Source organism: Chrysemys picta, chromosome 9 (genome assembly GCF_011386835.1).
Source record: "Chrysemys picta bellii isolate R12L10 chromosome 9, ASM1138683v2, whole genome shotgun sequence".
NCBI lineage: Eukaryota > Metazoa > Chordata > Testudines > Emydidae > Chrysemys > Chrysemys picta.
The window spans coordinates 6,465,796-7,009,652 of record NC_088799.1 but is presented as its reverse complement, the minus strand read 5'-3'; the positions used below and the strand labels follow the sequence as shown (position 1 = coordinate 7,009,652).

General features: G+C 52.5%; 10 protein-coding genes across 26 annotated transcripts; 4 read left to right on the top strand and 6 right to left on the bottom strand.

The window, feature by feature from the left end:
• Positions 1 to 4,281: 4,281 nt before the first annotated feature.
• CHRND (cholinergic receptor nicotinic delta subunit) lies at positions 4,282 to 15,743 on the bottom strand. Of its 2 annotated transcripts, none has more exons than XM_024110274.3 (12): positions 15,583 to 15,743; positions 12,946 to 13,091; positions 12,409 to 12,453; positions 11,718 to 11,827; positions 11,050 to 11,205; positions 8,860 to 8,975; positions 8,283 to 8,483; positions 7,254 to 7,365; positions 6,863 to 6,977; positions 5,913 to 6,123; positions 5,205 to 5,323; positions 4,282 to 4,611 (listed from the first exon to the last, which is right to left on the bottom strand). In XM_024110274.3, the coding sequence occupies exons 1-12, from the start codon at positions 15,632 to 15,634 to the stop codon at positions 4,429 to 4,431; spliced, it is 1,566 nt and encodes a 521-aa protein (XP_023966042.2). In that variant the 5' UTR covers positions 15,635 to 15,743; the 3' UTR covers positions 4,282 to 4,428. The 2 variants fall into 2 exon arrangements, with proteins under 2 accessions (XP_023966042.2, XP_065413678.1); XM_065557606.1 differs by having other exon boundaries at positions 11,718 to 12,034; positions 15,583 to 15,741.
• Positions 15,744 to 20,254: 4,511 nt separating this feature from the next.
• Positions 20,255 to 37,739, bottom strand: PRSS56 (serine protease 56). Its single transcript, XM_065557437.1, has 17 exons — positions 37,649 to 37,739; positions 33,994 to 34,179; positions 33,182 to 33,382; positions 32,226 to 32,279; positions 30,860 to 31,046; positions 29,709 to 29,817; positions 29,378 to 29,537; positions 28,822 to 28,964; positions 28,187 to 28,346; positions 27,620 to 27,808; positions 24,988 to 25,149; positions 24,063 to 24,117; positions 23,431 to 23,590; positions 22,787 to 22,907; positions 22,384 to 22,473; positions 21,626 to 21,732; positions 20,255 to 21,079 (listed from the first exon to the last, which is right to left on the bottom strand). The coding sequence occupies exons 1-17, from the start codon at positions 37,737 to 37,739 to the stop codon at positions 20,906 to 20,908; spliced, it is 2,349 nt and encodes a 782-aa protein (XP_065413509.1). The 3' UTR covers positions 20,255 to 20,905.
• A 15,276-nt stretch (positions 37,740 to 53,015) lies between these two features.
• On the top strand, positions 53,016 to 111,454 carry LOC101952409 (solute carrier family 12 member 9). 2 transcript variants are annotated; one of them, XM_065557651.1, is made up of 13 exons: positions 53,016 to 53,880; positions 69,325 to 69,459; positions 70,576 to 70,713; positions 72,002 to 72,301; positions 73,307 to 73,414; positions 73,495 to 73,606; positions 78,444 to 78,601; positions 84,472 to 84,554; positions 94,155 to 94,279; positions 105,679 to 105,871; positions 107,105 to 107,279; positions 107,528 to 107,674; positions 110,073 to 111,454. In XM_065557651.1, the coding sequence occupies exons 2-13, from the start codon at positions 69,366 to 69,368 to the stop codon at positions 110,864 to 110,866; spliced, it is 2,427 nt and encodes an 808-aa protein (XP_065413723.1). In that variant the 5' UTR covers positions 53,016 to 53,880; positions 69,325 to 69,365; the 3' UTR covers positions 110,867 to 111,454. The 2 variants fall into 2 exon arrangements, with proteins under 2 accessions (XP_065413723.1, XP_005292624.2); XM_005292567.4 differs by lacking the exon at positions 53,016 to 53,880 and adding an exon at positions 61,170 to 61,440.
• Positions 111,455 to 142,754: 31,300 nt separating this feature from the next.
• ECEL1 (endothelin converting enzyme like 1) lies at positions 142,755 to 170,565 on the top strand. 2 transcript variants are annotated; one of them, XM_024110276.3, is made up of 18 exons: positions 142,755 to 143,094; positions 146,889 to 147,779; positions 155,154 to 155,222; positions 156,567 to 156,677; positions 157,501 to 157,593; positions 157,897 to 158,021; positions 160,443 to 160,665; positions 161,076 to 161,174; positions 161,704 to 161,778; positions 162,422 to 162,525; positions 163,415 to 163,473; positions 164,169 to 164,220; positions 164,696 to 164,763; positions 166,036 to 166,160; positions 166,938 to 167,003; positions 167,459 to 167,554; positions 168,437 to 168,513; positions 169,338 to 170,565. In XM_024110276.3, exons 2-18 carry the CDS (start codon positions 147,024 to 147,026, stop codon positions 169,435 to 169,437), a joined length of 2,298 nt encoding a protein of 765 aa, XP_023966044.2. In that variant the 5' UTR covers positions 142,755 to 143,094; positions 146,889 to 147,023; the 3' UTR covers positions 169,438 to 170,565. The 2 variants fall into 2 exon arrangements, with proteins under 2 accessions (XP_023966044.2, XP_023966043.2); XM_024110275.3 differs by lacking the exon at positions 142,755 to 143,094 and adding an exon at positions 145,305 to 145,492.
• An 827-nt stretch (positions 170,566 to 171,392) lies between these two features.
• Positions 171,393 to 179,562, bottom strand: LOC101937731 (intestinal-type alkaline phosphatase). Its single transcript, XM_024110277.3, has 11 exons — positions 179,405 to 179,562; positions 177,037 to 177,153; positions 176,498 to 176,613; positions 175,744 to 175,918; positions 175,249 to 175,421; positions 174,590 to 174,724; positions 173,813 to 173,885; positions 173,491 to 173,625; positions 172,855 to 173,046; positions 172,237 to 172,350; positions 171,393 to 171,947 (listed from the first exon to the last, which is right to left on the bottom strand). Exons 1-11 carry the CDS (start codon positions 179,472 to 179,474, stop codon positions 171,646 to 171,648), a joined length of 1,602 nt encoding a protein of 533 aa, XP_023966045.1. The 5' UTR covers positions 179,475 to 179,562; the 3' UTR covers positions 171,393 to 171,645.
• A 2,367-nt stretch (positions 179,563 to 181,929) lies between these two features.
• Positions 181,930 to 197,403, bottom strand: LOC101938013 (intestinal-type alkaline phosphatase 1). 2 transcript variants are annotated; one of them, XM_065557604.1, is made up of 11 exons: positions 197,176 to 197,403; positions 192,546 to 192,662; positions 191,045 to 191,160; positions 190,157 to 190,331; positions 189,714 to 189,886; positions 188,873 to 189,007; positions 188,532 to 188,601; positions 187,817 to 187,951; positions 185,319 to 185,510; positions 182,772 to 182,888; positions 181,930 to 182,433 (listed from the first exon to the last, which is right to left on the bottom strand). In XM_065557604.1, exons 1-11 carry the CDS (start codon positions 197,261 to 197,263, stop codon positions 182,147 to 182,149), a joined length of 1,605 nt encoding a protein of 534 aa, XP_065413676.1. In that variant the 5' UTR covers positions 197,264 to 197,403; the 3' UTR covers positions 181,930 to 182,146. The 2 variants fall into 2 exon arrangements, with proteins under 2 accessions (XP_065413676.1, XP_042699861.2); XM_042843927.2 differs by lacking the exon at positions 197,176 to 197,403 and adding an exon at positions 197,033 to 197,148.
• An 8,420-nt stretch (positions 197,404 to 205,823) lies between these two features.
• Positions 205,824 to 476,502, bottom strand: DIS3L2 (DIS3 like 3'-5' exoribonuclease 2). 12 transcript variants are annotated; one of them, XM_065557594.1, is made up of 24 exons: positions 476,343 to 476,462; positions 475,081 to 475,165; positions 474,137 to 474,217; positions 472,262 to 473,494; positions 449,461 to 449,619; positions 449,028 to 449,170; positions 439,901 to 439,954; positions 435,692 to 435,793; positions 391,380 to 391,614; positions 369,947 to 370,053; positions 368,572 to 368,819; positions 359,489 to 359,662; positions 337,387 to 337,466; positions 317,280 to 317,392; positions 306,729 to 306,836; positions 298,970 to 299,203; positions 265,131 to 265,210; positions 227,919 to 228,102; positions 225,361 to 225,447; positions 212,929 to 213,076; positions 212,333 to 212,463; positions 211,539 to 211,643; positions 209,852 to 209,953; positions 205,824 to 206,340 (listed from the first exon to the last, which is right to left on the bottom strand). In XM_065557594.1, the coding sequence occupies exons 4-24, from the start codon at positions 472,953 to 472,955 to the stop codon at positions 206,242 to 206,244; spliced, it is 3,387 nt and encodes a 1,128-aa protein (XP_065413666.1). In that variant the 5' UTR covers positions 472,956 to 473,494; positions 474,137 to 474,217; positions 475,081 to 475,165; positions 476,343 to 476,462; the 3' UTR covers positions 205,824 to 206,241. The 12 variants fall into 12 exon arrangements, with proteins under 12 accessions (XP_065413666.1, XP_065413667.1, XP_065413670.1 ...); XM_065557595.1 differs by lacking the exon at positions 474,137 to 474,217 and having other exon boundaries at positions 476,343 to 476,496; XM_065557598.1 differs by lacking the exon at positions 449,461 to 449,619.
• On the top strand, positions 341,308 to 343,589 carry LOC135973625 (uncharacterized). Its single transcript, XM_065557605.1, has 2 exons — positions 341,308 to 342,028; positions 343,023 to 343,589. Exons 1-2 carry the CDS (start codon positions 341,452 to 341,454, stop codon positions 343,496 to 343,498), a joined length of 1,053 nt encoding a protein of 350 aa, XP_065413677.1. The 5' UTR covers positions 341,308 to 341,451; the 3' UTR covers positions 343,499 to 343,589.
• Positions 476,503 to 501,227: 24,725 nt separating the features above from the next.
• NPPC (natriuretic peptide C) lies at positions 501,228 to 503,872 on the top strand. Its single transcript, XM_005292571.4, is given in 3 exon segments — positions 501,228 to 501,468; positions 503,599 to 503,756; positions 503,758 to 503,872. Coding segments are annotated over 3 exon segments (486 nt in total). The 5' UTR covers positions 501,228 to 501,240; the 3' UTR covers positions 503,858 to 503,872.
• A 16,412-nt stretch (positions 503,873 to 520,284) lies between these two features.
• On the bottom strand, positions 520,285 to 538,779 carry COPS7B (COP9 signalosome subunit 7B). Of its 2 annotated transcripts, none has more exons than XM_024110281.3 (7): positions 538,641 to 538,779; positions 534,785 to 534,961; positions 533,407 to 533,482; positions 526,277 to 526,365; positions 525,467 to 525,669; positions 523,796 to 523,901; positions 520,285 to 521,693 (listed from the first exon to the last, which is right to left on the bottom strand). In XM_024110281.3, exons 2-7 carry the CDS (start codon positions 534,944 to 534,946, stop codon positions 521,535 to 521,537), a joined length of 795 nt encoding a protein of 264 aa, XP_023966049.1. In that variant the 5' UTR covers positions 534,947 to 534,961; positions 538,641 to 538,779; the 3' UTR covers positions 520,285 to 521,534. The 2 variants fall into 2 exon arrangements, with proteins under 2 accessions (XP_023966049.1, XP_008171934.1); XM_008173712.4 differs by having other exon boundaries at positions 538,637 to 538,772.
• Between the last annotated feature and the right edge of the window lie 5,078 nt (positions 538,780 to 543,857).

The following is a 543,857-nucleotide window of genomic DNA, read 5'->3' as shown; positions in this document are numbered from 1 at the left end:
CCGAAGGTCAAAGCTCAGAGCGGGGAACAGACGCTGCTGGAGCCTGAAGGCCCAAGTCCAGAGGTGTGGAGGCCGCGTGGAAAAGAGAAGCCCCTTGGGTGCTAAAGGGGATCTCCCAGGAGCCTGTATGTGCCTGGGGCATAGCCCAGACCCTGTGAATCCAGGACACTCCCTAGCCTGGAGCTGGGCCCCACACAGGATCAGGCCCCAGGCCACGGCTTGGGGACGGCTCCTCCCAGCCACGGTTCCACAGGGCCGGGTTATGTCTGAGGTGGGAAAGACGGCATGGGAGGTTGATGCTGCCCCATCAGGACCAGAGAGTCCAGGCAGTCCCCTGGGAGCCTCCCAGCCCAGAGCTTCTGGTTTGGTGGTTAGCGCTGGGGACCGGGACGCCAGAGACCTGGGTTTTCTTCCCACCTCTGCCATGGAGTTGTTGCGGGAGCTTGGGTGAATCACTCCCCCTCCCAGGGCCTGAGTTTCTCCAGCTCTGAACAGAGGATGAGCTTTCCCTCCTCCCCACCTTTAATGCCTGTCAAATGCTTTGAGATCCCCCACGTGAAGGTGCCAGAGGAAGGCAGTGTTGCCCTGTGGGGATACATGACCCCCTTAGCCCACAGCTCGGGTGCTACCGACCTTACCCAGTCTCTGCATGGCTTTGTCCCCGACTGAGGTCCCCTCCCTGGCTGGGTGTGGCACCTCTGCCCCCCTTTTCACTGGGGTGGGGGTCTCACACGCGCATGGTGTCATGGATTGATAGGGACTCAGCTAGGCCCTGGTCTCCGCATGCCAGCTCCCCCCCGATCTGCGGGCCACACGGCTCCCCAAGGCCTCAATGACTCTGACCCTTTGGGCTCCCGCGATCCCTGTTCCTCACCGAGAGAGGAGCCACGCAGGGACGCAGGGAAGCCCTTCCAACACGAGGAAGCTGAGAGAAAGTCCTTCGGTTAGCAAGGGAAAGTCCAGAGCGCTACGAGCGATGGCTTCCCCAGGCCCTGATCCTTGAGGGGCCATCTTCCCTCTCGCTGCTCCTGTCTATGCGTGGTCCCAGCAACAACCTTCCTTGGCCTCCTCGCTCGGCCTCCCCACGGTGCTGGAGGAAGCCGTCTGCTCTCGACTGCCCCGGTCGTTAATGTTCAGTCACCGGGGCTCTGGATCCGCCACTCGCACATGCTGGCTCTGTTCAGCTCTCGACAGCGCCGCCAAGGGGCCCCGTGACGTTCTGCCAGCCCTCGTTCCCATTCCGTGTGTGACGGTACCAAGCGCATAGGGAAACTGAGGCACACATCTGGCTCATAAAGCTATTACCGGAATGCCCACCTTCCTCACACCCGGCATCTGGGGCATGGAACCAGCTGCCATGGGGAAATCACGCCACGGCCTCACTCCCCTACCCCGCCCCTCCCACTGGGGGCATGCTAGCCACACAGGTTTCTGACACCGATGACCCACTGGCAGAGTGTGGGCCTGGGTAATGCCCCTGGCGCTCCCACTGCCTGGGCAGTGTGCAGCGGGGGGCGCTGGTTTCACGAGTGTCTTTAAGGGCTGCTGACTCTGCTGAGTGGCCCCCCAGGGTGGGTCCACTCAGCTTCCAAGCTGCTCGTGTCACGGTGGGCTCCCCATCCCCCACGGGCCAAACGCTGCCCTTGCCCTCCCGCCGCCCACGGAGAAGGTTGGCGTAGCCCAGGCCAGGGAAGGCTTCGGCCCGGCAGCTGGCTCTGCCTTGGCAGCTCAGTCGCTGCAGCGCCGGCCGGAGAAATGGATCGGGCCCTGCAGGTGACGTGGGGTCCGATCCCGGTTTCCCACCGCTCGGGGCACTCGACACCGCCTGGAGCCTTCGCCCAGTGTTGGATCCAGCAGCTGCGGGGTTAACTAGCTCTGGGCTGCACCAAGGCTGAGATGCAGCTTGCACCAGGTGAGAGGTTGCAACGGATGTTCTAGCCAGCACCTGTGTATTGGGCTGGGGCGAGGCCTCCTCACGCCCCCCGCAGTACGGGACCATGTCAGCCGGGAACAGGGCTAGGGGGAGACTCCTCTTCAGGGCTGGGCTGGCATCTCAGGGATGAGCCCCCAGCCCCAGCTGTCCTGTGACCAGCCTCTTCTGGGGGTCACATACCAGGCTTGCCTGAGTCCTTGGTATGGGCGACGTGAGCAGCATCAGCTGTCCTGAGACACGAGATTCCCAGCATTTCCCATCTGACACCCCCCACCCTGGCCGGCCTGCCCCCCCTTCACCTGCTGCTGCCTCACCCCCCAGCCTCCCTCCCCCACACTGTGCCCGCCCCGTTCACGTAGGGCCTGGCTCCCTCCCCCTGCACTGGTCCCCCTTCCCCAGCCACTGCCTGACCCTTGCCAGCCTTACTCCTGCTGTGCACTGGTCCCCCCTTCACCTAGGGCCTGCCCCCTCCCAGCCTCCCTGCCGCGCCCGGCACCCCCCCCCCCCCCCCCCGCTTCACACCTGACCCACTGGCCTCGCTCCCCTGCCCGCCATGGAGCCTGAGTTAACAATACCCATAGGCAGGTCCCGGCCTGGCTCAGCGGGCTCCCCGGCACTCCCCATGGCAGGACCTAGTGCCCCGTGTCTGCCCCACGCCAGTGGGCAAGTGAGGTCAGGGCTGGGCCTGACGCCGGGCTCTAGGGGGCCAAGGGGCTTCCACCAGCCAGGCCCAGGCTTGGTGCGCAGGGCCCTGGGGAGCGGGCACCGATCCCGCTGGCTTAGTGCTGGCGCCCCCAGGAGGGGCTCTGCTCAGGGTCCTTGAGAGGACGGTCAGGGGCTGTGGGAGGCTGGGCTTAGCCGGGCGCTGCTCAGGGCGGGGGGGCCCATCATTCTCCCTACCCCAGGGCGGCTGGGTGGCCTCTGTGTGGAATGAGTTTGTGGGTCTCAGCCCTGTGACTGGCAGGCGAGGGGCAATCAACGCTAACTGCCCCCCACCTGGGCAGTGTCAGCAAGGAGGCCATGGACTGACTGGGCCACAGAGGGCGGGGCAGGTTGGCAGGGGCTGCTGTGGGCAGCTGGCCCTGCTCCCTGGGGAGATCTCACGCTCCAGCACTGTCCGCATGGCACCTTCCACCCGTGCCATCTCCTCACAGGGCAGCTCGGGGCAGCCGTGCCCAGCACACTCCTGCCCCGCTGGGGTCATTGCTGTGATAACGAGACACCCCCCCAGTCCCATGGACTCCCCTTGTCCCCGGGCCGCTAGGTGCAGCGAAGGGAGGCCGGGTGAGCACCAAGGTCTGGCGTGCCCTGGGGGAAAGGCGTCGATGGGGGGGGGGACCGTTTCCCACTGGGCAGGGTGGGGCTATAGGGAACACATGGCATCAGCACCCGTGAGGCCAACCCGCTGGCTGGAACGACTCCCCATGCGGCACCAAGGGCCCTGCTGCCAGAGGTGCTGGGTTTGATCCCTACCTAGGATCCAGGGTCGATGTAGGTGCCATGGTGTCCCACACGTACCCGCAGACCCTGGCTGGGCTGCTACGCTCAGCTTGGGGCGCTCCCCAGCAGACAGAGGCCAGGGAAGGGTGAGACAAATGCTCGGGCTGATTTGCAAAGAAGGGCTCAGGTGTCCATTGTCTAGATCATCTGGGAAAGGCTGAGTGCCCAGGCGGAGGGCATGGGGACATGGCATGGAACGGATGGGTACAAAACCCAAGGAGGGAGAGGGAGGGCCGTGCCGGGGGATGGATCCAGCCGGCTGGCTATCATCCCCAGGGCAGGGCTGGGAGTGTTGTCACACCCCGACTGGACTGGGGGATGGATCTGGCTGGGAATTGTCCCCCGGAAGAGCCAAGGCTCCCTCACGTCTGAGGCAAGGGCTGGTAGCCCGGGGGCTTGGAACAGCCAATAATGGAACGTGTCCCTGAGACTGACCCTGCCCGTGATGAGCTAACCCAGGGGCTCTTGGCCTGTGGCCTGTAGCACTTGCTGGCTGGTCACATGGCACCAGCTTCACCTTCTTCCCAGCTGCTCAAAACCTTTCCCAAGCGAGCCGGGGAGGTTACACAGGTGTTATCCACCACCCAGCGGGAGGGGAGGGGAGACAGGGCCTAGCGCGGGGTGCTGGCCAATGGGAGGGGAGTGGACATGGGGCGACAGGGCCTAGCGCGGGGTGCTGGCCAGTGGGAGGGGAGTGGAGATGGGGCGACAGGGCCTAGCGCGGGGTGCTGGCCAGTGGGAAGGGAGGCCGGCCGGGGTGGGGGCCAGTGGAAGAGAAGGGGGAAGAGGGGAGACCGGCCCGGGCTTGGGACAGCGACTCCCTGCCATGCACTCCCTGCAGCTACTGGCTGAGAACCGTGGAGTTTATTCGAGCACCAAGAATGAGACAAGAACAGCCGAGGTCACCAACACGCCAGAGCGCCGGGGAGGGGCCTGGCACCCCGCGGGCAGAGGGCTGGGCAGGGCAGCCCAGCAGGGGCAGGGAGCCGTGGCCCCTAGACGAAGTGCCTGTGCTCCATGCTGTAGTCGAAGGGGTCCCCGGCGAAGGGCAGCTCGGGGGGTTCGTTGTAGATTCCCGTCAGGAAGATCCCCAGGGTCCCGAGGATCATCACCGGGGTCACCAGGAAGAGGCAGAGGCGGTCGACCGTCCGGGCAACGCGGTTCCAGTTATCCTTCTCCTGGGGCGGGGGGACCCCCACACAGGCCACCGGAGGGGAGGGGGGATGTGACACAGGGCCGGGGAGAAACAGACAGGGGTGGGGCAGAGCATGTGAAGGGGGGCAGAGATTATTAACTGGGGTGAGTTTGGGGAAGGTGAACGAGTCATGGCCAGGAGCCCCCTATTCACATAGCAGAGACGGCCTAGGCTCCCCCAGCGCCCTGCTCCCCTGGCACCCTGCTCCCCCAACACGACACTCCCTGTAGCACCCTGCACCCCCAGTGCATCGCTCCCCTGGCACCCTGCTCCCCCTGGCACCCCACTCACCCGGCACCCACCAACAGAACTCGCCCCAGCCTGAAGGGATGGGAGTTCAGGCTTCCTGCCCCACTCGGTCTCTTGTGCCCGGCTGAGGTTCCCAGCAAGGGGCCAGTTATAACCCACTGTGGGGCCTGGGGGTGTTCTGGCCCCCAACGGGCACCTCCCTCTTGCTGCGTGGGTCTGACTGGGAGGGCGTTGCTGGGACTGGCCAGTGAGGCAGCCCCGTTCCCACTGGGCACCCCGGGGCTGTGGGGCTGGGCTCTGGGCTGCTGCCCGCCCGGGCACACCCACCTCGTTGTAGTCGTTCTTGTCCCGCGTGTGCTTGATGATGAAGTTGGCGCCGTCGATGGCCGGCTTCACTTCGCTGTACAGCAGCTCCTGCGTGTCGGCCATGCCCAGGGGCTTGGGCCCTGCCAGCGGGCAGGAGGGGAAGGAGACGCTGTGAGGGGTGGCACCAGTTTGCTGGCTTCATGTGTGGGGCCAGGGTCCTGACCTGGGACACGGGGCTCGGGGGATGGGGCTCAGGGGGCAGGCCCAGGGTCCTGGCATGAGGGAGGGGTCGGAGGTCATCCTGGGGCGTGGGCTCAGTGGGGCCGAGGTCCTGTCCCAGGGCTCGGGGGAGGGAGGGCCAGGTTCCCGTCCTTGGGCATTGGGTTTGGGGCAGCTGGGGTCCCAGCCAGGACTCGGTTGAGGGGGTGGGACTGGATCCCATTCCAGAGTGTGGGGCTCGGGGGGGGCAGCCGGGTCCTGTTCTGTGGCTCAGGGACTGGGCAGGGTCTTGCCCTTGGGTGTGGGCTGTGGGCTGGGGTCCCAGCCTGGGACGCGTGGAGCTCTCCCTTCTGTCCTCTTTGGGTGCCTGCTGCCCTGGGCTGTACATCCCAGTTCTCTCGTGGCCTTGCCCTGCTGGGACCCGCCTTTCCCCGGGCACTAAAGGAGCCAGTGCGCCCGTTGGGAGAGCCTTGTGGTGCCCGCCCCATCCCCCGGCCGTGGGGCGCTCACGGGAGGGGGTGACGCGGCTGGCCAGCCCGTGCCGCTCCGACTGCTTCTCGAACATGAGCTCGCTGCGGGACTTGATGGCGAAGTACTCCTCCGCCTTGGCCATGTAGCCCACGGAGCTGCTGCGCCGGATCAGCAGGCCGGCGCGGGGGTCCGGCTCGCTCTCCGCTGGCCTGGACATGTGCAGCAGGCGCGGCAGCGTCTCCAGGAAGAGCTGGGGAGGGGGAGAGGCCAGCGCTGGGTGCGTCTAGGGGCAGCGGGGGCTCCAGAGCCGGCTGGACGCTCCCCACCCTCCTGCAGGTGCGTTACTGCAGCCCGGCCTTTGGGGGGCGCTCCCAGGCAGCCGTTCTCCCCTCGGCCGAGCTGCAGGAGCTGGGCTGGCCTGTCGCCCCTAGCTGGGCTGGGAGCCAGGTGTGGTGCCCCTGTGCCAGGCCCTAGGGGGGCCGGGGTGACGCCTCGAGGGAAGGGGCTGGCGCTGGCCAGGCCTAGCTGGAGACAGCCATTGTACCGGAGCTGCATGGGAACTGTCATGCCACTGGGTGGCAGCATCACTCAGCAACTGTGGGCATTGCCAGGCCTGAACGGGAGAATGCCCGGTGACGGGATTCCCGAACGTTCGGGGGGCTTGGGCCTCTGCACTGATGTGAATCTGCCCCGGTGCCCGCCGCTTGGTCTGCGCAGCACCAGTGGGGCTGGCTGCTTTGTCTGGTGCCCTGTTCCTGCGGTGCCCAGGCCTTTTCCATGCCCCGGGGATCGTGCCAGCGGATTCTGGAGCTGCAGCTGGAGATCATGGTTGGGCTCCAGGGGCCCCGGCACGAGCCGAGGGAGCAGCCAGTCACCCCAAGGCGTAGGGGCATGGAGACGGGGTGATGGGCTGATGGAGGAAGCCGGGCATTCTCCCTGCCAGGCACTGAGCCCAGGCAGAGACCCCTGTGCCCAGCTCCCCTGCTCACCTCTTTGATCCAGCTGGACATGACGTGGGTGCTGGGCGTCCGGAAGTGGATGTTCAGCACAATCACGCAGGTCCCCACCACCGCGGTCACCAGCAGCATGATGAAGAGCAGGTACCTGCAGGGGCAGAGACCGGCTCCCAGTGGGGGCAGCCTGGCTTCCCTCCGTGGGACAGCAGGGCCCGGGACAGAGGAGGGCTCTGTAGGAGCCCCATGGACCAGCGACGCAAAGGGTCTCCTTCACCGAGAGTGCGTCTGCTGGGTGGGGGAAACACTCCGAGACCTTCCCAGCAGGGACCAGCCACCCCCACCAGATCATAGGACACCCAGCGTCCCCCTCCCAGCATCCCCAGCAAGCAGGGTGGGGCACGTGGGGCGACCCATGGAGACTCACTTGCCAATGAGGGGGATGGCGAGGGAGGTGGCTGGCAGACGCTGGGAGATCAGCAGCAGGAAGACAGACTGGGCCAGCAGAACGGAGATAGCCAGAGTCATCTTCTCCCCACCTGGAGAACAGACAGAGCTCAGAGTAACACCCCCTCTGCCCCCCTCCCCCCCCAGCCCAGTGGGAAGACCCCTAGGGAAAGAGGGGATCCAAGGAGAGGGAGCCCCCCCAGGAACTGCCCCCGGCTCACGAACCCCATGCCACCCGGGGTGCCAGCTCTGATCCCTTCCTGACACAACCCAGGCCTGGGCGTTTCCAGCCACCTCATGGGGGAGCTTTGGTCAAGGGAACAGCAGCTCCACTGGGGAGGAACCTGAACCCGGAGGCACAAAGGGGGCAGGTGGCCCAGCACAGGTGGGGGGGGCGGGGCTTGGCCTCGCCAAATCCTCACTGTCAGTATTGGGGGGTGGGGGGTCTCTCCCTGCCCGGCTGGGTACTTGTGGTTGGGGGAGACCCTGTACTCACTGTGGGGGGGTCGGGATCCTGCACTCAGTTGGGGGTGGGATGGGGGTCCGTGTACTCACTGTTGGAGGGACCCTGTACTCCCTTGGGGTGGGGGCCCTGCACTCACTGGGCGTGGGATGGTAGTCCCCATATTCACTGGGGGGGACCCTGTACTCTCTTGGGGTGGGGGTCCTGCACTCACTGGGGGTGGGATGGTAGTCCCCATACTCACTGGGGGGGACCCTGTACTCCCTTGGGGTGGGAGTCTCACTGGGGGTGGGATGGGGGCCCTGTACTCACTGGGGGTGGGATGGGGGCCCTGTACTCACTGGGGGTGGGATGGAGGAGCCTATACTACCTGCGGGTGGGATGGGGGACCCTGTACTCACTGGGGGGTGAGGACCCCGTACTCCGTGGGGGTGGGATGGGGAAGGCCTGCACTCCGTGGGGGTGGGATGGGGACCCCGTACTCCATGGAGGTTGGATGGGGGACCCCATACTCCCTGGGGGTGGGACGGGGGACCCCGCACTCACTTTCGGCTGGCAGGTAGAAGACGAAGATGGCCATGAAGGCGATGAGGATGCAGGGCAAGACAATGTTGATGATGTAGAAGAGCGGCTTCCGCTTGATGATGAGGTAGAAGGTGATGTCCTGGTACTTGCTGCTCTCGGGCGAGACGCTCCTGTCGATGTTCTTGCGGGCCGGTTTGTGGACGATCTCCCACTCACCATTCTCTGTGGGAGCGGGGTGGGCAGGGAGGAGGTGCATTGCTGGGCCGCTGCCGGCCCTCACCCCCCCGACATCCCCACCCGGCGCCCTGGGACATGGGACTGGCCCTGCCGTGCCTTTTGGTCCCGGTATCTCGGTGCCCCAGTGGCCCATGCTCTACTCCACCAGGGGGACGTCCGTGGGCCCAGCCTAGCCCCTCTCCACCCAGGGGAGACCTCTCTGCCCCTGTAGCCCCCTCGTTTCCTCCCATGAGGAGACAGCCTCAGAATAAAGCCGCCTCCTCCTGGGCACTGCCCTGCCCCGGGCAAACTACCCAGGTCACCGGCCCCCGCCATGCCAGCCCCTGGCTCTGCCCAGCGGGGGGGCAGGGACGTGCTTTACCTGTGAAGGCCTCCAGGTCGAGGGTGATCCATTCTACCAGGTAGTTTTTGTTGAGCATTCCGTCAGGTTCCTGCTTCAGGTTCATGGTGATCTCCTTGGCGTTGTAGCGGAGGGAGCTGGGCCCGACAAGAGACGGGTGAGGGGTGGCTTCTCTCCCCCTCGCTCCACCGCACCCCCCCGTGTCTCATACTGCCAGTGAGGATGGGAACTCCCCTTGAGTGGTGCACCCCGGCCAAGGCCTGGCGCTCAACGGCTGCCCCGGTTGTCATGGGGAAGCTGATGTGACGTTATGAGTGTGATATAATCTCTCATTGGAAGGTGACAGGGCCAGAAAGAGTTAATTACCTCCCAGACTGACCTGACCCGTGGCCGAACTTTAAAGACTAGTTAGGAAGATCTGTAAATGAATAGAGCTTTGAAATGCAGCCGCGTTGTTAGAGGTAGAAGGGGAGATGTTTGCTCAGGTCTTGGGATGTAAGCAAACAAGTCTTGTCTATTGCTATGGCTTTGATTCAAAGATCAAAAAAGGGAATATTACCATTTAGGAAGATACTTGAGGGAAATAGTATTATTGTCTCTATGTCTCTTTGAAGGTTGTGGTAACCTGGATCTGAACTGTTTAAAATTACCCTGTGCTAACTGCCAGGATGTTTAGGAGAAGGAAAGTTAAAGCCTATTGTTTTCTCAGGTCAAAAGGCTGCGGGAAATATACAAAAACCCTGGGACATGATCCTGCTTCATCTCAGATCTGCTTTGGGTTTCAAGAGGGGGAAACCTTAAGCCACAAGGATTGAGATCCCCAGTCATCGACTGAAGTCACCCTGAATATGGACATTGGACTATAACCTATGGACTATTTTTAAAAGGACTTTTGGCAACTACAAGCTCACCTCTGCTATGTATCTGAACCTCCAGAATCGAATTCAAGTCTGTCTGTATATTGATCTTTTAACCAACACTCTCTCTCTTTTCTTTTTCAATAAATTTTAGTTTAGTTAATAAGGATTGGCTATCAGCGTGTATTTGGGATTAGATCTAAGTTTTGAATTGACCTGGGTGTGTGGCTGATCCTTTGGGATTGGAAGAACCTTTTCTTTAATATGATGAGATAAGATTTTCAGTAATCATCATCGTATCTGACGTGTGTGTCTGGACGGAGGCCTGAGGCTGGGGACTTTAAGGGAACTCCATTGTCTGGACTTCTGAATAACCAGTGAGGTAATACAGGAGCTGGTTGGGGCTGGCTTGGTAAATCTAAGTATTGGGATATCCACCAGCTTTTGGGGTTTGTCTGCCTGTAGCGGGGCAGCAACCCCACTCCTGTGAAAGGCCAGGCTGATTGGGGAAGCAGCCACAGCTGGGGCCACACACCAATCAGGCCACGGCTGGCCCTATAAAAGGGCTGTGAGCTAGGGGCTGAGTTAGTCTCTGTTTAGCTGTAGAGAGAGAGGGATCTGGCTGCCTGGGAGAGAAGGGGATCTGAGTAGAGTAGGGCTGGGGAGAGGCAAGAGGAGCTGGGGAGCTCCAGCCTGGTAACTCCCCAGGCTGCTGGCCTTGTGCAAGGCCTACAAAGGTAGTGGGGCTGCAGAGGTGTGGCCTGGGGTTAGGCAGCTGGTTCAAACCCCCCTTGCCAGGTTTACAGTGGTTTACAGACTGCAGTCTGCCCCAGGGAGCGGGGGCTATGTGATGACTGGCAGTCGCCACTGAGGCAAGGTGGGGATAGAGGGTTGGGGGTTCCCCTGGGAGGGGAGACCCAAAGTAAGGGGGTACTGCTGGGGGCAGAACCCTGAGATACAGGGGCACTGGGGTCCAGGAGGGACACCGGGCCAGCAGCAGGCAAGACACCGGCACTCCCTCCGGAGGTGAAGAGCTAATTCCCAGGACGACCAGCAGGAGGCGCCGCACTGGTGCGTCTCACTTCGCTACGCTGCCCTGTTCTGTTTGCAGTTCACCCTAATTGAGTGACTTCAACTGGCTCCCACGGGCAGTATCGTCACAGCTGATCCAAAACCCAGGGAGACCAACAGGAAGCTGCCCCATGGGTGTTTGATCCGGCCCAGGATACAGTGCCAGGGTGACTTTAATGGGCATCTTTCCATTGACTTCAAAGGGCTCTGGCTCTTTGGGCATGGCCTGGTGGTGGGCACTGGGGCTGGGCTGGGCCTCCAGCTGGCGGGGTGAGCCCCTCACCTGAACTTGAGGCTGCAGTTCTGCCAGTCGAAGGGGAAGAAGTTGACATTGATGGGGCAGGCGCTGTGGAAGATGGCGGGCGGCAGCCAGTATACGAAGCCGGAGTTGTACACCAGCACGTTGCAGTAGTAGGCGATCTGGAAGAAGCCGTCGTTGCTGCACAAACAGAGACGCGAGCGGGGCTGACGGGGAGCTCAGCATGGCCGGGGGAGCCCTGAGGGTCTCTAGGCTAGCTGGGAAAACTCTGTGCCCCTAGGAGTCACGGGGGGACTCTGGCACCCAGGACCAGTGTGTGGGAAAGCCCAAGGGGGGCTTTGACCCCTGCACCGTGGGGTGGGCTCTGTGATCAGAATTCTGGGCACCCCAGCACGGACACGGCTGTCCCTAGGGTGATGGCACCTGCTTGGGGCAGGAATTCGAGTGCCAGGGCATTCGAGATCTGGGTGCTGGGCACCCACTGCCAGATTCCCCGGCCCACTTGGAACCATCCCAGAGCTGGGCTGGGCACAGCCCCCACGGCTCAGAGCTACCTCGTGGGCGGGCGCAGGGCGAGGGACCCCCACTCTGAGCCCTCGCTCTGCCAGCTGCGGGTCTGTGACGATCTCGCCAAGGGCCCGAAGACAGTGCCATGGGCTGGGTCCTCTGGGAAAAGCCAGGCCAGGACTCACTTGTTCTCCAAGACGATCTCGGGCAGCCACAGCATATCCGGGGGCAGGCGAAGGATCTGCAGGCCACCAAACTCCGACTTGTTCCACTGCAACCTGTAATCTGTCCAGCTCTGCGGGAAACCATGCGTCCAGGACGGACCCTCCACCCAGCGGCTGGACCCCCTCCCATACCCCAGTGTGCTCCGGATCTCCCCTCCCCGGGCCGGCAGGCTCTGCGAAGAGGCCAAGGAACAGAGCCTGGCCCAGCTGCCCTCAGCTGGCACAGTGATGGAATGAAGGGCAGGGTGCAGCAGCACCGGATGTGGGCACCTGCTCCCCTGAGAAGGAAGAGCACTGTTTGAAGTTCTGCTTTAGCTAGAAGGACTTGGCTGCCGGCACAGAGGAGATGGGCGAGGGGCCACTCACAGCTGGACTGGGATCCCCTGGAAGGGGTGGACTCACTAATGTGGCGTGGCTGGAGGGCCATCACCTCCACAGCGGGAACTGACCGGAGTTCCTAAAAGGGAAACTGAGGCAGGGTGCCGCAGCACCGGGTCTTGGCGCCAGGGGGCCTGGCGAGAGGAGGCATCACATGACATGCCCAGAGCACTGGGCGGCGGGTTGGCTTTTGGCACTGGGAGCCCACCCAGAGAAATCCCTCCCCACGTGGGCGGGCCCCGGGGACTCAGAACCCAGCAGGGGGTTGACTTACGTGATCAATCCACACGTTAGTGGTGAGGGTCTCGTCGGCCTCTTTCTGGAAGGACACCAAGTAGAAATGAGACGCAGCGTGTGCCCCGGCCCCGCCGCTTGGCGCCAGCGGAGTCAACAATTGCTTGGGGAAATGCATGTTTGGCACCTGTGGTGCTGACGCAAACCCAAGGAGCCTTGAGATCGGAACCCAGGCTAAGTCCTGCTGAGCTGAGGGGCCTTGGACCTGGGAGGGGCTGGGCCAGGCACTCAATAAGTGCCTCGGGTCTCTCTCCGGCTTTAAAGAGAGGCCACGCTGAGCCCCTGGAGGGGCAGAAAGCCCTGGTGAATTTCAGCCCTGGTGGACGTGCGTTGTGTTCTTCCCCAAACTGGCTCCAAAGCAGCCATGTGGGCACAATCAGCCCCTCCCGACCAATGACCTGCAGGGCTGAGAACGCACCCGAGCTGGAGGGGCTCTAAGGATCTCACGGGCCGGGGCAGGCCCGGGATCTGGTGAGCCGAGCGGCGGGAGGCCCCTCGAGATGCCTGCCAAGCTCACCAGAGAGACGAGGTTGGAGAGCGTCAGGCCCAGGTCCACGTTGACGCTGTCGTCCTTGTTGGTGACGGGCCGCAGCTCCTTGTTGTAGCCCTTCTCCACGAAGAGGTAGTTCACGAGCCGCTCCTCCTGGTTCACGGCCAGGCCGCCTGTGGGACAGGGGCACAAGCGGGAGGGGGACTAGCTGAGTCCGAGCAGGTGACCCCTTGCAGCAGCGATGGGGCTGGAGTGCCTGGCCGTTGCCCCATGCTGAGACCCCTCTGTGACGTTATTGACATAAACTGCGAGTGTGTGTGTGTGTGTGTGTGTGTGTGTGTGTGTGTGTGTGTGTGTGTGTGTGATATCCCCTGAACCCACCGAACCTAACTGAATCCCACCACGGGAGGGTCACCCCATCCCCATTACCCAGCCCACTTACTTATACCCATGACTGCCTCTACTTCCTGTATGGGTGATAGACCCTCACCGCTTATCGGCTGTTTCCTGATCCCGCCCACCGGTTACCCCCCCCCCTCATTGGGGACATTGCATTCTGTATATACTATGTGTGGTGCCCAACCCCAAAACACTAACATCCCCCCTATACTCTGTATGCTACCCCCAATGACCAATAACTGACGCCTCAAATTTCCTGTATTGTTTATTTTTCATATATTTGCAGCAAATATTGTACCAAGTTTGTCGTATGAGGTGTCTATGAAAAGGTTATGATTTGCTGGTTATGATTGTGTGTGTGTGTGTGTGTGTGTGTGTGATTTTTGTAGCTGAAGTTATGGATATTGCCTATGTACTTGTATCTCAATGTGTTTAGATTCTAAGTAGCCTCAGTGAAGCATTTGGTCAGCTTCTTAAGAAAGGGCTATTCTCAGTAAGCGCCCACACTTAACAGACAATGAACTTTGGGAGACACCAATCCACATCTGAGCTTTCCTGGGACCCTTCAAACTAACATGTAAACAATGGCGTTGGCCTGCAAACTGAGTCCTGCATGGGCATGTGACTTGCTCATGTGACTCCAGACTCCATCTTGCTGCTGTGATTTTTCCACAGTAAGAACAAAAGGGGTCCTGCCACGGGTAGAGAATATAAAAAGCCCTGAAAACCCCTCCATCTTGTCTTCAATCCTGCTTCTGACCTCTGGAGGAACCTTACTACAAACTGAATGACCCATCCCAGCTGGGGATCTACTCCAGAGATATCTTGAGCCTGCAGTTTATTCCATCACTGCTACAAGCCTGAACCAAGAACTGTGCCATTACTGTATGTAATTGATTCCATTTAACCAATTCTAACTCTCATCTCTATCTTTTTCGTTTTATGAATAAACCTTTCCATTTTAGATTCTAAAAGATTGGCAACAGCGTGATTTACGGGTAAGATCTGATTTGTATATTGAGCTGGGTCTAGGGCTTGGCCCTTTGGGATCGAGAGAACCCTTTTTCTTTTACTAGGCTATTGGTTTTCATAACCATTCATCCCCATAACAAGTGGCACTGGTGGTGATACTGGGAAACTGGAGTGTCTCAGGGAATTGCTTGTATGACTTGTGGTTCTCTCTGTTTGGCTGGTTTGGGGCCTTAGAAGTGGAGAAATCCGAGCCTGGGGCTGTGACTGCCCTGTTCTAAGCAATTTGTCCTGAATTGATACTCTCAGAAGTGTCCCACCAAAGCCAGCATCGTTACACCCTCCACCTGCTGCATGTACTTCCCAGCCCCCTTCCACCTAGGGAGAAGCCCTGCCCCGGATGGACCAGGTTGCGGCAGAAAGGCCTGGAGGGCAGAGGGAATGGCTTGGCAGGGGTGAGAGGGGCACATGGCACTGCCCACATGTGAGGGCCTTACTGGGCTGCTGGGAGCCTAGGACAGGGCTCTGCATGGCCGTGGCCCACCTCTGGGCGCAGCTGGGCTCCAGCACTGAGACTGGCTGCTGTGGGAATAACCAGCCCTCCACCGCCAGGGCTGTGTGCTTGCTGCACCCCCAGGGGATTTAGGCACTTGACGGCCGGGCACCAGCTCCTCAGGCCAGGCTGGGACATTAGACAGGATCTTCCCAGGAGAGTATTGACCCCTGCACACGTATGTACACACACGTGCACACACCCACGCCCCTCCACATACATTCCCCCCGCCCTGAGGCCTGTTGTGATGGTGCCTGTTTAGCATCAGGGTGGGTTTGGTGAGCCCGTTGCTGGGGCCAGGCCGGGGCGCATTCCAGAGCGCTCTGCTCTGGAGCAGGGGATGAGCCGTTCCCGTCCGGCTGCCCGTGGGCAGAGGGGAGGTGGGCTCCAGGGGGCAGCAGTACCCGGGGGCCTACTGTGTGGGGAGGGGCACTGTCAGTGCATTATGGACGGGCAGCCGGATCCCCAGCCTGGTGCTCCCTCCCTGGCAGGGGGTGGAGACCTGGCCAAAGCCAAAGAGGCGGGGAGGGGGGCTCTATGGGGTGGGGGTCACCCCAGGACCTGTGCCCCTCCCCCACAGCTGGAGGGCTGGCTTGGCCTCGGTCAGGCCCCCTGCACCAAGCTCCCACCCTGCCCCGTGCGATTGGTGCCCACAGCATCGGTTCTCCCTGCCGGAAACAGAGTGGGGGGGAGCAGAAGGTGCAGGGTGGGGGGTGTTTTCAATGGCAGCCCCGCGTCCTTACCCGACAGGGCGACGGCCCAGAGCAGAGCGAGCCGCAGGGCCGGCCTCTCCATGTTCCGTGGGGGCTGGTGCCTGGCCGCGCCCCTGCTCCCCGCCAGCCCCTCGCCGGCTCCTGGGTTTGTGGCGAAGGTCGGAAGCCTGAGCTGGGAATGTGGATGGACAGCAGCAGGTGGGGGAGGGAGGGGGACACAGGAAGAAAATAGCAGCAACTCAATCCCTTCCCCACCCCCCATGCCAGGGGCGGGGACTTGGTTTGCTTGTGGTATGCGCTGGGCAGGAGGGGGCGGCTGGGGGGCAGAGCTCACCCATCCCGGCCCCAGCGCTAGGTAGCCATCAGCTCATGGAGTGGGCCCTGGTGTGACAGTGGGGCGGGAGGGGAGGCCCCCCAGGACTGGGCCTGGGGAATGGGGCTGCTCTGCTCCGTCTGCAGTCCAGTCCCCTAGCCGGGCTCTGTGGCAGATGACCCACCCCATCACGGGGGGGCAGGCCACCGGGCTAACGGCAGCCCCCAGCCATGGTAGGGGGAGACTGAGCCTGGGCAGGAGATGAGGGTGTCATGGATCCGCATGGTCTGGTCTAAGCCCTGGCCTCTGACCAGTCCCTTGGGAGTGTCCCCCTGCAGTGGGCTGGACCCCAAGGACCCCCCAGGACTGGGCCCCCACAACTCCAGAGCTGGCCCTTCAGGGGCCAGTGCTTCATGGCTCCCCGCAGCAAACCCAGCCCAGCCAGACCCTGCGGGGCCTCAGCCTGTGCCCGTCGAGGTGCCAAGCTCCAGCAACCCTGGCAGCTTTGTCATACCCAGGTAGTCGTGTACCAGTCCCCGGGCACCCAGCCGCTGAGAGCTCTCAGCTGGCACAGAGAGGCGAGGGTTAAGCCAGTATTCAGCCAGGCTGAGACGCAGGGTAGCACCTGAGGGGAGGCTCCTGCACTCACTGGGGTGAGAGGCAGTTGCTGGCAGGTGGATGAGGGACAGATTCCCCCACCTATCCCCTAAAGCCGGCTCCTGCCCCTGGCACTGTGGGGCTGTGACGGGATGGGCATGACGTGGTCGGATGTCTGTTCCGCAGGGCCAAGCTGCATGCCCTCCGGCGGCCTGGCTCCGGGGGGTCTCCGCCACCTGTGACAAGTGGAAGCTCTGGGGTCTCCCACTGCCCATAGGGGCTGGGCTGCTGTGGGGTCCCCTCGCTGCCCACCATGGCTGGGAGCTGTAGGATCCCCCCCCCCCCCCACCGTGGCTGCGAGCTGCAGGGGGCTGGCTGGGAGCTCCAGCCCCGGGGCAGATAATGTCACTGAGGTCTCTGGAAGTCACGGATTTGGTGACTTTCTGGGACTTCTACAGCCAGCAGGTGCGACTGACCCCCAAGGCCGATCAAGTAACACGGGCTGCCCCGGGGCCAGCCACACCACCCCTGCCACAACAGAGGCAGTCTTTGGCCAGCACCGCGGGTGCCCTGGAGCCCCCCCAGCACCAGCGGGTGCCCCAGAGCCCCCCGCTCCAGAGCAGCAGCTGCACCCCTGGAGTTTATGAATTTTTATTTATTGCCCGTGACCTGTCCGTGACTTTTACTAAAAATCCCCATGATTAAATCTTAGAGCTCCTCGGGCTGCTCCCTTAACACCAGCCACTTCCAACCGGTACTAAGCAACAGCTCCAAGCCCAATGCAGAGAGCTCACCTGGGGGTGACTGTGGCCACCAATGCCCAGGCCCCACAAAGAGCCCCCGCCCGGGGCTGACTGCAGCCTCTCCGACAACAGGGTCGGGAGGCTGAGCAGTGGGGCTCCAGATGGGCACCCCGGCCAAGCCATGGCTGCCCTGCCTGCCCGCTGCCTGGCACTGGCTGGCGTTAGTTTTCTGTGAGGTTCAGCTCCATTTCCTGCTGTGAATTTGGGGAGCTGGCAGGGGAGGGGAGGGAGCGTTGGCAGGGCTGGGATGACACATGGCCCTGGGGGTGGGTCTCTGGAGGACCACAGTGGAAAGGGCTGGTGCGACGGGGTATCCGCCCCACACAGGGCCTGAAGGGGTGAATCAGGCCCATTCACCAATAGGCGACTCCTGAGGAAAGCCAGGGCGTGCTAAGGTCTAAGCGGCGGATGAAGTCCAGCTGCAGGAGGAGCTGGGCTGGGCTTATAAAGCCAGGAAGCTGGCAGCAGAAAGGGGCTGCTGGGAAGTAAGCTTCAGCTCCTCCCTGGGAGAAGGGCGATGCATTGGAGGTGGGGGGGCTCAATAGTTTGCAGCCCCCACCCCGCAAGGAGGGTGTTGGAGCGGGCACACCCAGAGCAGACGAACTGGAAGTTGTAGGAAGGAGCCCAGAGAAGGAGAAACAGGGTCCCTGGACTGGAGCCCAGCGTAGTGGGCAGGTCCAGGTTCCCCTAGCGGCCTCTGGGGAAGTGGCTCTCTTAGGGCTGTGGCGGAGACGACTGCCTGAGACCTGTCATGGGGCAGGGCTTTGGGACCCGGCCAGAGGACTGAGACACAAAGAGGAAGCAGCGGTTCCTGGAACGAGAGGAGCCGCAGATGGAGCATGGCGGAGTGCAACCGCAGGAAGGGGTGCTGGCCGTGCAGCGCTAATCCCCAGAACGGCCAGGCGGGGGGGGGGGGGGGGGCACTGCATGTGGTGAGCAGAGTGCCCCGTCACACTTTGGACCATGGGGCATCTTGCCCGCTCATCTGCCCACGTGGGATTGCTCCCTGGCATGTGGCATGTAGCCCAGGGCCTTGTGTGATGCCCTGGCAGGAGGTGAGAGGAACACCTAGCAGGCCCCACCCCTCGATAGCCTGGCCCCCCGCTGCTTGGCCCGCCCCCTCCTTTGTGGGCAATGCCCACGGCTGTCAGAGGGCAGGCTGTCACCCACAGGAGACAGGCCCAGTGGGGATCCGATCCATTGCCCTGCAGACTCCCAGTCCTTGGCCCTCGCCCCCAGAGCTGTCAGCCCCCAGAGCTCCTGGCTTTCCAGCAGTCCAGCTAGGCCGTGCTTCCTGCTCTGAAGGAGCATTTCCCAGCATTCCTGCCTGCTGCTGCCTGTCCCTTTAAATCTGGGGCAGCATCCACCTGCCAGCCTAAGGGGCTCACCTTGCCTCTGGCCCTTGCCAGCTGCACCTCCTTGCCCATGCCCATGCCCAGCCAGGGAGTCCTGGAGCCCTGCTCCCTTCCCCCCATGCACGGTGCCCATTCTGGGTACCACACTGGGATCCCTGGGGAGGTGATGGGCTGGGATCGCAAAGAGCTCTGGCCGCCAGGGAGGTGGTGGAAGGCAACATGGTGCTAGGGTTGGCTGGATGGGGCAGCCAGCATGGCAGGGCTGCGTGGCTCCCTGCCTGCTCTCCCTGGGAGCTGCCCATGGGTCCTTCCTCCATCAGGCCAGTGCGGGGTGCAGCAGGGTGGGTACCTTTCTCTCTGTTTTCGCTGTGCTGAGGAATTGGCGGTTTGGGGAGGTGGATGGCCCTGGGGTGCTGAGTTGTACCCTGCAGGTGGGGCTGCCCAGCTCCTGGCCTAGCAGGTATGGACAGCGCCGGGTTCTGGCTGGCCAGGCAGGGAGTGGGGTGCCTCGGGGAATCGGGTCCAGGTGTCCGGCTGGTTTCCCTAGAATCCCGGAGCTCTGCGCGGCCAGCCCTGTCCAGGGAGGAGCTCAGTGTATTAGCCATTAATGTCCTGAGTCCCCCACCCGTGGTGCAGGTCTGCATTTTCCCCACATGTAGCGCAAGGAGGAGAGCAGTGAGTCACTGGGAGAGCTGCAGAGAACCCAGGAGTCCTGGAGCCCAGTCCCTGCTCTAACCACTAGGCAACATTCCCTGCTCTAGCTGGGAGGAGAGCCCAGGAGTGCTGGCTCTCACGCCCCAACTCTGACTAGCGCTCACCCCTTCCCACAGAACCCAGGAGTCTAGACCCCCCATCCCTGGCTCTAACTTCTAGCCCACACTCCCTCGGTGAGAGGCGACTGCAGTGGATGCCTGAGGAGCTGACTGAGGGGCCCACATAGCTGTTGGGGGTGGGGAAGGGGGGGGATGCTGTCTCTGATACTGTGGGCAAGCGGCGTCATTCCCAGCAGGCCTGAGCGGCTGTGCCCCCGGGCTGAGCAGGCCCCTGTGGCGCCGGCACGCTCCGTCACTCATCCGACAGCTGGGCCTTGGCCTGGAGGAAATGACCTCTCTGGTGCTAACAGCTGCTCCCCGAGCCCGGAAGGCAGCACCAGAGCATGGGAGGAGGGGAACCCTCTCATGGGGCTGGGGAGGCAGGGCCAGGCTGGGGAGAGGGGTGTGAGAGCAGGGGCAGGGGGAGTGTGGATGGAGGGCAGACAGCCTGTGAAGGGCCCCTGGGGGGAGTTTGCCTGTGAAGAATGGTGGATGCTCACCACCTGCTGGAGGCGCTATAGACCACCAGCTGCCCCCTGGCTGAGATGCCCGGGGGGGGGTGGGTGTACAACCCCAAGAGGGGCCCCCGCCTGGCTGAGATGTGGGGTAGGGGTAGAACCCTGGGTGGGGGACTCGCCCAGCTGAGATGCCCGGGGTGGGGGGGGTTGGTAGAACCCTGGGTGGGGAACTCACCCAACTGAAATGCTTGGGGGGGTAGAACCCCAGGTGGGGGGGGCGTTCCCTGGTTGCAATGCCCGGGGTGAAATCCCCTCTGCCCCTCTTTGGCGCCTTGCGGGGTTTGTTTATTACTGACACTTTACCATAAAACATAGATTTAATTTCAAAAATAACCCTTTCTTTGTACAAATAAATAGCTTCCGAGAGGCGCGCCCCCAAGGGGGAGCCTGGGGACCCCCCAAAGGAATCGGCTCCCTCTGGTGGCTGTTTGACAGGGAGCCGAAGCTGCTGGGGCTGGCATGGGGGCCCAGAAACGGGCCTGGGGGCCCAGGGTTAGAGCCCTTTAGGACCCAGCTCTGCCAAGAAAGGAAAGCCCAGGGGGAGGCTGTTCCTTCTAGCTGCCCATGCCCAGGCCCTGCCCTGCCAAGGGGCACACAGCTGCAGTTTGCCTTAGCCCCATGAGGTGCGGGGGGGGGCTGCATTTCAGCCCCATGGAGCCCCTGCATCAGCTGGGGGGCTGGCCCAGACTCCAGGGTGCATGGGAGGTGGAGGGGACCCCTCCAGTCCTGGCTGCCCCCCTGCCTAGGGAAGGCCCTGCTGTGAGGAGCTGGCTTTGAGGTCCCAGCAGTCTCCATGGCAACAGGCTGTGCCAGGCTGGGTCCTGCTTGCTGTGCTGAGGGTCTCGGCCGTTGCCTGGCTCTGGCGCTGCCACGTCTCCAGGCTGGCGCTGAGTAGGGACCCCCGGCCAGCTCTCCTCTCTCCACCAGGGGCCGTCTGGGGGCAGCGGGGGCCGCGTTAGGTCTGCAAAGCTGCCAGTGCCAAGGCGATGAGGCCGGGCATGCTGCGGTACAGCGAGTCGCTCTCCAGCCCTACCAGGGCGGGGAAGGTAGTGGCTTTCCCGCCAACTGTGGCCCGGACCCGCGCCCTGTACAGCCCCTTGGCGTTCTTGGAGCCCAGGTCCACCAGGATCTGTGGGGAGAGGGGAACAGTGTGAGGGGGGGCGGGGGCACAGAGCCGCGAGGGAGCCCCCAGCGGCAGGTGCTCCAGGCTGCACAACGCCTGGGCTGGCAGAACTGCCCTGAGCGTGAGCTGGGGACCTGCCTGCCTCTGGAAGCCGCCTGCCTCACTGCTGTGGGGTGCAGCTGGCTGATAGCCCCTGAAGGGAGCTGGACTCAAGGGCTCCTCTGAGGGGTGGCGCCTGCCCCACCCCTGGCAGTGGGGTTTGAACCCAGGCTGCACGGAGATAAAGGCTAAATGGCTCAGCCCCCAGCTGGCACCTGGAGCCACCACTGGGGGGGACAGAGACCCTCCCCCCACAGCTAGGGGATGAGGCATGTGGGGGGGGGCAATGTGGGGAGTGGGGGAATGGTTGGGTGGGTCTCTCATTGGCAGTAGCCCTTGCAGCCCAGTGGGGCCCTGTGAGAGCCAGGGTGTGGTGCTGGGGGCTGGCCCAGAGCAGTGGCCCCACGGTGGCTGGTCAGCTCCCTGCATTCCCGCGGGGCATGGCTCACTCACCTCCTGGAAGGTCATGGCCAGGTCCCGTTCTGGCACCTGCAGGACCCAGCGGTAGAGCTCCCGCACGGCGCGTACCTGCAGCGCCGCCTCCTGCAGCCCTGGGCAGCCTGTGCCAAAGAGGGGAGGGGCAGTCAGAGCACTCCCTGAAATCCCCCGGCTGGTGGAGCGTCAGAGCGCCAGGAGCTGGTCCTACGGGCCTGTCCCCTGCCACCCAACTGCTGGCATTTCCCTGGTGCCTTTCATCTCAAAGGGGCCAAAAGGGCTTGACATGCTGTACTGGCTGGGCAAGGATCGCTGCAGCCACCTCTGGGGTGGGGGGTAGCCAGTGTGCACAGCAATGTCACACAGCCATTGGGTGGGGGGAGCAAAGACCCTGTTTCCAGCTAAGAGGGCAGGGGGGTTACCTGGCACATGGGGCCAGGGCACTGGGGTTAACAACCCCCTAGCCTGGCAAAGCCCTACCCCTGGGGTCCTGACCCACGAGGGGGAACAGGTAAGCTTGGCCCCGTACTCCTGGGCTGGAGAGGGAAAGGCCTGGAGGGGGCATCGGGCACATCCAAGTGGCACGGGGCCCTGTGCGCTGAGCCCAGCTGCCAGGATGGGTGTAGGGGTGGGTTCAATATGGCTCTGCCCCTACAGGGCACGGTGGAGGCTAGGCACCTCTTGGCTGCAGCAGGGGTCCCAGTGCAACCCTCCCCCCTTAGCCTGGGGGGGGAGCCCGGGCCCTGTACCACACAACTGCTGTGGCGGGGGCATACCTCTGCGATCGCCTGGTCCCTCGTCACTGGGGAGGGCTCCCCCCAGCTCTCGCCTCACCCGCAGGGACAGGCCCCCAGCAGCCGCAGGTCCTGCCACACAGAAAGAGAGAGAGGCTCCAACCACCCCGCGGGGAAAGGGCAGGCTTCCCCCGCCCCCATACGCTGCTAGTGCACCCCCAGCAACACAATGCAACGGCACCCTGAGCTGGCACTGGAGCACCCTAGACCATCTGAGGCCAGGCTGCACGGTCCAGGGCCAGGCCCGGTGGCATGAGGCAGGGCAATGCCATGGCAGATCTAACCGGGCACAGCTGTGCCTTGCACCCCCCACCCCCATGCGAGTAACTAGCTGGGGCGAGCGCCCCAAGACATGCCCCCACCTCACCCCGCCGCAAGCACTTACGGTTCAGCGGGGAGGCAGCTCCCGGCAGGGGCCCTGCTCCTCGGGCCCCCAGCTCAGCCCGCAGCCGCTGGAGAAAGGCCCAGCCATGCCCCTTCAGCGCCTCCACTGCCCCCTCGGCCTGCTGAACCAGAGAGACGCAGGGAGTGAGCGGGGCTGTGTGAGCTGGGCCCGCCTGGGCCACAGAGGCACCCATCGGCAATGCCAGCGACAGCGACCCCAGGTAGTGCTGGGCGCTATGGGAGCAGGGGGCTCCCTGCGGCTGTGGGGCCTGGGGGCTGGGCCAGGGACGTCAGGAAGGGGGTGGGGATGAAGGATGGGACCTGTGCTGGGGATAGATGAGGTGGGGGGGAAGATGGGGTCAGGAAGGAGCTGTGGGGGTGGGGGAGTGTGGGGATCTGTGCTGAGGTCAGGCAGGGAGGGGGTGGATTGATGGGGTCCCAGGGTCAGGTGGGGGGTGCTGGGGTCAGGTGGGATTTACAGCTGTTCCTGCCCCAAGGCTAGGGCCTCGGCAGCCTGCGGGGGCTGGATTTGGGGTCCAGCTGAGTGGGGGGGCAGGTGCCCAGGGGCATCCTCAGGCTGCAGTGCTGCCCTCTTTGGAGAGGCTGGGGGTCCCCCTGCCCCAATCAGAGCCCCCGCCCCCTTACCTGCAGGAAGAGCTGCTCCTCCCCACGGAGTTGCCCAGCAGCCAGTGCAGGAGCTGGGGGGGCCATGTCACCCCCAGCCATGGCGCTCAGCTCCCCCACCCAGTCCTCCAGCGTGGGGCCCACGGCCTGGAACAGCGCCAAGAAGGGTGGGGGCTGGGTCCTGCGACAAGGGGCAGGGTGAGGGGCAGGGAGATGCAGCCCTGCCACGGCCAGCAGCAGAGCATTGCGGGGGGGTCCCAGCAGACCCTGGGATGCGCCAGACAGCACCAGCCCAGGGGACTGTAACCCTGCAGCCAAACCCTCTATTGCCCCCCTTCGAGTCAATTCCACCCTCACACGCCCAGCCTGGTGGGACCGTGCCCGCCGCGGAGCCTGGCTCCCGTGGCCAGCTGGCTGTGCAGGGATGTCTGGGGTGAGGGAGGGATGACACATGACCCCTGGCACTGGCCTGAGCCCCACAGCCTGTCCCCCCCAAACCACAACAGGCCTCTTCCCCCCACAGCCCCTGATCCCTCGCCCCACGTCTGGCCCTGCCCTCCCGCCTCCCCCCACTCCCTCGCCCCATGGCTGGCACCTCTTCCCCCCTCCCTGATCTCACGCCGGGCCCCGCCCAGCCCTGGGACTGGCTTTACCTGCTGGGGGCGCTCGGGAGTTCTTCAGGGCTTGCCTGCCCCTCGGCCCCCTGCCCTGGGGGGACGATACAGGATTCAGTCTCGGCAGCAGGGAGCTGGGGGGCATGTGGGGCAGGGTGGAGGGCTGGCAGCGGGTGGAGCAAGTAGAGGCCATGCTGCCTTGGGCGTGTGCCAGGGAGCTGGCCTGGTGCCCCAGCACAGGCCCAGCCATGGGGTGCGACAGCCCCTGTACAGGCAGCTGGATGCTGTGGGGGTGGAGGGGCAGCCGGCTCCCGGAAAGACCCTGCACCCTGCAGCGCTGAGGAGGGACAGGAGGGGCCAGGCTGTAGCTGAGGCAACTGGGGAGTCCATACTGGGAGTGCCTCCAAAGCCCCCAGTGGAGGTTGGGGGTGGGATCAAGGTTCCCTAAGCAGAGCGAGTGGGTCCCCCTATATCCCCATGCGGGCACAGAGCTGGGATGTGGGGATCCAGAGGCAGGATATGGGGGGGTCTGGGTCGGGAGTCCCTGCCATGGCAAGGGCGGGGGAGGTGGGAAATCCAGGGGGCAGGGGTCCCTGCCATGTTCTGGATGGGGGAAATCTGCGGGGCAGGTACCTGCCATGGCCTGGGAAGGTAGGAGACCCAGGGGGCAGGGGTCCCTGGTGTGGCCTGGGTGGGGGAGGAAGGAGATCGGGGTGATGGAGGTCCCTGGCATGGCCTGGCTGGGGGATGTGGGAGATCTGGGGGGGGGTCCCTCCCTGCCATGGCTCAGCTGGGGGAGGTGGGAGATCCAGGGGGATGGGGGTCCCTGACATGGCCCGGGTAGGAGATTGGGATGGGGGGATGCGAGGGTCCCTGTCGTGGCCCGGACGGAGGAGGTGGGAGATCCAGAGGGGATGGGGGTCCCTGGGAGATCTAGGGGATGGCAGATCTGTGGGGCAGGTACCTGCGGTGGCCCGGCGAGCCCGGACGGGGAAGAGATGCCCATAGAGCTGCTCCATGAAGCGGGGCAGGGTGTGGGTGAAGAAGGCGAAGTCCACCTGGCTTCGGAAGAACTCCTCGGCCCGACGCAGGAAATCCAGCAGCATCTGGGCGTAGGAGCGCAGCTCTGTGAGGAACGGGTGTGACGTTATGAGTGTAATGTAATATCTCATTGGAAGGTGACAGGGCCAGAAAGAGTTAATTACCTCCCAGACTGACCTGACCCGGGGCCGAACTTTAAAGACTAGTTAGGAAGATCTGTAAATGAATAGAGCTTTGAAATGCAGCGGCGTTGTTAGAGGTAGAAGGGTAGATGTTTGCTCAGGTCTTGGGATGTAAGCAAACAAGTCTTGTCTATTGCTATGGCTTTGATTCAAAGATCAAAAAAGGAGTATTACCATTTAGGAAGACACTTGAGTGAAATAGTATTATTGGCTATGTCTCTTTGAATCATAGAATATTGGGGTTGAAAGGGACCTCAGGAGGTCATCTAGTCCAACCCCCTGCTCAAAGCAGGACCAAGCCCCAACTAAATCATCCCAGCCAGGGCTTTGTCAAGACGGGCCTTAAAAACCTTTGAAGGTTGTGGTAACCTTTATCTGAACTGTTTAATGGATAAATTACCCTGTGCTAATTGCCAGGATGTTTAGGAGAAGGAAAGTTAAGCCTATTGTTTTCTCAGGCCAAAAGGCTGCTGGTGATGTATAAAAATCCTGGGACACCGATCCTTCATCTCAGATTTGCTTTGTCACCCTGAATATGGACATTGGACGATAACCTGTGGACTATTTCTAAAAGGACTTTTGGCAACTACCTGAACCTCAAGAATTGAACTCAAGTCTGTCTGTATATTGATCTTTTTCCCAACACTCTCTCTCTTTTCTTTTTTAATAAATTTTAGTTTAGTTAATAAGAATTGGCTATAAGCATGTATTTTGGGTAAGATCTAACTTATCACTTGACCTGGCTCTGGGGTTTGGTCCTTTAGGATCAGGAGAACCTCTTTCTTTCTTTTACAGGGGTATTGGTTTTCATAACCAGTCATCTCCATAACGAGTGGCACTGGTGGTGATACTGGGAAACTGGAGGGAATTGCTTGTATGACTTTGTGATGAAGTGGGGGATTGTCTTGTTTTTTCCTTGTTTTTCCAATGGTTTGCGTGGAGAGGGGGTGGGACTGAGTTTCCCTGGGTGTTACTGGTTTAATGAGGTGATGGGAGAGGGAGTTGTTGTTACAGAGGACCAGCGAGGGAACTTGGGACCCCAGCCAATGGCCTGGAGGATGGATACCCTAGCGACTGGTGACCTGGTAACCCAGAGACCCAGCTCAGGAGTCACAGCTGGTTCTGGTTGGGGGAGGACAATGGGTTGCGCAGAGAGGACCCCGTTGACCTGACCAGCCAGTTCCAGCCAGAGGGGCCAGAGGACAGAAGTGAGGCGAGGAGGCCCAGGCAATCTGTTTACCTGGAGAGAAGACAATGGACAGAGGCGGGGCTTGGGGCCGGTGATATCAGATGCCCAGCTGGGAAGCAGGGGGGCTCTGGGCTGGAGAAGGGGAGCAGGTAGAGCCCACCTGGATGCAGGGGAGAAGGGGATGTGCTGTGCTGAGGGAGGCCAGGCTTGAGGCCCTGAGAGTTTCCTGTGCTGTGTTCAAATGCTCAATAAACCCTCCTGGTTTACGCTGGCTGAGAGTCACTCCGGTCTAGAGAACAGGCTGTATTGTCCCCTTCGGGGGGTGGAGGCCCCGGGGATCCAGAGCGAGTGGACTCCCTGAGGGGGCCCACGGCAGAGCCAGACGTGCTAAGGCTCAGAGAAGTGCGGCTTCAGGATGTGGAGGGACTTAACCCCAAGAGAGAGTGGACCCCCGGGAAGGGCTGTCTCACTGAAAGGGGCACCCCCCACCCATGGACCGCACGGGGCCACGAGTGGGCATGACCTGTGAGTCCGTGACAGATTTATGGTTAGCCAGTGGGGTAAAACCAAAGTCTTCTCCGTTTGGCTGGTTTGGTTTGCCTTGGTGTGCAAAGCAACCCCAGTCTTGGGCTGTCACTGCCCTGCTCTAAGCAATTTGTCCTGAATTGGTATCTCAGTGGTGTCCCGCCAGAGGCAGTATCGTTACATCCGGGTGTTAGCGGGATGTCTCCCAGTGCCCCCGGAGCCTGGGCCCACAGAGCAGCTGGCACTGCCCTCACTCAGCAAGGCCCTTGTCCCTTTAGCTGCGTGGCCTGGGCCTGGGGCACCCTGTGTGCCCTCCCTGTCCTGCTCAGCCCCTACAGCACGTTATCAGCCGCCCCATTAGCTATAGGACCCCAATCTCACCCCCTGGCCCTGCTCTGCTCCCCCCACCCTTCCCTCGGGCGGACCCATCTGCAGGGTGGGAGCAACAGAGGGTAGTTCTGACCTCGGGAGGCAAGGGATTGGTCCCAGTTTGTGGGCATAAGCTTGAGGCCTGACGAGTGCTGAGGGTCAGAGTCCCTGGGCCACGGATCACGCCAAGAGCTCAGGTTGTGTGTCCCAGGCCTCCCAGCCCGATGCCCCCGAGCCCACAGGCTCTGCGCCCGGGCAGCGCCCAGCCCCTCCCGGCCAGCGCCACTCACCACATCTCCTCCTCTTCATCCTGCAGGTCTCCTCGGCGACCCGGGCACAAGCAGCCTGGCCTTGGGGCGGGGCACACGACTGGGCATAGAAGGAGCACAGGTGGGCGAGCTCAGCACGCTGGCGCTCGCCGGGCAGCTGGGATGCGGCCAGCAGCTCGAAGCAGGTGGGCTCTCTGCTCTCGGGTGATTCTGGGGAGGGCAAGGGGCTAGGTGTCAGGGACACAGAGAAAGGGCCACACCCCTGGGCACCGCCCCACCCCTCCCCTGGGGGACCCTCGGATGCTGCCCCAGCCCTCCCCAGGGGGGACCACTGGCACCACCCCCTGTGGGACTCCCGGGCGTTGCCCCACCACATCCTCCTATCCTGCTTACAGACACTCAGGTGTCCTAGTGGCTCTGTTCCCTGCCCTGGCACTGCCATCTGGGCCCCCTTCCCACCTATGGCTGATGGTGCCCTGCAGTGCCCGGTCCCAGCTAGCCAATGCCCATTCCTCCATGGGGTTCAGGCTGCTCTGCCCTGGAGTGTGCCCTCTGCAGCCCTGCTGCCAAGCCGGCCATGGCACTCACTGTCCATCTGGCGGCGGATCCAGTCAGCGAAGGCCGTCACGCGGGTGTACACGCCCGGCTTGCCCTGTTCCCCACAGCCGTCCCCCCATGACGTGATGCCGTACAGCACGGACTGCTGCGACCCGGACTCCTGGCACGTCAGGGGCCCGCCCGAATCTCCCTGGGGGAGAAGCAGCCACAGGCTGGCACGAAGCATGGGCAGGGTTGGGCAAAGCAGGGACCAGCTCTAAGGTCCCCCAGGAGCACTTGGCCTAGGAAGCCCCTCTCCACCCAGCCCCATCTGGCCATTGGCCACTTTGGGTAGAGGGTAAACTGAGTCACGGAGCCGGGCAGGCCCTGGCCAGCAGCTGAGCCAGCAATAGGACCTAGGAGTCATGGGCTCCTAAATGGTCAAGATTAAGGGAGCCCCCCCTGCTCTGCCCTGCCCCAACTAGGCAGCCCCCCCATGCCTGGCTCTGCCAGCAGGTCACGCCCAGTGGAGGGATTCCAGCCTGGTGTGTGCCAGCCCCAGCAGGTAGCAGCTCACAGTGGTGGATTGCAGTGACACTGCCGGCCTTGGGACTGGCTACTCCATGCCTGGCCCACTGCGGGGGGGGGGCACCCCCTCCTCACCCTGGGACCCCCCCAGCCGTTACCTGGCAGGAGTCGATGCCGCCGGCCAAGTAGCCGGCGCAAAACATGGCATTGGTGAGCAGCTCCTTGCCCAGTGCGCTGCGGCAGGCGTCCTGGCTCAGCACGGGCACCCGAGCCTCCATCACCACCTCGGCCGATGGCCCCTCTGCCAGGGCAAAGAGCAAGTCATGGGAGGGGGCTGCTGCCCCCACTGTGCCCCCCACCCCTGCGGTGCCTGGGCCTAGCGCCCGGGCAGCAGGGAGCCATCCCCGGCCCGTCTGCAGCGCCAGAGCCATCCCCGCTGTGTGCCGGGCTGATAGGAGCCGTGCTGGGGGCGCGAGGGCAGCACCCGGGGCTGGCCCAGGGCAGCACCTGGCTGCTGGGTTGGCTGAGATGCCAGATGCCCTGTCCCAGCTTTGGGGAGATGTCCGGGTCGCTGGGGCCCACTGGCCTCCAGAGGACGCTGCTCCGGCAGGGAAAGCGCCTGGACCAACCCCCACTGCCCTGGCAGGGGGCCCGCCAGCAGGGGGCGCAGGAGAACACTGGGCGGCACTGGCCCCGGCCCCGCCCCTCACCTACCTTGGTAGAGGGACCCCCAGCCGGCGATGTAGCAGGGCGTCCCTGGGCCGGGCTCCTCGGGACCGTCGGGCAGGCACACCGGGCTCAGCCATGCCGAGGGGGCCACCGGGCGCCCCAGCTCCAGCAGCGCCATGTCACTGTGGAAGGTCTTGGGGTTGAACTGTGGGGGAGAGGAGCAGGGGGTCAGGGAGTGGGGGGTGGTCAGGGTGCTGGGGGATTGGGATACTGGGGGCAGTCGGGGCCTCGGGAGGGCAGGGGGGACAGGTGGCACGCTGGGCACAGGCGCCTGGGGCAGGCAGGTGGGGGACATGCTGGGGGGCCTTCCTCTTACCTTGGGGTGGGTGATGATGCGGTTGACGGGCAGCACCTGCTCGCCCTCGTCCCACTTGGCGAGATCGTAGTCCCCCACCACCACCGTCCAGGCCAGCTCATTGCGGTTCCTGCGAGGGGGTGGAGCAGGGAATGAGGGGGGGCAGGCTGTGACGAAGTGGGACTGTTCTTAATGTTTCCTCTGAATACTGTGTGGGTGCCTCAGTTTCCCCTATGCATTTCTTAAGTCTCCAGTGTGCATAATTGGCCGACACTCTGTATCCTGGCAACAAATGGCCGGGGCCCTTCCCCCCTGCAAGGAAATAGCTAAAGGTGAACAAAGAGATCAGGTGACCTCCTGGCCCGGGAAAGAGACAAAGGCCAGAGGAGGAGGGGCTGGAGGGGGTTTCAGTTTGGAGCTGGCTGGGGATCGGAAGTGAGTGCAGATGGGGTTGTCTGACTCACTGCCCCCCAAAATGGACCCGGCTGAGGGGTCCTGTTCTCTGTACCTACAAGCTCTGTTTTAGACCATGTTCCTGTCATCTAATAAACCTCTGTTTTACTGGCTGGCTGAGAGTCACATCGGACTGCAAAGTGGGGGTGCAGGACCCTCTGGCTTCCCCAGGACCCCGCCTGGGCGGACTCGCTGTGGGAAGCGCACGGAGGGGCATATGCTGAATGCTCCAAGGTCAGACCCAGGAAGGTGAAGCCGTGTGAGCTTCTTGCCCTGAAGACAATCTGCTCCAAGGGAGAGGAGGCTCCGCAAAGTCCTGACTGGATTTGTGGGGAGCAGCTCCAGAGCATCGCCTAGGGACTCCGTGACACAGATAGAGCCAGGCCCCCTCCCGCTCCCCCCACAGGGGATCTGGCCCCAGGCACGTCTGCCAGCTGGGCCCCTGGGGCTCCCCGCCCTGGGGCTCAGCTGCCCTGCGCCAGGCACCTTCCCCCCATCAGGGGGCAGCAGGGCTAGGCCCGAGCAGTGGCTGGGCAGGGTGGCATGGTGAGGGGGAGGCTGCCCCATTGCCTTTGGGAGCCGAGCTGCACAGGGGCCGTGCCCTGTGGCTGGGGCAGCCCAGCCCGTCTCTGCCCTGGGCTGGCACTGGCCAGCTGCCCTCAGTGCTCCCATGGGAGATGCCCCCGCTCCGCGCCCCCTGGGACTAGCCCCAGCCATACCCGGTGAAGCAGTGCGCAGCCGTGAGGACCCAGGTGGCCCCCACCAGCACCCCGCCGCACATCAGCTCCCCGCCCAGCCGCACCGAGACCAGCCAGGGCCAGGCGCCCCGCGGGGCCACGCTGCCCCCCACGATCTTGCCCTTGGCTGCTGTGGCATTGGGTGCCACCACCCCCCGGCCACACGTCCCTGGGGAGGAAGAGAGAGAGAGAGAAGAGATCAGATGGGGGAGAGGGAGGAGGTTCCCCCACAGCTTTGCCAATGCCCCTCACTCCTGACCCGCAGCCCCCTGCCAGCCCAGCCCTGCCCCCCCCAGTTCTGCCAATGCCCCTCACTCCCGACCTGCAGCCCCCTGCTATCCTTGTGCTACATGTTTCATGAGACAAGAGGCTCAATTGGGCCCCAATATTCTTGGGTGCCACCAAGGGCCCAACCTTGGGCCCCTCTCCAGGCCCAAATAGGCGGGTTAGCGCGTCTGTTCCTTTAACAGGGCTGGGTCCAGCCTGGGGCTGGGAGCTGGAGTGGAACGGCCTGTCTGTGGAGCTGTCATGCTTAATGCCAGGAGTGCTTAATAACAAGGCGTGTGTGTGTGTGCGTGTGTGTGTGCACGTCAGGAATGCACTGCACAGTGCGTGTGTGTCTGTGCCGGGGATGCACTGCACAGTGCGTGTGTGTCTGTGCCGGGGATGCACTGCGCGGTGCGTGTGTGTCTGTGCCGGGGATGCACTGCACGGTGCGTGTGTGTCTGTGCTGGGGATGCACTGCACGGTGCGTGTGTGTCTGTGCCGGGGATGCACTGCACGGTGCGTGTGTGTCTGTGCTGGGGATGCACTGCACGGTGCGTGTGTGTCTGTGCTGGGGATGCACTGCACGGTGCGTGTGTCTGTGCCGGGGATGCACTGCACAGTGTGTGTGTGTCTGTGCCGGGAATGCACTGCACGGTGTGTGTGTGCGCGTGCTGGGGATGCACTGCACGGTGCGTGTGTGTGTGGGCTGGATACTCACGCAGCTGTGTCCTGGGGCAGCTGCGGGCTCCCCTACAGTCCTGCCAGTTGCCGACACCGACCTCGGTGCCCACGCAGGCAGCGAGGGCTGAGGGGTGGCGCTGTGGCCCCATGCAAGCTTGGCAGGGTGGGTAGAGGGTACGAGGAGCTCAGCAAGCTGTGCCCATCCAGGGTGAACCCAACGGGGCAGCTACCCCTGCCCCCATGGGGCCTCTGCCCCATCGCCACGTGTCGCTGAAGCTGGGGCACATGGGAAGGCATGTCCCTGCCTGGCAGCAGGGCGATGCCCAGCCCTCATTCCTGTGCCCACCACACACCTGGGATGGGGTGTGGCCCCAAACCCCTGGAGCAGCTGCAGACTGACCTGGTGCCGGCTGGTCCGAGAGGCCGTTCATATCATCCATGTTGCTCTGCAGCCCTGCAGGGATACGAGACCCGAGGGATGGGCCACGCTGCCGGGCACACATGCCACCTGTGTGCCGGGGCCTCCTGCACTCCCCACCCACCCCCCGGCTGGGCCCCTTCACAGCCCCCCAGGGCTGCGGAAATCAGCCTCCTGCCCGGGCTGGGATTTCCCTGCCATTTGGTGTTTGTTATTGTAGGGTCTCCTGAGAGCGTGGGGGCTGCTCACAGTGGTTTGTGTATTGTAGGGTCTCCCAGGAGCAAAACCCAGCTACTCAGTGGGCTGGGGTCGTCCAATTGGGGAGGAGCTGTAACAGCCTGGGACCTAGAGGCTCCCTCGCTCTGCCCCATCTGTGGGTGGGGGCAGGGGGGTGTTTGCCCTGACGCCATCCCTCTAGGAGGGGATGGGGCTGCGGGGCAGAGCAGTGGGGACCAGAGCCCAGTGCTGGGGCCTGATCTGGGCCTGTTTTCCCTGCACTGTGCACCGCGGGTCACTCGCCCAGCAGCATTGCCCAGTTGTCCGGGCTCCCTGTTTGTTATTGTAGGGTCTCCTGTGAGATCCCGCCATCAAACCAGCCCAAGCTGAGCCTAGTGTTGTGGGTGCAGCCCAAAGGGGCGGTGGAGAGCCCTGTGCTGCCCAGCGGCGCCCCCTGTGGGTGCAGCTGAGGGTGGCGGCTGGCACAGCAGGCCAGGGGAGAGATGGGAGCCGAGCCACATTCGGCACCAGCTCCTGGGCTAGGGGTGCTGTGGGGGGATGAGCTTAGCCCCAGTGGGTGACCCCCGGGCGGGGGGAGGGGCTGGGGCTGGCGTCACTTAGCCAGAGACCAGGTGGGCCATCCCCCTGCTTGGTGAACTCCACTGAGCTGAGGTCGGGCTTCACCCACCCACCCCGTGCCCCCGATCTGGGCTGGCACCTACTGCACTCCTGCAGGCGCAGCTGGCAGTGCCCAGCCATCAGCCGGACGCAGGCGTCAGGGCTCAGGGCGTCAGCGGGGCACAGGCGCTGGTACGGGGCACACGCCTTGCTCAGTGCCCAGTTCCTCTCGGCCTGCTCCGGGGTAGCCTGGGCTTCCAGGACAGCCTGGCAGCTGGGCAGGGGAGCCACAGGGGCCTCCGGGGCTGGGGAGAGAGGAGACAGGTCAGAGTGGAGCCCACTCCCCACCCACAGGCTATGCACAGGGCCGGGCTATCAGCCAAGGGCACCATGCTGCCGAATTTCCTTCCTTACCCTCACGCCCTCCCTCCGGTTCTTCCCCCATAGTGCAGTCTGAACACCCATTGGATTGGCCCTTGTTTGTTATTGTAGGGTCTCTCCAGAGAGCTGGGCTGCGCGCACATGGGTTTGTTATTGTAGGGTCTCTCCAGAGAGCTGGGCTGCGCGCACATGGGTTTGTTATTGTAGGGTCTCTCAGGAGTGTAGGGCTGTCTGTGGGGGATGGTGCTGCCCACACAGGTTAGCCATCCTCGCCCCTGCGTGGTGTTACCAAGACAGCTGTGAGGCCGCCTGCGCTGGTTTGTTATTGTAGGGGCGCTCGCTGGAGCGAACAGGCTGTTGGCAACAGCAGGGCTACTGCTGCTCCGGCAGGTCACCCCAGCCTGCTCCACCAATGACCTCCCTGCCATGGGGCTGCCACTGACCAGGGGACAGGCCATGGGGCCTCGTGCAGGAGCCCCCAGCCAGCCTGCGCTGCTGGTGTGTGTGGCCGGGCGGGCGGGGGGCTGGCACTCACGGGCACACTCCCCGCTCCGGTTGCCGCAATCCCCAAAGAGGCAGGGCGCGCACTCCCCACACTCCCGCAGCCGCCGCTCGTGCTCGGCCAGCGCCCCCTCCAGGGCCACCAGGGCGCTCTTCAGGGCGGCCTCTAGGACCAGCGTCCCCCGGCTGGACAGTGCTGCAGAGAGAGAGAGAGAGGAGCCTGGTCAGCCCTAGCTCACAGCCCTGACTGCCAGCCCCTTTGGCCTGGAGGGCGGCTCCAAGCCCCCTTGCCTCCCCTTGGGGCTGCTCTCGCTTCCGCTGCACCTCAACCACGCCCCCTCCCTACCCCTGGCCACGCCCCCCCAGGCAGGGGGATCCCAGAGCACAGTTCCACCCCTCTTCTCCCCATTGGGCCTCTATGTGACTGAGGGTCCGGAGTGCAGGGAACAGACCAAAGCGGGACAATGCCAGGCCCGAGCAGCCGGGGAGATCATAGAATATCAGGGTTGGAAGGGACCTCAGGAGGTCATCTAGTCCACCCCCCTGCTCAAAGCAGGACCAAGCCCCTGACAGATTTTTGCCCCAGATCCCTAAATGGCCCCCTCAAGGATTGAACTCACAACCCTGGGTTTAGCAGGCCAATGCTCAAACCACTGAGCTATCCCTCCCCACAATGTGGGGGTGAGCTGGGTCCTCCTGCCAGCCTCGGCCTCTCCTGCAGTAGCTGGCCCCGGTCCAATCCTGCATATGGGGATCCCTCTGCCTGGGTTTGGCTCGCCCTGGCGTGGGGCCTGTCTCTCCCCCTCGGGGCTCAGGCAGTTGTGGTTACTGTCCCCACTGGGTGGGATCCCGTCCCATGCCTGGCGGTGAGGGGCAGCGAGCGATGGGAGCCCCCCTCACCGGCGCTCCGGGGCAATGGCATTCCAGCTGGCGAGCCAAGCAGGAGTCGTGAAGCCATGTGCCTCCCAGGCAGCAAGGAGCCAGCAAGGAGGGTCTTTCCCCTGTTGTGCCTGAGCCTCACAGAGCATGTGTGTGGAGCCACGCTGCCCCAGGGGGTCCCGAGGTGGGGCCCACCCTCACCCTGGGCAAGCTGGCACACAGAGGGCGAAGGGGCTTGCCCATGGTCCCAGGTGGGCACCTGGCAAAGCGGAGAATAGGACCATGGAGTCCTGGCTCCCCCGTGTGCATTGTGTGCGTTGCAGGTCGGACACACAGGGCGCTCCCCTGCGGCATGGCGCGGCGCCCAGGTTTCAGGCCAGCCGCTTCCAGGCCTGTAGAGGCTGAGTACCGAGTGCCAGGCTCTGGGAGTGGGGGAGAGCTGAGCTTGGGATCCGATTCAGCTTGTCTGGGCACCCTCCGCCTCCCAAATGACAATGGGCTTGTCAGGGCTTCGCGCCACAACACGGGCGTGTGCTGGGCACAGGGCACGGTGCTTAGCAACCAGACTCACTGCAGGGAAGGTGCCCTGCCCCTCCAGCCGGGGTTAGATATGCATTTGCACTGGGGGGGCGTTGCATTGGCAATGGGGTGTGTGCATTGGGGGGTTGTTTGCATGGGGGGGGGGCGCGTTGGGGATTTCATTGAGGGGTGTGTGACGTTGTGCCATCTATATGGTTTTATAAAAACATGATAATAAGTGAATATAATGTAACTGGGATATGCTTCATGCAAAAGGTCTCTTGTAAGGTATCATTACAAAGCTTATAATCTACTGAGTGTGGTCATCCTATTTGTATAAATGTACCACTCTTTTATCTAAAACTAGAAATATGAAATATAACTCTGAGGGCCTAGTGTAATTATGCAAAGTGTGGGCCATTAATGGTGGTTTGGAATCTTAATAACTCCCATTAACCAGGACCATTGTCTGCAGATGGCTGTGTTTACCTGTGAGTCTTCCTGTATACCTGTGTGCTGGCAAGTGGGTAATGAAGTCTTGCGGTGACATGTGATCATGTCACCTGACCTGGAATCCATCTTTAACCTGGTGCTTTTCCAGTGTGTGTGGGGGGCAACCCAAGGGGACAAAGGGTTTCCACCTTATGCAAAAAATATATAAAGGGGTGGAAAAGAACAAAAAGAGGGAGAGGAGCCATCATGAAGAATCCCCTAGCTACCACCTGAGCTACAACAAGAGCTGTACCAGGGGAAAGAATTGTGCCCAGGCCTGGAAGTTGTCCAGTCTGAGAAAAACTTACTGAAGCATCTCTGAGGGTGAGATTATCTGTATTCAGTTTGATTAGACATAGATTTGCGCATTTTATTTTATTTTGCTTGGTGACTTACTTCGTTCTGTTACTAATTGGAACTACTTAAATCCTACTTTCTGTATTTAATAACATCACTTTTTATTTATTAATTAACTCAGAGTATGTATTAATACCTGAGGGAGCAAACAACTGTGCATCTCTCTCTATCAGTGTTATAGAGGGTGAACAATTTATGAGTTTGCCCTGCATAAGCTTTATACAGGGTAAAACGGATTTATTTGGGTTTAGACCCCATTGGGAGTTGGGCATCTGAGTGCTAAAGACAAGCACACTACTGTGAGCTGTTTTCAGGTAAACCTGCAGCTTTGGGGCAAGTAATTCAGACCCTGTGTTGGAGCAGACTGGAGTGTCTGGCTCAGCAAGACAGGGTGCTGGAGTCCTGAGCTGGCAGGGAAAACAGAAATAGAAGTAGTCTTGGCACATCGCTTGGCAGCTCCCAAGGGGGTTTCTGTGATCCAACCCGTCACAGGATGCATGCGTGTGTTTGCAGGGGGGTATTTGCATGGGGAGAAGGGTTGTGTTTGCATTGGGTGTAGTTGCATTAGCGGGTTGCATGAGCAGTGATGCATTGCGGGCTTGCTCTGGGGGGTGGCCTGCGTGTGTTTGTGTCAGTGAGAGTCCACTGCCTTTTACAGGGGCGCTCAGGTTCCCAGGAGCTACCTCAGAGCCCGGCCCGGGACCCCAAGGGCCAATCCAAGGCTCCCCATGCGGGGCTCCGCCCGCCCCTTCGCCTGGGAATTCCCACCCAAGGAGCAAGGCAGGGTTTGGCTGCAGTGGCTGAGGTTCAGGGATGAGCCCACCCCGGACCTTGTATTTTCGATTACTCTGCAAAAGCCAACAGGTGCATGCAGGGTGGGGCCAGCTCCCTCCCCCACACATCTTCCCCTCGGCCCTTCCTGCTCCCAGCAGTGCCCCCCACGGGCCTGACCAGCCCCTGCAAAAAGCCCAGGGCGGCCACCATGAAACCCACCAGGATGGGAGCCCCGAGTCATTGCAATGAACCACACGGCCCCGGGGATCCCCGGGGGGGACGGGGACCGCGAAGGGGTTTGCCCACTGTCCCAAATGAGCAGCAGACAAAGCTGGGAATATAGGACCCAGGAGTGCTGGCTCCCAGCTGCCCTGATCTAACCATTAGACCCTACTCCCCTCTCAGAGCCAGGAATGGGACCCAGGAGTCCTGATTCCCAGCCCCCCCTGCTCTAACCACTAGACCCTACTCCCCTCCCAGAGCCAGGAACGGGACCCGGGAGGCCTGGTTCCCAGAACTACCCCCACACACACCTCCTTGGCAGCCGCACCAATCCTGTAAGCAAAGCCCCCTGGCAACAAACGAGCCCCTTGCCTGGAGCCTGGTTGCCCAGTGGGGCTCTGCCTGGGCTGAGCAGGGACTGGTGCCCCACCGGTGCCCGCACTCACCTTGCAGGACGCTGGCTGGCACCTGGTGAAGCTCCTTGCCCACGGGGGCGCCAGCCGTCAGCTGCAGGAGGCAGACCAGCGGCAGCAGCATGGTGTGGCAGGTGGGAGCACTACGCTGGTTCTGGGCCGGCTCTTCCCCTCTGCCTGCCTGGCCGCTGGGCCGGGAGCTGGGGTCCCCCCCTCGCTCCTCGTCTCCACCGCTGCGTGCTCTGGAGCTGACAGGGGAACAATGAGTCCCGGGGCGAATGGCGTTGTATATATACAGTGCCCCAGGGGGGGCCGGGGCCGCGCTTTCCCATGCTGGGGGACACACAAACGGCTGAATTCATTAAGGCAGTGCCCGGCGGTGGTGCCAGGGCCCTGCCGTGGGGATGGGCCGGGAAGGTGCCGGTAAATGGGGGCGGGAGGGGAGCTGATCCAGTTGGAATTCATTAGGGTGGTGAGTTCTCCGGGCCCGGGCTGGCTGGCTTGGGAGCGGGGGCCTGGCTGCAGCCTTCCCCGGGCTGAATGAGCTCATTGTTCCCGGTCCCCGAGCGGGCGGCCCCATCAAAGAGCCCCCTAATGATCACAGGCGACCCGCGGGCCTTGATCATTTTCACGCTTTTAGCCTCGCCAAGCCGCCGTTGTCAGTTCACATCACTGCGGCCCCGGCACGGACTTGGGGCCCGGGCCCCCCCAAACGGCCCGGCTGTTAGCGGCTGGGCTGGGGGCTCGGGCTGAGAACGGACGCGTCAGCAAATCCGGCCAAGGCCCCGGGGTTCTGGTGCCGACGCGCCCGCCCGCTCGCCCAGAACGATTTGTGACGCACGGCCTCGCCGTGCCCACAGGCACCCGCGCTGTCCTGTGCCCTGTCGGGGAGGTGGTGATGGCAGGGCCTGGGGAGGGGAGGCAGGGCCTGGTGCTTGGGGGAGGACAGTGGAGAGATTCTCACTCGCTCCCTGGGATCCCCACCTGTCCCACACACCTCCCTGGCTTCACTACCCCCCTGCCCCTGTGCCCCCATCACCCCCTCTGAACATTGGGGCTGTTCAGCTTGGAAAAGAGACAACAAAGCGGGGGATTTACTAGAGGTCTGTAAAATCACGACTGCTGTGGAGACAGTGAATAGGGCTGTGTTATTTACTCTTTCACGTCATACAAGAACCAGAGGTCACCCGATGCCATTAAGAGGCAGCAGCTTGAAGACAAAGTAGAGGACATACTTTTTGATCTCATGCACAATTCATCTGTGGAACTCCTTGCCAGGGGATGTTGTGAAGGCCAAAAGTAGAACTGGGTTCAGAAGAGACCTGGAGTAGTTGAGGAAGGATAGGTCCATCGATGGCTATTAGTGAAGATGGTCAGGGACACAACCCCATGCTCGGGGTGTCCCTAAACCTCTGACTGCTGGAAGCCAGGAGTGGAAGGCGGGGGTGAATCCCCCCATAACGGCCCTGTTCTGTACGCTCCCCCTGCAGCTCTGGTATGGGCCACTGTCAGAGGCAGGATACTGGGCTGGGTGGCCCATGGTCTGAGCCAGGAGGGCAGAGCTCTGTATTTCGGAAGGGCCTGTCACCCATGGGTGCAGGCATAGCCGTCCTCAGGAGCCTGGCCTAGCGTGCTGGGATCCAGGGGCTGCGGGCAGAACCCATCCCAGCTCAGCAGTGATGGGAGCCAGGCAGGGTCACTCGCTGTCTGCCTTGCTGGGGAGCCCCAGGGCGGAGCAAGGGTGCCTCCCTGTCAGCAGGGGGGTGCTATCAACCGGGACTTTGGGAGGCAGGGCTGGGCCCCCAGGCAGGGAGTGCAGGGACCTTCGGAGAGCTCCGGGCGCCCTCAGGCCGGCCGCTTGGCACCACGCAGAGCAGCTGTGGCGGGGGCTGGGAGCTCAAGGCCTGGTGAGTTTCAGGAAGCAGGGACCCGAGCAGATCCTGGCAGGCTGGGCCAGGGGGCGTGTGGGGCATTGCCCAGCTCTGTCTGGCCTGGGGGGGGCACTGCCCAGTTCTGTCTGGGCCAGGGGGGCATTGCCTGGCTCTATCTGGGCTGGGGGGGGCATTGCCCAGCTCTGTCTGGGCTGGGGGGGCATTGCCCGGTTGTCTGGGTGAGGCAGACACTGCTCCCCACTGTCTCTGGGCCGGGGGCCGTTGCCCGGTTCCCCCGTCTCTCTGCCGAGGTGCTGGGGCCTGCAGCCGTCTCTGTCCCGCTCTGCACACAAGCCGGCTGATGATGACATTGCGTTGCCTGGGCCTTAATTGTCCTACAATGTGTCCCTGACAATAGCCGCTTCTCTGGCGGATCAAAGGGCCGCGATTGCCGCGGGTGAGCCAGCCGGGGCTGCTGGCACTGGGACAGGGGCAAAGGGAAAGATGAAAGGCCCCGAACCACTGATGCTGCTTCTGCATGTTCCCACCTCGGCCCCTCCCCGCTTCTGGCAGCCGGCCAGGGCAGGGGGCACGTAAACCCTTCTGCGGAGGGGGGATTTCAGCCCCCCTCTTTGCAGGCTCCGGGTGCCTGGTGAAGGTGCCCAGAACGTGGTCAGTTGCTCTCAGCCCACGTCAGCCGGGCTGTGTCTGCGTCCCTGAACCCGGCTCTGTCCCCCTGTGATACTCCTAGGAGCTGGGACAGAGAGATCGCCGGCTCGGGTGGGAGCAGGGGCCAGGGAAAGGTGCCAGGACTATATAATACGGGGTTCTTGGGTGACCCTCTCCCCAACCCCCTGCTTGATCCCCTGGGGCGCAGGTAGTATCCTCTAGACATTCGGACCCTCTCCAGTGGGTCACGGCCTGCTCTGGTTTGGACTCCAACCAAGCCCTTGGCCTCACTGATACTTTGTGGCAGTGAGTTCCACTGGTTAAACTGCCATTGGTGACGGCAATGCAGCCGTCTCCCCCTAGCCTGGCCTGCAGCATGTGGCTTTGCTGACCTAGGGAGAATGCGAGACCCCCGCCCTGTGACATGATGAGGGTGCGAGGGGCCCTGGGCAGCCCCCGTCCTGCTCCGTGGGGATGGAGCATAGCCGTCAAGGGCAGAATAGGGCTGGGCTGGCGGGCAGCAGGCTGCCGGCTCCCAGCAGATAGTAACGAGCCGCATTCCCATCGGGAGTGACCCAACGCTCAGTGGGTCTCGGTGCGGATCCTGCTGGCTGCGTCTGCATCACCCCCGGCACCACGTGCCCCTGCAGCAGAGGGGCCGAGGCCTGGCCGGCCAGTGAGCCCAGCTCCCCGCCAAGCCCTAGAGATGGTGGCTGGGGGGGAGGATGGTGGTGTGCTGGCTGGGCACCGTGTGGGGGAAGTGTTCCCTGCCGCTGCCTTGGATGGAGAGGCACACTGGTGCCATGCTCTCCCTCGGCCTCTCCGAGTCCCCCCCGCAGCCTGCCCTGTGGGCCCCCACGTCACCCCCACAGCCCCTCACCGACGTGCTGGCCCCGCCCCGTTCATTAGCCTAATTGGCGAGGCTCTCAGCAGCTGTGTCAGTGAGATCATGCTGGTTGTGTGGATCCCAGCCCTGCCGGCCCACCGGCCGCTGGCTGGGGCCCCGCGCTCCCCCGGCCTGGCCAGGGCCCCTGGGCCCGGTTCGGGGGTCCCTGCCAGGCCAGCTGCATGCAGTGCTGCTCGGTCATGACTCATCGCCTGGTAATTGGTGTGAGCAGCGGAGCCCAGCGGCTGGCAGGGGAGGCCTGGGAACCGGCCGCAGGGCGAGGGACAATGGAGCGCAGACAATGGCTGCAGGTTCCGCAAACGCCCTCCCGTGACAATAGGGCTTGGGAGGCAGCCAAGGGGGCCCGGGGAGCCAGGAAGGGCTGGAGCCTCCCCGCCAGGCACAGCCCAAGTCTACATGCACAGCAGCCGGGCCCCGGGCGAGAGGACGCTGCTGCCACCTGCAGGCCGACGGCTTGGCCCAGCCGGCCCTTGACGCTGTGCTGCTGGGCCCGCACCGCAGCCCGAGTGCCAGCCTGGCGCAGGGAAAGGTGGCATGGAGCGATCCCCTGCCCAGCCCGGCTCCTCTACCAGCCCAGGGGGAAACTCCCCCATGATGGTCCCAGCGCCAGAGAGCAAGTGTGACCCACTAGGGAGTGTTACAGGGTCCCTGTGTGCTGAACCCAGGGCTGAGGTGCCAGGGGGCTGCGGGTCAGGAGTGAGGGGCACCGACAGAGCTGGGTGTGGGGAGCCCAGGGCTGGGGTGGCGGGGGGCTGCGGGTCAGGAGTGAGGGGCACCGACAGAGCTGGGTGTGGGGAGCGCAGGGCTGGGATAGCAGGGGCTGCGGGTCAGGAGTGAGGGGCACCGACAGAGCTGGGTGTGGGGAGCGCAGGGCTAGGGTGGCGGGGGGCTGCGGGTCAGGAGTGAGGGGCACCGACAGAGCTGGGTGTGGGGAGCGCAGGGCGGGGGGCAGAGGACTGAGGACGCTGTCGCTGGGTGGAGGGGGGGAAGGACCTACCCACTAGTGGCTGGCTGTAAGAGGGAGGCAGAGCCTCGGTTCGCTCCCCTGGCTCAGCTCTCGGGGGTGGGACCCTAAATCCAAGTTTTGCTCTAAGGACCCTGGCACTGGCGGAGGCTGGTCACTATCCCGGGGCAGGAGCCAGGGCGTCGAGCTGAGCGTCCGGCCCTGCCACTCAGCAGCTGGAAGCCAGGAGGCGACCCTCCCCTCCCCCACTCCGCACAGCACCAGCAGACCCTGGGGTAGCGTGAGGACGTCTGGCCTAGGGGGTGGTGGCCCAGGAATGCCTGAGTTCCAGACCCGCCTCAGCCCCTGGGTGGCCGTGGGATTTCACGGCGCTGCTCTGTGCCTCAGTTTCCCCTTCTGGCCAATGGAGTGGTGTGTGTCCCCTCCTGCCCAGACGGGGTCAGTGCTTGCGCCATGCATTGACAATGTGCAGCATGTTACTTGCACTGCCGGACCCCCAGCAGACGTGGCGCTGTTGGAGGCGAAGGACCTGTGCTGATCTGGCCACCTCCTGCTGGGGGCGCCTCGCTCTGCCAGGACAGTACTTCGGGCTTGATTCGCTGCTGCCCAGCCCCATGGCTCCTCCTTCACCCCGGGCAGCACGGGGTCACCTTCTCCCAAGTCGGGGGGGCCCCATGTCCCACTGAACATGGGAGCCTGGCCGGGGGGAATCGGGGTCGGCGGCTGCAAAACAGGAGGGACTTTATTCTCAGGAGGGGCTGGCTGGTAGCTAGAGGACAAGGCAGAGTCCAAGCCGGGGGGGTGGGCTGAGGGGCCAGGGAGAAGGGGCCCACTGATTTACAGCCGCCGATTGCTGCTTGCCTTTTGTTCCTTGCTTTGTGAAGTAGCTCCACGGGCAGGACTCCGGCAGGGAAGCGCTGGCGTCGGCAGAAAGGTAATTACTCCAATGCAAAGTCCAGGCTGCTGGCGTGACGGGCGGGCGGCCGCGCCGGGGTCTGGGGAGCGGGAGGCGTTTTTAATACACTCGTGGCTTCAGAGCTGCGCAGCATGTCGAGTGGCCCCCACGCTCTGTCCTCCACGCTGGGGTCGCGTTCCGCCCCAGAGGTGGCTGCATTTCCCAGGCTGGTGTCCGCGGAATAGCCTGGAAGGCGCTGAGCTGGGATGGCCGCTAGGCCCCTCGCTGGGAACAGCAAAGCAGGTGGGGAGGCCAGGGCTCGCTGATCGGCGACCCGCTCCCCTCCAGCTGCGCCAACCACGGTGATGCCCATTCCGGCCTGTTGCCGAGGGAGTGATCCACCGAGTGTGCTGGGAGCCCAGAGAGCTTTGCCATTCGCCTCCTGGTCCTCCCCCGTTTCCCCACCCAGGGGGAAGGCTGTGCGAGAACTGCCATGGTGTGAAATGCAGACAGTGCCCTCCGGTCTGGCCCAGGCAACCTCCGCCTGCCCAGAGCAGGGCATCCCAGCACGCCGGATGCCTGGGTCCCGTCGTTGTTTTTGACCCGCTGGCAGGTTGCTCGGTGCCACCTCTCTCCCCCCTCTCCCAGGGTTGTTTCTGATCACACAAGGGAGTTCCTTGTATCCTGGAGCAGCCGGTGCCACTGCATCCCACTTTGTCCTCTGCTTGGACACAGGGTCACTCCCGCTGTGCTTTGGGGCTGCATTGACGCCTCTGGTTCCTGGCCCTGACCGCTTTGCACGTCCCCCTGCAGCAAGGCGGGCGCTGGTGTGGCGCCGGTCCGGCCAGATATGCCTAGGCTGCCCCAGGGGTGGCTGTGTGTGATGACACACTTTTGATCCCTGGTTCCAGGTCAGCCTCGGGGGCCTCCTCCCAGCCACGCCTCTGCAGGATGCGAGGAAGCAGCTGGAAGAGCAGGGTGGCCAGGTCTGAGGGCCAGGCCCAGCACCTGCACTTGCCCTTCTCCCAGGCCGGGCTGGAGCCCCGGGGCACATCCTGCTCCGGTTCAACTCAGCGACTTCACTGGAGCCCAGATTTCACCCTGGCTGCCGAGTTCCCAGGAAGGCTGCAACTCCACTTCTTTGGCAGTGAATGGCAGCAGCAAGGATAGAACTCAGCCCCCTCACCGACCCTGCCTCTTGAGCTAAAGGAGACTCTCCCTTCCCTGCTAACAGTATAGGGCTTATGACACACAGCCCAGCTGCTCCATTTCTATAAGGTAGGGGATAGCAGAGTGTGGCACCAGCCCCATTCATACCAACCTAGTTGTCTGACTTAGATCAGGGGGCTTCAGGGACTGACTTATGAGGAAAGAATCAAACAGCTCGAGCTGTCTGACTGGGCTGAACAGTGTCTAAAAGGAAGGGCATGATAACAGCCTCCTAATGACTGAGGGCCCAGGGAGGAGGAAGTGCGGGCTATCAGGGGAAAGGCCCTGCACTGAGGTGGATGGGAACGTGGCACAGCCTCTCTCCCGGGCCCCCAGTGTGTGACTCATTCTTGGAGAGTCCCAGAGGCCGGTGTCCTGCCCCCGGTGAGGGTGTGACTAAATAGGAATTGAGGTAATATTTTTATGAAGCCTGTGTGTGCCTCAGTTTCCCCTATATGTGTGCCTCAGTTTCCCTTATATGCGGCAGTGTTACCTAGTGGTGGGGGGGGGGGGCTAGCTGTTTGGTCTCTGCAGAGGCTCAGAGACTCGAGTGAATGGCTCCTGGCTGTCTGGACCTTAGGCCCCCATAGCATGGAGCATTTGAAAAGACAATGGTAAACCCAATCACTGGGACTTTGACACCTAGCGAGCAACCGCCATGGATGGCCCCCACCTCTCGTGTATGCCCAGCTGGAGAACAAAGTCTGGGGTGGGGGGGCGGGGTGAGGTGGAAGTTAAGTGGGGGCTGTGGGGAGCAGTCCAGGCCCACACCTGAACAGGGACCCAGAGAGGTCACTGGTGAAGGGGGGGCTCTGGCTGACTGTGACGAACTGGGACTGTTCTCACTGTGGTGTGGGAATGCTGACAGGGGAGTGTGACTAGGATGGTCTGCATCGGGGGATGGGAGCCGGCCCAAGGGAACATACCTGAGCTTGTAACATGAGAACCCAGGAGGGGGTTGGAGGTCAGATGACTCCGGGGCCCGGGAAACTGAACAAAGGCTGTGGGAGGGGTCGCTGGGGCCAGAGTGCTGGAAGCAGGCTGGAAGGAGGCTGGAGAGATGGCTGGGAGGCAGAGATGGCTCTGACCCCCCAAGGGGGGTGGGCTGGCATGCCCTGGGACCCCAAGCTGGACCTAACTGAGGGGGGCCCTGTTGTCTATGCCTGCAAGACCTGTTTTGGACTGTATTCCTGTCATCCAAATAAACCTTCTGCTTTACTGGCTGGCTGAGAGTCATGGTGAATCGCAGGAAGCCGGGGGTGCAGGGCCCTGAGTCCCCCAATACTCCGCGACAACTGGTGGCAGCGGTGGGATCTACTGCACCCCGTGGACGGCGCTTCCTGCAGTAAGTGACTGGGGAGCAGTAAAACGAAGGGGGATTGACGGGGACCAGGCGGGCTGAAGAGTGAGAGAGAGACGGTTATTACCCCTGGGAGTGTGTGACCAGCGAGAAGGACTTTTGCAGTAACAGGGTCCCCCGGGGGGATCGCAGCGAGTGGTCCCAGGGGCGGAGGAGTCTGCAGCTCGACCCTGGCAGAGAGGTGGTGACCTCGAGAAGGGCTGGCACACTAGGGGGCCCCCTGGGAACTGTGGGGAGCTGTGAGCACACAGGCCGGTGAGTGGCCAGCAGGAAGATGTATGCCAAGCGGCTTAAGAGCGACCTGGTGGAGCTGTGCAAGCAGAGGCGGCTGCGCATTGGGAGGCTCACCAAAGAACAGCTCATTGCCCAGCTGGAGGCGGAAGATCGCGCGAATGAACTGATCCCTGTGTCTCAGGGAAGCAGCCTGGCAAATGCAGCGCAGGCACCAGTGTCTGTCCCAGCTGGGAGTGGTCAGCCGGCTGCTGAGGGCTTCCCGAGACCCCTCCTTCCTATGCCTAGGGGAAGGGTGGGGAGGAGCCCAGCAAATACCGAAGGCGCCGTGACCCCCCCGGCCAGCAGGGGGTCCCCCCGGCGAAGCCCGCCGGCCAGCAGAGGATCCTCCCGGCAACGTTCGGCATCCGGGGAGCGGAATTGGCTGGAATGGGAGAAAGAGCTAAAACTGAGAGAGCTGGAGGATCGTGAACAACAGAGACAGCATGAAGAGAGACAGCGTCAGCATGAACGGGAGGAGAAAGAGAGACAGCATCAGCATGAAGAGAGACAGAGACAGCATGAACGGGAGGAGAATGAGAGACAGCATCAGCGTGAACGGGAGGAGAAAGAGAGACAGCATCAGCGTGAACGGGAGGAGAAAGAGAGACAGAGACAGGAGAATGAGAGACAGCGTCAGCATGACCTGGAACTGGCGAGATTGAAGGGCAGCGAACCCCCGGCTGCGGTGAGTGAGGGGGGACCCAGGACTGCACGGAGCTTTGATAAGTGCATCATGGCCCCATACAAGGAGGGGGAGGACATGGATGACTTCCTGGAGGCCTTTGAGACGGCCTGCGAGCTGCACCGGGTGGATCCCGCGGACAGACTCCGGGTCCTTACCCCCTTACTGGACCCCAAATCCGTGGCATTGTACCGCCAACTGGGAGAGGCAGAGAAAGGGGACTACGAACTATTCAAAAAGGCCCTGCTACGAGAGTTTGGGCTGACTCCTGAGATGTACCGGGAAAGGTTCCGGAGTCAAGATAAAACCCCTGAGATCTCCTATTTGCAACTAGCCGTCCGCATGGAAAGATACGCCAGCAAGTGGGCTGGTGGGGCCCAGACGAAGGAGGACCTGATTAAACTGCTGGTACTGGAGCAACTGTATGGGCGATGCCCATCCGACCTGAGGCTGTGGTTGGTGGACAGAAAGCCAGAGAACCCGCGACACGCCGGGCAGCTGGCTGATGAGTTTGTAAAGAGCCGGTCAGGGGGTGGCAGGGAGGAGCCCCAAAGGAACAGGCCCGCCGCGATGCAGAGAGAGAGTCACCCTGGGACCTCCCAAAGGGGGAATATGGGGAATCCCCTCCCACGGGGAATGCCCAGCGTCAGGGACAACCGACCGGCTCGAGGGGACCCACAGGACATGAGCTGCTATTACTGCGGCCGAAGAGGCCACGTTCGGGCCCAGTGCCCCAAGCTCAAGGACAGACTGAGCAGACCGAACCCGCATAGGGTTAACTTGGTAGAGGCCCAGACGGACGAGGGGCAGGCTTCTCACGCAAGAGGGGCTGGCAGCTTATCAACTGCTCAAGAGAGAGAAGGGCCCCAGGCCAGCTCCTCTAGGGGGCTGGATGCCCCAGACTCAGGGTTTTTGGTTTATACGGTGGGCGCGGGGCTGTCCCTCCGGAGAGAGTACCTTGTTCCCCTGGAGGTGGATGGGAGGAAGGTCAATGGATACTGGGATACGGGCGCAGAGGTGACGCTGGCCCGGCCTGAGGTGGTGGCCCCAGATCAGGTGGTGCCCAACTCCTACCTGACCCTGACGGGGGTGGGCGGAACACCAGTCAAAGTGCCCGTGGCAAGGGTACACCTGAAGTGGGGGGCCAAGGAGGGCCCCAAGGATGTGGGGGTACACCCGTATTTGCCCACTGAGGTATTGATGGGGGGGGACCTGGAGAACTGGCCAAGCAACCCCCAAAAGGCACTGGTTGTGACCCGCAGTCAGAGCCGGCGAGGGGCCCTGCGCCCTGGCCTCGGGGGGGGTGCCTTGCCTGAGGCGCAGGACCCTAACCTGGTGGGGAGGGAACGCCCAGGGACGCGGCTCAGGGAGGCTGCAGCTTCGGACCCAGCGGGCGAGAAAGAGCAGGTGGCCATCCCTGTCCCAGCTGCTGAGTTCCAGGCCGAGTTACAGAGAGACCCCTCCTTGCGGAAGATAAGGGACCTGGCCGACCTCAATGCGGTACAGACCATGGAACGAGGTGGCCGGAAAAGGTTCCTGTGGGAGAAGGGGTTCCTGTACCGAGAATGGGCTCCCCCAGGGAAAATGGAGTCAGGGGGGATCAGGAGGCAGCTGGTGGTACCCCAGAAGTATCGCCGCCAGCTGCTGTGCCGGGCCCATGACATTCCCCTCTCAGGGCACCAGGGAACCTGGCGTACCCAGCAGAGGCTGCTACGGAGCTTTTACTGGCCTGGGGTCTTTGTTACTGTCCGACAGTACTGCGGATCCTGTGACCCCTGTCAGAGGGGGAGGAAGGCCTGGGACAAGGGGAAAACAGCTTTAGGACCCTTGCCCAGCATAGAGGAGCCTTTCCAGAGGGTGGCCAAGGTTAAAAGGGCGGCTCTAAACCAAGAGAGCCCAAAGCACAGACCTCCAGACCGGAGCGCTGGGAGAAGACCACAGCCCAGTTGGAACCCCAGAGGTATGGGGGTGGGAAAAGGGCACAGGCCGCATAAACCTTCCCACATGCGAACTACGAGTGCCATCAAGCAACCCCGACCTAAGGGGGGGCGTGGAACGGAAGGGGCCTGGTGTAACTCCCACCAAGGAACTGGAGGGATGCGGGGGCATCCATGGGAACGGGGGTAGGTTCGAACTTCCCCAGGTCACTGGCTAAAGTGACCCTGCTCAGTTCGGTCTCGAAGGGGGGAGAGATGTGACGAACTGGGACTGTTCTCACTGTGGTGTGGGAATGCTGACAGGGGAGTGTGACTAGGATGGTCTGCATCGGGGGATGGGAGCCGGCCCAAGGGAACATACCTGAGCTTGTAACATGAGAACCCAGGAGGGGGTTGGAGGTCAGATGACTCCGGGGCCCGGGAAACTGAACAAAGGCTGTGGGAGGGGTCGCTGGGGCCAGAGTGCTGGAAGCAGGCTGGAAGGAGGCTGGAGAGATGGCTGGGAGGCAGAGATGGCTCTGACCCCCCAAGGGGGGTGGGCTGGCATGCCCTGGGACCCCAAGCTGGACCTAACTGAGGGGGGCCCTGTTGTCTATGCCTGCAAGACCTGTTTTGGACTGTATTCCTGTCATCCAAATAAACCTTCTGCTTTACTGGCTGGCTGAGAGTCATGGTGAATCGCAGGAAGCCGGGGGTGCAGGGCCCTGAGTCCCCCAATACTCCGCGACACTGACCAGGATGGCCCAGGCTGTAACTGTCTTTTCTCCGGGCTAACCAAGAAAATGGCGTAGAACCAGCTCCCGAAGAAGGACGTCACAACCCTGCCCAGGGAGAGAGCAGCAGGCGCTGGGAAACTCAAGAAGGCGCGGCTGATTGCCCAGCTGGAGAAGGATGATGGATCCACGAAGCCGGTTCCAGACCCAAGCGGGGTTCCAGGAGGGTCTGAGAGCAGCCGAGGCCGCAGCAGGGCGTCCTCAAGCCCCCGTTCCCCGTCCTGCCGGGGGTCTTCACGACCTGGCTCCCCACTGACAGACTGGAAGAGGTGGGCGTTGGCGCTGAGAGCGACTGAGGCTAGCAGGCCGTGAGAGGGAGCGAGCCAAGCGGGGAAAGACCACGGGATGCCAGTTCCACAGAGAACCTAGATACCAAACGGTTACCCCAGTTAAAGGGGGGAGATAGATGCCAACCCCAGTGCCTTTGAACAGCTTGTGATCTGAACCAGGGGGACCCTGCGGCGCGGCTCCACTGTCTCACCCCTTGGTTGGTCCCAAAGGCGGATGGACGGAGTCGATATTGGGGACTCTGAACAGCTCCGCGAGGCTCCACTGCTGACGCCTGAGGCTCATAGGAAGAGGTTTCGGGGTGTGCAAAAGACCCAGGGTGTGACCCACCCTGCTGGGAGAATCTCTCTGAAAATGGGGTACAGGTGCCGGGGTGACGGCACGGGAGGATAACCCAGGGGAGATCTGTCCCCACACGCTCACCATGTGCTTACAGGGCAGGAAGTCTAGGGATCTATGTCGTGCCGGAGTTTGTGGGCAGTAGGTCCGGGGAGGAGAGATCTGAAGGGGACTGGCCTGAGAAGGGGAGCCAACAGAGGCATCCCAGAAGTGGGACTCAGGTGAACGCAAAGTGGGGGAGTGGCCGATGTGGGCAGACTCCCCCAAGGGAGCGCCGAGCCCTGAGGTGTAATATCTGTAGAAAGCCAGGGCACACAGGCAAAAGGCCCCAGGCTGAATGACATGAGGGTGGCCCAAGCTAGAGGGACTAACTCGGGGGCACAGGGGGTGGCAGACGAGCTCCTGGCACCAGCACACACACCTCCCGTTGGGCTCTCCGGGGCTCAGCCTCACCTGTCCCCCAAGGGGAGTGGATGGTGGTAGCCAAGGGGGAGCCCCCCAGGGGGTGGAGAGATTCTGGGACAGAGAGACCCCTTGTCACACCGGGTGTGGTACCACCTGCGGCCCAGGAAGGGTCAGGGTGGCTGGGAGCTGGGGTTCTCCTGGGTCTCGGCTTTCACGTCCCGCTGGACTGCGTCACTCCGAGACAAAGTTCAGTCCCTGCTCCTGCGCCAGCGGGCTCGGCCTGCAGGCGTGGGTGGAGGTGCAGAGCTGGGCTGGCAGGGAGAGGGAGGGGTTCCCGCCCTGGCTTGCAACAGGCTCCGCACCGGAGGCCTCCCTGTCTCGTAACCAGACACCTGGGCCTGTGTGGGGCAGAGGAACAGGCCCCACCCATCTCCACATGAGTCACCTGAAGCCTGGTGCCAGGGAGCTAGCGCAGGGCCTGGGACCCCGGCTGAGCGTGGGAAGACCCAGGCAGGGCAGGAGACTGCCAGACCTGGCTGCCCTGCCCTCGGCAGGGGCGAGAGAAGGCCCACAGGAGGGGGAAGCAGCTGTGGGTATCAGAGACGCCTGGTCAGCAGGTGGCCATGGCACAGTCCCTTAACCAAGAGAGCCCAGCCCAGCAGGAGGGTGAGGGCAACAGGCTGACCCCAAAAGGGGAGAGGGGCTCCTGGTATATGCACAGCGCGGGGCTTGGGACACAACTTGGAGGGGGTCTGCCAGTGTCCTGGAGCACCCTGCATCCCTGCCTCAGCCCTGCCCCTGGGCAGCAGAGCCCCAGAGACACGACTGGGTGAAGCCCGAATGCTCAAGGGGTCACTCCCTATTCCAGCCTAGGGGTCAGGACCCCCCGGCTGCAGCCAAGGCAGCAGACACACAGAGGCAGATGAGGGGGAGGAGGGAGTGGCAGGACCCAGCCCATTTTCAAACCCAAACGTTTGGGGGTGGCAAAAGGGCAAAACTCCTCCTGTGCCCCCTGCTGGTGCCATCTAACAGGCCCTGCCTAAGGGAGGCCGTGACACTGCTCTGAACTGTGCATTGCTGTCACGGAGCGGGGGGGAGTCAGGGCCCTGCACCCCCACTTCCTGCCATTCACCGAGACTCTCAGCCAGCCAGTAACAGGGAAGGTTTATTGGCCGACAGGAACACAGTCCCAAACAGAGCTTGTAGGTACAACCAGGACCCCTCGGTCAAGTCCTTCTGGGGGGCAGGGAGCTTAGACCCCAGCACCGTGGCTCCCTCCTGTTTCCCCAGCCAGCTCCAAACTGAACCCTGCTCCAGCCAACTCACCCCCCCCTTCCTCCTCCAGCCTTTGTCCAGTTTCCCGGGCAAAGGTGTCACCTGGGCCCAACCCCCGTCCTGGGCTCTCATGTTCCATGCTCAGGTATCTTCCCTCAAGGAAAGTCTCCCATCCCCACTGCAGACAGTCCCAGCACAACTCCCCTGCAACCTTCCCAGGACAATACTCCCCACTCCCTGCTGTGTCACAATTGCCAACTGGATGTTTGATTGATTAGCAACTGTGCTATAAGGATCTCGGAAGTGCCTGGTAGGACGGCTACCAAGAGGATGTGGCATCTCTGGATAACATTTGTAGGCTCGAACTACTGCAGGGTAAAGCCACCCTGCTGAGTTCAGCCTCGAAGGGGAAAGAGATGGGATCAGGACCAGCTCCAGGCACCAGCTTACCAAGCCGGTGCTTGGGGCGGCTGCTCCGGAGAGGGGCGGCACGTCCAGTTGTTCATTCGGCGGCAATTCAGCGGACGGTCCCTCACTCCAGCTGGGAGCGAAGGACCTCCTGCCGAATTGCCACCGCAGATCGCGATTGCGGCTTTTTTGTTTGTTTGTTTGTTTGGCTGCTTGGGGCGGCCAAAACCCTGGAGCCGGCCCTGGATGGGATGATGGGGAAATTTCTGTAATATTTTTATAAAGCCTATGCATGCCTCAGTTTCCCCTATATGCTTTGTTACCTGGTGGGGGGAAGGGAGGAGAAGGGCTGTTTGCTCTCTGCAGAGGCTCAGAGACTCCGGTGAATGGCTCCTGGCTGCCTGGACCTTTGACCCCATAGCAATGGAGCCTTTGAGAAGACAATGGCAAATCCAATCACTGGGACTTTGATACCAACGCCAAGCCGCAGTGTTTGCCCAGCTGGGGAACAAAGGCTGGGCGGGGTGAGCTGGAAGTTAAGTGGGGGCTGTGGGGAGCAGTGCGGGCCCACACCTGAACGGGGACGGGGTGAGCTGGAAGTTAAGTGGGGGCTGTGGGGAGCAGTCCAGGCCCACACCTGAACGGGGACGGGGTGAGCTGGAAGTTAAGTGGGGGCTGTGGGGAGCAGTGTGGGCCCACACCTGAACGGGGATGGGGTGAGCTGGAAGTTAAGTGGGGGCTGTGGGGAGCAGTGCGGGCCCACACCTGAACGGGGACGGGGTGAGCTGGAAGTTAAGTGGGGGCTGTGGGGAGCAGTCCAGGCCCACACCTGAACGGGGACGGGGTGAGCTGGAAGTTAAGTGGGGGCTGTGGGGAGCAGTGTGGGCCCACACCTGAACGGGGATGGGGTGAGCTGGAAGTTAAGTGGGGGCTGTGGGGAGCAGTGCGGGCCCACACCTGAACGGGGACGGGGTGAGCTGGAAGTTAAGTGGGGGCTGTGGGGAGCAGTCCAGGCCCACACCTGAACGGGGACGGGGTGAGCTGGAAGTTAAGTGGGGGCTGTGGGGAGCAGTGTGGGCCCACACCTGAACGGGGATGGGGTGAGCTGGAAGTTAAGTGGGGGCTGTGGTGAGCAGTGCGGGCCCACACCTGAACGGGGACACAGAGAGTTCACTGGGGGGCTGGGGCTCTGGCTGACCAGGATGGCCCAGGCTGTAACTGTCTTTTCTCTTGTCTCACCAAGGACGCCCTGTGCTGTGTCCTTTGACTAATAAACCCGGCTGGGTGTCAGCGCTGGCTGAGCGCCCTGCGGGTGCTGGCGAAGGGCTGTGTTGCCCCCTGAGTTTGTATGGGTCTCCCTCAGGGGTCTGCCTCAGTGGGACTGGCTGAGCGGAGCTCCCGGTGGGAAACAGGGGGGCTGCCAGAGGCCCGGCCTAAGGAGGCAGTGAAGCCGTGGGGCTCACCATGCAGGAAGATGAGACCCCTCGGGGGTCTGGCACGCTGCAGGGGGCCTCCCAGAGACTGTTCCAAAGCTGGGCCCATGACCCCAATCCTGTGGGTCTGTCACAGAGGGCTAGGCTGGCTCTGCCCTATGCTTCTCCTTCCCTGCCTCCCTGGACACGTGACACCCAAAAGTGGGCAGCCGTGGGGCAGCCTCTGGCAGGCTGTATGTGCAGAGAGCTGCCTTCCTGGCCAGCCCAGGTGATGCCATCTCTCCCACACCTCTGCTCGCTGGCAGGTCCCGGATCCCACCGAGAGCCAGGGGCGTTCCCCTGCCCCAGCCTTCCTCTCCCCAGCGATGGGCTGGTGCGGAGTCGACATGCTCCCCAGCCCTGGCGCCCTTTGCTCCCGTGGGGCCCCTGCCCTGCTGAAGGCCCCCAGAAACCCCGTGAGAGTGCTGCTGAGACAGGCTGGTCCTGGTCCGTACCAAGGCTCACGCTGGGCACAGGGAGCGGGCTGTGCGCCGGGCCCCGGAGCTGAGAGGTCGGGCTGGCAGAGCCAGGCAGCGCTGTGAGTGAGAGCCGGGTTTCAGGCCTGACGTTCCCCAGGGCAGGTTCTGGGCGCACTGGGCCCCTGGAGTACCCCCTTTGGCTGTGCCTGAAGGGAGGCGTGACCCATCCTGCTCCCTGTGGTGGTGGGGCCGATGGTGTTCATGATGGGGGGGATGGCTAGTTACATCGGGGGTTAGCGAGAGAGCACAGGCGTCCCCCCTCCCCAGGGCAGGGATGTCACCCAAGCTGCTGTATAAGTGTTTACGCTTGCCCAGGGTGTGTTGATGCCCTGGGCTGGCGACCACAGGGGAAGGAGGCAGAAGCCAGGAGGCATTTGGAGCAGAGTTTGCAGCCCCAGAAAGGTTTGGTTTGTGGGCGCAGGAATGGCAAAAATCGACCCCCAGCCCTTGCCGGCAGAGGCAGGGATCCTCCCGGGGGGAGGGGGGGTGTCTGCAGAGCCTGTGGCCAGCCAGTAGCTGCCCTGCGGAGTCGGGGGGGGTGCCCAGGGAGCCTCCTGGAGGGCAGCTTGGGACCTGGGAAGAGAGGTGATGCCATCGCATGCCACCAAGGCCCTGTCCCTTCCTCTTCCACCTGCTCCCAGCCCACCCCCTCCACCTGGGCATGGATGAGGCATTCTGGATTTGGATTGGCTGGGCCTCCTTACAGTCAGGTCTTCACCTGACCCTTCCCTGGGCATGCACGGCAATGCTCTGAGGTTCACAGGTGGCCCTGGCCTTCCAGCCTCCCCTGGGTGCTTTGCCATCAGACGCACTGTGACGAACTGGGACTGTTCTTGCTGGGGTGTGTGAATGCTGACAGGGGAGTGTGACTAGGATGGTCTGCATCGGGGGATGGGAGCCGGCCCAAGGGAACATACCTGAGCTTGTAACATGAGAACCCAGGAGGGGGTTGGAGGTCAGATGACTCCGGGGCCCGGGAAACTGAACAAAGGCTGTGGGAGGGGTCGCTGAGGGCAGAGTGCTGGAAGCAGGCTGGAAGGGGGCTGGAGAGATGGCTGGGAGGCAGAGATGGCTCTGACCCCCCAAGGGGGTGGGCTGGCATGCCCTGGGACCCCAAGCTGGACCTAACTGAGGGGGGCCCGGTTGTCTGTGCCTGCAAGACCTGTCTTGGACTGTATTCCTGTCATCCAAATAAACCTTCTGCTTTACTGGCTGGCTGAGAGTCATGGTGAATCGCAGGAAGCCGGGGGTGCAGGGCCCTGAGTTCCCCAATACTCCGTGACAACTGGTGGCAGCGGTGGGATCTACTGCACCCCGTGGACGGCGCTTCCTGCAGTAAGTGACTGGGGAGCAGTAAAACGAAGGGGGATTGACGGGGACCAGGCCTGCTGAAGAGTGGGAGAGAGACGGTTATTACCCCTGGGAGTGTGTGACCAGCGAGAAGGACTTTTGCAGTAACAGGGTCCCCCGTGGGATCGCAGCGAGTGGTCCCAGGGGCGGAGGAGTCTGCAGCTCGACCCTGGCAGAGAGGTGGTGACCTCGAGAAGGGCTGGCACACTAGGGGTCCCCCTGGGAACTGTGGGGAGCTGTGAGCACACAGGCCGGTGAGTGGCCAGCAGGAAGATGTATGCCAAGCGGCTTAAGAGCGACCTGGTGGAGCTGTGCAAGCAGAGGCGGCTGCGCATTGGGAGGCTCACCAAAGAACAGCTCATCGCCCAGCTGGAGGCGGAAGATCGCGCGAATGAACTGATCCCTGTGTCTCAGGGAAGCAGCCTGGCAAAGGCAGCGCAGGCACCAGTGTCTGTCCCAGCTGGGAGTGGTCAGCCGGCTGCTGAGGGCTTCCCGAGACCCCTCCTTCCTATGCCTAGGGGAAGGGTGGGGAGGAGCCCAGCAAATACCGAAGGCGCCGTGATCCCCCCGGCCAGCAGGGGGTCCCCCCGGCGAAGCCCGCCGGCCAGCAGAGGAGCCTCCCGGCGACGTTCGGCATCCGGGGAGCGGAATTGGCTGGAATGGGAGAAAGAGCTAAAACTGAGGGAGCTGGAGGATCGTGAACAACAGAGACAGCATGAAGAGAGACAGCGTCAGCATGAACGGGAGGAGAATGAGAGACAGCATCAGCGTGAACGGGAGGAGAAAGAGAGACAGCATCAGCGTGAACGGGAGGAGAATGAGAGACAAAGACAGCATGAACTGGAACTGGCGAGACTGAGGGGCAGCGAACCCCCGGCTGCGGTGAGTGAGGGGGGACCCAGGACTGCACGGAGCTTTGATAAGTGCATCATGGCCCCATACAAGGAGGGGGAGGACATGGATGACTTCCTGGAGGCCTTTGAGACGGCCTGCGAGCTGCACCGGGTGGATCCCGCGGACAGACTCCGGGTCCTTACCCCCTTACTGGACCCCAAATCCGTGGCATTGTACCGCCAACTGGGAGAGGCAGAGAAAGGGGACTACGAACTATTCAAAAAGGCCCTGCTACGTGAGTTTGGGCTGACTCCTGAGATGTACCGGGGAAGGTTCCGGAGTCAAGATAAAACCCCTGAGATCTCATATCTGCAACTAGCCGTCCGCATGGAAAGATACGCCAGCAAGTGGGCTGGTGGGGCCCAGACGAAGGAGGACCTGATTAAACTGCTGGTACTGGAGCAACTGTATGAGCGGTGCCCATCCGACCTGAGGCTGTGGTTGGTGGACAGAAAGCCAGAGAACCCGCGACACGCCGGGCAGCTGGCTGATGAGTTTGTAAAGAGCCGGTCAGGGGGTGGCAGGGAGGAGCCCCAAAGGAACAGGCCCGCCGCGATGCAGAGAGAGAGTCACCCTGGGACCTCCCAAAGGGGGAATATTGGGAATCCCCTCCCCCGGGAAATGCCCAGCATCAGGGACAACCGACCGGCTCGAGGGGACCCACAGGACATGAGCTGCTATTACTGCGGCCGAAGAGGCCACGTTCGGGCCCAGTGCCCCAAGCTCAAGGACAGACTGAGCAGACCGAACCCGCATAGGGTTAACTTGGTAGAGGCCCAGACGGACGAGGGGCAGGCTTCTCACGCAAGAGGGGCTGGCAGCTTATCAACTGCTCAAGAGAGAGAAGGGCCCCAGGCCAGCTCCTCTAGGGGGCTGGATGCCCCAGACTCAGGGTTTTTGGTTTATACGGTGGGCGCGGGGCTGTCCCTCCGGAGAGAGTACCTTGTTCCCCTGGAGGTGGATGGGAGGAAGGTCAATGGATACTGGGATACGGGCGCAGAGGTGACGCTGGCCCGGCCCGAGGTGGTGGCCCCAGATCAGGTGGTGCCCAACTCCTACCTGACCCTGACGGGGGTGGGCGGAACACCAGTCAAAGTGCCCGTGGCAAGGGTACACCTGAAGTGGGGGGCCAAGGAGGGCCCCAAGGATGTGGGGGTACACCCGTATCTGCCCACTGAGGTATTGATGGGGGGGGACCTGGAGAACTGGCCAAGCAACCCCCAAAAGGCACTGGTTGTGACCCGCAGTCAGAGCCGGCGAGGGGCCCTGCGCCCTGGCCTTGGGGGGGGTGCCTTGCCTGAGGCGCAGGACCCTAACCTGGTGGGGAGGGAACGCCCAGGGACGCGGCTCAGGGAGGCTGCAGCTTCGGACCCAGCGGGCGAGAAAGAGCAGGTGGCCATCCCTGTCCCAGCTGCTGAGTTCCAGGCCGAGTTACAGAGAGACCCCTCCTTGCGGAAGATAAGGGACCTGGCCGACCTCAATGCGGTACAGACCATGGAACGAGGTGGCCGGAAAAGGTTCCTGTGGGAGAAGGGGTTCCTGTACCGAGAATGGGCTCCCCCAGGGAAAATGGAGTCAGGGGGGATCAGGAGGCAGCTGGTGGTACCCCAGAAGTATCGCCGCCAGCTGCTGTGCCGGGCCCATGACATTCCCCTCTCAGGGCACCAGGGAACCTGGCGTACCCAGCAGAGGCTGCTACGGAGCTTTTACTGGCCTGGGGTCTTTGTTACTGTCCGACAGTACTGCGGATCCTGTGACCCCTGTCAGAGGGGGAGGAAGGCCTGGGACAAGGGGAAAAGAGCTTTAGGACCCTTGCCCAGCATAAAGGATCCTTTCCAGAGGGTGGCCAAGGTTAAAAGGGCGGCTCTAAACCAAGAGAGCCCAAAGCACAGACCTCCAGACTGGAGCGCTGGGAGAAGACCACAGCCCAGTTGGAACCCCAGAGGTATGGGGGTGGGAAAAGGGCACAGGCCGCATAAACCTTCCCACATGCGAACTGCGAGTGCCATCAAGCACCCCCGACCTAAGGGGGGGCGTGGAACGGAAGGGGCCTGGTGTAATTCTCACCAAGGAACTGGAGGGATGCGGGGGCATCCATGGGAACGGGGGTAGGTTCGAACTTCCCCGGGTCACTGGCTAAAGTGACCCTGCTCAGTTCGGTCTCGAAGGGGGGAGAGATGTGACGAACTGGGACTGTTCTTGCTGGGGTGTGTGAATGCTGACAGGGGAGTGTGACTAGGATGGTCTGCATCGGGGGATGGGAGCCGGCCCAAGGGAACATACCTGAGCTTGTAACATGAGAACCCAGGAGGGGGTTGGAGGTCAGATGACTCCGGGGCCCGGGAAACTGAACAAAGGCTGTGGGAGGGGTCGCTGAGGGCAGAGTGCTGGAAGCAGGCTGGAAGGGGGCTGGAGAGATGGCTGGGAGGCAGAGATGGCTCTGACCCCCCAAGGGGGTGGGCTGGCATGCCCTGGGACCCCAAGCTGGACCTAACTGAGGGGGGCCCGGTTGTCTGTGCCTGCAAGACCTGTCTTGGACTGTATTCCTGTCATCCAAATAAACCTTCTGCTTTACTGGCTGGCTGAGAGTCATGGTGAATCGCAGGAAGCCGGGGGTGCAGGGCCCTGAGTTCCCCAATACTCCGTGACACGCACCATCAGTGCATTGAGCGCTGCACACCCAACACGTGGCAGCAGGAGAGGCCATTCACAGAAAGGAGCCTGGCTGGGTCCCATGGGTCCCCTGCCAGCATGTGATATGCCCCACACAAGAGCAGGGGATGCACAGGACTGGCAGGGGCATGTGCCTCCCGCAGGGCTCTGCACTCTTAGAGAGGGAGCTTTGTGCCACCTGCCCGGCCCTTGGCATCCGTGGTAACAGCCCTTGCAGCACGGGGGGCAATGCCCCGACAACAGCGCCCCCGGAGCCCAGGGGCGGGAGGGCACATACAGAGTGGCAGGGATCCCCCAGAGCTTTCCCCACTGACCCCACAGCCACAGGGCAATGGCCTGTGTTGGCGTTTCAGGCTTAGCCCTGCTTCCCTGGAACCTGGGGGAGGTTTGCCAGCCGGGCGCAGTGGTTCCACGGAGGGGTTATAGCTGCTGGTTCTTGCAGGGCGGTGGCTGGAGGCTGTGACGCCGCGGGAACGGCCTGCGCTGGTTTCATGCATGATACACGTGGTGGCGGTGGCTGACTGGCCCAGGCACTGCTCGGGTCTAGATGCTCCTGGGGCAGAGCCGGTGCCATGGAGCTGCCTGGGATACGATGCCAGTGGGCGCCCCCAGGATTGAACAAGCCACACCCAACAACGGGAGCATGGGAACTCAGCCTGGGGGTGGGGGTGGGACAAGGGACAGGAGAGGTGTCGGGCTTAGCCAGGATCCCTGCTCTGGCTTGTAAAGGCTGCCGGGCCTCACTGCAAAGCCCTGCTGAGGTGCACTGGTCCCTGAAGAGTGGAAATGCCTCTGAGCAGAGGCTGTCTCAGGTGGGCTTCCTGGGCCGTCTCGGAGGCGGCGAGGCCCCGTGGCCTGTCCTCGCGGAGGAGCGGGAGCCTGGGGGGTCTGGCACGCTGAAGGGGTTCCTCCGAGAGACGTGGGGAAAGCTGGGGCATAGCACCGATCCCGTGGATCTGTGGCAGAGGCCCCAGTCAGCAATCGGGGCCTGTCAGGTCCGGCGGCTCCTCACCTCCCGCTGCAGGAGACTTCCTGTGCCTGCGGGCAGGGCTGGCGCTTCCATTTAGGCAACCTACGCGGTCCCCTAGGGCACCAGGATTTGGGGGGGGCGGCAATTCGGCGGCAGGGGGTCCTTCCGCGCTCCGGGTCTTTGGCAGCAATTCTGCAGGGGGTCCTTCACTCGCTCTGGGACCTGCAGTCGAAGTGCCCCGAAGACCGGGAGCGCAGAAGGACCCCCCCCACCCCACCGCAGAATTGCCGACGACGACCGGGAGCGCAGAAGGACCCCCCGCCTAGGGCACCAAAAACCCTGGCACCGCTCCTGCCTGCGGGCCCCGCGCCCAGGGGGCTGCAGCGCTGCGTGAAGGTTGGGCCCCACAGTGAAGGGGCTGGAGGCTGGCTGCCTGGTACTAGGGGGGGCTCTGCTCTGCCTGGCCCCGGGCTGCTGGCTGAGTTTTATTGTCTGAGTTTATTGCCTTTTTATTTTCTCTCTCTGATTATGATGGTGCCCGGGAGGACTCCACTCTTCCAGGGGCTGCTTAAATCACCCAGCCGGGAAGGGAGGAGGGTGGGCTGGAAGAGGGGGGGCGTGGAGGAGAGAGGATGGGGAGGAAAAGAGGCCAAGGATGAGAGCAGGGTGGGGTAAGAGGGAGCAGTGAAAGAGAGAGGAGGAGGTGTGGGGGTATGTGGGGCAGATGGGGATGCAGGGGGAGGCAGAAGGCTACAGGTACACTGGGATGGGGGGGCACAGGTGTGTATAGGGACATCCTGGGAGTGCAGCAGTGTATGGAGGTGAATGGGGTGCAGGGCTATGGGGGGTGAGGGCCATGGGGGTGGCGGCTCTGGGAGGTGGAGAGGATGGGTGGAAGAGTGCTGTAAGGGGTACAGGGCTGGGATGTCTATGTGGGGGGGGGCAGGGCAGGGTGGGATGGGGAGAAATGCAGTAAGGGGGATGGGGACATGGGGGGTGGAATTGGGAGAGATGCAGTGGAGGGGGTGGGGTGGGATGCAGTGAGAGGCTGGGAGTGGGATCGGGAGGGATGCAGTGAGGGGGATGGAGGGGATGGGGTGGGATGCAGTGAGGGGGCGGGGGGTGGGATCCGGAGGGATGCAGTGAGGGGGATGGAGGGGATGGGGTGGGATGCAGTGAGGGGGCTGGGGGTGGGATCCGGAGGGATGCAGTGAGGGGGATGGAGGGGATGGGGTGGGACGCAGTGAGGGGCTGGGGGTGGGATCCGGAGGGATGCAGTGAGGGGGATGGAGGGGCTGGGGTGGGATGCAGTGAGGGGCTGGGGTGGGATCGGGTGGGATGCAGGGAGCGGGGCAGGGCCGGGGGGAGGTGCCCAGGGTCCGGGGCGGGGCTGCCGGGGCCGGCGGCGGACTCAGGAGGACTGTCCCGGGCCGGGGGGGCGGTGCTGCCGGGCGGGCCGGGGGCGGGGCGGGGCGGAGCGGAGCTGCCGGGCCGGACCCGCCCCCGACTCCCCGAGGTGGCCGGGCCGGGCTGGGCGCTGGGTTCGGGCCGGGCGGCGCCATGGCGGGCTCGGAGCGGAGCCCCCTGCTCACCTACCGCCTGTGCAGCAGCACCTCGGTGGAGGAGCCCCGGCCGGGGCCGGCGCCGGGCTCCCGCAAGCTGCGCACCTTCCTGGGCGTGGTGGTGCCCACCCTGCTCTCCATGTTCAGCGTGGTGCTGTTCCTGCGGCTCGGTGAGTCGGGCAGCCCCTAGGGCCCCCCAGGGAACCCCAGCCCGGCCCCCCAGGATCCCCCCAGGGACCCCACAGGTTCTTCGTAGCCTGACCCCCCAGGGAACCCCAGCCCAGTCCCCCAGGATTCCCCCCCCCAAGGACCTCATACCCTGGGACCTAACTTCTCTCAGTCCCCCTTCCTGCCATGGGCTGTCCTGGGGTGTCAGGGGGGGTTACTGGGCATGGGGGTGCCCTGCCCTGGCGTTCCAGCAGCCTCTGTAACCAGCTCCCCTAACTGTGGCACCCCAGTGACCCCCAGGAATCCCTTATAGCTCCCATAACCCCAGCATCCTCTCACCTGCCCCATAGCCCCTCACTAGCTCCCCAGTACTCCAGCACCCCAGTTCATCTCCACGCAGCCCCGAACCTGCTCATCCCACCAACTCCTGTAACCCCCACTAACTTCCCATCCCCTAAACCTCGCCACTGTCCTACCATCCTCCAACCTCTCCCCCACCATCCCCAGCCCCCCAGCAACAGCTTCTCTCCCTAGCCCCCGATAACCTGCCCAGTCCTCTGCACCAGGCCCACAGTCCACATCCCTAAACCTGCTCTCGCAGCTCCCCGATATCCCGGGAACCCCCATCCAAATCAGCGGCCTGTGTCCAGTGTTCCTTGACAGCAAAAGATCCTGCTTCAAGCTCAGGCCCTGTAAGACAACGGTGCCTTTGCCCAGAGTTTGGGGAGCAAGTTTTAGCAGCTGGGAAAATAAAGCCCAGAGCCAGCGATGGTACGAGTGTGAGTTGCCCTGTGCCGCCTGGCTCTGCGGGGTTCCCTTGTGCCACCTGGAAGGGCGGCGTGCCTAGGTGACTGTTGGGCTCCGGCTGGAGGAAAGCCCCCAGTTGTGTTCATGACCAGTGTGTGGGTGGGCACAGGCAGAAGCGCGCTAACTTGCTGGAGACAGAGCCTGAAATTGCTTCCACAGCGCCGGGCTCCGCTCTCCTAGTACAAATACAAACCAGAACTGAGAAAAGACAAAGCCCCAGAAACTTGGGTTTGTGCAGGGGGGCGTTATGCTGAAATGAGCAGGCAGCACCCTTTGGAGCCTTTCCAGCTGTCACGGAGGAATGTGGAAGTAAAACTTCTTTTCAGTTGCACTTTCTGGTTCCTGGGTTTGGTTTTCGTGAAGTTTGAGGCTCAGGGACCTGCTGTGAACTTCTGCTCCCAGCCCTTAATATTTAACTGAGGGAGTCAGTGTCTTCTCGGAAACCCCACCCTGGCCTCTGTGCCATTTTCTCTCTTCTCCTCCCCCTCTGCCCCCCGATGCTAGGCTTGGTCTGGTGGATGCACGTAGCTGGCGATCACGAACCAAGCTGGGTTGGCATGTAGGATGCCCCTGACAAGGGCAGAGACCTGCTGGCCTACTAGGATCCCCTCTCAGGGAGTATCAGCCTCTCATCTGTTGGGACCCCAGGGATGCCCAAAGGTGTTTTACTCCTGCTAGGAGCGGTTCTTGGCCCCTGGTGCTATGGGAGAGCAATCTGGAGACTGTTCCTCCGTTAGCAGAGTCATCAGCTAAGGTGCTGCGGGCCCCTGAGGCTGTGCAAAGTCAGTCGCCGGATTGGGGTGTAAATCCAAGATGTATGGCTGGATTCTGTCCCCCAGCTCCCCTCCCCCCGTGCAGTGGAAGACAATGGGGGATGGCATGGGTGTAACCAAGGGCAGAATCGATCCTGCAGGATCTGTTCGGTGGGTGACGCTGCCCCAGCCAGAGGGAGCCCAGCGCGACTCCGGGAGCCCAGGCTAGGTTTGCAGGGCTGACTGGTAGAGAAAACATCCCTTTGCCTGTCACCTGAGCAGATCTGCTCCAGATGGACTGGGACACAGTGAGCGTCCCTGAACCCACAATGCCTTGCATATAGACGTGCTGCTAGAACCCGCCCCCGCTGCGAACCCCTCCCCAAATTCGCTTGGCTGAAATCCAGCCTCCTGTATTCCTCACCCCTTCTGGACCCGTCTTCCCCCAGAGATCCTGGGCTGCTGTCCTTCCCTGCTGCCCCACTCCTGTTCCTTCCACGCTGTGCTGCGAATCATTCCCTTCCGTGCCCTCTCCCTGCTCTGCCGGGCAGGTCGGCCGGCCCTGCTGCCCCTGATTCCCCTAGCCTCACTGCCTCCATTCGTGCACACCCAGGGCGTGGCCCACTGGGGGGTTTGACGGATTCCCACTGCCAGGGGCCCCAGTGCAAGGCCCCATCGGCTTCTGGCATCTTTAAAATTATCGCCATGTCAGCTCCTGGAGCCTTGGCTAGACTATAGAATCATAGAATATCAGGGTTGGAAGGGACCTCAGGAGATCATCTAGTCCCACCCCCTGCTCAAAGCAGGACCAATCCCCAACTAACTCATCCCAGCCAGGGCTTTGTCAAGCCGGGCCTTAAAAACCTCCAAGGAAGGAGATTCCACCACCTCCCTAGGTAACCCATTCCAGTGCTTCACCACCCTCCTAGTGAAAGTTTTTCCTAATGTCCAACCTAAACCTCCCCCACTGCAACTTGAGACCATTGCTCCTTGTTCTGTCATCTGCTACCACTGAGAACAGTCTAGATCCATCCTCTTTGGACCCCCCTTTCAGGTAGTTGAAAGCAGCTATCAAATCCCCCCTCATTCTTCTCTTCTGCAGACTAAACAATCCCAGTTCCCTCAGCCTCTCCTCATAAGTCATGTGCTCCAGACCCCTAATCATTTTTGTTGCCCTCCGCTGGACTCTTTCCAATTTTTCCACATCCTTCTTGTAGTGTGAGGCCCAAAACTGGACACAGTACTCCAGATGAGGCCTCACCAATGCCGAATAGAGGGGCACGATCACGTCCCTTGGTCTGCTGGCAATGCCCCTACTTATACAGCCCAAAATGCCGTTAGCCTTCGACTAGGGCTTGATCCTCTGGTAGCGCCTCTGTCTAAGGGTGTGTCTGTACCACAGTCGCTGAGGTGGGTGGGGGTTCATCTGTCTAGCTTGGATACTGGAGCAGAGAAGCCGTAGCAGTGCGTGGTTCGGTGTGGACTGTACCACGCGGAGCCCTGGGTAACTTCTCACCGAGCTGCCGTAGCTTTGCCGCTACTGTTACGCCCGCTAGCTGGATTAAAGCCAGCTTGGGTATGTCTAACTCGAGCTGCCCCGGGACTGCGGTGCGGGCATCCCCTAGAAAACTCCGGCCTTCCCCAGGGCTGAGTTCTTCTTCCAAAACACTGGGACTGTTTTAGCCCATGTTCTCACCCTGTGCCGAGCCTGGGATTTGTAGGAAAACCCAGGCAGATGTATGAGTCATTTCCTATGACACAGTCCTGCTGGTCGGGCATCCTGCAGTTCTGTCTACCTCTCTTGCTTTAACTGCGGCCGAGCCAACGCTGAGCCAGCGGCGAAGGGGTTTACGCTCTGGGCCCTGTGAGCTCCAGTTCTCTGGGGTTCTCCTTCTCCTTTATGTAGGTTCCTTCATCTGTTGTTTTGTGAGTGCGTGTCAAGCGCTTCCCACCGGTAATCAATAAAGCCCGACTTGGGAAATTTCTGCCCTGGTTTATGATCGAGAGGAAGCTTGCTGTGGCCTGGGCGGGCCTGAACCTCCAGCTTTTGCAGAACGGGCTAGTTTCTAGCCTGTATTGTGGGAAATACCATGTGCATGTGACTGGAGTGGGCTCCAGGGTGTGAAATTACGTTTGCTGCCTTGGGGGAAGCCCTGCACCTTACGAGAACTGGGTCAATTTCATGCTGTTGTTGGGGAGCTGTGAGCCCAGCTGCAGAGATGCCGGGGGCCGATTTTGCAGGAGTGGCCTCTCATTTTGGGACCCCCAGGGCCTGTCTCTGATCTTGCCTACCCCAGCCATACAGCAGAGTCGTCCCATTGGCTTCAGGGAGTTGTTCCCGGCTCCTACTGGTGTAACTGAGTGGAGGAGGAGCGGGACCCCAGTGCCAGCTTGTCAGAGGTGCCAAGCGCTTCCTGCTCCCGCTGGGCCTGCTATGATGGGCACCGCTGGCAGTCTGGCCGTTGTGTCTGAAGCTGGGCACCCAGAAGGGGAGACACCCCCCCCCCCGATTAGATGCTGCATCTTGAAGTTTGATCCTATGGCTTTGGGGGTGCAGGAGGAGAGGGAGGCAGGGATGGCGCTTTAGCAGGGTGTAGCCCCTGGATGGTGCAGGCCGGCCCTCGTGCCTTGCCCCGGCTTTGGCTTCTGGCAAGCAGGGTTCACGGCTGTTAAATTCGTCAAGCCCTGTGCTTCAAAGCCTTAAGGACAAGGAGGCCAGTGTACTTGGCTGGACCATCTGCCGCCCTGCGTCCTGGGATGGCGGCACGGGGAGCGCACACCATCCCGTGTCTCGGTCCTAGGAGGACGGGAGCCAGCGCCTTCGTCATGGGGCTTTGCCGCTGTGGAGCTCCTCCGTACGTGCCAGAGCCCGGCCGGGGCAGCCTTCGGGGTGAGGCGCTGCTTCCCCTTTGGGCCGTGTGGGTTTCCTGTCTGGGTCGCTCCCTGCGTCTGCCCGGCTGCCTGAGCCCGATGTGGCTTTGGTTTTACTTCCATCATCTCCAGAGCTTGGGGGAGCCTTTCTCGTGAAGCGCAGCGTAAAGATGGCCTTACGTCCTCCGCCCCGGCGCTCCCTGTCTATCCAGGCAGCCGGCAGACGCTGCGGTAATGGGCGTTGGGGCAGGCAGCACGCGGGAGAAGGAGAGATCTAAGCTGCCGATTTCTCTGCACTATCTGCTCTGCTCCCCGGCCATGGAGGGTTAAACCTGTCCTGACTGCCAGGCGCCCCCCGCCCCCGTTCCGTCACTTCCCAAGCCGGCTCCCTCCCGCTCGCCCGGCCATCCCTCTGCGAGGTCTCCTCCGAGTCCTCACTGCTGGGGTGCCTGGGGCTCTACGGGCCATTAAAGGGCCAAGCCCCGGCCCCAAGGAGGTCACAGTCTAATTAGCAGGATACCAGAGCATGCTTGGGGAGGGGAGCCCTGCTCCTGGGCGGTGCAGGTCTTGCATTGTGGCTTGTTTGGCCTGTTTGGTAACCGGTCCATGGCCGCTGATGACTTCCTGGGGGTGGCAGGGATAGAACTCGGCTCCCCCTGCTCCAGAAGCTCTGCCCTCTGCCTCTGGAGCAAAGGGAGAGTCTCTGGGAGCGGTGCAGGGCCTAGGATGCCACTCCGGTGTGCAGTTCTGAGTCCATCCAGCAGAGGGCAGTGATGCTCTCCCTCTCTCACTGATCATTGCAACAGGTGGTCTGGATGTGGTACTTTACCGCCTGTGTTGTGCAAACAGTAACTACACACACACACCCCGCCCCTGCCCAGAGAACCAGGTCAGTGGATTGCCGGGCCGCCCTTGCTAGGTCAGGCCTCTGTCACAGCTCACATTCCTCTCCCAGGTGTCAGATCTGAAACTGGGGCATTCCTCCTGGGAGGAGCCTCCTGGGTGGGGGGAGCGATCTTGGCTCAATTTGGGAGGGGGTGGGGGAGCGATCCTGGTCCAGCTTTGGGGGTGGGTGTGGGGGGAGGGAGGGAGTTATCCCAGGCCCCATGGAGAAGACCCGGCTGAATGGGTCTCTCCTCTCCCTGATGTCTCTGAGTTCTTGCTGGCTATCCGTGCAGAAATGACGCGGCCCAGGCAGGCCATCTTCCCCGCCCCCCCACTCCTCTTCCGCTCCTTGGCCAAGGTGCCCAGCATGGCCGTGGCCTCTCTTCCTGGCTGGAGTCTCCGGGCCCTTTCCTGGGGGTGGGTGTGATTCGCCTGGATCCCTTGGCAGGCTGGGTTGCCCTGGGCTGTGGGGACGGGGCTGTCAGCAGAGGCTCAGCCTGCCTAACGCCTTCCCTCTGGGGCCTGCGCAGCCTGCGGGGGTCTCGGGCGCTTGGCGGAGTTCCTGGGATCCCGCAAACTGCCCTGCTCAGGCCCAGCCTTTCCAGTGGGGGTTTACAGTCAGTGTTGCCGGGTCTATTTCCACCCCCGGCCCCTCTGCACCGGCCTTTGGGGACGCCTCCACCGAGAGTCACATACATGTAGAACATCAGAACGGCCTCACTGGGTCAGCCCAATGGTCCATCTAGCCCTGTGTCCTGTCCTCCGACAGAGGCTGGTGCCAGGTGCTTCAGAGGGAATGAACAGAACAGGGCGATCATTGACTGACCCATCCCCTGTCGCCCCCTCCCAGTTTCTGGCAGTCAGAGGCTAGGGACATCCGGAGCATGGGGTTACCTCCCTGGGTAATAGCCATTGATGGACCTGTCCTCCAGGAACGTATCTAGTTCTCTTTTGAACCCTGCTATAGTTTTGGGCTTCACAGCATCCCCTGGCAGTGAGTTCCACAGGTTGACTGTGTGTTGTTGGACGAAATTCTTCCTTTTGGTTGTTTGAAACCTGCTGCCTATTAATTTCATTGCGTGACCCCTGGCTCTTGTGTTATGAGGAGAAAATAACACTTCCTTATTTACTAAGAGAGGCTGGGCGCAGGCATTTTAAACCTGCCGTCTCTCTCTCACCTGGCGCAGCGCCATAGCCACGCTCAGTGGAGCTGTAGCCAAAGGGCTGGCGTGGAGGGAGCCGAAGGCTGATCCCACGGTGCCTGGAAGTTAGAGCTGTCTCTCCACTCTGGCCCGCTCCTGGGGTGGATTTGTGCTGGGGACGCCCATCCCGTCTCCGCCCGGTGGGTCACCGGTGCCTGTCCCGTTTGCCCGCTCTCATTCAGGGGCTTTGTCCGCTGCTCGTTATGCTTATTGGTGCGTAGCTAAAGCTGACAGGCTGCTGGGCGGGCAGGAGAGGGCGTGGCATCGCTCACCTACTTTGTGCCCATTCCAGTTCTCTGTGGAACAGGGCCACTTCCTGCATCCCCCAGGATGAGCCTGACTGCGCCGGGTTCTTCGCATGGCGGTGGTTCTCTCCCCCCCTTTGCTCTGTCTGGCGCTGCCTGCGAATGCAGCCCAGGGGCACGTGGTGCCTGGTCCTGTGAACCTGGGCGCTCTGCCCACACATGGGACCCACGGAGACAGTGACCCGAGTCCGGGGAGTCTCACTTTGCTGTTCCACCGGAGCAGCTGGTTGTTTCCCTGCAGCGATTCCCTCCCGGCCGGCTGCCCGCGGTGCCCGGAGGTAGCTGGTACCAGCAGGAGCAGCCGTGGGGCTGCAGGGAGCTGGGCTGGTGTCGTCCTTCCCCAGCGCAGGAAAGCGAAACCTACAAGAGCTGTGTCTGGGATGGGGGGGGAGGTGGCAGAATGACAGGAGGGGGATCGGTGGGGGGGGGCAGTGACTGCTCCCTCCCAGCAGCCCCATGAAAGCTGCCCCTCCCTCACGCCCACTAGGGGCCAGGCACTTAGCAGCCACCGAATGGCCATGGTTGAAGCAGAAAGCTCCCTGGGGACACCAGGCCGGGGTGGATGTATAGGGACTTGCCCTGGTGATTTGCTGGTTTCCTGCCCCCCAGCCCTTCACGGGTGCTGTTCCCCCTCCCCCGTGCTGTCTCAAGGCTCTCCCTCTGCATGGGACTGGGTGTTGCTTTAATCCCCCGGTGCTTAGCTTTAAGCCCCTTGTGCCGCAGCGCGTGGGCTCTGCTAATTGCTCTTTTCCCTGGAGCGTAGCTGCTGGAGCAGCACAGTGGAGACGGGCGCTCAGGCTCCCATTGGTCTCTAGCAGGCAGGTTGTTCCTACAGTGGGGGAGCAGGCCCAAGGGGGGCAGGTTCTTGAGGTGGGGGGACACCCCTTCCTCCAGCCTGCCCAGGGCTCCTGCGCCCTGTCCCCCACCCTGGCCCTGGGGGGCGGGGGCACGCTGGGCCCTGCCACTCAGGGCTGGCCTGGCTCCACAGGGAGCAGTTGGCCGGCAGGAGGTGGGGGCTCCGTGTCACGCTCCCCTTTCCCCTTACTTCCCCCCTCTGCCGGCAGGGTTTGTGGTGGGCCAGGCCGGCTTGTACGAGGCGCTGGGCATGTTCGTGGTGGCCTACGTCATCATTGGCATGACGGTGCTGTCGGTGTGCGCCATCTCCACCAACGGGGCGCTGGACGCCGGCGGAGCCTACTGTATCCTTCCCTGGCACCCCTGCCTTGGTGCTGCTCTTCTCTCGCAGGGCCGGCTCCAGGCACCAGCCGAGCAAGCTCGTGCTTGGGGCGGCAGATTCTACGGGGCGGCATTCTGCCCAATCCTAGGGCGGCACGGACGCTTGTTTTTTTTTTTTTTTTTGGATTGGTTGGTTCGCTGATCCGGCTGCCCAGTGAGTGTGGCGGCGCGGAGGAGGGGAGCGCCCCGCTAGGAGCGGGCTGCGCGCTCCGTCTGCCCCAGGTCTGCAGCAAGCCCGGCAGGGCAGCCCGCGTCCTTCCCTCCCTGCCGACCGGAGCGGCGTGGAGCCCTCCTGGCAGGAGGTGCGGCGGGAGGGGCCACATGGCGAGCGCCCCGCTAAGCCCTGGCCGCCCCTTCTCTCTCTCTCCCCCCGCTCCCTCCCCTTCCCCCTGCACCCGCGCTCCGGCCGCCCCACAATTGTTGTTTTTTTGCCCTGCTTTGCCGTTCTGGCCACCTTGATATATATATATATTTTTTTTTGCTTGGGGCAGCAAAAAAGTCAGAGCTGGCCCTGTTCTCTCGGCAGCCCATTCGGCCCGGTTCCCCTTGGTCTGGGTCTGTGGGGCAGCAGCTCGGCCCGGCAGAGCTGGTCCCCTGGCACGCGCTGGGGGGGTGAGCTCCGGGGCTCCGCAGACAGACCAAAATCCCCACAGCCTGTGCCCCTGGCTGGCAGCCCATGTGCCAACCAGAGGCTTTGCTTCGCTGCACTCACCCCTCTTCCCAGCACGTGCCCCCTTTCCGGCTGGGCTGTGGCCTCAGGCGGCTGGTCCCGGGGGGAAGGGGAAATCCTCACCAGCGTTAACTGGAAGTGCTTTAGAAAAGGGAAGCTGGCTGCGCACCACAGCCAGCTGGGAGCTGATCCAGGTCTCTAGGATGTGCTACACCTAGAGCAGCCGCTGTGCTGGGCCCAGGGACACCCCCCCCCCCACACACACACACATCCTGTGCCATGGGCTGGTGCCAGGGCCTGGCCCTGCACGGCCAGCGTCTCCCCAGGCTCCCGCAGCCCAGGGGGCGGGCAGGAGCTGCTGAAGCTGGGATCCCCCCCGAGCCCTTGGTCTTCCTTGACCCCGGCGCAGACATGATCAGCCGCGCGCTCGGCCCCGAGTTCGGGGGCAGCATCGGGATCATGTTCTTCTTGGCCAACGTCTGCGGCAGTGCCCTGTACATCCTGGGGCTGGTGGAGGCCATCATCGACATCTTCGGCGTCCCGCTGGGTAAGTGGGGTCCCCCGCCCCTCACCCCCAACAGCCCAGCTCGGCTGCCTGGTCACTCCCTCCTCCACCGCCTTCCCCAGGACGGGCCCGTCTGACCCTGGCTCCAGCCCGTAGGTTGTGCCAGTGCCCAAGGTGGGCGGGCTGGAGGCAGCGCTCCCCTGCCCAGAGCTGAGGTAGGGGCATCCCCTGGGGTTCATGGGCCTGCAGACCTAGCCCTTGGTATGGGGGCTGCAGTTCCCCCGCATAGCCAGAGAGCGAGCCAGGGAGGGCGCAGGGTCGCTGTTACCCCAGGAAACTGCTCGCGAACCACCCTGCTCCTGGAGGGAGGGGACCTTGCCCGTACAGTGAGCGCAGAGGCCTTGGACACCTGTGTCCCTGCCCGGCTCTGTCACTGGCTCCCTCCCTGAGTTTGGGTGAGGCCCCGACTTGCTCTGCGCCTCAGTTTCCCCTGCTGTTACATGGAGGGCTTGTCCGGCCTTCCCCCCTGGGGGCCTGTGGGGTTCTGTCTGTGCATGGTGTACGGAGGGAGCAGCCTGGGGATCTGGGCATAGCAGGGCAGCTGTGGGGCTGCCAAACCCAGGGATTACGCTGCGTAGGGCTGAGCGACACCTGCTGGTGCTATTGACAGCGACAGTGCCGTGCTGTATGTGGACGGCTGCCATCCTCACGGGCCCTGCACTCCAGCTGCCCCTTGCGTGCCCCACGGAGGCCACTGGCAGCTGCCTGCCAATTCCCCTCCTGGCTGCACCAGCTCCCCAGCTGCTCTCTCTGATCAGCCCCATTGGCGCAGAGGTGTGGGGCAGGAGAAGGAGAAAGGTTAATGCCCCAAGGAGCCTGCCACTCCCAGGAAGGAATGCCCCCCCTGCCCCGGGTTACCTACCTGTGCCCGGGCAGTGATGACCCAGCCCTCTTGAAGGGGGGTGCGTTCCCCTGACCCCCTCCCCGGCATGCCCAGGGTAGGGGGTGCACATGGGGGAATAGGGACATCCATGCAGCCCCTAAGCCAGCAGCCACCACCCTTGGGGAGTGTGATCGGACCCTGGGCAGAGCGCCTCACCTTCTAGGAATGGTCCTACCCCACCCAGCATGGCAGGGCCTGGCCCTCGGGGCTCTGTGTAGGGAGTGTGGGGGGCTCAGTCTGGTGCCCAGGTGGGCACAGCACAAAGCTGGCACTGGTTGGCCCCCCACTGGCAACCCCAGCACAGGCCTGCGCTTCCGTCCCAAGGCAGGGGGTGTGTGGGGAGCTGCCCTCATGCCATGCCCCTTAACCCGCCCCGTCTCCCGACAGGTCAGACCATGGGCAGCAGCTTCCAGGTCCTGCCCCGCAGCTACTGGTACGAGCTGCTGTACGGCACGGCCCTGCTGCTGGTCTGCCTGCTGGTCTGCCTGGTGGGTGCCTCCATCTACGCCAAGGCCACCTTCCTCATCTTCCTCATCGTCATGCTGGTGCTGGTCACTGTCTTCGTCAGCTTCTTTGCCGTGGGTCCCACCGTGGTGCCGCTGCTGCTGCCGGAGGGCAACGGCTCACTCGCCGTCAATGGCACCTTCACCGGCTTCCGGCTTGACACCCTGCGGGGCAACCTGGCAGGTGGGCACTGTCTGGCTCTGCCCTCAGTGCGGTAACCCCTCATCTGGACTGCCCGACCTGACCACCCTGCTCCTGGCAACGTCTCACCCGGCCTGCCCACCACATTCCCGACCCTGCCTGGCAATCCCTCACCTGGCCCGCCCACCCCCTGCCTGGCAACCCCTCACCCAGCCTGGCCACCACCTGCCTGACCCTGCCTGGCAACCCCTTGCCTGGCCTGCCCCGACCACCCCCCGCCCGAGCCTGCCCAGCAACTCCTCATTCAGCCTGCCCACCCCCCCACACCCTGCCTGGCAACCCCTCACCCAGCCTGCCCGCCCACCATCCCCCCAGCCCTGCCTGGCAACCTTTAACCCGGCCCTCCAGACCCTGCCCAGCGACCCCCTCACCCGGCCTTCCCGCCCAACCCTGCCCAGCAACCTCCCACCCCACTCTGCCCCTGGCCCTGCCCCCCAGTTCCCCTCCAGGCCCCCCACCTGACCCTGGTCCCAGCTTCCTCTCCCACCCCCAGTGCATCTTATCCCGCCCAGCTCTGCCTGCCCTGCCCTGCCCAGCAGAGCCTGGCACTTTGCTGGGACTCACCTTGGGGGTTACAATTCCTCCAGCAAAGCCCCCGGCCATGAGCCCCACATGAGCCATCTTCCAGCTTTACTGCCAGAATGGCCGTGTCCACAACCTGCCCCCGCCTGGTACCACTAGAGGCAGATGGCAGGGGCTGTGTCCTGGCTGTCGGCGGAGCCTCACGCCCTGCCAGTGTGGCTGCGCTGGGGAGTTCCCTGGCAGCGTAGCGGCTGTGCCCCGAGTGGCGCTGCCCCATGGCCGGCAGGCGCCCATGCCAGTTTCGCTCGGCAGAGACCTGTCCGCCGGGCTGACCTCAGCCCCGCCCTGGCCCAGCGCGCTCAGCCTGGCCTGACGCAGCACTCGAGCGGGGTGGGGAGGGTGGCGGAGCCGGGGCCCGCGCTCCGGGCTGCGTTGGGGGCTCACGTCTCCCCTCTGCCCTGGCAGCAGCCTACGGCGTGGACTACACCACGGGGCGCCTGATGAGCTTCAGCACCGTCTTCGCCGTCATGTTCAACGGCTGCACCGGCATCATGGCCGGCTCCAACATGTCGGGTGAGGAGGGGGCAGGGACGGGGGGCGGGGCAGGGGGAGATGGGGCAGGGCTGACGGCCTCCCCTCACTTTCCCCCGCAGGGGATCTGAAACGCCCCAGCTACTCCATCCCCAGAGGCACCATCGCCGCCGTGCTCTTCACCTACCTCATCTACAACCTGCTGGCCATCACGCTGTGCTGCACCTGCGACAGGTACGTGCCCCCGGCACGAGCCACCCCCCGCCGGAGCATAGACACAGACCCTCCGTTGTGGGGCGAGGAGGCTGCATACTGGTGGGGGGGAGGAAGGGAGGGGGCAGCCCAGCCATCAGGGCGGAGTGAAGCCGGAGCCCAGGGAAGGCCGTGCTGGGGAGGACGGGCAGCTGAGCGATCCACCTGTTGATTTGGGGCTGGCAGACGCCCAGGCGTGGGCGGGCTGGGAGGCTCTGGGATTGGTGTCATCCAGGGCCGTCGGGGGGCTGCCCCTCCCAGCTGCGGGCTTGCCGCTCTCAAGGACTGGGGGCCAGGGCCTCCCCACAAGCTCATGCCATGCCAGCGATGCCACCACGCCCGGTAGCGCTTGCTTGGTCCAGCTCCGCTCCCCGTCCCAGAGCTGGGGCCCTGCAGGGCTGCCGGGCAGTGCCCGCCTTGCTGTGCCGGCGCCGGGGGCCGTCCAGAGCACGCCCTGGGCTCAGCTGTTAATTTTCCACTCTGGAAAGTGGTGCCATAAATCGGGCCGGTGGCAGGCGGCTGGCAGGAGTCGGGAGAGTTATAGCTGTCAGCGGCTAATATCTTAATGCACAGCCATTGCTCAGAGCGACAGGGGACAGGCTGGGCAGGCGCTGTCACTCAGGAATGGGTAATGGGCTTCGCTCCCCCCCCCCACCCACTGAGTAACAAGACGGGCCCAGGGCACGGCCCCCATGCAGTGGGGGGAGGGTCACTGGCTGAGTGCTGTCGGGGCACCCGGTGCCTTGGGAGCAGGCAGCATGCACGGCCCCACCCAGCCCCCAAAGGCCAGGAGGTGGCACCGCAGAGCTTGGGCAGTGCCAGGGACAGCTCCGCCAGCGAGATCCAAAGCAGTGGCCTCCTGCCTGCTGGACGGCATCAGGGGAGGGGCAGTGTCCGGTCCCATTCTGCCCCCCAGAGCCCTCTGGCTGCCATAGGGGGTGCCCCACTCCCCTCCCCAGCCTCCCCCGGTGGATAGCTCCAGCTGCTCGCTGCTCAGAGCCGGACCAAGCAGGCCAGCACCACAGGGGCCGGCCTGACCAGACTTGGTCAGGAGCGAGCGCGTGATGGGGAGCTGGAAACCCGGGGGCTGTGATTTACCTCTGGCACCCGCCCCCTCTCTGCTGCCACGGACAAGGCTCTGCCTCGGTTTCCCCCTCCAGTCCCCGGGGATAATAGGCCTGACTCAGCCCTGCTGTAGGTCCCATGGCTCCACAGGAAGAGGGCTGCCCCCTGTGGGAGAGCATCCCCGCCACCCCTGGAGTTGGGTAGGTGGGAGCCAAGCCCTGGGTCACGCTTGGCCCTGTCAGCCTTGAGAACAAGCCTGCAGGAGCTGCTAGTTAGATAGAACCTACACAAAAACAATCCTCTTCTCATTTAGGATGGCCCCATCCACCATTCTTTCTACGGCTCCTCCCACATTGTGCATGTTTGGGGCCTGCCCGGCAGGGGCACCTCCTCCACACCCCCTGCTGGCAGGCACTCCCCCCCCTCCATTCGCACCAGCCGTGCTATTTGGCAGGTTAGGGGCAGAAACCTGCTCTGGTGAGGAGGACATCGGGCAGTGCGTGAAGACTCGGGGCAAACCCAGGCCCAAGGGAGAGGTCCCGGGGTGGGCGGGGGGTCTCCTGTCCCTGTGGAGATGGCAGGACTTTGATTGCCAAGGGCTGGTGCAAACGCCCCATACAATGGAACTGGGGTTGTCAGCCTGGTGAGTGAGGGGCTGGGCGACCCTCCTGCTGCCTCACCAGTCGAGCCAGCCCTTGAAATGCAGCCGGGGGGCAGCCAGCCAGAGCGGCGGGGCTGGGCCAGGATTCCCCAGCGGGGTGCGGGGAGCTTGTCTTGGGCCCCCACGTTGGGCCATCCGCTCGGCTGCCACTCTGAGCTAGGTGATCAATTTCCAGATAATTAGGTATTAATTGCCAGATACACTGAAGTTTCAGATCTGGACTAATTTATCTCCCACCTGCTCTCAGGCTCTTGTTAAAATCCAATTAAAGGCTGGGCCATTTGTATCCTTGTAAAGCGTCAGCAAACGGCTCCTTCCCCACTTAGTTCCTCGCTGAGTTTCGGCCAGTTGGCTGCTGCGGGGCCGGGAGCTTTATGGGCCACTGTCTCGTAAACCCCTGGTAGGTGGCTTCCAGCTGATCGATGGCTCGCGTGGCTTCCAACCCACAATGAACCGCTCGTGGCCAGGCAGCTCTGAGAACCCGCCCTTCGCGCCAGCAGCGGGAATCTGCCAACATGGCCTGGGATGCTCCTACCAAGCAGTAGTGATACCCTGCGGGCTGGGGGTGAGGGCAGCAGCCAGAGGACAAACGGGCCATAACCGGGCACTGCCAGGCCCCAGGGCTGATGCCCCAGCCTGGATGCTGCCTGGGAAAGGATATTCCCTTCACACGCAAGCTGGCCTGGCCTGCCCGTGCTCCCCCATCAGGAAGGGGTTCCCAGGGCCTCCGAGAGAGTAGCCCTAAAATCCACAAGTCCAGGAGCCGACCCAGAGGCCTGGTGGGGCCTGGTCTCTCCCACGCTGGTTTTCTGACTCTGCAAGTGACGGGTGAGTTACCCGGGCGTCCACTCCCCCTGCGCTTTCCCTGGGAGTATTGGAGACTCCAGCCACCGGTGTGATGCAAATCACCGCGCCCGCCACAGCCAGACGCGGCCCACGCGGTATCTTGCTTAGTCCAGCCCTGGGGTCCCCACACAGCTCTGCAGTGCCCCTCAATCCCGACCCGCAGCCCAGCCCTGGGGTCACCCCGCCTCGCTGCGTCACTTGGGGGTACACCCTGATGTGCAAAACGTAAAATCTCCAGGTTCCCTGGCAGGGCTGAGTTGGAGCCACTGATCTGCCCGCTGGTGGCTGTGCTTTGCACACAGGGAAGGCCAGGCTGCCGTGGCAGAGGGGGCGATGCCACGCTGGGGAGGCTGCTGTGCGTGGCCCGAGCTCCCGTACCAGCCTTGCCCTGCCGCGTTTACAAAACAAACCCCAGGCTGGAAGCGCCACCCGGTGCCAGCCTGACCCCAGGCGCCCCTGTCCCTGACCACAGCCCCATGCTGGTGTCCTTTGTGCACCCCCATCGCAGCTCCGGGGCAGGACTTGGCCATTGACGTGCCCCAGAAGAGCCGGCCCCGCTGTGGTGCTGGCAGGAGGGCAGGTGGGCTGTTTTAGGGCCTTCTGGAAATCAGCTGCCTCAGGGCTGGCTGGTTTGATTAAGCCAGGGCCCAGCGCGAGCCGTCTCCCAGCCTGGCTGTAACTGCTTTGCTATCGATCGGCCCTGGCCCCACGCGCCGCCTCCCGGGAGACTGATGGCAGCAATTGGCTCCAGCTGGGCCCTGGCCTGGTGATGGGCTGGGAGAGCAATTACCCGCGAGCCGCCTGGGGGCCCCGCTGGAGGCATTGTGCTCTGCAGGGGCTGCGGTGTTCAGGGACTTGGTCAGGGAACCCCCACGACTGCCCCCCTCGGCCCGTCAGGGAACCCCCCTGCTCTGGCCCTCACCACCTCAGCCTCTCAGCGACCCCCCGCACTCCTGTGCCTGTCCCCTCGGCCTGTCACGGACCCGCCCCCTCGGCCCGTCAGGGAACCCCCCTGCTCTGGCCCCCACCGCCTCAGCCTCTCAGCGACCCCCCGCACTCCTGTGCCTGTCCCCTTGGCCTGTCACGGACCCACCCCCTCGGCCCGTCAGGGAACCCCCCTGCTCTGGCCCTCACCGCCTCAGTACGTCAGGCCCCCCGCCCCCCGCACTCCTGTGCCTGTCCCCTCGGCCTGTCACGGACCCACCCCCTCGGCCCGTCAGGGAACCCCCCTGCTCTGGCCCCCACCGCGTCAGCCTGTCAGCGACCCCCCGCACTCCTGTGCCTGTCCCCTTGGCCTGTCACGGACCCGCCCCCTCGGCCCGTCAGGGAACCCCCCTGCTCTGGCCCTCACCGCCTCAGTACGTCAGGCCCCCCCGCACTCCTGTGCCTGTCCCCTCGGCCTGTCACGGACCCACCCCCTCGGCCCGTCAGGGAACCCCCCTGCTCTGGCCCTCACCGCCTCAGTACGTCAGGCCCCCCCGCACTCCTGTGCCTGTCCCCTCGGCCTGTCACGGACCCACCCCCTCGGCCCGTCAGGGAACCCCCCTGCTCTGGCCCTCACCGCCTCAGTACGTCAGGCCCCCCCGCACTCCTGTGCCTGTCCCCTCGGCCTGTCAGGGCCCCCCTGCTCCCGCCACACCCCTCGGCCTGTCACGCCCCCCCCACACCCTCATGCCTGCCCCATGGCCTGTCAGAGACACCCCCCCGTGCCATACCTGGCCTTTTGGGGAGCCCCCGCTCGTGCCCCTCTCAGCCCCTTGGGGACCCCCCACGCTACCGCACCTGCCTGCATGGTGCTCATGATGGTCCTCGCACTAACAATAAACACAGTGCTTGTGAGAGACCCTGCAATAACAAACCCCTCCGGGTAGGTGATGGAGGAGCAAGGTGTGTCTGTGCTTTCCAGTTCCCCTCTCTGGGGGGTGGCTGCGCCTGGCACCTCGGGGGAGATGGGGCAGATTTCCCACTCAGCAGTGCTCATGGCTCTGGTCCAGGAAGTGTGGCCCCATGTGGCAGAGAGCGGGCGCCAAGTGGCTGGGCAGTGCCATGCGGGGAAAAGGGGGTGCAGAGAGCAGGCATCAGGCGGCTGGGTGGTGCCTTGCCGGGAAGGGGATGCAGAGAGCCAGCCACTGGGCCATGCCCTGCGGGGGAGGGGGTGCGGAGAGCAGGCAGTGCCCTACAGGGAAGGGGGTGCAGAGAGCCGCCGCAGAGAGGTGCCCCGGCTCACCCCTCTTGCCCCGTTGGCAGGATCCTGCTCCAGAAGGACTACGGCTTCCTGCGGGACATCAACGTCTGGCCCCCCTTTGTCATCATTGGCATCTACTCGTCCACCCTCTCAGCCTCCATGAGCAACCTGATCGGAGCCTCCCGCATCCTCTACGCCCTGGCCAAGGACGACATCTTCGGTGAGTGCCTCCCTCCCCCGGTCCCTGGGTCAGTGGGGATCCCCCCCACAGAGTGACAGGGGGCTGGCCTCTGGGGATCCCCCTTCCCCAGCCCCCTAGATCGGTGGGGATCCCCCCACAACCCCGCAGAGCGGCAGGGGGCTGGCCCCTGGGGATCACGCCATCCCCAGGTTAACAGGAGGAGCATTGAAGCCATCCCATTCTCTGAGGCAGCGTCCAGGCCAGCGCTGTATGGGGCTGACTTGGCTTCAATCTCCATGGGGTGGGGCAGCCCTGGGCACTGCAGTGTCTGTGCCCCAGAGCTGTACCCCCTGTGGGAGCGGGGGAACCCCCCAGCCAGCCCACTGCCAGAACAGCCCGTGGGAGAAGGAAGGGGCGTGCCAGGTCAGCCCTGCCCCACGAAGGCAGCCGGGAGAGCCACCAGTGCAGGGGGTTTTATGCTGTGGACCCGTGGGACTGAGGCCCACACAAGGGGCACTGAGCCGCTCCCTGCTACGCTGCCTGGGCTTTCCTTGGGGGAACAGCTCTGCACCCCCCTTGCCATCCACTGTGCAGCCACCCTGTGGGCCTGGGCCAGGTACAGCGTCACTAAAGTGTGGCCAGGCAAAGAACTTGGAGCCTCTTCGGGAGAGTCTCCACAAGCTGGAAACTGTACGGGGCCTCTGACACGCGGGTGAGCAGTTCTGATTCCATCCAGCAGAGGGCAGTGGGAACACACACAGACACCCCCTCCACCACCACAAGGAGGTGGCTTAGATTCTAGCTCCTGTGTGAGCAGGGGAGGGTGGTACCGGGCTGCATGGCCCCCTCCGTTTCAGCTGGCTCCGCCCCGGTCCATACAGTGCCCTGTCACTCAGGGCAGTGGGCCGGGCACAAGCACTGGGCAGAGTCTGATGGTCTGTTCAGGGAAGGCTCTTTCCCTGGTTGGCTGTCCCTCCAGCCCGCAGGGAGTGGGGGGCAGACTGTCCTGAGGGAGCCCTCAGGTGGGAAGGCAGCCCCACCTTGGTCCAGCCCCACCCTCGCTGCTGAGAGGGTGCCACTCTCAACCCCCCTGAGTCTGCCCTGTGGTGCCCTCTGCCTGGGGCCCTGCAGCAGCCATGCCAGCCCCCTCCCCTTCCAAGGGTGCCCCTTGGCCATCTGCTGGGAGAGACTCTCCCACCCCGTCCGCCTTGCGGACCTTGCACCCCTCCCTGTGCAATCCAAGCCCCCTGCGCCCTGGCTGAAGGTGAGAGGGTCCCGGCTCCTCCTGGTGCCCTGGCTGGGGGTTGCCGCAGCTCTGGTTCATGGCTGGTGACGGAGCTCCGGGCTCAGCTGTCTCTGGGCAGGGGCCGTTCATTAAACTTCATGGTCTGAGCAGCGTGTCCTGGGGGCAGTGCTGTGACGGGGGATGGGGTGGGAGCACCACAGGGCAGCTGGAGGGCAGCCGGTGCCAGGAGTTTGCTGGGGTTCTGTGGGCACCCCCACGCTGAGCACTCGCCCCCCTCTGCTCATTCTACCTCTTACCTGCCTGGCTATTCCTGCACTTCCGGTACCTCCGTGCGCTTGTCCTGCAGCGGCCCCTGCTGTGGTGCGCCAGGCGCTGCCTGTGCACAGCTTGTCTCCTGCAGCGCCCCCTCCCCCAGGCTCTCCTCCCTGGGAGTGCCCTTCCCCACGCTGTCTGTCTGCCCGGCTGCCTCCTCCCCAGAGCAGAAAGGCCGGGGCGGGCGGGGGTGTCTGGGGAATGAGCTTCGGCTCCCAGTGCAGGTGCAGCCAGGCTGAGGGCAAATGCTCTGCCAAGCGCCAGGGGATGGGGCGCTGTGCCCGCACCTGCTGCCGCTCGGCCTTTGGCACCGGGAGGAGAGCGCGGTCCTGGGACGTCTCCCTGCCAGTCCCCGCCGGGGGAGCGGTTCTTCTCACATCGGGGGCACAGAGCCACTCAAAGCCCTCGGCTCCCTGACCACCCTACCCCCACCCCAAATGAGCTCTTCCCCACCCCCAAAACGGGCTCGCCCTAGCGGTGGGGGGAATCCCAGTCCCTTGCCCTTCAGTCCCGCTCCAGTCATGCAGCCCCTTGCAGCTACTCTCCCTGGCTTCCCCCTGCCCTCGTGCTCTCGGACAGTCCCTCTGGCTCTGGGCACAGGCGCCCGCACGTCCTTCCAAGTCCCCTGGCTCCTTGGCAGTCTTCCCCGGCAGGCCCGCCTGCAGCGCTGGCGTGGGGCTCTGGGGGGGCTCCCGCCTTTGCTCAGCCAGCACGTTGCTTGTGCTTGGCTGGCTGCTTGGCCGGTCCCTGGGAGCCCTGGGCTGGCATGGCCGTGCCGTGCAGCGCTCTGAAGACATGAAGTACAGACCTGTAGGGGGCAGCAGTGACTTGGAGTCCAGGCTGCAGCAGCGCCAGGCAAGAGCGTGGGCACTTGGATTGCATTAGTTCCTCGGCCTACTTGGGCTTCTCCAGCCAACTGAATAAATATCCCTTGGCTCTCCCTGTTCTCCCCCTTCCCGGCCTTCCAATGCCAGGGGCTGCCAGCCCCTTGCTGGCATTCGGAACACCACAGCCTTGCAGGGCAAGATGGGCGAGGGTGCAGTGGTTGGAGCGGGGGGTGGGAGACAGGACTCCGAGGTGCCTTGGTGCCTCAGTTTCCCCATGTGCAGTGTAGGGACACCTCTGCCCCACCCTGGAGATGCTCAAATGCAGGGCACAGGGTTGCCCCATGTCGTCGCTGAGGCTCTGTGCTACAGAGCACTCCCGAGGTGCCCTGGAGAGCCATGCCAAGCGCTGCCCCTGGGCAGGACCATAGCTGTGCTTGGGGGGACACCCAGGCTTGTGTGTCCATGGAGTCCCATCCCAGGAGAGGGGCTAGTGAGCCCCCCACTCAAACCCTAGGTAAGCGGGTTGCTGATGTGGTTCCTTCGATCCGACTGGCTCCCATCGGGCCATTGATTCTCAAGCGATGCCCCTTCCCCGCCATGGAAAGCAGCACCCTTCTCCCCAGTCTGTGTGCTCCTTGGCCCGGCGGGTTGTGGGCAGGCGCCGGGGCTCAGCACGGCCCGGGGCAGAGCACGGCCCCGGTTCCTGCCCCTCTCTGGTCCGCCATGCATCTGTGACGGTGGACACATCTGTCTCTCTGGCTCCGTTCCCTGAGCCTGTGCCCAGCAGTGGGGCTGTCTGGGAAAGGCCTGGCGTGGTTGGCCCTGACATGAGCTTTGCAGCCCAAAGCGGGGTGGAGGAGCTGGCTCTGCCAGGTGCCGGGACGGTAACCAGAGAGCGGGTCCGTTAGGTGCCCGGTGGAGGATTTTGCTGGGCTGGGGACTGGGGATGGAGCCAGGATTCCCAAGGACGTTTGTAACAATCACTAAACCCCCTGGAATGGACTAAACCAGGCAGCTCTGAAAGCCTCTCTGGCGGGTAGTTTATGTTCTCGCTGCCATTGGCGGCATGAAATATCGCACTCTCGCTCGCTAATGCATGCAGCCACTTAACCATTTGCATAGCGGCTCGGCACTGGCTGGGGGCTGGGCTGGGGTCTCTCTGGAGGCTAGTGCAGGGGAGGGGGCGGCGTGGCAGTTTGCACCCCAGGCCGGAGCGAAGGGCCAGTGTTTTGGGTCGTTCCCCTGCTGGCATGGTGCCTGCGACACTCGGGTCTCTAGGCAGGCGGTGGAGACCCAGCGTTTTCCTGTTTGCTAAGGTGTGTCTCTGCTTTGCTCCCCCAGCCCCGGGCCGGGCGGCTCTCTGCTCCTGGATAACTGATCACCTGCTGAACGTGCTGTGAGCGCAGGCCACGCTCCCGCTTCCCAGGGACGGGGGTTGGAGCACGTGTGGCCTGCAGCTGAACCGCCGTTGGCTTGGAGCACCTCAGAGCTCCCCAGCTACACCGGCAGGGCCACCTCCCAGGGCCTGCAGGCATGTTGCTGATCCCCCAGGGGGCGCTGTGCTGCAGGGAGGGGGAGCTCAGTAGGGGGCGCTGTCCCCTCTGTCAACGCTGACCCCAAAGCTCCAGTGTGATGCCAGGAGGCGCTGTGCTGCAGGGAGCGGGGAAGGGAGCTCAGCAGAGGGCGCTCTCCCCTCTCAGTCAGTGCTGACCCCAATGCTCTAGGGGGCGCTGTGCTGCAGGGAGCGGAGAGGGGGGCTCAGTAGGGGGCGCTGTCCCCTCTGTCAGTGCTGACCCCAAAGCCCCGGTGGCATTACGGGGTGCCGTGGTGCTGGCTCTCAGAGTTAATGCCCATTGGAGGTGCCGCTCCTGTGGCATTGGACCCTGCCTGCTGGCACACCACTTCCTGTCCCCCACATTCCCCATCACACTGCAGCTGGTGTCCCCCCCTGTGACAATGCGGTTCTGGCGGAACCCAACTGAGAGTGCCAACTCAGGACAAATTGCTCAAATAGGGCAGTTACAGCCCAAGGCTGGGGTTTTTCCACCTCTAAGGCAAACCAAACCAGCCAGACTAAGACTTCGGTCTCACCCCACTGGCTAACCGCAAGTCTCACAAGCAATCTCCTTAGACACTCCAGTTTCCCAGTATTACCACCAGTGCCACACGTTATGGGGACAAATGGTTATAAAAACCAATACCCCTGTAAAAGAAAAAGGTTCTCCTGATCCCAAAGGACCAAGCCCCAGACCCAGGTCAATGTACAAGTCAGACCTTACCCACAAATCACGCTACTGCCAATCCTTTAGAATCTAAAATCTAAAGGTTTATTCATAAAAGGAAAAAGATAGAGATGAGAGTTAGAATTGGTTAAATGGAATCAATTACATACAGTAATGGCAAAGTTCTTGGTTCAGGCTTGCAGCAGCGATGGAATAAACTGCAGGTTCAAATCAAGTCTCTGGAATACATCCCCAGCTGGGATGGGTCATTCAGTCCTTTGTTCAGAGCTTCAGTTTGTAGCAAAGTCCCTCCAGAGGTAAGAAGCAGGATTGAAGACCAGATGGAGATCAGGCATCAGCCTTATATAGTCTTTTCCAGGTGTAAGATCACCTCTTTGTTCTTACTGTGGAAAATTACAGCCAAAATGGAGTCTGGAGTCACATGGGCCAGTCCCTGCATACTTTGCTGAGGTACAAGGCGTATCTGCCTTCTCTCAATGGGTCCATTGTATAGCTGATGGTCCTTAATGGGCCATCAAGCAGGCTAGGCAGAGCTAATCTCAGCTTGTCTGGGATGTCACCCAGAAGCATAGCATAAGTTTGCCATACAGACAGTATAGAGCCAATATTCATAACTTCGACTACAAAACTGATACATACATATAGACAGCATAATCATAACCAGTAAACCATAACCTTGTCCTAGACACCCCATTTGACCCCCTTTATACAAGATTTGGGTGCCACTACAGGACCTTGGTTGCAACAATGATCTATATGGTCCCAGTTTATGTCAATAACGTCACACACACACACACACCCCCCCCGGGTCTGGGCTCTCTCCAGCAGGCTGGGTCTTGATGGAGGGCCACTGATGAGCGGAGGGGCAGGGGCAGTTCCTGGGCCTCGGTGCCATGTTCCCCGTATTGCCTGGGCAAGCAAGCCAGCTTTCGGCAAGGCCCCGATCCACTGGCTGGGGGTGGGGCCATGCCAGGCTGAGCTCCGTGCGCTGTGTATCTCAGACCTCGCGGCTGGCATGGACTGAACCTTGTTCCTGCATTGGCCCTGATCCTCCCCGCCCCCTGGGACTCTGGGACGCGCTGGTTCTGCCGCTGGATGTGTTACGGGCCAGGGAGGGGCAGTGCCTGTGGCGAGGGTACACGGGCGAGGGCTGGACGGGCTGCGATCGCTGGCTTTGCTGGCCTAGTGTCCCGGCTGATCCCTGCCCTACTCCTGGCACTGACTCTGCTCCCGTTCGAAATCCTCTCTCACACGGAGCGTCTGGTTCCTTTTCCCCTGCAGGCAGAGCTCTGGCGCCGGCAAAGAGAACCTCCCGCGGTGGGAACCCCTGGGTGGCCGTGATCCTCTCCTGGGTGGTGGTGCAGGTGAGTTGGCTGCGCAGGGCACAGCGGGAGCACTGACTGTGGGTGCTTCACCGCAGAGGAGCCCAGAGCTAGACCCAAGCAGCAGTCGGATATGCAGCCACCTCTGGGGTGGAGAGCAGCAGCTGTAGTGCCGCACATCCATGGTGGGTGGGGCCTGGCTGAGGACACGGTCCCAGACCCGCAGAAGGGCCATGGGCCCTCAGCCGTGAACGGGGCCCAAGGCGTGTATTTAGAGGGGCCAGCCAGCCTTGTTGTTAAGGCTCTGGGCTGGGATTCAGGAGATCTGGGATCTCGCCACAGACTGCCCTGCTGAGCTGGTGCAGTGAGGGGCTGGGATTCCAGGGCCTGGGCAGTCCTGAAGGGGGAATCGCCCGGATCTGTGGGCCAACAGGGCCTTTGGGCTCCCCCTGGCTGTCTGGTATCCCCAGCACGGAGCCCCTTAGTTCTGCTGCCGGCGGGGTCCAGGACCCACTCTTAACCCTTTCACTGCTGTGTCACGGAGTATTGGGGAACTCAGGGCCCTGCACCCCCGGCTTCCTGCGATTCACCATGACTCTCAGCCAGCCAGTAAAGCAGAAGGTTTATTTGGATGACAGGAACACAGTCCAAGACAGGTCTTGCAGGCACAGACAACAGGGCCCCCCTCAGTTAGGTCCAGCTTGGGGTCCCAGGGCATCCCAGCCCCCCCCCTTTGGGGGGTCAGAGCCATCTCTGCCTCCCAGCCATCTCTCCAGCCTCCTTCCAGCCTGCTTCCAGCACTCTCCTTCCGCGACCCCTCCCACAGCCTTTGTTCAGTTTCCCGGGCCCCGGAGTCATCTGACCTCCAACCCCCTCCTGGGTTCTCATGTTACAAGCTCAGGTATGTTCCCTTGGGCCGGCTCCCATCCCCCGATGCAGACCATCCTAGTCACACTCCCCTGTCAGCATTCACACACCCCAGCAAGAACAGTCCCGGTTCGTCACATCTCTCCCCCCTTCGAGACCGAACTGAGCAGGGTCACTTTAGCCAGTGACCCGGGGAAGTTCGAACCTACCCCCGTTCCCATGGATGCCCCCGCATCCCTCCAGTTCCTTGGTGAGAATTACACCAGGCCCCTTCCGTTCCACGCCCCCCCTTAGGTCGGGGGTGCTTGATGGCACTCGCAGTTCGCATGTGGGAAGGTTTATGCGGCCTGTGCCCTTTTCCCACCCCCATACCTCTGGGGTTCCAACTGGGCTGTGGTCTTCTCCCAGCGCTCCAGTCTGGAGGTCTGTGCTTTGGGCTCTCTTGGTTTAGAGCCGCCCTTTTAACCTTGGCCACCCTCTGGAAAGGATCCTTTATGCTGGGCAAGGGGTCCTAAAGCTGTTTTCCCCTTGTCCCAGGCCTTCCTCCCCCTCTGACAGGGGTCACAGGATCCGCAGTACTGTCGGACAGTAACAAAGACCCCAGGCCAGTAAAAGCTCCGTAGCAGCCTCTGCTGGGTACGCCAGGTTCCCTGGTGCCCTGAGAGGGGAATGTCATGGGCCCGGCACAGCAGCTGGCGGCGATACTTCTGGGGTACCACCAGCTGCCTCCTGATCCCCCCTGACTCCATTTTCCCTGGGGGAGCCCATTCTCGGTACAGGAACCCCTTCTCCCACAGGAACCTTTTCCGGCCACCTCGTTCCATGGTCTGTACCGCATTGAGGTCGGCCAGGTCCCTTATCTTCCGCAAGGAGGGGTCTCTCTGTAACTCGGCCTGGAACTCAGCAGCTGGGACAGGGATGGCCACCTGCTCTTTCTCGCCCGCTGGGTCCGAAGCTGCAGCCTCCCTGAGCCGCGTCCCTGGGCGTTCCCTCCCCACCAGGTTAGGGTCCTGCGCCTCAGGCAAGGCACCCCCCCCAAGGCCAGGGCGCAGGGCCCCTCGCCGGCTCTGACTGCGGGTCACAACCAGTGCCTTTTGGGGGTTGCTTGGCCAGTTCTCCAGGTCCCCCCCCATCAATACCTCAGTGGGCAAATACGGGTGTACCCCCACATCCTTGGGGCCCTCCTTGGCCCCCCACTTCAGGTGTACCCTTGCCACGGGCACTTTGACTGGTGTTCCGCCCACCCCCGTCAGGGTCAGGTAGGAGTTGGGCACCACCTGATCTGGGGCCACCACCTCGGGCCGGGCCAGCGTCACCTCTGCGCCCGTATCCCAGTATCCATTGACCTTCCTCCCATCCACCTCCAGGGGAACAAGGTACTCTCTCCGGAGGGACAGCCCCGCGCCCACCGTATAAACCAAAAACCCTGAGTCTGGGGCATCCAGCCCCCTAGAGGAGCTGGCCTGGGGCCCTTCTCTCTCTTGAGCAGTTGATAAGCTGCCAGCCCCTCTTGCGTGAGAAGCCTGCCCCTCGTCCGTCTGGGCCTCTACCAAGTTAACCCTATGCGGGTTCGGTCTGCTCAGTCTGTCCTTGAGCTTGGGGCACTGGGCCCGAACGTGGCCTCTTCGGCCGCAGTAATAGCAGCTCATGTCCTGTGGGTCCCCTCGAGCCGGTCGGTTGTCCCTGACGCTGGGCATTCCCCGTGGGAGGGGATTCCCCATATTCCCTCTTTGGGAGGTCCCAGGGTGACTCTCTCTCTGCATCACGGCGGGCCTGTTCCTTTGGGGCTCCTCCCTGCCACCCCCTGACCGGCTCTTTACAAACTCATCAGCCAGCTGCCCGGCGTGTCGCGGGTTCTCTGGCTTTCTGTCCACCAACCACAGCCTCAGGTCGGATGGGCACCGCTCATACAGTTGCTCCAGTACCAGCAGTTTAATCAGGTCCTCCTTCGTCTGGGCCCCACCAGCCCACTTGCTGGCGTATCTTTCCATGCGGACGGCTAGTTGCAGATATGAGATCTCAGGGGTTTTATCTTGACTCCGGAACCTTCCCCGGTACATCTCAGGAGTCAGCCCAAACTCACGTAGCAGGGCCTTTTTGAATAGTTCGTAGTCCCCTTTCTCTGCCTCTCCCAGTTGGCGGTACAATGCCACGGATTTGGGGTCCAGTAAGGGGGTAAGGACCCGGAGTCTGTCCGCGGGATCAACCCGGTGCAGCTCGCAGGCCGTCTCAAAGGCCTCCAGGAAGTCATCCATGTCCTCCCCCTCCTTGTATGGGGCCATGATGCACTTATCAAAGCTCCGTGCAGTCCTGGGTCCCCCCTCACTCACCGCAGCCGGGGGTTCGCTGCCCTTCAATCTCGCCAGTTCCAGTTCATGCTGACGCTGTCTCTCATTCTCCTGTCTCTGTCTCTCTTCATGCTGTCTTTGTCTCTCTTTCTCCTCCCGTTCACGCTGACGCTGTCTCTCTTCATGCTGTCTCTGTTGTTCACGATCCTCCAGCTCCCTCAGTTTTAGCTCTTTCTCCCATTCCAGCCAATTCCGCTCCCCGGATGCCGAACGTCGCCGGGAGGCTCCTCTGCTGGCCGGCGGGCTTCGCCGGGGGGACCCCCTGCTGGCCGGGGGAATCACGGCGCCTTCGGTATTTGCTGGGCTCCTCCCCACCCTTCCCCTAGGCATAGGAAGGAGGGGTCTCGGGAAGCCCTCAGCAGCCGGCTGACCACTCCCAGCTGGGACAGACACTGGTGCCTGCGCTGCATTTGCCAGGCTGCTTCCCTGAGACACAGGGATCAGTTCATTCGCGCGATCTTCCGCCTCCAGCTGGGCAATGAGCTGTTCTTTGGTGAGCCTCCCAATGCGCAGCTGCCTCTGCTTGCACAGCTCCACCAGGTCGCTCTTAAGCCGCTTGGCATACATCTTCCTGCTGGCCACTCACCGGCCTGTGTGCTCACAGCTCCCCACAGTTCCCAGGGGGACCCCTAGTGTGCCAGCCCTTCTCGAGGTCACCGCCTCTCTGCCAGGGTCGAGCTGCAGACTCCTCCGCCCCTGGGACCACTCGCTGCGATCCCCCCGGGGGACCCTGTTACTGCAAAAGTCCTTCTCGCTGGTCACACACTCCCAGGGGTAATAACCGTCTCTCTCCCACTCTTCAGCAGGCCTGGTCCCCGTCAATCCCCCTTCGTTTTACTGCTCCCCAGTCACTTACTGCAGGAAGCGCCGTCCACGGGGTGCAGTAGATCCCGCCGCTGCCACCAGTTGTCACGGAGTATTGGGGAACTCAGGGCCCTGCACCCCCGGCTTCCTGCGATTCACCATGACTCTCAGCCAGCCAGTAAAGCAGAAGGTTTATTTGGATGACAGGAACACAGTCCAAGACAGGTCTTGCAGGCACAGACAACAGGGCCCCCCTCAGTTAGGTCCAGCTTGGGGTCCCAGGGCATCCCAGCCCCCCCCCTTTGGGGGGTCAGAGCCATCTCTGCCTCCCAGCCATCTCTCCAGCCTCCTTCCAGCCTGCTTCCAGCACTCTCCTTCCGCGACCCCTCCCACAGCCTTTGTTCAGTTTCCCGGGCCCCGGAGTCATCTGACCTCCAACCCCCTCCTGGGTTCTCATGTTACAAGCTCAGGTATGTTCCCTTGGGCCGGCTCCCATCCCCCGATGCAGACCATCCTAGTCACACTCCCCTGTCAGCATTCACACACCCCAGCAAGAACAGTCCCGGTTCGTCACATGCTGCGTGCCAGCGGCCCCTCTGTGCAGCATTGGCACCTGGCAACGCCCCTTGGCTGGGCTGCTTCCACTCAGGGTGCGTCTGTCCCTTGGCTTGGCTCCCTGTGGGGCACTTGGGGCCTCATTTCCCGCCCTCCCCATTGGAATCAACAGGAACTGGGGCCGGGGGGAGGGGGCTCGGTCCCTTTGGCAGCCAGGCAGGCACCACGTGGGCCCCATTCTCAAGTCCCAGCATGTCACAGGCATTAGGCAGCACGCGGGGGTGTCTCTGGGGGTGCTGTTCAGAGCTGAGATCCCAGGGATTCACTCTCCAGTTCTGGGTGCAGCCGTGAGACCTCCCGGGGGAAGGAAACAATCGCTCTAATTCCGTGTGCAAAGGGCTCCCAGTGCGGGTGGGGGGCGTCGCTGTGCCGCCGCATGGATCATCGCCTGGTGCCCGGAACCTGCCATCAGCCAGTCTGCAGGAGTGGTGAGGCAGTGCTGGCTTCGCGTCTCAAGAGCGAGCTCGTCTCCACTCCGCCAAATTGGACAAATATATGTAATGCTAAAAAATTGCCCCATTAGCCGGCAGGGAACATGGACACACGCATGCACGAGGCGTCGCGGCCTCAGCCAACTCAGCCCTGATTGCAGGCGGCGGGGCTAACAATCCATTTCTGGGGCCTGGGCTCCCAGCGCCCACGTGCAGAGAGCAGGCACGTGGGGGGGAGCCACTGCAGGAGAACCAGGGCAATGGACAGCAAGGAATCACAGAGCCGCAAACCCAAAGGTATTTAGGTGCCTAACTCTTATTGAAGCCAATGGGAATTAGGAGCCTAAATCCCTTTGTGGATCTGGCCCTTTGTACCTTCAGGGCCCCCCAGCCGCTGGCCACGTGGGCTGCACCCGGTTGGCATGAAGAGAATCGGATTGCTGCCAGCGTCCAGCTAGAGGTGCGGCCCATTGAGACGCCAGGCCCCAGCACGCTGGGCGGTACAAACACAGAGCCAAGAGACGGCCCCTGCCCCGGGGAGCTGACAGTCTCAGAGTAAGACGGGGGCAGTCGGTGGAGACCAGGAGACACCACCGGGCTCCACACTGGCCAATGGCCTGAGCGCAGCAGCCACCTGTCCATGTCGTGGCATCCTGGTGGAGGAGAGGTTTAAGGAGGGGTGTGGAGGACAAGGAGGTGGTTTTGTGGCTGGCCTGGGGCCCTCCCCGTGCCCAGGCAAGGGGCAGCCGGTGCTTGGTTGGAAATGTCCCAGGTGGGTGATGGAGGCTGGGATTACTGGCCGATGGGACGGCATCTGAGGGATGATGGCCGGGGTGGGGATGGACCCGGAGGGCCCTGGACAGTGAAGATGGGTTGATGCGATGAAGGGGGGAGCCGGGGGAAGGCAAAGGGAGGGGGTCAGAGCGAGGGGCCAGCTGCTGTCAGCTGGCGGGACAGGAATCGAACAGGCTGGAAAGGCAATAGCCCTGGGGCCTGGAGGGCAGAGTTGCTGTTGTGGGGGAAGGAAGGGTCAGATCTCAGAGACGCTCCTGGGGGGCCACAGGGCAGGATTAGACACAGGCTGCAGAGAGGCTGAGGTGAAGACAATAGCTAGAGTGGCACAATGGGGGAGGATGGGCCTGTGGGGAGGAGTTTGTACGGGGGCTGCTGCCCACCGACCCCTGGGGCTCTCTCTGGCTTCCAGCCTGTACTGCCTGGGGCCCTACCACGGGGTGGGGGGGCTCCCTCCGACTCCCTGGCCTCGGCTGGCTGTGCTCACACCCGATCCAGGAAGGGGCCAGGCCAGCGGGTGCTCAGCCGGGACCCCAGACAGCGCTAGCACCTGGCCTCCAAACCCAGCCCCCAGGAGCCCAGCTTCTCCATGGCGTCGTCTGGCTCCAGCGGGCGGGGTACGGACCTGCCCCGTGTGCCGGGCAAGCTCCTGGCAGTTGCCCAGCCCTGGCTTTTGCGGCCCGGTGCTGAATGGCAGGGCAGCGCCAGCCGGTGTGAGAGGGGGACCCGTTGCCTGGCCAGCTCGTCGGCAGCTGCTCCTCAGAGGCGTTTTTCTTCCTCCGGAGACAATTGAATCACAAGCCCCGTGGTGTGCGGGAGGAATCGCCCTCCCCTGCCATTAGCTAATGGCTGCGTCTCACCGAGGGGCCAGGCCGGCCCAGGGAAAGGGGAGACACACACACACCCCGCGCTGGTGCAGGCCAGTCAGCGGGGAGCTGAGAATTGCCTCAAGGGCTGGTGCTGGGTTGGCTCCTGCTAGGGGAGGGGCCTGCCTGGCATCTGCCCCAGCTGGTTTGCGTTGGGGTGCTCGGGCCCAGAGGCAATGGGGGTCTCTCCAGCCCCTCAGGCACTCTGGGGACTCTCACATGAGCGCCAGCCTGCAGATCCAAAATGGCGGGCGGCAGCCATGGCTGAGGGGCGCAGGGTGCCCCGTGGCACTGATGCATGGCATGGGGTGAGGGCCTCACACACGGCTGCCGAGAGAGAGGCCAATCCCCTGCCACCGGAGTCATGGGAGCTAGGCCTGGACTGGCTCCAGGCAGACCCATCCCCACCAGCTCCGGGGCCCAGGGTGGGAGAGGCCCCGACAGGCTCCGGCAATGGGGCTGAGCTGTGGGGTGGGTGGGGAGCCCAGGCTGGGATAGCAGGGGGCTGCAGTCGGGAGTGAGGGGCTCCGGCAGAGCTGCAGGGGGGGCTCAGGGCTGGAGTGGCAGGGCCGGCCGGGGCACCATACCAGCCGTAGGGACTCACCCCATATCCTAGCAGCTGATGGCACTTGGCAGCCTGCTCGAGATGGCCATCTCCAGGCCTGCTCCCAGCCCACTGCAGGCTCCCATTCCCCCCCCCCGCCCCTTCCAGCCTCTCCAACAGCAGCTAGTTGGGGGCTCCCTGATAGCAGCCTCTCCCTGCCCCCCCGCTCCCCCCCCACATGCCTGGCCCCCCTGGTCTACTGGCTTGGGGTTTGCTACCTTTCAGCTTAGATCCTTTCCCTTGATGAGCAGCTAACTGAATTATAAATCAAAGGCAAACGGCTGGGCGAGTGAGGGCGGGGGGTGGGGGACTCCATTAGAGCGGCCAGGCACGATTACCGCGGCTCGGCGCTATTAAGCTCCCAACGAGCTGAAATTCCCAATTGCTTAAATGGGTTGAATAATCGAAAGTGCCCCACGTGGAGCGATTGCTGCGGGTCAGGCTGAACTGCCGGCTTCGCGGCACAGAGCGGCTCCCGGCCGCGCTCGGTGTGTGGGGGGGGAGAGCGGCTCCCCAAGAACGCAGCAGGCCCTCCCTGAGGGCGTGGGCACCAGCAGGCCCGGGATCACCGGGCTGCCGCTCACATCGCTTCGGTGCTTAGATCTAGCTCCCTGCATCCAGCCGAGACACCCCCTGCTTTACCCAGGGCTGGGTGTGGTCCGGACGCTCCCCCGCACCTCCCCCCTTTACCCCAGGGCTGGGCGTGGTCCGGACACTCCCCTTCACCTCCCCCCTTTACCCCAGGGCTGGGCATGGGCCGGACGCTCCCCCGCACCTCCCCCCTTTGCCCCAAGGCTGGGCGTGGTCCGGACGCTCTCCTGCATGTCCCCTGCTTTACCACAGAGCTGTGTGTGGCCTGCATGCTCCCCTGCATGTCCCCCCTTTACCCCAGGGCTGGCCGTGGTCTGGATCATCTCCCCCTTTTGCCCCATGGCTGGGTGTGGTCCGGACACTCCCCCGCACCTCCCCCCCTTTACCCCAGGGCTGGCCGTGGTCTGGATCACCTCCCCCCTTTGCCCCAGGGCTGGGCGTGGTCCGGACGCTCCCCCGCACCTCCCCCCCTTTGCCCAGGCTGCTTGCTTCCCTCCTATGCCCAGGGCTTTGGGGACAGGCCCATCCATTGTTCTCCGGGCAGGAGCCCTCGCGCCCCAGCCTCCGATCAGCCCTCCCCCCAGGACTCAGTCGAGATCCCGGCCGGACGCATGCGGCCAGGCAGCCTCTGAGAAGCCGTTTCCCGGCTGACACACTGGGCTGGCCGTGGCTCCGTGGACTCCCCATGTACGGGCTTCGCTGCTGGGCTCAGCCCACTGGGACCCCCAGCGCAGCGCAGCCCATGTGGGGACAGGCCTTCAGCCATGGCTGGGCTGGTTTGGAGCCAGCAGCCTCGGCTCCCAGCCCCCTGGCTGGCCTGGCCCCCACGGGAGAGGCTGTGGCCATGACTCGTGGGGCCCAGGCCGGCTGCCCCAAGAATGGATGTAGCAGTAACGGCTGGGTGGGTTTAGCTGTCGAATACATCAGACTGCCAAGGGCTGTTATTCTCTCCCCCGCCCCCCCGTGACCACCTGCCCTGTCTCATGCCAGCTCCTCAGACTGGGTGTGGCCCTGGCACTGCCCCCCAGTCCTGGTGTGGGAGGGGACACTGTGCCCGGCGGGTTCCCAGCAGGAAGATTTCAGCTGTTCAGTGGCTCTCTGGACCCACTTCCCCCAGGATGGGCGCTGGAGGCAGCCTGCGGGGCTGGGCGCTGGCTCCCTGTCTCTGCTGCTTGGCTGCCCCTGGCTGTCTCTGGCTTGGGGGGTGGGGGAGGGCTCCTGCCCTAAGCTGCTCCTTCTCTCAGGGGGTGGCTCTGCGGTGACCCCCAGGGCAGGAGGGGCACAGGCCCTGGGGTGGTGGGGCTGGATTTCTCTCCTGGGTCCCCCTGTGAGAGGTGTGTGTGTGTGTGTGTGAGGGGGGGGGGGGTTGGCAGGGGGACGTGCCTGGGGTCGGGAGCAGGGCAAACGTGGTGCTAGTCTCTCCGTGCAGCACAGGTGGGCGGGGGAGAGAATAACGAAGGGGGGCGGCGCCGCCAAGGGACCCCATGGCAGAAGAACTGGCATCCCGGCTCACCTCAGAGGGCCACGGGGGCCCAGTGTCTGGCTCAGCACTGCCAGAGCCAGTGGGGCAGGTCAGAGCTGGAGGTGCCGTCGGGGTTCCCCGATGCTGCCTCCTTCCCTGCTGCTGGATGCACCAGCCAGAATAGCCTCCAGCCCTCTAAGGTGTGTGGGGCTCTGTTCGCCCGGCCAGCCACGGGGGTGCCTGATGCTATTGTCTCCCCCAGCTAGTGCTGTTCTCTGGGAAGCTGAACACCATCGCCGCCATTGTGACCATCTTCTTCCTGCTGGTCTACGCCACCGTCGACCTGGCCTGCCTGGCCCTCGAGTGGGCGTCGGCCCCCAACTTCAGGTACCCGGACCGGGGGTGGGGAGTGAGCAAAGAGACTGTCTGCCGTTGGCACCAGCCACTGTGATGCACTCACACCGCCATGCTGTGCCCCGCCTGGCAACCCCCGACACACAGTGCCACTAGTGCCACTGGGCAGCGGGGGGCAAGGGTGGGCTGGTAATTGGGTCCCCCATGCCCCCAAAACCTGCAAGGGAGGGCAGGCCTGTTCTCCCCGTCCCCTCCCCCCTCCCCCCCTCGCCAGCACCAAGCTGGAATCTGCCGGCCCCACATCTCTTTCCCCCCCGTCACGGAGTATAGGGGACTCAGGGCCCTGCACCCCCCGGCTTCCTGCGATTCACCATGACTCTCAGCCAGCCAGTAAAGCAGAAGGTTTATTTGGATGACAGGAACACAGTCCAAGACAGGTCTTGCAGGCACAGACAACAGGATCTCTCCCCCCCCTCCCCCCCAGTTAGGTCCATCTTGGGGTCCCAGGGTGCCCCAGCCCCCTTGTGAGGTCAGAGCCCCGTCTGCCTCCCAGCCATGTCACCAGCCAGCTCCTGAAAACTCTCTCTTCAGCGACCCCTCCCACAGCCTTTGTTCAGTTTCCTGGGCAAAGGTGTCACCTGGCCTCTAACCCCTTCCTGGGTTCTCATGTTACATGCTCAGGTATTCCCCATCCCCCAATGCAGACTATCCTAGCCACACTCCCCTGTCAGCATTTAAAGACCACAGTAAGAACAGTCCCAGTTCGTCACATCCCCCCACCCACCTCCGCCACCCCTCCCCGGGATGTGTGCATGGAGGGATGGGATGGGCTGGGCTTAGGTCCCCCTAGCCCCGCGTTGCCAGCCACTGCCACCCAACTCCAGCCTCTTGGGTGCCCCGTGCTTGGCAGACAGGGGCCAGGAGCTCGGCCAGCAAGTGAGTCGGTTGCAGGGGTTATGCGGGTCATGCTGTCTCCCCACTGCCCCACCTCCCTGGGACTACGGGGGGCAGAGATGCCCTCGGCCTGGTCAGCGCTCCCCAGAGCAGGGATCTCAGCTGGCACTGAGGTGTCAGAGGAGATTGCCCCTATGCCCTGCTTCTCACTGATGAACCCCCCCCCCCAGCTGGGCACGAACCGATCAATGTGAGCCCCCCCACTCCCAGCACGTGTGATCTCGTTGTGCTCAATCCCCGCCCCCCTCTAATCCCATCAAGCCGAGCGCGGCGCTGGGTAATAAGCATTTATGAGCCTGGTTAAAAAGCTTTTGCCCTTGAGCAAATACCATTTTTAGCCAGGAAAAAACAACCACCCCCCAATGGAAACAGCAGCTCCGAGCGCGCCGGGCGATTGGTGGGAGATTTATGGCTCGCGTCCTGCTGCGCTCCCGGGGCAGCGCGCCAGGCGGGGCCAGAGCACGCCTTCCATTAGCGGTAATTAAACCGAGGGAGAGCCCAGCCTCCTTCCTGGAACAGTCTGCCTGCGCATGCACAGCCGCCCGCTGCCCTGCCCCCCAGCAAAGGGGGCCTGCTCAGGAGGAGGAAGGTGGTGAAGATCCAGACAGAGTCCTGGGCTCTGCCCCCATTCCCCTTGGTCCAGCCAGTAGATCGCTCAGGGATCACCCGGGCAACAGGGGTGGGCCCCCTTCTGCTGAGGAAGGGGCTAGAGGCTGAGATGAGGACCCCATTGTTAGAGTGTAGGAGACCCGAAGGGGGCCCGGGGAAGGGGAGGTCCTATCACAGGGCAGAGCAGAACCCAGCTCTGGTAAGCCTCAGGAAACGTTTTAACCACTAGCCTGCGCTGCCTCTCCCTACCGCCATTCCCCTTCCCCCCGTCCCGTTGGCTGGTGCGTGCGTCCAGGCTGGGAGCGCGTGGGGCAGGGACTGTCTCGATGGGCACGTGCAGCACCTGGCACGGTGGGGTTCTCCAGGTGCTAATGACCAGACCCGGCTGCTGGGGGGGAAGAGCGGGCGCTGCGCCTACGGGGTGGGTTGCCGCAGGTTTCCCAGGCCTGGAGAAAATGACCCTAGAATTAGGAAGAGTCTAGTGAAAACGGGCCAGTCTCTCTCCGTTTTTTATGCTATCCCCCAGGGTCCGGGGGCCGTGTGCTGAAGTTAATGGCTGGGGGTGGCATAGCCCTCCAGAGGCCAGGTTCCTGTGGTTGGCGCCGCTCAGGCTATGGCGCCCCTGCCTGCAGAGGGACCTGGGGCTGGGAGCTGGCACTTCTAAGGCACCCTGGTGTGGAGTGTGGGCAGGGCTCCGTGCGTCAGACCGACCCTGTCTTACTCATCCTCAGTGCGGCATGGCCTGGTGCTCACTGGTAACTCTGCTGTCCCTGCCTTGCGCTGCCCAGCGTTAAACGGCCCATTGGCAATGGCGCCAGCGGCCTGTCTACACTATGGCTCCCTGCATTGCCATTGCAGGAGAAGCACCTGGGGGGCTATGGCAATGGAGGGGCATTTGCAGGAGATACTAAGGAGGAGCCTGCTGCGCCGTGGGGACCCAGGTGAGGGGCCTGGCCATGGGGGGCAGCTCCTCAGTGGGGCTGGGTTCTCCATGGGTACCTCCATGGGCACCTACAGTGCTGATCTCAGCCCCTTCACTCTGCACAAACCTGCACTGTCCTCCCTGGGCCCCAGACCAGACCCCAGAGCGTCTCTCACTGCTGGCCAGAACCCCTGGCCCCTGCGAGGGCCCCCACGCCCTGGAGACCAGCCACTGCCACCATGGAGGAGAGCATTGGTCCGTCTGGTCTGGTATCCTGCCCCTGGGCCAGGCCTGTCCTGTTCAGTCCCCGGGGTATCTGAGCAGCTCTCTGGCTCGCCGAGGCCATGTCCTGCGTGGGGAGTTCGGTCTGGGACTGGCCCCCAAGAAAGCCCTGAACTGATGAGCCTGACCCTGGTGGTAGAGAGTTCCACTGGCCCGAGGAGCAGAGCTGCCGGCCACGGGCCCATCCCAGGATACCCTGGGCCCAGGGCGTGGAGCGCCTTGAAGGCGAGGAGCCGAGGCCTCGAGCATGGTCCTATTCTGCGTGGGTGGGGTGGGCTCGCGGTAGCCTGTTGCCGAGGCGAGGTGTTGCAGAGTTCTGGACTAGCTGGCGTTTGCTGAGGCCTCTGTGCCCAGGCCCGTCCCGTGGCTGTCGTCCCGCTGAGAGGTGAGAATGGCCGGGGCGTCGTCAGCCACAGATGGGGGAAGTGTTACTCATGGATGCTGGTAGGTGAGAGCTCAGTGTCTGCCGGGAACCCAGCCACCAGCTGACCCCAGGCTGACCCAGCCAGCCGCGGCCGTGCAGAGCAGACTGTGCCGTAGCTGCAGACTCTGCCGGGAGCTTGTCCTCTGCCCACCAGCGTCCCCGCTGGCTGGCTTGGTTCAGCCGCTGCCAGGAGTTGATCTTGGCCGAGCGACAGTGGGGCCCTGTGTGTCCCCTGGTCACTGCTTTCCAAAGAGCCTCTGGGCTGCCCTGCGGGATGACGTGCCAGCGGGGCCGAGGTGCGTGTTCCTGCCCCAGTGCTGCCTCGGCTGGGACGGCTGCCCCGGTGAGCTCGCAGCGGTGGGACCCCACCATCCCCGTGGGGTGCGTGGGGCCGGGCGCCAGTGCAGGGCCCCAGAACAGAGACAGGGCAGGTGACAGTGGCTTGGCCAGGCGGCTGGGGTGGCAGGAAGGGTACAGCATGAGAAGATATCCCGTGAGTGCCCAGGGCTGGGGGGAGAACGGAGAGCTGGCAGGGAGAGGTAGTCCCAGAGCGAGCCGGGGGGCAGCCCTGAGCATGTGCTGAGGGGTGGGGGGCCGGGCTTGGTTACAGTGTGGCTGGGGCTGGCCTGGCTAAGGGGCTCTCTGCCCACCCCATCCAGCATCTCCCCCTCCTTCTGTGTCGTTCTCCCGCCGCCGCCCCCCGCCTCAATGCAGCATTCTCCCCCCCTTCCCCCCCGCTTGGCTCTCCCCTCCCGCTCCCCGCCGAGGTCTCCAACATGCGAAATAAAAAGGGGATTTTAATTACCTTTCAGCAAAAACAACAATTAGAGAAAATAACAGCTTCTGTGGGCCCGCCTCCTCTGCGCTCCCGTGCCGCGCCGGCTTGGGCGCCCTGCTCTGCTGGCTACGGCTGCGTCTCTGAGCTGACCTGCCCCACGGGCCGGGGCGTTTCACCTGTTCTAGCCGCGCGCTGTCTCTCTCTCGTAAAGGTGAAGGGCCCCGGGGAGCGGGTTCTGCTCCACGTTCATGGATCTGGAGCGCAGGACGGCTCCATCAATGCTGCTTACCGTGATCTCCCCTAGCAGCCCCCTGCTTGGGGAGAGGCATGAAAGGACAGGAGCCAGGGTGCCAGCCCGAGGGGCAGGGCACAGGTAGGACCCCGTCTGAGTCTGCAGCCAGCCTGAACCGAGCTCTGAGCAGGGCAACCTGCCCCTCACACCACAATGGCGGTGTTGACTCTGAAACCTACTGGTGGCCATTCACATGGCGCTAGGGCGACTTACTGCTCTGCTGACCATCCCAGCAGAAGCCGTCAGCTCCGTGCGTATCCCACAGCCCCAGTGCCGTCCCCCATCTCCCACCATGCACTGACCTGGGGCTTGGATTGGGGATGCCCCAGCCTGAGCCCCTGGGGCGAGGGGGCCAGAGGGCCGGGGAGCAAGCAGAGCGGGAGGAAAACTCGGCGCCCCCCAGAGGCAGCGTGTCTCTTTCAAGCTAAGCGGCCAGGCCCCTCCCTTACTAATCCCTAGGGGCCGGGGTCAGTGGCGTGGGATTGGGGGTGCGAGGGTTGCCGCGGCGATTGGGGGGGCTGCGGCTGGAGCGACTTGGGGAGGGGGTCCCTTGGCGGTGCTGAGGCGGAGAGCAATTTTCCCAGCTGGCTGCATTAGCGCAGGCGGGGGCCTGCTGGAGATGGTAATTGCCGGCGCCGGGCCCTGCCTAATGGATGTTGTGATTAAGCTCTTATTATGGAGCGGGAGGCGGGAGGGGGTGGGTGGCGATGCGGGGGGGGGGGGGGGTTGGGAGGGGGCGCGAGCAACTGACGGCTTTGGGGATGGAAGGAGAGAGCCTGGGGTTTCTCTGTGCCCAGTCCCACTGGAACAGCAGCCCACCCGTGGGGGGCACACAGGCCCTGCCTCACGTGGCCCCGTCCCCTCCCAAGGAGGTGCTACAGTCTGGGGGGTGGGCTGAGCCGCTCGGTTGCCCCCAAGGCCCTCCCACCCCCCCGGCCACGGCCCCTTCTCTCCCCTCAGCTGAGCTGAGCTCCCCCTCCCCACTCCAGCGTAGCTTCCCCTCCAGGCACCTGGCTGAGAAGGGGGCGCTGCGCTCCGCCCACCTCCCTGAAGTAGGGAAGTGTCCATCAGCCCCTCTGGCAGAGGGGAGGGGGACTGAGGCAAGGGATAGCTCAGGGTCACATGCCACAGCTGTATCAGAACCCAGGAGTCCTGATTCCCAGACACCCACCGCTCTAATCCACTACACCCCCCCCTCCCCTCCGAGAGCTGTGCATAGAACCCAGGAGTCCTGACTCCCAGACACCCCCCCCCCGCTCTAACCCACTACACCACCACCCCTCCTCCAACAGCTCTGCATAGAACCCAGGAGTCCTGACTCCTAGACCCCCCGCCCTTGGCTCTAATCCACTACACCCTCCCTCCCCTCCGACAGCTCTGCATAGAACCCAGGAGTCCTGACTCCCAGACCCGCCCCCCCCCCCCGCTTTAACCCCTCCCAGAGCTCAGTATTACCTGCCTGTGCATGACTCTGCCTCCCGGCCAGCCCAGCCCCCATGCTGAGCACAGCCCCCCCTCCCCCTCCCCCTCCCCGCACGCCACCTCCTGCAGTGATGGGGTCAGGCAGGTGACAAATAGCTTGTACCTCTGGCCCACTGCAGCCACCTGTAGCTCCCCAGATGCCAAGCCTGTCCTCCAGCCCGCTGAGGGTCCTTGGGCTACTCCGTGACTCAGTGACAGCTGTGATCACCCCTGGACGGCCTCCCTTGCTCTCCGCGCCGGCTCGGGAGCCATCAGCCAGTGCCAGTCCCTGCCACCTCCCGGGGCCGCGGGCAGAGGAACAGGGGTGGGACCGCCTGGCCATGCCCTGCGCTCTGTGATCACAGCAGCCTGGCACCCAGCAAGCCTGGAGGAGGCCGATCCCTCCCGGCTGGGGCCACTTCACGCTGGCTCCTGCAGCCACAACACAGCCCTGGGCCGAGCCACCCGCTGGCTCTTCTGGGCTGGGCAAGGTGCGGGCAAGGGACGGGGACCCCTGCTGAGGCCAGCACGCTGCCCGGCCAGGGAGCTAGAGGCTGGCAGAAGGAGGGGGCAAGTCTCAGCCCTGCCCCATCTGAGAGCGCCAGGGTGACCACAGCCAGCTTGGCACAAGTGGAACTGGCTTTGTAGCCCCCAGACTGGCAGGTGCTCCTTCCGGCTGCTCCATGGTGGGGCCTGCAGGGGACGCTCGGCTGGCTGCACCCGCCCTGGGGGAAAGGGAGACCTTCAAGCGCGGGGCCATCGGTCCAGCCTCACTGACGCCCTCCCTCTTTGGGAAATAAGGGGCTTTGCCTTCACTTCCTGCGGTTTTCCTTCTGGTCCTCAGTTCTCTCGGAAACATCCTCTCCCTTCCTTTCCTGTCAACTTCCTGGAGCGCTGCTTGGGTTCCTGCCAGGCCCTCTCTCCTCCATTGCAGCTTCCCCCGGTAGCAGGCAGGCCGCGGCAGCACTATCTGCCCATGCCACCCGCGGGCACCAGCAGCAGACTCCGGTGCTGGGCGGTTCTGTACAGTTTCCAGCCCAGCGCCCCTGCTCTTGGAGCAGACCAGCTGCTCCGGGGAGGCCGGGCCGTGTGCCTCAGAAGCCGTGGATCTGCTCTCCCTCAGTCGCCGAGTGGGATTGCACTTGGTCGATCTGGCGTCAGCCTTGGCCCCCGGGGCCATTGGTGGGTGTCCCGATTTGCCGTGGTCCGAAGGGGCGAGGAGGGTGGGCATTGGCTCCCTGCCTTCCCAAGCCCTGAATTTGCCCCATGCTAAGCCACTGGGCCGTGCGGCTGAGGGCAGGAACTGCCCCTGGACGATCTGCTCCAGTGAGTGCCGCCCGTGCCAAGGGTTGGCGCTGAGTCAGCCTGCAGTCTGTTGGCAGCGCAGTGGGTAATGAATTGTTTATGACCTGTGCCTGGGCTTTTCAATGAGCTGAAACGTGTCAGATAATAAGTTGTTTATAAGCCGTAAATCGGCGGCACAATAAACCAACGTCGGGCTGTTTAAGCGTGAGTTGTGAGCCGACGCCCCATTGGGCCAGGCATTGATGATGAGTTGCGAGCCGGCGTCCCGTTGGCTAGCGGATCGGCGCCGAGGCACGAGGATGGCTTCCGTTGGGCGGCGAGCTGATGATGAGCCCTGAGCTGCGAGCCCATTGGGCAGCAGGTTGGTGATGCGTCGTGAGCGCCGGTCTCATTGGGTAACGGCTTGATGATGAGTTGTGAGCTGAAGTCCCGTTGGGTAATGAATTACTCGGAGACATATTTGCTTGGGAGAAGTAAATCTGGTCTGTACATTGTTGCCGAGTTGTGATTATATTGTACCACGCTCTGTAAATCTCGGATAACACCTTGATATACGGCGCCGAGAGCGGGTTGTAATTGAAACCAAATGCAGGCAACTCAGAGGCGCGGCATCTCTCCGGCAGGGCCGCTCTGCTTCCCGCGCAGAGCAAAGCCGGGCAGCGATGCCCACGGCACAGCATAGCTGGCATTTTGGGATGCCCTGGAGCCGTCTCCAGAACTCCGGCTCGGTTTCTCACCACGATAATCATCCCCAAAGAACTCTCCGGCTCTGCCAGCGGTCGATGGAATTCGTGAGCTCACGGGCTGACCTAGACCTGGGATCCTGGACTCCAGGGTTCTGAGTCTGTCTTTGGGCAAGTCACTCCCCTGCTTTGCCTCAGTTTGCCCACCTGTGAAATGGGGACGATGCTCTGTGCCCATCTCCCAGGTAGGTTAGGGATGAAGAAGTGAATGGGTCCAAGCCTTAGGGCAAGGGGATTCCCAACCCTTGGCATGATTGCTGGCTCCCTCTCTCACTCAGATGGGAGATGGGGTTCCCTTGGTATCTCACTGGGGTGCCACGTCCTGCAGCACCGGGGCACCAAGCTCCCTCCATGTGAGGAACTGCAAGCCCTGTGTGGGTTTCCTCAGCCAAACACTGCCCTTTTGTTCAGCCCGGAACGGAGATTCCCAAGAGGGAATGGGCCGCAGAGTTGTCCCCCGCACAGCACTCTCCTGCTGTTCTAGTGCATGGCTCTCGCTGGAGCACGGGTGCAGGCGAGAACATCTGTGGCAACAGTGTGTGTCTCTGATCATTCCAGACTGCAGTGTCTAAGTGGTAGACCCCAGCTCAGTGCCTGTTACTGCTCCCCAGTGCTTCTGGCAAATACAGTCGCTGGCTGTTGTGGGGCAAGCAGCATAACTGGATGATGGGAAGCTGTTCTCGGGTGCGATTCCAGCGCTCACCCCGTACCCTGGGAGGAGAAATCTCAGGGAGCCGGGGAACAGCAGCAGGGTGAGAGGAGCCTGTTGCTGGACCCGCTGCTCCAGCCACACAAGGACACGTCAGGCACGTTCCCTCCAAGCCGCGGCTGTTCGCTGCTCTACCCAGAGCAGCGCTGGGCTCATTTTCGCACAAAGAGCAATTAGCGGCTTCCGATGTAATTAGCTAACGATCCCTTCGGCTCAAGCAGCCTGACACATAAGGAGAGCGCGCTGCCTGGCTGCATTGTCCTCTCCAAACCCTGTGCTCAGACGGGAGCCCCCAGTTCCTCAACCTTTGGAAACCGGAGAGGTGGCCAGGCCCGGTGAGATCTGGCGTTTGCCCCGTAGATCTGAGCGCTGGGGGGGGCAGGGCGCTGGGCTGGGAGTGGCTTGTTCTCTGGCGAGATGGGAAGCAACAGTGTTAAAAATCAGAGGGGGCTAGTGGCGGCGGACCGACTCTGTGCCCTCCCCCGGCACACACACACACACACACACACGTGTGCCCCCATCCACACACGCATGCACATACATGAATGTCTTCAGCGTCCCCACAAAGATGAGCTGGGCAGCTCTGCAGGGAGGCGCAGGAGCAGACAGGCTGGAGGAGCTCAGGGTAGTTTCAGGTGTGTCTGGGGTCCCGCTGGCCCTGCTGTCTGAGTGCTAATTACTAAGTGGATGGTTATTGACAGTCCCTGTCCCCCTCCAGTTTGCTGGGTACCACAGCCAGCTGGGGAAGCAGAGATGCCTCCATGAGAAGGAATGAATGATCCAGACACATTTTGAAGGAAAATAAGCCCTGAATTCAGCTTGGCTAGAGACACAATCTTCCCCCTGAAGATTTGTGGGGAAACTGAGGCCCAGGGTCACACAGGGTGCCAGTGGCAGAGCTGGCAAGGAGCCATGGGGCCTGACTCCCAGTCCCGTGCCCCCTGCTCCAGCCCATGCTGTCTGGCCCCGCCGTGGCGCTGGGGCTAGGAGTCTCCCTGTTCTGTCAGCCCCCCACCACCCTGCTGCCTGCCCCAGGGCTTCCCAACCCCTCAGCCCAGAGCAGTGGGCTCCTCCCGGGCCCATCCTGCAGGGTGCTGGGCGCTTCCCTAGAGGTGCAGCCAGACCTGCTCCAGTCGCCTCCAACGAGAGCAGAGGCAGTGCCGCTCAGCTCCGGCTCGGGACCCTCAGCCTTGATTACGCGCGGGGAGCCTGGAGATGAAGGATAAAATGCCTTCCCCAATCGATCACTGCTGCTGCTATCAGACACCCCGCACCGGCTCTCCGCGGTGATTGGCAGGCCCCGGCGCGCCGAGCCATTGCATTCCCGTCACATTCTCCAGCCCGGCAACCCGGCTCCCATCCCCAGCCGCAAGGGGAAGGGACCCTGGGCCTGCCAGGCAGGGAACGCGCCTGCCGTGGGGGCTGAGGAGCAGACCGTGCGCCAGCACCCCCCGGGCGTCCTATGCTGCAGCCTGTGCCCACCCGCAGCCCCCCAGAGGGAGGGGATGGGTCCGTCTGGCTGAGCGGCCTGGCCTGCTGAGACCCCAGCCCTTGGCTCCATGGTACGGGCAGTCAGGGCTGCCCCCGGCTCCCCACCCCGGGGCACGACGCAGGCACCGCTGGGCTGGAGTGGAATGATCCTGGCAGAGCGGACTTGGGACCATCCGCTCCCAAAGTGGGCTGGTCCCCCTCGGCTAATGGAGCGTCCCCGTGAGGTGCTGGGACGGGGGGTAGCTGGTGCTCTGGTACCGCAGCGCTTCTGGGTGTACACATCCCCCACACGATTCAACCCGGCGGGCCCCGGAGACGGGCGGGAGGGGCGTGGGGGAACATGCACACTGCCTGTCAGAGTCCTAAGAGTTAACGTCCCAGCCGGCTCTGCTGCTGGGCGGGGGGAGCGGGCTGGGGGGAGCGTTTATGAGGATCGATTCCCCACTTAGCCGCAATCTCGCTTTATTATTCACCTTTTTTTCCCTTTAGAGGAGAAGCAGCCCCCCTTCCCCCCCCCCGCCTCCCTCCCCTCTGGCCTTTGTCTCTGGTTTGCAGGGTTGTTGCTAGCGGCTGGGGGTGGGGAGCATCATTACCGGCCTTCCTTAAATCTTCCCAAGCAATCTCGCTCAGACAGCGGGTGAGATGAGCACCGGTTAATTAAACCAAGTACGGCCCCCCCAAGCTGAACCCTGCGATGCCTGTCTTTTAATAACATGCACCATTGGAAATCCCGGCCCCTCCCGAGCGCGCCCCCGGGCCGGGGAACTGCGTTTCTACTGGGCTCATCCCCAGGTCCGAGCCCCCAGCCCCCAGTATGAAATTAAAACAACTAGGGATTGCCAGCGATAAAGCAGCCCTCGGCCCATGCCCCCCACCCCCAGCCACTGCTGCGCGGGGGGGCTGAGGAGGGCTCTTCCCCACGGATGCTGAGTGGGGAGACAGACGGGGTGTGGCCGGGCTCAGGGCCCTGCCGGATGAAGGCAAGTGGCTAGCCAGTGTCTGTCCCGTTTTCACCAGCCAGAAGGCTGGGCTGGTGCCCGCTGGTGCCACGGGGCACGAGTGGCTCCTGCCATCGCAGGCAGCTGAGCTGTGACGGATTCGCTGTGCCCAGCTGGTAGGGGTAGTGCCCGGCCTGGAAGGTCCATCCTGCAGGCCCCAAGGGCTAGGATTGGGATGGGGATTGGGAACCACAGGCTGTAGTGCTTGGCCCTCTCCCAATGCCCCTGCCAGAGGGGTCAGTCATGCTGGGTCCGGTTCTCCCCTTGGCCGCTCTCCTGGGGGACAGATCCCTCCACAAGTCCCCAGATTGATTAGAACCAGCCCGACCCTGAGGCTACCCCCATCTGAGGCTGACTAGCCCGCGGCGCTCTGCTCGCTAGCCGAGTGGCCAGCTGCCCGCGTGGCTCCCGGCTCCTGCTGCCCACGCACCGTGCTGAGGACCCGTCTCTGCTGTCCCCTGCAGGCCCACGTTCCAGTACTTCACCTGGCACACCTGCGTGCTAGGCATCCTGGGCTGCGGCGTCATGATGTTCCTCATTAGCCCCATCTACGCCTCGGCCAGCGTGGCCTTCATGCTGCTGCTGCTGCTGGCCCTGCACTACCTGTCCCCGAGCAGCAGCTGGGGCTACATCAGCCAGGCCCTCATCTTCCACCAGGTAAGCATGGGCGCCTCCCCCAGGTAGGTTAGCTGGGCCGCCCCCTCCCAGGTGTCTCCCTCCCTCCCTGCTGGCGATCGGGGGCACTTTCCTCCCCTGCTGCCCTCACCTTGCCGCCTCGGGAGTCCCTGCTCGTTCCCGCCCCCCCGCGCAGCCTGTGCCTGGCCCCTTTCCCCAGCGCTGGGCTCGCGCTCCGGTGCGGGAGGCACGTCACCCACCCAGCCTGTCCTTTGGAGTCATCCGATCAGCGCTGAAAACTCCCATTAGAGCTTAATGGACGCTGCTGATCGCCCGGCTGCAGCTCCTTGGGAGCAGCACCTCTGCGCGGAGCACCGGGGCGGCGTTCGGCAACTCGCGCCTTGTTGTGGTTCCACCGGGCGGGGGGGGGTGTCTCCTCTTGCACTGACACCGGTGTAAATCCAGGGGGACTCCGCGGAGTCGCGCCCTGCAGGGAATGGTCACCTGCCTTCGATGGTGCCCTGCGTGGTGGGACCCGCCCGTTTGGCCAGACCCTACCAATTGGCTCGCGCAGTCACCCCTTGGAACACCGCAGCCCCTTTCAGGAGCTGGACCTCAGGCCCCTGGAGGCTCTTTGCCAAACCTCTCCTGCGGCGGGGTCTCCTGGGGTCCTGCAGAGGGACTCTCCCCTCCCCGGAGGGGTACCTGAGGCTGCCTGCACCCGTGGGGCAGTGTGTGCCCTAGTGTAGATGGGGCTTGGGCACTGGTGGGACTTGGCGGGGAAGATGCTGCAGCCCCGCCTGTCCCAGCGCTCACCCCACCCTGGCACTGGGCGGGTACTGGCCCTTCCTGCGGGAGGAGCAAACACCGCCCCCACTGCCTACTCCCCCCGAAGCCCTGTCTGGCCTCCCTGCCCCTCCTCCCACTACCAGCGTGGCTGTTCACCCTCCCCCCACCCTCCCCTCGGGCAGCCAGGGGCTGCCAGGCCCAGCGCCTCACTTCTCGGTCTACGGCAGGCGGGCAGTACGGCCCCCACCCACCTGCTCGTTACCCCATTGCTTTTTCCCGACGGACCCAGAGCTAGGTCATCCCCTGTTCCTTGTGTCGGGGTGAGTGGGAGGGGCGGGGGCAGCTGGGGGCAGAGGTGCCTATGCCAGGCACACAGACCATGCCAGCCTGCCTTCAGGTAGGCCAAGGGCTAACGAGACCCCATTGAATCTGCCCCACCCCCCCCAGTCTATCCACCCTGACCACCCGCTCTGCCCCTGCCGCCAGGTCCGGAAGTACCTGCTGATGCTGGACGTCCGTAAGGAGCACGTCAAGTTCTGGCGCCCCCAGATGCTGCTGATGGTGCAGAACCCCCGGTCCAGCGTCCAGCTGATCAGCTTCATCAACGACCTGAAGAAGAGCGGCCTGTACGTGCTGGGCCACGTGGAGCTGGCGGAGTTAGGTGAGAGCAGGGCCTGGCACAGAGGGGCTGCCGTGGCGACAGAGCAAACCCGGGCGATCCAGGCCCTAGGGGAGCAGAGCTCAGGGGCTGGGGGTGACACCAGGTGGGGGGGACCTGCTCTTGCAGGGGGATGCCTCGGAGCTGAGCTCCCCCCAGATGTGGGGCCCGGGGCTGGCAGCTCGGGGAGGGGGCTGTTCTCACCGCCAGCCGCAGCGCGCAGGGCCTGACGCTGCCCCGTCTCTCCCCAGACTCCCTGCCCTCCGACCCCCTGCAGCCCCAGGCCGATTCCTGGCTCCTGCTGGTCGACAGGCTGAACATCAAAGCCTTTGTGAATCTCACGCTGGCCGACTCGCTGAGACACGGCGTCCAGCAGCTGCTCTTCATCTCCGGCCTGGGTGAGTCCCCGCCCGCCTCGCGGACGCCGCTCGCCGCCTGCAGCCCCCGAGCTGGGCGCTGCAGGACGGGGGCCCACGGCCCAGCCACCAGGGTTACCGCCTGCTGGTGTCTCTCCTGGCAGCTGTGGGGATGGAGCAGAGGTGCCTGAACTGGCCTGCCCTGCCCACTCCCTGCTTGGGGCAGCCGCGGGCTCTGGGACCAGTGGAGCCTGGGACTGCCCGTGTATCCCTCTCTACCCTCGGCCTGGTCCTGAGCTGGGGGAGCACTCTGTGTGCGTGCCAGGGCGACTCACCTGCGTGTGGGTGTCGCCCCTGCCGCCCCAGCCCTCCCCTGCCAGGTGGCAGGAGCCGGTGAAGACACAGAGCTCGGGCAGGACATGGCTTCGCTCCCCCCGGGAGGCCAGCTGGCTCATCCCCACTCCTCACCGAGGGCATGGTGCCCAGCCGGGGCAGAGCGCGAGGGCTGCTGTGACGGACCCACAGGATCGGGGTCATGGGCCCAACTTTGGAACAGTCTCTGGGAGGCCCCCTGCAGCGTGCCAGACCCCCGAGGGGTCTCATCTTCCTGCATGGTGAGCCCCACGGCTTCACCGCCTCCTTAGGCCGGGCCTCTGGGCCTGCAGCCCCCCTGCTTCCCACCGGGAGCTCCGCTCAGCCAGTCCCTCTGAGGCAGACCCGTACAAACTCAGGGGGCAATGCAGCTGTCAAGGCTGCTTCCCCACTTTGAACTTCAGGGTACAAATGTGGGGGCCTGCATGAAAACTTCTAAGCTTAACTACCAGCTTAGATCTGGTCCTCTGCCACCATCCCAAAGCTAATTCCCTTCCCTGGGAAGCCTTGAGAAACTCTTCACCAATTCCCTGGTGAATACAGATCCAAACCCCTTGGATCTTAAAACAAGGAGAAATTAACCATCCCCCCTCCTTCCTCCCACCAACTCCTGGTGGATCAAGATCCAACCCCCTTGGATCTAAAAACAAGGAAAAATCAATCAGGTTCTTAAAAAGTAGGCTTTTAATTAAAGAAAAAGGTAAAAATCCTCTCTGTAAAATCAGGATGGAAAATAACTTTACAGGGTAATCAAACTTAAAGAGCCCAGAGGACCCCCCTCTAGCCTTAGGTTCAAAGTTACAGCAAACAGAGATAAACACTCTAGTAAAAAGTACATTTACAAGTTGAGAAAACAAAGATAAACCTAACACGCCTTGCCTGGTTGTTTACTTACAAGTTTGAAATATGAGAGACTTGTTCAGAAAGATTTGGAGAACCTGGATTGATATCTGGTCCCTCTCAGTCCCAAGAGGGAACCAACTTCCCAAACAAAGAGCACAAACAAAAGCCTTCCCCCCTCCCCAAGATTTGAAAGTATCTTGTCCCCTTATTGGTCCTTTGGGTCAAGTGTCAGCCAGGTTACCTGAGCTTCTTAACCCTTTACAGGTAAAAGGATTTTGGAGTCTCTGGCCAGGAGGGATTTTATAGTACTGTACCCAGGAAAGCGGTTACCCTTCCCTTTATAGTTATGACAGCAGCCCTTCGCCGGCACCTGCACGGCGCTCAGCCAGCGCTGACACCCAGCCGGGTTTATTAGTCCAAGGACACAGCACAGGGCGTCCTTGGTGAGCCCAGAGAAAAGACAGTTACAGCCTGGGCCATCCTGGTCAGCCAGAGCCCCAGCCCCCCAGTGATCTCTCTGTGTCCCCGTTCAGGTGTGGGCCCAGACTGCTCCCCACAGCCCCCACTTAACTTCCAGCTCACCCCATCCCCGTTCAGGTGTGGGCCCGCACTGCTCCCCACAGCCCCCACTTAACTTCCAGCTCACCCCGCCCAGCCTTTGTTCCCCAGCTGGGCAAACACTGCGGCTTGGCATTGGTATCAAAGTCCCAGTGATTGGATTTGCCATTGTCTTCTCAACCACTCCATTGCTATGGGGCCCAGGCCCCAGACAGCCAGAAGCCATGAGCCTCTGAGCCTCTGCAGAGAACAAACAGCCCTTTCTGCCCCCTAGATAGCCTGGCAGCATATAGGGGAAACTGAGGCACACATCAGCTTGGTAACAATAGTACAGAAAATCCCCACCTGGCCCCGGGGGTTCAATAGTTCCTGGCTCTGTGCAATGAGGCAAAGCGGTGGTACAGCGAACTGCACCTGCCAGGCGCTGAGTCAGATAGGCTGGCAGAGGGAGGCGCGGTGGGCCATTGCCAGCCTCGGTGCTGCTCTGAGGGCAGGCCAGCCGCCAGCACAGGGTACCTGGAGCCCGAGGCGCTGCCCCCAAGCACCGCACGGCACAGACTCACTGGCCCCACAGGCTGGGGTGGGACTCTGGGAGCGCTCGGCTGGCAGGGTGATGTCTGTGAGCAGCCAGCCCCAGCAGCTAACTTCGGGCCGTGCTCTCCCGCAGGTGGCATGAGGCCCAACACCATCGTGCTGGGCTTCTACGACGGCGCCGCGCCCCGGGACGGGCTGGCGCAGCACCCGGCCTTCGAGGGCGGCGAGGAGGCGGCGCAGCTGATCTTCCCGCCGGTGCGGGGGGCCGCAGCCCCCAGGAGGCTGTCGCCCCAGGAGTACGTGGCTGTGGTGGCCGATGCGGTGAAGATGCTGCGGAACGTGATGCTGGCTCGCTCCTTCGAGCACTTCGACAAGGCGCGGGCGCCCTCCATCGACGTCTGGCCCCTCAACCTGCTGCGCCCCGACAGTGCCCGCTACGCCGACACCTGCAGCCTCTTCCTGCTGCAGATGGCCTGCGTGCTCAGCATGGTACGCTCCTGGCGCCACGCCCAGCTCCGCCTCTTCCTGTGCGTGGAGACCGGGGCCAGGACCCGCGGGCAGGAGGACAAGCTGCGCCAGCTGCTGAAGGAGCTGCGCATCCAGGCTGCCATCCGCATGGTGCCCTGGGACGCCGTGGTGGCCTTGCACTGGCAGAAGCAGCAGGAGCAGCGGGCCAGGCCGGCGGAGGCAGCCATGAACTTCCCTGGCAATGCCACCTGCATCTCTGACGAATACCTGAAAGCAGCCAACAGGCTGATTCTGGAGCAGAGCCCCTCGCCCACCATCCGCTTCCTCTACCTGCCCCGGCCCCCCGCCGACACCAACCTCTACCCTAGCTACCTGCACCAGCTGGAGCTGCTCACCCGGGACCTGGGCCCCACCCTGCTGGTGCACGGTGTCAGCGCCGTCACCAGCACCGAGCTCTAGCCCGGCCCGGCCCCCGGGCCTGGCACAGCAACGGGCCAGGGGACTGCGGTACTCGGACCGGGTCGGCTCAGGGCCTCCCGGTCTGGATTCTCTGGCAGAGAACCCCCCAAGCTCTCCCCCCATGCCGCCCTCACCCAGGGACTCCCTACACCGCCCCCGCGCTCACTCAGGCCTCCTGCACCCCCGCTGCTGCTCTGCTAGTCACGCCCAGTCCTGGCAGGCCCGCAGCTGGTGCGTGTGGCTGGTAATTGCCGGGACTCGGACTGCCCCAGCTGGAGAACCGGTCAGCCCCCGAGAAGCTTGGGCAGCGGCAGTGACGGGCACAGAGACTCCAGCTGGCCCTGGTGGTGATAGGCCGGTTGTCAGGAGACACAAGGAGCACGTGACGAACACTCTGGAGTCTCCGCGTTCCCTGGCCGGCTGGGATGTAGGGGGGCATGGAGGGGAACAAGAGCCGGCAGGTAAAATGGCCCCAGCCCAGCATGGACGATGGGCAGAGCCCGTGCCCTGAAGCTGCCAGTAACTTCATTTGCACTGAAACGTGTTACTGAAATAAATCTGCCATGGGAGGCTCCAGGCAGAGCCCTGGCTTGGGTTATTGAGTGTCTGGGTTTGACGCTGCCCCCACGTCTCCAGCTGTCCCCCGCGCTAGCCCGGCGGGTGCCCCGGTGCAGCACGTGCCCACCGGCAGCCTGACCCCGCCCTGTTTGCTGTTGGCGTCCCAGGAAGGGAGAGTTTGCAGGGGGATAATGTAGCTTTGGGGATGGTCCCGGGGAGCTCCTGCCAGGCGTGACAGGCAGCCAAGGTGGGCGAGGGAGGCTGGCAGCGTGGGCTGATGGGAGGCGAGCGTCCAGGAGAGGTGATGGGGTGGGTGGACCTGGAAGGCGAAGACAAGCAGTTTGTGTGTGCTGTGCTGGAGGGGGGGGGGGTGACAATGCGGTTCTGGCGGGACCCAACTGGGAGTGCCAACTCAGGACAAATTGCTCAAACAGGGCAGTTACAGCCCAAGGCTGGGGTTTTTTCCACCTCTAAGGCAAACCAAACCAGCCAGACTAAGAGGACTTCGGTCTCACCCCACTGGCTAACCGCAAGTCTCACAAGCAATCTCCTTAGACACTCCAGTTTCCCAGTATTACCACCAGTGCCACCCGTTATGGGGACAAATGGTTATGAAAACCAATACCCAAATAAAAGAAAAAAGGTTCTCCTGATCCCAAAGGACCAAGCCTCAGACCCAGGTCAATATACAAATCAGATCTTACCCACAAATCACGCTGTTGCCAATCCTTTCGAATCTAAAATCTAAAGGTTTATTCATAAAAGGAAAAAGATAGAGATGAGAGTTAGAATTGGTTAAATGGAATCAATTACATACAGTAATGGCAAAGTTCTTGGTTCAGGCTTGCAGCAGCGATGGAATAAACTGCAGGTTCAAATCAAGTCTCTGGAATACATCCCCCGCTGGGATGGGTCCTCAGTCCTTTGTTCAGAGCTTCAGCTTGTAGCAAAGTTCCTCCAGAGGTATGAAGCAGGATTGAAGACAAGATGGAGATGAGGCATCAGCCTTTTATAGTCTTTTCCAGGTGTAAGAACACCTCTTTGTTCTTACTGTGGAAAATTACAGCAACATGGAGTCTGGAGTCACATGGGCCAGTCCCTGCATACTTTGCTGAGTCTCAAGGCATATTTGCCTTCTCTCAATGGGTACATTGTATAGCTGATGATCCTTAATGGGCCATCAAGCAGGCTAGGCAGAGCTAACACCAGTTTGTCTGGGATGTCACCCAGCAGCATAGCATAAGTTTGAAATACAGACAGTATAGAGCCAATATTCATAATTTCAACTATAAAACTGATACACACATATAGACAGCATAATCATAACCAGTAAACCATAACCTCGTCTTAGACACCTCATTTGACCCCCTTTATACAAGATTTGCGTGCCACTACAGGACCTTGGTTGCAACAATGATCTATATGGTCCCAGATCATATCAATAATGTCACAGGGGGAGCGAAGAGAGGGGTGACGTGGCCCCAGCGCCGGGCTAGGGGAGAGCGTTCTGACTGGAGATGAGGGGGTGTTTGCCAAGTGCGGAGAGAGAGCCGGGCTGAAAATGTCGACCGTGTGGCTGGACAGGAAAGGCCGTACTGAGACCCGCTGGGCCGAAGGAATCAGCAAGGGTTGGACCCAGCCGGGCTGTGCAGGGCTAGAGAGAGACCACCCAGGTAATGGGCCTGAGTGACAGGTAGGGTGCTGGGGCTGGAGGAAGGCTCGGGAGGGGAGATTAGCAGCTCTGGTTGAGCCTTGTGGAGGAGACAGGCTGAGATCTTAGTCCGGCCTGGACAGGGGGAGCTGGGAGGCCTCAGCCTGGCATTTGTGTTTGCGGATGAGATCACCCGGCGCTAAGGTGTGGAGGGAGAAGGGGTCCCAGGAGCGAGCCCTGGGGAGCCCTCACAGAGCGCTGGCAGGGGGGTCAGAGGATCCTCCGCGGGGGACACTGAGGCAGCGATAGAGGACAGTGGTGGGAGCCCAGGGAGGATGAGATTTGGAGAAGGGGAGAATGGCCAGCGGTGTTGAAGGCCGAGGAGGAGGAGGCTGGAGGGCTGGGTCATGCTTTGGCCAGGAAGAGGTCATTGGTGTGCCAGGGGCAGGGGTCTGGACCTGTAGCTGCGTCCCGGGAGCTTAGCAAGGAAAGGGAGCTGGGGCAGAAGTGGAAGAGGCGTGTGGGGCCGAAGGTGGGTTTTCTGTATGGTGAGGGGCAGGCCGGGGGGGGAGGGGGAGAGAGATCTGGAGTGGGGGCCGTGGCCGTGTGAGAGCAGGAGCGGAGGTGGTGGAGGGCTGGCAGGGCAGACCGGGCACTGGGAGGGCGGAAGAGGGACGGGTGGAGGAGAGTGAAGCATGGAGAGACACCACGGTACCACTGGCGGTCAGCCCAGCGTACAACACTGGTGCCCTGTCTATGATCTGGGTGTGAAGGGGGCTGAGGGGTGAAGTTCAGGTGGGGGGCTGAGGGGGGGCCGTAGTGACAGAGCCGAGTGGGGGGAAGACCTGGAGAGGTGAAAGGCCGTTCTGGCGGGTGGGAGGGCGAGGACCCGGGCAGCCAAGGGGGGCAGCTGGTAGGGCCGGGAAGGAGGTGGGAGGCAGGCAGGGAGGAGATGAGGCAGATGGGGAACCTAGATCTGGGGGTGGTAGGGAAGAGGGGCAGGTAGAGCTGGGGGCGATTGCAGAGGGGCCGTTACTGAGCTCTCCAGCCAGAGGTAAGGCAGGAGACTCCTGGCTACAGCTGGGGAGGGCCGGGCCTTGCCCCATGGGGGCTCTGCCAGAGGAACCACCGCTGTGCCCCATAAGGGTGGCCCCAGCTGGCGAGCCCCCCCGTGCCCATCCTGAAGGGGCACGAACTGCCGTCTCGGGCTCACGCTGCCTCCCTGCTACTAGGAGCAGGGCTGATCCCCTGAAGTCACTGCAGCCTAGGCCCAGTCCCCCCGCCATGGAGCCAGTTCCTGGGGTGCAGAGCGCTCCCTGCCGGGCGGCTTTGCTGGACGCGCCACATACACACTCCTGCCCTGACTGTCCCTCCCCCCGTCGCTCCAGCCGGATAGGCCCGGCTAGCTAATGCCAAACCCTCGTTGTCCCAGCAGCACCGGAAAAGAGCGTCCCCAGGCCCTCGCCACGTGCTCCTCATTCTGGCGCCTCTCTCCAGCTGCCCCAGACCAGGATCCACCTTGACATGCCCGGGCCCCGCAACATGCATCAACAGCCAGAGGGGATTCCAGCTCCTGCCTCAGTGCAGCCATCTCTGGTGTGGAGCGCCTCAGCTCTCGAACAGCGCAATCTCACGACATGACAGCTCAGCGGAACAGGCCGGTGGAGCACCATGGCTGGAAAATCAGGAGTAAGCCCTACGCATCACAGACCCCGGTACCATGAACCCTCTCCAGCAGCGGGGGCCAGGACGAGGAATGAGTTGGCAGTCGGCCAGGCCGCTGCAGCTAAGAGCCCTGGCATGGAGGGAGGCCTCAGGAGCTCTTTCGTGGGCGTGAGCAGCACAGCCCCCTCAGTGCTATTGGGGGGCAGCTCTGCCAAGAGGGGAGAGCACCCCTGCTGCCCAGCCAGGCCAGTCCCTGCAGCGTGTGCTGTGGAGTGGGGCAGGGTCTCTGGTCCCAGCGCTGACAGGGCCGTGGCTGTCTGGGAGAGGGAGGCGTGTAGGACGGAGAGCGTCACGTGCCTTTGGCTGAAGGGCCTGGGCTGGAGGCCAAGCGGGTGGCACCATGCCAGGGCAGATCCAAGCCCCCCATGCTCTCCAAAGCGTGCCCCCACCCAAGGCTGGGGGCCCAGCAGCACGAGAGAGGCGCTGTCAGGGAAGAACCAAAGGCAGCTGAATTGAATTCGGTGTGTCCCCGCTGCCCGTTGGCGCTGTCTTACCACGGCGCCACGTTCCCCTTAGCAGCCCCTGGAATTGTGCCTAACGCACCACTGGCGCGGGCTGCAGCGTGGCCAGATTGGCAGCCCAGGAGCCTTCCTCTTTGGGGAGACCAGAGCCTCATGCTCCCGGCCCCAGGGGCTGCAGCTCGGCCGCTGATGGGTGTGTGGAGATGGCTGGGCACAGTACCGCCGTCCTGCCCTTGCACCCATCCCTGAGCTGCCTCCTGGGGAGCTTTCCTGGCAGAGATGGTGTGCAGCCCCCAGCCAGCAGGACAGCTGGGGATCCATGCACGGGAACAGCCCCCGGGACAGCCGGGCCAGGGATCCGCGCACGGAAACAGCCCCCGGGACAGCCGGGCCGGGGATCCACGCACGGGAGCAACCCCCGGGACAGCCGGGCCGGGGATCCGTGCACGGGAACAGCCCCCGGGACAGCCGGGCCGGGGATCCGCGCACGGGAACAGCCCCCAGGACAGCCGGGCCGGGGATCCGCGCACGGGAACAGCCCCGGGACAGCTGGGCCGGGGATCCACGCACGGGAGCAGCCCCCGGGACAGCCGGGCTGGGGATCCACGCACAGGCTCACACCCCAGCTGCCCCTTACGTCTGAGCAGCTCTTGACCCTTTACAAAGGGGGGAATTTACCTGGCGGCCAGACACCCCGGGGATGGGCACTGAGCTAGAGTGACCTGGCATCATCAGCCCAATTTTACTGAAGTACCAGGTGTCACAGACCCACAGGTCGTGCCCACTCTTGGCCCCGTGTGGTCCGTGTGTGGGGGGGTGCCCCTTTCAGTGAGACAGCCCTTCGCGGGAGTCCACTCTCCCTTGGGGTCAGGCCCCTCCACCTCCTGGAGCCGCACCTCTCGGAGCCTTAGCACGTCTGTCTCTGCCATGGGCCCCCTCAGGGAATCCACTCACTCTGGACCCCCGAAGGGGACGATACAACCCTGTACTCTAGACCGGAGTGACTCTCAGCCAGCGTAAAACAGGAGGGTTTATTGAGCGTTGAACACAGCCCAGGAAACTCTCAGGGCCTCAGGCCTGGCCTCTCTCAGCACAGCACATCCCAGTCTCCCCTGCATCCAGGTGGGCTCTGCCTGCTCCCTCTCTCCAGCCCAGAGCCCACCTTGCTTCCCAGCTGGGCATCTGATACCCCCGGCCCCAAACCCCGCCTCTGTCCATTGTCTTCTCTCCAGGTAAACAGAGTCATAAACAGGGGGTCTCCTGGGCCTCCTCTCCTCTTGCAGCCCATTGTCCTCCCACTGGCCAGAACCGGCTGTGACTCCTGAGCTGGGCCTCCGGGTTACCAGGTCACCAGTCGCTGGAGTGTCCATCCTCAACGCCAGTGGTTGGGGTCCCAAGTTCCCTCTCCGGTCCTCTGCAACAACAACTCCCTCTCCCCTCACCTCGTTAAACCAGTAACACACAGGGGAACTGAGTCCCACCCCCTTTGCATGCAAACCCGAGGAAAACCAAGAAAATCCCCCATAGGAAACAAGAAACTCCCCCACTTCGACACACCAGGTCACTCAGTCAGTGCCAGCGCTGGGGAGAGAACCCAGGAGTCCTGCTCTGGGCTCTACCCACTAGCCCACCCTGCTTCCTTTAAAAGCAAGGGCTGCTGTCTGTCCCCCTGGGCTCCCATTACCTGTGCCCCCCACCCTCATCCTCGCTGTCCCCAGGGTAGCTCTGCCCCCTCCCCCCAGCACTGACAGGGATCACCGAATGGGGGGATCAGAGAAAAGCTGCAGGCCTGTCAGAGCCATAGGGTGTCACCCTGCCTGGGTCCCTGCCAGTTGCAGAAAGGCCTGCTGGGACCTGGGCCGGACCCCAGGGCAGCGGGAGGTGCCAGGGTGGCACGGCTCTCGCATGGCACAGAGCTGTGCCAGCTCCAGCTTCGATTCGCCCTTTGCAGCGTTACAGCCAGGCGCCCCAAGCCTCCCCTGGGCGCTGCAGCCGCTCCAAGCAGATGGTGGGTCCTGCTCGTTTGGGCCCACCAGCAGGGAAGGCTCTGCGGGAACTGGGGCCCGGCAGGCCGTGGGGCCCAGAGCCAGGGCTGCCAAGTAACCCCTGACTGCGTCCCAGCCAGGCAGCCAAGCAGACGCAGCACCGCTGGGGCCTGACCCTGGACAGGCTGGTCTCTCTTAACAGTGGGGCAGCGCCTGCCCCCTAGGCTGCCGGACCCAGCCTGCCCAGGGGCTGGGGCGATGGGGGGGACCCGACAGCGGGATCATGCTGCTCCTGTGTGCGGCTGGGGCCCAGAATCCCCCCCCCACCCCCCCGCCCAGCTGACATTGTGGGTAATTCACTGGCTGCTGCAGGGCCAAGACTCCTGTGACGAACTGGGACCGTTCTTAATGTGGCCTTTGAATGCTGAGCGGGGAGAGTGGCTGGGAAGGTTGCAGGGGAGTGTGGCTAGGACGGTCTGCACTGGGGGATGAGAGACTGGCCTTGAGGGAAGATACCTGAGCATGTAACGTGAGAACCCAGGAAGGGGGCTGGAGGCCAGGTGCCACCTCTTCCCCGGGAAACTGCACAAAGGCTCGGGGAGAAGCGGGGGGAGGCTGGGGGAGAGACGCTGGAGAGAGTTAGGGTTTCAGGAGCTGGCTGGTGTAATGGAGGGGAGCCCAGATGGGGCTCTGACCCCCCAATGGGGCTGTGGTGCCCCTGGGACCCCAAGATGCACCTAACTGGGGGGGGGGGGCGGGTCCTGTTGTCTGTACCGGCAAGACCTGTCTTGGACTGTGTTCCTGTCGTCTAAATAAACCTTCTGCTTTACTGGCTCGCTGAGAGTCATGGTGAATCGCAGGAAGCCGGGGGGTGCAGGGCCCGGACTCCCCCACACTCTGTGACAGCTCCTCCCTAGGTGTCCCCTCTCCCTGCTCCCTCCATCACCGACCCCCCACCCCCACCCTGCGGGGCCCTGATCCATCTTCGCAGCCCCATCACCACCCCGCATCGACCTCTGCTCCCCCATTGTAGCCCCCCCTGCATCGACACCTCCTATGGGGCTCTGCCACCCCATCACCATCCCTGCTGGGCTGTGATCCCCCCTGTGCCCACGATCACAGACCCCATCTCCGCCCCTGCTGGGCTGTGATCCCCCCTGTGCCCACGATCACAGACCCCCATCTCCGCCCCTGCTGGGCTGTGATCCCCCCTGTGCCCACGATCACAGACCCCCATCTCCGCCCCTGCTGGGCTCTGAGCTCCCTCTGGCCCCCCCTTCGCCCGCCCCCCAGGGTTCCAGCAAGGATGCATGTGTGGGGCGGGCACATTGGCTGTCCTTAGCCCCTCGCAATTAGCATGGGAGCCCAGCGCTCCGGCCTCGTAAATCACTTGGGTGAGAGTCACTGACGGCGCTGACGGCAGGCCCCCGGCGCGGTGCATGGTGGCTCAGCGGGGCGCGCCTGGCCGGGAGCTGGGCGCAGGGCCCCTCCTGGGATCCCCCAGCCTCAGGCCGGAGCCTGGGGGCCAGCCCCGGGGGCCTGTGGGGCTCCGGGCCGCCAAGCCAGGCGGCCGCTTGAGCGGCTCTGCCAGTTACGCCGGCAATTTCTCCTCCGCCTGACAGCGCTCGGGTTCATCTCGAGCCGGGAGCTATTGATTAGGGGGAGGGGAGGAAATTGCCTCAGTGACGGCAGATAAATATATCAGCCGCCTGCCACGTCGCCCTGGGCTTTACAGACTAAAAGATGATGGATCGCTTCCTATTAGCCCCGGAGCAGGTGGGGAATTGCAGCGGGCTGGCCGGGGGCTGGCAGGCGAACGAGCCGGGGGCGGGGGAGGGGAGGCAGGCAGCAAGAGGCTGGTCACGGGCGCCAGCGGGAACTGAGGCCTGGGCTGGGCTGAGCTGGGGGAGTGGGCAATGCCCTGATGCCGCTCGGTTGCCCGTTCTCTCTGGGGTCCCCAGGGTGGTGGTGGGGGGCGGGGGGCAGGAGGCAGCGTCATCCCAAGGCACTTTGCACAGTCGGGAGAACCCAGGCGTCCTGGCCGGTCCCGAGTGCCCCTGGCTTGAGGGGGCGGGGGGGCTGGAGCAGGAGCGCTGAGGTGCGTCCCAGGCCTGCTCCGTGCCCGCTTCTCTGGAGCCCGTAAAGGGTAAATGCCGGCTGGGATGGATGCTGACGCCCTCAGCTTCTCCCCAGGCCTGGCACAGTCTGGTGCCCGCTTCCCTGCGGCCAGATGCTGCCCTGCCGTCGGGGGAGCGATGCACACGCAGCAACGCGCGCCAAGTCGTTTGGCCCAGGACACCGCGCGTGGGAGGCTGGGCGGAGACCTGCCAGGCTGGGAGCAGCAGCCGGCTGGTGCCCGGCGTGGGTGGTGTCCTGGGGACAGTGCCAGGCTGGGCTGCTGCTCCGCTACAGGGGCACCTGCCTGGCTCATGACCCAGGAATGGCCATGGAGGGTGAGAGCACCCTGCAGAGGAGCGGGCGCCGGCCCAGCCGCAGCCCCAGCAGCAGGGTGGTGTGTGCAGAGATGCCAGCGGGTCGCACTGCTCAGGCCCCTGGCGGAGACCATGCCCTGCTCAGGGGTTCCTTGATTTCACCCTAGGGCTGGACTGTCTGGGCAGATTCCAGCATCTCTCTGGAGCTCAGCGGTAGCCTGGCCCAAGGGTCACCCCTGCCGGCCCAGCCAGGACCCAAGCCCCAGCGTCCACCCACCGACCTAGCCAGGGCCCTAAATTCCAGCCGCCGCCCCTGAGCCCCAGCGTGTGTCCCCTGCCGGCCCAGCCAGGACCCGAGCCCCAGCGTCCAACCCCCCGCTTCCCATCGGCCCGGGTGGGGCCACCCCGGGGTTGAAGGCGAGCGTCTCCCGCACACAGAGGCCCCCACCCTCCCAGCAGTGCCCCCCAGACGCGTCCGTGTGAGCCGGTGCCCGTGGCGGGGTGGGGGGAGGGCCTTGGCCGGCGTTTGTCATCGCCGGTCACCTCTGCCACGCGGCGTCTCCAGATAAATCAGCCGGGCACTGGGGCCGCGCTGCAGGCGGCATCGCTCCGAATGTCAAGTCGTCAAAGCTCGTAAAGAGCCTCCCCCGGCCCCGGCCTGTCGCCATCAATTCCCCAGCAGGGGATGCAGAGCCTGACAGCGACGGCTGCTCCATACCAAGGAGCCCAGCACCACCTGAGCAGCTTGCATGGTGCCCCTGCCCCCAGGACCTGCCTCAGCCCCTCAGCCTTGGAGAGGTGAGGCTCATGGCGGGGGGACCTTAGCACCACTCCACAGCAACCGCTTTGGCAGCAGCATCCCCGCGGGGTCAGTGTCTGCTAGAAAAAAACGGAGTCTGGTGGCACCTTAAAGACTAACAGATTTATTTGGGCATAAGCTTTCATGGGTAAAAAACCCAGACCAGACTCCTTGTTGTTTTTGTGGATACAGACTAACACGGCTCCCCCCGATACTTGAGTGTCTGTCTGCAGGGGGCGTTAGCACCCCAGCCTCACAAGGCTGGTGCCCAAAATGGAGAGCGGAGGGGAGGAGACAAGTTGCTCTCCTCAGGGGCCAGTCCCTGGTGCTTGACTGGCACCATGTGCAGCTGCCCCAGGAGCAGAGCAGGGCAGGCAGGAGGCACGCCCGCGGCACTGAGAGCGACCCCAGGAGAGCGTGAGCAGAGGATGCTGGGAAGAGCGGACGGGAGGTCAGCAGAGCGTCGCAGGGGACAGGGACTGGACGCAGTGGGCAGCAGCGCTCTGCCCTGTGAATGACAGCGTCAACTTGGCAAGCTCCACCCAGGGGAAGGGGGCGTGTGCCTATTACCCATAAGCCCCTGCTGAACATGCGGCAAGGATAGGGGGTGGGGTGACTGGGCCCTGGCATTGGGGGCACGGTGGATTCGGCCGGGGGACGTCTCCCTCCCATGCTGGAATCAGCAAGAACAGGGGTTCCCCAAACCTAGCACACTGGAGGGGCCAGCTGTGTGAATGTTGGCAATGGGGCCCTCGCCCCACTCTGCCCCTCGGCTGGACGGCCCCTGCGGAGGGGGACAAGCTGGGTTTTCACTGAGCTGGGAAATTAAGTATGCGGAAAAATCTGGCAGGGCCTGGGTGGCTGATTTTATTTACAAACAGGCTGGGTAGCTGGCGCGGGGCAGCACGGGACCCGGGCCCATCATGTTAATTACCACGACGTAATTAAAAGCACATCACCAGCCTCACACTTCATTACATTCGCTTTCCAGGCTTTGCAACCTCGTCCTCCAGGAGAGTTAACCCTTAGCACCCCAAGGAGGGGGCCGCGTCCCGGCCGGGCTTGTCTCCCGCCACACTCAGCCAGCAGGGGGCACTCTGGCTGGCGCAATTACCCCCCCCAGAGTAACCGAACACCCTAAATACTGCATTGATCGCTCTCTCGCTCTCTCTCTCTCTCTCACACACACACACACATCCTAACACACAATAAATGCCACAGCATCACCCACAATGCAGCTCTCCTAGCTCCATCCTTGGTCTCCAGCCTTGAGGTACCTGAGATCCTCACTGCCCCCCCACCCCGCCCATGGGGCAGGGCCGGCGGTTGTCCCATTGTGCAGAGGGAAACTGAGGCACAGTGCGGCTAAGGGCCTTGCCCGAGGGCGTATGGTGCCTTGGCAAAGCTGAGCTATGAGCCCTGACTGCGGGGTCCCCACGCTCCGCCCCCACACCCCCAGCGTAACAACACACACACACACAATGCCGCACACTAGAGACGCACACACTAAATGGCTCAGTGTGTCATCCCCAGTCCCCGGCTTCCTGCACGCCACTGCCTGCCGAAGCACCCGCCCACTGTCCTGCCCGTGGCAACGTGCTCCCTAAACACACTCATCTCCGACACCGTGTCACCCACCCCAGGCACAACCCCTGCACACACAGCCACCCCTCCCTAGCCCTTCTCCCGCCCCCCAGCCAGCGGGCTCCTCTCTCCCGCCCCGCCCATTGGGGCTTTTAGTGCTCAGTGCTGGGGTGGAGCGTGGGTTCACCCCACACATGCCTGCAGCTGGTGAATTTAATCCCCTCTGACACCAGCCTCCGTGGGGGAGAGGGGCAGGAGGACCTGCCCCTCCCACCCCAGCCCCCCAGCCATGGTATGCAGCCCAGCCCCCTGCATGGTTACCTGTGCTTAGGACGAGACAATTGACACGGGCGAGCGAGTCGGCCTGGGGAACGCCCTGCTGCAGGAGGCCGGGAGCTGGGGGAGCGGTTACGCCCAGCAGCCAAACATCCCCAGGCGCCTCGCTTCGCCTACAGAGGCAGCAGACAGGGCTGGATGGGGCGGGAGGGGAAGCCGAGGCTCCTTCACGCTGGCTGAGACCACGACCCCTCCCCCCGCTCCAATGCAATCAACTGGGGGCAGCATGGCAGGGCCCCTCCCGGCCAGCGGGGTCACGTGACCAGCGAACTGAGGACGGGGGGGGGCTTCGTTTGCTGGAGCCTTCTCAGTGCAGTGGGGTCACTGGCCTGCAGGGCCCTGCACTGCCTCCTGCTCCGCGGCCGATTAGCACCGAGCCGGCTGCTGAGGGGTCTCTGTCGCGTCCCCAGCGCTCCAGCTGGCTGCCCCCTCCCCGCCCGGCTCGGCCTGCACCTGGCGACAGCTGACGGAGCGGCTGGAGCAGGAGCGCTGCCCGCCTGCCCACCGCCCTGGGGACCAAGAGCAGGTGGGTGAGCTACACTCTCCCAGGCTGCTGCTGAGCGGGGGGCCTTGCCCCCCCCCCGCCCAGCTCAAGGGGCCCCCTCCAGCCCTTCCCAGCACCAGGAGCAAACCAGGCCAGCTTGGCTCCGGCTGGGCCCTGTGCCAGCCGTGCATGGGCATCCGTCTGGGGGAGCCAGGGCCGGACACTCCTGATGCTAATCCAGCTACACCCAGAGACCTGGGGGCCCGGCACGGACAGGCAAACACACAAGGGAGCCGGGCGCTCGCTGGGCGCTGGGCCCGCTCTGCCAGAGAGACGACACCATCCGGTCGCTGTCTCCCAGTTCGGTCAAATGCTGGGGTGCAGAGCTGGGGTTAACCCCCGGGCGAGCCAGGCACGGCCACAAGCAATTCACCCAGCCCAATGCCAGGTGAGATACCGGGTGTAACGATGCGGTTCTGGCGGGACCCAACTGAGAGTGCCAATTCAGGATAAATTGCTCAAACAGGGCAGTTACAGCCCAAGGCTGGGGTTTTTCCACCTCTAAGGCAAACCAAACCAGCCAGACAGTGAAGACTTTGGTCTCACCCCACTGGCTAACCACAAGTCACACAAGCAATTCCCGTAGACACTCCAGTTTCCCAGTATCACCACCAGTGCCACTCGTTATGGGGACGAATGGTTATGAAAACCAATACCCCAATAAAAGAAAAAAGGTTCTCTCGATCCCAAAGGACCAAGCCCCAGACCCAGGCCAATATACAAGTCAGATCTTACCCACAAATCATGCTGTTGCCAATCCTTTAGAATCTAAAATCTAAAGGTTTATTCATAAAAGGAAAAAGATAGAGATGAGAGCTAGAATTGGTTAAATGGAATCAATTACAAACAGTAATGACAAAGTTCTTGGTTCAGGCTTGCAGCAGCGATAGAATAAACTGCAGGTTCAAATCAAGTCTCTGGAACATCCCCAGCTGGGATGGATCCTCAGTCCTTTGTTCAGAGCTTCAGTTTGTAGCGAAGTCCTTCCAGAGGTAAGAAGCAGGATTGAAGACAAGATGGAGATCAGGCATCAGCCTTTTATAGTCTTTTCCAGGTGTAAGAGCACCTCTTTGTCCTTACTGTAGAAAATTACAGCAAAATGGAGTCTGGAGTCACACGGGCCAGTCCCTGCATACTTTGCTGAGTTGCAAGGTGTATCTGCCTTCTCTCAATGGGTCCATTGTATAGCTGATGGTCCTTAATGGGCCATCAAGCAGGCTAGGCAGAGCTGACACCAACTTGTCTGGGGTGTCACCCAGAAGCATAGCATAAGTTTGAAATACAGACAGTATAGAGCCAATATTCATAACTTCAACTACAAAATGGATACACACATCTAGACAGCATAATCATAACCAGCAAACCATAACCTCGTCTTAGACACCTCATTTGACCTCCTTTATGCAAGATTTGGTGCCACTACAGGACCATGGTTGCAACCGTGTCCTATACAGTCCCAGTTCAAGTCAATAACATGACACCAGGGCACAGAGCAACGCTCACCCCCCCGCCGGGGGCTGGAGCCTGTGCTCAGAGCTCAGAGGAGACACCGGGCCATGCTGCTGCCAGGCTCTGCGTGCTGCCTGGGCAGGGGAGCGGCACGTCGGCGGGGTGGTGGCGTCAGCGTTCCTGGACGCCGCGGCCAGCAGCACGGGGCCAATCGGGAAAAGGATCAGGCGCAAGCAAGCAGCAGGATTTGAGTTGAGGTCAGGGAAAGCTGCCGGAGCAGCTCAGTGTCCAGGGTTCCTCCAAGGGAAGGTTAAGCGGGGACTTGGCACCGCCACAGGGAGGAGAGTTTGGAAAGTCCAGGGCTCTGGGGTGCAGCCGCTGATGGCAGAACAAGCCCCAGCGACTGGGAGCTGACATGCGCCAGGCTCGGCCTAGAACCCGGGGCGGGGGGGGTTTACCGGGAGGGGATTAACCATTGAACCAAGGCACCAGCTGGCGGGGGGAGGATGCGCCGTCACCCAGAGTCTTTCAATCAAGGGGGGGGGCGTCGCTCTGGCGCGATCGGAACGGCCGGGCGAGATGCAGCAAGCCCTGGGCAAGGGGCTCTGGCCGGGGGGGGGGGTCGGACGAGATGGTCAGGATGGTCCCTTCTGGCCTTGCAAGTGATGGGCAGAGAGAGCCACGACTCCGCTGCCAGGCAAGACTCAGCTGAAGCACCGAAACCTGCCAGCTCTCATCTGCTGCCAGGGCCAGTAACGCTGCTTAGAGCCACGCGTACGCTCCTTCGTCCCAGCTCTGCCGGTGCCCCTCACTCCCGACCCGCAGCCCCCTGCCGTCCCGGTCCTGAGCCCCACACCCAGCTCTGCCAGTGCCCCTCAATCCCAACCCACAGCCCCCTGCCATTCCCGGCCCTGAGCCCCAGCCCCAGCTCTGCCAGTGCCCCTCACTCCCGACCCGCAGCCCCCTGCTAGCCCAGCCCTGGGCTCCCCACCCACAGCTCCACTGGTGCCCCTCACACCCGACCCGCAGCCCCCTGCCGTCCCGGCCCTGAGCCCCACACCCAGCTCTGCCAGCGCCCCTCACTCCCGACCCGCAGCCCCCTGCTAGCCCAGCCCTGGGCTCCCCACCCACAGCTCCGCTGGTGCCCCTCACTCCCGACCCGCAGCCCCCTGCCGTCCTGGCCCTGAGCCCCACACCCAGCTCTGCCAGCGCCCCTCACTCCCGACCCGCAGCCCCTGCTAGCCCAGCCCTGGGCTCCCCACCCACAGCTCCGCTGGTGCCCCTCACTCCTGACCCGCAGGCCCCTGCCGTCCCGGCCCTGAGCCCCACACCCAGCTCTGCCAGTGCCCCTCAACCTCGACCCACAGCCCCCTGCTGTCCCGGCCCTGAGCCCCACACCCAGCTCTGCCAGCGCCCCTCACTCCCGACCCGCAGCCCCTGCTAGCCCAGCCCTGGGCTCCCCACCCACAGCTCCGCTGGTGCCCCTCACTCCTGACCCGCAGGCCCCTGCCGTCCCGGCCCTGAGCCCCACACCCAGCTCTGCCAGTGCCCCTCAACCTCGACCCACAGCCCCCTGCTGTCCCGGCCCTGAGCCCCACACCCAGCTCTGCCAGCGCCCCTCACTCCCGACCCGCAGCCCCTGCTAGCCCAGCCCTGGGCTCCCCACCCACAGCTCCGCTGGTGCCCCTCACTCCCGACCCGCAGCCCCCTACTGTCCCGAACCTGAGCCCCACACACAGCTCTGCTGGTGCCCCTCATTCCTGAGAGCCCGGGATGGTGGGGACTAGAGAATTATTTATACACCTGCCTTGCTACACAGCCCATCACCGTGGCACTCTGGCACTTCAGAACCACAAAGCGTTAATATCAAAGAGAGAAAATACGGGGGTTTTTTTTGGGGGGGGGCAAGGCTGTTACCTGGCTCAGGGCCTTGAAACGAGGCTCACAAAGCCCCAGTCGAGGCCATGGGAGAACCTGGCCCAGCAGAGGAGGAAAGGGCTGACGTGCCAAGGCCACAGCACAGCTGCTCGGGCCCAGGCCTCGGAGTGGGTGCCCCCTCCCCAGCTCCGGCTCTGGCCGGAGATTGGCTTCGAGTGCCACTGATCCTATTAAAATAACTCTTCCCATCAAGCATCTGTAGCACTTAAACACTTGGCTCACACAGGCTGACGCTCCGGATCATTTTCTTGCTCATAATTTTGTGGGTCACCTTGTCGAGAGCTGCTAGCGTCTCACCCGCTGGGGCCGTTAACAGCAGCTCCTGCCAGCGGGGCCGGGATTATTCTTAGCTGGGAGCCAAGAATACCTGGAGAGCTTCCTGCGGGGCGTACAGAGGCCGCCCAGAGCCAAGGAGCTGCCAGGTTCCAGTGGAGCGGTCGGGGTTGGGGGGGTGGATGCAGTCCCTGGCCCCCCAGCTAAGGGGAGGGGGCTGGATGCAGTCCCTGGCACCCCTGGGTGCCCAGCTCCAGCTGCAGTTCGAAGAGCTTGTTGGAGCTCTGAGGCCATTCTGGTTTGGGGGCAGGCCCGCTCGGACCGTGGGAGGGACAGATCCACGTGCCCCCCGCACACACACGCATGGGGTCAGGAAAGCGGGAGGTGTCCGAGGAGAGACAGGGAATGAGGCTGAGACCTGGCGCTTCAAGCAGAGGACTCCCAGCTCCACCTCCCCTTGTGACCTCGGGGCAGCCACATCCCTGCTTTGTGCCTCAGTTTCCCCATAAGGCAGGACTATGACCATCACCACCCACATCAGAGGCAAGCTGTGAGCCATCCCTGATCAATGGGGCAGTGGGGGGGTGTGACAAAGTGGAAAGTTCTTAATGTTTTCTCTAAGTGCTGTGTGGGTGCCTCAGTTTCCCCTATCATTTCTCCAGTGTCTAGGGGTGTGTGATTGTTGCAGAGCCCTAGGGGGCCAGTGTGATGCTGTCTGCACAGAGTATGGCTGACACCCTGTCTCCTGGCAACTGATGGCCTGGGCCCCTCCTCTGCAAATGTGCCAACTGAAGGTGTTGGAGAACAACGAGATCAGGTGACCTCCTGGCCCGGGAAAGAGACAAAGGGAGAGGAGGGGCTGGAGAGTTTTCAGTCTGGAGCTGGCTGGGAAAATGGAGGGGAGCCCAGATGGGGCTCTAGCCTCCCTGCCCCCCGCCCCCAAGCAGGGCCGGCTCCAGCATTTCTGCCGCCCCAAGCAAAAAACAAAAAAAGCCGCGATCGGCGGCGGCAGTTCAGCAGCAGGTCCTTAACTCCTAGAGGGAGCGAGGGACCTGCCGCCCCCGAATTGCCGCAGGTGCCGCCCCTCTCCCTTGACCGCCCCAAGCACCTGCTTGTTAAGCTGGTGCCTGGAGCCGGCCCTGCCCCCAAGATGGACCTGACTGAGGGGGGTCCTGTTGTCTGTACCTGCAAGACCTGTCTTGGACCGTGTTCCTGTCGTCTAAATAAACCTTCTGTTTTATTGGCCTGCTGAGAGTCACGGAGAATCGCAGGAAGCCGGGGGTGCAGGGCCTGGTCTCCCCCAACTCGGCGACAGGAGGGTCAGGCAGAACTACATGCTATGGGGCCATGACAGTGTGGGGAGTGCAGAGGAGAGGCAGGGTGGGACCCAGAGAGAAGGGGGCTCAGACAGGCTCTGAATCCAGCCTGGCCTAGCAGAGGTCCGTGCTCTGTCTGCCAGCAGCCCCATCCCACACTAGGGCTGGGAGACCGACACACACAGCCCTGCTGCAGGTGCCCCTCCCGGTGTGCAAACCAAGGGCCCATCCCCATAGTCTGCGCAGGGGAACCGGGAGGGGGGGGGGGGCGGCTGGGGAGGGCCTCAAGCGCCTCCACTGGTGCAGGAGCTCTCCATGGTGCTGGGCTGCCCATGGCCTGGGCTCCCTCCAGGCAGCTGGCCCTCCTGTCTGAACCTCCCACGCCCCCCCCCCCCCCGCTAAGCCATTCCCAGCATGCTCCTGGGCAGCGCTGCCCCCACTCCAGGGGCTCGCGGCCTGAATGGAGGTGACCATGGGGACCCCACTGGGCCACAGAGACGAGTTGGGGCCTGATGGGGTCACCAAAGCCGGGCCAGATCATGGCAGCTAAGAGCCAGGCAATGGGGCAGGGGTGGGAGTCGATGGGGTGGGTCCTACCACACTGCAGGGAGGAGGAATGGACTCCTGAGGGGATGGGGACAGAGCGTTAAGGCCTGGGTTCCCCCCTCCAGCCAACCGGCATCCCGGTGTGGGGACTACGCCATGGGGAGTGTGGGGGGCTGAGACATGCAGAGAAGGAGACGCCCAGTAAGACAGAGAATAGATGCCAAGAAAGGAAGACGGATGAACAGATTTAGGGCTGGATAAACTCATCGAGGGCTGAATGGAGTGATGGCTCGATACACAGCGAAAGGGAGAGAGGGATGAACAGAGAGCGAGGGATCAGGCAGGCTGATGGATGGAGGGACAGGGCTGGTTCCGACCTCGCGCGCCTCCCCCCGCCCCCCCCCAGCCCCTTTGTGGCAGGAACGCCGGGACGAGACAATAGACATTTTTATATTTCTTGGAAATTTCACGGCATTCATTTCAGTGCAAATAAAAGCTGTCATTGCCAGAGAAATGATACCGATCGGGCCTGAAAAGGCAGCAAATTACCCGCCTGAAAATGCACCGCCAGAAAAAAAATGCATATTAAACACACAAAGAGCCACTTTCCCATCAGCCGCGCTTCCCCCGACGCTACAGAATAACCACACTTTACATAATTCTCCCTCTCCACCTTCGAATTAATTTCACAGACACTGAGAGAGAAATGGAACAATCCCAGGGAGATGCAGAGACGACTGGCAAAGGGGCAGGGCAGTGCCAGCCTCTCACCCCATAGCTGTCCCCTGGAGCAGCCCCCTCACGGATCCCCATGCCCCCCAGGGAGATCATTCAATAACTGTGGCACTTTTGGGGGTTACCTGAGGTGTCCGAGGTGAATCCAGCATGAGACAGCCCTGTCTTTGCTCACCAGGGGAAACCTTCCCTGACTACCACGAGTGCTCTACTCTGGGCTCCGTGAGCCCTGCTCTTGCCCACTGCTGGCTAGCAATTTACCCACTGTGACGAACTGGGACTGTTCTTGCTGGGGTGTGTGAATGCTGACAGGGGAGTGTGACTAGGATGGTCTGCATCGGGGGATGGGAGCCGGCCCAAGGGAACATACCTGAGCTTGTAACATGAGAGCCCAGGAGGGGGTGGGAGGTCAGGTGACTCCGGGGCCCGGGAAACTGAACAAAGGCTGTGGGAGGGGTCGCGGAAGGAGAGTGCTGGAAGCAGGCTGGAAGCAGGCTGGAGAGATGGCTGGGAGGCAGAGATGGCTCTGACCCCCCAAGGGGGGTGGGCTGGCATGCCCTGGGACCCCAAGCTGGACCTAACTGAGGGGGGCCCTGTTGTCTGTGCCTGCAAGACCTGTCTTGGACTGTATTCCTGTCATCCAAATAAACCTTCTGCTTTACTGGCTGGCTGAGAGTCATGGTGAATCGCAGGAAGCCGGGGGTGCAGGGCCCTGAGTCCCCCAATACTCCGTGACAACTGGTGGCAGCGGTGGGATCTACTGCACCCCGTGGACGGCGCTTCCTGCAGTAAGTGACTGGGGAGCAGTAAAACGAAGGGGGATTGACGGGGACCAGGCACGCTGAAGAGTGGGAGAGAGACGGTTATTACCCCTGGGAGTGTGTGACCAGCGAGAAGGACTTTTGCAGTAACAGGGTCCCCCGGGGGGATCGCAGCGAGTGGTCCCAGGGGCGGAGGAGTCTGCAGCTCGACCCTGGCAGAGAGGTGGTGACCTCGAGAAGGGCTGGCACACTAGGGGTCCCCCTGGGAACTGTGGGGAGCTGTGAGCACACAGGCCGGTGAGTGGCCAGCAGGAAGATGTATGCCCAGCGGCTTAAGAGCGACCTGGTGGAGCTGTGCAAGCAGAGGCGGCTGCGCATTGGGAGGCTCACCAAAGAACAGCTCATTGCCCAGCTGGAGGCGGAAGATCGCGCGAATGAACCGATCCCTGTGTCTCAGGGAAGCAGCCTGGCAAATGCAGCGCAGGCACCAGTGTCTGTCCCAGCTGGGAGTGGTCAGCCCGCTGCTGAGGGCTTCCCGAGACCCCTCCTTCCTATGCCTAGGGGAAGGGTGGGGAGGAGCCCAGCAAATACCGAAGGCGCCGTGACCCCCCCGGCCAGCAGGGGGTCCCCCCGGCGAAGCTCGCCGGCCAGCAGAGGATCCTCCCGGCGACGTTCAGCATCCGGGGAGCGGAATTGGCTGGAATGGGAGAAAGAGCTAAAACTGAGGGAGCTGGAGGATCGTGAACAACAGAGACAGCATGAAGAGAGACAGCGTCAGCATGAACGGGAGGAGAAAGAGAGACAGCATCAGCGTGAACGGGAGGAGAATGAGAGACAGAGACAGGAGAATGAGAGACAGAGACAGGAGAATGAGAGACAGCATCAGCGTGAACTGGAACTGGCGAGATTGAAGGGCAGCGAACCCCCGGCTGCGGTGAGTGAGGGGGGACCCAGGACTGCACGGAGCTTTGATAAGTGCATCATGGCCCCATACAAGGAGGGGGAGGACATGGATGACTTCCTGGAGGCCTTTGAGACGGCCTGCGAGCTGCACCGGGTGGATCCCGCGGACAGACTCCGGGTCCTTACCCCCTTACTGGACCCCAAATCCGTGGCATTGTACCGCCAACTGGGAGAGGCAGAGAAAGGGGACTACGAACTATTCAAAAAGGCCCTGCTACGTGAGTTTGGGCTGACTCCTGAGATGTACCGGGAAAGGTTCCGGAGTCAAGATAAAGCCCCTGAGATCTCCTATTTGCAACTAGCCGTCCGCATGGAAAGATACGCCAGCAAGTGGGCTGGCGGGGCCCAGACGAAGGAGGACCTGATTAAACTGCTGGTACTGGAGCAACTGTATGAGCGGTGCCCATCCGACCTGAGGCTGTGGTTGGTGGACAGAAAGCCAGAGAACCCGCGACACGCCGGGCAGCTGGCCGATGAGTTTGTAAAGAGCCGGGCAGGGGGTGGCAGGGAGGAGCCCCAAAGGAACAGGCCCGCCGCGATGCAGAGAGAGAGTCACCCTGGGACCTACCAAAGGGGGAATATGAGGAATCCCCTCCCACGGGGAATGCCCAGCGTCAGGGACAACCGACCGGCTCGAGGGGACCCACAGGACATGAGCTGCTATTACTGCGGCCGAAGAGGCCACGTTCGGGCCCAGTGCCCCAAGCTCAAGGACAGACTGAGCAGACCGAACCCGCATAGGGTTAACTTGGTAGAGGCCCAGACGGACGAGGGGCAGGCTTCTCACGCAAGAGGGGCTGGCAGCTTATCAACTGCTCAAGAGAGAGAAGGGCCCCAGGCCAGCTCCTCTAGGGGGCTGGATGCCCCAGACTCAGGGTTTTTGGTTTATACGGTGGGCGCGGGGCTGTCCCTCCGGAGAGAGTACCTTGTTCCCCTGGAGGTGGATGGGAGGAAGGTCAATGGATACTGGGATACGGGCGCAGAGGTGACGCTGGCCCGGCCCGAGGTGGTGGCCCCAGATCAGGTGGTGCCCAACTCCTACCTGACCCTGACGGGGGTGGGCGGAACACCAGTCAAAGTGCCCGTGGCAAGGGTACACCTGAAGTGGGGGGCCAAGGAGGGCCCCAAGGATGTGGGGGTACACCCGTATTTGCCCACTGAGGTATTGATGGGGGGGGACCTGGAGAACTGGCCAAGCAACCCCCAAAAGGCACTGGTTGTGACCCGCAGTCAGAGCCGGCGAGGGGCCCTGCGCCCTGGCCTTGGGGGGGGTGCCTTGCCTGAGGCGCAGGACCCTAACCTGGTGGGGAGGGAACGCCCAGGGACGCGGCTCAGGGAGGCTGCAGCTTCGGACCCAGCGGGCGAGAAAGAGCAGGTGGCCATCCCTGTCCCAGCTGCTGAGTTCCAGGCCGAGTTACAGAGAGACCCCTCCTTGCGGAAGATAAGGGACCTGGCCGACCTCAATGCGGTACAGACCATGGAACGAGGTGGCCGGAAAAGGTTCCTGTGGGAGAAGGGGTTCCTGTACCGAGAATGGGCTCCCCCAGGGAAAATGGAGTCAGGGGGGATCAGGAGGCAGCTGGTGGTACCCCAGAAGTATCGCCGCCAGCTGCTGTGCCGGGCCCATGACATTCCCCTCTCAGGGCACCAGGGAACCTGGCGTACCCAGCAGAGGCTGCTACGGAGCTTTTACTGGCCTGGGGTCTTTGTTACTGTCCGACAGTACTGCGGATCCTGTGACCCCTGTCAGAGGGGGAGGAAGGCCTGGGACAAGGGGAAAACAGCCTTAGGACCCTTGCCCAGCATAGAGGAGCCTTTCCGGAGGGTGGCCAAGGTAAAAAGGGCGGCTCTGAACCAAGAGAGCCCAAAGCACAGACCTCCAGACTGGAGCGCTGGGAGAAGACCACAGCCCAGTTGGAACCCCAGAGGTATGGGGGTGGAAAAAGGGCACAGGCCGCATAAACCTTCCCACAGGCGAACTGCGAGTGCCATCAAGCACCCCCGACCTAAGGGGGGGCGTGGAACGGAAGGGGCCTGGTGTAACTCCCACCAAGGAACTGGAGGGATGCGGGGGCATCCATGGGAACGGGGGTAGGTTCGAACTTCCCCGGGTCACTGGCTAAAGTGACCCTGCTCAGTTCGGTCTCGAAGGGGGGAGAGATGTGACGAACTGGGACTGTTCTTGCTGGGGTGTGTGAATGCTGACAGGGGAGTGTGACTAGGATGGTCTGCATCGGGGGATGGGAGCCGGCCCAAGGGAACATACCTGAGCTTGTAACATGAGAGCCCAGGAGGGGGTGGGAGGTCAGGTGACTCCGGGGCCCGGGAAACTGAACAAAGGCTGTGGGAGGGGTCGCGGAAGGAGAGTGCTGGAAGCAGGCTGGAAGCAGGCTGGAGAGATGGCTGGGAGGCAGAGATGGCTCTGACCCCCCAAGGGGGGTGGGCTGGCATGCCCTGGGACCCCAAGCTGGACCTAACTGAGGGGGGCCCTGTTGTCTGTGCCTGCAAGACCTGTCTTGGACTGTATTCCTGTCATCCAAATAAACCTTCTGCTTTACTGGCTGGCTGAGAGTCATGGTGAATCGCAGGAAGCCGGGGGTGCAGGGCCCTGAGTCCCCCAATACTCCGTGACACCCACCCCACTGGCCACACTCAGTCCCTGATCTGGACACCCGCCATGTACACGGCTCCGCCACCTCTGTGGAAGCAGGGTGCCCCTGTTCCCTGGTTTCACCTCCCTTCACCACGCTGCTGAGCACAAGACACGTGGATGTGTCTATAGGAAAACCAAACTGGAGCTTAGTTAATGGAGCTTGAGACAGAGATTCAAATAAAAGCAAGTCGAAAGGTTTGGAAACGGATGGGTACAGGCCAAAGCAAGTCTGTAGCCTGCACTTATTGACAAGTTACTTTCCTGGCTACTACAGCGTCACTCACCCAGTGGTTAGTCCTTCTAGTGCCATCCCCGCTGGTAGAGTCTCTCCTCTGGAGTGGCTCACAACTTGGGCCATGTCTTCTGCTCTGACACAGTTACAGGCTGTTGTCCCTTAGCCCAGGGAGACCCCTCTCCTGACAGCAATCCTGGGGTTTGGTGGTCTTTGTACATGCTCAAGTTTCCGCCTGGCCTAGACAGTAAACAACAGTGTGTCTCCACGGAGGGACGGTCCTTGGTCTCGGTGTTGATGGGGTGATCCGGAGACCCCGCCACACCTCAGGTGATGAGTCTCACTCCCACGGTTTTGCAACCTAATAGTCAACATCAGGGGTCCCCAACGCGGTGCCCGCGGGCGCCATGGCACCCACCGGGGCGTCTAAGTGCGCCCGCGTACTGGCTGGCGGACAAGCATCCACCGAAATGCCGTCGAGAAGCAGCGTCATCCAGAGGCGTCACCACCGAAATGCCGCCGATTTTCGGTGCGATGCTTCTGGATGACGCTGCTTGTTGGCAGCATTTCGGCGGCGACGCTTATTGACGTTGCCGCTTGTCAGTGGCATTTTGGCGGATGCTCGTCCGCTGCCACGGTCCTCCATGGCTCATCATCTGGCGGGCGCCCGCCAGAAGGAAAAGGTTGGGGACCACTGGTCTACATTGTACATCTTCCCCAGACAAACATCTCACAATAGCCAGGACCATCAGCTGGTTCTTAGCTTTCAGCAGAAACACTGAGAAGATGGCTGGACACAGGGGTGACATATCTGCCTGGGTATGGCTGTGTAACTCACGGACAGCCCCTTCCACCCCGAAGCATTCCAGAGTGTGTGGCGCTGTGATCCACGACTGAAATGCGGCCACTTCTGGGATGATGCGTGGCAGCTGCTGACCATGCGGTGACATGACACAACAAAAGGACAGGACGTGAAAAATGCTCCATCCTGTTTAAGCTGCAGGTTAGAGCTGCTAAGGATGACGATGGTGTTTGATGAGGGTGCCTGCCCTGGTTCGTGGGGAAACGAGCTACAGGCCAACAGCCACATTTGCTCTGGGCCTCGATTTACCACCCACTCAGAGCCCTTGTGTCTCATGTGCTCGAAAAGGGACAGGTCTCTGCTGTCATGTTATAAAGAGGATTCTTTAGTGAGGCTGATAGATACAGACAGAATATTTGGTTTCCCCGGCTCCTAGCCTGTGCTGGCCTCTTTGCAGGAGAGGGTCTGGATTTCCAGGCGAAGAGGCGCTCTGATGGAGACCCTCGCACACGGGGGCGGGGGGTGCTGGGGAAGGTGCCGTGGCATGAAATCAGGGGCTCGACTCCATCCTAGTACAAAGACGAGTGGTTTCTGCCATGTTGGCATTGCGGCCATCCAGTGGTGGCGAGGGGCAGCCTGACCCTGCCGTCCACCGCGCCCTGCAGAGCATTCTGGGGAGCGTAGGCCGAGGGGCGTTTCCTGTACGAAGGGGAATGAAGGATCAGAGCCCCGACTGCCCCATGCACCCAGCCTACGTGAGAGGCGAGCGCCGGGCAGCCGTGGGCAAGGCTGGGGCAAGGAGAGAACACGTCGAGATTATTTTGGCACAAGCCCTCCCCTTCCCCCTACTGGCCATTTTCCCCACTCCACCCCTTTGAGCATTTCCAAACACTGCTTCTGCCCACGCCCCGCCACTGCCTCCCTCACCCCAGCCCCGCTGGGACAAGGTCACCAGGCCAAAAAAGGCTGGGACACCATGGAAGCACAAGGGGCCTTTTCTTGTATCCCAGCCATGGCTGCCATGGCAACCCAAAGCGGCTTGTAGCTAAGAGCTGGGCCTCAGCGTTCACAGCTGGAACCAGCAAACGATTGGGTGGGGTTTTCCGTTCCCGTGTCCCTCACCCCGGGAAAGACACGAGGCTGAGACGCTCCCAGGCCCAGCTGCTGAAATGCCTAGGAGCAGAATGAGAGCACGAACCCTAAAAGAAGAGCTGTCTCCTCTCCCAGGAGGGCTCAGGACGGGATTCGTGTCTTATTAACCACCCAGAAAATCCGAGAAGAAATCTATTCTCTGGCCACTTTATCCCTCTCCAGCGCACACATCGATTCATTGATTTCCAGGCCAGAACGGATCACTGGGATCACCTACTCTGGCCTCCTGGATAGCATAGGCCAGAGCCCTGCCCCGAAATACTTCCCAGAGCAGATCTTCTAGAAAAAAAATCCAATCTTGCTTTAAAAATTGTCAGTGCTGGAGAGTCCAGCACCACCCTTGTCAGCTGTTCCAATGGAGAATTACTCTCGCCGTTAAGAATTTATCTAGCTTCAACTTCCCGCAATTGACTGGTGTTAGACCTTTCCCTGCTAGAGCAAAGAGCCCCCTTTAAATATTTATTCCCAACCTAGGTACTGATCGACTGGGATCAAGTCCCCCTTTAACTTTCTCTTTGGTAAGCTAAACAGATTGGGGTCCTTTGAGTCTATCCCTGTGAGGCAAGTTTTCCAATCCCTGAATCATTCTCCTGACTTTTCTCCGATCCCTCTGTAATCGATCAACATCCTTCTTGGATTGTGGCCACCAGAACCGGACACAGCATTCCAGCAGCGGTCGCCCCAGTGCCCACTATCGAGGTAAAATAACCTCTCTGCTCCGACTCGAGATTCCCCTGTTTAGACACCCCAGGATTGCATTAGTTCTTTTGGCCCCAGTCTCGCACAGGGAGCTCATGCTTAGCTGCTTAGCCACCGTGACGCCCAAATCTTTTTCAGCGTTACTGCAGAGCCCTGCTTTGTTAGGGTCAGGTTGAGCTGGGCAGCGCCTTGTAAACCTTGGTGGTTATGAAGGGGCACCAAAAAATCTGGTCCTAAAAGGTGCCTGCCCATTCACAATTAACCGTGTGTGCAACACCTGCCTCTGCACACCAGGAGCCTGTGCATGAAAACGGGCGTTGGTGCAGGAAAATGTCCACGCATGCAATGACCTGGGCGCTCCCGGGGAACTGTTTTTCCAGAGCAGCTCAGCTCTGGAATTAGAAAACCATGACACCGAACGCAGCGCCTCAGTGGAATGATCCCACAGCTCCCAGCTCCACCGCGGGAGCCACCTGCTTGATGCTAAATCTGAGGCTGAGGGAGGGTTGGCCCATGCAGGACTATCTGTGGGGGCGGCTCCCCAGTGCCTCTCTGCAGGATCGTAGCACGCAGGCAGGGGGCGCCCCCAAAGCTACAGGAGGCGGCTTTGGACTGAGAACAGCTAGAGGAAAGGGGAGTCAGAGTCCAGCCAGCTGCCTGAGGAACAGGAGGGGCTAGAATGTGGGTGTGTCCTTTGCACGGTCTTGGCCCGCCCCTTGCCATGATGAACAGGACCTAGGCCCGCCCCCTGTCAGGATGGACAGGGTCTTGGCCGGCCCCTTGCCAGGATGAACAGGACCTAGGCCCGCCCCTTGCCAGGATGGACAGGACCTAGGCCCGCCCCCTGTCAGGATGGACAGGGTCTTGGCCGGCCCCTTGCCAGGATGAACAGGACCTAGGCCCGCCCCTTGCCAGGATGGACAGGACCTAGGCCCGCCCCCTGCCAGGATTAACAGGACCTAGGCCCGCCCCCTGCCAGGATGGACAGGGTCTTGGCCTGTCCCCTGTCATGATGAACAGGACCTAGGCCCGCCCCCTGCCAGGATGAACAGGGTCTTGGCCTGTCCCCTGTCATGATAGGCAGAACTTTGGCCCACCCCTCCCACCTCCACCATGGCAAACAGAACCTGGACCCGCCCCCACCAAGATGGACAGGATATTGATCCACCTCATGGCCATGATAGATAGGACCGTGGCCCGCCCTCTGCCTTGAGAGACAGGACTTTTTCCCGCCCCAGCCATGACAGACAGGATCTTGGACCACCCCATGGCCATGATAGACAGGTCAGTTTCAGTGCTTTAGACTAGCAGAGCCCCGCCCCCCACTCCTTGCCTCCATTCTAGACGGAAACGCTCCAGCTGCCTCATCCGTTTACCTGCATTTCTGTGTTGCCGGCCTGCCAAGGCTATAAACACCTGGGATGCAACATTTCTTTTCAAGAGGTCCTGGGGGACTGGAGGCTTTAAACACAGTTTAATTGCAGGTCAGATCCTTACAGGAAAATCTCTATTAAATCTCCAGATTATTAATAGCCTATAAAACGTGTTTATGGAACAGCTGTTGCGTGGCAAATATATCAGTGGGAATGTAAATTCCGCCGACGTGGCCTGGTATTCAAAAGGACACAGCCAAGTTAATTAGCTCCCAAAACCCAATGCCTCTTTCAAGTTCCTCAGCTCTTTTCTCCAGCCATCTCCTGGTCTGGAGTTAGTCTCCAAAAGGCCATTCTCAGCTCAGCCTTTATGGAGCACTTGCCTTTTCCTTGGTATGTTAGTAACCATCCACACACGGGCCTTAGCAACCAGGCCGTCCCCCTTCCCGCCCTCCAGAGATTTCAGGGCACACCGGTCAGCTCCCCGTGCTCTGTAATACTGCCCCCAAGGGAAGCCAGGGAAGCCCAGCACTTATTACAGCATCACGGGGCATCCCAGCGCAGCTTTCAGAGCCCTGGGTCAGAGCCAGCAGGGGGCGCATGGAACATTAGTTTTTGCAGGCCCCACGAGAATAGCGGCCAGTTCACTTTTACCTTGTTATTCTTAATTTCTCATCAATTAAGGGCTAGGTTTACATAAGCAGCAGCAAGGCCCTGAGTAGAAATCTAGAACCCGAGGGGAGCAGGTGACCCATCAGACAGGGTGACAGAGTAGATTGGGGAAGGGACCGTCTTTACCGTTCAGTATTTGTACAGATAGATAGATAGATAGATAGATAGATAGATAGATAGATAGAAGGGGTGTATAGAGATAGATAGATAGATAGATAGATAGATAGATAGATAGATAGATGGGGTGTATGGGATAGATAGATAGATAGATAGATAGATAGATAGATAGATAGATAGATAGATAGATAGATAGATAGATAGATAGATGGGGGTGTATGGGGATAGATAGATAGATGGGGTATATGGGGTATATGGAGATAGATAGATAGATAGATAGATAGATAGATAGATAGATAGATGGGGTGTGTGGGGATAGATAGATAGATAGATAGATAGATAGATAGATAGATGGGGTGTACGGGGATAGATAGATAGATAGATAGATAGATAGATAGATAGATAGATGGGGGGTGTATGGGGATAGATAGATGGGGGGTGTATGGGGATAGATAGATAGATAGATAGATAGATAGATAGATAGATAGATAGATAGATAGATAGAGTGGGTGGGTGGGTGGGTGGATGGGGATCGAGACATAGACAGACAGACGATAATGCTCACACACACAGAGGCAGTCCTGGATACACTAGCACCAGAGTGGACAACGTCCGTGGCAGTGATGTTACTCCCAGCAATGCCTGGCTCTGGGGTGCTGCAGCCTGTGGAGAGGAAATGCCCTGACGATCCATGCGGACGCCAACCGGGGACCTCCGCTGAGCAGTAACCAGGGTGAACACAAGAGCCACTACCTGGCTTGGTCTGGTTGGAACCAGAAAGTGTCCCGGGGCGGGGTGCTCTGTTCCCCAGGGTTCTCAAGGCCCCAGGGGTATGGACAAACCCCAACCCATCTCGGCCTCTCTCCATTGGGACCGCTCAGAGCTTCACCTCCCTCCCCTCCAGCACCCCGATACCTAGCAGCTGTTCCAACACTGTCCTCTCCCCATTGGGAATGTCTTGCCGGGGCGGGGCGGCATTGCTGTGATTGCTCGGCCCTGGACCCTCCCACGCACCCTGGCCGGCACAGAGCTCACTTTCCCTGCTCCTGGCAGGGCTCTGGTGGGCAGGGCTGGGGGCGTTTCGGAGGGCAATTAGCTTGCCCGTCATCTGACTAGATAAAAGCGTGTGAGGCTGGTGGTGGCATCGCCAGCAGCCCCACTGGCAGCCCCATGAACCGACCTGTTTTGCATTTTCAATGACAAAACCATGCCGGGTTGAGCATACAAGTGGAAAAATCCTATTTGTCACCTGCTGTTGATGTATGAACACATCGGCACACGGGATTATCTTGGGGAAAATTAGGGTGCCAGCAGGGGTGAGCTGGGGGAGGGGCAGGGTGGAGTGGGAGGGGCGACACGTGGACTGGCACTGCAGAACATGTGGGGGGGGGGGCTGTTAGCTCCGGACGAGAAGGAGGAGATAAAGGCTGAGAAGAAGGGAGCTGGCCTCTCCCACGGGGCTGTGCATGGTGGTGGTGGGTCATGGGGTTCACTGCAGGGGGAGGGGACACAAAACATACAGGGCAGATCGTCAGCCGGGGTAAAGCTGAGTCCCCGGCAGTCTCTGGTGGCGCACAGCAGCAGAGGATGGGGTCTGAGCTGGCGCCCACTGGCACCAGTGGGCGCACTCGCTGGCAGCGGCATTTCCAAGGCAGCTGCAGCAAGGGACCGTGAGGGCAGGCCTGCGTCCGGAGCCTTCCCCACCCCATGCAAGCCCTGCCCCAGCCCAGTGGGCATGTGGCCGTGGGGGGCTGGCGCCTGGCACGGGGGACGTTTGTGAAACGCCAGAGCCAGAGAGACTCCCCCCAGCCCAGGCAAGAGCCTCCGCGGGCCCTTGTGCCCCCTTAGCCAAGTATCTGCGGCGAGTTCCCGGCCTGGCGAGCGGGCGGGCGAGAGCTGCCGAGTCCTGTGCTGCCCCAGACGCAGGGTGTTTAATGAGCTCCTTTGCATACGTACATATAATTTGCATACCACCATAAACTTCAGCTGGCCGGTAACACTCCCAGCCTGTGCAGCAGTGGGGGCAGGGCATGGAGCTGCAGGAAACCGGGCAGCCGGAGATGGAGGGTGGTTTGGGGATGGGGGGTGAGCGCGTGAGCCTGGGGCCTGCACCCCTCGGCCTTCTGGGACTGCCTGTGCTGCTCCCTCGCTGGAGGTGGCAGGACATAGAGACCTTGGTGGAGCAGCCTGGGGGGAGCTTGTCCTGCTGTTCCCCGGGCTGTCCCTGCTCTGCGGCGAGAGGCCCCCAGCCCAGCCCCACCGCTGTTTCCAGGGGGAAGGTTACATGTAACTCTCCAGCGTCCCGCCTGTGTGCTCCACGCAGGGGAGGCGCCCTCAGAGCGCTTGCTGCAGGGGAGGCTTGGGGTCCGACGGCACTGAATGATGCATAAATATCAAGGGGCCTTTTCGAGAGCCGCTCGCCGCACTCCAGAGCATCTGCTGCCGGTGACAGACGCATCATCGTAACAATGACAGATGCCAGGCCCGGGGTAAGGGGCGGGGCTGGTCCTGGGGCTTTCTCAGCCTTCCCAGCTCATGAATTCCTGGGACGGTGCTGCCTTGCAGTCTGTCCGGGATCCGGCTGAGATCTAAGCCTGGAGGAGTCTCCCAAAAGCCCTGAGTGGGGAGAGAGAGGCGGGGGTGAGGGCTGGCTGGTCCCTGAGCCGAAGCGGACGGGGGGGGGGGGGGGTTTGCAAGGTGCAGCTCACTGAGATGAAGACAGCCCGTGATGGCGGATTGCGACAGGACTTGGGGGGCATGGCCCCTGCACGGCACCCCCTGAAATCCATGGCCGGGAGGGGCTGCCACTGCTCCCTGACCCCGCCAGGGACATGGGCCTGGCCACGCCCAGGCCAGCCAAAAGCTGCTCCTTTCGAAACTGCCCGGCCCCGTCACAAAGCTGCCACTTCCAGGCCATGGTGGGCCAGGGAGGAGCCCTGCCCTCTCCCTCCCCCGCCAGGGACGGGCTGAGAGCTGGGAGCCACGTTCCTCTGCGGCGGGGGCTGCACTGGACTTTACTTAAACAGCCCCTGGTGCTCCACTGGGGACGCTAATAGAGAGCAGCCGCTGGCATTGTAACCCCGCCTGGTCCAGCAGCACGGGGCATCAAACACCCACAGCGGCCACGTGTGCTCTGCCCGAACTCTCACCCTGCCAGGGCTACAGCCTGGCAGCCAGGTGGGGCGAGAGGCAGGTGGCAGGGCGGCTGCAATGGGACATCGGGTAGAAGTGATGCGGGGGCCTCGCGGGGGCTCTCTGCGCTGGGGGGCTTGCTCCCAGCATGGGGCTGTCCCACCTGTCCCAGGAACATACACTGGGACCTGCCGTGTGTGTGTGTGTGTGTGCGTGTGTGCACCACCTCCTGGGTGGAATCAGAACTACTCACCTGTGAGTCATAAGCTCTGTACTGGTACCAGCTCCTGGAGATTCTCCCTGCGCTGAAGCAGAAGCATGCGGATCTGAGCTCCATCCCACGGGTCGCCAGGGAGATGTGCATGGTGCCAGCAGACTGACAAGAGGGACAGGCATCCTACACACCCCCAGCAAGGCAGGGAAGAGCCAGGAATAGAACCCAGGAGTCCTGACTTCCAATCCCCTTCCCAATGACACCCTCCTCCCCACAAAAAAGGCTACATTTCTGCTGGGAGATTCAAACAAGTAGCAAAGCCTCTGGTTGTCTGGGGTGAGTGAGCAGACAGACATCCTCTCCCCCGGCCTCCCGCGGTGTCTCTGCACTCCCCAGCCACTGCCCACCAGAGCCCTGCCGGCACCTGCAGCGCCCGTGCCCACGAGCACGTTTATTTAAAACACAACCCAGAACACCTGCGGTGCCTTGCAAACTGCCGGGATTTATTCGCTTCTATGCCCGCCCACCTTTAATTTTTACAGCCATGCTGGAGCGCATACCCAGCACCGTTACTGTGCTGAGAAGTGCCAGACCCAAGGGCCCTGAGAATGGCCTGTGCTGCGTTCAGACATTCAATAAACCCCCTGTCGTACACTGGCTGAGAGTCACTGCAAGCTAGAGAGCGGGGTGGCATTGCTTCTTCCAGGTGTGGAGGCCCTGGGGGGACAGTGTGAGGGGGCCCACGTGAGAGTCAGGCCTGCTGAGGGCTCAGAGAAGTATGGTTCCAGGAGGCGGGTGGGGCCCAGGGCTTAACCCCCGACAGAGAGAGCATGACCCCCAAGAAGGGCTGTCACACTGACGGGGGTTCCTCCCAGGGACCCCCATAGGGAGCCGAGAGAGCCTGAGACCTGTGACTCTGAGCCAGCCACCTCGCTCCCTGCAGCACAGCGCCCCCTAGCACAGTGCTAGGCGACACTGACTCACCCCTCTGCTCAGCCCCACTGCCTGCAGCCCCCTGGGTTTTCCCCACAGATCCTGCAGCCAAGCCCAGAGCTGGTGCTGCTTTCGCTCCAGCGATCTTCACACAAGCCCGAACGACTCTGCCAGGAGCCAGTTGACCTAGCAGGTGAGTGACTCCGGCTCTAAACGCTGCCTGGGCCCTGGGTGTAACGACCCGGAATGACTCGTCAGGTGGCTAATTCTCAGATTGTTGCAAAGTCGCTATTTGCAGCAGTGCGTTTTAAAGTGCCCACAGCTCCCTTGCTCCTCCCCAGAGCTGGTGGGTGGCAGAGGGCGCGGCCGGTCCCCAGCTCTGCCCTGCATAGTTAATGCAGCCACCACGTGAAGGAAACTGACGCACAACACTGACCTTCCCCTCCCCACTCAGGGCCAGCGGGACGCTCACTGCTGTGGCGGAGGGGGTGGCCTGCGCCCAGAGGTGATGGGGGACTCCAGCAGCATGCGGTGTGCCTGGGGGGAGGGGGAGCTGGAGATCAGCCCTGAATCACCCCCAAGCATTGTCCCTTCTCTGAGCATGTGCCACAACGTTAAGGTCGCCTACCGAGCGCTTTGCATGGGGGCCACGGACACCCGGATATAAAGGGGTGTGCGCCTGGAAGCGTGGCTGGCCATCAGTGTGTGTGTGGGGGGGTGTGCTGGCGTGAGCATGGCCTGATGGCCGCATGTGTCTCTGGGTGTGTCAGTTGTGCGTCTAATGTAGGCTCTGACACTGTGCTCCTCCCTGTGGGATCCGAGCACCTTCCAGCCGCGCATTAAGCAGCGAGAGGATGTTTGTTCCCGTGGCCCCTCCCTGGAGGCAGGGCAGGGGCTGGGTTGGGTTTGGGGCTGGTTTTTATGGCCGTAGTGCTGCTGTTTGTTGGAGAAGGCCGGTCAGAGCAGAGCGCCTGGCACTGGGAACTGGAGGTGGGGAGGTTTGGGATGGACCTTAGTTCTTGTGTGGGGGGAGGGGGCAGATTCACACCAGTCTGGGACCAGCCCCCAAGAAAGCCACTGTCCCCTGAGCTGAACCCTGACAGTGAGAGTACCTCACCCACGGTCCCCATCTGGAGCTTTAGGGTCTTCTACATACCCCGGGCCTGGCCACCAGGCCCAGGAAGCCAAAGACCCAAGGCTCAATATCTATGGGAAGCCAGCGCAGAGCCACCCAGAGAGCGTCACCCATGGACCCTGCTGCATGACAGCTCCAGGGTCCTCCTTGCTGGGACCGATTGGGGGTGGGAGCCTTCTACTGGAGGAGACACATGAGCACGGCTGTGGGGAGGGGAGGGGCGGTGCAGGAGCGGGCCCAGTGGATGTGGGAGTGACTGTGTTCACCTGGGCAAGCGTGCAGAAGAGCGTGCTTGGGGGCCTGTGCGAAGTGCCAGGGGGTGAATGTGCCTGGCATGGGGGGTGAGTGTGCCTGGAGGATAGACAAGCATGTCAGAAGGTGTGCAAGTGTGCCCAGGGATGTGAGTGCGCATGGGGGATGTGCAAGTGTGTGGGCGAGCATGCCTGGGGACGTGCGGGCAAGCGTGCCCTGGGGACATGCTGGAGAGGGGGTGAGCGTGCCTGGGGACATGCGGGCGACGGTGCCCGGGGACGTGTGGGTGAGGGGCGAGGGTGCCTGGGGACGTGCAGGAAAGGGTGCCCGGGGACATGCGGGTGAGGGGCGAGGATGCCCAGGGACATTTGGGCGAGGGGTGAGGATGCCCGGGGACGTGCGGGCGAGGGGCGAGGGTGCCCGGGGACGTGCGGGCGAGTGTGCCAGGGGCACATGGAGCTGGATAGGTACTTGTATGTTAATATTAAAAGCCCTGTGATTTCCCAGGAAGGCGAGTGACGCCCGCGGTAATTGATGGGCTGTAAATCTCCCTGCTCCCCCCGACAGGAGCGGTGGGATATTTATGGTGGGCAGCCAGCTGCAATGCAGTTCAGTATTCCCGGCCTTTCCCCTTTGTGCCATTGGAGTCCGCGGGGCCCTGGCCGCTCAGACACCCTTGGTCTGGCCTGGCCGGGGCTTCCCCACAAGCCCCCCCTCACCGCAGCCCAGAGAAGGACGGTGCCAATGCAGCGCCCCAGCCCCCGCCAGTGCCTGGCAAACCCGCCTAGTGCCCACCCGGGAGATGCCAGCTTCCCTAGGTGCTTTCCCAGGCAGCTGCCAGCCTGGGGGGGCAACATGGGGCCCCCATCACTGGGGGAATCCTGATGCCCGTAGCCTCCCCCCATGCCCCAGCGGTGCCCACCCCGTGCCAGCTGGCCAGGCTGTCCCATAGCTCCCTTCAGAGCCGTGGGGGTGGGGGAGGCCGCTGCCCCCCTGGCCAGCCGCGGGGGAGGCCGGATGATGCTGGGCGAGGCTTGGAGGCGAGTCCCCCCGCCCGGCCCCAGCTGCAGCAGCGCTCTGAGCACAGGCGCTGACAGGTACCGTGCGGGGCGGGCGGGGGGAGCTGCCCGCTCCCAAGGCAGCCGAGAGCCGCTCGCCCAGAGCATCCCTGGCTGCCGCCCGGCTCCGCTGCCTGCAGCCCCCGGTAAGCGCCGCGCCTTGCCCCTGCCTGCCCGCGCCGGGGTCCCGCCGCCCGGGGATCGAGGGTCCCGTTGCCCCCCCAGCCGGGCGCTGGAGGGTCCCGTCCCTCCCCCCCCCGGGGCCGGGCGGTGGAGGGTCCCGCTGCCCCTCCCAAGCTGGGCGCTGGAGGGTCCCGCTGCCCCGCTCCCCCGGACCGGGCGCTGGAGGGTCCCGTCCCCCGTCCCCCCTCCCCCCGGGCTGGGCGCCGGAGGGTCCCGCTGCCTCCCTCCCCCCGGGGCCGGGCGCTGGAGGGTCCCGTCCCTCCCCCTCGGGCCGGGCCCTGGGGAGCTGCAGCCGCCGCGCTCCGGGCGGATTCACCGGCTGCAAGTTCAACTTCCCGGCGCCGGCTGCCGGCTCCGTTCGCAGGCGCAACAGCGCCGGGAGAGGGAAGTTCGCGGGCGGGGGCGAGACTCCGGTTCCCCTCGGCCGGGCGCGCCCCGCTGGGGTCTGGCCCCGACGGGCAGGGCAAGGGGAGTTCCCGGCCCCGCCCGAGCAGGGCTGGGAGCCGCCGGGGTCCTTCGCTCGCCCCGCGCTCGCTCGCCCTTCCAGCCGCTCCTTGTTCCCTGGAAGCGCCGCGGGGCTGCGAGGAGGCGACGGACGGACTGCCCGGAATTCGGGGTCTCAGACCAAGCTGAGCCGAGACCCCCAGCAGCCCCCCCGGCTGCAGCCAACCCTCCCCCCAAGAGGGGGACAAGTGGAGCCTTAGCCCCAGCTGCAGGGCTGACGGGGCTGGGGTCCACTCGGCATCCCCACCCGGGGACCCTCCACCCCCTCGGCTCCCTGGTCCCCTGTCCCTCAGCCACACTTCGGTCGGGCCGCGGCCCCGCGACCCCCTGGCGGACAAGACCCTGGCAGAGCTGCTGGGTACACCCCTTCCGTTCGGAGCTGGGCCTGTCCTGGGCGCAGGGGGTGCTGCCCCATGGCAGACGCTAGACGGGCAGGGGACTCGCTCCCCTTTCCAAACCAATTGCAAGCCGTCGGGTCCCTTTACGGCCTCTGCTTCCGGCCCCCCTCCAGTGACCTGGGGCTCCGTGCCCACCAGAGCAGCAGGCAGTGGCTCCTTTGCCACCAGTGCCCGGGGGGTTGGTGCCAGGGCGGGGGGGGGGAGGGCTGGAAGGGGGAGCACCTGGCTCAGACGGAGAAGCCCCAGCTCTCTGGCAGGATAAAAGAGCCAGACCCTAGTCTAGACCCCGCCATGTAGGGGACGACCCCGACCTGAGGGTCATCTGGGGGGGAGGAGAGACCAGGCATCCTGCCATGCTGTGGAGAAAAGCCGGCCAGGCTGGGTCGTGCTCAGACTTGCTATGAGCGGGGGAGGGGAGGGGACCCTCCCCAGTTAACAGACTCTCCCCTTTCCCCAGGGACGGCTATTGGGCAGGGGCTGCGGGAAAAGCCGGCGCTCTGGGTCCCTCAGCAGAGCTCTCTGGGGCCTGAGACATGAGCTCTCCCCCTCGCCGTCTGCCCTGAGCACCTCCTCCCGGAGCCGGGCCGGCAGCATGGAGAAGACCTACTCGCTGACGGCCCACTACGACGAGTTCCAGGAGGTGAAGTGTGCCAGCAAGTTCAACAGCGGCACCCTGCCCAACGGCTTCAACCTCCAGCTCGGGGCCGGGGCCAAGAAGCCGCGCCGGGGGCTGCCGCGCTGGACCCGGCGTGAGATCTGCCTGCTCTCGGGGCTGGTCTTCGCGGCGGGCCTGTGCGTCATCCTGGGCTGCGTGCTGCTGCTCAAATACCTGGCCATGGAGCGCGCCGCCTACTGCCTGGAGGACTGCCAGGAGAAGAAGGCCTTCGTCAAGGCCTCCCTCTTCATCGCCAACAACCTTGACCCCACCATCGACCCCTGCAAGGACTTCTACTCCTTCGCCTGCGGGAGCTGGCTCCACCGTCACAGCATCCCCGAGGACAAGCTCCACTACGGCATCATCGCCACCATCGGCGAGCAGAATGAGGAGAAGCTCCGGCGGCTGCTCCAGCGGCCCGTCCGCAGGGGCTCCCGGGCCTCGGCCGAGAGGAAGGTCAAGGCGTTCTTCCGCTCCTGCCTCGACATGGGCGAGATCGACCGCCGGGGGCCGCGGCCCATGCTGGAGGTGATCGAGGACTGCGGCGGCTGGGACGGGCCGGCCACGGGGCGGCAAGCCCGCTGGGACTTCAACGAGCTGCTCTACAAGACCCAGGGCGTCTACAGCACGGCCGTGCTCTTCTCCCTCACGGTCAACCTGGACGACAAGAACTCCTCCCGCTACGTCATCCGGGTGAGTGAGCCCACGCTGGGGACGCCAGGCCTGGGGCACGCCCACCGGGCATGTCAGGACAGCTGCAGCCAGGACGCCTCCGGCTAGGGTCACTCGAGATCTGGCCAGGTCTGTGCTTGAATGGGACATCTCTCAGGAAGGCCCCAGCGAGGCGCTAGGGGGTGCTGGGCTGCAGGGCGCTGGACGGGTGGCCCAGCAGGGGGCACTCTCCCCTCACAGTCAGGACTGCCCCCAATGTGGTGCTAGGGGGCGCTGGCTGCAGAGACTGGGGTGTATAACTCGCTAGGGGGCGCTCTCCATTCCGAGTCAGTGCTGCTCCCCTGGGTTCCTCAAAGATCCAGCGGCCCTGCCCCTGGGAGGCGTTAGCCCTGCAGTGCTGCTTTGACCCCGGGAGTCCTGTAATTAGATCCTGCCTGTCTGAAATCCCCTGCCCCGCCACACTCCTTCCTGTCCCAGCCTGGGTCCCACCCCAGAGCGGGCTGCATTTCAGCAGGGGCTGAGGGGTGCCTATTCCTGGAGTGTGCTGTGGGGTCCCTATGCTGGTGGGGCATGGGGAACGCGGCCCCTAACAAGGCTGCCCTCCGGCCCTCAGCTCCCAGGGGAGAGGCGCTCGCACAAGGCAATTCCCCCATGGCTGTAGCCCTGTGCTAATAACAGACGGCTGCAAACGTCCGCGCCAGACGGAGCCTGCCAGCTAGTGGCTCCAATCACGCTCCATGCAGAGCTGAGGAAACACAGCCAGCCTGGCTGCACCACCCGCCGCCCAGCCCCGATCGCTCTGTGGGGCCGAGGGGGCTCAGCAAAGCCAGAGGTCAGCCAGGCAGGTGGTATGGCAACCTCCCCAATAGCTCTGCTGGTGCCCCTCACTCCCGACCCGCAGCCCCCTGCTAGCCCAGCCCTGGGCTCCCCACACACAGCTCTGCTGGTGCCCCTCACTCCCGACCCGCAGCCCCCTGCTAGCCCAGCCCTGGGCTCCCCACACCCAGCTCTGCTGGTGCCCCTCACTCCTGACCCGCAGCCCCCTGCTAGCCCAGCCCTGGGCTCCCCACACCCAGCTCTGCTGGTGCCCCTCACTCCTGACCCGCAGCCCCCTGCTAGCCCAGCCCTGGGCTCCCCACACCCAGCTCTGCTGGTGCCCCTCACTCCTGACCCGCAGCCCCCTGCTAGCCCAGCCCTGGGCTCCCCACACCCAGCTCTGCTGGTGCCCCTCACTCCCGACCCGCAGCCCCCTGCTAGCCCAGCCTTTCCGGTCCTGGTTCCCCTCCTGGTCAGTCAGCAGCACTGGGGCTCCCATCCCAAACTCAGGTTAGTATCATCGATTGTCCCATGGCCTCCTACCCAGCCAAGCTGCTAGACCTCTTCCCCGGCCCCCTAAGCCACGGGTCATGCCCCACAGGCTGTAGGTGGGGGCAGACTATGGTGACCATCCCAGCAGGAGCAGTCATGCCAGCAAATCAACACACAGATCAGGCCTAAGTGTCAGAGGCACCAGCCAATCAAACAGGAGACACTGCCCAAGGCGCCTCCCTCCCCTCGGGGCAGAGCCCATGTGTCATGAGTGTCTGGCTGTCTGAGTCACTCTCCCCTACAGCATCAAGAGATGTCACCTGCATGCCACAAGATGGGCTCTGTGGGTGCCCTGTGCTGGCGTTGCTCTGCCAATGCCCACACAGAGCCCCGGGGCTGGGGGTCACCCCCCCACACCCCATATACAAGGAGCAGCCCCAGTTTTTCAGCTTCGAACAACTTGGCTTTTCCATTAAGGAAAAACAATGAACCAAGAAAGAACCAAAGTAAAGTCTCATAGATTCCAAGGCCAGAAGGGACCATTGTGATCAGCTCGTCTGATCCCTCCCCCTGCATAGTGCAGGACAGAGAACAATTCCTAGAGCCCATCTTCTAGAAAAGCATCGCCACTGGGTTTAAAAATTGCCAGCGATGGAGAATGCACCACGACCCCTGGCAAATTGTTCCACGGCCCTTGGTAAAGCTCCCCTGGAAAGGTTTCAGAGTAGCAGCCGTGTTAGTCTGTATCCGCAAAAAGAAGAACAGGAGTACTTGTGGCACCTTAGAGACTAACAAATTTATTAGAGCATAATAAATAATAATAAATAATAACTAATAAATTTGTTAGTCTCTAAGGTGCCACAAGTACTCCTGTTCTTCTTTCTCCCCTGGAAAGCGCAGCGAGGCTGACCTCCAAAGGGCCCCTGCCCCAGCACACAAGGCCAGCACTCAGGCGTTTTCAGCAAAATGACTCCATGCACCACGGCTCCCAGGGCCCTGGTCAGACGGGAGGGGAAAGCCTCAGTTCTGCTGCATTGAACAGGAGCTGTGGGTGTATTGGAACACAACTGGGATCACCTACAGCTTCACAGCTCTCCAGTGACAGCGGTCAGCATAGGGCCCCTGACACACAGATGGACAGTTCCAGTTCCAGCCAGCAGAAGGCAGTGCAGACACACACTCAGCCCTACCCGGCAATGTCTCGGTCTTTGGCTCCCTCTACTGGTCTCACTTGGCTCTGGAAGGCAGGCGCTGAACTGGTGTAAATGAAATCAGAACCCTGCCCAGCCCAGCTGGGTTGCTTGCGAAACCGGCAGGAAATTGACACGCAGGGACGCTGGCGTCTTGGCGTGGGAAGAGGGGATCAAGACACCGGGTGTTGTCCAGGCCGGAGGGGGAGCTGGGCAGCTGAGTGCAACATGTGCTGGCAGAATCAGGGGCACCATTTTGGCAGGAAAGGGCAGGCGGGTGGGGTGGGTGCCTTGGCAGAGCTGAGGGTGGGGAGCCCAGGGCTGGGATAGTGGCTGGGGGAGGGGAGGGCTGTGGGTCAGAATCAGGGGCAAAGGGTGAGCTGAGCTAGGAGCCCAGGGCTGGGCTATCAGGGGGCTGAGGGTCGGGAGTGAGGGGCAATGGCAGAGCTGTGGGGGCAGGGCTGGGATATCAGGGGGCTGTGGATCAGGAGTGAGGGGCACTGGCTGATCTGTGTGAAGGGGAAGGCATGCCCTGTCCTCCCCCCCGCTTCCCAGCCTATCCCTCTCCCGAGCCCTGTTAAGGAAGGCATCTGCCTGCGTTAATCAGTGGCTCCGAAATGTAGAGAGCAAATGGAACCAGCGGGACCCTGGCAGTGGATTGTGCCCCCACCTGCGTGGCCATTCCCCGCCCGCCTCCGGAGCTCATGCCCAGCGCCGGGCCCCGAGCAGTGGCGGGACTGTTCAATACACAGGTGGCTCTATTCCCCTGGACAGTGGTTCCCCGCTGCGGCTAGACTTGGCAGAGTCGGACGCACGGGCGGGGAGGTTCCAGGATTGCTGGGCTGCCGGCTCCCAGCCTCCCCGTTCTTGCCGAATTACCTTGGAAAATGAACCAGCAAGTGCGATTTGCCGCTAATTGCCTGCTCGGACACAGCCGGGGCTCGTGGGACGCCGGGCTCGGCAACCGGCCTTTATTTGCATAGCAATGCCGGGCGCCACACCGATGGAGAAGCGGCTTTTATACCCGAATTAATGTGACTGCTACAGGAGGGGACCTTCGGAAAGGCAATTTCCCTCCGCATAATTGCAGTGTTTAGCAAAACAGCATGGCAGGCAATTTTCCAGGCAATCGGCAGAGCCGTGCACACAGAGGAGAGAGGGTGCGTGTGCGTACGTGCTGGGGGTGTGCTCTCCGGCGGTGTGTGTGCATGGTGCGAGAGGGTATGGGTGCGTGCATGTGTGCACGGGGGGTGGGGAGGGTGTGCATGCTGGGGAATGAGTGTGTAGACATGCTGGGAAGGCATTGTGCATGTTATGGGGGAGTATTTGTGTGCACAGGAGGAGCGTGGATGTGCAAGTGTGTCCAAACTATGGGAGTGTTTGAGTGTGCACACTGGGGTGTGTGTCCGTGCGTGCATGCTGGGGGAGTGTATGCGTGTGCACGCTGGGGGAATGTGTGCACACATGTGGTGGGACCGTGTGTGTGCGTGCACATGTGTGTGCAGTTGAGAGCATTCGCACACGGGGTGTGTGTGCGCGCGCACACCTGCTGGGTGTGTGTGTGCGAGCGCACACTGGGGAGCGTGCGAGAGCATGTGTGCACTAGGGCAGAGTGTGCACTAGGGAGCGTGGCTGCGTGTGCCCTGTTTGTGCGTGCGGGTGTGGACATGCGTGCTGGGGGTGTGTGTGCTGCGGAGGGTGGACGTGCTGGGGAAGTGGCGTGTCCTTTGGAGGTCTGCGTGCTCTGGCTCTAGGGGCCGCGGCCTGGTCTGAGGAGTTGATGGCCGGGGCTGTGGTCAGTGGAGATGAGGGACCTCGGTGCGGTGGTCGTTCCCATCCCCGGGGCTTGCACTGAACGGAGCCCCCCGCAGGGCCGGGGGCTCAGACCAGAGCATCCCCTCAGCCCTGGGGCCTCCCGTCGGCTCCAGAGAGGCTGCCCTGGTGACTCGGGGTTGGGGGGGCAGTGGTGAGCCCGGGGCCCTGCCCACCCGCAGCCCGGCTCTGCGGGCCCACAAGGGGCGGAGAAGCAGCCAAGCAGCCTCGTGCGGCTCCCCCGCAGGGGGGGAACGACAGGCCCAGGAGAGGCTGAACCCTCCCCCCCCCCAGGTTCACCACAGAGCCCTGCCCCCTGCTGGACACTGAGCTTCCTCTAGCGGCTCCAGCCAGGGCAGGGCTTTGCCAGGAGTGCGGGGCGGGGGGGGTGTCTCTGGGACAGCATTGGGGGGGGGCCTCCGGGAGTTAGTGTGGTGGGGGGCTGAACCCAGGGATCTGGGGAGCTGTAGTGCTGCGAAAGAGAGCACGGTGCCCTCTCGTGGCCACAGCCGGCACAGCCGGTAAAGTCCCGCCCTGGCCCCAGCTCCAGGGGGCGCTGTTGGAGCCGAGGGTGCAGCCAGGGCTGCGGGGGGGAGCTCTGATCTCGCCAGCACGTGGGTAATTAACAGCTCTCGGGTGCTGGCCGTTCCCCTCCCCCCGTGCTCGAGGAGGCCGTACCCGCTCGTATGGACCCCGCCCTCATGCCACTCCTGCAGGACCGGCCCTTTGCTCCCCGCTGCAGGCTGGCCGAGCGTCCTGGGTATCCCCCCACGGGGGATGGGGGGTTTAAAGGGCCGGGCCTGGGGGGTTTGCTGGGCCGGGGCAGCATCAGTCCATGTGGCACGGGGGGGAGCTCTCTGCAGCCGAGGGGTGGAGCTTGGCCCGGGGGTCTCTGCACATGCCCAGGGCGGGCAGCCCACGAGGGATGGCTGCTCAGGCTCCGTGCCACGGCGGGGGTCGAGAAACGGGCCGGGCGGCCGCTGGACAGACGTGGCCTCACTGTTACGATCTGTGTTACGGGAGCACCCAGAAATCAGGGCCCGGTCAGGCTGGTTCGCTACACAGGGAGCGAGGGACTGTGCCTGCCCCACCGAGCTCACAATCGAAACAGGACAGATGGACGGTGGGAGGGGAAACTGAGGCACAGAAGGGGCCCAAGCAGGGCAGTGGGAACAGAAGCCAGGTCTCCTGAGACCCAGCCCAGTGCCCTGCCCATTAGACAACGGGGCCAGATTTACCAGCATTAATCCCCCCACCAAACCCAACTGGCTCGGTCTGTTCCCAGTGCCGGTGCCCCAGTCACAGAGCCTGGCGAGCCCAGAGGGATGGGCTTAGGGCTGGGGGACAGAGGGCTGGAGAGCATTTCTCAGTATCATACGCTTCCCCAGCACCCTGAAGATACCAGAGCCCTTGGCGAGCACCAGGGTAATGCAGCCAACTCTGGGGAGGAGGCCGGCAGCAGCGCACGCACAGCACAACAGTAAAAGCCCCTGTGGCTTTAGGGGTGGTGAGCTAAGACCCAGCAGCTCCAGAAAGCCCCCCCCCATCCCCACTGAGGCAGCCCCCCTCCCCAGCCTGGCGAGGTTAGAAGGGTCGGGCCGACCCAATGGGATAAGAGTAATTTTTCCAGTACAGCTGCTTGTCCCCACGATTGATGGCAGGAGGGCAGCGCCATTAGCTGATTGCTTCTTCCCGGGAGAGCCTCTCCTTTGAACAATGGCCAGCGGGCAGGCGGTGGGCAGCAGGGCTGGGCTGGGGGGTGCCCCATGGGGCCGGCCTGGCCAGCGCTCCCAGGCATGGGCCCCTCCCCGGGGGCAGTTTCACCCACCGAGTCGTTAGCACAAAGGGTTCTGCCGGGAAATCAAATTCTGGGTGTTTATCATGCGTCACTGGGACAAAGGGCTGGCAGGGATGGGAACTCGGAGCCAGCCTGGGGCAGGCTCCCGATATGGGGGAGCAGTTGAGGGGGCGGCAGGATCACGGAGGGGGGTTTGCTGGGGGTCAGGGGTCAGCTGGGGGTCAGGGTGGTTAAAGGGGCTGGCGGCTCAGCTGGAACATCACGGGCTGTGGATAACGAACCCTTCGGAGGTCTGGGACGTACAGTTCAGAGCGGGATTTATTCACCCGCAAGCTCGCTGTGTGAGGGTGCCTGGAGCGCTCCTTTGTTATTGTAGGGTCACCTGGGGACGCTGGTTTGTTATTATAGTTGAAATGGTGCTCCAAAGGGCTGGTCTGTTATCAGAGGGTTGCTGGGAGGAAGAGGTGGGGTTGATCTGTTATCATAGGGAAGCTTGGAGGGCCGGTCTGTTATCGTGAGGTTGCTCAGGGGGCCAGTCCGTTATCGTAGGGTTGCTCGGGAGGGCCGGTCTATTATTGTAGGGTTGCTCAGAGGACCAGTTTATTATTGTAGGGTTGTTCGGGAGGACAGTTCTATTATTGTGCAGTTGCTCAGAGGGCCAGTCAATTATCGTAGGGTTGCACAGAGGACCAGTTTATTATTGTAGGGTTGCTCAGGGGGCCGGTCTGTTATTGTAGGGTTCCTCAGGGGGCCGGTCTGTGGCTAGGTGGGTGGCGCAGCGCTCAGCACCCGCCAGCCCAGCCATGCGGCGCTTTGAGGTGGAAGACGTGGTGTGGTCCGGGCCCCCTGGCAAGGTGAGTTGCTCGAGGAAGGACCCACGTGGGAGCGGGAGGGCTGAGCCTGGGGGTGTGGACCATCGCCAGAGAGAGCCCCACTGGCCCTACCCAGACTGGCACGTGAGGGGGGGGGGTAGGCTTGAGCCAGCCATGCCACAGGGCCCCAGAGCACACACAGGGGAGCCTCTCCCCATATTAAATCTCCCTCTTGAGACTCTGCCCTGGCAACCGGACCTTCCTCCTGCCCGAGCCCCAGACAAAGCACATCCGCCCGCCCCCTTCGCAGACAGGCCCCCCCATCCTGAACGGCCACACAGACTGAGCCCCCCACCTCTCCCTGCTCCTCCATTAGCCGGGGAGCGGAGGGGACCCCAGGTCGCCCTCGGCCCCGGGAGGCGGGGCTCCGGGTACCCAGGCCGGGCACGAACATGGCTCCTCTGTTCTGTTGCAGATTGACCAGGATGGGCTGACGCTGCCCGAGCGAACCCTGTACCTGGGGCAGGACGAGGAGAGCGAGAAGGTGAGGGGCGGCTGGCAGCACCCGGGGGAAGAGCAGCCCCTCCCCAGCACCAGCTGCACCCAAGCTGGGCGGGGGGGAGGAGAGGCTGGCGCAGCTGCAGTGTCACCAATCACCCGAAATCATGAGTCAGCCCCCAAAAGTCACCAGACCGGCCGGCCCCAACTATTAGGGAACGATTTTTAAACAAATGGTCAAGTTGTGTTTGTCGGGCTGTTGTTTCATGTGTGATCTCCCCCTGCCCATCGTTGTGTGTGTGATCTCCTCCTGCCCATCATGTGTGCATGTGTGTGTGTGATCTCCCCCTGCCCATCCTGTGTGTGTGTGTGTGTGTGATCTCCCCCTCCCGTCCTGTGTGTGTGTGTGTGTGATCTCCCCCTGCCTGTCCTGTGTGTGTGTGTGATCTCCCCCTGCCCATCCTGTGTGTGTGTGTGAGCTCCCCCTGCCCATCCTGTGTGTGTGTGTTTGCATCTCCCCTTGCCCATCCTGTATGGGGGCTGTGGGGTGTATGGAGGGAGTGTGGAGGGTTGGGGTGTGGGGGGGTGCAGGGGTGGGGGGTGTTTGTGGGGAGGAGTGGGGGGAGGTATGGGGGTGGGGGTGTTGGGGGAAGTTACTCTGGACCCTGCAACAGGAGCTCTCGCCCCACCTGCCTGGCCACTAATTCTGCCCCCAGACCCCAACACTGTCCCCCCAGCCCGCCCCCACCCCCCCACCTCGGCTCCTCCTGGCCCTTCACCCCTTGGCCAGGGCAGGCGCTGTCCTGTCCTTGGTGGTTGCAGGGGGCGGGGCTGCTGGGCTCTTTAGCTCCGCCCTCCCGTGACACTAGAGGGGGATGCAGTGGGGGCGGGAGCTCTGCCCACAGCAGCTGATTGGTGGCTCAGCCCCAGGGGGAGGGCTAGTAGGGCAGGCAGCCAATCAGAGGGTTCAGAAGCTGTAGGAGGCTTAGAGTTTCTGGAGCAGACAGGCTGAAATCCCGTCACCAGCAAAACGTCCCAAGACTTGGGCAGTGGGCAGGGGGGGAACGTGACCCCCCAGACCCCACTCCCTGCTGCCCCCCCCCCCCTGCCCCGGCCAGGGCTGTGTCCCCTGCCCCCGGTCAGGCCTGCCCCCCCCTTCCCTCAGCCCTCGCCCCCCCCGGCCAGGCCTGACCCCCTTAGCTTCCTCCCCACCGGGCCTGACCCCTCCCCTTGGCCCTCTGCCCATCCCCCCGGTCAGGCCTGACCCCCCCTTAGCCTCCTCCCCCTCCCCCCGGTCAGGCCTGACCCCTTGATCCCCTGGGTCCGAGCCCCTCCCCCCCGCCCAAGGCTGGAGCTGCACCCCCCGGCTGACCCCTCGCCTCGTGCCCAGATCCTGGCGGCGTACCGCCTGTTCATGGAGCGGCTGCTGGGCCTGCTGGGAGCGGAGCAGGTGGCGCAGAAGGCGGAGGAGATCCTGCAGCTGGAGCAGAGATTGGCCAACGTGAGTCCTTCCCAGCCCAGACCCGCTGGCTGGCTGCCCCCGCGGGGCTCCAGGGGGTGCCACACAGGGCAGGGGAGGGGGGCTCTTCGGCCCCCGGCTTGCAAGGAACTAGCCCCCTACAGCCACGTAGGGAAGGTGGGAGCCCAGCCAGGGCCCAAGGGGACAGTGCCCTCGCGTGGGGCAGCCTGGGCGCAACCCCATGCTAGCACTGAGCGCCGCTTGCCCAGCCTCCGGCCTCTCGAGGGAGCAGGTCGCAGCCCAGCGCACCGAGTGTGTGTGGGGGGGTCCCTGGGCGGGGAGGGGACATGCTGGAGGGCTGGTGCCTGAAGCTCGGGGCTGACTGATGAGTCCCTGTTACAGGAAGCGGTCTCATTCCCAAAGCGGCCTCATTCCCAAAGCGGCAGCCCCTTGGCCCGCCCATCCCCCCACCCTGGCACTGCCCTGGGGCTGGGCACAGCCAGGCTGAAGGACCTCCTGCTCCAGGGGCCCGTTAGCCTCCTGCGCTGAGGGGCCACCGAGCTGCGGAAGGGAGATCAAAGGGCAGCAAAGCCTGACTGGGTTGCACCCCCTGCCGGGTGCAGGGAGAGGGGACCCTGTAGGATAGCGGGGAGCAGCAGTGAGCGCCCCAGGGTGGCATCCGCCTCCCACCGTCACGTGACTGGGGAATGAGTGAGGGGCCCCAGGCCTTTGCGGGGTCAGGGAAGCAGTGAGACCGGCGAGAGGGAATGCTTAGCCCTAGACTCCCTGCCCGTGGCTGGCCCCGTGGCACCCCCAGCCTGACGGCGCAGGCAAAGCGCGGCCCTGATGCGTCTGTCCTGCCCAGATCACGGTCTCTGAGTACGACGACCTGCGCAGGGACATCAGCACCATGTACAACAAGGTGACGCTGGGGGAGCTGCAGCGCATCACGCCCACCGTGAGTACCCTGCCGGGACGCTGGGGGAGGGGCAGCCCAGCTGAGGTGCCCAGATAAATGCCCTCCTGGCTCTTCTCCTCCCCTGAGGGGGGCTGGCCCCCAAGTCCATTCTGGAGGGCAGTGCCATCCGCACCAGTTCGGAGACTGCAGAGGGGCACTCAGACGTGGGCCTTGTTAGGTCACTGCGGTGGGGCAAGCGCAGGCTGAATCACTGCCCGTGGGCCTGGGCCAGCCGCAGAGCGCGGGGGGCTCTGGAGAAGGCGAGGCCCCTCTGGTCATAGCGCCCTCTCCCCCACCCCCCAGCTCAAGTGGAAGCGCCTGCTGGATCGGATCTTCCATGATAACTTCTCTGAGGAGGAGGAGGTGGTGCTGCTGGCTACCGACTACATGCAGAAGGTGTCGGAGCTCATCCGCAGCACGCCCAGCAGGTACCGGCTAGCGGGGCACGGCGGGCACTGCCAGGGTGCAGGGCTCTACCAGACGCCTCGTCCCACATGCCCCCTCCAGCTCCAGACACACGGCTGGGTAGCAGGGCTCTGTGGGGACAGCGGGGCTCTGGGACATGCTGGTCACGCCCTGGGGTCAGAGTGGGGGGGAGGGAGAGGAGGGAGCTCCATCCTGCCCGGGGCAGCTCCCACACCCACTGCCCAGCTCCAGTGCCACTCTGGCACTCCAGGCATCTCCGGGCCCCTCACTCAGGCACACAGGTGTGATTGGAGCCTGGCAGCAGAGGGGCAGATCCCAGCAGAAGCCCCGTCCCCTGCTCAGGCTTCCTAGCAAGGTGGCAGGGAGGATGTGACCTTGATGGGCCTGGCCAGGGATTTCTGCGGTGGGGATCCGTGGGCGCGATCCTCAGCCGACTCTCCTGCGTGTCCTGCCTTTGCTCAGCTCCCTGGGCCGGGGGCCCTTTCGGTACAGACAGGACATCTCACTAATGGCCATTGATCTGCCGGGACTCGCCTGCCTCCTGAATGCCAATGGGCTGCTGCAGCGGCCTGCTGGAACCACCGCACGCAACCCCCCACCCCTGCCATGTTCACAGAGCCGCACTGCCCCATCCCCCCAGCATGGCCAAAAGCCGGGTGAGCTCCCCCTCCCCCCACCATGCCTGGGCTCTCCCCTCCAGCACAGCCGCAGGTAACCACCCCACCCCCGCAGCATGCGGTGCCCTTTGCGCTGGAGGCTGGGATCCCCCTCAGCACACACACAAACGCCCCGTGGCCACCCCCACCGCCAGCTCCCTCCTGCACCCCCCACCCCAGGGATCCCCGCTCCCAGCCCCGCACAAAAATAGCATTTCAGAGCTAATCAAATGCATTACAAATCACCCAGCTAAACCAATTCATTACACAGGCAGTTCAGCCGCGCGCAGGTGCAGGGCGCCGAGCCAGCCGGCGTCTGGGCTTTAATGGGATATTCCCCAAAGCTGCACCTCAGACGTCCCAGTCCGGCTGGGCACCCCCGGCAGCCCAGGCCTGGCAGCGAACCCCTCGCAGAGCCCCTGTAACGAGGCTGGTTCTGGCGGGACCCAGCTGAGAGAGCCAATTCAGGACAAATTGCTTAGAGCAGGGCAGTGACTGCCCAAGGCTGGGGTTTCTACGCACACCAAGGCAAACCAAACCAGCCAACCAGAGAAGACTTCGGTTTTACCCCACTGGCTACCCACAAGTCACACAAGCAATTCCCGTAGACACTCCAGTTTCCCAGTATCACCACCAGTGCCACTCGTTATGGGGACAAATGGTTATGAAAACCAAGGCCCCAGTAAAAGAAAAAAGGTTCTCTCGATCCCAAAGGACCAAGCCCCAGACCCAGGTCAATATACAAATCAGATCTTACCCACAAATCACGCTGTTGCCAATCCTTTAGAATCTAAAATCTAAAGGTTTATTCATAAAAGGAAAAAGATAGAGATGAGAGCTAGAATTGGTTAAATGGAATCAATTACATACAGTAATGGCAAAGTTCTTGGTTCAGGCTTGTAGCAATGATGGAATAAACTGCAGGTTCAAATCAAGTCTCTGGAACATCCCCAGCTGGGATGGGTCCTCAGTCCTTTGTGTAGAGCTTCCATTTGTAGCAAAGTCCCTCCAGAGGTAAGAAGCAGGACTGAAGACAAGATGGAGATGAGGCATCAGCCTTTTATAGTCTTTTCCAGGTGTAAGAGCACCTCTTTGTCCTTACTGTGGAAAATTACAGCAAAATGGAGTCTGGAGTCACATGGGCCAGTACCTGCATACTTTGCTGAGTTACAAAGCGTATCTGCCTTCTCTCCATGGGTCAGTTGTATAGCTGATGGTCCTTAATGGGCCATCCAGCAGGCTAGGCAGAGCTGACAGCAACTTGTCTGGGGTGTCACCCAGAAGCATAGCATAAGTTTGAAATACAGACAGTATAGAGCCAATATTCATAACTTCAACTACATTACTGATACACACATCTAGACAGCATAATCATAACCAGCAAACCATAACCTTGTCTTAGACACCTCATTTGACCCCCTTTATACAAGATTTGGTGCCACTACAGGACCTTAGTTGCAACCATGTTCTATATGGTCCCAGTTCAAGTCAATAATGTGACACTCCCTGTCTCCAAGCACGCTGGCCAGCCGGGGGCGCTAGCAGAGCCCAGGGAACTCCCTGCAACTAGGGTTTGGGAACGCCGCTGCTTCCACTGTCACTCAGGGCAAGGAGATGCTTCCTGGCGTCCCCGCTCCCATTCGCCCCCCTGCTGCCCATCCCATCCCGCGGCCCCTGAGGCAGAGGAGGGAGAGGCTCAGGCCCCTGGGGCATAAAACACGCTCTCCCTCCCGACCCCTGGCCGGTCCCCGTCTCTCCCCCTCCCAGGATCCTTCACAACTACATGCTGTGGCGCATTGTGGTGGTGCTGAGCGAGCACCTCTCCACGCCCTTCCGCGACGCCATCCACGAGCTCTCCAGGGAGATGGAGGGCACCGAGAAGCAGCTGGAGCTGGACAAGATGTGCCTGAGCCAGGCCAACAAGCACTTCGGCATGGCCTTGGGGGCCCTCTTTGTGGAGGAGTATTTCTCCTCCTCCAGCAAGGCCAAGGTAGGCACGGCGGGGGGAGTGGGCTGGGAACCCCCCCCAGATCCATCCGGGCTGTGGGGAGGTGGGGAATCCCACCAGTGACCACACCCGGGGCCAGGGAAACACAAGACAGGAGCGGCGCATCTTCAGGCCAAATGCCCAGTGGTTGGCGGCGCGCTCAGAGCCCGGCCCTGTTACCCAGTAACCACTGGGCGTGGCTTAAGCCTTTTGTGGGCGTGGCAGGCGTGCTCAGGGCCCGGCCCTGTTACCCAGCAACCACTGGGCGTGGCTTAAGCCTTTTGTGGGCGTGGCAGTGATGGAGGAGGCGGCTGTGTAGGGGAGGTTCGTACCCACCCCGAGCCCAGTGCCCTGGGTGTGTGCTACGAGGAACCGTGGTAACGCCATGACCAGGGCGCGGTTGCGCCGAGCAGGTGCAGCAGCTGGTGGAGGACATCAAGCACACCCTGGATCAGCGGCTGGACGAGCTCGACTGGATGGACGAAGAGACCAAACGCGCGGCTAGAGCCAAGGTGAGGCACCAAGGGGCGGAGCCTAGCCTGGCCAGCCAATCACACATCCACGGCTTGGGGCACTCCCAGGGGAGCTGGGGGTGGGGGCTGGAGCTCAGACAGCCAGGGGGGCTCTGAACTGCATGGGCCACAGGCGGCCTCGCTAGTCCCAAAGTTGAGCAAGTGGGATTCTCCAGCCAGGAGAGGGAAACTCTGCTGCCTGGCGGCCAATGCATAAAGGCCCCGCACCCACGCCGAGTGCAGCCCTGCTCCGGGCTGCCTGGGCCCGGCCACAGGGTGAGCCACGCGCCCAGACCGGCCACACGGCCGGTGCTGCCATCCGGCTGCTGCAGCCACAGGCCAGCGCCTCCGGGCAGAATTGGGGCCTTGGACTCACAGCCTGCCCCTTCCAGCACACGGGCCTCTGCCCAGAGACCTAGAGCAGCAGCGCCGCAGTCTGTCGTTGCATCCAGCAGGGGGCGGCGCTGTGCTCAGCCCCATGCGCCCCCGTGAGGGCAGGCTCGGACCTGGGCGCGTGCTCTCCTTGCAGCTCCAGTACATGATGGTGATGATCGGGTACCCGGACTTCCTGCTGAAACCGGACGCCATCGATAAGGAGTACGAGGCGAGTGTGCGAGGGGCCCGCGCTGCACCCCTAGAGGGACCATCTGCACACCCAGGCTGGGAGAGATCCAGCAGTACCCCTCCCTTTCTCCTGCTCTAGCCCTGGCCCCTGGCCCTGCCCGGACTCCCTGGCCAGCAGGAGCTGCTGCTCTGTCAGCCTGTGGCAGGGGTTTTGCTGGGGGGTGCGATCAGAGGGTCGTAAGGCTCAGGACCCTCCCAAAGTCCTTTGCTCCCCGTTCCCCTGGCTCTGGCTGAGCCACCTCCACCCCCGCGCGAGCCCCACCCCCACAACACCACTTACGTGGCTACCATCACGTGGACGTGCAGGGGCACAAACTCTATCAGCAGGGTGCGCTCCCAGGCGTCGCCACCAGAGGGAGACACTCTTGCACGTGCTCAGTGTGGTATGGGACCCTCCATCCATCCTAGGTCCCTGCCCTGGGGATGGGACTGAGCCTGCAGGCAGACCAGGGAGCCTCGGGGCTACAGTGAGCGCAGGGGCTGGGAGCCTGCTGGGGGGGATGGGACATCCCAGCTCCGGCTCCTGCTCCTCTCTTGTGGCAGGAGGGCTGGCTAAGAAGGGGAGTCCCAGGGAGAAGCCCCCTGCCCTTCCCCGCCTGACCTGGGCTGTGTCTCCGCCGCAGTTCGAAGTCCACGAGAAGACGTATTTCAAGAACATCCTCAACAGCATCAAGTTCAGCATCAAGCTCTCGGTGAAGAAGATCCGGCAGGAGGTGGACAAGTCTGCGTAGGTATCCATCGCCCGGGGCCTGCGCTTTGCCTCTCCAGAGGGGATGTGGCAGGGGCAGAAGGGGGTGTCAGTTCTGGGGACCCCCTCCTGTGAGAGCAGAGTTGGTCGGGGGTCTTTAGGGATCCCTCTGTGACAGGAGGGACCCACAATCTGTGGGCATCGTCTGGGCAGCCCATGGCATGTGCTCCGAGTGTGGCCATCCCCAGGCTGCCGGCGCTGGTTCAAGCCCCGCTCAGCCGCCTCGGCGAGAGACAATGGCCGTGCTCTACACTGGCTGCTGCAGGAGGCTCTGCTCCATGTGGCCAGGAGCCCCCTTGTCCTGACAGAGGTTGCTGCGGGGGCCTGGGGTCCAGCCCCCACACTGTTCCTCTCCCTGGACATCAAGGGGCCCCACTTCAGCCAAGGCATTTCCTGAGGGGTGTGGCGGCCTCTAGTGGTCAGTGTGCGCACAGACAGGCAAATGCCTCACAACTTGTGCCCACCTACCAGGGGCATCAGAGCCTAGCCTGGCACCATCCTGCGGGTATTAGGGGTCAGAGGCTGCCCCGCCCAGCACTCTGTCCTCTCCCAGCTCCCCCCTTGCCACACCACATTAGCAGACTCCCCTGTGTGCTGGGGCGGGGGGAATTGGTGGGGCAACTGGCCCTCGCAGCCCGGGTGCTGATATATGGAGATATACTATCTCATAGAACTGGAAGGGACCTTGAAAGGTCGTCGAGTCCAGCCCCCTGCTTTCACTAGCAGGACCAAGTACTGATTTTACCCCAGATCCCTAAGTGGCCCCCTCAAGGATTGAACTCACAACCCTGGGTTTAACAGGCCAATGCTCAAACCACTGAGCTATCCCTCTCTCCTTAAATCTCGGGGTCTCGCTGTCTCCTTGCAGGTGGCTGCTGCCCCCCCAGGCCCTGAATGCCTACTACCTGCCCAACAAGAACCAGATGGGTACGGCCGCACCAGCGACTCGGCTGATAGCCAGCATTCCCCGGGCTTCTGAACACGTCTGCTCTGAGTCATTGGGGGGGGGGGGGCACCCAGACTGGGGAGGGCCAAGGGGTCGTACATCAGCCAAGTGGGGTTTGACTGGGACTGAAATAGTAATGGGGGGGCCTGCGGGTTGAAAGGGAGGGGAATCAGCAGAGCTGGGGAGGTGGGGGCAGGGCCAGGATAGCAGGGGGCTGTGGGTCGGAATTGGGGGGCATCGGCAGAGCTGGGGAGGTGGGGGCAGGACCAGGATAGCAGGGGGCTGTGGGTCGGGATTGGGGGGCATCGGCAGAGCTGGGGAGGTGGGGGCAGGACCAGGATAGCAGGGGGCTGTGGGTCGGGATTGGGGGGCATCGGCAGAGCTGGGGAGGTGGGGGCAGGGCCAGGATAGCAGGGGGCTGTGGGTCGGGATTGGGGGGCATCGGCAGAGCTGGGGAGGGGCAGGACAGAGCACGGCTGCCTCAGGGAGTCTCCCTCATTCCAGAGAGCTGGGGGCTGACCCACGCCGTGGTGCATTTGTCCAGAGCTGGTGGGTGATTTGGGGTCTCAGCAGGAGCCCCGTGTGCCTGGCCCAGGCGGGGTCCCCTCGCTGTGATCCTGCCCTGCTCGGGGTGAGAGGTGCCCCCTCCCCATAACACTCCCTCCTCTCCCCACAGTGTTCCCCGCCGGGATCCTCCAGCCCACGCTGTACGACCCCGAGTTCCCGCAGTGAGTACAGGGCTCTGCAGGCACCGTCCACCACTCCGACCCCCCCCCCCCGCCAGCGCATGGGGGGCAGGGGATGGGGGGGTCCAGGGGGCACCCCTTGTGCCTGTGGAAGATCCCAGCCCTGGGGCGAAGGAGCAAGCAGGGCTCTCTGGGGGTAGCTCAGAACTGCCCCCGCTGGGCTGGGCCCAGCCAGAACCACAGACACCCAGGCGGTCAGTGCCCCCACCCCACCCCCGTGGGCTTGAGTCAGCCTCTCACTTGCCCTCTGCCAATTCGCTGCTGGCGGGGCCGTGTCAGGAGTGTGGGGATGTGCTCAGCCCCCCCCCCCCCACATTCATTGCTGATGGGGTCGTGTCGGGGGAGGGTTGTGCTCAGACCCCCCCCCATTGCTGACAGGGCCATGTCCTGGGTGGGGGGATGTGCTCAGACCCCCCCATTGCTGATGGGGTCATGTCTTGTCTCCTCCTGCCAAAAGGTCCCTGAACTATGGTGGAATCGGAACCATCATTGGGCATGAGCTGACCCACGGCTACGACGACTGGGGTGAGCCTCCTTCCCCCCGCCCGGTTTCTGCTGCTCCGGGCCAGAGCTGGGACCCACGAGTGCCCGCCGCTAGGCCTGGCGCCTGTTCGCTGGGGACGCCCCCCCGGCCCCCAAGGGGTGAAGGTGATGCAAAGGGCCAGGTGGCAGCCGCATGGGATGAGCCCTGGGCAGCCTGGCGCCGCTGGAGCAGCGCCTCCCTCTGGCTGGCCCAGGAGCGGAGCCTGGCCCTTGTTGTACTTAAAGTACTGCACAGGATCTTTTCAGGGGGAATAAGACAAAACGCCACATTTATTAGTAATACACGTATTCATTAACACTGTATTATATGCATATAATATATTACACTTACACTCACACACACACACAAACACACTCTGTCTTGTTGTTACCAATTAGTTGCTCCCCTTAACTTCACTGGCCAGGTGAGTTAGATGGGGGAGGGGGTGGAGCCGGGCTTCTGCCGATCCGGATCGATGCTCCCATGTTGACAAGACGAGACCCGGGGTCCTCTGCAAGACACCTCACTTTTATAGCAGCTTTTCTCTTATGCAAATCTATACCAGCTTCAAACTCTGTGTCTGTGTCCATTGGTCCTTTGTGCTGCTTTCTTTTGAGTGTTGTCCCAATGCTGCAAAGAGGGTGTTTCCAAAAGAAGGTGCTTGCTTCTAACCCCCGAGGCCGTCGGTATGTCTGCTTGTCTTTAATGAGCCCACTTGACACGTTTTATTGTCCTTGGGTCTGGCTCCCAGCCCCTCTCCAACAGTTGAGGCTGTCTGGAGGTGCTGCCTTCCATGCCTTGCTCATCCACACCTCATTCATTCAACAGGACAATTGATTAAGAGTGAGGGGGGAGAGCTCTTGTTCTACTGCTAGCAAAAAGAAATTTTTCTTCTATCTTATTCTATCCTTAGGGGCTATAATATTATACCAAGGGCAATGCAAAGTTTCTAAATGAGGCTTTGATACAAAGTCCCATGAAAACAGAGGTCACACGTGGGTAGACCCACCACAAGGTTATATGAAGAGGCACAATGTAAAGTCATATGAAAATTATCAGAGATTTATCTACACCCTCGGCTGACAGTGCACCCACTACCAGGGCCTGGCAAACAGCTCCCTACGTGGCCCTCAGTCCCTGTGGGGCTGGGGCAGGGTAGAACCAGCTGGGGAGGGGCGCTTACAGCCAGGGACAGGGAACCAGGACTCCTGGGTCCCAATCCCAGCTCTGCCCCATGAACCCGAGCCCCTTCCACCCGCGTCGTGTGCCCGCAGGGGGCCAGTACGATCGGCACGGGAACCTGCTGCACTGGTGGACGGAGGCCTCCTACAGCAAGTTCCTGAAGAAGGCCCAGTGCATCGTCAACCTGTACGACAACTTCACCGTCTACAACCAGCGGGTGAGCCCGGGCGCCCCTCGTTGCCAGGGGAGCGGGGCTGGCCTGGGCCCAGGGCGCCCCTCACTGTCCGGGGGTGGGAGTGGGGCTGGCCTGGGCCCGGGGCACCCCTCGCTGCCGGGGGAGCGGGGCTAGCCTGGGCCCGGGGTGCCCCTCGCTGTCGGGGGTCTGGCCTGGCCTGGCCCCTGGGTGAGTGGGGCTGGCCTGGGCCCGGGGCGCCCCTTGCTGTCGGGAGGTGTGGGGGGGTGGGAATGGCCTGTCCCCTGGGTTCCCCTTGCTGCCGTGGCAGGCTGGCCTGGGTCTGGGGTGCCCCTCACTGCTGGGGGACATTCACCTGGGCCTGGGGCTTGCCCCAGATTGCTCCCCCCAGCACATGGGGTCAGAAGGGCTCTGCTCTGAACGGGATACTGAGGCACAGACTGCAGCAGCCAGAGGCAGGGGGTGCGGGGAGGAGAGCAGGGGCTCTGGGTTGTGTCTCTCCGAGCCCCGCTGCAGTGAGTGGAAGGGGCAGTTCATCCTTCTCTCTATGCCAGCCGGAGGTAGTATCTATGTCAGAAGGGGGAGGGTGCTGGCTCCCAGCGATGCAGCCCCCCCCAGGCGCCCCCGCCATCAGCCAACGGCTGATCCCCTCAGGCTGGCCTCCCGGAGAGATGGGCTGGTGGGGGCAGGGGCTGAGCCTGGGAGCAGGGGCTGGGATGGGCCCCAGTTTGAGGTGGTATGTTGGAGGGCTGGGGGTACACCCGACCAGGTCTGTGTGAGCCCCTGCTCCTCTCTCCACAGGTGAACGGGAAGCACACGCTGGGGGAGAACATCGCCGACATGGGGGGGCTCAAACTGGCCTACTATGTAAGTGACGGAGGGCACCCGGCACCCCTCTGCCCCCCACCCCGGGTCATGGAGAATGGCCTGGGGGGAGAGCTGCGGGGCAGCGACCGGAGAACGGCCCGGGGGAGGGGGGTATCTGCAAGGTAGTGACAGGAGAACAGCGGGGTGCAGGGGGGGAGAGCGGGGAGATCTGCGGTGCAGCAGCTGACTGGGAGGAGGCTGTGCTGGCGTTACTCTAGGGGACCCCGTACCCACCCACGCAGAGCACAGCACCCCCGCCACCTCCCGGGAGCCCTGTGGCCACCAGCTGCCCCTCTGCCTCAGCTGGGAGAGGCCATGACCCTCCTGCCACCCCCAGCCAGACCCATTGCCCCGCATTGCACGGCTGCTGGGCCCAGCCCGAGAGCGCCTGGAGACAGGGAGGGGGCAGCCGGGGGTGGGAAGCCCCCCGCACTGAGTGTGCCTGTGTTTTGCAGGCCTATCAGAAGTGGGTGCGGGAGCACGGGCCGGAGCACCCCCTGCACCGCCTGAAATACACCCATGACCAGCTCTTCTTCATCGCCTTCGCCCAGGTAACGCCCCGCCACCAGGGGGCGGTAGTGCACGGCGAGGGGCCCAGAACCACCACCCCCAGCTCTGCCAGTGCCTGTCAGCCCCCTGGCACCCCAGCCCTGGGTCTCTCCTGAGTAGAAATGACACAGGGCCACACTGCAGGGTGGAGTGGGGGCATTAGATAGGGACAATGCTCCCCCGGGGCAAGGCTGGGACCCACCCAACTTGTTTCAGCTCCGCCTGCCCCGCTCTGGCCTTCCCCTGTCCCACAGATCCCGCCGGGAGACCCTGGCCCTGGGACAACTGAAAGGCCCTGGCTGGTCGTTTGGAGCCCTGGCTGCCTCGCTGACCTGGCCCCTGCCAGTCTCCCCTCTGCTGCTGCGGGGGTCTCTTCTCCACCCAGCTCCCCCTGTCATGGAGAGTGGGGGAGTCCGGGCCCTGCACCCCTCTTCCTGGGATTCACCGTGACTCTCAGCCAGCCAGGGAAACGGAAGGTTTATTGAACAGTAGGAACGCAGCCTAAAACAGGGCTTGTAGGTACAGCCAGGACCCCTCAGTCAAGTCCTTCTGGGGGGCAGGGAGCTTAGCCCCCAGCCTCGGGGTTCCCTGCGTTCCACCACCCAGCATCAAACAAACTAAAAACCCCTCCAGCCGCTCTCTTCCCCCCTCCCTCTGCTCCTCCTCTCCTTTGTCCAGTCTCCCGGGGCAGAAGGTGTCACTTCTCCCAACCCCCCTCCTGGCTCAGGTAGCTTCCTTCAAGGGAAGTCCCCATCCCCAATGTAACTCCCCTGCAACATTCCCAGGTCAAATCCGCCCCGCTCCCTGCTCCGTCGCCCCCCCCAACCCTCCGTGCCCCCCACCCCCCGCTGTGGTGCTCACTGTGGCTTCTCTCCCACCTGCAGAACTGGTGTATCAAGAGACGCTCACAGTCCATCTACCTGCAGGTGCTGACCGACAAGCACGCGCCGGAGCACTACAGGTACCTGGGGCCGCTGCACCTGCTGGGTGTGGCCACTAGGAGGTGCGGCGAGTCCCTCTGCTCTGCCCTCTGCCTCGGGACCCCCCAGCCTCTGCACCTGGGTTTGGCTGGAAGCCCCTCGGGGCAGGGCCCAGCTCCACCTGGGGCTCGAATTGTCCCGAGCACGTGGTCAGAGCAGCCAGCAGGGGGTGCAGGGAGCACAGGCCTGGGGTCAGTGGGAGCAGGGCAGGCAGGAGGGAGGGCAGCGGGTGCCCTGCCCCAGTGAGGATGAGAAAGGGTTAATCCAGTCCTGGCACAGGGCGGACTGGGAGCGGAGGGGCGCATGTGCTGGGGTCTCTCGGGCCAGCCTGACTGATCCTGCCCTGGGGCTGGGCCCCCCTGAGCCCACAGGGTTGTGGGGCAGGAAGGGGCTGCGGCAGGTCAGGGTGAGGGCACCCAAGACGGGTGAACCAAGGCCAGGGGCTTGGAGTGGGGTCCCCGGCTGGAGCACAGGCCAGGCCAGCAGGAGGCAGCACACGGGCTGTAATCGGGGCTTGGACCTGAGTGCGCCCTAGGTTGGCGGCCCAGAGGCTGCCACTCCATGGGCACCAGGCCAGGCAGAGCCAGCAGCCCCTCCTCACTGTCCTCATTGTCCATACGCCAGGGCAGGGGGTTAACTCTGGCACGGCCCACTCCCCGCTGGGCTCATGCCCCACCCTACAGGACAGGGCTGCTAACAGCTGCCTCCTCTCCCTCCAGAGGTGGCTGCATTGCTGTGCCAGGTGCAGCACTGCCCTCGGGGGGCTGCCAGCCCCCCTTTCCTGAGCCCTCTCTCCACTCCCCAGGGTGCTGGGCAGCGTCTCCCAGTTTGAGGAGTTCGGCCGGGTCTTCCACTGCCCCAAGAACTCGCCGATGAACCCAGCGCACAAGTGCTCCGTGTGGTGAGCGCCGGCGCCCCGTGGCCATGCCCCTCGCTGCCCTTTGCCTTGCGTGTGCCAAGCCGTCCGTCTGATCCTGCTGCTTGCAGGGGCTGCTGCTTCTCTGCCATCCGCCTGCCCGCCAGCAAGTCTCCGGGGAGAGCCTCTGGACGCCTCTGCAGGGCCGGGGCTCGCAGGGACAGGTGCTGCAGACGAGGTGGCGAAGGCTCCTTTGGCCAGTTCCTCGGGGGCCGATGCGAACGGCAGCAGGGAAACTACAGACTGGGTCCACTTCCAGCTGGGTGTGTCCTGCCTCCACCCCCCCTGGGCCTTGGAGCCAGCCCCCCTCCTCTGGCTCCCCATCGCCAGGAGCCAGCCCAGTGAGCCCTGCCAGTGGCGCAGCCGGGGGGGGGGCGAATCCCCAAAACACCGTCGAGGGGCAGCGGGAGGGACCAGACCTGGGGCAGGCAGGGGACAGGCCCCAGTGCTGCTGGCACAGAGGGGCCAAAAGCTACTGTGGGGCCATTTCTCAAAGCAGCTGGAAGCAAATAGTGCCCGTCCCAGGGCAGAACGCGGTGGCTGTGGCCCACGTCCCGTTCACCCAGCCCTACAGCGCGACGTGGGCCCAGCGCCGCTCCATGCTCAGAGCTGGGCACAGAGGCCTGAGCCCAGGCCCGCAGGGAAGCAACCAGCCAGCGCAAAGGCCCCCATGTGCTTGGGCCACAGGGAAGTTGTGGGGCGGGGCTGGGCTGGGCTGGGGGGCTCCAGGGGGACAGGTGGGTGAGAAATCCCCCTGCCCAGCCGCAGCCCTGAACAGCGCCAGCTGCCAACGCCCCCCAGCACCATGCAAACGGCCGTGGCAGGGGCTGGGCTGTGAGCGAAGAGCTGGCTCCACTCCCTGCCAGCGGCACTCCTGGGCATTGACTCGCTCCCCCTACCCGTAGCAGTTTGGAGCCTCGCTCCAGTGCAGTGCCGCACGGCAGCACAAGGAGGCGCCGTTGGGTTGTCAGGCAGAGCTGCCTGAGCCCAGGAGGCCCCAGTGCTGGAGGGGGAGCCGGGTCGCCCCCGGGCTCGGCCCCTCTTGTACAGAATCGCTGTATGTGTTGCTGCTCGGTATGGTCAATAAAGCCGGCGCTGTACGTGTGGGTGGCTCAGTGCAGGGCAGCTGGGAGGGTGGGGGGGGGAGCCACCCCAGCCTGCAGCTCCGGCCACGCGCAGCCCCACTGCTGCTGTGGCTGGGGAGCAGGGGTGGGGGTGTTACACACATCAGCCTCTGGAGTGTCCCCCCAATGCACACCCAGTGCCTTCTGGAGTATACCTCCCCGGAGTCACCCCTAGAGTCCATCCACCCCCCCACACACAGCGTCCCCTGGAGTCCCTCACTCCCCTAGCACAGAGCGCCCGCTAGAGTCCATCCACCCCCCCACACACAGCGCCTGCTAGAGTCCATCCACCCCCCCACACACAGCGCCCCTGGAGTCCATCCACCCCCCCCCACACAGCGTCCCCTGGAGTCCATCCACCCCCCCCACACACAGCGTCCCCTGGAGTCCATCCACCCCCCCACACACAGCGTCCCCTGGAGTCCCTCACTCCCCTAGCACAGAGCGCCCGCTAGAGTCCATCCACACCCCCACACACAGCGTCCCCTAGAGTTCATCTACCCACACACACACAGCGCCCCGGAGTCCCTCACCCTCCCCAGCACACAGCGCCCCCTAGAGTCCATCCACCCACACAGCGCCCCGGAGTCCCTCACCCTCCCCAGCACAGCGTGCCTGCTGGAACCTCTCCTCACAGTGCCCCCTGGAGTCCATCCCTCCCCCACAGCGCCCCTTGGAGTCCATCGCCCCCCCACAGTGCCCCCTGGAGTCCACCACACACACACACACACACACACACACACACAGCGCCACCTGGAGTCCCTCCCCCCTCCACACACACAGCACCCCCTGCAGTGCCCCCCCCCCCCAGAGTTTCCACTCAGAAAGCAGCAGACCATTTGGTCACTGGAATCTCTTTGTTCAAAGCAGGCGGCAATCCCCCCTCCCCAGGCTGTGAGCCCCCCGACAACTGGTGTCCAAGGGGTTTGGTGCCACTCACATGGAACCCCCCAACCTCTTGCAGGGAGCGGGCGGGCTGTCGCCCTCTTGTGGCTGCAGCCAGCGCTGCAGGCACAGGGGGCTGTGGGGGTCAGGCTGCGGGGGGCGGGCTCTCTCCTGGGCCGGGGGAGGGGCTAGTTGAGCAGTGGCAGGAGCAGGGACCCCAGCAGGAGGGGCAGGAGGCCGGTGTTGGCGTGGGCAGAGTTCGGCGGCGTGGTGCACGGGGAGGGCTGCGTGGTGCCCGGGTTGGACTGCGGGCACTCCGTGTAGGGCTCCAGGCAGGCGGCGTAGGCCATGACGTGGGCGACGTAGGTCTGCTCCTGCACCCCATGGAAGAGGTGGGCCATGGGCCCCTTGGCCATGATGGCCACATCCTCGCCGCCGTGCGTTTCCGAGCTCAGGGGCACGGCCGCCTGCTGCCGGTACCCGTTCTTCTCTGGGGGAAGGGCAAAGAGAGCGTAAGGGCCCCACGAGTCACTGTCCCCCCGATTTCCTGCTCCCTGGGGCGGGGACGCCGGTATTGGGCAGAGCCCATGCCCGCCCGTGCTATACAGTCAGTGCCACCGGCTGGCAGCAGCACCAGGGGCATAGCTGGAAACGCCAGCTCTGTGCTGGGCACTGGGGGTGAAAGTCTGGCGGGGGGGGGACCCCTGTGCCCCCACACTCATCTCCCCGTCAGCTCTCCTGCCAGCATCGCCCTCCCACACCACGGCGGGGCCCCTTACCACTCTCGGAGCTGTTGACGGCGGGCCGGCTCTGATTGATCTGGTAGCCGGGCCCATTCCCGTAGAGGATGGACGTGTACGACTTGTTGTCAGAGGCCAGTTTGGGAGCCAAGCCTGGGGGAACGGGGAACCAAGCGAGAGATCAGACCCAAGCCGGGGGGTCCTGGAGCGGCGTTAAGCACTGGATGGTCCCTGGGACAGCACAGAAGTCCCCGGGGTGTCGGGCAATACCCCTCAAAGGGCAGTGTAGCTAGCAGCGGGGCAGCCACAGACTGGAGCGGGTGGATCTGCCACTCTACAGTCCTGCAGGTCCCTGGGCAGGGGCAACATGGGCCCCCCAGCTCCAAGGGGCCCCTAGGCCCAATCCCTGCTCTGCCAATGGCCTCCATGGGGCAGAGGCCTCAGCTGACCCGTATCCCTCAGCCGCCCGGGTACCTGCCCTCAGCTGTGCCGCGAGCAGAGCTCGAACCCATGGCCCACCGTGCAGAGCAGCTTGCACCCCTCAGCGGGGAGCAGGAGCAACCTCAGCCCATCCAAGGGGGCCAGGCACGTGTGGGCCCAAAGCTCCGGGGTGCTGGTGTTGAGGACCCCCCCCCCCCCCCCGCCCAGGGATCGTACCGAAGATGGAGCTGCCCCGCAGCGTGTAGCCGCCGAAGCTGAAGACGTGCGAGTGGTCGGCCGTCACCACGGTGAGGGTCTCTGATTCCTTCGTCAACTCGCCCGCCCTCTGGATGGCGTGGTCGAACTCCACGGCTTCCGTCAGCGCCCGCTGGGCGACGCCGTCATGGTGCCCGTGGTCAATCCTGCCTCGTGGAGAGAGACCGGGCAGGGGTTAGCCGCAGAGGGGGGCGTCTCAGTGGCCTCGAATGCAGCTCCCCCCCCCCCCCGGTATGATCACACTGGGGTGATTCGGCCTGTAAGAGGCACCTGTGGGGTGGGGATGGGCAGCCTCCAGCCCCCTCAGGCTGCGGCAAGACGTCTCCCCAAGCAGGCTCTGGCTTCTCAGTGTGACCGGAGCGCATGGTGATGGGCTGCAGGGGGCTCCCATGGCCAGAGTCCCCCAGTGCTCGTGCCCCTCAACCTGGGACGCCAGGTCCCCTCTGAGGAACACGGGCAGCTCCTGGCCACCCCCTCCCACGAGCCCAGGCTGGGGAGCGCGGGGAACACTCAGCCCTGGGCCCCTCTGCACCCCCCGATGGCAGCCGTCTGGGCTGGGACAGCTGCCCCCCATGGCCTGCCCCAAGCCCCACTTATCTTCCACAAAGAGGTAGAAGCCCCGGGGGTTCCTGTTGAGGATCTGGATGGCCGCCTCCGTCATCTCGGTGAGGGACGGGTCCAGGGTGGAATTCCGCAGGAGGTCGTACTTCATGTCGCCAGGCTCAAAGAGGCCTGAAGGGGGAACAGAGACCAAATGGGGGCGTGCATGGGAGCGGGGCCAAAGGCTGCAAATGGCCATGGGGGCTGGGAGCGGGCAGGTGAAGGGGGAGCCGGACATGCCACCCTGAGCAGCCAGAGGAGGGGACAGTGGCTGCCCTGGGGTGGGGGGCCCGAAGGGGGAGGATTCAGGGCCCATTACCCATCAGGTGTGTCACGGACGAGTCACTGGCAGCGCTGAGCAGGGCCGTCCTGTTCCACACGTAACTGGCGCCCTAGGGAACGAACCCAAGAGCTGGTCACTGGGTGCCCAGGCAGGGCTGCGTGTGCCACCATCCCAGCACATGCACATCGCCAGCCGGGCCCCTGCCCAGCCCTCCCATCTGCACCCATCAACCCTGTGCCCAGGGGGCCCTGCCCAGCCCTCCCATCTGCACCCACCAACCCTGCACCCAGGGGGCCCTGCCCAGCCCTCCCATCTGCACCCACCAACCCTGCACCCAGGGGGCCCTGCCCAGCCCTCCCATCTGCACCCACCCAGCCCCACACCCGGGGGGCCCTGCATGCCCAGCCAGGCTCCTGCCCAGCCCTCCTGACTGCACCCACCAGCCCCATGCCCAGGGGGAACCCTGCATCACCAGCTGGGCCCCTGCTTAGCCCTCCCATCTGCACCCACCAGCCCTGCGCCCAGGGGGTCCTGCCCAGCCCTGCACTTGGGGGACCCTGCATCCCTAACTAGGCCCCGCCCAGCCCTCCTGCGCCCGGGGGGCCCTGCATCACCAGCCGGGCCCCTGCTCAGCCCTCCCGTCTGCACCCACCCAACCCCATACCCGGGAGGCCCTGCATTGCCAGCCAGGTCCCAGCCTGCCCCTCCAGGAAGATGCACACGGCTGCACCGATCTGAGCTGCTGTCCAATGTGGGGAGCGAACTGCGATGACCAGCCCCTCGGCTGCCTCCCGGCCCCGACGCGCCAGTCACCTGTTTAGACTCCAGCCACAGGGTGATGAGGTTCTTGTCGTCTTTGCGGATCCCATTCTGGGCGGCGTTGCTGGGGTACTCGGGGTCCGGGGTCCCCTTGGGGGTCATGTACTTCCGCCCGCCCCCCAGGATCACCTGGCCGGGAGATGGACAGAGACAGCACGTTCCACCAGCCCCTCTAAACCCTGGGCGAGGGCTGAGCGGGCAAAGCCCCTTGGCCTCCGTCCCGCCCCACACCAGCCAGGGTCCCCTCTGGGGTTCCCCATGGGGCCTGACCGGTGTCTGGAGGCTGACGGCTGGGTGTAGCAGGTGGGGGGGAGCTCACACACCCTGCCCTTCCCCTGCCTAAGGGGGACGCCCCTCTGTGGGGCCGAGGGGAACTCAGGCCCCGTGGCTGGGCTTGCACGGAGAGTGGGCAACCCAGCGAGGAAGAAGTTGGCTTGGCTGGGGCTATCGGCCTGGCTGTCTCCTCTCCTCCACCCTGCCCATGGCGGGCACACGGAGCAGAGGTGGGGAACCAGCCGGCCACATCTCCCCTCAGGAACCAGGCCCGGGCGGGCACGCGCTGCATTGCTGAGTGGGAGGGGGGCATTCGGGGCGGGGGACAGCTGTGTGGGGCAGCGGCTGCCCAGCGATGCCCATGGGGTGCAGCCACTCACGGTGAAGTTGACGTTGTGGACAAGCTGCCAGGCGATGTCCTTGCAGTTCTCCTGCAGGGCAGTATCTGGCATGCTGGCGTCGGCGTACCAGTCCCTGTTCACCACGTGGGCGTAGTTCCCCGCGGGGGAGGCGTGCTGCACCCGCGTCGTGGTCACGATCCCCACCGACTTCCCTGCCAGAGAACGGCTGGACACTGAGCGCTAACCGCCCGCCCCCTGTACCGTCCCTGCAGACGCGGCTACACCTGGGAGCCGGACACTGGAGAACCCAGCCCTTCTGCCAGCCTCGTCGCAGGTGGGCTAACCCATTGCCTGGCACCGGAGCCAGGACTCGAACCCAGACCCTCCCTGCTGCCACAGCTGGGAAACCCTCCTGCCGTTTGTGCCGTGCCCACAGGCCTGTCAGCAGCCTCTGAGCAGTGCCAGCGCTGCACCCCCGCATCCCCCAGCTGCTCGAGCCCGCTGGCTCCCTGCCCGTCACGCCCGTCCCCTTACCTGCTCGCTGGGCTCTCTGCAGCACAGACACGACCTCGTTGCCCAGCGTGGTGTTGCACTGGGAATACTTGGCCGCGGCGCTCACCCCGATGGTCTGGTAGTTGGCCTTCACCCCGCAAAGGTAGGCCGTGGCTGTTCCCGCGCTGTCCGGCACCTGCCGGTCCACGTTGTAGGTCTGCAAAGTTCATGGGAGAGCATCAGATGATGGGCTACAGGGGATGGGGAGGGGACCACCACCCCCAGACCTGGGCTCAGTACTTCCCGGGCATTCAAGGGGCCCACGGGCCATGTGGTACGGGAAAGTGCTCCCAGCCCACCTGGCTATGGGGTCCCAGCCTACCCGGCTGTGGGGTCTCCGCCCTCCCGGCTGTGGGGGGGTCCCTCTTGCCAATGCAGCCTGTCCCTTCCCTGCCCCAGCCTTTCAGGGAGACAATTGCCCCATGCAGGGCCCAGAAAATCAGCCTCCACCCCTCCGGCTGGGAGTGGATTTGGGAATCCCCTCCCAACCTCTCCACAGCCAGCCCCCTCCCCACACCCCAGGGTCTGCCCCAGCCTTTCGCCAGTGAGCAGGGGAAGGGGCCCCGGGCTGGGGGGCTGCACCCCGCCCAATCCCATTGAGCAGCAGGGGCCCTGGGGTCTCTCCCAGCAGGAGCTGCCCATGGTGCCCAAGCCAGAGCCGGGCATCACTCCCTGCCCGAGGCCCTGGCGGCACCAGGCGGGGTAGCAGCAGCAGCTCCGAGGGTGAAGACGGCACCTTGGAGAGCGCCACATAGGGGAAGGCATCCATGGCGAGCGGCGTCTCGGGGCCCAGCTTCCCCTGCAGCTGCCCCTTGAGGATCCGTGTGGCGGTGATAGTCGGGACCCCCATTCCTGGGCGGGGAGAGAGACCGAGCCCGTCAGAGCCAGGCACCACCACGGGCCTCCCCTCCCCTCCATGTGTAGCCTCCCAGTCCCCCCGGGACGGTCCCAGCGCCACCCATGTGCCCCCACCCCGCCCCCTGCCTCCTTCCCCGTCCCCCCAGCAAGCCATCAGTGCCGCCTCAGCGCATCGAACCGTGACCCACGCCCGTCACCCCACACGCTAGGGGAGCCTGGCTGGAGGGGCTGCTTCCACCTGTGAGCCAGCGCCCCGGGGGCGGGGTGAGGGGCAGCTGGGTTCCCACAACCCAGCAAGGATGGGGAGGAGCCCAGAGGTGCCTTCTAGCCAGCCCCCCCGCCCCCGGTCCCTGGCAGAGCAGCTGGTGAGGATGCCGGCGGGCGGTGGGGTGGGGGGTGGATGTTCCTTTGACTCACCGTCCCCGAGGAAGAGGATCAGGTTCTTGGCCTGAGAATTCATGGGCTGGAGTTTGAGGGTGGCTTTGATGGCCTCCGCTGCCTGCTGGTTCCAGAACGCGGGGTTCTCCTCCTCCACTTTGGGGAGACACGGGGGGGGGGAGACAGAGTCAGGGGAGGGGGGTAAACCCTGACAGCTTTACCCACCACTCGTGGGTGTTGGGAACGGCCCAGCCCACAATGGGGCCCTTACACCAGGGCACATGCCAAGCCGGGCACGGCCATGCAACAGCTGCAAACCAGTGCGGGAGCCAGACGTGGCACCTCCTAGCCGGAGCCAGGGCCTGGCTGGCACCTCTCCTGCCGGGCTCAGGCTGCCCTGGGCATGCTGGGCTCACAGCCAGACGAGGATGCTGAGCCCTTAGGTGCCGAACTGGCCCCGACAGCTCCTGAGCGTGACGTTGGCACCCCAACTCAGCAGCGCTCACAGTGCTGGGGGACGCCCAGCCACGACCCGTCGTGGTACCCGGGACCCATGGTGCCCCCGGGAGGCCCCTGCCCGCTGGCTGGGCGGGACACTGGGATGATTTGCTGACAGAAAGGGCAATTTTTGTGCAATTGACATTTTGCACAGGAAAATCTGGATTTTTCCCGACGTTTCCGATTGTTTCCCATTGAGTGTTGGTGCCGGGTGGGTTCGGCCCAGGCGAGATGCTCTGTGTTAATTTCCAAGCAGTTCAATAGAACGCTAATTGCATTTCCCAGCGTCCCATTCGCTCCCCTGGGCTGGGGTCCTGGGAGGACTACATCTCCCACCATGCAATGCAGAGTCCCGCTGATTGAGCTGCGTGGTGCATCATGGGGGGTGTAGTCTGCCCAAGGCACCTGGCCCGTAGAGTGAATTGGGGCCTCAAGCACCACACCTTCAGCTCCCAGAAGGCAATGCACCACGACGTGACAATGCCATTCAGTGTCGATCTGGCTTCAAACGAAGCTGGCCTTGGAGCCAGGTTTTGCAGAATTTCCTTGCTGGGATTTTAACTTTTCGCCCCCGATTTGGCACAAAACGGAATGCCGGGCAGTGGGAATGGGACCAGGCCAACAAGGACTTAGTTCAGTCCAGCCCTTGGCAAGTGGTCTAGGGGATGCGCCGGGGGGCGCGGGGCTCCCTCTCAGCATGTCTCAGCCCTTAGAGCCTAGCCTCGTTCCCAGGGGCTGGGAGTTTGTTCAGGGTGCCCAGCTAAGGAGCTGGGAGGAGGGTGTCCAGGAACCGGGAGGTCTGTTTGGGATGCATGACCGGGGAGAGAGCTGGAGGGCAGGTGGGGGAAGGAGCCAGCAGCTGGAAGTGGGGGCTGTCTGAGCTGTCTGGGGAGCTTGTGGGGACGACAGCAGCTGGGAGCAGGAGCCCTACAATAAATCTGAGGTGGCGCCGTTAGACGCCCTGGCTGCACTGCTCGGTCCCGGAGCCTGGTTCCCGGAGTCAGCAGGACCCCTCACACCAGGGCGAAGGGGGAGGTTGGTAGTATGTTTATGCCTGTGTGTGCCTCAGTTTCCCTCTGTGTGTGCAGTGCTGTGTGCAGCTAGTGAAGGGTTAAACAGCTGTTCCAGAGTCGGCGTGTGTGTGAGCACCATGGTGCTGGCTGCGGTGCATGAAGGGGACATTAAAACTGGCTGAAACCAACCCAGCTCAATGGAGACAAAGCCGAGGGGAAGCCCACTGACTGGGACGTTCACACCTAGCAATCCCCACCCCAGAGGCAGGCGCTTCCCCCAGCGCCGGGCCGGGAAGCAGAGGGTGAAGGTGGCAGGGAGCTGGGTTGCGAGCTGGCCTTTGCACTCCCAACTCCACCCCAGCACAAAGGGCTCCGGGCTGGCGCCAGTGAGCATCCAGATGGCCTCGACTGCTGCGTGGCGCTGTCCTGCCTGGATGCCCTCTAACCCTCGCCTCTCTGTGCCAGCCGGAGGGCTCTTAGCGACTGGGTGCCCGGGAACCAGTACACAGCTACCTCGATTTGCCAAGGCTGCCGGTGTCGCCGCAGACACTGCCTGGGAGCTCAGCGCTCCGATGGGCACAGGTCGGACAGGGTCTCGCCCGCGTCTTCCCCCAGTGCCAGCCGCCGGAGCCCCCCCGAGAGGCCTGGGTCAGGCGGGGGTTTGAGTCACTACAGGCCTTGGAGCAATGAGTTAGTGGCCCCTGCTCAGCGCCCAGCCCGGGATCCCAGACCAGCCGATGCCTCCCCTGAACAGTTGGGTGAGCTCTGCCACGCGTCAGCCGGGTCCCTCGCGCCGTCTCGCAGCCACTCCCGGTGCTTGGCCTCAGGCCAGAGACACCCACGCCCAGCGTTGGGGGGGGGAGGAACTGCCCCTTGGGGAAGGGAGGCTGGTTTACCTGGGATGGTGGCACTGGCATAGGACAGCCAGGCCCCGAGGCAGAGCAGGACGGGCGCAGGGAGCCGCATGGCAAGGACAGGAGCAGCGGGGAAGCCGCACGGTGTCTGTGACAGCTTGTGCCCGGGGCCCACGGTAATAGCCCCATTCTCCAGGGGACTTTGGACTCAGACTTGCTCCCTAATCCCATTAGCATGCATGGGCACAGCCCCAGGAGGGACTTTGTAGCCCATGGGCACGAGGACCTGCCGGAGGGCAGCGATTAGAGATCGCGGGCTCAGCACCCGCCGGGGAGGGAGCTGCGAGGCACGGCTGCTGCGGAGCTGGGGGTTCAAGGCCAGGCGCCCCCAAACCTGGGCCCAGGCTGGCTGCTGGCCTCATTTTGCATAATTGCTAACGAGGAGGGAGGAGGGGGAGCTGGATTTGCAGGATGAGGGAAGGGGGGAGGGACGTGTCTCTTATCATCCTCGTCTCCAGATAACCGATCAGCCATGAGGAACCAAGTCACTGGCTCGGGCAGGGTCCGTGGCCAGGCTTGGGCCCGTGCCAAGATTCACTTCCCAGCCAGCGTTACCGGCAGGGCCCCCTCGGTCCTCAGACACCCCCCCCCCGGTCCTTGGACCCCACGCTGCTCCTTAGCAGGTGTGCAGCAAGCCCTGCCCAACACCCCTACCCACCCTGCCCAACCTCCCCGCAGACCTAGTGGGGGCAGCTCCAGTGGGGGCCTCCCCTCACGCTTGCAGGAGTGGGGGGGGGGAAGAGCTCAGCAGCTCAGAGCTGCCCCCTCCCCTGCTGAGAGTAATGTGCTCTGTGGGGGGGGGTCAGCCCTGAGCTGGGCTTTTCCTCCAGTCCCCCCCCCAAAGAATAATTCTACAGGCCAAGCAGCTTCTCCCCCCTTGAAGCTGGGGGTGGGGGGAGACCCTGGTGCTCACAGCAGCAGAGCTGATGGGCTGCCTGCCCCAGGAGGCGGGAGAAATGGCCAGACATCACCAGGGCCAGGGACTGCTGCTGGCAGATGGGTGCCCATGGACAGAGCTGGGGTAGCAGGGGGCTGCGGGTCAGGAGTGAGGGGCACCTCCAGCATGTGGGGGGACCCAGCTGGGGAGTAGCAGGCAGGCTGGGGGCGAGCGTTGCTGAAGGTGGAGGGTGGGAGGCGCCTGCCCACCCCAGCGCTGAGCGGGGACTCACCAAACCCAGCCACGGAGACTGGAAGAGGAAACAGCAAACGCCCCGAGCCCCTGCGCTGAGATCTCACCCAGCCCAAGGCACTGGCTCCCTTGCTGGGTTAGACCCCACCACCCGGGCCTTGTCGCTTACCCACAGGGAGCCCCCCGCCACGGCACAGACCCCGGCAAACAGCCAGGGCACCGCCGGGCACGGTGAAACCAGGGCTGGGCTCCAGGCTGGTGCCGGCCAGTGATCCCTGACCGGCAGCGCTGGGTGGGCAGAAGCCTCCAGCACCGAGACCGCTCGACGGCAGCGCTGGGCCATTACCAGTGCCAATGGTCCCGCTGCCCGGCTACAAAGCACAGCTTGGCCTGTTTAAGCTGCGTCCACACGGTTCGCGGCTGCGGCCTAAGCCCCAGCTGGGCAGAGAGCCAGGAGCCAGCGGGAACAGGAGCCGTCGCAGCCACAGAGCGGTAACATCGAGAGGTGCCACCCCCCACTCCCCGCCCCGACGTGGTCCCTTTCCCAAGCAAAGGCAAAGGCTTCCCAGCTGTGCCGAGTGTCGCCCCAAGGGCCGAGCTGCACGTGAATGGGTTGCGCCCGGGGCGTTTACAGAAACGGGGAGGGGTCGTGACTGTGCCAGGGGGGGTGGGGTGCTGTAATGTCCAGGGGGATTCCAGCCAAGCGACGCCTGCCCCTGCCCAGGGTTGCCAACTTCCTAGTCCCTGAAAAGCAACCCCCCTGCCCAGCCTCTTCCTCAGAGGCCCCACCCCTGCCCCACCTGTGTCCCCCCCCCCCCGCCCCATCCCCCAGGATTCACCTGCTGCCTGCAGAGCTGGGCTGGGAGGAGGAGATGCAGAACCTGCCCAGGCGGGGGCCAATCCCTGGAGCGAGGGGCCGTGGTGAGGAAATCGGTGTACAGCAGGGTGTGCGGGGGGGGCAGACAGGTTACCCCGTTCTCAGCCAATGGGAGCTGCAGAGCCGGGGCTCGGGGCAGTGCCTGCAGGCGGGGGCAGTGCGCAGAGCGCCTCTGGACGCCCCCCAGCCTAGGAGCCGGAGGGACATGCCGCCACTTCCCGGGAACTGTGTGCCAACCGGACTTTCAGCTGCCCAGTCAGCCGTGCTGACCGGATGCTGCCAGTTTCCCTTTTCGACTGGATGTTCCGGTCGAAAGCTGGACACCTGGCATCTCTACGCCCCTCAGCCGTTGTGCCGCGGGGGAGCCGGTGCCGGGAGCGTTGTGGTACCACACAGCCAGGATACTGCACGCCTTGCAGTGCCTGGCACAGAGGTACCCGGAGCTAGTGGCTCCCGTCAGGAGGGGTGGGGGCAACCGTCTGGCAAAATAAGAGATGTGGGTAATAACAAAACAGCGGCAGATTTTATTTCCGGGGCGGCTGGGAGAGCAGGAGACTGTTACAAAATTATATACATGGGCAAGCGAGAGCGTCTCTCTCGTGTGGTACCGGGGGAGGGCCGGGGTCGACCCAGCCCCACAGCCTGGGGGCGCTGGCTGCTCTGCTAGCAGAGAGCATGGGGGGGTCCCCCAGGCCTGGCCGAGATCAATGTCCGGCTGTCACATCCTCAGCAGGAGGGAGGCCACCCCCAGGGCGAGGAGCAGGAGGCTGGGGGGCTGGCCAAGGCCCAGGCTGCCTGACCTGCCGTTCGGTGCCGGGCACTCGGGGCCCGCGTGGTAGGGCTCCAGGCAGCCAGCGTATGCCAGGACGTGGGCCACGTAGTTCTGCTCCTGCACCCCGTGGAAGAGGTGGGCCATGGGGCCCTTGGCCATTATAGCGACGTCCTCACCGGCGTGGGTCTCGGTGTCCAGGGGCACGGCCGCCTGCTGCCGGTAATCCTTGTCCTCTGCGCGGGCGATGGGGGGACAGAGGGGTCGTGAGTCATGAGACCGTCTCCCAGCAGCTCCCGATGCCTCCCCAGACCCAGAGCTGGTGGCGGGAGCTGGTGGGCTCAGGCGTGACTGAGGCAAGCCCGGTGCCGTGACCACTCCCCCCCCCGCCCGCCAGCTTTCCGCTCTCAGAATGCAGCCCTCAGCTGCACGGGATGAAGTGACCCTCCATGCCTCCTCCCCAGTGCCTCGGGGCTGGCATACACCTCCCTGAGCGAGGGGCCCAGCACCCTCCCCCGGGCACCCTGGTGGCAGGCGGATTCTGGGCCCCGCTGGGGCGGGCAGCGGCGCTTACCGATGGGCAGGCTGCTCACGTCCGGACGGCTCCCGTTCGCGATGGCGTAGCCCGGCCCGTTCCCGTACAATATGCTGGTGTACGGCCGCTTGTCCTCAGCCTTCTTGGGTGCCAGGCCTGTCACGCACCCGGGGAGACGTCAGCAGACCCTCGGCTGGCTCGCGATGGCAGCCCCAGGCTGACACAACCCCCTCCCGGCTGGGCGCTGGACATGCCATGGCCATAACTGGATGCCCGGGCGGCACCCACAGCTCAGTGTCCGCAGCAGAGCCCAACTATGGGTGGGGGGTTGAGGCTTAGAGATACCAGGCCTGGGACAGCAGGGGGCTGCGGGTCGGGAGTGAGGGGCGCTGGCAGAGCTGGAAGGGAGAGGGGGCTGCAGGTCGGGAGTGAGGGGCTCTGGCAGAGCTGGGAGGGAGGGGGCTGTGGGTTGTGAGAGGGGCACTGGAAGAGCTGGGGGAGAGAGGGGGCTGCAGGTCGGGAGGGAGGGGCACTGGCAGAGCTGGGAGGGAGGGGGCTGCGGGTCGGGAGGGAGGGGCACTGGCAGAGCTGGAAGGGAGAGGGGGCTGCGGGTCGGGAGGGAGGGGCACTGGCAGAGCTGGGAGGGAGGGGGCTGCGGGTCGGGAGTGAGGAGCACTGGCAGAGCTGGGAGAGAGGGGGCTGCGGGTCGGGAGTGAGGAACACTGGCAGAGCTGGGAGAGAGGGGGCTGCGGGTCGGGAGGGAGGGGCACTGGCAGAGCTGGGAGGGAGGGGGCTGCGGGTCGGGAGTGAGGAGCACTGGCAGAGGTGGGAGAGAGGGGGCTGCAGGTCGGGAGGGAGGGGCACTGGCAAAGCAGGGGGGGACAGAGGGGGCTGCGGGTCAGGAGTGAGGGGCACTGGCAGAGCTGGGAGGGAGGGGGCTGCGGGTCGGGAGTGAGGAGCACTGGCAGAGCTGGGAGAGAGGGGGCTGCGGGTCGGGAGTGAGGAACACTGGCAGAGCTGGGAGAGAGGGGGCTGCGGGTCGGGAGGGAGGGGCACTGGCAGAGCTGGGAGGGAGGGGGCTGCGGGTCGGGAGTGAGGAGCACTGGCAGAGGTGGGAGAGAGGGGGCTGCAGGTCGGGAGGGAGGGGCACTGGCAAAGCAGGGGGGGACAGAGGGGGCTGCGGGTCAGGAGTGAGGGGCACTGGCAGAGCTGGGAGGGAGGGGGCTGCGGGTCGGGAGTGAGGAGCACTGGCAGAGCTGGGAGAGAGGGGGCTGCAGGTCGGGAGTGAGGGGCACTGGCAGAGCTGGGAGAGAGGGGGCTGCAGGTCGGGAGGGAGGGGCACTGGCAGAGCTAGGAGGGAGGGGGCTGCGGGTCGGGAGTGAGGGGCACTGGCAGAGCTGGGAGAGAGGGGGCTGCAGGTCGGGAGGGAGGGGCACTGGCATAGCTAGGAGGGAGGGGGCTGCGGGTCGGGAGTGAGGGGCTCTGGCAAAGCGGGGGGGGACAGAGGGGGCTGCAGGTCGGGAGTGAGGGGCTCTGGCAGAGCTGGGAGGGAGGGGGCTGTGGGTTGGGAGTGAGGAGCACTGGCAGAGCTGGGGGGAGGGGGCTGGGGGTCGGGAGTGAGGGGCGCTGGCAGAGCTGGGGGGAAGGGGCTGCGGGTCGGGAGGGAGGGGCACTGGCAGAGCTGGAAGGGAGAGGGGGCTGCGGGTCGGGAGGGAGGGGCACTGGCAGAGCTGGGAGGGAGGGGGCTGTGGGTTGTGAGAGGGGCACTGGAAGAGCTGGGGGAGAGAGGGGGCTGCGGGTCGGGAGGGAGGGGCACTGGCAGAGCTGGAAGGGAGAGGGGGCTGCGGGTCGGGAGGGAGGGGCACTGGCAGAGCTGGGAGGGAGGGGGCTGTGGGTTGTGAGAGGGGCACTGGAAGAGCTGGGGGAGAGAGGGGGCTGCGGGTCGGGAGGGAGGGGCACTGGCAGAGCTGGGGGAGAGAGGGGGCTGCGGGTCGGGAGGGAGGGGCACTGGCAGAGCTGGGAGGGAGGGGGCTGCGGGTCGGGAGTGAGGAGCACTGGCAGAGCTGGGAAAGAGGGGGCTGCAGGTCAGGAGGGAGGGGCACTGGCAGAGCTGGGGGGGACAGAGGGGGCTGCGGGTCGGGAGGGAGGGGCACTGGCAGAGCTGGAAGGGAGAGGAGGCTGTGGGTCAGGAGGGAGGGGCACTGGCAGAGCTGGGGGGGAGGGGGCTGCGGGTCGGGAGGGAGGGGCACTGGCAGAGCTTGGAGGGAGGGGGCTGCGGGTCGGGAGTGAGGAGCACTGGAAGAGCTGGGGGAGAGAGGGGGCTGCAGGTCGGGAGGGAGGGGCACTGGCAGAGCTGGGAGGGAGGGGGCTGCGGGTCGGGAGGGAGGGGCACTGGCAGAGCTGGGGGGGGGACAGAGGGGGCTGCGGGTCGGGAGGGAGGGGCACTGGCAGAGCTGGAAGGGAGAGGAGGCTGCAGGTCGGGAGGGAGGGGCACTGGCAGAGCTGGGAGGGAGGGTACTTGCCCTATCACCTACGAGTACTGAATCTCAGAGAGGGTCTCCACCCCCCCGGGAGCCCCCCGCTCACCGAAGATGCTGTTGCCGCGGGGCGTGCTGCCACCAAAGCTGAAGACGTGCGAGTGGTCGGCTGTCACCACGGTGAGGGTCTCCGAGGCGTCGGTCAGCTCGGCGGCGCGGGCCACGGCCCGGTCCAGCATGACAGCTTCGCTCAGTGCCTGCTTGGCTCTGCTGCTGTGGTGCCCGTGGTCGATCCTGCCTCGTGCAGAAGGGAGAGGGAGCCCATCACGCCCCCACCCTTCACCCCCCCCGCAGGGAAACCCCAGCCCCCCCTCCAGTCCTCTGCCCGGGCACCGGGCTGGCATCTACCCCTGGGGCAGACATCATGGCTTTGTTGCCTGGCATCGCCAGTAGGGTTGTCAGGCGTCCGGTTTTCGAGCCCTCACCCCCCATTTCTGACCCCGCCCTGGAGCCTGCACCCCCTCCCGCACCCCAACCCCCTGCCCCAGCCCAGTGAAAATGAGCTAGTGAGCGAGGGTGGGGGAGAGCAAGCGAGGGAGTGGGGATGGAGTGGGTGGGGGCGGGGCCTCGGAGAAGAGGCGGGGCAGAGGCAGGGGTGTTGGGTAGGGTTACCATACGTCCGGATTTTCCCGGACATGTCCGGCTTTTTGGACTTCAAATCCCCGTCCGGGGGTGTGACGTTATTGACATAAACTGGGACCATATAGATCATTGTTGCAACCAAAGTCCTGTAGTGGCACCCAAATCTTGTATAAAGGGGGTCAAATGGGGTGTCTAGGACAAGGTTATGGTTTACTGGTTATGATTATGCTGTCTATATGTGTGTATCAGTTTTGTAGTCGAAGTTATGAATATTGGCTCTATACTGTCTGTATGGCAAACTTATGCTATGCTGCTGGGTGACATCCCAGACAAGCTGAGATTAGCTCTGCCTAGCCTGCTTGATGGCCCATTAAGGACCATCAGCTATACAATGGACCCATTGAGAGAAGGCAGATACGCCTTGTACCTCAGCAAAGTATGCAGGGACTGGCCCATGTGACTCCAGACTCCATGTTGCTGTAATTTAAGAACAAAGAGGTGTTCTTACACCTGGAAAAGACTATATAAGGCTGATGCCTGATCTCCATCTTGTCTTCAATCCTGCTTCTTACCTCTGGAGGAACTTTGCTACAAGCTGAAGCTTTGAACAAAGGACTGAGGACCCATCCCAGCGGGGGATGTATTCCAGAGACTTGATTTGAACCTGCAGTTTATTCCATCGCTGCTGCAAGCCTGAACCAAGAACTTTGCCATTACTGTATGTAATTGATTCCATTTAACCAATTCTAACTCTCATCTCTATCTTTTTCCTTTTATGAATAAACCTTTAGATTTTAGATTCTAAAGGATTGGCAACAGCGTGATTTGTGGGTACGATCTGATTTGTATATTGACCTGGGTCTGGGGCTTGGTCCTTTGGGATCAGGAGAACCTTTTTCTTTTACTGGGGTATTGGTTTTCATAACCATTTGTCCCCATAACGAGTGGTACTGGTGGTAATACTGGGAAACTGGAGTATCTAAGGAGATTGCTTGTGAGACTTGCAGTTAGCCAGTGGGGTGAGACTGAAGTCCTCTTAGTCTGGCTGGTTTGGTTTGCCGTAGAGGTGGAAAAAACCCCAGCCTTGGGCTGTAACTGCCCTATTTGAGCAATTTGTCCTGAGTTGGCACTCTCAGTTGGGTTCCGCCAGAACCGCATTGTCACAGGGGGGAAATCCCCAAAAGCCGGACATGTCCGGGAAAATCGGGACATGCGGGGCCGGCGGTGCTGGGCTGGGGGCCGGGCCAGCGGTGCTGAGCCGGGGGCCGGGGCGGGGCCAGGCCGGCGGTGCTGAGCCGGGGGCCGGGGCCGGGCTGGCGGTGCTGGGCGGGCTGGGGGTGCTCGGCCGGGGGCTGGCCCGGGGCCGGCACTCCAGGGCCCGAGCCGACCCAGGCTGGAGACGCCGGGGGGGCCAGACTGGGCCGCGCCTCCTCCCCCTACCCCCCACCCCTTACCTGCTTCAGGCTTCCCGCAAATCAAATGTTCGTGGGAAGCAGGGGAGGGGGCGGAGACTTTGGAGAAGGGGTGGAGTTGGGGCAGGGGCGGGGCGGGGGGCAGGGCTGGGGCCCCGTGGAGTGTCCTCTTTCTGGACACTCAAAATATGGTAACCCTAGTGTTGGATTTTCTGCAATCAGAAAGTTGGCAATCCTAATCACAGGATGGCTTGTAACTCGCCCCCGGCGCGCTGCCGACCCCCCCGTTCCCCAGCAGAACGCACGGCCGGCGGGAGGGGCTGGGCTGGGGGTGGGAGGCCGCGCTCTCGGCCGGCAGGTGGGGCTGGGCCCGGGGGGGTCCCTGCGCTCTCGGCCGGCGGGAGGGGCTGGGCTGGGGGGGGGGGGGGGCGCTCTCGGCCGGCAGGTGGGGCTGGGCCCGGGGGCGAGAGGGGGTCCCTGCGCTCTCGGCTGGCGGGAGGGGCCAGGCTGGGGGAGAGGGGCCGGGCCGGGCCGGCTCCACGGGGCAACTTATCTTCCACAAAGAGGAAGAAGCCGCGGGGATTCCTGCGCAGGATACGGATGGCTTTCTCCATCATCTCCACGATGGAGGGGTCCGTGCTGGTGTCGCGGTTCAGCTCGTACTTCATGTCCTTGGGCTCAAAGAGACCTGCCGGGATGAGCCACCAACGTCAGGGCCTCGGAGTGCTGCCCGGGGGCCCGGCCTGTCCGGTACCGGGGCTGCGGGGGGACCGGCCCTCGGAGAAAGATACTATTCACCCGGGCCTGACACCCGCCCAGCCCCTGGGACAGCTGTGACCAGTCCGGCCCCCTGCCCGCCTGGGGGCTCGTTCTCTCTCTAGCATCCCAGCCTGGCCGGGGCTGGCAGTGCCAAGGGGCTGGCCCGCTCTGTGCCCCTGGGCCAGCAGTGGGGTGCATGCGGCTCTGAGGGCCAGCCCCACACAGAGGCTGAGCGGATCCCCGAATGCAGCGAATTTACATGAGATGGTCCCCAACGGACCTCGGATGCCAGCCCCCTCCTGCCTGCAGCGGGGCTGCTGCTCGGGCCAGGGAGCTCCCTGCGGTGGGGGACCGAGCCCCGGGGTGCCCTGCTCAGCCGGGGTTTGTTCCCCCACGTTGCTGTACGGACAAGCCCGGCTAACGGCACAGCACGGGCAGCGAGGGGGCGGCACTACCCGCCGCAGCCAGCCAAGGAGCACGGGCAGCCCCGGCCCGGCCGGCACCCTTACCCAGGAGGTAGTCGGTGGAGTTCTCATCAACGGCGTCCAGGCCTTCCTTGTTCCAGACGTACCGCGCCCCCTGCCACCAGAACAGACACGGCTCAGGCAGTCGCCCGAGGGGCACACCCAGAGCAGCCATGCCAGGCCACGCCCAGTGCATCTCTGCCCCACGTACGGGCTCCCCGCCGGAGCGTGTCACACCCACACCCACACCCACACAGCATGTCGTTCACATGCATGCCCGTGGGAGCACACAGCGTGTGACTGCCCCATAGGCGATCCAGCCGGGTGCGTTCGGGGCCATCCCCCATCCCTGCCCCTCTGCTTGGGGGCATGGGCAGAGCTGGTACCTCCTTGGCACTGAGCCACCTCTCCACCAGGTCAAGTCCATCCTTCCTCGTCCCGCTCTGCTTTGGGTCCGTCGGGTACTCGGGGTCCGGGGTCTTCCGGGGAGTCATGTACATCCTCCCACCGCCCAGAATCACCTGCAGACCGGGGCGGGAAGCCCAGCCGTCAGCGGCACCGGAGCCCAACGCGCCCCGACACCCCCACGGGCCGGACCAGAGCCCTGGCTGGGAGCCAGCCGCACGGCAGCGCCCCCTCTGGCCGACATGGGGAGTGCAGGGACCTGCTGGGCAGGGAAGCCCCATCCAGGCTCCCATGACAAACCACTGGTGGGATATAGGCCCCCCAGCAGGAAAGCAGGGCCCCATAACTGCACCCCCTCCCCCGGGGGGCCGGGCTCTGGGGAAGGGGGCAGAGCCCTGCCGGGGGGTGGGGGCGGGGCTCAGGGGCGGCCAGCAGAGCCAATATTGTGTCGTTGGGATGAACGGAGCCGGCTGCAGCAGGGGACGGGGCAGCTGGCATGCAGCATCCCTGCGGGGGGAGCCCCCCGTGAACCCCCCCATGGACCCCAGGGAAAGAGCCGGCTCTGTCCCCTGCTCCCCTCCCCGCAATGCCCCAGCCGGGCGCAGGGAATCAACAGCCAGACGCGAAGGCTGAACCGTCCCGGCCTGCTGGGGTGTGAGCTCAGCACCCGGGTGCAGCTCAGCTCAGCCCAGCCGGGCAGGGTCGGACACCGCGGCGTGCCAGGACGTCACAGGGATGGCCTTGCAGGGCCGGGAGGTGCCCGCTCCATGCCCCGGGCCCTTCGCCCCCCAACACCACGGCCCCTTGCCCCCGGCGGCTCACGTTGATGTCTGTGTTGTGCACCAGCTGGTACGCGATGTCTTTGCAGCCCTGCCTGATGGCCTCCTTGGGCAGGTCGGCGTCGCTGTACCACTCCCGGTTGACCACGTGGGCATAGGACGCGCCCGGCGAGGCGTGCTGCACGCGGGTGGTCGTCACGATGCCCACCGACTTGCCTGCCACACAGAGGGGAGGGCGGGTTACTGCCGGTCTCTGCTGGGCAGCCTCCGCACGCAGCGGAAGGTGGTGATCAGTGCCCAGGCTGGTGCCAGCAAGTCCTGGCTCTGTCGTGCCAATGGCTACGGGAGAGGGGGAACAGACAGGGAGGGCAAAAGGTGCCCCAAGCTGGGCTGGGTCAGAGAGAGCCCAGGCGGCACTACCCGTGCTGGCAGGGCAGCTCCCTGGCACTGCCCATGGTGCGGGCACCCTCCCTGGTGCTCTCTTACCCGACTGCTTGGCCTGGTGCAGGACGGAGTGGACCTCGTTGCCCCACGTGGTGTTGCATTTGCCGTAGACGGCGGCGGCACTCACCCCCAGGGTTTTGGCGTTGGCCTTCACCCCGCACAGGTAGGCGGTGCCGGTGCCCGCGCTGTCGGGCACCTGCCGGTCCACGTTGTACGTCTGCAAGACAGCAAGGGGGCGGGAACAGGCGCTGGGGGCGGCTGGCACATCCCATGCCCCGGGAGCGTTCCCGGGCAGCTGGGGGCGTCTCACCCAGCGGGAGGACTGAACGGTGGAGCCAGATGTCCTGAGGATTTGAGACCCTCCCACCCCCGCAGGGCTCCTCCCGGCTGCTACGCAGACCCTCAGCGGGGAGGCCCACGGCCCATCTGCGAGCTCCCACCCCACAGGGGAACCCAGCCTGTGGGCGCAGGGCACAGTACATGGGGGTGACCCCAGGCCAGCTCCACCCCCGCAGTCTGGGTCCGAAGTCACCTCCCGCTCCTGGCTCTCACCGCATCACAGGCCAACCCCCCGCTCGCCCCAGCCCTGCCAACCCCCTGCTCTGCTCTCATCCGTACCCCGCTTCCCTAGACCCTCCCTCCCCGGCCTCCTCCCTGGCCCGCGCTGGGGCACCGTACCTCGCACCAGCTGCCCAGGGCAGGGAGCGCCGACGGCCGTGTGGCGACTTTCCCCTTGCTGATGGGCCAGCTCCCAGAGCATGGGGCGGATGGGGGCCCTGGGCTTCTAGGGCCGAGCCATGAGCCCGGTGGGCAGAGGGCTAGGCTTGGCCTGATGCCGAGGCTCGTTCAGAGCCGCCCTAGGGCTCTGCTGAGGGCCAGCTCCAGAGTCCGCTGCTCTCTGCCCCGTCCTTCCTGGGGCCGGGCACTCACCTTGGCGAGGGCGACATAGGGGAAGGTCTCCATTGCCAGCCGGCTGTCCTCGCCGGGCTCTCCCTCCAGCTGCCCCTTGTAGATCCGAGCGGCGGAGATGGTGGAGATCCCCATGCCTGCAAGCCCAGCACCAGCCCAGCATTAGCACTGCAGCCTCGGGGGCTGACGGGGGGCAGTCAATGGGCCGCAGCCCGGAGCCAGTCCCTGCTGCTCCTGGATCGGCCAGCGGGGGGCGCCGCTGATCTGCCTCTGGGGCCGGTGGGAGCCACTGTTCCCACTAGTGAAAGCAGGGGGGAGATGCCCAGCAGAGCCCATCCCCGTGCGAGGATCCCTCTCCTCTGGGCAGGTCACGGGGCCAGCGGGCACTGGGCCTGGAGCGGGTGAGGCAGCGCTCTCCGTGCAGGCCGGGGGCTACCGCGCAGAGCCCCCGCATTCCCCTGACACAGCCCTTGCCCAGGCAGCCCCCGCCTGGAGATACGAGCTTCCCCGGCCACATTAGCCAGGCCCACACCCCTCCCCTCCGGCAGCCAGGGCTCGTTTTGCAGAAATGCAGGTGGGCCACGGGGCATCAAGCAGCACCCAGGGAGGGAGCAGCCGAGGTCAGAGGAGGGGAGGGCAGAGCAGGGCAGGGCTGAAGGGGGGAAGGGAGGGGGAGGGATGGTACAGTGGGACTGAAGCGGGGTGGGGGAGGGCAGAGCGCGGCAGGATTCAAGTGGGGGGGAGGGCAGAGCAGGACTGAACAGGGGAGGGGAGGGCAGAGCCCTTTGAAGTAGCTACGGAGCATGGTTGGGGGGGAGGAGGAAAGACGACAACTGGGGGGGGGTCCTACAGCTGTGATGGTGGGGTCCCCGGGGGCTAGGACAGGAGCAGCCCCCCAATCCCTCACTCCAGGAAGGATCTCCCTGAGTTGGCAGGATTCTGCCCCGTGCCAGGTCACTGCCTCCCCCCGGCCCGGGGAGAGCCACGTGGCCACGGCAGGCACCCAGCCCCTCCAAACAGCAGGCCACGGCCATGCCCGGCGACCTTCACCCTCCCCAGCCGCTGTCCAGGGCAGCGCTATCCCTAGGCCGCTGCTGGGGACACTGAGGCACAGGGTGGGGCCCCTGGCCGGATGCGCCATGGGGAGAGGAGCCCTCCCGGCCAGGCCTTGCCGCCATCTAGGGGCAGAGAAGCCGCAATCGCTGCTCCCTCGGCTACCAGCCGGCAGGGAAGAGCGATCAGGCTGAGCCTGGAGCATTCACCCCAGGGCCCTTCCCCGGGCACCCGCGCCCTGTCAGCTAACGCTGCCCCATGCCCAGCGCGGGGGGCAGGTTCCTGCTGCAAACCAAACTCTGCGAGGGCCAGCGAGTGGCTGGAAACAGAGACCCCCTGTTCCCTCAGGGAGCCCCGGGCTGGGGATGGCCGGGTACCCGGCCCCGGGGGGCACCAGGCTAGGCTTGGTGGGCAAAGGCAGATTAGAAGCGGGAGGGACCCAGTGCCAGCAGGTGGGCACTGCACTCACCGTCGCCCAGGAAGAGAATCATGTTCTTGGCACGGCGGGTCACGGGTGCCAGGGTCAGCGCCGACTCCAGTGTCCTCCTGGCTCTCTCATTCCAGTAGGCGGGGGCCTTCTCGTCCTCTGAAAGGCAGGGAGGGCGCGGGGGTCAGGGCCTGGACACAGCGTGCCCTCCTACCCAGAGCAGGGGGCGGGTGAGCTGCAGGTGAGCGGGCACCTGCCACATCACCCTGCTCAGCCGAGCCACGGCACACCCCATCCGGGCTGGGAGAGCGGACAGCAGCCAGCGTGACCGACGCAGCCTGCTTCAGAATGGGGGGGCCTTCCCATGGGGATGGGAGTCCGGGCAATGTCCCCCAGGACAGACAGCTCCAGGTCTTTCCGAGACGGATGAGGATTTTAGCCACTGATCCTGCTAAGCCGGTGTCTAGCTGCTGGGAAGCGCTCCCCCACCCCTCCAGCACAGCCCTGCTCCTGGCAGTTAACCGGGCACCCCCTGGGGACAGGCCATGTGCCCACAGCCGCCTCCTACAGCAACCCAAGCCCCGGGAACCCCTCGCTCAGGGTCTGGATCGTCAGCACAGCCCACCCATCACTGTCACCCTGCTTCACACCAGGGCCACTTGCACCTTCCTGGGGGAGACTGCTCCGGCCAGCGGAGAATCAACCTGAGCTGCTTGCAGTACGGGGTCTATGTCACACAGCTGAGCAGTTCTGGTTCCATCCAGCAGAGGGTGCAGCGGTGCCCAGGCACACGAGTTCACTGGGGGTTTTGCATGAGATTTGGGCGCAGCGTGTCGTCCGCGGCGCTGACATTATGGGAGATCTGGTCCCCCGCAATGTTTCTACCTCCTGGGAGCTGGAACGCAGGGAAAAGCCCAGATCCTGTGTCTTCCAGCCCCACCCAGGGCTCCTTGTGCCATTAAAGAATCAGGGCAACACAGGTCAAACAGCGCCCTCTAGAGCACGAGCTGTGCCGGGTTTCCTTGAACGTTGACCCCCTTGGTGCTCGGAATCACCCAGAGTGGGGCTGGGAATTCGGTGCTTCCTCCCCGTTTGGGGCTGCCCTGCGGGTGGCATGACCCACAGCAGGGGCAGGATTTTACAGGCAGGTTCCCGTGGGGAGATTTAAAGAGCAAATGCTGCCAACGGGGCTTTGATCAGGCCAGCCTCCGGCACCGTTTTCCACCATGCGGGGCTCAGCCGAGGGGCCGGCTCGCACAGTACGGGGGGGGGGGGGGGATTACGCCCCCACCCCCTCGCCATGGGGGCCCTCATCTCCACCTCTAGATGAGGCTCAAGTGCCAGCGCGATGTACTGCTCCCTCTCAGTTAAACAATGGACAACCCCCTCCTTACGCACCAGCACAGGTGGTTGCGTTAATCAACACAGCCTGCAGGGGGAGCCAGAGAGCACATGAATTTGATTTTGTCTAGGCCCTACATAAACTGTTTGTCTCTCTCTTTTTTTTTTTTTCCCCCCCCCCTAATTTGGGGCTTTTCACTGGGCCAAATTCCTGGCTGATGCCAACTGTCACACACCTCCTGGAGCCACGCCAGTTTACGCCAGTGGAGAATCTGGCCCAGCATCTCCCAAGAGCCTTAAATAATCTGCCCTGGCAACTCCCCTCCCCTCCCGTTCCCCAGCCCCGGGTTTTCAATTCCCCAGCGCCCGTCCCTGCAGCATTTCAGCAGCCCGGCTGCAGCGGGAAAGACAGATTGGGGCGTAACACAGACGGATGCTGGCCACACGACCTGTGGCTCCCTGCAGCCGCTGGATCATTCGGCCGGTGATGAATGAGACACTATGCGCTGGGCCGGGGGAGAAAAGCTGCTGGAGTGGAGGGGGTGGGGTTGGGGGGCTGGGATGACGCTCACCGGCTGTACGTGCCCATGCCACATCACCCTCATCACAGAGGCAGATAGCGTCCGGGCTGCTGCCCGGCGCTCAGGAGAGACACCGACCCGGGGGGGAGGGGATCTGCAGAGCGACCCCTCCTCGCTCCGGGTTCATCAAACAAGACCCGCTAGGTCCCCCCGCCCTCTTCCCAAACCCGGAGCCGCCCGCCTCCTGTCTCTTGCCCAGTCCAGCACTTCCAAGAGCTCCAGTGCATGCCCACACCCGCTGCCCGCCGGCCCCCCCACCTCAGCGACCAACAGACAGCAGCCTCCGTGCGGCACCAGCCAAGGGGGCGTGGGGACCCTGGTGCATATCAGGGTGATCACCTGAGAACAGAGCTCCCCCCGAGGGGACCGTGCCAGGGCAGCGGGAGAGCTGTGCTGGAGGGGGTCAGGGGAGGGCTCAGAGAAAGGCCTTTCACCTCCCTGCAAAGCAGCTACACATGAGGGGCTGAACTGAACCCCCAGCTGGACCCCGTCACCCTGCCCAGCCACTCTGGCCTACAACCCATGTGGGGACACTGACCAGGGGCACAATTCCCAAAGGATGATCCCCGTACAATAGGGAAACTGAGGCACAGAATGGGGCAGCGACTTGCCCAAGGTCACCTGGCAGCCCAGTGGTCGAGTCAGGTCTCCTACCTCCCAGTCCAGAGCCCTAGTCACTAGGCCCAATCTCATTCGCTGTCAACAGGCCCTGCACCCCCAGCTCTCTGAGGTGCTTTTTAAAACCCTGTCCGAGGGCAGGAGTCTCTGCCCCAAGGCACCTCCACGGCAGCTCCGTGGCTAGCCCTGCCCTGCCCTCCAGTGCTCCCCTACCCCCCACTGGTGGGTGTGACCAGCTGCCGGGGCAGGGTGGGGGAGCACGGCCCATTGCACTGTTTGGGGGAACAGTCTGGAGCCCCGTTCAGCCCCACCTGCGCCGGCCCATCCCAGACACATCCCAACAGGCTTTCAGCGCAAGACAGGCGCCCAGCAACTCTCTAGACAGACGTCCCCCCTCCCCTGCGGATTCCTGGCGCCGCGCTGACCTGGGGGCGGGACCAGCGTCCGCGCTGGCTGGCTGCCCCGCCATGCACAGCGGTTCTCAGACTGTGGTTCGGGACCCCAAAGTGGGTCATGACCCCATTTCAATGGGGTCGCCAGGGCTGGCTTTGACTTGCTGGGACCCAGGGCCAAATTCAGAGCCCCACCGCCCGGGCAGGGGGCTCAGGCAGGCTCAGGACCCAGTACCCGCACTGGGGTTGTGCAGTAATTTCTGTTGCCAGAAGGGGGGGGGGCAGGGGAGTTTGAGCTGGACTAAGGTGGCAGCGGGCTCCAGAGAGCAGGGGGCGTTGGAGACCCGTTATTGGAAAGCCCCCTCCTCCGAAGATGGCACGAGCCAAGTGATTCAAAACCCCGATCTTAACAGCCCAGCGGGTAAACGCCCAAAGACAGCCCTGCTGCTCCAGACAAGGGTCTTGCCTGCCTCCGGACAACCCGACAAGCGGTGGGACGGGACCTGTTTTCCCATGGCACACGCTCCAGGAAAGCCCCATACTTCAATAGCACGTGAAGGCCCCGAAAGGATTGACGGATGTTCCAGGAAAGGACAGCGGGTGTCACACAACCAGCAGAGGAAACTGCTGTTTGTTGATGGCTGCGAACAACCCCGGTGACCCGTTAGATTCCGTAACAAGCAAATAGCTATTGACGGACTCAACTAACCCCTTCCACGCTGTTCACCTCCAGAACCTGCCCAGAAAGCAAGAGCTGTTTCTCCGTCTCTACCAAGGAGAGAATTACAAGAGAGAGGTGTGAGTGTGTGTGTGTGTCTGTCTCTTTTATTGGCCCATCTTCTGTTGGGGGAAGGCACCAGCTTTCGAGCTCCCCAGATGACTTCTTCAGCTCAATGCAAGAAAGCTGGTCCCTTCCCCCAGCAGAAGGGCCAATAAAAGAGATTCTCCCCCCCCGCCCCCACCTTGTCTCTCTCATATCCTGGGACCAACCCGGCTACCACAGCAGGGCAAACAAGGAAAGAATTTGCAGCTAGACCCCTCAGCATGCTGGGGAGCACTGTAGAATGGCCAGATGGGCTTAATAGATCATAAACTATCAGGGTTGGAAGGGACCTCAGGAGGTATCTAGTCCAACTCCCTGCTCAAAGCAGGACCAATCCCAACGAAATCATCCCAGCCAGGGCTTTGTCAAGCCAGGCCTTGTCTCCGTTGTGTTTACCAGTCAACTCTATTGCTACTACATCAAACTCAGGAACATGAGGGATCCCCACCCGCCCATGCACTGTTCGGATGCACCACCAGCCCCAGTGAGCTCTGCCTCTACATCGTTCTGTCTTTACCAGAAGGATTTCAGTGCCCGGGCAGCGAAGCAGCAGCAGTTTGTGGCGTGCCGTCCTGGCTTTGCTGCTGGCGTCCGGGCACTCAGTCACCAAGGCACAAGGTGTTGGCAGTGGGTGCCCCCAGCTCTAGCCCAGGGAGAGCAAATCTGCCCCACAGACCCCCCCTTCCAAAAGACAAACCCCTCTCCCAAGGCGACGCTTCCCCCTCTTTCAAACGTCGGCCAGGACAGCGGATCTGTAGCTCGACTCACCCCTACCTTTAGCTGGCTGCTTCAGGGCCAATCCAGTGTGACAAGACACCCACCCGTCCAACAAAGCAGCAGAGGTTTCCAGCTGAAAAAGCCCCCTCCCTCGCTGTACAAATCAGCCTTTCAGGCCAGGCGGAAAGTTTGCTTCTCACCTAAAGAGGCAGGCGCAGCAGCGAGGCCAGCGGCAAGGCAGAGGTAGACACAGATGCCGGCGGTGGCCAGGTGTGGCCGCGAGCTCATTCTGCAGCTGCTGGGGGAATCCCTACGCAAACTCTGCCGTCTCTCTCAAGGAGAAGGAGCTGTCTCTTTATAGACGCTTCCTTTCACCTTTGGACCGTCTGGCACATTGCCCAATGCGTCGGGGTGGTAAAGTCCTGCAGCAGAGGGCGAAAGAAGCGTTGATCACATTCAAGGAAACAATCTCCCGGGAGGGACAGCAGCGGGGGAGCTGGCCTGATGGCTCTGCTCCCCCTTCCACCCGGCAGAAAAGCCAAGCGCTGGCCACTCTAACGGCTGTCCACTCCGGCCATTGCAAAGACCCCAGCCAAGCTTTCTGTTATCAACCCCCCCGGCGCACGTCTTACCCTGGAGATCACGGTGTCACCATCGAAAGGGCAAAGCCATTGCTTGAGATTCGAGACCCCCCGTAGGACAAGGCGTTTGCGTGGGGCGGTGCAGGGTGAGAGATCCAGGCCTGCTCTGAGCACACTGGCTCAATAACCCCTTGGGAGGAGCAGTAAATGCTTTGGCCCCTCTGATAAGAGGGCAGAGCCATTTAACTTGCAAACGAAGGAGGCGGCTTTGCAATCACAAAAGAAACTTGTGAGTAAATCGCAGACCCTGTTACTGCCCAAATTCCAACCCTGCCCAGCTCCTTCCAGTCCCGAAATCCCCCGTCGGGCTGACTGGCAACTGGATCCTCTCCTGAGCCAGCGTCATTGGTGCCTGCGCCCTCGCTTCACCCCAGCGATGGGCGAAGTGACGGCCACGCGGATCTTTAGTGTGGACACGGGCAAAGCCAAGCCAGAGCGATTGGAGGGATGGGCCTGGCGGGGTCTGTCTGGTTCTAGCCCTGTCTCTGCCACTGACGGGAATTAGGTAATTCATGGAGGGAAGGTCCACCAATGGCTATTAGCCAAGATGGGCAGGGAGGCAACCCCCTGCTCCGGGTGTCCCTAAACCTCTGACTGCTGGAAGTGAACAACAGGGGAGGATCCCTTGATAATTGTCCCGTTCTGTTCAGCCCCTCTGAAGCACCCGGCACCGGCCACTGTCGGAAGACAGGCCACAGGCTGGATGGACCATTGGGCTGCCCCCGTGTGGCCGTTCTTACATCCTGCCACGCCTCGGCACACCGTGACGTTGCCCCTCATGGATCCCTGTGGTGCAGACAACTCCCTCCCTCCATTCATTTCCCAGTCCCACCGGCCCAGCCGCAGACAAGGGCAAAGGTGCTACCGTTCAGAGCTTGCAGTTCCGGGGAGCTGGAGGAATCGGGCTTGGCCGCGTTTCCCTAGGCAGAGACAGACGGCCTTGAAAAGTCAGGAAAGCAGGGCTGAAAACACGGCCGAGGACATGGCAAGGGAGCCAAGCTCGGCCTTCTCGGGAAATACTCTGACAGCCGCCCCCATGGCCACCCCGCTGCCTCGCAGACACCACAGGCAGGCGCAGGACAGACCCACCGGTATGGGCACGGCTGGCCCGGATCGTCTGGCTCAGCTTGGACTGGGCTCTAAGACTGCAGCGTAGACGTTGGCGTGGGGGCAGGTCTCCAACCCGAGCCGGAACGTCTACACTGGAATGCTTAGCCCCACAGCCGGAGCCTGAGTCAGCCGACCCGGGCTCTGCCACTCGGTGCTGGGGGGTTTTAGCGCCGTGTAGACGTACCCAGCGCCGTTCTGCTGCTGAATCCGAGCCAGTCCCAAGGGGAAGCCGGCTCCGAAGGAAGGGCCCTTGGCCCGCCAATCAACGGGAGGTGGGTTCTCTGCTCTGCCCAGTCTCCCCGTCCCATGGCAGCGCTAGGCTAGGAGCTCTGGGCACGGACGGCACGTTCCAGGCATGAAGCTCTTAGATCCTCTCCTCCCTCGAGTCTCCACTGACAGAGGCAGCACAAGCTGGGGGTGGGAGCAGTTCCCTGCAGCAGCGCGGGACCCGTGTGCATCTAGCAGCGCTGGGGACGGGGGCAGGGCCCACAGAGCCTCCCTCCCAGGGCATCGGCCTCCTGAGGTGGATGGTAGAAATGCTGCTGCTTGGGACAGGAGCCCCGTGTCCATACGCCCGTTCCTGCTCACCAACCTCCTGTACTTCCGGGGCCTGGGTTGCACCGTGTGGCTGTCAAGCGTCGTCGGAACAGGCGTGACGCGGAGCAGACGAGGAGAGGCCCGTCTTGCATGGTGCTGGCCAGCCACATGTAAACCCTCGGCTTGGGGCTCGAACGCCAGGTCGCTGGTAGGAGGCTGGCCGTGGCGTGCCCTGCTCTAGGCTGGTATCCGAACCATGCTCGGCGTCACGGCAGCCAACACCATTGCTGGCCACTGCGTTCAGACTCAGCAGCATTCCCCAGTGCAGACCAGTCCCCTGCAAGGACCCGCCTCGCGTCCGGCCGGGGCGCCACATTCTCGGGGACCTGGTTCCAGCAGACGCCATGAGGAGCAGCCCCGCTGCCCCACTAGCATCAGGGAGCTGGGTTTACATGGCCACACCCACATCTTGCCTACCTGCATTGGTGCATGCTGGGAAAAACCAGGGCTGCTCTCCCACCCTGCCTCAGCAGGGGATCGGGTGCCCCGAGGACAGAGCCGCCGAGTGGCCTGAGCAGCACCCCGGGGCAGCCCACTCTGCGCGGAGCTGGAGCAAGGACCAGCCATGCTGGTTGCACGGGGGCCAAGGAGGTTTTATGCAGATGCTCGGGCCGGGCCCCAGAACCATTGCAGCCTGTCTAAGGGCTTGTCTACACTAGAAAGTGGGTTTCTTGTATCTCTTTAGTTCTTTTCGGTATAAACTGTCTTGTGGCCACACACACAAGTTCTTTTCCCAGCGTATCTGGCCTCTTAACCCACTTGAATTAATCCACTTTGGAAGCGGCATCACTCTACTCCAGAATGAGTTATCCCGGGATAAGGTTCGTGTGGGGACAAATCAACTGTTCCATGCCAGGCAGTCCTCCCACTAAAACAACAAGGAGTCTGGTGGCACCTTAAAGAGTAACAGATTTATTTGGGCATAAGCTTTCGTGAGTAAAAACCTCACTTCTTCGGATGCATAGAGTGAAAGTTACAGATGCAGGCATTATATACTGACACATGGAGAGCAGGGAGTTACTTCACAAGTGGAGAACCAGTGTTGACAGGGCCAATTCAATCAGGGTGGATGTAGTCCACTCCCAATAATAGATGAGGAGGTGTCAATTCCAGGAGAGGAAAAGCTGCTTCTGTAGTGAGCCAGCCACTCCCAGTCCCTATTCAAGCCCAGATTAATGGTGTTGAATTTGCAAATGAATTTTAGTTCTGCTGTTTCTCTTTGAAGTCTGTTTCTGAAGTTTTTTTGTTCAATGATAGTGACTTTTAAATCTGTAATAGAATGACCAGGGAGATTGAAGTGTTCACTTACTGGCTTGTGTATGTTACCATTCCTGATGTCCGATTTGTGTCCATTTATTCTTTTGCGAAGGGACTGTCCGGTTTGGCCAATGTACATGGCAGAGGGGCATTGCTGGCACATGATGGCATATATGACATTAGTGGATGTGCAGGTGAATGAGCCCCTGATGGTGTGGCTGATGTGGTTGGGTCCTCTGATGCTGTTGCCAGAGTAGATACGGGGACAGAGTAGTCCTCCCACTGCTATCCCACACTGCACTGCTTCACACTGGGCCGGGCCCAGGCCTTTTACTACTCTTGACTGGCTGTTACCTCCCTGTTCAAATGCTGGCACACACCTAGGTATGCCCCTTGGCGGTGCCAGCTGATGGCAAATTCACATATCAGACACCATTATAGCAGCCCTAAGCTTCTGCCTGGTCCCTCCGGAGGTCCTGGAGTCCCTTGCCCTTGGACAAAAGCACGGCCTGTCCTGTTTTAACAGGAGTCCCCCGAATGTAAAGATCTACAAGCAAATGCAGAAGAAGAGGAGCTCTCAGGACATGACCCAGTGCCATGTCAAAGCCAGTGGAACGATGGGAACGCAGGAAAGGCATTATGGGAATTTCTTAGCCTGACCCAAGTCCCAGAATTCCAGTCGATTCGGGGAAGTATCCCACAATGCCCCACAAGAAAAATCCCAGAATGCATCAAGTTTAGCAGCAGAGTGCTGCTTCATGGGATATCTGCCCAGAATGCGGTGCAGTTATTTAGGAGAAGCGCAGAGCTCCGTGGGTGCAATGAATCGCACCGGAAGTAGCTTCAGCCGACCCAGAGCCAGGGGGCTGTGCTCTTTTGGTGTCCTTCCCATGGGAAAACACAGCCTGAGGAAACATTCCTGCAGAGACAAGGCCTGGGGGACGTGGAGACAGAGGATACCGCCCGCTGACTAAACCACTAACCGGTTACAAACGCGGCTCAGGCTGGCTTTGCGAGAAGGTTTCTCATTACACCGCATGTCCCCACACACATGGCCCTGGGGGTCAGCCGGCTACATGCTGTAGCCGCATTTTCCAAGCAGATAAGGTGCTGTCTGCAAGCTGCGCTCCTGCTCACCTGCTCTCCCCGTTCCTAACTGATCCACACAACTTGTGACAGCTGCGAGAGCCAGGCAATCAGCGTTTCGGTTTGGAAACACTGTCTAGGTTTGGAGGTCGCGCTCTCCACCCACGGTGATTGCATTTAACTCACATTTGCTCAGCACCCAGGGGGTTTAAAGCGTGTACAAAAGAAAGCCGGCTAGCGCATTCCCAATCAAAGAGCCGAGCCGCGGAGTGGAGAATGTATTGCCTTTGTCTCTCTACAGACAGCTAAAACCGGCCTGAGCTTCTTTCTGGTTTAACAGATACCCTCCTGGCTCCTCACCTCTCTTCTCCCCCACACTCTGGTATGGACCCATGAGGCTCAAGGCTGCAACGATACTGTTAAAGGCCAGGACAAGTTCAGCAAAGAGGTGGACTTAAAATAGATTTGCTACAAGCAACTGCCCCCTGCCCAAGCAGTGTTTCCCCAGGGGGATTCTTTAGCCTTCAGGTTGCCTGGCTCGATGACAGAACAACAGTAAATCCTGTTCTAAAGAACAGATCGGTGTCGAGGGAAAAAAGCCACTGTGGAAAGCGCAAGAAAAATGTCATGAATGAAACCAGGTGCTTGTTCCAGGGGCCTCTCGAAGCGGGAAGGGTCGGGAGGGACGGGCCGCGGAGTTAACCTGATTGCAATTCTAGCTCCTTTGGCACTGCTGTTTCTCAAACATGAAACAAGGCCCCCCCCCCCCCGCCGTGCCCGCCTTCTCGGCCTCCGGGATGATGAATTGGGAACAGCACCACCATTCCCATGGGGACAGACTGCTGCAGATTCTGCTTTCCCACAGGGGTAGGCGTCTGCTAACTGCTGTCTCTACTAACAGTATAACCGAGCAGGGCCTTAGGGCTTGTCTACATATGGCGACGAGGTGTGGACTGCAAGGGGATTCAGGCCTTGGCTACACTTGTGAGTTACAGCGCAATAAAGCCTCCCAGAGCGCTGTACCTCACTCCCCATCCACACTGGCAAGGCACATGTATCTCCGCGGCTACAGCGGTGCTGGTACTCGACCTCCCTGAGAGGATATTTAAGAGTAGGTTAGATAAATGTCTATCAGGGATGGTCTAGACAGTATTTGGTCCTGCCATGCGGGCAGGGGACTGGACTCGATGACCTCTCGAGGTCCCTTCCAGTCCTAGAATCTATGAATCTATGAATAGCGAGTATTGCGCTGTCGCTTCGGCGCCAGTGTGGCCGCCCAATGCTCTGTGACTGGCCTCCAGAAGTATTTGGCAGTATCCCACAATGCCTGTTCTAGCCACTCTGGTCATCAGTTCGAACTCTACTGCCCTGGCCTCAAGTGACCAACCATCAGACCCGCCCTTTATATTCCCTGGGAATTTTAAAATCCCCTTCCTCTTTGCTCAGCCCGGCATGGCGTGGAGTGCTATCAGCGAATCTTTCCAGGTGACCATGTCTCCACGTGCCAAGCGAGCCCCAGCATGGAGCAATGGCGAGTTGCTGGACCCCATCAGTGTTTGGGGGGAGGAAGCTGTCCAGTCCCAGCTGTGCTCCAGCCGTAGGAATTACGATACCTTCGGGCAGATATCAAGGGCCATGATGGAAAGGGGCCATGACCGGGACGCACTGCAGTGCAGGATTAAAGTCAAGGAGCTGCGGAGTAAGTGTCTATACATGGAGTTAATCAGGAAGAGCGATTGCGCTTCCAAGTCACATCCCACCTCAATTCTCACTAGGAAAAGGGGTGTGTGCTTACGACCCTAGCTTAGGATGCTGTTTGCTGTCAGGAAACACCTCTGCACCCACTGGAGCGCGCCGACGTACGGGCAGGGAGCCATTGAACGGATGCCCCACCGCCCCAGCTCAGGAGGCGGCCTGAGACGCTCAGAAGAGAAGCTTTGCTGAGGTGGGTGATGACGCCGGGGAGGTGGCAACACCCCTTGACGCTGACCCAGCGGCTCTGATGCCATTGGAGGTGGAAGGCTGAGCTGAGAGCAGCAAGACGCTGCGTGCAGACCCCGATTCCCGCCGTATCCCGGCGTGCACAGTCCCTTGCTCAGTTTGCTGCCTCTCCAGGCAACCCCAGGAGCCCCAAGGGGCTGGCAGGGCCCCCCCGCTCAGCAGGAAATAAAACGAGGGTCAAGTGGGACAAACGCCGCTGAGGCAGGGCTGAAGGAAAGCGATCTCACGCCGCCGCGTGGCGGAGGAGACCCAGGGGGATGGGGGCAGCACGTGATGTCAAGAAGGAGCTGGCTCTGCAACAAAACAAGCGAATGTAGGGGTCCCGTCGCGCAGCAGGAAGATCCGTCTATAGACACAGCTGCAGCGAGAGCTATGGGGGCAAGGACAGCCTGACAACACTGGAGGGGGGCAAACCCCAAGCTGGGCTAGGCCTTATTTAGGCCAGGGGGTATCAGCCAAGGGAATTCTGCAATGGGGAATCTCAGCTCAATGGCTGGAAATATTTCCCAGCGGCGAGGCCTATGAAGGCTCTGGAAGAGGTCCCCGAGGGAAGGGTGGAGCCCAGGGTCAATCTGGGGAGGAGGAGTGGGGCAGGGTTGTGCCAGGCACCACATCTTTCTGAGGCTGCCGTCTTGCTCTTGAGAATCTCAGCTCCTTGTCCTTTACGGCTGAAGGGAACCTTGGGAACGGGATCTGCTCAAGCTGCGGAGAGTGGGAAACCAGGCGTGAGCTGCCCTCCACTCCCTACGAGGAGCGTATTGAACACTCCCCTGGCGCGGTTCATCAGCTGACCCCCCAGTGCTTTACGAAAGGGCAGGACCATTCAGAGGCGGCGTTGGCTGAGGGGCTCAGTGACACAATGTCAACAGCGTTAACTATCGCCCTGCCCATCAGAGCAGTGAGAGGACCACGTTAGGAAGACCAAGGGGTCAGATGGGTCTGAGAGAACTGGGCCCTGAACCATGCAGGGCTCCACCGACTGCTCCCGCTTTGAACTGAAGCAGTAACTGCTCTAGGCGGCCAGTCTGGGCCGGTCTCCTCCCCTCTCCCCCCAATGACAGTCAGGCCTTGCCTAGACTAGGGGCTGTCGCAATGGGTTAGCTAGCACGACTAGAAGTCTGTTGTTACACAGCCACTGCCTTTAACACAAGCTAACATCACCCCTTTGACTCCCACGCTGGACAAGGCCTGGGAAGCTGGTGCCCAGGCCCCCGGTAGAATGCTGCAGGGGCGACAGTGTTTGGCAATCTCTGTGCTTTACGAGATGGACACACTCAGGATTGGAGGGAGTCAGGGCCTGCTGGTTTTCTTTAGTGGGATGACTTTGGTCTAAGCCAGATGATTAATGGCTTAAATCTCCTCTGCATACCTCCCCCCTTCCCCTCCCCGGTCATCTCGCAGTAGCACCCTGACCGTGACTGGTGCCAGGGTTTGGTCGGCGCTCGCTGGAGTGCACTTGCCGAGCGGTGACTCACGTGGGAGTTGAGGAGCAGCTGATATGAACTTAGCAAGGCTGGCTGGGATGAGTCAAAGCAGGGGAGGGTGTGGGGAGCATGCAAAGGAGGCCACTGCAAGATGGGCTCTGGGGCTCAGAGGCACCGGGCGGTCTGGCACTTGCTGTCCATAGCAGGACGGCTGACTGGGAAGGGAAGAGGAGGGACGGGGCCTGCGTCTCCTTCGCAATATCCCAAGCGGCTCTGGGTGGGGCCTGCTGAATTTGACACAGACAGGTGCTCTCCACCTGTGCAGCTTTTCCCCACGCTCCTTTGGATTGACCTTGACCCTCACCCCCGGAAACAGCATCATCTCCAGCAGGAGAGTCACGGGCATCTCTGGACAGAGGACTACCCTGGGGCACCGTGCCAGCAGTTGGCTCAGAAAGCCAAAGGCTCCCGTGAAACACGCAGACCGAAAGATGAACAAACCGACTGCGATAGCCAAGAGCAAACATCCCTCATCCCCCCACTCGTCTGTTGTGCAAGTACCGCCCGAGCGGGAAACGCAGACGATCTAGCTGCTGCGTGATCTTGAATTTCACAACGTGCTGAGAAACAGCAAGCGCAGAATGGCCTGAGCCTGCCGGGAAGAGGAGCGATTGCCCAGGATTCCCGCCCTTGGAATCCGGGGGAGACCAAATAAACGCCACACACATTCCATCGCTGGCCAGAGCTTTATTACGGGATGCAGAATTCAGCAAGAAACCGGTCGGTGGCCCCCTGGTTCTCCCACGTCCAGAATGGCCCAAAGCACCAGGGACAGCAGCAACCCCTCCAAGAGGCTGGCTCGGGCGGCGGGGGAGGGGCAGTCAGCAGCATTAAAAAAAAAAAAAAAAAAAAGGCTAAAAACTATTTTAGAAACAGCGTTAATGTTCCTGCAGCTTCAACGATCTCAGCCAGGAAAGACCCGAGCTCCCCCCGCCACCCAGGTTAAAATCCAAACCGGAAGTAAAACTGAATTAATTTAAAAAGTTCCCTCCCCCACCCCCGCGGAGCTAGGGGAGGGCAGTGTAAGGCCTGGCGGGACCAGAGGAGTCTGGCGGCATGGCGGGGTGGCAGGCGACGGAGCCCGCGGCGCTCACTTCTCCCGGCCCGGTCTCTTGAGCACCGCGCTGTACTTCAGGGGGCCGCTGTCGGACGTCAGGACGACCTCCACCAAGGTGAAGATGGTGATCACCTTTGGCCAGGGAGAAAAGACAAAGGGGACCCCAGGTTAGCTGGCTTCCAACAACGCGTTAGTCTAGGGCTGCTGCTGCTCCAGGAGCCGTGCAAACTGCCCGTATTTACCCAACCAAGGGCCTGCACTGACAACCCGCTGGGAGTCTGAGGGGCTGGAGAAGGTCTGAGAAAGCTCAGCTTTAATGGGGAGGTGTGGCCTGGGGAGGCTCCAGGTCCCTCAGCATGGCAGGCTGGAGAAGGACCGGGAGGAGTTGCTGATTTGGTGCCTGTGAAACCAGAAGCTGCTGCTAATTAGCAGCTCCCTGCTCACTGCTGCGATCTGGATTCCAGGCACCAAGTCAGCCAGCTCACTGACACGTACCCCACCGAACACAGCGATGAGAACTCAGCTAGACTGGAAACACACTGAAACATGACGGGGCCTTCCCAGCCCAGGGGCCTGACCCAGGTGGCTTTGTTCATCCCCACACCGTGGTGTAATCTGGCTTCAATCTCGGACTAGCAGGTGGCACGGTCCGAACCTGCTGCCCCTTCGTGCTCTGCCCCAGAGCCTTGGCCAGCAGGACAGTCGGCATGCCCGGTGCGTAGGTATCAGACGGATCTAACACAGCCACATTCCCTCAGTAAGACAATGCCGGCTTGTACATTCAGCATATCAGAGCAGACTTCAGAATGGAACTGACTGTACTAGTTACAGAAGGAAATATAGACCCTGGACAATCAATCCCAGAGCAACCTGCCTTCCTCTTTTAGCCAATCCTTTTTATGCAGCTTGGGTGTGACCAGAATCAAAATTAAACTCTCTTGTTTAACGAGATTTAACTTTTGAAACATCTCGTTAGTGGAAGGTTCGCTGTCAGGGCCCAGCCGACTGACAGCCCGAAGGACCCCACGGATGGGTAGAGTCGTTCAAGTGTCTGGTGCGCCTCCCTGGGTGTCTGTCAGCGTTGTAGTTCTATGGACTTCAGTTATTTCAATGGAGCCGAGACGCCTGACAGCAGCCGCCGATCTGGTCCCAGCCCCACAAGCAGGCCCAGGCTCACTGCTGGGAAGAGCTCCAGCGATGGCATTGGGACTGTGGTGGTGATCACTGGAGCCGTCACACACTTTTCCTGGTCACTGTTCTACTGTATACAGTAACTTGTTCACGCCCCAGCAAATCGCCAAACGGCAACAGTTCCAGCGGCCTAGGCCCTGGCTAGGCGGGGGGGATCGACTGGAGAGTTAGGGTACGGCTACATGGGGGAAAAAAGGTGTGTTCTTAACTCGGGTTCGCCACTCAGGTTCCTGTATCCTGTACTCCTATGCTGGCCAGCGGACACTGGAGCTGTCATTTCCCTCCTTTCATTGAGCTGAAGCAGTAAAACCAGCCGGACAGGGGCACAGGCTGGCTGCCCCCCGGCTGTACCAGGAGGCTGGCATAGGGCAATTCACCCCTTAGTTTTGCTGCCGTTACCAAAGTTACGCAGTGGAGGGGGAGGGTGCCGCTGGAACCCCCTAGGAGTCTGGCTCCCCATCAGCACCAGAGACGGGGCTGAGCCCAGCAGCCGCCCGGCCTCTGCACGTTTAACCTATTTTGCAAACAGCCTTTACAGATGTTCTCCCTCCCCGGCTGGGCTCAGCCAAACCAAGAGGCCGCCGCCAAGCCTTGCAAAGGCGCGCAAGGCCCCTCCCGCCGTGCAGAGCCTGGCTGAGGGGGTGGTGCTGCCTGGCCCCGCAGGCGAACGCCGGGGCGTGACGGGGAGAAGAGTCTGTGCTCCAGGAGGGTGCATGTCAGGGTGACATTGCTTCTTGCTGCTTCAGCAAAGCTCTGGGAAGGCCGCAGCGGTTCCAGGGGTTAGAGATTTATTGACAAAGGGATCTCTTGACTTGGAAGGAGCAATCCCAGCGGGGGTGTTTGCTTAGGAGGCGGGGGAGATTCGTGGAGGAGTTTCCTCCATGGCTGAATGTTTACTTTCCAAAAATGATTAGCCCCGGGGCTGGGCTCTGCTCACGCTGGGCAGTCATTTTTCATGCTGCTCCCGGCAAGTGTGTAAGTGATCCCAGCTCCTGTACGACAGGATGAACTGGGGCCACGCGGGGCGGGTTCCAGGGCCCTTCCCCAGCCAAGTCAGCTTTAAAGGGAGCGCGCGGCCGTGGGAGAGCCTGAAGCAGCTTACTCTCCCGGCGTGCCTACGTCGCAGGATCCAGGGTAACCCTGGAGCGTAGCCAGAGCCTACACCGACGGAAGGGGGGTAGGACCACCACCTCCCCAAGATGGTAGCTACATTGACAGAAGCATTGGTCTGTCAACAGGGCTGAGTCTCCGGAGGAGTGGGGGGGGGGGGGCTAGGTCTGCAGAGCTCTGGTGCTGGAGGGGGGGCGGGTGTGTGTGGATTTTTCACACCCCTGACTGGCGGAGGATTTTAAGTGCAGATCAAGCCTCAGCCAGGGGATAGGGATTCATCCCTGGGAATTTCAAGGCAATCAACTAGACCATTATTTTAAAGTGTTGCCAACTTTTGTCTGGCATCAAGGTAAGTACTTAATCAAGCCAGACAAATGCAATCAATCCCCTTGATTGAGTTACTGCCTTAATAGCTGATGGGGACACAGGAGACCGATTTCTCAACTCTATTAAAGCATTAACACCACGTCTGGGGAAATCGGACTTGAAACATTGGTTCTAATTGGATCTGAGCGCTGCCTGCCACATGGGCTGAAAGCTGCCTGAAAAGTCCCGCAGAAGGGGAATGATAAAGGCCAGAGCAATGAGGTGGGGAAGGTATCTAGCCAGAGGCACAGGCAGACCCAATCTTGCTTAACATCTTAATTAACGATCTAGACGAGCAGTAAACAGCACGTTAATTACATTCATAGAGGCCACAGAAGTGGGAGACATGGCACACAGCAGGGAGGGCAGAGGATCCAAAGGGCTGCTGGCCAGGGTGTGTGTGTGTGTCAGGGGCTGGAACAATTTGTGTAGTGGGGGTGCTGAGAGCCATTGACCCAACCCTGCATGCAAGGGAAACCCCCTCAAGCCAGGGGGAGCAGCAGTCCCCCCCCCAGCACCCCGGATTCCAGCACCTCTGGAGGCAGAGAGGCTAGAAAGCCAGGCAGTAATGGGAATGAACCAGAGAAGAGGGTGGCCACTTGGGGAAACAGAAGCCAGAATGCCGGGATGTAACGGGAGGATGCAGCCTGAGGGAGGCCAGGAGCCTGCAGAAACACTGTCTACTGCAGGGATTAGAGCGGTGGGCTGGGGCCGGGACTGGCAGGGACTACGAGAACCCCGCGCCCAGCCAGGGCCGGATTTACACTTACGCGCCCCGAGGCGCAGCATCTCCAGTCCCTCCCGCCCCCAGCTGACTTTCGTGTGGCACGTTTTAGAGAGGTAAGGCGTCCCCAGCCATGTGCCTACTGCACCTCACTGAAAATCTGGCCCTGAGCCCAGTGGAGAGCCTGGTGGGTGGGGAGGCAGACAAGGTCTAGGCAGTGCTGATGCACTGAGCCATTGGTGTGGGCTTTACCTGAGGGGCAGCTTCCTGCTCTGGGGTCTCCGGCTCCCACAGGAGAGTTAGTTCAGGCTTCTTCCCCACCTTCTCAAAGCGGACTCCGGTCAGCGGCAGAGCCTGCAGAACAGACCGCACGTTGGGGAAAGCACTGACTTCCAGGAGCGGCGCTGGAACCCAAGGAATTCTGTCCCCCACCCCTGGTTTCTGGCCCCTCCTCGGACGGGTAAGGAATCTGGCTGCTCCCACAATCCTGCGACTAGATCCGCTGGCTTCACTGGACCCTGCTTAGCAAGACACTATTACCATCTCCCCCCGGCGTGTAAAGGACTGCCAAGGTCTTTTTGTCCAGTACCCTGTGTAAAGCGCCCCCAGCTCTGTAACCTCCCACGAGATGCCGGTGGAAATGAAGTACGGCTGGAATCCACCCACACACAGGCTGTATATCACTCCGTACATTCCATGTCAAGATGCCATTGTCAGCAATAGAGCTGTCACTAACTGCAGGTGCTAGACTACAGCAAACCGCTTCCAAATGGTCCCAGATTTATGATGTGATCAAATGCAGTTAAAACCAACTGCTTCCCCAGTTCAGCCCCAACCCGACCTCCGGACCACAAGCCCTGGTTTCATTTCACTTTTCCTAGTGAATCGTTACCCATTTCTGGCACGCACAACCGTGAAGCAGAGGAGTGGAAAACATGAAATCACTTCTAACAAAAGCGAACACGCTACGGAACCTTCTGGCTTCCTTCGCTTCTGCTCTTGTCCTGCCTGGGGGCTTTGGGGGTCTAAGGGGAACCCCCAGACAGAGCTGCAGGAGACTAGGAGCGTGAGGTGAGCCTCCTGTCAAGGTCTTGTTTGGAGGCACTCGAGTACACCGCAAGTTACAGTCCATCTCGCACTATTTTGTTACAAGACGGTTACGGTTGAAATGGCGCTAAACCTATTAGAGCGAACACCCAGCCAAACACTGGCTCTGCACCATCCCACTGGGTAGGGCCGTCCTCTGCAGCCTGACCTACACTGCTCTTTAGGGTCTGTCTTCACTGCGCAGTTAACCCAGGTGCTTACCTGCCCCTCACACAAACCCCTCTGACCCAGGTTTGGAGGTGCATTAAGCCCAGGCAAACTGACCCGTCTGGGGAGGACCGGTTAGAAACTAGGCTTCGATTTAACCGGGCTGGAATGACCCATTTTGCAGGGAGGATCCAGGCAGACTCACTTGCGTGGTAATAGTCCTCCAGTGCCTTCCCACAATTCCCCCTGAAGGACAGAGCCGTTCTCCAGCAACTGACACACCTGACTGGGAAGAATCCTAGAGCGGCTCAGCACAGAGAACCAGGGGCTGTGACCCTGGACGCACAGAGGCGAGTGCAGAAAGAGTGAGGAGGCAGCATCTATGGGGACGCACACCCCCTGGCAAGACTAACCCGCCTCACTTGGGTTCCCTGTGCAGTGAAGACACCCTCCCCTCCCCTCCCTTGTGGTCTTCCCCAGTTGCACTTGGCCCCAGGGCAGCTCTGGTGGTGGCAGTGCGGTGTCGAATTGCCAGTGGGTACTTGGCACCGCCCGGCTAGAGGACACAGAAGGGCCTCGACCAGCACTCCAGCCGTTACTACCCAGCAGAGCAGCCCGGGTGCGAGGTAGGGAGGATTAACGGAAGGGCCAGCCGAAGGTCGACCCGGTGCTCAAGGGCACGTACGTTACAGTAGATGCGTTTCTGAACTCCGAATCTCAGCACCAGGACGTCGAAGGCCTTGTTCAGGACGCCCATCACCATTGCCTCTGACTCCAGCGGGCCGCACTCCTGCCAACACAAAGCACGGTCACGAGCGAGATACTCCCAAGGAGGGCTCCCGCCCAGAGACCATCCCAGTGTCCCACAACTCTCTGCCCACCTGGGCAGCGCCCAGGCAGTTTGTAAATTGCTCCTCTGCTGGGATGTAACGCTCCCTCTCCCCAGTCGCTATGGAGCACAGCGGATCCTCTCCCCAGTCCCGACCAGGGTGCCAGCCAGCCCCACGGGGTACCAGTCGCCGGGACACCCCATGGACTGTAGCACTCCTAAGAACTAGCTGGGAGGGACTGTCGAGCCCTCCAGTGCTGTGGGAAGCACGGTCACCTACATAGACCCTGCTTGGACTCTGAACAGCCGCCCCAGGGAAGAGGCCACGGGGCCCATGGCCCTATTAGGACAAGACAGGGAGAAACATCAGCAGCACTGAAGCCAGAAGCAGCACTTGCTCCTTGTGGGGCACAAGAGGGAGGAGAGCCAGTGGCTGATCAGGCCAGGGGCCATCTCCAGAGCAAGCCCTGCCCCATAGGACAGGGTCACCTGATGGGGGGGGAGGGGAGATTTCAGTGCCAGGGTGTTCTTGAGAGACCGCCCCCCAAAGGGAACCAAGGCATCATCTCGATGCCCGAGGGCCGAAAGGAGAGCTCCAGGCCCCGCTCCCAGCGCCAGCTCGTTTAGCGTCACGGTGGCTGTGCTCTCACCCTGACGAAGATGGCGAAGAACAGGTCAGCGCTGAGCTCCTGCACCCTCTTGGAAGCCATTTTCCGGTCATTGCAGTGGTCCGCTTGCTTCTGGATGGCCTCCTTTCTCATCTGGACCGGGCGCCCCGAGCCTGGGAGGGAAACAAGCCACAACGACTGGTGGTAAGGGGCCTGGTGGGGACAACACTCACCCTAGGGCACCAGGAGTCTGGCATTCCCCAGAGGTGTGCCCCAGGATCTCTGAGCAGCTCCCAACTGGAATCCCCACTGGACAGGCAGAGCCTGCTAAGGTAGCTACACTCCCCCTGCCCCGCTTCACGGGAGGGCAGATCCCCAGAGCCCGCTGAACAGCAAGAGAGTGGGGGCCTGGTCCGAGGCTGGAGAATTATAGACACGGCTGCAGTGAGCAGAGGGGCCAGGGACCTGTCCATGCCCATACAGGGTCTGTCCAAATCCACAGCAGAACCCAGGAGTCCTGACACCTCCTCCCTCGTATCTTCCCTTCCCAGCCGTGAGGCTCCTGGCAGCAGCCTCTCAGTCTGTGACTCCACTAGCCCTGATCGGGCGGCCGAGGGCAGCCCCCTTCAGGCACCTACCCAGGGAGGCGGAGAGGAGCCGGTGCACGAGGATGTCAGCAAAGCGGCGGATGGGCGAGGTGAAGTGGGTGTAGAGCGGCACATTCAGGGCGTAGTGGCGGAAGAGGGTCTCGTCTTCCAGGACGCCAGCGCAGAAGTAAAGAGCCATCTGGGAAGGGAAAACCCCCCGGCCGGTGAGACTCAAGGGGAGGGTGGGGACCCTGTGCGTGCTCTGCTCAGGCAGGGAAAGCCCCGTGCTCTGGACCCCAGTGCCAGGGCTGGAAGAGGCCTCAGAAGCGTTTCACACAACAGCCCAGGGAGCCCCGGAGACGGTTTAGCCAGGGGAGCCGGAGGTGCTCCCCAAGGGGAGCGTCACAGGCCTGGCTCTGCGGAGTCCTCAATTCCCTGCTGGGTTAAGACCTCATCAGACTATTTCCACCACTGCACGTTTTCTTTCTCGCCGTCCCAAGCCCTCCTTGCCCTGCCCCCGGGGGCCAGACATCCGCCAACCTGTACGGCAGGGAAATATCCGGCCTGGCCCCTGAGATATGGACTCGGGGGGACCAGAGCTCTCTGCTCTCTAACTTGGAGGGGTCTCAGTGAGCCCTTCTCGCTTCACACAGCCACGTGGGACGGGCCACATCCTCGGCTGGTGGCTCCATGGAAGGCAATGGAGCCGAACTGATCTACACCCTGGGCGGAGCCAGCCCTGGGCTTGGAAACGCACCTGTACTTTCTCTGTGTAGCAGTTTGCCTCGCGTTTTGCTCAGCCGGACACAGCAACAGGTCTCAGGGCCAGGCCCCCCACTTCTCCCCCGGGCAGTGAGTGGAGCATTCCCACCCCCCCACATGGCAGGGCACTAGCAGGGCCGTGCCTGCATGCTCCCCGCTCACCCAGGCTAGTCCCTGCAGTGCTAGCAAGGTGACCTAGCGCGCCCTCTCGTGGAAAAAGGAGGGAATGACATGGAAGAGTCACCCCTGGCCTGGTAGGTGGATTGGCGAGGAAACCCGAATCCAACTCCTGGAGAGGGGTGTGTGTGTGTGTGTGTGTGGGGGGGTGGGGGTGGGTGTCAGGGCAGCAGATCAGTCTGTCAGCTGGGCGACGGGGGGCTCCCACCAGCACAGAGCTCAAGCATCTGATGCTCCTTCGCCATGATCGGCAGCGCAGCTCACACCCTCTGCCCCGTGCCCAGCTACACACGGCTCTTCTCATCTGAGCCAGGGAAGGGAGTTCATCTCTTCCACTCTCTCTCCGTGACCGACCAAAGATCTTGTCTATACTAGGAGGCTGAGAGCCTGTCTCACAGCAACAGGGCAGCTGCACTGGCGCGCAGTGTAGACAGAGCGACAGTGTAGACAGACCTCACTATCTGAAGAAGTGAGGTTCTTACCCCTGAAAGCTTATGCTCCCAGTACTTCTGTTAGTCTCAAAGGTGCCACAGGACCCTCTGTTGCTTTTTACAGATTCAGACTAACACGGCTACCCCTCTGATACTTGACACCATGCAAGGCACTGCATTTAGCCGTATGGAATGGAAATCTATCAACCTCATGAAGAAACTTGCACAAATACAGACGGATATCATCTTTCTTTCCAAATGCAAACGGATGGACATCATACCAAATGGACTGAAGGTGAAAAATCCATTGCTATCTACATACTGCACAGACCACAGTGAGAGATTATGCCATACATTATCAAAAGCATATTCTCACCAGCAACCATGCACCGCACCATACCAACTCTAACTCAGGAACCAACCCATGCAACAAACCTCGATGCCAACTCTGCCCACATATCTACACCAGCAACACCATCACAGGACCTAACCAGATCAGCTACAACATCACCGGCTCATTCACCTGCACGTCCACCAATGTTATATATGCCATCATATGCCAGCAATGCCCCTCTGCTATGTACATTGGCCAAACTGGACAGTCACTACGCAAGAGGATAAATGGACACAAGTCAGATATCAGGAATGGCAATATACAAAAACCTGTAGGAGAACACTTCAACCTCCCTGGCCACACAATAGCAGATGTAAAGGTAGCCATCTTACAGCAAAAAAACTTCAGGACCAGACTCCAAGAGAAACAGCTGAGCTCCAGTTCATTTGCAAATTTGACACCATCAGATCAGGATTAAACAAAGACTGTGAATGGCTATCCAACTACAGAAGCAGTTTCTCCTCCCTTGGTGTTCACACCTCAACTGCTAGCAGAGCACCTCACCCTCCCTGACTGAACTAACCTCGTTATCTCCACACTGATTTATACCTGCCTCTGGAGATTTCCATTACTTGCATCTGAAGAAGTGAGGTTCTTACCCACGAAAGCTTATGCTCCCAGTACTTCTGTTAGTCTCAAAGGTGCCACAGGACCCTCTGTTGCTTTTTACAGAGTGCTGTGGCATCGCAGTCCCGTGCCTCCGCCCAGCCCTGTTTAATGCTCGCGGGTTAGCACAGGTGCTGCGATATAAGTACCGGTTTTTCTAGTGCACATGGCCCCCAAGACGCTGTGCAGGTGGTTTGCTCAGGCCGGCAGTACGTGTGAACAGCAGGGCCGCACTCCCTACTCTGCCCAGCATAAGTGTGTGACTGGTGGATCACAGACACCAGGAACACAGAGAAAGCACAGAGAAAGCACAGGGCACTTGGCACGGCAAAATGGGCACAGGGAATGGCAGACTGGAGGGAGTCCCCTGTCCCAGGGGCAGCCAGCTCCACCCCATTCCTTCTACCCCACAGGAAAGGGGAGCTCCCACTGCAGCAGGTCTCCTGGGAGGAGTTTGCTTCAAATGGCCTCAACGAACACTGGCTTGACCTCTGCATCATACCGAGTGTTAGCAGGGTTGCAACTGACTCCCACCAGCCAGAAGGCTGCGTGTGGCTCTCTCCCCACCCCCCGAATTCCCAGCCAGGCAGGAGTGCTCCCTTAAGGACGGCCCTCGGGAGAGTGGGAACAGACTGTCCGACAAGGAGCGCACTGGCGGCAGGGTGAAGCAGCTGGGGATGTGTGGGAAGTGGGGCCGACGTGATGGATTTAACAGACGAGCCGGCGCATTCCAGGCCCATGAAGGAGGCTCTCCCGACAGAGGATTTCCGCTATGGCCATAGTTCCAGAGGCTCCAGCGAGATCCGGTGGGGGTCCTGCCCGAGACTTGGCCCCGGGGGTGAAATCCATCCCCGGGCAGCATGCGGGGCTCCCCATCGACTCGCACGGCTGCCTGTTCACCGCTCGGGCAGCATAAGCCAAACTTCCCCCCTTCCTCTGGGAAATGGGAAACAGACCGTTCCCCTCCCCAGCCCCATCCATCATGGGGATTAATGGAGCTCCTTGATACTGCTCGCTGGGAACAGCCGCCGCTTGGCTCGTGCGTTATTATATCTGCACAGTCTAAACAACAGATCGGGAATAAATCAAAGGGAGCTCGAAGAGCCCTTTTCCTGGAAGAAGCCACGCAGCCAGACTGACAGCCCAGGGACTGCTTCACTCAGGATCTCGCTGTTTGCCGTCCCGCCTCAGCCTGCTCTCTGGCAGGTTCGGATACAGGCCTTCAGCGCTGCTCCTCTGCGGGTGCTTTTAAAGAGACAGGGCTGAGGGTTTAAGCATCCGCGAGGCTGCTCCAGTGTCCCATTCGGCACTAAACTGAAGCCGGAACGTCACCCTGCACTGCACTTCCCAGCCCGGCTCCCTTTACGAGCCACCGAAAGCGTATGAAAGTCCTTCCCAAGTAACCTGCCGACGGGGCAGCCCAGAGACACAGGCACGCGCCTGGCTGCGGGGCCGGATGTCGGGAGACAGGTGCCGGTGGAGGAGAGCAGACAGGCGCACAGCCCCGCCGCAGGGCGTGGCTCTGAACGTAGCATTGCTCAGAGGCACTGGACCAGCCGGGCCAGGCCCTGCGGAGCTGGGCCAGCACAGGGCAGGGCAGGTCGAGCTCCCCGCCACTGCTCTTCAATGGGGATTCGGAGGGTGAGAGGGGAGGTCAGCCGCCGTGACACATTGCCATTGGCCTCTGCTCGTGCCATTTAGGGGGCTTGTGTGGGCACGCTGCCATCACGCAGGCCCCCAGGCAGCCATCAGACGGGAACAGCTCTCAGCCTCCATCTGTGGTGAAAGGCTCCGAGCCTGCAGAACGACAAGACGCCCACCAGCGCCAGGTGCAATCCTCTTAGACCCCCTGGTTCACAGACGGCTCAGTAGCAACGCATGACTTGCCACTGCCTTTTACCCCTCCCTCTGCATGACTTGGGCACAAGGCCAGAGAGAATCCTATGCCCTGGACACTCTGTGCTCACAAGGCTTCTCCGACAGCGTGTCTCTGTCCGCAGCTAACCTCCAGCACTCGGTAGATAAATACACAGTCAAACCTGCACCCGAGACAGCAATAGGGCACTAGTGTTCATGCAGAATACACATGCACACCCTGGGTTTTGATGGGGCCTGTTCCACTCTTGCCAAGGAAAAGGAACCCGGAACCCAGGTGTTGGCAGGGAAATGCAGAGAAGCTGGATTTCGTGAACCAACTTGGGCTGGAGGAGCCAGGTTTTGGTTCTGCAAAATCAAAGCAGGACCGGTTCTGATCCAGGGTCCATTCACTCAAATCACCCCTGTTCAGGCAACTTGGCCAAGAGGCTCGGGGCCACCCCAAGGTCTGCAAGGTGCTGTACAAAGAAGTAAGATGTCCGGCTCCTGCCTTGGAGAGCTTACAATCGAATCAGCTAAAACACAGCTGACGGGAGGGAACAGGTGCAACGCCCAAGCCAAGTGACCGAGGTGGGGCTTGGAAGGTGGCTTGTGGGCACGACGGTTAATGCAGGGCTCTCCCCCCTTCAGCTGCCAGCCCCACCAAGCCTGATTCCTGACCTTTCTGGGGGCCAATGTATTTGTACGTGGGATGTCGACGCAGGCGGCGTTACTGCTCCGAGAGCTTACACAGTTTAAAACAACAGCTTTCCTGTTCACCTCTGAGACGGGGACAAACTTGCTGCGATACCTGCTGCTTCGTTTCATGAGAAGCGGCTACGACGTGAACTGCCGGGATACGCGGCTAAATCAACACACGGCCAGCGCTGGCCCCGCTTTTCCCAGCAGCCTCTTCACCGGCAACGTCGCTCGGTCGCGCAGCTGCTGTTATTACATGTTCCAGCTTTTATTTTTACATCTGCAAAACAGCCCGAAGGGCTGGAAAAACCACCCAGAGACCGAGCCGCGCAGAGAAGCCCCTTAGATCAGGGGGTTGTGGCAGGGTTACGGCGGAATGGCGATTGAATGAACCCATTTAAAAATAAGAGCGAGAGATTTAAAAACAACGGGAGTCGCCTGCTCCGATTACAAAGCTGAAATCCTGCCCTGGGATTCATGGTTCAGGCAGCTGCCTCCTCCGGCTCCCCAGGCCATCAGCTCCGCCAGCTCTTGCTGCGTTGCAATGCACTGATCCGGGCAAGTAAACAGAGTAGGTTAAAAAAAGCAGCATGCTCCTCGCCTTATTATGAGACCCAATGGCTGGGATAGGAGCTCCCACCGCTGCCAATTTCCACAACCCAGGACTACGTTATTCCTGATGTACTCCACGAAACACAGTCGCCTTGACTCAATTAGCCCAGATCCCCAGTGGTTCAGGCGCTGCAGGCCACGCGGGAGAGGCCTTCCAGTCCCAGTGCTCGGCCCCCGGGGAAGAAAAGTGCCCCGGCAGCGATTCCGGACGGGATTTTAGGGAGCCCTCTGCATGGAGCTGAGCTACTGGGACGTGGGGAGAAAGATCCCTACAGCTCCACGTGGAGCATGGGCAAAGCACGTCCAGGCGCTCCTGTAATTCTGAAACACGACGGGTGTGTCACAGGCCTGAGGCCGGATCACCGGGCGTCCATCCGCTCTCACGAGCCGGGCTGCCGGCTCGGTTATGGTCTTCGAGGAGAAAAGCCCCACTTCAAGGATGCCCCAGGGAGCCGGAAGAAGTGGTTCAGCGGGGGCGTTCTTTCCCCTCGCCCCAGTATCTTTCAGATCAGAGGCCTAACATTGCTCCCCAGAGCATTGGTCACAGGAGGGATGTGTTAGCCCCACTGCCATGGCCAATTCCAGTTTGGGGATTTACCATTCTGCCTCCTGAATGCGGTTGGCTTTGGGACCCTGCTCGACCTCCTGCCCTAGACGGTTGCACAGAGTTGACGTTTTAAAGAGCTGCTGCATCCCTGAGGTAGCTGCATTTCCTTGGGGGCTGAAGTGACCCTAGTATCCTTTGTAGACGAGTGGGCAAAACGGTTAGATGATTATTCTGAGGCCACTTCTCCGAGGACAAGTGAATGAACGCAGGCAGTGCCGAACGCCTGGCGTCACCTGCACGCCGGGTGTTACCGGCATGACACACAGCGGATGTTTTCTCATTAACAGATTCAAATGACAAGCGCTCTCAACTCTCCGCTGTGCTCGGTTCCCGAGAAGAACTGCAAGGAGCATGCGAATAAATGAGCCATCGCCGACCAAGGGCTCTCTGTTCTTATGGACAGATTGAATCCCCGAGTGACTGAGCCCCTGAAAAATGAGGTGTCACTGCTCCGTCATCTGTTACAAGCTGCCTGGCACACCAGCCCCCAGGAGCTCCCACTGACATACATTATGAGCTTCTTCCCACCTCCCTCCCCTTCAATTTGAAAGGCATTCGTCCTGACCCAGGGGTACAGAGCGTGCCTCAAAGACACGAGCCTGGCAGGATCGTGGATTAATTAGCTGCCGGCGGTTTTGGCCGACTCACCTGCCGCCTGATCCCGGACACACAAGCCTCAGCGCTGAGAACGGATCTGTACACAGCGAAGCCGGCCGTTCAGTATCGCCCAGCACCAATGTGGTCACGTAGAGGAGTCCTGGCACTGCCACTAATCACAGCGGCGGCCCCCGTGTCCCAGTGCTGAAGCAGGGGCCGATCCAGAGCCTTGCCCCATGCGTGGTTTCAGGCAGTGGCTGGGGGCACAGACTTCCTGTCCACTGCCCCATGTTTCCCTACTCATGGTGCACACAGCGCCGCATGGAGAGACTGCAGGAGTTTGAGAGATGGGAACGGTGGATGGGCTAGGAGACCTGCATGCCTTTTCGGGGCCATATTCTCCACTCTGCTCTGGCTGTATTCTGGCTGGAGGTGCCGACAGAGGAGAATATGTCCACCAACCAGCTTTCTGCACCCTCCTCTGGTGCAGGGGATGTGCCGGAGAGGAGCTCTGCGCCGCTTATTCTCCACTCGTGAAAAACCACTTAGGGACCAGTGGGGTAAGTTACAGCAACACCTCAGCTGCTTTAACTTGCACCTAGGCCAGGAGTGGGGAGGTGTGTGATGAGCAACTGGAGGTCCCTGCCTTGCAATGGGCAGAGCGTGGCTGCAGAGGGGACCCCTTCCCTCCATCTCTGACTACTTCTGGGATAATCACAGAGCTTCTTGCTGGTGGGAAAAGGGCCTTTTGGGGCTCACACGTCAGGTTGTGATTGGAAAGACAATAAATGTCACAGGCTGCAAGCACAGCGGGCGTGCCCCTAAAATTCACCCCCATCCCCGGGCCCCATGCGCCCACATGAACCCATCTCTGTGCTTGCAAACAGGCAGCCTGGGAAGTGTTTGTGTCAATCCCAGATGGCACTCGCCTGGCACCCCTTGGAAAGCAGGGTCTGTGGTGTTTGCACTGGGATGCCCTGAATCTCAGGCAGCCCCAGCCACTTGGAGGCAGAAACTGGAAGTGTCCCTTTCCCAAGGAGAATCGAGGTACAGATATGCTCCCCTGAACACAGACATGGCTTGTCCAGATGTCTGACAGCCCAGACAACAGCTCTGTCTCCAAGGAAAGCAGAGACTTATTCATGGCCTGTGACCCTTACAAAGCTAGTTTCTCTATTCATTTGTCATGTTCCTCACCTTCCACATTCTCTGAGATTATGGCATTTCATACAAAGTCAAACAGCGCGTATGGAATGCCTCTAACTTCTCCAACTCTGCCTGTAAGCGGTCCGGGTTTCTGACCTGTAGAGCAATACAGGTGGTACACAGGCCCGATAGATCCTGGACTTAGTCTCGGTATAGAGAAGTTTTTGCATCCATAGCAAGACTTGGACTTCATGCAGGAGACAGCGAGACCTAGTGGTCGAAGGACAGCCCGTTTGCTGCAACCATTTGGACTTGGCTTGCAGTTTAGGGAGTTGAACTCATCCGTGCTCGACCCCACCTGCACCGGGGGGGCTCTGGTGGCCCCGCTCCAAATTCTAGACCTTGGTCTTCTGCTATGAGATGCTCAACCCCATGGTGCGGGCTGTGTCTTGGGAAGCTTGATGGGCAGGGCTGGAACTCTTTTGCTTCTCCACAAGGCAGACGCTGTCGGCACAGTCTTGGTCAGTGAACGCTTCTTGACCAACCCTGATTCCAACGTGTGGAGCAGCAAGTCTAAGATCCGGCTGGTAGCTTGGCAGCATAGTGCCAGGGTGAGAATGCATCCCCTGCTGCACACCTGAGGTTGTGCAGAAACGCGGCAAAAGCCGTGAACCAATGCGCACGCTCACACCGGTATAAAGATCGGGCACCAGATTTGGTAGAACATCCGGGGCGCCAACTCCTTTCAGTGCGAGCCAAAGGGCTGATCTGTCAGCAGAACCAAAAGCCACTTCGATGTCGATATACGCCACGTGAAGCAAGCAATTAAATTCTCAGTGCCGCTCAGCTGGAAGCTGTAGCGTAAGGGAAGCATTCATTATCAACCACCCAGCAGTGAAACCTGATTGCCGTGGACACCAAGTCTGTTCAGGAGCATTCGCTGCATCCTAGCAAAGAGCCGAGAGCGAAGACCTCTCTAGGGACTGATAGCAATGAGATCGACCTGTAGTTGCTGCACTCGGTGCGAGATCCTTTGCCCTGTACAAAGACACTACGAAGCCGTCTTCCCGTTCTGCTGACACTCTGATGCCCACACTTTTAAAGAGCAGTTGATGGAGGCCAAAGGCCTTTGAGCAGCTCAGGTGGAATACCATCGGCACGGCCATTCCGTAACCTTTGGATGGCCTTTCGTACTTCCTCGAGTGACAGAGGATCAGACACTCTTAGTTGAGAGCTCAGTAACCTGGGAGGACCTTCTTAAGTCAAGTCATGGAGCAACCAATCTGGAAAACTCCAGCGTGCTCCTGGCCAACGTTGCTAATTGCAGATCAATCTGCTGAGACAGAAACAAATGGAAATGGTTTACCTCTACCAGTCTTGCCTGTGTGTGACGCAGTGCTCCTTCCATTCGTTTGCTAAAAGGCAGGTGCACATGAATACACACACCCACATGCAGGATCTACTTGCAAAGTGACTCTAAAAATGGCATTGTAGGTTTCCGTGCCTGGGGGCGGAGGGGGGTGTTGGTGATTCCGTAGCAATTCTCTGTTTACAAGTTAAAAGATGGTTTTGCGAAGAGCCAGCCCTGTAAAGTCACCTTGGGAGCCAAAGTCTAGCTGGACTCCATCCTCCATTAGCAGGAATGAAGGGTCTACCCCCAGAACATAAGGTACTAGTTCTGTTGGCGATACACTAGCCAGAATCAAATCCAGCTCACTTCCCCAGAGCGGGGTTGGCTCTGTAGGGCTAACGGGAGTTCAACTGTAAGCTTATTTTTGCCAGTGGAGGCAGCAAGATGCAACACAGAATATACCCAGGGAGCAGGCTTATTGAGCAAGACGGGCAATTCCATATAGACGTTTTTCTGACTATAGCCATACTTCTGAAGAGAGTTATGGTCTATTGTTTTTGATGCAGGTCTAGCTTCCTTCTGACATCACATACAGTTAGAGTTCTCCTTCCAAAACGCCTTTCCTTTCATAAGCTCGCCTTGATCCATTAACATCTATAAGTTGGAAAGGTCTCTCCTTCCTGGCCAATCCTTCCAAACAGACTTCATTACAATGCTCTCCTTAGCAGTTATGTAAGAAGCAGGGCAGAGGGGCCCTCTGATCAGAAATCTGGAGTCTTGGAAATTTCCTCAGAACAGAGAGGGCCCTCTCATAATGAGGGATTGTAGGACAGATGTGGGCATTTTACGGGCAACCATAGTCCCAGACCCTTGCCCCATTTCAGCACACTACCCTCGCAATATCCCTTGCAGATATCCTATCTCCTAGAACTGGAAGGGACCTTGAAAGGTCATCGAGTCCAGCCCCCTGCCTTCACTAGCAGGATACTTGGAGGCATTCAAAAAAGACACCAGCTGCTTCACAGAGGACAGACTGAAGAGTCTAAAACTGACACTTAACTGTGTCGCAGCCTTGGAAAAAAAAACTGCCGCTTGGCTAGGAGCAAACCTCCTCATGTCCTGCTTTGCTCAAGCTCGGAATCTATTTAACTACGGCTGTGCTCACCCCTCCTCTGCGACGGCCAGGCTGGCCCTCGCTGGCAGCACCAGGAGCAAAGGAAACGTGGCACGTTTTCATTTTGGGACCATGGCGAAAGGAAGCTGAAGAGTAAACGAGTCTTCCAAATCACCAGCTCTGTTAGGAAATGGTTTGAATGAGACACTACCCAGCCACCCCTCCACCAGAACCTAGCTCCCAAAGGCCTTCCTCCGTGGTTTTGAGTCATACGGAACTCCTCATCGAGGAAGGACAGGCTCTGTATCACGGTCAACGATGGGCAGATGCTGCAAATCCGGCTGCTGCCAAGGCATGTGCTTGTGTGGCAGGTGAGTTTGCCGAACGTGCCGAGGTACCTGGTGGTGGAGAGCAGGAGGGGCTCCAAGTTTACTCCCCTCCTCCACGCTCTGGCAGGCCTTCCATATGGCTTAAAGAAAAATTAGCCCTTGAACAAGAACATACAGTTCAGAAAGTTCTCACTGCCCCATCCTGGGCCATGCCTGCCCACGTGACCAGTCTCCTTTCGCCCGGCTGTTCAAAGCACCAGACAGTCTGGTATCTGGGGAGAAGACTCGGGGCCTTGACACAACACTATCCAGCAGCAAGCTGGAGGGGTAACCCATGTAACAGACGCTACCAATAGGATTCAACTTTGACAGTACGTCCCATTGAAGGGGAAAGGAAGCCATCCATGCCTCCGGTGTTGGAGACACGTGAAAGCCAGACAAAGGGGCGTTATCTAGAGAAACATGCTGGAAAAACACACCCAGCTAAAGAGGGGAGAACTGCACAGCAGCAAACTGTACTAATGAGTCCAACGTGCGTGTGGGGGATAATTACCACACGGTTTGTGCTAATTGCCATCAGAGCCTCCCCAGCTACATTTGCAAACAAGCATTAAGCCGCTAAGGTACAACAGGACTTCAGGCAACTGCTAATGAGTAAATGGAGCAAATTAACTAATTAGAAGAGTGACAGTCAAATGAGTAATGTCAGGAAGATGATGTATTCCCGCGGTGATAAACACTCAGTGGCAGAGAGGCCGTTTTGAGGAACGTGTCACCTTCTCCCTGCTGGTGGGCTGCGCTCTCAGAACCAGCCACCCTTCGCGCTGCGGCCGAGTTAACAAGGCAGAGATGTGACAAAACTTATACTGTGTTTTCTTTTAGTTAATTCTGTGCTGATGAAACGCACCGGATTAGCTGTTCACGGGGCATCACAACAGAGCCAGCAGACCCGTAGCACGACAAGCTCCCCTCCTGCCAGTTCTGCCACCTACCCCAAAGAGACCATCTCTAGAGATGGATGGGTCTCCGTGGCCCACTCACACCCGGGCCTCTCTGCTTACAAGGGCAGGGCAATGCTGGGTTTTGATGGGGATGCCTGTTTACTCTGAACTGAGACGAATTCATTGAAGTTGGACCAAACAGCTGTTATAGGGTCTGACCTGGGCTGGGCTTTCAACCAGTGACCCCAGTTCCCTGGCCCCTCAGCAGTCCAGGCACCTGAACTGTTCTTTAGGAAGGAAATTGCTACTGATGTCACGAGAGGAGGTTTTAGCAGGGCGACTAGGCCTGACCCAATCCCCTGGGGTCAATGGGGATCTGGACCCTGCCATCCTTGCCCTTGCCGAGCAGTCACTTAAACCCTTTATGGCCTCCTGTGTGAAATACCCAGAACTGTGCCTGTGGGGGCGGCAGCCGTTGTAAGAGCCTCCTGGATGTGCCTTTTGAGGGAGAGTCCAAGGAGCAACGCCCACTGAACCCATCAATCTCAGCGGGTCAGCACGCATTGACCAGTGAACCCAGCCCATAAGTAACCGGGCAGGCCTCTCTTACTGGACACATGGGGTATAAATCTGGGTCATGCAATGCTTTGGGGCTTCCGGGAGTTACCAGTGACTGCGCTTCGCTTCTTCATCTCCCTTCCCCCCCACGTAAAAGTTTAAACGATCAGTGCAGGGGGGGGATTTCGGGAGAGGGGAAGGCGCACTGATCTGGGCAGTAAACGCAAAGCAGGTGGCGACAAGCCTGAAAACGTTCTGGTGCTGGTCGCACAGGGATAAGCACATTGTGACCTGGCGTCTCTTACCTGCATTGGCCTGGAGAACATGTTGGTCAGCACTTCTTTCCTGGCCTCTGCATAGCTGTCTGCACCAAACGTTTCATTCAGACTTTTCTGGAAGGAGAGAAGGGGGGAAAGACAACCAGATGAAAGGCTCGGGGAGAGAACAAACATGTCCTGCTCTTTGCTGCTGTCTTACTGCTCCGGGGATTTCAGAAAGTGCAGACACTTTACAACCAAAGTCCTCTCTTCCCCGTTTACACCCATCACTTAGAGATGGGAAACGGAAATGTTTTCCTCACTAAGTATGTGTCCTCCCTATGCACAGCCTGGCTGGCTACAGCAGGGCCTTTCATGGTCCCGGCAGCTGGGCTGGTCCCAGCTGGGTGCTCACAGCCTAGTTGGCTACGACAGGGCTGCCTGCAATCATTAGGTTGTGGACACCATTTCTGTATATTGCCGTCATTTATGATACTGCTCAGCATCTGCCCATGTGGGGCAGAGAAGCCAAGGGACTATCTCCGAACATTCAGAAAGATGGACTTTTAACCTCTCCCTCTCAACCCGCAGGTCAAACCCCAGGGCCTTGTGACCACTTCCCTCCCACGCAGCCAAGCTCAACACACCGTGTAGAGGTCTGAGGGATGCATCAGTCTGAAGCCATTGCACTAGGCTAGTAACAAGCAGCACGGCCTCCTCCTCATTGGAAAGGCCCTACACGCTCAAAGCTCGGAGGAAAAGCATCCCCCTGTCTTCAGAGTCCCCGACAAGGAGCACCGTGCAAGTCCCAGAGGGGCCATGGGCCGCCCCTAACAGAACAGCACGAGGGAGGCTGATGATGGGCTGTATTAACAGGATCACCAGCCGTCTAGGGGCAATGAAAAAGAAAATACCGGAGCCCACGCTTCACTTTCGAGCTGAGGTGACGCTTCATGGCTTGGGCTGCGGAGGGCGTTAATCTGCAGAGCCGTCTTATGCCCTTCCTTGCATATACAGCGCACGAGATTTCCCGGCATGGGGCTCCAGTCCCACCCCTGAAACCATCATCTTTCTATGCAGAAATTGCTTTCCTGCAACCACTGGCTGGTGAGAGCAGAGCTAACCAGCGACAGAAACGGCAGGCTGCCTGAACACACAAAACACGCTATAGCCTCGTCGGCAACCTGTCTGCTTCTGCCCCAGCCTTTCCTTCCCCTCCCCAGGGAGCGTGCTGGTTTACTTCCCCCTAAGGGTGTCATGCCTGCAAACGGGGGCTTTGGTCCAGATGGAATCATTACCCATCCGTCAGGGCACGACTGGACATGCAGCAGCATATTCTGGCGCTCTGAGGCTACCCTCTGTCATAGGCACTCATAGCTAAGGCTATGTTTTAGTCCGGGTATTTTTAGTAAAAGTCATGGACAGGTCATGGGCAGTAAACAAAAATTCACGGCCTGTGACCTGTCCATGACTTTTACTATATACCCCTGACTAAAACCAGGAGGGGGTGGGGGGGGCAGCTTGGGAGGGCAGCCCCGGGGGGCGCTGCGGGTGCTCGTGCGGGGTGTCACGGCCCAGGAGGGCGCCGCGGGTGCTCATGGGGGGGTGGCGTGTCCTGGGGGGGTGTGGCGTGAGTGCTGGGGGGGGGGAGGGTAGGGTTGATGGCCCAGGAGGCCACCACGGGTGCTCGGGTGAGTCGCGGCCCGGGGGCGTCGCGGGTGCTGGGGGGGGTGGCGGCCCAAGGGGGCTGCTGCGGGTGCTCTGGGAGGACGTGGGTGCTCTGTGGGGAGTCATGGCCCGGGGAGGGGAAGTCACAGCCTGGGGAGGGGGAGGGTTGTGGCCGAGGGGGGAAGGGGGCTGGGGCAGGCTCCCTACCCAGCTCCTGGGAAGCGGGGACCCCAGCTCCTAGCTCCATGTGCTGCCTCCGCTCCACCCCACGCCCCGGTTCTGCAGTTCCCAGTGGCCAGGGACCGCGGCTAATGGGTGCTGTGGGGGTGGGTGCCTGCGGGCAGAGGGAGGGGAGCTGCTGTCGTCCTTCCAGAGAGCCTCCCCACCAGGAAAGCACCCTAACCCCCAGCCCTGAGCCCCCCTCACACCCAAACTCCTGCTATTGGGGGTGGGGGAGAGAGGCGAGACTGTCCCAGCAGCGGCCGGTGGCTTCATTTTTATGCCCTGTGAAGAACATCACGTTTCTCTGCACGAGGTGTTTGTTGGGAGCCCCGGTTTGAGACAGGAGGGTATTACCAGACTTTTCTGAGAGGCTGGCTCTAGTGGAGCACAGAGACCTGCCCCCCGAATCCTGCCACCTGGCTGAAGACAGGGCAGGAGGGTTTCTGATGGAGGACTCATGTGGCAATGCATACCCTGTTCTTTATGCCCAGTGTGTGCTCCTCATCTCCAAACTCCCCTGGACTCCCCCTTGGCCAGCTCTGCAGTGTCAGCTGCAGCCCTGTGCAGAAGACAGGGCAGTTCACCCAGGGAATGGAGAGCAGGTAACCACAGGCCATTACACAAATGCTGTCGGAGAAAGTATCAGTAACCCTAGGAGAGCTTCACCATCTAGACATTCGCCCTTGGCGCAAATCCCCGGTGTGGTCTCCACTCACGTGCAGGGCCCCTGCGCTGCTGAAATCTATCTCCAGTCCCATCTGGTCGCAGAACTCCATGAGGTCGTTCAGCATCTTGGTCTGGGGTGGGGGGTGACGGCGCAGCAAGGCCTGTTGGGGGAAGGAGCGGTAGATCTGATGGGCGACGGCCATGTTCGCCAGCAGCATAAATTCTTCCACCAGCCTGCAGCAAGAAGAGGCATCATGAGGGTTAAAGCAGGAAGCCCCTGGGGACATGAAGTGCCAACCTTAATCAACACACACCCCAGGTTGTACTCAATGCTGGGAGCTAGTGCAGCGTGAACACATAGGAGAGCGGTTATTAGTAGTGGCTTAAGAGGAAGATTAGACCTGAGATACCAGCAAACCCCCCCAAATCCTCCCTCTCCAGCTGAGGTTCTTGTGGGCCATCCCAGTGGTGCAGACAAGCAGAAGCCAGCAATAAATGGACAGCTCAAATTACAATAAAATAATCCCGCTACAGGTCATTGTATCTCCTGAAACACTTGACAAGAAAAGCAAATGTGGTGTGAGTGATAGCACGGAAGACAAACACAGATAGCTGTCGTCCTGAGCCAGAGGAAACACGGTGCCCCCCCCCATACTTCAGTCTCCCACCCTGAGAACGACATGTGTGGTCAGCACAGCTACAAGAGTTTCAGGCGAATTTCCACACTACGAATCTGCCTTAGTGTTCGCTGAGTGCACAGCTGGAAACGCAGACAGATGGCCGGGAAAGCCAAGCAGCTTTTCTAAGTGCAGGGCTGAATGAACAACAAAGACAGCACCGGGGTTAGCCGTGGCTTCTCCCCCGTTAGCTCTGCTCTATGGGGGACGCTCCTGGAGATCAACCCAAGCCAGCCTGAACGCTCCTCTTACTCCCACTGAAAACACAGTCACTGGAGGAAAACCTCACGAGCCGCACACCGGACAAAGCGAAAACCATAGCACGAACGATGCTCCTAACGGGGTCACGGGCTACGCTCTTCTTGCTGCAGGACTGTGTCACAGGAGAGGTGTTTAACAGGCTTGGACAAACAGAGAAATGTGTTTAATTGGGCCTTCCACCATTTGCTCCACGTATTGGGTGGATTTCTCAAGTTGTGCTAACTGCCAAAAATGACAATGGGAACTGTAAAAGCAACATCACCCTCTCGGCACAACATATGCATATTGCCACTAATTATGCTGGCATCAGAGCGCAGCTCCTGCATGCCAAGTGGCCACGGCACAGCAATTTGGAGAAGTCCCTTGCGGTGGAGCCCAAGTGCCTTTGTGGCAGATTTGCAGGACGAGGCACAGTACTTTGTTGTGCTCTGTGACTTAGAAACCAACAATGGAGACCACTGGGGAGTTTTACTGTGTGTGCTACTGAGGTTAATGAGCAACATGTGCATCACACTACACGGTATTCCTGGGCTATACTACAATAATAGTGCATGCCCAGACTTATTGTGTGGTCAACCGATTGCACTTGTGCAGGACCCAATAGAAAAAGGAAATAATTCAAGACAAACCCAGAGGAGGAATAAGCAAATTACAGCTGTAATCAGCATAGGGATGTAAATAGCGGTTAAAAAAGTTAACCAGTTCAACAATAAAAAATCGTTAAACCGGTTAACCGAGGTCGCTCCGGCTGGCCTGGCACGGCAGGGGCTGGGGTTCCTCTGGTGGGCTGGTGCAAGGTGGCAGGGTCTGGGGTCCCACCGGGGCTGAGGTTCTGCTGGCCTGGCCGGGACTGAGGTCCCTCCAGCTGGCTGACCTGGCGTGGCTGCCCGGGTTAACAGTTAAGGTCCAGTTAACAGCAAGTCCAATGCTAACTGGTTAACCGGTTAACCTTTGACATCCCCACATCAGCAGTGAAAATGCTCATCTGTAATGGATCAGAACTTCTACCAGGAGCAGCGCTGTGGACTCTCCTTACGGACCGTGGAGCTAATAGGCCAACCTCCTGATTTCTGTGCACACAGACAGCTTAAGGGACGCTATTCCCAAAGGGCTGACAGCTTCCCTACCAGACAGGTTAGAAAAGGACACTGGGGTAAACTGCGGAAAGGGACTGGGAGAGGGTCACCAATAAATCACTAGCACTGTAAAGAACAAACGCTAATGTTGGGCCAACTACCATTTTATTTTAGTTTCTAAAATTTACACGCAAGCCCTGACAGGAGTGACAAGTGCTGCAGGTAACGCGGTGGCCATCACAGAATGGAAGCTGGGTTCATTTAATACATATCCATGACAATACATTTCAGAGAGGAAAGTGGTCAAGTTGGATACGGTTAAAGCTGCTTTGGTGCAGTTCAACCAGCAGATGGCAACATTGGTCCCTTTATGGCAGCGGATACCAGCTGGCTGTCAGTCAGACTAAGGAGTGAAGCAGCGTTGTGCAGGTAACCAGTTGTACAGTCCATCTGCTGTGTAAAACAGGTGTTTCTAAAGGGTAAACCAAACCAAACAGGGGTGGCAGGGTTCAAATAGCTCATCAGCGAAAGGAAAACATCACTGGTTTCTGTCAGAGCCACAAACTCCGTGCAAGATAAAATAACCACCTCGAGTCTACAAGCCTAGTTTTCAGTGAATCATTTGGGAAGCAGAAACGCATTCCTGGCAACCTGGTACGTGTACGGTCATCAGTGCCCACACTTCTACAGCAAACTTCTCTTGCGACTGGTGGCGGAAAAGGTAATTACAACACTTAACCAGGTTAACTGAACCAGTCTGGCAAGCGGTAAGGCCAGTAAAATGTATCAGGCCAGATTCTTTACTTTTCTTTTGTGCATATCACATTGCAAAGGAAAGTCCGAGATTTATAGGAGTAGGTAGAGGCATGCAAGCATATGGGCAGATGTCACTGGGACACAGGTGTTACTGTAACACATCAGGCCAATGGTCCCTCTCGTCCAGGAGCCTATCTTGAAGTGTGATCAATATCAGGTCTTTCAGAACACGGTGTAGAACTTTCCTAGAGGACAAGGCAATAACATGCCCAAGGGGGAAATTTCTTCCTACTCCCAGGCAGAGAGCAGTGCTTTATGTCCTGAGGCACGCAGGAATACAGCCCCTGTAATTCTCTACCCAAACTCGTGGGAACGCAGATTGTATTTTTATTGTTCCCAAGGGTGTCTATTCCTTAGGTCTTTGCCTCACTGATAACTTGGGGCTGCAAATTCCTCCGGTTCATTATGCTTCATATTTTTAAAAGAATATTTTGTTTCATCAATTTTTTTTGCCTTTTAATTTTACTGGGGGTTTTGTTCTCATGAGTAAGAGTAACTGGAAGCATCTGACAGATGGCATCGATACCATTCGTTATTTTCTTTACCGCTATCTTGTCCCCTTTGATTTGCCTTCTCAGTAAACTAAATGTCAGATAATGCTGCCTTCTCCCTCTGCAAATGCACTTCAATCCAGATTTGCAAAACCTCATTCTGGGGGCCCATCTCTATAGCACCTCTGGCCTGACCTGCTGCTCTGGTCCCAAGTGTATCAAAGAGAGACGCCAAATAACTGGGTGGTTTGGGGATATGGATAGAAAGGACTTAGGATGGGACCGAGCCCTCCTAACTGCTTTCATCTGTGACATGGCAGGATATGAACCCAGCTTTCCAGAGGTGAAAGGTTAGTGGATTAACTCACTGTGCCCAAAGCCCCTAGTTAGATGCTTTAGAAGAGACGCTAACTAACTAAAGCAGAGACTCCACAGAACAGTGCCCTGTCAATGCTTCCAGCCTCTTCCCAAACGGAAGGTGCAAGAAGGTTCAAGTGAGGCTGGGAGACCGGCAGAAGAGTTCCCTTTTCTGTTGTATCCAGTTGCCAACTCCTGTAGTTCTTTACAAGCATATTTGTTTCTTCTGAACGAGGAATCCTAGGATCTGAGAGCTAGAACTTCAACACAAGCAGGCCAGAGCACATGAGCAACACTACAAGAGACCAGAACGCTCACACGAAGGAGGGACCCGGCTTTGGTAAGGAGCGAGAGTTGTTTCTTGAAGTTAACAGAGTGAGAATCAAATGTTACAGAAAGTGCCTTGACCGTACCCTATTACATACGGCAGTTTCTAGCCCCCCGTCTGGTCGGTTTCTATTGGCCAGGGTCGGTACAGATCCTGTATTGCTGCCATAGGCATGGGAACGAGGAGTACGGGGGGTGCTATAGCACCCTCAAATTTTATGTGGGGCCCTCGCTTCTGGCCCCAGCACCTCTGTCCAGGTCCCCCCACCCCGGAGACACGGCCCTGCTCCCAGCCCCAGCTCGGGGGGGCGGGGGGGGGAGAGGGGGCGTGAACAGGGGTAAGGGGGCTGGCTTTCACCACCCCCAGTATTAAAAGTGTTCCAGCGCCACTGACTACTGCATGAAGATGCCTTGTAAAGGTTCCAGCCCCACGGAATTCAATGTGGAAAAACTCCCATTGGCGTCAATAGAGCGAGAATTCTGTTCTTGACTGCTGGGCCTGAGAGTGATTCCCCTCAGCTACCACATCCGTAGGGTTGGAAGAGCCAGTCTGTCCAATTAACCCTCCTACCTGCCAGGTCACTTTCACAACGATTTCCCTTTTGAGTCAACATTTCTCCTTATTTTCAGCAGGGCGACACCTGCGTGTCTTTGTCAGCTTCAACAAAACAGACATAGTCACTGGAGTTCTGCAAGCGTGAAAGAGGAATTAACGCTGAGATGCTGTTTCGGGCTAGCTCAGAGACGTTTCTGTTTTAAATTTCAGACTTTCCGGGAATTTAGTCGCCGAGGACAATGTGCATGGAGTGCCCGTGTCCATCTAGTCACATCTAGGCTAAGGTGAAGCACGAGAAATTCCTGCTCGGAGAGGGCCTGATGGACACTGAGGGACGAGTCACGATTCCAAATGAAAGGTCTCTTTCGCCGTGTTTGTGAGCTCACCCACTTTGGCAGAGGAACCAGGTGTGTGGCTCAGAGCCTGCAGAACCCACATCTGGCTTGAACACGTTAATGTGTAGGGCTCGCTGCATACGTGAAGGGCAGTGAAGTGTTTTCTTCCTTGGGATCGTATAAGGGAGGGAGATTTTGTGTGGATGTTTAGAAATCTGTGTTGTTCACCTTTAAGGGGAGGAGCATGGGCAGTTACCCAGCATGGCTGGCTGGTTAAAAGCAGAAACCAACCTGGAGAGGTGAGGGCCTGTGGGCGCTGTCAGCACAGGCCGCCTTCCCACCTCCCCAGTTGTTATCCTCAGCCTCTAGGGCTGTAGGGCTGCAAACCAGGAAGCCCCCCATGTCCCTCAGCTGTAAAGAGCTGTTTTCGAATGGAGCTACCGCAGGCTGTAACTCCAGCTAACTTTGAGAGTGCAGGGCTTCAAGTCAGCAAATGCTACTTTGTGGTTCGGAAAAAAGAAATGGATCATAAGGCAGCCTGGAGCTGAAGTTTGGCTGGCAGCGTCTGGAGGCCAGCGCCGAAGCCTGGCTCTGTCATTAATGGGAGCAGAGCACTGAAACTGCTAACTGTCGGCAGGTCAAACGACAAGAGGGATTTTTTTTTTCTTAAAACAGCCTCACTTGGAGTTTGGCTGGGTCCATCTGGCAGGCTGGAGCGAAAAGAAAAATATTTCATGGCTAAAAAAATGGAGACAGAGAGACTAGTCCATTTGAATTTGTACTGAATGAATCCCATGTGAAATGCTCTCCAACACCATCGGTACAGTTTCCTCTGGAGCAGCTCAGCTATCCTTGGCTCCCAGCGGCACAAAATCCCATAAACAATATGCTCTGAACTTTTGCCCTTTGTGCACTCATGCAAGGTTTCCATCTCCACCCCGCACGGGGAGGTGGGTCAGAGCAGGTGCTTGCCCTCACCACAGGTTCTTACTGATAACGGCAAACCTGCTCTCTGCACCTGCAGCACAAAGAGCTTTCTAACCCTGTGCACTGCAGCACAGAGAGAGAGGCCAGCCCAAGAGTCCGGTAACATGCAGAAGCATCTTCTGCAGGCCCTTTGGCCGGCCAACTCAGTTTGCTCATGAATTATGGGCTGGATGCAGGAGTCACAGCATGAAATTCCATGGCCTGCATTACGCAAGTGGTCAGACTAAGGGGAACACGTGATTAAGCCACACAGTCAATGGGACTTAAGGCTCCTATGTCACTTCTGACCATGGACCTTAGGAGCTTTGGGAAGTGTTATCCTAGATGATCATAATGGCTCCTTCTGGCCTTACCATACATGAAAGATATAAAATATTGGATTTGCATCCCAATTCTCAGCACAGTAAAGCTCAGGCAAGTAGAGCGTGGGTTTGGGCTGCTGTTTCCAGGGCAGGACTGCTATCCAACCATCTTCTGATCTCATAACCTGCTTAGCTTCCCGAAGGAGATTAATAAATCCAAGGTTGCTGCACTTACAATGTAGGCAGTGTAGGCACAAGCCAGGCAGATTGGTCACAGCAACACAATTCTCAGAATAGCAGCCAAATGTTACTGACTCCTGGTGCCCCAGCACAGCACCGTAAGGGTCATGAGACAGGATAAACTAAAACAGTGGCTCTCAACCTTTCCAGACTACTGTACCTCTTTCAGGAGTCTGATTTGTCTTGTGTCCCCCACAACTTTCACCTCACTTAAAAACTACGTGCTTACACAATCAGACATAAAAACACAAAAAGGTCCCAGCACACTATTACCGAAAAATTACTTATTTTCTTGATTTTGCTATATAATTATAAAATAAATCAACTGGAATATAAATAGTGTACTTACATTTCAGTATACAGAATAGAGAGGTATACACTAGTCATTGTATGAAATTTTACTTTGTAATGACTTTGCTGGCGCTTTTTATGTAGCACTTATAAAACTAGGCAAATCTCTAGATGAGTTGAGTACCCCCTGGAAGACATCTGCGTACCCCCAGGTGTACACATACCCCTGGTTGAGAACCATTGAGCTAAAGCACGCCTCTTCTCTGTGCAGAAGCTTATTTGACTTTCAGTCTTGTTATCTCAGTCTTCTTAGAGGAGAGGTGACCAAATAGATATATACCTAAAGTTAGTATATCCACACTGCCGATATATGGACACAAGGGGCCAAACCCTACAGGGTGTGTAGCCCTATCAGGATGGATCTTCCTTACCTCTGACAGAGACCCGAGGGGTCAGTCTCTTCTTTACACTTTTGCAACACTTGTCTAGCTTGTCATACCAATAAAGTCTCATTGAACTGAACCGAGGCCATTGGGGTCTCACTTCATTTGAAACCTTGGGCTGGTCTAAGAGTCATGGTCCAGTCGCTAAGGCTTTACCTGGTCAGTTGGGTATTCTAGTCGTGCTCAAAGCATCCTCCCAGTTTCATTCTTTTTTCAGCAGGATGAAAAACCCTGCTCACAACGTTAGACACCAGTAGTAGACTGACACATCTCAGAACAGAGCCCAATATGACCAGGTAATTCTTGCCGAGGTTACCAGCTTCACTTCATCTTGTAGTTGGTGGCCCCCGTTACAAATCCCATCAACTGGTTTCCATTCCATCTCAAACCCAGCCTCAACTCCAGCCCCACCCTTCCACTTCTGACTTTTGTTTGCTGCTTAAATTTCTTCCCAAGCTTCAGTCTACCCTGCAGAGTGACCTGCTGCTTTGTTTCTTAATGCTGTAACCAACAAGCCTCTTTCCACGCTTCCCCGTCCAGCTGTCCGTCCCCCCCGCTCCACGTTTCCAACCTGCACGTATGTTTCTGCGTCATGCATCCCAGTTTTATAACTGGATCCAAACATGACTGAATGGTAGGGTGGGTCAGAAGGACTAAAATGGGGCCAGATTTGGATTTCAATATAAACCTTGCAATACTATGAAAACTCAGCGCTAAGTCACAAGGGAATTCTCTGTCTTGACAATTAACACTGCCTTTCTTCTTGGACAGAACTACCCAGAGCTTGGACATTAAACCTCAATCGCCACCATACATTCTAGTGAGAGCTTCTGTGCTCCCTCCCCAACAGCCGCTCCAGCATTAGATCACCTCGGTTCTTGCCTGCTAGAGGATACGCACAGATCTAAGTGGTAAGCTTCACGGGAGGAGCCATGCTTTTTAACCTGCCTGAAAGGGCCTGATGGCACTCTAGCACGTGAATTGCTGACATCCCTAGTCCCCTGGCAGTCTTATTGAAGAGCGATCTATTAACAAGTGATGGTCTGAAGCTGCTCTGAGTAACCCTGACCACAAAGCTCTGTTGTACTAGTATTCCTTTGTAGCCTGCCAATAGGAAGTTACCTTTAGAGGATGTTATTTTCCACAAAAGAATGTCACAATATTATACATGGACTTGACTTCATATAGAAAGCAGCAGCGGTAACAATCACCTCTAGCGTCTGAAGATCAAGGAGGGGCAGAATTCATTGTCTGAAAAGTGCAGGACTCTACTGAGCAGAACTTCACCGCAGCTCATGCAGTAGGATTTCTTTAGAGAGTTAAGACCAACAGTCTACTCTAGTGGCCTAGATACAGGAGGAGGTTTTTTTTTTTTTTTTAAATCAAGTAAGTTTGCTTTTGATTACTGTTCTTTCATGAAGTGAGGGAACTTAGGAGGTTTCAATAAAAAAGCAACATTAGCTAACCCCACATCTCTTCAGAGCACCGCCAATGACAGAATCATGCTCTTTGGCTGGTAGCGGCTAAAAAGCTTGCAATGGCTTAATTCTTTTTCAGTCCAGCCTCCTGCAACAAGGGTGTACTGTGTCCTAACAGAGAATGCTTTTCCCATCCAACCGCCAGGTGCACCTTTACATACCCGGGCCAGAATTTCATTCCTGGTTGAACAGTTATGAAAATTAAATCCCCTACACTACTTAAAAATTGGATTTTAAAGTTATAGATGAGCCTTATATAGAACTTGCAGTGTTGGTGTGGGGCTGTCTTTGCCAAAGAGCGTTGCCAAAAGCCAAAACAGACTTTTTTTTTTTTCTTTAAAGAAAAAGAGTAATGCTGGCGGTGCCTGGCTTGATGAAAGTAATTTGTGTTATTTTCAGAGCCGAAGAATGGAATTACTCCACTTTCTGAGATTGCTCAGTTAGCCCTTGGTTAAAACTGTTAACATGGAAACTTGATGAGAATAGCAGCTCCAAGGCCCTTTCAGATTCCGATCTGACAAAGCCAGAATGGCTTCTCTCTCTAATGAACTCCCTTGCTCAGGCACCATGCCCTGTCCATTAGCTGGAGCAGTGTCCCAGCAACGGCTGCCTAGAACATGGATGCATGGAAGATTTTTCTCGATATGAATGTCATTTACTGGCCACTCTCCCCCCTTTAGGCTGGAAATGCCACTATACCATTTTCCCACTTGAACCAAATTAAGTGCAGTACAGTGGAAAGCTGTTTAAGTCCTCGGTACTAAAGCCAGGCTATTGGAAGCAGTCAAGATGATTAGCAATTAATTGCTTGAAGCCTAATGTGCTTGGGTTGCACACAAGGATTCAGAACGCTGAAAAACCTTAATCATTTGCCTGTGTTTCTTGGCTGTTATTGGCACCCCTGCCCGTTGTATCATGGGGCTGGCTGAATTTGGGGGAGGGTCTTTAGGTAGGATATTAGAATATCGAAGAGTACGACAGCTAACAAAGAACTGGGGTGGCATGACGGCCCCTCTGAGCTTTGCAGCAGGACTGGCAGCATGCAGTTCATGGGACACAGTTCTACCAGACCCAGGGTTTGGGACACAGTTCTACCAGAGCCAGGATTACCCTCCTATTTAACAAGGAGCTGAAATGATTGGTCTCATCATCACGTGCGTCACCTTGATCCAAGTAGAAAGTAATCTGATCAAAACCAGAGAGTACCTGTACTGCAGAGCGGGCTTAGCCTCTTTATTAAAGGTTAGCGTGAGTGAAATCTACGCCATCCTTGTGGAAATTCACTACAACCATGAGACTGTCAGCAAGACACTGATGTGATGCTCAGTTGGGCAAAGCGTGGGTGCCCCTGCAGTGTAGCGATCCACGGCTTGAGGCCTAGCGAAGAACCCATGCATTAAGCCACCACGCGGAAATAAATGTTCTTGGTGAACACTTCTGTAACCTGATATGGAAACACGAATTTGTCAGTACTCTGTGCAGAGGTGTGTGTGTGTGGGGGGTGGGGGGGTGGGTGCGCGTTTGGAAATACACTCTTTGAGTGCTCACGTGAGTTTTCTCCCAAAAGCTTCTGTTATCTTCTTCCAGTGTCCGGTATTTTAGCCATGCAGCTGAACAGCTGAAACACCATCGGGAGAACTCCCTGTCAGTACAAAGAACAAGGACAACTTTCCCTCATTCCTTCTCCATAGTCTCCGAAGTGTGAACCGGAACACTAAATGTGCCGTTAACCCAATGTCATTGTGCCTATCTTGCAGCATGCGGCCTATATTCTCTCTTTGCTCACCACACCACATCCTACAGAGGGTGCATTGGCTTGGGGCAGCTGCAGGCATGCAGTGTTATTGTTGTCCAGTGTTTCCTAGCCCCTCTCGGTGTCTCAGCAGAGACATGCCAGCATTTTTAAAGGTACGATCATTTTTGTTTTTTTAAACATATGCCAAAAGGTTCTTTGTATTTTTCCCAAGTGGTTTCATACATGGCTTCAGATTGTTTTGGGTAGCTATTGAAATGTGCTCTACAGCACACCTTGGCTATTTTGTTTGGCATCTTGACGCTGTCCTTACAGATTTGTATCAGCGCTATTTTGCCCTCGTAACAGTCCAGTGTTTCAAGGAAGTTCCATCTCTTCAGAGGGAGTTCTGCAAAGAAAAGCCAAGGACCTGCTTTCTTTCCATAAAACCCTCAGTGAAGGGATGACAGCTGGCCTGCAGAACACAATGCTGAACTCAACTACACGGTATCACTACTAGGAACCATCACTCAGGGCATGTCTACCCACGCCTGGCCCATGTCAGTTGACTCGGGCTCACAGGGCTCCGGCTGCAGGGCGGTACAATTGCAGCGCAGACGTCTAGGTTTGGGCTGGAGCCTGGGCTCTGGGACCCCGCGAGGGGGAGGGTCCCAGAGCCTGGGCTCCAGCCCAAACCCGGATATCTACACTGCAATATTATAGCCCTGCGGCCCAAGCTGTCACGGGCCAGCCGGGGTGTTTTATTCCACTGTAGACTGCAGAGTCTCACTCAGGGGATGCTGTAGGATTGCTCTAGGGAGATCTCTATTGAATGTGACAATAACCGAATTAAAATTAAATCGAACACATGACAAACTATTGTTACAGACATATGATAACGGTCTAATCTGAAGCCTAACCTAAGAGGAAAATGGAAGGGATTCCTGAAGAAACGTAGACCGTTAGCCTTGTTCTCGATGTGAGGAGCCTCCCACCCCACACACCAGGCCGGCACAGTCTGCTAGGAGGCCGTATTACCTGCTTAATTTAGGAAACTTTTCCTTAGCCTTGAAATTATGCAAGTGATTTATGGCTAAAAAATAATAGGAAAGTAAAGTCAAAGCCTGCTCCACACAACAGCATGTGTTACACGGCTGCCTACCAGAAATGCCAAGACCCATTAAGGCAGAAGCAAAGGGCAGCACAATGGAAAGTTAAAGATGCTTTCTGCCCATGTAATTAATTAGTCAGGTCTTTTTCACATCCCCTGCAGCCTTCATTAATGTAATATTGAAGTGAAGGAATATTAACAATTCAGAGAACACATTAATATTGACACGACACCTGCAAAATGCAAATGTAAGTCCATTAGGTAAACAGCTGATCTTAAGACATCAAGACAGAAATAGCCTTCTGACATTTCATAGCAGGAATATCCTGTGGAGTTCCTATTCATTGCTTTGCTCTGCTAGAATGCCACGGTTCTTATAAGTAAGTGGACTCCAGGCCTCGTAGTAGCTCCTGAAAGGATGAGAGAAACCTGCATTTCCATTAAAGCGTTTGCCTGTTTGATATGGAAAGTATCCTTCTAAAGCGGAGTCATGATCCAGAAAGATCAAAAGGGATTTTCAGGAAGGGATTTTTACAAGTTTCCTCTGCTGGCAAGGCATGGAGGTAAAAATCTGAAGTTCACAGCTTGTAAATGTTAATCTGCATTTAGGATCCTTTCAGAATCTGAGCCATGTTTTAAAATGCTTTCACCTGACACACATTTATGCAAAGGAAGAAACACACAGCTGTCTCAAATGGATCTCAGAGATCTTCTAGCACCAGTGATACAAACAGAATCTCTGGAAATTGGCCCTCTTATAGCATGCCCATCCATATGTTGTCCCATCATCCATGTTCAGCTAAGCAGGCTTGCTCACATTTTGCACAGGTTTCTCCCCTTGGGTTAAATCTCTCTCTTTAAGAGCTTATCGGGCACAAAAGGTCCAAGCGAGTGTTTCCAAAGCTGGAGACAAACTGAAGGAAAAGAAGAAAAAAAGAGAGGGAATGGATACACCAGACAGGGGACGTATGCTCTGGGAGATGAGGAAGGATTGTTAAGACTGTCCATCTACCAATCTGGAATCACTCCTGGGACATACAAGCAGGAGACAGCAAAGGAGGGAAGAACATACAACAACTGAGTACCTGAAGAGCCAGAACCGTTAATTGTCCCAAAAAGTGAAGTTAAAAAGACCAGCATGTGTTAAAGATGGAGGAAGGTCTGAAGAATCTGGCAGTCAAAGGCAGTAGCATCTGAGAAAGCCACGACCACCTTGTTATGTTTAGTAGAGTGAAACCTAGGTGGTGAACCTTTCACATATTGTCAAACAAAGACCTGTTTCTCTTTGCTGTGGAAGCTACTAGTGATCCGGTTGAATGGGCATGAATTTCCAAGGGAGGGCAGATCTTACAACTGGAGAAGGATTTTTTTATGACTCCTTTGACCCACTTGTAGGAAGTGGATTTTGAAACTGTGGGTTTTTTTTTTAAATAACTAAGCCACAAAAAGTGTGCTCCATTCCCTAATTGGAGCTCTTGTAACTAGACAGCATTTGAGAACTTAGGAACAGGAGGCCAATTAACACCAGGGAGCGAAGAGCAATCTTCTTCAGGCCAGGTAGTTTAGACCAGAAGGAGGAAAAGGAACTCTGGTTGGTATGGAAAGGGGGAATAATACTTTCACTGTGAACCGCAGAGTGGTTCTGAGAATAACTGTTGGGGAAGAGGGATGGAAAGGATTCTAAGCTTGCTGACTTAGGGCGTTGACAACAGGAAAGAGACAGAAGGCAGAGGGAAACTTCCCCCACAGGCGCAAAGGCAGGGATGTTAACACTCTGATTAAAAATTCCATTTCACCTGGGACTGCTGACCAAAGACCCGAGACACTTGGATGCCTGAAGAAAGTGGGAGATGTTAGGATGAGAACGAAGGCTTCGTCATTAAATTCTGGGCTTTGGAGACCAAAGCTTGGACTTGGACAGCATTATAACAGAGATTGCTACAGAAACCTTCCAACAGCAGCTTTAGGATGGAGCCCCAGGGTAGGGCCCAGAGTGGAGTTAAGATTTCTAGAGGGACACCAATGGAAACAAATACCCAGGATAGGTGAGCCTTTAGGACGTGCATCCGACGAAGTGGGTATTCACCCACGAAAGCTTATGCTCCAATACATCTGTTAGTCTTAAAGGTACCACAGGACTCTCTGTTGCTTTTTACAGATCCAGACTAACACGGCTACCCCTCTGATACCTTTAGCACCAGTTTTACTATAGGAAGATTTCTATGATCTGGGAAGGTAGCAGAAGATTTAGGGAATCATATCAGCCATCAGGATGATGGTCACCTCATACAAACTCTGTCTGTGTATAGGTTCTGTACTGGCATCCATCACTAATATCTAGGCATCTACTAGGCTAACAGTTTTACATAGAGAAGCCCCTAGCGGGCTCCAGAGCCTTCAGCTCTTCTCCCTTATCTGGTTATGGGAAGCTCTGCTTGAGGCGGTTTTTGGGGAGGCTTTTCCCTTGTGCTTATGGCTGCACAGAAGTGGAACGCTGTAGATCACTGCTCCCAGAGGATGGTTTTCAGTTGTAGCGTGGAGTGTGGGCAGGTTGAGGGGAACAGTTGTATCAATAAGTGGCAAGCAATCCAACTGGCTCCCGGCTTGTTATTTTTGGTCTGAACTAATTTTGAAGCACAACACATGAACATTCTGGTTACCAAGATTTTCAGAGACATGGAAACATTAGGGGGGAGGGAAGGGAGACATGAGGGCATGGGAGGCAGATTGGGGTTAAAGCAGATGGAGTAAGGATTGGCAAGAGGGGGGAAAGCAGGTAGTATGCTGGGGTTTATTTGTATAATGACTACTTAAATGCTCTGGATAATCTCGGGGCTTGGGCAGCCTTTCAGCATCTTTAAATGACCCAAAAGGTTTTGTATCCAGCACCTACAATCTTAAACTAAAGAGTAAGTGGGAAAACCATGTTTCAATGCAAGGATTCGGGCATAGCCCTGGGTGAAAAACAATGGGCAGGAGTTTGTTGGGAAACATAGCAGGTTTGCAGAATATATGATCACCCAGGGAAATTCATTACAGAGATACTATGTCAGTGTGATGCCACGGTGATGTTATATGTCAGACAAAAGATAGGAAATTTAAAATTATGCTTCCCTCAGCAATAGTAACTCTACCAATTTGTATGGACTAAAAGACCAGGTTGGGAACACTATCGGTTGATAGTGTTCCCAACAAACCCCGATGTCAACTCTGTCCACATATCTATTCCAGTGACATCATCATAGGACCTAATCACATCAGCCATACCATCAGGGGCTCGTTCACCTGCACATCTACCAATGTGATATATGCCATCATGTGCCAGCAATGCCCCTCTGCCATGTACATTGGCCAAACCGGACAGTCTCTACGCAAAAGAATTAATGGACACAAATCTGACATCAGGAATCAAAATACTCAAAAACCAGTGGGAGAACACTTTAACCTGTCTGGTCATTCAGTGACAGACCTGCGGGTGGCTATATTACAACAGAAAAACTTCAAAAACAGACTCCAACGAGAAACTGCTGAGCTAGAATTGATATGCAAACTAGACACAATCAACTCCGGTTTGAATAAGGACTGGGAATGGTTGAGCCATTACAAACATTGAATCTATCTCCCCTTGTAAGTATTCTCACACTTGTTATCTAACTGTCTGTCTGTACTCGGCTAGCTTGATTATCACTTCAAAAGTTTTTTTTTTTTTTCTCTTAATTAATTGGCCTCTCAGAGGTGGTAAGACAACTCCCACCTGTTTATGCTCTCTGTATGTGTGTATATATATATCCTCAATATATGTTCCATTCTATATGCATCCGAAGAAGTGGGCTGTAGTCCACGAAAGCTTATGCTCTAATAAATTTGTTAGTCTCTAAGGTGCCACAAGTCCTCCTGTTCTTCTTTTTGCGGATACAGACTAACGCGGCTGCTACTCTGAAACCTATCGGTTGAATGTGATACATCCTCTATCTGTAAGACTTTATCCTACATTTGCATTACATAGGCCTTTTCCATCTGTAACGTAACTTCAGTGCTTTAACACCAAACCATGCCCATTTTTATTCGGTAAATAGATGAAATGGATGTTGGATTTATGTACGCAGAGCCATGACCAGGCCTGCTCAGGCCTCAGCATATATCTACAGTGCAGGCAGAGGTGTGACTTCAGCAAGTGTAGACTCACCAGAGCTTGCTTTGATCTAGCTAGCTCCAATAACAATAGCAATGAAGTCATGGCAGCATTGGCTAGCCACTCGGGTACATACCCAGGTCCCAGGTGGGCTTGTACAGCCCATACTGCTGCGGTTTCACTGCTACTGTTAGGGAGCTAGCTCGGGTGTGCCTTCCCCTGCTGCAGTCACACCTCTCACTGCAGTGCGGGTGTACTCTGGGACAGAGCCCGGGGTTAAAAGGCACCAACGTTATTTCACCAGTCAGGAGCCTGCCTACTGCAAGTCTGGAATATATCAAGGCTTCAGTGAGCACGGGGTCTTCTAAGCAGGTACGAAAGTACCCTTGTTTAGGCAAAGCGTTAGAGGAGAACAATCACACACACTGAAGTTCAAGCCCATGCAGACAGACAGACACAGACACCCAAACACTCAGCGGGAATAGGCCTGACAGCCAGGCATTCAATGCAATACTTGCTGCTACAAACAAGGAAGGTTCAGTTTTACTGACAGGTCTTCCTAGACCCCAATCAGAGGGGTGCACAGAGAGACAGATAAATGAAGAGATGAAAGTGCTTGCTGCTTGCAGTTTCAGTGCAACCATGGCCCAGAAGCAGCAGCAGCTCTAGAGCACTTCTGGAAACTAGAAAGAGCTCTGTCTCTAGAACCCAGAGGAGAATACGATAGTCCTCAGTGTATTGGCAGCCAGACAGCACTTTGCTCCACACCATGTAGTCCTATTGCCCACACTGCATAACAGGGGGCAAACCCCAAAGCGTGGCCAGGAAACAAACCTCACGCGCCATTAAGTGTAGGTGATGAATGTCTCCACCCTTAGGTGCCACCGCAAGAAATCCAGCCTCGTTATTTATTATTTCCTTTCAGGATGGGAGCAAGCAAAGCTAGATTTACTGAGGCCTTTTGAAAACTGCTGCACTGGTCCCGAGTGCATTAGTGGAACCAAGGGAGGCTTGGGAAAGCGAAGGATGGGAATCCCCTCCGTGTTTCTACTACCCATGCCGGAGGCTACCGAATGCACTACCCATGGAGGGACCTTTCAGAACTGGACCTGAAAAGTCACCTTCCTGGCTTGGAACCGGGAGTTAGTTACCATGGAGGCTGGTAGCCTGGAGCCCAATAAAGTACTAATAAAATTCCCTCCTTCGAGAGGTCAGACACACGGCACCATCAGCGTATTTATGCAGTTGGATCCAAGGGATATCAGAGCAGGCGTTATGGCCAGTCATATACAGAGCTAATTCCAAACGGGACTTGCGGCACTGCAGAATCTTGGCAATGCACTTTTTCACCCCTGAAGAAGACAATTCCACGTCTCTCTTTTCGCCTCTGCATTCAAGGATTACAAAGAGGCTCTGAAGCCAGTGGCTGTTCTTTCCAGAGATCTTAAGGCCTACAGAGACGCTGTAGCAGTGCAATCTCTGATGCTGTGAATCTCAGAATTGATAGAACTGAGGTGGGTATTGTACCCTCACATCCCCAGGTGTCAGTTCTAGTCTGTCAGGCAGGGCCGGCTCCAGGGTTTTGGCCGCCCCAAGCAGCCAAAAGAAAAAAAAAAGCCGCGATCGCGATCTGCGGCGGCAATTCAGCGGGAGGTGCTTCGCTCCGAGCGGAAGTGAGGGACCGTCCGCCGAATAGCTGGATGTGCCGCCCCCCTCCGGAGTGGCCGCCCCAAGCACCTGCTTGCCAGGCTGGGGCCTGGAGCCGGCCCTGCTGTCAGGTCCTCAGCAGCTGGGGTCTCAGAAACCTGAACCTGGGTGACTGAATTTCTGCTAGACAGCTTATGCCTTAGCTCTGGCCATCATCCTGGATCGAATCAGAAGCTTGTAATGTGTTTCCCCTTTCCCGTGTCGTGAGGACCTCGACGCTGAGTCTGCTGGCTCACAGCATTATTTTGGGCACAGAATCGGTAATGCAAGTGGTTTTGCAAAGATCATGATGTGGGAACTGCGGTACTGGACTCTAATGACCTGGGCAGATCTGGGGCTTCAGTTGTACGGAACCACTACATAAGTGACTCGGCAGTCAAAGGTGGTACCCATGCAATCATACTTGGCAGTCCTTTGTATCTGAATCCGGATTGGATCCATGTTTGGCTGCCAGATCCAGGGGTAGGGTGGTTTGCTGGCTCAGGCTCCATACTTGTCAGCCTCAGCTCCACACGCAGCTGTCGGATCTACATTTCCGTGCGTGCTAGTTCCAAATCCTTCCTTTGCTGTGGCCCCTGGTTCCAGATCTTGCAGCCACACTTGCCTGCAGGATCCAGGTTTTCAGGATCAGGATCCTTCAGAAGTCAGATCCAATGGCCAGAGAACCACTTTACATACATAGCCAGGCTCAGACTGGACAGATCCAGGAACCTTAATGGTGACTGGATCCTCAAGGCGATGCTGGACGTACAGACTGCCAGACTTACATCGGCCAGACCTGAGGAGCCCCCCATATAAGCCGTGGGGGTGTGAGGTAGCCTTCTCACTCCTGTGGGTCCGGACAAAGCCCATGTTGGATGGCTCTCTCCTCTCCTTTGTTACTATCCTGACTGACACACCAACTATAAACAAAACATTACCCAAAAAGGACAGGAAATAAGAGAAAATACGATGAGGCGAGTGTCAACGGCACTATGGGAAGCCAGAAGGACTGAACGGAGGTCGGAGCTGTTCCCCTTTTATGCTCGGGGAACTCTCTAGGACAGGAGGAGGAGCGAGAGGCCCCAACAGACACTGCTTTCCAGAAGGTGACGGAAGCTCGCAGCTCAGGCGCCTGGATCTCACCAGTTGGAATAGACAAGAGGCCACGCAAAGAACTTTAAAAAAAAATAAAATAAAAATCTGTATTTGTCACATGTCTCCTGGAGCCTGATACAAGCAGATTTGGAGTAAATTTAATATCCATAATGGTGACCTTTCCAGCAATGAAAAATCTCAACGCAAACTCAGCACCCTAACTAACCACCCAAAGCCCTGTACATATGCCTGTGGGGTGGGTTTTGACTGCCAGGAGAGGTCACCTTTGGATTTCCTGACCTTGCTAGAATAGCAGCTTCTTGCATTTGAAACATAGTTTTAAAATGTCACTGTGCATAGGGTACAATAGGTCCTAATTCAAGAACTATTCAGAAGTGTCATTTCGGTGCCCATGGGTTTTTCACGGTCCCAGTGAGGGTTTGGCAGTTCAGGTAGGGGTTTGTGTGCTTCCGCAAATTGGCCAAACCTGCGAGGTCTGCAGACCTGGGAAGGAAATCCGATAAAGGGAATGCCCATAAACTGACTTGTACTGCCCGATTCCAGTGGGGAACAGAAACACAACCTGCATTAGGGAACTTCCAGTGTGAGGCACTGGGATCCACACCAACAGCTGGTGCACGGCTCTCTAGTGCACTCTATTTTGCACCCCAGCTCACTGTGCACTAACTTGCCATCCAAACAAGCCCTAAGTGACACATGGGCCCCTCTGCTTCCAGACCCAGCAACGTGGCTGTGCTGAGGTGTGTGAAAGTAAGGAGGACGTTAAAATAGTTACGTGAACTTTGAGTATCACCAAGATTCAATGCAAGTTAGCAGTGATTTGTTGGAATTACTTTATCTGAACTAGGTAACCCACCCATAGGCGTTATCATTGCTGTTGCTATTTCTCATATTTACTGTGCTAAACTGACTGTCTTTCGGATGAACATATAGAGCTTGTTAATTCTAATGGGAATGCTAGCGCCCTTATCTCCAAAGGAAGGGTTACTGCTAGAAGTTGTTTGTTTGACCTTGCATTGTAATGCATTGAATTCTACTAGGAGAGGTATACGTTTGGAATGGATGCAGCTAAGGAAATATGCAAAGTTTAGTTGAACATCAAGGGATTAAAAAAATGCAGATTGTTCTGAGTGCAACTCAACTGCATTACAATAATACTGTTTTCTGCTCTGGGGAAGCTGCTCTACGATTGTTGATTAGCACCGTGATCTTGTCTCCCTTCCACCCCAGCTATGACGTGGGGTCTTGAATGGCTGGGACTACAGAAGTGGAGCTGGAAATGGACAGGAAAAGAGCCAAGTGATTTAGCTGTTGCTTTGCCCATACGTTTTCTATTTCCAGGTTTCCCCCCCATACTTATTTGTTTATTTATTTATAGCTGGTCAGAAAATTTCCACCAAGAGTTTTAATAGCAAGAAAAGATATATATATATATATATATTTTACAACAACATGTCATTGTTCCCAATGAGCTGCAGAACAAGGTATTGGTCTAATGTCTATTAACTATCATATCAATACATTCCAGACTGTGTTTCCAAATTAGCAGCACCACCACCACACAGGTCCAACCAGTTAGGGTCAGCTTCCCTGTCCGGTCTCATGAAGCGACTGCACTATTAGGAGCGAGTTTACTAGAGCTTTCAGAAATTAAGAGCTAACACACAGGGAGAAGTCCTCTCACCGGAGTAACTTAATCTGCACTTAATAGACCCTTTCTATATGCAGCATTAAAACGGATACAGTAACTGATCTATAAAACTGAACTCTTGCATTCAAAGCATGACAACATGACCTGATACCCGTTCAATGAATAGATCTCTCACATATGCAGGCAATATACACAGAGGGGAAACCTAAAGGATACAGACATTACTTTTCTTTACTTTGCCACTATCAGAAAGAAATGTCTACAGTAACACTATTCTCATCATGAAATATATTCTATCTGGCAATGCTGCTCAGCTAGCGTGACCAGACAGCAAGTGTGAAAAATCGGGACGGGGGTTGGGGGTGATAGGCACCTATAGAAGACACAGCCCCAAATATCGGGACTGTCCCTATAAAATCAGGACATATGCTCAGCAGATATGCAGCTTGAAAGTATTAACATGTTGTTTAGAGAGATGGGAACACAGAATTAATTGAATATAAAGAAACTTCCCAATAGAGATCTCTTCTTGAAGGGAGATTCTTCACACACAGACACGTTGCACTGCTTCGTTCCAAACTATTAACGCTTATTATTAAAAATACCCACGTTAACACAGACACCTCTGTGTAAAAGGCTATGTTCTCGGGTGCTACAGCTCAGCATTTCAGTCTATGCTGTGTAAATCCATGCTTCTGGATTGGAAACGCATTGATTATTCTCATTGGCTGGTGAATCCTTCTCATATACACCTTGAGTACATCTGTGCTCTCACATGTGTGCGTGAAAAGTACAGGTTGGAGGATTTACTGTGGTCGCTCTCTCCTAATGTTTAATACCGTAAAGACAAGAAATTTTGCTTGGAGCAAGAGGTTTTCCCAGTATGACAGAATAATTCTGCACAGTTGCACAATTCTGACACGTTGGCTAGCTTGCAGCTCACAAGTATTTTTTAAATTACCCACTTCAATGCATTGTAAGACAGAACCAGAAGTGGTCAGAAAACAGAATCAGAGTGCAACAAAAGCTCTTTCGGACGCCACTTCAGTAACAAAAGGGAAGATGCGGGTGTACAACTATGTCTTGGTATAGGCACCTCATCGCACATGCCACAAAGGAATCCAATCTCAAGTGAGATGTCCAAGCTCCCAGTGAGATTAGTGTATTTCTCAGCTGGCAATCTCAGCCATGAAAAACGTACCCAATAAAATGAAGACAAGAAAAGCTTGGGGGGATTTAGACATTCAAATTCTCATGGGCTTTGACAGGCTGCGTCTAGGTGGCGGTGGGGTTCAGCCCTCAGCAACTATCAATGTCTGATTGGTCTAACATCCAGCTACAGGCCAGAAAGGAAATTGCTCTGAGAGCAGCTATTATTTTGAAAGAGTGCTTGTATTGCAACAAAGGGAAAGGAGAGGAGGTGGTTCCCATCAGACATCCTTGAAGCCTTTATCTTTCTTACATAAGGTTGGGAGGGTACTTCCTCTTGTTTAGCCAAATGACGTCACCACAAAGCATCTCTTGTGTCCCTGAAATACATAGGTAGAATGCAAAACTACTTTGGTCAGCTAATGACCCACAGTAACGACAGTACAATAAATATACCCAGCGAGTTTGACAATCTTGAGCCTCCTTGGCTACTTGAGCTGGCTGGAACTATTTGTTACGAACAAATTGTTCTGTGAATTTAGCTTGTTTGGCTCCCCTGTCTGTGAATCAATGAAGGTTTTCCTGAAATTGTCTGAGATTTGTAATTGTCCAAAGAACATTTTTATAGCAAACATATTTCAGCCCCGAGGCTTGTATGTGCACTGCAGTTCTGATGTCTGGAATCCAGTGTTTGATGGTGTGTGACTGGCCACTCAAGTCAAGTCACATCATATGGTTTCGGTTCCCTTAGTGGGAAAACCTAGCCTCTGCAAACAGCTTTAGTCCCTGAGGAAATCACTGGGGAGCTGAATCTCAGGGAGAAGATGGGGAGTACTTTAAGGACAAAGTCAGTAAATAAGGCTTGTATGTCTCAAAAATTTCATCTTGGTCGGTCTGCTCCCAGTCACACTGAGTGAGTGGGTGGTGTGTACATCGCACTGTTCCGCGGCCTGCAGCCATATGTGGCTCAATTCATTGCCTGACTCCTAAGGCTGAGAGTTGAGGTTTGGGAGAGCTGCTGTTTATTCTCCCATCTCACACAACACCTGCAATGTGCTAAGTGCCTGGACTGAATCTCCTGGTTTTCACTTGATGTCATAACTGCAAAGGACGCATTCACACCCCCTTATCTATCTCGGACAGCTACAATAGTGATAGCCAAGTCTCTGGCCTACGATTTGGGGAAAGCTGTCTTGCTGCTGTGTTAACTGTCCAACCCAAGGACATCTGAACATATTTCATGCATTTGCCAAGTGGATGGACTCAGGTCTTTTTGTTTTTTTGTTTTTTAACACGTTGTGTCCCCTCTTCCTTCTACCTCTAAACCTCCCATCTTTCTCCGACCGTCCAACTCTGGGATGATTTTAAAGTGTGCACAGGAGCACCCTTCAGGACTAGCTTGGGGGCAAAACACCATGGGTACGAGAGTTTGAAAAACGTCCCCCATCCGTAACATTTTTATGAATAACTCAGCAGTTGTGTGTGCACTCACAGCAAAGAAATTCTAGGGATCCACAAACACAAGCAAAAGAATGGGCAAACTTTGGCATTCGAATCTTCAAACATTTTTCAATTATTCAACTAGCTGTACTAACTATTCAGTAATAATCACAACAGCTGCCTTATAACTGTGCTACTGGCACATCAGGACGACACTGGTTACTTGAAATCTCGTCAATTAAAAAAAAAAAGTCATTTTCAGACACTCCCAAATCTTCCTGTCAATTTCTGTGGTTTTCCGATCACATTCCCTACTTTTGAGTGTATTTCTCTCTCTGGTGGCTGTGTGACTCACCCAAACTGACTGCACAGGGTAAACAGTGAAACTGACTAGACACAAAAAGGTACCTGATTGTCAAACATTCAGCACACTCAAAGCTCCCCCGACTTTCACTGGAGTTGTAGGTACTAAACCTCTGAAAATCAGGCCCGAAGTGCTACCAAATGCACAAAGTAAGCATGCTGGAGACTTTTCTCCTCACTAATTTCATTTAATTCTAGTGGTCATGTGCGTCACTTATACCACTAAAAGGTAAAAGTCACATGCCTGAATTTGTTGTTTGAGTTGACAGTATCTCTCTTTATTTTACATGTTCCGTTATGGTTAAGGTGGTTAATGAGAGGTTTGATACATCTTAGAGAGAACAGGATTGGGTAGAGAGGTTTGAAATATCTGAGAGAGAACAGGATTGGGTAGAAGTTAGATACATGATTCTGAACCTACTAGAGTTCGCAGACTTCACATCAAGTGTTTCATTTGTTTAGGCCCATGTGAAACAAACTGCCGAAAAGCAATCACAAAAAACCAAATGGAGATGCTTTAATATCCACACAGCCTTCCAATGGCCCACGTTTTAGGTTGACTCTTATGTTGCATAATAATATCATAGATTTCCTTCGCAAGTTCCCAAATGTTACAACATAATATTATTGTCTAACAAAATACGCTGCAACACATAGTACATGATGTGGCATTAACATGGGCCTCTTTTGTATACAGGGCTTGCTTGGTTTTAAATAAATCTGCCTCTTCTCTGAGCTACAGAAGCAGGAGATGAGCAATTATGTTGTCTAGTTAATAATGTTTTCGTACTGGCCAATTTAACAGCTAATCTTTGGAAAACTCTGGGCCAGTCCCTACGCAGCTGTATTTGCATATTTTAGTCAAGTCTTGCTATTAAATCATACTTTGCATCAACAGCTTAGCTGTCAAGTATAAACAGCGACGCGCTCCAGCATTATGCAAATGAAGCCCATGGATAAACACAAACAATGCACTGGCACTCTGCCCATTACGAAGGCAACGGCTCATGCTTATTTGAGTTCTAGGGAGGTTTATACCACCACAGATCCTGGCACAAGTGCCCTTTGTCTCAGACTACTTCGCGGAGCGGTGTGGAATGGCCAAGAACTTGCGTGTCGCGTTCTATAGTAGGGTTGTGTTGTGAAAGGCCAACTGGTACATCCTCAACCCCTCTGTCTTTAATTACCAGGGCCTTTTCGATGTAGTCTTCAAATAGCTGAGACCTCCAGGGATCATGGGGACTTTTCTCCACTGCAATTTCTTCTACCATCTGCCTCGCAAAACAACTCTACATTTCAACCCTCATTGCACGTGTCTACACTACAAAAAAGCGTACCCTTTTCAAGCAACAGTGCAGCTACTCAGAGTAGGTTTTCAAGACACAATGATAAAGACACCCGAGGTTGGTTTTCACTAATGCTTTCACTACTGACCGCAACCATTCAGTTGCCCTGTTGCTGAAACACAAGTACTAATTTTCCCAGTGTAGACAAGGCCACACCTACAACCTCTACCACCTCTGCCATCTTTAATTCCTTTCTTCAGCCCTCTTTGCCCCGCCCCCAAATCCTACTTCTTCCCAGAGCAAACGTCAGCCTATCTGAGCATTCTGCTACTCCCCTCTCCCTATGGCACCTTCACTCACCCAACGTAAAAAGAAGTTTTAAGTTCTCCCCTTTTCAGTGTCTGAACTTTATCTTTTAGAAAGCAAGCTTGTTGGGGTTGTTTTTCTGCAGGTCTTGTACAGAACTGTGCAGACTGTTCTCACATACCAACCGCACTGGAAGGGATTTTAAAAAGAGTTAAGGCTACAGGTCTCACTATGTGAGGTAATAATGCTAGTTTGTCTGTATTGCTATTTGCGCACCAACGAGGTCCAGAAACTTGCATTCAGAACTGGGGTCTCTGTGCCCTACTGCAATGTCCTGCAAGGACATAATCTAGAATAACAAAGACCTCCCAGAATTATGCCTTTTGCATTAATAGTCCCATCAAATACAGTTTTATGGAAATGATACAGTTTAGATGGAATTTTGACAGATTAAGAGTGACTTTTTGCCATGCTGCATGAGTGCAATCTGCGGATGGCTTTCATGCAAGAAATTTAGGGAGGTTCTTCCCTTTAACGGGGAAGAGAAGGAAAGGGGAGACTCTCAGGTTGGAAACAGCTCATGGTGTGCAGTTAGACAGAACAACCTAGATTCCATCTGTTTGGCTAATCTTTGTGGGATGCGACTGACTTGATGCAGACAATTGAGAGAGATCTTTTGCCCGTGAGTGAGACCGCAAAGGAACATGAAGCATAAATGCAGGGTGAAGCATCCATTAATGAAATGCCTTGTCCAATAAACAGCTTATGCTATTGCAACCCTTTAGCATCCCCACCCCTGCAGGCCACCCTATACGCTACAGCGTACCAGAGAGCCAGCTCGCCCACAGGGAGAGAAGCACAGACAGTGAGAACGAACACTACACCATGATGCAGGTCCCCTGCCATTCCTGCCCTAGGAGACAGTAGGTATCAGCTGACTGTAAGAGTGGGGGAGGGCGCTCTACTGAATAAGCCACGCAGCTGAGGGGTAATTCGATCAGTCCGAGGGACTCCATAATAACATGTATTAACGTTTAAAAAGAAAACTGATGGCTGTCTGAAGATAGTAAGTAACAGACGCGCGGGAAGGGTGGAGAATACGGCAGGTGAACCAATGGTTGGTGAAGGTTCAGCACAGGGAGGAGCTCAGACTAGGCCAACTCATAGTACTAGTTCTAGGACAGCAGTTCTCAAACTGTAGCAACCCGAGGACTCCCCTTTTTGATTTAAAAATTTTCACGGACCCCCAAGTCCCACACTCAGCCCCAGCCCTGCCCCTACTCCACCCCTTCCCCCAAGGCCCCAGCCCTGCCCCGCCTCTTCCTGCCCCCGTTCCACCGCTGCCCCCTCCCTCGAGCGCACCCCATCCCCGCTCCTCCCCCTCTCTCCCAGCACCACCTGCACGCTGTGAACAGCTGTTCCCCAGAGTGCAGGAGGCACTGGGAGGGCGGGGGAGGAGTTGATCAGCGGGTCACGCAGACCCCCTGGAGTACCCTCATGGACCCCCAGGGGTCTGCGGACCCCAGTCTGAGAAACACTGTTCTAAAATTCATATGATCTCATATTGCTGCCAAATCAGTCAGTGCAAAACGTTACAGCAGATGAGTGCTGCAAGCTGCACTTTGAACCCAAACTAGCACTGTGAGTACTGGAGGCAAAACAAAGTATGGTAGTGAAACCGCATTCAGAGATAAGAGAGCTAAACACACTTGTTGATTTGATAGTTAAGGCTGAGCTGGTGTAGAAGTAATAGTACTTGCTCTCCTCCATCACCTTCCATTACAGGATCTCCCAGTGCTTTACACAGGCTAATGAATTAATCCCACAATGCCCCTGCAACCTAAGGATCAGTCCCACTTTAGAGATGGAGAAATTGAGCACAGACGGGTCACCTTGCCTGAGGTCACCTAGGAAGTCTAAATAGATCAGATCTCTTAGCATTGTAGGCAGTGGTGCAAGTAGATTTTAACTCATACCGGTACGGTACTGACCCCCCGCCCTTCCTCACAAAAAATGAGGAGCCCTGCGCAGATACAAATTTATACCCGCGGATGCGGATCTCTGCAGATAGAAATCGGTATCCGCTGAACCGCAGGGCTCTCCTGGGAACCGCAGCGGTGAAAGGAGCAGTACATGAGGCCACTGCTCCCAGGAGCCAGCGCCCTGCACCAGCAGCTCCCTGGAGCCAGAGCCCCCCGGCTTTCCTTGGCAGGTGACCTTTGACATCATGGAGCAAGTGGAAAGCAGGACATTAGAGCAAAGTGAAAAGGTCACCATCCTGGCTTCTATACGTATATTTACCTCCAGTGCAGTCTGCATCTCAGGCCTAAAGAAGCCCCCCTCCAACACCAATTTCAGAAGGCCAGTAACAAGATTTCACCTGGTTTACTCTGGGAGTTCTCATGGGGTCGTAGCGTGTTAGAGACTCAACTGCCAGGGCACAGGAGCTAGTCCAGCTCAGGTCCCCATTTTATGAAAAATCTGTTGCAAAACCAAAACCCAACCAACCAAACCAAAACCACCTTCTGCAGGGCCGACGTTTTTCTAGCCTGATCTCAGCGCCGAGGGAGTATGTCCGGTACGTGAAGAAAATCAGCCCAGCCATTTGGGGTACAAGGCTGAAAATGACTCGGTTTTTGAAGAGTCCCCCCTTAACTAGAACGCTTTGCGCCTACCCATTCAGACCTGTGCTGGCCGGCCTTCCTGAGCGCTAGTGCGTGGGGACGGGTCTGAATGAGAACGTGGCTATTTACAATTCTATAAGAGGCAGCGTTCCCAGGTGGTATGCAGAGACCTATATAGGGGAGGAAGTGCTTTTGATGGTTTCCTAGCGTATTGTTAAGTAAACCATTATGCAGACAGATCTTCAGTGAATACATATGGAAACAGCATTTTGCTGTGCCTCAGCGGTGATTGCAGGTCTATTTCTGGTCTCCCTGACAGCTACTGGAAAGCCAGCCTTCTGCGGCTAAGGAGCGGGCTTTACATCTCTTCCGAAGGATTCAGACTGAAGCTATTAAGAGGCTGTGGCTCAACCACAGCAGCGTTAAAAGGACCGGTGCAGGCACATCTGTGCAATACGAAAAAAAGGACATCTCTAGATATGAGAGGACAGGCAGCTCATTGATGAGAGCAGGAAGACCTGGGAGGAGATTGATATTTTCTTACTCTGCTCTCCCGGCACTGTTCAGAGAGCTACTGACAGCACAAGACCCATTCCACAACTATAACAGTTTTGGACATTCAACCTCATTTCAGCACGAGCAGGAACGTTAGCCAGGATGCGAGGGGAACATCTGAACCTTCATTTGGAGAGTGGCCTGGGATCGCCAGCTTCCACCTAGGCACAGAGCTGGAGCGTGCCTTGACATCTCTACCCAATGCTATTTCCATGAGGACTGTTTACAGTACCCACAACACAGGGAGGTTGTGAGGATTCACTAGTCACTAATTCTATAGCACCTGGAAAATAGAAACCCACTGTTAAGTAGCAGGGTGTCAGATGAGAGGGCAGGGCTCTGCCAGGGAACGGATGCACTCTGGAGAGACAAGATGCTGGACACTTATTATCAGGAAGTTTTCAGTGTTGACAGATTGAGAAGCTAAGCAGTACCCCGGGCAAAGTCCTTTTAAAGAGCCCAGTTTCCTCAGAATGAAACTGCAACAAGGTCTCTTCTGCATGGGAACAGCTACTCCACTGGCTGCCGCACAATGCCTCTGGTGACTAAATCCATTTTGTGGTTTATGTCCTGTAGTCTTGTTTGCTGTAGCATGTACAAAACCGAGCCCACATCTTATTAAACCAGGATTACATTTCCTTTGGAGTTTTACAGCGCAACATCTGGACTAATTCTGCCTGACAATTTAACATATACTGAACCTGTGCAGCCCCCAGGAGGACTGGGTTACCTTTACATATGGTGGACAGAGTCAATTATCGGCCACATAGAGCCAACTGTGGCAGAGGTTTACTCTTTGGCAGGTGGAGACTATACATCCGTTTGGGTACAGCCTGGTGCCAACTCAGTCAAACGGAAAACAAGAGTCTCTGCATCACAAGGCAGAATTCCATCCTGCTCAGTCACCTCCTTCCTTGGGGTCCGTCTTCACTGCAGAGCTAACTTGGGTGTTTATTCAGGTGATGTCCCTAAGCGCCCTCCCACCTGAGTCTGGTGGTGCTTTAAACCCAGGCAAGCTGGCCTGGCTGAGTGTATAGGCTACAGACCTGGTGCTGCTTTCACTCAGGCTGGTAACTCATCCACTTTGCAGTGAGGACTCAGGCTAAATCACTCGGGTGCAGAAAGTCCTCCAAAGCCTTCCCGCAATTCCCCCCAGGTGCCTGGAAGCACAGGACAAGTTCTCCAGGAAGAAAATAATAGAACAGCTCAGCTTACCAAAGCACAAAGAACTATGGGATACGTCCCCAGAAGTCTTAGCAATACACACTAGCAAGGGCACAGTAACTAGGATATGGCTTTGCAATGTGGCTGCTCTCACCTGGGCTAGGCTAACCCAAGCTGATCACCTGAGTTGACTCTGAAGTGAAGACATGGCTTTGGCTGATTGACTACGACTAACGAATGCAATGCTGAGGCTTAGAGCCCTAATTTCACTTTGATTCTGAAATCCCCAAAAGGCATTTAATAAGCTTCAGCCTACCAACTCTTAGTACAAAGCACTTCCTATGTCCAGCACAGGACTTTACAGACATATATGCTAGATGTTTTGCATCATGAAATCCTGGGATTTGGTGGTGCTGCAGACCTGGAATGGGATTGCACTTCCGACATACAATTTGCAACTCAAGCCAAATTAGAGAAACTGCTACCTAAGCAATCTCCCCAAACCACACCAATCAGAGAAGGATAAAGTGCCATATTTGCTGGCTGCTGACTATGAAATCAAAAACTCTTAGGAAGGCCAGTTAATCTCATTTAAATATGACCATTCAACTAGTGCTGCCTCCGTAGGGGACATGACACTTGGCAACTGTGTGATACCGACAGGTGTTTTAGACCTGTATGCATGCATATGCAGCAGGGTGGCTGTTTGCACAAATTACATGCATGGACAGTTCTAAAAGTCTAAACTCAGTACACTGAGGTGAACAGAACATCATGAAACTGCCAGCTCACCTGATTTACATCTGACAGGAGAGTGACCCTCTGTGCTAAAGTTCAGCAAGTCTGATACGTATCTGTCAGGTGAGCTGAAAAAGTCACTGCTGCTGTATCAGCTGGTTTCTACGTTACGTCCATATCACTTCTAATAAGTGACTCCCCTGGTAAACAGGAATAAATACTAAGCAATGATGCTTTGCAAAAATTCCGACTGCATCATACCGACGGCAGCCCAGAAGAGCAGCAATAAAAGCAGTGAGCTAATGTGTAAGTGATAAACGACTTGTTCAAACAATTCAATTACAATTACAGGCTTGCTCTCCTGATTTAAGTCTTGCTTCATAATTGCCTGTCTTAAATTCACTTTACGGAAAAACTGCAGAAGAGAGCTTGGTAACACAAAGAGCATTAGTCATCAGTAGCTTGCGAGTGTCAGAATTGGATATACCTTGGCATTTGGAGTGCTAGCATCTTAGACTGTGTCATAATGTACCACTCTCCATCGTTCTATGTGTAGAAAGGCTAGTCATTTTTCTGTTTCAGTGGCAGATATTTTTCACTTGTCCTAAAGAGTTGTGTAATGCTGCCCAAAGGTGGCCCCATTTCACTGATGCGTGAAGTGCTCCCTGTCTAGTTTGTACATCAGCTATTCTGTAAATCTCTTTGGGATCCTTGGAAATGCAAAATGATCACTATACTATCCCTGCTTCAGGAAAAGGTCTCTAAGTGCGTTTCTATTTGAGCTCCTGTTCTCTTGGGGTTAGAAAGCTACTCCAAAGATAACATACAAAGCCCCACCACAAATTCATAATCCTGACACAAATCCAAACCATGGTGAGGAATTAAAATGAAATTCATTGGAAAAATGGAAGTTGATATATCGGAGGAAAAGTCATCCATAATGGGAGGGAGAGACCTGGAAAACAGTATAATGCTGAAAGACTGAGGTGATCACGGACAGCACATTAGATTGGAGTTTGCAATGTGCTATGTAAGCAAAAAACACCACTGCAAATATGGGGTGCCTAATGGGACGCATCTTGTCACAGACCGACAGCACCTCTCTCTTATGTCTCTGGGTAACAGGGAACCGGGAACACTGCACTCCTTCTGAGAGAGCCATGCCAATTGGAGAGACTTCAGAGGAATGGAAAATAATTAGGAATCTGGACTTACTATGCATAGGCATTCAGAGAGTAGGATGGTGGAGGCCATGTAAGTGCCTGCCTAGATCGACAGATAGTACATAGAAAACAGGTCTGATCTCTATGCTGATTACAGCAAATACAGGAGACAGCTTTTCTTGCACTTAATTTCTTCCATAGGATCAGCCATAAGCCAAATGATCTCTGGGTTCTAACTACTCTTGTTCTGAGGACAAATTTTCCATGATTTTCCAAAGTCTACTTAACCTCCTTCTTTGGAGTGTCCTCCTCCATGTTGCCAGTCAGTCTCCCATTACAGCTAGAAACACCACCAGCCCTGCTCTTGTGTTGGGGAGAAAGCCTACAAGGGCTGTCCTCCTGCATCCCTTGGAAACTGTCAAAACGGGCCTTTTCACTACAGCGCCACTCTCCACACTGTCACGGCCGCGGTGTGGACGGCCAGGCCTGGTGGGTGGAGCCAGCCTCAGAAAGTTGCAGCCAGAGTCAGAAGCCAGGCAAGGAAGGAGGGCTGGAGCAGGGCAGGAAGAAAGCAGGAGCAGGGTTGGGGCAAGGCTCGGAACAAGTCTAGAGCAAGGTTTGTCATAGCAGCTGGCTGGGGATCTGCCTAGTTGCTCAGACAACGTCCGGGTGTCCCTGGCAGGCTTAAGAGAGTGCCTGGAGTAATCAAACAGAGAGCAGGCCTATCCTGTGGGGGCAGGTCCTTGGGTGCTCTCAGCCGGTCAGCCACTGCCAATTACAGCTGCTGGGATGCAGCAGTCGCCCAGGGAGCAGCAGAGCCGGGTTTTAGACGTTACACAAATCCCCGTCTCGGGGGTTGCCATCTCTGTACTGGAAGGGGAAATATTTGCGGTCATGGGCTGTGGCTCAGTTGAAACCCTGAGATATCTGCGGTGGGCCGAGAAGAGACGGTGAAACAAGGGGCTAGGCCAATGTGGCCCTGCATCCCCTTACCTCCTGTTACATCCTACACAGCATGAGAGACTCTCGACACAAGGTGAGGATAGTCTCAAAGCCTGTACTCCACCTCCCTCGCCTACAACCCCACCACTGGCTGCAGTCATGGTCTAGCACTCTTAGCACTTCCCTGGACACGACTGCTGTTGTGCCTTGAGAGAGCTGACAACGACTTTGTGCAGAGCAAGGAAGAGCTTTGGTTTTGTGTTGGAGAGGCCGTTAAAGATGACGCTGTCTGCAAGGTTTCTAGCAGCACACTGTTCCTTTCGACGGCACTCCTAAAACTGGTATCAAAATTCACCAAACCTCTCCGTGCATTGTTAGTTCTGACACGCTGTAAAGAATTAGGTCTAACCTGACATTCTGTATAGGGACCACAGCATTGTGTCCAATCACTGCATTTCAGATACCATTTCTCTCTCTCGCAATCACACCCCCCCCCCAACCCACAGGACAACAGAAGCTAGCTAACCCCCAATAGACGGTATTTGTGGGACCAGAAAAATGTACTGCCTTCATTTGTACCTGCCCCACAAATCTAAAGGGAGAGGGTTCTTTATAGCACGGAGTCTGGGGAGGAGCCCCCAATTCTGGGAGACGTGCAGTGCAGCGCTAATGGAAACGCATCATCTGGCATTGGAGGAAGGGGCTACAACAGAAAATGTACAATTTATACGTGGCAATCGCCGGGTTTTCATGGTCAGAAGAACAAAGATGAATCAGGCCACACTCCCCTTGACCAGGCGCCCGTGCGCACATACCCAGAGCATGTTGTTCACCCTGTCACAATTTCAACCCTCTCCTCATTTCAGGAGAGCCCAGCACTCCCATTTGTTAACTGGGTCAGTACCATGGCAGAGGCAGGTCTGCTCCCCTTTTGAATAAAAACTATTGATGCCCATTAGGGTGAATTAAACAACATGGTTTAAAAAAAGAAAAGAAAAGAAAACTGCTTCCACCTGAGTGAGGCTGCCTGGTTTTCTCTGGGGCCTGGGAGGATGGATGGAAGGCACTCGGGGTGAACAAGCCCTGAGAAGGCGTTTGACTGACAGCTGGACAGAGGGGATGGTGGGGGGAGAGGTTGTTTTGTGAGCGTGGGAAGTGGGGAGAAGTGGTACTGTTACTTTTGACAATTGCTTATTTGTTGTCTATCTGGATCTGTCTTGTATTTTAGATTGTAAAATTCTTATGGGCAGGGACTACGTCTAAGTCCGTATTTAGACATTGCCTAGCACAGTGGGGCCTCACCTTAATTGGGGCATTTAGATACTATTAGAATACAAAAAAATAATAATAATGGCTTGGAGAGTGGGGCGAAGGCCCCCCCAGTCCAGCAGGAGCTGCCTGAGATGGCCAGATGTCTCTTCTTTCTTGGCCCAAAGTATTTACATTCAGGTTTTCCAAGGTGAAAAGCTGGCACGTTAATTTGGCAGTACACCAGGGCATCCACAACATTACTTTAACCCAGGGCTATGCTTAAGGACTTTTATTTTACACAAAGGAGCTAACACAATATTGAAACAATTACAGTTTAAATTGCGAAGCAGCAGCCAGATGGGAACCTTCATGGATGAAGTCTCGTGTTTGAAACCCAGGGTTCCCTGGAGCCATCATCTCCAGGAAGCACAGTAAACTCCTGTGCACTGTATTGGGGGTGCGTAGCTAGGAGTAGAACCTGTCTGTTCTTCATGCCTATTTAATATCCCTCGGTATTCTCATATCCTTGGGGCCTTGCCTTCAACTGCTGTGCTGGGTGCTACGCCCCCGCTGGTTTCCACCATCCCGTCTCAGGGGTGCCGCTTTGTGTGACAGTCTCTAAAGCCCTTTGGGATTCCTCGAGATGAAAGGCAGTGTGAAAATATAAGCTACCTGTTCTGGGTTCCAGCTTCCCTAATGCATTTTGCCCATAAATATGCAATAATTGTAACTGTCCCCAGTGAATAGGTGATTTATATACAATACACAGCAACTGACCCATAGCCACAGTGCTGAAAGCGGAGTAGCAGTTGCAGTGAGGAGTTAATGAAAATTTAACATAATGTTATCTTAAGGGCAACAAATTCCAGTACATCACCCTTGGTGAGAGCCTGCATGGTACTTGCACTTCTAAGTCTAGGTAATTTAGAAATGTAATTACTTTGATAATGACATTTTAAGGCTAGAGATTTCAAAAATATGACTCCTTTGTTCAGCAAATGCAAGGCCACTATACACTGCTCTCTGCTGCTCCCCTCTGGTCAGAGCAGGGTTAGCCAGCTCCAGGAGGGACTCGAAGAAGCATCATAGCATCATGGGTCCCTGCCTGAATGACTGAGAACGTTCACAGAGAACTCAAGAAACAAAAAACTGTGGATACAGACAGAACACCACTTTAAAGCATTGAAGGCTCTCTTATATGGAGGGACCATTTCCACTTCCCATCTCTAAGCAACTACATAGCAATCAGATTTATGCCGCCCTGTTGCAACTCTTTGTTATCATCGCTTGTTACAGGCTCATCCCCTACACGCTGAAGCTAGATGCTCTAGGTTAGCAGTTCTCCAACATCATTGCACTGTGACCCCCTTCTGACAACAAAAATTACTACATGACCCCAAGAAGGGGGACCGAAACTTGAGCCCAAGCCTGAGCCCCGCCGCCCCGGGAGGCGGGAAGCCAAAGCCTGAGGGCTTCAGCCCCGGATGGTGGGGCTGAAGCTGAAACCTGAGCCCCACCACCAAGGGCTGAAGCCTTCGGGCTTTGGCTTCAGTCCCGGGCCTAAGCAAGTCTAACACCAGCCTGGTGACCTCATTAAAAAATGGGGTCCTGACCCACAGTTTGAGAACCGCTGCTCTAGGTGACGCCCCGCTACAGGAGACGCACTTCCAACTTCTATCTGACACCCCCACATAGTCACAGAACATTGTCAACATTTCTCTCATAGTCCACAAACACCCAGACACGGTCTACACAAAAAATGCAACATTTTTACTATGCCAGTGCAGTTAAAGTAACCCAGGCTTCCTGGTGGGGACGCAGTTATACCAGTGTACAAGTGTGGCTCCTGGTATAGCTTGCTCCTTATTAGCTGTGTGTAGACCAGGCGTAAAAGTCTGCACTTGAAACCACAAAGGGAAGATTGTGACCGTCATGTTAAAACTGTAGGTAATAGTCCAAGGAAAGGGGTAAGCTTTGAGAACCAGGTTTTTTTCCTCCCAGCATGACTGACTGGGCTGGCAAGGGAGGAGAAAATGAGATCAATACAAATGCTTGTCCGTTTTACTGTCAGTTAATCCAATGCAAAACCTCTTGTTGTTAACCAAGGCACAGAGCACATGAAGTTACCATACTCTGCCACCATCACTACTGGACAGCACGAAAGTAGCTCTCCTTAGAATTGAGCTGACATTCTGATAAAGGAGTATCTTACCGGCAAGGAAAGGGCAGCTGTCTCACATGCAGAGAAACTTATTACTAAGCTTGAAAAACCTACTTTTTCTCCATGTTCCAATATATTTTGCAAGTATTCTCCATCCTCCTGGTCTGCATGTACTGGGCCCACAGGGATAAACATCCCCTTATAATACAAAATGATCCCTGATAACTCAGATGTTATGGCTCTCCTTAAGAAATGGAAATCTTGACCCTCGCCCACTGTGACTGGTTAAATGACTTACACAGTACAGAACTAGTACCACCTGGGATAGAACTGGAAGAAATATTTCATCTGGGGCCATCTGAAACAATTACACTAGGTCTGGCTATAGATCTCGCATCAGCTGCTATACAACCAGTCCTGGCTATCATGTTTTATGTGGTCACAGCTGGTAGCAGCCTGGGTGTCTCAGATGCTAAACCTGCCAGAAATACAGGTCATAGCCATATATCTATGAATCAATAGTGCTCAACATATTTTAGTTACTTTGTTTCTCGCTCGACCGTTCAATGCATCTGATTCTGTTTTTACTCCAACGGGCAAAGTGGCTAAAAGAAAGAAGCTTTTCAAACTGGAATGCTATTGGCCTAAGATTTTAAAGAAAAGAGCCCCACGGCCCCAGAAGTTTCTTAAAACAATGGCACAAGTGCGCACAAAAGTATGTGGAGAGGAGGCAGAAAATAGGGCTGCTGATTTTCAAGATATATGCTACACAATTAGAAGTGCTGGATCTATAAACATCCTTAAAAAAAAAACCAAGCCAGCCAACAGGTCTAAGGGTTTCATGTTTTCCCCACTGCCCATTGTGTGCAATCCCCTCCTAGAAGCTTGTAAAACAAACATTCTTTCCCTGTGGATTTGATCCCATTGCGTTTAACCAGCACGTTTCCCTATTTTTCTAGTGGAGCTGTTGTTACTGACTCTTTGTACTGATACTTCCTGGGCTGAGCTGTTTAGTGGATAGCTTTGTGCACAGGCCTTGTAAACTGCTGCTACAGAGATGGAAGGTGGGTGGGGGTGACACTTTGTTCCTCTTTCAAAAAAATGTCCCCTCTTTAAATAAATACACACAGACATACATAAAAGGGTTCTCCACCTAAAAAGAGATTGATTTTGTTTTAAATGATACTTCGGCAATTGTTCTCCGGATCCTTTTAAGGCAGTCCAAAAGTGGCTAAACTCCTGAATGAATTGCCCTTTAACAATCTTCTATACTCCCTTCTTCTAAGTTAAGCTTCTAAATTCGGAGAAAAATACAACTCCTGGGTGGGGTTGAGAAACTGTGAATTTCTGATACCCTGGTATTCATGACAACGTACCCAGCACGACAACAGAAACATCCTAACCCGGATTGCTGCTGTCAATTCAATACTCAGAATGGGATTTGAAATCAAAACGTCTCAGGTGCCAACTCACTACAGCAGCTAGTAAAAATATGCAGGAATACCTAGAAATTGAGGAGATTCTGCTCCAGTTTGGATATCATGAGGTGCCTTGTAAAAACAGGGTGCATGGTTACACGTGAATGTCAGGAAGCACAAATGGCAAGCCATGAAGTGAATCTGCATGTGCGTTTGAGCAGAGAGAGAACAGGTGGTGGGAAGGAGATGAGGCATTACCTCCATGCCATCAAAATCACCCCAACAAAGTATCCCAGAACTTCAGCGCAAATATTCCTTCACCGGAGAGCGCAGGGCAGATTTTCTAGAGCGCCCAGCAGCTAACAGCTGCCATGTTGATAACTAAAGATTTGAGAATGTGGGTGCTGTGCACTTTGGAAGATCTGGCCTCACTTTTGCCCGACACATTTGTGCATGAGGCCTCTGCAAGTCACTCTCCGTCTTAGGGCTAGGCTGAAAGCTACTGTAATCTACATTTAAGTAGCAGTTCTGATCCTTCTGCCAATGAAAGGGAATGTGGGGCACATCAAGAGTGACATTTTCCGTTAAGTGCCCCTTCCTATCTGCCCTGTGTGCAATCATCTGCGGGACTTACTTGTTGCTGTCCCGATACTGATAGATATAACAGCCTTGAGGCATCCCGCTTTCCTTGTCCAATGTAAACGAGAGCTTCAGCTGCAAAGGGGGAAAAAAAGAAAAGAAAAGAAAAGCACATTTAGGCTGAGTTCTCACTCACTACAGCAACTTCATGAAAGGCTTGTGGGAGAAAGCAAACTCACCAAGACTGACACGCAAACACTGTGGCCTGGAATATAACATGGGGTTCCAAACCTCAGCGAAAAGTCACATGCATTGCAGAAAAGCTCTCTCTTTTTCCACCCTTTGTTACTATAAAGTGTTTGTGGTTCCTCTGAAATGTATGGGTCATAACGGTTCACCCCTCCAAACCCACCCACACACACATCCCTTCACCAAAGCTATTGCGGTTCTCCTCAGACACTAAAGAAATGAGTGTTCTCCATCAGCAGCTGTAGTTCCCACGAGCCTCTTTCTCTGAAAGCCTTCCCGGCTTCATCTCATTCCTCCAGTGCATTAGAACAGAGGAGAAACCACAGAGGGAAAGGTGACAGATTTTTCCTTCTGGGCAGAGTTATTAAAGAGCTGTTAGGAAGGTTTGTAGTTTGGACCAGTGTCCAGCAGGAGGCTAGGATGTGACCTGGAACGCTGCTTCCATTGCCACTCCAAGACGGTATTCGGTAAGAGTTTTCATATTTCATATGTAACTTAGTCCAGTTTTATTTAAGGGGGAAAAACCGAATCCTGTTTCGATAGCAGTCGGAACAAAAGGAGTTCTGCAGGAGAACTGGTTAGTGAGAATGTCTCTATACCCTAAGCTACCAGAAAACAGAACGGGGCTGACCTTTCAAATATGGAGGTGTGGCTTTGGCAGTCTGGGGGTCCCTCTTGATTGAAGTGGAGACGGCTCTGATCAAGAGGAATCATCACATGCTGTACCCAAGAGGTGGGTGGCAGCATTCCGCTCTATTTACAACAGTTAAGTGCAGCCCTCATGCTCCTGGCAAATCATGTGTTTCCCCAGCCTGGCAAAGTTTGGAGACCCCAACGTGTATTGTGCACTTTGGACAGAATAGGCAGTGTGCTTTGGAGAAAGTAGTGATGGTATTTATGTACCAGGGCCCAGATTTTTAAAGATATTTGGGCACCAAACTCCCATTGAAACCAATAGGCGTTGGGTGCCTAACTATGTTTAGAAATCTAATCCCAGGTAGGACTGCTTTAGTTTTGATCTAAGCTGAATGGAGTAATATCAAAGAAAGGGTCTCATGAACACCTGGATGCTGAAGGACACTTGAAATGAATTGGGGAGCCCATCTCTTTTATAGAGGCTTAACCCATAACATTTGAAGTGAGTTTATTATGGTGGGTCTGCTCTTTTTAAATGCAGGGAGATGAAGAGCCCACTGCTAAACCACTGCATTTATTTACAAATTCCTCTGGCTTATGAACTCCAAGGAAATTGCTAACAGAAATTAAGTGCCTATTAGGGAGACAACACTGTATTAAAACATTTTTTACCAGTAGACTGTTAACACAACCGATGTTCTGGATCATTAGCAGTTGTACAGATTTTTCCTTCTCGACAGGATAACGAATACAAAGTAACACAGTGTGCTCTTGCACAAATAAAACTGAAGCTGCTGAAAACTCAGTCATCACTGAGCCTGAATAGAGAATTAAGTACAAGGCTGAGATCTAATCCACCGGAACTGCTGCATGTCTTGCAGTTCCATGCCAGGTGACTGAAATACACTCCCCCTTAGTTATTTACGGTGCACGTCGTTATGCCATGCATACTCCTTGGACTTACCGGTAAATAAACACATCCTTATTTTGCATCAATCCATGTAATAAGTGCCATAAGAATGGCCCTACTGGGGCAGACCAAAGGTCCATCTAGCCCAGTATCCTGTCTACCAACAGTGGCCAATGCCAGAGGGAATGAACAGAACAGGTCATCATCAAGTGATCCATCCTTTGTTGCTCATTCCCAGCTTCTGGCAAACAGAGGCAAGGGACACCATCCCTGCCCATCCTGGCTAATAGCCACTGATGGACGAAATGCCATGTTCCATATACTCCTATTTCCTGTGAGTAGCTACCTTCCTAGGGACACAGTTATCTTACTTCTAGCAGCAAATTTCTAAGACCCACCTGTGGAACAACTAGAGCGTAGTGGACCGAGTAAGGAGTTGGGAGCTGCCAGAAGAGAAATGGGTTTTATTTTCAATTGTGCCAGTTTAACCAAAGCTTTCCGGCCTTTGTAAAACATTTAGGCCCTGGGGGAATCACTTGGGGAATCCATATCCCAAGCCAAACTAATACCAGCTATCCCTGGCCACAGCTCCACACAAGCCCTGGAGAATCTGGAAAAGAGGCAGTAAATCACATTCCAGGTTTATATTGAGGGAATAAAGCAAGGAAGGTGCAAAATTGTATGTCTGATTTCAATCAGCCTTGACAAACCAAATCCGACGGGCACCCATTGACATCGTTATGAAGTCTGTCCATGTCAGTCTTCGATCGACACCCATGAGAACTAAGCTACCCTCAGTGCTCACATTTTGCCCTGTCACAATTCTGGTAAATCAAATCAGCCTCTCTAGTGCTTCACAACTAATCTTCTTTTCTCCAGCAAGATGCACTGCTGGGAATAAGCTCCACTCATGGAGACAAGGAAGGAAGAAAAAAGTTTGGGAAGAGAAATCACCTTGTTTTCATAGAACACAGTCAGACACACAGATTTCTGGTCACTCCAGGGGAAAGCCAGCAGCTAACTAAGCTACCAGGTATGGGAGAGTAAACCCTAGATGGTCCAAGGCAGCAGTTGTAGGAGTGCACCCCAGTGCTTGGGAGTGCTGAGTCAAGTGTCCAGGACAGGCTAAGTTTGACAATATGCATTTAGGCTTTTGTTAAGTTTAACCCTCTTCTCTCTGCTTCTGGTGTTCCTATGGATAAGTAACGGATATTCTTTCGAAGAAGCTGTTCCCCATCACTGCATTTACCAGCTGGTTGTAGCTCCCCGCGAGGACTCTGTAGCAGGAACGACATTCAGCTGGACCTGCTGGAGGTGATACGGTTAGAAAACAGGGCGTGCTGTAGTCTGGTCATCCAGACGGAAGTGGGGTGCACTGCTGGATTCCACTCTGAGAGAAGTGCAGGTCACGTGAAAGAAATGCCCAGAAAGAGAGATCCCAGCTACCCACAGCTCACCCCTTAGCCAGAACAGTTGATGGTAGATGCATGCTAAAGAGGGCATGGAAAGAGAATGGCTCCTCTGCTGACCTGTTGCAGCAGCACTTGCTAAAGGCTAGAATGCAGCAGTAGCCGAACAAGGAGCATTGTCAGAGGGTAGAGTGAGAGGATAAGGGCCGGGCTGCTCTTTGCACTTTCCAGTTGGTCACCACTGCCAACAACAAAGGGCCTTGTGTGCTTCTGCATCTGTAATGCTCTGGCCAAGCCCTTGATGGGGAGTTGTGTGCATGCACATGGGGGGTTCACACTGGATTCTGGCTGAGTTCTGGTGTTTGTGGGGGAGTAGGGGTGGGCAGAAAGCCAAAAATAAGAATGGAGAAAAGCTAAGAGATTCAACAGGGCTAGAACAACCAGCTGAGCACTATGGGATGCAAACTGTCTCACACACAATTTTTGAGTCTAGCCTTAGTGGACTGTAATACGCCGCCCATGAGGACTTTAACGCTGGATTACTAGTTTCCCTTCTCCATTTAAATCATTCTAAAGAGACAAATCCATAACGGGAAGCAGGAGCTCAAACCCCGCTGACTTCTAGTGGGAGATCGTATCAGACAGTCCCATCAACTTCCAGTGGGACTTGTGCTTCCGAAAATCTCACCCGTACTTCTTTAGATCTTCTCACCGCTACAGCAAATCTACAGGTACTTCTTAACGCACGCCTCAGAGAACCAGCTGCATGAACTATGTCTGCCCGCGCAGACTCACTCCGGCACAGACTGTCGGAGTAAAATACCCAACAACGTGGGAGAGGGCTTAGTTTAGAGCAGAGTTGGACTTTTTATACCTCCGCTTACGTATATAATTGAGCAGACATGCCAAATAGCTCACACAATCCACCTAGAGTATCAGTATACCTATTTCTCAGACTGGCAAACTGAGGCACTGGTAAACCAAGTTAGGTTTGATGGGATAATGTGATTTTAGTCAATTAATCAACAGCGTGCCATCGCTGGTAAATAGTATCAATGGTCAATGAGGGTCTGGCTGGAGAATCTTGCCTGCATGCTCAGGGTTCTACTGATCGCCATATTTGGGGTTGGGAAGGAATTTTCCTCCAGGGTAGATTGGCAGAGGCCCCGGAGGTTTTTCGCCTTCCTCCGCAGCATGGGGCGGGGGTCGCTAGCTGGAGGATTCTCTGCGACTTGAAGTCTTTAAATCACAGGATTTGGGGACTTCAACAGCTGAGTCAAGGGAAAGGGGGTGGGTCAGCTTTTGTGGCCTGCATCATGCAGGAGGTCAGACTAGATGATCATAGTGGTCCCTTCTGACCTTAAAGTCTATGAGTCTATGAGTCTATAAGTGACTTGCCCAATGACACAGAGAGGCAGTGGCAGAGTTGGAAATAAAACTCACACATCCTTTCTCCTAGTCCCTCTGAAGACCCCTGACCACCAGACAACACCATCCTTACTATTTCATCCTAGATAAGCATCTTCTCCATTCACTCCTGCCCAAAACCCATTAACTAAATAGTAGGAATTCTATTGATTAACTGAATTAAGAAAGTCACATGGGAGGTTGGGGGGATTTACTAGTATAGTAGATTTCCCTGAGCAGTTTATCTGCATTAGCATTCATCCCATCTGTTTTTCTCTACAACTGCAGAGATGTCACTAGACATCCACAGTACATAATCCAAATGTGCTGTTGCAACGCCCCCACTCTTCGTCCATTTGACAGCATCGCTCAAACAGCCGCAGGTCTCAATCTGCTCCCCCCATCCTGCTCCTCGTCAGCACCCAGAGACTTGAAGCGCAACCGGCGAACAAACAGGAACACAAAACACGGAAAGGCCACTCACTCCAAATAAAAGCCTGCTGACTTTGTGCTGGGGGGGGGAATGTTTCCGGCAAGTTCAGTGTGACCCTGTCATGGTGACCAAGACCCCCTCAGAGCAGGCGATTTCTGGATTACGCATTTTCAATCCTCGGTTTTATCACACGCCTTCCGGCTCACTGGGGGAAGGAGGAGGGCATTAGCAAATGTCTCACCCATCTGTGTTCTTGTGCGATTTGGCTTGCACTGCCCCCTTCAGCTAGCACACCCTTGAAATCCACGGACTAATAAAGAACCGTGTCCAGTTCAATCGCTCTCCACACAAAGAAAGCCTCTTCACGCTATGTGGGCGAATGCCGTGAGAAAGGGAGCTGGAATGTGGCATTACTGAGAAGAGAATCTTACCTACCAAACCAGCTTCATCAATAACGAAGATGTCGGAGGGGTAGGGAGGTATGTGAATAAGAGCTGTCAAAGGGAGTAGTAGGGCTCCTGGGTGGATATAGTGCTGAATAGCCTCTCTCACCATTAGCAGAGACAATTGTAATGCCCCAGACAAAAGTCAAGCGGCGGTTCATAGAAGCCAGAGATGGATGAGGTCTATCTGATCAACGCCATTCTCGACAGAGGTCATAACACACCGATTCTGAACCACCTTAGCCCAAATGTCTTCATTCAGAATACCTAGCCCACTCTATCTCCGCAAAACACCACAGCTCCCTGGATTGTTAAATACTCCCCTGCTCTCTATTTCGGTCATCCTGGAGGGGAAAACAGAGTCAGTCGAGAAAGGGGATGTTCTCCAATTCCTGCACTGCCTTCCATCAGAAGATCTCAAAACTCCGTACAAACCATTAAAGCCTCAACATGCATCCCAGGCAGGAAAGGATTAGAACAAAGAGCAGGAGGAAGATACGTCCAGGCAGAGACGAGAATAGAGTTCTGCATTTCAACGAGAGGCAGTGCTGCCCAGTGGACAGGGCACTGGACTGGGATTAAGGAGAGCTGGGTACTGGGGCTCTGCTATTGGCCTTGAGGAAGTCACTTCCCTCCCTGCACTTGTTGCCTGACCAGTGAAATGGGAAAGTGATACACTCCTTTGCAAAGTGCTTTGGGATCGAGGGCTGAAAAGCTCATACAAGCGCTAGGTTTTACTATTATTTTCTAACTCCATGTTCCCAGCTCTCACCCTGCCCCCCTGAATTCTCTGCCCTCCAGTCACAGGCAGGGCAGGGGCATTTTCTCTTGGACCAATGACTTCTAGTTCCTCCTACTGCCCACCCAGACAGGCAGCACCCTCCGCTGGCTGCATCCCTCCAGCATTCTGGGCAGGGGCTGCTTCTATCTGCGTCGGTACAAAGTTCAGCCCGGGTCCGGACTGGGGCCTTTGGGCACTGCAATACTAGAGCTGTTTATTAACGGTCAGTGAGTGTTCTGTTCACACCATCCCGTACGGGACCAGTCCCTCTAGTGCACTAGCAGAGCCTGGCAGAAACAAAGCTGAATTCATGGGGATGGGGGGATATCAGCTCCTGTTTTCAGGCAGGTTCCTGCCCTCATTCCAATTTGCTCACACAGGGGAATTCGCTCCTGTGCTGAAGCCCCTTTGCACCAGAGAGGGAACAAAACTCTCCAGGGGATGCTCACAGTGCAGTTAGACCCATTGGGGGAGTCTCAAAGCTGCCTTTGCCATCTCCACACCTGGCCAAGGCAGGTGAGGGGCCGCTGAAGGTGTAGGGGGCCTTGCAGTCTGGTGGTTCTGTGCCACTGTAGTGGCCCACAAGGGTCCTTGGAGGCAGAGCATAATTTGGGCTGTCCTATCCCACGCCAGGGGCTTTCCCTTTGTCCCTGGCCCAAAGACCCCAAGACTGGCTGTGGTTTTGACAATTCAGCCAGCAGCTGTCCCCATTTTTAATCGAAAGGTTTAGACCTGCAGCAATTACAAGCCCAGGCATGTGACAGAGCCAGACAGCTCAAATCAGGATGAAGTGTTAGGAAGGAGCAGCCTTCTGGCTTCTGAACCTTTGCCAGTACCTATATTGCCTTGACTGGGCGAATGTTTGCACCCCTTGAGAAATGGTTTGGCTTGGTTCCTCTTTGTTCCCAGTCCTTGGCTCTCACCAGAGACCTTCTGTCATCTGACAGAGAGGGGAGGTTTTTCAGATGCACGCCCCACGCCAGAGATGTAGTATCAATTCAGCTTAAATAAGCAGGTCAAACGTTTCAAGTTTCCCAGTCCTGGAGCAATTTAGGGGGCAGACTCTGCCACGCTTAGTTCCATTGAGTAGGAGCCTAGTTTGCAAGCAGCTTCATTGCAATCGGTGGGAATTCAGGATTCCCCGGAGCGAGAGTCTGAGGAGCAGAACGTGGTCCGAAAGGCACAGAAACGTCACTGATTTGAAGGTTCTATGAAAAAGAACAGAACAGAGTCTCCTGAATGTTTTGGCCCGTGTTCAATTCTGCCAGTGTTATGGCTGCATGCCCCTCCCTGGACCTTGCTTTTATCGACAAGAAAGAGGGGACTTCAGTATTGCCCTGTTATCAAGTAAGTCCAAGATCTGGTACTGAACCTCTCTCTAGGAACAAAGGTTTCTCACTCTAAGACAAGCTCCAGAGAGTTTTTTAAGAACAAACTTAGTGAACAAGCAGGTTTCGATGCCCCGCCCAAGCTTCAGTTTTGACCTGAAAAAAAAAAGCCCTGAAGTCCTGACACTCCACTTTTCAAACCACAAAAAATGAGCCTTGCTCCAGTAACGTAATTGTGGAGCTTTCTGGCACCTTGTCCTTTAAAAATACATCCATCTGCCTGCACACAGGGCCATCAAACTCAATCTTGTTCAGAATGGATTTCTCAATTCATTAGAGCTGGAAAGTCTGTAGTGATGCTGGCCGGTCAGACTGAACGATCCCTAATAGAAGCGCAGTCTGTAAACCTCACAGCTGTGTTTTCACTTAAAGAAACTTACATTGAATGTGGTGCATCTCCTCTCTCCAGAGTGCTTTCCTACTCTCACTGCAGTTAGAAACTTCAGGAGAGTGATCTCTAACAGAGAGCCTGCTTCGCTCCGGTTGTGCCTTTCTCCTGAAGCCCATAAGAGAAGGCCAGATCATGTCTAAGAAGAGAGTGATCGAAGGACCCTAGCCAGGAAAGCTCGTTGCTAGATCAATGGCCTTTACTGGGCATGTGCGAGGCCCTTCTTTTTGCCTTTAAGGAAAGGGGGCACCCCTGACCAAGCTAAGCGTCTAGTTACAGATTTGCTGCTCCCACTAGTTTAGGCAGGCCTTGGGTGGTCATCTGACATGTTTGCCCTTTTGCCTCTTCAAGCATGGTTTTCAGCCCTCCCCATTCTCCTACATTTCTAGTTGACATTCACAGAGAGAAACATGAAGCACAGTTATTTCTGCCTCTGTGCTCACAGTCCTGCTTTCCTGCTTCTCCCTGCAAGGCATGGATGGAAGCAGGACAGTGAACCAGTCCCTGCCACCAGCCCCTCAGACGAGAGGGGGAGAGGGCATTTGCAATGACTCTCTCCTACGCCCAACCCTACACATAAATAAAGCGATCCACCGCTGAAAGCTTAGCAACACTGATCCATCAGCCAAAATACAAAGCAGGAACAGGAAAGGATGAGCAATTGATCAAACTGAACAATCAAAGGAACCTAGAAGAAGCTAACTTTTTCGCAGGACAAAGGCATTCAGAAGTGTCTGCTTGTAAAATGACAGGTCCCAATCACAAATATCCCAGAAAAACCCCCAGGCCAAGCCCTTCATTTATGATGCAGAGATGTGACTTAGGACAAATAAACCACAGAAGAAAGTTTTTGATTTATTTTAAAAGTTCATTTCCTTTTCATTCACAAACTTGTATTCAAAGCCTTGATACCTTCAGTGGGGGAAAGTTCCTTCCTACTCACTTCTGCCTAGAAAGGGCTCGAATAGCACAATTAGCCTTGGGTTTTATTTGTTTTGCATCATTCAGTTCAGTTCAGGTGCCACCATCACATCCTGTGTCTATGGACCTGAGCCAAGGAGTTACAGGCTCCAGAGATTCATTCACACGTGGACAAAGGGGCAACCCTTGAAATCTAATCCACTGTCTAAAAGGATTTTTAACCACTTCCTGGTATTGCTTCTGCTCCTGCCCCGAGTCCTCCTGCCAACGCTTGTAGTTTAACAAATTGCAGTGAAGTATCTTTCCTCTCTCCGGCTGCTGTGTGAAAAGCCCACACAAACAACAGGGGGAACTGGACTGACTATACAGAGGAAACCAGTGAAACCGACCATACACAGAGCACTGCTCAAAGCACACACATTGGGGAAGGGGGGCAGCAAGGGTGTTTTATTTAGCTAATGTATTTTATAGGCAATGTGGGTGTTACTTGTAACACTATGCTAACAAATATCTCAATGAAGTGTTTTTCACTTACTCCTTCGGGGACTAGGGTACTGGTCAATGAAATTAAAATATTTTACAATAAAAGCAAAACATCCCTAGGAAATGCCACATTAAAAAAAAAAAGCATGGAACGAACGAGATGCACGTCAAACTTCACTCCTTGATCCTTTTGCTTTTCTTACATCCTGTCCCTTCGCCTTTGTTTAAAACATTCCCTGATCTTCAGGGCAGGGAAAGGAACTAGCCTTCTTGCCGGTCTGTACTGCATCTCGTACACCACTGTTGCCGCTAACTGATAAAACATAATAGGAGTGATTGATTTGACTTTTAATCTATGCCAAATTATGTGGAGAGAGGCACCCGAAGACCCCCGTGCAAGGCTCCTCTATTACGGTTTTTGCAGGTGTCGGGTGGAGCTGGACAGGGCTAGATTTTTCTGTGTATCGTGTGTGGCTGAAGAAGGCGGGGTGGACTTTGCTGTCCCTGTTATTTGACACGATTATAATCTACATTTGTATTTTTCATGGGCCGAGAATGAACAGATAGGCAGGTTTTGTACATTAAAGGGTTTAAATCAGGCCCCCAATGTAACCCCGGCATTAAGAACAGTTTTTGTTTCTCCCTAATGTGCCCATTAGTAACCACTGGTGCAGGGAGGATACAGGGCGGGAATGGACCTAGGGTCTGATCAAATAAGGCAAATCCTATTTTCTTAGGTTTGTTCCTATTAACTGTTTTCCCCTGCTAAGATGTTAATGAAGCTCCCAGATCTCAGGCGCACAGATTAGCCTGGGATCCAGGCACTGTCTCATGCCTTAGGGATATTTGTGGAGTTACATCTGAAGACAGATCAAAGCGCATTACTTTCCACTCAAGAGATAAAGACATGAAAACACGGACAGTACCGTGCTGACATGATAAGGGCTCTGCCAAGTAACAAACACAATCACAACAGCCTTTCTAAATTGTTTTTTGCTGACCATTAAACTGGAGCTGGAAACATTCCCTATTTATAAAAATACCCTATTTATAACACACACTGATTTCTGTTTAAATTCCATCCCATTCTTTTACAGACACTGGGGAGTATAGTGTGAAATTTCTAGGGTCCCTGGAGCCATAAAGTCCAGATTCCAGCATAGCTTACTCAACTTTTCATCCCTTCCAGATCGATATTTTGAATACCATGCACTTTATTGTAAGGGGTTGTTATGAACTGTGAAGACCTGTCTTCTCTGTGTGATCACAGATGACATAACACTTTTCACTAGATTGCCGGGTGTGGTCCAATGTCCTAAGTCCAATTTCCCCTTCCCACACTGATCTAACAGTACGCTAGAAGCCAGACTGGCTCCAGTGTTCCATTCGACAAGGGGCTGCATTTCAGCAATGAAGCAATGTCTGTATGTACTTATTTGAAAGGGGCTCTGGGATCCTTCAGTATGAAAAGGTGCAAAAAAAAAAAAAAAAAAAAAAAGTAAGGTGGTATTTTTATACGGCCAAAACGATGTCTGAACCTGCAGAGTCACTGTCAATCATGGGACTGCAGTGGGTTGGGTATGATCCGTGAGGTTCTTCCAGCATTCATGCACAGCAGACTGTTTATAACTCTTTATTTGACTTTGTTATTTAACATACATAAGGGGCTTGACATGTTTTATGCTCAGTAGCTGTGGTTATGGTTTGCAAGAAGCATTGTGTTTTTGCAGGTACATAAAATGTAAAACCGTATTTTTAAAACCAGTCACAAATCTATGAACTTTTGTCATTATTCCTTCTCCCACCAGATCTAAACCACAACACAAACACACACAGGATCAGGAAGCTCAGATGTGTACAAACCAAGTTTTAAGTTCCAAAGACATCAGGGATTTATTCTGCTGTTTAGACTTGTGGGTACAAGCACATTGTAGGACGAGAACGGGAATCTAAAAACTGAACCAAAGCATGAGGTATTTACTAAATAGCCTGCTTCGGCAAGTGTAAGAAAATTACAAGATTTCCTCCCTTTGGGAGCATAGTATACTTGCAACCTGATCATGTAGCATCATAAAATCTGATCATTCCCTTCCAGCTCTTACCCCCAACCCACTCCCAAAGAAGGTCACAGGACAACTGAAATTTCAAATTCCTGGTTTTAATATACATCCCCATGCTGTACAGTCCATTGGGGGCAGTGATGAAAACATTAGTTGGATGTGTCTTTTGAAATAATCCTCACTGTAGATTCCAAAAAGTATCTTTCCCTATAGATGCCTGACTTTTGTAGACCAAGACAGCTGCAGCAGTCTTCTCTTTTTCACAGAAAACTTGCCTTATTCAAGCCTTCCAACTAGCCAATTTTATGGATTTGGGGGAACTGAATAGTTTTTCCCCTCCGGTCAGTCCTTGATTTGGAGTTGTCCCTATTAAGGGCCAAGTTTTAAAGAGCAGAAGCCAACACAACACTTTACAGAGACCCTCAAAATTAGTTATTTATTTTAAAAAATTAAATTACAGGAGACGTTCAGCTTCTCAGTCATGTTTCGGTTTTTTAAAACCTTCAAGCCCAATCCCTAATTTCTCCATGGAAAGACACTCAAGACAACACTCACAAGAGAACAGAACCAACATGATCCTACCAATGCAGCCTTAATTTGCTCTTCTGATTTTTGAAAGACACCCTTCAGAGTAAATACAACCAATATCTCCCGAGCTCCTTAGGAAGGAGCCAGAAACAATGCCCGGAGAGTTAGAAGGGAGCTAATAAATTCTGAAAGTGTAGAAAAGGGGAGAGGGTTAAGTCTGGTGATTAAATTAGTTGCTGCATGAACACATTCCAATGCACAACATCACTCAAGCACTGGACAAAACATATGGCAACAATGGAAAGTGCTGCCCAAGAGGTCACCTTTAATATGATTAGCTATGGACGCCTGAAACGAGATCTCCCAAATGCCAATGTGCTAAATCTCCATTATGCAGGGCAGAGAGCACCCTCTCAAAGCCTTTCAGGCTCTGTGAATCCAGCACAAATGGCTGCTGTATGTTAAGTGATGTGCCCAAGTCCATTGAAAATAGGACAAAAAATGGGCATTCAGGATACTCAATTTACTGAGAGTGGCATTGTTCCCGCCTTTCCATGGCACCAGCAGGGGTAGTCTCCAGGGTGCCCCATTTGACAGCTGGGTCACACCACGTGCCTCCCTATTCCACTTGGACTTTTCAACTCCTCTGGCCTGCATTCACTAGCAGAATTTGCTTCTTTGAAGTTATAGAAAGCTGCCTCATCTATCACTGACATGAAGAGCTTCAAAAGGCCTGGGAGTTAATTCACTTCTTTACAACTGGAAAGGCTTTTGCTGCAAGGAGGGAGGGAGGCAGTGGAGGAAGAGTAATGAAATCCAAAGGGAGCCAAATGATGCTTTCCTCCACTAGAAGCCAGGGCTGGAAGCGCTCACTGCTGGCACAGCCCGCGGTGGGAGAAAGGAGACTCTTTGGGGAGATGCCATTAGCTACTTCCAAAGGCCTCGGTTCATGTTTACCACAGCCACCGTGTTACTTCACTGGAGATTTTTTTCCAGTCCTGGTGACTGTACTGTAGCATTTACTGAGTTCGTTTGGAAGCCCGGCTCGCAGAAAGGAGAAGCAAATTGCTTTTCTAAAGAGCTTTTTCTTTTTTTAATCAACCCTCATGCTGCTTTCCATCAACTGAGCCCGAGCGGATTTTCCCATTTAAAACAGAAGAACGAAGGCCCCTGCTAGGATTCACCAGTTTCAGTTATTTCACAGCCATCTACCCACGCAACGGGAGCGATTAACCTATGGAGCAGAGGGACTGAGAGCAGGCTATGGTAGGGCAGAGCTATGCTACCACGTCTGCACTAGGGGGCATCTCACACCCCAGGATTTCTTCCTAGCAAGTGACACTTCAGCTCTTTAAAGTAAAACCCAATTACAGTAAGAGCAATAACCAGCAGGTTATCTTGTTGACTATAATGAAAAGAAACACCTGATGATGAGATTAAAGATAATCATGTGAGTCATTCTGCATGACGACTTGTATGCAATCAGGTGAAGCTCTTTAGTCCACTGAACTGTACCCCAGTGTACTGCGGGGCACGTAGCAGAGCTCCTTGCAAAGTCTCTGCAGGCTCTGTTTTTAAATGTATAAAACTCTAGAGAGTGACTAATCAGGTGCAGACCCTAAGGCAACCTTCCTACCCACACTCCACATCTACCTGCTGCTGCTTCTTGCTTGGGTGAAACTCACTGAGATAATCTCAGGGAGCACACAGCTCATCTCTGTATGGGTCCCTGCAGTTACAAAGATTTAGTGACAACGCACTCGCAAATACACCTCTACCCCGATATAACGCGACCTGAAATAACACAAATTCAGATAGAACGCAGTAAAGCAGCGCTCCGGGGGGGTGCACTCCGGCAGATCAAAGCAAGTTCGATACAACGCGGTTTCACCTATAACGCGGTAAGATTTTTTGACTCCCAAGGACAGCGTTATATCGAGGTAGAAGTGTACATTGTAGGTAACAAACCTGCCCTGGTTCCTATTGGTGATGGGGAAAAGGTAAGAAACCACTTGATAAGTTCTTATGTTCTTACAATCAACGAATGTCCATGTCCATAAATCCCAGCATCAATGAATACAGCACAGAACATTCCACCTAAAACTATAGGCAACACTGAGCATGCACCGTGCAATCTTCAGTCTAGCAGGAGGTTTTTACCCTCTTAAAAATAAGGGGCTGGAGCACACTGACTTCAACAGGAACTGCTAGTGCTCAACATGTCTGAAAATCAGGCAAAGGTTTATAATGGGAACACTGACAAAACAAGGTAGGTTCAGCATTAATGGGTTTTTGGAATCTCCCCGTACATAGCTCCTAGTTCTTGGCCTGCCTTAAGTCTTTACCCCAAACTGCACTTTGCAGAAGAATGAAAGCTAGTGGCTGTCTGTGCAAAATGCGAATTCTCCGTGTCTGGCATAAAGACAGCCACAGACCTACTGAACAATCACAGCCTGGATAAACACGGGACTGCCTGCCAGGGGTCCTAGTCAACAACAGTCCAAGAAATCCACCAAATGGAAGGATTCAGTCGAAAGATGTAGGTTTCTGTTGGCAGTTTTATTAAAGGGGGTAAGTTCAGACAGTGTTGCTCCATTGTGTCTTTCTGGGCACGGGGAACATATTACAGGAGGAAAAATTCACTTATTTGCTTTCATATTCTACATGAGACAATAGCTTCAAAATCGTAAGTGGGAAGGGACATCAACAAGTTCATGCCAAGGAGTAGCTGTTTCTCACGAAGGTGAAGGATGTGGGTATTTGGGGTCAGCTCTTTGAGCTGAACATCAGAGCTGGATTTCGTTGTCATAAAAAGACTGCCTATGCATCATCTTGTCAGCCTTGGCATGTTGAAAACCATTGCTTCAGATCATTGGCGCTAGTGGAGACCTTGGACAGTGATGGAAATCCCATTTATCTACAGTATTTACACCTGGCCACTCTCTCAGCGTTTACTGTCACCGTTAGTTTATTTTACCCAGCTTTCACAAAGCACAGACACATTGTGGTAGCAGAAGCTCCCTCTAACTGATGATGACCTCAGAAAACACTAGGGCCTTACAATCATTCCGGGGACAGCACGACTGCACTGAATACGCTACTGTAAAGGAACATACTGAACTACTAGCAATTCTCTACCTCTACATACAAAAGTTTGTAGCCTCAAACAACACAGCCACAGCAGACCCTTCTGCTAAACCTGGTCAGCTACATTACTGGCATGGTAGAGCTTCAATAGAAGGAACATTGAAAACACCTTCCTATTAATCAAAATCTTTTCTACGATGTGGAGAACCTGACCACTTGCAATAGCTTTAAACTGGGAACAGACAGAATACTAGCAAAAGAAAAGAAGAGTTAGCTAGGTACCCTGAAGCGTTGCATTCCGTTGTGCATTTGTGTATCGCCCGCTCCTATAGATTGGACAGACATATGCACAGATAATAAGTCTCCTTAAAACAAAAAACAAAGAACCCCCCCGCCCCCTCCCATGTGCCAGCTCAGCAGGTGTGTAATTGTACCATATGATTTTTAGTTTATTTTGATTTAAACAAACACAGAAGAATCTTATCCAAGGACTTAAAAATGTGTCCCCTTAGGGCACAAAAACTCCAAAACCAGGTCCTCATAATGATCTCTGTTCAACCGCCTCATTGTTGGTTGGAGGAACCTATCCCACAACAAACTCCCCTCCTATTCAAGAAACAATCAGACTCACCAGTAAGCTTCATTAGCTACATATTGCTCAGTGAATGGCTTATTTACAAAAATAATGAAACATCCGGCAATGTGAAGACAGTACTGTCTACAGTCACTTTCAGCAGTGTTTGAAAATAATAAAAAGCAGAGAGTTGAAGTGAAAATTCAAAACCTCCAAGTAATTTCAACCATACATACATGAAAAAGGAAAAAAGTTTAGAGATGATGCAACAGAAAAAGTGACTCATTTTCTTTAATGCCAAACCCTGTTTTATTTCATTCTGCCTTCTGTACCTGCTAAATACATCGCTGACAGAGTAATAATTTACTAAATTGCATTTTAAAAATCCCATTTTAGTCACTTAAGCATTTCATTTCTCAGTACTGTGGTCCAGATTCCACTACAACATGATAACAAGGAGCTAAATGCTGGCTGGATTAGTGCAGATGTCTCAGTCAAAGGAAGGATGGTGTTGTGATTAAAGCACAGAATTAGGAATCGGGAGATCTAGGGTGAAATTCTGGTCCCACTGAAGTCAGTGGAAAAGCTCCCATTGACTTCAGTGGAGGCCGGATTTCACCATTGAGTTCTAGCATCAGAGTCCTAGTGTCACCATGACCGAGTTACAGCTTTGCAGCTTTCCCATCTGCAAAATGAGGATAGCAGTGATCTAGTCGTCTGCCCCCACACCGTGGCCTAACTTACACGGGTGATCAGTTACAACATAAAATTACCCATTACGTTTCATTAAGACCATAATATAGTTTTCAAGAGTGCAGAGTTTATCTTTGATATTTCACAGCACTGTGATGGGAACAAACCAAGTTCGCTTAAGGGAATTACCCCACTTAAAAGGCTGCAGAATCATATCATATGAGTGGCTCCTTCCACCTGTCTGTGAAGTGCCTAGCACGTTTTTGGAAAAGGCCACACAATGCCTCCATCTGGTCACCTCCAGGCTAGAACTACTTTTTCACTACTCTGCCTAATTCCGAACAGTCTTGTTCTATAAGAACAAGGGGCCATAACTGACTTAACTGGTAGTAAATGCAGAACAAATAAAAGGAGACAGCTTCAAACAGCATACATCGAACCTGGAGAACTCACTGCTAATAGTCTAATAGTGTGCTTAGATTTTCAGAAGAGGTAGATCATTCCATTACCCCTAAAATTCATAACCCAGGAGTAATAAAAACTCATGCTTCAGGTTAAGGATGGTCTCTGGGGGATCAGGAAGGACCCCGTCTCCTCTACATAGAATATCAGGGTTGGAAGGGACCTCAGGAGGTCATCTAGTCCAACCCCTTGCTCAAAGCAGGACCAATCCCCAGACAATTTTTTACCCCAGTTCCCTAAATGGTCCCCTCAGGGATTGAACTCACAACCCTGGGTTTAGCAGGCCAATGCTCAAACCACTGAGCTATCCCTCCCCCGTACAGCACTGCACAAGCAGGTGCATTTCAGGGAGGAGTTCCCCTTCTTCTGAGGCATCAGGTATTGGCCAATCCTTGAGGCAAAATACTGTACTAAGTGGAACAACTGTCTGATCCAACATGGCATGTTTCACGCGCCTGTTTTAAACAATTACATACCCATGTGAAATCTGCACTCTGATTTGAGCTCCCGGGATATCGAGTGTTCCCTTATCATTGGCTATGGATGGTGTAGTAAGATAAACTAGCTAAATCCTTGCTAGGGACAGAGCCACAGCTCCGTGCTTTCAGGACAAGAGCAACAGGCTACTCAGCAAAGCGTGCTCCCAGTGACCTGTGGCATCTCCACGAGAGGCCGTAATCCCACAAGATCCGGATTTGGCCTTTAAACACGTTTCAAGGTGGGCTGAAGACGGACTCAGTCAATGAAGTGACCTAGGCAGTGGCTTGTTAGGGGCCTGGCTTCTATTCTGAGCTCTGCCACTGACTCACTGTGACCTTGGGCAAGACCCTTATGGGCGGATTTCAGAGGTGGTGAGGGAGCTACAAGTGCTCAGCTCTCTGACACATCAGGCCATTAGCTTCTTTGTGCCTCAGCATTTTACCCAGAGGGAAAAAGCCTCCCTCATCTCAGAAGGAAGTGTCGAGGCTTGTTATCAGCAGAGCACTCCAAGAGCAGCAGATGAAAGGAGCTACAGACGTGCAAAGAAGCACTTTTATTTTTTTTTTCTACTCCAAGTTCGGAAGTGAAATTCCTGGCTAGAAAATCACAGAAGTGAAATGTTTAATCTTTACCCAAATGCTGCCTTTTGTCGTTATACAATTAGTTTTCCCTCCATTTACTGGGAGGTGACGCAAACCCATCTTTGTCACAGATCTGTCCCATTCTCACCTATGGCAGACCGACCGCATTGGAAGTTACATCACTCAACAAGCAGTGACACAATGCTCTGCGAATGATGGATTAGCCATGCCGTCAGCTATAATTAATACCTGCAAAAACCTTGACAAGTCTCAGCTCAAATACGTGCTAAACGGAACCTAAAACAACAAACGAGTTTGGGATGACGTCCATACATAGCTCTACAAGAAAAACACTTGACATCCGATAGGAGGGCAAAAGACTACACTGGAGCAGGGATTGTTTCTCCATAAAAAAAAAAAAATCAGAGTTTTACCCTGCCATTCACCCCACACACACACCTCAACACAAACACAGTTTTGAGGCTTTTGTTTTATCTACATTGTTAACAGGCTCGCTCAAGAATCAGTTTGTTTCTGTTCCACCGAGATAACCAGCTTTTCCACCTCCAGCCTCTTTCAAGATAACCAGCCAAAGCTCCAACCTCCCTTCTGACCACACGCCACAATATCACCTACCCGCGTGCTTTACCATATTCACCATTCAAGTATCTCTTTCTCTGAGAGATTATCTCCATCTTTTGCACACGGGGGACGGGACAAAATCATCCCACGCCCATCTCCAGTCAGCATTTGCTGAGCCCACCATCTCACCCCACAAGAGCAATACAGCAAGGAATGCACTCTAACGCAAGCACAGCAAGACGCCATCTCTGTCCAGCTATTCATCTAAAGCAGCGATACTCGGAGCTCAGGGGTTCAGGAGCCCAATGAGTGATCATTACCAAAAGAGCCCCAGTCGTGTGAATTCATTGTGTCATCTACTATATATCTGTAATATTTCTCACTGAAAAATAACTGACAAAGTATTATTATTTTATCAACTACAGCTGGTTAACAACATAGTAAAAGCATCCTGATTGGTTCATAATTAAATCACACAGTGTTTTAATATCCTCATCTGCTGCAAAGAGCCGCAGGAGACACATTAAAGAGCTGCTTGCGGGCCTCAGTCTGAGTAACATTGATCTAAAGCAAAATGGATCCGTGTAGGAGATGAGCAACGTTCCAGGCTGTGCATTGGCCATGACGTGCCGGCAAGTATCCACAGCCGTGTCCACAAGAGGAGTGTGATTATTGCTAGATAGTGTCCCTTTGGGACAAGCTAGCAATACTGGATTCATTTGAAAGGAAAAGGAAAGTGTGTTATTGAGTGTAAAGCAACACTGCATAGTGCATCAACTCCCTGTTCTCGCAAGAAAGCCTTTTACACAACACCAGACAACGAGCTCAGTCCCAAAGCCGAAGGGTGAGCTGGCTCAGGGCCAACGCCTGAGAGAATAGAGTAGATTAGGAGGAAGGGGATCGCCTGGGAAGTAGGGTGACCAGACAGCAAATGTGAAAAATCGGAACGGGGGTGGGGGGGTAATAGGAGCCTATATAAGAAAAAGACCCAAAATTTGGGACTGTCCCTATAAAATCGGGACATCTGGTCACCCTCCTGTGAAGCCATACTTCTGGAATTTTAAAGAGGTATATTTCACAGCCTTATTCTTAATTCAATAACTACGCCAGGAGCTCAGGACTCACGTGGAGCTGTAACAACAAAGGCCATTTACAGGAAGGACCTCTTCTGCTTCTCTGGCTTGTGTCTCTCCTGAAGTCATTCAGAGATCCCTCTGGTTGTGCTATTAGAATCCTCTAAGGGAGAAATGGGGTCATAGACATCACATGACTGGGCTGGGGATAAACTGCAGGAATGAGGATTTATTAGGAAAGAAAGAACTGGTTTTCCTAGAACTGTTCCCAAAATGAGAGGGAAGAGAACCACAAACTGTAGCATGAGGCACTGGCGATTGGATTGGGAATCAAGAAAGTGTTCTCTTGCCCACTCCGCCTTTGACTCACTCTGTGACCGTGGGTCAGTCACTTCTCCTTTCTGGGCCGTGATTTCCTAATCTGTAAAAGGGGGGCAGCGAACCCCACCTTTGTAATACACTTTGAGGCTGAAGGATGACAAAGGCTAGGTAAGTGCTACATATTATTACTAGAATAACAATATGTCTAAATTAACACACAGAACAATGGTATTTTCTATCAGCCGGGTTTTCAGCCACAGGGTGAATTTTAATAAAATCAAAAATTAGCTGCATTGGTACAAGTTACCATTAGGCTTAAGTTGTGCTGGTTTCTAAGCAAATTGTTTGTAAATGACCAGTAAGTGGCTAGAACATGTATTTTATAGAGAATAAAGAAATAATGAACAAGTTTTCATGTTTACTGAAGGCAGACTCTCTCCAGAACATTAATATATGGGAAAGCTATTTCAATTCATTACTCTCCTAGAAATTCAGGCATTGCTGGCTCCAGGCATGACATAACAGCCCGCTTTCTGGCATTACGAACTATCACCACCTTCCCTTAATAGGCAGCTAGTCGACTTCCCCACCTGCTTCATGTGATGAGAAGCTGTCCTGACACAAAAGGGCTGTTAAGGGGAACATGGCATCCCAGAGTGAAGGTACATGTGTGAGAACTTCAGTTCTACTCAGACCCTGGAAGGCCTTGGTTAGAATCCTGGGAGGGGGAAAGCCTCTACACATGCATTCTGGGACTCTCCACTCAAAATATATTAAAACACCCTAGAGGATCACCCCCCACACCCCACCCCGCATCCCAGAATCATACAGACTCACCAGCTATAAACCTTCTAAATAACATGATCTGATTCCAAGGTCAGAAGGGATCATTATGATAATCTAATCTAGTGTTTCTCAACGACCCGTCTGTGGACCGGCACGGGTCCCTCAGATTTCCCTGACACAGTTTAGGAAGGCAGCAAGCCAGTCCCTGGTATCAAAAAGATTGAGAAACACTGACAGTCTGACCTCCTGTATAACATGGGCTACAGAACTTCCCCGGAATAATTCCTAGAGCAGATCTTTTAGAAAAACATCCAGACTCGATTTAAAAACGGTCAGTGATGTGATGGAGAATTGTTCCGATGGTTAATTACTCTCACTGTTAAACATTTACATGTTATTTCCAGTCTGAATTTGTCTAGCTTCAGCTTCCAGCCATTGGATCATATTATGCCTTTCTCTGCTAGACTGAAGAGCCCTGATTAAATATTTGTTCCCCATGTAGATATTTATGGACTGTAATCAGTTCACCCCTTAACCTTCTCTTTGGTAAGCTGAATAGATTGAGCTCTTTGAGTCTATCACTATAAGGCATGTTTTTAATGATTCTCATGGCTCTTCTCTGTACAATCTCCAATTTATCAACATCCTTCTTGAATTGTGGGCACCAGAACTGGACACAGTGTTCCAGCAGTGGTCGCACCAGTGCTAAATACAGAAGTAAAATACCCTCCCTACTCCTACTTGAGGTTCCTCTGTTGATGTATCCCAGGAACACAATTAGCTCTTTTGGCCAGGGGGAGCTCATGTTCAGCTGATTATCCACCACAAACCCCAAAACTTTTTCAGAGTCACTGCTTCCCTAGGTAGAATCCCCTACCCTGCAAGTATAGCCTCCATTCTTTGTTCCTCCATTTACCTTAGCCATCTTAAAATGCATATTGTTTGCTTGCGCCCAATTTCCCAAGCAATCCAGATTGCTCTGAATCAGTGACTTGTCCTCTTTATTATTTACCACTCTCCAAATTTCTGTGTCATCTGCAAACTTTACCAGTGATAATTTTGGTTTTTTCCCAGGTCACTGATAAAAATGTAAAAGAGAGTTGGGCTCAGAACTGGTCCCTGTGGGACCCCACAGGAAATACACCCACTCGATCATGAGTCTCTGTTTACAATGACACTTTGAGACATATCAGTTAGCCAGGTTTTACTTCATTTCATGTGTGCCATGTTCATTGTATATTATTCTAGTTTTTTAGTCAAAATGTCGTGTGGTACCAAGTCAAACGCCTTCGAGTGGTCTAATTATATTGGGTCAACACTATTACCTTTATCAACCCCACTTGTAAACTCAACAAAAACAGATACCAAGTTAGTTTGACAGCTCTATTGTCCATAAACCCATGTTGATTTGTATTAGTTACATTACCATCTTTCAATTCTTTTTATTAATAGAGTCTTTCCCCCGCCCACCCCCCTGAGCCATACCATTATCTTGCCAGAAATCAATTTTAGGCTGACAGGCTTGTAATTACCTGGGTCATCCCGTTTACCCTTTTTAAAAATGGGCACAACATTAGCTTTCTGCCAGTCTTCTGGGACTCCTCCAGTGCTCCAAGACTTACTGAAAATCAACATTAATGATAATACACTCCTGAACACACCCTCCCTTTGTTCCTAGATTGCCTGACCTAGATTGTCAACTCCTCTGGACAATGACTATGTCATTGCATATTTGCCTGTTCAGTATCATGGCTCACCTATGATGCTGCAATAACAACATTAACTAGGTAATTTTTACTTTGCTCACATACTTGCTGTCAACTCTCCTCTAATACTTAGAGGTAGTGAAGTGCAATAACCCATGGCAGATGCTCATGGGCTTGGGAGCTCATTTAACAAAGGATTCAATGGTGCTGGTAGAAAGGCTACAATATCAAAAGGAAATTTCATCTAAAAAATGTCCAATTTCGTCCCCACTGCCTTGAGCATTATAATATAATCGACTGTCCACCAGTGATCATACAACACCGGCTGCGCATCAGAGATCTCTTTTCAGACAGACATGAAGGCAGAGGAAAAGATAATGGTGGAACTGTGATATAAAATGATTAGAGAAAAGTCCCCATCAGCATTTGTTTCCTTTTCTCTTACACCACCTTAACTGGAGCCAGCCACGCACTGTTATGGATTCTTTGCTTCAGTCTTCACGGCTGAGGATGTTAGGGAGATTCCCAAACCTGAGCTGGCTTTTGTAGGTGACAAATCTGAGGAACTGTCACAGATTGAAGTGTCACTAGAGGAGGTTTTGGAATTAATTGATAAACTTAACATTAACAAGTCACTGGGGCCAGATGGCATTCACCCAAGAGTTCTGAAAGAACTCAAATGTGAAGTTGCAGAACTATTAACTAAGGTTTGTAACCTGTCCTTTAAATCGGCTTCTGTACCCAATGACTGGAAGTTAGCTAATGTAACGCCAATATTTAAAAAGGGCTCTAGAGGTGATCCCGGCAATTACAGACCGGTAAGTCTAAGGTCGGTACCGGACAAATTAGTCGAAAAAATAGTTAAGAATAAAATTGTCAGACACATAGAAAAACAAACTGTTGAGCAATAGTCAACATGGTTTCTGTAAAAGGAAATCGTGTCTTACTAATCTATTAGAGTTCTTTGAAGGGGTCAACAAACATGTGGACAAGGGGGATCCAGGACATAGTGTACTTAGATTTCCAGAAAGCCTTTAACAAGGTCCCTCACCAAAGGCTCTTATGTAAACTAAGTTGTCATGGGATAAAAGGGAAGGTCTTTTCATGGATTGGGAACTGGTTAAAAGACAGGGAACCAAGGGTAGGAATTAATGGTAAATTCTCAGAATGGAGAGGGGTAACTAGTGGTGTTCCCCAAGGGTCAGTCCTCGGACCAATCCTATTCAACTTATTTATAAATGATCTGGAGAAAGGGGTAAACAGTGAGGTGGCAAAGTTTGCAGATGATACTAAACTGCTCAAGATAGTTAAGACCAAAGCAGACTGTGATGAACTTCAAAAAGATCTCACAAAACTAAGTGATTGGGCAACAAAATGGCAAATGAAATTTAATGTGGATAAATGTAAAGTAATGCACATCGGAAAAAATAACCCCAACTATACATACAATATGATGGGGGCTAATTTAGCTACAACAAGTCAGGAAAAAATCTTGGAGTCATCGTGGATAGTTCTCTGAAGATGTCCGTGCAGTGTGCAGAGGCGGTCAAAAAAGCAAACAGGATGTTAGGGATCATTAAAGAGGGGATAGAGAATAAGACTGAGAATATATTATTGCCCTTATATAAATCGATGGTACGCCCACATCTTGAATACTGCGTACAGATGTGGTCTCCTCATCTAAAAAAAGATATATTGGCACTAGAAAAGGTTCAGAAAAGGGCAACTAAAATGATTAGGGGTTTGGAACGGGTCCCATATGAGGAGAGATTAAAGAGGCTAGGACTCTTCAGCTTGGAAAAGAGGAGACTAAGGGGGGATATGATAGAGGTATATAAAATCATGAGTGATGTGGAGAAAGTGGATAAGGAAAAGTTATTTATTTATTCCCATAATACAAGAACTAGGGGTCATCAAATGAAATTAATAGGCAGCAGGTTTAAAACAAATACAAGGAAGTTCTTCTTCACGCAGCGCACAGTCAACCTGTGGAACTCCTTACCTGAGGAGGTTGTGAAGGCTAGGACTATAACAGCATTTAAAAGAGAACTGGATAAATTCATGGTGGTTAAGTCCCTTAATGGCTATTAGCCAGGATGGGTAAGGAATGGTGTCCCTTGCCTCTGTTTGTCAGAGGATGGAGATGGATGGCAGGAGAGAGATCACTTGATCATTGCCTGTTGGTTCACTCCCTCTGGGGCACCTGGCATTGGCCACTGTCGGTAGACAGGATACTGGGCTAGATGGACCTTTGGTCTGACCTGGTACGGCCGTTCTTATGTTCTTCCTTTGCAGTAACGACCTTGACAATTTTCATTATTAGCCATTTTCAGGCTCTTCTATCTAGCCCATTTAAGCTTTTGTACTAGAGCTGAAACAAATATTCTCACATCTCCTTCTCCGCTCCCACTACTTTGAGATTTGCCCCCCGTGAAAAATAGCTTAAATCATTAAAGAGATCGGACCAGGCACTCTGTGATTCGCACACTGCATTCATTTTCCCATATGGTATGTTTTGTTCCAGGTGTTTGAGTCAAGTGACCAACACATGGCCTCAGGTGTGATCCAGACCATTCACACCACAAATCCTCTTGACACAAACTAAGATGGAGCTGTGCTACTTCAGTCAGCTGAAGAGGTTAGAATATGGCTTAAAATCAGTCAGCCGGCTGAGCCCTGATTTCACAAAGACCTCATGGCTTGGGTTAGAGAGTAGAAGGAAACTACCCAGGTCTCTCCACTGCTGTTTTTCTGAAGAGAGTATCCTACACTCAGCCATAGCCTTGAGGCAAATGATCTCCAGCACGTGCTTTGGGGCCGTTACATAGTCATGGAAACCCCTTTTGCTACTGACCAGGGAAAGTAACCAGCATGATATTCGCATACGCCAGGACAAATTCATCCTCAATGTAACCAAAATCAGGGATGAATTGGTACCATATACCATGTCCTATGTGCCAAATGCCAGATCCTTTCTGACCTAAGACACCAAACAAGGCAGAGCTCTTTGCAAGAGATGTGAGATAGCGTATGACTCTGCTCCCCATAGGATACTGCCTATGTGAATAATAGTTAGTGGGAAGTCATAGACACCTCTCTCCAAGGATCCCTGCATTGAGATAACAGAATAATGGGATGTCATGATCAGAACAATAACTGAGTTCTCTAAAGAAAAGCCCAATCGCTGCACTGGTAAGCTGTCCAGCCGCATCATTTTTTAAAAGTATATGTAAGGCAAGAGAACCAGAGTCCCTATTGCATTAGCGGGGGAAGCACATGCAAGTATTAACAACCCATCTAAGGAATATTTACAGTCCTTTCCTGTTCCAGCAAAGCAACATGTCAAACAACAGAGGAAGAAGCTCCTACCCCTACGTTCAATAATATTAGATATATTTTATATGCAGAACAGCCACCTTAATTGGGGCAGATGTCACATTCTACCTCCACAAAGCAAGAGGAGGAGAATTCCAGGGCTCACATCAGTCAGGTATCAGCAGAGAAATATGACAAAGCAATTTCCTATAATTGTTTCCAAGAGTCATTTATATGGGAAGATTTTAACGGAGATGTTGATTAATCTCTAACTCTCAGGAGATCCACTTATAAAGCATAAGCAGGAGCCACCATCTAAAACCATGGGTTTCTGTCTTTGCCTGTTGGAAACATTCCTATGAATTGCGGTTAACATACCAGACTATGTCAAAGACCTTCTTCCTTTTCCCATTTGTACCTGCTCATTTTTTGTGTGGGTGACACACCGGGTCAGCTTCTTAACACTGCGTAAAGTATTAATGCTGATTGTCAGATAGATGAACCCATGGGAGAGCAAAGTTTTGACACGCTCTTGGTGAAGAACCCTACTTTTTTCGCGATCATACATCTCTTAACACCTTTTGATTCTTCTTACTCACGTCTCAGTACTTGACTGTTATTAATCCTGCTTCAGGAGTCCCATCTTCTTAGTTAAATGAAGTGGCTACCAAAGTTATCCAATGTGATGCAGAAGTACAGGTGCAGAAATGCAGTCTTTAAATCCATCAATTTCTTTCAAAAACACCTAAGAACACTGGGTCAATGCAAACCTCACACAAGTGGCAGATCTCCTTCTTAAGTGTGCAGTTTGTGGACAAACAGAATTTAGTCTAGTCCATGTCTAGTTCAATTCTTAACTTGCGTAATATTATCTTCCCAGTTTTGCACCATTTGGCCTCACTTTCTGCCCCATCCACCTCCAAACCCAGCGTCTATTGCTCAAAAATAAGAGATCAACTGCTTTAGTGAACAACGTGGTGCCCCCACATCAATCAGGTGCAAAGACGCATTTGGTTATTTTCACAATAAACTCAAGTCAAAACACAGTGTTTCAAGCACAAAAATGTGTGTGTGCTGGGGAGAGCAGCCCCAGGGAATAACACTGAAGCCATCAGTCATCTCAGAGCCAGTTGTTTATAATGGTGATCATAAAGACAGCTCATGCTCCTAGTTTACTTTCCTTTTAAACGTGCATACACCATTTTTGTAGCTAGTCTTCCTGTCCATCAGCTTCAAGCAGTTGAAACAAAGGAGAACATTTATCAATAGGCCTCTCCTGGATGGACCTGAACTGATGATCTCATACTTAAAACTACCAATCATATGTAAGTTTGTTTCTATTTGTTTCTCTGTCTGGTATTTCTAAGGCACCTATTTATTGCCTTGCCATCTAAGTGTCCCGGTTCCAAATGAAAGAATAGACATTAAAATCTCTGTGATTATGGACCCATAAGCTTCTTAGCAATTGAAGTTTTAATGACCCAATGATGAAAGCTCCCAGTACTATGCATTTAGTACAAATAAAAAATAAGACGACGACTTTAAACACTAAGCACTTAACTGTATTCTGGAGCTATGGGGAATTGCAGACAGAAGGACTGAGTGTGTCATGGAGAAGAACTGAACTGAAGAGAATGTCGGGGGAAAGCGTATGCTGTACATATAGCTGCAAGCTAGGAGGGAAGCTCACAGACCTTCTAAGGTCCAATGGAGCAGGTTCCTCTCCTGCAGACCTTAGCAAAGGGAGAAAGTGGACTGGGGAAGAGCACTGGCTGGAAATTGGATAGCCATGGGTAGTAGAGGGTCCTGGATGTGGGCTGGAATTAGGGAGCAGGGTTGTAGAACAGGAACGAGGACTGGCTGGGGAACCGAGGCTGGAGGTGGGCAGTAAGGATTCATAGATACATAAATTGCATGAACTATAAAACCAGACGGGACCATTGTCTGACCTCCTGCATCACACAGGTCATAGGATTTCCCTGTGTTAAATCTTGTTTGAACTAGAGCGTATCTTTTAGCAAAGCAATCCATCTGGGTTTTAAAATTTCCAGTGCTAGAGAATCCACCCCCTTATTTCGAGTCTGATTTTCTCTAACTTCAGCTTCCAACCACTGAGATCTTGCTAAGCCTTGGTCTGATAGACGAAGATCCCTGTAGCATCCAGTTTCTGTTCTCCATGTAAGTGTTTATAGACTGTCATCAAGTCACTCCTTAACCTTCTCTTCGATAAGCTAAATAGATTGAGCTCCTTGAGTCTTTCGCTGTACGGCAGGTTTTCCAATTCTTTAACCATTCTTGTGGGTCTTCTCTGAATCGTCTCCAATTTACCAATATCAGCAGTGGTCAAACCAGTGCCAAATACAGAGGTAACATTACCGCTCTTGGCTGGAGACCGATCTGATATGACCAGGGATCAGGTGAAAGAATCACATCTGCAGTGGGAAAATTTTGTACACCAAGCACAGAAAGCTTTAATTGACACAACTTTTACCAGCGAGTGCCCTGAGCTTTTTAGTTGGTGGGAGTGTGGCATCCTATCAAATCACAGAACAAAGGAAATTCAAAACAAAGCCCCAAGACACCAACCGTAACACTATATTCACACATTCATTTAACAAACATTCTCAGTGACCAGCAGCTAAACTCTGCCCCGAAACAAAACACACAATAGCTACAAAATGAACTTCATCCATTCATCACCACTCCCTCTCTCATTTGCACAAAAACACATTCATATCTTACTCTTATTCACACAAATGTTGTTTAAAAGGTCAATCTACAATCCACAAAATCAAAGATATTTTACCAATTCACCACCACCTGAGTATCTGTCTTACCCATCTAATCTTTCTTGGGTATTTCTATACCACCCAGCAGCAGAATATATAAGAGGGATCCAAATGACAGTCTTCCTCTTCTGAGCAAAATAATTCCATGTAAAGTATCATTACTTTATCTTTGAAAAGTCATGGGAGACGGGAGAGATTCCAGAAGACTGGAAAAGGGCAAATATAGTGCCCATCTATAAAAAGGGAAATAAAAACAACCCAGGAAACTACAGACCAGTTAGTTTAACTTCTGTGCCAGGGAAGATAATGGAGCAAGTAATTAAGGAAATCATCTGCAAACACTTGGAAGGTGGTAAGGTGATAGGGAACAGCCAGCATGGATTTGTGAAGAACAAATCATGTCAAACCAATCTGATAGCTTTCTTTGATAGGATAACGAGCCTTGTGGATAAGGGTGAAGCGGTGGATGTGGTATACCTAGACTTTAGTAAGGCATTTGATACGGTCTCGCATGATATTCTTATCGATAAACTAGGCAAATACAATTTAGATGGGGCTACTATAAGGTGGGTGCATAACTGGCTGGATAACCGTACTCAGAGAGTTGTTATTAATGGTTCCCAATCCTGTTGGAAAGGCGTAACGAGTGGGGTACCGCAGGGGTCTGTTTTGGGACCGGCTCTGTTCAATATCTTCATCAACGACTTAGATATTGGCATAGAAAGTACGCTTATTAAGTTTGCGGATGATACCAAACTGGGAGGGATTGCAACTACTTTGGAGGACAGGGTCATAATTCAAAATGATCTGGACAAATTGGAGAAATGGTCTGAGTTAAACAGGATGAAGTTTAACAAAGACAAATGCAAAGTGCTTCACTTAGGAAGGAAAAATCAATTTCACACATACAGAATGGGAAAAGACTGTCTAGGAAGGATTACGGCAGAAAGGGATCTAGGAGTTATAGTGGACTACAAGCTAAATATGAGTCAACAGTGTGATGCTGTTGCAAAAAAAGCAAACATGATTCTGGGATGTATTAACAGGTGTGTTGTGAGCAAGACACGAGAAGTCATTCTTCCGCTCTACTCTGCTCTGGTTAGGCCTCAGCTGGAGTATTGTGTCCAGTTCTGGGCGCCGCATTTTAAAAAAGATGTGGAGAAATTGGAAAGGGTCCAAAGAAGAGCAACAAGAATGATTAAAGGTCTTGAGAACATGACCTATGAAGGAAGGCTGAAAGAATTGGGTTTGTTTAGTTTGGAAAAGAGAAGACTGAGAGGGGACATGATAGCAGTTTACAGGTATCTAAAAGGGTGTCATAAGGAGGAGGGAGAGAACTTGTTCACCTTAGCCTCTAAGGATAGAACCAGAAACAATGGGTTTAAACTGCAGCAAGGGAGGTCTAGGTTGGACATTAGGAAAAAGTTCCTAACTGTCAGGGTGGTTAAACACTGGAACAAATTGCCTAGGGAGGTTGTGGAATCTCCGTCTCTGGAGATATTTAAGAGTAGGTTAGATAAATGTCTATCAGGGATGGTCTAGACAGTATTTGGTCCTGCCATGCGGGCAGGGGACTGGACTCGATGACCTCTCGAGGTCCCTTCCAGTCCTATAATCTATGAATCGATTAAAACAACACTGCATGAACAGACACTGTTCTTACACCAGATCATAAAAATATGTCCGTCAATTTCAAATAGGAATTATTAATGTCACAATAAACCATCCAACTCGGTACTGCAGATACTGAGGGCTGTGATGGTGGTGGTTAATACCTGGAAATTCATACTACTATTCTTTAGATTATCGTAGTGCCTAGAAGTCCCTGTCATGGATCAGGACCCCATTGTGCTAGGTGCTGAACGAACACAGAACAAAAAGATACACTGTAAGCTCTTTGGGACAGGGACTAAGAACAAGACAAGACACAGCAGATGAACACAGACAGTCAGGGGAGACAAGGAAACAACGTTAATGCGACCGGCAGTGTTCTCAGCAAACCAGTGGCCTCACCATTGTCAGTTTTCTGTAACCTCACAGCAACGGAGAGTTTTAAGGAGTGTTTTGCAGGAGGATAATGAATTTGTGTTGTGGATGTTTGCAGGGATTTATTCCCAAGCGTGAGAGGTGGCCTGGGGGAAGGCATGATGGCGTCTGCTTGAAAATTTAACCATTGGGCAATGGAGCCTGACAGCATGGGCTGACAGGAGATGGGAGTTGACTTTTCGATACTGTTTAGAGTTGATGTTGTGGGGAGGAAATACTCAGGAGCGCCCTTAGTTGAGTTAACTAAGTTTTTGGTAGGAGAATAAATATTGAATTTCAACTGTGAGGTAGTTATATATTATTCCCATTTTACAGAGGAGTAAACTGAGACAGATGTGAAAATAGGGTGTCCACGTGTCCAGTTTTCGACGGGAAAATCCGGATGAAAAGGGAACCTGGCAGTGCTACTGACTACTACTGACCAGACACACGATGCCTGGTTACTGCGGGTGAGGGAGGCACCGAGTCATCACCCACGCCAACCCCTACTCAGCCGGCGCCGCCTCCTACCTGCGTCAGGCGGCTGCAGCTCCCAGCCCCAGTTCCGCAGACAAGTCTCTCCCAACCCAGGCCTGGGGCAGATGGGGGAAGCAGCAAGTGATGGTGAGGGGGAGAAGAGGAGAGAATGAGGGTGGGGTCTTGGGGAAAAGAGACATGGCAGAGGTGGAGTCTTGGGGGAAGAGGCAGGGCGGGGAAGGTTCCGGCACTCCTGCTGGAGTGTCCGGTTTTTAAATATTACGAAGTTGGCAACCCTATGTGAAAACCAAACCCAAGGTCACAATGAAGCAGTGGCAGAGCTGAAGTTCAGGTTCAAAGTTTCTTGACTAGGCAAGAGACCACAATGCCTCCTCATAACGTTAACAGGAATGATGACAGCATGTCACAGTGATAAATGTCATTAGCAGAACTGGCAAGGTCATTAGGTCCTAAGCTTTGTGCAATCAATACTGAACATAAGGCAGAACCCAAATGGAACTTAGCACGTAGAAAGAGGGCTCAAAAAACCCTTGGAACAAAGAGAGCAAAAGTATTCTGTCTCCTTACAACCCATGGCAATGCAACCCTAGCTTTCTGGGTGTCTCCCCTCCCAACTCCCTCCTGCTATGTGATTATTGTTTCCTTTAATCTGATCATTAATTGCTCTTGGTTTCCTCTGTTGTAGTTTGTCTCCCATTGTTTGGGATTTACATTACTCCACAGGAAATCAGTGAGAGGTCCTGTGATTAGAAAGGTGTGTTTCCTGTTAGGGCCCACCCTTGCTTGCTCAGATACAGAGAACAGACTTTCTACAGAACTAAACCAATGTAGCAAAAGGAAGTCATGTGAACAAAAGCAAAGGGACTATAATTTGGTTATATTAAAAGCTACGTGAATTCACTTTGTCCTGCACAATATAACTATACACCCCCCCCCCCCCCTTCATATTCACCTTCACACGCCACGGCAATAGCTTTCTGCACAGGTTTGGATTTTTAATTTCATTTGTGAGTGTAGGAGTTCATCACCAAGTGGTGATCAGTGGCATATATAGAAAGGGGAGGTAAGGTGCAAACGTCTTCTTGGCTAAATACGTCTCAATCTTACTGTCCATTACCCTGCTATGTCCCTGCTGTGGGGAAGGCAGAGATTCTCTGGAGCGGAAGATGCCACTCCGAGAAAATAACGCAGTTTGGGGATAGAAATGCCCACTAGGTACTGATTAGGTCAAACTGATTCTCTCCTGTGCCCTAAAGCAGGTTTGGATCACATCTCTCCAGCGGCGGCAATCGAGTGCAGCAGCTTTTTAACTGGGCTCTGTTTTACAGGCCTGAACAAAACTAGATGCCACTCATTTTTCACACGGTTACCGCTGGACAGGAGCTCCTTCCCCTGGCTAAACCGGTCCATTTAAAATGTGAAGAAGCTGCTTTAGCAGTTGCACTGTCATAAAACCAGCCTCAGAGGTGCAGGCACACGCGGTTTCCATTCAGCACAACATTGCAAGAACAGAATCTATGTGACATAGCTGGTGCATATTTCATGTGCTAGCCCAGGGCGGTCAGAGCGCACAGTAATCAGAGATATTTTCCACCTCTAACATCTGTTAGGTTATCTAGTCCATCCCCCTTCCAATGCAGGATTGCTCTTTATAGTAGATTCCCTGGAGTTCGGAGGGTAAGAAATGCTTTCACTTGTGAGCCTAACAAAACCACGCTATTACCTATTGAATGACAAGCCTCAAATATTTAAGCATCTGTCCCAAAAGAGAAGGTTAAAAATGAACTTTCCACGTGAGGCTGTTCAGGGCGGGGAGGGAGATTATTTTCCAGACAACATTTCTAGTCTCATTTTAATGATAGAAAACAATGGAGCTTTCGTTAAGATTAAGGAACTTTGTCTGCCAGCCTGATCGACCCCTCTGTTCTCAGAAGTACAGCCACCTCCCGTAGTTTGACAGGAGACGTAGCTCTATGGCTGTTGACCAGTGAAGTCAAAAGGAGCTCTTAGCTCGAGTCCAAAATACCTGTTTCTACTTGCCAAATAGAATACACACGCAACACAACTGATATAGCCCCACTTACATTGTTACAGATAAGAAACCACGTCATTTACGTCTCTTGTATTGAAACGCATCCACTGTACACACAATTAAACTGTCTTAGATAACGTTTTAATTCTTTTCCCTGCCCCGAGAACTGATCTGAGTGCTGCTGGAAAATATGATTATTCCAACTACAATATAGCACAGGAAATGATGCTTTGGAGATGACCCTTTTTGTAGTGAAATATGTGCTCCGTGCATCTAAATGCCTTGATCAAGTTATTACATCATCAGCATTTATTTCCATTTATAAGATTTGTATCCATGAGAGTCAGTCAAGAATTCTGTAAGAGCGATCACTCTTCCCTTATCTATTTTGTCTAGTAGATTTCAACCCAACTATTTTCCTTTGGTTTCCTGTGTTATTAGGTGTCCTGTATCTGCAGCTTGGTGAAGTTATATTTAAAAAAAAAAAAAAACTTTGCCACAAAATCCTACATTTTTATTCAAGTCTGATTCTCCCTTTGAGTCTTTAGACCAGTGGTTCCCAAACTTGTTCCACTGCTTGTGCAGGGAAATCCCCTGGCGAGCCTTTCCCTGGCGAGCCAGGCCGGTTTGTTTACCTGCTGCGTCCGCAGGTTCGGCCGATCGCGGCTCCCACTGCCCGCGGTTCGCCGCTCCAGGCCAACGGGACCTACTGGAAGCGGCGCGGGCCACTGCTTTAGACCAATCAAGAGACCAAAGGAGTCCAACTTGGGTTTGCTCAAGTAACGGCTGAGAGGAGGGGTGAATAGCCCCAGGACAGTGTGAAGCACCCTGTTACGGACGCCGAGATTACTGACCTGGTCTAAACGAAGAGCACCATCAATGAAGCGCTGTTTGCGCAGATGCTTGGCGATTTGGTGGAGGTTCAGGACAGCTTGGTGAATTTCGTCGACTGTGTGCTGGGGAGAGACTGGAGGCAGTTCTTCTGGCTCAAAAACCTTGCTGGGGTTTTCAATCATACTTTGTGCATGATCATAGCTCAGCTTCACGCAGGAACAGATAACGGTTCGCCCGAACCATTCATCGAGGATCTGCAAAATCAGAAAATGTAAACAAAGTCATTCACTACAAGAGGAGGATCCTGCCATCCTTCACACCAGCTTATGCCTTTTTTCCTCATGTTAAAAATAAAAAAGATCCAATTAAACAGAGAAGGGGCTTGTGTGCAGATTGGTAGATAGAACCCTGAACACGGGCACCTAAACTTTGCCCAGGTGACAGTCTAATTGGAAACCTACTAGAAGCTGGAGGGTCACATCTAATATCCAGCAGGGGTGTGGCCAAGAGAGAACATAAGCTGTGCCCTGAGGTTAATAGTCTTGCTTGGATCAAGACAGGGGACTGCCTGCCGAGACCTCCATGTCAGACAAATGTTTGTAGGCTACACTGTAGAAGTACATGGGCTGTACGTACTTTGGCCCCTGTTGGTCCTCACCTACCAATCTCCATCCCTCTCATTTCAATGGGTCTTAAACCTATTACTCAGGCCAGGGTTCAGCCCAAAGAATCGCAAGGAATAATCCGTGAGTTTCCACAATCTTTCTGATCCAACAAAGAAACGTTGCCAGTAAGCGCATATGAAATCAATTAAAAAAAATTCAAACAGAAACCACCCATATTTTTAAACTATTTAATAAAATGTCTCTCTGGAATTTAATCTTAAATTATTCGTTAGGACAGAAAGGAAAAGAGCCACATTTTTGGATGCAGCATGGTACCAACATTGCAAAGCTGCTCAGAGTGGTGAGAATGTGACGGGACAACGGGGAACGGGCTTTGGGTCAGGGAATCAGACTCAAAGGGTGACGGGGCGATGAGAAGTTTGGAGAAGAAGGTTGAGAGTAAAACTAAGCAGAAGTGCTTAGAGGACGAGTGGAGTGTTTTAATTCTGGCTCGACTCAAGCGGCAATCTCACACTCTCCGTTGGCGCAACAGGGCCACTCAAGGAGGAGGTACCTTTGGCAAGCGGGAGTATCCCAGGTGTCGGTAAAGCAGAGTGAACCAGGGCATTGCCGGAGGAGGACATGAACCGGGGAAGGATTTGCCATTGACGGAGCTGATTCACCCCCCCTTACACTCCTCCTATTCACCTTCTTAGCGCACCAGCATGCGCACATGCAGCATAACTCAACAGTCTGGAGAACTGCACATCACTGGGCATCTAGGTCTATCTCCTATTAAATGAGGTCGTGTCCTGAACACTGGGACACATTTTTCTACGTCTTCAGCAACTAGAGGGTAAGATCTTAGGATTTAAAGTTCTCAGAAATGTAGCTGATGATGTAGGGGGTGTGTATGTGTGTATATCATATACGTGCATTTCAGAGAAATTATTACAATTAACAGAACTTAAGGAATTAGCTATCCTCCTATTTTAAAAGCTATTCTGTCCGATATCTGCTCCACTGCGTCCTATTAAGTTTAGTTTAACACTCGTTCTGAGTTGTAGGGTGCTACTTTTACTTGGTCACTGACACATAGTGAGAGCTGCTACCAGGCTGGTCTGTTTCTAGCAGGCCTCCTTCCCCTTCTATATACTGACTGTGTTTTGGTAACGCTGAACCCAGGAATTTGAATTCCAAGACTCTGCACTCTTATGCAAAACACATTGGGGCTATTGTAAAAGTTCCCAACCCTTCTGGATGCCATGTTGTTAATATAAGAAACTTCATTCTTCTGCCACTGTCTGAGAAATCAGAAATGATATCCAAGGGAAAATGCTGGTCTCTTGCCCCCTATGATCGACGAGTAATGACTACTCAGAAAAGTCTATATTTCAGTGCTTAAAAAAGCTCTGGAATTAAATTAGTGCTATTTTTCAATGTCACACACCTTATTTCCAAAGTCTATTCTTTAATGGCAGACAATGGCAGATCACTATGGGGAAAAGGTTTTCTTTTTGATGGAAACCATGAAACTTTACACACACTTTTTTTTTTTTTTTTTTTTTTTTTAAGTTTCTCCCTTCCCCTCTGTTTGTGGTGTGTGGGGGGGTTGTTTTGTTTTCTTCGTTTGTCTGTTTAAATCACTGGGGCAAAAAACTCCCTATCAAAAGCCAGGGAAGTTTCCTGTAAGGTAATAAGCCGCTGCAGGATCTCTTTAGACACTACGCCATGGGCAAAAGGAAAAATACAAAAACAATTAGCAGGTTAAAGAAAAATAAACCGTTTTAATTAGACAAACAAAGGGGTCCTCAAGCACCCAGAAAGATTTTGCTCAAAGTAGTGAAATGAGTGTCGGACAAGGCTGAGTTTCCTTTATTGGAACTGAACTTCTAATTTCATTCATCCACACAAACCCTCTGTAAATAAGGGAGCGCTCTCCTAGCCTGACATTTAAATGTTTTATCATCTCCCTTTTCTTGTCAATGTTCTAATCTCTTGCTATTGGTAACAGCTGCATTAAAACAAGACCCTTATCAAACCTGGTTCTCACCACTGTAAGATCCCAAACTATAATGATTTAGGCACTTAGGTACTAATTATGTCTAGCGGTAGGTGAAATAATTCCATCCAGTAAAAAATGAAGAGGGCTGGACAGAAAGCAGAAAAGGAATTCCTAGTAAAAGCAATGCTTCTCCCACAGCAGAGGTGAATAAAATCCTGGATTTTACAAGGTAACCTACAGCTGGCTTCCTCCTTAATATGGAAGGTGCAGCAAGGAGAATTCAGGTACGAACATGCAAAGTTACATTTTGATCTGAATGAATCATCCCTGATTTGGGCAAAGCTGGGAACTCGTTATGCAGCTTGCAGACTAAGTTAATGAATGGACCTAGCTGAGAATTTCCTTGACCTTGTAGTCAGATCACGGGTTCTCAACCAGGGAATGAGATCCCATTGGCGGACAGTCCTCAAAACAGGTTTCATGGTGTTGACACCGTCTTCCTTTAGTTTATGGCTAGTCTGAAGTAGGTACCAGGATTCTCCTATTGGACCATGGGGTCACGGTATGAAAAAGGTTGCGAACTAAAGTGATGCTGGTTTTCAAAAGATGGCGTATAACCGCATATCTAATTTTCATGAACCATTACTGCACATGTATATTGGTATCAGTGCAATCAGCTAGTTAAAAGTCTAACTGGCCATTTGCATGCACATTTGTAGTAACTGTACGTGCAGTTTGCATTGCATGTTTGGAAAACTGGACTCTAAATGTTTTCAAGGTTGCTTTCTCGGGCAAGCTTTGCTTTAAAGAAGGGAACAAATGCAATCAACTAAAGTTACAATAGTATTCAGCTCCAGAACTAAGATGTACCATATAACGCTTCATTAGTATTAGTATTATTATAACCACCACCACACCTCCTAGCAGCCCCAGTCATGAATCAAGCCTTCATTGTGTCAGGTGCTGTATAAAAACAGAACACAAAGATGGTCCTGCCCCAAGGAGCTGACAATCAAAGTATAACACAAGCGACAGCAGATGGAGGAATACAAGGAAACAATGAGACGAAACAGGTGATACGCAGTGGGCACAGCCACACATCTAGATGTTTTTCAGTATGTTAATGAAGGATTAAATAGGAGTCAAGGACAAAACCCCACAAACCCGCTAGTTTGGCAAATTTGGCAGAGGCCAGGAATTTCCTTCAGGTCTCAAAATCGGAGACAAATTTTAGCCTGGAGAGTGTTAGCTGTCCTGGGATTAGATAATCTTGAAAATACAGATACAGGATGGGAAGCCCAGTGGCGCTAAAGAGCAGTTGATCAAGATGGAAAGTTTACCACTGACAAGCAAGTCTGTTTCTATACCGTATTTGTATTCACCCTCCTTTATTGGTACCAGGGTGATTTGCTTGAAAGTTGGCTCTTGATTTTTAGAAGTTCATCTGTTCCTGTTGCTTAATCCCCACCTGGAAATCTCATATAGCAGTGGAATTGTGACATCATAGTTTCCTTGTTGTTGACATAACCGTAGTATTGTACCTTCAGGGTTGGAGTGAGCAGGAAGAGGAAGAGCAGATAAGCTCTTAAACAGAGATCCTATTTCAGACAGTTGTCAGAACAGTCACCAAATGGATAGGGAGAGTAGAGAGAACTACAACAAATGTGGCATGTAAACTGGGTAGGTTCCAAATGATGTTTGGATAATGGTTTGCTTTGGAATCAATCGCCCGATGAATAACAATATTATACTATATTGCACAACAGATCCACTCCTGCTCTTGACGTTTATGTAAGATCTCTCTCTGAATTTTCCTGCCATTTCTCTCTAAAATATCTTTATTGTCCCTCACAGGAAGCAACATGGACCAGATTTCTGTTTTGCTGCCTGAAATTTAAACGTTCAACCAAAATCTCACTTTTCCTGCCTGACTGACAAAAGCAGAAGCCAAATCTTCCAGAGTTCTGTTAATTTCCCTTTGGGAAATATCGGATACAGTACGATACCGCCACAGGAGATCAACCAGCCTGTGTGTGAACACAGGCTGGCCATGTTCATGGCAAGGCGTAAGAACAGGCACTGCCAACAACAGCTGGTGCTGACTTCCCCGGCTATTTTATCTTCTGGACACTAGTCACCATCCCTGACCCCTGGAAGGCAGCTGAGTAAGCTACTGCAGTGTGATATGGAGTATGCAATTTTGTGACATTTGGTTCTTTTCAACCGATATAAAGTGCACTTTAATACCACCTCTACTAGTACTAAGATACTGCTTCTAATTGAGGTTTACCGGGTTTTCACACATACATTAAACATATTTTATGGAGACATCGAAATAGATTTTGGATACGTCTTGCCCACATGAATGCATATGGATGCCTGTTGTTGACATTTTGACAAATCTAGAGCAGATGGTAGTGGTTGAGAGCCACGAAGAAGCACTAATTACATCAGGTGTCTCAGACCACAGCAGTTGACCGTCCTCGTTAGCAGCATTGTGTTTCAAGCACCACAGAAAAGGAAATGGGATAGAACCTTACATGCTAGTTTATGTGCGGTGCACAGCAGTGGAATTCAGAATGGGGGCTGCATCTCAGCTGCAATATGCCTCGTTCTGCCCACAATGACACAGCGCAGCTCAGTTCTTGAAACATATTGCATCAAGGTGACAATATTGGAGCAGTTAATACACAGATCCTTGAAAAGGCACTTCACAGGCGGCACGCCAGAACTTCCTACTGAAGTTCACAGGGCTGCACAAGCTGTAGGCCAGACAGCATGGCCTGTTATGCTTGTGTGTAGCGCTAAAACAGTTGATTATAATGCAATGAGTGATTTCAAAAGCCCCACAAGATGGCACCAGTCTTCGGAAAGGGTTAAAGGACAGCCATTGTTTTACTTATTAAAAAAATCAGTCACTCCCATGTAGGAATCTATAGGCATTTTACTGGCAGACGTATTAACGGGAGGTTTGTTTGTATTGCAAGGAATAACTGACAAGTCCTTACCCTATAGTGGTTCTGTCAGGCAGTGCTTTATAAACTCAACGTCAAAATACTGTTTTGTAGACCGTGTAACAAGGTGCTCATAAGGCCCCTGTGTTCTGAGCCTCTCTCCACGTTACATCATCATTCCTTACTGCTCTGCATGCCACTGACAGAGAACTCGAAGATCAAAGGCCACGTTCAGCAAGCAGAACGGCCTATTGACAGACTTCACCTCTTCCTAACCCTGAACAGAGAAAATGATCCCATTTCTCCTGCCTACACAAGCACCACAGTGTAGTAGCACTAGAGGTGCTTTGCCCTGACTCTCAAGGATAAGCTCTTGGAGAAAAGCCAAGCTGGAAAAAGGGTTGTGGTTGCCGTCTCCTCTTGGAAGGAGTAAGGTTCATTAACTTGCCTTCAATTCTTATTCAAACCCAGTGACCCAAACTTCCATTCAGACTTGAAAGGCTTCCCAGGAGAAATCTGTTTGTTGAGTTGGCCCTAGGCAATCAGCCTTCCAAAAGGAAAGCATAGTCTCTGATGTCAGAGACCTTTTCCTACTGGAATGCAGCCTGACTTCAGAGATCAGCATCCCCGAGCAGACATGAGGAAAGACACGGGGACTCCTCCAAAAACTTTCACTGGCTGAAATGTGGTGGATCTAAGTCTTGTTCTAAAACCAAGCATCAATATCTAAGAGGTAAGAGTTAGCAGCTCCTCTTCATTGCTCAAAGAGCACTTGGTGGTAAATACAAGGGCCAAATGAGTACCTGGTATTAGAGGGTGTCTTGAGCAATTAAAATTCAGGATACAGAAAGCTGAAGATTTCCCAAACAACAGTCTAAACCCTTTATAATGCTAGAGATGGGCCTAGAACTGAGGACGTTCCGCTGCAGCTGAACTTTGCAGTGCAGCCTCATTGCTAATACATACAATGAGATTCTGAGCCCTTCTGGAGCAATGTGGACATTTACAATGAAGCCAAACTAATTTTCATTGGAAAGGTCACCTCAGGATCACATCACCCCAAAAACCAGACACCCCAACAACCTTGGCAAGGACACAATGCATAAAAGCAACACGCTTATGGGAGAGCAGCAGGCTTGAAATACAAAAGAACTCTTCCTGTTTTCCAAAGCCTTTTAGGGAGGGGACACGCAGTCACTGTTCTGAGAGGGCCCTGCCACCATAAAAGCAACCAAGGAGCAGACTGTTATGCTGCCCAGAGGGATGGGAGATAAACAGAGAGAAAGAAATGAAGACCCAGAAAGAGCCGACTGCTCCCCTCACCACCGGTTCAAACACGAAGACAAGTGGACTATCACTTGATGCCTTCAATGCCAACGTGCTGTACCTGCATGCCTGAAATCATGAGAAATAAAGGTGATGTTTGTTTACACATTGCACAGCCCCCAAAGAGTACAACTGGGTCTTTTTAAAAGGGCTACATCATGGTATGCACATTAATATACTTTCTAGTTCTGTAAGTAATAACCCAAACTCATGATAAAGGGCATAAACTGCCCACCACAGGGGTCAGGAAGGAATATTTTCCTCAGTCACAGCACTGCATAACTGGCTAAATGTCAGGGGGGCTGAAGGCGCTGAATCAATATCTGGTGCTTCAGAAAAATGTAACTATTTCTGGAGACAAGATCCTGAAGAGACAAGTGGCCTAATATGGTGCTGCAGAAATCCTCTGTTCCTAACATTCATTCTCTCTCCCAGTCACCGTCAAGAACTCTGATTGTTTCCATCCCTCTCATCACGAGGATGTTCCAGTCAGTTGTTTCACAGAATCCTATCCACAGGACACAGTGTTCACAGGATGGGGGAAGACTCTTGAAGCCTTTATTTTGAGCAGACATGTTCCTGGATTACCCATGTTAGTACTCTGTCTGTTTAGATGTGGCCCAGTGCTGCTGCTGACCTTGCCCATGAAGAGCAAGGGGGGGGGGGGGGCCAGGGATAGCTCAATGGTTTGAGCATTGGCCTGCTAAACCCAGGGTTGTGAGTTCAATCCTTGAGGGGGCCATCTAGGGATCTAGGGCAAAATCAGTACTTGGTCCTGCTATTGAAGGCAGGGGGCTGGACTCGATGACCTTTCAAGGTCCCTTCCAGTTCTAGGAGGTAGGATAAGAGTCACGAGGAAGAATGAAGGAGACAGGGTGCACAGGGTTACCTTGCCTTCTGGAGTCATTTTCCACATTACAGAAAACGTCAGTCTGTCTTTCATAGGATTGAGACTGCACAACTCCTCGCAAAGCAGCCTGGGAAGCATAGGGATCACCTGAAAAAACAAGACAGCATGGGTAAGGACATTCACTTCTTGTGTCCTGACTCTCCCAAGGCACAGGTCCCCAACAAAAAGCAAGGAAAAGGTCTAAACAGAGTCACTTAAATGGAGCATCTCTTCAGCTCTCAAAGTTACAACCTCTATGCCTTCTGCAGCCTTCTCGCTGCCACTTTAACACTGGGAGGGATGGGGGAAGCTCAGCAAAGTATAACCGGAAAAGGCAGGAGTTTTCCAGTGGTTAGAGGCATAAGAGTCTTGCTTGATTCTGTTCCCTGCTCTGTCACATGCAGACTGACATTAGGTAAATAATTTAACTTGCCCTAATCTGCCCTCTGCAAAATAGGTATAATACTTCCCTATGGCTACGTCTACACTACCCGCCTGAATCGGTGGGTAGAAATCGATCTCTTGGGGATCGAATTATCACGTCTCGTCGGGACGCGACAATCGATCCCCGAATCGACACTTGTACTCCATCAGCAGAGGTAGGAGTAAGCGCCGTCAACGGGGGACCCGCGGAGGTGATTTGCCGCTGTCCTCACAGCAGGGTAAGTCGGCTCCGATACGTCAAATTCAGCTACGCTATTCGCGTAGCTGAATTTGCGTATCTTAAATCCCCCCCGTAGTGAAGACGTAGCCTAAGTCACAGAGATGACACAAGGCTTTACTGAAGTTTGTACAGCACTTCGGCAGCCTGGGTCAAAAGGCAGTGGAGATATTGGCTAGATAACCAAAGAAAAGCACTTGTTTTATGACTACCCTACATGCAGTAAAGGGATTGAGAAGCCAAGACAGGGAACAAGGATTATTTTTATTGTACTCGCTTCCAGTTCAACACAATACCAGTGTATATCAGAACCAGACAGAAGTCATTAGTTGGGATTTCATCTGTGAAACAGTAGCCCATGTCCAATCAATATTTGTTAAGCTGATCCCGGATGCCTATCAAATCAGTTATTCCTAAACTGACTATAGCCAAGAGTAAAGGTTTGGGGCCCAGGTCTCCTGCTGGGATAAATCAACGTAATTCCAGCGATTTCAATGGTGTTGTGCTGATTTAGGCCAGTGAGGAGTTCGTCTCTCTGGTTATTTTCCAGGTGACGCCTGCGGAAAAGATCATATTTAGCAGCCATTTAGTGAGTCAAATCTTACGATATGAAGTTTCATTTTTGTATTTCCTCTCTCATTATTGACCCTTTTGAAAAACAGTAAATACACTAATCAAAATGTGCATATTCTTATTGTTTATATAGGGTCAGAAATGAGCCTGGTACTTTACAGATAAGGAGGAACACAAATTTCCTGCTCAGAAGAGTTCGCAAAATTAATATTTTAGATATTGAGTTTAAGTTTTATTTCTACTGTTAAATCCCACCACCATAGTAAACATAGAAATAGGACTATCTAAGGGTATGTCTTCACTACCCGCCGGATCGGTGGGCAGCGATTGATACAGCGGGGATCGATTTATCACGTCTAGTCTAGACGCGATAAATCAACCCCTGGGTGCTCTCCTGTCGACTCCTGTACTCCAGTACTGCGAGAGGTGCAGGCAGAGTTGACAGGGAAGCGGCAGCAGTCGAAGACACCACAGTAAGTCGATCTATGTACGTCAACTTCAGCTACATTATTCACATAGCTGACGTCGCATAACTTAGAGCAATCCCCCCCCCAGTGTAGACCAGGGCTAAGTCACATTAACACGCACTGTTCCAAATCCTGACACCCATGTTTTAGAGATAGTTCTGCTGTATCTGGAACTCTGATGAATAACTGGGCTCTCAAAAAGCACAAGAAATAAAAATTAGGGTCTCTATTTTTTTCAAAGAACACACATTTCATATTTACCTTTAGCTTTCAAAGAAAGTTCTTAGAATATTTAATCACATTTGTAGTTTGGCACTAGACCATTGCTCATAAATCCACTCTAATTGCACTGTGTATTAATGCCAAAAGATTAACTGTATGGTCTCTTGACAATTCAGGAGCCACTTTCAACATGAATCAGCAGTGCTGGTTCAAGTGGAAGGTCAGAAGGGCAAAGATTATGATAAGCTGTTTCCCGCAACACAAAGGCCGTCAACTGTGTTATTCCAGTTGTGAAAAGCACGTTAACAATACTAGTAAGTTCATAATTTACAGATATACTACGTGAGGTCTGCCATGCTGCCTGGAAAGCCCAACAACACAAGGTTATAAATTTAGAATGAGCTCTGTCAACACACAGCAGAAAAGAGAACATAGGCGTTCTGTAGAGAAAGGTTATGGGATGTTGGAAATTCCCACTTTACTAAAATCTCATGTGATTGTTTTGAGTAAAATCCTTACTGACATGAACAGATCACACAGAACAAGTGGTAGTAGTTCAATAAAATTCCTAAATGCATAATCCAGAATAAAGAACGTAGGTGCAGGTGCTTCTTCTTTGGAAAACTGTCATCTTGTGATAACACAGACTACGGAGATCACATCCAAAAATCCATAAGGACTCACACTCTGGGATGGGGGCATCTGAAAGCACTGAACCCAAGCAGGCCTCTTTGTTGATATCAATGATACTTGATTTGAATACGTTTGTGTAGGACAGCTTTCCCCTTCCCTGATCTCCTACTGAAACAATAACATTCTGCTAGAGAAATACAGGATCCAGTATGCTTTGCATGAAATCTGTGGTGACCCTAGGCATAAAATATAGCTCAGATGATATGAGGGGATGCTCTTGTTTTAAAAAGTTCTCTTAAGTGTACTTGAACACGATTAATAACTGACTCAAGAGGCTACAATGGCACAGAAGGGGTGCTGATGATGTAAAACAAAGCTTTAACTCAGATTATAATTATAGTACTAAACACTCATCTTCAAGCAATTAATTGTTACAAACCTACTATATCGAGTAGAGAAGTATTACTCCCATTTCACAAATAGGGAAAAGGAGTTAGAGGCAAACGGATTTGAATGAAGCCAGAGAAGTCATCGTGTAAGGGTTGTTTCAATTCACAATCCTGTTTTAGGCCTTGATTCAGCAAGGTACTTAAGTGAGTTGTCCCACTGATGTCAATGGGACTTCTCATGCACTTAGTTACATATACGCTTAAGTGCTCTGCTGAATTAAGTCCTTAGTTCTGTGTTCAGGCCACACCTCCATAGTCCTGGTCAGTTGTCTGCATCTGTTTAATATCCGGATTCTCCTACATATTTTACATAGAGAATAAATTCACAGTTGTGACATACAAAGTTTGGGTCCTGCTTGCACATTTCGTCTCATGGCCTGACCACTAAGACGATACAGTCAAATACTGTAAGACCAACTAAGCATCGGATTTCTTAAGGCATACGAGGGCAGTATTTATACATAAAGCAGCAACAGTTCCGTCAGGTTTTGAGAAGAAAGGCGATCTTAGGGGGTGTCCCCTGGCTCCTTCTTTCACCAGAAAAAGGCTTTTGCAATAGGACTTGGAGTAGGAGGAGCACTCTGCTTTTCAGATGTAACATATGTAAAGATTTGTAAAGTATCAGTGATGCATAGCGGTGTCTCGAATAATCAACGGAGGCCTCATCTCTTCACATGCCTTACCCTTAGAATGTGCAAGGTGACCGTCTGCCAAGAGATAGCAATGTATGCCAGCCAGTACATGGATTACTATGGAATGTAGACATTCAGCTGGTTGAAATGTAGGGAAAGAATTCTACCTTAAATGTGAACTGGCTTCCTAGGCAAATAACAATGGGCTGGCTACGATGAGGCCCACCTCCTCGGGCTCTGTTTTTACTGTAACTGGAGCGTGGCACATCACTGAACTAAAGTGACCACCATGATCACAGGTACAGGGATTGACGGGCTCTCACTTTCGATTACTCTGAGAAATACAGTTGCAGAGATCGAATGGTAAAACTAGAAAAAAACAGTCTTCCAAATGTGGAGTGGGGAGGTAGTTAACAGCCCCCAGGAAAGTCTTTCTAATGTGCAGTAGAACCCAACTGTGTAAAACAACGAAAAGTGCACTTACTTCAGTAAGAATTAGAGGCTGATGAATACAACACTCTCTACTACAGGTTTGCATTTTAAATCAAATGATAGGCAGAGGGTTTAGCGTTCCCTCTCTCCATTCAGATAAACCTTCTTCCTGCCCATCTCCGAAGTGCGAAGCTGAATTAGCGACGGCCCAGCAAGCAAGCATCTTGAGGGAAAGTTGTTTCCTTTTGCCATGTTTTATCTGCTCCCCATGGTGCTTTCTGAGTCAGTTACAAATCTATATGACAAGCTTTGTGTGCATCCGAGGGGATGCGGAGGAGAGCTGAGAGAGACCAGATGTGAGGAACTGGGGGAGGGGGTTGTCTGAACAACTTATGAATTCTGGTTGACAATGTGAAGTTGTATTCTGAAAAACTGCTGTATCATGAGTATGTGTGCAGATCCACTGTTGCTGGCAGGTCCCGTAGCAGGTACACACCAGACAGATACAAAGGGAAATATTTAAGGTTAATGACAGTACCTTAATCACCCAAAGGTTCTGCTAAAAAGGCAGCTCAAACCTTAGAAATTCAGTCTAGCTGACCCCTCTGAAGGGGGGGGGGGAAGGTGAGAGCAGTGGAAACTTCCTCAAAAGGTAGAACAAAGGTGGCCAGGAAGAGTTTAAATAGCAAGCCACACGGCAAGAGAGGACAGGAAGATGAAGCGTAAGAGTGAGCAAGGTCAGTGAAGCTGGGGAAAGGGCTTCATGAGGGAGAGACCACCCAGCATGTAACAGCCTTGTGAGGCAGGGGGACACTGCCTCCCTGTCTTCCTGGACAGCAATGATCCCTAAGGGAAGGGTGAGATAGAAAGAGACCTGTGTGTAATGCTCATTGTTTTGTATGATCTGCACTCGCCTGTGCACTATATAAGTAAGTATAAAAGAGCATTAATGTGTTAGACTCTGTGCCAGGTGTGTGACTGTGTGTTAACAGCTTCACAACTGCCGCACGCCCCTGAGAGAGTTAAACTGCAATCAGGAGCATCACACCTTTGGGGTGGAGCTCTCTGAGAGGAACTCTTTAAATAACTGGGTGATCGGGGGGGGGGGGGGACACCGCGCTGCTCTTGGGGGCTATGAGCAGGTCGTCAGAGGACTTCCATTTCTGAGGAGAGGGAGTTGACAGAGTCAGGGCCCAGGAAACATGCCGGAGAACCCAAGGGAGGAATCAGATCCGTGGTCTGCTGAGGCTCTAGAGGCTTGAAACATGCCGGGACCCAGAGCACAGAGATCAGGATTCCCGTCACTGCAGTCCTAAGCAACAGAGGGTCCTGTGGCACCTTTGAGACTAACAGAAGTACTGGGAGCATAAGCTTTCGTGGGTAAGAACCTCACTTCTTCAGATGCAAGTAATGGAAATCTCCAGAGGCAGGTATATATCAATGTGGAGATAACGAGGTTAGTTCAATCAGGGAGGGTGAGGTGCTCTGCTAGCAGTTGAGGTGTGAACACCAAGGGAGGAGAAACTGTTTCTGTAGTTGGATAGCCATTCACAGTCTTTGTTTAATCCTGATCTGATGGTGTCAAATTTGCAAATGAACTGGAGCTCAGCAGTTTCTCTTTGGAGTCTGGTCCTGAAGTTTTTTTGCTGTAAGATGGCAACCTTTACATCTGCTATTGTGTGGCCAGGAAGGTTGAAGTGTTCTCCTACAGGTTTTTGTATATTGCCATTCCTGATATCTGACTTGTGTCCATTTATCCTCTTGCGGAGTGACTGTCCAGTTTGGCCAATGTACATAGCAGAGGGGCATTGCTGGCATATGATGGCATATATAACATTGGTGGACGTGCAGGTGAATGAGCCGGTGATGTTGTAGCTGATCTGGTTAGGTCCAGTGATGGTGTTGCTGGTGTAGATATGTGGGCAGAGTTGGCATCGAGGTTTGTTGCATGGGTTGGTTCCTGAGTTAGAGTTGTTATGGTGCGGTGCGTGGTTGCTGGTGAGAATATGCTTAAGGTTGGCAGGTTGTCTGTGGGCGAGGACTGGCCTGAAGAAGTGAGGTTCTTACCCACGAAAGCTTATGCTCCCAGTACTTCTGTTAGTCTCAAAGGTGCCACAGGACCCTCTGTTGCTTTTTACAGATTCAGACTAACACGGCTACCCCTCTGATACTTGACTGCAGTCCTAGTGGGTCGCCGGCAGAGAGCATTCACTAGGACCTATCACTGTGACCCCAGACTAAGAGAAACGGGCACTGAAGATGGAAGTTTTCCTGTGTAGTGTCTTTCTGTGGCAATAAAACTTAACATGTCCTGGCACACTGTTCAACAGCTAGTCCCTCTGGCTGGCAGGTTCACATTGGACCCTGCTTCTGAGAACATTGGGCTTTTGGGGGTTTGCCTCTTGGGTTAATAAACTGCCTCCAGAATCCAACGCCTCGTTCTCAGACCTAGTACTGATTCCTGGAGAGCTGGGGTAGCTGGAGGGGGCATACACACTGCACTGGAAAACTCCCCATTGGCTTTAAAAGGCAGAAACATCTGCTGGAGCTGGGACTGGCTCACTAGCCAAGTTCAGCAGCAGGTGAGCCAGGGCAGCCCTATAATCAATGGGAATTGCCATAGAGGTTTTTCAGGGATCAGCGGGGGGGAATCAATCAATCAACAAGACAAAGAGCAAAAAGAACAAATACTGTTTCAGAATAACCCCTGGGATTTTCACAAAGTCACACGGACAATTTTATTCCCCTCAAACAATCTAATTCCTCTGTTGCCCTCCCTTGGCTGACTGCTCTCAATGGGTTCAGGTTGATTATGATCAGTCTGCTGACTTCCATGAGTGACCCCTTCATCCTTGGTCTATCTGCTGAGGTGGTACATTACCAGTCTGAGCTTCCATCGGCCCGATGCGGGGAGGGGAACACAGATTTAACAATGGGGTGGGCTCAGCTGGCCTATCACTCATACACTGAAAGACACTCAAAGGAAATAGGCAATTTGTTTACGAGCCAAGATTTCTGCTTCAGAGTTTTCTTTTTTGTATCAACACTTCCATGAATTCAGATTTCGATCAACTCTTTGTTACCCAGCTTGACATTATCAAAATATCAACACCCTGACAACCTGCTGGTGTCAAAAGTGAATGTCTTAAAATCCTTGGACTCAACATGTAGACAGGCTTCCAGTTCCAATCTTTGATCTCTATTATAAAACAGGACCAGTAAAATATTGTAGGGATTTATGGCTGACCTTTCACTTGAGTTGCTTCACACCTAAAATAACAACACCATAATATGTGCCAAAAGAGAGAAAACTGTTTAGATTTTCTTGCTTTTTAAAACTTGATTCACTCTTACTTCTAAAACTCTGGCTTTTATTAAACAAACTGTTAGCCATTATACAATAATTTGTCTTCTGGACAGATGGTTCAGGGGAATTAAATATGTAGATTTATTTAATTTCCTTTTTGGGAGAATTTGCATTATTCTAAGTCATGGCAGCATCACAGCTGCATTTGTGGAACAGTTCCATCAAAGGAAAGTCTATTTTCTATGAGCGTGACCTTGCCATCTTATTGTTTCAAACCAGCTCTTATTACCCTCTTCTGTCCAGACCCACACTTATTTTGTTAGAATTAATAACCATCACATTAAAGAATTAGGATTTTCAGATCCAACATTTGATCAATTTTTAACCAAGTTAGAGACACTGGGAAAGTCTTCCATATTTTCAATATCTAATTTGGTTTTCACTCTTAAAAATGTATCCATTCAGGGCAAAAGGATGGATAAAATGCCACTCCTGGAGTTAACAAACCGAGGCAGTTGGAGACCAAATAAAGATTTAGGGCATGACAAGGCATTATGTCAGTGGGAATCCTAGTTATACAAAAAGAATGAAATCTAAAGCTGGTTGAAAACTTTCTGTCAAAACTGTTCTTCAGCAGGAAATTGGGTTTTCAAATAAGCGATTTTTTTCCATAAAAAGTATGTTTTCCATGGAATTTTTTTTTTAAACAAAAAGAATTAAGCCTGAAAAGCAAAATATCTTGATTTGTAAATGCTGCCACAGTGCCTCATGGGTGTTTTAGTTTGATTGCCTCATATCCCCATTCTCCTCTATATGAGAGACTTCCTGCAGGACTATATCTCCCATGACACACCAGGGCTAGCAACTCTCACTGTCTTGGAAAGGGGAGGTAGCAGATCATAGTAGACCACGGTGCTTTATGGGAGATTTAGTCCACCCAGGAAGCCCAGCCCATAGAAGAGAATGAGGCACCCAAACTACAACTCCCAGGAGGCACCATTCCCAAACCAAAATATTTGTTTTCAGTTTTTTATATAGGATGCTCGCTTACTGATAAGTTGAGTTCTCTGGACAAACTGTGTCTTCAGTTCCACACTGTAGCACCTATGTGCCCTGTGTCTTGCAATGAGAGAACTATTCTAAAACAGTTTATCCATTTGAAACCCTTGTGCATGGACCCACAGAGGCAGTGTTTCAATTGCTATTCCAAGTGGCACCCCCGTGCCCATAAGCACTTAAAAAGCCCCTGGATTTCTTTGGATCCTCCACAATTCGGTCCTATCACTAATCAACTAAAACGTCATTGAAATAAATTATAAATCAGCTACTAAGAATAAACAACTAGAAATTGAAACCAACATAACTGCACAATTAGCATCAGAGAAATAGTTCTGAATCCCCTGTGGCTGGTGGACAAAGCAGAACAGAGGACCGTTACTGGGATGTGGCATTTTATAAGCACAGGTCAATACACACACACCCTCTAATGGATAAACTGTGTTACAATGTTCCAGGACCATCAGACTCAGCACATGAGAGTGGGAAACTACAGAAGCAATTTCGTGAGGGAGAAGCAAGTGTTACTGACACAGGAAAGTTTTAAAACCTTCAACAATATTTCTAGACTGTGTCCAAACAACAGCGAAAGGTCAGAGCACTGGTGAAGATGTTAAGGAATTAGCATGCATAGGCTACTTCTGTCAAAGACCGTGGCCCTGCCTCTAGTCACTCTCAGCCAGACATAACACAAGTGCAACAAGAGCAAATTTCCAAGTGCAATAGGTTAGGCATGGATTCACGTTAACTGATGGGAGAAATCTTTAGTTTCCAATGCTCTTTCAAGCTCCCACCGAGATGTGAAGGTGCCACCTTATGAATTATAAGCAAATCTGGTAAGGAGGGGATGGGAGAAAATGTGAGTGATCTGCAATGACCTAAGCGGAAGAATGTTAACCAGAGATGCCCCTTCTTCTGGGCACATCTGTGGAACAACAGTGGAAAGTGTCTCTTCTATAAATAGGATGTAGCCCAACTGATCAGGAGGGAAGAACAGGATCTGCTCTTATGAACCTTGGGCTGTCCCTTCATATTCCACTTTCTGTTGCTCCTGCTTCAAGATTACACAGTAGGTTGGCAGAAAGAAGGTTATTTGGCTTCCTTCAATGCAAGAAGAGCCTGTAATATTTGATGCAGCCTGAAAGCACTTTTTCACATTTAACTGTGAAAATCAGGAACAACAGGATACAGATTTGGAATGGAAGTTTCCTAAACTTACCCCATCACATAATTTAAAATCAGCATATATGCACTACTACATTTTACTTCAGAAATGTAGCATTTGTTTCTTAAGTTGCTTTGATTGATTCCTGTTGAATTTCAATTACATTTTACTGTACAATGAAATTGTGTATTCCTGTTTTATGCAACGCCTTCTTTGGATGTACTGGGATTTTGTACAACTTAGTTATCCACGTGTTGGATTTGCTTGTTTCTTGCAGGTTTACTATATTAATGGTTTGAGTTTCATAGAATCATATGACTGGAAGGGACCTCGAGAGGTCATCTAGTCCAGTGCCCTGCACTCAGGCAGGACTAAGTATTATCTAGACCATCCCCGACAGGTGTTTGTCTAACCTGCTCTGAAAAATCAACAATGATGGAGATTCCACAACCTCCCTAGGCAGTTTATTCCAGTGCTTAACCACTCTGACAGTTAGGAAGTTTTCCCTAATGTCCAACCTAAACCGCCCTCGCTGCAATTTAAGCCCATTGCTTCTTGTCCTATCCTCAGAAGTTCAGAACAATAATTTTTCTCTCTCCTCCTTGTAACAACCTTTTATGTACTTGAAAACTGTTATCATGTCCCCTCTCAGTCTTCTCTTCTCCAGACTAAATAAACCCAATTTTTTCAATCTTCCCTCATAGGTCATGTTTTCTAAACCTTTAATCATTTTTGTTGCTCTTCTCTGGACTTTCTCCAATTTGTCCACATCCTTCCTGAAATATGGCGCCCAGAACTGGACACAATACTCCAGTTGAGGCTTAATCAGCGTGGAGTAGATTGGAAGAATTATTTTCTCGTAAGTTTGTTTCATTGTTTCTGATAATGATCCTTTATAGTGAATTTAAGGTAAAAGGGAGACAGATCTCAGAAAAGGGAGATGGCTATTCTTACCTTCTGCACTAGATACACACTAGTTGCCCTTCCACTGGCCACTTGATCCAGCGCTGTTCCTTCCAGAACAAAGTAACTCACATCTGCGATATGAACACCCACTTCAACGTTTCCTGAAATTGCATCGGGAAATCAGTATAGTATTAAGGGGAAGTAATTGCATCCAAAAGTCACCTTTCAAGAAGAATTTCTACAGTTTTACAATCACTAGACTTTCTGCCAGGTCATTTTTGGCAGAGCAGTTATTCAAGAGATATGAGTTCTGTGAGTTAACACAGAGCCATCCATAACGAGACAGCAAGAAAAATGTACAAGAAGATGGCAACACGCAACGTTCACAAGTATTTTGCCTCTTTGGACAGGTCTTTACATTTCCAGATATAGATTCTTTTGACTGATTATTCTATTTAGCAACTGACACAGTAAACTCTACTCTCTCTCCCGCGAAACTGGCCAGGAATTGTTGCACCTAAGACTGGGGCTGATAAAAGCGTTATATTCTACGATGCAGCCTCTGATCACCCTCATCTAAAGTTGAAGTACGCACTGCAGAGACTACAATTTGGGGGGCCACAGAGTTTTGTCTGGAACTAAGAATTCTTTCTTTATCTAGGTACCGATATGACCCTGTTACTGCAAGTGAATATGCAATTAGTAAGAAGTGTGTGACCATGTCTTTCAAATCTGGACCTTGTTACAATGATCCAGGCCTTCGTTACCTTGATATCAGGACACTGCAAAGCAACTTACATGGGCTACACCTGAAAATCATGTAGAAATGTAAAGTAATACAGAATGCAGTTGCAGGCTTATTATGCAGTACTTCAAGCAGGAAGAACATTACACTGTCGGCTCTTAGGCCTTGGCTACACTTACCCGCTAGTTCGGCGGCGAGCGATCCAACTTCTGGGTTCGACTTATCGCGTCTAGTCTGGACGCGATAAGTCGAACCCGGAAGTGCTCGCCGTCGACTGCGGTACTCCAGCTCGGCGAGAGGAGTACCGCGGAGTCGACGGGGGAGCCTGCCTGCCGAGTGTGGACCAAGGTAAGTTCGAACTAAGGTACTTCGAACTTCAGCTACGTTATTCAAGTAGCTGAAGTTGCGTGCCTTAGTTCGAATTAGGGGGGTAGTGTAGACCTGGCCTTAGATCTGCACGAGTTTCCATTTCATTTCCGGGTGGAGCATACGTTGCAGTTTATGACCCATTTAGCCCTAATTGGCTTAGACACTGGACACCTGAAAGCCCAGCTCTCTTCTTGCATGATATTGTTGCAGTTACAATTAAAGGAGATATTAGCAGCCCCTGGGTTTAAAGTCAGGGGGGCTGCTCACAAGCTGTTTACCATGAAGCAGGTGTCTTTAGCTTGGGAAGTAATTTAATCCCACGGTCCAACAGAGCCTGGTTTGTTGATCTTCAAGGAAAACTACAAGTGTTGTCTGTTTTTTCACAAAGAGCTGGGCTAACAGATTTACAGTGATTAGCCGTAGAATATTTTTAATTCCATTGATCTTTCAATTGTTAATAGGCTTTTTTGTTTGTTTTTAAACAGGGTTCACCCTGGGATAATGATAATCTCTATATAAGGATAATCTATATATAAGGATAAATATCTGTAATAGAAACAGATATTTCTATTACAGATATTTATCCTTATATATAGATATATTTTTTTAAATACAATTTCCACTAACTCTGTACTAGTAAAAAAAACAAGTATAGGGCAGCTTTGTAAGCAGGTGTAAAAATGAAACATGATTATTATTTTAATCTAATTTCTGTATTTTAAGTGTAATTTGATAATAAACAGATACAATAACTAAGCACTGCAATTTATCTGACTGCACACCCTTCTGATGATGCTAGACCAGGGGCGGGCAAACTTTTTGGCTTGAGGGATAGCTCAGGGGTCTGAGCATTGGCCTGCTAAACCCAGAGTTGAGAGTTCAATCCTTGAGGGGGCCATTTAGGGAACTGGGGTAAAAAATCTGTCTGGGGATTGGTCCTGCTTTGAGCAGGGGGTTGGACTAGATGACCTCCTGAGGTCCCTTCCAACCCTGAGATTCTATGATCGGGTTTCGGAAATTGTATGGAGGGCCGGTTAGGGGAGGCTGTGCCTCCCCAAACATCCAGGTGTGGCCCAGCTTCCCCCCTCCCCCCCCCCCCCCGCTTCTCACCCCCTGATGGCCCGCCCCCACGGGACTCCTGCCCCATCCACCCCTCCCCCCGCTCCCTGTCCCCTGACAACCCATGGAACCACCCACCCCTGACTGCTCCCTGCCGCCCCATCCAACCCCTCCTCTCATTCATGACTCTTCCCCCCCAGGATTCCTGCCCCATCCAACCCCCCCTTCTCCCTGGCTGCCCCATCCAACCCCCCCCTCCTTCCTAACTGCCCCCCGGGACCCCCTGATGGCCCGCCCCCACGGGACTCCTGCCCCATCCACCCCTCCCCCCGCTCCCTGTCCCCTGACAACCCATGGAACCACCCACCCCTGACTGCTCCCTGCCGCCCCATCCAACCCCTCCTCTCATTCATGACTCTTCCCCCCCAGGATTCCTGCCCCATCCAACCCCCCCCTTCTCCCTGGCTGCCCCATCCAACCCCCCCCCTCCTTCCTAACTGCCCCCCGGGACCCCTGCACCCATTCAAACCCGCCCTCTGACCGTCCCAACCCCTATCCGCACTCCCCTGCCCACTATCCAACCCCATCTGCTCCCTGCCCCCTTACCAAGCTGCCTGGAGCACCCGTGGCTGGCGGCCGGCTGGAGCCAGCCACGCCACTGCGCCACCCAGAGCACTGGGTCAGGCCGCGGCTCTGCAGCTGCGCTGCCCGGCCGCCCAGGGCTCAGCACGGTGCGCTGAGGCTGCGGGGGAGGGAGAACAGTGGGGGAGGGGCCGGGGGCTAGCCTCCCAGGCCAGGAGCTCAGTGGCCGGGCAGGAGGGTCCCACAGGCCATAGTTTGCCCACCTCTGTGCTAGAGTTTAATATGCTGGGAACTGAAAGTTATACATAAGCATATATGAAGGCAGCTAAAAAGTACAGGAAAGAGGGAATGCTGGAATTTAGCTTTGTCCATCTAACCTGTATTCCATTAAAGTGGCCTGCAGAGAGTAAATACAATGGGCCGCAGTGGGAGAGTGTAATAATCCCGTCCCACGCCGAGGGACAAATTCCATAAGTCATTAGAAAGCTTGGGAGAAACTTCTGTAGATTAAAGATCACACGGTTCACCTCAGATAGCTGCCTACAGCTGTGTTGTGATATTATCAGATGCCCTGAAAGCTGCTCTACATGGATCAAGAGCCCAAGCCCGAAACTACTTAGACAGTACGTCTAAGACCAAGAGTTTTAATATTACGAGCATTTGAAGCCAACACTTTCAGAAGGTAAAAAAAATACTGATTTCTTTTGAAGCCAATATTGTAATGTACTGACCCTACAGGCAAATATTGACCAAAGGAAAAGGAGAAGGGGTCATTACATCATGACTTTAACGACACCTTCGTTCAATATGCGCACCGTTACACATGTGAACTTTTTTGTCCTCAGCAGAAAAATCGACAAACCGAGAGAGATCTCATTACATGAGATAATAAAACATGAAGGTAGCCAATAAAAACACACTGAGCCGAGTTAAATTTCACTCAGGATTCCCACCAGAGGTTCTAAAACCAGGGGTCAACTTGAGCCCTCTGCGTTTGAACTTTTAATGGAAACCCTAAGTAAATATTTTGTTACCTATATTGATATAATGTGCACTGGCAGCTCTCAGGTTTATGTTGCTAAAAGTATGACTCACTCATTCCCCTCCTACAACCCCCCTCCCCCCAAAAAAGTCCAGTCCAAGAGAACTTTAAGATACAGTATAGAGCTTTCGGTAATCAGCCAATACGACTTCTCTTAAGCCACTGCTTTTAATATGTCCTAGACAAAATACCATACTAATCTGTTCAGCAAACGCTGCACAGGAATAACTACCGAGCGCTTTCTTCTGGTTTATTTGCTAGGAAAATGAAAGATCTTTGTGGACAGAATAATGTGGTTTCCCAGAATTCCCCTCCGGATTTGTAGGTATTGTTTTCTTTTATTGAATTGATGTTTGTTTCAATGTCCCAAAAGGAAAGGTTGTAATATGGAAATTATTTCGTAAGGGAAAAAGAGTGCACAATCTGCAGAAAGGGATGAAGAGTTAGACCAGCACATTCAGTTATAAAAAAGGACAAATGTTGAGGTCAGAAAAATACATGTCAGCACTGAGAACAGAGGCCTCTGGGAAAAGTAAGGATAAGCACAGTGCAGGCCACTGCATTCTACAAGGAAGTCCACATCCACCTTCATGTTTAACGAGGAAGTACAATTTCAGAGTAAATGGAGGCGGCAAGTCCCAGGATACAGTGCTCCATCCTGACTGAGTTTCTCGAGCAGCCCGTCTTCCAAAGAAGCTTTACAAACCACACAGACTTGCTTCACCGCTGAAATGCAGTGACCTCTAAAGATACAATGCAACCACAGCAGGGCACAGCAACACAGACTTGTGTTCAAGCCACAGCAACCTTTACCAGAAGTTTAAGATCGGATGTAAAGAAGAACACTGCACCCAGTGAGAAACGTATAGGAATTTAGTCAGGCAGATTATTCAGCCTGGAATCGAAGCAGGAGCTGAAAGCTAACACCTACTTCAGTGAAAAGTGCCATGGGATCTTTGATGGCCAAGAGAAGTCAGGACCTCGTGGTTTTATCTCATCTAAAACTAGTCAGTTTTAACAGAGATAAAACTAGATTCCTCACTCCCATTCTGACAATGTCATCGCTAATTATGCTGCATTAGGGCTGGACAAAACTAGGTTACTAGATGCTATGGATTAGGGAATATAGACTATGCCATGTATGTTGGAGGGAGAAAGAGGAACTGCTTGAAATCAAACAACTGCATTGCAAGATCCACCAACAAAGAAGAGTTTTCATCCAGAGCTCTACAAAGCAGAAAAACAGATCAAATGACTTGCTTTCACCCTGCAAAGCTTCCTTTAGGCTAACACATTTTGCAAGATTAACAGTCGCTGCGGTCATCACACTGATTACATGCAATCGTAGAAATGCTGCAACTGAAAAACAATCCTGTTTTTCACCTTGCAGAAAGACAGCAAAGCTTTTCCAGCAACACAATTCACTCCTAGTTTAACAACAATTTAGCGGCTGGATAAGACACAAATAATGGACTTGTGCCATCTCCAAGTTCCTGCAATACAGTGTGTGAGCTCATACTGAAGTTTAACAAACGACAGAGCTAACAATGAAGCTTCACGAGGCTCCAATTGGTTTTAGAGAGGGGGCTCACTCTTTGATTTGAAAATCTAATTTGTTCGAGCCCACTCCCAGATGTTGTATGGATGCAAAGCTGATCAGATGCTGAAATCAAATGTGAATGTTTACGTGTGTCACCTCGCAGGAGAGGTAAGAGCGAGCTCTTGTTTTCGACTTCTTCGCTGATGATCTCATTTTCCTGAACAAAAACAGTCTGAAGAACTTTTTTTCCTTCATTATTGAAAAAAGGATTAAAGAGGGGAGTGAAGAGAAAAGGCTCTTTCAATCTGCAAGTGCTCAGCAAGAATTGCCAGCACAGCGATGTGTGTCAAGTGTTTGTTCTAGGACTTTGAAAGCTGAAGTTTCTATTTATGGGAACGGCAAGTAAGACAACACCCTGGTAGTATATTCATATTCAGAGAAGGCGACCAAGCAAGTTAACATCGCACAGGTTTTTGGCACGCACTGTATAGGAAAAAGCAAACATTTCATGGCCACGAAGCTCAAAACCCAACATGAAGATAAGGTGGCAGACGACAATTCCTTAGAATTTGTACACTTCCTCCTGGTTTCTACCCCACCTCCACCACCAGGAGAATAGATGACTTAAAAACTTCTGTTACTGCAAATGTAATACAAGAGCATGGCTGAAACAAAGACAAACAACTAATTGAGGTTTGCTTACTATTAGCACTACAGAAGCATAGGGCCCCAAGCAAGAATTAGGGTCTCATTGTGGTAGGTGCTGCACAGAGAAGTAAAAGACAATCCCTGCCACAGAGAGCTCCCATTCTAGAACGAGGGCAAGATGCAACAGGTGGATGAAACAAATAGAGGTAGGAGGGTTGGGAGGACTTGGTATCAATAAAAATAGTACCCATTTGGTTACATGGCATCAGGCGGATGGCACTTAAGGTATGTCCACACAGCCCCCTGGGAGGGTGCATCCAAGTGCAAGCAGACAGACACACGCTAGCTCTGCTCAAGGTAGCACACTAAGAATAGCGGTGTGATCACAGAGGCATTGGGGGGGGGGGGGGGGGGGGGAAGACAGCTCAGGCAAGCTGCTTGAGTATATACCTGGGGGTTGGGCTGAACTGTAGTTGGGTGCCCAGCACGAGCCACCATCCAGGCCATCTGTGGCCATATTGCTAATTTTAGTGTGATAGTGCGTCTCTCGCTAGCCATGCTGAGAAGCTAGACATGCCCTCTGAGTACACTGAGTCGTGGGGAAATGACTGGAACTCATTACTACTAAACTTCTCTAGCACCGGTGGCATTCACGGTGCTTTAATATACACTATTACATGACGTTCCTGCCTCAGGGAATCCTCACACAATGGATGCAACAAGAGGCGTTAGGTCTGGTGACATATTTACCTATTTTAGGCAGCAGCAAGACCATCACAGTAGCATATGGTCACCAAAGAAGAGCAAACAAGGATTACACTGGTACCTCCAAGTTTCATATACTAAAGTGCCTGGCTTGGAAGATATGGTGGAAGAAAAGTAGTTGTAAAAAACTGCCCACCAAAGAGTAAGTTATTTAGACTGCTCTGAAGCTCAAAGATTAAAAGAATAGCTTTTATTTGTCAGCTGAGGTCACTTTTCTAGCCCAGAATGCAAAGCTCTTGTTCAAACAAAAGATGTGTTTTATTTCATTTATTTTAAAATAATGAGGGGAAAATGCTTAAACCTTACTTGCATGCCCTGTGGCCATTTTGGTTTCTGAAACCACATTGCAACTGGGCATGAATCTATTGCCTTGTTTACCAAGAAACTCTAAACCTTTTAATGGCACATGATGCTGGTCCAGCCCTCTGAAGTACAGTTACACATATTTTCAGTCATTAATATTTTTCCTCTCTCACTAAACCCTCCTGTTATCAGCTCCTTTGACATAAAACGTGGAAGAAAAACTTTTGGCAATAAAAACAGTCCCATGTCTTGAGTTAGTGGATAAGTGTGGCGCTAAGTTAGCATTTTCACACAATCGTCGTCATGAAAGTTACTTTCTAAAAGATCTCCTGTATCTTCATTTCTGGAACCCGCTGAGCTGGGAGGTAGGGAGTTTAAGTAAATGTCTGCTAAAGTGAACATTCTGACAAGAGGCAAGAACTAGCTATGCATACATAGTGTACAACACTACATGGCAAAGATACAGATGAGGTGCCATGTGCCACCAAGCTTCTCAGCAGGTGTCAGCTTCAGGGGAGGTTCCATTCCAAACCTCTCCACCGTAGATCAGAACTAGAAAGGCTCCCCAGCACCCACCACGATAGATACAACTCTCCTGCTTCCCACCCCATAAAGAGGCCTCTCCTTTCAGTAATAGCCTTTCTGAGGTCTTCAAGGCACTTGAGCTTCTCGCCACAATTCTACAAGATGATTAATTATTCATTATATGAGATTTGCTTAAAAATAAAATATTTTTACAAATAATTTTAGGTTACTTTTGTTTTCTGGCATCATAGCCTTCAGGGTTCACATTTTCAAACTGTTTTCTGCATCTATGGGGGCTAGCAACATTAAAAAAAAAACCAACAGATTCTCACTTAGTCACACAAATCCAGGAACTGGGGCTTTAAACAAATATTGCCACATGCACAATACAATCATGAGCCAGCAACAAGCAGGTAGTCTCTGCCCCAAAGAGCTTACAAATCTAAATAGACAAGACAAACAAAGGATGGGTAGGGAACCAACAAAGAAAGACGTGTAATCTTAAAATGTTGTTTTCTCCCACTTGAAAGTCTTTGTACTTCCTGGTTTTCTGAAAATATGTCAGAACATATCAGGACAGCCAACGACATGAGCGATGCATGCAACGATGCATTCAAGAATCTCTTCTGAGAACCAGGAAGTTCCAAGAGGATTGCACAGAAAGGGAGAAAAATAAGCTATAAATTAAACATTTTTTTTAATATCACTAGTGTGATTAGTGAGGGCACCAAACACCAATCTGTGAATAACTCCTGCTTGCTTTGTAGTTCGCTCTTACAGTGCTGTTTTACTCTGAAAAATGCCTGTGTGAAAACAGCCCCTCGTAATTCAACAGAGTTGGTCCTTGTGTGCACTGTGTTCATTCACACTCATCTATGCTCACTTCAGTGATTAAAAGGCTTTTTTCATCCCCCTTTTTATTCTGGTTACTTCAATATTGCTAGAAGAGTGAGAGCTGTAATCCCTTCCTCCTTGTGCAACCACAGCATTGTTGACTAATGGTTGATTTACACACAGTTTGTGTATCGCATTAACTACAGCGGTTTAGAAACTGATAAAGTTAAAGCAGTAACAGTTCCTTAGCATGGATGCAGCTGTACTGGTATAAAGGCATTTATAACAGCATAGCAGCATGGAGTTCTACAGCACAGCCCTACCTCTCTTCTATTTATCTCTTAGATCATTTGCATGACAACAGTACTTGCATTTCAGAGTCCTTCTGCTCTAACCCGGAGGTCATCTAGCCCTCTGACATCAAGTGAGCACTGTGGAAGTGACTGCAGTTTTACAAACAGGATTAGGGTTGGCTTCAGGTAGGGGAAAAAACAGAAGTAGACGTTCTCATGACGCGGCCTTAGCGATAAAGAACAAGTGAAGACGAAAAGCAGAAATATGAGATTGGAGCTAAACTGCTTCTAAGTGGAACATTTTCCAAAATTTCCATGGCTGTATCACCAGTTCTTCAAATCGTTTTAGAATTATGAGGAGGAGACTAACTCCATCTATTAGTAAATTAAATGCTGTACGCAGGTCTGTCATAGACCCACATACGGTCTTTGTCCACAGCAGCTAATAAATTAAGCATCCAATGTTCTAAAACCATTCCATAATAGGGTTTAAGAGCTACCTTTTATACTGCAAAACTAAATGTGTAGTACACCTTCATAACAAGGCGTCTCCTGGCACTTTACAAACAATGCATTAGAGAGCCCTGGTTTTATATGCCAAAATCCTAAGCCAAATAATTTAAGTTTAGATTTAAATACTAGGGGCAGACTTGACATTTAAAATCTTCGCTAAGAATGAATTCCACAACACTTCCCAGCTCTGAAGGGCAAGTTCTGAGAGGCAAGTGGAAAGCTCTCGATGAGCGCCAGTCAGGAGAGTACACGAGGTGTAATTCTTTACCAGGAAAGCAGTGTACACCTTTGAAGCACTGGGGATGTCCTGTGAACTTTCAGCTCCTGTGACAAGTCTTGCTGCTGAATTTTGAACCAGCTGCCTTTGATACCATGTCACATTCCTGAGGCAGACAAGCACAGCATTGCAGGAGCCCATTTCTGTGGTCACTAGGGCATCGGTTGCTTCTAAACCAGTTTCTGACAATAGGTATTGCTGCTCTCAACATGGTAACATTTTCACAAGCACTTAAGTGGTTTAGGAAGCCTAAGCCCTACTGACCTTGCACGAGGGGGGAGGGATAGCTCAGTGGTTTGAGCATTGGCCTGCTAAACCCAGGGTTGTGAGTTCAATCCTTGAGGGGGCCACTTAGGGATCTGGGGCAAAATCAGTACTTGGTCCTGCTAGTGAAGGCAGGGGGCTGGACTCGATGACCTTTCAAGGTCCCTTCCAGTTCTAGGAGATGGGATATCTCCATTATTATTAAAGAATAGAGACTTAGATTCCTAAGAGCCTATGTCACGTTTCACGCAATAGCAGTAGGCCTGTGGGTGACTCAGGCTCTGGATATCCCCAGTGAAGACCACAGAACCATGTCTCCCATTGGGATGGCAGACATAAGCAGGGAGACCCAACCATCCAAATCCTGTGTGCGCATAAGCATTTATTCTCTAGCAGACAGCATCCAAATAGAGAGCGCAGCCTGCTAGTTGGCTTCACGCTTTTATGAAAGGTTTCCAACTGAATTCCAACTAGAAAGTGTCAATATAAATTAGAACAGAATTGGCAAGAAGTTGCCCGGCTGGTGATCTTGATCATTCAGGTCATTGATTGTGAAAATATCAAACTTAATTTTCCAGAGGGGAAACGCCCTCGGGAGGAACATACCAAATATTGACAAGGGCAGAACTTACTGCTGCATGTATGAAATCAATGTTTAATTGCCGGCTGGAGGGCAAAGCAGAGAAGTATCCCAGAGACTAAGGGTAGGTCTACACTTACCTCCGGATCCGGCAGTAAGCAATCAATCTTCTGGGATTGATTTATCGCGTCTTGTCTAGACGTGATAAATCGATCCTGGAAGTGCTCACCGTTGACGCCGCTACTCCAGCTCAGCGAGAGGCATCGACGGGGGAGCCTGCCTGCCATGTCTGGACCCGCGGAAAGTTCGAACTAAGGTACTTCGAATTCAGCTACGTTATTAACGTAGCTGAATTTGCGTACCTTAGTTCAAAGTGGGGGGTTAGTGTGGACCAGGCCCAAGTCCCCCACATAAAAAGCTGAGCTTTATTTATATCGCTGAGCAAGAAGTAAAAGGGAAACATGAAAGCAAGACACAAGTTTATTCGTGCTAAGCGTCAGGATGAACGAGAGAACTGCACAACTGGTCAGGCAGGCACACCCTGGTGGTGGGAAAAGAGAGCATCTTACTTCTCTGAAGCATCGAATACTGATCGACCGCGGAGGCAGGATATCAGACTAGCTGACCCTGTCTCTGGTCTGCTCTGGCAACACCTGTGTACACACTGCAAGCAGAAAGATGGACGAGGCCCGGGTGGGAAATTGCTGCAGGCGAAGGAAAGCGCTCTCCCATTTCTGTGATGTCACCTGTTTAGATAGGAAGCTCTTTGAGGCAGGGTCCTGTTTTCCCACCTAGGGCGATCAGATGTTCCAATTTTATAGGGACAGTCCCGATATCCTGGGCTTTTTTTTTTTGTTTTTTTTAATATAGGTGCCTGTTACCCTCTACCCCATCCCAATTTTTCACACTTGCTATCTGGTCAACCTATTCCCACCATGTGTGCAAAACTGCCTAGCAACTTTTGGATATTGCATAAACAACGAGTTCTCTTAAACAGCACTATCAGTTAAACTGGCTTTTTATTCAAAAGATCAATGGATAGAAAAAAAAAAATGCGCAAAGGACTAGAAATAGGGAAAAAACACTGCTGGTTTCTCTGTTGAACACAGAATCAACCAGGCAGGGGGCACCAGAGATAGAAGGTCTGGGCGAATATTCCTGACTCGGGCCCCAAGTGAACCTTTGTTCCAGATCTTTTTCCCAACAAATGGCAGCTGGAGACACACTCACATTAAACCTCCCATTAAGACAAGTTGTTAAGCAGGTCAGTGAGGCAGTGATCGTGCGTCTGTGAAAACACATTTCCATCTCAGAAGGAGCTCCTTGCTGGTAGCTGAAAGTTGCCACAGGAAACTGAGATTGGCTGTAACAGGACTTTTCTTAACAGCAAGGCTCACAGCCAATGTGGTGAAGGGAAAAGGGACAAATTTCTGGCATTCAGACCACAAATTGTTTCTCTTGCTATCAAAGTCCCACTCAAGAAGCTAATTCTATCAGGAAATTCGCATTCATTGACTCCAGAGAGATGGGAAGTGGCACCCAACAGCCTTCAAGATAAATTACAATCATTTTGGGTGTAGGAGGTCGCCCTGTTCCTGAAATGAAGGTCTGAAGGGGGGAGGGACCAAGGTTTCTTTTCTACGAGGTGGGTCCCTTTTGTGATGTCTACATTGAACACAGTCACGTTGCCCAGACTGCATGGGCGTTGGCCTTCAAACAGACCTTGTAATTCAGTAACAGCCAAACATGTCGAAGGTATTTCCTTCAAGAAGCCTTGACATTTCAGCTTCTTTTAGGATAGGAGGTAGCCTCTGAGCTTTCCCTATATTTCTTTTTCTACCCATCGTATCTTCCTGTCATCCAACTTTATATTTATACCCTTCCTAAAAGCTTACTTCTGAACTAGTTTTTACACTTTTCAAGTAATGAACATACAGTTAATGACCAAGAGGTACTGTACTGAATTATACTGTAAGGGGATGTTTTCCCCTCCACTATAACTGAAATCTTAAAGTCCTAAGAGTTGGCAAATTAAAAACTAAATCAAACCTCCAGCTAACTGGGTATTTGCTATGAATATTTTTTATGACAGAATCTTTGGTATTTGGACAAAACGAACAAAATTCAGGAGTGAGATTAACTGTGTGGGAGTTTATTTTCAGCTCCATTTGTACTCTCTTATGTTTACTCTTTAGATGGGTCTTCAGAGTCCGATCTATTCATTGACAAAGCCCAGTTTCCACTGGATTTTCCTGTGCTCTGCCTATGATTTGAAGTTTTTCTTCATGGACACTTCAGGCATCTGGCCTTCAAGGCCCTTTGCAAAGAATGGAAATCCCAGGTAGGATGTCTCCAAAAGGTAGTATACGAAAAATACTCCGAAGCCCTTTATCCAATTACCAGACTCCTGAATTGCATAGACTTCAACACTTGCTTTTGGGTGTTTTCTTGAATATTTAACTGAAGCTTATTTTTTACCCCATACCGATAAATGATCATAAGAGCCACTGGTACATGAAAGTCTGTACCCCTAAATCTTTGGGAATTGTCCCAGGTCCTGAATGTATTAAGTTATTTACCCAGGTCTGAGTTGTAACTTTGATTGGAGAGCTCATTCTCATGGCAAGAACAAACCAAATGACCATTATTAAATGGCTATGCTGCTGCTTGCATAACCAAGTTCAAGTATTGTAAGCATGCTTGCTAATTCAAATGGCCCCTATTCAAATTGTAAGCTTTCTGGAATAGAAGCAGAGTCTTTTTTAAAATAGCCAAAGCACCATGCAAAGTTGTCATGCAATCTATATCTACAGAAGGATTTCATGTAGTGAATCGTGCACACGTTCAACAATTTAAGCTTTCACTTAATCTTCATGAAAACTTGCTTTTAAATAAATGCAAGAAACAAAATTATAGTTAGAGTCTAACAACTGCTACCCCAAAACAGGTCACGGTTCCATTCTCTATTAGCTTCCATCCCGTGCTTCTCTACCAAAACTATCCAGGTACAGCAGAACTTCAGAGTTACAAACTGACCGGTAAACCACACCCCTCATTTGGAACCGGAATTACAAAATCAGGCAGCAGCAGAGACCGGGGACTGAGTAATACAGTACAGTGCTAACCATAAACTGCTAAAAAAAAATAAAGGGGAAGTTTAAAAAAGATTTGACAAAGTAAGGAAACTGTTTCTGTGCCTGTTTCATTTAAATAAAGATGGTTAAAAGCAGAATTCTTCTTCTGCATAGTAAAGCTTCAAAGCTGTAGTAAGTCAACGTTCAGTTGTAAACTTCTGAAAGAACCACCATAACATTTTGTTCAGAGTTACAAACGTTTCAGCGTTACATACAACCTCCATTCCCGAGGTGTTCATCACTCTGAGGTTCTACTGTATTGGGAACAGTACGTTTTCTCTTGAACCACCATTTATTTGGGGCCAGGTTGCAATACCCTTATTCGTACTAAACAGTACCTTACACCATGGGTAGTCTCAATGATTTGAAGGGTGACACAATCTGGCTCTCCATGAGCCCATTCCACTCTAGCCTTGAAAAATTAGAGGTGATGCCTGCTAACGTAGGAACAACCAACTTTTCAGTTAAAACAACAGAAGTGTAAGATACGCTATGAGTAGTGCAATCTATCTAGTATTACACGGGAACACATACAGTAGCCATCTGTATTTGAGACAGACCGGAATATACACTGCATATTGCAAAGAATTTGTAACCACAAGCACTGGATGGAAACCCAGGGAAATGTACCTGTTTCTAATCATTGTAACATGTCTCTTTCACTTTCCCAGTGAAATAACATAGTTCAGTTCCCAAACAAGAAATCACTGGGTTAATCAACTGGTAACGTTGAGTTGTGTTAACTAATCACATCAGATACCCTAGGAAAAACTGCCTGCCTGTTCTCCAGAATCCCACTGCTTACGTCTTTTTTTTCCCCTTCATATTTGACTCCTGCAAAAACCTTTTCCTACGTAAGTTGCAATTTATGGTCCTTTTGCATTAGACTCACGTACTGATGTGTGGTTTCCATCGTTTTCTCTCCAATCCACATCAGGTATCTGTTTCTCTTAAATACCTATCCCCAAAGGAAGGAAGGAAGTGCCACACTCAAAGAATATAACTTTTGTTCCAACACCATTCAGTATTATAGTGTTTATTCCAAGCACGTTACTCCAAGAAGGTCGCTGCATGGTTTGCTGCAGGATCCAAATGGAGTAGTTGAAAGCTCTATTATTGTATTGCCAGCCAGCGGCGGCTTCAGGCACCAATGCTCCAAGCATGTGCCTGAGGCAGCAGGCCGCGTGGGGGCGGCCTGCCGGTCCCTGCGAGGGCGGCACTCAGGCTGCCTTCGGCGGCTTGCCTGCAGGAGGTCCGCCGGTCCCGTGGATTCGGCGGCGGGGACGCCAAAGCCGCGGGACTGGTGGACCTCCCGCAGGCATGCCGCCGAATCCGCGGGACCGGGGACCTTCCGCAGGCAAGCCGCCGAAGGCAGCCTGCCTGCTGTGCTTGGGGTGGCAAAAAAGCTAGAGACGCCCCTATTGCTAGCTCAGGGAAGATTTAAGCAAAAGCTACCAAGTAGCTAGGAGGGATAAAGCTGGATAAACAGGTGACCAGAGTATTATTATTTATGTCTTATAAAGCAGTACAGAAATGCCAAGACACTTTACAAAATAAAAACTAAGCTCCTGCAGTGCAGGTTACAGGCAAACACCAAGGACTGAAAGACAAAAAGCAGCATGAAGGGAGGCAAAAGACGACAGGAGAAGGGAGACTAAGAAGATATGGAAGGCAGTGAAGGAAAGTACAAGTGACACCAGCTTGATTGGAGAGGCCATTGTGAGCCAGGGAAGCGGGGTTACGGAGGGGTGAGTACGGCTGCAATTACACGTGAGTCTGGCAGGGACTAGATGGGAGGCTTCAGTGTCAGGAAGGCTAAAGAGGAGGAAGTCAAGGGATGACATGACAGACCTGGGAAAGAGTTTAGCGGAGAGAATGGAAAGGGATGGACAGACCTTGGAAAGGTTACAACGATAAAACCCAAGAGACCCGGTGAATGTGTCTGTGTGGGACCCCCTGCTCCAAAATACAGCACACCAGTGTCATGGGGAGAAGACCAAGAGGGAACCATGGTGATAATAGGTTTAGATATATTCTGCTCTAATTCAGCCTTAAGTTACGGAATTTTTCTCTCAGTAATAACAGCAACTCAATTTTGTAAAATAACATGGGGCTGAGGAGAGGGGAAGAAGTTCCACTGGACTTCTATTGAAAACTGAGGTGGTTTTCAATCACTATGTAAAACGACGCGAGTAATGTGATTTAGTGGATTCTAGTAGGGATGTTACACAGCAACTCTGTAAACATGGTTAACGATATCACTTCAAAATTGGAGTCACGAAATGCACATAGAGAACAGACAACCCACTAGCAGCGTACCCGAAAATATACTGATACTCTTCACCTAATTATTTCCTACCACAGTCCATAGAATTTCTGAGCAGAAAATTGTTTGCCTTTAAATTTGTCAAATATCAACTCCGTTTCCACTAGCAAGTAGCCAACAAACATATACAACTGACCCGACTGTGATACGTTATTGGAAATCTGCCAGATGTCTACAAATAATTCCCACAAACAGCATGGCGAATATTTGAAATTTGAGCAGTTTTACTGGACATACTAGTCACATGGTATGCTTCTGTTCCATGACTGGAGGAGAATCATTCTTAGGTTCTCTTTTCTGGTGAAAATTTTGATGATTGTAAGTTCAAAGTTTGCTTTCCATGAACATTCAGCAATATTTGCTTGAATTTAATTGTTCTGATACGCATTGCTGGCTGCCAGTAATCTCATTCACTAGACTATGTGCAGAAAGCATCAAAGAGACTACAAATACAAAGAAAATGAATTTGTTTAAGAACTCAATTATTCACTGAATGTTTTCTACATCATTCACAGAGCTCTAACTGCAATTCAGATTTGTCTCCTACTCTGTAAGTGTGGTTGACCATTTAAACGAAGTACAGTATGGAAATAAAATTATTTGTGTAACAGCTTTAGAACTATTGGGGCAGATTGTTTTAAAAATAGACATATATCGATGTGAACAGTATGTTTATCTCCATGTTTCTTGGTATCATTAATAAGGAGCATGACAGTTAATCAAAGGCAGCTTCCAACATAACATGGTTCCAGAATTGAACTAGTGCATTTGCTGACATACATCCTAGAAAAACTCCCAACTGCTGCCTAATTTTGCCATGAGATTCTGCAGCAAATATGTATTTACAAAAAACTACCGCGTCTATCTCCTCATTCATTCCTTGCCTCCTCCCCTGAGGACATCTCCCATTGCAATGGATCTGCGGGCTCTCCTGCAGAAATAGATTAATCATATATATTAATTACTGAGTGGGCGTAGTACACAGAAGTCTCCCTCCAATGACAGGAACTAGTGAAGTCCGCAGGTTTCAGTTGTGAAACTTACAACCCTATGTCTCTCTTTGTACGTTGTATAAGATCCTTCAGGCCAGGAAGCTTTCATCGCTCTGAATAAATTAACACAAACGTTCAAGGGGAGAGAAGGCTTCTAGCCTTAGAAAGCACCAATAACTAAAGCCTTGGCAAGTGTTTTTTTTTTTTCTTTATTATTTATGATGGGTGATGCAGACCACCAGAGAGATTTTCTGAATTGGGTACTGCATTCAATAGTGATTTTTAGAGCTCTTCTGAGAGTGTGCCAGGTGTGTTTTTAAATTTTTTTCACATATGGACAAAAAAAAAGATGAAAAAAAAAAACAACAATTTCTTATAACTGGGTTTATTTTTGGAACAAAGGCTGCGTTAACTCTTAGCAAAACTTTGCCCTCACGCGAGAGGCAGTTCTGCTGTTCCCGGATAAGACTTGCACAACTGAAAAAGATACTTGCCCAAGTAATTGCAACCAGGATGACATCCCTTAAAGAGAGAAATTCTCAGGACACTCCTGACAGGGAATCAAAGGGGTGCTTCACCTGGGCACTCGGTACAAGAGTTAGCTCCCCAAGTGGAGCTCTATTGACGTACAGTTGAAAAGCGAGGCAGACCTTAGAAAGCTTATGTCTGGATTAGAGGACAATCTGGCTCCTGCTTGCTGCCGGTGGTGAGCTGGAAATAGCTACCACTTGGATTTTAGAGTCTGATTTAGGCTCATATTAAGACTTTACTGTAAGACCTTCAATAACAATAAGTGTGTGTGTATATATATTGTTTGCCTTTGCCTTGACTGCAAATACCCATGATAATGATTTAGCACTGGGCCTTACCTATAGACTGGGCCCTCGAAGATGCCACGTGTGGAATACAGGTGTATTATGAACATATCCAAATCCCCTAATTTAATAGGAACCTCTCAAATATCACGTAGCTAGATTTAATTTCTCTGGGCTTGTGTGCGGAATTTTGGTCCTTGAGAGTGGATTCCTCTTGCACACGAGGTAGCACTGAGCAGTGGTGGCCACCTGAATTGGATATAAGAACTGGGACCTTCTTGGACAATATGAGGCCACTTGCCTTGATTCTGATTTTTTAATTTATTATTGCACTGGAGAACATTGTGAACCGAAAGAAACAATCGTGCTTTTGGCCATGGAAGACAGAGCATGACTGAAGCTGTGACCTATTGTTCTCTTCATCTGGAATAAGACATGAGTAATTTCACTGAATTCTGAATGCAAACAGGTCCAGTGATGGCTAGGGGGACCCACCCTCCGACTCTACTCATAGACCTTGGGCTGTAAACACCTCTCTCCTGGTCCCATCCATTTTGTGCTTAGCCAGTTGCTGTGCCAGCCCAGCCCAGACATGCTGCACTGGAAGCAGAGCTATCTAAATAAAATTGGTTCCAAGACTCCACTAGTAAACGTCCTCAGTATGGCCCATTGTAGTCTCCCCTTTAACCAGTTCTGTATCCATTCTCAATAGTGGGGCCACTCCTAACTTGACATGACTGATGGGTCATGTATCTGTCTCCAAGAAGCTGCAAGCAGGTACAAGACCCATTGGAATGGATCTGCGGACTTTCGCTGGGAAGAAGAAATTCCAGGCTAGGTAGATATTCCCCTTAAATGCCTTCTCCTGAACATTTTATGGATGAGAGAAATATGCAGACATATAAACCAGGAGCTATTACATTGAATGGCTCAATGGAGCAGTTGCTTTTAAAATCCTTACAAATCTGATCAATACAGTCTCAACGCAAAAGTGCCCAGAGTTTCACATTTTAGTTCTGAATGCGCTGAAATTTGCAGTTTCACTATAAATTTACAGATGGGTCAAAAGACAACGAAGCAATAGTGTTAACAGAAAAGAGTCTGGACTTTTTGAAGACTATTTAAAAAATCTGCTTGTTTCTCGTGCAGACTGGTAGTAAGACAATATTGTTATTTAACTTTGCTTTAGAACTGCTAGCATACAATATAATTAGAAATAATTTTACTGGCCTCACATTTCCTTTCATCTGTGATCTTGTATCTCTGTTTTATTGCCCTGTTATACTATACTGTACCTGGGTCTGAATGACATGAGAATTTATGGGCTGTGTTACTCAAAAACAAAAAACCTTTGTGGGAGACACATCTACCAACAACTTTTTTTGGAATCATGTCTCTAACCTTCCTCGTTATTGTGAATCATCACAGTATGATCACATCAGATGATCGCAAAGAAACAACATAGAGACTTCATTATCTGCATTAACATGAATATGATCATCATGCCATATTTCTAAATCAAATGCACTATGGAAGCTTTTCTGAATTAAACAGAGCTCTCTCAACTACTTGTTTGGCAGTGCAGGTATTCAAATGGGAAGCTCTAAAAGTCAAATCTTCAGGATTTGGCACATGGAATGTTTTGTCCTGCAAGTTCACTGTACAGTAGAACCTCAGAGTTACGAACACCTCGGGAATGGAGGTTGTACATAACTCTGAAACGTTTGTAACTCTGAACAAGACATGATGGCTAGTTTTTCAAAAGTTTACAACTGAACAGTGACTTGATACAGCTATCAAACTTTACTGTGCAGAAGAAAAATGCTGCTTTCCCTTTATTTTTTTTTAGAAGTTTACATTTAACACAGTACTGTACTGTATTTACTTTTTCCCCCCCCCTCCCATCTCTGCTGCTGCCTGATTGTGTACTTCTGGTTCCAAATGAAGCGTGTGGTTGACTGGTCAGTTAGTAACTGGCGTTTGCAACTCTGAGGTTCTATTGTATAAGAGTTTCAAGTCGAGACTAGGCAAAACAGAAAACTTAGACAAATAGCAAGAGCGAAATGCAAGTTCAAGAGGTACAAACTGCTCATGCAAGTATTACGAGTTTTCCCGCAATAAATACCAAGAGGGAATTTCAGACAACAAGGACCTTCAAAAAGGTATCATGTTCTTTTATCCAGGTACAGCGTATCCCAGATCATGCAGTTCTACTAAAACTTAAAACCCAAATGAGGTCTATTAGCCCAGTAGATATAACTCCCACAAAGACTGAAGAAGACAGATACAACTCGGATAAAGTTACAACTCTTATTATGACAGTCATGTTGGTTCCGCATATCCCGATGCCAACAGTTAAGAATACAGTTTAAAGAGTTCTGCTTTAAGAGGTTTCAGAAATAGGGCAATTAAAAGAAGAAAATAAAACTTGTTTAATACTCTACTCACATTTAAGAAGAACAGGTTTGCATGGAAAATTAAACATGAATGTGTGTGCCAAATGCTAAAAATAAACACTGGGAGAGTATTTTGTAAGATACATGTCATACCATCAGGAAGTTGTTTGCAGGACAAGGCATCATCAAGGTCCCTGGCAGTTGACGGATCAATGGTGAAGATGCATTCTTTCCTATCAATAAAAAAAGGGAACTTAACATCTTTTTTTGTTTTGCACCCAGACACACAGCCCATCAGAAAAGCAGTGAAGTTTTCAGGAGCAAGGCCATTGAAACATATCACTTCTTTCAATCTAACTGCTTCCCCAACCTTCAGAGATCCCCTCAGAAGCAACCTTCCGACATGAAAAAGGCATTTGGAATAATGGAACAATTAGAGGATGCTGACTTGTGTCCCCCCTTGGAACTGTTTGTTTTACACCTTTCTCATCTAATTATCAATTTTCCTCCACAAAAGTAAACAATCCATCCCGCAAAGTTCCACTGACTTCCACTGGGGTGAAAAGTTCTTCCTGCCCCAACTCCTTTTTGACAAAGTAGGAAACAAAAATATGACAATTTTATACATTTTTTAACAGTGTTTACAAATAATGAACTTTAGCATTGTGACTAGATACTGGAGTAAGTCATCTGAAGACAGGAAGTACAATGGAGCAGGAGACCTTCCAAGTATCTGGCAGGGACGGAACAGAGTGAGGGTACGTGAATGGAGGAGCTTGCAACACTTGAACATATCCAGCCTTTCAAAATTGACTAGCCCTGACACACATCTGCTCATGCACTCTACTCCTCATGAGTAATAATAATAAAGGAATGGTATTTAATTCTCCTGGGGCAAGTAGAATTTTGCAGGTTTTCCTTACTTGTTTGTTAACAGAAAGTACAGAGCCAGTGGGAATAAAAATGAATGACTTGATGGCCATAATGGAATTATGAATGAAAGGCTGATGGAAACAGACTAGTCTCCACAAAATCCTCGAGCTTTCAGGAGCCCACTGGCAAAGTTGTATGTCGCCTGTAGGAAATACTAATCTGCAGATATATTCCAAACACAGCGTATGTAAGTGCTCTGAATTCTCAGTATGGTGGGAACCTGTATTTCTCTAAGTACTGCACCGGAGTTGAGTAAAAGGAGATTGTCACCAGCTAGTAAAACTAAATTGAACATGAATAACCTTCATCTTTTGTCCTAAACAGTTGTGAATAAAGCCAGATGCCACGTCCTCTCTAATACCACGGACAAAGTTAGAGCAAAATGGAGTCTGCAAAATGTTTAAGACCCAAGTTGAAAGATCACAGAGTGAAATCAAGTGACACTGTTTGGCCTCGGTTCAGTCCTTAGTGAGCAGACACTGTACGGTAAAGTGGTTCATGCAATCATGCATGTTATAGCGAGACTATTGTGCATCTCTAGGAAAAAACGGGCTTTGAAAAAGATTTGAATCAGCATGAACATCAGAAGAAGTTAGAGACGGAAATTGATGCTAGGTCAGCTAGCTAGAATTAGCTAATCAATTTTTTAGCACTCAGAGGCCTCAGTTAAGACTGAGGTAGGTGTCCTGCAGACACATTAGAAGGTGCAGTCCCCCCGCCTCAAAGAATTTATAATTACATATACATATAATCTGTATATCATCTTATGTTGATAGACACAGTCATATATCAATAGTAGTGGAATTATAAAAATACCAGAAATGGGAAATAAATCTAGGTAGGCAGCAGGTTTGTTCCAAGAGAGATAAGACAGAACACAGCGTTTGACTTCAAGAACCATTACATATTAAAGAGCAGTTTGGCAGAATACACTAGTGAGCTGTAAGCTGAAGCCTAGGGCTTGAGTGCCCAACAAATGAATCATTTTAAATTCCTACGTCAGGGGCCCCCTTCGGTGGGGGCTGAACAAACTACAGCAAACTTCCTGTAATGCACGTGGATTGTGGCGGGGATCCAACTGCAGACAGTTCTGGGGCGTGCAGTGGTGGAATTGGAGTGGGGTGGGTGCTACAGCATTTTTTTCTTTCCAGTATAATCTTAAGAATGAGTGCAAACCCCACAAAACACAGGCTGACGAAGTGAGGCTGCTGAGGGATAGAGACCTGATTCTCGTAGCTATCTCCTTTTGGGCCAATTTCTCTCTTCAAATCAGTAAGTCTCAGTTCACTGATGCTACAGGAGATGCACAGCCGAGAAGCACAGCGCACGTCTCCTGCCCCAGAGGAACATTGTTTATTAAATTGCAAGAAGTGTGTGGGTTAGTTAAGGGAGGAAGGGAGGGATTATATTTACATTTAAAGGAATATTGCCAAACAAAAACAGTACAAGTGTCATGTGAATTTAGAAGCTTTAAAATCTAAGGGTGTGCACCTGTACGCACACAGGTCTGTGTATTTCTAGCACACTTATTACTGTAGTTCTTAGATGTTACTGGTAGTATCTATTGCTATTTGTCTGATATTAACATAAATTTGTGCAGTTCTGCCAAATATACTAAGGAGATTTCTAATGCCTTTCTAAAGGCTACTTCCATTAGCCTTTGAAAATCTCCCCCAATACATTAGTTTTCTCATCCTATAGCAAACCTGCCTAATCCTCAGATAAATGTTCACTTCTGGTCCTTTATTATATATATCCAAACAAATTGGAAATAGCTAGTGATACTGGAAGATGCAAGATCTTCTAAACTGCACTGATTTTGATCTGCTTACAGTCCAACTATCCAGCACCATAAATCAACCAATGTAATGACCTACAAACCATCTTGCTTCCATAAATACATACTCCTTACATTAAAAATCCATCAATGAATGGAATTTCAAGTGATCTCATTCCAAGGAACAGTGCTTACATAATGTCCCTATTTACCATTCTTCGAAGAATCACGTATGTACAGTGCAAGCAAACCCTCCACGTACACTAATATGCCACGTGCTTGCCTGCCTGGTAAGGCATGGGGCCATAGGTAAGCGGGTACTTACTGTAACCATCCCAGAGAGACAGCTATCATACATAGTCTTACTTTTTCAGGGCATTTAATTTAAGATAGCAGACAACACTGACCTGAAACCAACTGCCCACTTTACAGTGACAAGGTTTAAAGGAAGGGATTAAGAGCTTCTTAAATCCAAGTATGTGGGTTCTTGTTTCAATGGAATAGATAGCTTATTCCAGCTGTTTTGGGCTGCAACCACAAATGTGCGCCACCCATAGCGATTTGTAGCTCTAGGCAGTTTAAAAATTAATAGACTGGTTTCAACAAAGTGCACATTTGCAGTCTCCGTTGGAAAGAAGGGAACATAAATATGCCGGTGCCAAACTCTGAATACATTTATACAATGTAGCAACTAATGGAGCTGCTGTGCTTTCAGACACTTGGCCAATTAAATCTATTGTAGAGGTCAAGGGTGGGGCCCGAGTTCATGAGAACACAAACCAGCAGGGATTTTTGTATATACTTCCAGCCTCTGTAGTGCTACCACAGATGCATTTCATATGCTATATCACCAGAATCCAGGATAAGCATTCGCTACTGCTGAGCAACCTGCTTTCTTGCAAAAGCTAGCCTGATACAAGGCTCCTAGAGTGAGGTATTTATCCTTATATATGTCCAAATGAAGGCACCCCTTACATGCAGCCATGTGCAGTATAGTTAGGGTTCTTTTAACAACATGTTCAAAATGGGGGGGGGGGTAACTACTCAAGGGATCTGAACCTGGAGCCTTTTAATGAGAGTTTTGCCTTGTGCAAAGACTGGGGGGTCACAAAGGCCTGGTCTACACTAGGCGTTTATGTCGAAGTTAGCGCCGTTAAATCGAATTAACCCTGCACCCGTCCACACTGCGATGCTATTTAGTTCGACATAGAGGTCTCTTTAATTCGACTTCTGTACTCCTCCCCGACGAGGGGAGTAGCGCTAAATTCGACATGGCCATGTCGAATTAGGCTAGGTGTGGATGGAAATCGACGCTAATAGCTCCGGGAGCTATCCCACAGTGCACCACTCTGTTGACGCTCTGGACAGCAGTGCGAGCTCGGATGCTCTGACCAGCCACACAGGAAAAGCCCCGGGAAAATTTGAATTTGAATTCCTTTTCCTGTCTGGCCAGTTTGAATCTCATTTCCTGTCTGGACATCGTGGCGAGCACAGCAGCACTGGCAACGATGCAGAGCTCTCCAGCAGTGATGGCCGTGCAGTCTGGGAATAGAAAGAGAGCCCCAGCATGGACTGATCGTGAAGTCTTGGATCTCATCGCTGTGTGGGGCGATGAGTCCGTGCTTTCCGAGCTGCGATCCAAAAGAAGGAATGCAAAGATCTACGAGAAGATCTCTAAAGACATGGCAGAGAGAGGATACAGCCGGGATGCAACGCAGTGCCGCGTGAAAATCAAGGAGCTGAGACAAGGCTACCAGAAGACCAAAGAGGCAAACGGACGCTCCGGATCCCATCCCCAGACATCCCGTTTCTACGAGGCACTGCATTCCATCCTCGGTGCTGCCGCCACCACTACCCCACCAGTGACCGTGGACTCTGAGGATGGGATACTGTCCACGGCCGGTTCCTCAGACATGTTAGGGGACGGGGAAGATGAGGAAGGAGATGAGGAGGGCGAGGCAGTTGGCAGCTCTCACAACGCTGATTTCCCCGACAGCCAGGATCTCTTCATCACCCTTACAGAGATCCCCTACGAAGCGTCCCCAGCCATTACCCCGGACACAGAATCTGGTGAAGGATCAGCCAGTAAGTGTTGTAAACATCTAAACATTTATTTTTAACAAAACAGGAATATTAACAATTAAAAGAATGGGTTGTTCATGATTAGTGTGCCCTAGGCGCTTAACGGTTTAGTAAGGGGCAGTGCAAGTTTTGAAAAGAAATCTAGCAATGTCCGGTTTTCAGTGATTGTCCTGCACAAGCCGCTCTACTGTGTATTCCCTGCTACTGCAGCTACAGTAAAATGCGGTCTATATGTGCGGGGATAGAGCAGTAATCCTCCTGGGACATCTCGATGAAGCTCTCCTGGAGGTAACTTGAAAGCCGTTGCATGAGGTTCTTGGGGAGAGCGGCCTTATTGGGTCCTCCGAAGTACGACACGTTGCCGCGCCACGAGATTATCAGGTACTCGGGGATCATTGCTCTGCACAGCAGGGCGGCATACGGCCCTGGTCTTTGGAGGCTTTCCCGGAGCATTCTCTCTTTGTCGCTCTCGGAGATCCTCATCAGGGTGATGTCGGCCATGGTGACCTGCTTTTAATTAGGTAGGGGAATGTTAGTGTTGGGACTGCTTTCCCGTTCCTTTACAGAACTGTCACCGCTGGTTTGCAGCCACGCGGTGGAGGCGGGAGAGGGGCAGCCGAAAGGGATCATTCCCGGGGACAGCCGCGAGGGGGTGGGACAGGGGCAGAGTTCCCGCTTGCCGGATTGCTGGCAGCAGGGACTGACATTGATTTAAATGTGAAATGAGGCCAGTGGTAATATAAAAGTTTTAAACTGCCACAAGTGTACGGCTTACCATGTCTGCCTGCAACAGAAATTCCGTTGTGCTGCCTCGCTTCTCAAATGTGCTGTTCAAGACCCCAGGCACAGAATGCGAAGGCCGAGAATTCGACCTTGTGCTGAGTGCGCATGTGAAAGGTGCTGTGCATGGTCTTGTTCACAGAGAAAGACTATGTTCTTTGTTCACAACTACATTTATCTTTCAGAGGAATTCACTCCCTTTTTCCCATTTCCACAGCCCCGTCTGCGACTGTCTCACAACCTAGCCTGGAATCACACTCCCAGAGGCTAGCGCGGATTAGGCGTAGGAAGAAGAGGACACGGGAGGACATGTTCTCTGAGCTTATGGCCTCTTCCCAAGCCCAGGCAGCACAGCAGACCCAGTGGCGGGAGAACTTGACCCGAATGCACCAAGCCAACATGGATCGGGAGGAGAGGTGGCGGCAGGAAGACCAGCAGGCGACTCAAACGCTGCTTGGACTACTGAGGGAGCAAACGGACACGCTCCGGCGCCTTGTGGATGTTCTGCAGGAACGGAGGCAGGAGGACAGAGCCCCGCTGCAGTCCATCTCTAACCGCCCTCCCCCGCCACCAAGTCCCATACCCACCTCACCCAAAGTGCAAAGAAGGAGAGGCGGCAGAGTCCCTGCTAACTCTCACTCCACCCCTGCAGAGAGCTCTAGTAGCAGAAGGCTCTCATTTCCCAAAATTTGAAAAGTTCTTTCCTTCCCGCCTGACACAAGCCCACGTCCAAGTTTCACCTCCCAATGCCATGTGTAGTTGATAATAAAAAATTCGTTTCTGTTAACTACTGTTTCAATCATGTTCTTTTGGAGGAGGAGGGGAAAGGGGGTTGGAAATTGGACAGGACAGTCTCCTTTGGCAGGGTACATAGTCGGGGGCAGGCACAGCAGCAGGGCACATACACAGTGCAGTGATGCAGTGACTAGTTGCCCCGGTTAGTCTGGGAGGTTGTTTTGATGTAATGTTGGGGGGGGTGGGTTGCTCTGTGACTTTGTGGCGGGGGAGGGCAGTTACAGATCTTAAGCGCCGGTCCTTAGACAGGATCACAGAGCCACACAGCATGGGATCTGTAACCGTCCTCCCCCTGCCACAAAGTCAAATAGACCTCCCATACACACAGTCCCGATCAGGAGGGGTGACAGGCTCCGTTGAAACAAGCATCCCACCGCAGCGGAGCCTGTCAATCCTTGAGTTTAGAAGCTGCATTCGCATCACAACACTAGACCCGCCCCGCACCACAGTCTGCGTCCCAGTTTTAAAAAATTCCCGCTAAAACAGTATTAAAGAAAACGGTGTGCTTTAACAAAGTAGAACTATTTTTATTTCGACACGTGTGTTGGAGGGGGGGTGAAGGGGGTATGTAACTGGATAGGATAGTCAACATTACCTGGGTAAAGAAACGGGGGCAGGTTTAGCTTCTCAGTACACAAACTATAAAATCACAGGTTACCCTGCTCACTCAGGAACTTTGCTTTCAAAGCCTCCCGGATGCACAGCGCTTCCCGCTGGTCTCTTCTAATCGCCCGGCTGTCTGGCTGTGAGTAATCACCAGCCAGGCTATTTTCCTCAACCTCCCACCCCGCCAGAAAGGTCTCCCCCTTGCTCTCACAGAGATTGTGGAGCACACAGCAAGCTGCTATAACAATGGGGATATTGGTTTCGCTGAGATCACAGCGAGTCAGTAAGCTTCTCCATCTCCCCTTGAGACGGCCAAAAGCACACTCCACCACCATTCTGCACTTGCTCAGCCGGTAGTTGAAGAGTTCTTTTTCAGTGTCCAGGGCGCCAGTATAGGGCTTCATGAGCCAGGGCATTAGCGGGTAGGCTGGGTCCCCGAGGATGACTATAGGCATCTCCACATCCCCAACAGTTATTTTGTGGTCCGGGAAGTAAATACCTTGTTGCAGCCGTCTAAACAGACCAGAGTTCCTGAAAACACGAGCGTCATGAACCTTGCCCGGCCATCCCACGTAGATGTTGGTAAAACGTCCCCTGTGGTCCACCAGTGCTTGCAGCACCATGGAAAAGTAGCCCTTTCGGTTAATGTACTGGGTGGCCTGGTGGTCCGGTGCCAGGATAGGGATGTGAGTTCCATCTATGGCCCCACCGCAGTTTGGGAATCCCATCGCTGCGAAACCATCTATGATCGCCTCCACGTTTCCCAGGGTCACTACCTTTGGCAGCAGTACATCAACGATTGCCTTGGCTACTTGCATCACAACAACCCCCACGGTAGATTTGCCCACCCCAAACTGGTTCGCGACTGACCGGTAGCTGTCTGGCGTTGCAAGCTTCCACAGGGCTATGGCCACTCGCTTCTGTACACTCAGTGCAGCTCGCAACCGGGTGTCACTGCGCTTCAGGGCAGGGGACAGCAACTCACAAAGTTCCAGGAAAGTTCCCTTCCGCATGCGAAAGTTTCGCAGCCACTGGGATTCATCCCAGACCTGCAGCACTATGCGGTCCCACCACTCAGTGCTTGTCTCCCGTGCCCAGAATCGCCGTTCCACGGCATCAACATGACCCATTGCCACTGTGATGTCCTCGGCGCTGGGTCGCCTGCTTTCTGACAGGTCTGTGCTACTCTCAGACTTCAGGACATCACCGCGGTGCCGTAGCCTCCTTGCCTGACTTTTCTGCATCTGCCTCAGGGAAACCTTTATGATAAGCTGCGAGACGTTGAGAGCGGCCACAACTGCAGCGATGGTCGCAGCGGGCTCCATGCTCGGAGTACAGTGGCGTCCGCGCTGTCAATGACTGGAAAAGCGCGCGAACTGTTTTCCCGCCGGCGCTTTCAGGGAGGGAGGGCGGGAGTGATGGACGGATGACGACAGTTTCCCAAAAGCACCCTCGACTCATTTTGTTACCCAGAAGGCATTGCCGGCTACACCCAGAATTCCAATGGGCAGAGGGGACTGCGGGAACTGTGGGATAGCTGACCACAGTGCACCGCTTCGAATGTCGACGCTATCACCGTTAGTGTGGACGCACAAAGTCGAATTACTGTCCTTAGTGTGGACACACACGCTCGACTTTGCAATATCGATTACAAAAATTCGATGCAAGTAAAATCGAACTACTCTCGTAGTGTAGACAAGGCCAAAGTCTCTGAACAAGCAATATGATGCAAAAAGTTCCACAGAATAAGGGCTAAGTGGACCAAGTCCTGGATCCAAGTCGCCAAGAGGCAAGCATATAGAATACTGGACCTAAATTCTGAAGCAAGCAGACTTTGTGGTGTGGGAGTGCTCAACTTGTATCACAAAGTGATGCTTCTGTAGCAGGGTAGGAGGCATAGAAAAGAGTCTTTACATTGAATTCTGCATAACAGTGACTGCATGATTCACGTAATACATAAAACCTCGGGTTGTGATTTTTATCATGATTACAGGCAGCTGCAGGAGCCAGTACTGCAAAAAACAGAGGCCCAAATGCAGCATTTACAGTCATTCTATTATCCATTGACCTATATACTGATTGAAGCCCCATCCCTCCAATCCAAGGACAGATATAGTCTCTAGTATTCTCCTCTGATTCCTTCAACCAGCTAACACCACCTCTAATCTCTACTGTGCTTCAGCTAGCTCTCTTTCACCCAGAAGTCTCAGTCACTTCAAGACACCATCTGTGTCTGTTGAAACGGACAAGGTGCAGTGTCACCAGCGTACCAATAGTCCTGCAAACCAAATCATCTCACTCCTTGGCACGTGTTCCTATGGCCCTACATGCATTGAAAATGAAGGGTGACAGACCTGACAAACCACTGCCAAGTGGAGATAAGAAATTGGTCATTGCTCCTCTCGGACTGATCAGAAAAGCCCCTCAGACTCCTCCACGTGTCCCTGCCAGAGTCTGCACCTGCAATGATACCTCCTCCATAAGCCATGGTACAATAGCTCCCAAAAGGGTCAGCCCACGAGCTCCCTGTAACCAGCGGGTGATGACAAAACCAACCCATGGTAGGTTTTTATTAACAAAAATTCAGAGCAGCCGCAATTTCCATGCACCTGTCAAGGAAGAGTCTGTTTAAGTGCAAGCAAATATTATGGCTACATGCACATGCAATAACATTTATCACTAACTAATACAAATTGGGTGCTGCCCTCCAGCTCCTGGCAGGCTGCCAAAGCGGTCCTGTGGGCTGCAAAATTTGGCCATCCCTCCTTAAAAAATCCCAAAGGAACAATCCCTTCTTGTCATTACACCTAATAAAAATCTGTTTTATTCATTTTAAAACGTCAAAACATACTTTATAAAAGTAACAAGATGTTCCAGAAGTGTTCGTTCCAACATACACACCACTTGGTTAGCTAAAGGAAACTGGTTTAGGAGATATAGACATGCATGGAGTTGAGAGCTTTTCTGGTCTTCACGTTGAAAAGGACTAGAGATAAATGTCTTTAAAGAACCCCCAATTTTGCTGCACTGGCTGAAGACAAACAGCTCAACGTGGAAAGTTACTCTGTACAGGAGCTCTTTCATCCAAAACATATGTTGAACACAGCCTTGCAGAAGCATACTCACTCTGGCATCTCGCTTTTGTTAATGGAAGAATAAAATCTCTTTCTTCCACTTTCCTCGTGGAGAGATGGGGCGAGTGTATTATGCGTCTGGACTAGAAACAATCTGTGTATGGCAATCTGGTAAGGCTGGTGCCACAGATCCCACTGAGTCTATTATGAAATTGTTAACGGAAGGTCAGAAGGTGAACATGCACTGAGCCGGTCATCACCACATACCTCTTCTTGCATATGATGAGTGCCCACACGAGTTCCTATAGTACTAGAGAGAGGCCGACTAATCACCACCACCAGCCAAATTGTAAAACAGCAATGCCACAGGAGAGGTTTGCAAACTAGTTCCTTCTACAATATTCAAAATCAAACCCCAGGAGAAAACCTACCAGAATACAGAGCTTAAGTTTATAAGATGGTAATGTAAATGTGCACACAGTCTCTCTGGTATAATCAATCCCACTTTACGAAAAAGCTAATTAAGTGCAGTTTCAGACGGCATAGTTCAAAAAGACTAATTAAATCAGAGCAGTCAGTCTTTTTACTTTTAATATTTTTCTTTTAATAGGAGCTAGAAAAACAGGCTAATGAAGTACTCGAGGTAAGATTAGCACATTATTGGTCAGTTGGTGTTATCCTGGTAATTAAAACATTCAAAGACCACAGAACAAAAACAGTTTTGGTTCTGGATGGTTTTTTTTAACCAAACAAGTGTATCCATACAACAGGGTCTGCAAGTTTCAAAGGAGAAATCATTCTTTTTATTGTATATTTGAGGTTGAAAGATCAGGTACAATACATCATAATCAAATTAGCTTTTCGCTCAGCTAAAACATTCAGAGTTCAACAGATCTGTTAAAGTTATCAACCATTAAATAGAAACATCTGTGAACCATGGCGATTACCAGTCCTAGGAGTCAATGCTCCATCTTCATGCAAGTGGAAGAATGCTTAGACCGAAAGGAAGCATTGCATGTTGTAACCTCTGGCCTCCACAGGCATTAAAGGTGTGGCTCCTGGCAAACTGCTAATGGGGACTATGGTTGGGCAAAGTTTGGGTGTTCCCAATGAGATTTTCAGTACGAGTAACTTAATGCTCCTGAAGTAGAGAAGTGACAGTTTGTACATGCTGCATATTTCAGTTGAACTAAATGTTAAAGGGCTGCCATGCAAGCCCTTCTAAAAACAAAGGAACCATGTCCTCGATCTACAGTGTGGTTGGATGAGCCAGCCAGGTGGAGGCAGTGAGTCTCTGTCATTTCTTTAATACATTAAGGCCTAGAAATGGCCATTGCTAGGTTACGCTTTAGAGAACTGCATGTACCTGGGAGAGCATTAGAAAGCCCGAAAGGAACCAAGAAGTTCTACTCCTAAGCAGATGAGCTAACAATTTACAGGAGTCTTAGAAACTTAAAGGAAACTGGGACTTTGTTAACCTAGTAACTACTGGAGCCAGACAATGGAGAGAATGGAGCTGCAAGTAAGCAAAACTGACAGAACAAACTAACAGTCAGCTTAGCAGCTTCCGCACCATTATTACATAAGGCTGATAGTAGTTGAAGGAAGCAATGGAGAAGCTTGATACAAGCCCCCAGGCATTAAGCCCCTTCTAGACCATATGCTTGAATTCAGGTTCCTCCAGGCAAGTCATTTAAGTTACTTGATAATTCCCTGGGCTTTGCCCCAAAGCTAGTATTCTTGATACAAAGTCTATTACACTGTCTTCAGTAATACTTTCTGCCTGTTTTAGGAAAAATTCCCGCCCCCAACTGGTTGTAAAATGAAACAAGGAATTTATTAGGAGCTTCAGTATGTGCCTATCCATCAGAAAGATGGATGGAATTCACAACTGCAGGTTTCAAATACACACACTGTTCAAAGAGTAGAGATTCAGATGCAGTTACGTGGCTACATCCAAAGGCATACCAGAGGCTAACAAATCGAGGGAGCACCTATGCTTTGGGTCTACAGGTCACACAACCATACTAACCTCCTTTCTTCAACAGGCCTTGAAGCACCTATGTGAAACTTCTGCAGAAGCGCTATGGATTTCAGAAAATACAAGACTTGTGTCACTGCAGTTGGCTGTTGGAGGTGAGAGGGTAATGAGCATCATTTTGTTTATTGAAGTTCAGATTTTGTAGGCCTTGTTTAAACTTTAATATGTCAACACTGAGACATGTACAATAGAGTGACTGCATGTCTAGACTCTTGCATCACATTTACATTCTTCCTCTTTAGACTGTCTTGCTCTCTTGACTTTGTGAATACGTGCAATAGATTGGTGCTGGTGGAATTCACTTCAGCATCCTGGTTTATCCCTATTAACTTGAACTCAAGGCTGACATTTTAAAATTAAGTGGTAAAGACATTTTTAGAATCTTGCAGATCTTCAGGGTCATCTGTAGGAGTCTGCCAAGCTGTGTCTTGGAAAAAGTTAAGCAGACATTTTTCAGGTCTGGAAACAGTCATTTTAATTTGGGACGAGGTATCCCAGTGTTGTCAACTCACTCCAGTGAAAGCTACAAACATTTTTTCACGCAACCGTCTGATTGTTATGGCAACCACCAAAATGAATCTCATTTTTCAGTCACAAGTCAACCCAACTAGAATACAGTGCCTACGTAGGTTTCTTATAAAATACCAATAAGCACAGGACCCATTCCTATAGACATTCATCGCTCAAACGGGTATAGATAAAGTACTCTCTTTCAAAAAGGAATTTCAGACAATGGTCATTGTCTGAACCTCTTTAGAATTTCACCACCTCACTCCCAAAGATATCCGCTGTTTCAGTTGCAGTGCGCTTCTACATTTATCATTCTAAGTATGGGTAGATTTTAGTTAAAAATCTGGGACAACTGTTTACAAGACAGGCTCTTAAAAGGAATATTTTCACAGGAGAAGCATGCAACAGAAGCATCTCAAATGAGCCTCTGAAGGCACCTTAAGATACTTTGGAAAAGACACACGCTTGCAAAAGTAACTCTATAATTTTTTCTTTGTACAGTTAAATGAACACCGCAAAATGAACTAATTATAAACTAATTGGGAGTAAAAAGAAAGATTGCATTACCCGAATCCACCCATGGCACAAGCTCCCAAGAATCCACTCCCACAGGTACACAAACATCAGAAGTCCCATCTTAATATGTCAACCCAGTTCAGGTCTTTAAAATTTTTCATGTTTATTTTTTAGCTAAAGCCTTGCCTCAGCTGATTCAAGTCAAAAAGGAAGGCTTACAGTCAGGGCTTTGGAGCGGAGCCCGGAGCGGGAGTGTGGAGCAGCTCCGGAGCAGTGGAGCTGCAGGTTTTTGCCTGGAGCTGAAGCGGAGCCGGAGCACAGCTCCAAAGCCCTGCTTACAGTGATCCTGATGCATTACACAACAGCAGTAATACACATTTTAATTTTCATTGAACAGTGCTCCTTGATTTGCCGAACCAGGACCGATTTCAGCTATTTACTTATGGCTTCAGCGTAAGATGAGCAAAGTTCTCTGGTCTGATGTAAACCATTTAAAAAGCCATGGCATATAGAAGAGATCATTATTTAAATTTCTACAAGTTATGCTATCATTGTGCCTCAAGCACATGGAACTTTCTGCCCCACTTTTATCCCATGCAAGAATGAGAGCAGGAGTTTAATTGAAAACACGCTTTCATCATGTACACTTCTTTAATCATAGAAGCTAAAAACGGAAAAGACATTAGGTCCTCCATCTCCCATGGGCCAGTGCTGGACTGTTCTCTGCAGTATGTATGCAAGTACTTTGTCCAGTCTAGAGTTTTAAACATCTTAAGCAATGGGGTTTCCAACATGCCTGTGGGAGTCTATGATGCAGTCTAATTTAGGATGAACAACAGAAAAGATTTCCTCTCTAAGGCCTGGTCTACACTGGGGAGGGCGGAGATGTGAGATACGGGAATACCGTAGCTGAAGTCGACATATCTTATTCCGACTTACCTCCCATCCTCACGGCGCGGGATCGAGGGCCGCAGCTCCCCCGTTGACTCCGCTACCGCCACTTGCTCCGGTGGAGTTCCGGAGTCGATGGGGAGCGCGTTTGGGGATCGATATATCACGTCTTAACGAGATGCGATATATCGATCCCCGATAAATTGATCGCTACCCGCCGATATGGCAGGTAGTCTGGACATACCCTTAGTTTTAGCCCAGTTGTCCTAGTAATATCTCTTTCTACCAACCTAAATAATTCTTATCCCACCATAGCGATTCATATATTTGTTAGCCATTAAGCATCATTCAAGCCACTGGCCTCTTTGTTAATACATATTTAACAGCTAGGTTTTCCCTGTAAGTCAATCCCTTCAGCCCCCTGGTTATTTTTGTTACTCACATGTTCGAACTACATCTAACTTTTCTGTATCACTATGGTATGGAGGTGTGGTGGAATTTTAAGGGTAGTCCTTAAAGTCATACAGAACCAAAATGTCTTCACACCCTCCATATTGTGGCTTGGGTTTTCTTTTATATGACTGTGGACATAAGAACTCAAGGAATAGGAATCAACCATCAAGAAGCAGTTTGAGAAATCAGGTATCCCAGCTACATCGGAGAGGACACCTAGGACTTTTCTTCTGCACAGTAAACTGAACAAACCTCAAGCAACTAAACTGAGAACCAGAATTGGGGCAAAAGGCAAGAGGAGGCTATTCCACCAGATTATATTCTAGCGATTCCATCAGCATCTGGGACGTGGCCCACAGAACTGCTCTATGGCAGCCTGTGCCACGAGATAGAACCTAAAGTTATACAACAAAACAAAGACCAGCCAACAAAGGCAGGAGTAAAGAGGGGACATAAAGAGAGTACTGGTCTCTCTGCCTTAGCAGCGGAAATGCACTGAGTGTGGTGTGGGGTTGTGGGTCCTTATAAACTCCCAACCCAGATGTTGGGATCTGCATTGGCCCTTGCTCATTGCTCCAAAAGTTCAACATTTGTGTGCATCCTCCAAGGGAGGCTCCATACCCAGGGTACCAGAATGAGACTTCAATGAAAAAATGGTTCCGTGTAACAAACAGTTTGTCATGCTTTTGGTTAACCTGTCATTATGAAAAGGGAAATAATGCAACATCTGATCAAGAATTGTGAAGAAATTGTTTTCTCTATAGTGGTGACAGATGCCAATTTCAGCCAACACTTTCAAGGCTGGATGCCTGAACTCCTCAACCCGTATTTAGATATGTCACCAAAAATGGCCTGGTTTTCAGAGGGACAAAGCACGAACTCATGCCTCTGAAGTCAATGGGAGATACAGGTACTCAGCTCCTTTGAACATCAGGCCACTTTAATTACCTATCTAAATACAGAATTAGCAGCATAACCTTAGACACCCAGGGTTGAGAACCGTGGCCTTAGAGTGCTGGTTTTTCTCCCTCTAAAACTCCCATCGAAGCCTCACTATCTACCATTGGAAGTCTGACAAGAACGGACCTGTTCCCAAATAGACTCGAGCTGACTGGATTCCATGCCCCCTACATTATTTTTTACAGAAAATACTCAGCTGTACAGGAACAATGCAACATGCATAAGGTCAAAGTTCAGTGTGATGACAAGCCGCTCAGGCAAAACATTCCCCACTCAATGAGCTTTGATTTGTTCTTTAGGCTACCAGAGGCCACTGATGGGAAATAACCCTACAATCCACCAATTTCCATGCAATAGTGTGCTTGTACAGCTGTGCTCCCAATAGCTCATGTTGCCTCCGTTCAACACCCCCCTCAGCCCCCGCATTTCTAGCACGATATGCCAACCCCAGCTTGCAACATGTGATAGCAACCACTGCATGTCATTTAGTAAGAAATTAAGCTACCATCCTACTGGGTTTTTTTCAGTGCAAGCGTAGGTTAGGAAAAAAAGCAACATATACAGGGAACAAGCTCTGACGAAGTCAGCTAATTAGCTTAACCACATCACTGGGATAAGAACACACACCTGTGCATCACTAAAAGTTTATTTATTCAGCTCCATCAGGTGTATCTTCTAATACTGGTTTATTCGCATTGGTTCAGGAAGGGAATGGTTCCCCGGCCCAACGCAGTAGGAGAGATAGCATGGTGCCAGTCAAGAACAACCTAGAGTAGATACAGTGGCTTTTGCAAGTGGCCTTGCTAGCTATGCGCTAGACTGAGATCACCACTGAGTAATACTTTGTGCTCCTCAAATCATCCTCCTGATTTCAGTGGGGATACATGCAAAATAAGCTGCTGCTCACATGAGTAAGGAAACATAATCTAGTCCTGGGTGTCTTTCCACAGTATCTCAGGATGACAGACTCAGATTTGCAGCAACGTTTACACATTTATTAAACACGCCATTTGTCAGGTTCCTTAAGAAACCCGGGCATTTTTACATATTCTATTACAGTAGGATAAGTCTTGCTCTAATTATACTTAACCCAAGCTTTCTGTAGTGGAAAATCTCCAGGGAAAATTGTTGAATAATGTTTTATCTGATTTATACTCTTTCAAGTCTTCCACCTGCCCAGAAGAGCCAACTGTCTCAGTCTACTCTCCTTCCTACTCACCAAGCACTTTGCTGGGAGCAGAATGCTGCCATTTTTACCATCAGTTCTAATTTTATCAACCAACAATCTACTTGGGCATGCACAGTTAAGAGTCTGATATTAAGTCTTTAATATAAACACTGCTAATCCTTATTACTATCTGCACCATTCCTCAAACACGACACAAATAGTGGGCAGAATTGCAATGTAGGAACTGTTCTGTTGCCGGTGGTTTCCAATTACAAACAGTGCTAAGAACAGAGCCTCCCTGTTCAGAATAGAACATAAAGACAAGGGAGAGCACCTCCTCTTTTTCTACTTCTCCTATCAAAGAAAGGACGGATGCAACAGTTGTTAAGGGGCAATTAAAGTTACTATTTACTCTGCAAAACCTTAGTAACTGTAGGTAGCTATGTAGTACCTCTGAGGACCTCACAACTTGTGGTCAACAGATATCACGCCTTGAAATATCTCAAAATATTAACTCTATATGTGCTAGGAATTATTCTTGGGAAGTTCTATGGCCTGTGTTCAGAATCTATGAATCTACGGCTCTGTCATATTGTTGGGGCTTTTCATTTGTAAGAACAACATTTCATTAACTCTGCTCATAGGGAAACAGAATGATCATTAATTGTTCAACGACAACTTGAACAGTCTCTCACTTCTGTGCATTGGCTCCTCAGGTTGTTTCTTTGCAGTGCCCTCAATATTCAGTATTCGCATCGGTGCTGCAATTTTGCTTACAAGACAACATTAGAGAGTTAGTTGGGGTGGAAAATGAAAATTTTTGCTCTTCAGACGATTCATCCTGCAGATATTTCAGTGTTTCTTTCTCTGCTCCGTATTTTTAGCTCATTGTTTTCTATTTTGGCAGCTGAGAAACTGCAGTTTGTAATTTTACCTCCAGCTTCATATTTCTTCTTAAAAGTGAATACAATGTCCTGTTTATAATAATAAAATCACTAGTTGGCAGGATGACATCAAATGGAAAAAAAGAGAAAGCAACTGGAAAATTTAGAGCAAGCAATTTTGAGAGCCAAGTTTCGCATTTGTAATGGTCCAGCGGAGGTCACTGGACTCACTCGTTATTAGGCGAATGGTAAAGAAATAGATATCCTCAAGTTCTTCCATGTTAGACTATATAAACCATCTCTAGTTCAACGAGGGTTAGAGCTTTCCAAAAGAGTGACGTTATACATTTTCCACAGTAACACTAACAATGGGAGACATGCAAAAGGCAGAATTGCTCTGCAAAGAACGGCCTTTTTTCTCTCTCCAATATTTAGGTTTTTGTTTCCCACTATGATCGGACTTTCCTGGCTTTGGTTTCTTGTCCCAGTTTAGCAGTAAAAGAAACAAAAAGATATGAATGAAATTAGAAACATTTGGAACAAGCCTTAGAAATAACTTTTAGGTTTCTTAGATTTTTGGCTAAACCTCTTCAAAGGGTTTCCTCCTCTACTCCCCTCACTGCTACATCCACCTCTGAAATTTGAATTTCCTTGTTTGCTCTGACCCTCTTCTTTTCACTAGTGATGTTCTGTACTACACAGGTGAAACACTCAGCATAAAGCAAACAAGGAAATGAAATTTACAGGCTGAAGCAATGGAGAAGACCAGAAAATGGCTAGAAGTATGTCATTTCAGAATTTGCCTCTGCCACACCACTCTTCCAGTCTCAACATTTCTTTTAAATAGCAAACCAAGCATTCCTCGTTTCTAATTTAGTTCCAGTCAATCAGAGAGAGAGAGAGAGAGAGAGAGAGAGAGAGAGAGAAGGGGAGAAAAAGGAATTCTGATCCTAATTGTGTTTACAGATTCTGGAACACACGTTTCATAAACTATACTGGTCAAATACCATAAAATCCAAGCTCTCTGTTGAAATGGCAGTTGTCAGTACACAATGATAACACTTCATCATCATCTAGCACTTTTCATTATAGGACCTCAATGTCCTTTGAAAACCATTAGTTACAGCACCTATGAAATATTTGTCTCATTTTACAAGTGAATAAAATGAAATAGAGAGAGATCAAGAGGTTGCCCAGAATACTATAGTGACTTAGTAGCAGAGATGGGAATTTAACCTATAAAAGCGGGAAATTTTGTAACTGTCTAAGGATTTTGCATATTATGTACTATTAAAATATTTTTTAAAACTTTTTTGATAAATATTTGGACGGAGGAAAAAACTGATCTCCTTGAAGTGACTACATGAAAGATATAGGATAGTTCAGTAAAGCAAGTCCCTAAACATGGTAACAGTACACCTTTTGTAAAGATGAAACTTTCAGGAAGCTGGGGAAATATATTTACAAGATAGCATAGGCTAGTAAAATCATTGCTTTACACTGATCAGTGTTAACATCCTCTATGGATTAGTATGACCCATTGCTTTATTTTGACCCAAAGCCATGTTCACGATCTTTCCTTTGTGTGAGATTCCTTTTAGCTAAGTAATCATTCCTCCAGCTAAGTACTCCAAAGACGTATTAACAAACATAACTCATGGTTTTGAAGAGACTGTTTTTCTACATTAGTATAGCCCAAAAAGACATGTTTCGAGCAGGAGAGTCTCTTATGTATCCCAGTTTCACCTTGTCAGAAAGTTACCTTCAGAACTAGGGGAAATATTATAATGCACAATACTTCACAAGAGTCTCAGTCATGGAAACCCAAAGAGAAGTGCCCTGTCAACCACTCGGCCATCAGACAATAGAGGAATCCAAGCAATAGTCAAGTAACTGAGACCGTCTTCTACACTAACGGAATGAGTGGCAATAGCAAGCACTACTAGAGGCTAAAACTAGTATTGCTAACATGGTTTTTTATCTGATTCATGCTAACAAGGATGACCAAGAGCCCACACAACTGGTTTACAGATAGCATTGACAAAAAAGTATTATAGAACAGGCGGGGATTTAGAACAAGCTCTAAAATATAAAGTGTAAGATGATACCATGTTTACACTGGTTACGTTTTAGCATGAATCTTATTTAAAAGCATTTCAGTTAAGATGGCTCTTTCTGTAGCATAGATGAAGACTGACAGTACAGTACAGACTTACGATATTGTAAATAACACCGTAGCTTCAGTGAAAATCACTCTCTATGTAGTAAAGAAACAAGACCGAGCAACTACTAACATACATAGTTACAATATGTGCATACAGATACTCAAGTTCAAATGTATGCAATTCTGCATATATATTTGTCGGTGCCTAATTTGCGCATGTGCAGGTCAAGCATTGTACTGTGCTGACAATATACAACATACTGGCTGCCAAGAGAGTACCAAAAGCTAGTCAAAAACACCAAGATGGAAGGTTAAAAGTCTTACGACTACCCCCTTTGCCAGCACCTGTCTCAAGGGGCAATGGGTCATGCCCCCAGAGGAGAAGACACCCAGACCTATCACTGAATGGTGTGAGCAGTTTTTGATGGCAGGGAAGTGGAATGTAGGAGAAAGAGGAGTGGATTCCAATTAGGTAGGCCCCACGTTATTTTTGTTAATAAAAAATCATTTTCTTTTGGAGCTGGCAAACTCCCACTTTCAGGCTATCAAAAAGCAAGCTAATAGAAAGATTCACATGTAATTTACCTTTCATATCCAGGCACAGAAACTTCATACTAGCTTCAGGTGTGTTTAGGAGACTAATAAGTAGCAATATGGTAATTAACATTGAAAGTATTAATACAGGACTAACATAAGTAATTATTTTGGAAGCTTTGACAGCAGGGTTATATTTGAGCAAACAGAAGGAAAGTTACTTTGCAGGGTTCACCATCTCTACGAAGAGACAGCCGGTTTAATCAGAGAGAAGGATTTAAATGGCCAAGCTGCAAAACCGTTATGGGGTGCCGATTGCCTTGAGAATTCTTACTGTAAAAAATCAGTAACAAAACCAAGAAACGCATTTGGAATTTGTTTCCAAGAATGACTGTGTAATCTGAGACAAGTCAAGTTCCTCATCTGCCTGCAACAGCATTACTGCTAGGGCAGAAGAAATTAGAGGAAGACTGCTCCCCCTTCGCTGACGTGTAGCCAAGAGCCCCAAAATAAGAACACTCGAGTGACATCCACCCTGTAGCCTAATGCCTGTGGGGGAGTGACATCTTGTACCATTGTGTTTTCAGTCATTCCAAATCTGAAATCTAATATCTGACGTCTGACACTAGCAAATAAGGAACCTGATTCTCCACTGAGTTACTCCATTTTTATACCAATGTTGTTCCACTGATTTCAACAGACTATGGCAGCTTTTGCTCCACTGGAGTGGAGAACCAGGCTTAAGAGGAAACCATTCAATCTTACGTACAGCACAGCTGCAAAGCCGGGAGAGAAATCTTTGGTAGTTCTGATCTTAACAGTTATCATTACAAAATACATAATTACCTACATCCAAGGATACAGAGAACTTTATAGACATAATTTAAGCCTCGCAATGCTGCTGTGGGGTCGACAGTATCCCCATTTTACGCAGGCTGCAACCCACAGCGACGTAGTGACTTGCCAAAGGCCACACAGTAAATCAGTGACAGAATCAGGAAAAGGACCCAAACTTGGCCCTGGTCTCCTTTTCCAACTGCTAAATCATCTTCCTTTTTCCACCTCCATCCCAGCCCAAAGACTTGGATATGTGTGGTGTACTGGCCTTTCAACTCTGGACTCCAGATACAGATACTTAATGCTGGTGTCTATCCTCCCCTGGACACAATCTGTTACCCTTAATGGGAACTACGTAAGTATGCTAAGAGGGAATGGAACTTGCTGTGGGTACAAATGCACGCATGCCTTTACACCAACACAGACAACGGAAACCTCTGCCTTTAGGAATCAAAACCATGCCAACATTTACCTTAGTAACAATCAGCAGGGAAGCACCATCAGACAGTGCGCACCATGTCCCTAAAATGCGAACTGCCAACGCTTCAAAACATCGAAAAAAGCCACAACCAAACAACCCAGGCAACACAGGGGACTGTCTCTGAGCGTCACTGAGCTTCAGTGTAACAAATCAGAAAACCCAAGACAGTTGTAGGTACATTACCAGCGGTTCAGTGAGAATTCATATACCAGAAACATCTTTACATAGAACCTAGAATTATTGTCAGACCTGAAAAAAATAAGCACTGGGAACTTTTGTGAGTCTAAAATAAAATAAATAAATCCCATGCATTAATAGAGAAACGTTACAAAAACTGGTTTCAGAGTAGCAGCCGTGTTAGTCTGTATCCGCAAAAAGAACAGGAGTACTTGTGGCACCTTAGAGACTAACAAATTTATTAGTCTCTAAGGTGCCACAAGTACTCCTGTTCTTGTTACAAAAACGATCACTAAAGTATTTAAAGCATTCCAGACAAAAAAGAAAGCTCTCCAATTAGATGCCAGGCATTCAATTCTTTATCTAGGTATTAATGTTGTCTTCAATAGTTCTTTTGACGAAAATACCCTTTGCTATACCAAATGCTTCCCCAAAACACTGGCCGTTTGCTTTCTTTTTGAAGAGCAGGGCTGCTTGCCAAGCTAACACAGGAAGGCAGGGCCTTTGAATGGTGTGATGAGACAACACCTGTGAAGCGAAAAATCACACCAACACAAGAACAACCTTGAGACCAGAGAGAGTTTGCGGTTACCTTAAATCTCTCCTGTTGGCCAACTCTGCGGGTGGGATGACCCAGGGCAGGCTCTGGGGAAGGCATTCCAGAACGTCTCGGGAGAAGTCAGAGAAATCCACACCGTACTCCGTCAGGATCCCTTCTGTTTCAGGCTCAATTTCACCAGCCTGCCCAAGACTTTTGGCCATTTGCCTAGAGAATGGAAGCAGAAAGAAAGGGTACTTTTATTTAGTTATGTACCTAGAACTCTCGATCGGCTGCTATCCCTGGAGAGGCCTGCTGCAGCATCCATGACTGAGCCATCAAGAACAGATATATTTTCACCCATTTAATCCACCTTCCTGACTTGTGGTGGAAGACTGGGAAGGGAGTAGGGCAATCCCATGCCTTATGTATGCTGGGGAAGATGTAAAACACTAGTCAGACTCCATGCTACTGACATTTTGTGCATCTCATTTAAGGACACCATTTATATCAGGGGGTCTCCAACTTCACTGCACCGCGACCCCCTTCTGACAACAAAAATTACTACATGACCCCAGGAGCAGGGACCAAAGCGTGAGCCCGCTCAAGTCCCGCCACCCCATTGCTTCAGTTCTATGGATCAATGGTTCTCAACCTCTTTCACACAATGCCCCATACAACAACAGAAAAACGTTGGGATCACCCCCTCGCCTAGCCATAAAGAAAGGAGGTGTGATCTCACTGCCCTAGACCTGTTCATATCAAGGGTTCCCAGCCTGGTCTCCGATAGCTCTACTTAAACCACACTCTCAAAGAGCTGAGCACACACGGCTATTCAGTCCCTAAAAGGCCAAAAGACTAAGAACTCTCTGAGAACTAAAACTTGCGGGCAGTCCAGAGTGCTAACATGCCTATGCATTGCACAAGGACTTTAAGTTACAAGATTTCTGTCACTTAAGAGCCACTGGATCCACTATTATTTCGTGGTGAACATGCTCTGCGATTGAAGGCCTGGTATGGAAAAGTGAATTCAGCTGAAGGTCGCACAGGGTCCTCTTCAGTGTTGCCACAATTCTACCAACAGATTGCTGCAATCAGAAACACAAACAGATTCCGCCCCTTTAAAGGCTGCCCTTCACTCCCTGAACCACTTCGGAACTTCGAAATGGAGCAAATTCATAGAGCCATCTAATCGCTATGGAAAAGGAATAAAATTGATGGCCTCCATAGACAGAGGAGTTAACATGCCCAAATACCCTCTTTTCTGTCTTACAAGAATAGCATTTATGCACCTATTTCAAACCATCTTCCAGACTCTTTCAAGGCCTGAGGACACTCAGCGATCTAGCTCTCCTCCTCTGGCGATCATAAGCCTTTGGACTCTCCTACTGCTGGAAAGGGGCTGAAGTTCTGGACGGGAGTCACAGATGAAGGCAACACTGTGTGACACAGTGTTGATGAGGAGCTCTACATACATTTGTCTATCCTGCCGCCAGAAATCTTCCCTCAGCTCCAGTGCACATCTCACAGAACGTATTTCCTAAGCCTCTGGCCTTCATCATATTTCGTTTACACAAGGATTTAGCTGAAAATGGCACAGAAACTAACTGGGACTCCACATTAGTGAAGTGACAAAGCAACACTCTCCCTATCTGACTAGAAATGTGACACAGTCCTAGACACTGTCCTTCACATATCCTACACTGCTCTGTGGATAAGGTGAGGTTTGTATTTTTATTTGTTTTAATACACCACCATTAGGGCAAATGGCACTTTACAGGCAAAGGAGACAAGATTGTCCAGGTTCTCTGCATAGACCCACTGTCACACTGTTCGTCTATCATCAAATAAAACTACTTGATTGCATTGTTTTACATTTTAAATTATTTTTCTCTCATTTTTGTTTGTTAAGAAAAATCTTTAAAAAAATCGGTTATGCAGAAGAACAGTGGGACAAGTTGACATGGATTTAATTATATTACAGTCAGTGATGGCTACTTGGGTTGGAGTTAGTTAGCAAGCTTCCCCTATACAATACACCAATCACCTCTCCTCCCCTCTCCACACCAGAAAGTTGATCATATATAAAAGTGAAAAGCTCAAACTGTGGAATTAGAGGTGTCACTAGTGAAAGTTTCTAATGGAGAGTAAAAGAGTTAGGTGGAAAAATGAAAAGAAGAGAAGGGCCTCTTCCCTATTGTATCCAGATTTGTACTGACCCCATGATCATAGTAGGTTTAAACTAGTGTAAATAGTGGATTCTCTGTAGCTCAGAGTTTTTAAAACATGATTTGAGGACTTCAGTAACACAGCCAGAGGTTAGGGGTCTGTTACAGGAGTGGGTGGGTGAGGTTCTGTGGGCTGCAATGTGCACGTCAGACTAGATGATCATGATGGTCCCTTCTAGCCTTAAAGTCCATGAGTCTAGAACCCTGGCCCAAGGAAATTAATTTACATACATGTAGATGGTAATCAGAATAAGATTGACAAGATTGGGTAGACACAATAATGCCAGGGAATGCAACCTCTGTAAGCAAGGTTTCTGCAATGTATGAAAAGTTGCCATGATACTGATCCTTCTGCTTTAATTTTAATGAGCGAAACAGGCATTAATTACTTTCCTAATACAGGCAAAAAATTGTGTACCTGTAATTTGAATATGCAGAATGTTCCCAGTGTTTCAACTGTGCCATAAACTTATATAATAGACTCCATTTGCATGGTACATCTTTATAAGGGGTAGGTAATGTTATCTCTTTTTCGCACTAAGGAGGGCTGTATAATAAATCTTTCAGATTATGTAGTATGCTACAAAGGACTGTGCACTTTGTTCTGCATTAAGTTGTAGAGTTCATATTCTCTGGACGAATAAAGCAGCGATAAAAGATATTGGCCTTCATTGATTCAGTTTTATGTATAAGCTGTATTGAAGACACACATGCATTTGGCATCCAGCCTTACTTCTCAACTTCAACATGTTTGTCTCAGTCTGATCCTTAATGTTATTTTAACTTAACTAAACAAGATACAATTTTCTTTCTTTCTTGCGGCAGCAACTATACAACATAGAAATTATCATTTATGCCCAGTGTTTTGTAGTAGTACAGGGAGATTTGGACTGGTGAACCTACAGGTTTACTTAGGATGACCAGATAAGTGTGAAAAATCGGAATGGGGAGGGGGAATAATAGGGTCCTATGTAAGACAAAGCCCCTAATATTGGGATGTCTGGTCACCCCAGGTTTAGGGGCTGCAAAGTGCGCTGTCACACAGGCAATTAAAGTTTGGATCCTGGGTTTGACTCCTTGTTCCCTGCACTAAGCCCTGTAAGGGGGAAGGAGGAAGTGTCTTGTCTTTCAAACAACATCCTTCTGGCCAAGGAGGGATTAAAGAGGAGAGGGAAAATGGGGGAGGGGTGTTGAAGTATAACCCTTTTCCGCTTCCTCCACTGCCATCATGGTTCAGTACTTAATTTTCAAAGGAGCTGAACACCTGCTGCTCCCATTGATTCTAGTGGAAGCTGCAAGTGTTCAACACTTGTGGAAAAATCAGGCCTCTAGTGTCTACTTTGGTATGTTTTTCAAGTCACAAGAAACCACCTTTTCATGTCATGCCTTCCTGCTCAGGCTCTGTAGCCCATGTCCTCTTGCGTAGTTTACTGAAATTAGATTATGATCCGTAAGGATCAAATGGAATTTTGAATACTTAGGGGTTTGATACAGGACTCCTATCCTTAACAGTAATTAACATGTGATTTACTATCTTCCAGGGAACATTTCTTAAGCACCCTGAAATAAAAAGTTCACAGCTGATTTTAATTGGGGCCATATTGCAGTCACACAGACAGGATGACTTGCATCAGAGCAAAATCCAACAGATCAAGGTTAACGCATATAGGATAATAGAAAGCCCTGGAGCAAAAACCACACTGTAATTCACTCCAGGGGCTGCATTGCCATCAGGAACAGCAAGAATAGCTCAAGAGCTTATAAATGACAGCGGTCACATGAATCAGCTTCAGCCAAACATTTACTGCCCAACTCTTGGGTACTCGCAGCTAAGCTGGACCTCCAGACATTTCAAAAAATGTCAACGTCAACATTTTTAAACTGTTAGTGACTTAACATTTCCTTTCTGTGTCGTCAATGGCTGGGCATTACAGCTCTCCGGAGAGCTAATACCCTTCCATTGACGTTAGGGACAGGGGTAATATCCTGTCATGGAAAACAGGGAAAGGGAATCTTGCATTTGACCGTTTTGGGGAGAGTGCAGCAAAACGTCAGCACGTCCAAAAAGTATTTCTCCAAAACATCCGTGTTTACAAGCAGTCTCAGTCAGATTTGAAAAGGCGCAAATGATGGTGAATCACTTCCACTTGCCTTTAAGAACCATATTTAATCCTGATCTAGAGGAGAGTCTCATTCATAACAATCTTACGTCCTGGGATCCTTTCAGGTAAAATAAAGGGCTTTACAAACTGATATACAAATACACTCAAGAGATTGTTGTTTGCATTTCTGAAATGTGCTACAAGGAACTTCACAACAGCTAGGAAAGAGAATGGAAGAATGACGTACTCAGCTGAAACTGCAGTAGAAATTTAGACAGGAAATTGTAATTATCCATCTTAGATCTACTGGCCAGCACCCCTTGCACTTGGCCACAGTATAAAGGGGGCTCCCAACCAAATCATAAGCACCACTTCCTGCAGCATCTAGGTGGTCTCTGGATATCTCCTTTCAAAAATATAGACCTCCCTCACTTGAAAGTCTAAGAAGATCATACAAAGTGCAAAATGTTTTGATTACATGCTGCAAGGCTCAGTCACTGAACACTGAATTGTGTCATGAAAGAAAGGTGATTCAAGGTATGATTTTTTAGTGATCGCTTAAAGTCAATCTTGTATTGTTGAGTAGTGTTCCACACAACCCTTAGAAGGTGCTTAGGTTTAATGGGCTTGGCAATATTGGCTCAAATAACATCACCTGCCATCCATATGTAACTTTTCTTCCTTAACCACCTGGTTACTAAAAAAAACTCAAATCAAAACTTTCCATTTTCTACTTATTCATCCTGACAAAGTCAAGGCATCACATTTGCTCTAGCGTCCCACCTGTCCTACCACAGACTGGCATCTCTCTGGCCTCTCAGCCTAAACTGAGGAAAGGGATAAAGGGTTGAAATGATGGTCTGTGTGCACAGATCTTCCTCTATTACTCTCCTGAATCACAATGACCAAAACTAAAGAACTTGGCCAGTACAGGACAGACTATTTCAAAAGCTTTGGTTTGTCCACTTCAGATGACTTGGCGAGACTGTTCAGACTATCGCATGGCTCTATGGACTACAGTACTCAATCACCATAACACATGGCCACATCTTGGGTTTTGCTGTTATTGGAGACATTTTGGAACCTGGCCATAGCCTTAGTTTATCAAACTTCTCCCATCGTTGGAAATTCCTATGACCCTCTACCTGGGGCCATGTCTACACTACCACTTACATCGGGAAAACGTATGTTGCTCAGGGGAGTGAAAAAAACCCACCCCTCTGAGCGACATAAGTGGTAATGTGCACAGCGCTATGTCGGCAGGAGAGCGTCTCCCACTGACGTACCCCCTGCCGCTTGCAGAGGTCATTTCATTCTGTCGAAGGGAGCGGTCTCACCCGTCGGTGTAGAGCGGCTACGCAAGCCATCCTACAGCGGCGCCGCTGCATCGGTACAGCCATGCTGTTGTAGGCTTGCTAGTGTAGACATGGCCTGAGCCTCCTCTGCTCTGTAACTCTAATTGTGACATCATCGGTCTGCTTAATCCTGCACGAATAGGAAGAACGAGCAGGCAAACACTGTTGCATTTCATCTTGCTGCCGGCATTGGGCTGCCTACGGCAATCTGGTCTTTTCCCTTCAATCGAAATACATTTGGATTTGAAAGAAATAAAAGAGACTCCAGGAACTCAAAACACTAAACTGGCCCTACAAGAAGTGAAAGGGCAGACTGCAAGGTTACATTTTATTTGAAATTCCATGACAACTATTGTCACTTGGACAAACATTTAAGACCCTGAATTATACAGAGAATATCCTGGGACCGACACAGTCACAACAACACTGCATACCTGAATTATACCGTCATGTGGGCCCATCTGTCATTGTGTCTAAAAGCTAATGTAGATGGAGCCACTGCTTTAACATTTTACTTTGCTATTGTTTAATAGACTCACCCAGCACCATACGGGGGCTGGGAGATAGGAGTTCACTTGGCCAGTCTCTAAGGAACAGACAGCAGCAGTGAGAAAGTGACAGATCACAGACCGTGGAGAAGGTTCATTGCCAACATTACAGGTACTGGCTTGGATCACAAGAACCCTAGAATATACCTGTATCTGACACTTGTCTCTCATCTGTCTGGAAAGGGAAAGGTTGGCTTAGAGGCTGGTTTGTTTTAACCACTGCTTGACGTGGAGAAAATTAAATGCCATTTCACTCCAGTGATATCACTCCAAATACTACTCTATGGGAAAGGTATGTACCAGAGCAGAGCTGTGGGTATCCCTGTGCAAAGGGTGACCAGATGTCCCGATTTTATAGGGACAGTCCCGATTTTTGGGTCTTTTTCTTATATAGGCTCCTATTACCTCCCACCCCCGTCCCGATTTTTCACACTTGCTGTCTGGTCACCCTACCTGTGCATCCCCTGGATATCACCATCTCCGTATGTATCTGTATCCATTTTATCATAGTCTCTCCTTCCTTCTTTTTTTTCTCTCTCCCTCCACCTGTTCCAAACAAAACAAAAACTCCACACTTCCAGCATGACAATGCGGCCTTCTTCCAAGGAGACAGAATCTCACCTTTGACCACCAGGTGGCACTCAAGAGTCACAAAAATGAACCCCCTCCCCAAACTTTCACCTCCAGGATGCTGCCAGGTTTTCCCCACAATGTGTAGCAACAAATCTCGAGGTGGCATTTGAACTTGGAGTGTTGAGCAGCAGCTCACAATGTCCTCTGCCAAGTCCCCTAGCTCACCCATCATTTTATGGGTCCAATGACACACACAGTCACCATGAAGAAAGCCACAGGACTCTTTGCTGCTCATGAAGAAAGAGAACATTTTGGGAACCTTGATGTTGCTCATGAAGGATGGTGCATTTCAGAAATATCTCAACTATACTTCCCAACGTGTAGTGGCCATTATTTTTTTTTTGTTTAAGCTCATTTGGGGATAAATGCAGGATGAGCTAAAGGAGAGTGTTGTACCGATCGGAGTTTGGCAACATCTACAGAAAGTTACTTGTAGATTCCACAGCATTCAGGGGAGGAGAGAGAGATTTGCAGATCCTCTAAGACTGTTTTCCCGTCAGGCAGGTGGGTGCAGAATGTATAGACAAGACCTACTGGTTCCTCTTCAGTCTAGGTCCCCTCTAACACAGACCCTTAGCAGTCCTTATCAGGTCTTCTTATAAGGTTCCCTATAATTTTTAATAGAGGTGACTTTGGAGGCACTTTAACTTCGAAATAAAAACATGAATCTTTTGATCACAGTCTACAATAGGTAGAAGGAATTTTATGTTAAGAGTCTGGTCACCCATTGCAATTCTCATGTTCTATCATTGAGCACAGTACTGTGCCAACCTGCACACACAAGCATAATGTTATAGATTAATAATTGAGCAAGAATTGAATGCAAGAGGGCCATATTTAGCTAACGACGATATTGTTCTGACACTTGTTTGCTTGAATCTGCAAGACCTATGCCATTACTCTCTGGAGAGAGTCCATGAGGCACCAAGAAAATCTTCAAGAGACGGTCACAGCTAATGGACTAATTTTCCTTTTTCTTTATAAGAATTAAGGTCAAAACATCACTATGGATCCAGTTTTAGCCAAAAGGGAAAAACAAGTAGAATACCATATTTCCCGCCCCCTTCTATTCTCTCAATAATGATTTTTAAATATTGTCCATTTATTAAGTGATCTTCATTCAAAGATCTCAAAACATTTTACAAAAAGATGGCTACCCCCATGTTACCGATAGAGAAACAGACACAAGAGAGACAAAGTGATATTCCTTGAGACAACAGAGCCCAGGCTGGAGTTGAGAACAAATCATAGACTCTTAATTTTGTCCCCTGGCCTAACAGGTACATCGGGAAAGTGCACAAAGTCAAGTACATGATGAGTTGTTGTCACCTGCTAACCACAAAGACCTATCCTAACCAAAAATAAAATCTCAGCCTCCTCCACGGTCCCTCTCTATTAATTTGGCAGGGTCATGCAGCCACATTTAGTAAAAGCCAGAAAACTACCAGGCCCTTTGGGGGCCTCTCAAAGGTTTCATTCTATTTCAGTGTTTAAACAAATGTATTTTGTGAAAGTTGAGATCAATCATCAAGATTTTACACGACCGGCTCCCCAGGGCTCTTACTGAAGTCATAGCAGAGTCCCAGAGGAAACCACTCTGTACCAAGACAATCATGGAAAGTTTCTTCAGTTCGGTTTCCTGACAACACCCTTTACATCTTGGAAACTACTGAAGTAGCCAAATCAGGATGCACAATACTGCACATCAAAAGGACAGATAAGAGAAGCACTGATCGCCCAATGAAAGAAAACATTAACGGAGCCTCAAGAATTCCCCCTGCACTGCTGAAGAGAGCATCCTTCACGATAACGAGAAGCAGGAATAAAATGAAGACGCAGACTGAAATCTTCTGATGAAAAGGGCGGGGGGAGAAGAGGAGCACATAGCATGGAAAGCCAGCTAGCATAATAGTTAAGCCGGTCTGTTTCTCTCCTTAGCTACAGTTGGTTCCACTGCTCAGAATGCAAGCTCCTTGAGACAGATAACCTCTATTCTACACTTGCATTGTGAGGGCCCTAGCACATTGCAGAGATTAGTTACTTATCTGGCAGCACCCAGAGGAAGCCAGAAGTTTATATAGCCAAGAGCCATAATGTTTAACCAGCATGCATCTATCCTGAGACAAGGCAGGGGGCCACTCTGTAGAATACTAGCAGCAAGATATTTGTCTTGTGTCTCTAATGCGCTTGTAGCACATATCCAAATAAAGTCCAATTAGGGGTCCAGAAGAGAAACCTCTTTTTTCTCCAGATCTGCTAATAACCACGTACCCTATTGCAAAGTTGCTGTCTTCCCTCCAATCCACAATCCGACAGATGAAGAGCGTACTGGAGTAGTCCTCAGGCCGGCTCATGAAGTCCGGAGGACAGTCTGCCAAAGACACATAGGCTCTAGGCACTCGGTGGTCCACAGGTGAGAACATGGCGCACTTCTTGAAGAGTTCACTGCTTTTGTCTGCCAGCAGTTTGATGAAGCCTGTAGCTGCTCTGGAATGCTTCCTCTCCAAGATACAGACCACCTAGAACAATCACAGGATTTCTACAATTATCACCATCAGAGAAACTTTCATTTCCTGTAACAGAATAATGGTGAAAGGAGAGCCCCCGCCCCCTTTTTTTGTTTTTAAAACAGTGGCCATTTACAAAGTGATTTCCTGAGCCAAACAAAACTTGCCATCTTGCTCATGGCGATGGTGGAACTGTGTGTCTCCCAAGTGTTCGCTCTTTAAGGCACTTTTCTTAATTACTGAACAAAACCAGACAAGCAGCAGCCGTACATTAGCCAAAATGCACAAGTCACTTCTGTAAAATCTTCCACTTGTATACTCACCAGTCCAAAACCAGTGCCTCTGTGGAGCCAATGCTAACTACGGGAGAGGAAAGGGCACACTGGTGGGGAGTTTGGCAGAAATGTTTTTCCTGTGCTTCTCCAGAGTTAGGGCTTTATACAAAAAGGCTTAGATAATAAAATAAATTGCATCCCATTAAATGTCACTTTCCACAAATGCGTTCATCCAGGGTATATTTTTTGTAGACCCATATAAATCACTGGATACAAGCAGAAATATTATCGCTAATTGTCTGGGTTTATTAAGAGCAATCCTTTTAGAAGGGCTGAAGCTTCACCTCCTAGTGAAATCTGGAACGTAGGAATCACCATACTGGCTAAGATCAGAGGACAATCTAGTCCAGCACCCTGTCTCTGGCAATAGCCAGAACCAGATGTTTCTGAAACCCCTGCAGTAGGTGTGGGATAACCTGACCTCACATAGATCTCATCCTGTCTCTTAATAGTTAGAGAGCACCTTAAACTTGAAGTTTAATATCCCTTCCAAAACTGTTATCGTTAATTATGAGAGCTCTCACTATTCTTGGCATCCATATAAACGTCCAAACCCTCTTTGAATGTTGCTAAGTCATGTTGTATAATGAACACGTGCATTTTAAACCAGGGTAACTGGCAAAAATGGCACGGTACTCAAGCCTTTATCAGACTGTGAAGAAAATATTCCTACACCGGGGAATCGGATTCAATGAGCACTAGCAGAAGATTGAAGGGAGGCCAAAGGCAGGGCTATTGCAGAGCATAATGCTGTTCAAGCCCTTCTGACATGAAAGATAGATTGTTATTCCGATGAGACGTTACCTTTGCTGTCCTTTGAAGAAACTTCTCCTGAAGAAGCCTTGGATTGTTCACCTTGGAGACATCTTCTTGCTTAGCACCTTGTGCACAACCACTCTCAGCGTCCTTCACTATAGGAAACAAAGCGAGGGGCGGGGGGTTACTTTGGTACGTCTTCCATCATCAATTTGCTTTAGTCTTTTGCTGTCAATTCTTATCCAAACTTCAAGTACAAGTTTTAACTGAAGGAAACAAATTTGACTGAATGTCAAAATACCCCAGCAACAAATGTCATGTAATATTTCTCCAGGCCACAATGAAGAACAGATATATGTTCACTTATTGTGCACATCTGCAAAACAAAGTCAAAATAAGCCCAAATTTTACAAGTACATCTATACCAGCCATAATAAACAAAATAGTGGAAAACACATTCTATTTATTAAACTTAAAAAAAAAAACTGCTTGAATTTCCTGGCTTTTCTTAGTTGGTGTCATTAACTTAACATTATATAAATAGTCCTTTAAGTACTTACATTCATTTAATATTTAATTTCCTTTGAAAAACCTTATGCAGGGATATAAAATACATATTTATCCTAAAAGAACGAGGAGTACTTGTGGCACCTTAGAGACTAACAAATTTATTTGGGCATAAGCTTTCATGGGCTAAAAAGAAATTGAAACCACATCTCACTAGTTAACACTCTTCGGCCACAGACCAGGGGTATTAAAAAGCCTGGAGAAAAGTAATCACTTCGCTTCATATGACCAATAGCCACTTACTTCTTTTTTCCTGTTAATTTCCTTCACCAGATACCAGCAATGTTTAAGCCAACTGCCACCCAAATTTTGGTTTTGAGTTTCAAAACATGCAAGTATCCATCACAGGTAAGAGACACATGTTAGTGCATCTGGTATTTACAAACTGCTAATGCAATCTTTAATTTGGTAAGAAAAGTTTGAGGGTGGGCTCTGGAATGGCAAGTTACAATTTTTATCCTTCTGAAAGTGCCTTTAGAATGGAAACACAAACACAAACTTTATTGTATATCTAGGGGAGGAGACACTCCTCGTTTTTCCCCTGGTGTTGAAACTCCCATCTACCTATGACGTGTTCACTTAACATAGGATCCGGATTGTTCTGGAGAATATTGTTTTCCAAAAAGGACCAGCCCACTGGCTGCGAGTTTAAGGGAAAGTAACTGTCAATGGTCTTTTCTTAAAAGGAACAAGAGAAAGACACAAAGTAATACATGATTGAAGAATGTGTTCCGCAGGATGCCAAAAATGCTCATATGTAGACTAGAAAGACTCCAGGACAGAGTTTTTAAAGCAGAGATACAGGCCCACGCAAGACGCCCATCTGTCCAACAAGGCTCCCATCAATGGAACTTGCTGGTGACATGATGGATGAATGGTGAGCCGTCTCAGACTGGGAAAGGCTGCAGCTGCCAGGAGGACAGAGAAGTCAGTCAGCTCCACGCGACTGAAATCTGCCTCAGACTCAGAGATAACACAGAGGACTGCCCTTATGTTTACAGACAGATCTGTAGGTAACTGCTGTGCACTGCCATCCAAAGGGTACATTCACAGATGGGCAAACTTCCATACATGGAACATTTTGCCGTTAGGTGAGATTATATTAGCAGTCATTTGGCAGCAACTGCTATCCCTATATTGATACATCCATTTTCATAACTTTTCCCCGAAAACTGCCTTTTGGGATGAAGTTCTTCAGGCTTATGCTCTGCCCAACAGGGAATTTTTAAGAAGAGTTTGAGCAAAGAGGAATTTTTATGAAGAGTTTGTGAAAGGAAGAAGGGGAAAGGGGTAAAAAAAAAAAAAAAAATCCCTCTCTTTTTTTAAAATGTAACCCCCTTTTCCTCCCAGATCATCTGACCTTAAATTGATCAATCAATAGTATTCTGTGAAGGGTAAATCACAATGGATGTCAGGCTGACAAACAAATTTGAAAAAATTGCTTGGATAATAAACGATTTTAAAATAGGAGAATACTGTGGTTATGATCCTAAGCAAAAGGGAGGATAAAGCAAGGCAACAATTAACATTTCTGCGAAACAGAGATCATATCAGGCAACAATTTTGAAAAGCCGAACACAAGTAAAGCTGTTTTTAAACGTGAATTTTTAAGAATATTCTACATGCCTGAGATAATCTTAATGAAGATAATGCTTTGTACATACAAACAACACTTCCTAATAATTAGTTAATGATATTGAGTTTATAATGTTGCAATCAAAAAGACAGTAATTATCCTAATGCACAGGATGCGATGACCAAAAATTAAGAAACACTAGCAGATGATGGAGGTGAACTAGCTTGGTATTTTCCCAAAGACTGTATATTAAAGCATGCCTAACAAGAAGCACAGGGATTTACTGTCATGAGTGTTTGACCGCCGAACACAGTCTGCAGGCTGGACGACCGATTAGACCGACAGCAAGGAAGACAAAACTTACTTTTCAGTGTGACACAATGGGGATGCTGCAGCCAACACGTGGTAGGAAAAAATGAGATATATGCAAGGACAACTACTATGAAAATTTCCAGGAACAACATTCTAGGAATATTTTCTTGGGTGCGGGTAAAGCTTTGTGAAATTGTCTCTTTTATACCTTACCTTCAGATTCCCATTTCTCAACAAAGTCATTCACATTTATCAGCTGTTTCAACTGAGACAGATTTGCCTACCACTTGGACAAAAAAGAACAAGTAAAACCAGTAACCTGTTCTCAGAAGACATGGCTTGTGCACGTGCACACATGGGATATTCGCAAGCTGAGCACAGAACCACACAGCACAGAATTGCCTACTGGAAGCATGAATTCTCACTGTGGCACCTGGTAGAATCTACCCCATCAACCACAGGCAGAGACAATCAGAGGCCCTTGAAAACCAGTGTCCTTGAGGCAGAACGCTATCTCCATGTTTCAATGCCTTAGCCATACTCACCAGAGAATCCTGAGCCCATCAGCCAGAGATTCATCCAGCAAAGATATCAGAGGGGTAGCCGTGTTAGTCTGAATCTGTAAAAAGTAACAGTGTCCTGTGGCAACTTAAAAACTAACAGAAGTATTGGGAGCATAAGCTTTCGTGGGTAAGAACCTCACTTCTTCAGATGCAAGTGATCGTCAGTGATCTACAACCCATCCTGGACAATGATCCCTCACTTTCACAGACCTTGGGAGGCAGGCCAGTCTTCGCCCACAGACAACCTGCCAACCTTAAGCATATTCTCACCAGCAACCACGCACCGCACCATAACAACTCTAACTCAGGAACCAACCCATGGAACAAACCTCAATGCCAACTCTGCCCACATATCTACACCAGCAACACCATCACAGGACCTAACCAGATCAGCTACAACGTCACCGGTTCATTCACCTCCACGTCCACCAATGTTATATATGCCATCATATGCCAGCAATGCCCCTCTGCTATGTACATTGGCCAAACTGGACAGTCACTACGCAAGAGGATAAATAGACGCAAGTCAGATATCAGGAATGGCAATATACAAAAACCTGTAGGAGAACACTTCAACCTCCCTGGCCACACAATAGCAGATGTAAAGGTAGCCATCTTACAGCAAAAAAACTTCAGGACCAGACTCCAAAGAGAAACTGCTGAGCTCCAGTTCATTTGCAAATTTGACACCATCAGATCAGGATTAAACAAAGACTGCGAATGGCTATCCAACTACAGAAGCAGTTTCTCCTCCCTTGGTGTTCACACCTCAACTGCTAGCAGAGCACCTCACCCTCCCTGACTGAACTAACCTCGTTATCTCCATACTGATTTATACCTGCCTCTGGAGATTTCCATTACTTGCATCTGAAGAAGTGAGGTTCTTACCCACGAAAGCTTATGCTCCCAATACTTCTGTTAGTCTTTAAGGTGCCACAGGACCCTCTGTTACTTTATCCAGCAAAGAGATTGGAGTCTGTGACCAAATCTTCAAGAGAAGTCAAGGAAGTCAATCCTGAATCCACTTGTTCCCATACACGTTCCTTATCAACATCTGTATTTGAAAGGCATACTTGCTAGTGGGGGTGATGCTTCTCAAACAGGAGATGGGATGAGATGGGAACATTGTGCCCTGGGGCTCCTGGATAAAATGAGCAAAAAGATGCAAGCTTTTCTAAAAAAGAAGAACAGGAGTACTTGTGGCACCTTAGAGACTAACACATTTATTAGAGCATAAGCTTTCGTGGACTACAGCCCACTTCTTCGGATGCATCCGAAGAAGTGGGCTGTAGTCCACGAAAGCTTATGCTCTAATAAATTTGTTAGTCTCTAAGGTGCCACAAGTACTCCTGTTCTTCTTTTTGCGGATACAGACTAACACTGCTGCTACTCTGAAGCTTTTCTAAGTGAACCTCCGAGCAGGAGCTGGCCAACGTGAGGCAGAAGAAGGCTGCTACCAAAAGGATCGCACCAAATGGACTAAAGGACAACAGTGACAAAGACACGTGCACAAAGATGCCCCAAGGAGATGGGCAAACTGGCAAACCTCTAGCCACTTTGGATGAAGTAGTAGTATCCTCTGAGGCAGAGTGGATGTCACAGATCTGAAATCCACCTGGTCTGAGCTGTCAGATCCCAGGCTTCTGCACTAAAAAGATTCCTTTGTGGCTAAAGAAAGGAGAGACGCAACGAGAGGGCTAGATCTGCCAGGATTCAAGGAGGACCTGGCACAGAAGTTCTGCTGTAGGCAGCTTTGTCACAGACATGTGAACCGGCATTCAAGTCTGTTCTAAAAGCCCCTTTCAGCTCCATTGGCACCAGGCAGTGTTCATTTGGCCCTACTGGGAAATGCTGTTCTAAAGGGGCCAGAGTTTGGAGCAGAGGTGAGCACCCACCTGGGGTGCACACGTGGGGGAACTACGGAGGTCATTCTCAAAGGAGAGAGAAGATCTGAAAGAAGGTGGCTTTTGCACAAAGGGGTGGGGGTGGGAAGAAGCTCTTTGCCTTATGGCAAACCAAAACTGAATTATTCTGACCCCTTTACTGTAGTGGTTATCCAATGGCCATTCAATATTTCCACCCTCTGAAATGTCATGTTTTCTGAGAAAGATTTACTAGGTTAGCTTGGGCAATACTTCATAAGCTTATCTTATAGTGAAAACACACGTCAGCAGCAAGAACCCAATGTAATTCTGTTATAATCCCCTTGTTTTCCTTTCCGCAATTATCTGACAAACCAAAATGGTAATAGCTTTACTGAAACAATTAGGCACTAACTGCACCTCTCAAATTAGTTATGTTATTACCAGCAAATTAGATTCAGCACTTGTGGCATTCGCATCCCTCTCTAAAAGATCAGCTTGAACAGTTCTCATATGTAGTCAGATGTATCTGGCAACCATTCATGGTCTAACTTATTAAAAACCACCCCCCAAAATGTCCTTGTACAATCAGATTACCATGACACTAACAGGTGGCCAAAGCGGCCCTACAGCCATCAGACTAGAATCCTTATTAGTGGTGACAGATCCAAAATTACTTTCTCCAGGTACGCGCTGGTCACCATGGAAAACTGCAATTCCTTCCAGCAGGAACACAATTAAAGATGCAATATCCACTTGCAAATGAAAATATATCAGCGTTTCAAGTCTCAAAAACAACTGACTGGAAAAAAAAATTCTCCCTCACGGGATGGAAAGAAACAATTACTGAATGCTTACTACTTCAGCTATAAAAATCTTAAAGAAAACAACCTAGCCTATTCCACATGGACTTGACTTTCCCGACTGTAGCCACTACTGGGATTTATCCAGTTCCAAACACAGAACTTGGACTTCAAATCCAGGTGCTCCTATACGACACGGATTGGTTGGTACATGTGACTCAAGAGCAGGAAACGTTTGCTGTTTGCTAATGCAGTAATAGACTTTTCACTTCTCTGGTGTTTGTTTAATTGGGCAGCTTTAGGTACTTAATGTTTCTGTACCAGAACATCAGCAAAGTGACTTCAACAAGAATAAATCGGTTGTTAGTAGATTTAATCTCAAAGATGGTGCACCACTCTCAATAAGGAAGTGTTTTTCAAAGCTTTGTCTATACCAATATAAAGAACCATGTACTGTAAATAAGAAAATTCCATAAAAACTACACAAATATGTAAAGAATGGCAATTATGCACTTCAATAACACAAACTAGAACAATGATTCATTTTTAATGGACAATCAAAAGGAGCAGCAGCATGATTTAATAATTAATATAGGGGACTAAAAGGTGGGATATTTTGATTCTGTAACCACCATTGCTATGGCCTTCTCTGTGACACTGGAAACATCAAGTAACCCGCAACATGCACTTCTATACAGCAGCGTGGATAAGGCAATTTCAATCATCAATTTTAATCAGCTTCTCCATTTGTACTTCAGTTATTTTCTAAAGAAAGGTGCATTCTCGTTGGTAGATATGACCATTGAAACATGTTAACTTACAACTGAATAGAGATTTGGTACATCCTTTTGCTACCTAGAAGGGTGTACTAGATACATTTATTTAAGCAATTATCTCTTAATATTTTCAGATTCTTATTAACTGTACATTTTTAGTATGTTAGAAAACGGTGAATGATATATTATTTATTCACTAGATAGTTAACTTTTTGCTCATGATTTGTATCATGCTTCATTAGGCTGGTTATTGGAATTTAATTAAACACACAGAACAGCATATAGAACAATTGTTTTTATTAAGCAAAACAAGCCTTTAAACACAGTACACACCTGTTGTGCCAGATGTATAAAGCTTGACCTCCAAAGTTAGACGTTTTTCCCTGATTCTTTCTTTACGTAGAAAAGCAGCCTTTAAGTCAAAGTTTTTGAGAGGCTCGTGGATTTGGCATATTTATGTTTTATTTAAACGTTTTAAGAGACTATAAGTAGTTTAGGCCTTAACAGATTTTGTATTCAATTCAGATTTCATTTTAAACAGGTTTATTTTTTAAAAAGAAAAAAAAAAACCAATGTAACCAAAATTAAAAAATCAGATTTAAATTTAAAAATAAATAAATCAATTTTCTTGATTTCCCCCCCCCCCCCCAAAATCATCTGTTTTTATCCACCCTGCTATACAGTGCTCATCAGATCCTGATTTGGGGGGTACTAATGAAGATTTTTAAAAGGCGCGTACACACGGCCCACCACCACAAAATAATAAGAACTTTAAATGGCTACGTGCCTTCTGCAAGGCAGAACTCGATACACACACCTAGAGCCACAGCTTTTCTGAAATGCACGTGCAGATCCTGCTAGAGTGAATGGGAGCTGTGTACACATCTGAGAACAGCACTTGACCCTTCCCGCTACGGTGGTGAAAGTCCAAGGCTACGCTGAACAATTCAGATGGTACTGCCCCAGAGTAGATTTTATTCTACTTTTCAATAAGCCACAAAAAAGTCCTACTTCGGAAAGCAACACAAGAAAAAGCATCTGAGTAAGCACTAGACACGTGCTTTGTATACCATCTGTACAATACAAGATTAGTTCTGAATTAAGGAGCATATTTAGCTCACTTTGACTGGACTGTCCAGTTAGTAGTTTTGAAATTTTTAATAATGGATATAGCACAGAGTGTCCTACATCAGACTAACGGTCACTGTGTGAACATGCCTCTTCTCCATGCGTGCAATGTACTGAGATAGAGCCGTGTATTTAAATAGCAGGGCAGTTTCAAGCCAGACAGTATTCCCAAGGCATTTCATAATAGCTATTGTATACACTTCAAAAGCACCAGCGACTTCCTTCATGGTGTTTCCTTTAAGTTTACACTTGAGCAATCTCACCCTGCGATAACCATTCATTGCTAACTCCTGAATGTGCTACACCCCCATGGCCAACAGCACCAAAGACGTTTGAAGTTAGAAACTCGCAGGGTTAGAAAGAAGACTTTTGAAGATCCAGAGGCAAGTACTTTATAGACAGAAGGGACATATCAATCAATACCCAATATCTACAAAAAGGCAGCGCAAAAAGCAATGGCAAAAGGTGTACACTACAGGTTTCCTTCCCAGTATAGGTCTGATAGGCGGTGACAAATACTGTGGAGAGAGACAAAGGTTTAGATTTTCAAAGCCAAGTATGGGATTTCAATTTAAATTAATGGGAGTCATGACTAAATCCCCTACTCTGCTTTCAAAGTCTCAGCCAGAATGAGTATGGCTGCTTACCCACTGTCCATGGCTAGGAGAAAGTTGTGCACCAGGCCTCTCTCTGTGCTCTATTCCTGCCTAAAGCCTGACTGAGGTTCTAGGATATATCCTGGCAGAGGTCATGTGTAGCGAAGACAGCTCTTTGCTCACTCAGAAATGGAAGAGGAGACAGCCAGCATCAATTCACAAGACCAGCTGTGTCCAGAGTATTTTCCTGAGTATCTGTCAAACAGCTGTGTGTTTTAAAGTGGACAGAATTCTAACCTCTTACGAGAGACTGGCAATCTCTGACCTCTATTCACAGAGAAACTCTCCCTGACTGGGTTGGGAACTGTGTACATATGGATAGATGGTAATGTATAACCCTTTATCAATGGATTTTGTTTGGGGCTGGGGGAAGCAAAGGGGGGGGCGCCTAGAAAAACCAAAGCTCAAGATGATGAGAAAACTTAACTTAGCTTTAGATTGTCCTACAGAGCATTTCACTAGGAACCTCACATTGCTCTACATGCAACATTTCATTGTGGACAAAGACTGAACTCAACAATGTCAAAATGTGTGTCTAGGTATCTCTGTGGACTGAGTGTCTAGGTATCTCCATGGACAGGGATAAATGAACCAGGGCACCTCTAGGTCATCAATTTCAGCCTAGGTCCATAGTGATCAAAACTGTTACAGTCGAAATGCTGTTTGGTGATCTGTGTAAGATGAGCTCAGAGGATTTCAGTCTAGCTCTTTCTGGATAGAAGTCCAGATCACAAAGCCACCATAGCTGGGCCATCTGCTGGTAGTCTTAGCAGAGCAGCAAATCCCTGAATTGGCTCTGAGACTGCACTACCTTTTGACAGCCCCTAAAGCCGATCACTCCAAAACAGGGTCAGGACTCCCGCAGCGCTACTGCCAATAATGGAGGACGTCATTCTCCTGGGCTATCAATGTGGCACCTCTCATGAACACCAGATTCATTAAGTTAAGAAATAATTTAGGAAATGTTTTCATAATTGTGTTTCATTAAATATTTAACAGGCTTGTTTCATTTCCTTTTTTAGGGTATGTATATTGTTTTTCTTAAAGTGCTTGTGTCATTTTTCCCCCCGAGAAGAAAGGATTTTGCTACTAAATGAAAAGTACAGTATTTGATTAGGTTAGCTGAATGAATTTTGATCTGATTCATCTAGGAAAATTGTTAACGATAACCAGATTCTGCTACCTCCCATGCCTACCGTCCATTGTGCAAATCAAGCCTTTTAGCCTGCTCAGCCAGGACGCGTGACCCAAGGGAAACGCACAGATTAATTAGTCTCTTCAGTAACATACGGTAATATGTGAGTCGATCTAATTCCAGTTACCTAACTGCATGAGTAATTTTTTGCCTCGCATAAGAGGTCGTTGTGGGGTCATGAAGACTGATGTGGGAAGAACAGAATAAGATGTTACCTGTCTCAAGCACCACAACATTGATTTCTATTGCAGACCTCACTTATGCAATCAAAAGTTTAAAACAACTCAACACTGGAGACTCAATAAGGTTCAATGGACGGAAATCGAAAAACCCACTCGTCCAAAATGAATAGGAAGATTTTGCATGATGGGTGCCATTAACTTTGGAAAGAGCTAAGCTCTATAAAAAATATAACCCATCATAAGGGCTAGAAACTTAACCTTCCAAACATGAGACTGGGGTAAACCAACACAGTGTTGTGTTGAGACTGCGGACAAACAACTCCAGTTTACCTGCAGCTGCTCATAGGTTTTCCAGGGTGCGGCAGAATGAAAACTGACCTGCGAGTCTTGTCAGTTTTACCCCTCCTAATGGAAAGCCTGGGAGTGACAGTGAAAGCCAGGGAGCCAGCTGCAGCAGGGGTCAGGCTTCTAGCAATGCAATGGTCACAGCTGATCCTGGCAGAAGCTGTCTGATTGATTGCACTTCCTGACAGGTGGAGGGGCGGAGCTAGCTACTACCTGACTCCGCAGCAGCCAGAGGTTGCCGGCTGCTCAACGCGTTCCACACCTGCAGCTGCGCTTGATCCGGCTTCCTGTGTCTGCCCCTGCCCAGCCTGCTCCTATACCCGGCTTCAGTTCCTGCCCTTATCGATCCTTGACATCCCTGGCTCTGGTTCCACTTCCCAACCACGTCTCCAGCACACCCAAAGGCTCTGGCATTCAGCTTCTGATCCCTGGCTCTGACCTCCAATTCCACTTCCTTGCCACAGCTCCAGCTCACCTATTGGCCCCGGCTTTTGGCTTCTGTTCCCTAACTTTGACCGTCAGCTCTGCTCTCCACTATGCCCCTGGGAATCCTGCAGTCCTGATTCTTGACTCCAGTGTGGTTCCCGTTCTGATCTCCAGGCCTGGCCACCCCCTGACCATTAGGCCCCACCACCCTCGTCCCAGTCATGATCCTGACAGTGAAACTGTCAAAAATAAGGTACATCACTCTGTTGCAGCCTGGAAAAGCTATGAGCAGCAGCAAAGGTAGGAACTAAAGCTGTTCACTGGAGACACCCCAAAAACTGGAGGCTGCAGAAGAAGCGATTAGTGGAGACCCCTTATGACCGCGTGAACCAACCAGGAGCATCTGGGTAGGAAGGCAGAACACAGAGAATTATTCCTTCCAGCAGCCAAGGGGGTTGGAGAGCTTCAAATGGACCACATACCTACTAGCAGATGGAGTGCCCCAGAGTAGAGTCCAGGAGCAACATCTTGTTTGGACTCCCATTACTCTCTGCTTTCCCCAGTGGTCTGGTCTCGGAGTGGGGGGAGAGAAGTGGTGGCACTCGTTTGCAAAAGATCTACTCATCAGAAAACCAATGTTGGCAGTTTTCTTTGCTACAGATTTAGGAGATTTTTGAAGGCACTAAGGGCTGTTAGATACCCACCTGCCTTCTGTGCCTTTGAAAAAATACCTTTAAAAAAATAGCATCTTGATAGCTTAAATTCTGGAGTACAAATACGGTTTTCTCCCTAGCTACTAGGATCTGACAAGTTTTTGAAGCTCTGATTATGCAGATCAACGATCATCAATATGGCACTATTGAGAAAAAGATATTCTCTCCTATAGTATTTAACATGTGGATACGTAGCATATACATAGTCTTCCGCATCCGTTTTCACCGATTTTACATGGATAAATTACCTGGGATTTTTTATGAAAGGAGTTCAGTTTTTACTCATGTACACCCGTTTATCAATCCACTTGGTATTTTTTCAGGTACTTATTTTTGTTAAACACTAAAGCTTTACACAATTGTGCCCTGCAACTCTGAGACTGAAGCAGTTCCACCGTGTAAAACACAGAACACACACACACACACACAGTGGAGGTTGGAAAAATCAAACAACACTAATATCGCGCTATGATTGGCTCACAAGGAGACGCTGCCCACCTATTTCTTTGTGTCCGTTTAGTGTGGTGCTGAATTTAAACAATCAGTCCTCCACAGATAGATATATAATGCCCCCTATCCATCCGGATACCTCCTTTAGTGCCAATCTCCTTCTGGGTTTGGATGGATGAGTCTGGGTTTTTCTGGATCCGCACACAGCCAGTCTTATCCTTTCCGTGGCTGGCTCCAGACTACCCCCAAAATGGCTTCCCCCCCCCCCCCCCCCGCCTTCCAGGGCTCCCAAGGAAAGGCATCTCACTCCCTATTGGTCAGGCTAACTCTTCTTCCCAGGTTTCAGGGTAGCAGCCGTGTTAGTCTGTATCCTCAAAAAGAACAGGAGTACTTGTGGCACCTTAGAGACTAACAAATTTATTAGAGCATAAGCTTTCGTGGGCTACAACCCACTTCTTCTTCCCAGGTTTTCCCTTATCAATCATTTCACTCTGCCCCTTTCTCACTCTGCAGGCATACCTGCAATCCTTCCCCAGACCAATAGGGCCCTTGTTGCTCTAAATAATCTCTCTCCCCCTCTTGGTTGCCCAGTAGATTCTGAGTCTGCCTTTGGCTCCCCCTTCCTACCAGGAACAGTGTGCTTCTCCCTGAACTACCAGCACACAGAGCCCCAGGAACCTAGACACGTTCCTTGGGGATTACAGATGGGTAAGGTAAAAAGGTAAACATGGGGCGAAAACGCAAATCGATGCCTGAGTACCAACAAGAAAACCCGTGCTTAGAAATTTTCAAGAAAAGTCAAGACGGGAGCAAAGAGGATGCATTGCGCTTGCAAGTACTGCAGCACTGGGGTCAGTGCTCCCAGTGACAGAATAAAGAAGCTTGTCAAACGCAAGCAACACAAGAAGCTTAAAGAAGAAAATGAGCTTTGGGACAGTCAATATCAGAGCTTTCACCAGGGTTTAATGAAAGAGAGGGGACAGCATGATTGTATCAATGAATTTTTGTGCGTGCTCTTTGTTTCGCTGAACAACCACCGTTAATAGCAGAGGGGCCTACTGGTGACTTTGTGCGACAATCCAGTCCAGCTGGAAAAACCCTTCCTAATGCAGACAACCTCGCTCGTAAGTATCTGAAAGAAAATGATGATGCTTTAGTATCTAAACTGATGGAACGAAGTGATGGAAATGCAGCGTCTAGTCTGATTTTTGATGAGTCTCCTGATGCGTTGGAGCCTCCAATTCTTGGCCTTTTGTTTTTGTTTTTTTATTTCAAAGCAAATAAATCCACATTGTTTTGTGCCCATGTGACATTCATCCTCTCTGCTGATGCAGCAAGGACTAACATGTTTGAGATGTATCAAGTAATCTGGAAAATGTAGCCACAACTAACACAGAATCTGCTTCCTAAATTTGCACAGGAGATTAAACTCAATCAGAAACCGGAGCTGCTAGGTATTACTTGTCCTGCTCATCTGATTAACGTTGCACTGTCAGCAGCTACAGAAGAAATGAAATCTTGCATCATTGGTTTCGGGGCCATTTTCAAGCATGCGAACAAGCTGAAGGCTTTGTTTTACACAATGCAAGACGAGTGCAGAGCCGGATGCCAACTACCTACCCCTGTCGTTTCACATCGGTGCATGAGTTTGTATTTTCACTGCTTGTCCTGTAAATAACATGTGGACTGTGCTAATGCATCTCCTAGATCATCTTGAGTTTGTTGGTTCTAAAGCAGAAACTCTGAAGAGACTGGTAAATAACCAAAATGCCCACCAGATTCTATGCATCAAGGTCATGTTCACTGTTGAAAACTTGGAATCACTATGTGACATACAGAAAACACTGGAGTTTTCTCCGACTACTGCCAACACATTTGCCAACACAGACATTTACCAGATCCTGACAACCAAATCTCAGCTGAACTGAGCACAAAAGCTGCAGGAGAAACATACAATGAGAAAATCTATCCATTTCTAAAAATCCTTCCCACCCTGGAATATGAGAACCAAAAAAGCATTCAAAACCTTCAACACAATGCTCAGCAAGAAAAGGGAGACGACCATGGTCCATAATCGGAACCCCAAAGTGTTTGGTGCTGAAGATTCTTTTTGGAATGTCATCCAGGTGGTTGCACCCCTTCCTCAAGGTGAATTTTGCAGCAGATTATGACGTTATGCCAAAGGGTTTCAACCATTTGACACTAAAGATGAAATTTCAAATCTGAAAGGGGAATTTACTACTTACATGAACTCACCTAGCCCTGACAATGTGAAACTGGATGTGCTGGCTTTTTGGAACAGTCATCAAGACACACTTCCCAACTTCAGCGAAGTGGCACGGCGAGCTTTGAGTGCACCCCCTGGACCTACTGACGCAGAGCACTGATTTTCAAAGCTGGACTACCTCCAAGACAGCAAGATGCTCAATGTAAGTTTGACGATACTTTGAAGAAAATTACGCAAACGGATTTCTGAAAAAACTGCTAGCTCGGAGAGAGACAAAATATCCCTTTGTACATTTAAAAAAGAGTTTCAAATACACTGTCGTAAAATGTGTATATTACAAAAGTTTTTTTTTGTTTTTCTCCCTCCCCCAACCCCCAATTTTATCTCAGTTTTAATGTGTGGAAAATAAACACTGAAAACTCCCCCCCGCCCTTTTTTTTAATCAAATAAAAACTGAAAACGCAGCACATTACATATACAACAAACACTTCAAAGACCAATGGGAAAGTGGGTCCCAAGTATTCCAGAACAGTGGCCTGCAGATGGTAACAATAGTTGACAATTTGGGCCCAGATAATTTGATGGGATAATTACAAGCCTTACCAAAGTTATTAGGGACTTTACGGACTACATTTGACTTAAAAGTTGGGGGTTGTCTTACCAGCTGTCCTAATGGTTTTATACTGATGTTGAATACTTAGGTGGAGAGGCGTGAGCTCACCCTGCTCCAGCTACCTGCAAACTGAGGCCATTACAGCTCTTACCCAGGCCCAGTTGTCCTTATCAATTCATGGCAACGTATTTGACGAGATCTTTCATTCCACGTTTAGCTGAATCAGGGCCGGCTCTATGCACCAGCAAAGCAAGCAGGTGCTTGGGGCGGCACATTTGCAGGGGCAGCATGCGGGCCATTCTTTTTGTTTGTTTGTTTGTTTGTTTGGGGGCCGGCCCTGCAGGAGCTCACCCAGGTAGACGCTGTCCCGGCCCCCAAGCTGATGCCCAAGTCCAGGTGGAAGAGCCGCAGCAGGTGGCCAAAGCTGGCCCCGAGACTGGGGTCCAGCAGCAGCAGCGCGTCCTGCGCGGGGGGTGCCCTGGGGCCGCTGTGGTTCGTGCCACCGGGCCCGGGCGGGCCATCTGGCAGGCTCCGACACGTGGAGCACGGGACACTTGGGCTGGGGGCCGCCCTGCGGGGCGCACGGAACCGCCTGCAAGTGCCGCAGGGCGGCCGCAACGGGGGCTGGGCGAAGCAGCCCGAGGCGCCATGGGGCTGCAGCAGGGTGGCCAGGAGCAGCAGTGGGGCCATAGAGGGGACAGGTGCCCAGGGCGCTGCCGTGCGGGGCCCACATCCCGCTCTCCGGGGCTCCATTCCCCGCCGGCCGCTCCCTCGGAGGCTGCCCTGCCCCCGGGCGGTCCCCCCGGCTCTGCCCTCCCAATTCCCGGCTGGTCCTGGAGGCAGGAGTCCCGGCTGGAGGGACCCTGGGCTGAGGCACGGCCCGGGAGCCCCACTGCTTACCCCGACCCTGCCAGCACCAGGTGGTGGTGACGGGGGAGCGGACAGAGTCAGGGCCCCCCTGGGTGCTGGGAAGGAGTTGGGTGGATGCAGCCTCCACGCCTGCTAGTGTCATGAGCGGGATGCTGATGACCCGCCCTGGGAGCGAGTTACCAGTGACCCAGGGCTGGGGTAGCAGGAGGGTGCAGGTGGGGGTGGGGGGAGAGCCCAGGGCTGGGGCGGCAGGGAGTGTGTGGGGGGGGGTGAGAGCTCAGGGCTGGGGTGGCGGGGGGGAGGGCACTGGTGGGGGGAAAGGGAAGGGGAACCCAGATCTGGGGCAGCAGGGGGTGTGGGGGGGAGAGCCCAGGGCTGGGGTGGGGGGCAGCCAAAAATTTTGTTGCTTGGGGCAGCAAAAAACCTAGAGCCGGCCCGGAGCTGAGTTAGCTCAGCTTACTTGCAGAGTAAAACCTCAAACACAGCGGAACGATTTTTTGCTCAGACTTAAGGCAGAGAACAAGCCCTAAAAATTTGTGCTTATGAATTTAGTTTCAGAAAAGTTTAAGCAGGTGGAAAGAAGGGGCTAGAAGGAACCTATTAAATAACCCTAACTATAGTCACTGCCACCGATATTATTTTATTGAGTCAGATGTTTGTGAGCTATCCATGTGGACCTAGGATATTCTGTGTATGTGGTCAGCATACAGTGAAACCTCTTAGGAGCAGAGCTCAAAACCCACAATAGATTTGTTGGACAAGGATGGGTTTTGGCCAGGTGACAGTACTTTACTAGCTTTTATGAGAGTGGGTGCCATTCTCACAGTACTATTTGCACTGCTGATGTTTCCTTATCAGCAAGTCTGAAGAACTGCTTTAGTATCTGATAAGACTGGCTCAAGTTCATGTGAAATTCAGATTACAGAGGAGCATAAGTGAGGCTGTAACACTGTAAAAGAAATACTGTGTACAGAACATTTCACGCTTTTCCTGGTTTGGGGCAGATCTGCAAGGTTTCACTGAATGCAAACGCTTATACTAAAAATATAAAGTGTGAATTTTTTTTTATGGCAACATTAACTGGTGGAGATGCTGCAATCTTGTTAACAGCTTTATACCAAGAGGCAGGTGAATGAAGAGAAAAAGGTTAAGCTATCCTAGCTCCCAACATTTAACAGTGGGAAATCCTCTAACAACATTCACGGATTGCATCATACAACCCTTTTATACATGCAGTTGGGAGATGGGAACACAGAAATCAAGAGTCCTTTTTACACCTGTACCCTCTCTGATATGTGGATTCTACAAGTTACCTAAGCAGGGCAGAGAAGCCATCCAAGTCCCAGTGGACTAACCTAACCTGCCCAGGTGACCCTTTCTTAGCACAATGTCCTGACATAGTCTGAGACCCACTTCGCCTCTCAATTATATGGGTTTGCCCTTTAACCTGCTCAGTAAATGCCATGAAGAGTCTAGTATATACCTGAATGGTTGGGTCCTAGCCAAATAAAATATGCCCTCATGACATCCAATGTGTGACGTTTCATTTAACCCAGGGTGGAATGTGATTTAGGGAAGAAAACCTGGAAGTGAATGGACTGATATGGAACTCAGAAGCCACCGTACTCAGAAACTTCACGTGAGGGTGACCCTATCCTCATGAATGACTGTTGGGGAGAGGAGGAATAGGAGGCCTACCATGAAGGCCTGGATCTCCCCTGTCCCTCTGCCTGACATGATGGCTACTAAAAAGGCTGCCTTGATTGAGAGGTGGTAAAGAAAACAGGTAGCCAAGTATCAGAGGGGTAGCCGTGTTAGTCTGAATCTGTAAAAAGCAACAGAGGGTCCTGTGGCACCTTCAAGACTAACAGAAGTATTGGGAGCATAAGAAGTGAGGTTCTTACCCATGAAAGCTTATGCTCCCAATACTTCTGTTAGTCTTAAAGGTGCCACAGGACCCTAGGTAGCCAAGTGGCTCAAAGGGGAAAACAAATTAGTCCAGTTAACACAAAGTTAAGGTTCCAGGAAGGAGCGGGTTGCCTGACTGGTAAGAAAACATGTGAGCCCTGTGAGCAATCTCAACACCATGCGGTGGAAGAAACCGGTGTAGCCAATACAAGAGGACGACATGGAGATATATCTGCCATGTGTACTCGTACGGAGCTAAGGGAGAGTAATGATTGTGTTAGGGAAAGAAAATGATCCAGAAAAGGGTGACTGAAGTGCAAGTGCTTGCTTGGACCTCTGCTTTACAGGATTGTGACAGCTGGTCCTTTAAAGGAGCAATTAAGAAGTAGATCTATTTAAAATATATCTATCTGAGTATGGGATACCATGGACAGTGAAGCCACCAATAAGTGATACTTTCCAGACTTTGCACAAGTTATTGATCCTTTGTTCTCACCACCACTCAATACACTCTATGTACAACAGGTTTCTAATCTTGTTCACTACAGCACTTTCGCCTAAATTAAGCGGTTTCTGATCAGCTTTATCAGGCAGTGAAGTCAGTCATACAGCTTGGTTTATTCTAGTCTATATATGATCTGATGCTGTGCTCATCACTGCAGTAGCTGAGTCCCTACCAGTAGTGCATTAAGCAACATGACTAACATCTGTCGCATGTGGTTTGTACTCTCATCCTCTTCTTCCCAGGATGAGAACTGTGTGTGAAGTTAAATTGGGTGGGGATTCTGTTTTCTGGGAGATGGATTTTGGGGTTTTGTTTATAATATAGGTTGTCGGTTTCTAGATGTTCTCATTTTACCAGTGCTTGACTTGATGGCATCTTTCCTTAGCATGAATCCGCGAGACTTTGCTGTATAAATATGCCCATCAGACGCTTCCGTTTGAGTATTGTACTGCTCAGTTATGTACCATTTATTCCAGTCTTGCCACTGCTCAGAAAGGGTGATATTTACCTCTGTGCAGAGGCCCCTGCAAAGGTCCGTGAGCTCTTGAGTCTTCACAATTGGGCTTAAGTATGTTATGCATAGGTGTTGTACAGCCCTTACGCACAGCAAAGAGTCTCACCCTTATACATTCCCTTCTCCTATTTGCATCTCTCTGGGCCGTTGCTGCAAAAGTAATTTGTTTCACGGGGAAGGGATTTTATACAGGGAAGAGCCAAAATACAAAGCTTAGTATAAAAGATCTGTATTACATGGATGAAATGACAGCATGAACACCCACATTTTTTCAAAGGAAGTCTAGTTACTTTGTACACAGTGAGGGACACCTGAACTGGGCAAGGGTCCAATCCTCCAAACACATGTGCATAAGTCCTTTACTCAGGTGAGTAGACCCCCACTGAGTCCAATGGAACTACTTGCATGAATAAAGTTACTCATGTTGGGAGGATCAGGATCCAAGCTGGTGGTACTATTATCTGAGGCCAAATTCTGCCTTCAAAATGTGAATGTGGGGCTCTTTTTAAAAACGATTTGGGCTGCATGTGCACATTATGAGGACAGAGTTTGTCCCAGCAAGTCAGCATTGACATGTCATGTTCCTTGCGGCGACACTAGCAGAGATGCCGCAATAACGGTGTCTGGAAACGGGCTAAGTGAACCAAAACTCTGGAGAAGCGCGGATACGTGGAACTGCGTGAAAGAAAGGAAACAAGCCAAACCAAACATCAACTGCTCAAAAATAACTCCAGAAAAAGCATCAGAAAAAATTCTATATAAAACAAAGATAAAACAGTAAAAGCAGCACAAGAAGAGACCAGAGGAAATATATGGATAAGATCACCAAAGAAGCTGAAGTGGTTGCTGAAAGAGGGAACAGGAAAACACTTTATCAACTCAGCAAGGTTCTAACTGGCCAGTTTAGATCAGCCATAGGGCTTGTGAAGGATAAACAAGTAAAGACAGAAACAGCAGAAAGAACAGAGTGATGGGCAGAACATTTTTAAGAAGTGCTAAACTGACCAACTCCACAAGAAACTACTGACTTTGACAAAGAAATTAAACACCAGACCTGGACATCTTAATTTCTCACACCCCAAACAAAGAAGGTACAATAAAAACCTTAAAACCTGGGAAAGCTGCAGGTGAAAACCAAGTCACCAGGAAAAGTTGAAAGCTTGTAATGATGAGATCATTGATAAAAATCACCAAACTTTTCAACAAAACGTGGGACCAGGAAAAGCCTTCAGAACAATAGATAGTCGAGAAAAGTGACCCTAGCAACTGCCATGACTGGCAAGGTGCTGCACTCCTTTCAGTGACAAGCAAGGTCTCTGCAGTATCTCTGAAGCAGCCCAAGGCAAAGCTAAGGGAAGAGCAGACCAGATTTTGACCTGGAAGAACCAGATTTTCACTCTAAGAACAACCACTAAGGAAAGTACCGAGAGGCAAAAATCCACTCATCATAAATGTCAACAGATTTTAAGGCGGCGTATGACAACCTGCATCTTAGTCCACGCCGCAGCATCTTGAAGTGTGATGGTATGTCAACAATAAAATTAACAAGATCAAGACTTTATATCAAGATGCAGCTTGCACAGTGAAAGTAAACACAGACCTGAGCTAATGGTTTAACAGATATTGCTGTCAAACAAGAATGCACTCTCACCTCTGCCATCGCAGCTTAACACTAGAAGATTTAGATTTTGTTGATGATATGGCTCTTCCAAGCGACCAGTCAACCAACATATAAGCAAAAATGAAAGACTGTCCAGTATCACAAAAAAGATGGGGTAAATAGTTATGAAAAACATATCTAATGAGAACCCAAGCAACGCCCAACTCAAGCATTAAGTTAGAAGGCAAAGGAATACAAGAGGCGAGGCAATACACATACCAAAGCAGTAACATGCAAGCCAACAGGGATGTCCAGAAGGAAATAATGTCACAAATTGGCAAGGCAGCAGCTGCAGTCACCGGCTTAAGCAAGATTTGGTCAATAATAATCTACGTCTTAAAGACCAAGCCACCAACCTTAAACTCAAAATGTAAAAAAAAAAAAAAAAAAAAAATTAACATATGGATGTGAAAGTTGGAAACCCATCAAGAGAATAGACAGACACCTAATTGCCTTTCAAGCAAATGCCTCAAGAAAGTAGTAAATATTAAACTGAATTAATTTATGACAAGTGCTGAGATTTGTCAGAGCTCAACAATCCTGTCTCCAATACTATCCGAAGAGATGATGGCAATATCTTGAACGTCTATTAAGAATGAAGCCAGCCCATCTGCCATGGCAGGCATGCCATTGAGCAGCTGGAGGAACACGTAAAAAGTGGCCAACAGAAAGAATCCCTCCATCAAACATGCTTTGGCCTGGTCCACACTAACCCCCCACTTCGAACTAAGGTACGCAAATTCAGCTACGTTAATAAAGTAGCGGAATTCGAAGTACCTTAGTTCGAACTTACCACGGGTCCAGACGCGGCAGGCAGGCTCCCCCGTCGATGCCGCGTACTCCTCTTGCCGAGCTGGAGTACCGGCGTCGACAGCAAGCACTTCCGGGATCGATCCGGGATCGATTTATCGCGTCTAGACAAGACGCGATAAATCGATCCCAGAAGATCGGTTGCTTACGGCCGGACCAGGAAGTAAGTGTAGACCTGCCCTTAGAGAGGGAAAACATATGGGACTTAATAAAAGACATGCAAACAGTGGCCTGAAACAGACAGGAATGGTGGAACCTTTTTTGCGCCACTGAATCTTTCCTGTGACATCTGATGACACAGGAAGGATTCAGAGTAAGACCGCTCCTCTTCAAAAGGATCACATGATTGCTTGAATTTTTTTTTTAAACAAATCAATTTCTTCTTCAAAGACCTGAGTTACAAACAACATTCAACTCTGCAATGCAAGAAAAAGCCAAAGGAATTTAATTCTTATCCCCAATGTGAGGAATACAGATTAGAAAGCCTGCCTGGGATGGGAGGAAAAAGCTATAGCAACATCTTGAGTCAGATTGCGAACAGCAGAGTCACATGCAGCACTGGAAATCTCAAATATAAAGGGGTGATTTTTGTTCTACAGGTTTACATTGAGTCCACTGAGGCTGCATAAAAGCCAGTTTTCAATATCCACTCAGAACCCAACCTATTGACTATTAAGGGAGCTTAGCAGGGCAAGCACAGGGTTGGTGACACATTCAACTTCCATGTTGCACCTTAAATCCTTCAGCAAAGCAAAGCCGCAAAGAAAATACTTCAAGTTCGCGGATATCAAAGTTTAAGACAGCAATCTGACCCACTCACCCTTTTCATTGGTATCCATAGAAAGTTTCTTAATGTCATCAGCCAGCACAGTCTGTGAGTTCTCTTGTCCATTCTCTGCATCATTATCATCAAACTGAGCCTCTATAATGACATCCGGACTATCAGCATCTCCTTTCTCTGGCTCTCGAGGAAGGCAAGTCCCTGACAGCTCCTCAGGGACATCTGATTCATGTGTCGCTTCTGTTTCTTTGTCACTGCCATCTGGCTTTATTACCTGAAGAAGCAGGGGGGAAGAAGATGCATGCTAAATCACCAAGCTGGAAAAAACACTATCTTCCTTTCTCATCTGTGTCCTGGGGGCAGGGGGAAGAAGGTATAATAGATGGCTAGTGGCACAGTGAGACTGTCAGGCAATCAGATGCAGACACTGCATTATGGACAGAGGTTCCTCTCTGGGAAAAGAGGGGAGGAAACTCTGGGGAATAACATGGCTTTTGCAATACACCTACTGAACATTCCTACAGTTGATACCTACCTCCCACATCCAGGAGATATGCAGGAAGGGGCATTCACCCTAAAGCAGAGGGACAGATGCATATGGGGAAACTTCAGAGGTAGTATAGCAAACTAAACCATGAACAAAAATACCTCTACCAATAAAGTGAGAGATGCTGACAGGACCGGATGGTGTACCATCTGTGACTCTGGGGGATCAGAATGGAAGCCATCAGATTGGAACGCCGCAGGCTACCATTCTAAGCCCCACTTGTTGCCTCAAGCTGTCAAATCTTGCCCATTCTCTGCGCAGAATGTGATTTGGGATATTCCATCTCAGCAATAACTGAAAGGCCAGCTAAAATTCACAGGTATCTCTACAAAGAAAGCCTGCTTTCAAATTACGTTTATGCTTCAATGTTTTATAATATATTTGTCAGACCGCCGCTGCCTCTCTCTTTTTGGTATTCATATTTCTTGGGAGTTTCCCATGCAATTAACACTCACCTGGAGGTTTACAATTCTTTGCATTGACAAGCTAGAACATGAGAGCACTTCATAATACCAGTAAACAGGCAATGGGAGCCCTCAGACATACAGCAAAAAGCTTGTCCATTGCACTAAATATGGTAGATTCTAGTCATTTGGAACCATTGTAACTGGCCTCAACAGGTGCTAGCTGAAGGCAACAGTATTAAACAAGAAAAATGGCATCTAAAAAAGCTTCAGAGATTTGTTTTAGTGACTGGAAAACAAATAGATCAACCAGTGTTCTGAAGGCAAGCTTTTCAGGATTTCAGACATACTACAGAAGTACTTTCAAGCAGTGCCCATGTCCTTTTCATATTATTTTCATAATAGGCAATAAAAATAAAATCAATTTTAAAAGGGATTAATTTCAAATCATTTTTTAAAAACTAAAATGACATTATTCTGAACTCTCGTTACCTTTCGTGACTCAGTGCTTTTCATCTTCAGTTTTGCTTTTTTTTTATGTATATAGTTTGTTTCCATAGCAGGTTTTGAATTAAACATTACATTGTTTAAAAAAAAAAAAAAACAGGGGGAAAAGTCTGGCAGAAGGCGCAAAAGTGACTGATTATTAAACCTGGCTACATTCAGCATATAAAATACTGACACACAATGATCTGGGCAAGAACAGTCTATTAGATTAGAGAACTGACAGGGCTCCGCACGCTAGTGACTGCCAGCGTGGCTATCCAAAAAGAAAACTAGTGTCAACAGTAACATTTGGACCCTAACACGGTCAGATGTAAATGTGCTCAGCTCTTAAATTTCAATCACACCAGAGCTTCATTTTCTTCAGTGCATGCAAACTCCACCTGAATTGCTGTTTTCCCTTGGGACAGTACAAGTGATGTTCCAGAGTGCTAAACTATAAAGCCTTCTATAGCCACTGCAGCTAGCAACATCAGATATATTGGAATGATAGTGACTGCTCTTCTGACGGCGTGGCACAGAAGAGATCAACACTTGAAGAGTTTGTGTGGAATTAGGAGAAAGGGCAGCTATTGCATTAAACAAGTACTACACATGAAAAAATTCCTGGACTTCCCAAAACTTCTCAAAGTCATATCCACTCACCGCTGTCACTAACTAGTGTAATATTCCACATGTGGCAATCAAAACCCCAATTACATTTTGCACCTAGAGGGACTGGATCACTATCACCTATAGCAGGTTTATTAGTACAACTCAAGAACTTGGATTTAATGATTACGGACATCTGCACATGGCAAACATCAGATCAGTAGAGTGTTCTTGGGCTGTCTAGTATAGATTCATTGACAGCAAGTCCACTGTGATTACCTAATCAGATCTCATGTATAACAAAGGCCATAGAAATTCACCCAGTCATTCCTGCAAGTCCAAAATTTTAGGGACCCTGTATGACATGAAAATACAGTGCTGTATTAGAATTCAAAATCAAAAGCCAATGGGCATGGTCAAAAAGCTACTAGGCAATATGAGTGCAGCATGCAGACTCCGTTGCAACATCAGCCTTAGGTATTGAATAGCAGCACATTTGAACATCACAACAGATGAAATTCTTCTTATATGCAGCATCTAAAAGTATCAGGGACTTATAAAAGTCATAATGTAGTTTCATTTCATGTTTATATTACCGTGGTTCATATATGCTATAACACTAGACCAGGTACCAGCTCTTGCCAAGTCTGCAGGCATCAGCTGAGCACTGACAAATTTATAGCTGGAAACTAGGCCAGCTCATGTGTATGTTAGTGTTGCTCAAGATACGTGTTAAACTTGTAAGGGTGTGTTTAGACTCTATAAAATGCTTGTGAGTTGTTGCATGCATTAATCTTGCTTGTAATATCTGTATTCCGTGCTATAAAATAATATGGAAGTTTTGCTTTGTAACTGTAAAAATCCCTGCTCTGAACTTGTGAACCCAGGCCAGAGGAGTGGTTCCCTCGCCCATTGAGAAGGGCTGTGGAAACTAAATTGGCCATTGTGAAACATCGGGATACAAAGACTGGGCTAATGGTCCTCTTACACCCGGGACGGTGCTACCTGCACGGAAGCTCATCCCACCAGCTTGAATTCTGGGAGGAGGAAATGAAGATAGCTGACAGGAAAATTCATTTCTTTGCTGTTTGGACTCTCACAGGGCTGGAGCTAGGAAACAGAAGCAGAGATCCCCAGGGTCAACCTGAGTTAACTCTACAAGACATTCAGTGCTGACAGATTACAACTCTGTCACCTTTTGGAATCACAGACTAACTCATCTGTATATAGACACAGCATGTTTGCCTACTTTAACCTGTAAATAACTCTCATTTCTTTTTCCAGGTTAATAAATTCTTAGTTAGTTTACTACAGGATTGGCACAAGTGTTGTCTTTGGTGTGAGATCTGAGGTACAAAATGACCTGGGGTAAGTGACTGGTCTCTTAGAACTGGAAGCACCCTGAATTCTTTGTGATCTCTAGTGTAAGTGACCATTTATCACTTAGTCCTGCTTTCCTGGGTGGCAATATAGACTGGAGAGCCCAAAGGGACTCTCTGTGACTCCTTGGTAAGACCGTTATAGTGCTTCAGGAGCTCACATTTTGTTACTGGTGAAATCTAATTATAGAACTTACCACCCGCTTGGGGTGTCTGCTCTGCTTTTTGACAGTCTGCCCTGAGGTTGGCACTCAGTCGTAAACCACTCCAGACAGCAGGACACATGCAGTAATACTAAAAGCTACACATATATGTATTTATAATTATATATTTACTTTAAACTACTTCTGTTACAGTCCGCTAATTTTCAGTCTTTCTGGATGAGTCTTCCAGTGCATCTGACACCGTATTTACTGAAAAATAGGGCATTTCACACTGTTATGTAATCATGGAGTTAAAGGCTGCAAAGTTAAGGTTTCTTAAAGGACCTCAATTCTGAAATTCCCGATTTTTGCACCAAGTCTCAACCCCAAAGTTGTGTTAAGAGATTTTTGCATGGTGTTTAAATTGAAATGTAACTTTTAATAAGCCTTTTGTTGAAAATCAGCTGCTCATTTGAATGTCTGATCCTCAAGATAGTGGCTGAATAGATTTATTGCAACTTTCAACAAACCTCCTCCTCCGAACAAGCATCAAGGTTCTACCACACCATGATTTTGGAAAGTTATAACCCTCTAAAATAGGGGCTTGGAATGAAAGTACCATCTCAACCACCGAGGATAATAAAAACAGCTAGTGAGCATGAATAAGTAAAATCTGAACAGCCTGAGAGTCACTTCTCTGTATTCTGCATGGTTTATACGTAGTCATAAATTCAACAATTGTCCTTACTTGTGAGGAATTAATTCCAACAAGAAACTGAACCAGGAAACTTTATATTTAAATGCATTCAGATCACCTATTGAGCTACAGAAGAGACTGCTTTCTCGGTCAGTAGTAATCCTATGAGGCCTGTTCCTCATATTCCATAGACTTTCCATGTACATAGTCTCCTATCCATACAGTGACAAAGGCCAGTCCTGTTTATTCTTTGAAAAAATCTTGGCTTTTCTAGTTACTGCTCTTCAGTAGCAATGTTAACGATGCCCACGACGCATCTGAATTTCAGAAATTGAAATGATTAGACTAGACATCGCTGAAATATTATGCCCTGCCCCAGGAGCCCTGTATCACCACGTATGCACGTTGTGTTGTGCAAATAAGCAGATTATGGTTTTGTGGGGCTTTGGGCCAGAGCAAGTGGGGGTCCCTCCCCACCCCTTCCACATGCAGTTCGCCCCTCCCCTCCCCCCCCCACACACACCCATCGGCACTCCTACTGGGGAGCAGGGTCGAGGCGCAAGGGCTTCCCCCGCCCACCTGGTGCTCCTGCTGGGGAGCGGGGCTGGGGCACCGGGGTGCCCATTGTTCCAGGACCCTTCCCCCCAATTGGCCGGGGGCCCCTGGGCATAGGCCCCGTTGGCTCAGTGGCTAATCCACCACTGGTTGTGCAACTTAGTACACACAGAAGGAAGCATGAAAGGTCCTGCCTCATTTAAGTCTCATTCAGTATGCAACTCCATTAGCACACATGCATGAAGCAGGAAGCTTTCACTCTGAATGTCAGTAACTACTAGCTACAACACACTGCACCCCAGGAGCGATTTTGAAACTCATACAACTTGGTTAAATCAAAAACCCTGTCACCAGAACACTCGAGGGCAGTTCTGTTCTACCAGGTGTGTATCTGCCCAGGATACTATTACTACCTCAAACAGGAAAAACCTTCAAGTTATTACTTAAATAACCTATTGTATAGGGGCTCAGTTTTCAAAACCACAATAATTTACTTCCAAACAGAATTGCTTCAAAAAGGTCAAAGGCAGCATTTGTCTTCATTTTCAAAGCCTAATAGCTATTTTCTATTGGTGCACAGGAATCTCAATTAGTGAGGGCATATTTTCAATACATGAACAAATTTCAATTACAGGTCTGTCTCATCTTACGCTGGGGTTACGTTCCGCAGTCAGCGCCTAAAGTGAAAATCGCGTATAGTCAAAATTACATTGAGTGTAATGGCGGGCGGAATCGCCCGCACTACAGAAACAGTATTTAAATTGTTATTTTTCTCTTTTTGGGGTTTTTGTCGACCGCGTAAAGCTGAAATCGGACATGTTAAATGCGCCTAAGATGCGACAGACCTGTAGACAACAAAAGAGCCTGGCTATGAAATTTAATAGACAAACCACATGTGGTCAGCTGGCAGCCCTGAGGGGATTCTTATTAATGTCTCTGCTTCCCAAGTCCTCATGAGACAAACCAAAGTAAGAAGTCTTGCAGTGACCAGGAAACATGCCATCTCAGGGTACAGATAGTATTTCCCTAGGGACCACTAGGTTTCTACTGAGGTTTTGCAACTATACTAGAGGCTATTCAACATTTTAATCAATGAACCGGAAGTAATCATCAAGTCACAGCTGATAAAATTTGTGGATGATACGAAGACAGGTGGAATGGTCAATAATGATGGGGACACAGTAGTCAGACAGCGCAATCTGGATCACTACAGTAAGGCCATACCTCAAGAATGGGGAGTGTATCTTGGTAAGCAGTGACTCTGAGAAGGATTTATTGGTCATAGTAGACAAGAAACTCAACATGAGCTCCCAGTGTGATGCTGCTGTAAAAAAAAGGCTAATGCGACGATGTATAAACAGAGGAAAAGTGAGTCTGAGAGGGAGGTGATTTTACCTCTCTACTCGGAATTAGTGAGACAGATAGTGGAATACCACATACAGTTCTGGCGTCCAGTTTTTAAAAGGCTGTTCAAAACTTGGAGAGGGTGCAGAGAAGAACCACAATAATTATTGGAGGGCTGGAGAAAATGGCTTACAGTGAGAGATTTCCACTTAATTTATGAAACAGAAGATTGTGAGGTGATGTGGTTACAGCGTATAAGTATCTTCACCGGAAGAAAATACCAGGTGCTAATGTGCTCTTTACTCTAGCAGAGAAGGGCATATCAAGACCCAGTGGCTGGAAGCTGAAACCAGACAAAATTCAAATTAGAAATAGGACAAGTTTTTTATAACACTGGAACAATCTACCAAGGGAACTGGTGGATTCTCCATCTTGACAATCAAGACTGGATGTCTTTCTGGCAGAGATGCTTTAGCCAAACACAAATTATGCTTTAGTCATACAAAATTATTGGGTTCAATACAGGGGTAACAGAGTGAAATGTAATGGTCTGTGATATACAGGAGGTCAGGCTAGAATCCTAGATAATCTGGCAGTCCCTTCTGGATTTAAACTGCATGAATCCCTGAAAAACTAGGAGTTAAGCACAAGCATGAGGCATAGAAATCAGACTGAACAAGTTTAATTTTGAATTAAGATGTGACTGAAAACAGGGGGCTTTGAATGAAAATACCATCTCAGCCTTAAACACAAAATCACTACCACAACAGTAATACAACCACCACATTTCACACCCCTATTACGGAACACTCGCATCCATTGCACCATCAGTTTTTTCCATTTTAAACTGGACTTTATTTGAAAGCTGGGTCCCTAATAATCGACAAGGAAATTGAGACTGGCTAGCATGGGGGTTGTTGTCAGAGCTCATACGTACGCATTAGAGCCAAGAAGCCTTCAATATTAATATTTTTGCAAGGAAGATCTTTGCTGTTCTGAAAAAAACCCCAACCAACCAAATGTCTGTTCTTTTTAATTCCTGCTTGCCTAAATAAAATACGGTACTTCCAATAAGAGGAAAAACACCTGTCCCCATCACCTTCCATTCCTGCTGTAATCTCACTTATTATACCAGATGGCACTGGCAACGGAGAGCAGTTAATAAAGGCAACTGGCTTCAGTATGAGATTCCATTTAAAACACACCAATAAGGTTAGCGTTTTTACAACTCTTTAATTCTAAGTCACTGGAAATATGCACGAAAGGCCAGCAGGATGGCTATAATTTTAGATCCCAGCACACACCACAGTTGGATTTGATAAACATGCCAACATCATCCAGACCCAAATTGCTCTTATTGACCATACAAAGCTATTTGCCTACTAACAGGGCTTTGCTGTACTAATTATTATTAGTACATTACATGCATAGTACTATCGTGAAGTCACTGTGGTGCCGTTGCAAAGACGAAAGCTTCCACATTTCCCAATTCATATACGAAACAAAGTTGCATTAAGAAATGTTACTGGTCTTCCTTAAACTCATCACAACTAGCAAACTCAGAGTCAAGGTCATGGAATGAAGTCCATACAACTCACACGGGTTTGGCTTATCAATGTCTGGCAAGACCATCCACAGGCCTCCTGAAAGCAACCCACCACACCTGCTATACTATAGGGACAGCAGGGTTACTTCTCAGCAGTTTTCCGTATGTTCTTCTGTTTTCCCCCAAAACTCTGGGGAGTTGAGCAAGACCGGACATGTATGTTTTCAAAGCCAAGTGTAGAGAGATCTGGCTGTGGGACTGTTACACTGATTAATTTCTAAAATGTAACCACTGCGCACCCACTACTAACGTTCTCATTCACACCAAGCTATCCATTACCACCTCCTCTCCAACCTCAGAGTCTAGTTAACATGCACCTCCTATGGCTATATCTTCCCTGTAGTTAACTCAGTGATTGGCACCCACATCTAAGCACACAGGTTAGCCTAGGCTAAGTGTGAGCAACCACACTGCAAAGCTATAGACAAGTGGCTGGGTTCTCACGGGGGCTGCTCTCACACATCTGTGTCACTAGCACTTCTTGGGCATACCCCATTGCTCTGTGTGCTGCTCTGGAATGACTTCCCAGGGAATTGTGGAAGAACTTGTCGGTCCTTCTGGACGCCGAGGGGGATTGTGGGATGGCACTGCAAGACTATCTGCACTCGAGTGAGTTAGCCTGCATCCTCACAGCAAAGTGAGCAGCTTACCAGCCCGCGTGAAAACAATCACTCGGGTTTTAGCCGTCAGCTCCAGATGAACCAACTAGCCTTGGTTGAAAACACCACTAAACTCGAGTGACAGGATTTGGTGTGTGAACAAGAGGGGGCTGGAGCAACACCCGAGTAAGTGCCCAAGTTAATCCTGCAGGGAAGACACACCCCTATAGATTCACAGATTCCCAGGCCAAAAGGGGCCACTGTGATCATCTAGACCAGGGGTGGGCAAACTTTGTGGCTCAAGGGCCACATCTGGGAATGGAAATTGTATGGCAGGCCATCAATACTCATGAAATTGGGGTTGGGGTGCAGGAGGGGGCTCCAGGCTAGGGCAGGGGGGTTCGGAGGGCGGGAGGGGATCGGGGCTGGGGCAGCGGGTTGGGGCGCAAGAGGCAGTCCGGGATGCAGGCTCCAGGTGGCGTTACCTCAAGCATCTCCCAGAAGCAGCGGCATGTCCCCCCCTCAGGCTCCTATGGGAAGGTGCGGCCAGGCAGCTCTGTGCACTGTCCTGTCCGCAGGTGCTGCCCCTGCAGCTCCCATTGGCTGTGGTTCCTGGCCAATGGGAGCTGCGAGGCTGGCGCTTGGGGCGGAGGCAGCGTACGGAACCCCCTGGCCACCCCATGCGTAGGAGCCGGAGGGGGGACGTGCCACTGCTTCCGGGAGCCACGCAGAGCCACGGCACGCACAGAGCGGGGAAAGCCTCAGACCCCGCTCCCCAGCAGAAGCTCGAGGGGCGGATTAAAATGTCTGACGGGCTGGACGCGGGCCGTAGTTTGGCCACCCCTGATCTAGACTGACCTCCTGCATCGCACTGGCCATAGAACTTCCCAAAAATAATTCCTATTTGATCTAGAGCCCATCATAAACAGTCTTCCTCTCCCACCCCTCTAACCAGGCCACCTCCACTCCATAAAATCCATTTTCCATTGGTGGCTTCCTTTCCTGGGCTGTCTCCTCCTCTTCATTCCCTGCTTCAGCCTCTACTTAAATATCAGAGATTCTACAATTTGCTCATTGCAGATTTCACACGATTTGTTTTAACTCTGGTCCCTCCTTTGCTACCCTCTGTCTCCTACATCTTCCTGTCCTAGGTTTATTTACGTTGACAATTGTTAGCTCTCCAGGCAGGGTTTTTTTTTAATTTAAGGAGCCAGGCAGAGTTACAGAACTATATAAATATTTATTATTAATAGCAACCTTCCAGCCAAATGTCTCAAAAGACAGAAATGCTTGTTGAGCAGGAACAGCAGCCTCACACAACTTGATCTGCACTCACCCGTCTTGATTCTGACCTACCCTTTGTCTGTAGTATCTGTAAACCTGATGAATTTCCCTTGCCCCACATCTTTAATATACTTTCCACCACCTCGTCCTCATTTGCCATAATACACAATTGCCTCAAACCTACCACTCCTTAAATCCTCCTCACGCCTTAATCTCCTCCTACCATGACCACTGTAACCCCATCCTCTATGGTCTCCCCAGCACTAGCTCTCCAGACCCTAGCATGTGCCCAAGACTGCTGCCTGCCTTCTCAAGTGCAATATATGAAGTTGTATGATCACTCCCCATCAGTCACTTCCAGTTTTATTCCATACTGTTTAAGAATGTTGTCATATGTTCAATAGCCCCTTATCTTCTATAGCTTATACTCTTTATCAGATCTGTTTAAAATAGGAAAGGAAGCAGAAGAAAAGTTATCAAAAAGACAGTGTTATTCTCTGGACAATGGTAATTGGTAACACAAAATCACTAGTGGCACCACTCGTACTAACCTGATACTGTAGAAGGATGAGGTGCTGCATCGCAACAACATGGCAAATATTTTGACTCAAAATGTGTGAAACCCTTCAATTTGCTTCGATAGCCGAGATATTAATGGCATCTAGTAATGAGAACACAGTAAACCATCGATGCTGGAACTAGGGGTGCGGGGGGTGCTGCAACACCCCCTGTCTAGAAGTGGATTCTATTATATACAGGGTTTATAGTTTGGTTCAATGGCTCTCAACACCCTCACTATAGAAATTGTTCCAGCACCACTGCAGTAAGCTTGCAGAAACCAGCCCAAGAAAAACGTCGGCTATGCCAGTGAGAGAAACGTCGCTGCCCAGAGCTGGTAAGAGTTCCAGAATCGATGTGCAACAATGAGAGACCGTGATGGTAATGAATTAAAACAAAAAGAAAAACCAACCAAAGAGGTGCACATTGTTCTCATGGACACTTACTAGTACGTGTTTTAAAGGCAAGCCACTTTATTGTTTTCTTTCCACTTTAGAGAAGTCTGCCCTCTAAGGTCTGCAACAGTGTTAGACACTACACATTTAGTATGGCCTGGTCAACACTTGCTTCACACCCTCCCTTTCTGCTCCCCAAACATAGGATATTGTTCAAGTTGTTGGGCCTAAAAATAAATGCAGGTGGGGTCCAGTGAACGCATTCTATCCCAGCTATATCAGTCTGGTCACTGAGGGACAAACAGCAAACGCACATACGGTTTTCATACGGGGATGCACCATTTCATGTTTATAACAGCCATGTGCAGGTAGAGCTACTCTGTCAAGCCTATTTCATGCCCATCACGCATGGAACAGTCCCAGAGGGTGAGCTGCAAAAGTTTTGGTTCAGGATCCAAAGGTCCTAGTCCTCCAAGCTCACCCTTCCCTACACTGCAACCCTACCAGCAGACCCAGGCAATCCAATCCAGCATACACCATTCCTTCCCCTCCTACAAACAAGCACTTTTTTTTTAAAAAAGGGGCCCCGTAGAACTAGCAGCCTCCCTGCTGAGACCTAGTGAATTGCTGTCTGGACCCTGGGGCTTCCTGAAGCCTGTCCACAGCGAGACCTCCCACTTTGGTGCATCTCATGAGCAGTGTGCTGTACTCCAGGCCACAGCTAACTGGAAACTAGAGTGTAACACTAGTTACTAGAGTGTAACACACAAGGGCCCAGCAACGAGGCTGCCAGAACAGAATGGTTTGAAACATCACAGAAACTATTCGGCCCCATATTTTCAACAGTAGCCAGGAAGAAAATGCATGGAACAATTTTGAGAGCTGTTGTTCAAAAGTCATTTAAATCAAATTATGCCCCATTCATACTGGCAGCAAAACTCTCCCTGCTAACTGGAACTGGTGGTTTTGGGGTTTTGTTTTTTCTTTTTTCTTTTTTTTTTTTGGTTTAATGTTTAAAAATCTGTTTCCTAGCCATCATTTTTTGTAGCGTGGACAGAGATTGCAATGCTACAGTGATGAGCGCCAGTACAAAACCCTATGATACACAAGGCCTTAAAATAAATCACTCAAGAGGGGTGGATTACAGAAGAGAGCAATGGAAGCTTTCATCCCGAAAGGTACCATGCTCTGCAATCCCTCGATTTTCAGCAAACGACAGCAATAAAGATGTCCAGTTTTTGTCAGAAGCTACATGGCAGGCAGGCTGACCACCACTTGGACTGCTTGCAACTTTACTTGCAACGTGATAGATCAATATACATATAAAAAAAGACCTATTTATTCAATGTTCCTTGTAACAAAAACACACCACACATGTTGAATTTACAGCAGAGAGTTTAGATGCCAAGCAAATCCATAACATTGATTAATCCCCCCCCCCAAAAGTAATACAGATTACTAACTTTTTTACAAGTATACTGATGTATGAAAAACATATTTTCCTGATTACAAAGATCATCTCCGAAGACTTACTCAACACTTCATAAAACCAACAAGTTTCTACCAGCACGTGCCCTGCGGAGGAAAGCTAGCTGACAATATAGACCTATTCTAACATACAGGTGGCTATCCATGAAATTCGTATAATGCCATCTCCTAAGGTTATACACATTAAAAGATAAGTTCCGAACTGTGTCAGATTTAGAGAGGGAGAGAGAGAGAGAGAGAGAGAGAAATCTCTCATGGTTGGTCATTTTCTATTTTGCCACAAAAACAAACAAACAAACGAGTTAACACATTAAAGTTCAAGCCCTACAATTCTCCACTGGCCATTTTTGTTCCTTTGGTTGGGCCCTGAGTGCCGGCTCCCACGGGTCTCAGCACTGCACATGCTCGGACACTCTTTCAAAGCTCAGAATGGTACACCTGGGACAAAGCGCACACACTGTTCAGGAAACACGCTGGGGCCAAGAAAAGCAATACAAATTTCCACAGTTAACTTGTGTTACTAGCTGCCAATAAGCCTCTTATTATAAAAACCCATAATTGGAAACTGTCATATTAAAGAACAATTTATGGAAGTTCTCAGAGTATATATGCCCCAGTGGGAACTTCCTTTGACTGGTGCTCTCCATCAGACCAGGCCTGTTTGCTTATTTATACAGCAGGACGGGAGCAACAGAAACCTGGAGGAGGACAGTTCTAGGGGGTTACCGAGTGTCCAACTCCCGTAGTTTCTCATACAGCACTCTGCTTCCTTCCCATCCCTTCCATTGTTCCCCCCTTTATGGCTGCACTTGGACAATACCTGAGCTTCCCAATAATTATATTGATTTTTATAGAAATTGCCTCTCACACAGACACTGATCATTCCCACCTCCAAGGCAGATCAGGCAAAATGAAATTGTGCTGGGATGACCACCTCCCCCATGTTCAACCCTAATCTCAACAGCAAAATAAACATACAAAGCCAGATCCAGTTCATGGGGCTGTTCTGCCAAATAATGGCAAACTGACACCTACGCTGACACCTGAATAGGATTTAAAGGACATGAAAACATAGAATCACCGAAATGACTCTACTTAAGGAATGTAACACTGTCCCTCAGCGCTAGCATGATCACAGCGAAACAAACTGCACAGCGTTTGCTCAGTGTGGTGTCCTGTTTGGGACTGAAGATGAAGTAATTTCTGTAGAAGATGCTGGCTAGCATTCTCTGGAGACGTCATTACCCTAGTCACAGAAAACACTGCCTGGCCCTGGATTCTCTCCTAAGACACCAGCGTGGGAGCTATTGAATGCAGTGTGAGAGAGTCGGTTTTGGTGACCTGGACCCCTGCCCATTGAGAAGTGCACTGAGACCTATCAGCCAATCACCAAATAGAAACTTGTCTCAGTAGCACATTGTGCTCTCACTCAGCTGTCCGACTGCACACAGCAGGGCTGGGGCTTAGAATTTAGCCCCTTTACCACCACCCCAGGCTCTGCAGTTGGCCCTTAATGCAGTCTCTCTGAAGAGTGCAGGAGCAGCGAGGACAGAATATAGAGGCAGCCATGACCAGCACTGCTAATCAGCAGGACTGTCCCCGGGGAGGAAGGGACTCGAGGGGCAAACCCTTAGGACTCTGGGAATAGGGGAAATGGAAGGCTCTTTTCCCCTTTCCTAGGGGAGAAAGAATAAAGCCCTCCATATCCCCTGTTATAGACGTTAAAATATTATTGTCCTAAAAATCATTTCTAAACAGAAGATAACATGAGAGCCAAGGATTTCAGGATTACTCATGCCTGATCCTGGGAAATCCTAACACTCAACTACATCTGGTTGACAAAACAAAGAATCAGTTTAGTTAGGTGAGGATTTTAGGTAGCATGTTTTACAAGTCTTTGCTTTTCAAAAAAGCTTCTTGCGTATACCTAGTTCCCTCTCCCTCCCGCCTCCCTCTCCGACACACACCAGCCATCTATGAGGAACGTTAGTTTTATCTAGGCTTCCTGCTTGAAAGATTCTTTTCAGTCTCAGTTCCACATTAGATTGAATTTATGCACAGACGGGACAACCAAGTAACATCAGAACCTAATTTCTCTACTACAACACTGTAGTGAAGAGAAATGTTATCTAGACACAGCTCTGGAAGCCCAGAACTTCTGAATTCTAGCCTGATAGGAGAATAGGCTCCTTAGGCACACGCATAAGGAAATTAATAACCCTGGTTCTTGTTCATCCACTGTGGCTTTGGGTAAATCATTCAAACTCGGATTCGGTTATTTTACAGTCCCTGTAACTATGCTAGACATACCTCACTATATATAAATTGCACCACATTCTCTGCCTCAAAGAGACACCAGTCTAATTTCATGTAAACAGCAGGTGGGGAAAGGACAGACTGATGACAGCAATACGGTTGCACGGGAACTCAGTAAAGACGCACTTTTGGGGGGTCAGACTAGATGACCCTTGCAGTCCCTTCTAACCCTCTGGTTCTATGATTCTATGCACAGAGGGCTGAACAGTTTTAAGTCATTTAATAAATACAGATTATAACAAAAGTAAAGTATCCTGGGTGACTCACTTTTTACGAGCATCAAACTGGAAGTGAGCCTTAAAGAGGGATTTGAACCGGGGAGAAGGTGTTATGGATAGACCATTCGGGGTGTGTATGATGCAAAAAAAGGCATAGTGTAGCCCTTTATAGAATGGGGATAACATTTCTGAACCACTCACGTGGACAAAAAGCACTATGTAACTGTTAAGTATTACTGAAGACATGGATATGTCTGAGTCAGCTTTCTAGGAACTCACGGCTACTTTCTTGCTAGCAGGGCCTAAGAATTAACTGTGCAGTGTATTTTGGGTTTTACAGCTGTAGTCTTATGGCATTCTTAGTAGGTACAGGCAAGACTAAAAGTCAACAGTTATTGACAACTGCTGGTTGAAATTAGTAACCTATGTAAAAAATGTTTGAAGCCGACATTTGCAATGCCAAATACAACCAGAACCTTTATCATTTTATTTGAAAGTCAGAGAAGGAAAAGCACATTCTTCCGTCTTCCATGCGCACACACTTTACACCAATATTTCAAAGCTAACATCCACCTCTTCCACCTTACTAAAATCATACACATGGTCATGAATATATTTTAATATGACTTGAAATGCCATTCTACAAGAAAAACAGCTCTATTGTATCATATTCATCAGTATAATTAGAATAGCAAATCAAAAGCAATGTCAGTAAGTGTCCAAGACTTATAACCATGGGATGGTTTCCTGCATCCATGTTTAACTACATAACTATGAACTATTGATAATTGGGGTTATCCAAAATTAGTTTGTCCCTTAATCTAGAACTAATTAAAACCAATTTTCAATTAACTTAGGCTCAAACTAACTCAAGGTTTTAGATTTGAGACATTCAGATAATTGGCGACTGGCCTTTATTATAAAGGACAACTACAATTAACAACTGTTTTCATAGCAAAGAGCATCAAGATGAACACACAGAACCAGTTTTAAAGAGAGAAGGAATCTTTTTGCCTCTTGACTGTTCTAGAACACAGTTCTGTAGGCAAAACTAGTTCTCGGAGATGCCAGCTACAATTACATAGTCCCTATACATGTACACTACTAGAGCCCTGTTTTATGATGTACCTTCGTCAATGTACATGCAGCCCTACAAGGGTGAAGGGACCAAATAACTGACTCTACATCTCAAAGGAGGCACATTATGATAAGAGGCATAACACAAAACGGTATGAGCACACCATAGATGGAACAGGAGTGTCTCAGACCTTCTTAAGTAGGGAAGGGGTCCTTTCAATAACAAGTCTCGTCTCTCCTCATGGCTAATGATCTATATATTATGATCTTCAACACAATTTATTCAGGGCTTTGGAGCGGAGACCGGAGCAGCTCCGGAGTAGTGGAGCTGCGGGTTTTTGCCTGGAGCTGGAGCGGAGCCGGAGCAGCCCTGCTTCCCATTGTTATTTATATTCTTGAAGTGCCCAAAGAACTAGGGTCTCATCGTGCTTGGAGCTGTACAAACACATAAGACATTGTCCATGTCTCAAAGAGATTTTAGTTTAAACAATTTAAAGACAAGATGCAGCAAGTTTAGGTAACAAACATAAGGGGGCAGGAGATGATAAGGTTCTGCACAGTCTTTGAGAGAAACCTATTTAATAAGGAATTTAAACAAAAAGCTTTTACATTTGGATTTTAAAAGAGGGACTTATTTGGTGTTCTAGTGGCGCTTCTTGCTAGCGTTGGTGGTTGGAATGGATGGGAGACAGATACTCAGCATTTTGCTCAGCCTACACATTAGTGCTGCACAACGCTACAATTGTTTTCCAGCCCTGTAGCGGAAACATGGCATGTTTGAAAGTTCCCCTCCATGATGGTAATAGGGAAACTAGTGCAGGCATCTGCGTCATATGGATCTGCTCGCTTTACTTAATGACGAGTCTTAATAAAGAGCAAGCACCTGAAATATGATGTCAGCAACACAATTGGTTTACATTTACCTTTAGCAACAGTGTGTGTGTCATTAAAGTTTGAAGCAATGTTTATTAAAACAGTAAAGTGCATCATTCTCCCCCACCAGACGTCTGGGTTTAATTTCTTGACGTTGGTACTCAAATTTATTTAATCCAGTGAAAATATACATTGATTAACTTAGTCTCTTAGAAAGCTACAACAGTGTGGAAAATAAAGTACATGGGAGCAGCCTACTTTAGTTCTCCTGCTTTACCAGGTGGATGACTGGTGTATATACACTGCACCTTCGCAACCAATGAAATATACCACCTCTCTCTGCACACAGCATGGGGCATACATATTGGCCATCACATGTGTTTATGCTTCTCTTATGCTGAGTATCCTTCTGGTTTGTTTTTACCATTTCTTGACCAATTCTCCCATTGTTTCTTTTACATAATAGAGGAAAAACAGACGAGTAGCTTTAAGAAACGTTCCCTAGTGTAGTAATGCTATGTCCCTCAGGAACACAAACAACTTGGGTGTCCTTTGTCGCAAAGGACCACAGCTGGCTACATGTGCTCTCAAGTATCACCGCAAGTCACCTAGCCCCAGAATAGATTATTAATTAATATTAACTAACTGCCTCCTCTGATAGTTTTGCAAAGTCCAAGGCTTTCAAGCTACAGCAAAACGGAATGATGCTGGTCTAATGAGATGGAGTTCCCAACTCTGCTTCCATGCTCTGAAAGCATCCAACTAAAGCAGATGCCGCAGTATTGCTGACCTGTGACAAGGTTTTCTCATCCTCTCTGCCTAGATGCTTCTAGCCAGTGGTGCTCAGACTCATCAGGTGAGACATAACCTCTGCAGAAGTGCAGCCTTTGAGCCCTTGACTCACCTGGACAGGAGTCTTGATATGGGTATGTCAAGTGCAGCTGTCTGAACGCTTGCTCTAGTGGCAGGAACACTTCCCAACACTCTTTGCAACATCTTGGAAGGATCAAGTTTGTGCAATGCTGAATCTGGTGTAACTAGTTACTGAGGTTCACTTGTTCCCTAGATAATTGGTGCACACAGGCAGTCCTTGCTAGACAGCTGAGCTCAGAGCACTTTCATCCACGATATCATGAATCTGCCAGAGAAGATTTGGCTGAGTTTCTGGGTACCACCCAGGGCCATGCAATGGGTGTGGGACCTTAAAGCTACAATGGTGCCCCATGAGACCTCCAAGGTTTGTTCCCACACTCTTCAGAAACACCCCATCTGGATGAGAAATGAACGGGCAGACTGCTGCCACAGAACTCTCGGCTACGGATGGCATGGAACCAGAGACTGACTAGAATGAACCCAGATCTCTCAGGTGACCATGCAAACGAATACTAAGAAAGGGAATTTTTTTAGTCTTATACAGTGGGACCTACTTGGAGAGAAGTAATATTTTTGCACAGACCAAGTTCATCAGAAGTGAAGTCCACTATATCTGAAGTTCTACAGCACCCTCCAAAGTCTAAACACAATTGCTGTAATTCATATTACAACTGGAGTCACTGCAATTGAGAAACATTGCAAGATTTCCATTCTGCCTCACTATGGACAGAGTGTCACCACAACAGTTCAATATAAGCTGCTTTCACTCTATAACCTCAACCAACAGAGCTGTCCAGGTTTTTCTCTTTCAAAATTAATTAAAAAGCCTCATTCGAACTGAGATCTTGTATACAAATTTTCTGCCAAGAACAAATTTTTACAACTAAGTTATAAACCCCTTTAAAAAAAAAATCAGCAGTTTATAATGGAAACATTGACAGGACCCTTAACCATAAGCATAATCATAATAAGTATTTGCTACCTCATCAAAAAAAGAACAGAACTGTTAGTCCCACAACTGAGCATAACTTTATTTCTGTACCAGTGACCTGTTATGAAATCAGTAAAAACAGGTGCAAACAAAAATAAAAGAATTAAAGTAGCAGTGGTGGTAGCCTGGGGACACCACTCCAGTTGTTATATTTTGGATTGTGCAAGGTATTTTTTGGAAGGCTTGGCATTGCCTTTAACTCATTTCTCTCTGGGACAATTTTTTCCTCAGTAGTTATCTTGGTTAACTTTGCAAAGCCACAAGTTGTCCTTCGGAATCCTTCTAATAGCTTATCCGTTTCTATAAATGATTAATACAGCAGTTTACAATTAGCCCTGCCGGTTTCATTTCTTGGCTCACTTTGATGAACTCCGTCGATATTTACAGAAAGGTTTCTGACTCAAAACTAATAAGGTTGCAGAAGAACCAATCACTCTCCATTAACAGAATAGAGCGCAGCCCTACAACTCATAATGAACTCTCTCATCCTTCCCAGACTAAATTATGTCCTGCATTCAATGAGAGCTGGACAGTAAAAACTACGTCAAACCAGACCAGGCAATTTGCTATGTAAACGCCATGGAGATCTACCAAGTTATTTTCATTGCAGGAGTTTGCCAAGTGGAGAGACCCTGAATGATGAAAATACTGCCTGCCTGCTGGCAACTTTATACTCCTACCATAACAAGTGACCATTCTGCAAATGCTCATGGGTTTCTCCCAGTAAATAAGCAGTGAACACCACAAGAAAGAGAAAAGTAGAGTGGAAGGAAAGATGACAGGCATAGGGGCATCGAAAAATTCAAAAACAAGTTGGAAACAAGGCATATGGAACAGCTCCCCAGCCAGAGCTGCGCCACGGTCTGATATTAACCCTTTTAACACTTACCTGAAGGTTCTGAACAAGAAATTTAAAAAACAAAAAACAAACACATTCAGGAAGGACTAGGTACAGCACATTGTGCGTTTCTATGGACTGTCAACTTTTCAAATGACTATGACAAACATTTAAGTCATAAAGCGCTTTTGGTCTTCAAAGTCCTTTATGGACATTTAATTGTATACACCATGCAACCTCACATCTGAACAGTCTTGTCTGTGTCCCCAGTGACAATGCGTGACCAATATTCGCGATCACAAAGTGAGTGATATCAAACACCCAGCAGATGGAAGGTATTGCTCCAGTCCCCAGGATAGATTTGAATTCTGCAGAATGCAAATCTTCATTTAAGACAATACAAGTTACTTAGCCCCAACCACCAGGAAAGCGGGGAATGGCCCTCCGGTATAGTACATCGTGTACAATGATTTACCTTTGAAAGATAGCCATTACACATTTGCCTTTCACATACTGGGTAGTCCAACTAATTCAAAGCTATCTTAACACAATGCTGCCAAGCTAATAGCAAAACTTCTACTTGCTCACAATTTTCCCATCTTTTACATAAATATTAACATATAGTGATGATTGTATAGATTTTAAACCACTCCTCCATCACACCAGATGGATGAAATTGTTCCACTGACTCAATGAAAACCTGGCAGTATAATGAAATGGTAGAGTAGCTTTGTTTTTGAAACTTTAAAAGAATTTAAACTTCTGAACCTAGAAAGATTATTTCACCTTTAGCAGAGGAACTGACCATTTTGTGGAACTAGTGGAGACAAATGAGATGGATTGTGCGATGCTTCTTACATATCAATCGTTCCATTAAACCGTTTCCATCACAGCTTTTATCACATAACTTAACTAGAGGTCTTGGAGAGTATTTTCCCCATAACAGTACGGTGATGGGACTGAATCTCAAACCCACTTTAATCGCTGGCAGACTATGAAAGCAGCCTCTAGTAGTAACAGTACTGCTGCTTTGCAATCCACCAAGTGCACTTTTGTTTATGTCATAAAAAGAAGGAAGCCCCTTCCAATATATTTTTGAAGACAACAGGATTTTTCTTATCAGCTTTAACTTAAGCACAAGGGAAAAAAGTGCTTTGTTATGATTACTTTTAATCACATTGAATTCAAGCACTATGTATTATTAATCAAATCCTCTGACAGGTCTCCAATAACGGAACATGACATATGTAGAGAACAATGAGTCACCATCCATTCTAAGCTGATAAAGTAGAAAAAGGAAGGAAGACAGTTGTCTTAACTCCCACTCTTACCATCCCATTGCCTCATGAAGCCTGCCATTCCTCCCCGTTCCCTGCCACTCCGGCCCTACTCCAGCCCACAAAATGCTGCACTGGTTGACATTAGCATGGAAAACTCTCCACTTTGCACACTCATTTTGTAGAAAGGTGGCATTCGTACAAAAAGATCTTATTAGTTCAAGGACCAACTATATTGTCTGAAAGAAAGAGGACACATGGGCAGCAAATTAAAGTCCTTTTGTGTAAAATGCTTTGCTCAAGTCCTCCCACCCCACCTTCTGCCTATTTTCACCAGATGTTTCCTTATTAAAATGTTTTGCTTCATTTTTTATTTTACACTCTTCCTTCATTCCAGTTTGACTCTCAACTGTTGTCGTGTGCTGGACCACCTAACTAAGTAGCCTATCCGAAGCATACTTAATTGAGTAGTGCCACAAGGTGGCTTGCCCTTTAAACGGAGTTGCGACCAGCCTCACCTGCGATGGATCAGCTACCTCCCAGAGGGGAGGGATCACCTAGGGAACAGGTGATTATGAAAGCCAGTAAATGACTCAGTTGGGGGAGAGAGCTGCCAGGAGCACCGAACCCTGGCAAGAAGCCCCAGGTCAAGGACGCAGGGCCTCCAGGAATAGGGAGGCTCTGGCAGGAAGCTGTGGATCAAGTGGGAGAGCTACAGGAAGCAGGCTGGTTCCCATGACAGGCCCTGGAGCAGGATGACTCTCAGGCAAGAGACTGTAGAGTGGAAATGTGTAGGGAAACGATACACCCCTGCAGAAGACCCTGGGTTGGGGGAAGGGAGAATTGAGGTGTTGTGCTCACTTTTATGTGGAAGAAATAAAGCTGAAGTCCTGAGAAAAGAGCCTGGAGCAGACTCTGGGCCTGGAGTCACCCTTTCCAGGGCTGAGTGTCAGGCCAGCGGCCTACAAGTAGTTTTTCTAGGATCTCTACAGTTCCGGGTTCAAACCCTACTTTAAACAACAAATGAAAACATCTCCTGCAGCTATTAGTGGTCAGACTTCCAACTCCACAAGTTGGCTCCGCCGAGAGTCGCTGTTCAGGAGAGGAACAGGCTGACCGTGGCTGAGTCGAGGTGTAAATGGAGATTAAGGTACAGTACACTGCACAGCTTTGTAATTGGAGGTAAGGAAGCTCGCATACCCCCTGCCATGCCGGGTTCCAGCCAGTGCATTACTCAGCAGTGTGCTACACCACCTGTCTCACTCCATTACAGAAGGGTTGTGAAGCCAGATAGCACCCTCTAGCCAAAAAGACAAATCACAGTAGTAAAACACTGATCCTTAATAGAGCAGGCATAATAAGAGGTTTGAAAACCTGCTCGTTATCCCAGTTAACAAACACCCTTCTGTAGCACCCATGGATTACACAGAAGTCTCTGTAGATGTGGTCATTGTAAACGCCGGCCTTCTGTTTAATTAGACTTTCCTGGAATGAATATTGTGTTTCACTTCACAGATGATTACATGGCTCTTGTGGTCCCTGATCCAAAACAAATTAAGATGGATACAAGTCCAAAAACATCCGGCGATAAGCATTCGTTCACAGTGAAACAATTGAACGGAAGGATTAGTCTTGTTAAACATACAAAAGGTTATCGATGAAACAGCAGTTTGCACAGCGTCCTCCAACTTCACTGGCACACCTTCACCCGCTCAGAAAAAATGCACCTGGTCTACTAGTGAAGGACAGTGATCGCAGATCACCTTAAACGGTGCATCTTAGGTAAGGAACCGATTCAAAAAGTAAATGGAAACGCCCTGCTTTTGTCAGACTTCAGAATAATGGAGATTGTAAAAAAACACAAGGTTCATTTCAAACTGAATACAAGATCAAGCTTGCTACCTTGTTAAGACTTTATGGGACTCCTCTTCTACGTTAACATTAATCAAATGAATCAGTTCTGAGCCAGTGAAATTTTTTTCTTATTTGACCACTTATGGAACTGTCCTCATATCTTCTAACAACAGAAATTATTGTATTACATTATGCTCAGCCCTATGTGTATAGTAAGATGCTTTACCCAATCTTTAAGGTATCCGGGTTTTCATAAGATCCTCATTTCCAACTTCAACAAGGCACAAAGTATTGGATCTGAAATCATGCCAATCAAATTATCTTGCTTTTCTCCACTGAACATAACCCTATAAATGCTGATATTTTAGCATCCTCTATGTATTTAAAGACCGACTGGAAATGGAAGCTAATGCGTTTGCTGTCAGAAAATAATTCGGAATTCACTTTCCAATGGCTAAAGCATTAAGGCAAAATTCAGGTGACAAAAATGGTGGCGTAATTTACATGTCCTGGCCTAATTCTGCTCTCACACCAAAGTAAACCCAGAACAACTTTGTTCGCTTCAGCTGAGTTATTCAGTGTTTTCTCAGTTGTTCAGAATCAGGCCCTGTGAACCGACTTTTCAACTGAACCTCTTTTCAAGAGACATTGCTCGTTTTAGTCCCGAAGTTCTCTCTGCTCCACGCAAGTTGGCGTCCCTGCACTTTTATTGGAGAAAATTATTTACATCAGAAATAAAGTATCATGAAAGGGGAATTCTAGAAAGAGTTATTTACACTAAAGCAGTGGTTCTCAAACTGTGGGTCAGGCCCCCAATGTGGGTCACGACCCCATTTTAATGGGGTTGCCAGGGCTGATGTTAGACCGATCCCAAGCCTGACCCCACTGCCTAGGGCGCAAGCCCAAGCCCCACTGCCTGGGGCCAAAACCCAAGGGCTTCAGCCTGGAGTGGTGGAGCTTGGGCTTTGGCCCCCCGGGTTCCAGCGGGCTCAGGTTTCGGTCCCCCCTCCTGGGGTCATGTAGTAATTTTTGTTGTCAGAAGGGGGTCATAGTGCAATGAAGTTTGAGAACCCCTGGACTAAAGGAAAAAATACCACAACATTTTACCTTTCCTGAATGAATGTTTTTTATGGGTCTCTCATTTTGCACTACATCCCAGCATTTGGGCTATCAGAGTAGAGAGGTATGCCTATGAGTCTACACCGGTGTCACTTACACTCAAAGGTGGTAGAAAGGTGGGGGTGTAACAGGAAAGGGAGCTGTGTTACCTTATGCTTTTACCCTTTCCCATTGGTTGCCTTTCCTCCTATAAGCCCTCCATATTCCTCCCCCTCTGCACGTTAAATTACATAGACTTACACTATCTTAATTTCTACCACCACTTTGGTGAACCTCTGAACTTGGCTCTGCCTCCAACTTCAACTCCTCCTGCCTTCAGCAGCTGCTATACAACATCCATTTTCGAATGCGGACGGAATCAGAAGGATGCGACTTCAAATATTAATATCTTCCACCCTACAGTGAGCCAGGACCAGCAAACCTTTCCAAGAGCTGACACTGGGCCAGTAATCTGAAAGGGGGAGAAAGGTTGATATCTGTATGGGTGTTTGAACTTAAGAATCTGGCCAATTTAACAGGCAATTTCAGACTTAGGGCAGATGCTAAGTGCCGCCGTCACCTGCCCAAAGGTTTTACACTACCTCGTGCACTGCTCTCAGGGCTCTGCAACAGTTAGGCACAGTGGGGCAAAGGATACAGTGCACTTTAACATTCTTGCCTTCTTATTTTTCCTCGATGTTATTTTAATAAAAACTTCAAAAAGCATTAAATGACTCAAGCGTACAAGTAAGTAATCGCAAACCACAACAGTTCATATAACTACATATTCAGGAACTTAAACTATCCTTGTGCTTTTAGAACAGTTGAGAATTGCCACACAAATATTTATGTACTGATGACCCATACAGGGAATGGCTATTAGTGTCCAACTTGCCAACTGATGCTTAAGAACCATAAGTTTCTGCATCATTATCCACATGCTCATATCTCTCTCTCTCTCTCTCTCACACACACACACACACACACCCACACAGAATTGCCATTAAAATATAGTCATTCACTGTTTGAAAGTAACTAGCATTACAGAATGTTTACAAGCAATCCCTGCACCGACATATTTCAACGTGTTTCTTGAGGACTTGTAGGACACAGTTCACAAAATAACTTTTTAAAATCTCCCCCTGTGCTCAAATTACCAAATACACCGATCTCTATTATGGAGTAGTGACTTGCACAGCTTCAGGCTAAGGGAAAACGTCTCAGATAGTTTCATTTATAGGAACACCAAAGAGTATTTGAAGCCACTTCAACATGTACAACTTATTTTAATTTGAAAACCACTGAACAGATTTATCAAATTTTGCCCATAAAAAGCTGCCTTCCAGATGGAACTCTCATGCCAATTTTCTGCCCATGCCAAGTTTCACAGCAGAGTTACAAGCTTCTGAGAAAATTGAGTGTAACATGGAAAGGCTGACTCACCTAAGCGATCACCATAATGTTTATGTAAGCAGGCATGCGCAGGATTATGCAATGTATGCAGAATCACAATGAAATCCTCTTCGAAGGGAAAGGAGGAACCTGTTGGCTTGATGAAAAAACATCATTTATCCTCGTTTCCACTAGTCACTGTTAGCCTCTAAGGATAGAACAAGAAGCAATGGGCTTAAACTGCAACAAGGGAGGTCTAGGTTGGACATTAGGAAAAAGTTCCTAACTGTCAGGGTGGTTAAAGACTGGAATAAATTGCCTAGGGAGGTTGTGGAATCTCCATCTCTGGAGATATTTAAGAGTAGGTTAGATAAATGTCTATCCGGGATGGTCTAGACAGTATTTGGTCCTGCCATGCGGGCAGGGGACTGGACTCCATGACCCCTCGAGGTCCCTTCCAGTCCTAGAATCTATGAATCTATCAAAGCCACATGCCCTGGGCTGCTCTGACCTAAACTAGTTAATTTATTCTTTTATTTATCTATGTAGGGGGGGAAAAAACAAACACCAGGAAAAAAATGTCTGAGGACCACATGGTTTACCAACAGATTTTTTTCAAATAAGCTTCATAGCCATATATGAAGAAACGCATGCAACTGCTGTTTTATTACAAACAGTGTTTGTCATGGGGAAAGCTTATTTATATCTGATCCAATTCTGCTATAATGACTGTTGCCACTGGTACATCCTACAATCCCCCCCTCTCTGAACTTCCTGTGCACAATTAGGGGAGTCATGTTTAAAAGAAAAGAAAAAGATCCCGAATCAAATCATTTAACTGAAATGGGTGGTCAGGATTCCGGGCTTTGACGCACAGTAGCAGTTCATGACTGATCACAATGATCTGGCAATGCTCGTACAAGAGAACATACAGGCACTATTTCCATGCCAACAAATCTGCACCTTAAGTGGAAGGCCATTCAACCTAGGACTCAGGAATTAGTAACATGCTGGAGTGGCTTTACTGGAAATTTTTTTTAAATACATAAATAAAAGCTCACTGTTGGCCAGTTTAGGCCACTTCAGTGACAAAAGGACAATAGGAAAACGGGGAAAAAATGATCATTGTGTGTAACATTTTGCAACTGTTACCAAAAGCAAAGTTAGCCCAAGGATTCAGCCAGCTCAGAGGAAATTACTGTATAGAGTATGACACAGCCCTGACAAGGCCAGCTTCCCTTCTCCCTGCCTTTCCTTTATTTGACAGTTGCCACCACACCTAGTCTTCGGACTCCATTCTATCTTAACTGCATATGGGATACGCCCCATGGGAAAGTAGGATGATGGGGCTGAAGTGATGTCAGCGAGAACATTTTCCTTCTTTGCTTTACAAACCTTTGAACCTTGCAGGGGTAGCCATCCGCTCCGACGCTTTTTTAGAAACTAACTGTAACAATGCATATCCTGACAGGAAACGTTACCATGCATTAGTGATAAACTATTACATAAAAAGGCAAATTAAGTTTCCAAGTCACTGAATCTAACCTGATAAACATATTACACCTCCACAGTTCAACAACAGCCCAGAAAGGAATATGCAGTTTTGAAGGGCAGGAGAAGAGAAACCTCACTGGATATTTAAAGCCTTGTCTGATAGACTGTAAGGCCAGAAGGACCATCATGATCATCTAGTCTGACCTCTTGCACATTGTAACCCACAGAACCTCACCCACTCATTGCTGTAGTAGGCCCATAACCTCTGGCTGAGTTACTGGTGTCCTCAAATCTTCATTTAAAGAATTTAAGTTACAGAGAATCCATCATTGACTCTAGTTCAAACCAGCAAGTATCCCAGGCCCTACAATGCAAAGGAAGGCAAAAATCTCTGCCAATCTGACCTGGGGGGAAATTCCTTCCCAACCCCAAATTTGCCCATCAGTTAGACCCTGAGCATGTGAGTCAGAACCACCAGCCAGACACATGGGAAAGAATTCTCTGTAGTAACTCAGAGCCCTCCCCTTCTAGTGTCCCAGCTCTGGCTGTTGGAGATATTTGCAATATGCCATTGAAGGGGAACTTATCCTACCATCCCATCCATAAACTTATCAGGCTCAACCTTAAAACAAGTTAGGTGTTTTGTCCCCACTATTCCCTTGGAAGGCTGTTCCAGAACTTCACTCCTCTGAGAGTTAGAAACCTTCAACTAAATTTCAAGCCTAAACTTATTGATGGCCAGTTTATATCCTTTTGGTTTTATGCCAGCCTTGGCTCTTAACTTCTCCCTCCCTGGTGTTTATCCCTCCGATGTATTCACAGAGAGCAATCATATCTCTCTTCATCCTTCACTTTATTAGGCTAAACAAGCCAAGTTCCTTAAGTCTCCTCTCATAAGATAGGTTCTCCATTCCTCTGATCATTCTAGTAGCCCTTTTCTGTACCTGTTCCAGTTTAAATTAATCTTCCTTAAACATGGGAGACCAGACTTGCACACAGTTTACCAGATGAGGTCTCACCAGTGCCTTGTATAATGATAACACTTCCCTATCTCGACTGGAAATACCTTGCCTAATGCATCCAAAGATTTCTTCAGTCTATTTCATAGCCACATCACATTGGCAACTCACAGTCATCCTGTGATCACACAGGTCTTTCTCCTTGTCTATCGCTACCAACTGATACATTCCCAGTTTAAAGCAAAAATTCTTGTTAATCCCTAAATGCATGACCTTGCAGCTTTGCACTATTAAATTTCATCCCATTTCTATTACTCCAGTTTTCAAGGTTGTATGATATCCCAGTCCTCCTCTACATTGGCAATACCTCCCAATTTTGATTCATCTGCAAATTTTATTGGCATACTCCCGCTTTTTTGGGAGCATGCTAATAAAAGGAGAAAGATCTGTGTGTCTTTGACATGTAGCTCAGTGAATGCACCAACAGAACACAAGTTCAGCTACAGAACTTAATAGTCTAATTAAACTAATGATGTGATGTCAAGTGGTTTTCCACATAGCTACTTCCTTGTTAATTTAAGAAAACTCTGATGAGAAACCAGCATGTTTCCTTGATAAGGGACAATGAAAAGGAGATTATTGTTAATGATGCTTTATTGTACATTTCACACCAAGTAGTATACATTCTATATACTTCCCATACAAAGAGCATTTCATCTAGTACTGATCTGCAGGTATCTGCAGCAGGGCATGGAAGATTACAACCATGTAACAGTTTAAGACTGGATGTGAAGAATATTGTATTCCAAGCAAAAATTCCTCCTGTAAGTTAGGTAAGCAACTTCTGGTCAATTACTGAATTTTTACTCACCCAAAAGAAGGTACTGTGGTGGATGTGGAGCTGCCATGTAATTATCTAGGAATTCTAACCTGTAAAAATGTTATGAATACTGGTCACAGTGAAACAGTCACTGTAGAGCTATATGAGGTTATTGGGCTTTCCTGTTTGAATTTATTGGTCTAGCTTCATAGGGGGCTGTTGGAAAAACAAGCAGGAAGCAACATAATGGCTCTACATAAGCTCCTCCCCAACAAACATTTGGGGGTCACTTACAAGGCAATGTCTGAAATATTAGAGGTGAAAATGCTACTTCCAGGCTCCAGCCCAAAGTTACACAGCTGTTTTGCCAAGGCTTGGAGCCTAGAGAGCAAAGGGAGACTCAACATTTAAAAAGACGCCCTGAAGATTGTGTGAATTCATTGTTTCATGTACTATTTATATATATATATAAATATATATTATATATTATATTTTCTCACAGCAAAATGATTCACCAAGTATTAGTATTTTATCAATTACAATTGGTTAACAACATCGTAAAAGCATCCTGATTAGTTAATAATTCAATCACACAGTGTTTTAATATCATGTGCCGTAGGGAGCCGCAGAAGACACATTCAAGAGCCACTTGCAGTTCTCGAGCCGCAGTCTGAGTATCACTGGACTAAAGAGAAGGAGACCTGGGGAACTGTTAGCCAGTCACATCTTGAAACCAAAATATAAAAATGCTGACGCACAGATCACGCCAAGTCTTCACTATCACAGCTCCACCAAAAGTGTTCAACTAAAATAAATAAATAAGTCTTTTGGCAGTATAAGAAGATATTTAAAAATGATTTAGACCAAACTGAAAACAAAGCAAAGCACAGAGCCAAAAAGATCGGTGCTGCTGAAAACAGATAAATCATTAGGATGCGGGAATTTTAACTGAAAAGCAGAAATGCAAAGGCATATACCAAACTACTTTTCTGTACCAATTATTTCCTGGCCTGGCAAAATAAAGAGAACAGAAGGAAACAGTTAAAATGCATTGAGAGAGTAAGAAAATGTATAGAATTAGTCTCTGCCCTTTGCTGAAGAGTTAACAGATAATTAGTTTGTTCTGTAATATTTTTCTAGACTCACTACCAAGTTTAAAAAAAGAACTACAGTATGTTAACACTGGCTATGGAGAATGGAAAGTACATATAGAACCCACAACTTCTGAAAAGTGGATCAATTGTCTCAATCATTTGGTACGCATCTTCTAAAGTAGAGAGGAATTTATTGGAAATGATAACCAGGAAGAATGTGAATTTACCTCTCAACGTTTTGAGTGGCACCCTTTAAACCTGGAACCTGATTTAAAAGACTTGCTTACAATTCTTCGAGATGTTGCAGGAATAGAGAAATTTGAACTCTTGCCATAGATACAAGTTCCAGATCAATGATTAGTAAGTTTATTTGGTTAACGAGACTGCCAAGTAGTAATAGCTTAAAAACAAGATTCACTGTCATATGCTAGCTAGCAAAGTATGTTAAGCACCAAAGCCTTGGCTTCTAAATCACTGGACACCATGTATGTTTGATGTTGCAGAAGGAAAGTATCTGCTGCACGGTTCTCAGAATGCCACTGGCAACAATCCCATGAAGCACAAGAGATGGGAACAGAATAGGTAGGGATACTGAGAGGAACAATGGCCTCCCAACTCCCTTAGCTTTTTTGGGGCACAGAAACAGAAGCAGCATTGTGTTGGTTGTGGGGAAGGCCCTATCCTTCTCATTGCTGCCAACAGCAACAGAGTCCTGTGGCACCTTTAAGACTAACAGATGTATTGGAGCATAAGCTTTCGTGGGTGAATACCCACTTCGTCAGATGTACAAAGTGGGTATTCACCCACGAAAGCTTATGCTTCAATACATCTGTTAGTCTTAAAGGTGCCACAGGACTCTCTGTTGCTTTTTACAGATCCAGACTAACACGGCTACCCCTCTGATACTTGACACATTGCTGCCAATGATATTCCTAGTCTAATCTTAATCCTTTTCTAAAAGCTTCCAGACCTAATGTAGTAGAGGAACAAATTCATTATAGGTAGCTACAGTTTAATTCATTTTCCCATCTTACCTCACCCTTACCTACTGTAGACACAAACCGTTTGTGCAGCAGCTTTAAGGCAGATCACTACTGATGTTCAATAGCTTGTTTATCAACAAGAACTTTCTGGTTACAAATGAGGTCGCGCATCTTGCTTTAAGGCACTATTGCAAATACCCCTCTCTTTTCACTATCTACCTCCACATCCTACAATTCTCTAATTACAGGATTCCCTCTATTTTAGATCCCCGGTCCCTTGGATTTCTCCCTTTAACATAGTTCAGGGAAAGAAGGGGGAAAAGTCTGAAGCAGCCAATCTGTAAACAACATTGTTCACATGTAGTCAGCCTCTTGTTTCTCAGCCATATCTCAGGCAGTAGTTCACAAGAGCAATCATGGAGATTGATACATAAGACTTCTCCCCCCTTTTAAAAAAATAATACCCTAACAAAGCCTCCTGTAAGTATATTAAAAGATATGCAGCTTTTTAGTGTCACACTCAACTCTTTTCTTCTAAATCTCTCAAGAATCAAACTACATTTAAGGGGCACCCTCTCCTTTAAAAACACCTACTTCGGTGTTTCTTTATGCTGTGTTTATTGTACAAATCCCCATCCAGATGAGCTGACTTATCAGTATGCTTTGCAACTAAACCAATTTGCATTATTTAGTTATGTGGGTCTAAAAAGTAACCAAGATCTTTAAAAAAATGGACATTATATCAAAAAAGAATTTATAAAAGTTTAATGTGTGTGAAACTCCAGAGACTATTTGATTGTGACAGGTATGAACAGATTCTCCTACAAGATGTAGGCTCCAAACACTCATGTGATAACATCAGATAAGTCTGTTACACATCCGAACTGGCAAAAAAACAAACAATTCTAAGAAAAAGCTAATTCCACAGGAACCAAGGACTAAGAAAAGTCCAAATTATAGTGTTTATGTAAGAGATTGGATTAAGAATAATCTAGTGTGATGGGTGCATGTTTAGAGAAAACTTGGAAGATGAGATTTTAAAACAATCATTTAAAGGAAAGTCAGTTGTTAAAGGGAACAATTTGTTATACTAGATTTCATTCATCTGACCAAGAAAAAATGAACGGTAATAGGAGATTAGGTATTAAATGCTGGCTTTGCTCTTATACGAAGTAAGATCAGTCGTTCCCATCAGCCCTTCCTTTCACCCCTCAAAATGAAGCTCTTCCAGTAACATTCACTGAAGCCTAATGATGCTTAATTCAGTCTGAGCAAATCTATCACCAGAGGCTTATCCAGCATTATCTGACTGTGGATTTAACACAGGTTTAAAACAAATAAAAGGAAGTTCTTCTTCACACAGCACAGTCAACCTGTGGAACTCCCTGCCTGAGGAGGTTGTGAAGGTTAGGACTATAACAGGGTTTAAAAGAGAACTAGCTAAATTCATGGAGGTTAAGTCCATTAATGGCTATTAGCCAATGGGTAAGGAATGGTGTCCCTAGCCTCGGTTTGTCAGAGGATGGAGATGGCCAGCAGGAGAGAGATCACTTGATCATTACCTGTTAGGTTCACTACCTCTGGGGCACCTGGCATTGGCTACTGTCGGTAAACAGGACACTGGGCTGGATGGACCTTTGGTCTGACCCAGTACGGCCGTTCTTATGTTCTTAACACCTCAACACCTGGGACTGTTTGGGAAGATAAATCCCACTTCCCTTTTTGCTGAATGATTGATTAATGTTTGGTTGCTAACCTAAGGAGGATTTATATTTGCATTCTGTATGCATACACATACCAGTATATTACCCTATTGTATTCATAAAAAGAGGTGGTTTATTCCCTTACAACCCAAACATTTTGGAAGCAGTTTGAAAATCATTTTTCCCCGTCACAGAAGGATGGAGGACTTAAAGGGATACCAAATTTTTCTGAAACTCCAAATCTTTATTGCCTTTCCTTCAGCAGATGCAGTGGTGCAAGTAGAAATCATTTCTTGCTGGTACGCTGCACTGAGGGGAGGGACACAAAGGGTGGGGGAGAAGCACATGACCTCCTCCTCCCTGCCGTGCCCCCAGCCCTGGGCCCCCACGCTCTCCCCATCCCCTCCCCCCATGATCCACATCCATCCCACGTAACCTTGGGAGGTGTGGGGGGGCCTGTCCTCCTCCTCCTGCGCCAGAGACTTCTGCTGTACAGACCCCAAGCAGGAGGACTCAGGAGAAGCAGCTGTGTGGAAGAGCTGGGGGCCAGGCTGGGCGCGGTACAGCCGCGCCAGAGGAGCTGCCAATGTTCTGCTCCTTTCCCCGCTGCAGTTCCCGAGAGCCCTGAACCACAGGACTCTTCCGGGAACCACAGGGGGGAAAGGAGCAGAACGTAGGGCCACTGGGCAGCTCCATGCTGGCAGCTCCTCCAGCGTGGCTGCTGTACCAACTCCAGCAAGGCTACTGTACAGACCCCAGGCAGGAGGAGTCAGGAGACGCAGCTGCATGGAAGAGCTGGGGACGGGCTCCTCCTCTGTCTTTCCGGTACACCATACCAGCTATAAATATCTTACTGGCATGGCGTGCCGGACCGTACCACCGTAGTTACACCACTGAGCACAGATCATACAGGAGAAACTGGGATGCTCTTGGCTTTTCCAGGAGAGATAAATACACAACGGGGATCATTCTACTGACGATCTTCATCGGGATCGTCAAACTGCCCTACATCGAAAGAGGGGATATTTCTGATTCTCCTCTTTTTTAATATCCAGGGGGAACAGTTGCAACATCTACTTCAAGGGGCAAGATCATAGCAATCAGACACAAGGTGCACATTAGTAGGCTATCGATACATGTCTCCGAAGCATGGTGGGCGTTCCCTGTTGTGACCTATTGCATTAAGACTTTGGCTCATTCACTTCCAATTACCTTTTATTAAAAAACAGTTCTAAAAGCAACATCTGGGGGAAGAGGAAATTTAATGCAACATTTCCTTCTATGAAAAACAGCTTTTATTTACCCCAGATAAATATCCCTCTAGCTATTACCACTCCGTGAGCAGCCAATTTAAAAGTTAAGTGCAGCCTACAGCAATAATAAATTGGACTGTCTCTGTAGCCTCCATGAACCTTTTATAGTTGTTATAACTGCTCACAGGGATACCTTCCTGGCTTCTTAGGGTTTTTACTCTATTCTTTGGCAGCATGAGTTATGTTAGGTTATTTTTAAGGTGCACACTCACCCATTCCTTTAGCTCTGGCCTCTCCTAAGCTCTTTATTATGGAATGAAGAGCTCCAAAGAACTTTAGTGATCACTACATTCCCATTCTCAAAACAGCATTCTTCTGATAGTGTGAAGGAGGGGAGGGGCTATGTGATACTGTCATGCCTAAACATTATCAGGGCTAACAAAGAAAATCTTGATTTGGATGAATAAAAAACATTTGCTAAAGCATGTCCGAAGTTAACAATCCCATCTAGAGGTTTGACTAACACTACATACGTTTAGGTCAACAGCTGTGTAGGGTAGCTGTCCAGGATATACCATTATGTTTATATTGTGCATGACAATGCTTCTTGACGTCTGTTTGAATTTAATTTTTCCTTTCCTTCAGATGTTGCCAAATATGTCAACAACAGTCACTGTTGGGCAAAGTGAATTTTTGTCAATATCTACTAGATAGAGTTTAAAGTGATTACCTCGGACATATGGCCCTAAAAGGAGCAGGTCCTGACTCCATCCATCTAAGACTACCCAGAGCCTTATATTACATCTTACCTCTTAGAGTTCCTGGAGGAGCACAGAGTTTCCTAGGATAGAAGGGGTTACGGTTTTTAGTGCTTGGGCCACTTCAGTGCCAGAATGCTGGAATACTTCCCCTCCTGTCAGACAAACAGCCCCACACTACCCACAAAGCAGTAATTCTCAACCTTTGGTCCATGGAGTCCTTTCTACAAGACCACTAGGATAGACTCATAATAGTGCAGGAAAGACTGGACCACCCCCTCTTCAGTCCTCCATGAGAGGTAATGATCGTGGTAAAAGGGTCTCCTTTTGAAAGGCTTGCTGAATTTCGATACTGCTTGGACTGTTTGTTTTAAATGCCTTTGTGCTGAGCAGACTCGGATATCTCCTACATATGATAGCCAATGATATGCATACATAAAATCTATCCCTGCCAGCACTCCTGACTGACCATAATGGGGCAACTCAGTGACAGTAATAAGTCCTATACTAGATACTGTTTTCAAAATACAGTAGAACCTCAGACTTACAAACAGCTGGGGAAGGCAGGTTGGTCGTAACTCTGAAATGTTTGTAACGCTGAACAAAACATGCTTGTTCTTTCAAACATTTACAGCTGAACATTGACTGAACACAGCTTTGAAACTTTACTATGCAGATGAAAAAAGCTGCTTTCCCTTTATTTTTGTAGTATTTTACACTGAGAACAGGACTGTATTTCCTTTTTGTTTTTATCTCTGATGCTGCCTGATTGTGTACCCCAGTTCCAAATGAGGGGTGTGCTTGACTGTCAGTTCGTAACTCTGAGGTTCTATGTAAGGCCCTAAAATGTTACTGATACAGACAGATAAGTGAGTGAGGTAATATCTTTTATTACCTCACCAACCTTGTCTCGCTAATATGCTGGGACTGACAGGGCTACTACTGCACGGCATACGGCGATAGAGAGAGCAATTCATGGCGGAGTTGTCATGCAACATACTCTACATGATAAGCTACTATTCTGTAAACACTACGAATTGCCAGGAACTCAAGCCTCAAATAATAACAAGTGATTCATGTGTTATTTTCTACCAACAAAATAAGTCTCCCATGAAAAAGCAACATGCAAGTCTGAATTAAACAAATACTATAAAATGATAGAAGATGAAGTGGAAATACTACACAACAATTAAGGATGAGGTGGAAGAGCAGGGGCAGGTTGCAAGGGAAGATTAAATGAAGTGTGTCCCTTCTTATACTATTACCCTGCTTTCCTCTTCTCAGTGCGTTGGAAAAATATTGCTATAATAATTACATGAACATTTTGCCCCATTCAGGTTATTCTACTACAAGTGGTATAATTATACAGGATTGGAATTCTGAGGATGGGTGTAAGCATGGTGATATGTTAAGTAGCTGAAGAAATATGATCTGTGAGTTAAATTACTTTCTTTTTAAGAGCCCAGTCATTTGAAAGTTACCATAGTTCCTTAGTTATATTATACTCCCAAGCCACTAGGCAAGAGGATGTGTGAAGAACCTCTGACATATAGCATGAACACAGCCACTGCAACTCCCTTAGCTCTGTTTTGGCAGGAGGCCATAGGTTGCATTCTTCAAAAATCTAAGCTAGTAATCTTCTGGGCCTAAAGGTCAATTTCCCATTTTAGTGGTGCCAGGTCAAACGTATTGACTTTAGATCGCAACTGATAGTAAGCAAAGATATACCCGATCAGGAACGGAAGGAGGCTGCCCTTGATAGTGGGAACTCACATGGTGAAGACAGAGCAGGAAGTAGCTCTAGGACCACACAAAGCTCTCAGAGAGGATATAAATGTGTCCGGAACTCCTCTCACTCTGCTTAAGATCAGGCAGAGCGAGCAGCTCACCAAATGCTACCCAACGTGTACGCTGGGAGGGAAGGAATGTTGAGAAATCCAAGCCCCCAGAATCTCCCCATTCCCACCCTGCAGCCGGAAAGTGGAGGGATGGGGAAAGAAGAAAAGAATTCTTTCCTTCCTAACTGCCAAGGAGCTATTTCATAAAGCATGGTCACACCTCTTTAGAATCCCAGCTCCTTATCCTGACACTACTCTATTATATTTTCACCAGGACGACTCAATCTCATGATATCACATCACAACTATTTGGGGCTCTGCTCTCAATAGAGTTTCAAAGTTGAAGACCCATGTTATTAACACTGTCAGCTCTTCAGGCAAATATACTAATTTACAAGACCAAAACCCTTTGTTATGCAAGCCATATCCCCCACACACCCCCAATTCATTTATTCCCCCTAACCTGCACTGGCGTTCTGAGTGCTCCAAACCTAGCATTTAGGATGTGGCAGCATAATAGGACCCAGCACAGAGGATCATCATTAAGATGGGAAATCTGTGGTAGGGAACCACCTGCTTTGGGAAAAGCAAGTTCTCACTCCCAGGACTGTGGCCAGCCTTTTTTGGAATGCAGGAGGCACAAACACATCAGATTGGTGGACTAACAACCAAATCCCTTGTGGTAAAAAGGAAACCAACAAAACAACCAACAAATCCAGTCTTCAGACAGTCAAGCACACAAGTGAGTTGGGAGTAGTAAAAAATAAAAACCATCAACATGCAAAAGGTCTACCAAACCAAAATGTGTATATTTTTTAAATGTACACTGAGGGTATGTCTACACTACAATTAATAACCAGTGGTTGGCTGGGGCCAGCTGACTCGGGCTAAGAGGCTATTTAATTGAGGTATAGATGGGGCTTGGGCTGCAACCTGAGTTCTGGGACCGTCCCCCTTCACAGGGTCCTAGAGCCTGGGCTCCAAGCTAAATGCATATGACCTCTCTGCTGGTACATAGCCTCTCCACAGGCAAGACCCTTGCAATACCTCCTGAGTGGTCCCAACTGGTAACTGGGCCCTGGCATGCCCAGGCAAATTCTGCAAGGGATCTTGAAGAAGCAAGGGGCCCCAAAGGTGTAGTGAACAGGTCCATCAGTGCCCATGCCGCTAGCTACTGGGTCGGTAGTGAAGACTTCAATGGTTTCTATGGTGGAAGAAAGTCTTACACTCCACCATGGCATAGCAAGCAGATGCAGGCCTAGCAGTTGTCTACTACTATAGAGAGCGCCCACATGCAGGGCCATAGAGTGCACCCTAACCCCCGCCAGGCATCTTGTCAATGTATGCCACTGGAACACAGGTGAACAGGTGAGAGAATGTGGATGGTGCAACACAAGCCACCACCATTTCAAACAATTCATGTGTGTGTTCTGATGACAGAGGAAAATTTTACAGTGATGGGTGAGTGGCGATGCAACAGGCCTGGTAATGCTGGTGGTCGTAGTCACAGATCAGCATGTAGGTATCTCCCAATGCCAATTATCATAGTTTCATGGAATGTTTGTATTTTTTGCAACATCCCTACCACCAGCTGACCTGACAGAGGCATAGCACTTGTTGCAAGAGAACTGTCCAGGTTTAGGGTTGACATTGCTGTGCTCAGTGAAACCAGACTCGCTGATGAAGGGTAACTCGCAGAGATCGGTGCAGGGTAAGGTCGCCCATCCTCAGAGCCAAGACTATTGGGTGTTAGCTTTGCCATTAGCAACTCTGTTGCCTCCAAGCTTGAAAGTCTACCTAAAGGCATAAGTGATCGTCGTCTGGTTCTACGGTTGCCATTGAAACGTAAGTGGTATGTTACTATCAGCAGTGCTTATGCTCTTATCATGACAAATGCTGACAATGAGAAAGAAAAGTTCTATAATGACTTACACAAACTCATTGTGTCTATATCTGCATCAGATAAACCGATTATCACGGGGGGGACTTTAATGCAAGGGTGGTAATCTGGCAGCCTGCCATCGGACAGCATGGGACTGGGAAAGAGAATAGCAATGGAACTCTGCTACTTAGTGAGTGCGTCAAGCAGCAATTCGCAATCACGAATACCTTTTTCCACCTACCCGACAAAAAGAAAACATCACAGATGCAGCGAGATCCAAACCATGGCATATTATCGACTATATCATCGTCCAGCGGCCAGATCTACAGGATGTACAAATCACTGAAGCCATGCGCGGGTCAGACTGCTGGACTGATCATCCAAAAGTCTGCTCCAAACTGTTATTCGTAATTCAACCAGCGCATTGCAAGGCATCACCTAAACCAATCAGACAGCTCAGCATAAAGTATTACAAGATGAAGCTACATGAGTGCAGCTCTATAATAACGTCACAGCAGTTTTGTCTGACTCTACTGGCTTGACGACTAGTGCTAATTTAAACAGCGAGTGGGTGACTTTTCACGACATGGGATATCAAGCTTCTCTCGCCACCATGGGTACAGCAAAACGACATTATCAAGATTGGTTTGACAAGAACGATCCAGAAATTCAACAACTACTCGTTAAAAACATGAGATGCATTGTCAAATTCTTGTATCCCATGTTCCTGTAGGCACAGTTATAACATACAAGAATCTGTGTCATGACATCAAATAAAAGACACGCAGGATCAATGGTAGAATGTCAAGGCAGTTGAAAACCAGACCTATGCCAACCGTCAAGAGACGAAAAACTTCTATGCTGCTTTGAAAGATGTATATGGTCCTACACATAACACAACAGTGCCTCTGAAAAGTGCAGACAGCCTAACACTGATCACTGACAAAGGAGACATCTTTCAGAGGTGGCGACAGCATTTCGGTGATCTTTTGAACACACCACCCAACACCACAGAAGAAGCAGTCAGAAGACTAGTGGAACAGCCAACATGTAATGACAACATGGACGCAGCCCCATCCCTTGAAATCAGCACTGCTATCAGTGCCATGAAGAACTGCAGGGCTCCTAGATCTGATGGGATTCCCGCAGAAATATCCAAGTATGGAGGTGAGATTCTGCTTAGGCGACTGCATGGACTATTCTTCAATATATGGAGTACTGAAATCATACCGCAAGACTTCAAAGACAAGATCGTTGGCACCATACACAAGAGGAAAGTCCGACTGTGGTAATGATCGCGGTATCTCGTTACTCTCCATCGCCAGAAAGGTTCTGACTAGAGTATTCTTTCATCGTGTGCTATGCAACATCACTAATTACTTACTACTGGAGGTTTTACGAACAGCAAACTTTGTAGCCTGTCAGATGCAGCAGAAATGCAAAGAACAGCAACAGGACCTTCACACCGTCCTTATTGGCCTGGATAAAACATTTGACACAGTCAGCAGACCTGGGCCTTAGCAATTATTATGTAAGTTTGGTTGTCCAGAAAAATTCACCAACATTCTGAGGCTATTTCACAATGGAACGATTGGACGAACCTGCATAGGTGGTGTTTGGTTTGACCCATTTCCTACCAATGGTATTAAGCAGGGCTGCATAATTGGTCCACTCTTGTTTAATCTCTTCTATGCAGCAATGCTCAATGTAGCTACAAGAGACCAGGATACGTTTCCGATCCTCTGGAAAATTATTTAAGCGGAATAGGCTGCGATCATCCATGAACGTCTTTGAGGCAATTGTTCATAAGCTGAGGTATACTCTAGGGGCACATATTTTAAAAGATATAAAATTGATTACAGACAGATTTGCAGAAAGGTATGGGCTGACAATCACCCTGAAAAAGACGAAGGTCATGTATCGACCTATGCCAGGAAAATCCAACATAAAAGTAAAAGTCACCATCAGAGAAACACAGCCAAACGATGCTACAGACATCTGCTATCTTAGTAGTATATTGTGGAATGATGTCACTGAAGACAAGGAGCTGACAAGTCATATCAACAAAGCTAGGTCATCATTTGGCAGAGTATCCGGCAGAGTCTGGCAGCAACACAATATTAAGCTTGAAACCAAGTCGGTAAAATAATTGTGCTCTCCAACTTGCTGTATGGGTGAAAAACCTGGACTTGCTACAGGCATCACATTAAGCTTCTAGATAAGTCCCACTTATGACACCTGTGTGCCATGCTCTGCATCACATGGCAGGATAAAGTTACCAATGAGGAGGTTCTGGAATGCAGTCACTCTACAGGACTTGAAGCCAGGCTTATCACATCATAGTTACACTGGGCTGGTCATTTGTTAAGGATGGACGACACCAGAATGCCAAGGCAGTTCCTGCGTAGTGAACTGAAAGTGGACAACTGCATACAAGGCGGCCGGAAGAAACACTTCAAGGCCACACCAATGCATAACTCAAAACACTGCAACGTTGACGTTGACAGCTGGGAGTCAGTAAGAGGTAGGTCACGCTGGCAAGCAATAGGTAACAATGGGGTTACCCAGTTCAAGATTAGTGGCAAGCAGTTGGCAACAATGGGGTTACCCAGTTCAAGATTAACTGGCAAGCAGAAGGCAACAACGGAGTTACCCAGTTCAAGATTAGCTGGCAAGCAGCCGGCAATAATGGGGTTACCCGGTTCAAGATTAACTGGCAAGAAGGAGGCAACATTGGGATTACCCAGTTCAAGATTAACCGCAGTATAGATCTTAAAGCACAGAGGCGGAGTGATAAATAGCGGCATACTCAGCAGACACAGTCTTTAACCCCTTCCTCCACCTCAAGCTACCTGTGCACTTCATGAGGAAAGGACTGCCACTCGCACATCGGTCTTTTTAGCCATAACCGTACACACACGAGGTAAAACTGTCGCCAGCGTCATTTTCGATCAGGAAGGACAGTAACAGCAAGTCAAGTGTATAATTCTTGGCAAAATTAACCGTAATAAATCCCAATACAACCCTGTGGCACCGTTCCCAAAAAACTAATGCAAACAACTTTTCATAGCAACAAACTCCAAGAAACTAGGGAGCTGGGATGCCCCCACTGACTAAGTTGCTGATGGCAAGAAACCGACCGGGACATAGTGCAGCACAGGGGTGGATTTAGAGTTAGTGGGGCCCTGTGCGCAGCTTCATTTTCGGCCCCCCCTTGGGACCGAGCCAAGAAAAAGAAAGCCAGACCCCTGTCCACCCCAGGCGCGGGTCCAGATCTGGGTGCAGGCCACGGTGGCGACTGACGGGACCATAGGTGTGGGAACTAGGGGTGCGGGCAGGGCTGCCAACAGAATTGCCAGGCCCCTGGGCAAGGTGGGGGGACCCGGAAGGGGCAGGGCCTCAGGAAGAAGAGGTGGGGCTGGGGGCTAGCCTCCCCCAGCCAGCCCTTCAGCACTGCCCGGGCCACACCACGCAGAGGGCTCCAGCGGTAATTTAAAGGGCCTATGGTTCCAGCCACTGCCGGGAGCCCCAGGCCTTTTTAAATTGCTGGGCCCTGGGACATCTGCCCCTTCCCTCCCACACACCCCGCTGGCAGCCCTCGGTGCGAGAGGGGGCTGCAGCTCTCCCATGGGGGGAAGGATAGCTCAGTGGTTTGAGCATTGGCCTGCTAAACTCAGGGTTGTGAGTTCAATCCTTGAGGGGGCCACTTAAGGATCTTGGGCAAAATCAGTACTTGGGCCTGCTAGTGAAGGCAGGGGGCTGGACTTGATGACCTTTCAAGGTCCCTTCCAGTTCTAGGAGATAGGATATCTCCTTTATTTAATTTAATTTTATTTAATTTAATTTAGTTTTATGCGGGGCTCCACTGTTGCCCCGTGCCAATTATGTTAAAACCTATTGTTAGGAGCACAGAACTGCCCGGGCTCCTGGGGAGACAGGGAGGGGCCTGAGCCCCGCCACAGGGGCTGCACTGCAGCCGCAGCTGCTAAGGGGGATCGCGGCCACTTGCTTTGCAAGCACCCAGTGGCCAGGGGAGGCGAGCAGAGATCAGCGCGTGGAGGCAGGTCTCTGCCCACTTCTCCAGGCCAGTCAGCCCGGGGCCACCGGGCGCCCAAAGCTGTCCTCGGCCATGAAGATCTTGGTGTCTCTTGTCTCCTTCTCCAGCCCCATGGTGGCTCCGCACATGCGCTGCCTCCAGGGCGCCCGGGGTCCCGGCTACACCCCGGGCCCAGGGCTCTGTGGGCTCCGCTGCTGCCCCACTAGCCGGCCCAGAGAAGCAGGCAGAGACCCGCCTGGGCTGAATACTCACCTGAAGTGGGAGCGGGGGCACAGCTCCATTGGCAGCCACCTGAGTGCCCCCCTGCCTCAGTGCCCTGATCTCTGCTCGCCTCCCCTGGCCGCTGGGTCCTTGCAACGCAGGCAGCTGCGATTCCCCCTTAACCGCTGCACTGCAGCCCCCATGGCCGGGCTCAGGCCCCGCCCTGTCTCCCCAGGAGCCCAGGCGGTTCTGCGCTCCTAACAATATGTTTTAACGTACATGGTGCAAGGCAGCAGCCAGGACCCCAGGCACAGTGTGGCAGTGAAGCCCCACATAAAACGTGGGGGTGCTGCAGAACCCCCCCCTGCACTCCTAGTTCCCGCACATATGTTTTGGGGGGCCCCTGTTGTTGGGGGGCCCCATGCCATGGCACGGAATGTTTCACGGTAAATCCGCTCCTGGTGCATCACCTGCGTGGCTTAACACACTCCTGTAGGTTTGAGTACTTAATTTAGCAACGTTACATTCACTGTGGAAGAGTCAGACTAAAGCCTTCTGGGTTATTTGCTTGCAGCCTCACCCGTGCTTCTTGCCAGTTTTCCCACTTTCAGTGTTTTGCCTGCAGTGGGAAGAATATGCTGAACCCATCTTCTTTTAGACTTGCTAACTGGTTTACACGCGTTTAGTGATCCAACCTCTACAGGAGCGAACATGGCTCTACTGAACACAGCTTTTCTCTCCTTTAAATGGCTACTGAATAAAGCTTGCCTCACCCTAATAACTGTTTGATTTTCAAAGGAGTTAAGTCATCCATAAGAGCAAACATCTCTTCCACATTTATATACGCACAGGAGTATATTTGCAGCATATTGGTTCCTATTTAATACTATGGCAGTATAATCACCCTTTGTGTAATGTAATGTCAACAATACATTGTGCAATAAGCACACGAGTCTTTTGTTCAAAGTCCTTTTACAATTATCTAGAAAGAAAAGTCAAATGTTCCATGCAGTCACTCTCCCTCTACAAGAGGGGACATCAAGAGGTTCAGTAAATAGCCAATGGAAGGTCTTGTAAATGGAAATCTAAAACTTTCCCCCAAAAGTCTGCTTCAAACAAACATTGGGCATGAAGGTGGCTAACGAGCAAGCAAGGAGCACTAACCTGACTGGCTCAAATTGTTCAGACAGGGTACGTCTATACTTACCTCCGGGTTCGGCAGTAAGCAATCGATCTTCTGGGATCGATTTATCACGTCTTGTCTAGACGCGATAAATCGATCCCAGAAGTGCTCGCCGTCGACGCTGGTACTCCTGCTCCACGAGAGGAGCACACCCAGTCGACGGGGGAGCCTGCCTGCCGTGTGTGGACCCGCGGTAAGTACCCTGTAGTTCGAACTAAGGTACTTCGACTTCAGCTACGTTATTCACGTAGCTGAAGTTGCGTATCTTAGTTCGAACTGGGGGGTTAGTGTGGACCAGCCCACAGACTGGACCTTTGCCTCACTGAACAGGCGGAGTTATTACTTTTGTCCTAGCTAGGACTCATCAATTAAAGAGACAATGCATTCTTCACATTCCTGAAAAGAATTCAAAAGCCAGATATTTATGTCTGGAGAAGAATTTGCAGCACTTCTGTCGTGTTCAGACATAAGAGCATAGCCATACGTGCTAGCTTCACCTTAGTCTCCCAGCAAATGGAGAACTGCAGTAAGGATTTCCCTGTGCAAAGCTGCCAACAGATTTACTAGCAACAAACAGAATAATCCAGCCATTTGATATAACATCCTGGGCATTGATGGGTGGAAGTAAAAAAAAAAAGAAAAAAAAAATACTTTTAAAAGGAGTGAAATTCTACAGGAGATGGAGACAGAAGTGATAAACATGCTTGCATTGTTCAAGTTATTTCACACATTCTTCATCTGTGCAAGACCTGAATGGTCATGAGATTTGGAGTTGGGACAAGACGAGTCCTCCAGGTCTCAGGCCCCACAAACTGCTGGGTGCTATTGGTTAATTAAGAACTGCAAATAGTACGCTTTAAATATACACATACTGACAGCTGTGCTCAAACAGCCAATCAAAATCATTCAATGCCATAAACATGAAGCCAACTAAAAAAGCCATCTGTCCCATTCATATTCTGGGTTAGTGTGGTGGGCAAAATACAAACCTCCTGCGGTAGTGACAGATAGGGCCTTCACGCCAAAGAGGTGTGGCCTAGTGTTTTAGGTACTGCTTTAAAATGATAAACTTTTAATCTGCTAAAACATTAGTCACAATTTAGCTAAGAGATTTGTGGATAGTTCTCTATTAGTATACGGTATACGCCATACATGAATAAGATCAGCGGAGATTATTAGAATAGGCTTTTTCTGTGCAAGCCATAGAAATGAACATTGGACTGACCTTCCATTGCTCCTTGGGAAGCAGTTTCACCACCACAATGTCACCATTTAGGGCTCTGTTGCGAGCAACCACCCCATCAATAAAGATATCACGAATCCCATCCTATGGAAAGGAGAAAAAAATGTGAAATATCAAAGCATAAAAGACTAAGCTATATTTACTGCAGAAGTTTAAAAATAGCGACAAAAAAGGACAAGAGAGGGTCCTGTGGCACCTTTGAGAGTAACAGAAGTATTGGGAGCATAAGCTTTCGTGGGTAAGAACCTCACTTCTTCAGATGCAAGTCAAAAAAGGACAGCGCACACACCCTGGGGAGATGGAGATACATATTTAAACGTTACATAACGCAGCAACAAGTCTGTTGTAACTGCAGCCAACCGCAGTCTGTTCTGCCCCCTGCAGTCCAGAACCCCGCCTTCTAAAAGAGATGACCTTGGTTTCTGTAGCCCCACCTCACATACCAATCGCAGCTACTCCATACAGCAGGGTTATCTGCCCAGAACACACTTGACACTCAGCTCACAATCGAGATTTGGTTTTGGGGGGGGGGGGGAGAAGAGTCCCCCCCACCTGGGATCAAGGAGGATCCGGTTTAATCGCAGAGGTTTGTAGGTTTTTTTAGGGAATGGAGGTTTCACTTTCACACCGCTTTTGGTCAAGTTAAATCTACTGCTTTCATTTTTGCTCCCTTGTACTTCGGCAAGCTGAGCTGACAATTGTGTGCGGTTGGTTGCAGAACACCATGAACCTTTAAAACCCTAGTATTAACCTGGATATTAAGACATGTTCTTCTATTGTGGAGCCTTATCCCCTTTTCTTAGCTTTAAGGCATAAGATGACTGTGGGTTTCTTTAGTTTCTAACTTTTTTTTCAAGAAAAGCCAACCTTAAGGGAACTAAAATCTTAAACACACTGGGGTTTTAATGCAGTTCCTCAAATACACGCTCACGATTCTCTTGCACCTGCTAAGAGCTAATCTGCAGCATTACCATTATACCCAGTCTTCAGGGGAAACAGTAAACATATCGAATAAGGCCTGGTAGATTTCTCAGGTTAACATCACCTAAGTAGTCTGTGCTGCCTAGACAGCAAAATAACAGAGGTAGAACCCTGCTGTCACGTGAAACTGAGGCCATCCTCCAACCGAGCAAATTACTCTTAGAAAGAAAAGCACAGCAGCTCAACAGCTGTGTCAAAGCTGCCTCCCATGACAAGATGCAGAAAAATTGCAAAGCCCGTTGGACCAACATAATTCAAATTGGAAACTTTTCTTTTCAAAAGGCCAGATTTTTACACATGGCCCTACAGCTCTTCTCCCACCCCCCTGCCCCTGAACGAGATCCACCACATATCTACAAAGGAAAAGTCAAAGACTCGTTTTAAGAAAAATGCCTTTTTTTTAACCTAGCTGTACAATTCCATTGTAACGCTGGCTTGTTGCAGGGCAGGAGGAGGTTGGGATGTGGGTTAATTTGTTTGCGCCATACATTTTTTTTTTTTTTTTTTTTGCAAAAAAAATTAAAAGTAGTTTCTCCATCTGCCAACAGCAGCTCTGGAAGCGCTACGCCAGCCAGCTGAAGCTATGCTGCTAGACTAAGCAAGAAGGGATTTTCTTTTTTTGATTTGCAGCCAAAAGCTCTCATTTTAAACAATTTATTCCTATATACAGATTTTTAACACCAGTTATTTCAATGCCTGCTAGAGCAGCGGTAATTAAAAACTGGCCAACACCACCATACAGCTTTTTAAAGTAACATGTCATAAAAATGCAACATTTGCTTACTTAGCGCTTCAGCACTGTGGTCCATAAAGTTAACTCACACTCTCCCAAGTATCTGGGATTTCCCATTTTTTGTCTCCTTCCCCCCTCACCAATTCTTCACACTCCAAACAGTCACCTTTTTGCATTACTAATGTAATTACAATGGGCTTGAACTGCAACACAGTACCGGGGTAACTTGAAAGGCCTACGCTTCTACTGAGGTGTTTACGCTGGATTCGTTGCCATAGCTTCAGAGCACATTACAGCTTGTAAGAGGATCGGATTCTGTGCAGTCATCTCCCATTCAGCAAGATGTTTTATTACTATATTGCCTTCACTGAACAACAGTAGCAGCCTTTTACATTTCTGTCTGACAGCAGGGAGATCTGTGGTCATTCTAATCTCTTCCGGAAACAAGTTCTACAGTCATGGGCCAGCTGCCAAGAAAGCTCCATCTCTCATGTTCAAGTGTCTCGCTCTTCAAGATGACAATTCCACCATTCAAAAGATCACAGATACTGAAAGCAGTCAAGATTGCAGCATGGGAGGCAGGGTTCTAATAGCTTGGGTCCATCCCATGGAAGGCTTTGATGATAAAGCTTTTACCTTGACTCGGCATTCAACAGTAAGACAATATACAGAGCAGCAGTCTGGATCAACGTGCTCGTAGGGACTTGTGGCATTAAAGTGACCTGCTGCTGCATTTGAACCCAAAACAAGCCTAAGGCTGGCATAATAAAGCCCCGAGGTGACAAATGCAGGGGGTCACTGGAGCCAAGTCCGAGCCTGACAGAATGGGGTGCAATGCCCGGGCCAGCTGCAGGGGAGAGATGAAGACTTTTCACAGCCTTGATGGAGGGTTATGCTAATGGCGAGTTCCCCAAATGTAACCCTCTCCTTACAATGACTACTTCCACCTGGCCCAGACAGATCATCCTCCAGGGGCTGACTCGTCCTACCACTGGGCGATGGTGCTGTTTGCATGATTTAACCCAGGAAGAAAAGAGAGTGATGGCAGAAACGTAACCCTTAACTAACATTCCAGTGCCTATGTATTCCAGAACACAAACCTGTGAGTGATCTGCTTTACCATGAGGTAATAGCTAAGCACTCGTGGGAGTAAGGATAGAGCTCTTTGCTTGTGTGCACAGTTGGACTTAATGTTTAGCTAGTGTTTTGTGGTTTAATAGGATAGGTTTAACAGTCTACACTTACCTCATTCAAGAGAGCAAGCAGAGAGGAGTACAGAACATTTCCCATTTACACACCAGGACTGTCAGTGCCAGTTTCAGGAAGCATTGGAGACCGCTATTATGAGTTTCCTCCCCAGTGACTCTCAAGAATCTTCCCCTTTGCACCAGCACAAATAATACAAGTCTTCCTCTATGGAAAGAGGCTTAAAGTTCATTTTCTATGACTGACTGACCACAGAAGTTAACACAAATCTCTGGACTTTCAATCCTGACTCCAAAAGAATTATGCCCCAAAAGTAGGAACGATATTAAACACAACCAACAACTCAGTGTCTGAGCAAGGCCCTTTTTCTCCTCTACCTCCAAACAAAACCTAATCTCAATATGAAACACCCTGTCACATTAGGAGCAAAACTTTAATCAAGTCACTACAAAATAACTGTCCTCAACTACACCAGCAGAGAGGTAACCTTGCCTAAAGGAGGCCCTTCAAATCACAAGAGTCCTTCCATGGAATGAATAACCAATGTAAAGAAATGGTCCCATGTGATAACCGTGAACCTCAAGCCAAGCTATACACCAGTGGTTTTCAACCTGTGATCCACAGGCCCCGTGGGGCCGCAGACTATGTCTAAGGGGTCAGTGAAAAGTTGTCATTACCATAGAACAGTGGTTTACAACCCTTGATCCCCAGACCCTGGCGATCCGCAGACCATGTTTAAGATTTCCAAAGGGTTCTATTAAAAATTTTTTTAGGGGTGCACAAATGAAAAAAGCTTGAACCCCACTGCTATACACAGCTTGCGCAAAAGTGGGTGCATTAGAAGGAACCACGCATGGTACTTTTGGACCAACTTTATAAATTAGCTCATGCAGCAGATCGAAAATGGAGAGCATATTTGTTCAGGAAAGATTAATTTAAATCAGTGGAAAAATCTATAAATCCTCTGTAGCCATAGACCAAGGGTTTACAATTACACTAACTAGTGGTCCTCAAACCTGGGCTCAGCTGGTGTCTTTGGGTTAGAAACAAGTGTCCCCACTTTCATCAGAAGTTCAGAGACATTAAGTAGCACTTTGTGGTGTTGGAAACAGTTTTTTTTCCCCACTATGTACATACCTTAAGGTTTATTTTAATGTATCCTAACTGGTGCATCTTGTTACACAAATCAAAGTGACATTTCGTACACAGTACAACTACTATCTTCATACACATTCATTTAAGAACGACGGAGAATTATAAATTATACTTACTGGAGATGGAATGAAGGCTTCATGGTATTTCTTAGGATTTATTCTCAAAGGTCCCTTAATTAAAAAAAAAAAATCAAGATTATGTCTGGAACATTAGTTTTATGTAGTATTAGTTAAACTGGATGACTACAAATAACATAGTTACTTTGAAACATGATAGATATATCTGAATTTCCATTGCAAATTTTAAATTTTGAGATTAGTACCTGTGTGTTGGAACCATTTCAATCCAAAACTAAGTACATACGTCCACCCAGACACAACCCCTTCCTCCACTCTCCACCTGCCAAACAGCATGAGGTCGGGCTCCCAGACGTCATTCTGTCACACATTACACCATAAACCAGAGTACTCCAAAAAAGGCTTTTCAGAATTAGACATTGATATCGATTTTTATTGAGCACTGAAACTACATTCTTCTTTTATTTTTCCTAATTTGAAGATTCCCAGGATATCTCAACTGTAGTGAAAATTCACAGCTCTTGATTACATGAGGTTTTCCAATATGACCTGGGAATGTTGTACTAAACTTGGTGACTTTGTATTTGTTTGCATCAAGAATCTTTATTGTTTGGATTGCAGCCATGCCTAGGAGCCGCAGTCCTGGACCCATTGGGCCAGGCACTGTATAAACACCAAAGAGGATGAACCCTGGCCCAAACCTAAGTTACCTGCTAAAGCAGGGCAAGTTGTACTAAAGCTGGAATCTGCAATCTAAATGCACAGAAACAAAAATTCTGACCTACGGTGAATGACAGATACTATGATAGCCTGCGTGCTTAGCTTCAATGGAATTTCTCTGACAGAAATATTGGGAAGGGAAGAGAGGCCGGGGTGAAGACTGACTCAGCAATATATGCTCTTCAGGCAAAACGTGTTATCATAAAATCATAGACTATCAGGGTTGGAAGGGACATCAGGAGGTCATCTAGTCCCACCCCCTGCTCAAAGCAGGACCAATTCCTAACTAAATCATCCCAGCCAGGGCTTTGTCAAGCCTGACCTTAAAAACCTCTAAGGAAGGAGATTCCACCACCTCCCTAGGGAACCCATTCCAGTGCTTCACCACCCTCCTAGTGAAAAAGTGTTTCCTAATATCCAACCTAAACCTCCCGGCATTGCAACTTGAGACCATTACTCCTTGTTCTGTCATCAGGTACCACTGAGAACAGTCTAGATCCATCCTCTTTGAAACCACCTTTCAGGTAGTTGAAAGCAGCTATCAAATCCCCCCTCACTCTTCTCTTCTGCAGACTAAACAATCCCAGTTCCCTCAGCCCCTCCTCATAAGTCATGTGCTCCAGACCCCTAATCATTTTTGTTGCCCTCCGCTGGACTCTTTCCAATTTTTCCACATCCTTCTTGTAGTGTGGGGCCCAAAACTGGACACAGTACTCCAGATGAGTTAAGTAAACAAGTAGTGAGTTCAGGTCAGACATTCAGTATTTCCTTGTTTTCCAGTTTTGTGCTGCAACCAAGATCAAATCCATTTGGAGTGTTTTTAAATATAGATGCATAAAATGTTACTCATTCCAATAGCAGATACGCTAGTGTGCCACCTTTTCCCATCTGCTGTTACACATCCCCCATCAAAACCAAATAAATGATGGTTCGATGAGTTCCTTATAAAGTCCTTTGCTGATGCTGTTCTTTAAGCAGCCAAGAAACCAGGCCCGCTTCCTTCCTTAGCCCCCACCTCCTCCTCAACAGCCACAACGCTTGTTCAGACAGAAGAACAAATATAACAGAACAGCCCCTGGTTTTGATGATGATGATGTTTTTTGCTCTGTTTTTTTGGGGGGTGAGATTGGTTTTGCTTTAAAAAGTTGTATCATATTTTGGGAGACAGCTTTGGGGGTGGATAGGGCAGGAAGGAGAAAGGTTTCTTCCAGCACTGTCTCCCACCAGAGGGCCAAAACCTTATTGGACTCCAGCTGCGCTTTTGGACTGTTCACTAACATGGATAGTAATAACAACTCTGTAGTAAGAAAAGTTTAAAAGGTGAATTGAAAGGATTTTCCAAAAACAAACAGTTGAGATCCAACATCAGTAACGGGTGTAGACATAGTTATTAACAAATAAACTTTAAATTAGAGAGGACATTCATTTTCTGCTTCCCCATCATCCCGGATTAAGAGAGAAAAAGGAAATTTGAACAGGGGATTATTGGTTATTTCAGAACACTGACACTTCAATTCCAAGAGCATCCTGGGAATTGTAGTTTAGAGGACTAATTAAAACATTTACTAACTTTTACTCTTCTAAAATGAGACAGTATTAACTACAGTTGCATTAATAAATTCCTTTTGCTTTTGATCTGAAACTTTAAAGCCTTTTTCATCCATGTATTTGGAATGTCTTCAATTACTTATATGAAATGTATTCCATCTGTGTTTAGCAATCATGGGACACTCTCACTGGAACTGCTTCCTTATAAATTTGATGCAGCATATTAATTTTAATGTATTCTGGGAAATGCTCTGAATATAGGAAAATAACCTCTTCACACATAAACGTTTTGCTGGCTTGAGGAGAAATTTGCTAGTTTGTGAAGTGGGTTTTTTTGGGTTTGTTTGAAGTTTGAAAACACCAGCAGCACGAGGACAAATGGACTCCTCATTCTTCAGATCTTATTTGTGCACTTTGCAGCAAACTGTCTTATTTTAGGCCTTATTTTATTGTATGGTTAATATTGAGATTAATTACATCGCGTGCACCTCCCAGGACAGTGGCAAGATAAGCATGGAGAACACCCTTGGGGAGCAAATCAAAATTCTTCACGCATAGGCAAAATGAGATCTAGTGTGCTGTGTTTAGCCTCAATTCGGAATGGCACCCTGTGACTTTGCACTCTATATGATTTTATGAAAAACGCTAATGAGTGTGAATATAATGTAACTGGAATACGCTTCATGCAGAAGGTCCTTTGTAAGGTATCATTACAAAGCTTATAATCTACTGAGTGTGATCATCCTATTTGTATGTATGTATCATTCTTGTATCTGAAACTAGAAATATGAAATATAACTCTGAGGGCCTATTGTAATTATGCAAAATGTGGGCCATTAATGGTGGTTTGGAATCTTGATGGCTCCCATTAACCAGGACAACTGACTGTGGATGGTTCTGTTGGTTGCAGGCCTTCCTGTGAGTCAGGCTGGGAGGAATGAAGGCTTGGGGTCTCACAGGACATGTGACCCTGTCACTTGGTACTGAAATCCATCTTAAACCTGGTGCTTTTCCATTTAGAAGGGGGGTGGGGACCCAGAGAGACAAAAGAGTCACACCTTGTGCCAAAGCTATATAAGGAGGGGGAACAGAACAAAGGGGGATGCAATCACGAGAAATCCCCTAGCTACTACCTGAGCTGGAACAAGGGCTGTACCAGGGGAAAGGATTGTGCCCAGACTAGGAAGGCATCCAGTCTGTGATAGAAGCTAAGTCTGTGTTTGTAGCCGGCAAGCTTGTCTGGCACAACCAGGCAGGGGTCTGGAGTCCCAAGCTGGCAGGGAAGGCAGGGACAGAAGTAGTCTTGGCACATCAGTTGGCAGCTCCCAAGGGGGTTTCTGTGATCCAACCTGTCACATGCCCATTTAAATGATGGAAAATCCACAAAGTCTTCTTTCCAGAGAGGCAGTCAGTCATCAAATCACCTGGCTTCTCATTGGAGATAGGAAGCAGTTATTGGTAGTCATAAGAGGGAGAATAGCTTCTACAATGTGTCAGTCAATTCCTGTTCCCAGAATTTCACCAGCAATGCAGAAGCAAATGAGAAAGCATCCTGCGTCACACAAGAACCACCCCTTTGGGTAGTTAGGGCCAGACTGTCAAAGAGTCACGTGCAAATATCCAATGTTCACATGAAAAATCAGGTTTTGCATACATGGCAAGTAGGGCGCCTAACTAGCGGTGTGCACAAATGCCTAATTTGTGTGAGCATGCTGAGTAGCAAAACGTCACGCCATTTAATATATAAACGCTTTACCTATATTATAGAATTATGACAAGCATCAGAACTCTTATGTCAAGTAGCATTCAAATACTTTTTCTCTAGTTCTTTCCCTGAAGCAAGGAACTCCCAAAGTTTATCTTAGAAAGCAGATGGACCCTATTATCTGTGCCTATGAAAATCCTATTTACAATGTTGTACATTTCACGCTGTGATATCATATCTGGAACCAGCTACTCTCCCCATCTGCAACGAACAACTGTTCTCATATGTGTATTAGGGGCTGAAGCCCTGGCTGAACAGTCTCATGATGTCACACTAAAGCGGTATTATTTTACAGTAACTTGCAAACAATGGCTGCTATATTTATCAGTGTTTTTATGTCAGCAAAGCCAGCGTTTGGGGAGGAAAGGATTGCAGCAAGGTTTTTAAACATCTCCTCATAGTTCAGGTCGACCTCACACCCGCCAAAGAAAGTCCTTAAACTTATTAATTTTCCTAAGAGGTTACAAAACTCTGGATTTCCCAACTTTCTCACTTCTTCCAGAGAAGCAGGGCAACAGAAAAGATACTTAGACAACACTTCAAGCATCCCAAATCAAGCACTACACGTAGGCCACCCCAACATGGAGGCACAGATCAGCGTGTGTGGAAAGCACAGAGAAAAGTCAGTGTCCAAATATCTATCCACTGCCAAGGGCTGCTTAAAAAAAACTGCAACAAACCATATAAGGGAACCCCCAGTTTCATACTTGTAAAGAAACTGCTTGCAAAAGGCAAGGCATTTGGATAGCCAAATAAGGTTCAGTGTCTCTGTAAATCAGTGTGCTTTCTGAAGCTTACCCTGTCACCAGCCATCAGAGGTCTTGTTACACCTACAGTCTTTTCACCCATCCCTTGATCTGAAATGATGGCTAATGCATGGCAGGATGATGGAAGTTCCTTTGGTTCATGCTGTTTAACACACAACCTGGTTCTGACAAAACGGATATCTACTACCTTTCCATGGAGAAGGTATCCAGTCTTGTTTAACTTGAGACCTGCATGGATGATTCCAATAATCGTGCCTTGGGTCTGTTTGCTCTTGGTCAGGTACTCTTCTACACATGGAGACCAGGGAAGGGGAAAATGCATGAACCTTAAGCATCTGATCCCAGATGTCCATTCTCGTGGCTGGATTTGAGTGTGTCCCATGATCAAGTGGAATTCTGTAGGGCACAGCTCATCATGCTATTTATTGAACTTCCTACTTAAGCAAACTGTGTATCAAACCTAGCATCAGGAGTCACTGAGACATCTAGTCGTGACTGATTTCAGCATCCATGAACAGAAATGCTTGTAGGTCTTAATGACTTGGAACTGTACAGCCGCTATGGAAGGCATAGGATTATCTCCAGGGGGTCTCCAATTCATGCCAGGGGACACATGAGCTAGGATCTTCTGGAATATTTTGTTAAATTACATTGCCATGGACCAATCATCTTCTCCTCAAACTTGAGATCAGGGTGTTTCCTTGCCCCGTTGAGATGACAGACCTACTGTTATGTTCTACCCTCAGACATTCATGGACCCAATGAGATTCAAGAATGCTCTGGGAGATTCTACTACCCATCCACAGGTTCACATTGCTGATGGAAAAGAATTCTCTTGGCCACAGCCATTGACACTGGTACCTGGACGTCTTCTGTCACTACAGTCCTTAGGAAAGGTTATCATTGTGTGTTCTCTCAGGTTACCATGGCGTTCTGATGTCCTGCTTGTAGGGACTGATGGAGTGACTCTTCAGGAGGTTATTTCCTTCCTCAGAGATCTCAGAGAGCAGTGCTGAATATCTGTTCATCTCCCAAGACTCCTTACAAGGTCTCAGAGGGTTTTATTCCTTCACCCTTCCTGTTCAGTGTGTATTTAAAGCCACTGGGGGTTACTGATAAGACACTCGGGGAGAAAGGTTTTGGGCTGCAATGTCTGTGATCAGATACTCAGCTCTGTATCTCCTGCTCATCAACTCCAGATTCTACAGTTTCAATAGTTTCCCCTCAGACAGAGAATCGGATGATAGGAAAGTGGCTGTACCACAACCCTGACAAGACAAACATGAAGTTTTCTGTCAGAGAGAAACATGAGCTGGAGTGGAAGCTTCATCATTTATAGAGGGTAGAGGCTTCTTGTGCTAGAATAATACAATCTGAGGAACTCTGGGAGATATCACCTCACACGAATTCTCAGGTACCAGCAGCTGCCTGGTAGTGCCTTGTATCCTCTGGAGCTGCACTGCATCTCTAAGGAAGATTTATGTCTGATCTCTGAGTTTATTACCACCTGGCTGTGTTACTGAAACATGTTCCAAGGAATATTCTTGAAGGCCACTCAGAAGCTCTGGTTGCTTCATTACACAGCTGCAGTGTGGAGGCCTTTTCTAATACAAGCACAGGACAGGGGGCTCCAATTCCTTCACTGGGTATTTGCTCCCAGGTGAGGGAGTCTGTAATTATTGGATTGGGAACCACTGTGAGGCTACAATGCCCCATATAATCCTTTTACAACAGCTAGAGTTGCTCAGAAATTGGGCTTCAAAGAGAAACTAACTTACAGCCTTAACTATGGTATCCTTATCATGATTCCAAAAATATTTCCATTAGAGCTGGATGAAAAGATTTGTAACAAGAACTCGACAAAATTGTTTGAAACCGCAAACATTTGTGAAACTGATTTTAAAAAAACCCCATCTTTCCTATGAAACATTGGGACAGGGACAACGTTTCTGCATGAGGATTTGCATAATTTTTCATGTTGAGGTGGGTTGGTTGTCACTGGTCACATGATACTGGTTCCAGATTCCTGATGGATGAGCCTGCTCATGTGGTCAAAAGAGCCAGAAGTGACAGCAGGCCACCAGCCATTCCTAGCTGGATAACACCACTAGATCATGTGGTAGGGAAACGGCGTAGAAAGAGAGGACGTGCATGCTCTAGTCAGCTCTTCCTTACGTTAGGACAGTTCATCCAAGCAGCCAAATTCTGACCTTTCAAGACATGGTGCCCTTACACCACTATGTTTATATGGCGTTTATATGGCTACCTTAATGCTGTGATTTCAATGGCTCTTTTTTAAATACAGTTGGAGTCAGTCTACAGGTCATAAATATCATGGTGTGGCGACACCGGTGAGGTTTTGGTGGGAAACAGGCTGGTTTATCGGCTACCAAATGATTATTATGCCCTCAGGGTACGTCTACACTTACCTCCGGGTCCAGTGGCAGGCAATCGATGTTCTGGGATCGATCTTTCGCGTCTGGTCTAGACGCGATAAATCGATCCCAGATTGATCCCGGAAGTGCTCGCCGTCGACACCGGTACTCCAGCTCGGCGAGAGGAGTATGCGGCATCGATGGGGGAGCCTCCCTGCCGCGTCTGGACCCGCGGTAAGTTCGGACTAAGGTACTTCGAATTCAGCTACGTTATTAACGTAGCTGAATTTGCGTACCTTAGTCCGAAGTGGGGGGTTAGTGTGGACCAGTCCTAAGTCTCCAATTTGCTTGCTGCACTACAGCGGACCAAAATTCAGGTGAAAAGTCAGACCTTTGACTCAAGGGTGCAAAATCTGGTATATGTGCCAATGCCGTTTTTGAAGCAGAACTGGAGTGCCTTTAGGTTGGTCAAAACTTGGGATTTTCAGGAAATTAACAGGAAATTTCAATATTTCAAAATCTGGTTTTGGTCGGATTCAAATTGAAACCAAATTTTTCAAAATTTCTCATGAACCAAAACTCCCCCAAAAAATCATTTTGGAAACACTGACACAGTTCTAGCATCTGGTGACCAAAACTGACATGATCAATTTCAGTGGTGAAACTGAAGGATCAAGAATCATGTCAATTACATTCTGCAGCTGCCAGAGCTCCCAAGTCTGCAGTTCAAGGCAACCCAGACTCCCAGGTCAGCTGGCCCTGCATGTTGCCTGCAAGCTGCCCATCCACACAGTGGCGCTGCCCCAGAACCACAGACCCTGGAACCCCAGCCTCTCCAGCAGCCGGCCAGGAAGCCAAGCAGATTTCTGACAGAACGCTGCCTATGATACAACAAAAGTTCGTCAAACCTGAGGAGATGTTTTCGCAAAGCATTTCACATTCAACAAATCAGCATTGTCTAACAAAACTGTTTTGCTGGAAAACTTCCAACCAGCTCTAAATGCATACATCACTGGTCTTTCGGATGCATAACCACACATCTGTGACTTTCCACGTGTGTGTTTCTCTTTCCTCTGGATTTTATACCTCTGATCGGTAGAATGTAAGGCTCTATCAAGTATTGCTTATTGATCATATGGGCAGGCACACGATCCTTAGAGCAGAAGTCCCCAAACTGTGGGTTGCATCCTCATAAGGGGGGCAAAGAGGAACATTCAGGGGGCAGCAGGCCCAGGCCAGGCACCATAGGGGGCAGGGAGGGAGCGCCACCCAGTCCCACCCCAAGCTCTGTCCCTGGCCCCGTCCCCAGCCTCAGCGCGGCTCTGTACTTGGCCTGGGGCCCAACTGCCGAGGCTGGGGAGGGAGCAGAGTCACACTGGTCGCCACCCCCCCCACGGCCTGGTGCAGTTCCATTCCCACCCCTGGCCCCACTCCCAACCCTAAACCCACCCCCAGCTGCGGCCCAGCCTCAGCCTCCTTACCCCTGTCCGTGCCCCCCACACCCCAGCCCCGCTCCTGGCCTCAGAGGGGGCAGGGGGCACACATAAGGGCAAGGGGGGGGGAAGCACGACTCTAAAAAGTTTGGGGACCACTGCTTTAGTGTGAACGTCTGTGAAGGCAACTTCGTGAAGGAGAATCAAAGATACGGCATCACCCTCTGCTCTTTCAGTTTCACTAGCTCAGTTTTGGCTTATAATACTTTGCAGTGAGGCAGGGATGCTACCTGGCCCTCAGCACAAGGTGCGTCACTTCCAGCTTCACCTTCCACTTCTCTTGAGCACACACACACACACACACACGGGAACAGCTGAGACACAGACGGGGGAAGAATGCCTCTGAGAAACTAGAAGAGACGCCCCCCTCCCCATAAAAATCTTCAAATAATATATAAATTCATTGTACTGAAAATGGCCGACATATTATTTGAACATGTGTTATTTTCACCGGCTTATCTATATCGCAAGAGCAACAGCATTTTATGTTCTGGGCACCTGGATAAGCTCTCCCCTTTTCAATCCTGCTGCAACATCTTCCATTGACATGTAGGCTTCAAATACGTTCTTCTTCCTCCCTCTTGTGGGTTTATTCCGATTCTTTCTATCGCCTGATGTGGAGACAGCAGCATGGGACTCTCCTGCAAATACAAATCCGCAAACTGTTACCTTTCTAACCCAAGTCTGGATGTATTTTAACAGCAGTTACAGGGAGGCTTTGTACTGTACTCAAGATTGAATCTTTGAGAGCAGCTTGCCTAAAATACCGACACATTACAACAAAATACCACAAGACTTGAGAGACCATAGCTTACAAATAATCAACAGTCTTTTACAGCTCCACTTCACCCCAGCCGGTCTTTTAACAGTGCCTGAGCATGCATTTCAAAGCAGCTTGTTTCTGAAGTGTGTGCCCACTTTGTTTTAATACCTCTGGGAGTTCCCAGTTTTCTAGAGTTTATTCTGCAGTCTGAATTGTTCATTGTTTCTGCCTGTGCTTCGGAGAGCTGCCTCTTCCTATCAAAATTCTGGGGAGCTCTGGTTGATTCTGAGTTGTTTCTGGTTCTTCCAAAGCTTCTCCTGTCTCCACCTGGAATCAAACACAAGTTTGTAATAAAAGAAAAAAATAAAGTGACCCACCTTTGTTGTACTCATGTTCTCAGAGAATCGGAGTAAACGTCACACTTATGTGTTATGGCCTCTCCCCCAAAGAAAAGTCATCTCATCACTAGGTCTTTCTTTCAGGAGTTAACTTGCAATACAATCTTGGCCCTTCATAACTCTTAACTCCACCATTAACTTATTTTATTACAAACTAAACTCTAGAAATTCCTAAACAAAATCTTGGATAGAGTCTTTCCCAAATCCTGTGAAATTCTTTAGACTGTATAAAAGGCGAGATGGTTCAAACGTTTTCAAAGTCTAACCTCCCACCACCACCTTTGCTCATCAAACTCCCAGCTAGTGATGAAATGTAAATTCACTCAGAATTGCATTAAAAATATAAAGAGAGTAGAATTACAAAAAAAATTAAAACACTTTGGGATAATTGGTTAGGAAAGATAGAAAATGTGGCAAAAGACCACCTTGGCTTAACCACGAGATCTTGCATGATCTAAAAAATAAAAAGAAGTCATATAAAAAATGGAAACTAGGACAGATTACAAAGGATGAATATATGCAAACAACACAGGAATGCAGGGGCAAGATTAGAAAGGCAAAGGCACAAAATGAGCTCAAACTAGCTATGGGAATAAAGGGAAACAAGACGACTTTTTATCAATACATTAGAAGCAAGAGGAAGACCAAAGACAGGGTAGGCCCACTGCTTAGTGAAGAGGGAGAAACAGTAACAGGAAATTTGGAAATGGCAGAGAAGCTTAATGACTTCTTTGTTTCGGTCTTCACCGAGAAGTCTGAAGGAAAGCCTAACATAGTGAATGCTAATAGGAAGGGGGTAGGTTTAGCAGATAAAATAAAAAAAGAACAAGTTAAAAATCACTTAGAAAAGTTAGATGCCTGAAAGACACCAGGGCCTGATGAAATGCATCCTAGAATACTCAAGGGGCTAATAGAGGAGGTATCTGAGCCTCTAGCTATTATGTTTGGAAAATCATGGGAGACGGGAGAGATTCCAGAAGACTGGAAAAGGGCAAATATAGTGCCCATCTATAAAAAGGGAAATAAAAACAACCCAGGAAACTACAGACCAGTTAGTTTAACTTCTGTGCCAGGGAAGATAATGGAGCAAGTAATTAAGGAAATCATCTGCAAACATTTGGAAGGTGGTAAGGTGATAGGGAACAGCCAGCATGGATTTGTAAAGAACAAATCATGTCAAACCAATCTGATAGCTTTCTTCGATAGGATAACGAGTCTTGTGGATAAGAGAGAAGCTGTGGATGTGGTATACCTAGACTTTAGTAAGGCATTTGATACGGTCTTGCGTGATATTCTTATCGATAAACTAGGCAAATACAATTTAGATGGGGCTACTATAAGGTGGGTGCATAACTGGCTGGATAACCGTACTCAGAGAGTTGTTATTAATGGTTCCCAATCCTGCTGGAAAGGCATAACGAGTGGGGTTCCGCAGGGGTCTGTTTTGGGACCGGCTCTGTTCAATATCTTCATTAACGACTTAGATATTGGCATAGAAAGTACGCTTATTAAGTTTGCGGATGATACCAAACTGGGAGGGATTGCAACTGCTTTGGAGGACAGGGTCATAATTCAAAATGATCTGGACAAATTGGAGAAATGGTCTGAGTTAAACAGGATGAAGTTTAACAAAGACAATGCAAAGTGCTCCACTTAGGAAGAAAAAATCAGTTTCACACATACACAATGGGAAGAGACTGTCTAGGAAGGAGTACGGCAGAAAGGGATCTAGGGGTTATAGTGGACCACAAGCTAAGTATGAGTCAACAGTGTGATGCTGTTGCAAAAAAAGCAAACATGATTCTGGGATGTATTAACAGGTGTGTTGTGAGCAAGACACAAGAAGTCATTCTTCCGCTCTACTCTGCTCTGGTTAGGCCTCAGCTGGAGTATTGTGTCCAGTTCTGGGCACCGCATTTCAAGAAAGATGTGGAGAAATTGGAAAGGGTCCAGAGAAGAGCAACAACAATGATTAAAGGTCTTGAGAACATGACCTATGAAGGAAGGCTGAAAGAATTGGGTTTGTTTAGTTTGGAAAAGAGAAGCCTGAGAGGGGACATGATAGCAGTTTTCAGGTATCTAAAAGGGTGTCAGAAGGAGGAGGGAGAAAACTTGTTCACCTTAGCCTCTAAGGATAGAACAAGAAGCAATGGGCTTAAACTGCAGCAAGGGAGGTCTAGGTTGGACATTAGGAAAAAGTTCCTAACTGTCAGGGTGGTTAAACACTGGAATAAATTGCCTAGGGAGGTTGTGGAATCTCCATCTCTGGAGATATTTAAGAGTAGGTTAGATAAATGTCTATCCAGGATAGTCTAGACAGTATTTGGTCCTGCCATGCGGGCAGGGGACTGGACTCGATGACCTCTTGAGGTCCCTTCCAGTCCTAGAATCTATGAATCTATGAATTAAGTTCTGTAGCTACCAAAGGAAGTGTGCTGAAGAACTGACTGAGGTGTCTGTACAATTACATACACTGACAATGCCAAGTACTGCCAGGCCCCACCTGTCCAGTTTGCTCAGAACAGGCCATAATCATGAGGCAACATTCAACAAAAAGACTCACCCTTTCCTCTCCTGCCGTCACCTCAGACCATCCCTACAGCCCAGAGAGCAAGCAGCAGCTTCCAAAGCCTATGCCAATACTGTGTCATGGATCAGCAGATTGGAATGTGAGGCAATGCAGCTGCCCCCTTTGCACTCCACCTGGATATTGAATATGTCATCACAGCTTTGCCTTCCAGACTGTACTGGCTACAGGCCCAGGATCCAAACCTGTACCTGCAAGTTTGAAATGTATGGTGGCCAACTTATTTTGTTAACAGTCTATCCAAGGTACAGTACAGTTATATTGTGTATGGTACGTCTAATAAACAAAACCCCAAAATGCTTTAAGGAGTTAAATAATAGCAGAGGGAAGAGAGATGAGGGGTATAGGCAAGACAGAAAAAAAGATTAGTTCAGTGGTGATTTTAATGAGATGGTGAGATACAGAGAGGCTGTTCCTCTGCACCTGCTGCTGATTGGAAGAAGCTCCTACATCAAAAGTGACGAAATGGTGAGGAGCAAGGCTCCTGCTTGTTGAGGAGAGAGAAAGACAGACCACCTCTGAGGCTGGCTCAGGCATGTCCATGGAGAGTTTAAGTACAAGGGCAATAATCATGAATTAGATCCCAAAGTGAACAGGGAATTTGTGGAGTAACCAAAATGATTAAAAGTCTAGAAAACATGACCTCTGAAGAAAGATTGCAAAAATTAGGTTTGTTAAATCTGGAGAAGTGAAGACAGAGTGGGAATATGATAACAGTTTTCAAGTACATAAAAGACTGTTACAAGGAGGAGGGTGAATAATTGCTCTCCTTAATCTCTGAGGACAGGAAAAGAAGCAATGGGCTTAAATTGCAGTAAGGGCGGTTTAGGTTGGACATTAGGAAAAAAAACTTCCTGTCAGGGTAGTTAAGCACTGAAACAAATTGTCTAGGGAGGTTGTGGAATCTCCCTCATTGTCTAACCTGCTCTTAAAAATCTCCAAACACCTGTCAGGGATGCTCTAGATAATACTTAGTCCTGCCTTGAGTGCAGGGGACTGGACTAGATGACCTCTCAAGGACCCTTCCAGTCCAACACTTCTATGATTCTACGGTTTTGTTTCTTTGTATGGCAAAGCAAGAGGCTGCAGTCTGCACACACTTAAGTCTGGAGAGCATGGTTTGGGGCAGGGCCAGCTCCAGGCATCAGCCCTCCAAGCATGTGCTTGGGGCGGCACCTGGAGTGGGGCTGCGCTCACCCGGGGAGAGCCGGGCCACGGCTGGGCTCCCCGCCCTCCCCCGGCGCTCTGGCCGGCCGGGGAGAGCGGGGCCCCAGCCGGGCTCTCCGCCCTCCTCCTGGCGCTCCGGCCGGTCGGGGAGAGCGGGGCCCCGGCCGGGCTCTCCACCCTCCTCTCGGCGCTCCGGCCAGTCGGGGAGAGCGGGCGCTCCGCCCTCCTCCCGGCGCTTCAGCCGGTCGGGGAGAGCAGGGCCCCGGCCGGGCTCTCCACCCTCCTCTCGGCGCTCCGGCCAGTCGGGGAGAGCGGGCGCTCTGCCCTCCTCCCAGCACTTCGGCCGGTCGGGGAGAGCGGAGCCCCGGCCGGGATCTCCGCCCTCCTCCCGGCGCTTCAGCCGGTCGGGGAGAGCAGGGCCCCGGCCGGGCTCTCCACCCTCCTCTCGGCGCTCCGGCCAGTCGGGGAGAGCGGGCGCTCTGCCCTCCTCCCAGCACTTCGGCCGGTCGGGGAGAGCGGAGCCCCGGCCGGGATCTCCGCCCTCCTCCCGGCGCTCCGGCCGGTCGGGGAGAGCGGGTGCCCCGGCCGGGCTCGCCGCCCTCCCCTGCCGTGCTCCCCGCCGGGGGGGCGGGGGGCTGCGGGAGGCTTTTTTGCCTGGGGCGACAAAAAAGCCAGAGCCGGCCCTGGTTTGTGGACACAACAGGAAAAGGAGCTGCAATTGTAATGGGGAAAGAATGAAGCCATGGATGAAGATTTCAACAGAGGAGCAACAGAGCTAATATTGTATATGGGTCACATTATGGGGTGATAAAATAAGCAGGTTTGCAAATCTATAATAGCTGTGGAGAAAAGGAGGAGAAGAATTCAAGGTTGAGATAGACACCAAGCTGAGGAGCACCTGTGCTTGAGGATATGCTTCTTGCCCAGAAGAAGTGTTGAATACCAACAACGAAGCGTTAGTTGAGGTTAAAGGCAGAGAGGGAGTAAACAAATGGCATAAATCAAGAACTGAATCATGAGAGACTCCATAAAGGAGATATCTGGGTGCAAACGGTGAGTGGAACCATGACTCAGGGAGCCAGAGATAACTGCATAGGCACGGGAGTAGTTCCCAGAGGATGGAAAGGTCAGTGCTGCAAGACAAACCAAGATAGAGAAATCAGAGAGAAGAAGGTGGTTGATTACACAGACAGCAATTTCTGGGATACAGCCAGAAACCTAGATAGAAATCGGTCCTGGATAATGTGAGGGCAACGAAGGGGCAACTTTCTGAAGCACTTTGCTGTTTGGCTTTTCCTATCAGTGTCAAGGGCAGCTTTATTTTTTACAGGTGTTTATGAAGTGACTAATCAGAGTGATATATTTTAGAAAGTAGAGGAATTATGGACAACGGAGGAAATACAGAGCATAAAAGTGGCAAGAAAAGACCAAATGCTACAACAGGGAAGGGATTTACAGGAAGAAGGGACTAGATGAATATAAGGAAGGTGCCAGGAGCGAGCATGGAACTGGAGAATGAATGAATGAATGAATGAGGGCGCTATTGGGAAGTCAAGATATAGCTGTGGATTAAGGAACCTTGAATAAAAGGGAAGAAAAATCTTCACACTTAACCAAGGAAGAGCGGGGAGGGGAGAGAAACTAAGGGTATGGAAAAAGCAATAAGGATTTTGGAAAATGAGGAAGGAATCAAAATTAGACATCCAGGTGTGCATGACCACCTGCCACAGTCACCAATGGGTTAGTGCAGTTCAACATCCTTTGCCATTATAGCTAAAAACAGCAATTCACAGCAACAAACTCCTGAGAGCCAGCCTTCCTTACAGAGCAGAAGGTTGGCAGATAGGCACTCACAGGCTACAGAAACTTAAAAGGCTTAAATATAGCGGTTTGCTCTCCTGTGGTCCTCAGTATTCACTTGGACTCAGATAAGAATATAGAATCCTATGACAAAATGGGCCACGCAAAAGGCGTGACATATCATTCAGCATAGCTGGCAAACAAGGTATTTTACATAACCATTTCCTGTAAGTATTTTGTAAAGGTGACACTATAGGCCATAAAACTTAGTTTTAAAACAAGAGACGTCTGTTTTAATCCACATGATTGGAAGCTATCAAATTACACTTCAATTGTATCCGAATATAAGCAGACTCATAGAAGTCTTAGTTTTTCTTTGGGCTGCATTTGTATGATTTGTAAAGTACATGAAGTCCTTTAGGATAAAGAGTACTCTGTAAATGTAATGTAAAATGAGCATGTTTATCTCTTCGGGCTGGTCTACACACAAACTTGCATAGAAATAACCTGAGACTAAGGAAATTCAATCTACTTTTCTTAACGAAGAGATGGTCAAGAAGTGACTTGATCTCAGTCTATAAGAACATTCCTAGGGAAAAGATTTCTGATGGTAAAAAGGGTTCTCTAGACTAAACAGACAAGGGAATAACAAAATCCAGTGGCTGGAAGCTGAAGATAGACAAATTCATACTAGAAATAAGGCACTTTAACTATTAAAAAAAAAAGAGTCATTAATCATTGGAACAACTTACTGAGAGGAAGTGATGGATTGTCCACCACTTGAAGTCTTTTAAATCAAGACTGGACATCTCTTACAAAAATATATGCTCTAGCTCAACCAGAAGTTATAAGCTTGATGCAGAAATCATTGATGAAATTCTATGGATAATATTATGCAGAAGGCCAGACTAGATTATCATAATGGTTCTTTCTGGCCTTACAACCAATGAAAATATTAATCTTTTGTTCTTTTGGTACAAACCTTACTTCAAAATAAAAGCTTCTTATTTTGATTTACCAATTACACAAAACCAAAATAAGATACTTATTCCGTCCACACACAGGCTTGCACCAAACTAACAAACGGTGTTAAGTAAAACTGATGTAGCTACTTCTGTGCAAGTCTGGTTAGTATCTCCTGGCAAGTCTACACTTAAAATGCTGCATCAGCACAGATGTACTGATGCAGTTGTGCCGCTGTAGTGCTTTAAGAAAAACGCTCCAAGCCGATGGTAGAGCACTCTCCTATCAGTGTACTTCATCCACCTCCCCAACAGGTGGTAGCTATGTCAGTGGGAGAAACTCTCCTGCCGACATAGCACTGTCTACACAGGGGATTAGGTCAATATGACTATGTTGCTCAGGGATGTGGATTTTTCACACCCCTGAGCGACATAGTTATGCTGCTATAGATCTGTAGTATAGACCAGACCGGTCTATTTCCTCCACTCTTAGCAGGAGGGTTTTCATTGTTCCCAGTATTAGATCATAATCTAGCTCTACACAGGGATGCTTTCAAAACGCCTCCACTTTCCCACTTAATATAAGCATGAAATGAAATGGAAGCAGCACCAAAGAAGTGATAAAATGTAGAACTATTTATCAGCTAATGAGACTCTTTCAACATATGGTTACTAAATATCTGTCCATATTTCTACACTATTTCACTTTATTTCCAAAAGATTTGGATGGTTTAAACCTCTCTGCCTCTAATCCTTCCAAAAGACTCCCTGACCTTTAATTCTTGAAGTCAACCCAACTACGTGCTCAACAGAACATTGTGATAATATGTCCATAAGCTAGAGGGCACATCAGCTACCATGCAAAAGAGAATCCAATATTCAGAACCATTAATCAGGACTCAGCCAACCAAAGACAAATCAAACCCAATCTGGCACCATAAACCTGAGTATCCCTTAACCTCCCATTTAAGTTATGATTAAGTTGGCGCTAGGTATGGCGAGAAAGAGGTCTAACCAGCCTATATTCATTCTCAGCTGTAGTAGTGAGGTATGACCTGAGGAGATCAAGGTCCTACCAAAAGACAGATTAAGGTCCAGATCAAAACGGAGCCCTGCACGCTGGGGCCCGCCCTCCAGAGACACCATCTCACTACAGAAAGGGTGAGCAGAGACAATCTGCTCTGCTCTATGCAAGTGAGGGCTGGTCCTCTGGCTCCTGGCAAGAAGACAATGAAGCCTTCAGGTGGACCTCAAATATTCTATTGTTTATTGTGGAGCCTATGATCACCCTTTCCAAAAAAAAAAAAAAAAAAAAAACCCTGCACACCCACCACAACTGAGCACCATTCTGCCAACTGGAGCCTAGTTGCACTTTTCTATAATCACAACACTAAGGCCAAGCTACACTAGACATTTTTTCTGGTATAGCAATGTCAGGGGTTGATAGTTTTAATATTTTTTTTCAGCTTTTCTGTTCTAGCATAAGCCCTTATGTAGACACAGTTATAGCTATATAAAAGTGCTTGTGCTGGTACAATTTATCTCCCTCACTGAACCAGTATAAACTACAATGGCTAACGCACTCTTTGACCAGTATAAGTTCTGTCTATACTAAGAAAATTTTGCAAGCCTAGCTATGCTGGTAACAAGAACAGACTAGGCTTAAACGTTCAGCCATCACGAGTGCCTTTTCTGTGCTCTGCTGTTTTCTGCCAGTAGCTATATCCGAGTGTTATGCTGAGGACATATTATTCCCTGCTGCTTTGCCCTCATTTAGCATAAAGCAATATTTCCTAATACTCAATTATACCACCTACCTGAGCTGTTCTTTGGAACATTCATCTATCCAAGAGACAATCAGCAACAACCCCCATTTCTCGGATTCCATTTCAAGTGAAAACTATGCCTGACTCCTGTGGTTTTTCCCACCAATTCTCCCAGGCTATGCTAATGTTTAAGGATCAGCCACATGCACCACACAGATTATGCTGGTCACATATAACATATGCCTACAGCTTTTTTTATATCGCACATGACGCAGTAGTATCCAAGTCCTTTCCAATTCCATTCGCTTAAACAAAGGCCTTGGCCACACTGGCAATTCACAGCGCTGCACTTGCTGCGCTCAGGGGTGTGAAAAAACACCCCCCCGAGCGCAGCGCTGTAAAGCGCCAGTGTAATCAGCACCTGCAGCGCTACACGCTCGCTCGCAGCGCTGCAAGCTATTCCCCTCGGAGAGGTGGAGTACGTGCAGTGCTGCGAGAGACCTCTCACAGCACTGGTGGCGCGACTACACTCACGCTTCGCAGCAGCGCTGTAAATCCGCGAGTGTAGCCAAGGCCTTAATGACAATTTAAAAGCCACCTTGATATTTTCTCATGCTCCCGGGAGACTCTAAGCTCTTTAATATTTTACCACTTGTAAAAAGGTGAGGTATATAAAGTTTGTTGCACAATTTTTAAATCTCTGTTTTACCAGTGGCTTCCAATATCAGACATATTACATAATAAAGTCACCAACTCTCAGTCTCACAGCACTTTAGTTACTACGATAGCATCTGGCATCGTGTCACTCCATCAAGCTGTACAATGGGCAAGAACAGCAAACACCAATAAAGTGATCTCAAATGGGAGTTATGTCAGTACAAACATTGATTCTAGACAGGTCAAAAGTGACTTTAGCTATTTATGTTTTGCAAAATATTTTAAGGATTTAAGAGATTAAATATCTTGCTAAGGGTAACAGCCAAGTACTTTTTTTGGGGGGGGGGGTTTGTTTTTTAAAGAAAAGGGAAAAAAAACACAGGCAGCTGTTGGTTAAGCTGTTGAGAGAGTAAAAGTTCTGTACCAGGAGAAAAAAATAATGATCGTGAGCCATGTCAAAAAGAATTCCCTTTAGTCAGTCACACAGTGACAGAGGCATTTTTCAAGTCACCTACCACATTCCCAATAAATTCAGCTCCATTCTAACTTGCCTTAAAGACCACTGTGCTTTAGCATTGCTTTCAGCACTGATTTAAGAGTACAGAACTCTTGGTAATGGTCTTGATAGAGAAATATACCAACAAACTTTACCATACCCTGAAGCAAGTGGATTAAATACAACAGCTCAATAATGCAGAACACAAGGTAGCAGTGGGAGAAGAGGATTTCATATGAACACAGGAGTTCATTCCATGTATATCACTGGAAGGGAGAGACTTGAGAAGTGCATAAATTTAGTAAAATATGATTATGGTAAAGACAGACTTTCTGGAGGCAGAATCTAGTAGGTGAAATTGTAGCCATCCAAGTCATGATCTTCTAGGTGAGAGCCTGATTGAGAGAGATCTCAATTTATTTACCACTAGCACAAAGCCTCTTCACAAATTAAATGTAGGGAGGAACTCCCAAACTGGAATTTTCTACAATACATTCCTTGCTGCACAAAGAGACTTGTGACCCAGGTAACTTCTTCCTATAATCCATTTAGGATTATATTATAGGGTTAAGGAGAAATTTGAACTGTTAAATTGTGAACCTTCCAAAAAGCTTGCAAGTATGAAAAAAGTGTACATGTAAAGTTATTCACAGGTTTTGAAATTATCCTAATGTAATTTAAAAGTAGGAGAAACTTTAATGGAAGGGAATGCAATTGGAGGGGAAACACAGAAAGGCTCTGTCATGTACATCAGCAAACCGGACAGTCTCTACGTAAAAGAATAAATGGACACAAAATCAGACATCAAGAATTGTAACATTCAAAAACCAGTAGGAGAACACTTCAATCTCCCTGGACACTCAATAACAGACTTAAAAGTCGCCATTCTTCAACAACAAAAAACTTCAAAAACAGACTTTAATGAGAAATGAAGATCTGGAATTAATTTGCAAATTTGACACCATCAAATTAGGCCTGAATAAAGACTAGGAGTGATTGGGACACGACAAAAAATAATTTTCCCTCTGTTGATATTCACACCTTCTTGTCAACTGTTGGGAATGGGTCACATCCACCCTAATTGAATTGGCCTTTTTAGCACTGACCCCCCACTTGGTAAGGCAACTCCCATCTTTTCACATGCTGCATATTTATACCTTACTGTATTTTCCACTCCGTGGATCTGATGAAGTGGGTCATATCCCACAAAAGCTTATGCCCAAATAAATTTGTTAGTCTCTAAGGTGCCTCAAAGGCTCCTCGTTGTTTTTACGGATACAGACTAACACCCCTCTGAAACCTATGAAAAGGCATGTTGCATGACAATATTGTGGAGTTTTAGAGAGAAAAGAGGAAACCCTGCTGGAAGACAATTAAATTTAAGCTTAAATTTAATTAACAGCCATTTGAAGAAGAAGAACAATGCAGACCTTCAGCTACATGCATTGAATCAGCCCATACTTAAGCATTATGCAGAAGCCCTGAACTGAGTGGGGACTAAAATTTATCTGCCCAAACTAGTTCCCCTGACAGCCAATTTCCACTTATTGACCGACTGAGATGGGCTACTAGGACACAGCCACAGCACAAATGTGAACATTGTCTAAACCAATGGAAAGTTCACGTGAATAAGATGAGGAGATAATACTTAAACTCTAAGGCTCTGTCCATACAACTTTTAATCATAATATCGTAACTCATCAGCGGCACGGTCACCATCATTGGTTACAAGAGATGCAGTTCAGCTTGTGTCTACATAGCAGCTTCCCTGCCCTCATCACCATGTTTGTACAATACTACCTACAAGCGCAGTTAGGCAACTGGGTAGCAGTGCATTCTGGGAAAAATCTGGAGCACTATCCCACTCTGCCGCAATAGGAAAGTGCCGGAAGAACATGCTTCCAATGCTTATGCATGCATGTGGGACAGTGCTCTGGTTTGTCCAGGAAAACCGGGCAAACAAGATGCACAAATATGGCTGGGGAGTCCCGTTCACATTGCTAAAAAGGGTTCTGAACCAGTTGGCTTCAGGAAAGCAGCCATTTACTTACTTAGATCTCTTGCAGGGCGAAACTCTGTTGCTGCCTTGGTTCCTAAATGAGTTTTAACCATGTGGTGTATGACCACAAGCCACACTTAGAGCAGACCATGCCACTATCACTGGTTACAAACTCACTAGCTGTAACATGGACAGGGCCTTTCCTCATTTTTTCAACATGCCAGGGAGATAGGAAGAATCACCATCTTATAGGTGGAACTAGCAAAAAGGAGGTAAGTGACTTGCCCATGGCCACACAGGAAGTCAGTAGCAGAGCTAGATCCTTGCTCCCAGATCCATGCTCAGTTCAGTACATCACATTCTGGGGAGTATACGTTGTCTATAAATGATCCATTTCTGCAAGTCAGACCTAGACTAGGACATGTGTTGAAATTTATTGTCCCATCTATCCCTAGAGTTGAGTGCAGAAGTACCAGTAAAAACGATCTCCCTTTGCTCAGAGTGGCACTCTGAAAACTCAGGTGCCGAGCTATATTTTTCTCTACATATAGGATGTGATTTAGAAAATAAAGTTCATGTTGTAGGTCACCATTTTAAGTGACATCCCCAAAGCCTAACATATGCCCACGACATCCCACTCACTTATAAGGAGCACTGTTGCACATCCACGACTTGTGCAAGATTTAGGCTTGAGTAATTCATGAACAGTAAAAATGGCAATTCAAATCCTAAACTGGCTGGTGTTATCGAGTGACTGAGCATCTGAGAGCGCCAAAGATCCCATTCCAGATACTGAACTAAGGTTTGGTGACGAAACTCAGTTAGTAGCAATAGGCTAAAAGTTTATCAAAATAGTTACCATGCTCCAGCTGAGTGGAGTAGGACTCTCTGTGAACTTGCTCCACCCTGCCTCTGACCTCCTAACCACCTACTCCGCCTGCTGACTCCACTCCTTCAGGCTTGGACTCCTGACTAAAGATGTGGGTTACTGTTGCTTCTGCTACCCTATACTCCCCCTCTTTCCCTCTGACTCATCTTCTCAAGTTTCCTTCTTCTCTTTAGCTTAAGGCAGATGCACTGTGAAAAAGCTTGTGCAAAACTTCATGAAGGATACTATTTAAAAATAAAACACTGGAAGTTCGCTCTTTGGTTTCTCAGGTTCTCAGCAGTTTGAGGGAAGTAGGCAGAGGGAGTAGCAGACAGAGACAGGAGGCCCTGAAGAGGAGAGGATCGTTAAAAGTCGGAGACGGAACACACAGGAAGGTTAGAATGGCTTGAGAGATGAGACAGGATTTCACGTTAGGCCTGTAACAGGCCAGGCCCCATGTATTCTACGGCTGCTGAATTAAACCACTTGGTGCAGAATTGTGCTCCGGAATCTACCCTTTCAATTAAAATATATATATATATGTTTCTAGTCCTTAGGGTTATGGGGGGGAGGCGGAGGAGAGGGGAGGACTCCTCACAAATGTGAACTGAATGTAGTGTTGCCTGCCTGCATCTGCAGAGAGCCTGAAACAATAGCTCTGAGCAGCATGAACTGCCCAGTGCATCTCATAAGGACCCAGAGGTTGTCTGACTGCATAATATGGCATTTGTCCAAGATGCCATGAAACGCAGCATTTCTGCCACATAATTCACTATTTTTCTACAACTAGGCACCCAACATTTTGTTTTCCATCCCGCTGCCCGGACCTGCCTGTAACTGTTTCTGTCTCTGAAGAGCTCCCCAGAAGGAATTAACAAGATTACAGTGCATGCTCCCTGCACTGGTGTATGGAGCCAGGCAGCAGGGGATCAGGGGAACAAGAGCAGGAGTCCAGCTTGCAGAAATGGTACAAGGGAGACAGATGTGTAGACTGGTGAGTTAGGCAGGCTGGAGAACAGTGTAGCAGTGAGAAGTTAAGCTGCTGAAGCCAGCTCTAAGTTTCCTCTCTTCCTTAGTACTCATGGGAAGAAGGAGGTTCTCATCTGGGTCACCTGGACAACATTATGGGAGCCAAAATTTGGAAAATGGCACTTGGGAGCCTAGAGAAAACACACACACACACACACACACACTCAGAAATCATCACGGCTGAACAATGACCCAAGTTTACATAAATGAGTATTTTCAACGATGAGCCATAGCTGTGGGTATTTGTGTGGGAGCAGCGGGAGTGCCAACAAAGCTACTTCATGGCAACAGAATAAATTAATATTACTGTGGAATTTAGGGGCTGCTGCCACAGAATTTGGTCCCATTGTGCCACAGAGTACATGAGACTCTGGTAACAGAAACAGAAGAGAGTTATTCAATCACATACCACAATAACCCCTGCAAGAGCAGGATCTAATCTCCCCAAAAGAGCATGTCCTTCCTAGATATTAACACTGATACTACAGCAGATGTTAGCCAAAAACATTACGATTGCACAAGACTCAGGAATGCAACCTTCTCCTATCAAAAGCAGCATAGAAATTTATGTTTCATTTCTTACCCATTAGAAAGGAGCTTCCTATTTCTCATCTGTACCTCAGACAGGGCTATAGTGTAAATCCACTTTCCCCCCTTTCCCATATCTTATTACAGAGATTAACGTCATCTGTAGAATAATAAATTGGATCTAGAGAAGATGATTATTTGCACTTACAAGATTTCCACAGCAACTGGCATTCTCCATTCTACTGAAAAGACTCCGCAGCCTCCACTGGGTTACATGCTCATATTTACTGTTGCCAGGTAGATACCAGGGAGATAACAGCATTTCTGAAGTGCTGAAATCCGCCACATAAGAACTAGTAGGCTTTTTAAACTTATCTTAAAGAAGTTCACCCTGACAGAAAAGCAGAGTTCATATGAATTTGTGGCTCTTTCTTTAGCAGCGCTCCCTATTGAGGGACACAAGCAATATGAAAGCTACAATAGTATATGGAAATAGAGGCAAAAAACTGAAATTTCCCACCTCACCAGGATGTGCATTACTTGACTGTCTGCCTCCATTACTCATCCAGGAAAGCTGTCTGCCTGAGGTGTTCCAAGCCTACTATCCATCCTGCACCTTCTAACTCCACAATAAATAGCCCCAAAATTGTGTTCCGTCTGGAAAACGTAGAGACATCATCCAAAAGCTTCTACTGAACTAGCACCTTCATCTAGATCTACTGCCTCCTGAAAATAAAGGTGTTAAACAATACCAGTAAATTTCACAGGCTGGGAAAATAAATGTCAAAGGACACAGATAGACAACAGATCTGCTGGGGAACTCACACAAAGGGTTTGTCTGGACTAGGAAATCTTTTTCTGTTTAAACAGGATTGAGGAGTCAAGTGAGCTGACATGACACTGACTGTGGCTTGTCCGTGTCCACACTTGTCCATTACGGTTACCCAAGACTCAGGAATTCAACACCATGGTCAGCATTGTCCCAATTAGCTCAACTCCTCACAGTCACATTTAAACGCAATCAAATTTTTCAGTGAAGACAAGCGCCAGGAGGTTACTTGCCAAAGTATGGTTTGTTCTCCTTCATGACATCGCCTCTACAGAACCATGCTGTGAGATTCTGTTCCCAACCCTGCAACAATGGAATCCATCTTAAATCATTAGCTGTTAGAGAAAACGTGCAATCCACTATGTTTCAGCCTCCTAGCACCAAGGGCATACCAGCCTTCAACCATCCTTCAATCTCTCTCTCACTCGAGGCATCTTTTAAACCTCCAGGCTAGCATGGAAGAGGGAGGTAGAGTGTAGATCTGTAAAGGCATTGTGCAGCGTCAGATGATGATTCATTTTTTACTTGTGATTTGTGTCAAGCTCTATTTGGATGGAAATTAAAATTCATTTTAAAATGCACAAAAACTTCATTTAATTTTTTTCTGTTAAATAAAACTACTTCAAATGTGCTTGGATATGTAATAATTTTTTTTTAATCAAAACATGTTTTGTGTTTAAAACTGATTGATTACATAAAGAATATATTATCTGAAGTTAATAAATCCAAAGTATTGTTTCTGTTCACCATGTCCTTCAGGACTTTACAACTGGTAGATCTCATCCTCCCACACTTAGTTTTTAATATCTAGATTAGAAGAGGAAAACAAGTTTCCTGCTTTTTTCAATGCCCAGTTGCGTTTCTTAACTCTGAACAAACTAGTCACTGAACTAGACTAGTTGAATAAACTGAAATGAAGAAAATATTCTCTCTGCACCTATAGAAGAGGCTACTGCTGACAAAAACTTGGGTATCACCTCAACAAACTCTGGGTCCAGTTGCTTTGCCAGCAACAAACCAGTAAACAGGTGGAAGTTTCTTTAAAGTGTGGCCGCAAACATGTACTGCTTCGTATTATATTTTGTATTTAATTTAAATGATTTTAACAGATAATAAATTTATGGCTTAACACAGGTTGACCATTTTAAATAGGTTTACTTCTAAAAAAATAAACCTGTATATAATTTACATTAAAATAGAAAGGAGTATCATCTCTGTGAAGTCTAGGGTAAAACTATAATTAGGCAAACCAAAAAAGAGTATGAAGAGCAACTAGCAAAAGACAGCAAAAAATGTTTAAGTACTCCAGAAGCAGGAAGCCTGCCAATCAGTAGGGTCACTGGACTGTTGAGGTGCTAAAGGAGCACTCAAGGAAGACAATGCCATTGTGGAGAAGCTAAATGAATTCTTTGCATTGGTCTTCACTGAAGAGGATGTGAGGGGGATTCCCACCCATGAGCCATTCTTTTTAGATTACGCTTCTGACTGGTGTCGATAGAGGAGGTTTTGGAACAAACTGAGGGTACGTCTATAGTTACCTCCGGGTCTGGCGGTAAGCAATCTATCTTCTGGGATCGATTTATCGCGTCTTGTCTAGACGCAATAAATCGATCCCGGAAGTGCTCGCCGTCGAAGCCGGTACTCCTGCTCTGCAAGAGGAGTACGCGGAGTCGACGGGGGAGCCTGCCTGCCACGTCTGGACCCGCGGTAAGTTCGAACTAAGATACTTCGACTTCAGCTATGTTATTCACTGTAACGAATAACGTACAGTTGCGTATCTTAGTTCGAAGTGGGGGGTTAATGTGGACCAGCCCTGATACATTAAGCAGTACAAAGTCACCAGGACCAGATGGTATTCACCCAAAAGTTCTGAAGGAACTCAAGTATGAAACTGCAGAACTACTAACTGTGGTATGTAACCTATCATTTAAATCAGCTTCTGTATCAGATGACTGGAGGATAGCAAATGCGATGCCTATTTTTTTTTAAAGGCCCCAGAGGCAATCCTCGCAATCCTAACTTCAGTACCAGGCAAATTGGCTGAAACCATAATAAAGAACAGAATTATCAGATATATAGTAAAGGGAAATTATGTCTCAAAAGTCTATTATAATTCTTTGAGGGGATCAACACACATGTGGACAAGGGTGATCCAGTGGATACAGTGTACTTGGACTTTCAGAAAGCTTCCGACAAGGTCTTTCACCAAAGATTCTTAAGCAAACTAAGCAGTCATGGGATAAGGGATAAGAGGGAGGGTCCTCTTATGGATCAGTAACTGGTTAAAAGACAGGAGGAAAAGAGTAGGAATAAAGTTTTCAGAATGGAGAGAGGTAAACAACGGGGGTTCCCCAGGGATCTGTATTGGGAGCAATGCTGCTCAACATATTCATAAATGTTCTGGACAAATGGGTAAATAATGAGGTGGCAAAGTTTGCAGATGATACAAAATTACTCAAGATAGTTATGTCCAAAGTTGACTGTGAAGAGTTACAAAGCAATCTCACAAAACTAGGTAACTGTGCAACAAAATGGCGGATGAAATTCATTGTTGATAAATGCAAAGTAATGCACAACTATACATACAAATTGATGGCAATTAGCTGTTACCACTCAAGGAAGAGATCTTATAGTTCTCTGAAAACATCCACTCAAGGTGCAGCAGTAGTCAAACAAGCTAACAGAATGTTAGGAACCATTATGAAAGGGATAGATAAGAAGACAGTAAATGTTAGAATGTCTCTATATACACCTACAGTATGTCCACACCTTGAATACTGCGTGCAGCTCTGGTCACCTCATCTCAAAACAGATATATGAGAAATGGGAAAGGTACAGAGAAGGGCAACAAAAATGATTAAGGGTATGGAACAGCTTCCATATGAGGAGAGATTAAAAGATCAGGACTATTCATCTTGGAAAAGAGATGACTGGGGGGGAATATGATGGAGAACTATAAAATCATGAATGGTGTGGAGAAAGTGAATATGTGGAGAAAGTGTTATTTATTCCTTTACATAACACAAGAATCAGGGGTTATACAATTAAATGAATAGGTGGCAGGTTTAAAACAAACCAATGGAAGTACTTCTTCACACAACGCATAGTCAACTTGTAGAACTTGTTGGCAGAGCATGTTGTGAAGGCCAAAACTATAACTGGGTTCGAAAAATAATTAGATAAATTCATGGAGGATAGGGTCATCAATGGCTATTAGCCAAAATGGTCAGGGATGCAAACCTATGCTGTGGATGTCCTAAGCCTCTGACTGTGAAAAGCTGGGAGTGGATGACAGGGAATGAATCATTTGATGACTGCCCTGTTCCATTCATTCCCTTTGAAGCATCTGGCATTGGCCACTGTGAGAAGACAGGACACTGGGCTAGCCGGACCATTGGTCTGACCCAGTATGGCCATTCTTATGTTCTTACATTCTAAAAAAAATCCAATTTAAAATAAAAATCTGATCTTTTTAGTTTAAAAGTTCATGCTGAAGTTTCATCTGGCCTCCCGCATGTTTACAGCTCCTTCAATTTTATGGTCAGCTGCAAATTTGATCCTGGCTGAGTCTGTGCTGAAGAAACGACCAACAAAAGAGGATATGAAACAGCCACGTAAGTTGGAGAACGACAGTTTGTATAAGCACCTCTGGAAAAACTAAAGCATCCTGAACTGAGTTAATATTTGTGAAGCAACATCACTGCTTTACCATATGCTTCATCATAGAAGTAGCTCCATGGACCACAGTTTCAGAAGCCCAGATTTAAACAGAGATCAAACCAGACATCTGGCCTCCCAAACTGATAGGCCCACCATCAAGAACATTAGGAAAAGAAGACCTTTGAAGTGAGGGAAAGTTAATCAGATACCATGGTCTGGTAGCTGTGAATTCTGGTAAACAAAAAAGTCTGCATGTTGCATAATCTTCATTTCGCTTAAACAAGAGTGTTAAAATATACAGCCGCTGCAGCACTGGAAAGGTGGTTTCCCATGATGTACACCTCTACCCCGATATAACACGAATTCGTGGTAAATAACATGGTAAAGCAGCGCTCCGGGGGGGGGGGCTGCGCACTCCGGCGGATCAAAGCAAGTTCGATATAACGCGGTTTCACCTATAACGCGGTAAGATTTTTTGGCTCCCAAGGACAGCGTTATATCGGGATAGAGGTGTATAACTTTTTGCAAGAATCCATTTCCATGTCACTCTGGATTGGTTGGTGCACTGCCATGCCTGGAGTCACCTAGGCACCCTTCTTGTGACATCAGCCTTCCACAAGATTACACCACAATCATCGGGAAGTTATTTGCTCAACAATAACCTCTTCCAGTTGGGAAAGTCACATATTATGTGAGAGGTCTACTAACGTTATGGCCTAAATTTTCTAACCTGGGTGCTTGCATTTAGGCTCCTAAATAAAGAACTGATTTTCGGTGGTTTCGCACAACTGCCCAGCTCCTACTGAAGTCCGCCAGAACTCACCATTTTTGAAAATCATACCTCTTCTGCTTAGGTGCCTAAACATGGATTTAAAAGACTAATTACCCAATGTTGAAAATTTGGCCAACACAGTGTTAATGGCTATACTTGCAATAAATCTGTTTCTTGCAACTACCATGAATAAAAAACTAAAGGGAAATCATCAAGTACTTAAGCCCCTTGATGCTCCGGTGAGGAGTTTCTTTTAAACCACCTAAAGACTTAACAAGACTTACCACAAATATCTATAGACTTCTTTAGTCTCCATGTAAAACGGGGTTTGGTTGGAGGGAAAGGGGGTTGGGGTGAGATTATATTCTCCTGCAGCCTCAGAATCCCAGATACACTAGTTCATAAAAAACAACAAAAGGAAAAGTGGCTGGCTCACTACAAAAGCAATTTTCCCTCTCTTGGTATTGACACTTCCTCATCAATTATTGGGCGTGGACAACATCCACCCTGATTGAATTGGCTCTGTCAACACTGGTTCTCCACTTGTGAGGTAACTCCCTTCTCTTCATGTGTCAGTATATTTATGCCTGCACCTGTAATTTTCACTCCATACATCTGAAGAAGTGGGTTTTTTACCCATGAAAGCTTATGCCCAAATAAATCTGTTAGTCTTTAAGGTGCCACCGGACTCCTCGTTTTTGTCGATACAGACTAACACGACTACTCCTCTGATACTTAACAAAAGGAAGCTGAGGATTCACAGACCAATGTATTTCATTATGCAAGTGCAGTAATCTGTGACAAACTACATAACTTGAAAAGTAAATTTATTGACATGGAAAGAACAAAGTTTAAGGGCTTATCTACGTAATAGGTTAACCCACACTAGAGGGGTGTCAGGTTTAGCCTAGGGCACTCTAACCGGCCCGCATGGACCCTGTTGGTGCACATTATTGTAGTACTGTTTGAAACAGGAGGACATTCACACACTAGGGAACTTCTAGTGCATACCAGCAGGATCCCCACAGGCCAGTTAGTGCACAGTATGCTAGTGTGCATTAGAATTTACACCCCTCTAGTGCAATCACAGAATATCAGTGTTGGAACGGACCTCTAGAGGTCATCTAGTCCAACCCCCTGCTCAAAGCAGGACCAGTCCCCAGACAGATTTTTATCCCAGTTCCCTAAATGGCCCCCTCAAGGATTGAACTCATAACCCTGGGTTTAGCAGGCCAATGCTCAAACCACTGAGCTATCCCTCTCCCCCTACATGGAATACACCATGTAGACAAGCCCCAAGATATTATTTTAAAAACTTCCCTTTTGTTGCTTTTTTGTTATGATAGTGCTCCTTTGCAAAGAGGAAAACAGTAAAAACTATGAGAACCATTTATTGTTGTACATTATGGGGCAGATTCCTGTATAAAATCTCAACAAAGCATGTTGCACCATGACTCAGTGACAAACTGGAAAACAAATCCTTTTGCTTATCTCAGCCCAAGAGACAATCCTGTTGCTCTAACAGAGCCTCAAGGAGGCTAGGTCTGTCTTTGGGTGTGATGGGGAATACTGGGGGCAGATGCCTGTTGAAACTTTGCTTGTACAGGAAGGTATTTGACATAGCTCTCCCACCAGAACATGCTTAAACTTAGCTAAGTGGGAGAGACCTGTTCTAGAAAGAGGTTGTGTCTTTTTAGCACGGGCCTCGGGTCAGAGTGAAGTAGAAGTCAGGTAACTGTATACACACTACGATGTGGGGAACAGAGGCAAATGTATTCAAGGAACTCTTCCCATTTCACTCAAAGACAGAGGTCCCTCGATGGCCTGTTTGCTTTGCAAGAGAGCAAGAATGGTTGTGACTAGGGTGCACATTTTTATAAGAAGTTGTTTTTATAAATCTTAGTTTTGAAGCCAAAAAGCAGTGTGTCTGGGAACGCCCCCATTGAGAACATCTCATACTGAGGAATTATTAGGTATTTTTCAGCATGGCAGAACTGCTACCTCTGCTAGGGTGAAATGCTCTATACAACTAACAACACGACGCTCCTGAAGTAAATATCCAAGTTTTTTCAAAAGCTGCCAGTTCACTGAAAAGTAGAATACAATAGAAAATTGCACTGTTAGAATAGAAGTACTTGTGGCACCTTAGAGACTAACAAATTTAGTTGAGCATAAGCTTTCATGGGCTACAGCCCACTTCATCAGATGCATAGAATGGAACATATAGTAAGAAGACATATATATATATATACACACATACATAGAACATGAAAAAGTGGAAGTAGCCATACCAACTGTAAGAGGCTAATTAATTAAGATGTCAACTGTCTAAAATGGGCCATCTTGATTATCACTACAAAAGTTTTTTTTCTCCTGCTGATAATAGTTCATCTTAATTAATTAGCCTCTTAAGAATTCGTATGGCTACTTCCACCTTTTCATGTTGTGTGTGTGTGTGTGTATATATATATATATATATATCCTTACTATATGCTCCATTCTATGCATCTGATGAAGTGGGTTGTAGCCCACGAAAGCTTATGCTCAAATAAATTTGTTAGTCTCTAAGATGCCACAAGTACTCCTGTTCTTTTTGCGGATACAGACTAACATGGCTGCTACTCTGAAACCTGTTAGAATAGACTGATGCAATCAATACAAAAGTGTTTTCTGTAACTCATGCCAAAATATTTCATACAACCAATGGTACACTTAATTGTAAGTATTTGTTAGAGAACTGGACCTGTTAAGCACAGTTTGCACAATCATATGAATCATCTTTGCAAAACTCATGAAAGATAACCATCCCAGGCACCAGATCTGTGGGCCCAGCCTCTCAACTATGGGAATCAGTGTAAACAGATATTATGTACCCTGGTTCAGTGATGGGGTGTAGTTTGGCAAATGTTAAATATTTATTAGATTCTTACTCGGTGAGCTGTGATAAGCATTACTCCCACTTACCAGACTGTAAAGTTGATCTCTCTTCTGTTTATTACAGTAAACTTAATGTAGTGACATTTATCTCACCTGTAGTAGCCTGCCCCTTAGCACAGGCGATCCAAATGTTTCACCATAAATACTATGCACTAGAAAAAGAAAAAAAAATCCAACCCATCTACACCAAGAGGTTAAACCAAAAATGCCTGACATTGAGCTAGTGATCAAGAGACTTTTGTTAAACCTAATACAGAGGCCGATTTTTTCCTGAGCTATTTTCAATACGCAATAGTTTAAGAGATGCAGCCACTGTACTACTGCTGGGCACAATCCTTCTCCCTTTGTTGTCAATGTCAAAACTACAAATAACTTCCAGGGAGCAAGACCGGCTCATTAATTGTAACTCATGTGACATTAACAAATATGTCATTTTCAATGCCCCTAAAATTTTACATTAATCAATGCACCATTCACACAGCTTGTTAGCAGCTTAAACCAGTGAACAGCTCACCTTGAATTTGACCAGAAGACAAGTGACTGGTTTTCCTGGCATTTGCTGCAGGCAAATCCATACTAAACTGCTCATCAGTCAAGTATTCATCTGCTCTGTCCAGGTTGGCAGGACACTTGTTCCTTTTCTTATGTTTGTTCTTCCACACTTCCTCTTCGTCCTTTTCTTCAGACCCAGAAGATTTCTGCAGAGAAGTGCCTTGTGTTACCCTCCCACCCAAGGCATCACTCACTTTTAACAAGTCAGTTGCAGGTCCATGCTGTTTTACAGAATAATCTTCCTCTACTTGAAGGTTTCCTTCTCGACCAATGCTGGGATCTCTTTCATGAGGCCGTCTGTTAGCAAAGACTTGGCTTTTCTCTTCATTCAGTTTCTCAAATCCTACAAGCGCAGGCTGTTCCAACTGAGATGTTTTGATTGGTGAATAGCTAAGTGCAGTCAAGCCATTTCTTGCCAGAGCATCTCTCATCATGCCTCTCTTCAGAGAGGGTTCTACATCCGAATTGGAGTCGTTGAGGCTGCTCTCTTCTAGCTGTATCTTCTGTGCAATATGATTTAAATAAGATCGGAATCGACCGCTGTGGTGCTTTTGCACAAGCCTGGCATAAGCATTCTTCTGGGGCAGAGCAGGCTTGCTTAATCCATCTTTGGTAAGTTGGATAGAAGCACCTTTCACATATCCCAGCTGATCCATGTTCCAGTAATATGCCCAGACTTTAACGTGTTGTAAATAAACACGGGGGGGAGGGGGGGGAAAGGGTTATTGTCTCAAAACAAAGGATCAAAGAATTGATTACATTAGCAAAGATGTGAAAAAGTTTATTGAACGAGGATTTCTTGATCTTTAAAAAATTCCAAGGTGTTGAATAGTTCAGATTTTACTGTAGTATTACCATATCAGAAGCTACACTATATTAAAATTACTATCAGTAATCCAGGAGTGCTCAAACTATGGTCTGCAGACCATATCTGGCTATAATCCATCCAAAATAGAGGCTTGGGCCAAATGATTACATTCCAATTCTGAATGATTCCTTTAATCCTCTCTTCCTTGCCTTGGACAAATCTTGGCAAATTGGGGAGCAACCGATGGACGTATTAGATGTATCAAATTAGATGTATCAGAAGTAAAATTTGATCATGTCCAAGTCAGTCTCTCCAAAAATAACTGCATCCTTACTGAATTGTTTAGATGTTTCAACAACAAGGACATATCTCTTGTCACTTTGTTTCCTGTAAGCAAAAAATAGTTTCTTATTTTCTACTGTGACTGACAACAGGTAGGTCATTGAAGCCACACTACATGAGGGCTTTGCTTCAGATTCTAAGACTGTCCACTCCAGTTTCTCTTTCCATATATAAATTACTTTCAGTACAGTAGGCATATAGTGAACTCACTAGTATAACTGAACATCTTGCAAAGGCTCATCAATTTTTGGTGTACAAGGTAGATAAACTTGTTGTTTTCACCGTGACTAATTTCTCTAGAAGGCATTACTACCTCCACTTTGAGGGCAGCAGGGTGAAGTGTATAAGGATCTATTATCTTTCACTCTCATTTCAGCTAGTCTAGCTTCTGAGCAGCAGAAGTGAAATAGAGTTCAGTATGTTTCACCAAGCTATTACTCAACAAAGCTATAGGCAGAGACATGGTAAAATCATTAATTGGTATAATGCCCAATGGCAAAGTTCAAAGCCGTAAATGATATAATGGAGCCCAACACCGGAACATCTCCACAGTGTTTGCTGCATTCTGCAGAGTTCCAGAAAAAGCTTTAAAAAAATGTTTTTCTCTCGCTCCAAATTTCTCACAACTTGACATGGTATTTAACTGTTCCAAATCCAACTATAGCAGCCACAAACATGTGACCTCACCTGAACTATTCATTTGATGAGGTGTGAATTTGACAGCCTAGTTGGGACCACTCAGATGCTAAAATTGGCAAATACTGGAGTCTAAAAAACAAACAAACAGATGAAGTCATGAACACTGTCTTTATGAATTTTTTTCCCACACCTCTTTCCACAGTATAGGGCTCTGCATATGTGATCCCCAGAGCAGGACTTTCTTGGCACAAAGCTTCAACTGGGGGGAAAAAATGGGGGGGTCCCTCTCTCCCCTCCATACTGTAATTTTTCCTCTCAGTTGCCCATCCTCTTCCCCCCCCCCCCCGTAGTAGTTACAATGAGGATAGGCATGTTGGCTTTTTCTTCTTTCTGCAAGCTGCTAGCACATACAGTACTGCCTAGGCACAGGGTGCCCAACAGAGACTAAGGTTTGTGGAACTAGGTTTCTCCATAGTGTGCTTACTTATGCCCTTTCAGAGTAACAGTACACATTGCAACTTGGTTTAATTAAGAAATTGAGCAAGTATGTGAATAGTCTTCACAATGCAATACAAAGTGAAAATAAATTCCCGCATAAACTGGAAAAATTCCCTGTGCGGTTTTGCATCTCTTCCTAAAATTTTCCATTTACCCTGGCATAGGTAGGCTTTTCTATTCGACTGCAAGATTATTTTACCACCAGAATTATAAAAACCCTCAAAAAGGTAGGTCTACACCAGTGGTTCTTAAACTGGGGATCAGGATCCCTCAGGGGGTCACAAGGTTATTACATGGGGGGGGTCACGAGCTGTCAGCCTCCACCCCAAACCCCGCTTCACCTCCAGCATCTATAATAGTGCTAAATATTAAAAAAGGTGTTTTTAATTTATAAGGGCGGATCACACTCAGAGGCTTGCTGTTTGAAAGGGGTCACCAGTACAAAATTTTGAGAAGCACTGGTCTACACTGCAAGAATTAGTAGAAAATCTTACAAGTTCCTTAAGATGTTACAATTCCTCATCGGTGCAGTTTTCTCCTGTCCTTGCCTATGAATAGCAGCAGAGACTCAGAACTCCCCTGCTTGAGATGCAGTTAGAGGTGGGCAAGAGGGGTCGAGCGCATCCCCAGTTCCAGCAGCCAGGAGGGAGAGGGAAAAAAAGAAACATTTTGCAGAAGGCAGGTGGGAAGATTCCTTCACTTCTCCCAGCAGCCAGGGAAGGAAGTTCCAAACTTAATTCAAAATTAAAGTTGCATAGGTTATTTTAAAATAATGGGGGGTGTACCACTACTGGCCTCCAACATTATTGCACCAGGTTATGAATACAAGATTCTTACAATAGCATCAGTAAAGGGTTTAAAAAGTGCATTGCATATTTTCAGCCATGCAACACACTAATTACAACAAAATACTGGGCATAAAGATTAAAGCTCTTTAACTTCATCTCTATATTTCATGACTGGGCTAAGTGGCTGTGGACCAATCCCTTAACTTCTATGTCTTGACACAAGTACTCCTGTTCTTCTTTTTGCGGATACAGACTAACACGGCTGCTACTCTGAAATATGTCTTGACAGTAAAGTAGAGATACTACCACCTTATGTGGGGCAGTATTGCATGGAAAGTGCTGGGAGATCCCAAGTTGGAAGGCAATAGAAAAAAATAATAATACTTTAAGTAGCGGTGAGTTAAAGGGAACCCAGCAAGATAGTCTCTTGATCAAATTTCATCTCGGCAACAGGTAACTCATTGCATTTACCCATGCTAACAATGACAAAGGATATCCACCCATGAGCGCATGTTGGAGCAACACCGTCGCAGGCCAAGGAGGGGAACAATCCGAGCCTGTGAGAATCCCACGTTTGCTGACAGCACGCGCACACGGCACCGTGCCAGCCGGGGGGCCCATCGCGTGACAGCTCCAAGCCAATAAAGGGGGCTGAAGAGCTCCGCCTTGGCCAGGGGTCCGGGTGGCGAGAGACACGTTTCCCGGCTACCAAATGGTCTCAGCCCCGCCGGCCAGGCCGGGGATGGGGCTGGGGCGAGGAGACCAGACAGGGGCCGAGCCAGCGAGCGGGACCGTCCCAGCCCCAGCTCGGAGCAGCAGGGAAGAGGCGGCGCCGCTCGGAGCTAGACGCCGGGGCCTGGAGCCCAGAGCGCCCCGCGCAACGCCAGCGGCCCGGGGCCAGCAGCGGCGGGGGGGCCCCCACAGGGGCGGTGGCTGGGCCCTGGGGTCCCGCCGGCCCCGTCACTCACCGGCCGGGCCGCTCCCCCGCCGCGCCGCGCCGCTCCGTGCCGTTTAAATGTCCCAGCTGAGCTGAGCGCCTCCCTCTCTCCTTCCGGGGCAGAGGTCGCCTACGGGCCGCAGCAGGGACCAGAAAGCCTCGCGCGCGAAGCCTACCCCATCCTCTTGGGTGGGGGGAGGAGCCACTCGGCTCCCTGCAGCCCCTCCCACCCCCAGGAATGGGGTTCATGCTTATCCTCTACCTGTAGGAGTCGCCCAGGAGCTCATTGGGGCCCTCACCCCTCCCAAGTGTGGGGAAGGGATCCTTACCCCCACACACACCCAAATCTGGGGGGGTTTCACTGGGGGAGCCATAGTCACCCAGCTTGCAGAGGGGTTAGTGAGGTTCCCCCCCACCCTTCTCCGCACACCCAGCCCCATCTCCCCCACTGCTTCCCCACACACTCCCGCCTCCCCACACCCAGCCCCATCACCCCACATTTCCCCTCCCCCTTCCACACACACTCCGCCCTCCCCACACCCAGCCCCACCGCCACATTTCCCATCCCCCCTTCCCCACACACTCCGCTCTCCCCACACCCAGCCCCATCACCCCACATTTCCCCTCCCCCTTCCACACACACTCCCCCCTCCCCACACCCAGCCCCATCCCCCACACTTCCCCCCACCTCCACACACACTCCGCCCTCCCCACACCCAGCCCCATCGCCCCACACTCCCCATCCTCTTCCCCACACACTCCCCCCTCCCCACACCCAGCCCCATCACCCCACATTTCCCCTCCCCCTTCCACACACACTCCCCCCTCCCCACACCCAGCCCCATCCCCCACACTTCCCCCCACCTCCACACACACTCCGCCCTCCCCACACCCAGCCCCATCGCCCCACATTTCCCCTCCCCCTTCCACATACACTCCCCCTCCCCACACCCAGCCCCATCACCCCACATTTCCCCTCCCCCTTCCACACACACTCCCCCCTCCCCACACCCAGCCCCATCCCCCACACTTCCCCCCACCTCCACACACACTCCGCCCTCCCCACACCCAGCCCCATCGCCCCACACTCCCCATCCTCTTCCCCACACACTCTGCCCTCCCCATGCCCAGCCCCACCGCCACACTTCCCCTCCCCCCTTCCCCACACACTCCTCTCCTCCCCACACCCAGCCCCATCACCCCACACTTCTCCTCCCCCTTCCACACACACTCCCCTCTTCCCCACACCCATCCCCATCCCCCACACTTCCCCCCACCTCCACACACACTCTGCCCTCCCCACACCCAGCCCCATCGCCCCACATTCCCCATCCTCTTCCCCACACACTCTGCCCTCCCCATGCCCAGCCCCACCGCCACACTTCCCCTCCCCCCTTCCCCACACACTCCCCTCCTCCCCACACCCAGCCCCATCCCCCACACTTCCCCTCCCCCCTTCCACACACACTCCCCCCCTCCCCACGCCCAGCCCCATCTCCACACACTTCCCCCCACCTCCACACACATTCTCCTCAGGCTGCAGGCTCTTAGCAGGGAATCTTTTCAGTGGAATTTCACTGGGCCACTTTCCTGCTCCAGCCCTAAACCGCAGCATGGGCATTCCCAGCCCGTGAGCTGCAGAGATCCAACAGTTGGTTTTCACTCTGCTTGGCCTTGCCGCTGTCTCTTGCTACCAGCTATCAGACACAAGAGAGAGTTATTCAGAAATCCTGCTAAGGGAAGCTCTTTTGGGAAAGGCCCATCTTTCGGTTCTGTGTTTGTACAACACCTAGCACAACAGGCTGCTGGTCTGTGAGCGCGGTGCCTTGGCACCACCACAACACAAATCACGAACGACAGCAAAACGCTGCTGCTTGGCAAAGAGTTCTACAAAACTCATCCATCTCTTCCACCACCTCCCCGTGGTGAGCCACCCCCTCAGCCTGTCCTCATTCCATTCTGAAGGATCAACGTCTCAATTATTTCAATAATCAAGAGACTAAGGGCAGGCCCAGTGGGCTGTGGCTAGTGCACTCCCTTGCCACATGAGAGGTACAGATTAGAAGGCCAGCCCTGATCCCTTACTCCCCAGCCTCCAAAGGACTCAGAATGCTGCAGAGGGTGCCAACCCCAGGGAGGTGGAAGCCTCACATCATGTTGCTCTGAAGCAAGTTAGGCAGCCAAGATAGGCTGATAGGCTCCAAAGGGCCCTCCAAGGAAGGTCGCCAGGGATGTAGGGATAAATAAGGGGCAGGCTCATCCTGAAGGTGTGAGGTTGGAGGGCTGGTTCTGGGAGATCAGGTATAGGGAGCATGTTGGAGGCTTTCCTAGGGTAAAGGAGAGGCATTGGGTTAAGGATGTGTTGGGTCCTTGCTCTTACAACATGGATTCCTGGGTTCCAAATAACCATGTTATGGTTCACAGTCATGCTGGAAGGGCATAATGAGTGGGGTCCAGCAGGAATCAGTTCTGTTCAATATCTTCATCAATGATTTAGATATTGGCATACACTTACAAAGTTTGCAGACAATACCCAGTTGGGAGGGGTTGCAAGTTGAATCATAGTATATCAGGATTGGAAGGGACCTCAGGAGGTCATCTAGTCCAACCCCCTGCTCAAAGCAGGACCAATCCCCAGACAGATTTGGAGGATAGGATTATATAATTCAAAATGATCTGGACAAACTGGAGAACTGGTCTGAAGTAAATAGAATGAAATCCAATAAGGACAAATGCAAAGTACTCCACTTTGGAAGGAACAATCAGTTGCACACGTACAAAATGGGAAATGACTGCCTAGGTAGGAGTACTGCAGAAAGGAATCTGGGCTTCATAGTGGACCACAAGCTAAATATGAGTCAACAGTGTAACATTGTTGCAAAAATAGCGAACATCATTCTGGGATGTATTAGCAGGAGTGTTGTAAGCAAGACACAGGAAGTAATTCTTCCGCTCTACTCAGCACTGATTAGGCCTCAACTGGAGTATTGTGTCCGGTTCTGCGTGCCACATTTCAGAAAAGATGTGAACAACTTGGAGAAAGTCCAGAGAAGAGCAACAAAAATTATTAAAGGTCTAGAAAACATGACCTATGAGGGAAGATCGAAAAAAATTGGGTTTGTTTAGTCTGGAAAAAAGACTGAGAAGGGACATGATAACAGTTTTCAAGTATATAAAAGGTTGTTACAAGGAGGAGGGAGAAAAATTGCTCTTCTTAACCACTGAGGATAGGACAAAGAAGCATTGGGCTTAAATTGCAGCAAGGGAGATTTAGGTTGGACATTAGGAAAAACTTCCTAACAGTCAGAGTGGTTAAGTACTGGAATAAATTGACAAGGGAGGTTATGGAATCTCCATCATTGGGGATTTTTAAGAGCAGGTTGGACAAACACCTGTCAGGGATGGTCTAGATCAGGGGTAGGCAACCTATGGCACGCGTGCCAAAGGCAGCACACAAGCTGATTTTTAGTGGCACTCACACTACCTAGATCCTGGCCACCGGTCCGGGGGGCTCTGCATTTTAATTTAATTTTAAATTAAGCTTCTTAAACATTTTGAAACCTTATTTACTTTACATACAACAATAGTTTAGTTATATATAGATTTATAGAAAGAGACCTTCTAAAAAGGTTAAACTGTATGACTGGCACGTGAAACCTTAAATTAGAGTGAATAAATGGAGACTCGGCACACCACTTCTGAAAGGTTGCCGACCCCTGGTCTAGATAATACTTAGTCCTGCCATGAGTGCAGGAGATTGGACTACATGTCCTCTTGAGGTCCCTTCCAGTCCCATGATTCTATGTTTACTAACTATATACAAAAAGACAAGGCTTAGCTGCATATATATACTGCTGCTCTGGTAGGTTCTGGTGGCTTCTGCAACAGAAGATAAGAAGGCCCACTAAGCAGCTCCCAAACTATTTAAAGTGACACTACACAACTCCTCTATACTATATGGTATGTCCCTAGGGAGGGATGGACTACAGAGGTTGAAGGCAAGGACAGACAGCAGAAGGCTGGCTGACCAACTGAACGCATTGAAACCAGAACAAAATCTAGGTTTCCCTCCAATGTGCTAGGGTCCAAAGTGGAGCGAAGAGGAAATTCTTACACTGAGGGCCAAAGGAATGGAGCAATTCACACCTCTCTTGGATCCTGAAATCAATGGGAGGTAAGTGCCTAAGGGCTTGTCTTCACATACAGCGCTACAGCTGTAGTGCTTAGTGAAGACACTACTACGCCGTTGAGAGAGTGTCGGCGTAATTAATCCACTTCCCCGAGAGGCAGTAGCTATGGTGTCAGGAGAAGTCCTCCCATCGCCATAGCACTGTCTACTCATAGGGCTAGGTCAGTATAACTACATCATTCGGGGGGGTGGATTTTTCACACCCCTCAGCAACGTAGTTATACCGACATAGGCCAAGTTTACACTACAGACCTACGCACCTTGGAGGATCTGAGCCTTTGATTTTATTTCAGTCTCGCTGGCTGCAGAAAGCACGGCATCAACCTACAGTCCAATGTTTATCTTTACAGTCAGATGCTAAAAGCCTCATTTTGGCTACATTTTCATTCTAATTCGAATAGACATCAGGGATGCCAATAATCTAAATTTGAAGGATCCCTGTCAGAAACCACCAAGCGTTGAATGGTCCATCCTGACACACTGCAGACATAGTGCAGGGAAGCTTTTGATGAAGCTACCCAGCACTTACCGTGGTGTAACAGAGGAAAGAATTCAGATCCCAGACTCTGATTTCCTGGGCCATTAGATTCTACCAGTGTTACAGAAAGAGAACGTGCAAACCTTATGGAGAGAGGGTGATTGCACCACTCGGGAGGCCCTGGACTATTAGGACCCCGTCCTCTTCAAATTCAGGTCAGTGAGAGCTTTGCATTGACTGCAGTGGCAGTGGGGTCAGGCTCCCTCAACTGCTGTAGATTGTTAGCTCTGTGGGGCACGGACCATCTTTTTGTGTTGTTTGTACAGTCCCTAGCACACTGGGGTCCCGGTCCATGACTGGGGCTCCTAGGGGCTATGGTAATACTCGTAGTAATAATTTTGAACTCTGACGAGCATCTTATTCAGAAGGAAAATGACAGCAAGACATCGCTTTACAGGGGAAGGTGATGTCGAGTGAGGGGAGAAATACAAGGATACACAGAGAGTTTCAGCAGAAGCCCCAGTAGGGTGGGGAACTACATTCAAAACAACATTACAGGTCAGACCCAAGGCTGGACTGCACCCTGCCATGGCTGGGTACCAAGGAACTCCAAGCTGCAGGTGAAATTTGACAGACCAGATGTGCAACATGATTCCAATGTGGCATGGGGAGTGAAGGACAGAGTTACATCCTTGACGAGCAACTATCAGCTTAAGTCAGACCTTACTATCAGAGGGACAGCATGGTTGGGTGGTTAAAGCATGGGACAGGATCAGGAGATGTAAGTTTTAGTCCCAACTTCACCACAGGCTCCGTGTGTGACCACTTATTTCTACAGTACTATTATATAGGGTGGTGCCTACCAGCCCCAACTGAGATCCGGGGCCCATTGTGCTTGGCACATTACAAATGGTTAGCAAGAGACAGGCCTTACCCTGGAAAAGTTACCAATTATAACATCTCTGCACTTAGCTTTTCTGTACCTGAGCTCCCGTGTTGTCAAATGGCAGGATTGCGAGAGACTCATTTTAGAAGCATAGAACCGTAGGGTTAGAAGTGAGCGCAAGGGTCATCTAGTCTAACCCCTTGCCAAGATGTCAGATTTGTTGTGTCTAAACCATCCAAGACAGATGGCTCCAGCCTCCTTTTGAAACCCTCCAGTGCAGGAGCTTCCACGACCTCCCTAGGTAGAAGCAGTTGAGTCTATTTACCACTCCCCCCAATTTGCGTCATCTGCAAACCTTATCACTGATGATTTTATTATTTCTTCCAAGTCATTCATAAAAATGTTAACAACTTAGGGCCAAAAACCAATCCTTGCAGGACCCAAGTTGAAACACACCCATTCTATGATGATTCCTCATTTACAATTACAATTTGAGTGATCAGTTAATCCATATAATGTGTGCCATATTAATTTTATATCTTTTAGTTTTATAAATCAAAATGTCATGTGGTACCAAGTCCAATGACCTATAGAAGTCTAAGCATATTACATCAACACTATTACCTTTATCAACCAAACTTGTAATCTCATCAAAAAAGAAAGTTAATTTGACAGGATCGATTTTCCATAAACCATATTGAATGGCACAAATTACATTATTCTCCTTTAATTCTTTATTAATTGAGTCCCATATCAACCACTTGATTATCTTGTACAGGATTGATGTCAGACCAGTAGGCCTATAATTACCTGCGTCATCCCATTTACCCTTTTTAAATATTGGAATAACATTAGCTTTCTTCTAGTCTTCTGGAACTTTCCTGGTGTTCCAAGACTTATTGAAAATCAATATTAATGGTCCAGCGAACTCCTCAGCCAGCTCTTTTAAAACTCTTGGGTACAAGTTATCAAGACGAGATGATTTAAAATTGTATACTTTAGTAGCTGCTGTTTAACATCCTTCCAAGATACTAGTAGAATGGAAAGAGTTATGATATAATGTATTTTTCCCCTCAAACACAGAACAGAAATATTTATTGAAATCTGCCTTTTCTGTATTATTGATAGTTCTACCATTTCCATCAATAATTTTGTGGGGTTCTGAGCTCCTCCCGTGGAAGGAGCTGAAGCAGAGCTAAGTGTTATTATTACTACAGGAGTGCGGATTGGGTTACAACAAAAGACTAACCGCATGGGCTGTAAAGCACGTTAGAGGTATGAATTGAACATCACAGGGTTTAAAGATGCTCCAAACACAAGATGTGAAAATTCTTCCTCAAAATAAACCAGCATAGACAAGAGAAAACACACACACACCGTTCCCCACCACAGTAAATTCCTCCTCCACCGTGGCACACAGGCTGGGGAGGACACAACAAGCCGTTAGCCGCAAGCCAGGGGCACAAGTAAGATGGACAGAAAAATGAGGGAAATGTAGTTTTAGCCTGATGACAGACTCACCATCAGCCCTGGCCAGGGGGGAGGCAAGAGGGTTATCTTTGGTGCTGTGCTATAGAGGCCAGATCCCACACCCACTGAAGTCAGCCGAAATCTTTCCATTAATTTCAATGGGCTTCAGATCAGGCCCCGAGTCTTACCTCTAAGGTCACTAGTTTAAATCCAGTCCAGGCCAGTGATCACTAGAAGTTCTTCCCACCTGATGGCGGGTTGGTTTCCCTGTGTAACAGGAGATGGGGATCTCAGTGCCATTCGTATGGACGCGCGCACATCACACAAACCACTCCCACAACTGCCACTCCTTGGAACCTTTCTTGGAGGTCTCGGTGGGGAGGCCAAAGCTGAAAGTTGGCCATGGAGACTGAGCGCCGGCACTTTTGCAGAGCACTCTAGGGGAAGCAGGGTGTATCCAGCGCTCGCTGTATCTATCCCGGGAGTGATTTCAGTCTCCAGCCTGCCATCTTTCGCCAGCACTAGAATTCTTAAAGAAGAAGAAAAGAAGCTGCATGCAGTGTTTGTTCTAATTCTGTCTTACATCTCGCTAGGTATTTATATCATGCTCATCCCCATGCTATCTGAGCACCAGCATGGAGAGATGGAACTCACATTCTGGAGCAGACCACTTGATATGGGACCTCCTGAAACAGCATCCCTCGGCTCCAGTGAACATCTCAGGCAGGACACCTTCCCTACACTCCCCAACCTTAAAGGCAAAGTTCACTTTCAGCTAGCCAGAGTGCGGGGAATTCCAGAATAGATTCACAGAACAACTGTGGGTCACTCCTCCCTGCTTTCTGAGGAGACACTGAAATTTGCATGACTTCATCTACTGGCTATGTTGAGTCGGGAAGACAGAGCAGAGAGAGGAGCTTCCAGGTGTCCAAGGGGTACAAACTCATCACAGGTTCCAACACTGGGATCTGTTCAAGAAGCCTGACCTGCCGCACCACTCCCACCCCTACCACCGAGCGATGCTGTTGTGGGAACAGATAGGAGAGGAAGATGGAGACCTGCACTTGAAAGGACAACATACGTGTGTGTGTGTGTGTGTGTGTGTGTGTGTGTGTGAGAGAGAGAGAGAGAGAGAGAGAGAGAGAGAGACAGGTTGTCAAAAAAGCTATGTTGCATGCACATGCAATCACTTGGCTGCACAAATTCAGCGGATTAGGCATGCAGTTCCGCGACTTGCGTATGCAAGTGTCCATTTGCACACATGAGCAGCCACAAAAGGGAGGTGCAGAGGTCAGCAGCTTTGGCAACACTTATAAAAGGGGAGCTGGTGAATGAGGGGTTAACTCAGCGAGCACCTCACCTTTGTCTTCAGCACAGCTGGTTCCGCTCTTTGGCAGCGAAAGCCTGTCAGGTCTAGTGCTGTCAGGGGAAGGCGCTCTGCCAGCAGCTGTCAGTGACGTAGCATCTTCAGGACAAGAAAGCAAGGCAGTGAGAAGTTTCCTTAACCCTGTGAGCATCAGCTACCGGGTCCCAACAAAGTGGGCACCTACCACTCCATGTAGATCTGACTGCAGCCTGAGGGCATGTGTCATCTGTCTCTCAGGTCCCTTGGTGCTGTATGCCACAGGCTCCCAGAAGGAGCATATTTGCGTGCAACTGCTCTCTTTGCAAAGGGTCTCCCCCCCTTCTCTCCCAGCCTAGCCTAAGTAAAGCAATTGGCATGTGGCGCGGGGTTAAGAGGAATCAGCCGTGGCACAGCTACAGCTGTGCAGAGCTGGTGCACACGTTTGATTTCGGATGCGTTTGCTAAACAGATATTTGAGGCCCTCGACCCTCAGTTGCTGCAGAGAAAGTGGAAGACATCTGGGGGAGGCAGGGTCATGCCTGTGCATGGACACGAGCATCACCACCACCAAGAACTCTCTGTAACCATGCTCAGTCGTTTGCGCCTCTGCCCTCACTTTCCACCCCTTGTCACTGAGTCACTCTTCGATTCTCTCACAACTGTCGGGGAAGGGGACGACGGTTCTTTGGCAGGAATCAGACGAGCACCAGATGGTGCCACCAGCTGCAAGCACTTTCGTTCCTGCTGGCTCGACTGGAGCGCTCGTGCATTTCGCAGAAGGAAATGGACGAAGGGGCCCCAGGCGGTGGGGGCGTTTGTGAGCGTTGCCGTCGCCTGCCCGGGGCTGGTCTGTAGCTGTGACCTCATGCTGCGCTTCTGGATGGGGTTCGTCCACTGGACAGCTCCCCGAAGGCGGCAGCCACAGAGGCCATTGTGCCCCGATAGGCCACCAACTCCAGCGGGGCTGATCACAGGAAGCGGGGTGATAGTGGCTTTTGCCTTTGTGATTTTGTTTTCCTTGCTAGGCAGCACCCCTCCCCTGGTCACTAAACTATGCCTATAATCCATAGACTGTAAACTTTTAGACGGAGTTCTCTGGGGCAGGGACTGTGTTTTCCTGTCTCATACGCAATCACACTCATTGCAGGCACTTAATGTAATAAGTGCTACTACTAATAATATAATCTCCTATTCGGGGTCTCACCACACCAGATCAGAGTAGAGCCCAGTAGAGAAGAGGTGAGTTGGAGTTTTTTCCTCCTCTCTATCTCCCCGTTCACAAAACCGACTTAGGTTTATGGTTTTAGAGGGGAAAGAAACGGTTGTTCACATTCCAGTTGGAAGATTTCCGTTACGTTCACACCCTCCAGAAAGAAGTTCGATAAAAAAAGTAAACGCGCTTGCGGGAAGGCTGCGACGTAACACGACCTTATTTCTGAGAATTCAGAACGGTCCTTATAACAAGAGGCACAACTCCCCTCACCTTACTCTAGACTGGCTGGCTGCAGACTCCCTGCTGCTGGTCCCAGATTACACCCTTCCCTTCAGAGCCCCCTCGCCTGCCAGCAGGACCAGGGAAACCCTCTGAAGTCAAAAGCAACAGCCTACCATTTTAAGAGTTTTCAATACACCGCAATTTCCAGCACCCTTCAATGGCAATTCAAGTACAAGGAATCTCAGCAACAGCCACTGGGTCATTCCCATCCACCCCACCCCCAAGGGTGGCAACTCAAGGGTGAAGAGGTTATAGGATAGTTCTCTCATTCACAAGGTGTTTTGCAACAGCAAGCCCAGCTTGGCACATTGGCTTGCATTCCCCCAGTGTGTGATTATCTCACCATCATTCCCTCCGGCAGTACCTGATGGCTGGTGCAAGTGGTCGATGAAGAAATAAATGAGAGAACGCTGCAGTACATGTTACAATGCCTGACAGAGCAGCCAACACTTCCTGGAAATCTTTGAAATAAAGCTCCCCCTTTACAAACAGTTGGGCTTCTTTAGAGCTTTCTTCTTTACTAAGGAAGGAACACCTGATCCTGACGTCATTTACATGAGGGTGAATCAGGAGTGACTCCAGTGAAGCTAATGGAGTTGTGAAGACAGAGTAAGCAAGACCAGGATCAAGTCCTAAAGGTATTTGCCTGAGAACAGATCAGTTTCTCTTAAGAGTCCATATGTTTCTGAAACCCCACCTGACAACTGAGTCCTCTTTGTGATGTCAGAATAGTCTCCCGGCAAGACATGAGGTACTATGGACTATTATTAAATATTTATATGATGGTAGCACCCGGAGGCCCAGGTCAGGTCAGGGTCCCTGGGCTAGACACCACAGAGAGGGAGACATGATCCCTACCCCAAAGAGCTCATGATCTAGGGTGACAAATCACTTACAAAGAGTGGGGGAGAGGAAAACAATACTGTATATACCGTCTATAATAGACATATTTTTGTATAAAATGGTAGCTAATCTTTTTGTAATGACGTAATTATTGACTGGGCCCCTCTGCTCAGCCCAACTGATTAAGTATAGGCACCAGATCTTTTGGGGTGGTGAATTCAGCAGGAGAAAGATCAAAGAATCGGAATCTCCCTTGCCTTGTATTTTGTGCCATTATTTACACTGGTCAACGTGGATGCAAAATGGGAGACTTCTGATCTGGTCATGCTTTGGCCACCTGTAAGTGACCACATGCCAAGGCTGTGGAGGATCAGTTCCAGGAAGGAGAAAGAAGAAAGAGACCCACCTCATCCTGCAACCAGGTGCCAAGATAGAAAATGTGCCATAGGGAGAAATCCTAGCACGGTTCTCTCCAACTCAAACGGGCTACCCTGGAAGGTATGATTGCCTGCCTAAGAAGTACAATGTTTATGTCAGACTTGAAGGGCTCACCTCGGAACCAGATCCCTCTACTGACGTGAATGAAGTTGTCCCTGCCTACTTTAGAGTGGAAGTCTACCCTCACTCGTAAATGGCTTCGTTTAAGTCTAAATTAGCTTGCCGACTCCCTGGAGCAATGGCCTTGCCTAGATCCCTCTGCAAAGCGCCCCGTCGGCCCAGTGCTAGAACCATGACAAATGCCTCGCAGCATGCGACGGCTCTGAAAGCTGCAGTATAAACGTTTGAGGAGAATGCGACGGGCCAGGGAGAAATGTATCCCTCTTCCTGTAGCCCTTACTGCGGTGGTAGCAGAGGGCAGAGCAAAAGGAAGGGAAAACATCAAACTGCTGAACGGTGATAGCAAAGGAGCTGTAAAGGGACTGAGGAGACAGGAATCTAGGTGGAGGAAGGATGGTCCAGTGGTTAGGGCATGAGACAGTGACCTCAGTTGAATTCCTTTGTGACCGTGGACGAGACATTTAAGGCCAGATTTTTAAAGGTATTTAGATGCCTAAAAATGAAGCGAGGCCCTAATGCCGTTAAAAACCTGCCCCCAAGTCTCTGTATCTCAGTTCCCCATCTGTAAAGTGGAGATGAGAGCACTGCCCTGCCTCCCGGGGGGGTTCAACATCAGAGACTGGGAGGGACGGTGGTATCGGGGGCCCTGGACATATCTGTGTAGGCAAAGCACCTGAGTGAGCCAGGGGCTAATTAGCCACTCTCCTCCAGCCTGTGCCATGTACTCTGTGTATCCCAGAGCCTGAGCTGTATGGGGAAATGCCAGGCCTAAACGAACCCCCCAAAACTCATCACACACGCCCACTTCTGCTTTGAAACCACCACCTTACACACACCGAAAGGGTTAGAACAGCAGCGGGTTGGGACAGAAAATGCTCATGCTTCTGCCCTTAGGGCGGCCGAGAGCGGAGAAGCGGGGGAGGGGAGCATCGTGTCACCCTCAGTCAGAGACCCCGCGGCCAGCGGCCACGGCAGCCCTCGTCCTGCCGATTCAGCACTCCCTGCACGCTAGCTCCAATCTGGCTGCCCAAGCCTCGCCCGCGAGCAGCTGACAGGCTGGCCACGCTGCTTTCTGGCAGGCTGAGGAGTGAATGCAAGCGTAACTTATCAGTATTACCTCATGTGAAAGCCCTGTGCCTTTGTATCTCAAGCAAACACTGGGCATTATATCCTAGCTGGTTCGCATTGTTATTCTGTCTGGTTGCAAAAGGTTAGCTCTGTGGAGCACAGCACGTCCACACAGGCCCTGAACTTTCGTGTGGCAGCCGGACCCGCCCCCCACCCCACCGTCCCCAGAATAAACGGCTCCCCGCAGGAATAGCAACATCACCCGCTTCGTTTCCCAGGCACGTCCCGAGCCAAAACAACACGCCGTTCTCTGGACTGCAAAGCTGCACGACAGCCTCCGCCTGCATCATCCGCGGCGCATAAATCTGCTCAGGTCGCGGTTCACGACGGGGTCATTCTGGTTCCCTCCCTCACCTTTCCCTCACCCCTGAGGGACTATAGTTCAGCCTTGGAGAGCTACTGCTCCGGTCGTACCCGCCTGAGACCCCCGTACCAGCCCGCGCCCACCCCCTCCCATTCTCCCACATGGGCTCGTCCCTGCCACGGCCCAGTCTCGCCACAGTCCCCAGCCCAAAGGAGCTTAGCCGGGGGCTCACACATGTTTCACAGACTGAACTCTATGGGAACAGAGATGGTATCTTGGAGGCTTCCTCTCCCATTCCTCACTGCCCGGCCTCTCTCTCTCCCCCCCCTCTCCCGCATGACTATGGGACATTCCCACAGCAGCTACTTTCCCAGGTAAGTTATTTCTGTAACACACGCTGATCCCAGGGGGGCCAAAGGGGTGGGGGCAGTAGTAGCAGATCCAGCCTTGTCAACCTGATACAAAGCTTGTGAGTAGAGTTGGACAGGGCGGGGGGGGGGGATCCCAGACAAACACCCCTCCCTCAGAAGAACAGAAAACAAGACAAACAATCCCAGCTGTTAGCTTCTGAAGAAGGTCAACATTAGTATAAGCTGTGACCAGAACGTGCTCTGGGAGGAGTCCGAGGCCTCAGGCCCTGGTGTGCCATCTGAGACACGTGTGGGTTTGGATTCTGGAACTATAGAAGGCAAAGCATGAACTTAGCAGGGGCTTCTCTCTTGCCCTCTAACATCCTCACTATGTCCTGAACATACGCTAGCAGGACTTGTGGCCCTCTCTCTTCTTCCTGGGCCATGGGCCTGAAGAGCCTCCTTCGCTCAAAGGATCCCATTCGTTTCATTGCCATTGCCGGCACCACCAACCCACCCTTCCCCAGGCTCCCTGACACACGGGTATGTCGAAAGTCAGCAAAGACAGGAAAGGGAAGTTACAGGACTAGCCAGAAGGCTCGTGGAGAAGAGAAATCAGGGAACTGATGACAGTTCCCATCAGCAAAGACAGCTTTATCCAGCCCACTGCCAAGACGGGACACGCATCGTCATCCGATACAGAACTCTAGTACACAACTAGTGAAGGCCTGCTCGCCCGTCCCAGCCGTGCACGTAGCTCATTGCAGCTTTGCCCCCGGGGGCACCTCGTTACAGCTTGGTGCACAACAGGAGGGGCCTGTCATGCTCAGACTCAGAGGAAGGATGGTGTTGTGGTTAAGATGCTGGACTGGGACTTGGGAAATTTAGGTTCAGTTCTCAGCTTCCTCTTGTGGGCAAGTCACCCACTCTCTAATCCGTCCTGGGTCTGTCCTTGGCAGCGTTGTTGTAGCTGGGTGGGTACCAGGATATGAGAGAGACAGGTGGGTGAGATAATGTCTTTCACTGGGCCAACTTCTGTTGGTGGAAGAGATCCCTGAGTCTCACACATGCCTATCCCAACATGTGGTGTAGTGCATCAAACGCTGCAACAGCCGCTGTGTGGGTGAAACCAGACAGTCCCTATGCGCTCGAATGTGTTGGCCTGCTAAACCCAGGGTTGTGAGTTCAATCCTTGAGGGGGCCATTTAGGGATCTGGGGCAAAAATCTTTCTGGGGATTGGTCCTGCTTTGAGCAGGGGGTTGGACTAGATGACCTCCTGAGGTCCCTTCCAACCCTGATATTCTGTAAAAAAAAAAAAAAAACACCCTCTGACTCGCGGGCAAACACTTTTCACAAAATGGTCACTCCATATCGGACCTCTCAGCTCTCAAAGGAAGCCTGTACAACGCCTTCAACAGACAAGCCTGGGAGCTTAAATTCATTACTTTGCTAGACACTAAGGACTTGTCTACACTTAACACCACAGTGGTGCAGCTGGATGGCTTCAGCATAGACCCTACCTACACTGACAGGAGGGGTTCTGTAGTAAATCCACCTCTCCGAGGGGTGGTAGCTGGGTCAACAGAAGAATTCTTCTGTCAACCTAGCACCGTCTACACTGGGGGTTAGGTCAGCTTAGCTACGTGGGGATTTTTCACACCCCGGAGACACGGAGCTACGCCGGTGTAAGTTTCCAGCGTCGACCATTCCTCAAAATCAAGGACTCAATAGAGAGACTGGTTTTGCATCTCTTTACAACACTCTGGACTTACCTACACTTAAAATGCTGCACTGCTTCAGTGAAGACGCCACCTACACCGATTGGAGGGGTTCTCCTGTGGACACAGGTAATCCACCTCCCCAAGAGGCAGTGGCTAGGCCAACGGGAGGATTCTCCTAGCACTGTCTACACTGGGGTTAGGTTAGTTTAAATGCATCGCTCAGCTGGATGGATTTTTCACACCCTTGAGCAATGTAGTTATACAGACTTAATTTCCTAGCATAGACCAGGCCTCTATAACCCTCCTCTGTCCTATGTTAATGGCCCACTTCATTCTGAATGGTCCCTTGCAACAGGTCTTAACTCCTATGCTTAAGGGCTGGTCTACACTGGGAACTGACGTCCACACAGCTATGTCTCTCCGAATTTTTCACACCCCTGGGCAATGTAGTTAAATCAACTTAACCCCCGGTGCAGACAGTGCTAAATGGACAGAAAAATTCTTCTGTCAACCTAGCTACAGCCTCTCAGGGAGGTGCATTAACTACAGTGACAGGAGACCCCCCTCCCGTTGGCATGCGTAGGTAGGGGCTTGTGTACACTTGAAGCACTACAAGTTGCTGCACCACTGTCGCGCTTCAGTGTAGACACTACCTACACTGACGGAAGGGGTTCTCCTGTCAGCGTAGCTAATCCACCTCCCCAAGAGGCAGTCGCTTGGATGAATTCTTCCATTGACCTACCGCCGGCTGCTACACCGGGGTTAGGTCGGCTTACCTGCAGCGCCGAGGGGTGTGGATTTTTCACACCCCTCAGGGACGAAGCTAGGTTAACTGAACTTTTTAGTGTAGGCCAGGCCAGAACATCTACTCTTTAGCATTTCCAATGTCGACAAGCCCTAACAATCTGCTCCACCTCGTATTTAGCCGGGACGCGCTGATTACCTTTCCCAAACTGACGAGCTCTGTGGACCTCAAACGCTTGTCTCAGTCTCTTCCACCAACAGAACTTGGTCCAATACAAGATATCTCACCCACCTTCTCTTCAGACTGTCCAGTCTTTGGGCAGGGACTCCTGACTACATGTTTGTGCAGCATCCAGCACAGCGTGACCCTGATCTCCACTGGAGCCTCTAGGGCGTTACCATGATACTAATAATTATTAATGCTAGGGGGTAATTACACCAGACCCTCACTCCTCACAAATGCCAACTGAGATGCAGGAGGAAGAATGGAGCATACCATCACCATGGCACGGGGAGTGGAAGGAAAAAGAACACAACCTTGTCCCCACAAAAAGTGAAATAGCATCATTTTTATCCCGTTCAACTAAGGACTCCATTTCCCGCAGTCAGCTCACTGAGACAGCCCTGGATTTAGCCCCAAGGGGAAGAAACAGACAAAAGGGAACACACAAGGAAGCAGCAAAGAGACTAGGGCACCCAGATCATACAGAACAAAATGACAGAAGATTCCTATGGTGACCAGATAGCAAGTGTGAAAAATCAGGACACTTATTTTTTTTGCGGGAGGAGTGGGGTAGTTGCATATATAAGACAAAGCTCCTAATATCAGGACTTCTGGTCACCCTAAGATTCCTGTACACGGCTGCATTGGCACAAAGATAGCCCTGTGGGGACAAGCAGAGGCCAAATTGCAAGGCTCAGGGTGCTAGGAAGGGAACCTTGAGCAGCACAGACAAAAGAGGGTCTGAAATAACACATGGACCGAATGCGCAGGTGGTTTCAGTTAGCACAGCTCCACTGACGTTAATGAGCCATGCCAACCTACAGCCACGAAGGACAAAGCCCACTGTAAACAGCATAAGTGACAAATTCTTATACGAGCTCACTAGGGAGTCATTCCCACCTTGTGCTGTAGGCATTCGCTTCTTCAGCAGCAGAAAGATAGCCTCCAGTTCTACTCCACGCCCGCCGGGGTGAACCTTATTGCCCTTTGCCTATAACGCGGTCATAACACGGTCACTAATATTTATTAAGTAGCAAATTTACTGGGGGAGTGGGAGAGGGGTGGGGAGACGATCGGTTGGGCAGATAGCAGACATACGGGGCCCGATTCCTGCTGGTTGTCAGGGAAGAAGGATGCAGCAGCATCATATCTCTGCCCCCAAAGCAGATAGCGCCTACAAGGGCGGGAGCAACGCAAGACAGGGGCCTCTCTCTGCTCCCCCAACCCCACATCTGATTTGATCAACGGCTCTGCAGTAAGGACTCACCCCTCTAGTGCCAGACTCATCCACTGCTTCCGGTTACCTCCTGAGTCAGTCAGACGAACATCCTCCCACACACACAGGCAACACTGGTGGTTCCCCCAATAACGCCAGCCTTCCTGGGACTTACTAACAAAGCGGCAGTTCCTGGAAAAACAAGTATCACCGCCCCTGGGTCCCACCACCTGGTGCAGCTTCTGTGCCACCCTCCTTTAGGGTTTGCACCTCACAGTCCCATGGTTCTTGTCCCCCAGCTCAAGTAATCCTTCCACTCCTGGGGCAGATTTTCCCACAGCCCGCCTTCAAGGCTACACTTAACTGTCCATTGTATCCTTTGCAGCTAGGACTGTCACAGACAGCTTCCCCCAGCAGACTTCTGCTCCCTGTAGACCTTTTTCTACCAATCCATCCTCCCACCAGCAGGCTGGCTAGACTTACTGCTAAGCCAGCTGACAGGCTTACCGTACATCATGTCAGCTGACTGGCTACATCAGGCACAGGTGAGCCCAATTCCCCTAAGGGCCAGCCTTAGCACAGCTGCACTGGCCATGCATGTGCCCAGGGACCAGTGCCCTGTTACGGACCCAAAGGAAAGACCAGCTCCCTGGAAAGGGGTTGGGGGAATCTAGAACCAATCAGAATTTCCTGGGTTCTTGAATTCCAAACCCTGTGCGGCAAGGTCTTGTTCAGTGGAAACTGGCCAGATTAAGCTCAGACGTGCCCAGGCATGTCAGAAACTGGGCCAACGTTTTCAAACAGAAGTGCCTAAAGCAAGGCACCTAAATCCAGATCTCAGCCTAGATCCTCAAAATCAATGGGAGTTGAGGTGCCTGGACATCTTGGAGGGTCTGGGCCCTTGTAACTCAGTTTTCACGTGTGTGGAACCCTTGTCCTCCCATCAACCTCAGTGAGAGCTGCGGCACCTCTGAAAACCAGGATCCTCCCTTTGGATTTCAATGACCGACTTTGAGCAGCTAGGGTTGAAAATGCTGGTCCAGGTTACTGCGAACGACAGCCGAGAGGATGGAAACTGGGAGGGGTTTAAAACAAAAAAATCGAATTGCCTTTTCGCCATCCAGGCGATCTGTTGCGCCCCCGCCAGGCCAGCGAAACCAGTCGGGGCAGTTTCACTCTGTGCATCTCCTGCCCTAGCCTGTGCTGGAGTGTTTGACCTTTCAGACTGAAATCCCCTCTCCTCACCGACCCTATTCAAACCATCTCTTCACAGCCCATTTTGTAACGCCCCCTTTTAATAAGTACAAACCCTTCATTTGGAGCCTGAAATTCTTGAACTCTGCCATAAAGGACAGCAGGGTTTCTGAGGCCCCAAACCTCACTGGGTTCTCTTATCCCAATAAAATCCCAGCGGCTTTCCTTCCTGCCCACCCCCACCCCAGTGGGGTTCAGAGCCAGACAGCTGCTGTGGGGACACAGACACCTCTTCTTCCCATACCCCCTTCACCCGCAGTGATACTACATGTGCCCGATGCTAGATGGCTTTGAAGGAAGATAGCCACAGATTCACCACCAGGCACGTTCTTGAAGCAGATACCCTGACACGTTCCCCAAGGCCAGGCCTGGTGCTGTCTCTGCACGTGAGTGGGAGCTCTCTGATCATGGGCACAGGCGAGATTTCTGTTGCCGGTGCTTTCAAGGCAGCAGCAATGAGGTCACACTAACTGGGCCTGATTCTGCGGCCGTGCCGGTGTCGATCCGGAGCGACTCCCTGGAAGCCAGTGGAGTTACCCCCGGGGTAGAAGCAGAGTCAGTGAGATGAGGATCAGGCCCACTAGCACCTGACCCCCTCTTATTATGAAAGCTCTGACGGTGCTGTGGATGGTGAAGGCATTGCAGGGGTGTATTGTCATCCCCAGGGCCCAGAGGGGTAAGGGGAGGGGGCTGGCGGGGGTTTCATCTGCTTGTTCCCAAGACAGTGCCAGGCGGGAAGCATAGCACCAGCGGCCGGAACACCGGGAGGCAGGTGTTTCAGGAGACAGTGATTCCGTCAATGAGCGGAGCAGCCCCGTTATCAAGAGAGTGGCCTGGAAATTCCTTCCCATGGAACAGCTGCTGCAAAGGTTTGAGATTAACCCCTTCGCCGCCACTGCTCAGGCCAGGTATGCTGTGCACCCCGTCCCTGATCCAAAGCCCTCTGAAGTCAAGGGGAGTCTTTCACCGGTTTTTGGGTTGGCCTCAAATCAGCCTGAATGGGAACTCCCTGGGGCACTGGGGCCATGCTGGGGCTGCATCCAAGGTCAGAGGTCAGCTGACTTTATGGGCATCTTGAACCTCTTGCTTGCGATCTAGCTACCCATTGGCCTGTTATTTTCTGACTGATACTGACACGGGCCCTGATCCTTGAAGATATGTGGGTGTCTAACTTCCATTGAAATCAAGGGTCTAATAAGCAAACGTCTCCTGCACGGGGTTTCAGCTAGGAACCCTATTACCTGTGTTCTCCCTTCACATCAGGATGGCCCATGCCAGGCCTTGGCCTGCGTATCTCCAATGGAGCTGAGGGAATTAGATGAGGCATTAGTCAGGGCAACCACGAGCCCAGGCAACAAGCCAATACAGAAAATTATCCCCTAAATGAAGAAAAAATGAGAGGGACAAGGACAGTTGCTTGTTTGCCACTTCTTTGGGTCAGTCCCTCTGGGGCTGGATCTCACCTTTGCTGGCATGATGTCACATCAGCTGAGGTTAGAACGTGGGTTGAAAGCTTGGGATCTACTTTGGACCTAGAGCCAAAACGGTGTTTAAAATGTTTGAAGCTGTACCGGTTTGAAACTGCGTTTTAAACAACCTCAGCAAAAGAGCTTTGAGTCCTCTGTGTGGCTGGACGGAGACTATCATCACATGCACTAGGCGAGGGTCTGCAGCTCACCCTCCATCATGCTGGCAGCATGGCCACATCTCTGATTAATTCATTTGTGCACGCACCATTATTGCTTTTCCAGCACCTCAGATGAAGTCCTTTGCCAAGCAATAGCCATTAATCCAGATCCAATTTAGTTGTTCCAGTGTCATAACATCTCTGGATGTGTTGAGCCCAGCGTCAGACTTTTCCCACTTGGCTTTCGGACCGGTTCAGTATTTCAATCAAAACGTTAACCAGGAAGCTGTGAAGTCCTTCTCCTCCTCAAAGTTCTGTTCCAGGGAGAGGGCCACTGCTCTCGTAGCTCATGGAATGTCACTGACCAGCCAGGAGGTTCCCAAACACTAGTCTGAGATGGAGGGACAAGGCCTTGGACTCTAGTGAGTTTGTGGTGATGTCCAGCAAGACCTGCAGTAGGTCAGAACAGGAGCAGCAGGTTTGTATAATTTTTGGTGGTGCCCGGAATGGGTCCAAGTCCCGCCTCTCCCCCCTCCTACCCCCGCCTAAGGCTCTGGGAAGCAGTTTGGGTGCAGGAGGGGGTTTGGGGTGCAGGCTCTGGGAGGAAGTTTGGGTGCTGGGTGTGGGCTCTGGGCTGGGGCAGGGTGCAGGCAGGGGTGCAGGCTCTGAGAGAGAGTTTGGGTGCAGGAGGGGGTTTGGGGTGCAGGCTCTGGGAGAGAGTTTGGGTGCTGGAGGGGTGTGGGCTCTGGGAGGGAGTTTGGGTGCTGGGTTTGGGCTCTGGGCTGGGGCAGGGGGTTGGGGTGCAGACAGGAGTGTGGGGTGCAGGCTCTGGGAGAGAGTTGGGTGCAGGCTCTGGGCTGGGACAGGGGGTTGGGGTGCAGGAGGGACTGCAGGGTGCAGGAGGGGTGCAGGCTCTGGGAGAGAGTTGGGGTGCAGGAGGGGTTTGGGGTGCAGGCTCTGGGAGAGAGTTTGGGTGCAGGCTCTGAGTTGAGATGGGGTTGGGGTACAGGAGGGGGTTTGGGGTGCAGGCTCTAGGAGGGAGTTTGGGTGCAGGAGGGATGTGGGCTCTGGGAGGGAGTTTGGGTGCTGGGTGTGGGCTCTGGGCTGGGGCAGGGGGTTGGGGTGCAGGAGGGGGTGCGGGGTGCAGGCTCTGGGAGAGAGTTTGGGTGCAGGCTCTGAGTTGAGATGGGGTTGGGGTACAGGAGGGGGTTTGGGGTGCAGGCTCTAGGAGGGAGTTTGGGTGCAGGAGGGATGTGGGCTCTGGGAGGGAGTTTGGGTGCTGGGTGTGGGCTCTGGGCTGGGGCAGGGGGTTGGGGTGCAGGAGGAGGTGCGGGGTGCAGGAAGGGTGCAGGCTCTGGGACAGAGTTTGAGTGCGGGCTCTGAGTTGGGATGGGGGTTGGGGTACAGGAGGGGGTGCAGGAGGGGGGTTGGGGTGCAGGCTCTGGGAGGGAGTTTGGGTGCAGGAGGGATGTGGGCTGTGGGAGGGAGTTTGGGTGCAGGCTCTGGGCTGGGGCAGGGGGGTGGGGTGCAGGAGGGGGTGCAGGGTGCAGGCTCTGGGACGGGGTTTGGGTGCTGGGTGTGGGCTTTGGGCTAGGACTGAGGGTTGGGGTGCGGGGCGTGGGGTTGGTCCAGGGATGAGGAGTTTGGGGTGCAACAGGCAGGCCGTCCCGGGGCTGGGGTGCCAGAGAGGAGGACTCCCCTCAGCCCTTTCCCCACCAGCAGCAGTCAGCTCCGAGGGAGGGCCCCTCCCCAGCCCCCCAGCACAACACTCACCCAAGCCCCCCCCCCCACAGGCTGCTGCTCAGGAGGTCCAGTCAGGATAAGCCCCCCAGAGTCAACTCGGAGTCACCTGCCAGGAGGGATGGGGGGGGGGGCTGCCATGCGCCTCCTCCCTCTGCAGGTGCAGCAGCCACCTCAGACTTCCCCTCCGCCCCCGGTACTGCTCCCTTGTAGGCGGCCGCAGCCGCCTGGTGCCCAGAGCAGGCAGAGACACTCAGGGGCAGCAGGCGGGGGAGAGACCCGGCCACGAACACTGGTGGAGCCGGGCCCCCCGGGCCCTGAATTTGCTGGAGCCCAGGCACCACAGGCCCATACAACTCGCCACCCTTGAATCCACACCCTTTGGCAACAGCTCCCCTGGCTACCAGCCTTTCTGTGGACCTGTGCTCCAGCCCTGTCTAAAAAGGGGCCTAGAGGAACGCTTCTACCTCCTCCCAGACACTGCCGAAGAACCTGCCACAATCAGTCCGGCTGCAGACACAGTACAAACCTCCTAGATTTGGGGCCCTTAGGAGGTTTGACTCAAAACAATTCGTTGCCAGATATGGATGTGACCATTTGCACTTCCTTCCTTTTCCAGTTAACCCCAACCCAAGCCGCAAAACGCAGCACTGCAATCACCTGTGGCTTAGGCGGGAACCTTCGGTTTAACCCTTACAACGGTGGCATTTTTCAGAGCGACGGATATTGGGTAATCACGTCCTCCTGGGATTCTCCCACACGCTGCTCTTCCCTTTACCTGACACCTAGATCATCTACAGGGCATGGTGGTGGATGGGTTACACATGCGGGTCCATAAGGGCTTGAACCTCAGGTAGTTGGCTCTCTGGAAATCAATGGGATTCCTCACCGGAGAAAGGGCTTGCAGGGTCAGATCCGAGCACAGACACAGCCTCTAAAAGGTTTCCAAGCTCCAGCAGGGAAAGGGACGGCCTTCTCACTATGAACCCTGCCTGCCCCTTCCCACCGCTGGGCTTCCCAATCCCCACGTCCAAGGAGCTGGCAGGACGCCTCGATCTGGTTTCAGAAAAGGAAACCACCTTTGCCTGGTGTGGGCTACAGCCTGCCACACGTCTTTACAGCCCGTGGCCAAGCGGGGTCCTTGGAATAACAACTCTGGCTGGGTTGGTAAAGCACCCTGAACCCCAGGCACCTGGCTCGGGAAAGCATGACCAGCCTTCAGCCCCCAAAAGGCACTGGTTGAGCCTCCAGGGCTGCACACGGGGCAAAGCCGTAAGGCCTAAGCCAGGGCATGATGCAGCCCCGCGGCTGTCCCTGCGTAACCTGGCAGCGGGCACCGTAGCAAGTGGCACCCACAGATTCTCCGATTACCCCCTCTGAGCTGGGCCCTCATGTCCTCACTGATGCATTCTGCCTGGGAGGGACTAGGAACGCCATTTCAGACTAGATCAGTGCACCGCGCCTTGGTTAGGCACAGCCGAGTGCCCCTTCCCAACCGGGAGCATAAGCATGACCCTTAATACTGACACTTTGGGGCAGTTGATCCCAAAGGGGGTTTCCAGAGATCACTGAAATGCAGCCACTGCTGGGGAGCTGACTCTGGTCTCCCACTTGAATTCTGCCTGCCTTTCTTCCCTTCCTCTCCTAAACTACCTAGTGTTGCTGTGAGCTGTTAAAAGCTGCCTCCTTCCGCCCCCAGAGGTGGCTGCATGTCAGATTCCCGGCTAGATCCTTTGCACAGGCTCTTTTGGAAAGAAAAATAAGTTCTAGCCAGAAAATAAGCTATTGGGCTAAATTCTGCTCTCGGTTACAGCCTTCCTGCACGGTTCCCGGGAGTGCCGATCATCACCAGGGCACAACCCGCCAATCTCCTTTTCTGCCACTCACACAAAACTCCCCAGGAACAAACCCTTGAGCTGAAAGCAGCTCAGACTATCCCAGCCTGGCAACGACGACGGAAAAAGGACCCGAGAGCCTCGCTTTCCAGTTCCTTGTTCACATGGCTCAAGCCCTTTTGTGCCCAGCAGCCCAGGGGGTGGGATGGGCAGCGTCTCACTGCACTCAGCCGGGTGGGGGGCGCGGGCCTGACCCCCGACAGGCCTGACAGCGATGGATCCCCGCTGAGTAATCAGCGCCCCCCAACTAGCTTCTCCCGGGGGCAAGGACCGGCTCTGCCTGCCGGGTCTGTAAGAGCCAGGGCGCAGGGAGCTCCTAGCACCTGTCCTGCCCCAGCCCCGCCTGTCTCCTGGCTGTGCGGCGGGGACCTGGCTCCTGGGGGCAGCAGGGTGGCTCCCCCTGGCAATGCCCCGGGATGCTGGCGGTGTCCGAGCCTAGCGCCCCGGGCCCCGTCCCTGCACCGCGCGGGCCCCCAGCCGCACCCGGAGCTAGCGCCTGGCGCCCGGGAGCCGGGGCAGCCGCCCGCCGCTGCTCAGCCCTCGCCCGGCCATGGAGTGGGACCGAGCCGGGGGCGGGTCGAGCCTCGGGGCTCCTGCCCCACTCGCTGGCTGGCTGGGGAGGGAACCCCCGGGGGGCCAGGGAGCTCGCTGCGAGCTCTGGAGCGGAACCGGCAGCGCAGGGAAAGCAGCACCGGAGCTCGGCGAAGGCGGCCAGGCAGGGCAGACACTGCCCGGTCCCAGGGGTCCCCCCCCATCGCACCAGAAGCCAGATTCGCTTTGTCAGGCTCGGTCCAAGCTGGGAGGCGCAAACCCCTCTGCCCGCTCAGCCCCCACTCCCTGGCCCTGCGTACACTGTAGCAAAGGGATCAGCTGGGGTGTGGGGGGCGACACCAGGGGTCTCGAACCCCCCCCCAGCCTCACAGTGCAACTTCCTGGCAGGTGAGAAAGGGGAAAGCCCCCAAAGCGGGGCAGGCAGTCTATGAGGCGGGGGGAGCAAACTGGGAGCTCCCCCCCCCTGTGAAAAGAAGACTGGGCATTGTCTGGAGCCCCCCAGATTTCCGCCTTTTTTGAATGAAAAGCGCCAAGTGAGAAGCAGATTGCTCGCCTCGGGCTCGCCTCGGGCTCGCCTCCCAGACCCAGGAGCGGGCTGGGGGCCGGGGCTGGCCACCCGTGGGGAGTGCCCCTCTTCTCAGCTCAGATCCCCCAAGCGCCCTGTACCCCGCCCCCTCCTGCCACCCCCCGCAGGGACCCGAGCCCCCAGGATCCCAGTGGAAAGGGGGTGGGGGGGGGGCTGGTTCGCTTTCTGAAGAGCAGCTTCTGCCCGAAAACAAGCGAGTCCCTCTGAGGTGCCCCTGGCTCGTGCGAAGTGAGACCCGGGCGCGATCCCGGCCATTGTTAAGCAGGGGGCTGGGTTGGACCTGGCCCGCCGATGACATCACCGGGCAGGTTGGGTTATAAATGAATGAAGGAGAAGCCCCGCTCCGCACTTCCAAGCAGGCAGCCGGGACCGACTCGCCGCGCGGAACCGCGACTCCCTCTGTCCCTCTCCCAGCGGGGCCGCAGCGACCTCCGAGCCCCCCGGGCCCTGCCCCCCAGGATGCGGATCTCACACTTTCTGGCTTGTGGACTTTCCCTGGCCCTGCTGTCCATCCGGCTGGAGGCAAGACCGGCGGCGCAGCCCCAGCAGAAGGTAACGGGGGGCTGCTCCGTGCAGGGACGGGACAGGACCCCCGGCTCCCCAGCGCGCTAAGGGGGGAACCCCCGGAGGAGACGCGAGGAGTTAGGGGGAACTTTGACAATGGGGGGGGTCCTTTGCCCCCTTAGCCCTGCTTGGTGCTTCTGGATAACGAGGGGGCAGATCCCCCCCCAATCCCAGCCCCGCATCCCCAGCCCGCCCCCCCCCCCCCCCAGGGTCTCCCTGCGCGTCCCCCGGGCAAGGCGCCCCAGCCTCTGGGACATCAGCGGGGAGCGGGCTGCGGCGCTGCCCCGTGGGAAGGGCTGAACTCCGCTTTCCGCCCCCTGGTGCTGAGGGACCAGGGGGCTGGGAGCGGAGCCGCGAGTCCCCCGTTTGGACCCCCGACCTGCGGGGTGCCGCTGTCCAGCCTCCAGCCGGGGGGTCAGGGGCGGGCGGCAGGTGCATAACGGGGCCCGAGGTGCACATTGCAGGAGGCGGCAGCAGCCTGCAGGGGGCTGGGACCCGAAGGGGCCAGGCGGGGTCGGGCTCAAGGGAAAAGCTGCGGGACGGGGCACCGGGTCCAGCTGCACCAACCTGCGGGCGGGCGGGGAGATGCCCGAGAAAAACGGGCTCCCGGGGAGCGCGCAAGCCGGCGGCGGGGGGCACAGAGTCCCCGTTTCCAGGCTCTGGGAGGGGGGGGGTCCCTGGGGCTGGAATCGGGGCCGGGAGGGGTTGGGGCTCGGGACCGGGCTCGGGGGGTTGGAATCGGGGCCGTGGGGCTCGGGACCGGAGGGGGCTGGAATCGGGGTAGGGGGTTGGGCTCGGAACGGGGCTCGGAACCGGGGCCGGTGGGGGGGGGGCTGAAATTGGGGCCGTGGGGCTCGGTACCGGGGTGCAGGTTGGGCTCAGGACCGGGGGGCTGGAATCGGGATAGGGGGTTGGGGTCGGAACCGGGGCCGGGGGGCTGGAATCGGGGCCCTAGGACTCGGGACGAGCTGGGGGCGTTGGAACCGGGGCCGGTGGGGGGGCTGAAATTGGGGCCGTGGGGCTCGGTACCGGGGTGCAGGTTGGGCTCAGGACCGGGGGGCTGGAATCGGGCTCGGGCTTGGGACGGGCTCGGGAGTCGGAACCGGGGCCGTGGGGCTGGAATCGGGGTCGGGCTTGGGACGGGCTCGGGGGGCCGGGGGGCTGAAATCGGGGCCCTGGGACTCGGGACGAGCTGGGGGCGTTGGAACCGGGGCCGGTGGGGGGGCTGAAATTGGGGCCGTGGGGCTCGGTACCGGGGTGCAGGTTGGGCTCAGGACCGGGGGGCTGGAATCGGGATAGGGGGTTGGGGTCGGAACCGGGGCCGGGGGGCTGGAATCGGGGCCCTAGGACTCGGGACGAGCTGGGGGCGTTGGAACCGGGGCCGGTGGGGGGGCTGAAATTGGGGCCGTGGGGCTCGGTACCGGGGTGCAGGTTGGGCTCAGGACCGGGGGGCTGGAATCGGGCTCGGGCTTGGGACGGGCTCGGGAGTCGGAACCGGGGCCGTGGGGCTGGAATCGGGGTCGGGCTTGGGACGGGCTCGGGGGTCGGGCTTGGGACGGGCTCGGAACCGGGGCCGGGGGGCTGAAATCGGGGCCCTGGGACTCGGGACGAGCTGGGGGGGTTGGAACCGGGGCCGGTGGAGGGGGGCTGAAATTGGGGCCGTGGGGCTCGGTACCGGGGTGCAGGTTGGGCTCAGGACCGGGGGGCTGGAATCGGGCTCGGGCTTGGGACGGGCTCGGGAGTCGGAACCGGGGCCGTGGGGCTGGAATCGGGGTCGGGCTTGGGACGGGCTCGGGAGTCGGAACCGGGGCCGTGGGGCTGGAATCGGGGTCGGGCTTGGGACGGGCTCGGGGGTCGGGCTTGGGACGGGCTCGGAACCGGGGCCGGGGGGCTGAAATCGGGGCCCTGGGACTCGGGACGAGCTGGGGGGGTTGGAACCGGGGCCGGTGGAGGGGGGCTGAAATTGGGGCCGTGGGGCTCGGTACCGGGGTGCAGGTTGGGCTCAGGACCGGGGGGCTGGAATCGGGCTCGGGGGTCGGAACCGGGGCTGGGGGTGGACTCGGGGCCGGGGGTCTGTGCTGCTTTCACGGCATCATGCCCCTGCGCTCTGCCCTGCAGCCCCCCCGGAGCGCGCCGGGACACGAGCTGGCGGAGAGCCTGGCCGCGGGCCCCGAGCGAGGGGAGACGGCGGGCGGCGGCCGGGGCTCGGGCTCGCGGCTGCTGCGGGAGCTGCGCGTGGACACCAAGTCCCGGGCCGCCTGGGCCCGGCTGCTGCGGCACGCGGCGGCACAAGGGCGTCAGCAAGAAGGGCCTGTCCAAGGGCTGCTTCGGCCTGAAACTGGACCGGATCGGCTCCATGAGCGGCCTGGGCTGCTAGAGCGGCGACACCTGGCGGCGGTGAGTGCCCCCTGCAGCCGCGCCCCCGTGCACCTGCCTTGGCCCTCGGGGTCTAGCTGCCCCCCTGCACCGTAGCCTCTGAATGCCCCCGCCTATGGGCAGAACCGACCCCCCTGACTGTCTGCCCTGCCCCGCCCCGCCCCGGTCCGGCCAAAGCCACCAGAAGGGCCAGACTGGCTCAGACCAAGAGTCCAGCCAGCCCAGTGACCTGGCTCTGACAGGGGCCAGATGCTTCAGAGAGACTGTATAGATCAGTCCCAGCGTCGGGCACTCAGAGGTGTAGGGACACCCCAGAGCACTGAATCCTCCAGCAAGGGCTTCAGGCCTGGACCCTGTATCAATACAGGGAGTGTCTCTCCCATGGCAGAAATGCAGCCACCTCTGGGGCAGGGTGGTGGGAACCAGCAGGATGCACAAGGCCCAGGGGGGACACAGCGGATTGCAGTCACCCTTATATTTAATAGGGAGGAGCAGCCTAGGGAAACTCCAGATTCCAGTGTGTGACGCCTGGTTTTGATCCTGGCAAGGCCATTAGGATCAAGCTACGGCCTCACCTGCTTGGAACGATCAAAGGTGTTTGCCAGACGCCCATCCCCATAGCATCCGTGCTCATCTCTGCAGGCATCCCCCTCTCTCTAAGGGCCAAGCACGGCTGCGGGGCACGTTGGAGAATTCAGTTGGGTTCACCCAAACTACTGGTCTTGGCAGAGAAGCAAAAAAATAAGAGCTGAGAAGACAAACTAGAAAATATCTGAGGGGGTAAAAAACACTTTTTTCAATGTGTACAGAACGCCCCCACCCCCAGAAAATGTGCCAGGTATCAAAGTCCCGGATTGAAAATCAGGCTGCTTAAAGGGCAGCTTAGTTGAAGTCCTGCATCTTTGCCACCTTAGTATGAGTCAAGATGTGACTGTTCAACTGTACGAGTTCACTTCTTTGCCCGTTCTAGTGCGTTTCTTAGCGCCCATTATGGTGGCATCTAGACGCTTGGAAATATGTGCGTGTCAGGGAGACCAGGTTTGCCTACAGTCGCATGACAGTAGTGCTTGGGGCTGGGGCTGCAGCGTGCAGCTGTATTTTAAAGAAGGGTATTGCCCAGTCTGCCCAATTTCTTGTTGCTCTTTTAGGTGTGTTGCCTATCTCCAGCAAAACACTCCTGGGCATTCACTTACCATCACTGCCACTGGGTGGTTGGGGGGTGCTATGGGGCTGGGTGCTGTCGTAATGATTGCAGAGTCATACCATGGTTAGAACAAGCCTTTCCAATGCCAGCCCTCCGTGGAGGTGACCAAAGGGTGATCCCTCTTCTGGTGGGGCTGTTGATTTAATCTGCCCTGGGGTGAGCTCAGGCAGCAGAACATGGATTTTAGACAAGAGTCTGTCTCTTTCTGTGTCCAAGAGGGAGGCCGTCTGAAAGCATGAAGTGACATTTGTGCTATCCCAGGCGTCTGATTCTGCACTCCCTCTGGTATAACTCCACTGGCTTCAGTGGAATAACTCCTGCATAGTGGAGAGCAGACAGCCATGTACTTGGCCATGTAGCTAAGGTGTGCTTGTCAATCCTTTATTTTGGGGTGCGTGGGACTGTAATATATAGTGATAAAGTCCTCCGATTTGAAAGGACACCGGGTCCCAAATCTACGGGACTGGCCACTTTTCCATGCAACCTGCCCCAGATTTGGCTTGCACCTGTTTACTCCTAAATTGGAGGCGATGGGTAATTATAATTAGCACTGCTACTGTTCTAAAGATTTGGCACAAACTTGGAAGAGTATATATACACACACATCCATGCCTGCTTATCTACTGTATGTACAGTACATAGCAACAATGGCTATTGCTTGGAATCGCTGCACCTGCCCTGATTTAACAACCAAAAGACTACAGGGATGGTCAGTGTCTATCAGCGTTACTGCCACGGTTGGGGCCACTGCTGTGGGATTCGTTAGTGTAGCTTTGACAGGGTGATCACAGCAGGCACCGGGGTGACCGTGCACTGTATAGACATAGATTCCCAAGGAGGGAGTGGTGCCTGGCAGGACTTTTACTAATTGGACAGTTAGTCTGTGAGCTGTACGGATTAAGTCCTATGGTTGGTGTTTGCTTATATGCCATGCCCTCTTCTAGTAAGAGCAGAAAATCAGAAGATGGTATTGATGCTTTACAATCCTATAATCCCACCGTATACTCCCCCACTGTAAATCCCCCCCTCCAGCAACCTCACTGTATGAGCTCTTAACCACATCAATGGAATTGTATCAAACCCCTGCCATTGATAAATGCCTCCTAGACAGTTCAATAGCGATTTCACCAAGCTTCTTTCCTGTTTAAACTTGACCCCTGAGGAGTCCAGGGAAGCTAACAGAGTCCGCTTCTAAGTATAGCTGCACAGTCACAGGTGTCTGGCATAAATGCCATGTGCTCCATGAGCTCTGTGTAAGTTCCAAAGTTCGTCTCTTTCACCAGCAGACGCTGATCCAATAAAGGACGTTACTCACCTACCGGGTGCTCCAAATGAAGGCCTAGGGGGGGCTCGGAAGCGTAGCGAGATATTTTCTGTAGCTTAGGAGAGTGAAGGATGCATAGCAAATGCCTGCCATGGCTGAAGGGTTTGCTCTAAGCCATATTCCCATTCATTTATTTTGAAACATTAGTTTTACATTCATGAGCCTTCTCCAGTTCATTTACACAGCTCCTGAGAGATCCCTTTGCCAGCCCATCCTTTGTATCTGGTCCGATATTAGACTGTGAAAAGTCTCCAGGCAGAGTTGAATGTCCCAGGTCCGATGTGAAACAGAATTTTCACTTTCAAGCGATGACCACATTAATCAGCAATAACAGGGCAGCCCTTGGGATACTAGCGGTTTCCTGACTGCTGGCTGACTGTGTGGGTATACTCTATGTTCCCTAAGCAGTGTCCGAGGGCTCTGATTCTTTAAGCAGGCAACATGCAGATACACGAAGCATTTAGGGTCACTCTTGTTTGCAATCCAAGCCACGAGGTATTTCTTTCTGCAGGGCCACAGGTGCGTCGAGCACTTCACACACAAGCACAATATGCTAAGTTCCTGCAATAATCTAGTTGGGCACAGATCCTCCTCTGGTCCAAATTGGCATAGATCTATTGAAATCAATGAAGCGTGGCCTATTTGTATCTGCTAAGGATCTGCCCCATGGGCTATGGACGTTTGCCAAACAAGGCAAATGGAAGAATACAGAGATTCAGCCCTAACACGAGAGCTCAGAGACACTGTTAATTTCAAATGGGCATTTTGCAGTCTGTGAATTTGAGAGGCCAGGTGCGTGTGCCTAAACATCAGACACAAATGACTTTTATGCTTGCTAGTGGGTCTGCTCATAAGAAACAGCAACAGGGTCTCGGCTCGTGTTGTCCCACCGCCTGCTGTTGCTCAGAGAATGATCTAAAAGGACTATCCAGGCAGGGAGCAGCCCAGCTCAGGACTTTGGAAAGAAACCCCCTCACCCGAAGCTCAGAAATGTATTAAATTCTCCCCAGAAACTTCTTTTATAGCTGCACATCAAGGGGCCTGCTCTGCTACCCCAGTGGCAACAAGACACAGCAGCATGCCATTTGATCTCTGCCACGGGCCAGATCTCGGCCACCAGCTCTGAGTGGTGGTCAGAGCCCTGCGCTGAGGCCCTCCCGTGCACGTTGATCTAGCTGCAAGATGCAGCCCCTTGGCGTCTGTAAGCTCGTTGCAGGTGGAAAGGACTAGCTCAACACCAGGCACACAGCAATGGGGCTGTATAGATAACTGACAGCTCCAGTCTGCAGGGCCTTATAGGCTTTTAATTAAGCAAAACTCCAACTGGAGTCAGGACAGCTGCAGGCAGCAACTCAGGATTCAGCTTTTAAGTGCTACCAGCAGGGAAGCTGGCGGGCAGTGCTAGGGCAGGCAGATGGCACGCTTGGGGCCTGATCCCGCCAGTAGGGCGGCCTCTACTCCCGTTGACTTCCCAATGCCAACATCCCTTGGGACTGTTACGGGCAGGGGGGGATGGGGGGGAGACTCTGTGCTGATGGGAAGCTGTCCACAAAGGAAATACTAATGGGTATTTTCCTGTTCTTGTTTGTTTCAGGGCTTTGAATACATTTTCCCCCCTATGGCCATGTCTGGCCACTCCCCAACCGACACCTAGAGGAGCAGAGAACACCGGAAATGGGACAGACGACGTGGTTGTGTTTTTCTTTTCGGTACGAGGAGTCATGGCACCAGCTGTTTTGGTTTTCTTATTTTTTTAAGATTAAAAAGTTCTCTCTATCTTATTCTATACCAACACTCACCAGGACAAAGGACAGTGCTTTTCCAAAAGACTGATGAAGCCAGCTGTGTAACATTGCTGTTTGAAAATCCATGTCATGCATAAATGTATTTATGTTGTAAAGCTATTTATATATTGTTTATAAAGAGATATTTATAAAAATTTTATTTATGTAACTAAATGAACCGAGTCGAGCAGTGTAACTTTTTTTTGTCCTAAATAGTTGAAAAATGTAAAAAAAAAAAAAAAAAAAAATTATCATTCCATGTGGCATCTTGTAACCTGTCTTCATTTATTGGATTGAGTCACATTTTTTAAAGTGCCAGATTAATTCATGTTAACAGCAGGGAAGCAATATATTCTTTATCAGAGCAGAGCGAGAGAAAGCGATTTGCATTTTAGCCTTTGCCCTCTCATGCAGGGTGCTCAGTGAGGAAATCATGATAGCTCCAATCCTGAAATCATTTAATCAGGGCCCAATCCTGTTGTGAACTCAGCAGGAGCACGGCCATGCCTGGGCGAAGTTGCATGAACCTCTGAATTTGGGCAGGGTCCACCCATGAGGGGTTTTTCGCAGAACTGGAGCCTCAGGCAACTTACCCAGGGGGCCAGATCTTGATCAATGTAAATCTGGAGTAAGTCCATCACTTTCAATCAGTTTACTCTGGATTTAGCAGAGCAGACTCTGGCCTATTGATTTAAAGAGGGATTTTGCCATCTTATGATCTGTAGGACTAAGCCTGGAGTTCATTAAATAATTGGATATATTCCATAGGTAGATAATCAGTGAGTATAGAGCAGGACCCAACACCCACTGAGACTGATGGAAAGCCTGAAATGGGCTTTGGAGCAGGCCCCTTAGCGTTAGTGGGAAAGAGCCTCTGGATGATCACTGTTATTCTAAGAGCGAGTGGATGAGTAAGTGGCTTGTTGATATTCCCATTCTCTACTAGGCTACAAGCCCCTTCCTCGAGCAGATTTGTTTCACTGTGCTTAAGACGACAAGCAGACAGTCTAGTACACGGAGGGTAGCCTAAGGATTCATGACACAGCTGATGCTACCGCTTCTTGCTCTGTAAAGTGCATGAAATACTAGATCATTAGAATGACTCGGAGCTTTAAAGAAAACAAAGAGAGGACAACCCCCGCCCCACGCATAGGTCCTGCAGGGAAGCTCCTTGGCCTCAATTTTCAAGCTGTAGAGAGGTGCAGCAGGCTCACAGCCCCGGGTTTCAGTTAGGCCCAGTGATGATGATAGCACTGCTCTGACCCACGCAGCAATGGCCCATGGGCAAAAAGAAAGTCAGCAAGCTCAGAGCTTTGGAGACCTACAGGCAGAGCGATCCCTCTCCTCAGCCATAGTTTGACCGGGGGCGGGGGGTCACAGAGACCCACAGCCAGGGTGATGCCTTTCCTTGCCAACAGTCAGAGAATTATGGAAACCTACACCCAGACCGCCTCGCAGTAGAAAACAGCTGGCTTGTTGATCTGCTAAGCTTGGAGGATTTTGCCTGTACATGTGACAGCCCAGTCAGCAGGATGCCAGTGATCCACGGGGACACTTCTGATTTGTAAGAGCAAACAGCAACCATGTACCCATCAAGAAGATAGCATCTGTCCTAAGACAGAGTCTGGCTGGAAGGGGAAGGTCTGTGTCTGAAAGTCCTTCTAAGACATTGCAAATTGGGAACCACCACAACCGCATAGCAACCTCGCCTTAGAGTTTTCTACGTAATCACAAATTTGTTGCTATGTTAACTGCATCCCTGCCTTTGAGACTACAGCCAGGCACTGCAGTTCCCAATGTACACTCTGCAGCCCCTGCTGCCTTCCAGGAAAGAGGGGACCTGCACCAATGCCCTCCTAAGAGACTCCCTGTTAGAGGAGGATATATTAAACCAAACTCCTCACACCAAGACAGCAAACCCCAGGGAAAACAAGGAAGGAACCTAGTAACAGAATGAAGCCCCACCCAGAGTACCAGGGAAAGACAAGGTGATAGACCAGTGATGGATGGTGGTACTCATCCATCCCAGGAACAGGCTTACTGTGTATAAAGCTAAAATAGAGACTGTCCAATAGCATGGCCCTGGCTGGGAATGGGATACGGTTCCCTTGCACCGTTAGGTTATTGCTTCAAATCCGGGGACTAAAATGGCACCACCTGATAGCTGTTGGGTGGCCTTCCATGCAATGGTGGACCTTAGCCAATGTCCCAGCGGACAGGAGGTTCGCAGCACAAAATCCATTACCCCAGCTGGAACTCACGGGCCCTACTGATTGCAGCCACAGCAGAGAGGCCCAGGGCTGAGTGCACCTTGGAGACTGGAGTCCCCTCTCCCCCAAAGACGTGGCTCCTTCAGAATGGGGCATGAAGTGTGCCCTCCTGGGGGTGTGGTACACCCGTTGCTGCCCAGGCCATGTGTGTTCTGTGAGGACAGAGGCTGCCCCTAACTCACTAGAACTGATCAGACCTGAGATTGCAGAGCCAGGCCTCGTTAACTGAATAGAGCTGAAGGGACACTGACACAGATGTCCCTCTGTTAGCTGGGCAGAGGGGAAGGACGGCCCAGTGGTTAGGGCAGGAGCCTAAGACTTGGGACACCCTGGCTCTGCCAGACTTCCTGTGGAACTGAGGCCTAGGGTGACCAGATGTCCCGATTTTATAGGGACAGTCCTGATATTCAGGGCTTTTTCTTATATTAGCATCTATTACCCCCAACCCCCGATTTTTCACACTTTCTATCTGGTCACCCTACTGAGGCCCTGACCTTCAAATGGGCTTAGGTGCTGAATACCTTTGAGGAGATGGGCCTCAGCTTCCCCACCTGTACAATGGGGATAACAGCACTGCCCTGCCTCCCCAGGGTGCTGTGAGGATAAATACACCAATGTCTGTGAGGCACTCGGACATCACAGTGCTGGGGGCCAGATAAGTACCTCAGAGAGATACCTAACCTGATCGTAGCACCATCTGCTGCATGACCAGTGAGGTGGGTCCAACGGATGGCGGGGGAAGAGGGGGAAGAAAGAAGGCTGATTTCAGGGAGGTCGCTGGGCTCCTTCTCCTAACTCACTTTCCCTTGCCTGGCAGGCAGCAGGCAACACCGAGTGGTCAGTCTCTAAGCATAGATGGCTCATTAGCGCACAGTGAGCATCGGAGAAGGCCCCAATTAGGTCTCCCTGACAGGGGCTCGGTGGGAGGAAATGCAGCGAGACACATGACGCATCCAATTAAGGGAATGAAGAGAAAGAGGCCCATCCGCCCAAGTGCCTGCTCTGCTGTGGGGTTACAGCACAGCACCCCCGAGACCTTCGCTCCCCCGTCATCTCTGAACCACATTGGATTTGGCTATGGCAGGGCAATCACACTTCCTGATCTCCAGGCTCCCGGCTCATCCGGGGCTTGCTTCTGGCTCCCCCCCACGCAGGGGTGTCCCAGGGACAAGCAAAAGGAGGTGAGAGGCTGGGACTTCTGCCCAGAATGGCCCAGGGATTGGAGACAGACTGGTCAAAAGTGGGCTCAGGGAAGGGTGGTGCCAGGCAGAGATAGGGGAGGTGTGTCTGGAGGGGGGAGTGAGGGGATAGTATTAAGGGGTCCCCCCAGTGTCCCTGCCCACAAACTGTACTTAGCAGCATCCTGGGCAACCAGCCACCTTGAGTGGCCAGCCAGAGGTTACCCTGCTGTCACTGATGCCCTCATGATCTGCAGCCAGAACTTTGTCAGGGATGCTGGAAAGGAGCAACCCCACGCTTTTACCAGTAGGAGCCAGATGGAGCTGGTCTCAGGTGAGAGAACACACTTACAGCATGGGGCAGGGAGACCACCCCCTCGGGCGTCTGCTCCCAGCCTGAGACGAGCCAAGGGCCTCCACAGAGAAAGTAGATTGGCCTTGCTCACACAAGGCCAATGAATGCCCCCTGCCGCTAGAGCACAACCACCTTTACAAATGCCGAGTCCAAGGAGTGACGGGCAGTGGGTATGCAAGGGCTCTCCCTGCCCCGGGTAGGCCCATGCGGACCCAGCATCCCACAGCAGGACCTGCAGCTGCCCTTTTCTTTAACACATTGGGGCAGTGCCCAGTGAGCCCCGCCGCTCCATCTCAGTCTGAGCAGTCAGGCTGCCCAGGTGAAAATGGAGCACGTGGGACCTAGATCCTCCTCGAGCCTCATTAGAGGACGACTGCAAATGCACATTTGCTGCGGCCCTCAGGGGCCCAATGAGTAGCTGCCCCAACCCTAGCACAAGGGGAGGAAAGGTTTGGGCATCCCACTCCATCCTTCCTCTCCCCTCAGCCAATCGATTCTCTGCTCCAGGCCCTCTCCCAGGTACTTCCTGTTCCCTGCCGTTCCCAGCCACTTCCCCAGGTTGCTCACGGCTGTACATTGACAACGCCCAGATCAGGTGACACCAGCAGAGAGAAAGAAGAACCCAGAGCAGCAAGGAGAGAATTTGCCAGTTGGAAAAGCACAAAGCCCCTCACACCCTATGTATCAACAGCAGGAGGAGCTCCTAGGGGCAGCCGCACATCACCCCCTCCAGTTTCTCCAGGGGGAAGCAGGCAAGGGGAAGGGAAGGGACCGTGGAGAGGTTTCCAGAGGGATCCCTCTCTTGACATAAACACGAGTGGCAAACACCAGGGGATTGAATCCAGGGCCTGTCAGTCAGTGCCTCAACTGGCCAGATCGATGGCAGCATGCGGCAATTGAGGTTAGGGCTTGCGGCGAAAGCCCACGTTCTCTGGAGAAGAACTGAAAATCCAGGCTAATGAGTTGCAAGCTGCCTTGGCTAATGACACCTTTGCCGTGGCTCTTGCGGTCTAAGGACAGAGCTAATAGGAAAATCATCAGGTGGCATCCCTGTGACATCGCCTTTTTTCTGCCCCCACAACAATTAACCCAGTATATTACCCATAATGCTCCAGGCCTACATTCCCACAACAGACCACTTGTCACTTGCATCGGTGGAGGAGGAGAAGATAACTGAGGGGAGGAAGGCACCGCCTGGAAAAAGCTTAAAAGCTGTAGAAAAAAAAAGGCAATCTAACACCTCCTCACCAATTACCTTAATGACAAACCTTCACCCCTCTCTGGAAACGTGCCTGCACGTAGATCAAAGCGCTTTACAAACATCAGTGCCTCATAATCCCCCTCTGCGGCTGATGTTAGCTGGGGAAGTTGAGGCACAGAAATGATAAGCGACTTGCCGTCAAGCACACGGAGAACGGGCTTTAATTAATCAGACCTCCCACCATACTCTAGGAGATCCCTGGATGGTACAGCACGATCAGCAGACTCTTCTGAGCTTTGCCTTGAGCGATACCTTTGAGACCTGTCAAAAGCTCTTAGGGCATCTCATTCCGCTGCAGTGCTGCCTGGTGGGTGTCTGTCTTTCTTCCTGACCTGGAAAAGGTGGGGGCCTCGTTCTCCCTCTCTCATGCATTTGCTGTGGACTGCAGCTTGCATCAGAGCAGCTTCCTCGTTCTACATGTTGTGAAGCAACAAAGGGTGTTTGCCTGGAAGTTTGGAGTGGAGGAACTACCGTAGTTGCTCTAATAGTGACTGATGACTTACCTGGGAAATCGGTTCATCAGTTAGTTACATGGGAGATTGGCTGATTCACCAGTCAGAAATGAGGGCACTGTCACCATGCCAGGTGTAACCAATCAGATTGGAGGGCAAAATCCTCTCTTTCAAATACCTCTTTCTTTCTTTCTTTCTTTCTTTCTCACTTTAATGATATTCCCCATGGTCAGTCCAAATCTGATGAAATATCAGCAAAATGTCAACTGTCCCTGAGAGAGAGAGAGACCGACTCCAGCCATTGGGCTGAAAGAGCAAAACAGTGACAGGTATTTCTAAAAACTCGGCTGAAAAAGCCAACCAAGCTGTCAGGTTAAAAATCATATTTTAAAAATACAGGGCACCCAGCCAAGGTTACAAATAAGAAGTGAGATCATTTAAAAATCCAATTGAGTTTTCATGAAGCTGTTGAGTACTTTCTATCAAATGGGACAAAAATAAGCTAGTCACTTTCACTCTCTGGTTCTCACACATTAGCAGAATGCTGCACAGGGTTTGGGTGGAAATGCTGTAGGGGAGGCTTCATACGGGACTGGGACTCAAGAGGTCTGGCTTCCCGATTCTGCCACTGATTTGCTGTGTGACCACGGGCAAGCACTTAACCTCTCTGCCTCAGTCTCCCCATCTACAAAATAAATAGGGTAATATTTCTCTACATTGCAAGGATGTCGGAATGCCTCCCTTTGTCTTTTAAAAGTTTCCTCTGGGAGGAAAACTCTATACAACTCAGTTTTTATCCAAACTGATTTTTACAGAACCTAATTTTTAGGGCAAGTTTAACTTCACAGCATCCCTTCACCACCTATTTCAATATAACTATCTAAGGTAGTTCAGGAGAGCTAGTAGTTTCTCAGAGACAATATTAAAGGCCCAACAGCAATCTATCCTGGAGCAAAGGAAAGACGTGAAGAATAGGAAGAGGTCAATATGACTGCATCAGGAGCTCTTTAACATCAGAGTATCAAAAAGGAATCCTACAAAAAGTGGGATAAAGGACAAATTGCTAAGGATGAGCACAAAAGCACAAGCAGGAAGGGAGACAATCAGAAAGGTTTAACTCATTTTATGAGTTAGCCTAACAAGGGACATAAAAGGCAATAAGAAGAGGTTCTATAAATACATTAGGAGCAAGAGAAAGACAAAGGAAAGTGTAGGTCCACTATTTAGAGAGGAAAGAGAACTAATAATGGATGACACCAAGGAGGCTGAGATGTTTAATGCCTATTTTGGTTCAGTCTTCATGAAAAAGGTTAAATTATAACCCGATACTTAACACAATGACTATGAACAACAAGGGGGAAGAAACAAGTCAGAATAGGGAAATAACATGTTAAAAGAAAGTTTAGATAAGTTGGATGTATTCAAGTCGGCAGAGGCTGATGAAATTCACCATGGATACTTAAGGAACTTACCGAAGCAAACTCGAAAGCATTAGTGATCTTTTTAATGGAGGACAGGTGAGGGCCCAGAGGACTGGAGAAGGGCAAACATGGGACCTATCTTTCAAAAGGGGAACAGAGGACCCAAAGAATTCTAGCCCAGCCATCCGAACTTCAATGCCTGGAGAGATACTGGAATAAATGTATGTACTAATCAATTTGTACCCACCTGGAGAATAATAAGGTGATTTGTCAAGAAAAAATCATGCCAAACCAACCTAATTTACTTCTTTAACACATTTACTGGGTACACAACTGGTTGAAAAACCATACTCAAAGAGTGGTCATCAATGGCTCACTGTCCAACTGGAAGAACGTATCTAGTGGGTCCCAGAGAGGTCTGTTCTGGGTCAGGTACCATTCAATATTTTCATTAACATCTTGGATTACATTAGTGGAGAGTATTCTTATAAAATCTGTGGATGATACCAAGTTGGGAGGGGTTGCAAGAACATAAGAACAGCCAGACTGGGTCAGACCAATGGTCCATCTTGTCCAGTACCCTGTCTTCCAACAGTGGCCAATGCCAGATGCTTCAGAGGGAATGAACAGAACAGGGCAATTATTGGGTGATCCATCCCCAGTCATCCAGTCCCATCTCCTTGCAGGCAGTTTAGGGACAGCCAGAGCATGAGGTTGCATCCCTGACCATCTTGGCTAATAGCCATTAATGGAGCTACCCTCCATGAACGTACCTAATTCTTTTCTGAACGCAGTTATACGTTTTGCCTTCACAACATCCCATGGCAATGAGTTCCACAGGTTGACTGTGTGTTGTGTGAAGCTGCACTTTGGAGGACAGGATTAGAATTCAAAATGACCTTGACAAACTGGAGAACTGATCTGAAATTAACAAGATGAAATTCAATAAAGACAAATGCAAAGTACTCCACTTAGCGATGAAAAATCAAATTCCCATTTTGTACTTGTGCAATAACTGGCTAGGCAGTAGGGCCGCTGGAAAAGATCTGGGAGTTAAGAGTGGATCACAAATTGAATATGAGCCAGCAATATGATGCTGTTGTGAAAAAGGCGAATACCATTCTGGGGAGCATTAACAAGAGTGTTGTATGTAAGACACAGGAGGTAATTGTTACACTCCACCTGGCACTAGTGAGGCATCAGCTGGAGTGCTATGTCTAGTTTGGGGCACCACACTTTTACGAAAGATGTGGACAAATTGGAGAGAGGCCATAGGAGGGCAACAAAAATGATCAAAGATTTAGAAAACCTGGCATGTGAGGAAAGATTAAAAAAAACTGGGCATATTTAGTCTTGAGAAAAGACAACTGAGTGGGGACCTGATAAGAGTCTTCAAATAGGGGAAGGGCTGCTATAAAGGGGACTATGATCAACTGTTCTCCATGCCCACTGAAGGTAGGACAAGAAGTAATGGCTTTAATCTGCAGCAAGAGAGAGTTAGATTTTCCTAATATCTAACCTAACTACGAGGATAGTTACACACAGGTTAGCTAGGGAGGTTGTGGAATCCCTGTCATTGGAGATTTTTAGGAATAAGTTAAACAAACACCTCTGAGGGATGATCTAGTTGTACTTGGTCCTGTCTCAGCATGGGGGTGCTGAATGAGATGACCTTCGAGGTCCCCTCCAGCCCCACATCTCTACAAAGACAGCAACACTACAGTCCTGGCCCCTTACATTTCTGGCAGCACTGCAGTGAATAAAACTGGCTCCCCGTTTGTTTCAAACACTCCACACATCTTTCCCATAGGATAGGTGGAATTTGAAAGATACTGGGTTTGTGTATTTTCTTCTCCCAACAGGAACCGAACGTTATTCACTAGAATTCACCCTGCAGGGCAGATGGAAGCGTAAAGTACCGGGGCTGTATCTTGCTGCAGTTCTCCTTCATGGGGAGAACTCTTTCCCACTGGCATTCTGAACCACCACAGCCTCCCCCCAGCTCCTGTTGAGAGTATCTGATAGGTAGCTGAAGATCCCAAGTAGCCCAGTACTGTCACTGGGGTATCAGCTTGAGGAGCAAGCCCCCAATCTTGCAACTGGTTTCAAAGGGGCAGACCCCTGCATTTCAGTCAAGGCAGAGGCAGGTGTAGGATCGGAGCCCAGGTCTAAATGCAGAAGGACCTATCAGTGTAGCGGAGTGTTATTCTTACTGCACTTGACAGAAGACTGGGTATTGTTGGATCTGTCTTTCCGACAGGTAGAGGAAAGGGAAGAGGAACAGGTTTCAAGCAGTCAGAAGACAATTTAAAAATCAGCATCCCCTGTTGCTCTGCCCTGTCCCAGAAATGCCTGACGTTATCTGGTGTGCTGTGAGCCCTGGCAGGGGTGCCAATAGACATGAGTTGGGAAGAGGCACAGCTCAGAGATACGGCAGCCTATTAGTGCAACAGTAGGCGGTCTCCCTTGCTGCCATTCTCTGTAGTGAACAAGCACCAATGAAAGGGGAAGTGCAGAATACGAAGCAAGACAGTAAAGCACTGGAGAAGGGAGGGGAGGGGTGAGAGCTCCCTCCACTTTGTCTCTCCAGCTGAGGCAAAGAATCTTGGCACCTCGCAGCTGCAGGAGGCAAATGGGCGTTATCGTGAGCAGCATGACCACCAGCCTGCTACGATCCTGAAGCAAAGTACAGCTGCAGCGGCCTGATGTGACCGTAAAACGGAGCATGGCATGACGCTATCCCCAACACCTGGGAGGCACGACTGGGGCACGTTGCGTGTTAGCAGAGGCTGGCACGGAGCAGGCGAGCCCAACTGATCGGCTTTCACATCACTTATTGCGCAGCACAGATCCACCTCTCCACTTCCACTTCCCTCTTGTGGCGTTTCGAGAGGCGCTAGAGGCTCCACCCCCTTCCCCACCTGTCATCTAAAGCCCTTCATTCTGTCATTCAACATCCATTACCACATTAAGCTGCTTGTCCAAACTCCTACACAGCTCAACTCCAGGCAGCAGCGTCCACTGCAGTCACTGGGCGTTCCCACGCCTTCCCCTGCTGTCTGTGGCCACGCTGTCCCGGTGCTCCTGGAATGACTTCCAAGCCTTCCCTCAAAGCTCAGTTACCAAGGTGCAGCACAGCTGTGCATCTCCCCCATGCAGGATTTCATTTATCAAGGTTTGTCTCAGACCAAGCCCTCAGAGCAGGGATTCTCTCTCTGTGTACAGCACAGGGTCCGCACTCAAACATGTAAGTGATTAGGGCAAAGTAGCTGGTTTTCCTCTGAGCTCCACCCCCATCTCTCTCACCGCAGTGCACAGAAGTAAGAAGTCATTCTTCACTCAAGGCACGGCGCAGCTTTCCCTTGTTTCTCTACTGAACAAAGGCACTGCACCCAGCCGTGAAAATAAGGCCTGAGCGTCCAACCGGGTTTTCAGATTTTTTGCACAGAGCTCGTGACAATGTAAAAACTTGATGGTGAGGAGGCTTCAGGAGCCCGAGGCTGCTCCCCTTCAGCACAGCACAGCGGGTGAGACTGGCAAAGAACACGAACTAGGCCAATTCACCCCCATGATCCCTGCATGCCACTGGTGACTGAAGACCTCAGCCTCTTTCAAGACAGTCAACTTGAACCTGCCGCCTCACAACAAGGCAGGTGTTGGACGTGAGCTAGCAGTAGAACAGGTGAGGATGGAGGCTCAGGAGATTGAGAATGTGGCCGCGGAGCCCTTTCACCTCTAGGGCACCGGTTCACAGCAGTCTTTTTGGGGGTGGAGGTTTGCACAATGACCGACAACAGTTTTTATAATAAATATATGGAGATATCCTATCTCCTAGAACTGGAAGGGACCGCAAAAGGTCATTGAGTCCAGCCCCCTGCCTTCACTAGCGGGACCAAGTACTGATTTTGCCCCAGATCCTTAAGTGGCCCCCTCAAGGATTGAACTCACAACCCTGGGTTTAGCAGGCCAATGCTCAAACCACTGAGCTATCCCTCTCCCTGTGGGCAGTGGCCATGCAGCACTGTACCCTGAATTCCCCAGAGGGGCTCAGTCTGGGGGCCCGCATCACAGAAATCCAACGTAGCCCCCCAGAGGCCAAGGAGTGAGCATGTAGGAAGCTCACACGCTTCTCCCCGCCCAGCAGAGTAGAGGCACCTTTAGCCAGGCAGCGTGGAAAAGCTAGCACAGATGCTGCCTAGGGAAGGGATATGTTCAAAGACTACAAAGACAACTTCATGCTCTAGGCTTGTCAATACAGCATCTGCCACCAGCACTTGGGCTTTTTAGTTAGTTTGGGAGCTGGGGTGGGGGGTCGCACAGAAGAGGAAAACAGTCAGGAATCAAGGGAGCTAACCCAGAGGCAGCCTTGTTCCTCACCTGTCAGGTTAAAGGTATTTTAGATAGTCCACCTGTCTCCACTATTAGTGGTGGTTGTGTCTGTGCATAGGTGAGAAGAGTCATTTACTTCTGCAGACTCATGCCAAACCCTAGAACATGCTCTAGGGTAAAGAATGGGAATGTGCAGAGAGCAAAGAATTCAAGCTACCAATAAGAGGAGGGTGGGTGTGTGTCTAGCATGGGATACACCTATGTAAGGCGAGCTGAAGCTGTTGGTGGTTGAATTATAGCAAGGTCCTGGCCCCGTGTTCCCCTAGAAAAGCCTCAGAAATGCTGCTCTTTGTACCGAAGGATCCTTTGGTTCCCATAGCAGACATGAGCTTCTGCTTATACAGCCGGCCTTTCCCAGCACAGAAGTTGCTTGTCACTGCAGAGTGGATGGATAAACTGAAAGGAAGATGGGCCAGGCTGTGAAACAGTGCTCAGACAAGCTGACTGTCCCGCCCCGGGAGTGCCTCGCTTTGTGCAGACTGTGATAGCAAAGTATGACAGTCTCATTGCTGCTGGTCCTGTGGGTAAGGGGTTAAGACTCAGGAGACCTGGGTGCAGGTCCTGGCTCTGACACAGACCACTTACATGAACTTGGGCAAGTCACACCTCGCTGCGTCTCAGCTCCTATCTGTAAAATGGGAAGGACACCTCCCTGCCTGCCAGGTGCGCGTGAAGATGGAGTCAGGAATCAGCGAGGTACTCCGATAACCCAGCCATGAGGGCCATGTCAGTGCCCAGCTAGCCTACCCAGTGCTTGCCCACGGCTGCTCCAAAGCCAAGACTCCACTCCTACATTAAATCAGCATTTAATTTGTTCCAAAATGCACTTTTTCATGTGAATTGCAGTTTAGATCTCAACCCTGCCCTCCCCTTAAAAAAACAAACAAACAAAAAAAACACAAACAGCCACCAACCTCCCCCACGAGGTGCAAGTCCCCTGAAGTTAGCCTGTAACAAATATCAAACACAAAACAAAGGCTGAAATGCTTTAGAATCACAACAATGTACAAAAAAAAAAAAAAAAAAAAAAAAGGAGTAAAATACAACCTGAAACTGTTCAAGTTCAGAAAGGCTAGTAAAGTCCATCGCTTCAGCAAGGGGATGTCACTGCCACGCCTGTCAGCGGGTTCTGGGCCACTGGCCTGCCACCAAGCCACAGCGGCTCCTCTTCCACACCAAACGTCATCTCCAAGGAAGATTTACGGTATTAGGCTTTAAAGATTTCAGGAAGGGAACAATTCACAAACAGCCCTGGGAGGATGCAGACACACTGAGAAGGAACGTGACTCCCAATAGGTCCCCAGCCAGCTGTAATAGCTCGAGAGAGAGCAACTTGCTTCCTCCTTCCTGTGCTGAAGCCTCACAGCCGTAGCCTAGTTCTTTAAATCAGTAGCAGATTAATAGGCTTAGTAAGGGCAGTAAAGAGATTAGTAAACACAGCCCAGCACTGGATCTCACCTTCACAGAGTGAGGTAGAGTGTGAATTAAAATACAGAAGGGCCCGGGGAAGGTTGAAGATTTCACTGTAGCGCTGCTCCTGGCCTAGTAATGTTTTGCCTTCCCTTTGGGATTGGAGAAGTCTGCGTTGGTAGCTTCCTCTCCCCCAGCCTGGCACTTCAATAGCCAAGTCCCAATCTTGGGATTCAGCCAGTTGCCATGGTAGACGTTATCTTGAACTCTAGATCAGCATGGCAAACTCCTCGCAAGAGGGAGCATGGGAAGGCTGGCTGGGAGGGAGCAAAACCTTCCACAGAGATTCCGTTCCCCTGGTGTCGCAGGTTTTCTGCCCCTTGTGGGAATTCTCTCTGGCTGAAAGTCCCTCTTTAAAGGCCTAGGAGAACAGGTGGCATCTTGGATGTGAATGAGATTTGCACACTGTAGCTTAGCCAGGCACGGCCGGTTTGGGGCTGTATTCAAACAGGGCTTTTATATTTGCCAGCTTGGAGAGGCCTGGCCCAGAACCCACCGAAAAGGAGACACGGGGCCTCTGTCGCTCCTTCTGTCGTCACTCATGGCTGAATGATGGCTACGTGGCAGGTTCTAGTGGCGGCTGGAGACCAGCCCTTTGACTTTGGACATCTTTTTTGTGGGCTGCCTTTGCTCTGCGTGGGGCGGGCACTCTCGCTCTGCCAGCTGCTGTTCCATCTCTTGTGCTGAGGAGGAGGCCGTGGCTTTTAATGTTTTCTTTATGTTTGTGACCTGGGCGAAAAGAGACAGCGAATGAGCATTTGCTTCTTCTACCCCCACTGCAGAGAGGAAGCCCCTTCCTAAGCACAGGATGGAAATGCCCTTGAGTTCGAAGAGTAACTCATCGCTGGATACAAATCTCCCCATGCACACACATTCTCTCAATCTGATTTTGTTAGGTGTTGGTATTAGATGACCTGACCTGGTAATACTCCATGTTAGACCGGGTTTGGAGGCAACTGGGGGCTGCAGATACCTGTTACTAGACACCAGGAGTAGCATAGTGACAAGCAAGAAAGACTTTCCACTGCCTGATTGCAGGAGGCAGCCAGTTCACCAGTCTGCAGACCTCAAGTGTCAGGGAGTGCCTGGGATACGCGGGGAGGAAAATACCCCACACCTAGAACAGCTCTGCAGAGCGAAGGGAAGGGAAAACTATTCGGACCAATCAGCCACATTTCTCCTCCAAGGTAGGAATGGAGGCTACCCTCAAGACCTGGGGTGTGTTCGACGAGCAAGCACACAGTGGTATGCTCCCCATGCACCAGGAAACAGTGGGAAGTGCCATCTGCATGGCACCTCACCCTCCAAACACCGGACCTCAGGGGGGTGCCACGAAAAGAATGAGTGAACTGACAAAAACAAATGCAGCCTGAAATGAGCATAGAAGTCAGGAGTCCAGACTCCCCAGGGCTAGAAACACCCGGCAAACCAAATGTGTCCTAAGTATCGGGGTAGCCGTGTTAGTCTGTATCCACAAAAACAACGAGGAGTCCGGTGGCACCTTAAAGACGAACAGATTTATTTGGGCTTAAGCTTTCATGGGTAAAAAACCCACTTCAGATGCATGGAGAAGTGGGTTTTTTACCCACGAAAACTTATGCCCAAATAAATCTGTTAGTCTTTAACGTGCCACTGGACTCCTCAAATGTGTCCCGGGTACCAGTCAAATCACGGCATATAAACAGCTTCGAAAGGCCAGCATGAACCTGCCGGGATGCAGGACTGCAAGAAATAAACCTGGAGCTACAGTCTCAGGAGGACTGCTCTCATTTTCGCAGTTGTAGTTCTGTTTTCACAACAATACAATCAGCAGAGACTAAAACCGTGTGCTTATGCTGCCCTCTGTTGGCCATCTCTGGATATTACAGGAATAGGGGGAAAAACATTTTGGCTCAAATTTTCAAAAAGCGTTTTCAAGATTTTGGGTGTCATTTTGGGGGTACTCAAGTTGACGTGTTAAATCGAACAGACTTTCAGAAATTGTTGAGGACTCATCCAGTGAATGACAAACCTCTATTAAGAGAGTTTATGTTGGGTATCCAAAATCACTAGCCAGTTTAGAAAATGTAGTCCCTTGTATCTATTCCTTGGGATGGCAGAGGACTGTCCACGTTTGCAGGGTTAACAAATAAGGCACTCTCAGTGATGGAAGCAGTTTTCAAACGCACTTTTTGCGGCTACAATTTAGGGTTTCTAAGGAAAGAATTTACCACACTTTCACCACTTCAGATGGAATTCAGAGGGATGTCTAGGAATGGCTATGGAGAGATTTTTAACGACATTCCTAGGTTTACAATAAATTAACTATTTTTTCTTATTCCTTCTGGATTTTCATTATTCACAGTGAAATCTAAAGTTGTAGAAACATCAGATTTCTGTCATGTTGTGTGTGTTAAAAATTGGTTTCCTAACAAATCAACGCAAGGAGGTCCCAGCAAGTTTATAAAGGCGGACTCAGAAACCCACACATCAGAAGGTCAGTGGTCAAATCTGGCTTAGCCCATCAGTGAAATTAATATGGTTGTGGAGAGGAGGAATCCAAGTTCTTTCCTAGAGGGTGCATCACAAGATTAGCACACCTGTGTGGCACAATTGTCAGTCTCCACCTAGCCGAAGCCCTGGACTGAATACCAGGGAGTGCTGCAAGGTAAGAATTGAGGGACATCGGCAGTGCAGTGCAAAGGATGGTTACAAGACTCCTGCTCACGCTATGTGTTAGCCAGGCCCCTTAGTTTCTCACTTTAATGAGCACAGAAATTCACCAAAGAGAAACCTGAAGGTGTATCTGACACGCTCATCACCAGAGCGGACAGGAGTGATTCTACACCTACCTCTGTCTCTACCTGCTGCTGAGTTCGGTTGTGGTTCTCTTTGTACTGGTTGGCTCTAAGCACTTGCTGTTCGATTCCTAACAGAACCGCTTCACACCCATCGCACCTGAAAATGTAACAACACTCGTGTGTTCAATGCTGGACAGTTTGAAAGGGACACTCAGTTTGAAAAAAAAAAAAAAAAAAAAAAAAAACCACAGTTCTGTCTGAAAGTTTGGGGGCTTATATTTAACATTAGCAGCGAAGATTATTAGAGTTAAAAGAACTGAGTGGAAAAAGATGTTTTATTCTATAGTTTCAGTGTTTACTTTGTGTAAAAAGGTTTGAACATGTATCTACTCAGTTTTGCTGCTTTGTTGATGGCCAGTCTAGAAGGAGCTCACATGTATACACTTCCTTGCTCCCTGTAAGAAGATATTTGCCAGCAGCAGCAAAGCCAAACAAAAGAGGCAGCAGAGAGGTGTGTGAACAGAGAGGAAGCAGGGGCTGGTCCCAGCATGTCTGGTGGAGTTGCTCTATTAGATCCCATTAGATTCACCACAGAGAAGCCAAAAAACATGTTCAAACCTTTTTAAAAAGTCAGGAATTGCTACTTAAAAGGGGATATATCAGAAACTGATTTTTTTTAGATTACTCAGAAAATAAGAGTCACACTGACAAGGTCCCCCTAAGAAATAAACAAGCAGGGTGACAAGAACACTCCTCCACTCAGTGAGGGTTTCAGCTCCCATTCACAGTGGGAAGGAATGGAAAGGGATCTGAAGTGGGTTCAGAGTTGCACACCAAGCAATGTAGAAAGATCCAAGAAGCTGCTGCACTCCTTCCTTGCAGTGAGGGGGAAAAAGAGAAAAACCAAGTGACCCAGGTTACCACACTCCCACAGCTACTAATCTTTGTTATTTCTAATGTACCCGTAACGGCTAGGCAGTGACTGTATTATGTAGTCAACTGGGAATCAGTCACAGTCCCTGTGGCCTAGAAAAGTGGCAACTCCTTTGGGTAATGAACGAATCCTACAGGACTGAAAGGCAGATTACTGGAAACTTGATAAAAAAATACACGAGAACAAGAACAAGATGGTCTCAGCCAAAAGCATGAGGTCTGCTTCATCTCCAGCAATGAAGGGAGGCCTACAGAGGTATCTGAAACACTTCAGAGGTGAAGTTTAAAGTACTGTGACTCTGAGATACAGTTTGTTAAGATTTGCCTGAGTAATTCTCATTACCAGAGGATTAGTGGACAAATCTGTCTTTGCTCATTAGAAAAATTAATATGGTAGGAGGAGGAAGGGGTCATTCTACAAGATGTCTGTCTCTAGGTTGAGGCCACGATGTCAATTTGGCATGACTGTAGGAGAGGCCCTAAAGCAAAAAGCTGAGGTAACTAAGGTAAGAACTGAGGTAACTTCAGAATCTGAAACCAGTAGTACAATTGGATGTACTGCTATGACAGTGTCTGTAAGAAATACTGGAGAGGGTATCAGGGTTTTTGTCCAGGAGGGACCCTTCGCGAAGTGACTTTTCATGGTGTAAGCGTGCTAATGAATGGAATATGCTGAAACTAAGCTAACATTTGATTCTTATAGGACTCAGAAAAAGCCAGGGCAAGCTATTTCCTTTGAGACATTCCTAAAAGGCAAATCACACAAGGTGGAGGAGCCTCCTGCCTCACCATTCTTGGAGTGTTTTAACAATATTACTGATGTCCTTCTTCTGAATGTCTCTGCCGATACAGAAATCCACCTCCAGCACCTGGTTGCGCTGATCCAGTTTCCCCTGAATAATGTCTGTATACACAGCTTCAATGATTAGATCTTCCAACTCCCTCAGATTCCTCATGTCCAGGTCTTTGAGCAGCACAGAGTAAGGAATGCACTAGAAACAAGAAATCCAAGAACAAACAGTCACTTGTGCATCCAGAATGGAAAGTTGAGCATAGTCTGGAAGTAGGGTTTGTAGAAGCTTGCAATCAAACAAACATTTATTATACACATCCTGCAGGTAAACAGCAAGTGGGAAAGTATCAAATAGTATCAAAGGAAGCAGATACTATTAGGTTACGTCACACATAAGACACTCCTGTAAGCTTTTATTACAGTAAGTTCTGGAGAGTGGGTTGGGGTGGCAGCACTGTGGAAGGTAAAATAGCCAAATTCCCTCCCCCACCCAGAATTGACAAGATTTTCAAGAGGTAGATGGGCGATTGGGTCCCGCCTCCATTAGCCAATCCGATTTCTCCTCCCAGAATGCCCATTTCTCGCTCTTTATAGAACCGTTCAGCCATTCCAAGCTCTCACTCCTTGGAAGTCCTTCATAAGTTACTGAGTCCCATGAATACAGGGGAGCACTGTACATTGCAGGTAATTTTCCAGTCACAGGTTTTCCAGAGCACACATGCAGCCTAATGCAAACCCGAGTCCAATACTTGGATGCCACTTGCAGAAATGGCTGGCATTACTTAGCCAAGATTTCTATCTTTTACCTTCATTCTGGCAGCCAAGCTTACAATAGTTAAGTGTTTCAGCTTGTTCTTCTGGGCCCCCGTTAACTCTGGCAGGTGATCCTTGTTTGCTGTTCAATGTAAAAAAAAAAAATTGAGAACAAAGTTACGGATTTTCCTTCAAGAATTAAACAAAACCTTCAGATTAAAGTCTTCGACTGAGTTACACCCTAGAAGTCAGTAGCACCAAGTACTCCTCCTGCTACGAAGGGGTGCTACTGAGAAGGCAGTGCTGCTCTAAGTAACAGCTGGACCATCCCAAGGAGAAACAGAGGCAGAATTAAAAAGAAAGTCAGTTATTAACTGTTCTAATTCCAAAACCAGAACCACAAAAATACAGAACATAATTCACACGTCTACAGGTGAAATCCTGCCAAGACATATGGTTAATATTTTGTTTCCAAGACCAAACTATTTGTCCTCTTTCAGTAAGCTCATGCTAACAAAACCTTGGACTTCGGTTTCACCAACTGTAAAAGGTGGATGATACTTCTTTGAAGTGCTTGGGAACTATGCATGAAAGTGTCAAACATCAGGTTCATGGAGAGAAGAGAAATTATTAATCTAGATTCTTCTATGGCCATCCTATCACCGCAGTATCCACATGCCTCTAGTGTATTCACAAACAGAAGGGAGCCTGGCTGCTTTCAAAAGCAAAGGCGCTCTTTGGAATATGCGTGTTAATGAAAGAGTTAGTATTTCCGTGACACTAAGGTTATCTTCCTCATCTCACCCAATTCTTTCCATTTTGGCCTCCTCTGTCCTGTACCCATTTTTATTTGGAAGGCGGTGATTACTCTCTCCCATACTATCTTACTTACATGGGAAGGGGAAGCTGAAGTCCAGGATATTAGTGAACATCCCTACTCTTACAAGCCATGCCCCGGGATCTAACACTCATGCCGAGCAGACTGGTCCTCTAACTGGTCACATCCTAGAGACCCACAGACTGCAAAGAATTCATGAAGCTTGTGCTGGCTCCATATCTACCGGAGCTTTCACCCCAATACATCTACTAAAGCTGTTCTCCAGATTTTACAACTCAAGTGCTCAGATACTACTGTGATGGGCATCAATGACATTCTGGGCAGACTTATTTGTAAAGCATTGTGATATTCTGGATTCAGGCTGCTGCTCGCAAATATTAAGTACTGCACTGCAGCAGAATTGAAGTGTAAGCACAAAGGCATAGCAAGGTTAGAATGCACCTTCAGATAGACACGCTATCCTGATTCAGATTTGGTGCCTTTGAAATTATATACAAGTGGCTATTTCCAAGGTGGCATCCTGGTGGACATGTCTTTATTTTGCTTTACCACATGAAGAGGTTATAGAAGCCTAAGAGCAAGATAGGTCTTTTGTATGACACCCTTCTTCAGTACAGCCAATGGTTTCCAAGCAAGAAGGCTCTCTGGCCTGTTTTAAGGCTGACTAGAAAAGCTGTTCCTTTCTGAGATTCTTCCCTTTGTAGCTAGTCTCTCAGTATTCCAAAAACACAGCAAAGCCTAGACTACAGCACAGGTTTAGTTCCTGCTAAGTATCTCCCAAACAAAGATGTTTAAGACATTCAAGTGGAGACAAGCAACTCAACCCAGTCAAATTGGGACATTGATCATTACACTCCTAAGAACTCACTAGTAGATGCAGTGCTTTTATTTAAACAGATAGCGAGGGGCCAGTTTCCAAAGACAGACATGTGCAATTGTGTGTGAAAAACACATGCAACTGTGTGCCTAATCTGCATGCAAAATTATCACAACAAATAAATTCAAACTGGACTTTTGCACATAAAAATGGACTATTTGTCTAACCGCCTATGCGCACACACAAATACTGTATTTGTTCACACACACATTCACTACACAAAACATGATACAAACCTTGTTGACCACGTTTCAATTCAGAATGGATTTTCAAGAATAGGTTACAAACCCCTGAAAGGGGAGATTCTCTAATCGGTACCACTCTAATTTCCAAAGAGATGGAGAGTTTGTCCTCTGCAGAATGAGTGTCTTTTGAATCTTAGGAAGAGAGCGTGAATACCAGTGCAAGTCAATTCCTGTCACAGTGACTCAGCCCAAGAGAGGCTAGTAAAATGCCCACTCTAAACGTCTAGACCAGCACGTAACAGTCTGCCTATTGTTGTTCTTCCATAGTCAGATGAAAAAAAGATTTACATAAGAACGGCCGTACTGAATCAGACCAAAGGTCCATCTAGCCCAGTGTCCTGTCTTCCAACAGTGGCCAATGCCAGGTGCCCCAGAGGGAATGAACAGAACAGGTAATCATCAAGTGATCCATCCCGTCGCCCATTCTCAGCTTCTGGCAAACAGAGGCAAGGGACACCATCCCTGCCCATCCTGGCTAATAACCATTAATGGACCTATCCTCCATGAATTTATCTAGTTCTTTTTTGAACCCTGTTATAGTCTTGGCCTTCACAATATCCTCTGCCAAGGAGTTCCACAAGTTGTCTGTGCATTGTGTGAAAAAAATACTTCCTTTTGTTTGTTTTAAACCTGCTGCCTATTAATTTCATTTGGTGGCCCCTAGTTCGTGTGTTATGAGAAGGAATAAATAACACTTCCTTATTTACTTTCTCTATACCACTCATGATTTTATAGACCTCGGTCATATCCCCCCTTAGTCGTCTCTTTTCCAAGCTGAAAAGTCCCAGTCTTATTAATCTCTCCTCATATGGCAGCCATTCCATACCCCAAATCATTTTTGTTGCCGTTTTCTGAATCTTTTCCAATTCCAATGTATCTTTTTTGAGATGGGGCAACTACATCTGCACGCAGTATTCAAGATGTGGGCGTACCATGGATTTATGTAGAGGCAATATGATATTTTGTGTCTTACTGTATATCCCTTTCCAAATGGTTCCTAACATTGTTACCTTTTTTGACTGCCATTGCAAACGGAGGGGATGTTTTTCAGAGAACTATCCATAGTGACGCCAAGATCTCTTTCTTGAATGCTAACAGCTAATTTAGACTCCTTCATTTTGTATGTATATTTGAGATTATGTTTTCCAATGTGTATTACTTTGCATTTATCAACATTGAATTTCATCTGCCATTTTGTTGCCCAGTCACCCAGTTTTGAGAGATCCTTTTGTAGCTCTTCTCAGTCTGCCTCGGACTTAACTATCTTGAGTAGTTTTGTATCATCTGCAAATTTGCCACCACACTGTTTACCCCTTTTTACAGATCATTTCTCAATATGTTAAATAGGACTGGGCCCAGTACAGACCCCTGGGGGACACCACTATTTACCGCTCTCCATTCTGAAAACTGACCTTTTATTCCTACTTTGTTTCCTATCTTTTAACCAGTTACCAATCCATGAGAGAACCTTCCCTCTTATTCTATGACTGCTTACTTTGCTTAAGAGCCTTTGGTGAGGGACCTTGTCAAAGGCTTTCTGAAAATCTAAATACACTATATCCACTGGATTCCCCCTTGTCCACATGCTTGTTGACCCCCCTCAAAGAATTCTAGTAGATTGGTGAGGCATGATTTTCCTTTACAAAAACCATATTGATTATTCCCCAACAAATTATGTTTATCTATGTGTCTGACAATTTTGTTCTTTACTATAGTTTCAACCAGTTTGACCGGTACTGAAGTCAGGCTTACCGGCCTGTAATTGCCGAGGTCACCTCTGGAGCCACGTAACGGTGCAGACCCACCGCCTCCTGCTGGTCATGCTGGGAATTAGCTCTCTTGGCCCACCAGGGCACCTTTTACTAGCAATGTCTCACTCACTGTTACTTCCACTTCCTCCACCGTCTCCACCATCTGGACCCGCGTCGCTTCTGGACTGCGGCGTTCTCTTCGGGACACAGCCTTTCAGCTGTGCCTCCTCTCCCCACTTTCGGGGGACAGGCGGTCCTCAGTCCTTCTACTTGCCTCAGTGGCCAACTGCAGTCTCTAGTATAGCCCCTTCAGGGCCTACTTTCTTGGGCCACTTCCCCATAGCCCCAGCACCTTCTCTTTGTGTCAGGGCCCCAATCTGGCAGTCATCAGTCTAGAGCTCTCCCAGCTCCTGCTGACCCTACCCAGCCCTGCTCTGTCTTAGGTTCTTCTCTCTCTCTCTCTCTCTCTCTCTCCACAAGAGCCAGTTCTTCTCCCTTCGCCCTCCAGGAACAGACTGCCTTCCTCTCTGCCCTGCAGCCTTCTTATAGGGCCCAGCCTGGCCCTGATTGGCTGCTTTCAAGCCTCCACTTGATTGGCTCCCACTAAGCCCTTCCATGATTGGCTGAGGCTCTGCGCAGCCTCTCTGGCTTTCTCTAACCCCTTCCACACCAGAATGGGGCAGCTGCCTCACTACAAGCCCTTTTTAAAAATTGGCGTCACATTAGCTATCCTCCAGTCATTTGACTACAGTTAGTAGTCCTGCAATTTCACATTTAAGTTCCTTCAGAACTCTTGGGTGAATACCATCTGGTCCTGGTAACTTATTACTGTTTCATTTATCAATCTGTTCCAAAACCTCCTCTAATGACACCTGAATCTGGGACAGTTCCTCAGATTTGTCACCTAAAAAGAATGGCTCAGGTTTGGAAATCTCCCTCAAATCCTCAACTGTGAAGACAGATGCGAAGAATTCATTTAGTTTCTCCACAATGGCCTTATCGTCCTTGAGTGCTCCTTTAGCATCTCAATCGTCCGGTGGCCCCACTGGTTGTTTAGCAGGCTTCCTGCTTCTGATGTATTTAAAAAAAAATTGTTAAAACTTTTTGAGTCTTTGGCTAGCTGTACTTCAAATTCTTTTTTGGCCTTCCGAATTATATTTTTACACTTCATTTGCCAGAGTTTATGCTCCTTTCTATTTTCCTCACTAGGATTTAACTTCCACTTTTTCAAGGATGCCTTTTTGCCTCTCACTGCTTCTTTTACTTTGTTGTTTAGCCACGGTGGCTCTTTTTTGGTTCTCTTACTATGTTTTTTAATTTGGGAGATACATTTAAGTTGAGCCTGTATTGTGGTGTCTTTAAAAAGTTTCCATGCAGCTTGCAGGGATGTAACTTTTGGTGCTGTGCCTTTTAATTTCTGTTTAACTAACCGCCTCATTTTCGTGTAGTCCCCCTTTCTGAAATTAAATTCTACAGTGTTGAGCCTCTGTGGTGTTTTCCCCGCCACAGGGATGTTAAATTTAATTATATTATGGTCACTATTACCAAGCAGTCCAGCTGTATTCACCTCTTGGACCTGATCCTGTGCTCCACTTAGGACTAAATCAAGAATTGCCTCTCCTCTTGTGGGTTCCAGGACTAGCTGCCCCAAGAAGCAGTCATTTAAGATGTCAAGAAACTTTATCTCTGCATCCCGTCCTGAGGTGACATGTACCCAGTCAATATGGGGATAGTTGAATTCCCCCATTATTATTGAGTTTTTTGTTTTAATAGCCTCTCTAATCTCCCGGAGCATTTCACCGTCACTATCACCATCCTGGTCAGGTGGTCAGTAATATATCCCTACCGATATATTTTTATTATTCGAGCAAGGAATTACTATCCATAGAGATTCTATGGTACAGTTTGGGGTTCATTTAAGATTTTTACTTCATTTGATTCTACACTTTCTTTCACATAGTGCCAATCCCCCACCAGCACAACCTATTCTGTCCTTCCGATATATTTTGTACCCTGGTATTACTGTGTCCCATTGATTATCCTCATTCCACCAACTTTCTGTGATGCCTATTATATCAACATTCTCATTTAATATGGGGCACTCTAGTTCACCCATCTTATTATTTAGACTTCTAGCATTGGAATATAAGCACTTTAAAAACTTGTCACTTTTTAGCTGTCTCCCATTACAATTGAATGATGCAATTGAATGAGACTTTTTTCATTTGACTGTTTCTCATCAGATCCTACCTGTATTTTATCTTCCATACTCTCCTCCTTACTAGGACATAGAGAATCTCTCTTAGTAGATCCTCCCCTAAGGGATGTCTGTCCAAACCACGTGCTCTCCGCACATTTCGTCTTTCCCCCAGCCCTTAGTCTAAAAACTGCTCTAAAATCTTTTTAATTTTAAATGCCAGCAATCTGGTTCCATTTTGGTTTAGGTGGAGCTCATCCTTCCTATATAGGCTCCCCCTTTCCCAAAAGTTTCCCCAGTTCCTAATAAATCTAAACCCCACCTCCCTACACCATCGTCTCGTCCACGCATTGAGACCCTGCAGTTCTGTCTGGCTAACTGGCCGTGCGCGTGGAACTGGAAGCATTTAAGAGAATGCTGCCATGGAGCTCCTGGACTTCAATCTCTTACCTAGCAGCCTAAATTTGGCCTCCAGGACCCCTCTCCTATCCTTCCCCATATCATTGGTACCTACATATACCATGACCACCAGCTCCTCCCCAGCACTACACAAGTCTATCTATATGCCCCAAGAGATCCGCAACCTTCGTACCAGGAGGCAAGTCACCATGCAGTTCTCCCAGTCATCATAAACCCAGATATCTATGTTTCTAATGATTGAATCACCCGTTACCAATATCTGTCTCTTCCTAATAACTGGAATTCTCTCCCCTGGAGAGGTATCCTCAGTGTGAAAGGATACCACATCATCTGGAAGGAGGGTCCCAACTATGGGATCGTTTCCCTCTGCTCCAGTTCGATGCTCTCCTTCCCTGAGACTTTCACCCTCCTCAACAGCACAGAGGCTGTCAGACCGGGAGTGGGACCATTCTACTGTGTCCCAGAAAGTCTCATCTATGTACCTCTCTGTCTCCCTTAAACCAGCTCAACCACCCTGGTCTCCAAAGCCCGTACACGGTCTCTGAGGGCCAGGAGCTCCTTGCACTGAATACACACACAGGGCAGGTAATCATACATGCTACATTGAGTGCAATAAACTGGGTAGCCCCCACTCATCCAGAAAGCCTCTGACAGACAGAATTTTACCCTTAGATCCTTTCAACCTGCCACATTCACGGAGACATCACACACTTGAGTAAGTCAGCTACCTTGAGCTTCCTGGCTGGAAAAATGAGAAGCTGCACAAGCTAGTTCTGAAAGACTGCATTACCCCCACTCACAGCCCATTCAATCCTCACCAGGTTCTAAGAGCATTTGTGAAGTGCAATCTCTTACCTACGTAATCTGGATATGTTCCGTAAGCAAACAGGTTCAGCAACTGGAAGTAAGCAGCATTAGGCCCTTCAGCAAGCTGGAGAGAAGGAAAGCAAAAGCAATCTTACGTAAGCCAATAATGGCCAATAGGTATACAGCTTCTCCACAGTGTTGGCTTTAATTCCACACAGAATATGTATCTTTTTAAAAATACATAAAAGAAGGGCTATTTTCAGTTGTCAGAGAGCTGGACCCTTTCCAAAGTCATGGAATCAGCACTACATTTCAGTAGTTTAGAATCAGGATGATACAGCCAATTCCATGTATTAGAACTTGAGTTTAGTTTATACAGTCAGCTGCTTAAGTGAGAAAAAGAAGAACGTGTCCCCTTCAATTCAGCTACGTATTCTTATCATATGACAGACGAACAGATTATGGTGCTGGTTGGTTAAGAATCCTTACTGGCCACTGGGAAGCTGAGCCAGTTAACCTGCAAAACCACAAACAATCTCAAAGCAAAGCAGGTTAGAGCATTTTAAGTTGTCTGCCTCAAAGTTCTGTACTTCCTCTGACAAGCAAATATTGCAGTGGAACAACAGCTGTTACACTAGCCTGGGATGGTTTTTCAGTTCTCCTAATCTACATGATTTGCTGCATGAAAAAACTGGGAGGAAACCAAACATAGAAATTGATGCTAAAAACTGTTGATGGCATTTTTGGCCATGCACAAAAGCCTGTTTGGAAAGCTGAGCTTCCTGCGTGCCATAGTGTCATAACTGCAATCAGCAGAGGTGCTGGAGCTAGATCTCACTCATTGTAAGAGACAGGGAGCTAGAGAACACTCCGTTAGCAGGAGGGCTCTGGGATTCTGGAACTTGCTCCCCATTTTGCTCTGACACAGCCCAAACGTGGTGATCTTCTGGGCATGCTGCAAAATACATCTGTGACAGGAGTTTTAGAGAAGGCTAACGGTATGCTTCCCAGAACAATGACGGAATATAAAGGAGCTTTTTTGCTGGTGGCTGACTGGCTGGCTGGCTGAAATAGTAGTTTACATGATTATTTTAGTGTTGCTGAAATTTTATTGTATTAACAGTTACAAGTTAGGATGCCTAGAGCCTTGCATAGGCATCATTTTATTATTTAAATCCAAATAAATACATATGACAAAAGTGATCCCCTCATGTATACCAGGTCCTCACAATTCTCTGTAAATCTGTCATTTTGACTCAGGGCATGATAGAAGCATTGGAAAACTGTGGTAAATTGTGTCAGGCTTTCCCCAAGATGGAGATTTTGCCATCCTAGTCTACTATGTGCATGGAAATTCCTAGGAAATCCCTTAAACCAGGAGTGGGGGGGAAGAGGGGGAGAAAAGAGATAGAAACTTAACTCTTACCTCTTGCACGTTTGTTAACTCCAACAGCTCGCCAAAGACATAAACCCCAGGAGCCTCTAGCACTTGGTTTATCAAAGCAGTCAGAGCTGATCCGTTGGTGCCTTTGGCTAATAGAATAAACTGCTCAAGAAGATTGCAGGATGGTTTCTGTTCTCCTGCCATTCTAGATTTTTCAATCTGCCAAAAAAGAAATGGTTTTAATGACTCTTTCCTCATCTCTGTGCAAAGCACTGCTTAGAAGTGGATCAGGAAGCATGTCCAGGTTGGTAACATTCCACACTTAGCTTTGCCTCGTTTTTCATGATAATTCAGTGCTAGTGATGAGTGCAGGACTAAGCCCTGGAGGCCAAAGTCCTATTTATCCATAGAGCAGCAACAGCTCAGGCACTAGTTTTAAAAACTTCCTGCACACTGTCCTGCCAACATGCCTCACCTATGCCCTGGAAGGGCTCCTCTAGGACTAGGAAGGGGGGGGTTCAGATTCCATGGCCAATTCAGGCTTCCAATTCTTTTGAGACTGCCAAGTGGTGACAACATTGGTGGTGGGTTTTGTGATGTTTACTAGGAACTGGCTGAGACTCCTTCCACCTCACAACTCATTACACAGCAAACGAACAACAACTGATTTAACCCTTATATATATGTAAAAAAAAATCCACTTACATAGGCTTGTATAGTGCATCTTTCCCAATAGCATCTGAATACCTGTCAGTTAACAAGGCAGGAACACAGAACTCCAACTGCTTTCAGAGCCAGAGGGGAAAATGAAAAAGCTCTGTCACTAGTTTACTTGGTTACTGTGCATTTTTGCCAACAGGGCAGAGTTAAATTGATTTGTGTTAATTACAAGGCTTGAATGATTAAAAAAAAAAAAACACTTTTCTTTGTAAAGGTAAATCTTTGTCTTCAATTCTGGTCCAATACATCTGACCTGTTTCTTCACTCTGAGCATTATAATTTGGGTTCTGAAATGTCAAATCCAGTTACCAGCTGACAAGTTCAGAAAATAAATAAATGTGGGAAATTACAAGTCACGTGCAAGCTACAGTGAACTTGATCTCCTGAGCCCTGAATCACTATTGGACATGATTTTTTCATGTTCTATTTACAAAGGACATATTCTGGTGACAATTTTAAGATCTTGTTGTTAACCTTTCTGTCTGCATTAGTCCCATTAGCAAATACCCAGGGTTCTGGGTGGGCTTGTACTGCCTACACTGAAGCACAGGCTGCTACAGCTTTACTACTCCACTAGCCAAGCTAGTTAGATTGAAGTTAGCTCACGTAGGTCTACTTGAGCTGCCATCACACTCTGTGTTGGCAGTATAGCTACCCTGTGTCTCCAAATACATCTAAGGGGTAAATCAGTTTTATCATCTGCTTTCACAGAAAAGGCAACTTAGGCACAAAGCGGTCAAGTGACTAACTCACGGTCACACAGGGAACGTGATAGAACTGTGAATGAATGAGGATTTCATGGCTCTCAGGCATTTGCCTTAAGCACAAGACTATCCTCCAAGGCACTACAAGTGCTGAATGTGTTGTACAAGATTGTGACAGAGTAGGTTTTCCTGATCCTGTTGTGAAAGTTGTGCAAAGTCTCCACCTCTTTTATTTTTAAAATCACAGGTGACAGAGGCACCATAGTGTTACTTACTGGTTCCCGGGTATCATTTGAGGCTACCAGATTAAGACTAAAAATAGATTTTTTTAAGCCTGATGAAAAGTGATTGCTATGTAGATGAAAAATATTTTAAGGTAATTTATCAAAGGACAATCAGCATCACAAATGCAGCATGAAATTATGGCTGCCCTATAGGAAACATTCCCTTCCTCCAGCTTATTTTTTGTGTGACCTATGAAACAGCATAACTTTGCACTTATGTACTTTCATCAGTAGCTCTCAAAGTGCTTTCCAAGACTAGGTAAGCATTACTATCCGCATTTTACAGATGAGTAAACAGACCCGAAGGTGAAATAGTTTGCTCAAGAACATAGTGAGTTGGTGAGAGATGGATACAGAACCCAGATCTTCTGACTCATTTCCAGACCCTAGACAATGGGTCAGGGCTACCTTCCTGAAAGAAATTGATCATTTACCAATTTTGCTGGATGCTTTCTTTGGATCTGTTCTGCTGTCCACACTCCAGATTGCACTTTTCCACACAGCCAGTTATGTGCACACTTTTCTGGAAATGCCATCCCCAGGAGCAGGTTGGTAGCACCGAAGCAAATGGCAAGCCTGGCACGAGTGGCCCAGTGGGAAAATCATTCATTATTTCTTCTTCAGTTTGCTAAGAACTGAGGAGGTAGGTAGGTTTTGTTTTCAGTTCAGATGAGCCTGGCAAGCCATACACCCAGTATTTTCAATTGCACAGTCGCACTTGTCTCATAGTCACGTTTCACTTGTTCATACCGTGTTTTTGGTTGTCTAGGCTGGTGCACAACAGGATTTTTCCACCCTATTTGTCAAACTCCACATTTCAGGTACATTTTTATCTTTCCAATACAAAAACCGTGCATGTCTGCTGCCTGAAAGCTCCAGAGACAGGTGCAGTACTCACTGCCTGGATTTCTTCCTTCCACAAGTCCTAAGGCAGGGTCAAGTCAAACTGACCCTCAGGAGCAAAAGGAAAAAGAACATACAGCTTTCCCACAGCGACATACTAGCCAAAAATCAGAGCATCTAGGGCTTGGAGGTCAGTGTGAGTGCAAGGGAGAAAGCAAGGGGTTTCCTGGATGGAGCAGGCAAACCACTCGGAACAAAAAGGGTTAAAGCTGAACATACCGTGCATCTTCTGTGCAGAACTATTTGCCTCCAACAGGAGGAGCATAACAGAGGTCTCTGCAAATGCCCACGTGTTTAGACCATAATCAGAAACTAATTCAAACTGGCAAAGGGCTGGAAGGAAAATAAAGTATCAGAGGGGTAGCCGTGTTAGTCTGAATCTGTAAAAAGCAACAGAGGGTCCTGTGGCACCTTTGAGACTAACAGAAGTATTGGGAGCATAAGCTTTCGTGGGTAAGAACCTCACTTCTTCAGATGCAAGTGCTTTTTAAGGAAAATAAAGAGTCCTGGAGACAGAAACCTCTCATTGCACAGGACACATAAATATTAAAGGCAGACTCAAGTTACATAGCTCACACCTACAGGCAGACAAAGCTACCAATTCACACCAAGCACTGGGAATGCACCTTTCACCGAAGGCAACAAGAAAACTGCTAGTTTACACCAGAGCACATTAACCCCGTCTTCTCCAAAGTAGTAGAGAGTGAAAGTGTAGGTGGGCAAGAAAGAGACCCCCTCTCCACCCCTCATGTAGATGGAAAGGAAGGGGACAATGAAGATCCCAGAGACCCATGGGGGGGCCCAGTCAGGGAAACCCCTCTCCCAGGGTAGCTCAGAGGAGTCCAGGGGGAGACCAGTCAGGGAGACCCCCTGGCCTGGGGTATGTTAGAGAAGAGAGAGGTCCAGGGGAGCCCAGTCAGGGAATCCCTCCCCCGGGTTAAATTAGAGAACAGCGGGTCCATGGGGGCCCAAAGGGAGACCCCTCCCCGAGGGGTAGCTCAGAGAAGGGAGGGTTCATGGGGGGCAGCCAGGGAGACCCCCGATAGCTGTGAGGGGGCGATGGGAGCCCAGACAAGGGGAGCTGCGGGGGAGGGGGCGATGGGGAGGCCTCGTCCCCTTAGAGAGCATCGGGGGCCTGGAGCCGGGAGACCCCGGCGGCGGCGGGGGCCGGGAGCCAGGGGGGTGCTCAGGGGCGCGGACGCCGGGGAGCGGTGAATAGAAGCGGGGGCGGGGAGACCCCTCGAGCCGCCCTAGGGGCTGTGGGAGCGGAGCGGGGGCCTCACCTGCCTGCTCCGGCCGCCTCCGTCCGGCTCCCGGCGCCTCCCCCGCTGCTCCTCAGGCCGCCATGACAGCGGCGCCGGCGTCCTGCGCTCAGCTCCTTCCCCCGGCCCCCGCCGCCCGCGCACCGCGTTCCGCCCGCCGGCCGGGCCCAGGGGCGGGGCAACGGGCGCGCTCCCGCGGCTCAGCCTGGCCCAGGGAGCTGACCTCTGAGCGTTCTTGGCCACTGCCTGTGTAAGTCAGAGGTCAGGCTGGGGACAGGGTCAGGGGTCAGATTAGGGTCAGGGTAAGACAGCTGAGTGTTCTTGGCCATGGTCTGTGTAGGTCAGAGGTCAGATTAGGGTCAGGGTCAGAGGTCAGGCGGGGGACAAGGTTGGGGTAAGACATCTGAGTGTTCTTAGAACCATAGACTATCAGGGTTGGAAGGGACCTCAGGAGGTCAGCTAGTCCAACCCCCTCCTCCAAGCAGGGCTAATCCCCAACTAACTCATCCCAGCCAGGGCTTTGTCAAGCCGGGCCTTAAAAACCTCTAAGGATGCAGATTCCACCACCTCCCTAGGTAACCCATTCCAGTGCTTCACCACCCTCCTAGTGAAATAGTGTTTCCTAATATCCAACCTAGACTTCCCCCCCTGCAACTTGAGACCATTGCTCCTTGTTCTGTCATCTGGTACCACTGAGAACAGCCGAGCTCCATCCTCTTTGGAACCCCCCCTTCAGGTAGTTGAAGGCTGCTGTCAAATCCCCCCCCACTCTTCTCTTCTGCAGACTAAATAACCCCAGTTCCCTCAGCCTCTCCTTGTAAGTCATGTGCCCCAGCCCCCTAATCATTTTTGTTGCCCTCCACTGGACTCTCTCCAATTTGTCCACATCCCTTCTGTAGTGGGGGGACCAAAACTGGATGCAATACTCCAGGTGTGGCCTCACCAGTGTCGAATAGAGGAGAAGAATCACTTCCCTCGACCTGCTGGCAATGCTCCTACCAATACAGCCCAATATGCCGTTGGCCTTCTTGGCAACGAGGGCACATTGCTGACTCATATCCAGCTTCTCGTCCACTGTAATCCCCAGGTCCTTTTCTGCAGAACTGCTGCTTAGCCAGTTGGTCCCCAGCCTGTAGCGCAGTGGGTCTCAAACTTTTTTACTGGTGACCCCTTTCACATCACAAACCTCTGAGTGCGACACTCCCCCTTATAAATTAAAAACACTTTTTTATATATTTAACACCATTATAAATGCTGGAGGCAAGCGGGGTTTGGGGTGGAGGCTGACAGCTCATGACCCCCCATGTAATGACCTTGTGACCCCCTGAGGGGTCCCGACCCCCAGTTTGAGAACCCTTACTGTAGCGGTTCCTGGGATTCTTTCTTCCTAAGTGCAGGACTCTGCACTTGTCCTTGTTGAACCTCACCATCAGATTTCTTTTGACCCAATCCTCCAATTTGTCTAGGTCACTCTGGATCCTATCCTCTAGCGTATCTACCTCTGCCCCCAGCTTAGTGTCATCTGCGAACTTGCTGAGGGTGCAATTAATCCCATCATCCAGATCATTAATAAAGATGTTGAACAAAACCAGTCCCAGGACCCACCCCTGAGGCACTCCTCTTGATACCGGCTGCCAACTAGATATCAAGCCATTGATCACTACCCACTGAGCCCGACAATCTAGCCAGCTTTCTAGCCACCTTATAGTCCATTCATCCAATGCATACTTTTTTAACTTGCTGGCAAGAATACTGTGGGAGACTGTATCAAAAGCTTTGCTAAAGTCAAGATATATCACATCCACCGCTTTCCCCATATCCACAGAGCCAGTTATCTCATCATAGAAGGCAATCAGGTTGGTCAGGCATGACTTGCCCTTGGTGAATCCATGTTGACTGTTCCTGATCACCTTCCTCTCCTCCAAGTGCTTCAAAATGGATTCCTTGAGGACCTGCTCCATAATTTTGCTGGGTACTGAAGTGAGGCTGACTGGTCTGTAGTTCCCTGGGTTCTCTTTCTTCCCTTTAAAATATGGGCACTATATTTGCCTTTTTCCAGTCATCCAGGACCTCCCCTGATCGCCACGAATTTTCAAAGATAATGGCCAATGGCTCTGCAATCACATCAGCCAACTCCCTCAGCATCCTTGGATGCATTAGATCTGGACCCATGGACTTGTGCACGTCCAGCTTTTCTAAATAGTCCTTAACCCAGTGATTCTCAAACTTTTTTATTAGTGACCCCTTTCACATAGCAAGCCTCTGAGTGAGACCCACCCCCATCAATTAAAAATGCCTTTTTATATATTTAACACCATTAGAAATGCTGGAGGCAAAGCAGGGTTTGGGGTGGAGGCTGGCAGCTCATGACCCCCCCCCCATGTAAGAACCTTGCGACCCCCTGAGGGGTCCCGAACCCTACTTTGAGAACTCCTGCCTTAACCTGTTCTTTCACTACTGAGGGCTGTTCATCTCCTTCCATACTGTAAAAAGAACAGGAGTACTTGTGGCAGTCTGGGAGCTGACGTTGTCTGTGAAGACCGAGGCAAAAGAAGCATTGAGTACTTCAGCTTTTTCCACATCATCTGTCACTATGTTGCCTCCCTCATTCAGTAAGGGTCCCACACTTTCCCTGACCTTTTTCTTGCACAGTAATGTAGGCATGTAATCACTTGGGAACCTATGTTTGGGACAAGTACTGATCTGGCAGGGCATGGGCCAGTTTAGTTTCCGCACTGTGAGACTGCAGGGGGAAGTTAACTCATAGCCCAATCCCTCCTCTGGTAGCTTAGGGCCCTAAAAATTATAAAACTTGTCCTGTTCTGATCTCAGATAATCTCTCAGTTAACCAAAATGTGGGCTGGATAAAATAGCAGCTACTCTGCTGGACAGCCTGCCAATGAAAATTCAAGTTGCTGCATATCTTTGCTGGCATACGACGGCATATTACACTAGCCTGTCTCTGCATTTATGTCAGGGCATTGAAATATTCTCTGTCACTCTCCCAGAGTAGGATTCTTGTATTTTTCAATAACCTTGTCCAGGGTTAAGCAGACAGGCAGAGCCAAATCATGGTACAAAGAAAAAGCACTTGTCAAATCAAAATTTTGGTACAGGACTGTTTTTAGGCTACCAGACTTAGCACCATCCCTTAATTCATCAAATCACTAATACTAGAAGAGAACTGACAGTCATCCAGTCCATCTCCTGCATCATGGCATGACAGAGATGGGAAATTAAATATTTAGTTTTCACTAATTTTGTGTGCCTCAGTTTCCGTATGGCAGACCTGAGGCATATTGTGCCTAATGTTCAGGGATGTTCAGGACTCATAACTCCTACTGAAATCCTGAGAACCTATGAACATCAGTCACAAGGGCCTAATTAAATGGGAATTAGGTGCCTTAATACCTTTAAGCCAAGGTATCACAAGTTGGACACCCAGAAACTGAGGCACACAGAACGAATGAAAACTTCTGAAAATTGTTATTTTTTCCTAAAGTAACTGCAGTAGTTGATGGTGGAGGAGAGGCAGGAACAACAATGGTCTGAATAAGAGATGGGGAATCTGAACTCCTAGGTTTGTTTTCCTAGTCTGTCAAAGACTCAGTGTGTGACAATGGGAAAGTCATTTCACTTCTCCATGCTTGTCTCCTGCTCTGTAAAATGGAGATAGTAACAATTTCATACTTCACAGAAATCTGGGTCTCCTACCTCAGGAAATGAGTAACTTTCACTGAAGTCAGTGGGAATTACTCATACCCTCTGGTGGGAAAATAAGGCCCCTAAAGGTATTACAAAGCTTAACTAATTCATGTTTGCAACACACTTTGAGATCCTCAGATGAAAGATGCTCTAGGGGAGGCAATATATCTTAGCCTTGGAATATCTCCGATGAGTGAAGTTCTGTCTTGGTGCTTATATGACCCCAAACACCCTCTTATTTGAGTGTTCTTTAGCAGCAGTGTTTTGGACAGACTAAAGATATTGAAGCAAGAAAAGAGAAGGTTATAATAATTAAGATGGCAGATCACCAAAGTGTAGACAAGGGTTATAGCAGTGGGATCAATGATGAATGTGTGCAGCTAGGTGATAGTAAAGAGGAAAAAGTGTGATACCAGCCTGCTTAATTTCACTGGTCTGCCTGAGGGATTGGGAATACATTTCCAAGAACCAGACAGCAATTGAATTTCAAGATCATGCTTTTAGCCAATTGTCCTTCCCCTGACCCTTTCCTCTTCGCAACTGATGCAGCTCTTTTGTTCTCAATCCCTTTTTTGAAGACAACTGGACACTGACAAGTTTAGTTTATGCTCCAGTCCCAGGATGGGAGTAGGAGGAGATGGGGGGTGGATGGTGGGGAGGCAGGACTAATGAAACAAACTGACTAATCAAGTGGGGAGTCAACAAACCCCAGATGAGAATTTACAGTACAGAGTTGCATATAATACATAGGAAGATCTACCTGCTGTGTTCTTATAAACTAAGCAGGACGGAGGCAGGATGTAGTGGTACCTCAGACCAGCAATTCTCTGAGGCCACAGCACATCTCAGAATGTAAGGTCTCATTAAAAACAAATGATGTTTCTTACCCTTGTAGTTGCAAAGAAAACCTTGTGAATGTGAAAGAGCGTGGCACCGTCTCAGGGTCTCTGCACTGCAAAACGAACTTTATCAAGGGATTCAATTTTAAAGGGACCTAGCTATGTTTTGTTTGTTCCCTAATACAGTGGTGTGAAAGTTTAGGGAACCTGTCTGTGTAATATATGAATTCCATTTAATATTATGGACTCTATGTCTAACTATAATTTTCTGTGTAGACTGAATCTTCCATTTGATGTTTGCAGTCTTGTAGCTGTGTGGTCCCAGGACCTCAGAGAGAAGGGGGGTGAGGTAATATCTTGGTCCAATAAAAGATATTACTTCACCCACCTTGTCTTTTCTGTTTTATGGCAGAAAACAATGTCTGAGAAACTGAAACAGGACCATCAGCAATTGACCTGTCTTGCCCTGGCAGGACAGTGTTGATTCTGAAACCTAATGCTGGAAATATACATGGTAATATTAATTTCTAGTTATTTGCCATGGATTATTTTTGCAAACACATGGCACCTACTCTGGGATTGTGGGTGGAGCCTGAGGACAAAGGCTGAATAGGATAGCATCACTTCCTCCCAAGCTGACCCTATACAGATCAGTCCGGATGGCCTCTTGACTGGACTTGAGTCCTGACATCTCCTGC

Bases quoted from the DNA above. Each gene is read 5' to 3' on its own strand.
- CHRND (XM_065557606.1), bottom strand. From the start codon at position 15,634: ATGGAGAGGCCGGCCCTGCGGCTCGCTCTGCTCTGGGCCGTCGCCCTG. The intron at 5,324-5,912 runs GTGAGCGCCCCA...GCCCGCTGGCAG, and splicing joins CAGCCGCGTCACCCCCTCCC to GGCCCAAGCCCCTGGGCATG. The intron at 4,612-5,204 runs GTGGGTGTGCCC...CCCCCGCCCCAG, and splicing joins ACAAGAACGACTACAACGAG to GAGAAGGATAACTGGAACCG.
- PRSS56 (XM_065557437.1), bottom strand. From the start codon at position 37,739: ATGCTGCTGCCGCTGGTCTGCCTCCTGCAGCTGACGGCTGGCGCCCCC. The intron at 27,809-28,186 runs GTGAGTGCCATG...TGCCCTCCCCAG, and splicing joins GATCCGCCGCCAGATGGACA to AATCACCCGAGAGCAGAGAG. The intron at 22,474-22,786 runs GTAAGTGCTTGC...TCTGTGTGGCAG, and splicing joins AGCTGCCTCCCCGCTGAACC to GACCTGCGGCTGCTGGGGGC.
- LOC101952409 (XM_005292567.4), top strand. From the start codon at position 61,269: ATGGCGGGCTCGGAGCGGAGCCCCCTGCTCACCTACCGCCTGTGCAGC. The intron at 69,460-70,575 runs GTATCCTTCCCT...ACCCCGGCGCAG, and splicing joins GGACGCCGGCGGAGCCTACT to ACATGATCAGCCGCGCGCTC. The intron at 84,555-94,154 runs GTGAGTTGGCTG...TGTCTCCCCCAG, and splicing joins TCTCCTGGGTGGTGGTGCAG to CTAGTGCTGTTCTCTGGGAA.
- ECEL1 (XM_024110276.3), top strand. From the start codon at position 147,024: ATGGAGAAGACCTACTCGCTGACGGCCCACTACGACGAGTTCCAGGAG. The intron at 157,594-157,896 runs GTGAGTACCCTG...CCCACCCCCCAG, and splicing joins TGCAGCGCATCACGCCCACC to CTCAAGTGGAAGCGCCTGCT. The intron at 163,474-164,168 runs GTACGGCCGCAC...CTCTCCCCACAG, and splicing joins GCCCAACAAGAACCAGATGG to TGTTCCCCGCCGGGATCCTC.
- LOC101937731 (XM_024110277.3), bottom strand. From the start codon at position 179,474: ATGCGGCTCCCTGCGCCCGTCCTGCTCTGCCTCGGGGCCTGGCTGTCC. The intron at 176,614-177,036 runs GTGAGTCAAAGG...CTCCCCGCCCAG, and splicing joins GATCCTCTTCCTCGGGGACG to GAATGGGGGTCCCGACTATC. The intron at 173,047-173,490 runs ATAAGTGGGGCT...GTCTCTCTCCAC, and splicing joins CTTCTACCTCTTTGTGGAAG to GAGGCAGGATTGACCACGGG.
- LOC101938013 (XM_065557604.1), bottom strand. From the start codon at position 197,263: ATGAGCTCGCGGCCACACCTGGCCACCGCCGGCATCTGTGTCTACCTC. The intron at 191,161-192,545 runs GTGAGTGCAGTG...CTGGGCTTGCAG, and splicing joins GATTCTCTTCCTGGGCGACG to GCATGGGGATCTCCACCATC. The intron at 189,887-190,156 runs GTAAGAGAGCAC...TCTGTGTGGCAG, and splicing joins GCACCAGGCCAAGCAGTCGG to GCAAGTCGGTGGGCATCGTG.
- LOC135973625 (XM_065557605.1), top strand. From the start codon at position 341,452: ATGCAGAGCTCTCCAGCAGTGATGGCCGTGCAGTCTGGGAATAGAAAG. The intron at 342,029-343,022 runs GTAAGTGTTGTA...CCATTTCCACAG, and splicing joins ATCTGGTGAAGGATCAGCCA to CCCCGTCTGCGACTGTCTCA.
- DIS3L2 (XM_065557595.1), bottom strand. From the start codon at position 472,955: ATGGATCAGCTGGGATATGTGAAAGGTGCTTCTATCCAACTTACCAAA. The intron at 265,211-298,969 runs GTCAGTAATCTC...CCCCCTTTGCAG, and splicing joins GTGCTCTTCGTTTAGACCAG to CTGAAGCTCTCGTTTACATT. The intron at 211,644-212,332 runs GTGAGAGCACAG...TTGTGTTGGCAG, and splicing joins TCTTCGCCATCTTCGTCAGG to GAGTGCGGCCCGCTGGAGTC.
- COPS7B (XM_024110281.3), bottom strand. From the start codon at position 534,946: ATGGCAGGAGAACAGAAACCATCCTGCAATCTTCTTGAGCAGTTTATT. The intron at 526,366-533,406 runs GTAAGAGATTGC...TACATTGAACAG, and splicing joins AACATATCCAGATTACGTAG to CAAACAAGGATCACCTGCCA. The intron at 525,670-526,276 runs GTAAAAGATAGA...TCTTGTTTCTAG, and splicing joins GCTTGGCTGCCAGAATGAAG to TGCATTCCTTACTCTGTGCT.